The sequence below is a fragment of the Lissotriton vulgaris genome, chromosome 2_1 (genome assembly GCF_964263255.1).
Source record: "Lissotriton vulgaris chromosome 2_1, aLisVul1.2, whole genome shotgun sequence".
Classification (NCBI taxonomy): domain Eukaryota; kingdom Metazoa; phylum Chordata; class Amphibia; order Caudata; family Salamandridae; genus Lissotriton; species Lissotriton vulgaris.
The window spans coordinates 882,748,605-883,325,320 of NC_141687.1; the positions used below are offsets into that span (position 1 = coordinate 882,748,605).

Below are 576,716 nucleotides of genomic sequence, written 5' to 3' on the forward strand. Positions count from 1 at the left end.
AGAAGTAACAGGGGTGCAGAAGGAAGAAAGAGAGGTACAGAAATAAGCAAGAGTGGTGCAAAAAGAAGCAAGAGAAGTACAGAAAGAAGCAACAGAGGTGCAGAAAGAGGGAATAGGAGTGCAGAAAGAGACAAGCGCGGTGCAGAAATCTGCAAAAGAGGTGCAGAAAGAAGCAAGAGCAGTGCAAAAAGAACCAACAGAGGTGCAGAAATAGGCAAGAGAATTGCAGAAAGAAGCAAAATAGGTGCAGAAGGAGGCAAAAGAACTGCAGAAAGAGGAAAGAGAGTTCCAGAAACAGGCCGAGAGGCGCAGAAAAGGGAACAGGGGTATAGAAAGAAGCATGGGAGGTACAGAAAGAGGGAAGAAGGGTGCGGAAATTAGCAAGAGGGGTGCTGAAAGACCTACGAGATGTGCAGAAAGAATCAAGAGAAAGACAAAAAGAAACAAGAGAGGTGCAGAAAGAGACAAGAGAGGTGTGGAAAGAGGGAAGAGAAGTGTAGAAAGAAGCAAAAGAGGTGCAGAAAGAGGCAAGAGGGGTGCAAAAAGATGCAGGGGGTGCAGAAAGAAGCAACAGAGGTATAGAAAGAGGGGATAGGAGTGCAGAAAGAGGCAAGAGGGATGCAGAAACCTACAAGAGAGGTGCAGAAAGAAGCAAGAGTAGTGCAAAAAGAAGCAACAGAGGTGTAAAAATATGTAAGAAGGGGCAGGAAGAGGCAAGAGAAGTGCAGAAAGAAGCAACAGAGGTGGAGAAAGAGGCAAGAGGGGTGCAGAAAGAGGCAAGAGAAGTGCAGAAAGAAGCAAAAGAGTGCATAAAGAGGCAAGAGCTGTGAAAAAAGAGACAAGAGAGGTACAGAAAGTGGCAAGGGGGTGCAGAAAGAGGCAAGAGAAATATAGATAGAAACAAAAGAGGTGCAGAACGAGGCAAGAGGGGAGCAGAAAGAGGCAATAGCAATGCAGAAAGAAGCAAGAGATTTGCAGAAACATGCAAAAGTGATGTAGAAAGAGGCACGATATGTGCAGAAAGAGGCAAGAGAGGTGCAGAAAGAGCCAGGATTGGTACAGAAATATGGAGAAAGGGTGTAGAGAGAGGCAAGAGGGATGCGGAAAGAGGCAAGAGAAATACAGAAAGAATAAAAGGAGGTGTAGAAAGAGGCAAGGAGGTGCAGAAAGAAGAAAGAGAGGTGCAGAAAAAAGCAAGGGAGATGTAAAAACAAGCAAGAGAAGTGCAGAAAGAGGCAATATTGGTGCAGAAAGGGGGAGAAGGGTACAGAAAGAGGGTAGAAGAGTACAGAAAGAGGCAAGAGGGTGTGTAGAAAGAGGGAAGAGAAGTACAGAAAGAAGCAAAAGAGGTGCAGAAAAAAGCAAGAGAGGTGCAAAAACAACCAAGAGAAGTGCAGAAAGAAGCAACAGAGGTGTAGAAAGAGGGGGATAGGAGTGCAGAAAGTGGCAAGAAGGATGCAGAAATTGGCAAGATAGGTGCAGATAGAAGCAAGAGCAGTGCAAAAAAACAACAGAGGTGCAGAAATAGGTAAGAGGGGGCAGAAAGAGGCAAGAGAAGTGCAGAAAGAAGCAACAGAGGTGCAGCAGGAGGCAAGGGAAGTGCAGAGGAAGCAAGAGAGTAGCAGCAACATGCAAAGGAGGTGCAGAAAGAAGGAAGAGCAGTGCAGAAAGAACCAACAGAGGTGCATAAATACGTAGGAGGGGTGCAGAAAGAGGCAATAGAAGTGCAGAAAAAAGCAACAGAGGTGCAGCAGGAGGCAAGAGAAGTGCAGTATTGTGTTTCGATTTAAATTCCATATGAATTTCCCAATTCATGCCCTTATATAGGTGTATTTTATATTTCCCTTATATAAGCATAGAAATCCAGTCCTTATTTAGGCATAGTCCATGCTAACCAAATACGGGCATGGCTACTTACATCCGTTCATCTACGTCACAACAAATTTTTGGAAAATCAGACTCTTAAGCCGTTGGGACTATCCCCCTGCTTGAATATTGATTTCTCCAAGAACTCATTTATTATGCATGAACAGCTATTCCTTAGGGGCTTATTCATGACGTTCATAAGCCCGACTTTTACATCAATACTGGTATTCCTAAACACCTTCAAGGTATAAATATACCTTCACTTGCTATGGCAAGGCACGGTGCGGTTCGACTACCTACTTTCACGCAGCTCGCCACAGCAAGTCCCGAAGGAAGACATCTCCACAACTGACGCACTGACCAGACGATGTCATCCTCCTTGCTGAGAATCCAGCTCCAGTGTTTCTGACTCTCCTTGCGGGGTGTTAGAGAATCGAGTCCTGGGAAAGAAATACCAACCTCTCTCATTCTAAGGTATGGAGCTGATTAGAACCTAGAGGGACTCTTGGCAATTATAGTTGAACTAAACTATAGCAAACTCTTGGCATAACTAAACCAGACTATGACAGCACTTACTTCTCCCCTTGTACTAGACTTAGGTTAGGTACACAGGGGTAAGATTATTTAGAAGCACCAGATGAGTATTTTAGCCTGTCTTATTTATGTATGTATTTGAACGAACATATGTAGGCTGTCCGGAATTCGGTTTAAAACGACTTTACCCGAGAAAACCATACCGAATGAAAATCAGCTGAACTGGTTTAAACAGAGTGTCACTGATTTTCATAGCTGTTGCGCCTTTTAGCCACTTGGTGGAGCCAAAGCATTCCATCGGCCTGCCTGTGGTGGCCTGGCGCAGAGGTGTCAGGGGAAAACACTGCGTCTGCACATGGGGAGTCGAGGTGTGAATGGCCCAAGGGCCAGATCAACACCAGGCCCCCTGCCTGGCTCAAGTGGGAGGGAGAGGAGCTGTTGTGGTCTGCAGTCTGTCTTACTGCGGGTGCAACTGAGTACTTCACAGCCCTTTAAAAAGACCATTACTTACTGAGTAGATAGATTGCTTTCTTTCTAAAGCTAATAAAATGTGCAGAGAATGATGACGTGCCCAGCCGGGTCAAGGTTGAAGGACTTTTCATTTGCAGAAGACACTACTATCCAGCCTGTCAGCCGAAGTACCGTCATACCCGGCCAACCCCTTAAACAAAAGAAATAATGACTTGCAAACAAAAAATGGTGAGCAGAACCACGTCGAAAACTTAGCAAAAGCGATGAGTAAATAGCTGATGTTAAACCCTCCGATGTACATTCAAAAGGACAGTAGGACGCACCACCAATCAGGATTAGCGCACCGCAAAACTAAGCTACTTCTAATTGGGCACCAACTTCGGTCTGTCAGTATGGCCTTTAAAAAAAATGCTCACCACTTGATTACATTAATTCCACCGTGAGGCTTCAGGTGTTTAAGGAGCTTGTTAGTTTCCCGAATTGTGTACATTTATAAAATGTGTTGCTCTTTAAGCTGCCTCAAAACCCCACGAGGTGGAAGACAGGCTTTATTTTTTCTGGCAACATCTCAGTGCAGGACTCTCTGAGGAGGCATGCGGCAATCGGTTATTCCTGCAGTGGCTTGAGCTCCAGATACTGCAATTTAAAGAAGTAAGTGAGAGAGCAGTGCTGCACTGCAGCCACTAACTGTGTGTGTGTGATTAATTAATTCCATGAGACAGCACACGATCGGCAGCTGCCACAGTCAGTGGGTGCCGGTCGTGTACAAAACTCACTGTAACTCAGAAGTTTTGTAGTGTCCTGGCATGGGTGCATATTCCATTGTTGCTAATTTATTTAGCATATATTTACCATGTTTGAAACTGTGCTTTTGTCTGCCTAATTGGGATGAAAGGTGAATGCGTTGATGGAATGGCAATGATGTTGAAAACCTTCACTATGTAAATAAGCTTAATTTTACTCTCCTCTACGACTGAAAATGTGCCACTGTGTATTTACACACAGTAGCGCAGCTAGAGCCAAATTTTGGGGGTCAGGCTTTGAGGGGGCTAAGAATTTTGTCCGGGGGGATGAGGGGGGAACGGTTGATTCTTCCAGAAATAGGAAGAGTGGAGCTGCAGGAGCTCTAAGAAGGGGTAAGAAACAACAATGCCTCATTAAGAAGCAAATGGTCTTTTAAAGACCTGTGAAGTACTGTGTGTGTGCCAGGGAAGCTGTCTCACCCTGGCTGCCACACACAACTGTAAGACTTTCCCTAATCACAAGGTTTCCCTTGCCCAGGGGGAGGCTCAGTGAGAAGACCTATACCTTCCGACCCATCCCTGAGCACGCTTCCTGTGTTCCACGCCCCTGCAGTTCTGCTTCGCAGGCGCAGAACCGATCAGGCTGTACTCAGGTCCCTGGGTTGCCTGTCACAGGCCTAGAATTGCCAGCAGCTGCACTGGAAGCCTCCTGGCCATTTGCCTTCTGCTAAAAAATATAATAACTGGAGAAGCAGAGACTCTGGGTTGAGTCTGAGGGTATGTGTCTGCCGAGGCGTGCCAACTGATGCCTGCACAATGCTCACCTGTCATCCTGCTGCTGCCTCCTGCAGCCCCCACAGGGCTATGAAAGTTTTTTTGTAATTTTAATGCATGCAGCATGCTTTTCTAAAGAATCGGCACTCTGTGATCTGGTGACCTTGGATTCGTCTCTCAGAATCTGGGAAAGAGCTCAGTGCGAGGGCAATTTCCACCGCCTCAAAGGAGAAGAGTCTGAAACTCAGAATGCCTACTGCCTCTTTAAATGTAGAGCAGAAAGCAAACATATAAAGGATTACTTGTCACACCTGAACCATTACTGCTCACCATTCCATGGCAACCTAAATGTGCAGAAGCATTTAGTTATGCGTGTACTAGTTTAGCATGCACAGTGGAACCGGTGGGGCACATAAAGACAGGGACCCTCAGCAAAGATGGAGCACGTCTTGACTCACATTTGGGGGCCCACTGACACTACTTATCACTGTACTCAGAAGGTGCAGGGAGCTCGCCAGCTTCCAGGGAACAGTACAGTAATGCACTGCAGAGCACATCAGTGTTCTATTTCTTAACTGAGATCTTCTCTCTAATTCAACTGAGCTTTCTAGTGCATGTCTGGCTATATTTACTTGCTGCAATAGCCAAGTCAAGTGCCTCACATTTGCATTTCCCCTTCCATTTCTGATTTTGGCCATCTCTCTCTCTCCTTCAATCTCACTGATACCCCTTCTTTTTTATCTCTTTTCCTCTCTCCTCCTTTTGTTTACCTCCTCCCCTCTCTCCCCTCTCCCTACTCCCATGGTCTCCCTCCTTCTCTGTCTCTCCTCCTTCAGTTTTTTTCTCTTATTCCTTCTCATCCCTTTACCTCCTCGATGATACAATGCAATGAAACACTCTCTGAGCAGGAGAGGGGTAGCGACTCTGGAACACAGACTGTAACTTCCAACTTGCTGAGTGACCAATTAACGCTTTCATTTAAAACAAGCATTTGTAATGCAATAGGTCTTGCATTTACGTGAGTTTGAGCTATTGACATTGCAACTAACAATGCCTTGTATTTTTGTTTTAGTTTTTAAAACATAAATAAAAGGCTTTGTCATTTACAACACGAATAGCTTAAACTTGCATAAATGTGAGACCTATTGCATTGCAAATGCTTGTTAAATCTGAGCTGCGGACTCAAAGGACAATGGAAAGTATTTCATGACTGTATTAAGCTTCTGATATGTAGAGCAGTATACAATTTCTGAAGAAAAATGGAAAAAGCAATAAAAGCAAAGTGTTCCATAAACACCGGTTAAACACTATTTCAGTTATTTTTTATGGCGCGAAAATGAGTAACCACTGAAAAGCACTGTTTTTTTGAGGTATTGAAATCACTGGAAAACACTGAAAAAACACCACCAGAATTTCCCAAGAATAGAAACTGAAAACAAGAAAGCCTAAACATAAGTCATAGCTACACAACATGCTATGAAAGTATTATTTTATCTTACTGCTAACGCTGTAGGTATTATACTTCGCATTCTGTCTAACGATTGTAGCAGTTTACATCTCTTGTATGAGAAAGAAGACTGTTCAATAAACCCTTTTTATTGAAATGCCTGCCTCTCTATTTCTGTGCAACTCTGTAGAAACGAAGCCTGCACGATTGTCTGAGTAAAATGGTTATCTATTGTTTCCACGACTCTGACGATATTGCTCCTACTCTACGGTAAACAAAGTTGACATGTTTATGCAGTTGTCGGAGACTAATCCCTTCTTGTTCATTCGAGAAAGTTTCTAGTGATCTCTGAGTAAGCTGGCACACACAAGTAATTAAGTTTAATGTACTCAATAGATACATACTGACCTCAGTCCTATGTCAAATCTATAGTGTATATTATTTCAATGCGCAGAGCCTTTTAGGGATATAGGAACTACACTACAGCAGAAAGAGGCAAGAGAGTAGCAGAAACAGGCAAAGGAGGTGCTGACAGTAGCAAGAGCAGTGCAGAAAGAACCAACAAAGGTGCAGAAAGAGGAAATAGGGGTACAGAAAAAGGCAAGATAAGTGCAGAAAAAGGCAAACGAGGAGCCAAAAGAGGCAAGAGAAGTGCAGAAAGAAGTAAAAGAGGTGCAGAAAGAGGCATGAGCGGTAGAGAAAGAGGCAAGTTAGGTGCAGAAAGATGCAGAGGGTACAGAAAGAGGCAAGAGAAGTACAGAAAGAAGCAAAAGAGATGCAGAACAAGGCAAGAGGGGAGCTGAAAAGGCAAGAGGAATGCAGAAAGTAGCAAGAAAATTGCAGAAACATGCATAGAAAGAGGCAGGAGGTGTACAGAAAGAAGCAAGAGAGGTACAGAAAGAGGCAGGCTTGGTGCAGAAAGAGGGATGAAGGGTGCAGAAAGAGGCAAGTGGGTGCAAAAAGAAACAAGAGAGGCACAGAAAGAACAACAGAAGTGCAGAAGAAAGCAACAGAGGTGCAGGAAGAAGGAATAGGAGTGTAGACAAAGGCAAGGGGGGTGCAGAAATCTGCAAAAGCAAAGCAAAAAGAACCAACAGAGGTACAGAAATAGGTAATAGGTGAGCAGAAAGAGGCAAGAGAATTTCAGACAGAAGCAAAAGAGTACAGAAAAGGGAACAGGGGTGCAGAAAGAGGCAAGGGAGGTACAGAAAGAGGGAAGAAGGGTGCAGAAAGAATCAAGAGAATGACAGAAAGAAACAACAGAGGTGCAGATGGAGGCAAGAGGGGTCCGGAAAGAGGGAAGATAAGTGCATAAAGAAGCGAAAGAGATGCAGAACAAAGCAAGAGCAGTGCAGAAAAAACCAACACAGGTGCAGAAGGAGGCAAGAGAAGTACAGAAAGAGGCAAGAGAGTAGCAGAAACAAACAAAATAGGTGCAGAAAGAAGTGAGAGCAGTGCAGAAAGAACCAACAGAGGTGCAGAAAGAGGAAAGAGGGGTGCATAAAGAGGCAAGATAAGTACAGAAAGAAGCCAAAGAGGTACTGAAAGAGGAAAGAGCTGTAGAGAAAGAGGCAAGAGAGGTGCAGAAAGAGGCAAGAGGGTATATAAAGAGTTAAGAAAATTACAGAAAGAAACAAGAGAGGTACAGAATAAGACAAGAGGCAATAGGAATGCAGAAAGAAGCAAGAGAGGTGCAGATAGCACAAGAGAAATGCAGAAAGAAGCAACAGCGGTACCAAACGAGCGAATATGAGTGTAAAAAAGGCAAGAGGATTGCAGAAATCTGCAAGAGAGGTGCAGAAAGAAGCATGAGCATTGCTAAAAAAAACAACAGAGGTGCAGGAATAGGTAAGAGGGGTGCAGAAAGAGGCAAGAGAATTGCAGAAAGAAGCAACAGAGATGCAGAAGGAGGCAAGAGAACTGCAGAAAGAGGCAGGAGAGTGGCAGAAAGAGGGAGAAAGGTATAGAAAAAGGAACAGGGGTACTGATAGAGGCCTGGGAGGTCCAGAAAGAGGGAAGAAGGGTACAAGAACAAGCAAGAGAAATGTAGAAAGAAGCAACAAGGTGCAGAAAGAGGGAATAGGAGTGCAGAAAGAGGCAAGAGGGATGCAGAAACCTGCAAGAGAGGTACAGAAAGAAGCAAGAAAAGAACAGTAAGAAGCAAAAGAGGTGTAGAACACGGCAAGAGGGGAACTGAAAGAGGCAAGAGGAATGAAGAAAGAAGCAAGAAAAATTCAGAAACAGGCAACAGAGGTGCAGAAAGAGGAAAGAGGTGTGCAGAAAGAGGCAAGAGAGGTGCTGAAAGAGGCAGGATCAGTGCAGAAAGAGGGAAGAAGGGTACAGAAAGAAGCAGGAGGGGCTAAAAAGAAAGCACGAGAGGTGCAGATAGAACAAGAGAAATGCAGAAATAAGCAACAGAGGCACAGAAAGAAGCAATAGGAGTACAAAAAAAGGCAAGAGGGGTACAGAAATCTGCAAGAGAAGTGCATAAAGAAGCAAGAGCAGTGCAAAAAGAACCAACAGAGGTGCAGAAATAGGTAATAGGGGGCAAAAAGAGGCAAGAGAAGTACAGAAAGAAGCAACAGAAGTGCAGCAGGAGGCAAGAGAAGTGCAGGAAGAGTCAGGAGTGTTGCAGAAACAGGCACAAGAGGTGCAGAAAGAAGCAAGAGCAGTGCAGAAAGAACCGACAGAGGTGCAGACAGAGGCAAGAGGGGTGCATAAAGAGGCAAGAAAAGTGCAGAAAGAAGCAAAAGAGTGCATAAAGAGGTAGGGGAAGTGCAGAAAGAAGCAAAAGAGGTGCCGGAGGAGGCAAAAGCAGTGGAGAAAGAGGGAAGAGAGGTACAGAAAGTGTCAAGGGGGTGCAGAAAGAGGCAAGAGAAATACAGATGTAGACAAAAGAGGTGCAGAACGAGGCAAGAGGGGAGCAGAAAGAGGCAATAGGAATGCAGAAAGAAGCAATAGAGTTGCAGAAACAGGTAAAAGAGATGTTTAAAGATTGGTGCAACAGAGGTGCAGCAGGAGGCAAGAGAAGTGCAAGAAGAGTCAAGAGGGTTGCAGAAACAGGCAAAAGAGGTGCAGAAAGAAGCAAGAGCAGTGCAGAAAGAACCAACTGAGGGGACAGACAGAGGCAAGAGAAGTGCAGAAAGAATCAAAAGAGTGCATAAAGAGGCAGGAGAATTGCAGAAAGAAGCAAAAGAGGTGGCGAAAAGCGGTTGAGAAAGAGGCAAGGGGGTACAGAAAGAGGCAAGAGAAATACAGATAGAAACAAAAGAGGTGCAGAACGAGGCAAGAGGGGAGCAGAAAGAGGCAAGAGGAATGCAGAAAGAAGCAATAGAGTTGCAGAAACAGGCAAAAGAGATGCTTTAAGAGAAATGAGAGGTGCAGAATGGCGCAAGATTGGTGCAGAAAGAAGAGGGGAGCATGGTTCAGAAAGAGGGGAGAAGGGTGCAGAAAAAGACAAGAGGGGTGTGGAAAGAGCGAAGAAAAGTACATAAAGAAGCAAAGGAGGTGCAGAAAGAGGCAAGAGGGTTACATGATGAAGCAAGAGAGGTGCAGAAAAAAGCAATAGAGGTGCAAAAACAAGCAAGAGAAGTGCAGAAAGAAGCAACAGAAGTGCAGAAAGAGGGGATAGGAGTGCAGAAAGAGGGGATAGGATTGTAGAAAGAGGCAGAGGGGATGCAGAAACTTGCAAGAGAGGTGCAGAAAGAAGCAAGATCAGTGTAAAAAGAACCAACAGAGGTGTAGAAATAGGTAAAAGGGGTGCAGAAAGAGACAAGAAAGTTGCAGAAACAGGCAAAAGAGGTGCAGAAAGAAGCAAGAGCAGTGCAGAAAGAAGCAACAGAGGTGAAGAAGGATGCAAGAGAGGTGTGGAAAGAGGGATGAGACTTGCAGAGAGAAGTAACAGAGGTGCAGCAGGGGGTACTAGAACTGCAGAAGGAAGCAAGAGAATTGCAGAAAGAGGTTAGAGAGGTGCAGAAAATAGGGAAGTGGGGTGTGGAAAGAGACATGGGAGGTGCAGAAAAAGGGAAGAAAGGTAGAGAAAGAGGCAAGAGGGGTACAGAAAGAAGCAAGAGAGGTCCGGAAAGAAGCAGTAACAGTGCAGGAAGAACCAGCAACAGCAAAAGTATACAAGCAGACAAGAGGGGTACAGAAAGAGGGAAGAGAAGTGCAGAAAGAAGCAACAGGGGAAGAAGAAGGCAAGAGAACTGCAGAAAGAGTCAAGAGAGTTGCAGAAACAGGCAAGAGAGGTGGTTCAGAAAAGGGAACAGGGGTGCAGAAAGAGGCAAGGGAGGTGCAAAAAGAGGGAAGAAGGGGACAGAAAGTAGCAAGAGGGGTGCTGAAAGAAGCAAGAGCGGATGCAGAAAGAATCAAGAGATGTTCATAAAGAAACAACAAAGGTGCAGAAAGAGATAAGAGGGATGCAGAAGAGGTGCAGGAAAAGGGCATAAGAGTTTAGGAAAAGGCAAGAGGGGTGCAGAAATCTGCAAGAGATGCAGAAAGAAGCAGGAGCAAAGCAAAACGAACCAACAGAGATGCAGAAATAGGTAAGGGGGCAGAAAAGGGAATAGGAGTGCAGAAAGAAGTAAGGGAGGTGCAGTAGGAATCAAGAGGAGAGAAAGAAACAACAGATGCAGAAAGAGGCAAGAGGGGTGCGGAAAAAGGGAAGAGAAGTCCATAAAGAAGCAAAAGAGGTACCAAAAGAAGCAAGAGTAGTGCAGAAAGAACCAACACAGGTGCAGAAGGAGGCAAGAGGGTGCAGAAAGAAACAAGAGAAATACAGAAAGAAGCCAAAGAAGTGCAGAAAGAGGCAAGAGGGGTGCAGAATGAAACAAGAGAGGTACAAAAATAAGCATGAGAAGTGCTGAAAAAAGCAACAGAGGTGCAGAAAGAGGAAATAGGAGTACAGACTAAAGTGCTACAGAAATCTGCAAGAGTGGTACAGAATGAAGCAAGAGCAGTGCAAAAAGAACCAACAGAGGTGCAGAAATAGATAAGAGGGGTGCAGAAAGAAACAAGAGAATTGCAGAAAGAAGCAACAGGTGCAGAAGGAGGCAAGAGAACTGCAGAAAGAGGCAAGAGAGTTGCAGAAACAGGCAAGATAGGTACAGGAAAGGGAACAGGGGTGCAGAAAGAAACATAGGAGGTACAGAAAGAGGGAAGAAGAGTGCAGAAAGTAGCAAGAGGGGTCCCGAAAGAACTAAGAGAGGCACAGAAAGAATCAAGAGTAGGACAGAAAGAAACAAGAGAGGTGCAGAAAGAGGCAATTGGGGTGCGAAAAGAGGGAAGATAAGGGCAGAAAGAAGCAAAAGAGGTATAGAAAGAGGCCAGGGGATGCAGAAAGAAGAAATAGAGGTGCAGAAAAAAGAAAGAGAGGTGCAAAAACAAGCAAGAGAAGTGCAAAAAGAAGCTAAAGAGGTGCATAAATAGGGGATAGGAGTGCAGAAAGAGGCAAGAGGGATGCAGAGTGAAGCAAGAGCAGTGCAAAAAGAACCAGCAAAAGTGCAATAGTAGGTAAGAGGGGTGCAGAAAGAGAGAAGAGAAGTGCAGGAAGAAGCAACAAAGGTGCAGCAGGAGGAAAGAGAAGTGCAGAAAGAGGCAAGAGAGCAGCAGAAACAAGCAAAAGAGGTGCAGAAAAAAGCAATAGCAGTGCAGAATGAACCATGAGAGGTGCAGAAATAGGTGGGAGGGGTGCAGAAAGAGGCAAGATAAGTGCAGGAAGAAGCCAAAGAGGTGCCGAAAGAGGCAAGGGAAGTGCACAAAAAGCAAAAGAGGTGCAGAAAGTGATAGATAAGTACAGAAAGAAGCAAAAGAGATACAGAATGAGGCAAGAGGGGAGCCGAAAGAGGCAAGAGGAATGCAGAAAGAAGAAAGAAAGTTGCAGAAAGAGGCAAAAAAGGTACAGAAAGAGGCAAGAGGTGTGCAGAAAGAGGCAAGAGAGGTGTGCAGAAAGAAGCAAGAGGGGTGCAGAAAGAGGCAGGATCAGTGCAGAAAGATGGAAGAAGGGCATAGAAAGAAGCAAGAGAGGTATAGAAAGAAAAAGAGAAGTGGAAAAAGAAGAAACAGAGGTGCAGGAAGAGGGATTAGGAGTGCAGAAAAGGGCAGGAGGGGTACAGAAATATGCAAGAGATGTGTAGAAAGAAGCAAGAGCAGTGCACAAACAGCCAAAAGAGGTGCAGAAATAGGTAAGGGGGCAGAAAGAGCCCAGAGAAGTGCAGAAAGAAGTAACAGAGGTACAGCAGGAGACAAGAGAAGTGCAGAAAGAGGCAAGAGAGTAACAGAAACAGGCAAAAGAGGTGCAGAAAGAAGCAAGAGCAGTGCAGAAAGGACCAACAGAGGTGCAGAAAGAGGAATGTGGGGTGCAGAAATAGGCAAGATAAATGCAGAAAGAAGCCAAAGAGGTGCAGAAAGAGGCAAGAGAGGTGCGGAAAGAGGCAGGTTTGGTGCAGAAAGAGGGAAAAAGGGTGCAGAAAGAACAACAGAAGTGCAGAAAAAAGCCACAGAGGTGCACGAAGAGGGAATAGAAGTGTAGAAAAAGGCAAGAGGGATGGGCAAATCTGCAAGAGCATAGCAAAAAGAACCAACAGAGGTACAGATATAGGTAAAAGGGGAGCAGAAAGAGGCAAGACAAGTGCAGAAAGAAGCAAAAGAGTTCAGAAAAGGGAACAGAGGTACAGAAAGAGGCAAGGGAGGTACAGAAAGAGGGAAGAAGGGTGCAGAAAGAATCAAGAGAAGGACAGAAAGAAACAACAGAGGTGCATAAAGAGGCAAGCGGGTTGCGGAAAGAGGGAACAGAAGTGCATAAAGAAGCAAAAGAGATGCAGAAAGAAGCAAGAGCAATGCAGATAAAACCAACACATGTGCAGAAGGAGGCAAAAGGGCTGCAGAAAAAGGCAAGAGAAGTGCAGAAAGAAACAAGAGAGGTGCAAATACAGGCAAGATAGGTGTGGGAAGAATCAAGAGAGGTGCAGAAAAAAGCAAGAGATGTGCTAAAACAAGCATGAGAAGTGCAGAAGGAAGCAACAGAGACGCAGAAAGAGGGGATAGGAGTGCAGAAAGAGGCAAGACAGATGCAGAACCCTGCAAGAGAGGTGCAGAAAGAAGCAAAAGCAGTGCAAAAAGAACCAACAGAGGTACGGAAAGAGAATAGAAGGGTGCAGAAATAGGCAAGATAAGTGCAGAAAGAAGCCAAAGAGGTGCCGAAAGAGGCAAGAGAAGTGCAGGAAGAAGCAAAAGAGGCAAGAGCAGTAGAGAAAGAGGCAAGAGAGGTGCAGAAAGAGGCAAGGCGGAGCACAAAGAGGCAAGAGAAATTCAGAAAGAAGCAAAAGAGGTGCAGAACAAGGCAAGAGGGGAGCTGAAAAGGCAAGAGGAATGCAGAAAGTAGCTAGAAAATTGCATAAACATGCAAAAGAGGTGTAGAAAGAGGCAAGGGGTATACGGAAAGAGGCACAAGATGTACAGAAAGAGGCAGGCTTGGTGCAGAAAGAGGGAAGAAGGGTACAGAAAGAAGCAGGAGGGGGCTAAAAAAAGCAAGAGCGGTGCAGAAAGAGGTAAGAGAGGTGCAGAAAGAGGCAGGATCGGTGCAGAAAGAGGGAAGAAGGGTGCAGAAAGAGGCAAGAAGGGTGCCAAAAGAAGCAAGAGATGTGAAGAAAGAACAACAGAAGTGCAGAAAGAAGCCACAGAGGATCATGAAGAGGGAATAGGAGTACAAAAAAAGGCAAGAGGGGTGCAGAAATCTGCAAGAGAAGTGCATAAAGAAGCAAAAGCAGTGCAAAAAGAACCGACAGTGGTGCAGAAACAGGTAAGAGGGGGCAAAAAGAGGCAAGAGAAGTATAGAAAGAAGCAAAAGAGGTGCAGCAGGAGGCAAGAGATGTACAAGAAGAGTCAGGAGTGTTGCAGAAACAGGCACAAAAAGCAAGAGCAGTGCAGAAAGAACCAACAGAGGTAAAGGCAGAGGCAAGAGGGGTGCAGAAAGAGACAAGAAAAGTGCAGAAAGAAGCAAAAGAGTGCATAAAGAGGCAGGAGAAGTGTAAAAGAGGTGCAGAAGGAGGCAAAAGCAGTGGAGAAAGAGGCAAGAGAGGTACTGAAAGTGGCAAGGGGGTGCAGAAAGAGGCAAGAGAAATACAGATATAAACAAAAGAGGTGCAGAACAAGGCAAGAGGGGTGCAGAAAGAAGCAATAGCAGTGCAAAAAGAACCAGCAAAAGTGCAATAGTAGGTAAGAGGGGTGCAGAAAGAAAGAAGAGAAGTGCAGGAAGAAGCAACAAAGGTGCAGCAGGAGGCAAGAGAAGTGCAGAAACAAGCAAAAGAGGTGCAGAAAAAAGCAATAGCAGTGCAGAAAGAACCATGAGAGGTGCAGAAATAGGTGGGAGGGGTGCAGAAAGAGGCAAGATAAGTGCAGGAATAAGCCAAAGAGGTGCCGAAAGAGGCAAGGGAAGTGCACAAAAAGCAAAAGAGGTGCAGAAACGGACAAGATAAGTACAGAAAGAAGCAAAAGAGATACAGAATGAGGCAAGAGGGGAGCCGAAAGAGGCAAGAGGAGTGCAGAAATAAGAAAGAAAGTTGCAGAAAGAGGCAAAAAAGGTACAGAAAGAGGCAAGAGGTGTGCAGAAAGAGGCAAGAGAGGTGTGCAGAAAGAGGCAAGAGAGGTGCAGAAAGAGGCAGGATCAGTGCAGAAAGATGGAAGACGGGCATAGAAAGAAGCAAGAGAGGTATAGAAAGAACAAGAGAAGTGGAAAAAGAAGAAACAGAGGTGCAGGAAGAGGGATTAGGAGTGCAGAAAAGGGCAGGAGGGGTACAGAAATATGCAAGAGATGTGTAGAAAGAAGCAAGAGCAGTGCACAAACAGCCAAAAGAGGTGCAGAAATAGGTAAGGGGGCAGAAAGAGCCCAGAGAAGTGCAGAAAGAAGTAACAGAGGTACAGCAGGAGACAAGAGAAGTGCAGACAGAGGCAAGAGAGTTACAGAAACAGGCAAAAGAGGTGCATAAAGAAGCAAGAGCAGTGCAAAAAGGACCAACAGAGGTACAGAAAGAGGAAAGTGGGGTGCAGAACTAGGCAAGATAAATGCAGAAAGAAGCCAAAGAGGTGCAGAAAGAGGCAAGAGAGGTGCGGAAAGAGGCAGGATTGGTGCAGAAAGAGGGAAAATGGTGCAGAAAGAAGTAAGAGAGGTGCAGAAAGAAGCAAAGGAGTACCAAAAGAAGCAATAGTAGTGCAGAAAGAACCAACACAGGTGCAGAAGGAGGCAAGAGGGTGCAGAAAGAAACAAGAAAAGTACAGAAAGACGCCAAAGAAGTGCAGAAAGAGGCAAGAGGGGTGCAGAATGAAGCAAGAGAGGTACAAAAATAAGCATGAGAAGTGCTGAAAAAAGCAACGGAGGTGCAGAAAGAGGAAATAGGGAGTACAGACTAAAGTGCTACAGAAATCTGCAAGAGTGGTACAGAATGAAGCAAGAGCAGTGCAAAAATAACCAACAGAGGTGCAGAAATAGATAAGAGGGGTGCAGAAAGAAGCAAGAAAATTGCAGAAAGAAGCAACAGGTGCAGAAGGAGGCAAGAGAACTGCAGAAAGAGGCAAGAGAGTTGCAGAAACAGGCAAGATGGGTACAGGAAAGGGAACAGGGGTGCAGAAAGAAACATAGGAGGTACAGAAAGAGGGAAGAAGAGTGCAGAAAGTAGTAAAAGGGGTCCCGAAAGAACTAAGAGTGGCACAGAAAGAATCAAGAGTAGGACAGAAAGAAACAAGAGAGGTGCAGAAAGAGGCAATAGGGGTGCGGAAAGAGGGAAGATAAGGGCAGAAAGAAGCAAAAGAGGTATAGAAAAAGGCCAGGGGATGCAGAAAGAAGAAATAGAGGTGCAGAAAAAAGAAAGAGAGGTGCAAAAACAAGCAAGAGAAGTGCAAAAAGAAGCTTCAGAGGTGCATAAATAGGGGATAGGAGTGCAGAAAGAGGCAAGAGGGGTGCAGAAACCTGCAAGAGAGGTGCAGAAAGAAGCAAGAGCAGTGCAAAAAGAACCAGCAAAAGTGCAATAGTAGGTAAAAGGGGTGTAGAAAGAAAGAAGAGAAGTGCAGGAAGAAGCAACAAAGGTGCAGCAGGAGGAAAGAGAAGTGCAGAAAGAGGCAAGAGAGCAGCAGAAACAAGCAAAACAGGTGCAGAAAAAAGCAATAGCAGTGCAGAATGAACCATGAGAGGTGCAGAAATAGGTGGGAGGAGTGCAGAAAGAGGCAAGATAAGTGCAGGAAGAAGCCAAAGAGGTGCCGAAAGAGGCAAGGGAAGTGCACAAAAAGCAAAGGAGGTGCAGAAAGGGACAAGATAAGTACAGAAAGAAGCAAAAGAGATACAGAATGAGGCAAGAGGGGAGCCGAAAGAGGCAAGAGGAATGCAGAAAGATGAAAGACAGTTGCAGAAAGAGGCAAAAAAGGTACAGAAAGAGGTGTGCAGAAAGAGGCAAGAGAGGTGTGCAGAAAGAGGCAAGAGAGGTGCAGAAAGAGGGAGGATCAGTGCAGAAATATGGAAGAAAGGCATAGAAAGAAGCAAGAGAGGTATAGAAAGAACAGGAGAAGTAGAAAAAGAAGAAACAGAGGTGCAGGAAGAGGGATTAGGAGTGCAGAAAAGGGCAGGAGGGGTACAAAAATATGCAAGAGATGTGTAGAAAGAAGCAAGAGCAGTGCACACACAGCCAAAAGAGGTGCAGAAATAGGTAAGGGGGCAGAAAGAGCCCAGAGAAGTGCAGAAAGAAGTAACAGAGGTACAGCAGGAGACAAGAGAAGTGCAGAAAGAGGCAAGAGAGTTACAGACACAGGCAAAAGAGGTGCAGAAAGAAGCAAGAGCAGTGCAGAAAGGACCAACAGAGGTGCAGAAAGAGGAATGTGGGGTGCAGAAATAGGCAAGATAAATGCAGAAAGAAGCCAAAGAGGTGCAGAAAGAGGCAAGAGAGGTGCGGAAAGAGGCAGGATTGGTGCAGAAAGAGGGGAAAAGGGTGCAGAAAGAACAACAGAAGTGCAGAAAAAAGCAACAGAGGTGCACGAAGAGGGAATAGAAGTGTAGAAAAAGGCAAGAAGGATGGACAAATCTGCAAGAGAATAGCAAAAATAACCAACAGAGGTACAGATATAGGTAAACGGGGAGCAGAAAGAGGCTAGAGAAGTGCAGAAAGAAGCAAAAGAGTTCAGAAAAGGGAACAGAGGTACAGAAAGAGGCAAGGGAGGTACAGAAAGAGGGAAGAAGGGTGCAGAAAGAATCAAGAGAAGGACAGAAAGAAACAACAGAGGTGCATAAAGAGGCAAGCGGGTTGCGGAAAGAGGGAACAGAAGTGCATAAAGAAGCAAAAGAGATGCAGAAAGAAGCAAGAGCAATGCAGAAAAAAACAACACATGTGCAGAAGGAGGCAAAAGAACTGCAGAAAAAGGCAAGAGAAGTGCAGAAAGAAACAAGAGAGGTGCAAATACAGGCAAGATAGGTGTGGGAAGAATCAAGAGAGGTGCAGAAAAAAGCAAAAGATGTGCAAAAACAAGCATGAGAAGTGCAGAAGGAAGCAACAGAGACACAGAAAGAGGGGATAGGAGTGCAGAAAGAGGCAAGACAGATGCAGAACCCTGCAAGAGAGGTGCAGAAAGAAGCAAAAGCAGTGCAAAAACAACCAACAGAGGTACGGAAAGAGAATAGAAGGGTGCAGAAATAGGCAAGATAAGTGCAGAAAGAAGCCAAAGAGGTGCCGAAAGAGGCAAGAGAAGTGCAGGAAGAAGTAAAAGAGGCAAGAGCAGTAGAGAAAGAGGCAAGAGAGGTGCAGAAAGAGGCAAGGCGGAGCAGAAAGAGGCAAGAGAAATTCAGAAAGAAGCAAAAGAGGTGCAGAACAAGGCAAGAGGGGAGCTGAAAAGGCAAGAGGAATGCAGAAAGTAGCTAGAAAATTGCATAAACATGCAAAAGAGGTGTAGAAAGAGGTATACGGAAAGAGGCACAAGATGTACAGAAAGAGGCAGGCTTGGTGCAGAAAGAGGGAAGAAGGGTGCCAAAAGAAGCAAGAGATGTGCAGAAAGAACAACAGAAGTGCAGAAAGAAGCCACAGAGGATCATGAAGAGGGAATAGGAGTACAAAAAAAGGCAAGAGGGGTGCAGAAATCTGCAAGAGAAGTGCATAAAGAAGCAAAAGCAGTGCAAAAAGAACCGACAGAGGTGCAGAAACAGGTAAGAGGGGGCAAAAAGAGGCAAGAGAAGTATAGAAAGAAGCAACAGAGGTGCAGCAGGAGGCAAGAGATGTACAAGAAGAGTCAGGAGTGTTGCAGAAACAGGCACAAGAAGCAAGAGCAGTGCAGAAAGAACCAACAGAGGTAAAGGCAGAGGCAAGAGGGGTGCAGAAAGAGACAAGAAAAGTGCAGAAAGAAGCAAAAGAGTGCATAAAGAGGCAGGAGAAGTGTAAAAGAGGTGCAGAAGGAGGCAAAAGCAGTGGAGAAAGAGGCAAGAGAGGTACAGAAAGTGGCAAGGGGGTGCAGAAAGAGGCAAGAGAAATACAGATATAAACAAAAGAGGTGCAGAACGAGGCAAGAGAGGAGCATAAAGAGGCAGTTGGAATGCAGAAAGAAGCAATAGAGTTGCAGAAACAGTTAAAAGAGATGTTTAAAGAGGCAAGATTGGAGCAGAAAGAGGAGAGAAGGATGCAGAAAGAGGGGAGAAGGGTGTAGAAAGAGGCAGGAGGGGTGAAGAAAGAAGGAAGAAAAATACAGAAAGAAGCAAAAGAGGTGCAGAAAGAGGCAAGAGGGTTACAGAAAGAAGCAAGAGAGGTGCAGCAAAATGCAAGAGAGGTGCAAAAACAAGCAAGAGAAGTGCAGAAAGAAGCAACAGAGGTACAGAAAGAGGGACTAGGAGTGCAGAAAGAGGGGATATGAGTGCAGAGAGAGGCAGGGGGTGCGGAAACCTGCAAGAGAGGTACAGAAAGAAGCAAGAGCAGTGCAAAAAAAACCAACAGAGGTGCAGAAATAGGTAAAAGTGGTGAATAAAAAGGCAAAAGAAGTGCACAAAGAAGCAACAGAGGTGCAGCAGGAGGTAAGAGAAGTGCAGATAGAGGCAAGAGAGTAGTAGAAACAGGCAAAACAGGTGCAGAAAAAACCAACAGAGGTGCAGAAAGGGGAAAGAGGGGTGCAAAAAGAGGCAAGATAAGTGCAGAAAGAAGCAAAAGAGGTGCCGAAAGAGGTAAGAGAAGTGCAGAAATAAGTAAAAGAGGTGCATAAAGAGGCAAGCATGGTAGAGAAAGAGGCAAGAGAGGTGCAGAAAGAGGCAGGATTGGTACAGAAAGAGGGAAGAAGGGTGCAGAAAGAGGCAAGAAGGGTGCCAAGAGAAGCAAGAGATGTGCAGAGAGAGAATTCATGGCGCCGCGGTCCAATTCATCGGAAGAGATGCCCTCTGATTCTTGGGCGTCTGATCTTGCTAACTTCTTCACCAATAAGATCAAACTTATACAAGACTCTTTTCCACCGGTGGCGCCCGAGGGGTTGTCCAACCCAGAGGATGACTTGTACCCTCTGACCCCGCCTGGCCCGACGTTGGCTGTGTTTCCACCTATCTCAGCCCCCGCTTCATTAGCGTTGATGGGCAATCTCAAATCTGGGTCGCCTCTAGACCCTTGCCCGGCTAAATTCCTGGCAAAAATCGCGTAAGTGATAAACCCACTGGCAAACCCTCTCCTGACCTCTCGCTGAGCCAGGGAGTGGTTCCGAAGGCCTGGAAGCAGGCAATGGTCATCCCTTTGCTTAAGAAGCCCGGCCTCGACCCTAGAGCCCCAGTCAACTATAGGCCTATCTCTCTGTTGCCGGCTCTCACAAAAATTTTGGAGAAGCATGTTCAGATGGTGCTCTCCAATTTTTTGGAAACACACGAGATTCTGCATGCCACTCAATCCGTCTTCCGCCCAAACCTCAGCACAGAGACTGCGCTCCTAGAGGTTTCAGAAACCATTAAAGGGGTTCTGGACACTGGGGCAAAGCCATGCTGGTGATGTTGGACTTGTCGGCGGCTTTTGACACCGTCCCCCATGACGGCCTTCTCGCAAGACTCTATGAGATTGGCCTACGGGGACGGTGCTCAGCTGGTTTTCCTCCTTTCTAGCCGGCCGCCGGCAAACGGTCTGGGCCTCCCCAGATTCCGCCATGATGCCGCCTCTGGGAGTCGGGGTCCCACAGGGCTCTATACTGAGCCCGACCCTTTTTAACATCTTCATGACCCCTCTGGCGGCGCTGGCGGAGTCGTTCGGGGTCCAGATCGTAGCCGACGACACCCAGCTCCTCTTCTCTTGTAAGAGAGGAGGAGACTTTGATGGGGAGAGTATCCGGGATTGCCTTGGGGCTGTTTTTAAATGGTTCCAACTGAACAGCCTCAAGTGCAATTCCGATAAGTCCGAGGTACTCTTCTTCGGGTGTGCGACGGAGCCAGACTGGCAAGCTTGGTGGCCCATTGACATGTTTCCTCCTTCTTGTTCATCCCACACTGCTAAGAACTTGGGGGTCAAGATGGACAAGGGTCTCACACTGAAATCCCAGATCCTCGGTGTGACGGGCACCTGCATCGGCCTCCTTAAGATGCTGCGGAGGTTTTTACCTCTTTTGTCTGAGGACCATAGGAAGCTGACTGTGCAGGCTCTGATAGGCTCTAGGTTAGATTATTCCAACATTCTGTACCTGGGCCTGCCAGAGTACCTGCTACAGCGGCTCCAAGTCGTGCAGAATGCTGCCGCGAGGGCCATTTTTGGTCTGAACAGACGAGCCAGTGCTGCGGGCTTGCTGCAGACGTTACACTGGCTTCCCATCCACAAACGGATTGCTTTTAAGGCATTAACTTTGGCCTATAAGGCTCTCTATGCGGTGGGCGCTAAGTACCTCCAGAAGAGACTTGCCTTTTATCATCCGGCTCGTTCTCTGAGGTCAGAATCTCTGTTTCTGGCGGTTGTACTGCGAGTGAAGAGAGCTCGTATTGGAGGCCGCTCCTTTGGGCTGCTGGCGTCACAGCTGTGGAACTCATTGCCGCTCACACTCCGTGGAGCCACCAGCCTACTTGCATTTAGGAAAGGCCTCAAAACCTGGCTATTTACCCAGTAGGTTTCCCGCTGTTCCTTTTGTTTTCTTTCACTGTATCGATCCCCCCTGTCTTTTAATGTGTGTGTTATTGTGTGGTAGGTTTTTTAATATGTTGTGTTATTGTATGGTAGGTCTCCTCCTCGAAAGCGCCGGGACACTCTTTTTGAGTAGCCGTGCGCTATACAAAAATAAAAATAACATAACATAACAGAAAGAACAACAGAAGTGCAGAAAGAAGCCACAGAGGATCATGAAGAGGGAATAGGAGTGCAGAAAAGGCAAGAGGGTTGCAGAAATCTGCAAGAGAGGTGCAGAAAGTAGCAAGAGCAAAGCAAAAAGAACCAACAGTGGTGCAGAAATAGGTAAGAGGGGGCAGAAAGAGGCAAGAGAAGTGCAGAAAGAAGCAACAGAGGTGCAGCAGGAGGCAAGAGAAGTGCAAGAAGAGTCAAAAGGGTTGTAGAAACAGGCAAAAGAGGTGCAGAAAGAAGCAAGAGCAGTGCAGAAAGAACCAACTGAGGGGACAGACAGAGGCAAGAGGGGTGCAGAAAGAGTCAAGAGAAGTGCAGAAAGAATCAAAAGAGTGCATAAAGAGGCAGGAGAATTGCAGAAAGAAGCAAAAGAGGTGGCAAAGGAGGCAAAAGCTGTAGAGAAAGAGGCAAGAGCGGTACAGAAAATGGCAAGGGGGAGCCGAAAGAGGCAAGAGAAATACAGATAGAAACAAAAGAGGTGCAGAACGAGGCAAGAGGGGAGCAGAAAGAGGCAAAAGGAATGCAGAAAGAAGCATGAGAGTTGCAGAAACAGGCAAAAGAGATGAAGAAAGAGGCACGATATGTGCAGAAAGAGGCAAGAGAGGTGCAGAAAGAGCCAGGAACGGTGCAGAAAGAGGGGAAAAGGGTACAGAAAGAGGCAAGAGGGGTGCGGAAAGAGGCAAGAGAAATACAGAAAGAAGCAAAAGAGGTGTACAAAGAGGAAAAGGGGTGCAGAAAGAAGAAAGAGGGGTGCAGAAAAAAGCAAGGGAGATGGAAAAAAAAGCAAGAGAAGTGCAGAAAGAGGCAAGATTTGTGCAGCAGGAGGTAAGAGAAGTGCAGATAGAGGCAAGAGAGTAGTAGAAACAGGCAAAACAGGTGCAGAAAAAACCAATAGAGGTGCAGAAAGGGGAAAGAGGGGTGCAAAAAGAGGCAAGATAAGTGCAGAAAGAAGCAAAAGAGGTGCCGAAAGAGGTAAGAGAAGTGCAGAAATAAGTAAAAGAGGTGCATAAAGAGGCAAGCAAGGCAGAGAAAGAGGCAAGAGAGGTGCAGAAAGAGGCAGGATCGGTGCAGAAAGAGGGAAGAAGGGTGCAGAAAGAGGCAAGAAGGGTGCCAAGAGAAGCAAGAGATGTGCAGAAAGAACAACATAAGTGCAGAAAGAAGCCACAGAGGATCATGAAGAGGGAATAGGAGTGCAGAAAAGGCAAGAGGGTTGCAGAAATCTGCAAGAGAGGTGCAGAAAGTAGCAAGAGCAAAGCAAATAGAACCAACAGTGGTGCAGAAATAGGTAAGAGGGGGCAGAAAGAGGCAAGAGAAGTGCAGAAAGAAGCAACAGAGGTGCAGCAGGAGGCAAGAGAAGTGCAAGAAGAGTCAAGAGGGTTGTAGAAACAGGCAAAAGAGGTGCAGAAAGAAGCAAGAGCAGTGCAGAAAGAACCAACTGAGGGGACAGACAGAGGCAAGAGGGGTGCAGAAAGAGGCAAGAGAAGTGCAGAAAGAATCAAAAGAGTGCATAAAGAGGCAGGAGAATTGCAGAAAGAAGCAAAAGAGGTGGCAAAGGAGGCAAAAGCGGTGGAGAAAGAGGCAAGAGCGGTACAGAAAATGGCAAGGGGGAGCCGAAAGAGGCAAGAGAAATACAGATAGAAACAAAAGAGGTGCAGAACGAGGCAAGAGGGGAGCAGAAAGAGGCAACAGGAATGCAGAAAGAAGCAAGAGAGTTGCAGAAACAGGCAAAAGAGATGAAAAAAGAGGCACGATATGTGCAGAAAGAGGCAAGAGAGGTGCAGAAAGAGCCACGAATGGTGCAGAAAGAGGGGAAAAGGGTGCAGAAAGAGGCAAGAGGGGTGCGGAAAGAGGCAAGAGAAATACAGAAAGAAGCAAAAGAGGTGTAAAAAGAGGAAAAGGGGTGCAGAAAGAAGAAAGAGGGGTGCAGAAAAAAGCAAGGGAGATGGAAAAACAAGCAAGAGAAGTGCAGAAAGAGGCAAGATTTGTGCAGAAAGAGGGGAGAAGGGTGCAGAAAGAGGCAAGAGGGTGTGTAGACAGAGAGAAGAGAAGTACAGAAAGAAGCAAAAGAGGTACAGAAAGAGGCAAGAAGATTACAGAAAGAAGCAAAAGAGGTGCAGAAAAAAGAAAGAGAGGTGCAAAAACAAGCAAGAGAAGTGCAGAAAGAAGCAACAGAGGTGCAGAAAGAGGGGATAGGAGTGCAGAAAGAGGGCATATGAGTGCAGAAAGAGGCAGGGGGGATGCAGAAACCTGCAAGAGAAGTGCAAAAAGAAGCAAGAGCTGTGCAAAAAGAACCAACAGATGTGCAGACATAGGTAAAAGGGATGCAGGAAGAGGCAAGAGAAGTGCAGAAAGAACCAACAGAGGTGCAGCAGGAGGCAAGAGAAGTGCAGAAAGAGACAAGAGAGTAGTAGAAACAGGCAAAACAGGTGCTGATAAACCAACCGAGGTGCAGAAAGAGGAAATAGGGGTGAAGAAAGAGGCAAGAAAAGTGCAGAAAGAAGCAAAATAGGTGCCGAAAGATGCAAGAGAAGTGCAGAAATAAGTAGAAGAGGTGCATAAAGAGACAAGCGAGGTAGAGAAAGAGGCAAGAGTGGTGCAGAAAGATGCAAGGGGGTGCAGAAAGACGCAGGAGAAGTTCAGAAAGAAGCAAAAGATGGGCAGAACAAGACATGAGGGGGGCTGAAAAGGCAAGAGGAATGCAGAAAGAAGCAAGAAAAGTGCAGACACAGGCAAAAGAGGTGCAGAAAGAGGCAAGAGGTGTGCAGAAAGAGGCAAGAGAGGTGCAGAAAGAGGCAGGATCGGTGCGGAAAGAGGGAAGGGTGCGAAAAGAGGCAAGAAGGGTGCCAAAAGAAGCAAGAGATGTGCAGAAAGAACAACAGAAGTGCTGAAAGAAGCAACATAGGTGCATGAAGAGGGTGTAGGAGTGCAGAAAAAGGTAAGAGGGTTGCAGAAATCTGCAAGAGAGGTGCAGAAAGTAGCAAGAGCAAAGCAAAAAGAACCAACAGTGGTGCAGAAATAGGTAAGAGGGGGCAGAAAGAGGCAAGAGAAGTGCAGAAAGAAGCAACAGAGGTGCAGCAGGAGGCAAGAGAAGTACAAGAAGAGTCAAGAGGGTTGCAGAAACGGGCAAAAGAGGTGCAGGAAAAGCAAGAGCAGTGCAGAAAGAACCAACTGAGGTACAGACAGAGGCAAGGGGTGCAGAAAGAGGCAAGAGAAGTGCAGAAAGAATCAAAAGAGTGCATAAAGAGGCAGGAGAAGTGCAGAAAGAAGCAAAAGAGGTAAGGAAGGAGGCAAAAGCGGTTGAGAAAGAGGCATGAGAGGTACAGAAAGTGGCAAGGGAGTGCAGAAAGAGGCAAGAGAAATACAGATAGAAACAAAAGAGGTGCAGAACGAGGCAAGAGGGGAGCAGAAAGAGGCAAAAGGAATGCAGAAAGAAGCAATAGAGTTGCAGAAACAGGCAAAAGAGATGTTTAAAGACACAAGAGAGGTGCAGAAAGGGGCAAGATTGGTGCAGAAAGAGGGGAGAAGGGTTCAGAAAGAGGAGAGACGGGTGCAGAAAGACGGGAGAAGGGTGCAAAAAGAGGCAAGAGGGGTGTGGAAAGAGGGAAGAGAAGTACAAAACAAGCATTTGCAATGCAATAGATCTCGCATCAGGAAAGTTTGAGCTATTGGTCTTGTAAATTACAATTTTTTTTATTTATGTGTTGTTTTTGAAAATAGCTAAATTAATAGCTTTGTCATTTACAATGCCAATAGTTATAACTTTCGCAAATGTGACACCTATAGCATTTGTAATGCAACATGTTTTGTATTTACGTGACTTAGATGTATTGATATTACAAATAACAATGGCTTTTAATTTTTTTTAAATAATTAATACTTAAATAAAAGTTATTGTAATTTATAATGGCAATAGCTTAACTTTTGTAAATAACTTTTGTGAAGAGTATGTTCAGTGTATTTTATTGTGACGAAAATCCAAGAACAGAAGTGAAATATTAACATCTTTTTGTGGCAGTTGTAATAAAGCTTGAAACATTGAGAGAACATATTTGAACCAGTGATGCTGTGGTGGTGCTGAGTGATGCTGTGGTGATGCTGACTGATGCTGTGGTTGCGCTGAGTGATGCTGTGGTTGCGCTGAGTGATGCTGTGGTTGCGCTGAGTGATGCTGTGGCTGCACTGAGTTGTGATGTGGCGGTGCTGAGTGATGCTGTGGTGGTGCTGAGTGATGCTGTGGTGGTGCTGAGTGGTGCTGTGGTGGTGCTGAGTGGTGCTGTGGTTGTGTTGAGTGATGCTGTGGTGGTGCTGAGTGATGCTGTGGTGGTGCTGAGTGGTGCTGTGGTGGTGCTGAGTGGTGCTGTGGTGGTGCTGTGGTGGTGCTGAGTGGTGCTGTGATGGCGCTGAGTGGTGCTGTGGTGGTGCTGAGGGATAATGTGGTGGTGCTGAGTGATAATGTGGTGGCGCTGAGTGACAATGTGGTGGTGCTGAGTGTTGTGGTGGTGCTGAGTGGTGCTGCTGAGTGATATTTTGGTGGTGCTGTGGTGGTGCTGGGTGGTGCTGTGGTGGTGCTGAGTGATAATGTGGTGGTGCTGAGTGATAATGTGGTGGTGCTGAGTGTTGATGTGGTGGTGCTGAGTGATGCTTTGGTGGTGCTGAGTGGTCCTGCTCTGGTGTTGAGTGATGCTGTGATGCCTAGCAGAAGATGACTGGGAATAAAAGAGATGCCGCAGGCTGGTAAGAGAGGTGTAAAAATAGCCTGGTTATGGTGGTATAGGTGCGTGAAATATAGTCAATTGAGGGCTGTGAGAGAAACATGAAATAAACTAGACCAGTGCAGCTATAGCGAGTGCTTGCTGCAAACACTGGCAACACAAAAAGATTTAAGCATTTAAAACATCAAAATACCAGGCATGGCAGCCAACGTGGAGACAGTACACCCAGGGTGCTCATTTGGTCCTACTCACTGCTTCTCCATTTTACCAGTTGGTTAAACCACCTCACTCCACTGTATCTTGGCTACCAAGCCTGACAACACTACTCGTGTATTAAAAAACAAATCAGGCTATCACCCAGAAATTTACTGCAGAAAGATAAAATTTGAATACTGTAGGTACCCCTTGCAATCTGATCACAGCTTCCAATGTGAAAACTGCTGTACTGGTCTTTCATCCTCACGATGTTGACAAAATAAGCACAAATGTGACGTCGAGAACGATACTGAACAGTTAAAGTGCAACTACAAACGCGCATATTTTGCCTGCCATTTACCGATCCCAAGATTAAGTTTCATCTAACATGCTCGTGCCACCCGTAAACTACTGGAGGCCATAATACATGGGGAGGGGTGGAAGCTTAGGTAACTGAGCAAGCGACATGGTTATGCCCCATGGAGCAGCAGAACGGGACTTGCAGGCAGAGTTGGAGTGTCAAATTACCAAGCACACACAGTACAGGAGATGGACCTTGATGGACCACAGACATGCTTTACGAGTCAGTGAGGGAAGGCAGCTCCAATAATGCCAGTGTCTCCCAAGCCTCTCAGGAAAAACCTACATACATTATGCTGCCTGCCAAATTGGCGGAAGAAAGGCAAGTGGTTCAATAGGTAGTGTCAAGTGTAAACCCACTCAACAGAACCCTGTGTGGCACACGGAGTGCTAAAGTCCGAGGAGAAGCAAGGTAGCGAAAGGCAAGCGAGGATTGAGCTGCCAGGCAGCAGAAGATGCTGAGCGGGTGGCACAGATGGCTGCTGGAGGGATGACTATTTTTCCGTTAATGCTCGCATATTTTGCCTGCCGTTTAACGATCCCAAGATTAAGTTTAATCTAACATGCTCATGCCACCCGTAAACTATTGGAGGCCATAATACATGGAGGGGTGGGGGGGATTTGGAAGCTTAGGTAATTGAGCAAGCGCCATAGTTATGCCCCATTGAGCAGCAGAGCAGAACTCGCAGGCAGAGTTGGAGTGCCAAAGCCTAGCAGAGGAATGTTGGCTAGGTCATACCCCACAGCAGCCTCCGCACACAGGCTTGTGGTATAAAACCAGCAGATGCAATATTTAGCAAGCAGACAGTGGCACTGAGGAAATGGACAGTCTGCCACTGCGAGCAGAAGGCGGCAGAGGCAGGGAGTGGGAAATCAACACTGTAGGAGGCAGAAGCACGTGGAGAAAGCACACACGAGAGGGAGCAGTAGAAAGACGGAGGAAGAAAGGTGGAGAAAGAGGAAGGATAGGGAGAAAGATGCAGATAAAGTCAGTGAGGAAGGAAACGATGGGGAGAAAGGAATGGACCTAGAGCAAGAAATATGGAGGTAAAAGGCAGAGAGGAGGCTGAGAGCGCGTGGCTAACTGAGAACATCAAAGCGGCCGAAAGGGGAAACAAGTACGGGAAATGCAAGCGGCGGGGGGGCGGGGAGCGGATCCCTTTGAAGTAGCTCATGGCCTCGCGGCCGTGAAAGTGAAAGCAAATAGGGAGGAAGTGGGAGGGAGGCTGATGGCTTTGATATGTGAAGCAGGCAGGCGGCTCGTGAAGCAAATGGAAAGCGCGTGCACGGACACATATGCACTCTGCAAAATCCGCCTGGTTTTAGCTTTCTGGTTTGACCCCAATAGGTCTCTCTGCGAGAACTAAAGAAGCAAAAGAGGTGCAGAAAGAGGCAAGAGGGTTACAGAAAGAAGCAATAGAGGTGCCGCAAAAAGCAAGAGAGGTTCAAAAACAAGCCAGAGAAGTGCAGAAAAAAGCAACAGAGGTACAGAACGAGGGTCTAGGAGTGCAGAGAGAGGCAGGGGGGTGGGGAAATCTGCAAGAGCAGTGCAAAAAGAACCAACAGAGGTGCAGAAATAGGTAAAAGGGGTGAATAAAGAGGCAAAAGAAGTGCACAAAGAAGCAACAGAGGTGCAGCAGGAGGCAAGAGAAGTGCAGAAAGAGACAAGAGAGTAGCAGAAACAGGCAAAACAGGTACAGAAAAAACCAACAGAGGTGCAGAAAGAGGAAAGAGGGGTGCAGAAAGAGGCAAGATAAGTACAGAAAGAAGCAAAAGAGGTGCCAAAAGAGGCAAGAGAAGTGCAGAAAGAAGTAAAAGAGGTACATAAAGAGGTAAGCACAGTAGAGAAAGAGGCAAGAGAGGTGCAGAAAGATGCAAGGGGGTGCAGGAAGACGGAAGAGAAGTTCAGAAAGAAGCAAAAAAGGGGCAGAACAGGACAAGAGGGGAGCTGAAAGAGGCAAGAGGAATGCAGAAAGAAGCAAGAAAATTGCAGAAACAGGCAAAAGAGGTATGGAAAGAGGCAAGAGGTGTGCAGAAAGAGGCAGGAAAGGTGCAGAAAGAGGCAGGATCGGTGCAGAAAGAGGGAAGAAGGGTGCAGAAAGAGGCCAGAGGGGTGCCAAAAGAAGCAAGAGAGTGGCAGAAAGAACTACAGAAGTGTAGAAAGAAGCAACAGAGGTGCATGAAGAGGGAATAGGAGTGCAGGAAAAGGCAAGAAGGTTGCAGACTCTGCAAGACAGGTACAGAAAGTAGCAAGAGCAAATTAAAAAAAAGCCACAAAGAGGTGCAGAAATAGGTAAGAGGGGGCAGAAAGAGGCAAGAGAAGCGCAGAAAGAAGCAAAAGAGTGCAGAAAAGGGAAAAGAGGTACAGAAAGAAGCAAGATCAGTGCAGAAAGAACCAACACAGGTGCAGAAGGAGGCAAGAGGGCTGCAGAAAGAGGCAAGAACATACACCGGACAGCTACACAGCCCACAAGAACGCCACCCGCAGACACCATCCCCTCATCAGAGCAGCCAAAAGGGCCTCCTTCAAAGACCCACTAAACAATGCACACAACAGCAAAAAGCTCTTCAACATCGTGAAGGAACTCTCCAACCCCAGCTCCAACACCAACAACATCCCACCTTCGCAAGACCTGTGTGACTCGCTCACCACTTTCTTCCATTGCAAGATCACAGATATCCACGACAGCTTCAATGCCATACCCGCCCCGACAACCACTGAGACCACCACCCCCACGACCACAATCCGCACCAACCGCCTGATCTCCTGGACCATCATCAACAACGACGACACCATCAAGACCATGAACACCATCCACTCCGGATCTCCGTCAGACCCATGCCCGTACCCCATCTTCAACAAAGCCAGCACCGCCATCGCACCCTACCTCCGGCAAGCCATCAGTATCTCCTTCAAGACAGCAAACCTTCCCAGAGAACTGGAAGCGCGCCGAGGTACACGCCTTACTCAGGAAACCCAAGACAGACCCCAAGGACCTCAAGAACTTCCGGCCCATCTCCCTGCTCCTGTTCCCGGCGAAGGTCATTGAAAAGACCGTCAACAAACAACTGACCCGCTACCTCTAAGAGAACAGCATCCTGGACCCGTCCCAGTCCGGCTTCAACAGCAACCACAGTACCGAGACTGCCCTCATTGCCACCACCAATGACATCAGGACCCTGCTAGACAACAGAGAAACCGCGGCCCTCATCCTCCTGGACCTGTCAGCTGCCTTCGACACAGTCTGCCACCGCTCACTACGAACACACCTCCACGACACCCTGATCCAAGAGAATGCCCTGGACTGGACCACCTCCTTCCTCTCGGCAGAACACAGAGCACCTGCCCCCCCCTTTCGCTGCGAAGCCACCAAGATGATCTACAGCGTACCCCAGGACTCATCCCTCAGCCCAACACTGTTCAACATCTAAATGGCACCACTCGCCCACATCACCCGACTGCACAACCCCAACATTATATCCTACGCCGATGACACCCAGCTTATCCTCTCCCCCAACAAGGACCCCCACACCAACAAAATCAACCTCCACAAAGGAATGACGCCGAAAGGATGAGGAGCAGCTAACTGATGCTTAACTCGTACAAGATGGAGTTCCTCATCCTCAGATCTACCCCTCGGCCTGGAACAACTCCTACTGGCCGACCGCTCTGGGAACAGCTCCAACACCCACTGACCACGCACACAACCTAAGGGTCATCCTCGACTCCACCCTCTCCATGACTAAGCAGGTCTTCCTCCTGCATCAACACCTTCCACATGCACCGTAAGAGCTACAAGTGGATCCCCACCGAAACTAGAAGAACGGTCACCCAGGCCCTCATCAGCAGCAGGTTGGACTACGGAAACGCCCTCTATGCAGGAGCCTCAGCCAAACTCTTGAAACTTCAGATCATTCTCCCACCTCGCCGCCAAGACCTGGAACACCCTCACCATCCACCTTCGCCAGACCCAAGACCTGCTGACCATCAGAAGACTCCTCAAGACCTGGCTTTTTGAGCAATAGCAGCATTCCCCACCCCCCAGCGCCTTGAGACCCTCATGGGTAAGTAGTGCGTTTTACAAATGCTATGATTGATTGATTGATTAATTGATTGATTGATTGAAGTACAGAAAGAAGCAAAAGAGGTGCAGAAAGAAGCAAAAGAGGTGCAGAAAGAAGTAACAGGGGTGCAGAAGGAAGAAAGAGAGGTACATAAATAAGCAAGAGTGGTACAAAAAGAAGCAAAAGAAGTACAGGAAGAAGCAACAGAGGTGCAGAAAGAGGGAATAGGAGTGCAGAAAGAGACAAGAGCGGTGTAGAAATCTGCCAGAGAGGTGCAGAAAATAGCAAGAGCAGTGCAAAAAGAACCAACAGAGGTACAGAAATAGATAAGAGGGGTGCAGAAATAGGCTAGAGAATTGTAGAAAGAAGCAACATAGGTTCAGAAGCAGACGAGAGTTTCAGAAACAGGCCAGAGAGGCGCAGAAAAGGGAACAGGGGTGTAGAAAGAAGCATGGGAGGTACATAAAGAGGGAAGAAGGGTGCAGAAATTAGCAAGAGGGGTGCTGAAAAATCTAAGAGATGTGCAGAAAGAATCAAGAGAAAGAGAAAAAACAAGAGAGTTGCAGAAAGAGGCAAGAGAGGTGTGGAAAGAGGGAAGAGGAGTGCAGAAAGAAGCAAAAGAGGTACAGAAAGAGGCAAGAGGGGTGCAGAAAGATGCAGGGGGTGCAGAAAGAAGCAACAGAGTTATAGAAAGAGGGAATAGGAGTGCAGAAAGAGGCCAGAAGGATGCAGAAACCTACAAGAGAGGTGCAGAAAGAAGCAAGAGTAGTGCAAAAAGAAGCAACAGAGGTGCAACAATATATAAGAAGGGGCAAGAAAAGGCAAGAGAAGTGCAGAAAGAAGCAACAGAGGAGAGGACAGAGGCCAGAGGGGTGCAGAAAGAGGCAAGAGAAGTGCAGAAAGAAGCAAAAGAGTGCATAAAGAGACAAGAGCGGTGGAAAAAGAGACAAGAGAGGTACAGAAAGTGGCAAGGGGGTGCAGAAAGAGGCAAGAGAAATACAGATAGAAACAAAAGAAGTGCAGATATTTTGTACATTGCCTATTTGCTATCAACAAGTCAATAGCATACCAAAGAGCTCTTTGAATTCTCCTTTTAATGCACTTTAATTTTAATGGGCCAACTGTGTCTAATGCCTTAAAAACCAATAGTTAAATTCGTCAGTCAATTATTATTACCTGTACGTGAAGGGACCTGCTTAGTGGCTTTTTCCAGAGAGATTTTGGAAATGTTGGACCCAGAAAGCTTTATTATTACATCTCTTTGGTGGGTAGTGGGCTATGATTATTATAAGTAATGGTTAAACCATACCACTTCTGCAGGTTTTTCGACCACAAGCGCATTCATTCATTATAAAAAAAACGTCAACCAAATGGCCTTCCACATATGTGGGAGAGAGCACTAACTCTTCCAATTTTAACTCTCATGAGTGTGACAGATCTATAGACAGGTCTTATTAGTGGACTGCTCCCTTCCCTGTACTGCTGGTAACTGCTGGCCCCGTAGCTGCTGCTGACCCTCTGGTCAGCAGATTGAGGCCCTCTCCCTCCCAAAGGCTCTCACCTGCGAATCATCCCTGGTGGTCTAGTGGTATAGCGTCACTGCTCTGCTGCTGAGCTTCCCTCTGTCTCTCTTTTTTTGCCTTTTTTATTCTTTTTCTGTCCTATTGCATTTTCTTTTCTCCTTTTGCCGCTCTTGCCCCTCCCGCTGTGATTCTCGCAGCCCACCCCCTCTAGTGACACTTTCCCGCCACCCACGTTTCCTGCCTCCTAGTTGTCCAGCCCCCACACACTACATAATGGCAGTCATGCAGAAAGCATGCCAAAGGCAAGCCCGTCTGCCTCTGTCCACACCTGGACCGCGCCAAGTGCCATGGACCCTAGTTCTCGGATCTTTCACTGTTTGAAACCAGCACCATCCTCAACCTCAACACAGGATGACATGCTGCCTGCCACATTGCGTCACCGAAGGACATCCCAGGGCCCTTTTTCCTGTCGAAACTGCAGCTACACCCTAACCCACTTCCACACTCTAGCCCCTCTTGCCGCACAGCCAACCAACAGCACACCCGACCGGCTCAGCTGCATCCTCCTCAACACGCGCTCACTCCACAAACACACCACAGAAATCTGGGACCTCCTCTACTCAGTCTCTTTTAACATTGCCTTCCTCATGAAAACCTGGACTAACCTGGCCCAGACATCACCACCACCATCCCCAATGGCTACAAAATTACCCGCAAGGACCGCACCTACCGACCAGGAGGAAGCATCACCATCCTCCACAAAAACACCCTCCTCTTGACCATCCACTCAGACGACCCAACAACAACCATGGAACACATCCATTTCTAGATCCAGACCAACCCCAACAGCCCCTTCTGAAGCACCCTCTTCTACAGGCCTCGTGGCCCATGCCCACTCTTCATTGATGCCATTGTTGACTTCATCACACCCAGGCTCTCGCATCCACCAATTACATCCTACTCAGTGACCTCAACTTTCACCTAGACAACCCCAGTGACCAGAACACCACATCCCTTCTGGAGAACCTTGCCAATATTGGACTCAAGCAGCTAGTCACCGATCAGACCCATACAGCGGGACACAAGCTTGACCCCATCTTTTCTGCCAGCGAAAACATCACCTACAACCACACCACCAAACTCTTCTGGACCAACCACCACTGTGTGCTCTTCGACTTCACCACACCCACCGTACACCACTGCCCTCATCGCCACCCTCCCATTGTAGCTGGACCAAGGTCACTGAAGTACATCTCACCACCTTTTCAGCCCTACAACACCTCCGACATCAGCAGATGCTAACACCTCAACACGAAACCTGCACCGATGGATCTCCAACTGCGCTGACACTATGGCAACCCTCAAAAAGGCATCTGGCAAGCAACACTTCAAGAAAGCCATCTGGTTCACTCCCATTGTCCACAAGTCCAGATGCACCTGTAGTTAACTTGAGAAGAGATGGAGGAACATCAAAACCCTGCAACCTACAAATCTACTGTCACCGCACACCACCTCCTCCTCAAAACCACAAAGAAAATGGAACTCCAAGACAGAATCAAAGCCAATGCACACAACAGCAAAGAACTCTCCGCCATTGTCAAGGAGTTTGCCAGGCCCAACAGTGAGACCACAGATGTCCATCCCTCCCAAGATCTCTGCAACAAACTCGGCACCTTCTTTCACTACAAGATCAGGCAGATTTATGACAGTTTCTACACCCAAAACCCTCCGACCAACCCCAATACCACTTCAAACAACCACGCCACACTTCAAAAGATCCTACTCAATTGTATCCCACTCATCGCTGACAACACACTCAAGACCATCCACCCCAGAGCCCCCTTGGACCTTTACCCACACCATATCTTCCATAGAACAGCCACCTTCATTGCCCCCGAGCTTCACCGCACCATAAACTGCTCCATCGAGACCGCCACCTTCCCTGATGACTGGAAACATGCAGAGTTCAACCCCCTGCTGAAGAAACCATCCACTGACCTGACAGACCTCAAGAACTTCAGACCCATCTCCCTGCTCCGCTTCCCAGCCAAGGTCATCGAGAAGGCCATCAACGCCCAACTCTCCAAGTTCATTGAAGAGAACAACTTCTTGGACATCTCCCAATCTGGCTTCCGAACAACCACAACACCGAGACAGCACTCCTCGCTACCACCAATGACATCTGCTCTCTCCTTGACCAGGGCAAAACTGCAGCCCTCATCCTGCTGGACCTCTCAGTTGCCTTCGATACCGTCTCCGACCGCACCCTAATCATGAGACTCCGCGACGCTGGCATCTGCAACAAGCCCTGAACTGGATCCACTCTTTCCTCACCTGCGGAACACAACGAGTCTGAGTACCTCCGTTCCTCCCAGAACCCACAGAGATCAGCTGCATAGTGCACCAAGGTACCTCCTGTAGCCCACCCTATTCAACGTCTACATGGCTCCTCTCGCAGCCATCGTCAGGAACCATGGGCTCAACATCATCTCCTACACCAGCAACACCCAGCTGATCCTCTCATTCACAACTGCCAGTATAAACTTCGGCAGTGGAATGTAGGCTGTTGCCACCTGGATAAAAGACAATGGCCTCAAGCTCAACTCAGACAAAACCGAAGTATTCATCTTTGGACCCACCCTCTCAGCCAGGGTCGGATTGGGATCACAATTCGGCCCGGGCACTGACGAAAAAAGTGGCCCACATTCAAGAGGCGTGGCCCATATTTAAGGGGCGTGGCCCACATTCAAGGGGTGTGCCCTTTCATGAAACACTATTTGCACAGACAAGGAATGAAAGTGGGAGGATACTGTTCTTGCACAGGACACAGGGCCAAGGTGCCAATGGCCTACATGCTGTACAACTAAAAAAAATAGCAAGGCCCCTTTCTGTCACAAAATTATTCCAGCCCTCCAGCACAGGAGCACCTGAAAAGCAGCAAAGCCCCTGCTATTACTAACCTACTTAGCCCTCCCCAGACCTTCAGCTCAGGAGCACACGAACAGAGGTAAGGCCCCTGCAATTAGTAAATTAATCAGCCCTCCAGGCCTCGGGAAAATGTCCTGGCAGGGGAGCACAAAACACAGCTTTCTGGGTCATCCAAGGTAGCCAGGGGGGAGGCTGAGGTGAAGCTGGTGCATGGGAAGTGCCTTCCCAGTGTGTTCTGGCAGTTTGTGTGTTTACCATTTACTGTAGTATTACCCTTGTACCTGTGTATGGTACCCTTTTGTAACTTGCACACGTCACTTTTCTCTGGTATCACACTGTATGCTACCTCTCACTTTTGTTTGCTTTAGATACTTGCACAAGTGCCACCATTGCCTACGTAACCTTTGTTCTTGTGCTGGAGTGTCTGCCATTTATTGCAGTATTATACCTCTACTTGTACTTTGTACGCTTTTGTAACCTGCACACATATCACTTTTTCCTCCTGTAATGTACCGATTGCTACCTCATGTATTTTGGTTGCTCACTATTGTCACTTTTGATTCATGTAACTTAACGTTTGCTTTTGTAATTCGTCCACTTGTGATTTTTCTCCTCATGTATTATTGCTGTTCCTTGTGTGAAGCGCTCGAACACCTTCGGGTAAAGTCCGCGCTATATGAAATCGCATAAATAAATAAATAAAATAAAAAAATTCCAAACATCACCTGGCCCCCACAGCAATACCCGTTCTTCCTCGTCCACTATGCCCTGAATGTAAAGGTCTGTGGGCGAGGTGCTAAGACTAACACCGTTTTTGGGCTGCATGGGCCCCAGGGGGCCGAGGTGAAAATGGCTCAAAGGCCTGAGAAACACCTGGCCCCCAGGGAGGCCGATTCTTGCAAACAATCACCCCTCGCCAGCCCAGCCTCGGCTTGATTGCTTGGCAGGGCAGGGGTGAAGGAGAGGCCACAGCTGACAATCGCTGTCCAGCCGCACAGCGAGGCTGCTTTCATTTCTCTCTCTGTCTCAGTGCCCTCTGTGGGCCGTTTTTTTTTCTCCCCTTTCCTAGTCCACTCTCTGTGGACTGGGACAGGGGAGAAAAAAACGGCCCACAGAGGGACTGAGGCACCGGCCCTTCGGCCCATGCCCGAATGCCCGCCTTGCCAATCCGCCCCTGCTCTCAGCTTGGGATGACTCCTGGGGCCCATCGCATTGGGAACCCCCCCCCCCCACCTCCAAGGACCACACACGGAACGTCTGCATCATACTGGACTTCTCACTCACAATAAACAGCCAGATCAATGCTGTATCCTCATCATGCTTCCACACACTCCGCCTGCTTCGAAATACATTCAGTTGGATCCCCACAGAATTTCGAAATATGGGCACCCACGCAATCATCACAGCAGACTCGACTATGGCAATGCACTCTACGCCAGTATCACCCAGAAACTCTTCAGGGATTACACAACATTCAGAACGCAGCTGCCAGACTGGTCCTCAACATCTCCCACTAATGCCACATCACCAAACACCTTCGAGAACTCCATTGGCTCCAGTTAACAAAAGCTCCGCACACAAGCATACAAAGCCCTCCACAACGCAGGACCAGCATATCTGAACCACCGCCTCTCATTCCACATACCTGCCTGACACCATTGCTTCGCCCAACTGGCCCTCGCCCCAGTCCCACGAATCCGCAAGACCAGAGCCGGAGGAAGATCTTTCTCCTACCTTTCCGCCAAGACCTGGAACACACTGCCTCTGCACCTCAGGCAACCCCCGTCGCTAAACCAATTCAGGAAGGATCTTCAGACCTGGCTCTTCGACTGAACCCCAGCGTCCAGATGAATCAGCAGCCCCCTCGCCCCCCAGCATCTTGAAAACCTCACAGGTGAGCAGCAGCACTCATTAAACCTCTGATTGATTGATTGATTTAGACAAATTATTTTGATCATCCCACCATATGTTAAAGTTCCAAATGTTTGTACTTTAATAACTACAGATGAATGAGGTCAGCTAAAAAAAGAAGTGATACTGTAACAGTGACTCGACAGCAATATAATAGCAGACAAGTCCACGTCATGTTTTGGAGTGGAATTTCAAATGAAAAGTAGGGTTGCAGCTGATTGAAAATGATCACTTAAGTATTCATAATTGATTAACTCGACCCAAGGATCACCACTCCACTCACACCTAAACTGCGATATTTATTGCATAGTGTTAATTAAAACCTTTACAAAGTTGAGTACAAAACAGTATTCGAATTAGCCTTGGTTAAAATGCATTTACACTCTTTAAAAAACAAGTTCTTTTAAAAAACAGTATTTCATTGTCTATGGCCTGAGCCTCTCCTTACATATCGGTGTATCGGACTAGGTCCGCACCATTTTTTTCAGTTTTCTGGATTAATAGGCTCGCCTTCTGTAAGAATTTTGAAGTTCTATAGGCCGTTTGCAACTGGAAGCTGTTCCGTGCTAACATGACGGCAGGCCTGCATGTTCTGATTTGGTAAAAACAGAATATTTGTAATAGGTAAAAACGTCTCAGACTAGTCAGTGATGGGCAAATGCACCCAATGTGAATCAGTGTTTCTTCAGAACGGCCACATAGTCTGCATAGCGCTGTTGGCCGTGTTTGCTTCCATTCTGGGGTCTGATCCTTTGTAATGTAGGTGCCCAAGCGTATGTGTAGTAGCATTTGTTGTGTGGACGAAGTTGTATAGTTGACTAGGTATGGTTGTGGGGCACTTCTCTCATACGTGGCTAGCACCGTCCAGCCATGTTTTTTCTTTGCGAGGGTGGCTTTGTCAACGATCATGAATTTTTGTTTTGCTGTACTGTTGGCTATTTTTTTGAAAGCCATGAAGGGGTGGTTTGTATTCCATGCCTCTCACATGTTAAGTTGTGTCAGTGCGTCTTCCAGAGATGTTTTCCATACGTTTTTTGCATTTGTTTGATTATTTATTTCGCTCCAACAATGGCCCATCAACGTGTCCTCGCTTGCTGCCCTTAGTTTCCAGCACATTTTTAGGATCCCGGCTTGCCTGACTTGGTGCTGGTTTGAAAGCCCGAATTTCAGGCGTACTTGCGCTTGTGATACAAACCTTGGAATATGGAAGATGTATTTGAACAGATTTGTCTGTTGTGAGTTCAAGAAGGTTGCATCTTTGCCTCTGAATAGCTTCGAACCGTACGTGAGGGATGGTAAACATTTTGCCTCAATCACTTTCAAGAGGTGAAGGTTGGATGGGCATTTCAATTTTATTTTCAGTAACTTTAATGCAAACCGTAGTTTATTAGACTGCGCTTTTCTATGCAGTTGGTGAGTTTTTAGTGACCAACTTGAGTCGACCACTACCCCCAGGTATTTGTAAGAGTTGCTTGACTCTATTGTGTTGCCCGCGATGTGCCATTTGGAGGGTTGTCGCCCTTGCCGGGATGAGAAGCAGACAATCTTTGTTTTATTATAATTAATTTGCAAGCCATTCGCAGAGATGTATTCTTGCAATCTTGTGATGGAGCGTTGTAGACCCAAGGGGGTCTGGCTGCAGAGGACTATATCGTCGGCATACTGTAAGCTCCTTCTTTTGTATTGGGCTAACTTTGGCGGGTCACTTTGTGTCTCCGCGATGCACTTGTCAAGGTCGGCAGTGAAGATGTTGAAGAGGGTTGGGGCTAATATGCATCCCTGCTTCAGGCCGATTAGGGTGGGGATTTTTTGTTGTTCTGTCTCCATTCCCTAATTTGATTTTGACCCAGGTGGATGAGTATAGTTCTATTATTGCTCGTAACAAGTTCGGAGGTGTACCCCAATTGACCATCTTTTGCCATAGGATATCCCTTGGGACAGTGTCGAACGCCACCTTTAGGTCTACGAAACAAGTGTACAATTTTGTTGACCTAAACTGGTTTGTCTATCTATTCTAATTGTTTACTGCCCTGAGACAGTTGTATACAGGTTAGGACCTGAAGAACTCTTTAGTCAAGTTACAGTTATACTTAGAAAGTCTACATTTTCAGTGAGTATAAGGACAGCAATGTCCTCTGCATGCGTACTTAATGAGCAGCAATTTAGTAGTATGCAATTCATATGGAATCTGCAGCAGACTTATTGCCAGTCATTTTATAGCCCAACAACGCCCTCAACTCATTAGATGTTTACCTGATCATCACTGTATTTCAGGGATGCTGACAGGTGCAGATGAACTTGCCATTGGTGTGTCGTCGGCTCACCCACAACACAGATGAATAGCTGTGGCCCCTTTATAGTATCATGCCGGCCAGCACTTGAAAGACTAGACCGTCAATGGCATTGTCCTGTAAATGTTAGCTTTTGTGAATGGCAGGCCCAAAACTGGAGGCGGAGAGCAGACTAAACAAGAGGTTGCTGCTTCTTACACCCCTCTCTAGAGCTTAGGATTAGCTAAAGTGCTGTGTGCAATAAGCCGATTTGCAAACTAAGGGCCATTTGTACAAGGACATACTGCCACCAGAGCGTCACTTTTTATGATGTCTCGTGGTTTTAAGTACATTGCCTTCTTTACAAGGTGGCGTTTAGTCACTGTGACAGGGGGGACTGGCCAGAAGCGAGACACCAAACAGTAAATCCGGATGTCATGAAAACAACCCAGTCTCTCCTTTTCTTTCTCAACAACAGGACAACTGGACTGACCCGGGTTTTCTACACTATTCCGAGAACGACGAAAAGGAACATTGTTTCTTTAATTGGGAAGCGTTCACTCCTAATCCACCCCTGAACGATGACTAAGAAGGGGCTGGGTCATCAAAACCAGGAAGCCGGGAGAGAACTGTGTGTGTGTACACCGGAAGAGTTGGAGAAAGCGAGAGATTAGACAGTAGACCGAAGCAGACGTAACATGAAGGAGGAGGAGAGGAGGTTGGAGATACGTCGGAGCCAGGAGGCCAACATCCCCGTGGGTCGCCCAGCCACGTTCAAGGAGGAGCGTGGCTAGCGCAGGTACGTGAACGTTTCACGGGTTGGGTGGGCAAAAGGGGAAGACCTCCACGATAGACACCCCCGTTCCTTCTATCCTGGTATCCCCGCCCGAGCACCTACCTCACTTGTAGAGACAAAGAGCACACCGAGTGTTTCCTCACTTACCCTCCCTCACTTTAGTTTGAGTTCTTGAGCACCATACTCAAACAGAGTCCTTTGTTTTCTTTTCCTACATGCCTCCCCAAGACGGATCCTCAACCTGACAATGCTGCACGGGAGTGCAGAAGAAGAGGACGGATATCACCGAGGGACAGGGAATTGCCAAAGAAGACATCGGAGCCCCCTCTGTCCTATTACAGACCTGTACCTTACCGTAAAAGAGTGTTTAGACCAATAAAACACTTGGTGACCACAAGTAAAGTCCCTGTCCTTCCTCCTGCTTTACCACAGTCACTTAATGTGGCTTAACGCCGTCTTGTAAATAAGGCCCCATTTCACGCTACACTTAGGATTGAAGGGGCGTGCAATGGGGATTGCGGTGGTCGTTCTGCCTCAACACCCATTGATTTTGACCCTGCCCCCTATTTACACGGGTGGCGTAAATATGAGGCTGCAACAAAATTGATGCAAAAAAAACATGGTCCTAACATGGACAAATGTTTAATTTCTCCTAGTTTTTTTGTGCTGTTTCTATGTGTGCTGCATTGTGCAGCACACATAGAAACAGCAAATCACCATGAATGACTGTTTAAGTGCAGGAAGGAGTGCCTTCCTCCACGTAAACAATCACTAAAAAAAATGACGATTTGCAACTTCCATTTGTACTGCACAATGCAGCATTCATATGAGTTATAAGGTAAAGGTAAACAAATTTATTGTGTATGGTTAATCAAAACCTTTACAATATTGCAAGTATTAAAAATGAGTTCAAACAGTTTTTAAAATAAAAAGTGCTGTTACATTCTGTAAAGTCCTTAAACTTTGAAAGAAAAAGGAAAGAAAGAAAAGATAAGAAGCAAATATTGCTTAGTCAGTGTTCTTAGCCGTTAATTGTGGTTCATGCCTTCTGTTTAGTGCCATTAGTCACAATTTGTTCGGTTTTCTGTGTTAGAACGGTCACCTTCTGTAAAAATCTGGTGGCCCTGCAAGCTGCGTGCAACTGGTCACTGTTCAGTGCTAACATGACTGCGGGCCGACATGATCTGATTTGGGATAAACGAAATATATACAATAAGTAATGACGTCTCAGGTTGGCCAAAGATGGACAGATGCACAGTATATGAGTCAATGTTTCATCTGATTGGCCACAGAGTCTACAGAGTGATGTCAGCCATGATTGCTTCCATGCAGGGGTTTGATCTTTTGAAATGTAGGTTCCCATCCGGACTCTTAGAAGCGTTTGTTGAACGGCTGGGGTTATATGGGTGACTAAATAAGGTTGCGGTGCACATTTCTCATACGAACCAAGCACCATCCAGCCATGTTTTTTCTTTGCTAAGGCGGCTTTGTCAGTCGTCCAGGATCTTAATTTTGCTGCACTGTTGACTACTTTTTTAAAAGCCGCAAATGTGTGGTTGCTGTTCCATACATCACGCATATTGAGATTTGTCAGTGCTTCTTCAAGTGCTAATTTCCAAGGTTTTCTTGCATTTGTTTGGTGGTTTATTTCGGACCAGCAAAAAGCCATCAGCGTATCCTCTTGTGCTGCTCTTAGTTTCCAACTCAATTTCAGGAGGGCAGCTTGTCTGACTTGTTGCTGATTTAGTAACCCAAATTCGAGTCATACTTGCGCTTGAGATGCAAACCTCGGGATCTGAAAGATGTATTTAAACAGCTCTGACTGTTGTAAGTTCAGAAAGTTTGCGTCTTTGCCTCTATATAGTTCGGAGCCATACGTAAGGGATGGTAAAAACTTTGCCGCGATCACCTTCAGTAGGTGTGAGTTGGATGGACATTTCAGGTTTGTTTTTATTAAGTTTAAAGCGAACCGAAGTTTATTAGACTGGGCTTTCCTGTGCTGTTGTTGTTCTTTTAATGTCCACCTTGAATCAACGACTACTCCCAGGTACTTGTAGGAAAGGCTTTGCTGTATGGTGTTACCTGCTGTGTGCCATTTGAATGATTTCCGCCCTGACCGAGATCCAAAGCAGACGATCTTCGTTTTGTTGTAGTTAAATAACAGTCCGTGCGCACTGATGTATTCATGCAGCCTTACGATGGAGCGTTGTAGACCCACTGGGGTTTGGCTGCAAAAACAATCAGTCCTGCCGGATGGGTGACGTCACAACGCGTGCTGTTACAACGCGTCCCTTACAACGCAAGTCGTTACCACGACTTGCGTTGGGGGCGCGGATATTGAATAGTATAATTTACTATTCTAACACCAGTCCCCGTGGACACTAAGGAAGGTGTTGGAATAGTAAATTTACTATTTTTAATCTTCTAGCGCCCTCCAGCGCAAGTCGTGGTAACGACCTGCGTTGTTACGGACGCGTCGTAACAGCACCGCGTTGAAACATCCGCGTTGTAACGGATGTTTCCCGTCCTGCCAATGGGTAAATAAGTTGTAGGGATTTAAGAAGTGCTTTCAGGGTCAGGATTTTCTCTGATTTGTTCTTACGATCCGGATGTATGTAGATGTTACAGATGATCAATGACCGTGCCTCTTGTTCACCCTGTGGTCCTGGACTTAAGTCTGGGGGTGGCTCGATTCTAATGCACTGAATCCATGTTTGTCCCGAGTCGATGGTGACGTAGGACCAGGGGATGCTGGTGTTCAAATATATCGATAGGCCTCCGGCGGCCCTGCCTAGAAGGCCTCTTTTAGTGGCGTGTTGTTGGATTTCTTTGAAACCATCTATGGGATCAGATGTAGTCGACCAGGTTTCTTGGAGTAGAATGATGTCAAATTTTTTTAAGAATTCTAGTAGATCTGTGTTGTTTGTTTTGCCACCCAGTCCGTTTATGTTCCATGAACATATTTTCAAGATCGATGTTCATGCTTCCTCCGTCATGTGAGCATGGGGGCTTGGCGTTGTTAATGTTATTTTCCGGGTCTCGCTAACTCCTCCTGACGACCCTTGGTGGGTGATGCGTATGTTGGTCCATCTTCCTCTAATGCTGTCTGAGCGACCTACTGCACCCCGAAGAATTCCACCTTCCGGTTGACGACTTTCATCTGCGATCAGCGATAACGGGGCAGGGTATTTTTCTACCTCTAATGGTCTGATTTCAATTCCCCGTTTTGCAAATTTTTCTCTTTGTAGCCAGAATTCTTTGGCGGTCGTGGGGTCCTTCCATGTGATCTCTGTCATTTCTCTCCCAACAACATTCGGTATTGGCTTGAATTCGATGCTTTCTATGTGGGTTGAATTCACGTATCTCAATGTTTCAATCAAATTGGTTAGTTTTAAGATAGCGCTCCGATTAAGAATGTCGTGCTTCCCCCTTGAGATGTAGAGCGGAGTGATTTCGTGTTTTAATGAGCCTGGAGGGTAAGTTGAATCTGTCTCTGTTTTGTGGTCCAAAAACTTAGTTTGAGTATTTTTTTGGGTGTCTTGTCTTGGTGGCCCTATTTTGAGAAGGTGGGGTATTGGCTCGGTGTTGCTTGCGAGCTGATGAAATTTAGGGCCCTCTAGGCCTTGAAAGGGAACACCTAGTGGAAGCTCGTTTGTCAAGGAGTTTTCTTTTTGCACCTTGTCCATTTTTGAGAAATAGTGCACAATGCTTTTTTGTTCCACTTGTGGCTTCTGTGCCTGTGAGCAAACATCCAAATGCTTGATTGTGTAACCATCAGATAAGTTGTTTGTCTGCTAGGGTGATTGGTTGCTATAACTGTCTGAGCTTGGGATACGTGTGTGGGATCCCGTCGTAAGTCTTCTTTCTCTTCATGATCCTTCATGCTTGGATCTTTGTCCTTTGATGCTGACGATGTTGTTACTAAGGTCAGATCTGTCTTTAGATTTCTAGCCGTTGAGGGATCTTGTTCAAAGTGCCCGATGTGCAACGCTATTGTTTTTTTGGCTTGATATTTTTTTTGTCTGGCTTTCCTCATTCTCTTCCGTTCTCGTTTTGTTAAGTGATTAGATTGTTTTTGTTGCCCGTTAGTTGGTGTGCCGGAAAGTTCTTTCCCGGAGATGACTGGATCGTCCAACCCTGATTGGAGGGCTATAGTGTTTTCAGGAGTTTGTATCTGAACTGTTGATGTTTGCTTAGTTGGGCTGGCTTCCAGTGGGTCCACTTTTGTGTTCTCGCTAGTTGATGTGTCACCATTGACTGAGCTTATCGAGTACTCATGAGGGGTTTCCATGCTGGAGGTTTCAATGATTTTTTGACGCTCCTTTATGTTGATTTGGACTTCCTCCAAGATGTCAGTTAGGATGGTTGGTAGCCCTTTCAATAGGTTCATTGTTTCGAAGCACTGGCATTCGTGATACATTGTGTGCGGGTCTTTCTGTACCCGTTCTACCAGGGAATTTAGCTCTAATATCTTTCTATCTATGCCCGCCACGTGAGATGCAAGGATTTGTAGGAGGTCTATTTGTGATTCCACTTTATCGGAATGTTGAATTAGAGCTGAGGAGATGGTTTCCATGATACTTATGAAAGGTGGCCACAACGGGGCCTGTGCAGGAGAAAAATTGGTAGTATCATAGCGGCTGGTTTGGGGACTTGTCCCAGCCTTGTCCCCTGGTTTGGTCCTAGCTGAGACTCGTTGGTCTCCACCCTGGCGGGTTCCTGTTAAAGGGGTTTGATTTTCCATTTTTTCCAATGTTCATGGCCCTTTGGGGATGTTGTTTTGATGGGTAAAGAAATGGTATAATGAAGGGGAAATAGCCCCGATGGGCCATACGATGGTTGGTTATTTGCCACGTGGAGAGATAATGGGCTACTTTCACTTAAGCGGTCGAGTGTTTCTGTGCCAAAAGGGCATTTAGGTGTAGTTTCATCCTTTGATGGCGCCTCTTCGCTTAAAGATTCTTTCAAGTGATTGTGAGCATTCACTTTCGTTGGTTCCCCTTGTAGCCATTTTGCGGACTCTTTTGAAATAATTTCATCCTTTGAAGAGGCCCCTACGCTTGATGGTCCCTTCGGGTATGTGTGGATGTTGGTATTTATCTGTCCCCCTTGTTGCAGCTTCGTCGTTTCTTTGTCTGTGGGGTCCTTATCCGGTTTGTGCGTGGTGTCGATTCTTGGGGCTAGCGAATTGTCAGCCACATGGTCCTTGTTTGATTTGTCCTTAACAACCATATTTGGTGCTGGTAAATAGTCTGCCACATTTTCGCCCGCGTGGTCGAAAGCCATCGAGCCGAAGTATGAGCCCAAGCTTAAGGATCGGCGCATTTCTAACGCTTTCGGTGTTTTCGCTCGCAGGGGTTCTGTGTCTGTCTCGGCCTGGTCGTTATTTGCTGCTTCCCTTGTGTTTATTTGTACTTGCACCGTTAATTTGTTAGCCATTTTGGTTAGAGTTTTCAGTGGACTTCGAGTAATCTCACATGATGAGTCGGTCCGAGGCAGCTTAGATTTTGATAAAGAGCCTGCTGACTGGAACTTTCTTTTGGTGCTGATGCCGGATTGTGAATGGTGTGCTTGCAGCACTGAGGTCGCCGGTGATGCAGGTGAGATGAGAAAGTCTGTGATCTTGTGGTTTTTGAGTCCTAAGATTGGCTGTTGCATCGTACGGGTGGGGGTCCTGACAATTGTGTCTTGGACGTTAGCTGAGTCTGCGTCCTGGATGTCGTTTTTTCTTTCACTTGTATTGCTACTATGCTGTTGGTTTCTTTTTCTCCGGTTGTTTGTGGGGTCTGTTCTAATTTTCCCAGATCTCATCCTGAGAATGGAGTGCTGATGTTTTAAAAAAGACTTGCACCCTTTCCCTTTGTCCTCCTCAACCCCACCCCAGCCCCACCTGCCAACCGCGTTGCGTTAGCGTTTATTGAACTCAGTTGGGGAAAACGGTTTTTAATTGGAAGTTGTTTTGGACCAGTGGGCTAATAGATTACTGGGTGTGTAGGGTGTGTGCGCTCTTTGTGCGCACTTTCTTAGTCTGGTATTACTTGTTGCTCCCTCTTGTGCGGCGGATGCTGTATGAAACCTGAACGAAAGTAAGGCATACAATCACTGTCACCGTCACTTATGGAGATGAAGGTCTTATAGGAGTTATTTGATGGAAATGGGGCTTCCTCTCAACCCCTGTGGTCCCCCTTAAGTCCCCTATGTAATGGCACTACTGGCCCCTGCTCAGCTGCTCTTGATTTTCCTGGAGCTCTGCAGGATTGGCGGCTCCTGGGTTCTCCCTGCCTGCTGCCTGCTGCTCCAGAAGTCGCCGTGCAGAGTTCAATCTGGTCAAGCCTGTTTTGCCTCGGGCGGCGCTGCTCTGCGAGTGAAGGTCTGGCGGCGCTGGCTCTCTCTAAGCAGGCGCTTGACAGGCGCTGTATGCTGTATGCTCTGCAGCTGTGGCTACACGCTCGTTCTCCCGCTGTTTAAACTGCCTGCCTGCCTCCCCTGCCTCCCCTGCTACTCTACGGCAGGGGGATTAGCGGAGCGAGTGGAGGTCAGGCTGGAACAGACTTGCGCCCTTTTCAAGGGTGTTTCTCAAGCGTGAGAAGCTGGATGCGGGTTGCGGGTTGCAGGTACAGGTTGCAGGTACAGGTCACGGTTTGCTTGGGGGAGGGTGGGGGGAAGCGGGGGCAAGGAAGCGGAGCCGCACCAACCTGCTCAACCCTGTCCTGGGTTCCGCTCCTCCACTCGTCCCCCACTCAACCCCCCCGGATCTTTTCCACGCCGGCACTTGTTTTCGCCGCCGTGACTTGCTCCGACCTCTGCTCTCCGCTCTGCTCTGCTCCTCCCCGGTCACCTGACTTCTGGTCACCTGGTCAACAATCACCGGCTGTCTGCGGAGATAGCAATTATAGGAGTTATAAATCACTACTCTGGATTGTTTATGTGCAGGCAGGGACATCTCCTGCCATAAACAATCATTCTCTCCTTCGCAGGCACCCTTCCACTATGGTGCAAAGGTGCCTGCGTTGGTGCTAGACAGCTTAAGTGAGCGCCAGCCCTAGGGGAAACGCAGAGGGGTGTGCCATATCATTGTAATTGCGGCGCATCCTGTATTTTTTAACTGACGGAGCACAGCGTTAGCAATTTTGTAGCTACCCCCCTCTCCACCAGTTCATTGTACATATGCCCCTAAATGTCAAGTGCAACAAGTTTAAAAGTGTGCCCCGGGTTTTTCTTTTCCCTTTCCAGTTTCAAAATGAATTCAGTGATATGTCCTCTAAGCCCTCCCCATTGATTTGAACCCAGGACTGTTCTATAAAACAGATAAGGAATGCTTAGAAAACTCCCAAGATAGCATCTAAAACAAATGATTGGACTTATTATACCCCTGCATCTATGGCGTTTGTTGGCCCTAAGCATGGGTGAATGTAGCGAATTCGCAATCCGCAAATTTGCGGATTTGCGAATTCACAATCCGCAAAATTCACGAATTCGCGCAAATTTGCGGATTTTTTTATTTTTGCGAGTTTGCGAGTGTTCGCGGGGCACTTTGCGTGTTCGCGGGTGTTCGCGAGGCGCTTTGCGTTTTCGCGGGTTTTTTTTTTTGCTGGTTAATCACTGCCACCCTCTCGTTTTTTATGCCCATCTGCCCTCTGTATCACTCGTTTCTGTGCCCTTCTGCCCTCTGCCCCACTGATTTTTTGTCCCCTTCTGCCCTCTGTCCCACTTTTGTGCCCTTCTGCCCTCAGCCCCACTTAGAATGGCGCCGGCAAGCTGCCAGCGCCTTTCTAAAATTGCTGCAAAAAGCTTCAACAGGAAGCACTAATAGATAAAGTAAAGCAGGTGCTGGAGTTGAAGGTCAAATTAAGTTACACAATCAATAATCACCCCAAGTTTGGGGTGATTAATGAATGTGTAACTGAATTTGAGCAGCACCTGCTTTACTTTATCTATTAGAGCTTCCTGTTGAAGCTGACTTTTGTAACTATTCCGCTGCAGCAGCATGCGGCACAGATCAACTTCTGTGTTGGACAGGCCACATGAAGGGCCCGCTCCCCCTCTGCCCGACCAGGCCCGAGCCCGGTCCCTCAAGTGTTACACACCACCACTCCACGTTTTCCGTCCCCTCCGGGACCCCTGCCTCTGAACATCTCGACCTCTTGGGCCCGATCCCCTACTGGCCCGCGCGCCCGACCTGGGCGCCATCTTGAACCCTGCACCACGAGGCCGCGTGGCCTCTGATCGACCCTAACCCTGGGCCTGGCCAGGCCTCAGACATCCCGGCACCACCATCCACCCAGGAGGTGAGCGGACTACTTGGCAGGTCAATGGGAGAAAGAGGTGTCGATGGCTCTCCCCCGCCAGGTACCGCTCGCCCCCAGCCTCCCCGGGCGCTGGCTCCACCCCCCTGCTGGGTGTCTGGACTCCCTCATCCTGGACCCCCCGACCTCCAAGTGCGAGGGTCCGGACATCAAAGGGCAACAGCCCTATAACTGAGGCAGCTCCAGAGCAGGAAGGCAGTTGTATCCTGGAGTCGAGAGACGCAGAGAAGAACTCATCCTTGACGGACTACTGGCGCTGCCGTAGCCCTACCTTGTGAACTATCGTCCTGCCTGCTGGTGCTGCCGCAACCTCCGTAAACCTTCATCGTCGTCGGGACCTGCTGGCGTGGCCGCGGACCGTTTGTACCACCATCTTCATCGGGACCTGCTGGCTCCGCCGCGGACCGTCGCTACCTTCAACCATCTCGGGACCTGCTGGCTCCGCCGCGGCCCGATCATCTAGAACGCCGAGCTCGAGGATTGAGAGCTATCCATCCACCCAATTGGTAACAAGACTGTCCCGCTACCCCTTTTCCCCACCAGAGACCCGAACCGAGGGGACCCCTGAGTCCAGACCTCCTTGTATCATTTGACCGTACTCGAAGAATTGCTGATAAAGTATCGTTTAACCTTATCCTTGTGTGGTGTCCGTCTGTGGGGGGGAAGTTACTTGTCTGTACGATCGCTGGAGACGGCTCTCCCTGGAGACCTCTCCCCTTATACTCGGCCGACCCTCCCGGTCCGTCTAACATTCTGTCTCCGCTGAGTCCTTGTACCTGGAAGAATTGTGAAGTGGAGAACCTGCTGAATGTTTGCAGTGGGCCTCCAGCTCTATCTAGTGGCGTTTTGTGTACTGCAACCTGACTATGGGTCTGATTTCGAATTTGGCGGACAGATTGTGCTCTGCAGGGCGACGGAGTAAATAATTCCGTCGCCCTGACGGAGTATCTGCCTGCCAAATTCACAAATGTTCGGAAAGATCTGGCAATACAGTTCTCCTTCATTGGTCCTGCTCGACTGAAAACCATCTACAATGGGAAAACCTCCATCTTCGACAACCGCGTGGCCATAAATTCCTTTATTGCAGAGATACATGAGTTTAACATGAACTCTTAGTTTACTTATTATTTGGTCCTCTTAGTTTTATGTAATCCACGACTAACCTCTAAACCACTAGTGATGCATCATTAAGCTTCTTACCCTGCCTTAGCCTCTTAAACTCTTACGCACTTAACAACACACGAAAACATTTTCCTAACCAGCTAACTATCCCCGCCTCCAATGCCATAATCCTATAATATTTTCACACCTTACTTTTATGATCTTGGTAAGTGACTCCCCAACTAGCCACTACTAACTTCTCCATCAAAACCTAGTAAGACGCCCAATGCCAATATGCATTCACATGATTAATTCTGCCATTGAAACATTAAAGCACTAGTATTGGTCCAAACATAGGCACCTAGCGCCGATCCCATAGCACTAACTCTGCATCAAAGCTCTTAGACCACTACACTCTTAACAAATGCTGCTGCCTCAGACCCTCACTCAAATGCTCGCTCCCCATTGGATAGATCATTTTCACTTCATAACTTACGTTATCTCCCCAAGAGATACGCTGTGACATCTATAAACAAGGGTCTCCCATGAACAATATGTGTCTCTGTTCCACCTTGGAAATCCGTAACGGCCACTTACGTCTTGTTCACCATCAGACTCTATGATTCAGTGGCTCTTAAGGTTGCCATAACCACATGTAGAAGTAGTGTGTTACCACCATTTCCAAAGTGTAGGCAGCGTTTGCTATGAACTATTGGTGTTCAATGCATCTATCTGCTACATCCTGATGAATAGTTAACTTAGGTCCACCTTGTACTTTTTCTTCTCTTCATACACCAGGTTCAATATTACCTTTCTAAACCTGGTGGACTTAAATATTATCTTTGGCGAACTAGATGTGGACTAGACCAATATGAACCACCCTTGCCTGATTACAACATAACGCTCAACCAGTGATTGAGGCTTCAAAGTTACTTCAGAGGCTACTTTATCTAAATACTGTTGTAATGTATGCTCACTCTGGTCGATATGTAATATTTCTGGCTACCATGTACAGCGTGCACAACAGATAGATCACCTATCATTCATCCGTTAATGCAGGGATATTTCACGTCCCTCCACCAGTTTTTACGTTTTCAACAAAGTATGTGTTCCCATGTTAAAGGTGTTGCGGGATCCCGGGGATCTCTCTAGCTCTCGTGTGGCCACCCACAATGTCTGGTGTCGATGCCAAAGACCCCGCCTCCTTCCAGTGTTGTCCTGGGTTGTCCTATGCTGGATGGGCCCCATTTGTGTTGCTTGCAGCTCGGGCACCCACCTACTAGCAGTTTCTGTTGGGGCTTTCCACCCCCGTCCCACGGGCCGACCATGGGCTGCATGGCTCCTCACATGGGCTCCCCGCGGCTTTCAATCATTGCAGCGGGCCCAAATCTGCACTTCCAGGGCCCGTAGATGGGCAGCTGATCAGTCGTGTTCTCCACGCGGGGCAGCCTGCATCATCAGGAGGCCACAGCCTTGCTCATCTCTGCAAGTATAATCACAACAGGTGCACTGTGGGCCAACCCCTGGGCATCTGCTCCAGCCAGGGTGCGGCGAGCCCAGGGCAACTCTGCTCCATCTCCAAGGAGGACGGCCCTCCCACGTGGACGGCCCAGCAAACACAACCCCGCACCAGCAACCATCATGCATTTCGCCGCAGTGCGCATGCCGGGCAACACACTCCCCACCCAGCGTGCCAATCAGTCTCTGGGCTGCAGTGCAGGGGTTGCAACAATCACTCAAAGCCCAAACAGCCGGCTCCGAGCATGCCAGTCTCACTTCCAACAGCACTCTAGGCCAGGCCACTGGGGGGCCACTGAGTCCAAACAGGAACTAAGCAGGTGTTCTCGCTGCGGTAGTCTGATTCTGGGATGCCACAGGCGTGGGTCAGACTCATCTGTTCGCCACCCCTCATAATGGCGGTGTCGTTTTTCCTAAAACACTTTTTCTGGGGCAGTCCAGTGTCCGCTGCCAGTGAGCATTAGTTTGCACTGGATACAGGATGTCTCCATCAGGATTGAGCAGGATTTCTTGATCGAGCCGGCTGGGGCTCATGTTCTGTTGGCCATGTTCCCAGGTCACCGTGAAAATTATTTTAATGTGAAGATCAGGATAGGGATAAGATAAAAGACAGAGAGATGTTGTTAAGGCATATTACCAATCCTTAGCATCTAGACAGCTGGTCAACATGTTTCGGCCTAGTGAATCCCTGTGGGTCAGTTGACTGTCACCAGGACCCTGTGAACCAGATCCCTGTTTTTCTTAATGTTCGCTGAGATACTCAGGTAAGTTATGGGGGTGATTGTTGCCCCTAATGGGTCATCGCTGTAGGCATGATTGTTGCCTATAAGAGAAGAGAAACAAAGGTAGATCAGGGGATAGAAATACTATAAACATGTTCTCATTTCACCTGTGACAACTTCTGTATAGATGTGATTGGTATTATTTCAAGTGCAGTTTATCGTAGCAAGTCTATACAATCCATGTTTTCAGAGATTTGTTTAGTATATTGATAAGGAGAACTTGCAGTGGTTTTCTGCCAACAATGAAGATTGTGGTGGGTTTAAAAATTGGGAAATCCTTCTTTCTGGGTTTAAAAGCAGGGGAACATTTTTTTTTTTAAGAGTTATTTTTTTTGTATGAAGCAGATGCGTGGTGAACACTGCATTTTTTTGCTCGCGTTACGTCCATTACAATGTTCTAGTGCAGACACTCCTAGTGGTGTTGTCTCATGAAGCCACAGTGATGGTAATAAGTGGTGGCTGCTAGTGTTTTCCCTGAGAGATGATAAGGCCAGTCGATAGCACTATGACGTTGTAGTTTCTGTCTTGTACCAGAAAAAGATGGTATTTCGCTGACACACCTAATAGTGTAGTGTCATGAAGCCATTGTTAGTAGTGGCTTCTCGTCTCTTCACTAAAAGATGTGAAGGGGCGGTTTGAAGTTGATAGCGGTGTGATGTTATTTATTATCTTGTGCCAAAAAAAGGTTCCATAATGTAAACCTAAAATCTCATCATGGGTACATTATAATATCACTTTTTTTTACCTCAGTAATATGTGACACACCCCAATGAAGTTATATTAGAAGTGTTGGGACCGTAAGTGATGAGCTTTATGTTAAAATACACTTAGTAAACATCAGAGGTGGTTACCTCTGAGCAGGTGTGGAACTGCCCCATAGGAGCCAGTAAGAGGCGGGTGGGTCTTGTCTTAACCTGCTAAAAAAATTACGTGAACTATAAGCATAAATAGCTGAGCAAGTTTACTCTGACATATACTTTACATCTCTAGCTAGCGAAGTTCACCAAATTTAGAACGATGTTTTCACTTACTTAGGTTTAACGCTGTGATCAGTAGAAAGGCGTGGAAGTGGTATGGAAGAAGGCCTTAATGTTTGAAAAACATAATGATAAGGGCAGTGTCCGTACTCTCTCCTTGATAAGCTGGATAACAGACTGTCCAATGTATATGTCTTTTTCGAGTCTTATTACATATGTGAGCTGTGTTAGTGTGTTTGAAATTCTTAAGGTGTGATCAGTAAGTAGTCTTTGGTAAAAGACAATGGGGCATATTAGCAAGAACCTCGTTAAAATGAACGTCTTTTTAGCAGCAGGAAACAGCCACTAAAACTGTGATAATGGGCTTGCTGCGTTAAAGAATTTCAATAGAAGCCTAGGTTAGATGTCAGAAGCCAAACTGCACAGACGGATTAAGAAGTTCCCCGCTGCGGCCAGAAGTGATCGCCACAGCGGCACCGCCCCACACGTTCTTCCCACTGGCTGGTGTTGAAGACCATAAATAAGAAAACAAGGAAAACTTACGCCATTCAATGCCTAGAGTTTGTCGGCTGACATTCTCCGCCCCAAAACTGAAGCACTTTCGGGTGATACCTCAACCTTTAATAAGGCTGCCCAACCACCTTGCAGTCCTGATGAAGACCGCTATAGATGCACATAAATCAGCGCATCCTGTCTAGGGTCGAAACGTCGACGTTCTGTCTATGTATCCGTCCACACAGAGTTTCAACGAACTAAAGAAATAATATATCCCTTTGAAACCATTATAATTTAGAGTGGACACTTATGATATAAATGTTGTGTCTATATGTATGATTATTTATGTTGTTTAATCTTCGTTTGAGCACTCGGTCACCAGTCAAGACAGCTTCTCAAATACATTTTGAAATAATTCGTCAAAAAGGTTAATACTAAAGATTTACCTGTATCTTCCATTGTGGTCAGTGTGTTTTTAGTTTCAGTTGTGTTCTCTGATATATACTTCACCGGATATATTGTTCCATCAGTGTATTTAATATGTCTTTAATGTAAGTGTGATTCCCAACAAAACCATTTTTCTTGTTCAGTTTAGGTTAGATGTCCTGCACATCTAACCTGGGCTTCTACTGGAATTCTATAACGCATATTAGCAAGCCCATTATCACTGTTTTAGTAGCAGTTTCCTGCCGCTAAAACGGCGATCATTTTAACGAGGTTCTTGCTAATATGCCCCAATGTTTTTTGTTTCCATAGGTATCATTGATTTCGTGTGAGAGTCATATACAGTGTGTATATTCTGTTCAAATCTCATTTGATTTGGGAACTCATTTGACCTGAACGTAGTGCATAACTGATCTTTGTTCAAAAGAATACTTCCTATAGGTACCGTTATTTTGCTGTGAGAGTGATGACAGTATATCTGTTTGTCATTGGCTCCGAGGTGATCGTAATAAGGAATAGAGCTATACGGTAGATTGTTGTTACGAGGTTTTTCGTTTTCTTCACAGTGTCAGTTGTCCTAACAGTGATACAGACTATCTCTATCCTGTTTGAGCTCTGATTATGTACTATTGTTTGAACTCATATGAGTAACTGGTATCAGCAGACATGTGTACACAAGTTCTCCTGGCTAAATGCTGACCATTAGATATTTTTATTAAGGCCACTGTCAAAGGTTTTCAGATCATAGACCCACCGCTGCTCATTTTGAAAGAGAAGGTTTTCTGCGTTCTTGTCAGTATGGTCTAGTGTTTCAAGGACTACCCATTCAGGTTCATTGGCTACCTGTTTTTCTGTCAAGAAGTAGTTGCTTATGCACTTTGTTATTTTATTTGCACCTGATGTTGCTGTGATGTTCTCCTATAAAAGGTTTGATCTTCCAGGACATCATTCCTGTGTATCTGAGGTGACCAGGACACATGATCATATAGATAATGTGTGTGTTGTATTGCTGTTTGTGTGCCTACTTAAGGTACACTTTAGATTGGTGTCCAGATCCAGGACTTTGGTCGCTTTAGTTAAGTGGCACACAGAGCATGAGTCACAGGGGTAGGGACCTACGACCAGTTGTAAGCACCATGCAGACAATACTGTCTTGTTGGTTTCTCATGTTTTTAATGGTCTAGTGGCGACTAAATACTCATAAATGTTTTTCCCTCTTCTGGGGCAAATCTGGGGTTTGGCCATTTCTGGCTGATAAACATAGAGGATATGATTGAGGAAGCCAAAGTCAACTTCTGGATCTCAAAAAAAGAGGCAGAGTTCGTATTTACAAAAGAGCCAAGGTAAAAAAGACTGAAAATACATTAACACTAAAAGCATGACACTGAACAAATACAGCGCAGAAGTATCCTTGATACTAGTCACCTTTGAATTTGGAGTGTGACAGCAATGGATTGCTTGCATGCTGAAAGAATTTGCCAAAATATTCAAACGCATCGGGTGCATCCAGGGCAAAGCTGTTAAACTCTGCAAACCAACAAGTAGTGCTTTGACGCTGCCGGAGTCCATTTCATGTTCTTGCTAAAGAAGAGGAATAATTGGAACATTTGGAGGCCCCTGGGATCATGGAAAAGGTTGTTGGTCCCACTCCATGGGTCTTCTCAGTTGTATCTGGCCAGGCAACAGCACAGTGCTGTTCTTATCTGTGTCAGTATGCTGATGCTGAACAAAGCTATCAAAACGTAATGCCACTTGACATCTACCGTTGATGACATAATAACAAAAATAAACAGAGCCAAGCGGTTCTCTAAGATCGACCTGAAGAATGGCTACCACCAGATCACGCTTAACAAGTAGTCGCGATACATCACACCTTTCTTGACACACATGGGGCTCTGACAACATCGTAGGCTGAATTTTGGCATATCAAGCACACCATGATTGCCTGAAACTCTACTCAAAAGGATAAAACAAAGTAGTATGACGCTCCATCAAGAAAAATTGGAATTGCTTAATAACAACATTGAGTTCTTTGGCTACTCTTTCTCTGACAAAGGAGTCTCTCAAGACCAGGGAAAAGTGCGGGACATCCCACCGGCCAGCATGTCTGAAGATCAGAGTTTCTTGGTTAGTGTCACTTCTTGCAGGGGGCGTGGCTTGGACGCCGATCGGGATGGCGGCGTGAGCTCGCAGCTCCGCGCGGAATCCCGCTAATTCTCCTGTCTTTGGCACCCTGGGCGACCCGAGGTCGACGCTTCTGCCCTCTGAAGGGTGAGGGGACAGCCGGGCACAGACGGAAAGTTGCTGGGGGACTGCTGGCCCCGAGGAGACCGAGTTGGGCGACGGCCGAGGTGTTGCCGAGAGTGAGAAGAAAATGGCGCCGATGAGGACGGGCAGCCCCGGACATCAACTTTGAGCCGAGTTGTCGCCGGCTGGCGGGAGGCCCTGCAGCCGATAGATCGGGACATTGGGAACAGAGGCGCCAGTTCCTGAGGTCGGGGAACAGTGACTTGCCCCGCCCGGGCCCTTGTGGTCCCTCGCTGGCCGCCATCTCTATCTCCTTCTTTCCCTCATCAGGCTTCCGAGGGGACCGGCGGAACAGTGCCCGCCACGCTGGCCATTGGTCCTGAGGGCATCGGTGGCGGCGCTTGACTCTGCTCAGTGTCAGGTAGTTCGCGCCGGACTACGAGCGCAGAAGTTGGTCGGCTTGCTGGCCTGTGACGCAGTACCCTGAAATGGCGGCGGCCGGAGGGCTGGTGGCCGAGGAGCGCGCTGAGGGGGACCTGGCGGCATCGTCCCGGATGGGCGAGACTCCCCTGCCGGAGTTGGATCAGGAGCAGCGGCTGCACCGACGTCTAGACGCCATACTAGATGCGATCACCTCGACCAAGGAGGCGCTGCACCAGGACATTGCACAAGTGGCCACGGGACTGGGGCTACTGCGAGCTGACCATGCGAAGCTGGCAGATAGGGTCAAGGACCATGATCAGCTGCTGTTGGACCTGAAGCCGTCGGTGGTGACCGCAGAACACAGGATCACGGATATATTAGCCCGGTTGGACTCGCTGGAACGACGGGCGGAGGATGCAGAAGGCCGCAACAGGCGAAACAACGTGCGGGTCGTAGGCCTGCCGGAACGAATTGAGGGGGAGGATGTGGTGGCCTACATGGAGAACTGGTTTCGCACAGTGGTGGCACCTGAGGGGCTTACTCCTTTCTTTACTCTGGAGCGAGCCCACAGGGTGCCTGCTCGCCCGCGAGGGCTTGGCTGCCCCCCCCGACCGATGGTGGTGCGGCTCCTCCATTATAAGGACCGGGATCTTCTCATCCAGCGGGCTAGGATGTCGGGCCCGTATGAGGTGGAAAACAGCAAGGTCACGATCTTCCCGGACTACACTCAGGCGGTCCAGAAGAACAGGGCATCGTTCCTAGCGGTGAAGAAGGAGCTCCGGGAGGAAGGCATCCAATATTCCTTGCTCTACCCGGCCAAGCTGCGGATCATACTGGACGACACTACGCACTTTATCCAGACCCCAGACGAAGTTTGGCAATGGCTGGAGTCGTATAGAGCGGGAACGGACAGGTCACATAAAAGTAGGCGAGATCAGCCTAAGCAACCCCGGATCAGACAATCGCAGCGCATCAGGTCCCGCAACAGGCGCCAGCAGGAGAAACAGGAGGCTCAAATGGCTGCGGAAAAGAGAGATGCGCTCGCAGCGACGGCGGCCATTACGGGGTCGCAACAGAACAGTGACCGGGTGGAAACGGACTCGGGCGGAGAAGGCAGCAGAACGGGAGAAGACCTTTCAGAGGCAGAAAGTTCGAAGGGGCCGGTGGTGACCCCCCAGACCTCTGATGGAATATTTTGCGGTTGAGACTGTGTTGGGACTTGCTCGAGACCTAATGGTAGGGCTGTATCCTGTTGGAGATGAGTGGGTTGCCGGGGGGGGGCTGAGCGCGCAGTAGGGGATGAGGGCGCGGGGTGCGGGCTCCGCTAGCTGGGATCGGCGATAACTCACCCCCCTTGGGCCCTTAAGGCCTGCTGTGGTGGAGACCACAGGGTAGGAATATGGGTAGTTGGATCGAGGTTTGGATCGGGGCTGACATTGGGTTTGTAGGCTCTGTCCTGGGGAGTGGGGTTTGGGGTGTTTTTTTGTTCAGGGTGTGTTCTGGGGGGGGCAACTGCTTTGGGAGGGTTGTGAACTTTTGTTCTTTGGATCGGACTGCTCGATGTTGGTATGGGGACATTACCTAACCTGAAATGCCTGACGTGGAATGTCCGGGGGCTGCGAACTATGGTTAAACGCCACAAAGTACACGCATACCTGGTGCGAAGAGGGGTACAGATTGCTAGGCTGCAAGAAACCCATCTGACTAAAAAAGAGTGCGCTGCGTTGCAAAAAAGATGGCGGGGCCAGGTGTTCGGCACCACTTACTCAGCATATGCCAGGGGGGTGCTGATTTGGGTGAGAGCGGGGATACCGTTCCAGGTGCTGAATCAAGTGGTGGACCCTGATGGTAGGTTTGTAGCAGTGGAGGGGAGGTTGTATGGAAGGGATGTGGTTCTCTGCTGTGTGTATGCGCCAAATACTGATCAGGCTCGATATTTTGATGGCCTCTCTGGGTCCTTGGCTTCTTTCCTGGCGGGCCCGATAGTGTTAGGGGGGGACTTCAACTCGATTATGGATGTGGCTCTGGATAGGTCCCATCCCCCTCTGGTAGACTCCCCGGTGCGCAAGTTGGCCATGCACAGGAAGGATTGGCAGGACAGATGGGGGTTGCTGGATGTATGGCGGGAGCAGCACAGAGACACCAGGGATTATTCCTTTTACTCTGCTCTCCACGCGCTGCATGTGAGGATAGATTCGGTGCTCTGTAGTGGGTCCCTAGCCCCATTGATCTCTCATACGGAGTACTTGGCCAGAACCATTTCAGATCATAACCCCCTATTGGTACACATCCAGTGGCAGCGGGAGCGCTCGGCGATACCAACATGGCGGCTTCGGCCGGAGACGCTAGAGGACTCAGTATTCCATGACGCTGTCCAGCAGGGTATCGACCGTTACTTTGATGAGAATGAGGGCACGGCCACGAGTCGGTCCACTGAATGGGATGCAATGAAAGTGGTGGTGAGAGGGGTGTGTCTGGGTAGGTTTTCGAATGCTCGTACGACTGTGTTGAATGCACTTATGAAAGCGGAAGAGAATTTGAGAGATCTGGAGCGCCGCAGGCCGGCCAGCCCAGACTTACAGACCCAGTTGTTGGAAGCGAAGGAAGTGGTCGCCACCGAGACGGAACGGTTGAGGTGTTACGACTACAGGCAGTACACCATTAGAGCGCATGCAGAACGGGACAAGGTGGGCACACTCTTGGCCAGACTTGCTAACCCGGAACTTAGGGGTTGCCCGATCCTTAGCATTAGCAACGCACAGGGGGAGATGGTGTATTCCCAGGCGGCGGTGTTGGAGTGCTTTCGGGTGTATTATCAGGAATTGTATCAGAGTCAGTTGGGAGTGGAGGTCCAGGACATAGCGGAGTACCCAGGGGCGAGGCAGCTTCCGGTCCTAGATGAAGAGGACGCGAAGGAGTTGGGGGGCCCGATCACGCTCACTGAAATACGGGTGGCTATTAAACATATGGCTCGTAATAAAACGCCCGGGGTAGACGGGTTACCAATAGAATTTTATCAGCAGTATGTCGACAGTTTGGCCCCCAGGCTCCTGGTGGTGTACACGGAAGCTTTTGAAACAGGAAGCTTGCCTGGGTCCATGCGTGAGGCCTTGATTGTCCCGCTCCTGAAGCCTGGTAGGGATGCAACGGACGTGAGGTCCTATCGCCCGCTGTCCATGTTGACGGTGGATTACAAGATCCTGAGCCGGATATTGGCCACCAGACTGGCCCCACACATGACGGGCCTGGTGCACAGGGATCAGGCTGGGTTCATCCCCACGAGGAGCACGGCGCTGAATATTCGCCGCCTGGTGGGGATAATGGACGCCATCTTGGATGGGGACGGGGCCCAAGCGGTCCTGTCCGGGGACATCGAGAAGGCCTTTGACAGCTTGGAATGGACCTTCCTGGATGGAGTGCTGGAGAGGTTTGGCATGGGTGAGGGGTTCCGCCGGTGGATGAAGGTCTTATATGCCTCGGCAACGGCGCAGGTGCGTTTGGGTGGACTGGTGTCTGCGGCATACCCGGTGGGTAGGGGCACGAGACAGGGGTGCTCCCTTTCCCCCTTACTGTTTGCTCTGGCGATGGAACCCTTGACGGTCCATGCGAGGTCGGGTGACAAGTATGCGGGAATAACCAGCGGCGGGCAGCAACATCATATATCGCTGTATGCGGACAACCTACTTCTGTATCTCGATGATACGGCGCGGGCCCTGGAAGGAGCGATGGACCTGTTGTCGGAGTTTGGCCAGCTGTCGGGACTTAAGGTCAACTGGGCGAAGACCTGTGTGTTCCCGCTGAGAGCGGAGTCGCCCCGCCCTGCTCGTGACTTGGGGGTGCTCTGGGAGCCATCTTGCTTCACTTATCTGGGAGTCCGCATCTACCACGCGGCCGCGGACCTATTGGAGGGCAACATCGGTCGGTGCGTTCGGGCGCTGAGGGGCAGCATGGCCTTCTGGTCGACCCTCCCGCTGACGGCTCTGGGTAGGATAGCTCTTTTAAAAATGGTGGCGCTCCCCCGCTTCCTGTATTACTTCCGGACGTTGCCTATCTGGATTCCTCAGGGGATCTTTAGAGACCTGAGGACGATGATTATTGGGTTCCTATGGGGGCATGGCCGCCGTAGAGTGGCGCTGAGCACGCTGCTTCGCCCCAAGGTCGAAGGGGGCATGGCTGTACCCGACTTTGAGCAATATTATTTAGCGGCTCAATTGCAGGTCCTCACGCAGAATGTGGCCAGGGTGTTTAGGGGGCCGGAGGCGGATCGAGAGCAGGGGATACAACGCCATGTGTTGTCCTACATCGTTATGCAGCAGAGACTTGAGTTGCGGGCCTCACTATGGAGGAACGGACACTCAGGCTGTGCTGGCAGAGGAGCCTTAGGAGGGCGAAGGCGACACAGCCTTATGCGCCGGAGATCCCGATCGGTATGCTGACGGCCTTGCCGCACAGGGGTGACTGGTCCCCATTGCTGGATTGGGAGGAGGCGGGCATGCAGGTGGTAGGAGACCTGTACATCGATGGGGCCCTGGTACCCTTTGAGGTGCTTCGGGAACAGTTCGGGCTGCCTGATGGGGGTTTCTCCTACACGCGGCGGTGGTGGCGGCTATACAGAAGCACTGGAAAGGGGGGCTCATGGAACCGACCACGACTATGGCGTGCCAGTATGTGGTGATGGCAGCGGGCACGTTCAAGGCTGTGACATGCCTCCATAATAGGATGCTGAACGAGGGACTGGAACCGCTCCAGGGGCTCAAGGTTAAATGGGAGGAGAGTGTGGGCAGACCCATTCCAGACACGGCGTGGAGTCACATCTTGCGGCGCACGTGGAAGGGCACGAGAAATGCGCGCTTCCAGCAAGTGCACTTCTATGTGCTCCATAGGGCCTACCTGACCCCCGAAAAAATACGGCGGTATTTCCAGGTACAGGACGCTCGGTGCCCGCGGTGTTCGTCTCTAGGAGCGGACATGGATCATTTGCTCCGGGGGTGCTCGCATTTGGAGGCCTACTGGGCGGAGGTGGGGGACCTCTTAAACGAGGTGACCGACAGGGAGGTGGAATTTGATATGGCGGCGTGCTTGCTGCTCTGGTTCCCGCACACCAAACACACCAAGGTGACGAGCAAATTTATTGATCTGGGTCTGATACTGGCGCAAAGAGAAATAACATGGCATTGGAAGTCCAAGGGCGGGCCGTCACTGCGGAGATGGAAGAACAAATTGCTGCGATGGTCTGAATGCGAGAGTGTGCTCCGGATGAAGCAGGCTGTCAAGCTTGGTAATGAGAAGGCTTTGGATGCAGCGCGTGCGTGGGAGTTGGTGGTGCAGGCTTTGCGTGATTCTTTGGTGGAGGATGAGGATTGAGGAAATAGGACCAGCGGACACTGCGGGGCAAACGAACACAGAGTTGTCATTGACACTGTAGTGGATCCATCCAACACATCAGCACGAAGCACACACCATTAGCAGTTGCCGGGGTGGGGACATAGGGGGGTTGTTCAGTGGAAGTTTGGGGTGGGTCGGCAGCCGGGAAGCTGGTTCTCTGCAAGGGCGACTTCGAGTTAAGGGGGTCAGTTAGGCACCGCGCAGAGCTAGAAATTGGGAAGGAGCGGCCAGGAATGATAGGCTCCATAGCGCTCGGGGTGGGCCCTGGAACGGACAGTCGCATTGATCACGCAAGCGGAATGGCTGACGAAGATATTGTTGAGGGTGGGGGGGTAAAATGCGGATACGTAAAACGATCTTTTGACCATGGTCCCTATGGGACGCTCACCGTGATGTTTTCCTACCAAGTAGAGTATTATGCCGCCCGGCCTCCGGGATGCGGGCTGAATGGCTGTGTATGATATACGCTTTACTGTTGATCGGGGGGGATGTCACGAGTGGACTGGTTGACTACTTGTATTCTGTGGTTTCTAACTCTGCAATAAAAACAAATTTATAAAAAAAAAAAAAAAAAAATAGTGTCACTTCTTGCAGTGGTTTATACAAAAGCTCACAGCTTTGTCAAAACCACTAAGTAAACTCCTCAAGGCAGACTCACCACAGGCTTGGGAATCTGACCAACAACAGGCGCTTGAAAAAAATCAAGGCAGCCTGTCATCAGACACCACCTTGAAGTATTATGACCCCACGAATCCAACTGAACTGGTTGTTGACGCCAGACCCACTGAGCTTGCGGTTGTTCTAATGCAAAATCAATACAAAGATGTCTGGTGTCAGTCTTCTATGCAAGTGGAGCACTAACAGAGACCAAACTAAGGAACTCCAGGATAGACTAGGAAGCCATTGCTGTATTGTAGGGTGCAGACATTTCTATCTGTGACTCTGTTGGAAATGGCCCTTTCTAAAGTGCTTTCTCTCAATTTTTTTTTCTCCTCTATTTTCTGCTGATCTAGGTGCTAGCCTTAGGATTTCGAGCACTTTGGAATTGCAATTCAGTACCAAAGCGCTGTGCTCGCCATATACATACTGGTAATTGGTGTATACATGATTGACTGATTCGAGTTAGCTCTAAGGGCCATATGTATCATTGAAATTCGCATCCGCAAAGGCCAAAATTCGCAGAATTTCGGCCTTTGCGAATGCGAATTCTCAATATGGTATGTATTAAGCAAATGTGGTTCAAAATAAGGAATCGCACAATTTGCGATTCCTTATTTTGCGATTGCATTTAAGGAATCGCACAATTTGCGATTCCTTAAATGCAATGTATCATGCAAAAAAATATTGCTAATTGTCCCTAAGGAATCGCAAATTACCACCAACTTCAAGCTGGTGGTAAGTTGCGAATTCCTTTCAAAAAGCAATTTTTTTTAAAACAAAAGGTGCCATGTGACGCTCATACATGCCCTTAGGGCATGTATGTGCGCCATATGCGCACACATGTCCTTTTCAGGGGTGCAGCAGGGTGTCCTTTGGACACCCCTGCACCCTTGAAAATATTCTCAATTTGCGATTAGCTAATTGCTAATCGCACATTTCCCCTTCATTCCTATGGGCCTCCTGGCCCATAGAAATGAATGGGAAATTATTCCTTAATTGCGATTAGCAATTTGCTAATCGCAATTAAGGAATTTTAAGAAATCGCTAAAAAGAAGCTGATTTCTACATACATACCATTTTGCGATTTCTAAATAGCGATTCCTTAAAAATCGCTATTTAGAAATCGCAAAACGGAACTATGATACATATGGCCCAAAGTCCCTCGTCTAGGGGTAAGACATACCTATGAAATATGCTTCAAATGCTCTTCTGTGGGACTGTGGCACTGGTTGTGCCATCCACGGAGGTAGCTCATCTATTGTATCCAAGGCTTGCCCTGGTGGGGCCTGTGTGCGCAGGTTGCTGTTACTCAGCATGTAATTTAAAAAGGTACGTGCAAAGTTTCTGCATCTCTTTCCCTGGCCTTCCACTATAGCCTAGGGCCATATTGAGAAAGACGGCTGGATGGACTGCTATCCTTTGCATTTGTAAGCAGGTGTTGCTGCCGGATGTCGGTCTGTTCCTCAGCATGTTGGCTGTTGCTTTCTCTGGAAGTTCCCTATGTTCCGCTCGTCCACCCTCTGCCAAGCGCTGGCCAGTGCAGCATTACCTGCAGAAGGCATCAAGCAGAGACCTACCTGGTCTTGGGCTAGGTGGACACATTTCCAGGGGAGCCTGAACCATTAATAGGAGTGGTTGGTGGCTGCTTCCGTGGTTGGAGGTCATGGTTGTTTGACGAGTGCTCTAACTGCTGAATGCTGATAACGCTATGCATAGTCTCTGCAGGGGTCTAGTTCCGATCGTTGGTGATGGCTCATTCTAGACGGTGGGGCTGAGGGTGCACTCTCTTTTCCTGTGGGTTGTTTGCAGTGGCACCCTTTGTTTGGTCTTGTACTTTCCACTCTCCGGTGACTGGCCCTTGTGGTTGGCGGTTGATTTAGCTGCCCTTCATTTTGGGGCTGCCATCTCCCCTTCGCAACACGAGGGCCCCTTTTCAAAATGGAGACACTTTCCCTTTAATAGAAAATGAAGAAGGACTACTTTACATCCCTCCACATTTATATGGCTAACGGGGCTGCTATTTTGTAACGGCTATGGAGTTTACCTTGACCCTATAATTTTTACTCTATTTGACTTCATACACACATTTGGATGCATCTAGAAATTTTGTTTGGCATTAAAATGGGCACTAGTGTTACATTAGCTCTCAGAGGACTCCTCTATTAAAAAATGCCCCAACTTTTTGTCCCCCACCTCTTATGCAGAAAGAGGTCACCACTTGGATATTTTACCTTCATTGGGAGAAGACACATCCCTTCCTAATTATACTCTGGATCTGTTAATACTAAGATCTATATATCTTCTCTGGGGTCCAAACCAGCATCAGAGGAGATTGCTCACCCATCACAATAATATCGGTCTTTAGGCTGATATCCTTTCCCCACGTCCTCTCCTCCTCCCCCACCTTCCACACGAAGCTTCTCAATTGCCTCCCCTCCATAGTCGCTTATCAGAGTTATATTGTCACGCACAGTCACTGATTCTACCTCACAGAGAGTACTTGACGCCAAGCTTGAGCCGGTGGTCCACAATGCTTTTACAATTAAGTACCCCCCTAATCTATCAAAAATGCATCCAAATGTCTCAAAAACTAGACTTCTTGCATCTTATCCAGAAACCCTAATCTCTGACCCATATTTCTGCTCAAAAAAGTAATGACAATAAGTGATCTCATCTTCTACTTGAAAAGAAGAGCTCAGTGGAGGAAAGCACTCCACTCACTACTCCTGATCACTTCCTCCAAGAAATCCCCGCATGGCCTAAGACTCTCGGTAGCCCCTTCACCCACATTCAGAGCTGCTGCTACCATCTCTATATGTAACAACTGAACTATCCTCGCCCAAGCCTCAGACCATAACCTAGGAGTCTTTGATGGAATTTTTTCCATCATCAAGAATCCCATAACAATGACCCTGATGCATCATACAGGTGGTCTAACTCTTCATCCATTCCACAGTCTCCCCGAGCAGTCTCCTTACATAGCCCCACCCACTTAATCACTTCACCCCTTTCCCCCCTTAATAACACCAATATGAGTAGCACACATATTCCCAACTTGCACCAATTCTGGTGGGGTCTGATTCTCCCACTGTGATCTGACATTCTAGCCAGCCCCCTAACCATCCCTCTAAACAGGGGTCTTTGACATACATAACAATGGTACACTCTCAGCCACTCCGTACCTTCCCACATCCTTTGAAAGTCCCTGCTTACTCGCTAATATCTTGCTCACTACACTTCCCTTGTATATGACGACTGATGTAGCGCAAAATCCAATTTTCAATTGTAGGGGTGCTTCATAATGACGAGTAGTCCACATCCACATATATTGCTTTGTTGTATTAATCTGAGACAGCAGAACGTGAACTGTAATAATATGAATTGTGGAGTATTACGGACATTTCAATGTAAACGTGAAGAAATTAACGTTGAAACCAGACGTGATTAGCTGAAAACATAAACGTGTAGAAGTCATGAATACTGCTGACAATTATTGACATATTTGATGTGCTTATTTATGTAGTGTGTTAATTTAGAAGTGCTCAGTAAAGCGTTTTCATTTTATATGTAATTTCATAACATCTGTGAGCCATTTTGTTATGTTGTCTATTTCTGTAGGCCTCAAATGCATTTTCCCTGGAAGCTCTCGCATTAGATTTAATAGTTGAATTTCATGTGCATGTTGGAGTTGTTCTTTATCACATTTCTGTTGCAGGTGGAAGAATCATCCTTGTTACTTAGAATAATGTCTTTATTTTAGACGTTAGGCTTAGGGAGAAGAGGATACATTGAGCGTTTATACTGATAGTGGAGAACTGTTGTACTCTCATGGGAGTGAGCCTTGGAATCAAGGCCATCTAGCCAAGCTTGGGAGCATCGCTGCCTGCTGGAAAGTTACCTATGAGGAGGTGGCCTGACTGAATGGTGTGATCTGCAAAGGATCCTCGGATACTACCTGTGGTATTGATGTATTGTAATTTTGTAACTTAGGAAAATATCCGGGGACTTCTGCTTGCTCTGAGAAAGAGAGCATCTTAAAAGGAGCTCTGTCTTAGTAGCTTTATACTTGACTAATGTGGGAAGGCTTCACACGCTGACACCTTAACTGATCTTGCCTGGAAAATGCTATCTAGGGATGTCACGTTAGTGTTGGTGTAGGGATCGATTCATGCATGATAATCATGAACCTCCGATGAAGGGGAACCTGGACATCTGCTTCATAATCTTTTGTATCCTGATTCTTGAACTAACCATCTTGTGCATATTGCACCGCCTTGATTTCATCTGTAAACTTGTATTTCTATTAGTTCCAATGTATTTCTACACCCTCACCTTGAGGTGTCTGTATGTCCAGTTATTCTTAGCTTTGTAATAAATCGGCTAAACTTTAGTAGTCTGTGGTCTTAAGAGTCATAGTACAATGGAACTGAAATGATTGATCTGCTAATGATTTCTCTCCCCCACACTTTCATGCTGAGAAAAAGTACCACTGACTCCAGGTTCTAGAGCAGATCTAGAACATGGAACTCTGCTGCTTCACAAACATTTGCAAAAACAACAGTTGATGGACAGAATGCAGAACAATGTCATACATTCACACCAGTACAGAGATCTGGGCCTAAATCCATCGTTTTTTTGTTCACCTTGCCATTCCAGTTTGAATCCAGCCATATGCAAATCAGTCTTGACCATGGGAACAGTCCAGCCCGAGCTGCCAAGCAAGGTCCTCCCTGGACGGGAAACAAGCATCCTAGGACCTTTCAGCCCTCATCAGCCAGGATAGCTTGATTCCAGTGGCATGGAGAGCACGGGACTCACGTCTGAGTATACCCTTCACAAACATTGGACATTTTTTATGTACGTCTCCGCCAGGAAAAAGGATTGTAAAATCAAGTTTAACTACAAATAAGTCCTGGAACTGAAATTACATGAACTTTGATTCTTACTGGGGTAGGGCATGCCGCTTTCCGCAAGTCTAACACTAAAACTGGAATGGTTGCATGACACATCCCTGGCAGTAAGTGTACATCTGGCAGCTTCTGTGATTTCATTTGCAAAGAGCAGGCGGCATTTTCTGCCACTACATAATTGGGCCATGGCACATGTATCCCGGGGACACCCATATGTGTCAATGTTTTAAAGTCCTTTGTGTGCGATAATCTATAGGGTGTAACTCAAACTGATAGCCTTTATTCATATGTTTTGCATAAACGGAAATCGGGTTTAAAAGTATGTGTATGGCCAACACTTCACTAGAAGTGTGTATTTTTTTTGTTGTTTTGTTTTTCTTTACTTGAAGCTAAAAAGGTTTTTCTAGGTGTGAGTTAATGCTTTAGTAACAGGAAATGCTTCATTAACTCATTGCACTGATTTATGAGAGGAAACCCACAAGGCCCATATTTTATGCCACAAGAATAGGATGGTAGCTTGGGACAATCACTGTAAAATGGAAAAGATATTCATGCAATGACATGTAAATTTCCTTTGACTGAAGATGTATGGCGTTCTCATTCCCGCCTCCAGAAACAGGCAATGAGATTTATTATGCGTGGTGTATGCGTGTCTTAAGTGACATTCACACTCATTGAAAATTGAATAGATGAATTATTAATCAAGTAGTGCCTTGTGGCATGGTCTTAAGGGTTCGCATGTATGCTGGGACTCAGGGCCGTGCTTGAGGGCGGATATCAGCAGAGATGTGTGTTGTTTGAAGTGCATATGAGACCTTGGTTGTCCTGCAATTGGTTTTTAGGTCTCGCCTGTCGATGCGCATGCGCATCGAGCAAGCGAGAGTATTGGGACTTATCCACTCTTTCCCCAACTTGCAAGGAATCGTGGCGATTCCTTGCAGTGCCCGTGACTTTTAAGCTCAATGCGCATGCGCATTGAGCTTAAAAGCGCGTGCACATCAGTTCCCTCAGCCGCACTCCAGGCCCCTGCTGCTTTCACACCCCCTCCCCGCTCCGCCCCCTCCCCTGCCCGCCGTCTGTTCCCTCAGCCATCTGTACCCTGCTGCTTAACACCCTCTCCCCCGCTCCGCCCCCTCCCCGCCATGTCGCATTTCTCCTCCCCCCTCCCCACAGCAATGCCCTCCTAACAACACACACACCCTCTCCCCCGCTCCGCCCCCTCCCCGCCATGTCGCATTTCTCCTCCCCCCTCCCCACAGCAATGCCCTCCTAACACACAGAAGCCCACCTCCGGCCCGCCTGCCCAGTCACGCAATGCCCTCCTAACAACACACACACACTCTCCCCCGCTCCGCCCCCTTCCCGCCATGTCGCAGGTTTGCCGCACACGTTGTGTCCTCAGCCTCCCTATACATGTAAATATTCTCTCATGTAGGCATTCTATCTTCCTCTAAATTCAAATATTCTGTCAGGTCCGCCTTAACTCTTCCTCTAAATTAAAATATTCTCTCAGGTAGGCGTTGTGTCTTCCTCTAAATTCAAATATAGTCTTGGGTGCCGTCTCTCGTTATGAGCGACAGGGTCGCTGTCCTTTGCCAGGAAGATTAGCGCTGCATTCAATAACGTGAGACAGGTGCGCAGTCCAGCTGCTCCTTGATAATTGCCAATCATCTGACCCTGGCAAAAGCAATGCAAGCTGCAGGAATTCCAATTATTACCTGTCATAACAGATGCAGCCTCCCTCCCAAGACAAGCAGCCCGAGCGACATTTCGAACACAGATATAAAGAACGCAAATAGGATGTTCGTTCTGTGCAAACATTCAGCAACTCAGGATCTGCACTAACCACATTTACATATTCATAATTTTACAGAAGAAAAAAAAAGCCAGCAGCATTTCTACATAGTTTTTTTTTTTGTTTTTTTTTTACTGAGTTTTATATAGCGCAAACTTGACTCTGTATCGGGTAACAGAGCACTTCACATAGCACCAGTTGCATTGCACAGATCAGAACATTTTTAGAAGTACAATGTAGCTTCCCCAACCCCACTCTACTTACTGTTCATACTCTAAATGTTTGAGTTCCCAGAAGCTCAGCGAAAGTCATAGATGATTCTGTTTAAACTTCTGATGGCCATAAACCTAATGAATTATATACCAAATAGTCTCTAATGTATCTTTCTTTTCTAAAAAGGGATAGAGAAGGAATACAAAATGGACATAAACTTGGCCAACTTGCAAATATTTTTAAATTTGTGAAACAATATAGACCTTTGTTTGGGGTCACCAACACATTTTGGAAAGCGCGTAGCACTAAAGTAGAGCACAATATCAAATTTGTGTTTATCGTCCAGATAAAAAACGTAGCCCCATGTCGCATTTCTCCTCCCCCCTCCCCACAGCAATGCCCTCCTAACACACAGTGCTCCCTGATGCAATGTATCTTTTGTTAGTCGCTCGCGCCGCATATGCAACCTATGGGCTTTATTTATAGAAGGTGCAACCTTTTTCGTCATTGCGCTGATAATTACTGAGACTTCTTTTGGCATCATTGCATATTGGGCATAGATGAAAATTATGCCCATCTTACGCTTTTGATCTTTAAAATATCCTAACAATAATTAGGTTTGGACATAATGACTATCGCCACAATATGCCCGCTATGAAAAGAGCGAACTATATGACCCGCGATGGGCACGCCCCCTCCAATTGACGCAGGTGTTCCGGTTTCTCTAGGCTCGCCGCGTTATTTAAACAAACCCAATACCATTGCGGTTTCCTGCCCGGCTCTCTGTTGCTGTTACGTGCACCAGCGCTCCAGCTAACCGCAACAGTCTTATCTCGGTAAGTCTTACGTTGGCAAGCTGACTTTTAGGCTAGTTCATTCTGTCGTTTTTTTTGCTTCTTGCCGTGACGGGTGGCCCTCTCATTATCTTCGCTTCATACGACATGTAGGAATGAAGGGTGTTCTATGATGGGGGCTTTATTATTTATGACTGCTTGCACTATGCGGATTTGCTGTTTTTTCTTCTCGTTACCTTTGCAGCTTGATGAAAGTATATTGAGAATTCTGCTACTTATCTTTATTTATTGACATTAATATGTAGCTCCCCACAAAAATACAATAGAGCACTTTCTAGCAGGATGTACACATAATAAATATGTAACATATAACAGTAGGCACCCTCAACCCCTCACCCTCACTCACCCTCAACCCCTCACCCTCACCCCCTCACCCTCACTCACCCTCACTCACCCTCACTCACCCTCACTCACCCTCAACCCCTCACTCACCCTCACTCATCCTCAACCCCTCACCCTCACCCACCCTTAACCCCTCACCCTAACTCACACTCACCCTCACTCACCCTCACCCTCACTCACCCTCACTCTCACTCACCCTCACTCACCCTCACTCACCCTCAACCCCTCACTCACCCTCACTCACCCTCACCCACCCTCACCCTCACCCACCCTCAACCCCTCACCCTCACACAGTGCAATAGGTCTCGGAGCATTTGAGTTAGAGCTTTTAGAATTGTTTATGGCTTTTTTTATTTGTAATTCTTTAGCATTGGCTACAGGAAACAAAAATGCTAAAGATTTACAAAAAAAACCCATAAACAATTCTAAAAGCACTAACTCTAATGCTGCGAGACCTATTGCATTTCCAATGCTTGTTACTCTTTACTTTTTTACCTCTTCCCTATTGCTTGCTTTCCCCTGTTTTTTCCCGCCGCTGCTGCTCCCGCGGCGCCTCCCCCAGCACGACCAGCCAGAGAAAGTTCCCCTCCCTGCTCCCGCCTCCCAGCTGTCCAGACCACCCGACCCCTACTCAACCCAGGCCGCAAAAACAACTGCAAGCTAGGATAACCAGCCGACACCCACGGACCCTTCAGCTGTCAACGCTGCCAGCACACCTGCAGCACCGCCAGGAACACAGACCCAGCACAACCCGCCCGCAAGAACACATCTGAACCAAAGACCCTGCAATGCTTCCTCCTCGACATCAGATCACTGCACAAACACGCCACCGAAATCTGGGACCTCCTTAACAGCACCACCCCAGACGTAGCATTCTTCACCGAAACCTGGACCAACACCAACTTGGACCAGACATTGCCATCGCCATCCCCCAAGGATACAAGATCTCCCGGAAGGACCGCCCCACCCGCCTGGGAGGAGGAATCGCCATCGTCCACAAATCCACCCTCTGCCTGAGCACATTCCCCGACGAGCCCACAGACCTTTTTTTTTTTTTGAAAATCTTTTTATTAGCAAAGTTTCAGAGCAACAACAGAATATAGACATGCTAATACAATATCAATGTTCAACTCCGTTGCACACGTATGCGGTTGCTCATAGCAAGTATACAGGCTTGATAAATTCGATTTTTCATTTTGTCGACAACTCATTACAACTAACAAACCCCATTCTTCCCGATCCCACCCCCCACCCCAAGAGTTCCCACCCTGCACTCTCCAATTAGGCATATGATCTAAATATCGTTATGTGGGTCACACTTTAGTCATTTACACATAGTTAAGGTCAATACACAGTCTGGTTAAGTAGTGGAATGCAACAGACGGGTGCGATCTACCCGTATAACCTCATAGTGCACCGCAGGTACTGTTCGTGGTAATGCATATGATGGGCGTAACCGCACCCCAAGTGGCTATTCACTAATATCCTCTTCATCACTGTCATTGCCAGCCTCAAACACCCCCAGAGTGTCAAACCATTCCAGTGAGATAGGAGTCTTGCGGAGGCCCCTACTCTCTTCCCTTTGTAGTGCCTCGCCCTCAGCCTTACCCCAACGTACAACTTCCGCCCTCCACATGTCAGGGTTGGGTGGTTTCGGTGACTTCCACCGCATCGTGATGGCACGCTTAGCCAACAGCAGGGCCAGATCCGAGAAGCGCGCCGCCACGGTCCTGGTGCGGGTTGATGGACCTAGCCCTAGGAGCATGTATTCAAGTGTAGGTGATCGGGTCAATGTACCAGCCTTCTCAAGTGAGTCATGGACAGTGGTCCAGAAATACCCCAGCTTGGGGCATTGCCACAACATATGTACCAGAGATGCGTCGTCCGCATCACACCGGGGACAGTTGCTCTTGGATCCAGGGACGAGCCCACAGACCTAATGGAACACCTACACTTCAAGATACATGCCAGCCCTACTGCCACCCTCCGAGGAACTCTCATCTACTGACCCCCCCGGACCTTTCACCAACTCCATCACGGACATCATCTCCCGCAAGCCATCGCATCCACCAACTACACCCTGCTGGGAGACCTCAACTAGACACCAACACTGCATCCCTCCTGGACAACCTTCACAAAATTGGGCTCTGCCAGATCGTGACCAAACACACACGCTTAGCGGAACACACCCTCGACCCCTTCTTCACATCAGGAAACTCCATCACTTTCAGCCATACCACCGAACTCCCGTGGCCAACCATTGATGCATCCACTTCACCTTCAGAACACCCACCATCCACAGACCCCAGCACCTGCTCCCACAAAGAAACTGGACCAAAATCACCGACGACCAGCTCACCTCCTCACTCGGCAACTCAACCCCGACCACTGCGGAAGACGACAATCCCAACACCGCAGCCCGAACTCTGCACAGATGGATCTCAGACAGCGCCAACAACATAGCCCCCTCAAGAAGAACACACACACCAAGAAAGCCAGATGGTTTACCACCGAACTTTGAGAGTCCAGACGCACATACGGCTGCCTCGGAAAGGCCTAGAGGAACTCCAAATCCACAGAAGCCCACAACAACTTCAGAACCGCCACCAACACCCACCACCAACTCATCAGAAATATGAGAAAAACAGCGATCAAAGCCAGAATCTCTACACACAACAGAATAGAACTATTCAGAATCCTCAAGTTTGACCAACAAGTCTACTGACATTCCTCCCTCACAAGACCGCTGCAACAAACTCAGCGCCTTCTTCCACCACAAAATCAAGAACATCTACGACAACTTCGACAAAGCAACCAACACACTGAACCCTCACCAGACACCCTGAAACCAATGATTGGCAGCTGGACAGCCCTCACCACCGAAGACACACTGAAGACAATGAAATCACATCTTCAACAGAGCAGCCGACACCATCGCACCCATGCTGCGCCACGGCATGCCATCAACCGCTCCCTTGCAACCGTGTCTTTCCCCGATGACTTGAAACACGCCGAGGTCAACCCCCTCCTGAATAAGCCCTCGGCGGCCCCCAGGTAAAGAAATCGAGAAAGCCATCCACAGCCAACTCGCCACCTCCATCGAAGAGCACAACATCCTCGACTCCTCCCAATCCGACTTAAAGAAAACCACAGCACAGAAACCGCCATCTTTGCTGCAACAGGCGACATCCGCTTCCTACTGGACAAAGGACAAACAGTAGCCCTCATCCTCCTCGACCTCTCAGCGACCATCGAAACACCCTCCCACCGCACCCTAACACGCAGACTCCATTATGCGGGGTCCGGGACAAGGCCCTCGACTGGATCCACTCTTTCCTTTCCGGCAAAACGAATAGAGTCATACTCCCTCCTTTCCTCTCGGACCCAACACCTACCACCTGCGGAGTCCCCCAGGGGACCTCCCTCAGCCCCACGCGCTTCAACCTCCGTCGCCTGGTCAATTGGTTAGACACAGTCAAGAACAGGTCCGCACGCATGTACTCCTCTATTTAGACACTAAAGAGGCCTCTGACGCAGTACACTGGCCATTAATGCGTCAAGCCCTGTTAAAGTTTGGATTCAGATTTGGAACGGCTATACACCAACCCAAGAGCCAGATTGTGCATTAATGGGGTGATGTCGGCGGAATTCCAGCTGAAGAGAAGCACTAGACAGGGTTGCCACTTTTCCCAGCTATTATTCGTCCTGATACTAGAGCAGCTGGCGTGCTTGATCAGGGCGCACCCAGAATTGAACAGGTTTAGAGATTAAGCAGGGCTCCTCAGGGATGAACGGATTTCATTACATGCAGATGACATACTACTATAGGTCACTGACCCCGACAAGACACTTCCTTTGATTTGCAATTATTCACAAAGACTACAATAGTCAGTTGGGATACAACATCAACTGGGACAAGTCAAGCCTCTACGTGGCGAGTGGCTCGCTAGATACATACAGACTACTGAGGCAACTTGCAGTGGTCAAGGAGGGATTCCACTATAAGGGGCTCTATCTTCACAAACAAAGTAATGTGCCTTAACTGCAATATCAAACTAGTTCTAAAGGAATTCCGTGAAGATGTGGTGAGGTGGAGACGGCTCATTTTGACACTACTCGGTAGGGCCGCCCTGTACAAAAGGATCACACTCCCAAAATTGCTTTACGTGTTGCAAGACACATATTGCAGATGATCAGAGACTATCTTCACCACATTAACAAGGAACTACGCACATTCATGTGGAATGGGGGCCATCTGAGAATAGCATTAGAGACGCAACAGCGCAACAAACATAATAAGAGGGATCACCCTACCCAACATACACACCTACTACCAGGTGGCCCACCTAGTGGCCATCAACGAATAGGGACACATACCCGGTAACCACCACACTTACGCCTTGGAAAGGCTCCAATTGCGACACCACACATCTACAATACATGTATGGGGGCAAGCACCCTACCCAACATACAGACCTATTACTGGGTGGTCCACCTATTGGCCATCAACGAATGGGGACACATACCCGGTAACCACCACACTTACACCTTGGAAAGGCACATTACATATATGGGGGCAAGGGAACCTGTCGACTATTGGATGCCACCCACAGGGCTGCAGAAACCTGGAAGGGGCAGAACGCCAAATGAAATGGAACAAGAGACTGACGAAGGAAACACCACTCTGGGGGGCACGAGATTACCAGAAATAGGTAGGATTTAAGGCTTCAGACCCTGAGATACAGACGGGATTTCGCAAATGGGTGACATATTTAAACAAGCATTGGCATAGCCAATAGGTCTCGCCTTTGGGACCTTATAAGTGTTTAGCCATGCAACACTTGAGGTTGTTGCACCAATGATATTGCACTGGATAACTAAACACCTATAAGGTCCCAAAGGCGAGACCTATTGGCTATGCCAATGCTTGTTTCATTCTTGTTACACTCTAGCTAGTTTAGGGAAGAGCAGGAATGAGTTGGGTCCAAGCTGTGCTGGACAAACCCAATTCTTAGGCTTGGAAGAGGTAAGGTGGAGCCATTCATTCAAACCTCATTCGCCAAGAATTAAAGACAACGCTTTAACCGTTGATGCTAAAAAGGAAAGATATACTCGTCCAGCTGCTGAATTGTACAATGCGAAAAACAAAAAAACTGTGATCCATCCCTACTTCACCACTTGACGTAATTGTGTGATCTTGGGCGCATTTCTCTCTTGTGCTTGATTTAATAGACTGTAATGTTGCTCCATGTATGAGAAGCATATACGGTGCACATGCTAACTGGCTGTAAAAGGGGGGGTGAAACTTTCACTTTTAATAGATGCCTCTCAATGCAGTGATGTAACCTGAGTACCAAGTGAAACTGTTCCTCATACTAAAGAAATGCACATTTTCAATGTTGGAGAGCGTGTAACATATTTTTACATGATACTTGTTGCACAAATTACACGAGAAACATTTTCCTGACTAGCCAAGTGCCTAGCTCTTGGAGACCAGTCAGACCTTTGACTCGGCTCTCCCTGTCAATTTGTTGCGTCGCCCTCCTCTACGGTCACGAGTGCCATGCACTGTATGGGGATCCTACAATGGACGACATCCCATCAGCCTTAGCTGTGAAGCACCGCAGAGCTGGGAGAGGCAAAGATAGCAACTAACACAACAAGCTTTTGCAATGCAATAGGTCTCGCGTTTATGAGAGTTTGAGCTATTGACATTGTAAATGACCATGCCTTCCTTTTATTAATGTGTTGTTTTTAAAACAGATAAATAAAAGGCATTGTAATGTACAATACCAATAGCTTAAACTCTTGAAAATGCAAGACCTATTGCATTGCAAATGCGTGCTATAAAAATAAAAAATAAAGCGTTTGCAGAGAGAGTGTCCCAAAGTTATTTGAGAAAATAGTGCTCCCCATAGGCTTTAATTAAAGCCTACTGAGCAACAACACACGTAACAGGGGGTGTCGCCATGGGAGGTTACAAAATGAGACATGGTGGTACTAAGGAGGGACTACTAAGCCTTTTCACCAATCAACAGCCATAATTTATAGCGGACAATGACACAAACCAATGAAACATGTGGGTGGTGAGTGGGTGAAGCTTCTAGTCCCTACCTCAATACATCATGCCTTACAGAGCAGGTCATGCGCTACCCAGGCTCTACCTAAACAGCGCACATGGAGCAGAAGTGCGTGCCATTGCCAGAAGTCAGGGCAAGTCAGCTGTCTGCAGCTGCCTGGCTACATATACATATGTGACCTCACCAAAAGTTCAGAGGGTCATGCTGCTTCAGGCAGTATGCCTAGAAGCTATTGGGAGTGGGAAGCTGGGGGAACGACCAGGTGTAAAATATTGACAGAAAATTGCATTTTGCCAAGATTTCAGCAAGATAGCTTAGTGAGGTACACTAGTAGCTCTGGTGGCGTGTGGGAGGTTCAGACAGGACTGTGCCCTAAATCCGTTTGGTACCCTGCTTGGGCCCACCCACCACCACAGCTGTTGACTGCTGCCCGTGGTAGGTCGCAATACCAAAAGAAGAAACATTGGCGATGCCAATCGGTCTCGCTTGACAATGCTGAAGGAGTGACTCAATCGGCTTTGGCAATTAGGTATTGTCCTTCAAATTAACAGCAGTAGCCCCCCCCCGCCTCCCCGTCGTTACCCCATACTTAAAATACCCATAATGTAACAAACTGTTTGCTAAAAATCTACACCTCACTGCACAAAATGCATGGCGAGTCTCTAAAGAACTCCCCCAGCAGTACATATGAATAGAGGACAATATGTCAGACATGAGAATCTAGAAGAAAAAAACCAGGAAATGGATTCAGATGAGTTTACTTGATATGAGAACCTGCCACAAACTGACTTTGTGTATAGAGGTATGGTTATATGTTGTATAATTGGCTTTTATGTAGATTAATCTGATAGTGTTGAACATTCCTTTATTCTTTATATGATTTTATTTAATCTAAAGCACCCTACATTTGAATGTGAAACCGCAAGAAACAGGTTGATTTTAGCAGGAGCAATCCAACCCTTCTGCCTTCAATGGTCGATAAAATTACTTCCATGGTGAACAACTGTATGTGTTATAAAAGTGAAAAGGACATTTCAGTTAGGGGTGTAAAAGTGAAAAGGACATTTCAGTTAGGGGTGAAAACGTACTGAACTTGTGATCTGCAATTTTACAGCATATTTATCTCCAGCAATGATTTAATCCTACATCCTTGTCACGGGATTGTAAATTTGTGACAGTACAAATTAAAGCGGTCGATAGGCAAATACCTATGTACGAATGTTACAAATTTATGCAAAGGGAGGACCAGTCATTCAAGGTGTGCCAGCACTGAGAACAGAGCACCCCAAGATTTGCCATGGTGAGTCCACTTCTGAACTGGGGGTGCTCCATGCACTGTCACTGAGACAGAGGCCTGGAGACCTGCACTAGGCAGATTCATGCATGCCACAGACCAAGTGTGTCACCCATGAGAAGGGTGGTGGTTCTCCCCTGGAAGTCCTGTCTCACCAGGCACCTGTTCAGCTTCAGTGTAGACCTTAAGATGAGTAGCCAGCCTCACCTGGACTGGTGGGAAGGAGAGTGGAAGTAGGGTACCTAATAACCGGGGCTGTTGCCCCCCAATCTGAAAAACCTCAGAAGTCAGAGAACCCTGGATGGCCTGGGGCCTGGCTTTTGACACTGACAGCTGCTAGTGGCCTCTGTTGGTTACTGTTCTCATGGGCAGAGTTCTCATTGGATTGGGACAAAAGTCTGATCCAAATGGCATAATGGGCCACATCACTTTGGTGCCCAAACTGTCTGGCTACTGGGATGCATCTGTGAGCAAGTTAAGGTTAGGTTTTGCACATAAGGGTTGCTCATGGGTCAGTCCAGTGAATCAGGAGAGTGTAGACAGAGGGATCCAACCCAGTTACGAGTGGCATATAACCAACAAGTGCTCCAGCATTAACAGGGCCTTCGTCTACATTATATCAACTAAGCAGTGAATCCCTTCAAGGTACTGGTTAGTCCACCCTGGCTTTTGGCTGAAGGGGAAGGGAAAGGGGAGGGGGAGGGGGGGGGTGTTGGACTTGACCCTTTCTTCTTGGTATGGAAACCTCCAATAACTTCTACTTCAAAGTGGGCACGAGATATAAATATTGGACCTCAGACCACAACTTTTCAATGCACTTCTGGACCTGAAGATATTGCTGCGAAAAAGGGCTGATGTGCTGCGGAAAGGATTGCCACTCTGCTGGACTGCTGCTTTGAATGACTGCTGCCCTCTTGCCTAGGTGAGAAGACTGGACCTATTTTCCTAAACCCAGAACACCAGAGTGACTCCAAGGACTAGTTGGCTGGCCTGCTGAATAGAAGCTTCATGCTCAGAACAGGCTTCCAACAACCTTGTATCCAGCACCTGGCTCTGCAAGCCCTGCCCTCCCAAGTGGTGCCTCCCCAGTTTTGGATACTTGGAAGTGGGCCTGAAGGTGCTCTGCCAGCAAATCTGTGAGTTCAGCACAACCGCCGCATCTCTTCCATGGCGCATCAGTCGCAGAACCAGCTCATCGCTTCTGCTGCTCGATGCATCGCCCTTGGAACCGACACAGCCTTTGCTGCACAGACGTCACAAATGCAAGGATTTCACATTAGGGACGTCAGCCAGTCAGAACCTCCACTGTATGACGCCTCTCCATGCAAGTACATTGCCTTGCCTCACGCAGCCCATTAGGACAGTAATTGTGCGACGTATCTCAACACAAGGACATTGCATTGCCTCTGCACATCTTTTCGCAACCATGATTTAAGGAAGTAATGTTCAGCAGGTCTAACTGGGGCCCTGTAGCTAGCCCGCTCTCCAATAACAGTTGGCCTGAACTTGTGACTTTGTCCTGGTCTGGCACAACCAGATAACCACTGTTGTTGCTTTTTAGAGCTATTTTTACTTAAACGTTTAATATTACATATCTCCAGTTCTTCTTATTGGATTTTGTTGTTTCAGTCTTGATTAATTTATTTAAATGTACCCTATTTTTCTAAACTGGTGCATGATCTTTCTTGTGTTGTGTGACGGTTTATTGCTGCTCAAAGTGCTGCGTACATTCTTTACACATTGCCTCTAAGTTGAGCCTGACTGCTCTCTGCCAAGCCTCCATAGGGTTCAGCACAGGTTAATTTGGGGTATGCTTGTGACTTCACTCTGACAAGGATTGTGATTTCTGCTTGATTGGCCATACCTAATGACACCACACAAATTCTCAACGCTCACAGCTCTGCCATGAAAGCATCCCTCCACAAACTCCGGTTGGGAGCATGAACATTTGCCTCAGAGATGTTATCACATACCATGCAGATATTCAAAGGACGTTTGTCAAACTGCTTGTAAATATATAACAAATTTTAACAAGCGGCATTTGATTTTTTTTAAATTCAGCTGTCTCAATCATAATATCATTCAAGATTGCCTAATGCTCACCTCCCATGTAATAGCACACCCTGGAATTTTATTTTAACAATGCAATACTACTTTCTGGCCCAAATAAATCTAGAGATGAGAAGTTCATGTAGTTGTGGTATGATAGGACTCCCACTATAAGTGGTCAATTGTATGCTTAGTAATGTCAAGGACACTTGAGTAACCATGGACACCATGTTTAAAAGATACACTAAATTGTAGGCACTTTCACACACATTTGCTTATAAGGGCGTAACTTTCTAATTCTGGAGAGGGGTTTTAAGGCGACCGAGTGGTTCAAGAGAAAGTGTATGGTCTACAGGATAACTGTGGAGTTTCACAAAATTCCCCTTCTCCGACCCAACTAAATACATTAATTTTTGCACACTGGTAAACAGTTTGGTTTCATAGGATTGTAAATTAAACACCAAAATACAGAACTCATTTAGTACCCCTATAAAAACGATAACTGTTCTACATTTCTACATTATTGTACAGTTTTCTTGATTTTTTCCAGGCTAAGTGATATTTCAAATTGGTCGGTGCAAGTTTTCTGAATTGTGTATTCCTACACCAATATATTTCAAAAATATGTTCTCAGTCGGATATTTTTTTTAAGTATTGTAGTGTGATTTTTCTTTTATTTATCCAGTTGTTCAACTGAAATAAAATTGCAGAAAAAAGACAGTGATACACAAATCATATTAAATATTTTACTTTATTTATATATGTTAGGCTAACATACATCTCTTTTTTTTTAACTTTGTTTTTACAGAAAGAATTCATAGTTCTGTCATGCACAATTCCCATTTGGCTCATACGAGAAGCAAGCACATGGGATCTAGGCACTTTTTTTGTTTTAAAGACAATAATCGACATTTCATTTTGTAGAAAAAAATTGACAGAGATATTAGGGTCAAAAACACAATCTTTACATTACTTAGATTTCGTTTTTAAACGTTTGACATGAAAAGAATGGTTAGAAATAGTTTGTCGTTAACCAATAAAATCCTGGAACTAATTTAAAAGCTATTCTAACTCAAGCCCTAGGATATGAGGGGCAGAGTCACTGATCTGATACAAAATGCCTTTCACCAACCTGCCCGTCTTATCAGTGAAATCTTGCAATTGCAAGTGATTTTGTATTTCTGCTACCAATACAAAACTACATCTTATACACCTAAATCTTTAGTTACAATATTGTTTGTTTAACTAATACTGCGGTGGCTCTATTACACTTTACTAAAAAGTGTTATCTATCGAAAAGTTCCTGTTCCATTGTTTTTTAACATAACGTTTTCAATCAGCTTCATTTTATACCAGAAGTTTTCAACTAAAATACCCAAGATGAGTATATGTGTAACATTCAAGGCTGCACAAAGATTGGCAACTCAGTTCAAAATGAACCACCACTTTTGTGTTTATTCCTGCTTCACATACACACTTTTTTTCAGAAATTAGAGAGAAATTTAAAGAGAAAGTTGAAAAAGGTTCTTCATAATGCAGCTCAATTGACAAATATATTTGCTTACAAATGAAAGATGTCTGGGGAAGTGAGAACATCCTTGCAACAAAATAAAAAACACACCTTTACAAACCATATTCTCATAGTATCCTTGTTGTTAAAATAGGGTTTCCGGATAAAGAGGAAGCTATTTTTTCCAGCTTTTTTTTTTAGATCTAGAAGCAGCATTTGATAATGCCGATGAAGGTCTTTCTAGAATTACCCCTGTGATGGCATTATGTCCTGGAACCTCCGATTAGTGTTGAATATATGTTATACCATGATAATCATGCAGTGGCCCGTCTTGGAATGATGGGTGAATGTATGGGCAGTTTGCAATTAATAAGGGAATCCATCAGGGTTCCCTTTTGGCATTTATGCGTGTTAATGTGTTGAGTAATAATCTTTCTGCTAATTTTCAGTACATTCCTGCAAATGTTCCAGTTCTTAAAAGGGTGGCTCTTGCATGGCTTCTATTTGCAGGCAATGCCACGGTAATAGCTAGAATTGACAACTCCCAACATAGGCTCCAGTCTGGTTCTGCAAGTTATTGTAGAAGTAAATAATTGTCACCGTGGGAAAGAAATGTACATTTTTTGATCCTTGGCAAACATAAAAGTAGCTGGAGCAAGTTTGTTTAAAAGATTTGCCATTGTCAGAGTGCGGACCAAAAAGAGTTGCTTATTTATTGAAGTGTTTTGCAGAGCACAGCATGTCACTTTATAGTTCCCTTACACTACTGAGAGAGAAAAAGAACATAGGGCCCGATGTAGGTGGCCGTTTCAGGCCATTTACCGACCGGTAACGGCCGATTTCGGCCGTTACCTACCTGTAAATGGCCAATCGGTATGTAGGGGCCTAAATCCAAGGCCACATGTAGGTAAATCTACATTTACAGAATCGGTAAAATTACCGATTCGGTAAAATACCGAATCGGTAATTTTACCGATTCTGTAAATTCCATATGTAGGTGGGACTCTTCTGAGTCCCAAAGGCCTTAACGAATCGGTATTTTACCATGAAATCCAACTTCATGTGTGCATGCACACCTATGCCATGTGGCAGGCAGACCTGCCCCTAGGGCTTGTATGCCTGCCACATGGCACCCAATCCTGTTTAGGGGGTGCCAGGGTGTGTCAAAGTGACACCCCCAGCACCCTTGTGAAATTCGGTATTTACTGATTCGGTAAATATCGAATCGGTAAAGCCTATTGATTCCTATGGGCTTTGAAGCCCATAGGAATCAATAGGCTTTACCGATTCGGTATTTACCGAATCGGTAAATACCGACTTTTACCGATTCGGTAAAAGGGAACATCTGGATTCCCTACATACCCACCCCTCACATTTACCCATTCTTAATTACCGAATCGGTAAAATTCGGTAATTTTCGGTAATTAAGAATCGGTAAATGTTACTTACCTACATCTGGCCCATAGTTATGTTATTAAAAGTTGGAGTCCAATCAGCTCAGATGAGCAATAGTGTTTGATATTGTGCAATTGTCAGCAGTCGTCTAGGCAGAGTTCAGTTGTAGGATCTCAAGTTGTGTTTAAGGGCACTACATAGTGTGGACCTGTGTACATCAAATTATCTTCCCAATTTCTGTGAAAGATTGCGGTTTAACCAGGATGGTGGGCATCGAGCAGAGGTCTACGTGAGGTGTACATTTATGCAGGTATTTAGGGCATTTGCTCCAGTAAGGGTTATGAATGGTGCAGAAACTTTAAATGTAATCCCACCATCAACTAGTAGTAGCCAATGTTGTGTTTTAAGGGTGGGTTTATTGTGGGCCCTCTTACTAATTTCAAAGAAAAATGAAGCTCCTGATTGTGATGTTTTTGCAGCCTGTTTTTCAAAGCAGTCAGAGTATTAATACATCAGTCAATTACAGCATTGGCAAGGTTTCTTGTCATCTTCATTCGGTGGTTGGTTGTGGAGTAGTTGGAGAGTTTATAGAAGACGGAAGAGTTGCATGTTTGTATACTTTGTCACTGTGTTCACTTAAGGAGCACTAGTGAGTTTGGCATTCAAAAGGATATCCAGATCTTTACGTTTGCAGTGTAATCAGCCATTTTATGGAAGTGGAATGGAGCGACAACATCCATGAAACATTTGGTTTGTTGTGCATACTACATTAGAATCTTTAATTTTTTTGCTAACCAGGAAGTGTGAATGAATGAATGAAAGCATTTGTAGAGCGCACAGCTACTGAACATGACTGTAGTAAGGAAGTCCATCATTTCAGTTTGGCAGCCGGTCTTAGGGCGGTCAAACAGACATGTGCACTTAACATTCTCCAACCTGAGCTGTGTTGCACAGTCCGGTAGAGAAAAAACAGTCTCCAAGGCCCTGTCTGAATGGCAAACCAGGCCACCTAGACCAATCCCAGCACTTCTCTCATACTGGGTAATAGCATTCCCAGCATGAGAGCAGCGTCAGGATTAGCATCTGGGAGATTGCGCAGTCTGCACCAGTCGAGGATCGGGAGAGGAGGAAGTTGGGAGACGTAGCATCAGGTAAGTGGTCATTTTTGTTTAATGTTTTTGTTTGTATATTTGTATTCCCACCCTACCATGTCACATTGGGAGCAACCGCCACTGGCCATATCTCCGCTTTTATCAAGGGCCCAATAGCTGCCTTTAGCACGGCCGATATGTCTAGAAAAACTGTTTTTTTTATACTTTGATCAAGGATCCTGCAACTGCTTTTATGTTACACATGCTTAAGGTGGCTTGGACGCCGATCGGGATGGCGGCGTGAGCTCGCAGCTCCGCGCCTGGTCCCGCCATTTCTCCCGAAAACCACACCATTGGCGCTCCCTGAAAGGCGGTTTCTCCATAGGAAGTATTGAGGAAACATCGGAGAGCAGCTGGGGGCTTGCAGGAGACCAAACATAGAGCTGAGACCCGATTCCGGAGGCGCCGAGCCGAGAGTGGAGAAAATGGCAGCGTAGGGCTACAGCAGAGTCTGCTCGCGGGGCGGGGCGGATCAGAACTGGAACAGATTGCAAACGTCTGCCAACGGGGTACGAGGAGCTAGGGCCCAATTGAACGGGACCGCAGAGAGAACTGGAGGTGTGAGGGCCCACATCGGCCTGGTGTACGGCAGCGGCGGCACCCCCCTCCTCCCCTCCCCCCAATTTCTGAAATGGCAATCGTGTGAGGGGCGGCCCCGGCCTCCGGTGGCTATCAGCACCATCGTGGGAGCTTACGGCTGAGCAGCACAGATGAGACGTTCGGACGAGGACTGAAAGCAGAAGGCGAGGCTCCCGGGACGGAGGGTGCGAGGCCTGGTGGAGAACCTAAGGCGACCGTATGACGACGCACGAGGCGGCTAAGATGGCCGCTGCTGGCGGAGCCTCCACCATGGAACACGGTCGGAAAGATCGAACCGCGCTGGCCCAGGATAGCGGGGCTCATGCTCTCCCGGAGGTAACAGAGCAGGAACAGAGGCTGAACCAGCGACTGGACAACATCTTGGATGCAATAACAGCGACTAAGGAGGCTTTACATCAGGACATAGCACAGGTTGCCACTGGGCTGGGTCTCTTGAGGGCGGACCATGCTAAGCTCTCGGACAGAGTAAAAGAAAATGAACAATTACTTCAAGAGCTGAAACCGGCGGTAGTGACCGCGGAACACAAGCTGACTGATATCCTCAGCCGCCTGAACACACTAGAGAGACGAGCAGAGGATGCCGAAAGTCGTAATCGGAGGAACAACGTGAGGGTAGTAGGCCTTCCGGAGAAAATTGAAGAGGATGATGCGGTGGCCTATATGGAGAACTGGTTCAAAACGGTAGTGGCACCGGAAGGCCTCTCTCCATTCTTTTCCCTGGAACGGGCACACAGGGTACCAACTCGCCTGCCTATGCAAGGCCGGCCGCCGAGGCCGATGGTGGTGAAACTCCTGCACTATAAGGATCGGGACCTGTTGATACAGAGGGCGCGCTCAGTTGGCCCCTTTCAGGTGGACAATAGCTGGGTTACGGTCTTCCCGGATTACACACAGGATGACCAAAAGAACAGAGCGTCCTTCCTGACTGTGAAAAAAGAGCTGAGGGAGGAAGGGATTCAATACTCCTTGCTTTTCCCGGCCAAATTACGAGTGATCCTGGATGGGAACACCCAATTTTTTCAGACCCCAGATTAAGCTTTTGTCGTGGCTTGAGTTGTATCGCGCCGGAACGGACCGCAACGGCAAAAGTCAACGGGAGAGACATAAACCGCTCCAGATCCGAAAATCACAACGTATCCGCACACGAAACAAACTCAAGAGAGCGGTGCGGGATGGTCAGATGGCCGCGGACAAGAAGGGGGCGTTGGCTGCGACAGCGAGTATCACGAGGTCGCAACAAGAGAAGGCAGTAATGGGGTCGGACTCTGGTGATGATGGAGGAAAATCTGGAGAAGAAATATCGGAGGCTGAGAGTTCGAAGGGTCCAGCGTTCACCCCACAGACATCAGATGGACTCTTTAATGAGTGACTATTGAGAGGGCTGAACAATTCCGTTGCTTCTACTGGGGCAGGCTCTCCTAGTGGTTGACGGGCTGGCAGGTATGGTGCTGTAAATGCAGTGTGGGATCGAGGGCGCGGGACGGGAGCTCTGCCTGCCCTGGGTCGGCGCTAACTCACCCTCTTGCGGCCCTTAAGGTCTTCTGTGGTGGCGACCACAGATTAGTCTGATGTGTGCTGTGTTACAGGTTTGGAACAGGGCTGAAACTGGGTTATTAGGTCCTGTCCTGGGGAGTGGGGTTTGGGGAGTTTTTTCAGTAGTTTTGATGGGGGGAAGCAACTGCAATGATGTGGGCAATGACTGGTTGCCATTGAAACAGTACGGTAATGACTACCATGGGGATGTTACCTAATTTGAAATGCCTAACATGGAATGTCCGGGGACTTCGAACAATGGTCAGACGCCACAAGGTACATGCTTATCTGGTGAGGCGTGGCGTCCAGATTGCAATGTTACAAGAAACTCATCTAACTAAGCAAGAATGCACTGCCCTGCAGAAGAGATGGCGGGGTCAGGTGTTTGGCACCACGTATTCGGCGTTTGCTAGAGGGGTGCTAATATGGATAAGGGCTGGGATACCGTTCCAGGTTACGAACCAGCTGGTGGATCCTGAGGGCAGATATGTGGTGGTGGAGGGGAGGCTATATGGCAGGGATGTAGTTTTATGCAGTGTGTACACCCCCAATGTCGATCAGGCCCATTTTTTTGATGATCTGACGAGCTCACTGGCCTATTTCCTGGCGGGTCCCCATCATACTGGGAGGTGACTTCAATTCAATTACTAATGTGACGCTTGATAGATCGCATCCGCCGTTGGCCGATTCCCCAGTACGTAGGTTGGCCACACATAGGAAGGTGGGGATTGATAGATGTATGGAGGGAGCAGCATCCTATCATTAGGGACTATTCCTTTTTTTTGGCCTTACATGCATTACACGTCAGAATAGACTCTGTCCTGTGTAGTGGCCCCTTGGCTGCCATGGTCACTCACACGGAATACCCGACTAGGACCATCTCAGATCACAATCCCTTGCTGGTATTGGTGCAGTGGCAGCGGGCGAGATCAGCGGTTCCAACATGGCGGCTGCGGCCTGACACATTGGAAGATCTGGTGTTTAGTGATACGGTCCAACAGGGCATTGAACACTACTTTGAGGAGAATGAGGGCTCTGCCGCTGCGAGATCGGTAGAATGGGATGCAATGAAAGTGGTGGTGAGAGGCGTGTGCATGGGAAGGTTCTCGAATGCAAGGACATCAGTTTTGAATGCGCTAGCTAAAGCGGAGGATGCGTTGAGGGAATTGGAGCAGCGTAGGCCCGAGCGACCGGAATTACAGGAGCGGTTACTAGAGGCTAAGGAAGTAGTGGCGATTGAAACGGAACGGCTGCGGTGCTATGATTATAAGCAATACACCATTAAAGCACATGCCGAGAGAGATAAAGTGGGTACGCTCCTTGCTAGGATTGCTAACCCAGACATTAGAGGTTGCCCAATCATGAGCATAAGACTGGAGTCAGGGGAAATGGTCTACTCGCAGGCGGCGGTGCTGGCGCGCTTCCAGTCTTATTATACGAAGTTGTATGAATGTTAACTAGAGGTGGAGGTCTCTGAAATAAGTGAATACTTGGACTCTGTCCCACTGCCAGTGCTGGATGGCGAGGAAGCGAAGGAACTGGGAGGGCCTATAACGCTATCGGAGATTAGAGTGGCCATTAAACAGATGGCCAGGAACAAAACGCCAGGGGTAGATGGCCTGCCCATAGAATTCTATCTGAATATATTGATCTTTTAGCGCCCAGATTATTGGTGGTGTACACTGAAGCTAGAATGTTGGGGTACTTGCCCAAGTCAATGAGGGAGGCGCTAGTGGTGCCACTACTGAAACCCGGCAGAGAGGCGTCTGATGTGACGTCTTATCGGCCACCGTCCATGCTAACTGTGGACTATAAGATATTGAGCCGTATCCTGGCCACCAGACTACTACCACACATGACCAGACTAGTGCATGGGGACCAAGCAGGGTTTACTAGGAACACATCAATGAACATACGCCGACTGATCCGGATATTGGACAGTGCTGGGGACACCGATAGAGAACCTGCAGTCTTATCAGTTGATATTGAGAAAGCTTTCGATAGCCTTGAGTGGGCATACCTGGACGAGGTGTTGGTGAAGTTTGGTATAGGAGAGGGGTTTGAGAGATGGACGAGAGTGCTGTATTCATCGGCCACAGCGAGGGTACGCCTAAGATCGATTATATCCTCAGATTATCCAGTCCGCAGAGGGACGAGGCAGGGGTGCTCGTTGTCCCCTCTGCTGTTCGCGCTGGCAATGGAACCGTTGGCGGCGCAGGCAAGGTCCGGAGCCATGTACCAGGGGATCAGGCAGAGTGAGAAGTTGCATTACATATCTTTGTATGCAGACGATCTGTTATTATACCTGGCGGATGCAGAGCAGGCCGTGAAGGGAGCAGTGGACATGTTATCCAGATTTGGCCGATTGTCGGGCCTTAAGGTGAACTGGACTAAGACTTGTATTTTTCCGCTGCGGGCGGACACGCCGTGTCCCTCTCGCGAGCTGGGTGTGGTCTGGGAGCCATCTTGCTTCACCTATCTGGGTGTCCGCATCTACCATGAGGCCGCGAGTCTGTTGGAGGGTAATATAGGGCGTTGCGTGCGCGCATTGAGAGGTTGCATATCCTTCTGGGCCTCCCTCCCTTTATCGGTGTTAGGCCGAGTGGCGCTACTGAAAATGGTGGCGCTCCCGAGGTTGCTCCCGAGGTTGCTCTATTACTTTCGCACCCTGCCGATCTGGATTCCCCAGCGGGTCTTTAAAGAGCTGAGGATGTTGGTGACTGACTTCATTTAGGGTCACGGGCGACGCAGGGTAGCATTGAACACTTTGGTCAGACCCAAGCTCGAGGGGGGGATGGCAGTCCCCGACTTTGAACTATATTATTTAGCAGCACAGCTTCAAATACTCACACAACACGTTGCCAGGGAGTTCAGAGGGCCAGATCATGAACGAGGGACTGGTATTCAATGCCACGTCCTGGCTTACATAGTTATGCAACAGAAACTAGATATGAGGGACCTTACAATGGAGGAAAAGACAATCAGGCTGTGTTGGCAGAGAAGTTTAAAGAGAGCGAAGAGAGCCCGGCCGTATGCCCCAGAAATACCATTGGGAATGCTGACCGCTCTGCCGCATGGGGGTGACTGGTCCCCGCTGTCGGAATGGGAGGAATTAGACTTACAGATGGTGGGGTACTTATACATAGATGGAATGTTGGTCCCCTTTCAGATGTTGCAGGAACACTTTGGCCTGCCGGATGGGAGCTTTCTTCTGCATGTGGCGGTGGTTGCGGCGATGCAAAAGCACTGGAAGGGAGGGCTAATTGAGCAGGAAACGATCATGGCCTGCCAGTATGTGGTGATGGCCGTGGGTACGTTTAAAGCTGTGACCTGCCTCCATAATAGGATGTTAAATGAGGGACTGCAACCACTGCTGGCGCTAAAGGCGAAATGGGAGGACAGTATAGGTAAGCCCATCCCATACACAGTGTGGGGCCATATTCTGAAACGAACATGGAAGGGGACAAGGAATGCACGTTTCCAAAAGGTACACTTTTTTGTCCTACACAGGGCCTACCTGACCCCGGAAAGGATTAAACGGTACTTTCGGGTACATGACACTATGTACCCGAGGTGCCTGGCGCCTGAGGTTGACCTGGTCCACCTGCTGTGGGGCTGTCCGAAATTGGGGACGTATTGGCCGGAAGTGGGGGAACTCCTGAATGTGGTTACTGACAGGGAAGTGGACTTTGACATGGCGGCGTGCTTATGGCTTTGGTTTCCTCACACAAAGAACACAAAAATAACAATCAAATTCATTGATCTAGGGCTCATGCTGGCCCAAAGAGAAATTACCTGGCACTGGAAGTCCAAGGAGGGTCCGTCGGTAAGGAGATGGATGAATGAGCTGCTGAAATGGTCCAGGTGTGAAAGTGTGCTCCGAATGAGACAAGCTGCTAGGACTGACAATGATAAAAGCTTGGAGATGGCGAGAGAATGGGAGATGATAGTTCAAGCGTTGCATGACTACATGGTGGAAGACGAAGAATAAACAAATTGAACACTTAGGGCTACATGAGGCTTGAAAGAACAAAGGCACCACCCGATTTGTAGCGTGCTCCATTATTATTATAGAATGACTATGCCCACATCAGCAGCGGTTGGGGGGGAGGGGGAAGGTAGGGATCGTTTGGGGAGGGTTGTTAGGCACCGAGGCTATGTTCTGGGAAATTCTGAAGCTGAACCTAAGGCTGGATACACGGCAGGGCGTCCCCGAGAGGGGCCATATAGGTTGCCGTGGGCAACAATAGATATACCCCGGACCGACATCATAGTCGTCCACTAGTGGATAGGAGCAGGACCAGGGGTTACAGATCTGATGTCACTTACATAGGACGCCAGAGCATGCTGGCTGGTGTAATGGGGGGGTGGGTTTTTAGGTGGGTAAAATGCAGATACTAAATGATGTCATTAACCAGACACCCCTCTGGGGTAACCACTGTGACGCTTTTGCTGGGCATACGACTCGATGCGCCGCCCGGCCTCCGGGTTGTGGGCTAATTGGCTGTGTACGAATTTACTATTACTTTGTCTATGCTTTGTGACGCCATAAGTGTACTGGTTGATCTATTTTGTGAACTGGTTTCTAATTCTGCAATAAAAACAAAAAAAAAAAAATGTTACACATGCTTACCAGGCATACACTGAATACACTGCTGTAGGTAGTCAGGCAAGTTTTGTGGATCTAAAAGATAGGAATTATAGTTTGGAGGACCCCTTGGCAAAGCAATGTCCGCTCTATTATCAGATTCTCGTCTGCTCGATCAAGTGGTTGTGTGGCACACTGGCTCCCAGATGAAGGATTTCAATCTGCCAAGCCATAAGGTTGAAGCGTCTTCCTTTTTTGGCACATGCCTTGCATTTGTCAATCACTTAATTTGCTTCCAAGACACTATTCATACTGCAGTGTTTATAGGAAACTTTTGTAATCCTTTTTTTTAACTGTGCACAGTTAAATTTCACTTTCTCTATATTTAAAACATTTCTGATTTAATTTTGCACTAATGTACGCTAGTGTGGCTCAAATACCTTTGAAAGCCTATTTCCCTCTTAAACAGGCAGAGGTTTAGGGGTGAAACCAAAGGAAAATGTGTATAAAATATCCACAACAAAGCCAACTAACTAACAGAAGTTTTTGACTGTGAGAGTGTGAGTCTCTTACCCAAGAGATAAAGAGTAAAGTAAGCCTCAAGACATGCGTTATCACACATCTCAACAGTAGAATGCCTGCCTAATCTACCTTTGTGAGAATGATGCCAGCCACATTTTAAATATCTATGGTATCTTTGCATCATTGGGGCTTTTTACCCCTAAAATGTAGCGGTGCAAAACATTGAACTATAACCAATATTCAAACGGAGACAGTAAACCGAATCATTGAAAATCAATTGATAAACATTGCCTCCGCAACATCAACCAAGACATACCTCCTAGTTGGGGCAGAATGCAATCTTGGGTATTGTCAAGGAAGGATCAGTAAAGGAGTACATGATTTTGTGCCCCATTATTAATTAACTAGCAGCCCGCCCCAGCGTTGCCTGGGGCAGAAGGGGGCTGGGGGCAGCATTTACGGATTGCAGCAGCGTTGCCCGGGGCAGAAGGGGGATGGGGCAACATTTCATGCTTGGGTGCACTCCCGCCCCGGCCCCCGCCCGCCCCAACATTGTACAGGCTGCCTCCTGCCAGCCTCCCCTTTGCCTTACCCCGCCCGCCCAGACATTGCCCAGACCGCCTCCCGCCTCTCCCGCCTTTGCCTTACCGGAGCCGCCGCTCTTCCCCACGCTCCGGACTTCACCGCCACTCCTCGCTGCTTGTCACCGCTCCTCCCCGCCTGTCGTCATCACGCACGTTGCGAACATCGCTAGTTTAATTTTTTTATTTACGTTTTATTTTAATTTTATGCAGCCTATGTCCATCTACACACCCTGAGGATTACAACAATGTATTGGGTGTGTGGATTGGCGCTGTGGTTCCCGAGTTTACCTTGCCAAAAGCTTTCTGTTCTCTCATTATAATAGTAGTATAGATATAGATTATTCATTTAGCACACACAACATCTAAAATGTTTCTTGGTGTTATGAGCCCCGATTAGATTACACACAGTGTTGATATTATTTTCAACACCGCGCAAGAAGATAATCATAACCAAGCTGAGTTATTGTATGCCTCACTCAACATAATTGCATCTCTGCTACACTTTGAAACTAAATATGGATTTCTGAGGCTGCTTGTGTTGTTGATTGGTCTTTAGAATTTTGGAAGCTTAGACTATCAAATAAGCAGGCCTGGCCTAGAAGATGCATCTTACTCGGCCGGAAAAGTATACATGGAATATAAACCAAGAATAGAAGGGAGGGGAGTTAGATGAATAAATCTTGCGCCTTAATGTGACAATGCTCAGATCTTTGCTGGTCCCTCTGTGCCATTAATAGGGAAACAGGAATTTTAATTAATTGATAAAACCCTTCAAACACTAATTTGAAAAAGCATTGCATGTTTCCTAGAAGAACTCTAAAATGTCAATTATTTCAGTTTTTTTTCCCGAAACCAACGAAAATGACACTGGCCTGGTATAGGGAGACAATCTGAGAAGTACTTTGGTGGGAAGCATAGAAAGCATAACGATGCTCAGATCCTTGCATCTAAATCTATCAACAGTATCCAGTTCAAAGAGCGACTACCATGTCTGAAATGTCATGGTGATAAATAAAGTCAGAAAGATTCCACAAGTAGCCATTGTTTCTTCGACGGCCATCAGTAAAGTATCTGGTCAACTTGACAGATGTCTCCACTTTCCAAAGACATATACTTTAAACAAATGAGCGGACTGTCATTAGAAAGCTGGGGGGGGGTTGAGGCAAGATGGCCGCTAACAGGCCGTAGGGAGCAGTCGCATCCTCTCCCTCTCCTCAGGATTTCGAAGTGCTTTTTGTGAAATGCTGCTGCTTCACCCTGGAGTATGCTGTTTCTGTTTAACCTAGCTCAGCGCTTTCTGGACTGGTTGTCTAGAGAAGAGACCAAGTTAAGATACCAGCGCATTATCGCCATATCCACTGGAACAAAGAAGTGCTACTCGCCTCTAAATCACCGCAACTCGTTGCAAGCTATGGCTCTGAGAGGACCAAAACCACAGAAAGAACCAAAAGACAAAAACAAGGACAAAGATAAAGATAAGGTGGTTTTTAGCGATCCCGGAGTATCAGCACCCGTCTCTGTTCCTAATCTCAGGGCAGTGGTACCAACTCGGAGGTATATCGGCAAGAATCTAGATGAGACACAAGATTTGCTGGTGATAAACCAAAAGAAAAGAAAGACAAAGGGACCGCCCCAAAAAAGGCACTAAAACATGACAGAATGAAGAAAACCCGACGAAAGAAAACAACCTGCGCCTAACCTACCCTGTTCGAGTCTTTTCCTGTAACGTCTGCATCAAACACGGAGGTGCCTCGCACCGTGGAGTCTTTGCCTAGAGTTTCCGGAAGGCAAGGAGAGCCGAGCTACCACAGCACGGATGAACAGGGAGACACTCTGACTGTGGATGCAGATACACGAATGACAGCTCCTGACGAGGCCTTGCGGTCGGAGAACCTTCCCGCGGAGCGGATTACAGCACAGATCAAACCAGTGGCAGACCCTTTGGGGCCCATCGGGAGACGGGTGGGGAAGAACTGATCGGAGACAGATGTAAGGTGTGATAAAGGCCGCTTTATTGGGAAACAGGTGCATCCTGAAATTATACCACAACCTTGGCCTTTGCCGTACAAAACTAGACCTAACTAACTATACATATACCTGACCAAACCCCCCACCCCTAAACAGTTCCCCGCCAACATCATAAACATCATTATCAATTACCCAAACGCCTGCCTCAACTGTTTAAACATCTGCCATATGTACACTCCCTCCGCCTCAGCCAGTAAAACTCATTCCTCCTATCGTACCCCCCGTTTAACTAGGAAAAAGCGCCATCCTACATAAACTTTCCCGCACCTGCTCCCAGCGACAACACATCCAGCCAATCCTAACCCAGAAAGCACCTGCTTCCCACAAAACCCCATTCCCAACCCAGACGGCCATGAACCGACATACTCCCCTCTACTCCCCCAACAAACCTGTCCTAAAGGGAGGGCGGGCGGGACAACGATCACTAATGCCCCCCGGCTGCTGGGTCACTGTCCCACGAAATGGTGCACAGTGACCCAAAATGGCCGCTCTTATCGGCCCAAGCCCAAAAAGAGCCCAAATCCCACCAGCTAGCCCAACCAGCCCAAAGTCCCTTCCTGTCCCCGTCTAAATCCTTCCCCCCACCCTTCCTCCCGGGGCCCCAAATTCCCCGGGGGGCGAGCCTCCCTCCGGTCGGCCACCCCCCGCAAAGCCCCATTGGGGCCCATCGGGAGACGGGGAGGGGAAGAACCGACCGGAGACAGTTGTAAGGTGTGATAAAGGCCGCTTTATTGGGAAACAGGTGCATCCTGAAATTATACCACAACCTTGGCCTTTGCCGTACAAAACTAGGCCTAACTAACTATACATATACCGGACCAAACCCCCCACCCCCACCCCTAAACAGTTCCCCGCCAACATCATAAACATCATTATCAATTACCCAAACGCCTGCCTCAACTGTTTAAACATCTGCCATATGTACACTCCCTCCCCCTCAGCCAGTAAAACTCATTCCTCCTATCCTACCCCCCCCCCGTTTAACTAGGAAAAAGCGCCACTCGAAAGCCCCATACGGCTTTCGACACCCCCCCCTTGGACCCCTGCACCTTTGGATACCTGTGCACCCATATTGCCCGGTCTACCGCCTCCTTCAGCTGCACAATATATAACTCCATCCCATATCTTGACAAATGTACTCCATCCTCCATGAAAAAGTAGACCGCCCCATACTTCAGTTCCAGGTGCTCCATTCTACCCACTCCTTCCTTCTCACAAAAGGCCCGCATCTCCCTGTTAATCTTCCTCCGAGTCCTGTCAATAGCTCCTGGTCTCTCCGCCCCCCTCCAACACCTCCTGGATATGAATTCTGACCAGATGACATAACACCCCGCCCACTGCCTCTTGATCGCCAGCAAATCCCTCCTCATTTGTTTCACCAGTGCCAGTCCCTTACACTGCACCAAATCGTTTTCACCCAGGTGGATGACTACCACATTCGGACAGACCCCCCCCCCCGCACAACATTGTTGAAAACCGGTACCAACTCGTGCCAACGCATGCCCCCTTTTCCCCTCCAATGACACCTAAACAACTGCTCATCCAATTCCAGATTGAGGTTCCTGCATTTCTCCCACTCGGCCCTCTCCGCTCTCGTTACAAAAGAATGGCCCACCACGTATATGGTCATTGCTGCCGCCGTAGGCCCCACCACTGCACCTGCAAAGAGACATATGTGAGCAGCGAGCCCTAAACTTCAAGTCTACTCCACCACTACCCCTCGCATCCTGACATATGTCTTATAGCAGTCTGACTTCCAGCGCCCCAGCTTTTTAATCTCTTCCTTCCCCCAACCCTTCCGCGCCGCCTCTGTCGCCGCCCCGATGCGGAAGGAATGCGTTCCGAATTCTTTCGCGTCCTCACCCATAGACCACAGGGCGTGCCGGAGGACCCACAGCAACTGCGCAGCTGTCACCCGTCCCACCCCTCTCCTGCCAAAGACCTCCGCACCATCCTCCACCCCTCCGTCCGCCAGCCTTCTCCCCCACTCCGCCAGACACACCGCCTCCGTTCCCCCAGGACCCAACAACACCCAAGTACCCCTCCCACGCTGATCAGTCTTGGACCGTCGAAGCCGCACCGCCACCTCCCGGCCACGTAACTCCACCTCCCCCCACGTCAAACCCGGACGTCCTTTCAAACCCACCAACTCCGACACCCGAAAGGCTCCAAAAAACATCCATGACATCAATGTGGAAAACAGCACCGTCTCTGCCTGATCCCTGCACACTACCGGTAAACGGCCCACCAGACCCTCCGTAATCAGCCGTCTCCTCCGCGCCCGAGCACCTTTCTCCCTCTCCCAACCTTCCAGAAGCCGCCCCCCAATTCTCCCGCCGAGGGGGCATAACCCCATCAGAGCTTGCCCATGAAAGCCAACCCTGCCAGTTTTCCCGCGATCGTCACTCTCGCCAGTCCTTTGTCCATTAACCCCAGCATGAAACGCACCACATGCTCCTCCCGACGCCACTTAGGCCGATGCCTTACCGCTCCAAAGCGCAGAAACTCCAGCCAGGCCTGCTCATAACTCTTCCACGTGGACGCTGCCAGGGACGACCTCACCAACTGAACGACCAGCGCTCTCCCACCAACCACAGCTCCTCCGGCACCTCTGTCTTGTCCGCCGCTGCCTCCGTGGCTAGCCCATGGAACCTCCGCCACTGTGAACGAGACAAAGCATCAGCAATGTCATTGTCCACTCCCGGCACATGTTGGGCCCGGAACAAAATATCGTGTTCCAAACACCTCAAGACGAACACGCGCATCAACTTCAGTACTTGGGGCTCCCTCGCGGACTGCCGGTTCACGACCTGCACCACCGACATATTGTCCACCTTGAACAACACACGCTTGTGCGCCAACTTCTGCGCCCACACTGTCACAGCCACCACCAATGGGAAAAGCTCCAAGAACGCAATGCTCCTACCCCCCGCCTGCCACTGCTCCGGCCATTGTTCCGCGCACCACCTCCCTGCCCAGTAGAGTCCAAAACCTCCGACTCCCGCCGCGTCCGATGACATCGTCACGTCCCACTCCCAGTCTTCCGGGGGCACCATGGGCACACCATTAAAACGCTCCAAAAAAGACAGCCACATGCTCAGATCCTCTCTCAAGTCCGCCGATAGGCGCACATGATGATGGGGCAGCGTCAACCCGGACAAGGCCAACCCCAGGAGCCGACAAAAGGTCCGCCCTGCCCGCACCACGCGAGGTTTAAATGCTCCAGGAACACCTGCACCTCTCGCACCATTACCTTTCGCTTCCATGGCCGCTGAGTCGAGCTCTATCCCGAGGAACGACAGCACCGTGCTGGGCCCTTGCGTCTTCTCTGGCACCAAAGGAACCCCCAGGTAACCCATCAGGTCCGTAAAACTGTCCAGTCGCTGCTGGCAGTCCGTCGAACCGGGCCGACCCACCAGGAAGAAGTCGTCCAGGTAATGCGTTATCGCCTCAGAGCCTGTGCGCCAGGAAAAAACCCACTGCAAGAAGGAGCTGAATCTCTCAAACAAGGCACACGACACGGAGCACCCCATAGGAAGCTCTCTATCGACAAAATTGAGCCCGTCCAGCTGAATCCCCAGCAACTGATGATCCGCCGGATGAACCGGCAGCAACCGAAACGCCGATTTTACATCGCATTTCGCCATGAGCGCCCCCGACCTGCCGTCGTCACCAACCTCCTCGCGACGTCCACGGACGAGTACGACACTGATGCCAACTCCGCTGAGATAAAGTCGTTCACCGATGCGCCCTCCGGCCATGAGAGATGCTGAATCAGCCGGAATTGACCCGGCTCTTTTTTCGGGACCACTCCAATAGGTGAAATGATCAAGTCCGGCAATGGCGCCTCCTCAAAAGGCCCCACCATCCTCCCTTCCTTCACTTCCTTAAAGAGCTTCTCCCGGACGATACCCTTGTGTGCGTTCACGGACTTCAGGTTCTCTGCCCATCGAGCGATCCGCGGACCCTCGTATCCCAACCGGAAACCCTCCCTGAAACCCCGACGCAGAACGGCCGCATCGTCCGCCCGCGGATAAGCCTCCAAAAAAGGTTCCAGTCGGTCCAGCCTAACCGGTGTACAAGCCTTTTCCCAGGGTACTCGCCCCCCCCTGCCTCCTCCCCTCCCCCTGCTGGGCACGGGAGCCGGATACTGGCCCTGTGCGGGGCCTCCCCCAAGCCCCCAACAGCGCGTCTCCGGGTGGCGCCTCCCGCACGCGGAGCATTCGTGCCGGAAACGGCACACCTGCCGGAGACAGGAACCTCTGTTGAACTCCCAGCAGGCCCGACGCTGTGACTGCTCCCGGCTCCCTCCGCCCCCACCCCCCCCCACAGGTGGGGCGGGCCGAAAAGGGGGGGCGGCACCAGCGGCAACCCACTGGCCGTGTAGATGGTGCGGCCAAATTTTACCCCACTCATCGTCTGCTGGTACAGGTCCGCATCCAGCTCCCCCCACTTTGCCTCCGGATCCGACGCCATGCGCGCCCGAAACTCTTCGTCGTAATGCGACCAAGCATTACCTCCGTAGGTCACTTGCGCCCGCCGCACCACGTCCATGTACTTGAACAGCGCGACCGCCCTGTCAGGGTACTTCTCACAGTACAAACTGGCATATATCAGAAAAGCCACCGACCAGTTCTCAATGGTAACCGGCACCTTAGCTCACCTAGCCAATTCCTGCTCCTCTTCCTTCGACCCCTCTTTGGCCATCAACTCCCTGAGGAGCAACTTCAAAATCTCCACATGCTCCCCCTTCCAAATCTTCTCCCTAGTCGCCAGTGACAAATGCGCCCCCAGTAGCTACGCCACCCCCATGTACGGCAGCTTCCTGACCGGCACCTCACAGCTCTCCTTCGCCCCGGCGCTGGACGCCGCCGACTCGCTGGATTTCGCCACCTCAGCCGTCCCCGTACTCACCGACGCCGCGCCACCCGCCGCCTCCATACACACCCCAGCATCCATCACGGACCTGCCCTTCACCAATCTCACCTCCTCCCCTCCCCCAGCATCCGTCCCCACTGACACTTGGCATCCGCCATCCACTCCACCAGCCGCCTGGCCTCCATGAGGCCCGCCCAAGCCACTCCCCACTCTTGCACCGGTCTTACCTGGCGTCAAGGCTGGCGTCCTCACCGGATCCCGCCGCCTAACCAGGTCCGCTAGGGGGGCCGTCACTCGCGGCACCGTCTGCCGGGGTGTACCTGTAAAACACTGCCAACAACATTACTCGCCTCCCCCTCCCGAAGCTCCCCCTCCTCCTCCGACTCTATCTCTCCACCTCCCGCCACCAGTACCTTTCCAGCCTGCACCCTACTCAAACCTGCCCTGTCCCTGTACTCGGTCATCAGTGTCCCTAGATCCACACCCCCCCTTCTCCTATCCTCCATCTGGTAGTCAGAGTATCCTGCCAAATTTCCGCTTCATCCCCGTCCCCCGGATCGACCCATCCGGAGGGGGGCTTTGGAGACCTATGTCCCTGCCATCCGCTGTCAGCACGCATATGGTCCCTCGTTGGAGCGCGACCGCCCGTACCAGGCAGAGCCGGCCCATCCTCTCGGCGGGTTGGAGCCGCAAGCTGCTCACCCGAGCCCCTCGCCAACTGCTCCTGCCAAGAAAAAAGCGGTGAAGTCCAGCATGCCGAGGCAAAACCACCCCCGTCACCCCCCACATTCCCGGCGCACCTCTCCCCCATGCCGCCGAATGCCCTCCCCGCCGCGCCGGTCGCCCCCCCATCCCCCTTCTCCCCACCCCCAGCCCCGGCAACTCCTTGGCCATCCCACGCGCCTACCCCGGCACACCCGCAAGCCCCGCTACCCCCCGCTCCCATGGCCCCCCTCTCTGAACCGCCCCCTCCCCCTTTCCCTCCCCCAAAACGTCTCCCACGAGACCCCTTGGGACCTCCTCTCCCCTGCCCCGCCTTCCACCCAACCTCGCCAGCCCCCCTCCCCGCTCCACCCCCCCTCCCGCCCCGCGGCGATACCGGCCTACTCGGCTCCACCATGCCCTCCTCTGACGACGACCCCCAGTCCAGCCCGCTCTCGACCTCCCCCCCTGCCCCCTCACTCTCCTCTGACTCCTCAATCAGCAGTGGCGAACCACAGCCCCCCAGCTTCCCTCTCCCCCTCTGCATCCCAGGCCGCCCCCACCCTCCCCCCACCACTCCCCGCCTCCTGGCCTACAGGTGCTCCCGCGGCATCCGCTCCCCCCCCTGTCTCCCCCTTCCTGCTCTCCTTGTACGCGTCCCCCATCACCCCCCATCTCCCCCCCAGCCTGGCACTCCTTCTCTTTTTCTGAAGCACCCCCCCAACCCTCTTGTCCTCCTTCTGCCCCCTCCCCTTCGCTGTACCTCCCCCCGGCCCCCTGCTCTCCTCCCCAACTCCACCCGCCCCCCCCAACCCCCCTGCACCTTCCACGAACTGAAGCGGCGCCTTCCTCCGGCCGCCGCGCCTCCCCCTGGACTCACCACCCTTCCTCGGCGCCCCAGCCGCCTGCCGGCCGCCACCGCGCACCGCACTTCCACGCCCCGCTCGTCCCCGCGGGAACGCGGCGGTTCACACGCTGCTACCGCCGCCGCGGCGCCATCCGCGGCGCGCCGCGGTGGCCTTACCCTGACATCGCCCCTCAACAGATCCGTCCTTCCAGCTTCGCCCAAGAGACGAAGGGCCTCGCGCACCCTGGGATCCGCCATCGCTTCCGCCGCCATAACCAGGTAGCGTCTCTCTCTCTCGCGCCGCATTGCCGCCTCATGTATCTCCGCTCTACCACCCGACCCCGCTCAACCAGTCCAGCAACTCACGCCGCACTCCGCAATATCTTTATGATAACCCGGCGCTACCAGCCCATACACTGCTAAAAGCTCTCAACTAAAAATACCACAACGATCACTAATGCCCCCCGGCTGCTGGGTCACTGTCCCACGAAATGGTGCACAGTGACCCAAAATGGCCGCTCTTATCGGCCCAAGCCCAAAAAGAGCCCAAATCCCACCAGCCAGCCCAACCAGACCAAAGTCTCTTCCTGTCCCCGTCTAAATCCTTCCCCCCACCCTTCCTCCCGGGGCCCCAAATTCCAGGGGGGTGGGAGGGGCGAGCCTCCCTCCGGTCGGCCACCCCCGCAAAGCCCCATTGGCAGAACAGCGGACACTACAGGTACTGGATGCTGGGAATGCGGCGCCGGGGGCATATTTGCAATCGTATATCCCTGCTCAAAACAATACGGGCAGTGAGGCATACACGGCTACAAGCAGTGGAGGGCGCATAGGGCATGATATCCATACAACCAGCACTGTCTTGAGCAATATCCCCGACACGGCAGGCACTCAGGCTAAAGAGGTTGGCAATAATGGGGGAGCCAAGAGCTTGGGGAATATAGTGGTGGAGCAGATAGTACGATCAAAGAAAAACCACTATGGATGTGTTATATAATACCTTGAAACAAATGCAAGGGGAGGCTAGATCTGAAAACCATAGGTCTAAACAAGCAAACAAGAAAATACATGGATCGCTCAGAAAAATTAACAAACTTTATGCTGATTTGGCAGGCAGAGTCACTGAGGTGTTACTATGTTAATTAGATGGAGCACCGGCAATAGCACTAGCACAGCATAAGTTTCATAGTATCTAGTATCTATTGGGAGGGGGGATAGGGTTTCCTGGGGCTCTAGCTGTCACATATAGGTCAGGATTGACCTATTTGCCTGTAAAGGGGGGGGAGGTCCTGAGGGAGGGACATTGGGAGGGGGGGGGGGGTGACTGGGGGGGCACGGGTACAGGGCACGGCACATTTTTGTCTAATTATTTTCATAAAGAAGGCACAATTTGAAAAAAAAGAGCACATTGATTGTGGAAGTAGACTTGGCTGAAGCAATAGATGTTGGAGGAAACCTGAATAAATCTTGGCTGGTTAGCTGGTTAGGGCAGTCGCCGGATGTTTTTTAAATGGGTATTCGAATAGTCACACTAAATGTGTGTGGTTTGAATGATCGCCTCAAAAGATAACGACTAGCTGCTTTATAGAAAACTATGTGTAGACTTTGTGTGTCTGCAGGAGACCCACATTGAAGGAACAAAGGGGTTTTTATAAGAACAGTTAGGATTTCACTTGCTTGCATATTCAAAACAGGGGGCTAAGACTAGAGGAGTGGCTATATTATCAAAACATAAGGATGTTACAATTAGGAAGAAGCTTGAAGATCGCTGGGGCAGATGGGTTGTGGTAGAATGCTTGCTTGATGGTAATTGGGTTACTCTGGGGTCAATCTATGGCTCAACGGAAGATGATCCCGATATCTTTGTTTTTTTACATCTGGAATTGGCCACATGGTCCCCATGTATTGTTCTTGCTGGTGATTTCTATATTAATGGGGCAGGGGGATTGGGCTTGGACTCTAATGGGAGATATCAGGGCCGGAAGAAGAGAGTTTGTCGAGCAATCCTGAGCCTCGCAAGGAATAATGCACTGGCAGATCTATGGGGAAGTTTAAAACCTAAAGATCAAGGCTTTACCTACTATTCAGCTCCCCATAAGCTGTGCGTTAGGTTGGACTACTTTTTGTATCAAACTCTATTCTATCTAAATCAAAAATTGAAAGACTCCCCAGGATCATTTCTGATCATAACCCTCTGATTTTAACTCTAGATGTATCAACAAGATGCACGAGTAAGCGGGTCTGGACTTTGAGAGGGTTGTTGAAAGATGATAAATACATCAGACATATGACACAGCCGATTAAAAAATTTGGGGTGATTAATAGGGGTAGCACTGCACAAGGAATTGCTTGGGATGCTTTTAAGGCGGGTGTTCGGGGGGAGACAGTAAGCTTTAGTACTTTCAATCAGAAGCAAGAGCGGTTAAAGATGGCGGAACTAGCTAGGGTGTTATCGAATGCTGAAGAAGAGTTGACCTACTGCGTACTAACAGGGGCACCCTTAGAGCAGGTACTTATTAAAGTAGCTAGGGCAAAGGCGGAGGCGGATGAGAATATAGCTAAAAAGGCTGGCAAAATCTTTTTGGCAAACAGAGAGCGCTGCTATGAGTTTAGTAAATCTGTGGGCCGCACATTAGCGGTTCGGGCTAGACAGAAGGCAGCTACCGGGGAAGTGAAGATAATTGCGGATTCTGCTGGGCGACTCCTTACAGATACTGAAGGGATACGGGAAGTTTTTAGACAGTTCTACCTCAAGTTATACGACGAGACACAAACAAAAGAACCCTTTGTTATACAGGCATACTTGCAGGACATTCCGATTAACACTCTCCATGAGGAAGATGGGAAGAGATTAGATGAACCCTTAGATGCATAGGAGATCATGGCCACCCTTTTAAGTCTCCCCTCTGGCAAAGCAGCAGGGCCAGACCAGATACCAATCGAATTCTTTAAAACTTTCTGGGACACAATTAGCCAGGATTTAGTTGCTACAATACAGCACGCACAATCAGGGGCATCTATACCAGGCACCTGGGCAGGGGCAGATATAGTGATTATCCTAAAGAAAGGGAAACCACCTGCAGAACCAGGATCATATAGGCCAATTACGCTTATGAATGCAGATACAAAGATTTTTTCTAAAGCACTGTCACTTAGGTTTGCAAGGATAATAGGTACTCTGGTAAGCATTAATCAACATGGCTTTATCCCAGGACGAGGTACGACGCATCACACATCTAAGGTCATTACTCTATTTGATGCCATGGAAGTTACAGGAGACCCGATGGCAGTTATGCTATTAGATGCCGAGAAAGCATTCGATAGGGTCTCCTGGGACTTTCTATGGTCAATCCTAAGATGCACAGGCTTTGGGGAGGGTTTCATTAAAGCAATACAGGTACTGTATTCAGCCGCTACAGTGCGAGTACGAGTAAATGCAGGATATACAACACCGTTCCAGATCAAGCGAGATACGAGGCATGGCTGTCCATGCTCTCCACTCCTATTTGCCATGTACATGAACCCTTTAATACGCATTCCCCCATTAGATACTCATACGGGTCATTGTAAGTTCTTGGCATATGCTGACGACGTGGCTGTCATTACCCCAGATCCCACAGAGGCTATAAAGCAGGTGGAGGCAGAAGCTTTGCGCTTTGGACAGGTTTCAGGTTATGCCTTGAATACCTCTAAGACGCAGATTATTAAGAATGGGAATGTAGACTGCTTTGACCCTCGTGTGGTACAGTCAGGAGTTTATTTAGGGGTAAATATCACTGCGGATTTGGATAGGTTAGTGGAGGCAAACATAGGACCAATAATTACTAAAGCTAAGAAAGATTTGGATAGATTGCATAATATACATCTCTCCATAGTAGGGCATACCAACATTATCAAGATGATTTTCTACCTAAGTTTCTCTATTTATTTAGGGCAATCCCACTCCTGTTCACAACAAAGTGGTTTACTATGTTAAAAACATGATAAATAGGTTTGTCTGGGCGCATGGCAAGACTAGAAGAGCACTGAGGTATATGTCACTTCCTAGGGAGAGAGGAAGGTGGGCTTTACCCGATTTAAAGATTTATTATTGGGCAGCAGCCCTACAGTATACAGCGGGATTACTGGAGGGAGCAGAGACTGAAGTAGAGGATGCGCTTGGAACTGTGGCTATATATGGATTGGTGCTGGGTGCTGAGGAAGAGAATGTCTTTTTGAAATACACTGACCCTAGCTATTTTAAAAGACCTACATTTTAAATGGTGATTGCAGCATATAATATCTGGAAAGCTTTCATGAAAAAATTTGGCCTGGGGAGGTATAATGCGTACACAAGACTGATTGGTAACCCTACACTCGTTCTGGAGATATTTTCAGATGTTGTGTTTGTAGAATGGGGGAAGCAGGGAATAAAGAAGCTGGGAGATATGATGGGGCAGAGGGAATGATGCAATTCTCTGAAATACGGATAACATATGGCCTTGATTTAAGGATTGTTTTTTATTTTTGCAAGTTAGAAGCTTCCTAGTGGGAAAAAAAGGTGGACCGGCTGGGTTTGGAAAGAACCCTGTGTTGGAAGTCATTCAAGGCGGAGCTGACTGCACGAAATACGATTTTATTCAGAATTGATTGAGTATAAGCAAGCTGACTTGGAGAAATATGAAGGCAAATGGGCACACAAGATAGGTATAGCGCAGGAATGCTTTTGTGTCTCACTAGACCTGGGGCAGAGAACTCTATGCTCAGCGGCCCTTCAGGCGCAGTATTATAAAACACTTTACTCATTATAATATACACCAGCAAGGATTGCGCAATGGGGAGGAATAGAATATCCTCGTTGTGACAGCCATGAGGCTGATATAGTGCATATTTTTGCCACATGCCCACATTTACAACCAACTCGGGAGGCTATAGAAGCATTTTTTAAAAGGTCATTGAGAATAGAAATTACATTGACACCATCAATAGCTCTGCCTGGGGTAAACAATGATGGCAGACAGGATCAATTCGGCCATTTTATATTTGTAGCTATGGCAGTTTTGCGGATGTGCATTGCCTTGGCATGGCTTGATCGACTCCCGCCTTCTTTTGATCAATGACTGGCCAGACTCTTGTCGGCTTACAATCTTGAAAAGGCAATTTATGCAAGGAGGGGAAAAAAGGGGAAAGAACTGGGGATTACACATATGGGAACCCATAGAAAGATGGAATGGGGAGTCAATTCTAGCTTCTTTATGTATTAGTTGAGTAAAACTGATTGAATATATAATTGGGGGTATCATTTTAAACCATGTGTGTGCTTCAGCTTATGTTGGTCTCTGTATGCTTATATAAATGTACATGCATTTTTGTTTTAATGTTGATTCTTTTTTTCTGTTTATGACCGGATGTGCTCTGTACAAAAAAAAGGGGGAAAATACCTTAATTAAAAATAAAAAAGAAAGCGGGGGGCCACGTGCAGATGAAATCAACCAATAATAACCCACAACCAACTCAGTAAAGTTGAAAATGGCGGTCATCACCTGTCATACATTCGTTAAGAAAAGGAAAACTGAGTTAGGATGATGAAAAGTGTGCAAAATACAGCTATAGACAAACGTAATACTGTTATACTGAACTATAAATATAAATTGGAGTACCTTTATGCAATCCTTATGTTTACTTTAAGCATGGTTTGGCCTTTGGGGCTCAGTTTAACCTTCTAGTTGGCTAGCAGGAAAATGAGGCTGCTCTTAAGGCTGGACAGCATGGGACATACTCAACCCACCCATGCCGGAGTCCTGCTTTGAGGAAGTAGCACAAAGGTTCCACCTGCCTTGGAAAAATAATGGGACCAGAGGCTATGATAAGCCCTAACATTTGGCAATATGTCATCACGTTCTCTTCAGAGGCGACTGTAAAATCACTAGTACAGCGATAACCAATGGAGAAACGGTTTAATTCAGCAGATCCTCAAAGGTTCTCCTCAAAAATTACAAATACAATGTTAATTCCGATGACATGGTCTCTCTAAATATTCTGATGAAATGTGATTAATTTCCCTTCAGAATACAGAAATCCTACCATTTTGACAGTCTCCACTGAGCACATATAAAGAAAACTTAGGGCAAGGAAATTCTCCACTGATACAAGCCCTTCGATCACATGTGAAAATTGTAGCAACATTTGCAATCTCCAATTAGGAATTACTAAGCAGCAAAAACAATGAACAAGTGCTCCACCTTTTACTAGTGCACTACATTTATAAAAATGTTGGCTATGTGTGGAGAAGTGTGGCTCAAGTGGTTGGAGCGGCAGGCCCTGATGCAGAGGTCTGGCCCGGACCAGGGTTCAATTTCCCACCTCGGCGGGTCTTGGGCTCAATTTCCCCGGACCTGACAATTCTCGCCTCGGTGCCTATTCTAATCATGGAGTCCCACTCTGTAACTCTGGGCAATAGCTTGCTTAATCTCCACAACGGCCCCTCGCAGCGGGATGCCTGGCTTTCACCTTGGGGATGCCTAGTAATGGGTTATCTCGCAGGGGAATACCAGGACGGGTTCCCTAAGCAAGCGCTGGGACGCTTTCGGGCAGCCGTGCGCTCTACAAATCAAATTTCATTTCATTTCATCTGCTAGTACAGATGGTGGGATGTGATGTATATTCTCAGCATTTAATGTCATGGTTCAACAACATGGCTCAGAAGCTAGAGTTTGTGTAAGTAAATGAATAAAAGCGTAGCATTTTTTATGTCGGCAAAACAGACTGGATACCCTTTGCATAGCCCCAACCTGTGTTAAGCAGTGTGTTGCCACTGCCTGGAGACAGGTGACTTTTTATTTTATTTTCATGTCATGAAGTGCCACAGATTCCCTTGTGCCCATCTTAAGTAATAACGTACCAGTAATTACTTGACTAGTGAACGTTTCCTTTTCACTGACGGTGCATAAAAGACTAACTATAAAAACCCACCAAATCAAAAACTAATTACAGCAGTAATAATTTCGACTTCACATGACTATTTTATGAATGAACGTGCAATGCAGCCACACCAGTCATGGAGACATCTCTGAAAAACAATCCTGCAAATGCGTACAAATACAAAAATCTATTTGGAGAAGAGCAGAAAACATGGCAGCTATTATTGACATTCAATTATTTTGTGATGCACTATACTATCAACATACAACATAGAGCTTACTGCTATTGTTAAAATAGACCAACACAAATCAAAAGTGTAAAACTTGATCCATTATCCTTAGAGATAAAATCCAAATGTGGACAAGTTTCGTCAAAGAGTTGAATCCGTTACTGCTAACACAGATTTAAAGAAGATAGCTATCATTCCTTCAAATTCATGTTCAAATAGTTCAGAGGTAGGCTTGCCCCATCAGCACTGTCTGTGTTTCCAAGTAATATACATTTCCTCCACTGTTATGTGTCCTTTTCGTCATCTGTTCTCCAAGTGGATGTCAACTGGTGTAGATGACACAGTGGTCGGATGACTTCTCACGCCGTTTTACCCTGTTGCACTTGGCGTTTTTTCTGCTTTTGGTGGGGTTTGTGTTTTGGGATCCAAATTCACGTTCCGTTCTTAAATTTCTGTTTAGAAAAGAAAAATATATTATTATGCTATGATTTCGGTATTTTTCCAACATTTTAGCATTCACTTCCTCTGCATAGACTGTAGAATACTATTCTTTGAACCCTAGCAAGAATGTACAGCCTAGAACATACATCCTTACAGGGAATTAGACTATTCTGTGGACACACAACTCCTAAAGAACGAATGTGGAAAATAGAATACCACCATGAAGGACTCCTAACCACGCTGCATTTTGGTTAGGTTGTGTGCAGTTATAGAATGCTACTAAGAATGACCCCTAACTGATTTATAGTTTGGTGTGGTGCCCTACTAGTTGAAGCTACAAAGACTGAACAGTTTGGGAAAAGTACAGGTTTAAGTAAAAAATTCAGAGCAGCAAGTATGTGTTAACTAAAAGAGAAAATTGGATTCCGAGTACGTTATGAACATCTGTAACTTCATATTTGACAGGGTGTAGACAAATTATGGTTAGCAATGATCTGTATCAGGGAAATGGCATTGGTGCAATAAATTGGGATGTGCATCACCCACACAGTTGCACGGACTCATTCCTTCAGAGCAGTACACATATACAGCCGAGTAGCAACATTGGTATTCCCTTGAGGTCACCCATGAAAGATTTTTTCAAAAACGGCATTCATCTTTTTACCTGGAGGGAGCCTTTCAAAGTCGCTAATCTTTTAGAGTTGTTGCCAAAGGCCACCTGGGACAAAACACACTTTTATGATCACCCATCAGCTATTTTCATATGGCAGGCAAGCTTGTACTATTTCAAAATATTTTATTTTACCCAGACTATGGTTCAAACAGTAGGCTAGCATGCACGCTAGCCTACTGTCTAATAATAAGAACCCTAAAATTGTTAGCATGCATTGTGCCGGAGTATATAGTACATCTTTAACAATTGGCCAGGATGTATGAGGTGGAAATGAAAGGGAAAGGAGGTGTAGAAATATCTACAAATAATCTAAGGGACAGTAGAAGAGCAAAAAGGCAAGGACTACGAAGGATCTCCCCCAGTTGAAGAAAAAACACGTTTCTACCCCAGAGTAAAAAATACAAGAAACACTGAACATCCATCAGCTGACCAAATGCTCAATGAATTAAGTTTCTATGTTTTTGTAAAGATTAGTAACAGTATATTCAAACCAAGCTATCTATTTTATGCTACTGTAACACATTTAAGTCAATAAATGTTGAAAAATCCAATAGTAATGGTAGAGTTTGACCTTGACAATGATCTTGACAACCAGTCAAAGAAATACCACATCTACATGAAATTTACCAATTTCTGGCATTTGTTAGAGGATTAAGGAAACAGGTCTTGGAAAAGTTTCAAGTTTATAATTCCTGCTAATTTATTAATGAACAAAGGGCATTCTAAAAGGACAGTGTTGCATTTTTACTACAATTATTTTTAGCATAATTGAGTGTGGTGCAAATATTAAGGAAATAAGACTCTGAAGTAGACTTACCTTGGTGTGTGGGCAAAAGTGAACATGTTTTAGTAGTGGCAATGTATTGTTTGTTAAAATCAGGAATGTTCAGGGACACACCATTAACAAACAGAAGAGTATGCATAAGAAAAGAGATTACTTTATCTTGGAGTGAACCGTAAAGTAACAGGTACAGCGGATACTGTGACATTCAGAACATACCTCTGCTACAGAACACTACTCATGCAAACTAGAATTAATGGCGATGGCAGCAACAGCATTTTCTTCGCTTTGCCAGGTATTAACTTGGGTTACCTAATTGACTACTTACTTGGATGTGTTAAAGGAGTCTATCTGAAAGTTATGCCAGAATCACAAATCAACATTTAAATTGAGAGATAAGTGAGGGGAATTTAGAACCGCATCAGTTACAAGTCTATCTTTCAAACACTGCCTATTTGTGGATTTAGAGTCATTGGTCTGCTGGTATATCACCTCTCATCTTTTTCTCATGAACAGAGCATACTAGTGAACTTCTAGGACACTCAGAGGATGTGTCCAAGTTTACGATACCAAATGAATTGTCAGTAGGGGGCCAAACAACATGACCTATTAACTTGATAAGCCTTGGACCGTTCAAAGTATGTGCTTTCCATAACAGCCCTGACTGGCTTTGCTGCTTACTGTTTCTGACCTGTATTTTACCTCTTTGCAGTGCCTCTACTCACAACTATTTCAACTGCATGCAAATTATCAGCAATTGTGAAGTGTTATTAGTAGGGATTTTAGTACCACCACTCAAATCAGTGTTTGCCTGCTATTGTCATGCCTATCAGATTTCCAAGTTTTTAATTTGTTCCCGATTTCTAAGATTTCTTGTTATGTCCACGGCACAAATAGGTCCCATAATTCTTTTACATGTTGACTTCTGAAAACATTAGAGGCTTGAATGACCCTCTACACCTTCACATAAACCGTTGCATGTGTAAGGTGGTGCTTGAACTACCAAGATGCTTGTTGGGGTTTTATATTCCACTTTACGTATGGGCTAACTAAACCTCAATAGAAATCTGGAGCATACCCAGGGACAGGCTTCCTCAACATCTTCCTTTGTTAAAGCTCTTACCTTTAGATATGTCCTGTCCACAGGAAGAGGTCAGGAGTGGTGTTGCACAACCAGTCATTTACAGGCATAGTACAGCACTATTGTATGAAACATCACAAGGAATGAGTGTTGAATATACATGCTGCATCTTATTTAATTGTAGCCTTTGCACCAGCAACCAATGTGCAGAGACACCTTTTCAAGGTGGCTCACAAATATATTAACAATATAAAACGCATAACAGACCGTTTTTTTCAACATCCTGAACCAAGCTAATTGTCCGATTCAGAATCTGGGCAGTCATATCTCCCTAGTGCATTAGACCTACCAAAGAATTAATTCAGTTTTGTTACATACAATGTATAACACTGTATATCTTTCAGTTAAAAATGTAATCAAATTATTTCAACTACTGCAACTGTATAGGTCCATGAATTATTCATTACATTATTTTTATAATTCTGTTCAGAGTATTTGACCATATATTTCCAACAGAGCCAAACGTATCCATTTAGCATTCTCTGGACAACAAACACATCTGTTTGTACCTACTTTTATTTTTTTAAGCAGCTGATACGAGCTGTATATTTTGGTATTATCAGAAAGAACATTTATTCATTCATTTACACATCTGAGTAAGAGTAGTCTTTATAGTTAAGATCTATTAATTGTTCAGAAATACTTGAATCTTTTCTTTATAGGCTCTTTTCTTGGTCTGTTGGACTGTTTTAACAAAATGCCCCCAGGTGTGTATGGGTTGTTGATCTTGAGAAACGAATGCCCCCTACTGAATATTACAGTAACATATCTCAATCAAATTATTCAGAGATGGACACCTTTTGGGTTAGAAGTTTCTGAAGTCATGTCAGCTTCATCACGGACTGTAGAAACTCAAACACCAAAAAAAAGTCTGCAAGTGTATATTTGTAGAGATTGTTGTAGGCCAAATACATTATGAGACCATTGGCATTTATCTGAGATTTTCATAGGAACTAAAGAAGCAAGAAAGTTGATGTTCCTTGTGAGCTTTAGCAAATTTACTTCTCTGCATCTGTCTGGATTCTCAGATCCAAACACTATGGCCTTGGATACCTTTCATTGGAATAACTGGAAATTAGATACCAATGTGTTACTTTATATTTAAAGAATGCTCAAACCTTTTCTTCAGGTGATATTAAAAACATACCAGCTAGGTAGTAATTATATTCTGAAGAAGGGTCATGTGGAATCTCGAAAGCCTCAAAAACAACAAAGGAGTAACCAAGGAAGTATAGCGGAATTGTCAATTCCAGGACTGTAATATGCACAAAAAAGGAAAACTAAGACTCTCCCAAATGGTGCAAGAAACATATATAGCTATTAGAGTATAGATACAGGAAACACGTTATGGTTGGAATATTTAGAGCTTTTTACTATAACCCTCACTCATCAACGTAGTTGATGACATGCTTCATCATAGGGTTTTACCAAGGGGACAAACTGTCTCCCTGGACTGCTGCTACGACTGAGTTACAGTGGAGCAGATTCCAACTATGTGAAAAAGAAAAAGTGTAAGACATGTGATTTAAAAAATGGCAAGCTGTCCTCCGTAACAATTTTAATAAGGAGTCAAATTGTCATTGTTAAAAACAGTGATTCGGACATTTCCTGAGAACTATTCAAGTCAAGTATGTCCTTTAAAAGGTCAACATGTTTCTGCTTCTAAGTTGCTCTATTCAGCGAAGCATTCATCAGGACGAAATTCACTCCCAGGCGGTCTACGCACTCTAAGGCGTACCCTAGACCGCCTGGGAGTGAATCTTTACCTTTTTTCATTTTCTTTTCACTTTTTGGTCCTGATAAATGCTGATATTTTTAAACATTTGAATGCTTTGAAACTGACTGAATTGGTATATCTTTTGGTTAATAACAGAATGCTTAAAGTGAAACCATCTTGAGATCATCATAATGTTTTATGCTGCTACTTGTGATCAAATCTCGGTGAGTATTGGCACATCTATTTTCTATTTGTGCCTAGATTATTAGATGTAACAGATAGAAATGGAATATGGAAATAAACCTCGGCACTCCTATTCAATTATATATTAATTCATAAAGTTATTCAAGCAAATCAATTCAAAGTACCAGCAGCACGACATCAAAGTCGTTCATGCCGTATCAGTTTAATATGAATATATGCCAAAATTACAAGATTGAGAAACATTAGCAATATAATCAGGATGATCAGGTTGGTGTGGCAATCCTCCTTCCAAGCGTTGAACCGGCAGCCGACACGTATTTCGTTTCATAGAAACTTTTTCAAGGCTTCAGTCGATATTTAGCACGAATGACCAAACAGTGGTAGTGTATGTCCGTCCAAGTCTTGTCCTGGGGATTCGTTTGTCCCTAGGTATTTTTTTCTCTTCGTTATGTAGCAGACCACGTCACGTATTCATATGTATAAAGCCGCTTCTTATTTTTTCAAATTTTTGTTGTTGTTATTCTTTATTTTGTGTAGTCACATAGTCATGGGCTATGATATGCCCCATATGTCTACGAACCTCCCTCGCGGTGAAGTCGTTCCCGAAATTGATCTGCAGGGGCACCAAGACTTGTATGCACAAGGGAAATAGATGTGCTACTAATTGTTCCACTACTGCCGTTTGTACATATTGTCAGATATGGAATATGCTTAGGAGATATTTACAGGGATATTTTTCCTCTCAAACATCAAAGTGGAAGGTGTTTTCCCATGTTTTATTACTACTGTACTTTTGGAAAGGCAGGTTCAATCTTCAATAAAAAGGCTTGAAGGAAGACAAGAAAACAGATTTGGTAACCAGGTTCAAAAGCAAACACAAGGGGCGCTCTGCAGGCAGTATTGGGGAAGGTACGCAGCAATAGTAAAGATGGTTGTTTGTTGCTTCGAAATTTCTCAAAGTACAAAGCATGTGCACTTTGTCTAATTCTGCATGCAAAATTATACCTTTCACCCAATCCTAATGTTATCTTGTCTAATGCAAATAGTAAAACAAATGAAGACATTAAAATAAATGGGGAAAATTGTTCGAGAAAAGAAGAAAACAAGGGATAAAAGGGACTGGATACAATAAAATGGAAAGTTTTCCAAATCAAACACAGAGCCCGTAAAATATACATATACTGTGTCCAAACATTACTTCCACACTTCTACGTCATTTCTTTCCTTGAAAATAAGGCATGTTTACTTTGTATATACTGAATAATACCAGAATTTCATCCAATGTATTAGGCAAACTTGTTTTTAGATAAACATAATTTAGGAATAGTGTTAAAAAAAAAAGGTTATTACATTATTACCAAGTATTTTAAATTGCACCAGTCCAGTTTAGGGTGAGGGTAAGTATTACTGTTGCGACTTCGTTTATGTTTATGTAATTTAAAATAAATTAAAGAATTCACAATTGTGGTTTGGATCGGTTTAAAAATAATTGTAGAAAATGAATTATAATTATTTAAATGTTATTCGATTTATGGTTAGGGTAAGACGTTAGAATATCACGATTGAATTATAGGGTTATGGTTAGCATTAAGATTACAAGAAGGTTATATTTAATGCAATGAAGTAGATAATACAATAGGGGTAGAGTTAGTATTAATTTAGTATAATGTATTGTTTAATGTGAATTGGGTTGCAGGTTATGTTTTAAACATTTTTTAATTACATTTAATAGTAAAGTTTTGATGTTGAGAAATTGAAAATAATGTAATTAAATCAGAAATAAGGTTATGGAAAAGTTTAGCATTAAAGCAAGATTTAGCATTAGGGAATTACGAGAAATAGGGGAGAAAGGTAAAAGTAATGATAATTGAGAGAAGTAAATGGTTATTGATGTACAGGTGGGGACATTAAAGTTTAGGGAAGTAACACTAGTAGAAATAAGCACCTATATGCGAGTTAGATGCTGATGTAGGCTGTTATGTATGCCTACAGGCTACCTTTCACAGACTATGCTGCAAGTACAGGAATCAGAGAATGTGCAACAAGTTGCTAAGCAACCTACGCAGTCTCTGTACTACCACAATCTTCAAGTCAGAAGTACTCTGCTGTTGCACAGATGTGACGGTGCTTTCTTTGTCCAGTGTAATTCCTTGCCTGACTTGGATCTCACCAGGAGTACAACGAAAGGAAAATCGCCACAGAACAGGGCCATATCTTATTTTTACTAACCACAGTCACCTTATTTAACAAAGCTCCTATTTCAATGCGCCTAAATGTATTTTGGTGCATTGAGCAGTGGCGTCTGGTATTTAACAGGGGTAGGGGGTTGGGATGCGGAGCCCGATCAGGGGGTGAAGGGGGGAGCGAGAGGGGGGGGGGGGGGTTGGAGGGGGGAAATGAATTAAAAAATGAACACTTACCTGTCTGCTGTTTGCCGCCTCCTCCTCCTCTCCCTCTTTGCCTGCTTCCAGGGCAGGAAGTAGGAACCACTTGGCTCCCAGCATCCTGCTAGGCAATTCTGAGCGCCATGGAGCAGCACTCAGCCAGATAATGGGAGACTGGCAAAGTTCTCCATGCAGGCTGTAATGTAGACAGCTTAGAGAACATGCAAAGTGCGCATGACGGTTTGACCAGATTAAGACGGCCGGCCAAAGCGTCCTGCGCACTTGGAATGGGCAAACTACTCCTCACCTGCCCTGCTCTGTGAGCAGAGCAGTCGCACCCCTACCCAGATAAGCAAGGGGAAAAATAAAATAATAACAATGACTTATTATCATTTTATTTTTTCCTCTTTGACCTGCTCAGTGAGGCGACGCGCCTCCGCCTTACCAAAGGAACCGCCACTGACATTGAGATAGTATCCGACTGCACAAAGTTAACTCCTTCTTCTAAGGTTTAGCTATTTTATAAGTAGCCAAAGTGTGTGGCATCCACAAGTAATTCGAATTCTTTCCGAATTTAGGTCATATTAACAACAGAATAATGTAAGCAATAGTTAACTGGTGGTGAATAGGCATCATATCAGAAGAAACAAAGGTAACCATACCACAGCTAAAGGTGCAGTAATATTCAGCTGCTTCCAACTTGTCTTGGGTTTATCTTGCCAAAATTACCTCATTCTCTAATGGCCCTCTCTAGTTAGGTAGGATTCTCCGCCGCCACCACTGTTAGTATTCACAGTACAGCTGAATAAACTTACACTCCCAGACAGGATTTGACATTACAATCTAAGAACTTTTTCACTAGTCCTACTAGTACCACGACTCAAATAGCGCACAGCAATATGAATCATGCAAACATAAATTACCTATTGTACATTTTCAATGCGACCAGAATGAAATGATTATTACTCCAACAATAGCCGCTACTATCGCTCCCGAGCCTGATTAAACAGAGCAGTTTGAAAAAAGTACATTAAAAATGATACAAAGGTTAAAAATATCACATCCTGGAATAAAAAAAGCACATCGGCAAGATCATTAGGTGAAGAAACAATTAACAATGTGTGGGTCTTTAATAGACTGGACAGACTGGAAAATACATATGCACTGAAAAGCCTACAAGATGTTCATACCTAGTGCGGTTTGATACCGAGATGTTTGCAAAATGGGAAATTCAACTTTCTAAAATGTTTACTAAGTTAACTCATTCAAGTTTGAATATCTGTCTACTGGTGCAGACAAAATGTAAGGCTATTTAAGTTTGAACCAGTTGACTCAATTTACCTCAATACTCTTGGCTCCCTGAACCGGTCACATGCTTAGAAAAGGAAAACAAATCAGTAAAGAGTTGCAAAAATATGACTAGGTCCTCTATGAACTTGTGCTCCCTTAACACCTCAAGAGGTCACTTGGGACATCAGCTCACAAAGCACCTGATGGGGACACTGGCCCCACATGCTCACTTGACAGCTCGAAGGAGGGGTGGGCACATGGTCTTACCTAGCAGCTCAGGGGGTCTTGAGGACTTGCACTCACCTACCAGGTACCAGAGTACTTCAAGCATGTGCAGACTGTACACAGCAATGGAGTGATTTCTCACCATGGATCTCAGAGGCAATTAACAATACTACTGGTCAAACAACAAGAAAGAAATGTCTAGCAGGCGGGGTGCAAGCATTACAGCTCAATATAAAGGTAATTACATTGTAAAACCATTAACCTTCCAGTAACTTGGGAGCTTGGAAGAGAATTTATACTTTAGATCAGAGGGTCTCAAATAAAAGCACAAAGCTGGCAGAGGCTAAAAAAGGTTCATATCACTTAATTAGGAAAGGCATTACATTATAAATACTAAGGGGTATAAATACAATTGACTGAAGCTAAACCAATATCCTCATGAGGGAACAGGTGACTGGATCATTATAAACGAACATGACAAGTGCTAGCGTCAGTGATGGTGAAGGACATGGAAGCACCAATAAATATCAGTAGTGGTTGGGTTGTGCGAGAAAATGCGGTTCTTTTGCAGTACGCCCACCCCACTTTTTGCACAGTATCTGGTGCAACATCGACTGAAAGTATGCAGGTTTCCTGCTAATCAGGTCCCCAGCACCTGTATTCTTTTCCTAAAACTGTACCCAGTTTGGCACCACTTCAGCTGCCCCTGTAAATGGTTGCCCTGATACCAAGGGCATTGGAACTGAAGAGGGTACTCTAGGGCTGCAGCACCAGTTGTGCCACCCTAGGGACCCTCACCTAGGCCTTGCAAACTGCCACAGCAGCATGCATGAAGTGAAAAATGTCAAAATTGACATGGCACACTGCCCTGTGTGTCAATCATGCAAGAAATGATGTCACACTCTCAAAGACTGAACTCAGACCAATTTTTGTTTGTATCATACATATTATTTTGTTATTTTATTTCTACAACTAAGCCAAGCCTGGTGCAGGTAAGTGAAATAATTTTCAAAATAGTACGCAGTGATTTACAGTTGAAAGCAGGTTCAAATTCAGTTGGCTGATTTACAGGCAAGTCAACCGTTCAAAATTAATTTTTAGTTACTTTACCGATTACTGTGCATGTTACTTATTGGATTATTTTTAAGTTACTTTTGCTAATCAGTGTGATATGCCTAGATATCACACAAATCTTTCCTAGACAAAGGTAAGTAGTTCAGTTTTTACAATTAAGCAGTATTTCAATGTTTCATACAAACCAACTCCACACTTCGAAGAATTTTCAAGGAAAAGCAGTCAATCCAATCCTATGGGAGGAAATGAAGTTATCGGTTTACAGATAAGTACTGATTTTTGGGAGTTGGTATTCTGGGGTTAGAACCAGTGTTCCTCTAAGGTCGAGGATGCACTCTCAGAACACACTCAGCGGCACTGGGGCGGCCGGATGCAGAGTGCTGAGGCCCAGTGTTCTCCAATGGAGATAGGGTGCCTCCAGTTGGTGGCTGATCACGAGCAGGCCACAATGTTGTGGGAGTAAATCTCCTGGTGTTCGGCTCAGGGCAAGGGGGAATCCCGTTTAGTACACAAAATACACCCGCAGCGGTGCAGGGTGCTAGTTTGGATTTAGGTGCCTTGCTATAAATGGGGATTCTCTAGTTGCAAAAAACACTGCAGGCTTGGGGATGAAGATCTTTTGGAGGTGACTACTGGTTGGAAAGGTAAGTTGGGATGCAGGGACACTGTCGATTGACCCTCCCGATGCCGTGGGACGTCGGGAACAGGGGTATCTTTAAGCATTGGGTTTTCTTACCAGCTCTGGTCGCGGGTGGGAGTGGGGGGGGGATTAGGAGTCCTCCAGCAAGGGGCTGCAGGCGTCATTTGGAGACTCGACGCAGTTCAGATCACCAGGACTGGATTGCTGGGGAGACCTCCTTGTGGTGTTGAGCCACTGGAACCCAGGCCATGGGCGTTGGGTGCATAGTTGTGCACACCTGCTGATTTGGCCTGATTCTGTGGGAGAGCAAATCTGGTGCTCACGGGAGACAAAGTTCTGGAAGGCAGGGCAGGTCCTTCGTGCGTCTGGCTGCAGGACACGTTCGAGGTGCCGACATGCTGTTATGGCTGGGGCCAAGCCAGTGGGCATCGTCCTCTTCTTAGTTCAGCACGGCTTCAGAGGATGCAAGGTTCAGGGTTGCCACGAAATACTAGATTTAGGGGCGTTACAGGTAAGGAAAGGTCGGGACCAATGAGCCCCTTCCTTGGGGTGGGCAACCCCCTATTATGCCACCCTCCAGTGGGAGGAGGGCATATGCCTCTCTGGTTGGCAGGGTCCCCCAATCTGCAAGACGGCGGGGACAGAATTGTGCTTCCCCACGCCTCCCCCACCTGAGGGGTGGGTTTGGCAAAGGTGGGCACACCTCCCTTCCTCACTTGGTTTCCCTGCCGATTATACCGCCCAAAGTGGGGATCAAATCCAGTGGGGGCCAGTTGCTGGAAGCAGAAAATGGCTGTGTTAGCTCACAAGGGCTGCAAGCTTTAGAAGCTTTCCCTTCGTGAACCCTGCCCATCCTGGGGGAGGAGGCTTGGCACCTCGTACCAAGATGTGCATTGTTTCAGACCCCCGAGAGCAGCAGGCGCTCAACCCAGGGGTCCAGAAACATGTCTGGTGGTGGCGGCAGCTAGCAAGCAGCCACTCAGCCAGGATACTAGTTAGGTCGTTTTTCAGGTGGCATCTCGAAGATGCTCTCTGAGTGTGTTTTTCATTAGGGTGGCATAATAAAGGGTGTAACAACCACAGGTACGGTGCCCATTGGCCCTACTTGCTACTCCCCTAAAACACGTCCTAAATTTAGTATTTCGGGGGCTTCCCCAGACCGGACCCTCAGATCTGCGACGACTAAGAAGAAAGAAAACACCCTGCTCCAGAAGACGGCAAATGCCGGCTTGTCTCCTGCTTCAACGAAACCTGTGAACTGTTTTGCACAGCGACCTCCAAAACCTCTGGGAGGAATGTGGCTTTCAATGAAGACTCCAATCTCCAGAGGGCAGCGGCCATATCCAGAAGAAACTGACTCCAATGACACCGGATCCAGGCGGATCCGTGTCCCCAGCCCACTCTGCACCCAAGCCCATGGCCCAAGTCTGAGTGGCTTACCTTGCAGTAAAGTCCCCCCAGCGATCCTGACCTAGCATCCAGCTTTGGCCGACCTCTCCTCCCTTCCACGACGGCAACTGTAGCGTGAATCCAGAGACTCTGGTAAGAAGAATCCAGATGTCCAAAGACACATCTGCACCCGAAGTCCCTAGGTCTTGGTGAGCTGACTCAACAGTGCCCCTACGACCTTCTACATGTTAACTTACCTCTGCTGTCGCTTGTGTATCTCCTGCAACCGCCGGTAACACGCCTGTAGCCTTTTTACGGTCAACAAATTCCCCATTAAAAGAATTGGGCAACCAATGTGTAATTTGCACCCTGCAGCCGTTGTGCTGCTGGTGGAGTATGTTAGGTGCTGCTTTCTGCCCTGAGCTTAACATAACCCCCAAAGCTTGACCCCTGCAACCAATTACTTACCTGCAAGCAGTGTGGCTCCAGAGCACCCCGTGCCTCCATTGGGTCGAACACCGATTTTGATCTCGGCACCCTGTTGCACTGGTTGTGCAGTCTTGGTACTTACATGACCCCTGGCCTTGCTGACCTTTAGCTCCAAAGACTGAAATTGTGAGTTCGATATTCACCTGGTTAACAGCAATATTGTTTTCCCTATAGGATAACATTAGACAGTGTGAAAAAGTTACGATTTTTGAAAGTGTAAAGTATTTTTAATTAAAAACATACTTACCTAATTACCAAGACCTTGGTCTCAAAATAAAGTACAAAGTGTCATTTTATAAAATTGGTCTGGATCTCTGTGAGAAAGTGCCACCTTTCTTGCATGGTTTGCCCCCACTTTTTGCTGAATTGCTGATGTGCTTTGACTGAGTGTGCCCAGGGCTCCTGCCAATCAGGTGCCCAGGGCTTGTGTTCTTTCCCTAAAACTGTGTTGAAGCTAAAACCCAACTGGCATCTCTGGCCACATGTCAGCCCCTGGTAAATGGTACCCTAGGTACCCAGGGCACTGTGACCAGAGAAGACCCCTAAGGGCTGCAGCACTTATTGTGCCAATCTTAGGGGCCCTGTACCTTGACACACACACACTGCCTTTGCAGGCTGTGTAACTTGGTGCAGAACTAAACAAAGAGTCGACATGGCACACATCCCTGTGTGCCATGCCCACAAACCCACTGCCCTGGCATACCTCAGTCACTCCTCTAGCTGGGTGCCCTTTGCCAGTGGTGTGGGCCCAGGTGCATGAGCACTGTGCCCCTACAGTACCCAGGGCCATTCCTGGACACTGTAAGTGTAGTGATGCCATTAGGAGTATATGGTGCTGGGAGGTTGTCATTACGAACTCCACAGCACCATAATGGCAACACTGAAGACGGACATCACTGATATCAAACTTCTCAGCACATTAAACCCACACTGATGCCAGTGTGCGATTTAATGTAAAATGCACTACAGGTGGCATCTTAGAGATACCCACTGAAACCTAACCTACAATCCATGTCTTGTCCGAGAGGCTGGCTAGGCTGCCTCACAGAAGAGAAGACATGTTGCTGGACCCTGGGTGGAGAGCCCCCGCTCTCCTGGGCCTGCAACAATGCACATCCTGGGCAAGGTGCTAGGTCTCCACTCACAGGATGGGAGGGGTAAGCTTCAAAGGCATGCCGCCTCGTCGTCTCCTGCGGACAGCAATTTTGAAAACCCCGGAGAACCTGCCTGCCTTGAACCTCTTAAAGACTGGGACTCCCATGAGCAGTGGTTCTGCTCAAACAGCAATACTCCTGGTGCCAGCCAGGAACAGCGAATCAAGCCCACTCTGCACCCGCCTTGGCCAGCCATGTCCCCAAGTGGACAAAGACCCTGAGGACGTCCCCCCGGCAATTGTGACCTGAAATCCAGTGCACCAGGACCCTCCACGACGACAACGCCTGCAGTCTCACAACAGGAGACCTCTCCAACCGCGACCAACAGAGGGTAAGATTTCCTGATGTCAAAAGACACCCCTGCACCCGGCACCCCCCGGCCCCCTGTGCCCACATCCTGGGTGTCTACCTATCCTCCAAGATCCCAACTTACCCCTCAAAGCGTTGGTCGCTCCTGAAGAGTCTCCGTCCCCGAGCCTGCAGCCTTTGTTCACCTTCCAAGATCTCCATTGACTAACATTGAGCGCCTAACAGCTCAAAATCACCCTGCACCCAGCAACTGGTCCCCACCAGTTCTGCCCCCCCACGCTTGTGGGAAGACTGGCGGGAAACCCTACATGAGGAAAGGGGGTGTGCCAGCCTGTGCCAACTCCACCCCTCAGGTGGAAGAGGCGAAGTGAAGCACAACTCTGGGCTCCGACCATCTTGAAGATGGGGAGCCCTGCCCAATCAGAGATAGGCACCTGCCCCCCTCCACAGGAAAGGAGCAGGATAGGGGGTGTATTCACTCCAGGACAGGGACCTATTAGTCCCTGCCCTTCCCCTACCTGTAACTCCCCATAAATTTAGTATTTAGGGGCACCCTGAACCTTCCTTCCTCAGATTCGAAAACAAGAAAGAAGATCAAGAAGACGAAGACCTGCTGTGCAGCTGCTAACAAGTGGACGACACCAACTGACTTGGCCCCAGCCCAACAGGCCTGTTGATCCTTGAACCTGCTCCTGCTAAATCTCGTCGTCTCCTGCGGACAGCAATTTTGAAAACCCCGGAGAACCTGCCTGCCTTGAACCTCTTAAAGACTGGGACTCCCATGAGCAGTGGTTCTGCTCAAACAGCAATACTCCTGGTGCCAGCCAGGAACAGCGAATCAAGCCCACTCTGCACCCGCCTTGGCCAGCCATGTCCCCAAGTGGACAAAGACCCTGAGGATGTCCCCCCGGCAATTGCGACCTGGAATCCAGTGCACCAGGACCCTCCACGACGACAACGCCTGCAGTCTCACAACAGGAGACCTCTCCAACCGCGACCAGCAGAGGGTAAGATTTCCTGATGTCAAAAGACACCCCTGCACCCGGCCCCCCCCGGCCCCCTGTGCCCACATCCTGGGTGTCTACCTATCCTCCAAGATCCCAACTTACCCCTCAAAGCGTTGGTCGCTCCTGAAGAGTCTCCGTCCCCGAGCCTGCAGCCTTTGTTCACCTTCCAAGATCTCCATTGACTAACATTGAGCGCCTGACAGCTCAAAATCACCCTGCACCCAGCCGCCAGAGTGGCCCTGGCAGTGCAACCTTTGTCCTAATCTACTTCCTCATTTCCCTGAGCAAGTGACCGGGAGCCCTGCTCCCACAGCCGTGTGGCCTGCTAGCCAGCAGCCACCAACCGCAGGACCCCCTGCCTCTCATTGGATAACATTGGGCCTAACTACCTCGGCACCCGGCTGCCCATGTGCCGCTGAGGGTGTTCCAACTGTACCTACCTGACCCTGGGAGACCCCTGAGTCTATGCCTGTAACCACAACTCTGCCAGTCGAGAACTTACCCCAAGGCCGATAACTCACTTTTCTTCCATAGGTAGCATTGACTGGTTTCACTTGGAAATTCTTTTAAGTGTTGAGTTTTGAAACTTTAAAATATTCACCTAAAATCAGCTGAATAACAAATTCCGATTTACTCACCTGTTATCAGGAGAGAACCCAGTGCTGCATCTTTCAGCCCAGCACTGACCCTGAAAAGTAATTTTAACCGTACTTACCAGTAACTTGTATTTCCTCACATAGGAACCCATTGTCTGGTTTTCACCAGAAAACATTTTAAGTGTCGATTTTCACAAACTACAAATATTCCTTAAAAATCGCCTGTATGACAAACACATTCTTTCAACTGTTTACAGGAGATCAACAGTGCTGAATCCAGGATCCACCACTGAGTAAGAAAAAGTAACAATAACTCTACTTACCTGCCAAGTGAATTTCCTCCCGTAGGATAACATTGGTGATTCTATGTGAAAAAGTTTCTAAGTATCAACTTTTAAAATACAATAATATTCCTTAAAAATCATTACTGTAACCAAAACGCTTTTACTCAACTGTTTACAGGAGATGTCCCAGGACTGAATCTAGGATCCAGTCCTGTGGTTAGAAAAGTAATCCATAAAGTAACTAATTGCATTTAACTAGAAATTCCCATTGAGCTCAATGTTGCATTGTGTTTGAAGTTGTGTTGCCCATTGCAACAACTGTAACTACTGTACTTAAAAAGTCTATTGCCTATTTAGAAAGTATTTAAACTAAAGTAATTCATTCTGAGAAAGTATATTTTGATACCTTGTTGGTTATAAAACAAAACAACTATATATTTTAACACAAAACCATTGGCCTAGAGTTCAGTTCATGAGTGTGTGAGACCATTTGCTGACTGAGTGTGTACAACAAAAGCTTTACACTGTCCTCTGATACTACCTTACTGCTCGACCAAGCTACCACTTTAGAGAGTAAGGTTATATCTAACTTTAGCCTCTGCCAAACCTCTGGGGACTGAAGGCTCTGTTCACACTGTACCTTACTTTGGTTCAGTATATATAGAGCCACTTTCTTACAACTGCTGTCGGAGCTTGCGTACCACTAGTGGAATCAGTGGGAGTGGCGGAAGGGTGTACACAAATTGGCCAGACCAGTTCATCAATATTGCATTGCCCTTGGACTACGGGTGTGGAAACCTGGCGGCAAAGGTTGGGCCTTTTGCATTGTTGTGTGTGGCGAACAGCGGGTGTGGAAATCTGGTGGCAAAGGTTGGGCATTTTGCGTTGTCGTGTGTGGCGAACAGATCTATGTCTGGCTGGCTCCACATGTGGAAAAATGGTAGAAGAACTTGGGGATGTAGTTCCCATTCGTGAGTCTGTTGTGTCTGTCGACTTAACAGATCCGCAATCTGATTGTGAACTCCTGGAAGGTGTTCGGCAATTAGATATATATTTTGTGGGATGGCCCATCTCCAAATGTTCTGTGCGAGCTGGGACAGTTGCACAGAATGTGTACCTCCTTATTTTTGTATGTAGTACATGGCTGTCATGTTGTCCGTCCGGATCAAGACAGCTTTGTTTTGTACATGTACTTGGAATGATTTTAGTGCTTGAAATATTGCTAGTAGTTCCAGGTGATTGATGTGGAGCACTTTTTGTTGAGTGGTCCACTTGCCCTGAGTTGTATGTCCCAGGAGATGGGCTCCCCACCCTGTGAGTGATGCGTCTGTTGGGAGTACTATCTGTGGAACAGGTTCGAGGAATGGCTGCCATTTGGACAAGTTTTTTGTATTCCACCACTGCAGAGAGCGATGTGTGCGGCTGTCCACCAACACCAGATCTGTAAGTTGTCCTTGAGCCTGATTCTACTGATGTGCTAGACAATCCTGTAATGGACGCATTTGAAGTCTTACATAAGGTACAATGAAAATGCAAGATGCAATCATGCCTATGAGCTGCATGAACACTCTGGCTGGGAGAGTGTGTTGGGCTTGAAATTTTGTGACGAGGGCTTGTATGCTGGCTATCCTGACTGGACTGAGATATGCTAGAGCTGTGGAGGTGCTTATTGTGGCCTCCAGATATTGGTGTATATGAGAGGGCTGGAGATGCGACTTGGTGTAGTTGACCGTGAACCCCAAGTTGCGTAATGTCTAAATGGTTTGGCGAGTGTGTTGAACACATTGGTTGAATGACTTGGCTTTTATTAGCCAGTCGTCCAGATATGGGAAGACATGGATCTGTTGTCTTCTGAGATGTGCTGCTACTACCACAAGACATTTTGTGAATACTCTGGGTGCGGTGGTGACTCCGAATGGAAGGACTTTGAACTGATAGTGTTGTCCTTCCACTACAAACCTTAGATACTTCCTGTGAGAGGGATGTATGGGAATGTGGAAGTAGGCGTCCTTGAGATCTAGTAAACTACCAGAGGGAATTTTAGGGTTCAGATATTATGGGCGCACTGCCTCAAGTTTAACGTTCACGTTTAAAAGAACACAAATGGTGATTGGGTGGTGCGTGAAGAGCAGACGGAAAATTGCCCCAAACCGTCTAAAAAAGTCAAAGACCAAACACAATTGAACAGCTGAGCTCTCGCAACCACAAACAGAGTTCCACAATTCAGTAAATTGTTAAGTAGCGAAACACAAGATAACATAGAAGCAGATCCTTTGGTGTGCGTCTTGTCCCAGCAGGGTGGAGTTTTATTTGGGTCCAGACTTGAGGAATAACAATTAGCCGACACGTGTTTCGTCGTGTGCCGTAGAGTCAACACGACTCTTCAGGGCTTAGACTCCAACCCTAAAGTTGGGTCGAGTGCGGTCTGGGCCTTATAGCAGTGTTCCACGTAGATGGACTAGAAAGATGCTATATAACTGGAAGGGGAAAAGAAACACGAAGGGAGAAAAAAGAAAGACAAAATCAGGAAGGCTTAAAAAGGAGGAATATGGTGCTGTCTATCTTTAGAAGGTTAGATTGGAGGTAAACCAAAGTAACCTGGACACTGGAGGAGATATATCCTTACCACAGGGATTACTGCACATCTATTATCTCCGGTTGTAAAGAGATGGAGTGTCCTGTAGACCTGTACATAAAATCACGTATTGTTGGACTAGTAGCGTCTATTTCTTAGAGGTGTCAGAGACTTCCTGGTTAAGAGTCTCTAATAAAGAAATATATAAAATAACATAACCACCCAGGTTAGTAAACCTGAGGCTCTCATCAAGCGTCACCAAGCCACAGTGTGTGAGGATTAAAAATATGATTGTATACCTGAATCAAGCTGTATGAAAAGTGTATACCGGGAGGGGATCCATAAGGTTGAAAACCAAGGAAAACGGGTATGTTTCCTGGTTGGCGGTAAGCTGAAATAAGGAAGGATTGCACCGATTAGGAAATGCTCAACGTCGCCATAGCGTATAATTACTGCAAAGAAAGTATTTCAGGGGGTCTGATTAGTGACTGCAACGCGGGCGGCGGCTTACCTAATGTTCGGTATCCCTCCTCCGTAGGTTCCCGGTGGCCGTCTGTCATGAGCGGACCCTGGGCCGGAGGAGGAAGTGACGTTTAAAAGCAGGAGCTAGAAATAGACGATGCCGGTAAACTCAAGCTGAAGTGGACTGGGAACGGCCGCCATCTTAGAATGGGGAAATAGTCGGCGCCGAGTATTCAAGGTCTCCTATTTAGGAATAACAGAACGCTGGGCGTACTCATCTAGTATTCCGTTATTAGCATGAAAAATGTTTTCATGGAAACGAAGAGTTCCCAAAAGAAGTGGTCATAAGGGAAAGAGTAGGTATTGCTCTATTTCTAGGTGGACACTAGAAATCTCCCTTTACCTCAAAAAGTAATTAGAAAAAGTGACACGTCCCACAGTGAGGGTGCAAGCATGCCATTGTGATAGTGTGACTGCATAAGTTTCACCCAACGGTTTCATTTAAAATCAAAGAGTAAAATTATCACACATTCATAATCCTTGATACTTCATGTAGGGTGTGAGATGTGGCTCACTTTGCGGGGTGAGAAACCAGACAAGTACGAATGTATGAGGATTTTGTAAAAAAGGGGTGATAAACAGAATACATTGATGTGGTTTACATAACATATACAGATTGCACGTTAAAATATATCATCAGAAGTATCGTCTGTAAGTCTTTCAATGGTGGCCTTTCTCATATCTATATTAAGAAATGGACTATTACAAGATGACAAACTAGGTTACAAATTGACAATCTAAAGGCACGTGTCACTTTTTCTAATTACTTTTTGAGGTAAAGGGAGATTTCTAGTGTCCACCTAGAAATAGAGCAATACCTACTCTTTCCCTTATGACCACTTCTTTTGGGAACTCTTCGTTTCCATGAAAACATTTTTCATGCTAATAACGGAATACTAGATGAGTACGCCCAGCGTTCTGTTATTCCTAAATAGGAGACCTTGAATACTCGGCGCCGACTATTTCCCCATTCTAAGATGGCAGCCGTTCCCAGTCCACTTCAGCTTGAGTTTACCGGCATCGTCTATTTCTAGCTCCTGCTTTTAAACGTCACTTCCTCCTCCGGCCCAGGGTCCGCTCATGACAGACGGCCACCGGGAACCTACGGAGGAGGGATACCGAACATTAGGTAAGCCGCCGCCCGCGTTGCAGTCACTAATCAGACCCCCTGAAATACTTTCTTTGCAGTAATTATACGCTATGGCGACGTTGAGCATTTCCTAATCGGTGCAATCCTTCCTTATTTCAGCTTACCGCCAACCAGGAAACATACCCGTTTTCCTTGGTTTTCAACCTTATGGATCCCCTCCCGGTATACACTTTTCATACAGCTTGATTCAGGTATACAATCATATTTTTAATCCTCACACACTGTGGCTTGGTGACGCTTGATGAGAGCCTCAGGTTTACTAACCTGGGTGGTTATGTTATTTTATATATTTCTTTATTAGAGACTCTTAACCAGGAAGTCTCTGACACCTCTAAGAAATAGACGCTACTAGTCCAACAATACGTGATTTTATGTACAGGTCTACAGGACACTCCATCTCTTTACAACCGGAGATAATAGATGTGCAGTAATCCCTGTGGTAAGGATATATCTCCTCCAGTGTCCAGGTTACTTTGGTTTACCTCCAATCTAACCTTCTAAAGATATACAGCACCATATTCCTCCTTTTTAAGCCTTCCTGACTTTGTCTTTCTTTTTTCTCCCTTCGTGTTTCTTTTCCCCTTCCAGTTATATAGCATCTTTCTAGTCCATCTACGTGGAACACTGCTATAAGGCCCAGACCGCACTCGACCCAACTTTAGGGTTGGAGTCTAAGCCCTGAAGAGTCGTGTTGACTCTACGGCACACGACGAAACACGTGTCGGCTAATTGTTATTCCTCAAGTCTGGACCCAAATAAAACTCCACCCTGCTGGGACAAGACGCACACCAAAGGATCTGCTTCTATGTTATCTTGTGTTTCGCTACTTAACAATTTACTGAATTGTGGAACTCTGTTTGTGGTTGCGAGAGCTCAGCTGTCCTTGAGATCTAGTGTGGCAAGGAAATCGCCTTGTTACAACAGCGGGAGCACTAGTTGGAGAGTGATCATATGAAAATGATCGGAGTGTATATATAGGTTGAGGGGTCTGAGGTCAAGTATTTGTTTTAGAGTCCCGTCCTTTTTGAGTATTAGGAAGTACAGCGAGTAAACCTCTGATCCTTGATGTTGTAAGGGAACAGGCTCTATTGTGTGCTTTTGAAGCAGTGAGAGAACCTCTTGTTTCAGGAGCGTGAGATGATCTGTGGACATTGGACAATGCTTTGGAGGTATGTGTATGTGTTTGGGAGGGGAGGGGTAGCTGTAAGTTTCAGGCAGTAACCATACTGGATAATTTGTCTCACCAACTTGTTTGTTGTGATGGAATTCCAGACAGGTAGGAACTGTGATAATCTCCCCCCGACTGGAGTGGAATGGTCTGGGGGAAGTCACTGTTTTATGGTGGGGGAGGTACGAGTGTTATTACCTCAACCTCTTCCTTTATTGCCATTTCCTATGTATCAACCTCTAAAATATCCTCTATTGGGGGATGTTTGTGTAGTGGCTTTAAACGAAGATGAGGTGTCTGCGCCCATGTTTTTGGAGGCCCCTCTATAGAAGGAGCGACGAAAGGAGACATGTGTTTGTGGACACTGTAAAGCTTCCATGGACTTAGCAGTCTCAGTATCTTTTTTCATTTTTTCAAGTGTAGTGTCCACAGCCGGGCCAAAAAGTTGTTCTTGGTTGAACGGCTGGTTAAGGATGGTATTCTTGACTTCCTGCTTAAAGCCTGAGATGTGCAGCCAGGCATGTCGCCTAAGGAGCACACTAGTATTGATGGATCTAGAGGCAGTGTCTGCAGCGTCAAGTGCGCATTTTATTGACGCGTTTGAAATTAGCTTGCCCTCTTGGATACGATCATTAGCTTGGGTTTCATATTGATCAGGCAAATGTTGTAATAGGGTTTCTAGTTGGTCATAGTGAGCCCTATCATATCTGCCCAGTAGTGCCTGAGTGTTGGCTATGCGGCAGTGATTGGCGGCTTGCGCAGCTACTCTTTTGCCAGAAGCGTCTAGCAATTTGGGTTCTTTATCAGGGGGTGGCGCATCCCTGGTGGTTTGGGAGTTGGTGCGCTTTCTAGCGTTGGAAACTACTAGAGAATCAAAAGGCAGCTGTCCCTTAATGTAAGTAGGCTCTCCAGGCGCAGGTCTATATTTTTTATGTATTCTAGGGTTAAGAATCCTGGCATGTACGGCATCTTTAAACACTTTAGGGGCATGCTTAATGACTCCCTTGATCATTGGCAATATTTGCACATCTTTTGAGATTGTATAAATGTATCCAAAATGAAATCCTCCTCTGATTTGTCTGAGTGCATCGTGACACCATCATAGATGGCAGCCTTATTAATTAACTGTCCAAAACCAATATTATCGTCTGGGGGAGATGGTTTTGAGGGGTACGTGTGGGGGCTTGGGACAGCTGGTATATCTATTGGGATGGGGTACTCCCAATCATCTGGGTCACTTGGATCCGTGAACGTGTCATTTGGGTCACCCCCCCACCCCCACCCCATGGTCATCATCATCATCATCTGGAGGTGTATGTGGTGGATAAGTTACAGGTAGATGTGGTGTAATAGGGCTAGGGAGAGGATGTGGGTTAGAAAGAGGTATAGGAGAGGAAGGCGGCATAGGTGATGTGGCAGAGTCCTCCTTCACAGGCACTGGGGGAGCAGGTGCTGTGTCTAACTTCCCCTTCTTACATGGCACAGTTGTGACATGTCCTGTTTCTGGATTAATATAAATCTTTTTCTGCTTAGGATCAACAGGATTCGGATGAAAAAGTTCCTCTTCCTCGGGAACCGCTTTCAGTGCCTTTTTTTTTGGTTCCGAGCGGGGCTGGTGTTGCCTTTTTTGGTCTTTGGCCTTAGGAGGTGTGGTAGAGTTCTTAGGCTTAGCTTTTGGTTCCGAGGTTCTTGGTTTTGGAGCCGAAGCGGAATCTTTAGGCTTGGAAACGTTCGAAGCCGGGTTATCCACGGGCCTCGAGGTTTTCAGGGTCGATTTGTCTTTGGAGGTGGAAGGCGTCAGAACAGATTTCGGAGCAGAGAGTTCCTTTGGTTTCAGTGCCGAAGGGCAGAGAGTTCCTTTGGTTTCAGTGCCGAAGGGATTGGTACATGCGGTTTTCTCGGTCCCGAGCTACCTGAAGGCTTGACTTTTTTCTTCGGAGCCCGGCCTGAAGGCGGGGCTTCTGAAGTGTGTTTTTGGTCGCGACTGGGGCCAGCATGCGAAGTCTTGACCAGTGCCTTTGGTTTTAGTGGTGGGGTTGGGGTAAGGGAAGTAGTACTCACTCGTTGACCATGTGTGATGGGGTTGTCTGAGTCTTCTGCCTCTGACACGATTTGGAGATCTTTGGAATCATCTTCTGGGACAGCTCGAATGGCGCCCTTTCCATGAGCCGTAGGCCCAACTGCCTGCATCAACGACTGGAATCTAGCCGGTGAAAGTTGCGTTGAAGATAAAGATGTTCGTAGTCAATCCGAAGGAGTTTGAAACAGAGATTTCGAACCGGAGCGCAAAAGTTGCATCCGAACCCAATGGCAGAAAAAAACAATCCAAGGATGGAGGCGATGCCCATGCACACTATTGTCCAAAGGAGGAGTCACCTATCTCGTGACTACAAAGACTTCTTCCAAGACAACAACAAGGTGCAAGCATCCGAGCCCAACACCAGATGGCGATCTAATGCATAGTGTGTGATCTGCAGCTCATATGCCTCGAACATAGTGTTATTGGTTTTAAGGTAAGGATTCGGTAGTGCGAGTTGAGGTTCAGATGGTAGACTCAGGGGTCAAGAATGCACTCTTGTTACACCCTCAGCGGCACTATGGCGGCTGGGTGCAGAGTGCTGAGGCCCAATGTTTTCCAATGGGGGATAGGAGGTCTCCAGCTGGTGGCTGCAGGCCACGAGGTGGTGTGAGGCTCAGGGCAAAGGGAATCCGCTTTAGCACACAAAGTACACCCGCAGCTGTGCAGGGGCGGCTGGGTGCAGGGTGCTGTTTGGTGCCCTTTTGTTTTCAATGGGGATTTTCGGTTTTGGTTTTTAGCTGTAGGCTCGGTCTAAGAAGACCTCCGGTAGGAACCAACAGCTGGGCAGGTAAGATGGAGGGCTCGGACGTAGGTGCACTTCAGGTTCATTTCTCCACAGTGCAGGGCGGCTGGATGCAGGGGTGTCTTCTGAGGTCTGATTTCACCTTGTTTCAAAATGGGGATCTGAGGAAGGAAGGTTCAGGGTGCCCCTAAATACTAAATTTAGGGGCGGTGTTACAGGTAGGAAAAGGTCAGGGACGAATGGGTCCCTTTCCTGGGGTGAGTACACCCCCTATCCTGCCACTCTCCAGTGGGAGGGGGGCAGGAGCCTAGTCCTGATTGGGTAGGGCTCCCATCCTCAAGATGGCGGCAGCCCGGAGTTGTGCTTCACCTCGCCTGAGGGGTGGGGTTTGCAGAGGCTGGCACACCCCTTCCCTCACTTAGGTTTTCCCGCCAGAGTGGGGGCCAGAACCGGTGGGGACCAGTTGCTGAGTAGAGCAAGTGGTCTAAAGAGGCTCACAAAGGTGGCATGCCTTTGAAGCTTCCCCTGCCCATCCTGGGGGAGGAGGCTTAGCACCTCGCCCCAGGATGTGCATTGTTGCAGGCCCACAAGAGCGGATGGCTCTCTACCCAGGAGCCCAGCAACATGTCTGCTGGGTGGCAGCCTAGGCAGCCTCTCAGTCAGGACACGGGTTGTGGGTTAGTTTCTTGGGGCAACTCTAAGTTGCCCTCTGTCGTGCATTTTACATTAATTCCCACACTGGCATCAGTATAGGTTAAATGTGCTGAGAAGTTTGATACCAAACTTCTCAGTCTTCAGTGTAGCCATTATGGTGCTGTGGAGTTCGTAATGACAACCTCCCAGCACCATATCCTCCTAATGGCAGCACTGCATTTACAGTGCCCAGGAAAGGAACTGGGTACTGTAGCGGTACAAGCTCATGCACCTGTATCCACACCACTGGCATAGTTCACCCAGCTAGAGGGGTGACTGAGGTATGCCAGGGCAGTGTGTTTGTGGTTATGGCACACAGGCATGTGTGCCATGTCGACTCTCTGTTTTGTTCTGCACCAAGACACTCAGCCTGCAAAGGCAGTGTGTGTGTGTCAGTGTACATGGCCTCTAAGGGTGGCACTATAAGTGGAGATCACTGGCCCTGGGAGCCTGATTAGCATGGACCCAGGGTACATCAAATCAAAGTGCATCAGAAATCCAGCAAAAAAAAAAACGGGGCATACTGCAACAGAAGCCCACTTTCTGGCAGGAGTTACTAGGATCATTTTTAGAGACTGTTGTCGGAGCTTGGGTACCACTAGTGGAATCAGTGGGAGTGGCGGAAAAGCGTACGCAAATCTGCCTGACCAGTTCATCCACATCACATTGCCCTTGGACAGCAGGTGTGGAAACCTGGTGGCTCCGGTCGGGCATTTCGCGTTTTCAGGTGTGGCAAACAGGTCTATGTCTTGTTGGCCCCACATTTGGAAGAAAGGTAGAAGAACTTGTGGATGTAGCTCCCTTTCGTGAATCTGTTGTGTTTGTCGACTTAACAGATACGTAATCTGATTGTGAACTCCTGAAAGGTGTTCTGCAAGCAGGTATACGTGTTGCGGAATGGCCCACCTCTAAATACTCTGCGTGAGTTGCGACAGCTGCAGAGAATGTGTGCCTCCTTGTTTCTCTATGCAATACATGGCTGTCATGTTGTCCGTACGGATCAGGACAGCTTTGTTTTGTACATGAAGTTGGAACGATTTTAGAGCTAGGAATACTGCTAGCAGTTCCAGATGATTGATATGGAGCACTCTTTGTTGAGCGGTCCATTTTCCTTGAGTTGTGTGATTGAGGAGATGTGCTCCCCATCCAGTGATGTGTCTGTTAGTACTATCTGTGGAACAGGCTCGAGGCGCGGCTGCCCTATGGATACGTTTTTTGTGTTCCACCACTACAGAGAGCGATGGGTGCGGTTGTTCACCAACAGCAGATCTGAAAGTTGTGCCTGAGCTTGGTTCCAATGATGTGCCAGACATTCCTTTAAGGGACGCATCTGAAGTATTGCATAAAGTACAATAACTATGCAAGATGCCATCATGCCTATGAGTTGCATGAACGCCCTGGCTGGAAGAGAGTGTTGTATTTTAAATACGTTGATGAGAGCTTGTACACTGGCTATCCTGGCTGGACTGGGATATGCTAGGGCTGTGGAAGTGTTTATTATGGCTCCTAGGTATTGATATACATGAGAGGGTTGGAGGTGCGACTTGGTATAGTTGATTGTGAACCCCAGGTTGTGCAGTGTTTGGATGGTCTGTTGAGTGTGTTGAACACACTGGTTGAGTGACTTAACTTTTATGAGCCAGTCTTTTAGACATGGGAAGTCATGGATTTGTTGTCTCCTTAGGTGTGCTGCTACCATTGTTAGGCAATTGGTAAATACTCTGGGAACGGTGGGCACTCCGAATGGAAGGAATCTGAACTGATAGTGTTGTCCGTCCACTATGAACCTTAGATACTTCCTGTGAGCAGGATGTATGGGAATGTGGAAGTAGGCGTCCTTGAGATCTAGTGTGGCAAGGAAGTCCCCTTGTTGGAGCAGAGAAAGCGCTTGTTGGAGAATGATCATGTGAAAATGATCTGAGTGTATATACAGATTGAGGGGTCTGAGGTCCAGTATTGGCCTTAGGGACCCGTCCTTTTTGGGGATTAGGAAATACAGGGAGTAACACCCTGTTTCCTGATGTTGTAAGGGGACTGGCTCTATTGCATGCTTTTGAAGCAGTGAAAGAACTTCTTGTTTTAAAAGTGCAAGATGTTCTGAGGACATTGGACGATGTTTGGGTGTTATGTTTGGGGGGGTAGCTATAAGTTCCAGGGAGTAACCATATTGGATAATTTGTCTTACCCACTTGTCTGTTGTGATGGATTCTAAGACAGGTAGGAACTGTGATAATCTTCCCCCGACCGGAGTGGAATGGTCTGGGGGGACTGGTGGGAAGTCACTGTTTAGCAGCAGGGGAGGTGCGAGTGCTGTTGTTACCTCGGCCTCTTGCTCTGTTGTTATTTGCTCTGTATCCTCCTCTAAAATATCCTCTTTTGGGGGATTTTTGGGTAGTGTTTTTAAAAGAAGATGAGGTATCTGTTCCCGTGCTTTTGGAGGCTCCTCTGTAAAAGGAGCGACGAAAGGAGCCACGTGTTTGTGGAGACTGTAACACTCCCATGGACTTAGCAGTCTCTGTGTATTTGTTCATTTTCTCAAGAGTAGTGTCCACAGCCGGTTCAAAAAGAAGTTGTTGATTGAACAGCTGATTTAAAATAGTTGTCTGGACCTCTTGCTTAAAGCCTGAAATGCGTAGCCATGCATGTCTTCTATGCAGTACAATGGTATTGATGGATCTAGAGGCAGTGTATGCTGCGTCAAGGGCACATTTAATTGAGACGTTTTTTATTAGTTTGCCCTCTTATATGAGATGCTTTGCTTGCGTTTTATATTGATCAGGCAAATATTGTGATAGGGTTTCCAGCTGATCGTGGTGGGCCCTATTATTCTAGCCATTAGTGCTTGCGTGTTGGTTATGCGCCAGTGATTGGCCGCCTGCGCAGCTACCCTTTTGCCAGATTTGTCTATTAATTTGGATTCTTTATCAGGGGGTGGTGCATCCCCGGAAGTTTTCCAATTGGCGCACTTCCTAGCGTTAGAAACAACTAGAAAATCCAAAGACAGTTGTCCTTTGATGTATGCAGGGTCTTCAGGGGCAGGTCTATATTTTTTATCGATCCTTGGATTAAGAATCCTGGCTCGTACGGGATCTTTGAATATATCAGGGGCATGTTTAATGACCCCTTTAATCATTGTTAATATTTGTACAGATTTTTGGGACTGTTCAAATGTATCTAAAAGGAAATCCTCCTCTGTTGTTTCCGAGTGCATTGTCACGCCATGAAACAGCAGCAGGTCTGGAGTAGACGACTGGAATTGGGTCGATGAAAGGCACGAATATCTTAATGTCTGAAGTCAATCCGAAGAGTTTGTAGAAAGTTTTGCGTGTCGTAAAAACTTAATTCTAAAGTTTCGAACCGGAGCACAGAACTTGCCTGCGAACCCAATGGCGGAAAAAAACAATCTAAGGATGGAGTCGATGCCCATGCATACTATCGTCCAAGGGAGGAGTCACCTATCTCATGACTACAAAGACTTCTTCCAAGACAACAACAAGGTGCAAGCATCAGAGCCCAACACCAGTTGCCGATCTAATGCATATTGTGTGATCTGCAGCTCATATGCCTCGAACAAGTACATTTAGGTGTTTCAAGCCCAATGTGAGTAAGTGCCTCTTTTGACACGGGTAGCCTCCACTTTTTGCCTGGACATGATTTCGACCATAGTGCACAGGGTCCCTGCCTACCAGGTCCCCTCTGCGAAGTGCTTCTTCCCTTTTAACATATCCACAATTAGTTTTTCTGGCTCCTGTAAGTCCCTAGGAAGTGGTACCCTAGGTAGATCGGGAGTTAAGGGGTTGCCCTGGTACCTCCCTCACTAGGACCATGCCACTGCTCTTGCATGCCCCTGTGAGGTGAAAAATGACAAAGTCAACATGGCACCCTGACTGGGTGCCATGCCAGCCAGCACTGCCTGAAGGTATAGATAAGTCTTCCCTCTAGCAGGGCTTAAAGCCCAAGGCAGGGTGCACCATACCACAGGTGAGTAGATATACCCCTACAATGCTTCTGCAAATTCTTAAATATTGTAAATGTCAGGGAAGACATAAGCAGTACATGGGCTGGAAACTCGACAATTCAAGTTCCCCAGCAACATTATGGCTTCACTGAAACCAGGAGTGTTTGGTACAAAACAACTCCTTGTAATAAATACACACTGATGCCAGTGTGGATGTATTAAATCATGTACTAGGAGGGCATCTCTGAGGTGCCCCCTGAAAACCTACCGACCCTGGTGTGGGCACTGACTGGCTTTAGGCAGCCTGCCACACACAGACCAGTTTCTGGACCCCTGGGTAGTAAGCCTCGGCTTTCTGGGGCCAGAAACATGCACATCCTGGGCAGGAGTGTCACACCTCCACCCGAGTATGGGCCAGTGCACGAAGAGGAAGTTTCAGAGGCCTGCCACCTTTGTAATGCGACCCCCATTCTCGGCTGCTGGCAGCAGATGGCAGCCACCGGGTTACACCCCCACTTTGGGTGGGGAAACTTAGCAAGACTAGAAAGTGTGCACACCTTTCCCAACTCCACTGCTCAGGTGGAGGAGGCAAAGTTAAGCACACTTTTCAGTACCCCTCGATCTTAAAGATGAGGGGACTACCCCAATCAGGGCTAGGTCTATGGCCCCTCCCACGGAAGGGTGGCATAAGCATGGGCGGAAAATCCGTTTCGCTCGCGGATTTTGCGGATTTTCGGTAAATTCGCAATCCGCGAGATTCGCGAATCTCCCGCAAAATCCGCAAATCCGCGAGCAGCGGATTTTATGGCTTGCTCGCACTGTTCGCGTGAGTTCGCGGCTTCCCAGTACAACTTCGCGCCCCGCGAATAAGCGCTAAATTGCAGAAATACGATCTTAGCAAAACTCAAACTACTTACCAGGTTCAAAAGTTCAGGCTCATCATTAGTAGCCATTTCCTGTAGTGCTTCCTGAGGGGCCCCTCCAGAGTTCAGTTGCCTACTTGCAACTATTATGTGACCCAGCTCTGAACCTCAGAATAGTTACACATATGCCACAAAGGTCCTGAATTACAGCTAAGGGAGACAAGCAGGAGCCAGGCTGGAAGTTCAAATCCATTAATCAGCCCCTAATTCATTATTGTCAGTTGGGGCAGGGCAGGTGTTGTAACTAATTTTGCAACAATGAAAGCACTTAGCAAGTGCAAAAGATCACTAATCAGGAAGCACTAAGGAAGCAGGTGCCAGCTAAAAAAATATTCTGTGACACATTAATCAGCCCCAAATTAATTCAGGTCACTTGAGGCAGGGAAGGTGTGCTTTGCTTTGCCACAATAATGTACACTGACTGGACAACCAGAGGGTGCTGTGATGAAACAGAGGGTGGCATGGGTGGGCCAGAGGGTGGCATGAGTAGTCAGAGAGTGGCAGTGGTGACAGAGAGTGGCAGTGATGAAGAAGAGTGTCCCAAACAGGCTGGACACGTAGAAACAACAAGTTCGCAAAACTTGCGACCTGACAGGTAAGTTCGCGTTTTGCGAAATTGTACAAAACCCTCGTGAACTGGCAGAAACACGCGCGAACACAAAAAAAAATCCGCAAATTCGTGAGAATTCGCGGATTTTGCGAATTGCGAGTTCGCAAATCCGCAAAATTCGCGAACGCGAGATTCGCTAAATTCGCCCATGCTTAGGGTGGCATAATAGTGGGTGTAGTCACCCCAGGTAAGGTGCCCATTTGCCCCACCTAATACTCCCCTAAAACGCCCCCTAAATTTAGTTTTTAGGTGGATCCCCAGACCTAGAAGTTAGCTACCTGCAACCTAAGAAGGACGAAGAAGACACCAAGCGAAGCCTGAAGATGACTGACTTGTCCTCAGTCCTACTGCCTGTCTCCGGCTTCCAAGACCCCGCAAGAAGACTATGTCTGTCCTGCAGCCAGCGACTATCTGAAATCCAAGGAAGACTGCCTGAACTTTGAAAACTATCAGAACTCCTGAGGACAGCAGGTCTGTCCCCACGAATCTAACACAAAAGACTACGGTGCACTGCGGATTCTCGAGTTCTACCCACTCTGCACCAGACACCTACAGCCCGTGTCCAGGTGGCCCACCGACCCATAAAAGGTACCCAATGAATCCTGATCTCAAGTCTATTGTTGGCAGACCCCTTCCTGGACCCTAAAAGGATGCCTGTAGCCCGAATCTAGAGCCTCTCCCTGACTGCAACCGGCTACAGTAAGAAGACTCCGACGTCTAAAGGTACTCATGCACCTGAAGCCCCTGCGCATTGGTAAGCTGAATTGACAGTGCTCCTACCACCCATTACATCTCTACTTACCTCTGCTGTCATTGGTCTCCCTTCTACAACCTCCAGTGCAACACATGCAGCCTGTTTGTAGAAAGCAGAATCACCAGTGAAAAGCATTGGGTGCCCGTCGCTAAATTTGCACCCTTCACCCGTCCGCCCCAGCGCCGCTGGTGGTGTAGGCTTGGTGCTACTTTGTAGAATCACACCACCAAGAATTGGCGTGACACCCTGGGTTTCCTCCAAACCTATTTGCAAACACAAGGAGATGATGGACGGAGCGCTGAAACTTTTCAGACACTCGCCCCCAGTGTTTGCCAAACCTATTTGGTCATAAGCAAAAATACTCCCTAATGTCTTCGTAGCTACCTACTAAAATTCAAACTCTCAGAGCAAGGGCAATTCCAAGAATTGGACGAGGTAGGCTCACTCACATAATGCAACATGCTTTATCATTTGCCACCTCATCCCACCCTTGTAAGATGGTACCACAAGGCCAGACTAACTCAGGGGGGCTGGCCTGAAGGAGTTCTTAGAATTTTTTTTTTTTCAATAAAATACTTGGATCAAGTTTCAAGGGTAAAAAAGCCGTAGGATAAGCCACAATGTATGCTTTATTCAGGTGGTATACTAGGCTTTCTGAAAAAACCCAAAAGGTATTATCAGGAGGCATATATGGGTATAATTACCTACATATGTCTCTGAATTGGTAACACTCATGCCAACATCCCTGCCTTGTTCCTCTTTTAATATCTATATTCTCTGTCAGATTCCCATTAATTAGGACCTTGGCTTTCGGGGTTCTATAAAGTTCTTTGACCACTCCCTGGAACTTGTCTCCTAAATTATATTTGTTTATTGCCTCATTCAGGAATTCCCAGTTCACCCTGTCAAAGGCTTTTGCCGTGTCCAGGGTGATTATCATCAGGTTTTTTTTTTCAGTTACTGCTATATCTATAGACCCAATAAGTTCATGTGTTAGGTCGTGCAGTTGCCTACCCTTTACAAACCCTCTCTGATCTTCCTTTATCAGGTTTCCTGCTATTTTACCTAGCCTTTTTGACAACATTTGTGTGAAGATTTTATAATCACAATTAAGTAGGCTAATGGGGCGGTAGGACTCACATTTTGCTGGGTTTTTCCCGGATCATTCCAAGAGTCTGGGAGTTTCCCTTTCTCCAGGTAGATTGTGTTTAACAGGTTTGTGAGCTGGGGAGCCAGAACCTCACTAAGTTTGATGTATAATTCATTTGGGAGTGCGTCTGGACCTGCCGCTTTGCCTCTTTAGGCCTTTAAACACTTCTTCTACCTCCTCCTTGGTAATTAGAGAGTTTAACTCTTCTTTTTCCTCACTTGCTAATTTAGGAAGTTCCTGATCTTCTAGATACTCGTTCAGTTGTTCGCATGATGGGTTAGTATCCTCTGTATATAAATCTGTGAAGAAATCTACAAATTCTTTCATTATTACCGATTCTTCTGAGCTCGGTTCTGTAGCACCTTGCGGCTGAATATTAAGTATCTTATTTCTACTGGCGTCCGTCTGTTTTCCAAGCCAGCAACTTGCTACACCCCTCTCCGTACTCATAATGAGATAGTTTACTTACTTCCCATCTCTCTCTCACCTTGCTCTCTAATACTCCTGTTAATTTTTCCTCTTGGTTCCTCCTGTCTACTTCTAACGTCCTTTTTTTTTCAGTGTCTTCCTCAACTTCTATCTGTAAATCCAAAATATTAATTGCATTTTCTAGCCTCCCTATCTCTTGTTTTGGTGTTTTTGTTTTATGTGAGGCCAGACTAAGTATTTTCCCCCTAATTACTGCTTTGTATGCATCCCAAGTAACTTGCAAAGATGATCCCTCTTTGTTATTCTCATAGTATTCAACTGATTCGATTTTAAGTTCAACAATATTTTTTGGGTCATTAAAAATGGTAAGGTTCACTGTCCACCTTAACACTGATTTATCTTTTCCTAATTGTGTTTTTAATAGAACCGCGGAGTGGTCTGACAAAAGGGCAGGCAAGTGCTCAACGTTTTGTATTTTATCCACCGGGGCTTTATCTACCAGGAAAAAATCGATTCTAGATTGCAGACCCAGTCTTTTATTTTTAAAAGTAAAAGCGTGTTTTTTTATCTCTTTTCTTTCCAAATGTCCATTAATCCTAAATCTTTTTTGCAGATCCCCAAACCAATCCCTCATTTTGGGAAGAATTGTTTGCTTCATTGGGGGAAAACGATCCGCCTTCGGATCTGGAATCAAATTGAAATCCCCCCCTAATATTACAGGGGATGTAGTTGATATTAACGGAGTATACAAGTTTTGTAGGGGGGCGGGATCATCCATATTAGGCCCATAATAGCCCGCAATGGTGTAAGGGATATTGTGTATTCTTACCTTGGTAACTGCCCACCTGCCTTTTTTGTCTAGTTCTGTTTTCTCGATTCTGGCTTTTAGTGATTTTTTTAAAAGTATTGCTATTCCCTTTACAACGCATTCTTGATTCGTGCATACGTAGCAATCCACCCAATTTAACTTTTTTATTTCTTCCCATTCCTTTTTTAACAAATGTGTTTCTTCCAAGATTATAATCTCGCTGTCTACCACCCTCAGATATTCCAGGATCCGATGTCTTCTGCTTGGTATTCTGAGTCCATTTACATTCCAAAATAGTACGTTAACATTTTTTCCCATTATTCCCTCTTTCTCTTATCCGCTGTTTTTTCCTAACATCCTTTAACAGTATTCGTCGGTCCCTGATATCTCCTTTTTCGCACTTTGAGGATTTATTTTTCCTTTTTTTTCCCTAGTTTGCTCCCCACCCTTGTGCACAATTTTTTGGTTTTATCTTTCTTGTGATTTAAAATGACCCTCCCTGGGGAATCCTCCCCTTTATCTTCTTTGGGCTGCATTGTTGGACCCTTTTGAGCTCAGTGACTGCCCTTTTAGTGAATGACGTTTTTTTTTTTTATATTTGCCTCTTTATTATCCATTTTTCTTGTTACTCACTTATCTCCTTTTTAATTTTACATTCAGACGTTTGACTCTGACTGACCTCTCATTTGGCCTTCATTTGTTCGAGAAAGTGGGTAACTTCTGCAGGCTCACTTATGTTATGCATTTTGTTTCTCCACATAATTCTGAGCGCTGCGGGGAACTTCATTTGTACAGTGGCTCCTAGGCTTCTTAATTCTTGCATATACTGGCCTAATTCCCACTGTCTGTCCTGAGTAGCTTTAGATATGTCCGACCGGATTTTGAAAGGCCAACCCTCCTTATCCTGCGGGCCGTTTTTTAGTGCTTCACTCAAAATTCCTTCTTTAATGGTGTATGTTTTAAAGTTTATTAGGATTTTCCTTGGATTCTTCCTGTCTTTATTCCTGCCAAAGGGGTCTCAATGTACCCTTTGGATATCCTCTTCCAACCCTATGGATTGGGTCCAAGGAAAGTGTTCTTCAAGCAAATGAACTATAAATCTCTTGACATCCGTCCCTTCTTATCCTTCGGGTACATTTAGTATTCTTAGGTTGTTTCTTCTTGCTTGATTCTCTAAAGATACCAGTTTTTCATTGGTACTCTTATCACTTTCTTTCAGGACCCTTATCTCTTTTTGATTTCTTTCTACTTTTTTAGTGAGGTCACCAACTGCAGACTCTACTTCAGCGACTCGATCACCCAGAGCAATCAATTTTGTGTCTAATGCTTCACACACCTCCCGGATTTTGCTTTGATTTATCTCTGAAACTGCAAATGTTGCCCTCATTTCATCCAGCATTTTCTCTAGGAATTGGTCTGTCTAATTTTGAATTGGAGCATTGTTTTGGGGCTGGCTGCCCGGGATCATGTTGTCATTGAGTTGTGTCCCGATTTGTTTAAGGGATGGTATGGATTGTGGGGCAGCCGGCCCAACAGGAGCTGGATTTAATGGTTTCTGTGGTAGTGCAACCCTTAGGTTATTTTGGGAAGTTTCCATGGTGTGTTCTGCCCTTATTTTTGTAACAAGTGGGGTATTGATTGATTCCATAAGTGCAGATCCAAAATTCAATACTGATTTTACTGAGGGTATTGCGGCAACTGAGGGAGCGGCAGATTTTGCTACTTGTTTCCCCCGATTAGTAAGCCCCTAACCCTGTGTCTGCTCCTGAACTTTAAAATAAGTTCTGAGGGAGGGGGTTATTTTGAGGGGAAGGTCTGATGTACCTCCGACGCCCCCTATTTCTTTCAGGGGTTTCCTCTTGGTAGTGTGGTTATTAGTGTCTAATTTACTTTGTTTCTTAGATTTCCTCTTGGTACTGCAGGGGTCTATGGACTGTTTGGTGGCCACTGGAAGAGTATACTTAAAGAGTTGTCTATTCCTCAGACAATAACTTGATCTCCCCTTCTCTTGCACTTCGTCTGACCTGACTTCCTCTGTAATTACTTCCTCAAGTCGAATAGTCACTGGTGCTGTCCCACACTCTTCCCTTAGCTCTACACAGTTCACCTCTACGCTAAGTGCATGTTCTGTACTTCCCACCCCCCCTCTTTTAGAACTTTATCCCCCTCATCCTCACCTCTTTCACCCTCGATACTGCTTGATTTTTTCATCCGTTGTTGAGCCTTGAGACCTGCCCCCGCTGTTCCTTCGACTACCGGGACCACCGGGACCCTTTCTGCTCTTTGAGGGGATATCAATTCTACATCCGGGGCCGGGATGAGTTTCAAGAACTGATCTGGTCCCCTTGTTGTTGCCTCTTCTCTTCCAGACCCTCTGCGCACCGGGAGCACTACGGGTACAGATAGCTTTTTATCCCCTCCAGTCATTTTCTCTATGCAGCCTACTACCGTGACTTGGTTACTGTCTTGATGCTTCCTGGCTATGCTCTCGGGGACTAATGCGCTTCTCTCTCTATATAGCTGCACTCCCAGTTTTTTGCCGCTCACCTTCTTCTTCGGAACTCCCGGCGCTGCTTTCTGCAAACTTCGGGACCTCTACCTTCGCCGCTCCTCACCAGCGAGAGGGGTCTGACGCTTCCCTCAATGCCCCAGAACAGGAAAGGGATTCTGCTCGCAGCTCTCAGGAACGCCCTGCGAGCTTCCTGTGCGGCGTCCCACAGCCCGATGTACGGAGATGAAGGGGACCCTCCGTTTTCCTTGGGAGAACAAGTCAGTCCACGGCTCCTGGTAGGTGTATTCCCCATCGCAATTCTTTGTACCTGAGCTCATTCTGTGTGGTGCTATACGCTATAGATATTATACTTGCAGTTTCTTTTTCTTCTTACTAAAAGTCTCTTTTTGACGCTAGGAATTAACAACGTTTTCCGAGCGTTCCACTGTCCACTGTCCAACACGAAGTTTCCCGCATGAAGCAATTATACTCACAGGATTAGACCTATTTGCACAAAAAGAGGCTTTTTAGGCTTTCCTACGCCATCGCTTAGTCCTCACATGGGCAGATTAACGGAGCTCCCGACCTGGCTTCCTAGCCGGCCGCCATCTTCCCAAGACCATCTCTCCTTCAGGAAGCAGCTCAAGACCTGGCTGTTCGAGCAGTAACTTTCCCCTCCCCCAGTGCCTTGAGACCCTCCTGGGTGAGTAGTGCGCTATGCCGTGATTGATTGATTGAATTTATATATTGAGCCTTTGGCAAACAGTCTTAGAACTCACCCCGACATAACTCTTTAAACATCATGGATGGGTGAAAAAGATAGCCCTCTATGCAAATGACCTAATGATTTTTACTGACAACTACGTAGGGTCCATCAACGCAATAGAAGATACCTTGGCAAAATTTGGGAGGGTATCGGCTACCAAATCAACCAAACTAAGACGGCGATTATGAGTTGGAACACCCAGGTAAACAATAGCTACACCAGGGAACCAGGGAAAAATTTGATATCTTGGAATAGATCTGATTAAGGACTTGAGTAAAATAACAAAGACAAACCTGGATAGGATTATAGCGGAAGTGAGAAAACTGTTAAAAGCCTGGGGAGGCCTCTGACTTTTCTCGGTAAATCCAATATAATTAAAATGTCTATCTTACCCAAATTTACGTTTATCTTTAGTGCAATCCCATTAGAATTTAAAAGGGAAACCCTGAAGAAAATACAAGGGGAACTCGCAATTTTTATTTGGTCATCAAAAAGTAAACGAATAGCCTAGGGGAAATTAAGGAGAGGAAAAGCACAAAGAAGAATTGCAAGCCCAGATTTACTGGAATACTATAGGGCCTTCCAATTTAAGCATATGAGGATCCTGCTGAAAAACTATGATCAGTACCCGGAATACCTACAAGCAATGGCTGGAAAGACTGGACATTTCTTGTACAAGTTCGGCCATCCAAAGTACTTTAAAAAGGTGAAACTAAAGATTTTTAGATCAGCAGCAAAACTATGGTATCAGATAAGAAGCACCCTAAATATACCATATTATAGTGAGTTTGCTCCAATATGGGACTCACCAGGAACACCGGAATGCCTTAAAGATAAATTGTCAATCCCTTTGAAAACAGCAGGTTTCCAGATATGGGGACAATTAATGGTTGAGAATATTATAGTGGACTGGGAAACTCTGTCGACAAAGACAAATGCGTCCCTTGCAAAATTTAAATACTACCAGCTCTCTAGTTGGGCAAAAACTTTGAAGGAGAAAAAGGGTGGATATAAGACCATAGAAACAACAATGACAAAGAACCCTCCGAAGAAGAAGGAAATAGCGTGCTGGTATTGGGCCCTAATTTTAGCTGGAGATGAAGACTTCCTGATTCCAGAGGCGACCTGGGAGAAAGAACTGCCTTCGCTGGATATCCAGAATCTGTGGCAAGTATCTACGAGCAAATGCTGGTCAATTATGAAATCTGCTGCCTTAAGGAGAAATCATCTCTTTACCACCCACAGAGCCTACTGGACACCGAAGCAGCTATCTAAATTCGGTGGGTCGAATACAAAGAGCTGTCCCAAATGTGGTTTACTGAGAGCAGACGATGTACATATGTTTTGGCAGTGCCCCCAGCTCAACGTATTCTGGCAGGAAGTGAGTAAAATCTTAGACACAGTACTAAGAAAAACAACAAAAGTAAGTATGGACCTTGTTATTTTTGGGGTTAATAGGCAGGAAGGGTCAATAATCTTAACAAAAAATGAAGAGAATCTTTTGTTCATGTTGATTTTGCTGGCACGGAGGTAACTCTGTATTAAGTGGATAAGACTGGTTCCACCCACACACTTGGAATGGGTTTCCTCTGTAAACAGAGTAAATAAGATGGACAGAAAAGGGAAACCCAGCAGGAAGTACAACTTCTGGGAAATATGGGAGGGTTCTCAGTTTGCAAATTAAATGCGGTTTCCTGCTTATATAACAGGCAATGGGCTATATATATACAATGATTATGCGATGGCAATAAATAGACAAGCAAAGTGCTTGTGTGAGTGACCAGGGTGGTCAGCTCCCCCAGAATGGGAAGATTTTTTGAAGGTATTATGAAATAAGGGGACCCCACTCTGAATACGCACACAGGGAGACTCCCCGAAATAGTATTCCAACTTTCGGATTAAAGAAAGGGGTAGTGAAGGAACAGAAAACAGAGAAGCGGGTCCCTGAAAACTCTGTATACATTCTATTGCAGAATGAGGATAAAGTAAAAAAAAAAAAAAAAAGAAAAACACTCATGCCAACATGTTTGTCTATAGTCAGCCTAACCGTCGTAGGCATTCGTCATTGCCAAATCTATGTGTCCCTACACCACAGGAAAGTACGTGCAGAGTCCCATAGAAGGTATGTAGAGAGGACCTACGTCTCCAAAGAAGCATTTATCACCTTTAGGTTAAAGAAACTAAAAAGGGAGATAGCAAGTACAGAAACATTACAATGATGGTAGCAGTTCGAAAATCTTTGTGGAGCTCCTAAGGATATCTTTTCCATTATGAACGCAAAGCTGGGGACTGTACACTGACAGGCCCCTGTATATTAAAAACCTTAGCTTGAAGGTCAAACGAGAAACTGTGATATTTAAAAAACATTCAAAGACAGTTCATGCATGAGTGACACCCCCCCCCCCCCCCACATGGGCAAAGGGAAGTAAACCCAAAGCTTGGAAATTGCAACTGATCTACTAACCAGCAACCAATGTGGCTTCAAGCACCCCTAGTCTCCACTGAAATGCATTTGGCCGAACTCAGAGTTTGACCTTTGCACTTGTGGTGGTGCAGTTTCGGTACTCACCTGACCCTTGCTGACTGGAATTTTAAGTGTTTTACTTACCTCCTAAACTGCATAACTGATTTCCTGCTTAAAATAAAATACAAAGCTTAATTATATAAATTTGGTGTGGATCTCCTTTTTAGGTCACGTCTAAGCTATCGCGTTAGCGATGCTTTGGCGAGATATAAAGTAAGGGGCATTAAAAAATGCTCCCAAAGTGCGGATCGTGTACAGTGCATGTGCGCCGGGGGCGCGCACCATTTGTCCGCCTGCCGATCACTCTTGAGGCCACTTTGATGTTCTCCGTGAACCATGTGGCCACTGAGAACATCAAAGCGGCTGAGAAAGTGATTAAACACCATTTGCCATCGAAGCCCTCACTTTACTGCTTAGCTTGTTCTATAGAGCCACGTAAGTTTGCCTATAGCGCCGTACTGTGACAAAACCAAATAAATCATCAAAAATAGTGTGCAAGCCAACTCTCACCTTTACAACGGGAAAAACTTTAGATCTTAACAAAATAGAAATAAAACATGAAAAATTGAGATATGCTAATTTCCGACTCTTTAGGCCAATACCGATTCACTACTAGGTGTCACATGAGGAACAAACTGCACATGCATACTGGTGGAAAACAATCGGAAAGCCACGGGCATTTGAAGCAGCCTAAGATGCTTTTCTCATCAGGAGAAAAAGAAAACAGAACCGGTATGCTGGTACACATTACTTTGCAGCTACTGTGAAACGGTCTGTATTAATTCCTTGAGTCAGCTCTGTGACCACGGCCTCCTATTGAGAGTCCACGTTTGGGTAGTTTTGGCTTATCAACTATAGTCACACATCAGTGACACAGAAAGGCATAAAACATGGCCTCAATGAGACGGTAGTAAAATATGCCGGCATTCTAGTTTATAGTGCGTTTGCCAATTTTCTACTTGCTTCCTTCTGACACTTTTAAGAGGCAATCCATTGAAGAGAAAATAAAAACAGCTCTCTCTACCCAGTTCTTCTCCTAAAATCACCAACAGGCGTTTATAAAATGTTCCTCCGTTTGATAACGTCCGCTTGGATTTGGAGACCTGGTGTGACATCATTCCCTGTTAGGTGAATAACACAGGGGCACTACACCAATGCCCTGTAGCCATGCAGGTCCCAGCCTACCATGTGCATGCTTGCTCGTTCTATGATAAACGTACCACGGACGGAATACATAGAAGTGGGTATTACAGTCACTCCATGCCCACGGTAGGAAAAGGTATTCTTCTGATTCCCACTGTGCCAAACATTTGCACATTTGCACAAAGGGCGGTGTTGTGCCAAGAAGAAGCACAGGTCACATCTCCCTTTGAAATACAGTGGACAGACTAGACAAGACTGGTCTCAGCTCAGTTACCAGCACACCAAAGTTCACATCACTGAGAGCACCATCGCAACTGACGTTAAATGGAGCCTCGGCTTGGTTTCCTTCATAAAATGAGCCTACCTCGAGATTCAATTGGCCATCATTTGTGTCTGCATATCCGCCTACCAACAAATGTCAGTGCACACTTTTCCACCAGGCACACACACCACCAGCCTTCAGTGCAAGCTTCCAGACACAAACATACCAACAGCCGTCAGTGCACGCTTTGCCACCAGGCGCACACACCACCAGCGCACGCTTCCAACAGGCACACAAACAGCACCGGCCGTCAGTGCACGCTTTTACCAGGCATACACACCACCGGCCGTCAGTGCACACTCACCAGGCACACACCACCAGCCGTCAGTGCACACTTTCACCAAGCATACACACCACCGGCCGTCAGTGCACACTCACCAGGCACACATACCACCAGCCATCAGTGCACAATTTCTACAGGCACACACACACACACACACCACCAGAAGTCAAAGCACGCTTTCACCAGCCAAACACACCACCAGCCATCAGTGCACGCTTCCACCACACACACACCACCAGACGTCAGTGCACGCTTTCATCAGTCACACACACCACCAGCCGTCAGTGCACAATTTTTACAGGCACACACACCACCAGCCATCAGTGCAGGCATCAATTGTTAACGCATTCACAATTAACTATTGTAGCAATCGCAGTATGGCACACTTCACTTTTAAACATGTCAGAGCATGCTTTTCCACCAGGTACACACACCACCAGCCTTCAGTGCACACTTCCAGACGTACACACCACCAGCTGTCAGTGCACGCTTTGCCACAAGGCACACACACCACCAGCCGTCAGTGCGCACTTTCAACAGGCACACAAACAGCACCAGCCGTCAGTGTACGCTTTTATCAGGCATACACACCACCGGCCGTCAGTGCACACTCACCAGCCGTCAGTGCACGCTTTCACCAGGCACACACACCACCAGCCGTCAGTGCACGCTTTCACCAAGCATACACACCACCGGCCGTCAGTGCACACTCACCAGGCACACATACCACCAGCCATCAATGCACAATTTCTACAGACACACACACACCACCAGAAGTCAATGCACGCTTTCACCAGCCAAACACATCACCAGCCATCAGTGCACGCTTCCACCACACACACACCACCAGACGTCAGTGCACGCTTTCACCAAGCACACACACCACCAGCCGTCAGTGCACAATTTCTACAGGCACACACACCACCAGCCATCAGTGCAGGCATCAATTGTTAACGCATTCACAATTAACTATTGTAGCAATCGCAGTATGGCACACTTTACTTTTAAACATGTCAGAGCATGCTTTTCCACCAGGTACACACACCACCAGCCTTCAGTGCACACTTCCAGACGCACACACCACCAGCCGCCAGTCCACGCTTTGCCACAAGGCACACACACCACCAGCCGTCAGTGCGCGCTTTCAACAGGCACACACACACACCACCAGCCGTCAGTGCACGCTTTGCCACAAGGCACACACACCACCAGCCGTCAGTGCGCGCTTTCAACAGGCACACACACAACACCAGTCGTCAGTGCACGCTTCCACCAGGCACACACACCACCAGCCGTCAGTGCACGCTTTCACCAAGCATACACACCACCAGCCTTCAGTGCACGCTTCCAGACACAGACACTACCAGCTGTCAGTGCACTCTTTGCCACCATGCACAAATACCATCAGCCGTTAGTGGACCCTATCACCAGGCATACACACCACCGGCCGTCAGTGCACACTTTCACCAGGCACAGACACCATCAGTCGTCAGTGCACGCTTTCACCGGGCACAAACACCACCAGCCATCAGTGCATGCTTTCACCAGGCACACACACACACCACCAGCTGTCAGTGCACGCTTTCCCCAGACACACACCACCAGCCATTAGTGTACGCTTTCACCAGGCACAGACACCATCAGTCGTCAGTGCAAGCTTCCACCAGGCACACACACCACCAGCCTGCAGTGCACACTTCCACCAGGCACACACACCACCAGCCATCAGTGCACAATTCCTACAGGTGCACACACCACCAGCTATCAGTGCACACATCAATTGTTAAATCACCCACAATTAACTATTGTAGCAATCGCAGTATGGCGCACTTGACTTTTAAACATATTCATCTAAAGCGCAGCATGCCACCAATGCTACAAAAATAAATACTAATTTTTTTGGTCTACAATTTATAGACTTTTGTTGCAATTGGTGTTGCAATATTTCGCAATGCCAATAGCTCAAACTTAATTAATGCGAGACCTATTGCATTGAAAATGCTTGTTGAGTCATGTGTCCATTATTAGTCAAAGATGTGCAATAAATGTCTTACACTCCTCTGTGTTAGGCCTAAAGCTGCTCGCCCACACTACCACTAATCGAGCACTTTGGGTTTGACATTGAGCCCTGTACACTTTTGGGGAAACCCTGGACTCTGTGCATGGTGTAACCACCTACTGGCATACTATATACTGAGCGAGTTTTCTACATTGGTGGTGCAGCAATGGGATATAAGACTTTGACATTTGTTGTACCACTTGATTAATAACGTATCGATTCTTACCTGTTGGTGTAGTTTTGCAGCTTGAAGACTTTCTGGATTCACTATGCTGTGTATTATTCCGACATCTAGTGGTTGGGTCCGGAATTGTATTTTTTTTCTCTTTTTTTTTTTCGTGACATTGACGCGCTTCCTCCAGAAGCTCCCACCTTTAGTCGCTATCTTCAGATTCTTTTTTCTTGTCTTGTGTTACTCTTGTTTTCCCTCTTATCTTTCAAAGTCTTTCTCCAGTTTTAATCCCTTTCCTCCTGTCTCATGTTTCTGGCGGAGGAGAGTGAATCCAGAAAGTCTTCAAGCTGCAAGACTACACAGACAGGTAAGAAGCTATACGTTTTGCAGCGTGAATCTTTCTGGATTCCTTATGCTGTGCATAGACTTTGTAGCGGTTTGTCCTTATTGTGGTGGCTGGAGGAAAGATTAGCTCTGGTTACTGAATATGTGTTGTAAGACCTTCTGTCCCACTTGCGCTTCTTTGTTCATTTGGATATCTACACAGTAGTGCTTAGTGAACGTGTGCACTGAAGACCATTTTGCAGCTTGGCAAATGTCTTGAATTGGTGTGTTAGCTAGAAACGCAATTGTTGCTCCTTTCTTCGTTGTTGAGTGAGCATGGGCGGCTACTTCTAACAGTTGTTCTGCTGGTGTGTGGCATAGTTGTATGGTTTGTGCAATCCACAGTGCAATTGTATTTTTGGTAACTGGTCATCCCAAAAAACTGCTGGCAAAGGAAACCGATAACTGCTTTGTCTTTCTGCACTCCTTTGTCCTGTCTATATAGTGCATTACAACCCTCCTGGCGTCCAGTGTGTGTAGCACCCTTTCTGTGCTTGTGGTTGGTTTTTGGAAAAAGCAAGGTATTTGGATTATTTGGTTGATGTGGAACCGAGACACCACATTTGGCATTAGGTGTGGGTCTGTTCTCATTGTGTATTTGCAAGTAGGGCTTTTGAAGTGTTAGCGCTTGCAACTCACTTACTCTTCGTAGCAATGTGATAGCCACTAAGAGGGTTGTCTTTAACATGAGCATGTGCAGTGTAGCCTTGTGAATAGGCTCAAATGGTGCCTTCATCAATTGAGATAGCACTACGTTGAGGTTCCATGCTGGTGCTGGCATTCAGTGTGGAGGTGCGATTCTCTTTGCTCCTTCTATAAATCTTTTTACTACTTGGGAGGTGAAGAAACTTCCCTGTATCTCCTCTTGTGTAAGCCACTATCGCCGCTAAGTGCATCCTTAGGGATGTGTAGCTTAGTTTACCTTGTAGATGCGTTAAGTATTTTAGTACTGTTGATTCCTTTGCAGTTTTTCCCGAATCTTTTCCACTTTGCTACTTAGCACTTCCTTGTGGTAGGTCTTCTTGCCTCCCTGAGCACTGCCATTGTGATTGCCGGTAGTTTGAGGTGTGCAAACTCTAGGTCTTCTGGAGCCATGCTGCTAGGCTGAGGCTCTCTGGCTCTGGGTGTAGGACCCTTTCGTTCTGCATTGTTAACAGGTCCCTTCTTCTTGGGAATTTGTGTGCTGGTGATTGCGCCATTTCCACTATTGTGAGAACCAGGACTGTTTGGCCCACTGAGGTGCTATTAGTATCAGCCACATGCTGCTGATCCTGCATTTGCTGAGTACCATGTGTATCAGTGGTATCGGGAGAAAAGCGTATGCAAGTGTCTTTGACCAACTTATCCATAGCCCATTCCCTTGTGACTGATGGGCTGGTTGCCTGAATGCAAAGTGTTGGTATTTTGGTTTGTTGCAAATAGGTCTATTTGTGGTGTATCCCACTTCCGGAATACTTTCTCTATTTCCTGTTGGTTGATCTCCCATTCGTGGGATGCGGACGTCTGCCTGCTGAGTCTGTCTGCTTCCACATTGTCCTTCCCCGGGAGATGTATTGCTAGTAGGTCTATTTTTAGTGGAATGGCCCATGTCCATATTTCCTGTGCTAGCCCCGATAGTACTACTGATTGTGTTCCTCCTTGTTTGTTGATGTAAAATATGGTGGTTGTGTTGTCCGCTTGGATCAACACCCTGTTTCCATACAGCTCCTTCGGAAAGGCTTTTAAGGCTAGGAACAGAGTTTTTCGTTCTAGGTAGTTGATGTGCTTGACCGCATCCTACTGCGACCATAACCCTCTCACTGAGTTTGTTCATGTGCGCGCCCCACCCCAGCTGGGAGGCGTCTGTTGTGATGGTCACTGTTGGAGTTGGTTGTGTAAATGGTTTCCCCCGTGATATGTTTTCCTTGTTTCACCACGCTATTTCCTGATGCACTGCGTGTGTGACAACAACTAGATCTTTCCAACTCCCTGTTGCCTGTGACCATTGCTGCTTTATCCATTTCTGGAATGGTCTCATGTGGGGTTGAATATTTGGGACCAGGTATATGCATGACGCCATCATTCCCATTAGTTTGCTCACCGTCCTCATTGTCAGAACTTGCCCCTTGCGGTACAGACGTGTTTCCTTCAGTGTTGCCAAAATCCTCTTTGTGCTGCCGAACACCTTGCTTTGTATGGTGTTGATCTCTGCCCCTAAGAATATCTTCACCTGTTCTGGTTCTATTGACTACTTTCCTCAATGGATTGAAAACCCCAGTTGGCTTAGTGTTTGTATCACCTGCTGGATGTGCTGTTTACACTGGCTGTAGGAGCTTGCTTTCACAAGCCAGTTGTCGAGGTAGGGGTATACATACATGTATTCCCTGCCTCCTTTGGTGCGCTGCTACTGCTGATAGGCATTTTGTAAATACCCTTGGCGCTGATTTGAGCCCGAATGCGAGTACTGTGAACTGGTAGTGAGTCTTGCTGGTCCCAAACCTTAGTAAGCGTTTGTGTCGTTTGTTGATAGGGATATGTAGGTACACGTCCTTTAAATCTATAGTTGCAGTGTAATACCCTTCCTTTACCTAGGGTATTACCTCTTGCAAAGATGTCTTTTTGAATCTCTGTGTTTAAGAACCTTAGGTCCAAGATAGGCCTCAGTGTTTCGTCCACCTTTGGTACGAGAAAGTAGTTGGAATAAACACCCTTGTTTCTTTCCTTGTATGGTACTATCTCTATTGCCTCCTTGTTGAGCAGTTCCTCTGGCTCTAGTATCAAGAGTGAAAGTTATTTTGCCGAGTGTGACTTGTACCTGGCTTTTTGTGTGGAGGTTATTTTATTAGGTCTATACAGTATCCGTATTGTATGATGTTTAGTATCCATTTGTCTGTTGTGACCTTCCATTCTTGGAGGAAGTTCCTTATTCTGCCTCCTACTGGTACTATATTTTCTGGAAACTGCTTGTCTTGTGAAAACTGTTCTTAAACCTTTTTCCTCTTTGGATGCCCAAATTGAGGTGTAATCTGGGTGGGCGTCTGTCTTTTGGTAAAGTCACTTGGAGGTGGGTTGCAGCCCTCCTCTCCTTGACTGTCGCACAAGTTACTACTTGTGTAACAATATATCTGTAAGAGACATTAGTTAGTGATAGATTCCTTACCTTAGAATAATCCCTAGGCGTCAGACTGGATCCGGAAAGTTATGCATAGCAGTACGCCTGCGCGTCAGTAGGTAACATTATGCAGCTCTGCGTCCGTCACTGGCATCATATGCGCCGAGATGACGTCATGGAGACTACTTAGGTACCACCCATGCGCGATGACGGCAGTTCTGTACCCAACTTTCTGCGCCGAAACGCAGAGCCATGCAAGAAACTGACCATTGGTGCATAAAACTAGGGCCCTAAAAGGGGATGACCGTATCCCTAGTAATCAGTTCGCAGAACGGGGAGGATGGGCGGGGCGGTAAGGAAACTATCACTAACTAATGTCTCTTACAGATATATCATTACACAAGTAGTAACTTGTGCATCTGAAAGAGACACGTTAGTGATAGATTCCATTCCTTAGAATAGATACCCCAGCAATACCAACCCCGGTGGTGGGTTTGCGAACGAGATTACACCAAAAAGTCCTGGAGCACAGAACTGCCAAAGAAGCTGTCTCTCCGGACCGGACTGTCAAGGTAGTAGTGTTTGGTAAACGTGTGCAGCAAGGCCCACGTAGCTGCTTGACAAATGTCCTCCTTGTCCCAAGGCGGTAGTGGCTGCAGTAGCCCTAGTGGCATGGGCACGCAGTCCCACAGGAGGCTCCTTCTTGGCCAAGGAGTAACATGCTTTGATGCACAGAACAACCTACCGGGAAATGGTCCGTTTGTGCACAGCCCGACCTTTTTTAGCACCCACGTAGCCAAAAAAATGCTTATCATCCAACCGGAACTGCTGTGTACGCTGCAGATAGAATGAAAGTGCACGTTTTAGGTCCAGACGGTGAAACCTCTCCTCTTCCCTCGAAGGAGGCGGAAAAAAGGTGGGCAAAGTGATGGTCTGCCCGATGTGGAAGGGCGTGCCAATCTTTGGCAGGAAAGAAGGACGGGTCCTCAAAAGCACCTTGTCCGGATGAACAGAAAGGAAAGGAGGTTTGGAAGAAAGTGCCTGGAGCTCACTCACTCTTCTGGCAGAGGTGATAGCAACCAGGAAAGCCGTCTTTAGGGTGAGAAGACGTAAGGGACTGTTATGAAGGGGCTCAACGAGAGCACACATCATAAAGGTCAAGACAAGATTCAAGTCCCACTGAGGCATTATGAAGGGCACAGGAGGGAGCGTATGCCTTTCAGGAAACGGTTAACAACTGGGGACTTAAAAAGAGAAGGCTGATCTGGAAGCCGCAGAAAGGCGCAGATGGCAGAAAGATAACCTTTGATAGTGCCCAAAGCAGAGCCCTGCTGGGCCAAAGAGAGAAGGAACAGAAGGACCTCAGAAAGAGGGGCAGAAAGGGGATCCAAAGTCTTTGCTGTGCACCATGCCACAAACTTGTTCCACATGCAGGCGTACACCGTCTTGTTGGAGGGACGCCTGGCTGCCAGAATTACATCACAGACTTCAGGAGGAAGATCAAAAGGTGTCAACTGTCGCCTCTCAATCTCCACGCATGGAGGTCGAGACTGGACAGGTTTGGGTGGAGGACTGTCCCCTGCTGCTGCGACAGACGATCCTGCTGAAGAGGCAGACGGATCGGGGGATTGATGCTCATACTGAGTAGCTCGGGATACCATAGTCTTTGAGCCCAGTCAGGAGCCACAAGAATGACTTGGGCCTGGTCGGGCCTTATCTTCAGCACTCTGGGCAGAAGTGATATAGGCAGAAAGGCGTACAACAGACCGCAGCTCCACTCGCGACGAAAAGCGCCTCCGAGCGAGTGCAGTCTTGGAAATTCCAACGTGCAGAGCTGATGACATTGTGCGTTCTCTTCGGTGGTGAATAGATCTACCCAAGGCTCTCCCCAATGCAGAAAGAGACCTTGCACCACGTCCGAGTTCAGACGCCACTTGTGATCCATCCTGCACCGGCGGCTGAGTTTGTCCGCCCTGGTGTTCAGGGAACCTGTCAGGTGTTGAACCACCAAGGTAATGCCTTGATGTTCCAGCCATGTACAGAAGCGCAGAGCCTCCTGACATAATGTCCAGGACCCCACGCCGCCCTGTTTGTTGCAATACCACATGGCAGTGGTGTTGTCCGTGAACACCTGCACCACACTTCCCCGGGCAGAAGGAAGGAATGCCTTCAGTGCAAGCCAGATCGCTTGCAGCTCCAGAAGGTTGATGTGGAGCCGGGACTCCGCGGGAGACAAGAGGCCCCTGATCTCCGCCTCTCCCAAGTGGCCACCCCATCCCAGGAGGGACGCATCTGTCACCACTGTGTGCTCCGGTTGGGGAAGGGAGAGGGATCTGCCACTGACCCAATCGCGGTTCGTGAGCCACCACTGCAACTGTCGTGCAGCACCCTCCGAGAGCTGTACGTGATCAGACAGGTTGCTGTGATGCTGTGCCCACTGGAACTTCAGGTCCCACTGCAGAGCCCGCATATGCCATCTGGCATGTGTCACCAGCAGGATGCAGGAGGCCATCAGGCCCCAGAAGCCGGAGGGTCATCCTGACTGAAACCCGGGATAGAGGCTGAAAGAGTGGAATCATAGCCTGAATATCCTGGGCTCGCTGTTCGGGAGGATAAACCCAAAACTGCGTCGAGTCCAGAACCCCTCGGATGAACCGCTTCTGAGAGGGACTCAGGTGCAACTTCGACACGTTGATGGAGAACCCCAGCAAATGCAGGAGGTCAGCCGTAATCTGGAGGTGGTTGACGACTGCCAGGGGCGAGCCCGCCTTCAACAGCCAGTCGTTAAGGTAGGGGGAAAACTGACACCCCTGACCTGTGCAGATGAGCCGCCATCACCTTCGTGAACACCCGAGGAGCACTGGTAAGGCCAAAGGGGAGCACAGCAAACTGAAAATGCTCCCAGCCTACCGTGACTCGTAGGTAACAACGGTGGGCTGGCAGGACGGGGTTGTGAAAATAAGCGTCCTGCAAGTCCAACGCTACCATCCAGTCTCCAGGGTCCAGGGCATACAGGACCTGAGCCAGAGTCAGCATCTTGAACTTCTCTTCCGAAGGAAGCGATTGATGCCCCGGAGGTCCAAGATGGGGCAAAAGCCCCCCTTGTCCTTCTTGGGGAGCTGGAAGTAATTGGAATAACAACCACTCCCTACTTCCTGACCGGGAATGCACTCGATGCCCCCCTTGGCCAGGAGGGCCGTGACTTCCTGGCGGAGAGGAGCCGAATGATCCCCTGACATGCGAAGGTACCGAGGTGGCATGTCTGGAGAGGAGGACAGAAAGGGGAGAGAATAACCTTGGAAGATTATCTGTAGCACCCACTTGTCCGATGTAATTTCGCGCCAGTGGTGGAGATTATGACGAACCCTGCCAACCACTGGCGTGGGGTGCTCCCCGAAGCTCGGATTAGGAAGATTTGGAGGCAGAAGCAGCTGGGGTGGAGGTGGGCTGACCCGCGCACTGGTTCCTAGACCCACCCCTGCGGAATCCGCGGCAGCGCTGGGGCTGGTTCTGTCCAGGCTTGGTAGAGGAGCGAGCTTGAGAGCTCCTGCCCTGGCCACGAAAGGAACGAAATCCAGGAGTGGCAGGGGTCTTTGTAGAAAGATCCAAGGACTTGGCCGTGGCCCGAGAGACTTTAAAGTGCTCCAGAGCATTGTCTGCCTTATCGCCAAAGAGGCGGCAGCCATCACATGGCATGTCCATGAGCGAGCCCTGGACATTGGGCGAGAACCCAGTCGAACGCAACCAGGCGTGGCGCCGCAACGCCACAGTTGTGGAAATTGCCCTGCCCAAGGAATCAGCTGTGTCCAGACCACACCTGATGGCAAACTTCGCCGCATCCTTGCCCTCCACAATCGCTTGGGAAAGGACAGCCTGGACCTCCTCCGAACACTAAGGTAAAACCTCGCCCACCGAATCCCACACTGTGTGGGAGTAACTGCCCAGTAAGCAGGCGGTGTTAACTGACCGCAACCCCAAGCTGGCCGAGTAGAATGACCTCTTGCCACATTGGTCTAGTCTCTTAAGAGTCCTTATCCAGCGGGGCCGTGGGAAAGGCACTCTGCGACATCGAGTGCCTGAACGACCAGGCTCTCAGGCGTGGGATGAGTGGCCAAGAAGGCAGGATCACCAGGCGCCGGGCGGCGACGCCTAGCGACGTTCTTATTCACCGGGCGCCACCAAGTGCTCAAGAGGACTTCAGTGAGAGCCTCATTGAAAGGAAGCAGCTGCTCCGACAACGTAGACGTCGTCTGGAGCACCTCCATAAGGAGAATGGTCTTAAGGGCCACAGTAGGGAGGTCGAGATGGAGAGCCTCCGCAGCACGACTCAGCACCACGGTGTAGGAAGCGCCCTTCTCCATGGTAGGTGAGGGAAGAGGCAAACCCCAGGTCAGAAGACACATTAAGTTTCGCCCCCATCTTGAAGTTCGTCTACCCAATCCTGCTCGGAGTCACACTGCCGGGCAAGGGGGTCCTTGGAGCTCCGGAGTAGAAGGACCGGCAGCAGCGGTAGAGCCGGAGGGAGGGCAAGCGGCCTCGGGAACGGCGCCGGCCGGGGCCGTATCCCAATGCGGATCCCAGGTCGGAAATAAATGGTCCGAGAACCGGGGCAGGGGTGGGATGAAAGGCACCCAGTGCGGCGCCTATGGCGGAGCCAGGGGCTGGGCCCGGGCCAGAGGCCAACGTCAACGTCGCTGGACCCTGTGGCGCCGTAGGCGGTGCCGCCAGGCCATGAGGATCTACACACAGAACAGCGGGCCTGCAGGCCTGCAGGCGGGCCGGCGGGAGCCCCAGGCCTAAATAGGCCTGGGGCAAAAGGAAACTCTTACATCTGTTCGGGAGTCGCCAACGGGCATGGGTCTGGCAGGGAGGCTCGGGACTCCCAGGCTCCGGAGGAGTCCCTTTACTCCTTGTCCGCCTCCGAGGAGCGATGTCGGAGAGCGTAAACGCTTCTTCGACTTCTTTTTATGGCGTTGCTTACCGGAATCTGAAGGCGAGGACTTAGATCCAGAGGAGCGACAGCTACGGTCCCGCGAGCGATCCCTAGATCCGGAGAGGCAGTGAGAGGAGTGCTGGATCTCCAGCAACTTCCGGCGCCGCTCCGGCAAGGCCTTCGGGGTCATGGCTCGACAGTCCCGGGAGTCATGGTCGGTCTCCAGGCAGTAGAGGCACACATCGTAGGGGTCCGTCACCGACATGTTACGGTAGCACGGCCAACAAGACTTAAAGCCAGGCATCCCTACTTGCACCTGACACAAGAGAGGGAGACAAAGTCTCAACAGTTAGTCAAAAATTACTGAGGTACGTGCTCAATCCAGATCTGCGCGAAAAAAGAAAGAACTGACGTCAGCGCCCATGGGTGGCGCCTAAGTAGTCTCCGTGACGACATCTCGGAGCATACGACTCCAGCGATGGACGCGGAGCCGCACAACGCCATCTACTGACGCGCAGGGGTACTGCTATGCAAAACTTTCCGGATCCAGTCTGACGCCTGGGGATTATTCTACGGTAAGGAATCTATCACTAACGTGTCTCTTTCAGATCTCGTCTGTTCGAGCGGCTTCAAAAGGACTGGCCCCATGGCTGGTACTGCCAGTTTTGCTGCTGCTGTATCTGGCCATTTCCCTGATAACCTTGTTGGAAGGTTTGGTGTGAGGTACTTGGTTGGTTGCCTCCCCTACCATTTGGCCATCTTGAGGGCGTACCCCTTATCATTCCTCTGAACTGCAGTTCTCCCATGGACCTTGCAGTTTCGTTTTCCTTCTTGAGTTGAGTTAACATTTTGTCGACTGCCGTCCCAAAAAGTTGTTCTCCGTTGAAGGGCGTGTTCAGGATGTTATTCTGTACTTCAGGCTTGAATCCTGAAATCCTCAGCCATGCGTGCCTTCTCTCTGTCACCCCGATCATCATCTGCCTGCTGGACATCTCCGCTGCGTCCAAGGCCGACTTTAAACATGTGTTCGCCATGTTTTTCCCATCCTCTACCAGGTAGGATGCCCTTTGCTGGTACTGTCCCGGTAGGTGCTTCAGAAGTTGCCCTACTTCCTCCCAGTGCTGGTATGCATGTCTGTTTATTAGGAAGTTGGAGTTGGCGATGCGCCATTGGATTGCCGCACTCCGTTCTATCTTCCTCCCGGTGAGGTCCATTCTCCTACTCTCCTCGTCAGGAGGTGGTCCTGCATTTGTGGGAATATTGGCCCTTTTCCTAGCTGTTGCAGTAATGATTGAATCGGCTGGCACTGATCCTTGAATGTATGCAGGGTCCTTTGAGGAGTGCTTGTACTTCTTCTCCGATCTTGGGGTTACAGATTTACATATTGCTGGTTCCTTGAAAGCCTCTCTGCCCTGGTCCAGCACACTAGGGAGCATGGGCAGGAATTGACTTCTTGTTTGTGTGGGTAAGAGAGTCTCCAGGAGAAAGCAAGCCTTGGGTTTCTCCTCCTCCAATTTTACCCCATATGTTTGTGCAGCATTCTGGACCACCAAATGATAGATTCCTATATCGTCTGGTGGTGAAGGCCTCGAAGGGTATGTGTCTACCCCTTCTTCTGGCATGTCGGCGTCGAGATCATGCCACTGTAAGTCTTGTGCCTTTGAGGACGTCGAGTACTGGTAAGTTAGCTGTTCCTCCTCGCCTTCTCCCTCGAAGTGACCAGAAGGCGCAGTAAGGAAACTATAATTCATCTGTAGGCCACCCTTGCGGACACTGTTAAGACAAAGGAAAGCAAAGTTTTTTTAGAACGTTATCGCACATGAGGATGATGTATCCTTATCATAAGTCATGGCTGCCATTCAGGAGAGTAAAGGAGGAAAGGCCCCCTGCGCTGATGGTGTTCCCATTGATCTGAGTGTGAACTGACTTTATGGGAACCATTACTGACAAATGTCTAATTCTATGAGATATTACTCAATTCCAAAAACATGGGCCTTTTCAATCATAGTGCCCAATTTTAAAAAGCATTGGCATAGCCAATAGGTCTCGCCTTTGGGACTTTATAAGTATTTAGTCATGAAACAGTTGATGTTGTTGCACCAAGGATATTGTGCGGCATAACTAAATACTTATAAGGTCCCAAAAGTGAGACCTATTTGCTTTGCCAATGCTTGTCTCACAAGAAATTGCACAATTCTGCACGAATCTGTGTTGGTATTCGGCTGACCTCTCCTCACAAGATGTTCATGGGCCAGAGAAGACTATTCGATCCACAATGTGATACAATGGTACATCAATCTAAACTATTAGTGATCCACTTTCTTCTATTTAAGTTTATTTTTCTGAATTCCAGATACTTCTGTGAGCAGACTTTAAATGCCTTGCCTGCTGTAGGCTTGATGGAACTGCGAGTGTATCAATGGACTGGTTATGTACGGTGTTGAGGGGTACTATTTATTGATAACGTACTGTTGGAACTAAATTACTGATCTTATGGGGGCAGGTTGTGAGCGCTAAAGCCGCCAATTTTGTTTTATTGGTAATAAATCTAATAAAAAAATACAAAAAAAATTAAAGACACTTCTGGATTGGTACAACAGTGTTATCTGACTCAAAAGAGCACTGAGATAAGATCCCAACACTTAAAATAATGACTGAAGTAAAATTGCGTGTACCAAATATTAATACATGTCTTGTTTCATTGTACCATTCTACCAGCTTGTTGTCCTGATGAGGATGGCCTCTTAATTGACTGTGGTCAAAACTTTGACCCCATTAATCTCTTGGCTGGAGATTCAACGTGTAACCTACGAACCTGAACAAACAATGTGGTTGATGGTTCAAATAGAAATGTACTAGTAGCCAACATTATCAGTTTCATTGTTCCACTGTTCAGCTGTGCACTCATACAGATATCACAGGTCACATGCACTGCACCATCACATGGAGCACCTACTTGTTTCTTCTGTTTATTGAAGAAAATAAATATACATATGCTTTGTTCTAAATTAACTACATTTGTAAGCTTGTTCTATTCAGGAGTTCCTTGGACGGTCCGGAGTCCCGTAAGCAATGCAGCGTTTCTTCTTAAATTCCAGGGAAGCATTGTATACCGGTATCAATTCCATACCAGGGTTGCCCATTGCTTTCCTCGTTTGCACTATACAACACATTGAAACCGGAGTCTGCCATTTGTGACTAGTGGTCATTCAAAACTGGACATTACCAGAGGTTACTGATGGCTGTTGTTCAGCTCCTTCTACTGGTCTTTGCAAGAGTAAGGAACGAGCAAGAAAGGTGACATTTTGAGCAGAGAATATCCGTATAAATAAATGATCACCTCAGATTCTTTATTGGGAGCTAAGTTTCCTATTCTAGGCCACATGTATAAACAGAATATGTCGGAGGTGACTGCCCATTAAAAGATGAGCTGCTGGGAAAGAGGGTGAGCGAGGCTCCGAAAATGTAACACTCCAGAGGGACAGCACTTCACAATCAGAAAAATCCTGTAGACCATGTTCTGAAAAAAATTTGAACATTCACATGAAGAACTCAACAGGTTCAATCTTGCCAACACACTATTCAGTATCTGCAAGTGAGCTGAAAGGGAGCGATCCTGTGTACAAGCTATGCGTGCTCTGCAGTATGCCCACTCAGCATTACCTTGCACTGCTGACAAATGTCAAGTGGCCGCCGTTTCCAAGAACCAGAGCCATGAGCAGACACTTTTTTCTGATGATAAAACATGAAATGCAGCAGACAAGCAGCACTTGAACTAGTTACAACTACTGGAAAAGTATGTGCGTCAAGAGGGGAATGAAGGCCTGCACCCTTATTCTAGCTTATGCAGACTTTCGAACTTGGCATATGTGGCTAGCTAAGCCAGGAAGGCGACCCACGTTCAAGCAGTCAAAAAGTCTTACGTCTGTTCGTCAATTGACAGCGAACTTCAAGAATTACACGCAGAGTGTGACGGGACTACAGTACTTAACAGATTTCAAATACAGAGTGGCCCGAGAAAGGGCCCTATGCTATCTGCTTGGATGATGTCTATTGTTGACATTTGGAAAGGTGCTGCGGCATGACTACAAGGGGAGGGGGGGGGGCATATCTAGGCCCTTGGTTTGAACTTTAACAGAACCGAAAATGAACAATCCTAATTCAAGGAAGGCCATTGGCAGGCTTTCGCTGCACTAGCAATCTGAATATTTTACTAATTTGATTTTGAGAATTCATTCATAGCCTGCAGTCTGATTTGGCTTTTGGTTCTATATCAACACGTATGTGTTTTTGATTCTTTTACTATTTCATTAAGTTTGTCTACAATTAGTGCAATTTCACTTGTTCTAACCTAACAAAGCTCGTTCACAGGGAGCGCATCTATCTGCACACAGAGTGGTTATTTACAGTGCCAGGAACTATTCTAGCAATGTAAGCTTTTTGATCCCAAAACATATTTTTGCTTTGAGACAGTGTTATTTAGACGTGGGTTAGGCAGCTTCTTTAATAGTGAACTTACACAGTGGAGAAGTGTGGCTCACTGGTTAGAGGCTGCATACCCTGAAGCAGGGTATGGTGCCCACTCTAATCATGGGTTCACACTCTGCAACTCTGGGCATTAAGCTTGCTTAATCTCCACAACGCCCCCCCCCCCCCCCCCCGCGGCGGGATGCCTGGCCTTCACCTTGGGGATGCCTAGTATGGGTTATCTCACAGGGAAAGGCCAGGACGGGTTCCCAATGCAAGCGCCGAGATGCCCAAGGGTAAGTCGAGCGCTATATAAGACTTCACAAAAAAAAAACAAAAAAAAAACACATTCATATTTTAAAAGCAATGCTGTGAAGAAATTGGCAACAAGAACAAACGGGACAGTATAGCTGTTCTGGCTTACTTATTTGGTCTCAAAGAAGCTATATTTTATGGGGTTTAGGCACCTGCTGCACAGATCTGTGTGTCCAGCAATATTCTGGGGATAATAATAAAGGTAAAATAACTGGTGGGTAAATCGCTTGCAGGAGAGATGTTTTGTTTACACAGTTTTGATCCATTTATTAGTAAAGCACATCGTGTAACATGAAGATTACAGATTTGTATTTTATGTAAATAGGTAACTGGGCTGCTGCTTTTTCAAAAGCTTCAATCATACTAAAGCACAGTGAGCTACGAACGGGCACCAAGGAGCTGCGTGCCAAGCACAAGGAGTTAGTTTAGAACCTTATTTTATTCCCCTCAATCAGTTATTCTAAAGTTGGTACAAACTGTTTCCTTTGGCTAGTATATAGTCTCAATAGTACAGACAACTCGAAACAGTGCGTTAAGTTGTAGATCTAGACTCGTTTTCTCTGGACCCCATACTGTTAATACATAAATGCCTACCAGTAACGATTATGCGACTCAAACTGCTTTAAAAACTTCTTTGAGTTATGGTCTTTGTATACTATGTATTTGTGATTGCAAGAAATCCGACACCATAATTTGGGATTAGTAGCACAAAAAAGAATTAAAATTAAGTGCTATGTCAATCAATATTTGGCTTTGTAAGCAAAATAAATGAGAATGTGAAGGAGCAAGGAAAAATAAATCAGGGAAAATGTTAAATAAAAACGCAAAGACGGGGGCTAGAAAGGGGGGGCTGTAAGAAAGGATGGGGCAATGAGCAAAATACATTGGGAAGGACTGAATAGGAGGATATAAGAGCTTAGGACAAGTACGAGTGGTGCGTGCGTGAGAGAGAGGGGAGCAGGTGAGCCCGCGAGTGGTGCGCACACGTGCACTTGGGGCAGTCTGCTCTTTTAGGAAGCACATACTCATGCTTGCGGCGCGCCCCTGCTCGCTCCCGCAAGGTGGATACCGCCACAAGGACGAGTATGTGCTTCAAAGCAGAGCGGCGGCTAAAGGTCCGTAGGCGAGACCTAAAACGGGAAGTTGCTCAGAGACAAAAAACTATTGCCCTATATCCCTGAATGATATCCCTGCAAAAAGTTTTGGAAGAGTCTTATACAATAGGATACTAATAAGGGTAAACGAAAACAACGTATTAAATGAGTGTCAGCTGGGTTTTCGGAACTGAATAGGTACGGTGGAACAATGTTTAAACTTACACCTTATTATAGGTAAATACACTATGGTAAAGCAATCTAACTTGTATTTCGCTTTATGGACCTGTCGACAGCCTTCAACTGTGTAAACAGAGCTAAGTTATGGCAATTTTTTATTTGAAATGAGAATAGACCCCACTCTGGTGCGCACTTTTAATATCACTACGATGAGACTAAAGCATGCATTAGGTTTGGGACTGGTGGGGAGTTATCGGATGGTTTTAATGTTGAACATGGTGTGCGTCAAAGGTGCGTGCTTGCCCCTTTGTTATTTACTTTATTTATAAATAACCACAATCTGGACCTTATAAACAGCACCACTGATGTCCCTATGATAAACGGTGCATCCATTCTGGTACTTTTATACGTAGACGACGCCATATTAATTACTCGACAACAGGTTTCATTGTCAGTTTTTTGTTTTTAAGCTTAATGTGGTTAGTATGAATTAAAGGGAAAACATTTCAAATCCTAACTGCAGGTAATTTAACCATTTACAATATCCCTTCCTCAAAAAAAGAAAAAGACAAAAGGCCTGAAAGCCTGAAGGACCTTAACTTTGAGGCGGTTTGATCTTGAGAACAAAAACATCTCAGTAAAGAGCACCATCATAAAGCCCGATGGAAATGCACACCCCACCCAACATGGAGAACAATCGGAGGATGAAGCATAACATCATTGGGGTTAAGGTAAGTGAATCCTAAAGAGAATACTCCTCAGATCTGGTAACTTAACAGAAGATTCTCAACAGTGCCATTTGCAGAAGAACACTCTTTGCGTATTTGGTTCTCAACCCAGCGAACTTGTTTTTGTCCCTGCATCATTCAACTGTCGAGGGGATCAACATCAAACATAAGAGTTTGCCTTGGAGTGCAAGGCACTTGTTCCGAAGACTCACTGAACAGAGGCATTGGGAGCATATCATTTTTTTAAATTGCTTTCTCGAGTCTCTTCTGCCCTCTTGCGACCACCAAATCCCTTTTATTGGGGGAATACCCCCAACTCCAACTGTGTGTTTTATGAATGTGTCCTTTAGCATGCATTTTGGTTATTTCCAGCATCTACAGTTTTTGGATAAAGATTACACACATTATTAGTATCGGTTTTTGACAGTATCAATAACAATTTAGGACAAATTTAACAAAAGTATTTTTCATAACTGTGTAATGGGTTTAGGTGCTGAAGAGGCTACATGAGCCCTGAAACAAATGTAAAAAAAAAATCAGAGTCGAAATTATTCTTTATGGCTGCTGTCAACTCTCAATGACTATTGATGTTAATATTCTGCTCTTCAATCTAGTAACCTGTATTATTCTAGTGTCTTTAAATCTCTGGAATTTGACAATTGACTAGTTATGCTTTCCAATTTAGAATCCATTTGTAGATTTTTTTTTATCCAAAGCTGTTCACAGCATATTGGGGCATTATGAGCTTAGGCTCAATATCACAGTAAGGTATACTTGACTATGTCCAAGACCAAAGAAAATACGTATTTACCAGAAAAGGTTTCTGGACTGAACCATTAGATGACGCACAAAGTACAGTATGTAAATATAAATAGGTTTATGCAGCAAAAAATAAATATCTAAACTATTCACAAAAACACAACTCAAAAGTTCAATTTCAAAGATAACTACCATGAGGTGAACGCCAGCATGGTAATGTCTCTACAGATATATGCACATTTCCTTGATCAGATATGTCTAGTACTTGCCTGGTTGAAGTTGCTTCCTGAACAGAAGGCTCCCTTATTAACATAGAAGGCTCAGGTTCTGGCAGTTCTGGTTCTCTCTTTACTGGCATAGGACTAGGACTGCGACTCTTTGATCTGTGCCGATGAGATCGTGAATGGCTGTGTATTTCCTCTCGCCTTCCAGGTGATCTTCTCCGTGGGGAAGATGACCTAGATTTATTTCTGAGTTAAACAGAAGTTCATTAACATTTAATCTCCAAGAAAAGCTTACAAACAAAAACGCCCATGCAGTAATGATGCACTCTACCATCGGTATCAATGTTGGTAAAAATTTGGAAAAGGCACCAAAAAGATTACCGTTTTTAACAAGCCTCTGAAATTCATATGGTCTTGTTAAAAACTAATTTAACATTTTTCCTCCACAAATTACAAGCAAAGAAGCCGAGTGATTGTTCTGTACACGTAGCAGAGACAGCCAAATGACATCAGGCTTTCATTTTGCATCAAGGGCCTGAGCCATTGACAGGATCTTCGAAAATGCAAATGCTACTTACCAGTATGCATCTGTTCTTGGCATGTAGGGCTGCTGACATTCATATCTGTGCATAGATCGCCGCCTAGTGTTGGGTCCGGATGATTGCACATTGTTGTCCTGGAAGAGTCTTCGAAGTATCACGAGATAGGTGGCTCCTCCCCTGGACTACAGTGCGCATGGGCATCACCTCCATCCCCAGATTGTTTTTAGCCATTGGCAGAGATGGAGTGAAGCATGTGAGTGATGACCATGCTAAGAGCATATAAATATATGAATACTGCAGCTGCTACAGGCGCCGGGGAGGAGGGTGGGCGATATGAATGTCAGCAGCCCTACATGCCAAGAACAGATGCATACTGGTAAGTAGCATTTGCAGTTCGAGGCATGTGGGCTGCTGAATTCATATCTGTGCATAGAATACATAGCAGTCCCTCCATTAGCGGCGGCCGCCCGTGCCAGCTGCAGCAGTCTGAAAAAGTGTTTTGAGAACAGCCTGACCAACAGCTGCCTGCTGTTTGGAGTGCACGTCTACACAGTAATGTTTAGTGAAAGTATGTGTGGTAGACCATGTGGCTGCTCTACAAATATCTTCTAAGGGAATGTTACCTAGGAAAGCCATAGAGGCCCCCAACTTCCTGGTGGAGTGGGCTCTTGGTGGAATAGTGAGAGTGCGTTTAGCTTTAGCGTAACAGATCTGAATGCATTTCACGATCCACCTAGCGATCCCAGCTTTGGAGATAGCGTTTCCCTTGTGGTGTGTGGCAAAAGCAACGAAAAGCTGCTTGGTTTTGCGAAAATCTTTTGTCCTATCCACGTAGTACCTCAAGGCTCTTTTAACGTCAAGGGTGTGGAGCATCCGCTCCGCCAGCGTCTCTGGGTTTTGGAAAAACACCGGCAACTCAATTGTCTGGTTTATATGGAATTGAGATACAACCTTGGGTAAGAATTTAGGGTTAGTGCGGAGCACCACCCTGTTAGCATGTACTTGGAAGAAAGGTTCTTGGATGGTGAGCGCCTGCAACTCGCTAACCCTCCGTAGCGATGTAATTGATACTAAGAAAGCAACCTTCCAAGTCAGAAACTGAAGCTCACAAGAGTGCAGTGGCTCGAAGGGAGGACCCATCAGTCTTGTAAGAACCACATTGAGGTTCCATTCTGGAGCTGGTGGGGTCCTTGGCGGAATGACTCTCTTGAGTCCTTCCAGAAAAGCCTTGATAGCAGGGACCTTAAAAAGTGACAGGTGTTGCCTATTCTGGAGGTATGCTGCCATAGCAGACAGGTGAATGCGGATGGAAGAGTACGCCAAATTGCATTGATACAGGTGGAACAGGTAACAAATGATGTTTTGAATGGAAGCATCTAGCGGGTCAATATCGTGGTTAACACAGTAAATGACAAACCTCTTCCATTTAGCCGCATAACAAGCTCTAGTAGTGGGCTTTCTTGCCTCCCGAATGATGTTCATGCAATCTGGAGGAGGATTGAGGTAGCCAAACTCTAGGACTTCAGGAGCCAGATCGCCAGGTTGAGCTGTTGCGGATCTGGGTGCTGAATGTCGCCATGGCTCTGCATCAGAAGGCTGGGAGTGAGATGAAGCCTTTGATGCGGTACCACGGAGAGTTCCAGAAACGTGGTGTACCACGGCTGGCGAGCCCACGTTGGAGCAACCAGGATGAGAGTCATCGAGTGCTGCCTGAGCTTGCATGCCACCAGCGGTATCAGAGGTGCTGGGGGAAAAGCGTACGCAAATCTGCCTGACCAGTTCATCCACATCGCATTGCCCTGTGATTGCGGGTGTGGGAACCTGGCGGCGAAGCTTTGGCATTTTGCGTTCTCCTTTGTGGCGAACAGGTCTATCTCTGGATGATCCCCACCTTTGGAAGTACGGTTGGAGTACTGATGGATGTATCTCCCACTCGTGCATTTGATGGCTGTGCCTGCTGAGCAGGTCCGCCATCTGGTTGTCCTTGCCCGGGAGATGCTCTGCCATGAGGAAGATGTTCCTCTGAATGGCCCACTTCCACATGCTCTGAGCCAGATGAGACAGCTGCGGAGAGTGTGTGCCCCCCTGCTTCTGAATGTAGTACATGGCTGTCATGTTGTCCGTCCGGATCAACACGACTTTGTTGCACAGATGTACTTTGAACGCCTTCAAGGCCATGAAGATTGCCATCAGTTCCAACACATTGATGTGCATCTTCCTTTGCTGTAGTGTCCATAGTCCCTGCACCGTGTAGTGGAGTACATGCGCTCCCCATCCCTGGAGAGAAGCGTCCGTCGTCAGGATAATCTGTGGCACGGGCTCTTGGAATGGTCGGCCCTTGCAAAGGTTTTGTGGATTCCACCAATGCAGAGAGTTGTATGCCCGACCGCTCACCAACACTAGGTCTATCAGTTGCCCAAGAGCCTGAGTCCACTGACGTGCTAGGCACTCCTGAAGCGGACGCATATGTATTCTCGCGTGCGGGACGATGGAGATGCAGGAGGCCATCATGCCTATCAACTGCATGAACACCTTCGCTGGAAGCGAGTGCTGAGGTCTGAATCGTTGGATCAGCGTTTGGATACTGGCGATTCTCACTGAATTTGGCTGCGCAGTGGCTGCCAGAGTGTTTATTGTCGCGCCCAGATACTGTCGTACATGGGCGGGCTGGAGATGGGATTTCGGGTAGTTCAGAGAGAATCCCAGATCGTGCAGGAGATGAATGGTGCGGGACACGTGGTCGGCGCACTGCTGCTGTTTTTGCCTGAATGAGCCAGTCGTCCAGGTAAGGGTAGACGTGGACGTTCTGGCGTCGTAGATGCGCCGCCACAGTCGCAAGGCACTTCGTAAAGACCCTTGGCGCTGTGGTGACCCCGAACGGCAGAACCCTGAACTGGTAGTGCTGGTCTTGAATTGTGAATCTGAGATACTTCCTGTGGGAAGGATGCAAGGGGATATGAAAGTATGCATCTTTTAGATCCAACGTAGCCAGGAAGTCCCCCTGTTGAAGCAGAGGGAGTACCTGCTGCAACGTGAGCATATGGAAATGCTCCGAGAGAATGTACCAGTTGAGGGGCCTGAGGTCCAGGATGGGCCGTAGGGATCCGTCCTTGGGGATTAGAAAGTACAGAGAGTAAACCCCTGTTCCCCTTTCTTGTAGTGGGACGAGCTCGATTGCTCCTTTTTGCAGCATGACCTGAACTTCCTGCTGCAACAAGTGCAAGTGCTCGCCGGACATAGGACGGCTTCTTGGAGGTATGTTTGGTGGAGTGGAAGTAAGTTCCAGACAGTAACCGTACTGGACAAGAGATATGACCCACCTGTCCGTGGTGATGGATCTCCACACGGGCAGGAACTGCTGGAGTCTCCCCCCGACCGGTGTTGTGTGGTCGGGGGCAGTGACAAGACGTCACTGCTTGTTGGCGGCGGTGGACCTGGAGCTGTTGTTTCCACGTCCCCTGCCCTTGACATTGTTGCCTTGTAGCCACCTCTACCCTTGTTGGTGTATGAGGATTGGGTATTGCTCTTGTAGTACTGGGTGGATTGCGATGCCTGACCCCTTGAGGTGCCTCTGGTATTGGAGCGGCGAAAGGAACCACCCCGAAACTGCTGAGACTGGAGGGCCCCCATAGACTTAGCAGTGTCTGTATCTTTTTTCATTTTTTCAAGCGTCGCATCAACCTTGGGTCCAAACAAATGGTCAGGATTAACCGTCTGGTTCAGGATGGTTCTTTGTATATCAGGTTTAAACCCTGAGATCCTAAGCCATGCATGTCTTCTGAGCAACACACTGGTGTTGATTGCCCTGGAGGCTGTATCAGCCACATCTAGCGCACATTTTATGGAAGCGTTTGTAATGAGCTTTCCCTCTTGAATTAACATTTCCCCTGCCTCCTTGTATTGGTCAGGCAAGTGCTGGAGCAGTGCTTCTAGGGTGTCGTAATGAGCCCTATCGTAGCGTGCAAGTAGGGCCTGCGTGTTTGAGATGCGCCAAATGTTAGCTGCTTGTGCAGCAATCCGTTTCCCTGAGGCCTCAAATATTTTTGACTCTTTGTCTGGGGGAGGAGCGTCACCAGTTGTCTGTGAGTTCGCCCTCTTGCGAGCGTTGGATACCACCAAAGAGTCCAGTGGAAGTGTCCCTTGATATATGTTGGATCCGAGGGCGCTGCCTTATATTTCTTATCAATGCGTGGATTGATGACACGTGCCCGAGTGGGCTCCTTGAAGACCTCCTGCGCGTGCTTGAGCACTCCTTTGAGCATTGGCAGAGTTTTGATTGACTTTTCAGCCACTGAGAAAGTGTCAAATAAAAAGTCCACATCCACAGGATCGGAGTGCAGCTCGACATCATGGTTAGCTGCAGCTCTCTCGATCAAAGCGTTGAAGGCTGCAGAATCCTCCGTCGGCGAAGTTTTCGCCGCAAAGAGCTGCGGTTCTTGACCCGACTGCGGGTCCTCGGGGTCGCCTCCGGCAGTCTAAGGTTCATGTTCTTCCTCCGGATCCGAGTACGCTGGATAGTTGTACTCGACCTCCTCCTCGTCACCATCACCCGCGGTAGAAGGAGTTGGTGAACGCGGCAGGTCTCTTGGAGACGCCGGCTCCATAGGTGCTGAAGTACCCGCAGAGTCCTTCTTGTTTTTGAGAGGAATGCAAAAATGTTCCAACACCGGCTCCGTGGTGATTTTCCTTTTGAGGAGGGACAGTTTCCCGGTATTGGCGTCGATGATGACCTCACGACGCTCTTCCTCCGCAAGTGGCTGGAGCCGAGGCTTAGACACCACTGGAGACGCTTTGGGCGTCAACACCTCCTTCGAGGGCACGCCTGCCCCATGCTTCGAAGCGAAAGCCTTCGGCGTCGACTTCGGCGGCAGGGTGAATCGGATAAGCGTTTGCGCCTTTGACGGCTTCAGTGCGGGCTTCGACACCCCCTTCTTCCGGTTCATGAAGCACAGCGACTTTCCGAATCCGTTGCAGGGACTCCTCGACCTTCTTTGATAGGGCTGGAGAAGGATGGACCGGCTCGGGCGATTTCCCCGTCTTGGGAGTGGTGTCGGCGAGAGGCCCCGTCTTCGGAGCCGACGCAGCACCGTCCTTGGCCCCGACTGTAGGAGCCGACGAAGCCAGAGCCTTGGGATCGCCTTGACGCTTCTTCGAAGGCTTCTTCGGGTCATCGACCGCGACCATCTTCGGCGCCGATGCAGCCGCGTCGGTCGACTTCGCCTTCGGCAGCGACCCTGAGGCCCTCGGGTCGGCCATCTTGGCGTGACTCTCCATGTCGGCCATTTTGGATTTCTTAGACTTTGACGCCTCCAGAGCCTTCTGTACTGCTTTCACTTTCGGTTTTGAAACCGGAGTTGCAGATCCCGAAGGCTTCACTTTTGTTTTTGGAAACGTGAGTGGCACCTCCAAAATGTCCGTGGCCGGGCCCGGAGGCGGGGCTGCTGGACCAAGAACGAGGTCTTGGGTAAGGCCCGAAGGCGATCCCTCGACCTGGGCCGCAGGAAGGGGGTCGACCCCTGAGTCAGTCCGGGGATGCTCTTCCTCCGAGCTATCCCCCACGGTGGCAATGGCCCCATCGTCGTCCCCTACCTCGTCGCCGGCTTCGTCAAACTCCTCGTCTCCTGCGTCGTAGGCATCCCCCTCGGACGCAGGGCTAGAGTCCGAAACCTGTTGGACATTGTCGTCTCCAACGTCTTCTTCGAAGATGTCGTCCGGCGGGGGCGCAGACATCTGGGCCTGGAGTCTCGCAGCGCGACGAATCTTGAGGGTCTTTTTACACCGGAACCTGGAGCAGGCCATACACCTGGCCTCGTCATGGTCCGGCGACAGACAAGTGTTGCACACTGGGTGCACGTCGAGGTGCGAGTATTTCGAGTTGCACACCGGGCACCGTTTAAACGGAGTCCGTTCCATGTCTGGAGCATCGTGTAGGCCCGTCCGCGCCGACAGCACGCGGAAGGGCAGCAAGAGTTCGGAGCTGAAGAAACAGTAAGACCCGAACGAAAACGATACCGGCGCCAAGCCTAAAGACCTTTTGGTCTCGAGTTAAGAGAGTTAACAACTATCGGTTCCGACAGAGGGAACCGACACACATCCGAACCCAATGGCGGAAAAAAACAATCTGGGGATGGAGGTGATGCCCATGCGCGCTGTAGTCCAGGGGAGGAGCCACCTATCTCGTGATACTTCGAAGACTCTTCCAGGACAACAATGTGCAATCATCCGGACCCAACACTAGGCGGCGATCTATGCACAGATATGAATTCAGCAGCCCACATGCCTCGAACACTTTAGAACTGCAGAGAACACTTAAGAGTAAAATATTTGGTAGAGCAGGAAAGTTCTGATAAGGCTCTATTATTGCTAAAAAGTATTTTTCGAGGCAAGGACCCCTACATTTCTGTCCAAATGAAAAATTATACTCCTATAGACCTATGTATAATATTTTGGAAATCAATCAGGTCATGTAATAAAAGTTTCAAGTCACCTTGAGGTGTTAGTGACACCAGGCCCAAATACCTGACAGCATAAACAAAACCTTTTCCATAGTTTGTTAAATTCAGTTACTAGCTCAAGAAATACCTACTTCTCTAGAATACCGGTAGACAAGATTAAGTGAAGGGGAGAAAAAGAAGAGTGAACAGGAGGCAGGAGGGTGTGTGAAGTAATCGAAGGAACCATCATCGCTATCATAATCATAGGCAAGATAAGCCAATGAGGGTTCTTTGGACCAAGTTAAAAACAGCAAATACAATGGCCTATCAGGATGTTTTTACATATTTAAAAACAAAATCTAATCGAAGTTAAGTTCTTCTGTTCTAGAATTCTAAACATCAACTATCTGAAAGTGCTACTTTAGACTACTTTTGAACATGCCACTTAGGCTCTAAACTGCCACGTCCATAAAATATTTTCTATTGACACAGCTTTGAGAGTGGTGTTGCATAGCCATAGGAAAAAAAGCATCTCTCAACATGCACAATGTTAGGCAGTATGGAGCAATGGAGCACCCAAAGAGTGAGCACTGCCTATAATATTCAGATTCCAAACAAATGGGAGACACAAGACCCACATTGCTTAAAACTCCTGACCCGAGGCATTAGCTGGAGTGCAGGAAGCAGACAAAATCAAAACCTCTTACAAAAAAACAGGCGTTTTTAAGAAACATGAGCACCATGCATGTATGTCTAGCCCTCTTTAATGGGGGAGAAAGGAGGGGTACAGTTACACCTCAGTGTAACAGGATACTGCTGCAATACTTCTCACTCCACAGCATTCTGTGTCTAGACCATTATCATTCTATAGATCAGATAGCTATAAAGGAGGAGGATACAATGTTGTGGAGGGTGATTTATCTCATCACCGCTGGAAAGAAGACAGTTGGTGACAGGTGAATACTTAAAGTAGGCACAAAAGCCAGCTAACATGTAACCTTGTCAGATAAAAGGTTCTAAAAATTCCATCATGGAAAATATCTTCCATTTCCCCCAAATAGACCACTTCTCTTCGATTTAAAGTTTATGTCATGGTGTCTAGCATGATTTCACACCTATCTCTAAACATTGATAATTTGTTTTGCCTCTTGGACTGCACTTATCTGCTGCTGGTTTGAGATTTATAAATCTACATACAAAAATATGCATTTAGTGCACGTTAGATGTTAGAGGGAAGTCTTAAATTAAAAAAACTAGAGGATCACATTAGATTTGTCCTGGTGTATACGACATTCTACATGTTGCCACTCTCCTGCAATCCAGCAGGCACCCTGGGACTGTCAAGGGAATACAAATACACAAACTGTCAAGCCAGAAGCACAGAACCTTTAATAAAGCGATCACACTTTTAATACACTTAAAACCGGATTGTGAGAGGGCTGTAGCTGTATCTCCAGGGCTCAAGGTCATTCTAAGTTTCCCAGTGTCTTCGAGTCCAGAATTATCACCTCTACTAACCAGATAATTCTGGCCCTTGAGATAACTGAAAAGGAGAACTGAGGTCTGTTGCTGCTTCTGGTCCCCCGCTTGTCCTTTAAAGCTGAATGATAGAGCAGCACATGTTCCCCTCATCTAATGTGTCACCGCCCCATAGGTCAGGCCTCAAAATCCCTTGCACACATTTTCAACCTGCTGCAGGTAGGTAGTATATGTATGTGGAGTTGGGCGTGTTTTGCACGCCCCTCTGGGGAAAAAAAGTTTTTAAAAAAAACATGGAACTTTGGTCACCGTTCTCCTCAGGTCCACGTTATTCCCCGTGAAGTTTTACTGCTTGACCACTTTTATTGACTGGATATAGTGGCAGATTAAAAAAATGTTTCAATAGCCTGCAAATTAACTAGTTTATGACACAAGATCACAAGGAGGGTTTGCGGAAAAAGGTTAAAACGTAAGAAAAAAAGGTACCTTCTCGGACTTCTGGATCTTCTGTCCCAACCCCTCATTTCTCGATCTTCTATGTACTTTTTATATTTCTCTTCATAGTGCGTCTTTAAAAACGCCAGCTTTTCTTGCTCAATCTGCAAAAGTAGCAGCACATACATAAATCTAGGGATTAACAAATCAAAAGTAATTACACTGGCCTGGTTATTAAGATTGAAAGATATACAATGGAAGGGAAAGTTAAGTTACGAAAGCAACACCACTGTGATGGGGAAACCAATTTAGGGATCGTCAGCTTCTCCAATTTTAGAAATTGGGACCAAATACGCATTTTTACCATTGGAGATGTATAGGATGTGGTGGAGTGAAGTTTTTCAAGCAACTTCAATGTAAATGGGATAACTAGCAGTTCATTATAAATGTAGAAGTAAAGTGTATTTTTGTGTAATACATAAAGCCCAACACTGACATACTCCTTGTTCTCCACCGGAGTATAAAGAGCCATGCAGCATCGAAGACGTAGACTAGCGACCTCAAGAACCCTGGGAGGACTTCCTGCCTTCAAGAAAGGCTCCAAATCTCCAGCGGACATAAGAAACTCTACCCTTAGGAGCCCCAAACACGCGCGGATCCACCTCTGCAACAGACTCCCACTTCCTGAGTTCAAGAGGCCCACCGGTTCTGCGAAGGTTCCCCAGCGCTTCTGAGCCGAAGTTCACAAAGGGCTGACCCCTGCCGGAATCCTCCTCAACGCCTGTAATCTCAAATTGAAAACTCCCCCTCACTGCCACCTGCCCAGTTAAGAGTTTTCCGACGCCTAAGGACACCCCTGCATCCGAAGCAACTGGGCTTTGGGGACCACAACCTTCAGTGACTGTACGTCCCCTACAATCTTTAATTACATGGGCATCTGTGGGTTTTCTTTGCCCAGCCTCTAGGCCTGAGCCTGCAGCCTGCAGCCTGCAGCCTTTCTTCAAGACTGATCTCCCCCATTGGTTAACATTGCGTGCCCTATGCTGTGTTGGCGCTCTGCCACCGGCCGCCCCTCAGCCGCTGAGGGTGTGCTGCCTTGTGCCCCCACGCCCTGTACTTACCTTAACTCAAGGAGATCGACCCAGACACTGCTTTACTCAACTGTGAGCAGCGCGACAGAGTAATCTCAGAAAATACTAAAGAAAAAACGTGTCCGTCAGCCGGGTCCCGCGTTTTCACCGCACTAGTTGCACACCACCTGCTCGTGCTCTCCTGCCAGGAACAGGGAGCAGGCAGCCTCCCTCCCCTCCCCTAAGCCAATCACAATGCTGCAATGGCAGCGTTGTGATTGTTGGGGATGCATCCCAGCCAGAGGCTTACGGGGAGGCCATTTTCTCCATGTAGGGCAGCCCCAGAGGGCTGACCAAACCAGTCTTGCACGCTCAGGAGTGGAGGAGCCACCCCTACCCCAAAGGTATGGCAGAGATTAAAGTAGATAACACCCTACTCTCAATTTAGTGGTAGCTAGGCTGAGCAGTTAGGTTTATTAGTGGGTAGTGTGAATGCATTTGGTGTACATACTCATGCAAGACAGGAACACGCACTCAATGATGGCCTCCAGGCCATGGTTTGTAGAAAAATATTACTTTAGTTACATTTGTTGTACTCTGTTACAGGTAAGTAGACTTTTGTGCAATACTTTCAATTTACTGGCAAAATGTTTGTATAGCATTAAACCATACTTTACATGTGCATGAAATGCTTTTAAGTACAGAAAAAGATACTTTGTATTCAGGATCACACTTAGTACAATATAGTGAGAGACCAATTCAGTCTACTGAAGAAAAACAGGTGAATAACTTACAGGTAAGTAAACGGTTTTGAGATTCAGTTTCCAAGGGTTTGGATCACCACTGGGCACGGGTTAGACGAAAGTGGGTACTACAGCCGCCAGCAGCACTGGGGCAGTCGGGCGCAGAGGTCACTGGGCCTAAATGAATCCTATGGAGGCTGGGGGCACCTCGAAGATTCACTGGTTTCTGGTAAGTACCTGCGGTTCAGGGACAGAGGCCCTGGGGTTTAAGGATAGCATTGGAGGGGCCAACATAGAGCACTGAGACTGCACCACCCGCAGCACAGGGAGGGCCGGGTGCAGAGTGCAAGGGAGGCCCCGGAGGGGGCCCTGTTGAAACCAATCAACGGAGGATCAAGATCCTCCATGGGAGTCAAGAGTCTTTGTTTGTTTATTTATTTATTTAACCCCTTGGCTGCTGGGGTAATTAACCTGCTGTGCTGGGGGGCGGGGGGGGCGCGCACAGCGCTCCGGTGCTCATGACGAGGTCAGCTCGTCATGAGCTACAGTGCGTTTGCCTAAAGTCTGGTTGGATAGGTGATGGCCCCTAATTTTCTATAATCCGGATGAAAGGGGGTGCAAACTAAGCATGGGATCGGCATGATGAGCAGCGCCAGGGTCTGTATGTCTTTAAGGGGTCTGTTCAGGATAGAGCTTGTCCAATTACTGAGCCTTTCAAGGGTCTTCTTGTTATCTGCTCAGTTGATTGCCTGTTATATTGCTCACGGATTCGTCAGGGAGCATCTCCGCCTGTTAGCACAAGTTCTTGGAGGGTGCTGGCTACAGGCCACGCCAGTCTCATGGAGCAGGGTCGCTGGAGGAGACAGGCTGATAGGGCTGGGGCCAAGTCAGTCGTAGATTTTCATAGGTCATCAAATCTGAGGAAAAAGGTTCAGGGGAGCCCTTAATTACTGAATTTAAGGGTGTTACTGAGTTTGGGGGGCAGAAGCCAATGACTACTCTCCACTAGGGTGACTACACCCTTTGGGTGCCACCTCAGTTTGGGGAAATATGCCCATCACTGTTCCTAATGGGGCCTAATACTCCAATTCAAGATGGAGAATTTCTAAGAGAGGGGTTCACCTCCGCTCCTAGTGACCCTAGGGGCTCTCACTCCATGATGTCAGAAGCCTGTCTGGTGGAGGCTGGCTGGCAGGGCACAATCAGCCAATACACTCAAAGTTGATCGTTTTTTCAGGGGGCATCTCTAAGATGACCTCTGAGGGCATCTTATAATAAATCCACATAAGGCATCAGTGTGGGTTTATTATGCTGAGAAGTTTGGTACCAAACTTCAGTCCCCAGTAAAGCAATCATGGACCTGTGAAGTTCATGTTGACTAACTCCCAGCCCATGCTCTCAAAACTGCTTCAGTGCACTTACAATGTCTGTGAATGGCAAAGACACTGTAGGGGCAAAGTGCTCCTGCAGCTATGCCCTCACCTGTGGAATAGTGCACCCTGCCTTACGGCTGTGAGTCCTGCTAGAGAGGTGACTAGTCCATGCCATGGAGAGTAGTGGTGGGCATGGCACACAGGGATGTGTGAAATGTCGTCTTTTCAGTTTGGTCTGTACAAAAACGCGCAGCCTGCAATGGCAGTCTGTGGGTGTTAAGGTGAGGTGTCTCTGAATGTGGCATAATACATGCTGCAACCCTCCAAGGCCCTCTCTAGTCACATAAACGTGACCTGTGGTACCAAGGGACAATCGGCTTACATGTGGTCCAGCGGTGTGCTAATTGTAGAACCAGTATGCATCTGTTCTTGGCATGTAGATCTGCAGAGTTGCACACTGTGCATAGATCGCCACCTAGTGTTGGGCCCCGATGTTTGCAGTTTGTTGTTGTCCTGAAAAGTTCTTTGGAAGTCAGGAGATAGGTGACTCCTCCTTAGGACCACATTGCGCATGGGCATCGGCTCCATCCCCAGATTGTTTTTCACCATTAGGGAAATGATGGAGCTTTGCAAGAAAGGAAGGATGTCCATGTAATTTGTATCTAATTAAAATAATACTGGAACAGGCAAGGGTAGCCGGGGAGGCGGGTGGGCGTGTGCAACTCTGCAGATCTACATGCCAAGAACAGATGCATACTGGTAAGTAGCATTTTCCGTTCGAGGCATATGAGCTGCAGATTGCACACTGTGCATAGATTGTATAGCAGTACCCACTCTTAGCAGCGACCACCCCTATCTGTTTCAGTAGTTAGGAATAATGTTTTGAGAACAGCCTGGCCAACATTAGCTTGTTGTTTTGTTTGCACATCTACACAATAGTGTTTTGTGAATGTGTGCGGTGTAGCCCATGTAGCTGCTCTGCAGATGTCATCTAGGGGAATGTTCCCTAAAAATGCCATTGAAGCCCCTATCTTTCTGGTAGAGTGGGCTTTAGGAGGAACAGATAGCGTACGTTTAGCTTTGTGGTAGCAAATCTGTATGCATTTGACAATCCATCTAGCTATCCCAGATTTTGAAATGGGATTGCCCTTGTGTGGTGGTGAGAAAGACAAAAAACATTGTTTTGTCTTACGAAAGGGTTGTGTTCTTTTTATGTAGTATAGCAATGCTCTTTTGACATCTAAAGTGTGAAGAGCTCTTTCTGCTACTGACTGTGGTTGCGAGAAGGAAACGGGCTGTTCCACAGATTGATTGAGATGGAATGGAGAAATGACTTTAGGCAGGAATTTTGGATTGGTACGCAGAACAACCTTATTTTGATGCATTCACAAAAAGGGTTCTTGAATGGTTAGTGCTTGTAGTTCACTAATTCTGCGCAGGGAAGTAATAGCTACTAGGAACGCAACCTTCCAGGTTAAAAATTGTAATTCACATTTGTGTAGGGGTTCGAAGGGAGGCCCCATTAGCCGTGTGAGAACGACGTTTAAATTCCATACAGGTGAAGGTCGTACTCTGGGAGGAATTATTTTTTTTAAGGCCTTCAATAAAGGCTTTAATGGCAGGCACTCTGAACAGGGATAGATGTCTGTTTTGCAGATATGCTGCTATTGCAGCAAGATGTAGCCTAATAGAGGTATAGGCTAAGTTACATCTTTGAAGATGTAGTAAGTAACCTATTATGTGTTGAATAGTCACATCTAAGGGATTAATTTCGTTGTTGTGACAATATATCACAAATTGTTTCCACTTGGCTGAGTAACAAGCCCTAGTGGTAGGACGTCTAGCTTCTTTAATAACGTTCATGCAGTCTGGAGGAAGGTTTAGATACCCAAATTCTAGGACTTCAGGAGCCAGATCGCCAAGTTGAGCTGAGCTGGGTCTGGTTGTCTGATTTCTTCATGGTTCTGTGTTAAGAGTTGTGGAGACAGGCGTAATTTTTGGTGTGGTACTACAGACAGTTGTAGGAGTGTGGTGTACCACGGTTGTCTTGCCCATGTTGGAGCAACTAGGATAAGGGTCAGAGAATGCTGCTGTAGTTTGCGTACTACCAGTGGCATGAGTGGTAGAGGTGGAAAAGCATACGCAAATTTGTTTGACCAATTCATCCATATCGCATTGCCTTTGGACAGTGGGTGTGGATATCTGGCGGCGAAGCTTGGGCATTTTGCGTTTTTGTGGGTGGCAAACATGTCTATTTGAGGTTGTCCCCACATCTGAAAGAATGGCTGAAAAACTTGCATATGAAGTTCCCACTCATGAGTCTGTTGAGTTTGGTGACTTAACAGATCTGCTATAGTATTTTGTACTCCTGGGACATGTTGGGCTAGAAGGAATATGTCTGAGGTATAGCCCACCTCCATAGGTCCTGTGCTAGTTGAGATAGTTGCAGGGAGTGCGTGCCTCCTTGTTTTTGTATGTAATACATTGCTGTCATGTTGTCTGTGCGGATTAACACAGCTTTGTTTGCCACTGGCTACTGAAAAGCTTTTAGTGCTAGGAATACTGCTAGTAACTCCAGATGATTGATGTGGAGTAATTTTTGTTGCGGTGTCCACCTGCCTTGCATGGTGTGTTGCAGCAGGTGAGCTCCCCAGTCAGAGAGCGATGCGTCCGCAGTTAAGATTATCTGGGGAACTGGCTCTAGGAACGGTCGTCCCTTGGAAAGGTTTTTGGTGTTCCACCACTGCAGAGAGCGATGAGTCCGACCGTCTACCAACACTAGGTCTGTTAAGTGACCTTGAGCCTGGTTCCATTGACGTGATAAGCACTATTGTAGCTGGAGCATTTGAAGTCTTGCATGGGGTACTATAAAGATGCAAGAGGCCATCATTCCTATGAGTTGCATGAACACTCGTGCTGGAAGGGAGTGTTGTAGCTGAAACTTTGTTAGGAGATTTTGCATGCTGGCTATCCTTGCTGGGGTGGGATAAGCTAGTGCTGTTGAGGTGTTTATTGTGGCACCTAGGTATTGTTGTACTTTGGATGGCTGTAGATGAGACTTGGTGTGGTTTATTGTGAATCCAAAGTTGTGGAGCAGCTGGATGGTGGCATGAGTGTATTTTACGCATTGATTGTGTGAGCTGGCTTTTATGAGCCAGTCGTCGATGTACGGGAAGGCATGGATGTGCTGTCTTCATAGATGCGATGCCACCACTGCCAAGCACTTGGTGAACACCCTTGGTGCTGTTGTGACTCCGAATGGGGGTACTTTGAATTGGTATTACAAACCTGAGATACTTCCTGTGAGCTTTGTGAATGGGAATCTGGAAGTATGCGTCCTTGAGGTCTAGAGTAGCCAGGAAGTCGTCTTGTGACAAGAGAGGAAGGACTTGCTGGAGTGTGACCATGTGAAAATGGTCTGACTGTATGTATATGTTTAGCAGTTTGAGGTCTAAAATAGGCCTTAGAGAGCCGTCCTTCTTTGGGATTAGAAAATATAGAGAGTAAACCCCGTTGTTTTGCTGCTGCAGAGGAACTAGTTCTATTGCACTTTTTTCTAGCAGAGATACTACTTCTTGCTTTAACAGTGACAGATGTTCTTGTGACATTGGACGCTGTTTGGGTGGTATGTTTGGGGGTGTAGATGTTAATTCTAGACAGTAACCTGAGTGAATAATTTGTTGCACCCACCTGTCTGATTTGATGTTGATCCACGCAGGCAGGAATTGTTTGAGTCTTCCCCCCACAGGAGTGGAATGTTGGGGGGGAACGGGAGGAAAGTCGTTAGGTAGGGGTGGAGGCAGAGCGGGAGGTGTTGCTCTTGCCTCTGCCTTTGTTGTTGTTACCCCTGTAACCCCCTCTCTGGCAGCCCTTGGTGAATGTAGTTTGGCCAGGGGTTTTATAGGACGAGGAGGGACTTTCTGAGGAGTAGCCTCTTGTGTTGCCTCTGTACGATGAGTGACGAAAAGAACGCCTTGGAGCTTGCTGCTGCAAGGCTCCCATAGATTTTGCAGTGTCGGTGTCTTTCTTCATTCTTTTCAAAGACACGTCAACATTTGGGCCAAATAAGTGTGTTTCATCAAATGGCTGATTAAGTATGGAATTTTACACCTCAGGTTTAAAACCTGAAATACGTAGCCAGGCATGTCTACGTAGTAAGGTGCTGGTATCGATTGCCCTTGAGGCAGTATCTGCAGCGTCTAGGGCACAACGGATGGAAGTATTAGTGATATTTGTACCTTCCTGTATAAGTTCATTAGCCCTGTTTTTGTATTTGTCTGGTAGGTGCTGCATTAGGGAATCTAGTTCGTCATAATGCGCCCTGTCGTATCTTGCCAGTAAGGTTTGGGTGTTGGCAGTGCGCCAGATGTTAGCTGCTTGTGCCGCAGTTCTTTTGCCAGAGGCGTCAAGTAGTTTAGATTCTTTGTCTGGTGGTGAAGCTTCACCTGTTGTTTGGGAATTAGCACGTTTACGTGCATTGGATACCACTAAAGAATCTAATTGTGCCGGGCCTTTAATATAAACTGGGTCTGCAGGGGCAGCTTTATATTTTTTCTCAATGCGGGGATTCAGGGCCCTAGCTCTAACGGGGTCTTTAAAAACCTCTGTTGTGTGCATGATGACACCCTTAAGCATTGGTAAGATGGCCGTAGACCTTTGTGTGTTGTCAAAAGTGTCTAATAGGAAGTCTTCCTCCACTGCATCAGTGTGTAAGTCCACCCCATGATATTGTGCAGCCCTCTGGACTAGCAGGTTAAAACCTATGGTGTCCTCTGGTGGGGAAGGTCTGGACGGGTAGACATCATCCTGTGGGACATAAGGCACATCAGGGGTGTTGTAATCATCCCATGGATTAGGTGACTGAGGGGAACTATTAGCCTGTGGTGGGTAACGTGAACCCGCACCTTCATAATCAGAATCTGTATGTACATCATCCTCAGGATTAGGAGATGGTGTAGGTGAATGCTGTGGTGGAGGAGGTGTATGAGTAGGAACAGTATGGGGAGGTGGAGGAGAAGGGACCCTTAATGGAGAGGTTACAATGTCTCTCCTCTTTGCAGGGGGAGGAAGTGCTGGCGCCTCAAGTGGTCTCTGCTTGGAGCTGAGAGTCAATTGTCCAGTTTTGAGATCCTTTACAAGAGTTTTTTGTTGTGGATCCGGTGTAAAAAGGTCTTGTGAGCAAGGTAGATCCTATGCCATCGAAGTTTTTGGCTCCGTAGGTTTTTTAGGCACCGAGTCGGCAGTTGGCTTAGGAGTGTGCACTTTCAAAGTGTCTTTTACGGGAACCTGTTTTTTCGATTCCGAGAGTTTTTTCGGCTCCGATGCATGGGAATCTGGAGCTTTGGTTGATTTTTAACTCGGCTCAGAGTGCGGTTTCGATGAACCGCAGCCAGTCTTTGGCGCCGTGTGCTTGGATGTCGAAGCAACGGTCGACGTGGAAGAGGAAGATGGCTTTTCGCAATTAAGGAATAATGGATTAGATGTATGAAGCTCAAATGAGTTCGCAAACGCCGAAATTCTGAGAATTTCGGCGTTTGCGAACTCATTTGAGCAAAATGGTATGTATGAAGCAAATTTCAGTGCAAAATAAGGAATCGCAAATTTGCGATTCCTTATTTTGCGATTGCATGTAAGGAATCGCAAAATTTGCCCCTAAGGAATCGCAAATTTCCACCAACTTTAAGTTGGTGGTAATTTGCGAATTTCTTGAAAAATGCCCATTTTTGCATTTTTCAAAGTAATGTATTGTATTGTATTGTATTGTATGGCATATTTATATAGCGCGAAAACTGTCACCCAAAGGGTATTCTGGCGCTTTGACTTTGACCAGCCATACGCGATGTTATACTGCCTCAATCTTTACGCTGTCCTAGGGAAGAGGTATGTTTTTAATCCTTTTTTAAAGGAGGAAAGATCCTCCTTACTTCTCAAGGGCAAGGGTAAAGCATTCCACAGTTTAGCTGCGACGAATCTGAAGGAGCGTCCGCCCATCCGAGTCCTCACAATTTTAGGGATTACCACCAAGCAGGCTGATGAAGAGCGAAGAGATCAGGTAGGAGTATACAAGGAAAACATCGCCTGCAGCGAAGACGGCCCCTGACCATGAAGGGCCCTAAAAACTAGACATAATGCTTTAAAATCAATACGCTGGGCGATTGGCAGCCAGTGAAGGTCCATAAGCGCCAAGGAAGAGGAATCAAGACGCCGTCTAGAAAGAGCCAGCTTAGCAGCCATATTCTGCACTCGCTGCAATTTACCCACTAGGATAGCTTGCGCACCCAGAAGTAGCGCGTTGCAGTAATCAAGCCTGCTTAAGAGGATACTACGCACTACCTCTGGGCGGGCATGAACCGGGAGCAAAGAGAGAATCTTCCGCAATGTTCGGAGCAACATCATACACGTGGCCACAGTTTTGTTGACAAACGCGTCTAGCTGTAAGTTAGACTCGAACATCACACCCAGATTCTGCCGCTAGCCCAGTACCCTGGGAGGAAGAAGGCCAAAAATCCAGTGGCAAAGGCCGGGGGATACGATCCATTGAGCAGTGCAGTACCTCCGTTTTTGAGCTGTTAAATTGCAAGGAATTTTGACTCAGCCAGTCCACGGTAGCTGTCATGCAGCGATGAAAAGTCTTCTGCGACACAGCATCCCTACCCTCAAACGAGAAGATAAGTTGCGTGTCATCGGCATAATTGATGACTGCAATGCCGAAGGACTTAATCAGCCTGACCAGTGGACGGAGGTATACATTAATTAGAATAGGGCTAATGGCCGACCCTTGGGGTACGCCCTGCCCCACTTTCTTTATGTCAGAACGGTAGGGCGGCAAGGCCAGCACCTGGTGTCTGTTACTCAGATAAGAGACCAACCAGGCCAGGCCAGTCACCCCAATCTCCTCTAGTCTCCTGACCAGAATGGCATGGCTGACCGTATCGAACGCTGCCGACATGTCGAGCAGCACTAGAAAGGCTGCTCGGCCAAGGTCGACACGCGAACGGAGGTCATCCGAAGCGGTTACCAATGCAGACTCAGTGCTGTCGGCGGGCCTTGAGGTGCCGGGTTTTTAGAGACCCGGTGGTGCCAGGGGATCACACCCGAAGACCTCTAGGTTCTCCCTGTTCTGGACTTACAGAAACACAGAGTTTTCTAGTTGAAGTCAGGGATCGAGTTTTATTGGCTGCAACCAAGTAACATGTGTCCTAGAAGTACGGCAGCACGGGCCGTAAGTTCTCAGGAGACTGATCGTTTTTTACAGAACCAGACTTCTCCTTATATACACAAATAACAGCTGCAGGCAAGAATTCTTAAGTTTACGATATGGCAATACAAATATTTCCACAATAATACAAAGAGCGAAGTCATGCTGGTCAGCACATATTTCAGATGTCCAGTTAGTGATGGATTACTCTGCCAGATCCAGAACTCCCACCAGATATCGATGAAATGCCAATAAGGTTGAGCACCCTCCCATCATAAACGGGTCATAAACAAGAATCATGGACAGGTGTGTGTGTGTATGGGAAAACAGGGTCTGTATGCAGTGAAGGGTTTATGACATGTTGTGCCTTGATGATATCTGGCTCGGCCACTGGGTGAGGAGTTGCCCAAACAGGCTTGGCTGGAGGCAGTGGAGTCAGCTCGGCCAGGTCATGGGGAAGTCAGCTGCGGTGGACGTGTCCTTTCAGATCAAAACTCGGCCTTAATCAATTGATTATATGAGGGCAAGTCATAAGATGGATGCCGTTCACAAAATGGCGTCTGAGGGTTCGAGACGGAAACCACGATTTAAGGGTGTCAGCATCACTCGATCGTGACGCAAATGCATAGGGATGATGTCCTAATCATTACCGGTCCGTCGATACCAAATTCGTCATGTTACGACGACATTTGTGACACGAGTGTGCGGACCCCGAGGCTGGTGAAACGAAAGGGTCCAGAATTGCAGTACCACAGACCCTCCTTTTGCCCTCATATAAGGCAATAACTCTAATCTGAATCCAGATCTGTATTGACGAATTCGTGTTGATGCTGTTGGAGCATCATTTTGTTGCTCAGTTCGTCCCTCGATACAGGCTTCCTTACACATGAAGTGGCGCAGAGGCCACATATTGCAGGAGCGCACTGCACAAACAGGCAGAACATAAACAGAACGGCTAAGATCATACCAATGAAGATCAGAGTTTTCCATCCCCAGGCAGAGATCAGTTCCCAGAACCACCCTAGCAGAGACCAATCCCCTTTCTCCATGTGAAGGGAATCAGAGATTTTGTGTAGTTTGGAGATGGCCTGGTACACTGTCGGAGCATTATAGGGGATGAAAATGCAGCAGCTAGATTGGATCACTCTACATACACCACCACGGTCTGCAAGGATGACATCTAGGGCAACCCTGTTCTGATGGGTCATAAGTCGATCCGACTGAAGCTCTGCTGTCAGGTTGCTAAGGGCACCGGCCGTTTCAGTCACGGCGGACTCAACTATCCTGGTTAATTGTCGAATGTTCCTGCTGTTCACCATAGGCCCCCAAAATGGCAGAAAACCCTTTGCGAAGTCTCCAAATTCTTGACCCGCAGTGTCGTCTTGACTCACGACACCCCTAACTGTCCTTGTCCGATGGTAATCTGCCCCGGCCGTGTAGGTGGGTGGCAGCAGAAACGAGATGAAGCATGTGCCCGAGAAGTCGGCAGGCAACCAAGTGTATGCCTTGACGTGGCAGATGAAGTATGTACCCTTAGCCGCCAAGAATGGAGGGGAAGTTCGGGAGGCAAACACGTATGTTTCCGTGCATATGCTCTTCCCCAACTGTGCTTCGGGATCCCTGCCAATACCTTGCAGACATAAGTGACCACGGTGGGGTACTACCCAGACTGAGGATGATTTCTTTGATTTCTGGCTCTCACTTAATGAAATCCCATACTTGGTGATGTTCCACCTACTGTATGGGGTAAACTCATCTTTGGGAGTGGCTCTGATCGTGTCAATATCTCTACTCATGTTCTTGAGTCCTGCTATTAGTGCCTTGTTGTTTGAGTTCTCCCCCCGAACGTATGGTTCAAGGGAAAACAGGAACATGGTCTGGAAAGCCCACAAAGAACCGTAATAACTGAAGGGCAGGACGAAGTAAGGGATACCCTTATCGGTTGTGTGCGGCATGAGTCCACATATCCAACAGTTCGTGTTGTTCATAACAGATTGGTGCTGGTGTAGGAGTAGGACAAATGAATTATTTACAAATTCGAGTCTTCTGGCAGACTCGTGTTCAGGTAGGGGATGGAAGGAGTGTGTGGAAATGGTAGGAGAAGGTGTGAGCGGAGTGTGGTATATGAATGGAACTCGAAAGATAGATAGAGCATAGCCAGTTAAAAACATTATTATACTACACAACATTGAGATGCTCAACACTAGAAAACGTCTCTTTGCCATTATAGTGCATATTTTCTTTTCAAAATTCATACGTCTAGCAGGTCTCTCTACCCTCGGAAACTCCATCCTCTGGTTGCTGCCCGCGGTGGGAGGTTGCTTCTGCCAAGATGTGCGCTCTGTCCAGTCCGGGGCGATTCCCTCAGACTGAGCAGAACCGTTGACCTAGGCGTCCCCGGCTGCACTCCTCAGACTTCAACTGCGGCCTTAGCAGCAGAACCGGATGGCGGTTCGAAAATCAAAAATGAGCTAGTTCCCTGGGCGAGAGAGCTGTGGAATCAAAAATAGTTCATGGGAAAAGGGAAGATCGCACTAGTTCGAGTATGTCAGTTCTTGGGTCTTGACCTTAGATTATATCGTTCTTTTCCAGGCACGGTGTGATCTTCAAACAGTGTTTCAGGTTTTGTAGTGTCCAACTGCAGCGACGGTGGCACAGATCCTTGCAGAATGCAATCGCTCTCTTTGTTGGTACCAGTTCCTTTTAGTCGTGCATCGCTGAAGGGGACAAAACGTGGTACAGACTCAGTCTCGGAGTCAGCGACTCCTTGCTGGACCCATCGGTCGTATGGAAGGGGCAACGGGACCCTTTTGCAATGGGCGCCGTGCACCCAATGTTTCTTGCCGTGGACACGTACTGCAGAGCGGGTCGACAGCAAAACCTGGAAAGGTCCGTTCCAGCGAGGCTCCTCGTTCTTCACTCGTCTGAAGTTGCGAATCAGGATCCAAGAGCCAGGTTCGATAGCAAGGCCTGGATCGTCAGATGCCGGTGGAGAGGAGCTGTGGACCTGTTGATGTAAAGCATGCAGTTTAGTCGTCAAGTCGTGCAGGTAATTAAACAGTGCAGGGTACTCTATCTCACTGAGCTTTCTAGGCCTCGGTACTCCCCATATATTTGCGGGGCGCCCGAACACGATCTCGTGTGGGCTAAGTCCCAGTCGAGAATGGACAATCATCCTGGTAGACAGGAGTGCTAAAGGCAGGGCGTCTGGCCACTTGAGACCTGTGCTAGCTTGGATCTTGGCCAGTTTCAATTTAAGCGTGCCATTATAGCACTCTACTAATCCTGACGATTGGGGGTGGTTTGCAGCGTGGAACTTCTGGCGGATGCCTAGACACTCACACACTCTCTTCATCACTCGTCCCACGAATTCACTTCCGTTATCACTCCAGACAATCCTAGGCATGCCAAATCTAGGGAAGAATTCTCTAACGAGGGCTTTGGCAGTTGACAAGGCAGTGTTGTCCTTAAGGGGGTACGCTTCTACCCATCTAGAGAAGGCGCAAACAACAACAAGTACATATTTCAGGTTGTTGCACCTCTCCATGTGGATGAAATCGAGCTGCAAGACCTCGAACGGATACGTTGGAGGTGCAAAGTGACCAGCTGGGGTTGGGGTTCCTCTACCGGGATTGTGCTTTAAACATACCATGCAGTTTCTGACCAAATTCTCTGCACATTTCGGGATACCACTATTCTGCCATACTGGGGCCAACAGCTTACATATTCCTTTCACACTGACGTGTGCCATTCCATGGGCCATTGTCACCACTGCGAGAACATAAGCGTCCGGTAACAACCATTGCTGGTGTTCTGACAGTTCGACCCAACAACCATTCGCGTCTAATCTACCCTTGCTTTCTCTCCATTCATTCACCTCTTTCTCAGTCGCGTCAGCTTGTATAGATTTCACGCTTTCGATGGTGTCCTCACACATACCCACATCAGGGGTCCATCTAGCAGGACCTACAACATACATCCGACTCATTGTGTTCCTTGCAGTCTCTTTCGCGACCTCGTCGGCAAATGCATTCCCTCGACCAACATCATCTCGGATCTTTCTATGCGCGCTACACTTCACGATCGCAACCTGTAGGAGCAAGGTCAGTGACTCGAGAAGGTCGTGTACTAGCTGTCCGTGTTGAATCTTTGCACCATGCGACGTCAGGAACCCACGTTCACGCCACAATCTTCCAAAACTGTGGGCTACGCCAAAGGCGTACTGACTATCAGTGTACACATTCACTCGTCTTCCTTTCGCCAACACGCACGCTCTTGTGAGTGCGACTAACTCTGCTGCTTGTGCGGAATTGTGGGGGACGCGAGCTGTCTCTACAATCGTGTGTAATGTTGTCACGGCATATGCTGCAGTCGTATCACCATTCGGCAACTTGAAACATGAACCATCAACCCATAAATTATCATTACATTCAGGGAGAGGAGTGTCCTGCAAAACTACTCTCCCTTTTGTCTCTTCTTCTGTCCTAAAACAGCAATCAAGTTTGTCGACCTCATCTGTCTCTGCTGGAATGGGTAATAATGTAGCAGGGTTGAGTGTATCACACCTCTTTATGTGAATGTGACTCGCTAACAGGGTCAATTCATAGCTGGACAGTCGAGCACTAGTTAGATGCTGTGTCTTTGTCCTGTTTAGTAAAATATCTACTGCATGTGGGACCATAACGGTCAGAGTATTATTCATGACTAACCCAGCGGACTGTCGAATACAGACAGCTGCTGCGGCAGTGGCCCTCAAGCAACTCGGTAATGCTTTAGCTACGGGATCTAGAGTTGCGGAGAAATATGCACATGGGCGTTGTTTGTCCCCAAAGTGCTGCGTCAAGACTGATAATGCGCAACCTTCCTTCTCGTGGACGTATAATGTAAACGGCTTGCTGTAGTCGGGGTTGCCCAATACAGGAGCCGAACATAATGCCTCACGCAACTCATGGAAACTCGCCTGACAATCTTCAGACCAAGGCAAAGGATTGGGTGTGTCCTTACGCATTAATGCCAGCAAAGGTTTGGCCAACAGTGAGAAGTTCGGTATCCATTGTCTACAATACGATGTAATGCCCAAGAAGGCACGCACTTCTCTTTGTGTCCTTGGGGCACTCAGTTCTGAATTTGCCTGCATTCTTTCTGGGGTCAGTCTCCTTCCCTCCTTCGATAAGATGTGACCTAAGTAGGTTACTTCTTGTCGGCAAAATTGTAGTTTGGAAAGCGAGACTTTGTGCTTCATGTCGCATAAATGACGCAACAACGACAACGTGGCTTGCTTGCAGATTTCTTCAGTATCTGCAGCGATCAGTAGATCGTCTACATACTGGATTAGAGTCGCGCCACCAGGTAGAACAATTGTGTCTAGTTGTGTTTTCAGGGCTTGACTGAATATTGATGGGCTCTCACAGTAGCCTTGAGGAGCGCGTTTAAAGCGGAAGCTTCGTCCTCCTAAATTGAAGCCGAAGATATCTCTGCTCTCCTCGGCAATCGGGATGCTGAAGAAAGCATTCTTCAGGTCAATCACCGAAAACCAATTGGCTGAGGCTGGAACCATTGTCAATAAGGCAGTAATGTCGGGAACGACTGGAAACTGCGGTACAACGATCTTATTCACGTCCCTTAGATCGATCACAAATCGGTACACAGGGGGCTGTGAAGGATCGGTACGCTTTAAGACAGGCAAAACCGGACTGTTACAAATGTTGCCTGTAGTTTCTTCGATGACATCTTTCGCAATCAGATCATAGACGATCGCTAACAAAGCCTTTTCACATTCGTTTGATATTCGATATTGGGGAATACGTGGCAACCTAACATTAGCTTTTAATGTTATGACATACGGTGCTATCTCTAAATGACCCACATCGTTAGAACCATTCGCCCAAAGTACATCTGGAAGAGATGACAACTCAGTCGGAATTCTTTCTCTTGACAAATACATCGGGGAAATCACTTTCTTACCAAGCGTAAGTTGTACTCCCGAAGGAGAACAGTACAAGGTCGCATATAGTCTCTTCAGTAAATCCAAGCCTAACAAATTTTCGCCACAACCTGTGGTAAGAATGAGGGGTGCTTCTAATTCGCATGGGCCAACAGAAAGGGGCATGGGGCTGGAGTTCGGGTTCCTAACGGGGGCGCCAGAAAAACCTACTGAAACATTCATTTCGCCAGACAAAGGTGCGCCAGGAAGTTTTGAGTGCATAATCGAACTTTTTGTAGCACCAGTATCCAGCAGAAATGACTCTGACACTCCGGATGTAATCACCCCAACGTAAGGTCCATTCTGGTCTACTGGAACTGAAACAACTCCCTCTCTTTGTCCATGGCTGTCCTAGCAACTATTACCCTCATTCTCGTTTTCTGCGTAATAGTCATCAGCATAGTACTGAGCTGTCCAGGAAGACGCATTATTCTGTTGGTCAAAGCTATTCATGGAATTTTGAGGAGGAAAAGAAGTGGTGTTCTGGGAGAAATTTCCACGGCCCCTACCTCTAGGAACCTGTTGAACACCTCTACCTCTTGCACCGGAAACACCGCTTAAGCGTCGCGCAAGAGCTTGACAATTACTTTTGAAATGACCCTCTTCTTTGCAATAGGCACATTGATTCCGGCCATACGGAGAACGCTGATGGGAAAACTCGTTCCCTTGCGCGTTTCTTGAATACTGCTGTGGCTGTTGATAATTGGGCTGACTAGCCGTGCGAGGCGGATAGGCTTGCTGGAGAAGAACTTTAGTTTTTAACTCTTTAGTCTTCTTCTCTGTCTTATCTAGCTCGTCTTTGCGCCTATTTTCATAGTACTGGGCTGTGGCTAAAATCTGTGCTGACGTGGAGACAGCCCAAGCACTCTCTGAATCTTTCAATTTATTGCACAGTTCGGGAAGCAGATTATGTACAAATTTGTCTACAAACAATCTTTGACCACCCTCGGTAGCCATGTCCTGACCACTATGATCAGTGAAAGTCTCCTCAAATCTCGTGAAAAAGTCGGACACATTCTCATCTTTCTTCTGTTTGCATGCGGATAGCTTGTCCCAATTTACAAGCAATTCAGGCATTAACGTTTTCATGTACGCAATAATCCTACCAGGAAGTTCTGCTATTAAAGGCTTGGGTTTAGAATCACCAACTTGTCTAGCGTCAGTAGCGGTAATATTAGCCAATGAATCACCTAGTTCTTGATCATGATCTGCATGATGAATTTTACTCCATAAAGGATGCGGAACAACATTCCCAAACAACATGTCTATGTCTGCTAAATTCATTATACATGAGCTGGCAGTTTGTGATAACTCCTTGTAATACCCTGCGGGATTTTTACGCGGATCGGGTAATGTCTGTTTGAGTGCTAGAACTTCAGATCTTTTCCAGGGGACATGTACCCATACTCGCTGGAAATGCATTGGAACAGGTGGTTGTGCATTCGCATCACCTTCCCTCCATACTGGAGGAACCTCTCTCATGGGTTACTGTTGCGCCTTTTTCCTATCTGACACATCATCTTCATACAATGATCTCGAAACGTTTCCCTTACTCCTGTAAGATAACAATACATCTATGGCTTTTTCGATATTGGAACCTACAATCATACCCTTATAAAACCTAGAACGCATACGAAATAACTCATTCATCTTGCGTTTGGGATCGTTTGTCTCCAAATCGTCACAAAGATATACACACATCTCCTCAAAGACGTATCTTTGAGTGGGCGCATCCCATTGACTGAAAACTTCCATAACAGACTGAACATCATATTTAGCAGTGTCAGTAACCCATTTGCGTGCTAACTCATTTAGTACTTCTCTTTCCCCGTAATCAGGCAGTTGACTACGCAACTGTCTACGTTCTGTTTTAGGGGTCGTTTTGGGCGACCCGAAGAAAGGTGATAATAGACCAGTGACAGTACTTGTCACTCTCTGTCTGACAGAAGGAGAAGCTTGCGGCGAGGCAGATGCGCCAGAAAAGACAGGCTGATGTAAAGAGGAAATCGAGGCAACGGCAGAGGAAGTTGAAGCAGTAGCAGACGTAGTATCATAGTGAATAGTCGGAGCGGTAGGCAAAGTCGTAGAAGCAGATGGAGTGTGGAGCAAAGGTGTGGAGCAAGTGTGGAGCAAAGCCCTTGAGAAGGCTGCGCCGGAGAAGTAGGAACCAGCTGAAGAGAAGCTGGTGCTTGTGCAAGAGCTGCTTTTCGTGCGCCAGGGCGCGGTATAACAATACGTCTCGGGGGTCCCACAACACTCTATGTATATGGCGGTGGTGAATTCAATAAATGGGACATTAACGGATCTTTCTCTGATGTTCCCTTTGAGCCTTGTCCCTCATGTGGTAACATCGGGTAGCATTTATCTATTGCTAGTTTCTTGCTTCTGAGCATTTGTTCACTTTCCTGCTCTTCCTCATTATCCCTGTATGCGATGGCAGCTTGTACCATCGACATACCTCTTTTGTTTTTCTTCGCTAGTTTCATTTCTTTCTGTTTGGCTTCTTTGCGCCATAAGCGAAAAGAGTCAAACATCGCCGGCCGGGCTTTCTTCTTGAACAATTTGACCTCGAGGTTGTCTAATATTTCTTAGTCAAAACTACCATGTTGGGGCCATTTTAAAACACCATCCTTGCGGGTGTATTTTATCCATATCTCATTATACGTGATAGGACCTACTCCGTGCTTTATATATAACTCATATGTTGGAGTTCCAATCGGAGAAACCGGACACGAATCCTCTAATCGGGAGTCCTTACTACAACCAAGACAAAACAAGTTTCCAAGTCTGCTAAGACCAGGCATCTTTGCTCACTAGTCTAGCTTCAAACTTCAAGGGATTATCTAATTATGATATTTTCGTGAATACACGAATCCCTCGGTTTTGGTGCTTGCAAGTACCAATATACAAACCGTATCTCTGGGATACCAAACTAAGAACCAAACTAAGAACCAAACTAAGAACTGGGAGACGCTCCACTTATACTTAACTGAATATTGAAGATCGGTGATGTCACTAGAAGACTCGTCTATCGTTTCGCTCTACCAAGGATCTCGCTCTACCAAGGATCACTGGGTCCAAAACAGGGCGATAGTCAGGGCAGCAGTCCTTCGTAGCCGTCGGGACGCGGGGAACCTCGCAGCAAAGACCTTCGGAACCACGTCGACATGCAGGGGTCGCTGAAGTGGCTGGCCGTCCTCCGGAATTTTCAGACGAAGCTCCTCACGAACATCTGGCTTGGACCGTCACCGCTTGATATCGCCTCGAGTTGGGCGCCAACTGAGGTGCCGGGTTTTTAGAGACCCGGTGGTGCCAGGGGATCACACCCGAAGACCTCTAGGTTCTCCCTGTTCTGGACTTACAGAAACACAGTCTTCTAGTTGAAGTCAGGGATCGAGTTTTATTGGCTGCAACCAAGTAACATGTGTCCTAGAAGTACGGCAGCACGGGCCGTAAGTTCTCAGGAGACTGTTCGTTTTTACAGAACCAGACTTCTCCTTATATACACAAATAACAGCTGCAGGCAAGAATTCTTAAGTTTACGATATGGCAATACAAATATTTCCACAATAATACAAAGAGCGAAGTCATGCTGGTCAGCACATATTTCAGATGTCCAGTTAGTGATGGATTACTCCGCCAGATCCAGAACTCCCATCAGATATTGGATTGGGATTGGATTTGGATTGGGAGTCGGCCGAGCAGTGCAGTGCTCCGCCCCTCCCGCCCTTTTCCTTTAAAACTGTAGCGCTTCCTGCATGAAACTGATTTGATAGTCTCGTGTGGGATGTAAGCGTCCTGAGGCGGAAGCCGGGACATTTTAATTTGTAAATCTACTGCGATCTATGCACTTTTTTAAAATTGGCTTTTATTGTCAACGCTACTCTGCAAAGCACACTGGTGTTTGCGTGTGCCTGTAAATGGGGTAATTTGCCGCTTTGGGGACTCGAACCCTTGTCTGGAGGCGGTCCGCTCCGGAGGGTACCGCCATTTTGGATTGGGAGTCGGCCGAGCAGTGCAGTGCTCCGCCCCTCCCGCCCTTTTCCTTTATATGGCCCCCCTCACGAGGAAGCGCAGCGGACGAGCGCAGCGGGCGCGCCGGCGGCGCGCCGAAGGCGAGCCCGTCTGCGCCGGACCCGCGCCCAGGGCCAGTCCCCCTGTCTCACCCACTCCCTATCACTTACCCAGGCTTGTCTACAACAGAGACACGCTCCTAGCCTTAAACCTCGCACATCCCAATAAGGATTGCAAAATTTGGGAACCCGGAACCAAATTCCTTCCTACATCTTCCCACTGCCCCAAGTGCTCGTCACGGTTGTTCAAACCCCTTTGGTTACCTATTGTTCAACTAAGAGACCAAAACACCTGCTCAACAACTACCTACCCCCTGGCCAAATGCCTCCTCCTCAATACGAGATCTCTAGTGAAGCACAGCTCAGAAGTGGCTGAGTACAATCAGGAGGAAGGCATAAAAATTGCATTCGTCACGGAAGCCTGGACTGATGCAGCATCAGGTCCTGATATAGTTAAAGCCACCCCTCAGAACTTTATCTGTTATACCCAAAATAGGGACAAGAGGAGAGGGGGTGGACTAGCCATCATACATCACAAAGACATCAGAGGTTCCTTTCAACCCGGCCCTTCTGACTTAGACGAATCTCTATTGTTCAACTTTACCCTCTCTAATCATCAGTCCTTTACAGGTTGCCTGGTTTACAGGCCCCCGGGCGAGAAAACTAGATTTCTAGCTGCCTTGAGCAAACTACTAGAAACAGCAGCTTGCTCCCAAAGATTCACTATTCTGGGTGATTTTAATTTCCATCTGGAATGTAAGACATCTCCTGATACCCAAGAACTAATTGACCTATTGGCTGGGATCGACATGCTGCAACTTGTAACCGATCCGACTCATAGAGCAGGACACACCCTAGATGGGATTTTCTCCAATCAGTCCAATTTGAAAGTCTCTTCGGTTCTACCAGTTTTCTGGTCCGACCACTCAGCAATCCACTTCTCTATTCCTCTCACCACCCATGAAAAATCAGATAACAAGAGAAACACCCCGAAAATAGTGAGAAAATGGAAAAACATCACTGGGGACGCCCTAGAGAACACACTTAACATCACCTTGCCTCCTCTTCCGAACAACGTGGAGGAGGCAGCCAAGTCTTACACTACCTGGCTGGACCAGGCTTGCCTACGCTTAGCCCCCCCCCCAAAACAATCCACTCCAGCCAGGCCAAGCCCGCTGCCCCGTGGTTCACTGATCAAATAAGGGAACACAAAATAAGGTGCAAAAAACTTGAAAAAATCTGGCGTACGCACTATAGGGAATCAGACAAAAAAGCGCTCAACGCGGAACAAAGACGCTACAAGGAAATCATCCTACAAGCGAAAAAAAACTTTCTCACGAGACAGATAGAAGACGCTACCAATACCCCCAAAGAACTCTTCCTCACGGTTGCCTCCTTAGCAAACCCCAAACCCATTGAAATACCAGCAAGCCTTTCACTTTGCGAAAGTTTGGCAACCTTCTTTCGCGAAAAGGTAGAGAAAATCTTTCTCCCCCTAGACAGAACAGCGACGACTTCCTCATCGAGGGAGGCCCCCGACCTCGCTAAACCTGAAACCACGCTTCAACATTTCCCCCACATCACGGAAAAAGAAGTGAGAAGTCGCTTATTAAAAATTAAATCAGGCTCCCCTCATGACCCCTGCCCTACATCAATATCCAAACTCGCACCAGATGCAATTGCCAGGGGTCTCACCCCCCTCTTCAATCAGATGTTGGAGACAGGGGATTATCCCTCAAGGTGGAAACAAGCCTCCATCTTACCCCTGCTCAAAAAACCCAATCTTGAAATCACGGAGATGAACAATTATCGCCCGATCGCCAGACTCCCCCTTCCTGCCAAAATAATAGAAGGCTACCTGAACACACAACTTAGCGCCTTCCTAAAATCAGCGGAAGTACTGGACTCCTCTCAACACGGCTTTCGAGAGGGACACAGCACGGAATCCGCCCTGATTAAATCCATGGAAGACATCAGGCAGGTGATGGATGCAGGGGGCAGAGCAGCCCTGATCCTATTGGATCTCTCTGCGGCCTTCGATACGGTCCACCATAAGCTATTGGTGGACCGGTTGAGGGCCTGTGGAATTCAGGGAAAGGCTTTAAAGATCTTACAAGCCTTCCTAGCTGATAGATCCCAGAAGGTGGCGTTGGGCAGTTACGAATCTCGCTCCTTTGTACTTCCCTGTGGAGTCCCTCAGGGGTCTTCGTTAAGCCCAACTCTTTTTAATGTGTACGTGTCCACCCTCGCCCCGGTAATCCGTTCATTCGGCTTTCAACTCACGGCTTACGCCGACGACACACAGATTGTGGTGTCCCTCCTTCCCGGCGAAACAGAAAATACGGCCAATAGATTCAAAAACTGCATGCTTGAAGTTGGCCGCTGGATGGCACAAAGTTGCCTTAGGCTGAACTCCTCGAAGACCGAGGTTCTGCTCTTTGGTAACAGGGACAACTTCTGGCCCCCAAGATGGTGGCCAGACGAAATGGGACCTCTCCCAGAACCAGTGGACAAAGTGAAAAATCTTGGTATACTGGTGGACACCACCCTGAACTTCAAATCCCAGGTGAGCGCTCTCTCCTCCTCCCTTCATTTTATACTCAAGACCATCAGAAAAATTCTACCTTATCTGGAAAAGAAACACAGGAAAACTATAGTCACTGGTCTAGTGCTCTCACGCCTAGATTATTGCAACAGCCTGATGTTAAACGCCCAGCAGAGCGTACTTAATAAACTCCAACTTCTGCAAAACGCAGCCGCTCGCCTAATCACTGATACTCCCAAATTTGCCTCGGTATCTCAGGAACTGGTTAAGTTACATTGGCTACCCATTCGTAAAAGAATCACTTTCAAGGCAGTATGCATGGTCTTCAAGGCCCTCCACGACTCGGGTCCTAGGCACTTGAAGTCTCTATTCTGCTGGCATAAACCAACAAGAACACTGAGATCAGGACAACTGGCCCTGGTTGCGGTCCCCAGAATTAAAAAAAGTCCGCTGGGGAGGCAGGAGCTTCTCTCTTGGGGCGGCCGAGGCGTGGAACAAACTTCCTCTTGCGCTCAGACAAACCCAGAATCTGATGGCCTTTTGAAGAGGTCTAAAAACATGGCTCTTCACCCAGTAAGCTCGCTCCCTCACACCAGTCTATCCTCCAGCGCCAGGACACCTCCGGGTATTAGAGCGCTCTATAAATTTGCTAAATAAATAAAAGATATCGATGAAATGCCAATAAGGTTGAGCACCCTCCCATCATAAACGGGTCATAAACAAGAATCATGGGCAGGTGTGTGTGTGTATGGGAAAACAGGGTCTGTATGCAGTGAAGGGTTTATGACATGTTGTGCCTTGATGATATCTGGCTCGGCCACTGGGTGAGGAGTTGCCCAAACAGGCTTGGCTGGAGGCAGTGGAGTCAGCTCGGCCAGGTCATGGGGAAGTCAGCTATGGTGGACGTGTCCTTTCAGATCAAAACTCGGCCTTAATCAATTGATTATATGAGGGCAAGTCATAAGATGGATGCCGTTCACAAAATGGCGTCTGAGGGTTCGAGACGGAAACCACGATTTAAGGGTGTCAGCATCACTCGATCGTGACGCAAATGCATAGGGATGATGTCCTAATCATTACCGGTCCGTTGATACCAAATTCGTCATGTTACGACGACATTTGTGACACGAGTGTGCGGACCCCGAGGCTGGTGAAACGAAAGGGTCCAGAATTGCAGTACCACAGCCTAAAGCCAAACTGAGCCTCGTCCAAGCAGATGTTAGTCTCTATAAAGCTGGATAGATGTTTAGTCGCCAGTTTCTCCAAGATCTTAATTGGGAAAGGAAGCAAGGAAATAGGTCTGTAGTTCGCGGAGCAGGTAGGATCCAATGTATCCTTCTTCATAAGCGGCGATACCACGGCCAGCTTCCAGCAGTCCGGAACCCGAGCAGTACTGAAGGACTGACAGCAAATGGCATGAAGGGGGGAAAAGCTCCTCATGGAGCAGTTTCCAATATTTATGTGGTAGCGGGTCAAAGGGAGAACCTTAAGAGACCCCGTCAGCTACTGAGAAAAAATCCTCAAAGGACGGGAGGGGGAAGCTTTTCAGCCGGGCTTGCCAACCATCCATCTCCAGGGTCCTGAGGGTAATCACCGGTGCAGAGTTAGACGTAGCTTGGGAATCAGGGGTAGCCGGAGTACCAAGGTTGCTCAAGATGGAAGCAATCTTGTCCTCAAAAGCCTTTGCCAAAGAATCGCAAAGCGATTGGGAAGCCGGAATGTCATTGGAAGCACAGGCAGGACGAGAAAGATCCCTGACGATCTTGAACAAGGCCTGAGATTTATTTGCTGCTAGCAATAGCGTCTCCTCAAGGAAACTGGCGTTGGCGCACTTAATCTGCGTTTTGTAAACCGACAATGCCTGTTTAAAGAGAGCCTTATCCGACTCAAGATACTGTTTCCTCCAGGCACGCTCCGCCCGTTTACACTGGAGCTTCAACTGGAGGAGCTTCTTGGAAAACCAAGGCATGGCATTTTTGGCCCTGTCCCTGATTTTCCGCAAGGGAGCCAATTCGTCCAGTGAGTTAGATATTTGCTGGCTGAGGATCTCATAACTCTCCTCCACACTACCTCCCAAGGAAAAACCTTCTGCAAGCAAAATTGGCAGGCTCGACTGTTTCAGGAGCCTTGACCATTGCCTACCAACCTTCGAAGTGGCTCCTGTACTGCCACTCTTCAGTGAATCAGCAGGGAGTAGAAGAGAAAAGTGGACGAGGGCATGGTCCTTCCAGCATTGGGGAATGATGTTCCGTACCGTCAACCGACTAGCATCTGCAAGGATCAAGTCCAAGGCATGACCCTTTGAATGAGTCTGAGAAAGTACCAGCTGCTGCAGATGGATATTGCGACAGGCCTGGACCAGCTCTTTATAAGCTTGGTCCGTAGGTCTGTCCGGCCACAGGTTGAAATCTCCCAGAACCATAATCCTAGTGTGGGAGTTGGAGAGATCATAAATCAGGTCTACAGCTCAGGTACGGCAGACAAGGCATTGGCCGGGGGTCTATAGCACAACAACCCGGAGTGCAGGACACCTCCTTGTCCTTTTTAGGAGAAGCCCATTAGTTCACATCCCAGGATTTCCTTCGTCTCCAGCTGGGAGATGTCTAATGCTTCTCTATAAATGAAGCCTACGCCACCTCCTCTAGTCCCTACACGAGGGTTGTGTCTAATTTTGTAACCCGGGAGACAGGTGAGACACAGTTCCACCGCACTATCCGCTCTGGTCCAAGTCTCTGTCATAAAGAGCACATCTAGCTCATGAGACTCAATGAGTAGTGCAATTTCGTTGTGATGCTTGCAGAGAGATCTAACGTTGAGCAAGCCACAGGACAAGGTCTCCCGACGGTTAACAGTGGTGTGAGTCTGGCAGCTCAGTATCGGACGGGGGTCCAAACCTATGAGCTTGTCTCTCGAATAGGTGATATGAGTAGGTAACCAAGAGGCAGCATTCCCGGTGCCCGGCGCGACCTGTGCGCAAACGGGCTTACCTCTGGCGCACCTCCATGGCGCCTACGTCGCGCCTGCTGCGCGCCCACGCTGCGCGCTTGGAAGGTATCCATCTTAAATACCGTAGATCGCGGAAGTTCTGTGAGGGCAAACCGCTGGCCCCTCAGCCAAGATGGTGCCTAGGAGTTGTCACCTCCTGGAACCCACACCCAATATGGCGGCCAAAACGGCGCGAAGCGGACCCAGCCTGCCCTAGATATCCCTCTGTCCCGCAAAGTGCGGGTGCCCAACGATTATAATGCAGGTAAGCTCTACCTAGGATTCCCGATGTATCTACAGATCAGAAAGCGCTTGCATCCTATACTCGCGTAGCGCGATTAAATCAAGTGCAAATATGTATTTTTTAAAAGGTTAAAATCAGAGCTCAAATCATACGAGTAATAGCAAGGCAACGCGAGCACGCAGCAAGCCAGCAAGTCTACCTGACACAAGAGGATTCCGACTTATGTAGACTCCACCTCCGAACGCGGAAGTCCTGTGAGGGCAAGCCCCTGGCCCCTCAGCCAAGATGGCGCCTAGGAGTTGTCACCTCCTGGAACCCACACCCAATATGGCAGCCAAAACGGCGCGAAGCGCACCCAGCCCGCCCTAGATATCCCTCTGTCCCACAAAGTGCGGGTGCCCAACGATTATAATGCAGGTAAGCTCTACCTAGGATTCCAGATGTATCTGTGATGAACGTACATGCCACATGCATGTGGCATGTACATGCCATGTGATGCACGTACATGCCACATGCACCACATGTGCACCCATGCTTATTTCAGGGGTGCAACAGGGTGTCTTTTGGACACCTTTGCATCCTTGAAATTATTCTCAATTTGCGATTCGCAAATTGCGAATCGCAAATTGAGAATAGTTTCACATTCATTCCTATGGGCCTCCTGGCCCATAGAAATGAATGGGAAACTGGGCTAGATGTATCAAGATACTTTTGCGAATCTCAAATAGCGATTTTTAAGGAATCGCTATTTGAGAACTGCAAAAGTGTATGTTTGTAGAAATTCGCAATTTTTTATTGCGATTAGCGAATTGCTAATCGCAATTAAGGAATAATTTCCCATGGTATTCTCCGGTTTGCAAAAAACACTGCAGGCTTGGGGACAAAGGTATTCTGGGAGCGAGCACCACTTGGAGAAGTAAGTTGAGATGCTGAGGGTTGGCTAGACACCGTCGGTTGGGCCAGCCAAGGCCGTAGGGCGTCTGGTGCAGGGGTGTCTTTTAGGATCGGATCTTCTTACCAGCTCATGGTCGGGTTGGGGGGACCCTCCGGATTGAGGCTGCAGACGTCGGCTGGAGGCTTGAGGCAGATCAGGGATCACTGGATCTCGGGTAAGGATCGCCGGGGTGAATTCCTCGTGGTGTTGGGCCACTAACTCGGGCCGTGGACAATGGGTGCAGACTCGCAGATTTTGCCAGAGCTGGAGTTTGTGGGTGAACAAATACTATGTTCAAGGGAGACAAAGTCTTTTCTTTGGAAGGCAGGGCAGGTCCTCGGGGTTCTTGAGGTTGCTGGCTGCAGGACACACCTGAGTTTCGCTTTTGCAGGTTCGAGGTGGAGGACAGGCCGGTAGGGCTGTGGCCAAGTCAGTGGGTGTCCTCCTCCTCTTAGCTTCGGCACACCTGTTCGGTCCTTCTTCATCTTTTCTTTTTGGTTGTTTCTTGTCCAAGGAGGCAAGGTTTAGGGGTGCACCTAAATACTACATTTAGGGGTATTACAGGTAGGTAAAAAGGTTGGGACCAATGGGTACCTTCCTCGGGGTGGGTACCCACCCCCTATTATACCACCCTCCAGTGGGAGGGGGGCATATGCCTCACTCTGGTTGGCTGGGTCCCCCCATCTGCAAGGTGAGTGGGACTGGGAGTTGTGCTTCACCTTGCCTCCCCCAACTGAGGGGTGGGGTTGGCAAAGGTGGGCACACCTACCTTCCTTTCTTACTTTTTTTACCACTAGTTCTCCCACCCAAAGTTGGCTTCAGAACCGGTGGGGACCAGTTGCTGGAAGCAGCAAAAGGCCTGGGGAAGGTCACAAAGGCGGCAAACCTTTGAAGCTTCCCCTTAGTGGACCCTGCCCATCCTGGGGGAGGAAACTTGGCACCTCGTCCCAGGATGTGCATTGTTTCATGCCCCTGAGACAGCAGGCTCTCAACCCAGGGGTCCAGAAACATGTCTGGTGGTGGCAGCTGGGGAGCTGACACCCAGGCTGGACACTAGTGTTAGGTAATTTGTTAGGGGACATCTCTTAGATGTCCTCTGCATGCTTTTTTAATTAAATCCCACACTGGCATCAGTGTGAACTTAATGTGCTGAGACGTTCCATACCAAAGGTTTCAGTAAAGCCATTATGGTACTGTGGAGTTTGTAATGACACACTCCCAGCACCATATACTCTTAATGGCATTACTGCACTTACAATGTCTAAGAATTAGCTTAGACACTGTAGGGGCACATGCCCTATGCACATGTACCCTCACAACTGGTATAGTGCACCCAGCTAGAGGGGTGGCTGATCTATGTCAGGGCAGTGGGTTGTAGGCATGGCACACAGGGATGTGTTCCATGTTGACTCTTCACTTTGTTCTGCACCAAAAACACGCAGCCTGCAAAGGCAGTGTATAAAAGTAAATGTACAGGGCCTTTACTGGTGGCACAATAAGTGCTGTAGCCCTTAGAGGCCTTCTCTGGCCACAGTGCCCTGTGTACCTGTGTTATCATTTACCAGGGGTTGACTTGTGGCCAGAGAGTTCAAATTGGGTTTTGTCTTCAATGCAATTTTAGGGAAAGAACATAGTCCCTGGGTACCTGATTGGCAGGAGCCTAAGGCACACTCAGTCAAAGTACATCACCATTTAATCAAAATGTGAGGGCAACCATGCAGAAAGAGGGCACTTTCTCACACCTGACTAGCTAATTTTCCCACCTGTCCAGGTGGCAAAGAGGGGTCAGCTTCCTCTCAAGTGAGGGGGAGTCAGATTCACATTTCAAAGGCGGCAACTTCTTTGAAGCTTGTCAGCCGGACAGGCTTTGTTCCTGACCTCCTAAGAGCAAAAGGCTCTCACCTTTGGAGCTCAGAAACCTGTCTGGGGTGGCAGGCTGGCAGAAACTTGTCACACACCAAAGGCGAATAGGTTTTCAGGGGGCACCTCTAAGGTGCCCTCTGGGTGCATGTCTTAATAAATACAACAATGGAATCAGTGTGGGCTTATTAATACAAGATATTTGATACCAAACACCATATGTTTAAGTGAAGCATTATGTAGCTGGGGTACTCGTTTTGACCAGTGCCAGGCATACAGCATACAATGGCTTCCCCTGCTCACTTACAACATTTAGCACTAGTACTAGATATCACAGGGGCATATCTGCTCATGCAGATATGTCCTCACAAAAAAATATAATGCACCCTGTCTTAGGGCTCAAATGCTGGCTGTAGGGGTGACTTACATATATTAGATGCAGTACCTTTAGCATGACACACAGGGGTGTGTCATGTTGTGTTTCCACTCATGGTCCGCACCATGTCACGAAGCCTGAACTGGCAGTCTGTGTGGAATTTGTATGCAAGTCCCTTAGTATGACATAAGTTATGCTGCAGCCCTTAGGGACCCTCTTTAGTACCCCTGCCCTAGGTACCTGGAGTACCATTTACAAGGGACTTACAAGGGTACTAAAGTCCTTAGCCAACAATAGCACAATTAGACTATACCTTGTTTTAGGGAAGGAGCACTGGCATGAGGTCTGGTTAGCAGGCCTCAGGGCACTGCCAGAGTCGGAAATCAGTATCTAGTATCTAAAAAAGTGTGTGTGGGGGGGGTAACTACAACACATGCCCAGTTCCCTACACAAGCCACCCCAACCCCCTGTCCACAGGCCAGGAGGCTCGGCCACCACCTGGGAGAGTATTCCTAGTCTGTCAGGTAAGGAAGAGAGTAAGGGGACAGGCTGCATTGTTGCAGGACCTACTCTGCCTCTCATCCTTCTTTCCAGGTCACTGCCTCTGGGCAGCTGACCTATCCAAACAGTAACAGGACCCATTTTAAACTGCACTTGATCTGTTTGACTCCCTCTCCATTCCTTGGGGTTAGAAGTAGCTACCTCGGCTGGCTTAGCCAGGACAAAACCAGCCTACCCAAAGAGGTCACCCACAATTGGAAATAACCCCACCATGACCCCCAGAGTCAGGTGGCCTAACTTGCTATTTGAAATGGGGTTGTGCCAAGCCAAGGACAGTGCAGGCATAAATGCTAGCACCAAGCAGAGGCTACTGACAACTGTCAGTATCCAGAACCGCACATTAGCTTTCCACTGACAGGTGGGTGGGCCAATACAGAGGCTTCTTTGGGTTCAGGGGGTCCTACTGCTGTTGTAGAGTGGGAGATTACCACACGCTGTTCCAAACACCCTCCTTCCTCTCTCTCTTCCGTTAGCTGAGGAGCCACCATCTCATGCTTAACAGTTTTATTTTTTTTTTTTTTTTTTGAAGTTCAACAAGATCTTTATTGTCGTGTTTTAGGCATAGTTGACACAGCTTTTGGCCTACAACCCTGGGGCCGGCCGCGAGGTGTAGAATCTCAGCATCAGAAAACAACACAGCCTTACAGCTGGCAACCCGGGGGTCCAGCGGCGTACCTTTAGTAACGTAGCAGCAATATATCGCATTCATGCGGAACCAGCTGACTGCTGCTGAACATGCAACTTCATTTTTTGGGGGGTGTTGAGCCCCCCTTTTTTTTTTTAAACAGAACATGTATAACCATCAACCTGAGAACCCCTGGGCAATTCTACACTCCGACATCCTCTGTGTGTAGCATGGTATCAATGCGTGTAGTACAGGCCTAGGACATTGAGCTGTGTCAAGAAAAAAACACATCAGACCCGTTTCTTTAGGGGGTTAATCACATAAAGTCAAGCAGCATTATACCTCCTCATCATCCCCCTCAGCGGTCAATAGATAGTCAGTCAAATAACACCAATAGTTCTTAGAGCGTGAGCATCTGGGCAGTTCCTCTTCATAGGTTTGTAGCATGTCCCTACAATAAGTCAGATCCGTTAGCCATGTTTTAGAATCTGGGACCTTCTTCCCTTCCCAGCACTTGGATACTTGTCTCTTAGCAATTAACAAAGCCACAGCGCAAAACTTCCGTTTCCCCGCTTTAACACCGGGCAACAGTCCCAACAAACAGTTTTTCATTGTACATTCCACTTCGATCCCCACCATATCACTCAGAGTGGTCGTGACCGTGCCCCAAAATGCATTTATCCTCTGACAATGCCAAGCTAAATGGACAAAGTCCGCCCCATCGTATCCACATCGCCTACACCTGGCGTCGTCCCGTAGCCCAAATCTATGCAACCGGTGTGGTGTGTGGTATGTTTGATGTAAGTACTTCAGGTGTGTGATGCGCAGGTTGCCATTTGAAGTAAGCAATTTAAGGAGCGTACACGCGACAGACCATTCACGCTCAGTTAGTGCTTCCGGTAGCGAGTCGTTCCACCTTTGCCGGGCCTTGTCAGTATTATGTGGGAGCTCACTTTGTGCCACCTTGTACAGTCTAGAAACCATATGGGAAGTGTTCGAAGTGGTAATTATAAATTGCAACGATTGTAAAGTGGGGGGCTCTTCTGGGTAGTTTGGATACAATTCCTGAATCGCCTTCTGCAGTCTAAAGTGTGTGAACCGGAAAAGGAGGGTCGGGTTGCTGACATATGTCAGATCGTCGGCTGTGCGGAAAGCTCCCTCGTGATATAGATCCCCAAAAGTGTCTATGCCTATATTTTTCAGTATGTCCATTCCCACTTTTTCGTTAGCCACAGATATGCACGGGTGAAAATGCAGTGGGAGTGCCGGGGCGTAGAGCGGCAGCTTATGTGCCATCCTCCCTAGTGTTCTCCATGCACGGGCCGTGGTGTCAACCGTGTTAATATCTTTTGAGTGTAATGGCGGACGTTTGTGTGATACTATCGCGTTCAAAGGAACCGGTGCCGCATCGCCCTCCTCTACCGCCGTATGGGTGAGATACGGGGTGGGATGGTACCAGTGCGCCGCGTATTGGGCCTGCGCACAGAGATAGAGCCGAAAGTCTGGTACACAAAACCCCCCCTTGTCATAGGGTAGCGTTAACGTGTGCAGGTCAATGCGTGCCTGCTTACCCGCCCACACGAGCTTGAGTACTAGGGATGTTATGTGCTTGAAGACTGCTTTGGGTGGTGTGATTGGTATATTATTGAATAGATACAAAAACTTCGGAAGCACATTCATCTTAACTATTGCAATTCTGTCGGCCAAGGATAGCGGCAGCTGTATCCATCTAGCCACTTTACTCTCCAACTCTGTAATCGCTCTTCCATAGTTCGTCCTGATCACTTCTTCGGGGTCCCGGCTGTACCATATGCCCAGATAGCACGTGGGGTCTGTCTGCCAGTCCAGCGGAAAGTCAGGGGAATGCGGTGTGGTGGAGTCAGTAAGTGGGATGATTAGTGATTTTTCCCAGTTAATCTGTAGCCCAGAATGGCGTCCAAATTTTACATACTCACGTAGTAATGGGCTAAGATTTTGTTCCGGGTCCCTCACATAGAGCAGCATGTCATCAGCATATAGCGAAATATGCAGGGGCCTCCCGGGGAAATGCAGAGCAGAGTGGTTATGTGTCTGCCTAATTGTGCACGCGAGTGGTTCTAGGGCCAATGCAAATATTAAAGGCGACAGAGGACAACCCTGTCTGGTCCCTCTAGCAATATGGAAAGGCGCTGATATGTATCCATTTACACGCACTCTAGCCACTGGTCTTGTGTATAGTAGAGTCACCCAAGATATATACCGAGCTGGAAATCCCATTCTCTGTAATATCGTGTTTATGTAGGACCATTCGATGGAGTCGAAAGCTTTGGCTGCGTCAAGCATGACGGCCACCGCTTTCGTCTGGGGGTTAAGATAGTGTGATAGTGCAAACAATGTTCTCGTATTGTGGGAAGTGGCACGTGTTGGTATAAACCCTGCCTGATCTGGGAGTATCAGATTCGTCATTAGGGGCTGTAAGCGATCAGCTAACAGTTTCGCTAAAATTTTAGAGTCGACATTTAAAAGGGATAGGGGACGGTATGACTCGCAACGGTCCGGTTGCTTGCCAGGTTTTAGGAGTGTGATAATCACCGCCTCGCGTAGAGATGGTGGTAGCACCCCCTGGTCAAAGGCCGCGCCATACATTTCAACCATGTGAGGGGCAAGGATGTCAACGAAAGCCTTGTAAAATTCACATGTATAGCCGTCGGGCCCCGGAGCTTTCCCGTTCGGCAATGCATGTATAATGGCGGTAACCTCCTCCACCGTGATCGGTTGGGCCAAGTATTCACGTTGGTTGTCGGACAACCACGCTATTGCTATATCATGTAGGTAGTCTCGTGTTTCTTGTGGTGGAGCAGGCTGGCGGGAAGTGTATAGGTCTGCATAATTACGTACAAAGCTATCAAGTATTTCCCCGGGTTGTGTATGTGGAATGCCATCCTCGTCTCGTACCTGGGTGATGAACTGTGAGTCCCTCCCCATACATATTTTCCTCGCTAGTATCCTGCCCGGCCTACCGCCCTCCCCAAACCGCCTGGCTAATGGCCGCTTGTTCGCATACTTCAGTTCATCCTCTGCGTATCTCTGATGTTCAATGAGGAGAAGCTTAATTTTCCCCAGTTGTTCCACATTACCAGTAAGTGCGTATTCCCTCTCCAGAGCTGAAACCTCCCGCTCAAGCCTGGTTATCTGTGTCCGTATGTCTTTAAGTATCCCAGCTGTTGTACTAATACAAGTGCCCCTAATCGTCGCCTTAAAGGCCTCCCATAGTATGCATGGGTCGTCAACTGAGCCCTCATTTAACTGGAAGAATTCCTTTATAGCCTTAGTTATAGTAGTCACATACAAGGGGTCCAATAGTGCTTGTGCATGGAAACGCCAGCTGAATGGAGGGGGAGTGTAGTGTGGTATTTGTAGTGTAAGTTCTACTGGGTTATGGTCGGACAGCGTGCGCGGGAGCGTTTTTATCTGTGTAGCCCACAACACTGCGCTATCTGTCCCCAACCAATAGTCTATCCTGGACCAGCTACCGTGTGACATGTTCACATGTGTCGCACCTGGTGCTGACGGATGTTGGACCCTCCAAATATCTTTGAGCGCAAGTTCGACCAATATGTCTCCCAGCTTATCTCTGGCTTTCCTGTGTGGTTCTATGGAAGCAGTGGAACGATCAACAGAGTCCTGTAGTGCTACATTAAAATCCCCTCCCCAGATTATCGTTGTGTCAATAAAATCCAACAGTTGGTCCCACAATTCCTGAAAAAATTCTGGAGCATCTATATTAGGCCCATACACATTTACCATCGTTACAATTCGCCCTCTCAACATACCTGACACAATCACATATCTTCCATTCCTGTCGACAATTGTACGTGTGATTTTATAATTAGTGCCTTTTTTGACCAGCGTCATAACACCTCTGGAATAGGAGGAGTATGCCGCCGAGTAGTTCGACTCTGCCCAACGCGTGCCAATAGGTCTATGCACCTTGGGGTCTACATGGGTCTCCTGAAGCAATGCTATGTCTATGTGGTGCCTATCAAGACATGCAAAAACCTGTCTGACCTTTTTGGGATTGGTGAGGCCCCTCACATTCCACGTTATTAATTTCAAGCTATTTCTATCCATGTTTACCTCGAGGCGCTCTGCCTGCGCCACATGAGATCCGCCCCCCCATACAGTGCAGTTCAATATCACGCAACATCATGAAGTAGATTATAGGCCATTGAATAATATCCGCACGTCGGCGTACGGCAGTGCATCTCGATCGCCCAGGTAGTTCAAAAAACATCAAACCCCAACAAACCCCGTACCCACCCACTCCAGCAACCCAATTCTGCCGAAGCCATTGTACCCTCAGAACCAAGATAGACAACATAACTTGCCGGGGACTGCCCTAGTGGAGGTCCGCCGAGGACGCATTGCTCCATCCTATTGAAAGGATGTGGGCGAATCCGTGCTTTGTGAATAGATCGCCAGGGCCTTAAGACAACACCAGTCCCATTGTACATTTCCTGAGCAATAGGCACTTGGAACAGTTATACAGCAGAAATCATGTTGTACACACACCACCCCTCCCGCTCCCTGATATTATATAGTACGGCATATCAATATAGAGCACAGTTTAGCAGTTCGTCATGGTCCACTGCTGAGCGTACCGCACTAAAATGTCTTAGGAGTGTCTAAGTCACGCCCTTACACTGCACGGCGTCTCCAGCAGACATTGTCTCACCATACAATTATGGTCTGCATACATAGGAGTCACATGCTGGGAGTCGTTGTTCGCATGGAGTCCGGTTCTCCCTCTCCACAACCCCAGGTTTATCAGGTGGGCACAGTCAATGCAGCGTGTATCAGCTAGTCTTACCTTTCAATCTGACTCGTAGTTTCTGTCTCTACGATTGGACCGTTTACCTTTTGCAACCGTGGTCTTGACGAAGGCCATAGCAGCTTTGGGCGTCGAGAAGAAAATTGGCTTATCCTCCCAAGTGACTCGCAGGCGAGCGGGGTACAACATGGCATATGGGATCTGCAACTCTCGAAGTTTGGATTTAACCTCGTTGAACTCTTTGCGTGCCTGTTGTACCATGACCGTGAAGTCGGGGAAGAATGCAAGCTTATTCCCCTGATGATGGATTTCGCCTTTTTCCCTCGCCAGCCTGAGCACGGTGTCCCTGTCGCGGTAATTCAGGACTCTTGCCACAATCGGTCTAGGCGCGGCCCCAGGCTTCGGCTTTGGCGCCAAGGAGCGATGTGCTCTCTCAATGATGAAGAGTGGTGAGAGGTGTTCGGGGCCAAACAGGTCCTTGCACAGTTGCTCCACATAGGTCTCCATACGGCCAGTGTTGGTTGATTCTGGCAGACCCGATATGCGTATATTGTTACGTCTCGACCTGGCTTCCAACTCCTCAGCCTTGGCTTTGATAACATCAAGAACTTTCTCCATTCCTGTACATTTGGCCACCGTGGTGCGTGATTCGTCCTCCACCGCTGAAATCCTGTTCTCCGCCGTATCCAAGCGTTCGCCCTGTTTGTCGAGTTTGGCCGCCATGCTGTCCACTCGTCCCGTTAAGTGATCAAGTTTACTGTTTATGTCCTGTAGGTTGGCCTGTATGGATTTTAGTATGCTTTCCATGACATTGCCATCGCGTGAGTCAGCCTCCGGGTCTTCCTCCGCAGCACCGGTCTGGGTCTTTGGCGTCTTCCGCGCCTCAAACGTTAGTTTGGGTTGTTGTTTGTCCGGCTTGCCCATTTTGTGCTATAGGGGGGGTGTCGGACTGGTATTTCCCCGGTTCCTGCGTCACCAGAAGTTTGCGTGCAGCGCCTAGGACCGGGAGGAGGGAGCTCGGCCCCGATCTCTTGTGAATAGTGCCAAGTGTGTAGATGAAATACGTGCCTGTTTAACAACGATGTCACAGCATTGCCCCCAGGTGTCACTGATTGTTACATGGGAACCAGGAGCGAGGCGTATGATCCCCCTGCCACCACGTGTAGTGTTGGGAATGCGTGTCGCCTATAACATAGGTATGGAACGGGCATTCGGTTGTAGCTTGAGACACCCCTCCGCACTGTAGATAAGGTAGGGTTGATGGTGGCTGTCCATGAGAGGGCCCAGTGCCAGGCGTTCGATATCAGGAGGTCCCCCGGGGGCCGATACCCAAATGTGACAGAAATCAGGGACACCTACAGCTTCATGGCACGCAGGTTCGCAAGGCGGCAGGCACCGTGGTCCCCAGCGCGCAGAGCAGCCTCCCAGCGTCCAGGTACGTTTATGGCACGTTGCGATTACATTCGTGCACTGGCGCCGCCATTTTATGTTTCAGCATTAAGTAGTGCCCCCAAAGACATCAGAGGGGAACTGCCGTTGGCACTGCTAGCATTGTGCCATAATAGCCGTCAGAGGGATTCACAGCTGCTGCCCGGTTTCAGGAAATGTGCGCAGGGTGGTCTGTGTGCACTGCTCAGTCGCTCTCGGGGGCCCCCATGTCCGGTAACGCACGCTGCAGCCGTCTCGCACCTCTAGCGCCGCCCTCTCATGTCCGTGCGGTGCCTCAGCTCTTGCCGGACATTTAGTGCAGGCGGCCCCCTCACGGAAGGAGCGCCTCCGTCCCCGACTCACCCCGCATTTTAGATTGCTGCTCCGGGAGGTGCTGGCTCGCTCAGTCCTCAAGCCGCGCCGGCCGAGCGCCACCCGCCATGCTGGATCGCGGAGCTCGCCGGGTCCCGCGGATCGTGTGGCGAATCCAACGCGGTCCGGGTCCTCTCTACACGCTCTTGGTACGCCCGACCTGCTCCCACGCCGTCCGGTGTGCTCATTTCCCCACGGCGATCAGATTCAGCGCATTATACCGGCGATTTTAGAATTCGCCCGGCGGAGCTGCACAGCTAGGCAGCCATACCGCTGTGCGCCCCCTAGCGCCTCCATCTCATGCTTAACAGTTACCTGACTAGCCAGGTCTTCTTGTGGGGAAGGTAGAGCTTCACCAGTGCCAACTATGGAGTCCTCTCCAGCAGGTGCAGGTTCTCCTTGGCTCACTTGACCTTTGGCTAAAATGTGCCCTCCTTTTCTATACCTTTTCATTCTTCTCTTCCTTTAGGGCCCACTTGTACTAACAGCAGGTTCCGGAGATCCAGAACAATTGGGAGAGGACTGGTACTGGACCAGTACCTCTTTTGGTCTTAGACCAACCCACAGGTTGTCATTTCCAAGATGAAAATCAAGAGGAAGATCTGAACTAACCACTACCCCCCTCTGCCAACTAAGGGACCCAGCAATCTTTAGGGGTGCTATACACACAAGCCTAACAGTACATTTCCCTAGGAAACCCTTTGCTACTCTAGTCTCCCCCGGTAAATGATGGTCTGTGGACACCAGCCTCTCATGCACAATGGTATGACTTTCACAAGTATCCCTCGGCGAAGTGATTGGGATGGAAGTGTCCACTTCCTTCTGGAACCACCAACTTACCTTCTGGCCCAGCTTCCCAGGTAAAAGCTGAAAAGATGGTGGCTGCAGAAGATGGTCGACAGAAAGCCCGCCCAAGACGCTACCGGCTGAATTATCCTGCAAAGCAGGAGCCCACCAGGCCCTGAAAATTAGCAGGTAGGGTTGCAGAGTTGTTCCTGGAGGGGATGGTGGGCGGAGACTGGTGGTAGTCCGGGAGGCCTTGATTGGACACTGCTGCTGGCTGGGAGAGCTGCAGGGGAACATGGCCCACTGCCACCATTTGGTTCCCCCTCCTGGCGTTCGGGGGACACCGCATTGCTGGTGGTGGCAGCATCTGGACAACCCAGACGATTGCAGCAGAGCAGGTGCAGGGCTGTGGCCTGCACCAGTGGAAGGCCCTCCAGGTTTGTGTGCGTACGCTGTGGTGGAGCAGGGAAGCATGCCGTCCTTAGGCTGGCAACCCTCTGTGCCTGGCTAAGCAGAGTGGGAGCCACTCCGCCATCACCCTGCCGTTGTCTCCTGTCTGGCTCTATCGCCCCCGGCGACGGGTGTTGAGCATGGTGACATGTGTCTGTATCTGCCCAGAGGTTGAGAAGATAGGACCAGAACGTTGGTGCCCTGAGGAGAGGGGGAGGAAGAAGGGTGGAGCTACCCTCTAGCATCCCTGCGGTTGAAAAGGGCCACGCTGCCGGGACGGTGCTGCGGAGAGCTGGCATCACCTTGAGCGGCAGCCCCAAAGAGCTATGCCGGGTCTGGAAGATTCCACAGCAAACTGCAGAAGTGGGTGAAATCAGGGCAGCTCGTCCCTTGGAGCTGTGTTGCTTAGGGGAGGGGGGCGAAAAAAGGGTCTGGGTCAGAGTTGCTGATTCCTGGGTCTGCTGGTCCTCGATGTGAGGAGGGAGCTGCTGGGGATGGACTCCGGGGAAGTCATAACTGCCATTGCCTGTGGGCCTGAATCTCCATTTTCGATGTGCGGCCCAAGAGTGGTGTTGGTGTAATTTTACTCCCCTTAAAGCATTGGGGATTGCCCTGGGACTGCTATTTCTTAATGATATCCTGGGTGTGAGCGCACTGAGGCCTGCCATCGAAAACAATCATGGGGAGGAACAAACAGACGGGCCCCCTAGACAGCACCATGCAGCACTACACAATCCCAGCCCCTGCTTCACAACGCAGCACACCTCTGACATGGGAAATCAAGGTACCGACCAGATGGTGGGGTAACCCCCAAGGGCAGGCTTGCTGGAGACCATCCAGAGGCTGCTGGCCCCGGAAAATGAAATTCAGACTGTGTCCTTCAAGGTCAATCTCTTGCACACTGACCTCAGCAAGGTCTCTGATAAAGACTGGCTGGCAGAGGGCTCCATTGAACAGCTCCAGGCGGATGTGGCCACTTTGAGGAACAGCAGACAGGACAACGCTATTTGAGAAACTAGTGCCCAGAGGCTATAATTAAAGCCTACCGAGCAACAACACACATAACACAGGGTGTCGCCATGGGAGGTTACAAAATGAAACAAGGCGGTACTAAGGAGGAACTACTAAGCCTTTTGACCAATTAACAGCCACAGTGGACAATTACATAAGCAAATGAAAACTGTGAGCAGAGAGTGGGCAGAGCTTCAAGTCCCTACCCCCAATACAGCATGCCTTGCACAGAAGCGCATGCGCTGCCCAGGCTCGACCTAAAAAGTAAGACCATCTGTAACAGGGGCAGTCTCCTGGGAGGGTCAGAAACACTAAAAGCCTGAACTAATTAACGAAACTGGCCAAACAAAAGCAGGCATTTATAAAGTACTGGAACCAACATAAAGGTTGGGAGGTGCTTCAAAGCCACTGTCTGGATACAGCTGACTTGCAGAACAGAGCATGCGCTGCAACCATGCTGCATAATTTAGTCCTTTTCTGCCACATAAATCCAGTGCTCTTGGCTATAAGCAGGAAATTATGAGATTCAGTATATGCAGTGTTTTATGGATTTTCATAATTTGCCACATTATGCATCATCCCCAGAATAAGTTGTAGATCTTAAAAACTAAGGGCTAGATGTAGCTAAATAATTTTTACCGATTCTAAAATACAGAATTTTACTGATTCTGTATTTTAGAATCGGTAAATCTGATGTAGGTAAGATTCGGTAATTACCAAATCGGTATTTACCGATTCGGTAATTGCCATTCATTCCTATGGGCCTGGAGGCCCATAGGAATGAATGTCAATTACCAAATCGGTAATTACCGATTCGGTAAATACCGAATAATTAAAGGGTGGCAGGGTGTCACTTTGGGCAGGGTGTCACTTAGGGCATGTTTGTGTGCCACATGGCACACAAGCCATAATCAGGGGTGCAACAGGGTGTCAAAGTGACACCCTGCCACCCTTAGGGCATGTATGTGTGTCACATGGCACAGGTGTACATGCACAGATTTGCATATACACAGGTATTCGTTATTTACCACCAACTAATAGTTGGTGGTAAATAACGAATCCTTAAAGCTCTGTGGCACTGTTTACAGTGCCACCTACATCTCAAGATACATTGTACCGAATCGGTAATTTTACCGATTCGGTAAAATTACAGAATCTGTATTTTAAGATGCCCTACATCTCAGTATCCAAATATCGGTCCGTAACGGCTGAAAATCGGTATTTTCGGCCATTAGCGACCGGTATTTGGATACCTACAACTGGCCCAATGTTTCTAGCTCAAACGGATCAAACTTTACAAAATTCACAGTAACTTGTGTTGCCGCCCAGTCAAAGGCTCTATGCAAAGGTTCACTGGTCATCTTTCAATTCCAAATTACTTTACTTGGATTCTAAACTGATACTAATGAGGTGAAACCTTTTCCCAGACAGTGTTCACATGATGACAACATTCCGCTGTAAAAATACCACAGCATGTGCCGCTTAATGCCACGTTTGCCTTTTCTCGCTGCATAATGTACAAACCCTGTCACATAACTTGGTCCTTTCCTGCCGCATAATTCCAGCTGCCCTACTACAGCACAAGAAAATGTAAGGCCTCTGAAACCAGCATACCCTAAAACACAGAAAGAAAGGAGGACGTGAAGCCTTCACATATAAGATGCAGAAGTTGATATACACAGAAACACTGCCTCCGAAGCCTGCGTACACCTAACGCAACAAACTTTTACGCCTGAACACAACTAAAATTGAGAAAAAGGTCCACGAGTGAAAAGCTCAGCTTCCTATCTTGGTCCCATTTCGGATGTTTCAATGGATTTGCATTTCGTTTTTTGGGATAAAATACATTTTTTAAAAACTGCAACGCAACATTGGTAGTCTCGGGGAGCTTTAAAGTCTCGTGACGAATGCTTTCTTTAGTTCTTGATCTTTAATAGAACATTGCGAATAAATTACCCAAGGTTCATTATTAATTGCAAAGTTACTCGAACGAAAGAAGGATTTTTCTGTCCAGTCGCCTTCCTAGAAATCCAATCTATGATATTCGAATCGGACTGAATGGTATCTTCCGTTCATGAGAAAATGTCCCTCAATCTATGTATATTGTTCCGTCTATATATATATTTTACATTTTGTAAAACTTTTTAAATTTGAATTTAGCAATGCGCAACTCAGAGGAGATCCGGTCCTTATAACCGCGTATCATATTACAACAAAAAAACTTCCTTAGAAGCTATGGGATAACTACTCACCAGCCATTAAATACTGAACGTCATACTTCTTTTGACAGCCGTTTTTAGGTTTCGCCTGGCGTCCGCTGCGCAGCAGCGTTCGCGTAGGCGAAAACTTTTGAGAAGCAGTCTGGGGCTTGGTCCCGCCTCTCTGTTCCATTGGCTAGCTCCATAAATGGAGGCTAGCCATTGGAACAGAGATGCGTCACTCATTCCCCGAGCAGATTCGTGGGTGTTCCGGTGATTTTTTCGCTCTCCGCCCCTTTGTGAACGTCATTGCGGCGGTGGGCGGTGTTTTTTTTTTGGGAAGATTTTTTTTTTGTCATTTGTCCGAAGATGGCGGCCGGGAAGTAGCTTACTTGAGAAGCTCCGCCGTGCCGTCTTGAACCAGCGTGTGCCAGTTCCCGCCCCCCTCCCGCTGTCCGTGTGCCCGTTCCCGTCCCTCTCCCGCTGTCCGTGTACCCATTCCCGCCCCCTCCCGCTGTTCGTGTGCCTGTTCCCACCCCCTCCCGCTGTCCGTGTGCCCGTTTCCGCCCCCCTCCCGCTGTCTGTGTGCACGTTCCAGCCCCCTCCCTCTGTTCTTGTGCCCGTTCCCGCCCCCCTCCCGCTGTCCGTGTGCACGTTCCCGCCCCCCTCCCGCTGTCACGGCACCTCGGCTTGTTATTTTTATTGTGAGTGTGAAAAGCAGTCTTAAGTGCTCAACCGCATAGTCTCCTGCTGCTGAAGGTTCAGATCTGGCAAACCTGCTGTATGCTGGCGCTCTGTCTGCTCCCTGAGCTAAGGTGTGTGTATTCTGCTGCATCTGCACCCATCCCCCAGTCTGTGACAGTCACTGTCTGGAGGTGGTTTCTGCAGAGAAGGTTGGCCAGCCGGCCTTTGATATGCAGGAATGTGCATTTGCACATCTTTGGCTGACCTTGGGCAGTGCCGTGACTACCTTTCTTTTTCCCATTAAGAACACTAGGCAGAGTCTTTGAGATCATTTTAAGAAGAATCCTAAGAAACAGTTAATTGTAAACCGTAGTGAAATTTTAGAGATGAAATTGTAAATGTTTTTGAAAAAAGTACACAGAGCAATAAATAGACTGCCCAAGAAAATTCACCCTAAGGTCAGTTGTCGCTCAGATATACATGTGTAAATACATGTTGAAAGTTAAAATGAAGCACGCTTCAATTTAATTGTATTACTTTCATTTTAGGAGGTATTTGTGGCCTTTATTTTTCAATATAAAATTAAATATTTTGCTCAAGTTTTAGCTTTGCTACGTAACGGTTTGATGTGAGGATTGGACTTTGCTAAATTGAACGGATAAAATCAAAATGTTCACAACAGATATGTAATATGCTTCCTATGAATGCTTGGCAGTTGAGTGAATTATCTGGTGTCACAAGTAAAAGTGATTAACTTTTTTATTTCTGTGTAATAGGAGAAAATCATGATTGCGTGTGTTGCAGTTTGTTTTCTGTAAAGGCTTTTAACTAATTCAAGGAAAACGTTTCTATCATGTTCAATTGTACCTCTTAAATATTTTGATCATTGTTTTTTTAAACCTTTATTACTTTAAACATGGTTTTGTACTAGTGTGCCTACAACAGCCATAGTTTCATTGCCACACGCAAAATCCAAAAGTGTTCGTTTTTCTTTAGGCTTATTTGTTAAATGCCGGGCGATCGCCTCTATCACTGCAACTGTACGTTTTTCAGTGCTTTATCAAGGGGTTTGTGCATCTTTTTACGCTGGCACTTCTTTTAAACAGGAACGTAAATACCTTTTTGTCTTGGTTTCTCTGTCTCTTTCCAGCTCCCTGAGTCTCACTTGTTTCTTTTGGGAAGTGCTGAAAGAACATGGATAGGTAGGGGAAGAAAGGAGGACCAATAGATTAAGGGGAATGACGTTCTGAGGGAAAGTGTGAGGAAGGGCTATTTGGCAGAGGATAGGAGAGAAGGCTGACATTAGAAGGGTGGAGAGGTGGGAAGAGATAAGGAGGGATCGATGAGGAAGAGGAAGTTCTGGGTAGGAATAGGGTTATATAATTGTGGGATGGGCAGACACACTCTCTCTGTTCCCCCTCCATCCACACAGCACTTCCTCTCACCTCATCCATCTTCTGCCTGCCTCCTTTGAGTATAGATGTAGACCCTGTCATTTGTTTCCTTCTACAAAGGTACAATGTTATCCATTGCTAGTCTTATTGAGAATTATTCTAATAAGTGTTGATGAGAGCACATGCTGTTGAGGTACCAACTCTTAGGCTTTGGTGTCTTGTGTGATGATGTCAGGGCAAGTGTCTAATGTGTCCATTCGTTGTGGGGCAAGGTTTACAGGAAACAATGTGGGTGTCGTGCTGAGGTGGCAATGCTTAGCAAACTGTGAATATTGTGTTGTGTTGTGTGAGTGATAATATTTACCTTCAAAAAAGAATCACAGACCCTAGACTTTACAAGTGAGGTAATGTTACCGCCCAAGGAAATTACACATACTAGATTACAAGATTGTTCCTTTATAGCAAATTTGGCCAACAATACTAATGTAATAACCATAGTGTAAGATCTTAAAGAATACCCAGAAGCAATTGGATCTACCTCAAGCATAGTTGCTACAAAATGCTTGGTTTCACTGTACTTTTGGCATTCCTCTCTAGTATAAAACTGACCTAGTTTTAAGATGCTTACTTTTTGCATGTAAAATGTATTGACCCACTATAGATCCAGATATGTAGTTTGCAGTGCCTCTTGACAAAAAGGATGTCGCTTTTTTTTTACCAGCTGGGCAAACTATATCTCATTGACATTCTCTCTTTCTTCTCGTTCTCCCTTCTCTAGCACTTTCCCCTCTTAATTCTCTTTCTCTCTACACCTGATCGGGTCTCTGTTCTGAGTCTCTTTTCTTCTTGTTTGTGCCTCCTTTTCTCACTATTGCTTTCCTTCTCTTTCAAGTCTGCTTTGCGAAAACTGTTTCCATATTACTGTTTTCCTTCATTTTGTCCCTCCCCGTTTACTTCTGTTTTTATCACTGCTTCTCACTTGCACTACCCCTTCTTTTCCTCTTTCATTTTCTCTTCACTTTCTGTCCCGCTTCCTCTAAGCTGCCATTTTCATCATTTTTCTCAACATTCTTACATGTAGCTCAGTATTTTTTCTTTTCTGCGCCCTTTCCTTCCCTGGCTTTTTCTCTCTCCTTTTTCCCTCTCTTACACTTTATGTATGGTCTCGATATTCAATTGTTCCTATAGCCCGCTTTCTTTCACATGCAATTTAGTTTTTTGCCTTTCTGTTCTTACCCTTGTTCACTCCTCTCTCCAACATATTCTGTTCTCACCTTGTGTGCTCTTTTCTGTATGCCATCCTTTACTTATTTCTTTCTCTCCTTATTTCTTCACATCCCATCATTTTCATAATTCTTTTTCTGTCTTTCGCTCCCTCTTTCTATCATTTCTATGTATATTTATCACTTTGTTCTGTCACCCTCTTCTGTCTCTCTTCCTATTTTTCTTTCTCCTCTGTAAATACGCGACCTATTGCATTGCAAATCCAATAGGTCTCGCATTCGCGAGAGATTAAGCTATTGTCATTGTAAATGACAATGCCATTTATTTATCTGTTTTCAAAACCAACACATAAATAAAAATTTTGTCATTTACAATGACAATAGCTCTAACTTTTGCAAAGGCAAGACCGTTGCATTGTAAATGCTTGTTTAATTCTTTCAATTAATACTGAAGATACGTCCGCTTCTGGTTATCGAAGTGCATGAATAGACTTATGACATAAGTGGTGTCATTTTGGGAGCGGATATTATGCATTCGTGGGTATTTCTTTTTTTTTTAGATCTAAAAGCTTAAAAACTCAGAAATTAAGCAATTGCTTTATAGGTATAAATATGTTTAATGAGATGCACTTCACGAGTCCGAAAAGCATTTTTTTGCATTTTTTATATTATGCCAACTTGCCCAAATTAGAGCTCTTTACACGAGCACATTATATAAAATCAGATTTGTGTTTTTAAGGCACAGGGATATTAATTGAGTTTCCCACAATCACAGGAGGTGGAGCCCATGCCGGGACTTAAAGCTTGTTCCCTATGTTCCAAAATAGACACCTGTGGTTTACAGCCAACAACGAGATGCGTTCTGTACTATTTTTTTGTGTACAGTTGTATGTAGTGCGAGCTTGACCCGAAGGTATGAGAGCACTTTTCATAAGTACCAGTTGCATTACAGACAGACACACATTTTTTGGCAGGTGGAGATTAGTTTAATTGATTTGCCTAGAATCACAGGACAGTGAGCTGACACCGGGACTCGAAGCTGGTTCCCTAAGTTCCAAAACTGACTACTTTGCAGAGTAAATAAGCATGAGTCTACAGCGAGGGCCTAATTAGCGAAGACAAATCGTTGAGAGCCAGAGAAGCAACTCCCTTCCCCCAATCTATAAAGTGAGGCCATTCTTAACAAGCATTTACAATGCAATGGTTTCAACATTATTAAAGGTAGAGCTATTGGCATTGCTCCTGACATTTTTTTAATTTGTTATTTTAAAACATAAAAAATGGTATTGTTATTTACAATGGCAATAGGTGACCATTAGAGAGTAGTAGAGAGTATTCGCAGACACAGAGCCGCACACACACACACACACAGACAGAGCCGCGCGCACACACACACACAGAGCCGCGCACACACACACACACAGAGCCACGCACACACACAGAGCCGTGCGCACACACGCACACAGAGCCGCGCGCACCCACGCACACAGACAGAGCCACGCACACAGACAGAGCCACGCACACAGACGGAGCCACGCACACACACAGACAGAACCACGCACACACAGGCACAGAAAAACCGGGATGACAAGCAGGGAACAGAGGCACAGAAAAATCAGGGGAACCGAGGCACAGAAAAACCGGGGAACAGAGGCAGAGAAAAACCGGGGTGACAAGCAGCACAGCTTGTGCTTAGTAACCCAGTACAGAGTGCAGACACCCTGCTCTTTCAGATGTAAACACTTGCAACACCACAATCCTCATCCAGCAACGAAAGTCTGGTTGGAGAAAGAATACCACACCAGTATATCAGATTAAATGCCTGCATATCAGCTGTGTCGTGTCCAACATTGCTATTATAGACTGGGACTGCAGAGAGATGACCACATTAAATGTCAGATCCAGCTACAATCCCTGTATATTAAGCCATTAGAACTCTGCAGAACGCTGACCACACTATCCTTTCCAATCCTGGAACAGGCAGGAGCTATGCGCAGAAAAATGTACAACACAGCAATCCCTTTAATATAGCAGATCAGGGACCCTTTAATAATTGGAGATTAGTGGCGCCTGCAAAAAGTGACCACAATGAAGATTCTTATATGTACAGAATCACGAACCGTGTGCAGGGACAGACCAGTTGTGTCTGCAGAAGGGTAGGAAGATGAGCACAATGGATATGTACATTTGCAATGCCAAAAACCCCATTGAGTAAGCGCGAAGTACACACACCACGTCCGAGTTGTAAGCTAAAGACAGAGTGGAACGGGTGTACACTAAACACACACACACAAATGAGAAACCCCGTCCGCCCATAAACAGATGACAGAGCGGTACTGTTGTAATCTCCCCTCTGGTTCTGGCCTTCCCTCCTTTCCCCTCTGTGGCCATACGGCCAGTGGTTTGTTCCTAGAACCTTCAGAGGAAGGCTGCATTAGAATGTTGACTGAATGTTTGTTCCCCTTTGGCACTGGAGGCACTGAACTGCTTTATACTGGTGACAATAAACAAAGGTGTTACCTAGAAGCTGTTTGTGATTTATTACCACAATTTGGCGACAGAGGACGGGATGCTGTGTCAGGGACAGCGTGGTGCCTTCCCCTGAAGTTATTAATTCTTGCCAGAGGGCGGGAGTTTTGAAGAAGTTACTCTTCATCTTAAACGTGAGCGAGGAGCTCCGGTATTTCAAGGACTTTAATTGCCACAAATTTAAAGGAGCTCCTTCCTATGCGGTCTTGGGTTTGGATTGGTGGTTACTTTATTCATCTGTGGTGCGGCCACCTACCTTTGCGGAAGTTCATAGGAGCCTGGCCGTAGGAGCGGAGACCTGCTCGAGAGTATTTACCATAGGAGCAGTGTGGTGTGGTGTGGCCGGAATTCGAGTGTCAGGTCGGACACTGGGGCTGCGTGAGGAGCGACATTGTTTAAGGGGGACCTGTATTAGCGTTCGTCCAGAGGCTGAAGGCGCAACCACCCCAGGAGTGGAAGCTGTGAAGAGCCAGATGAGGTGATCCGGTTATGTAAGGGGCAGCTGCGGAAACTCGGGTGTCAGGTCGGGCACAGGGGTGGCGAGTGTAGAGCTGCAGATGGTGTGTTAGCAGTGGTGTGGAGCCCGTGGCAACTCGTGTGTCAGGTTGGGCACAGTGGCGGCGTGTGGAGAGCTGCGGATGGGGTGTTTGTTCATCGGTGTAGACATTGGAGCGAGGAGACACGTTCGGAACCTCGTAAACGGCAGCGCAGCAATAGTCCGTTAAAGTGGACGCTTTGAGGCAAAGATTCCTGCTCCGGTCAATATTTACAACAAAAAAAAATGATTCGGAAGAAAGTCAAGTGGTTTTTACCTCATTCGGCGTTTCCCGGGCGGCGGACATACAAGCCTGGCTGACACCTCTCGCAGTCTCCTCCTCAGAGGAAGATCCCGCCCGAGCAGTGAGCTGATTGACATACACAGCAAAAAAATAAAACATAGAAAGGCTTGTAACTGATATCAGTCTGGTTATCCCAGGCAGCACTTTCCTCGAAATGGCTAGAAAGACGCAGACAAACACAAAACACAAAGACTGCGGCGCCCACCAACTTGAGAAATACCACATATACGTCTTCGATTTTAAAACTGCTGAACATGTAAATGAAATGTTTTGCTTTACCGCAGCCGTGTGCTCGGAAATAGAAATGTACCTTTACAATTGTAAGCTTCAGAAAGCGGCAGCAACTTCATTCGATGCAGGGTCGTAATTAGCAACACCCGTGGGTAGCACTTAACAAGCCCATTTACTTCGCCACCCCCGCAGCCCCTTCCTTCCATGGGCCAGCCTGGAAGCCGTAGATTTATCTGTGGCAGCGACGCAGAGCACCAAAAAAAAAAATGGCGGCCGCAAGCTTCCGAAATATTCGGATTCGGGGGCGTGTATTTGTTGTGTTGAGTGACAGATGACGTCACTGTCGAAAGAACAGCAAAACGTATGCCCCCGAATCCGAAAGAATCCGAAAGAGACGGGGCTTGTTTGGAGTGATTCCCATCTCCTCCAATGGCTGGCCTCCGTTTAGGAAGCTAGCCAATGGAAGAGAATGGAGAAGAGAATGGAGGAGAGAGGCGGGTTCAAGACCCCTTACTCAAAGTCATAAAAACGCTGACTTCCGGCTGGCAAGCCAGCCATCGGTCCGAGACCTAAAAGGGACTTTACTGTCAACAATGAGATGCGGTCAATACTGTGTATAATGGACAAACTGTGCAAATATATTTCAAGAAAAACACGACGATAGTAAGATAAACGCTTTTAAATTCTAATTTATATTTAGAAACTAGTTAGCGTTGGGGATGATACGGATAAATGTACTTATGTAGGGATGTTTTTAAAAATATGATATAGTGCATGAGATTTGTGCTTGTCTCCACTGTTGAGAAATAGCCAGCGTTTTATAAAAACACAAAAATGTAACCTCGATGTAAACAGTTTTGATTCCTTCATTTGATTACTTTTCAAAAATCACAACTATGTTTTACACGTAACGATAAAGGAGTTTAGGAACAAAACAAATGTGTAACTTAATTTCCGAGTGAATATATTACTAGTTAAGACAAATACCACTGGTAACCACGCAGGTAAGGGCGCTTAAAATATCTCCAGGAATTCACACTAAATTTGTGAATCAATGGTGCAGCTAGGTGAGAAAAGGGTGGTTACCAGACTACCCTCAAAATCACACATGTGTGTGGGGAATAAGATTAGAGAATGGGGGATCTCACCTGCGCTCCTAATTATCTGGTAATCGAATTCACCTAGTACAGGTTAGTCAAAGTAATCGTATTAGCAAATAACACAGTTATGCTATATAGCACAGTTATAATATCAATGTTGTAACCAAACGTTACTGGTCACATAAGAACAGTGTTCATACCTCAAAGTTGGACGTCACGTAAGAAAGTAATTAGAATTCCTCAGATATCTCAGGCTCAAAGCTTCATCATAAGAGGCCCACTACTCCCGCATCTGTAGTGAATCAATTTAACGCAAAGTCTCGTCTATATAAATTCCGGCGTATATTACTAGTATTTTTTCTACTAAGGGGTGAGGATGTGGCCTAACGGCCAAAGCTGCCGACTTTGGAGCTGGGGAACCAGTTTCGGGAATCGGGATCAGCTTCAACATCCTGTGATTCCGGGAAAATGGCAAATCACTTAATGTCTCCATGCCTACCAAAACAAGCATTTGCAATACAATAGATCTGGTATTTATGAGTTTAAGCTATTCTCATTTACAACGCCATTAGCTCAAACTCTTGTAAATGCACGACCTCGGCCGCCATTGTCCCGGGCTGCTTGAAAGTGAAAGCGGGCATGGCTGGGAAAGCACGCTGTGCCCGCAGTAGGAGGAACTCATTAAAGAAAAGGGTGCTTTCAAACTAAATGAGACATGCCGTGTTGCATCCGAAGTAAAGGGGCCAGTCATCCTGGGTGTTTATAAATGCAGACAAGGCGGTACCAAGGAGGGACTAACAACCTTAACAACAACTCGCAAGACAGCGTTTACGAAGGACAATGACACAAGCCAATGAAAAATGTGTGTGGAGTGGGCGGGGCTTCTCTTACATACTCCACTACAAAATGTCTTGCTGCGCATGCGCGCTGACTCCGGCTCGACCTAAAAAGCAACTACAAAGTAACGAGAAAGTAATCTAAAGTAATTACAAGTGTTCAAAAAAGCTTACAACCCATTTTCTTGACTGCAAAGTCACTTGAATGCTCCTACAAAACCATTACACACCATCATGAAAAGTATTAATCTAATGAAAGTATCACTTACCTGCTACTGAGTAAATCTTGGTTCTAGTAATAAAAATAAAGTAACAACTTTTTATAAAACCAATTGATCTGGAATGAGTCTGAGTGTGTGACATATCTTCCCGGAGTGTGTACAACAAAGACTTAACACTAACCACTGATAAGCCTGGCAGTTCAACCACACTACCACAAAAAAACAAGCATTTGCAATGCAATAGGTCTCGCATTTATGCAAGTTTAAGCTATTGACATTGTAAATAACAATGCCTTTTATTTACGTTTTAAAAACAAAAACAAAAATAAAAGGCATTGTTATTTGCAATGTCAATACCTCAAACTTGCGTAAATGCGAGACCTATTGCATTACAAATGCTTGTTGGTTCTGAGATCAACCCTGTTGAAAGGTCAATATTCCTTTGCTAATGTCCAGAAAGAATATTTCCTAGAGTTAGTCGTTCCTCTTTTCTACAGGTAAAACAGGTAAATTTTATTATTTTGTTGCGCATTATACAATCACGTTTATCAATGCATTTTATAGCTCACACTGCATAATTGAATCAGCTCTAGGCGCCGATGGCTGGTGTTATTATTACTCAGCTTAATGGTACTCACTGTCCCCCATTGAAAGGATAAGTAGGTGAGAGGAATCAACAGTATGCGCTTTATGTTTCACAGAGACCTATGCATTAATCCATGAGTCTGCGTCACTTGCTTCACACAAAGAGCACTGGTAGAGTATCCCCTTAGGCCGGATCGGAACAATAACTCGCAATTAGGGGATCCATCAATGGATATGTGAGGAGGAGATGCCCAATATTCCACGACAAACCGCTAAAGAAAAGATCACAGCAGCCTAGAGACAGAAAACGACTGCGTGTTTATACAACTCATGTGCTGGGTTGCAGCAGTATCTAAACGCGCAGATCCTCACTGAAAGGAGGAGTGGGGGGGACATGACTGAATGCTGACATTTCTGAAAGCATGTTTCAACTGTATGGAACTCCTAGAAGCAGTGACAATGGGCCTGGAGGGCTGAATCCACTGGAAACCCCTAAGTTTTCTGTAACTCGACTTAGACAGACCTTCAGGGTAAAATACCCACTGATTGAAGATGAAACGGCAGAAAACGCCCAGCACAAACCACTGAAGCTACAGTACACGCACACTCATGTGTTTGCATTGGCCGTGCGACATCGCGGAAGGGGCCTGTACAAGAAACAGGAAGGAACTTCTGGGAGAACGTCCGGAACCCTGCAGCCTGAATGCTGAAGTTCCGGCCCCATCAGAGGGGCTCCCATGAGTGAAGGAAGCCCCGCGTGTGTGCCAGGTGATACAGCGGAGATACCAGGGGAGTCGCGACAAAAGAGCCAGGTGAGTGGGGGGGTGGCTGTGTGCGTGCGTGCGTGTGTGTGTGTGTGTGCGTGTGTGTGTGTGTGTGTGTGCGCGTATGTGTGCGTGTGTGTGTGCCTGCGTGTGTGTGTGTGTGCGTATTTGGGTGTGTGTGCATGCGTGAGTGTGGGTGTGTGTGTGCACGTGCGCGATTGAGAGAGGCGAGAGGCTGACTTGCGGTTAATGTTGAACAGGAGATGTGCATGGCGCCGGGCTGGGCGTGCGCGCCCACGAGGTGAATTCGCCGAGGGAAAGCGCGTACCCTTCCCCTGTCCAACATTCCAGGCAAGTGCACAACATAAGGTCTTTCGCTGGACTACAGCGCTTCGCGCTGCTAACACCAGCGAGACCTAAAAAAGTGTAACGTATTTTCTACTTTAGCCTCTGCTATATATCTGTGGATCCACTGGACCCTATGCACACTATACCTTACTTTGTTTTAGAATATTCACAGCCAGCTTCCTACAGACATACAAGATATCACAGTGGTATCAGGAGATCATATTGGGTCACTCCACAATAACTTTTTTGGGGGGCAAGTCTGATTTTCGGTCAAAAGATGTATTTAAGGCAGGTTGGAGTCTAGTCCTGATGTTAGGAAACAGAATTTCAAAGCATTTTCTTGGGCTTGTGACATATCTTCCCGGAGTGTGTACAACAAAGACTTAACACTAACCACTGATAAGCCTGGCAGTTCAACCACACTACCACAAAAAAACAAGCATTTGCAATGCAATAGGTCTCGCATTTATGCAAGTTTAAGCTATTGACATTGTAAATAACAATGCCTTTTATTTACGTTTTAAAAACAAAAACAAAAATAAAAGGCATTGTTATTTGCAATGTCAATACCTCAAACTTGCGTAAATGCGAGACCTATTGCATTACAAATGCTTGTTGGTTCTGAGATCAACCCTGTTGAAAGGTCAATATTCCTTTGCTAATGTCCAGAAAGAATATTTCCTAGAGTTAGTCGTTCCTCTTTTCTACAGGTAAAACAGGTAAATTTTATTATTTTGTTGCGCATTATACAATCACGTTTATCAATGCATTTTATAGCTCACACTGCATAATTGAATCAGCTCTAGGCGCCGATGGCTGGTGTTATTATTACTCAGCTTAATGGTACTCACTGTCCCCCATTGAAAGGATGAGTAGGTGAGAGGAATCAACAGTATGCGCTTTATGTTTCACAGAGACCTATGCATTAATCCATGAGTGTGCATCACTGACTTCACACAAAGAGCACTGGTAGAGTATCCCCTTAGGCCGGATCGGAACAATAACTCGCAATTAGGGGATCCATCAATGGATATGTGAGGAGGAGATGCCCAATATTCCACGACAAACCGCTAAAGAAAAGATCACAGCAGCCTAGAGACAGAAAACGACTGCGTGTTTATACAACTCATGTGCTGGGTTGCAGCAGTATCTAAACGCGCAGATCCTCACTGAAAGGAGGAGTGGGGGGGACATGACTGAATGCTGACATTTCTGAAAGCATGTTTCAACTGTATGGAACTCCTAGAAGCAGTGACAATGGGCCTGGAGGGCTGAATCCACTGGAAACCCCTACGTTTTCTGTAACTCGACTTAGACAGACCTTCAGGGTAAAACACCCACTGATTGAAGATGAAACGGCAGAAAACGCCCAGCACAAACCACTGAAGCTACAGTACACGCACACTCATGTGTTTGCATTGGCCGTGCGACATCGCGGAAGGGGCCTGCACAAGAAACAGGAAGGAACTGCTGGGAGAACGTCCGGAACCCTGCAGCCTGAATGCTGAAGTTCCGGCCCCATCAGAGGGGCTCCCATGAGTGAAGGAAGCCCCGCGTGTGTGCCAGGTGATACAGCGGAGATACCAGGGGAGTCGCGACAAAAGAGCCAGGTGAGTGGGGGGGTGGCTGTGTGCGTGCGTGCGTGTGTGTGTGTGCGTGTGTGTGTGTGTGTGTGTGTGTGTGTGTGTGTGCGCGTATGTGTGCGTGTGTGTGTGTGCCTGCGTGTGTGTGTGCGTGTTTGGGTGTGTGTGCATGCGTGAGTGTGGGTGTGTGTGTGTGCACGCGCGCGATTGAGAGAGGCGAGAGGCTGACTTGCGGTTAATGTTGAACAGGAGATGTGCATGGCGCCGGGCTGGGCGTGCGCGCCCACGAGGTGAATTCGCCGAGGGAAAGCGCGTACCCTTCACCTGTCCAACATTCCAGGCAAGTGCACAACATAAGGTCTTTCGCTGGACTACAGCGCTTCGCGCTGCTAACACCAGCGAGACCTAAAAAAGTGTAACGTATTTTCTACTTTAGCCTCTGCTATATATCTGTGGATCCACTGGACCCTATGCACACTATACCTTACTTTGTTTTAGAAAATTCACAGCCAGCTTCCTACAGACATACAAGATATCACAGTGGTATCAGGAGATCATATTGGGTCACTCCACAATAACTTTTTTGGGGGGCAAGTCTGATTTTCGGTCAAAAGATGTATTTAAGGCAGGTTGGAGTCTTGTCCTGATGTTAGGAAACAGAATTTCAAAGCATTTTCTTGGGCTTGTGACATATCTTCCCGGAGTGTGTACAACAAAGACTTAACACTAACCACTGATAAGCCTGGCAGTTCAACCACACTACCACAAAAAAACAAGCATTTGCAATGCAATAGGTCTCGCATTTATGCAAGTTTAAGCTATTGACATTGTAAATAACAATGCCTTTTATTTACGTTTTAAAAACAAAAACAAAAATAAAAGGCATTGTTATTTGCAATGTCAATACCTCAAACTTGCGTAAATGCGAGACCTATTGCATTACAAATGCTTGTTGGTTCTGAGATCAACCCTGTTGAAAGGTCAATATTCCTTTGCTAATGTCCAGAAAGAATATTTCCTAGAGTTAGTCGTTCCTCTTTTCTACAGGTAAAACAGGTAAATTTTATTATTTTGTTGCGCATTATACAATCACGTTTATCAATGCATTTTATAGCTCACACTGCATAATTGAATCAGCTCTAGGCGCCGATGGCTGGTGTTATTATTACTCAGCTTAATGGTACTCACTGTCCCCCATTGAAAGGATGAGTAGGTGAGAGGAATCAACAGTATGCGCTTTATGTTTCACAGAGACCTATGCATTAATCCATGAGTGTGCATCACTGGCTTCACACAAAGAGCACTGGTAGAGTATCCCCTTAGGCCGGATCGGAACAATAACTCGCAATTAGGGGATCCATCAATGGATATGTGAGGAGGAGATGCCCAATATTCCACGACAAACCGCTAAAGAAAAGATCACAGCATCCTAGAGACAGAAAACGACTGCGTGTTTATACAACTCATGTGCTGGGTTGCAGCAGTATCTAAACGCGCAGATCCTCACTGAAAGGAGGAGTGGGGGGGACATGACTGAATGCTGACATTTCTGAAAGCATGTTTCAACTGTATGGAACTCCTAGAAGCAGTGACAATGGGCCTGGAGGGCTGAATCCACTGGAAACCCCTAAGTTTTCTGTAACTCGACTTAGACAGACCTTCAGGGTAAAACACCCACTGATTGAAGATGAAACGGCAGAAAACGCCCAGCACAAACCACTGAAGCTACAGTACACGCACACTCATGTGTTTGCATTGGCCGTGCGACATCGCGGAAGGGGCCTGCACAAGAAACAGGAAGGAACTGCTGGGAGAACGTCCGGAACCCTGCAGCCTGAATGCTGAAGTTCCGGCCCCATCAGAGGGGCTCCCATGAGTGAAGGAAGCCCCGCGTGTGTGCCAGGTGATACAGCGGAGATACCAGGGGAGTCGCGACAAAAGAGCCAGGTGAGTGGGGGGGTGGCTGTGTGCGTGCGTGCGTGTGTGTGTGTGTGCGTGTGTGTGCGTGTGTGTGTGTGTGTGTGCGCGTATGTGTGCGTGTGTGTGTGTGCCTGCGTGTGTGTGTGCGTGTTTGGGTGTGTGTGCATGCGTGAGTGTGGGTGTGTGTGTGTGCACGCGCGCGATTGAGAGAGGCGAGAGGCTGACTTGCGGTTAATGTTGAACAGGAGATGTGCATGGCGCCGGGCTGGGCGTGCGCGCCCACGAGGTGAATTTGCCGAGCGAAAGCGCGTACCCTTCCCCTGTCCAACATTCCAGGCAAGTGCACAACATAAGGTCTTTCGCTGGACTACAGCGCTTCGCGCTGCTAACACCAGCGAGACCTAAAAAAGTGTAACGTATTTTCTACTTTAGCCTCTGCTATATATCTGTGGATCCACTGGACCCTATGCACACTATACCTTACTTTGTTTTAGAATATTCACAGCCAGCTTCCTACAGACATACAAGATATCACAGTGGTATCAGGAGATCATATTGGGTCACTCCACAATAACTTTTTTGGGGGGCAAGTCTGATTTTCGGTCAAAAGATGTATTTAAGGCAGGTTGGAGTCTTTACCTGATGTTAGGAAACAGAATTTCAAAGCATTTTCTCTGGGTTTGATTTTCAGACTATGCCTGCATACAGAATAGTCATAATATGATGCTGGCAGAACAACCAACTTTGAAGCGTGCCTTTGCCGGACAACCCTTCCATCACACTGCAAGCAATATTTGAAGTAACCTCCTGTAACTAGATTGCCTTCTCGCCCCCAAAAACCAAATGATCCAAAGCTTCATGGCACATCCTTTTGTCAGTCACCCCTTGTGATGTAATTTGTGGAAGAAGAAAATGTCGTGTGCAGTAAACATTGGGTGTTTCCTAAAACTTGGCAGACCGATATCCCGACCGTCGAAATTTAAATCCCATTATGTTCTATGGGATTTACATTGCGGTGGATGGGATATCCATCACCGTTGTGACAGAGTAACCAGTACGCCGAGATCTAAATCTAAATTAGTATTTTTTTCATTAAAATATATATATATATATATATATATTACGGCCAGCCAAGGCCGTGGATGGAGCCCTGCTGCAAAGACAGACCCGAGGTAACGCAGGCAGCATTACTTCACGAAGGGACAGGAATTGCCCAATGAAAGCAGCAACGAGACTTTTGTTTTGCGCAGAATGTTGACAGCCCCCCCACTTGGGCATTATGAACTTTATTTCGGCAATACTTGCACAACAACTCACTGTAGGAAGAGCGAGTACACTACCAATACCAGAATGCCGTGCGAACGGCCACGCCCACAAGTGTTGGTATTGGAACATATTTAAAAGTGCACCGCAACAGGTTTGTGCACGTTTGCTGTTCCAGGCCTCTGATGAAGTATGAAAATATGAAACGCGTCAGGTGGAACAACACGGACAAGCTGCGCACTTTGTGTAAACCAACTGCAAGCCTTCATTAAAATTACGAGCAGAATTCATTCCTGTTTGGGCCCCTTCCTTTTGTTGTGGCAAAGGAGTTTTGGATTTATTACGGCCAGCCAAGGCCGTGGATGGAGCCCTGCTGGAAAGACAGACCCGAGGTAACGCAGGCAGCATTACTTCACGAAGGGACAGGAATTGCCTAATGAAAGCAGCAACGAGACTTGTTTTGCTTAGAATGTTGACAGCCCCCCACTTGGGCATTATGAACTTTATTTCGGCAATACTTGCACAACAACTCACTGTAGGAAGAGCGAGTACACTACCAATACCAGAATGCCGTGCGAACGGCCAAGCCCACAAGTGTTGGTATTGGAACGTATTTAAAAGTGCACCGCAACAGGTTTGTGCACGTTTGCTGTTCCAGGCCTCTGATGAAGTATGAAAATATGAAACACGTCAGGCGGAACAACACGGACAAGCTGCGCACTTTGTGTAAAACAACTGCAAGCCTTCATTAAAATTACGAGCAGAATTCATTCCTGTTTGGGCCCCTTCCTTTTGTTGTGGCAAAGGAGTTTTGGATTTATTACGGCCAGCCAAGGCCGTGGATGGAGCCCTGCTGCAAAGACAGACCCGAGGTAACGCAGGCAGCATTACTTCACGAAGGGACAGGAATCGCCTAATGAAAGCAGCAACAAGACTTTTGTTTTGCGCAGAATGTTGACAGCCCCCCCACTTGGGCATTATGAACTTTATTTCGGCAATACTTGCACAACAACTCACTGTAGGAAGAGAGAGTACACTACCAATACCAGAATGCCGTGCGAACGGCCACGCCCACAAGTGTTGGTATTGGAACGTATTTAAAAGTGCACCGCAACAGGTTTGTGCACGTTTGCTGTTCCAGGCCTCTGATGAAGTATGAAAATATGAAACGCGTCAGGCGGAACAACACGGACAAGCTGCGCACTTTGTGTAAACCAACTGCAAGCCTTCATTAAAATTACGAGCAGAATTAATTCCTGTTTGGACCCCTTCCTTTTGTTGTAGCAAAGGAGTTTTGGATATATATATATATATATATATATATACTGGAGTGGAATTGAGCAACCACAAGTACCATAAAGCCACGCTACTGGCAACGCCCACTGGGGCGGGAACTATTCAATGAAAATGGTTGCTAACGCCGGTCTTCTCATCGTGTTATTGCCCATGAAGAAGAGTCAGGAAGACTTGAAACGCGTCGGCATAAGATGTTTGTTTTTTACTGAAACTGCCTGCAGCCTTCGTGAATAAATGCACATGATTAAACCTACCTGTGAGAGGCTCTTCCAAGCTTTGGCGAACTTTTGTGTTTGGATATTAGCGGCCGGTCCAGGTCGCGGAAGATGCCCAGCTGTAACTGCAGCGACGACTACACCACCCGGTGTCATCACCACAGGAGGCAGTGCTCATGAAGGATTGAATCTGCGGAAGCTACAAGTAATAACTGCATCACCCCACTGTGGTTTTTATTTAATACCACGCTGCTGAAAGACGGACTCACTGGAGTGGAATTGAGCAACCACAAGTACCATAAAGCCACGCTACTGGCAACTCCCACTGGGGCGGGAACTATTCAATGAAAATGGTTGCTAACGCCGGTCTTCTCATCGTGTTATTGCCCATGAAGAAGAGTCAGGAAGACTTGAAACGCGTCGGCATAAGATGTTTGTTTTTTACTGAAACTGCCTGCAGCCTTCGTGAATAAATGCACATGATTAAACCTACCTGTGAGAGGCTCTTCCAAGCTTTGGGCAACTTTTGTGATTGGATATTAGCGGCCGGTCCAGGTCGCGGAAGATGCCCAGCTGTAACTGCAGCGACGACTACACCACCCGGTGTCATCACCACAGGAGGCAGTGCTCATGAAGGATTGAATCTGCGGAAGCTACAAGTAATAACTACATCACCCCACTGTGGTTATTATTTAATACCACGCTGCTGAAAGACGGACTCACTGGAGTGGAATTGAGCAACCACAAGTACCATAAAGCCACGCTACTGGCAACGCCCACTGGGGCGGGAACTATTCAATGAAAATTGTTGCTAACGCCTGTCTTCTCATCGTGTTATTGCCCATGAAGAAGAGTCAGGAAGACTTGAAACGCGTCGGCATAAGATGTTTGTTTTTTACTGAAACTGCCTGCAGCCTTCGTGAATAAATGCACATGATTAAACCTACCTGTGAGAGGCTCTTCCAAGCTTTGGCAAACTTTTGTGATTATATATATATATATATATATATATATATATATATATATATATATATATATATATATATTAACACAATATTACAACTGAATACATTTTATACAGTACAATACACCATCTTTGGTCAGGTTATCTTACTACACATCATTCTAGGCAATTCATCACATGACCGTCCAGGTCCACAACAGGTGTAGTTAGCAAAGAGCAAGTGCCACAGGAGGCATCAAGAATACTTTCTTACTCCACATTTAAAGCCACCCTCAAACAAAGAGAATGCGGGAACTCACAAGTGCAGGGAGGGGTGAGAGGATGTGTCATGTACTCATTTCATTCCTTTCCCAGGTGAAAACATGCGAAAAATGTACAGAGAATGGTAGCATCAGTAATAATTGTGAAATTCAAAAAGCCTGGAAGACACCCTTTATGTGATGCAAAGATGTCTTTAAAAAGTATAAGAACTAACCTGTCTCTGTTTCATTTCCTCTTTCTTCAGTTCCAGAAAAGCAGTGGGTATGCCAGCAATATTTTCTTGAGCACTCAAAAGAAGCGGCCAAAGCTCTTCCATGAATTCTCTGGCATTTTTATCATTTAAAAAGTCAATGAGGTTTATTTGCATCATTTTTGAATCTGGATTCTGAAAGAAATATAACAGGAAGACACAAAGGTCACTTAGAACCCATAAATGCTCAATGATAACATAGTTAATAATGGCTACCAATGATGTTTTGTAGGCTGTTCTACGCTAACTAAGATGCACTAAAGTTCAATCAAAGGTAGTTATGCCATCTCACTGTATATCAAGGGGCCAGTTAGTCCTTTGTGGATATGTCCAGGACAGTGACACTTGATTAGAAGACCAAGGGCCCGATGTAGGTGGCAAATTCCGGTCGGAAACGGACGAAATCGGCCGTTTCCGACCGGTATTTGGCACTTTGAGATGTAGGGGGCCAGTATTTACCTATTTGGTATATTTACCGAATCGGTAAATTTACAGAATCTGTAAAATACCGAATCGGTATTTTTACCGATTCGGTATCTTCCAGATGTAGGTGGGACTCTTCTGAGTCCCACAGTCCTTCCAGATTCGGTATTTTAACACCCAATCCAATTGGGTGTTAAAATACCGAATCCAGGTGTGCATGCACATGTGTGCATGCACACCTATGCCATGTGACAGACAGACATGCCCTTATGGCATGTCTGTGTGCCACATGGCACACAAGCCAGTATTGGGGGTGCTAGAGGGTGTGAAAGTGACACCCCCTGCACCCTTGCTGGAATCGGTATTTACCGATTCGGTAAATACCGAATCGGTAATGCCCATTGATTCCTATGGGCTTCAATGCCCATAGGAATCAATGGGCATTACCGATTCGGTATTTACCGAATCGGTAAATACCGATTCCTTCTGATTTGGTAATTTTTAAAATAAAATTACCTACATCTGCCCTTCTCTTTTTTACCACTTCTTAAATACCGATTCGGTATGAATCGGTATTTATGAAGTGGTAAAAAAGATTTACCTACATCGGGCCCCAAGAGTCTAAGTTTTGATTAGATTTGTAGGCCCAAGTCTATCATAAACCCATAGTAATGCCTGCAAACAAACACACTTTGATGATTTGAAAACTTTATCAGCTAGTAAACAATTATTTAATATCAAAAGTACCTCAGGAGAGCACAACCATAGGCTTTGCATGCATGCTCAATACTACACCAAATAATAGAATTCAAATACTGCAAGAATTACCACTTGGTAAAATAATTACCACACAGCTATGGAGTTAAGATTGCCATTATGAACTGTCCACAAAGGATTAAAAGCTTGAAAGTCTCAGAATAATTGGCTTTATACATTAGAAGTTCTCTGACAAAAAAAAAATGTCCATAGAAAGGCACAGCACAAAGTACAGATTTCAGATGCCGTCCGCTTCTTCTTGAAACCTTGGGGGAGGGGTTTTGATATCGCCAAGTCCCCTGTAGAGAAAGATGTTCCCTCGGCTTGCTTCCGACTCCCTACTGCAACTCAACCACCTCGAATTTAACATTATATCATTTATCTAAATTGCAAAAGACGAACAATTAATCATGAGTTCACAACTTCAATACGTTTTTTTTAAATGCTCTAAGCTTTTGATTCTTGCTTAGTGTATGGAGAACTCCCTGCATCATGATTCAAATCTGCATTCACCAGAATACATCGAAGATGTGTGTATATATATATATATATATATATATATATATATATATATATAACGAAACCGTTATTCATTAACATCATCCTTTGCAGAAGAATAACGCGAGTAAGCCCAAGTTTTGTGCAGATTCTTCAGTGGTTTATTGTGCAAGTATAACGCCAGCCATCCGCCATAACGCGTTTCACCTCCCAAACGAGGCTTGATCACAAGACGTGCAATGAAACAAAAGAGGGTCTTAAATAATCCCAAATGGGGGCGTGGCATATCAAATTTGTTTAAAGTGACCAGTGCATATGTCTTTTCTCTTTTTCACAAACTTTTAGTCAATTTGAAACAAAATTGAGGGCATAGTGCCCAATGACTTCGATCCCACATATTTTGACATATAAAATCAAAAACATGGAATTTGAATTCATCCTCATTCCATGTACGCAATTAATTACATTTGAATATAGATAACTAAAATATCAAAGTTATCAAAAATATATCTATATACAATCTGTTATCAAAAATACCTAAATATATATATATATAAATATCAAAAATATGTTGATCTATATATATAAGAAAATTATATCATATGAATATATACACATTAAAATTGATCATATATACATATCCTGTGGGAGATAAATATCAGCTCGTTCAAATTGCTAAGTGTGTACCTAATAATCTAGTGATTATATAAAGTAAATTTTGGATAGGCACAAGCGAGCAACCTATCCAAGCCACAGATAAGCCTCCATCGCATATTTTATCATCTTTAATACAAAGGCCCTCAAAAGCAGCTGTGAAATATATCTAAAGTGTGATGAAATAAAGTGCCCGTGCCAAAAAAGATTTTTTTTTCAATAATAACGAAATTATTTTAAAAAAACATTTCACGGAAAAGATAGAAGTTGGGGATACCGGAGCCTCAAGGATTCATATGAATATTTGATGGCTGTGCTAAAATGAATTTAAAGCATCAGCCCGGGTATACTTGGCATCCCTAAACAGAACAAGATCGAGGGCAACTGCCTACATCCAACAGGGGGAAAAGACCAAATGAAGTAAAAAGTGTGTATTGGCTAATCCAATTTCAATAAAGCTGGCAAGTAGACATATTATACTGAGTAAATTTCATAATTCCTTTAGACATGTGTGGACGTCTTCCCGGTCATTGAGTCCAGCCGGACTCTTGCTGTTCATTTCCAAGATGTATCTAGTCTCCAAGAGGCGTAACTTGCTCTCTCTATCTCCTCCCCGTTTCAACAGTAGTACTGTGTCAACTAAATAATATTGAAGACTACTAGGGTCACTATTGTGCAATGCTTCAAAGTGACGTGCCACCGGGTAGGATTGATCCTTGCCAGTTATCGCTCTAATATGTTGGAGTATGCGTTTATGTGCGGAGGGCCGCGTGCTGCCTATATAATTTAGGCCACACGGGCACTGTAAAACATAAATTAAAACTCCATCTTGCAAGTCAAGCGTTTAGTGATGGGTATAGGTTTCTCCCATGGACTTATATAATGAGTTTTGTTTACCCCATAGCGGCAAGCTTTACAAAAAGCACATTTTCTGAAGCCTTTGTTTAAGGCCTCCCATGTGCCGGACAGGGTTGTCTCTAAGTTGTTACTGACCAGGGCGTCCACCATGGTCGGAGACTTACGGAAGGTGATTTCTGGTCTTATGGAGACATCACCCCCAATAACTGGATCCCCCTTTACCAGGTTCCAATTTCTGAGGAAAATCTTTTTGATCTCTGAGTGCTGTTGACAATAGGGGACTATGACTCTAGAATTTATATGCGTGCTGCCAGGGTTGATTGCCGGTTCTTTTGTTTTAGGAACTAGGGCCTCCTCTCTTGTTTTAGCTCTAGTCCCTCTGATTGCTTTATCAAGAACATTTTCTTTATAACCCCTTTCTAGGAAGCGTTGCTTACTCTCCTGTTGTGCAGCTTCACAATCACTATCTGCGCTACAAATTCTTCTCAGTCTAAGCATCTCCCCATAGGGGATGCTATTGATGAGGTTGCGCGGGTGTTGACTTGTGGCGTGAAGTACTGTGTTTCCCGCAGTTATTTTTCTATGCAGTCTAGTCTCTAGTTTCTGGTTCTTGATGAATACCTCTACGCCAAAAAATTAACAGATATTGTCTATGTGAGAAGTAAATTGCAAATTTACAGAATTCATGTTTAACAATTTAACAAACTCCTCAGCACTGGATTTTGAGCCCTTCCAAACTAAAAAGAGATCATCAATATATCTCAAGTACAGCATAACATTAGTTCTCATGATGTCACTGTGTGACCCCATGAGGACCCGCTCCTCCCACAGCCCCATGTGCAAGCACACGAAGCTGGGGGAGAAGCAAGCCCCCATGGCCACACCTCTCTATTGCTGATATATCTGTCCATTAAAAATGAAGTAATTCTGTTCCAAACAAAGTTTTAACATGCCCACGATCATCAGATCATCATCATGGAACAGTTCTCTGGACGTTTGGATAAATAGTGCTCAGTAGCTTTATAATATATATATATATATATATATATATATATATATATATATATAGGTTCCAAAAAATAGATATAGATATATATATATATATATATATATATATATATATATATATATCTATATCTATATCTATCTATCTATATCTATCTATCTATATCTATCTATCTATATCTATATCTATCTATCTATATCTATCTATCTATATCTATATCTATCTATCTATATATATATATATATCTATATATATATATATATATATATATATATATATATATATATATATATATATATATATATATATATATCCAACTGGCGGTCGCCAGTAGGTAGTTATAGTTAGGATTATTTTCAAAACAAAATCTCAACATTCTATTGTGAATAACTTTGGCGCCGGTTGAGGAATCTGCCTGAAAATTTCCTCAAATTTGCCTCGCGGTGCCCCGGTCCTTCCCTGAAAGTCTGGGGGGGATTTGTCAAGCAGGGGCCGAGATAAAAGGGGGGTCCCAAAACGTGTTTTTCCCATGTTAATTTCCCTACGGCGGTCAACCTCACTTTTAGCCCGAACGGCTGAATGGATTTCCACAAAACTTGGCAAAACTTTGCTATGTCTCAAGATATGTGCTCCAGTGGATTGTGAGTAATTTAGGTTCCAAAAAATATATATATCTATAAGCGCTCCCCGGTACGCGCACCGGTACGCTAACCAGCGCGCTACGCGAGTTCGCGCGCGGAAAGCTGATTGGCTCTCGGGTGTCTGTCAACATTCCAAACATTCCGGAGCGACCGCCATCTTGTGTCTCGGTAGGATCGAGACACAAGAGGTGGCAAAAACAAAGGGGGAAATTACCATAAGGGGGCAGAGTAGACCCCCCCTGAGCCCCTAGGTTTGATGTGGGGGCTATAAAAGGGCACCGCAGGTCATAAAACATATTTTTTTTTTGATTTGCGCGGGGGGGAGCGTCAGGTACGTGCACCGCGGAGCGTACCGGGGAGCGTTCCATGGGGAAAAAAGAATGACACTCAGACACTGTCAAAAAATCTATCAACAAGAATTGGAGAACCATCACAAGCAACATAAGCAATTGGGAAAAACCTCTGTTCTCCTTCAAGAAGGGTAGGAGCCTAAAAGATGCCCTGGTACATACAAGACCATTACCAAGTTCAATTCCAGCTACTCCTACTAGGTCTATCACAGAAGCCTGGCACTTGCCCCCAATTACGGGTCATTTTCCTTGCACAGATTGCAGTGTTTACCATCTTACCACTCACACTAAACAACTTAACTTGGAACCTGGAAAAGTGTGGACGCAAAAATCACACACAAACTGTAATTCGACAAATGTCATTTACTTGATCACCTGCCCCTGCGCAAAACTCTACGTGGGGATGACCACCCGGAAAGTAAAAACACGCATTGGGGAGCACCGTAGCAACATCCGATGCAAAAAAATCACCACCAAACTCAGTGAAATTTACTTGCAAGCCAACCATACCCCCAATGATATGACCTGGACAGTGATCGAACAGGTCAACTGCGTGAAAAACAAAGACAACATCCTGTTTGAAAAGGAACAGCGCTGGGTCTATAGACTCAGCACCCATATCCATGGGCTTAACGATCAAATTCCATGGACCAGCGTCCTAAAACATTAATTTCCCACAGTTTATGGTTATCATTCGGTCCCCCTGAACACACCTGGAGTTAGGACCTCCCCCATTCTTTGCTGCATAAATAATAACAAAACAGAGTGGCATTGATTGTTCATCAAATGCTTATCTAGGTAGTATTTGCCTGTAAATCCTACCTCTGGTCACTACTATCCAGCTCTTCCTCATATTTTGGATCATTAAAGATAAATTTAGATACATTAAAAACGCCAGCACCGTGCAGTGTAGATCGCTGGGTACACCACCCAGGGCAGATTTATTCATCTCCGCAGTAAATTGATAATAACTGAGGGCTGGCCCCATCCACCCAATCCAGGACAGCTTGTGTTTCAAGCCTTGGCTTCATTCCGAGATACAATCTCGGATCTCCCACCTCTCGCGGGATCACGCGACTTGCTTTCCAAGCCTCGCTTTAAACCCCCGTCCCTGATTGGCCCACGCGACTTGCATTCCAAGCGTCGCTTTAATCCCCGGTCCCTGATTGGCCCACGCCCAGCGACCGCTCTCTTAACGCCGGGCTTGCCCTTCGCTCAGGATCCACGAGATCCAGCGAGGGAGCAGCTAGGTGCCGAGCGGGTGCTGAGCGTTGCGGGCGTAAGATTCTTATTATGGGACATCTCTACATCAGATAAGTCGTGTGAATGGGATCATGCTAGTTCCTAAAACCTCCTCTGTTTGTATTTGTTTTTTCCCCTTCCCGAATAGGGTGTGCCATTGTCGCTCCCACCCCCCTCCTGAGTTCTATGGGGCGTGGCTCAATCTTTTTACAAGTGAGGATAATTTCCTATATTACGATTGTAGCGTTGTGTGCCTGATCAATTTACACGCCACGGCCAGCAGTGTTACGGCGAGTTGCACCGGAACCCTGCTTCAACGTTTTTTCACCTCGGGGATCATTCCCCGCCGCCCCACTGTAGGTAGCTTTGTATATACCGGTAACCACGCCTGGCCTACCGCACGGATAGACTTAAACACTATAAAGTCTCCTTTTACTCTGCTGCTGTTGTACCTTTCACACACAACAGACCGCGCTGATTTATATTTTTCAGTGCTAGTTGAGGCCCTTCCACCACGGATTATGGCACTACCTCAACTACGCATCCCATGCATACCGGCCACGGCCTTTGATAGGTATGCAAGCACGTGTCACGCCACAAAGTCACTCTTTATGGCCACTGCATATGATTACAAACCATTGATTTTATGTTTTTGTGTCTGTGTATTTGTTTGTCTGTTTGTCACTTTTCTTTTACAGACTTCTAGGTTCCTCGCAATAGAGGTAAAACCCCAAACTTATTAGTTTGTTTTTTCTTTCTTTTTTTGCACCATTTTACACATAGTGCTATTTTTAACTTTCACGACCAGTGGCAGGGCGGGCCTTAGCGCGCCCCTCCTGTCATTGGGACACTCGCAAACTGGTCCTGATGAAAGCCCTGTAAAGTAACACATATCACGGGCAGAAACATGTTGACCTTCTTCTTAGGGTAACACCAGTATATTGTATTTGGCTAGTTTCCCTACACATAATAAGTTTTTAACATGTCAGGTTGACCAACCAATAAATGTTTTTTTGGTACAACCTTTGACATTTTTAACCCTACTATAATTTTTCACTCTTCATCCTCACACAAACAACCTGCTCCGCAGTCTCCTGGCGTCGCAGCACACCGGGGAGGTACTCGATCTCTCCCGGTGGACCCGATGATGAAGCATGTCACCACTAGGGTGAGTGAGGGTTTCCTGAAAAAGCATTGCACTTTTCCATGAAATTGGTCCTACTATCTGACCACTTACAACTGGCCGCAGACTTCACGTGCGACAACCACTTTTGTATCCCATCCTCTACGGACACTCTTTCTTTGATTACTTGTCTTTTACAAGCATACAGACTGCATCTACCACAATGCAATGCCTGAATACGCCCACTGGGGCGGGTCCTCAAGCAAAATAATAAAATGGTTTCCTGATACTGCCACTGCCTCCGTGTCTCAGTCTGCACCAGTGATCAAGGGCTCACCGCCCGAAACGCGTTTGGTGAATCGAGCGGAATGAGCCAATGCAGCAGCTTTGTCACCGCCGGGGATGCGAGTGCGGTAACTCCTCACTGAGTGACCTTTCCTCTGGGGGCAACCTTTCTTCTTTGATGTTATGCGGCCGGCCCGGTCGCGGAGAGGTCCCGCTGCTAATCATAGCGGATCCTGGTGTTCAAACACAGCACCTTGTGGAAGTGAGGAGGCCTCATCTTCGGGGGATATTGGTGCCAAAGGAACTGCTTTAGGCCCATTTTCATACTTGCAATGGGGGCAGCGACGCCCACTTGGGTGTACTTTGGACAAACCTGGGGTCTTTTACAAGCATACAGACTGCATCTACCACAATGCAATGCCTGAATACGCCCACTGGGGCGGGTCCTCAAGCAAAATAATAAAATGGTTTCCTGATACTGCCTCCGTGTCTCAGTCTGCACCAGTGATCAAGGGCTCACCGCCCGAAACGCGTTTGGTGAATCACGGGGAATGAGCCAATGCAGCAGCTTTGTCACCGCCGGGGATGCGAGTGCGGTAACTCCTCACTGAGTGACCTTTCCTCTGGGGGCAACCTTTCTTCTTTGATGTTATGCGGCCGGCCCGGTCGCGGAGAGGTCCCGCCGCTAATCATAGCGGATCCTGGTGTTCAAACACAGCACCTTGTGGAAGTGAGGAGGCCTCATCTTCGGGGGATATTGGTGCCAAAGGAACTGCTTTAAGCCCATTTTCATACTTGCAACGGGGGCAGCGACGCCCACTTATGTGTACTTTGGACAAACCTGGGGTCTTTTACAAGCATACAGACTGCATCTACCACAATGCAATGCCTGAATACGCCCACTGGGGCGGGTCCTCAAGCAAAATAATAAAATGGTTTCCTGATACTGCCACTGCCTCCGTGTCTCAGTCTGCACCAGTGATGAAGGGCTCACCGCCCGAAACGCGTTTGGTGAATCGAGGGGAATGAGCCAATGCAGCAGCTTTGTCACCGCCGGGGATGCGAGTGCGGTAACTCCTCACTGAGTGACCTTTTCTCTGGGGGCAACCTTTCTTCTTTGATATATATATATATATATACACATACATACATATACACTAGCATCCCGTCCCGACGTTGTCCGGGTATGAAATGCTGCCGGCCAGTAGTATATTGTTTTGTAGGATTTCGTTTTGATAGCATTTCTTATCTGTGACAGGCCTGTGAAACGCTCCAATTCACAGTGCACTGCTGATGCACTTAAGAGTGCGCGTTCAGTAGAGTGTGAACTCGAAAAACCCTACTTTATTTTTCCTTGCAATATTATATCGCGCGAATTCGACAACATGGCATGAGCACAATTTACATTACAGAGGAACACATTCATTTGTGGTATGCACGGGGAGACAAAGCGATTTGCCTGGAATCACAGGATGTTGAGCTGATGCCGAGATTCAAACGTAGCTCCCCAGCTCTAAAGTTTGCAATTCTAGAACTTGTGGCAGGAGGTGTGTCTAAAAGTGTATGTCGGTGCTGGCCATCAAAGAGAGAGATCTGTGCATTTTTCAAATGGGTGGTGAAAAAATATGAGTATGTTGCTGGAGATGTGGGCCGCCGTGCCACCAATGTACTTACCGGGGGAGGGTAAACATCCATTGTTCCGCAACTTTCTTTCCGCATACCATGACTCCGCATCCTTTCATTACGAAAGTACCATGAATCCGCAATGCCATTATAACGCATGGCATTACATTTGATATGCTTTTACCACGCATGCATTTACAACGGAATTCGTTGTAAATGCATGAATGGTAAAAGCATGTTTTTTTAATGTTTGGATAAGGTGAGTATGGGTATAGGGGTATATGTTTTGGGGTACTGAGGTATATGTTCTGGGGTGCTTGGGTATTTTAAGAGTTCAGATATAGTTTTGGGTTATGGGGTACAGGGGTAGTTTTAGGGTTTAGGGATAGGTATGGGTTTTGCGGTACAGGGGTATTTTTAGGGTTCAGGGCTAGGTTTGGGTTTTGGGGTATAGGGGTATTTTTAGGGTTCAGGGGTAGGTTTGGGTTTTGGGGTACAGGGGTATTTTAAGGGTTCAGGGCTAGGTTTGGGTTTTGGGGTACAGGGGTATTTTTAGGGTTCAGGGCTAGGTTTGGGTTTTGGGGTACAGGGGTATTTTAGGGTTCAGGGCTAGGTTTGGGTTTTGGGGTACAGGGTTATTTTTAGGGTTCAGGGCTAGGTTTGGGTTTTGAGTACAGGAGTATTGTTAGGGTTCAGGGGTAGGTTTGGGTTTTGGGGTACAGGGGTACAGGGGTATTTTAAGGGTTCAGGGCTAGGTTTGGGTTTTGGGGTACAGGGGTATTTTAGGGTTCAGGGGTAGGTTTGGGTTTTGGGGTACAGTGGTATTTTTAGGGTTCAGGGCTAGGTTTGGGTTTTGGAGTACAGGGGTATTTTTAGGGTTCAGGGGTAGGTTTGGGTTTTGAGCTACAGGGGTATTTATAGGGTTCAGGGCTAGGTTTGGGTTTTGGGATACAGGGGAATTTTTAGGGTTTAGGGATAGGTTTGGGTTTTGGGGTACAGGGTATATTTATAGGGTTAAGATGGGTTAGTGTTTAAGGGTGTTGGGGTATTTTAAGGAGTAAGGGTGGGTTATGATTATGGGGTGCAGGAGTATTTAAAGGGAGCAGGGTGGGATTAGCACACGATATGAGACATGGCATGAAGGGCGGAATGTACCACACGCCCCCAGCACACGCCCCCAGCAGACACGCCCACAAGGGACTACTTTGCTGGCACGGTTCTTTTACCTTTTAGATGTATATGGTGGGCGTCTGCATAGCCTATGTCCTTCTGCTACAACTGCCCTTTCCAACGCTGTATTGGGTGTTGTGATTGGTGCTGTGGTTCCTGAGATTACCCGCCTCAAAGGTTTGGGCTCTCTCTGTATTATATTAGTGTATATATATATATATATCAACAGAATCCTCACGATCGCGATCAAGGAAGACAAGCCACACCATCAGGTACTCCAAGGGTTGTTTATTTGGGCATAAACAATCGACGCGTTTCGAGCTCACGGGCTCTTGGTCACATGACCAGCGTTTTTTTTACTCGTGTATATATGCAGTTGCATTATCATGGAAAGGGAAGAAAGATCTACGTGTTTACAAACATCACACGTAGACCCCTTTAAAAGCAGTGCGTTTTAATCACAGCACAAGATAGAAACTCATGGAGTATCTAAATTAAATGCATTATCCCAGTTGTTTGGTTTAAAGAAAATATTATTAATGACTAGCCACATAACATTTCAAGTTTCAATGTTACGTTTAAATGTACATTAAGGGTGTAGTACCCACAGTAATCTTGTTTCAAAAAATGAACAGGTTGTAAAGTTATTGTAAATTTAAACAGAATGGAGTGACAACCAGATTTCGAGAGAGGATCTGAGTATATCTGTAAAGCCTAGGATCACTCGGGTATAGTACCCTATGTATCAAACTGGTAATTCCACTCTCATTATACCCATTATAATATAGGTGAGAAAAACGGGGGTGGGGAGCTATGTTTTATGTCTAATCAAAAACATGTCAAATAGTGAAAAAGTATTTGTGATATATTCCGGCCCTCCCCTAAATGATGGAAGAATAAATAATAAGAGAACGAACTCGTGCTCATAGTTGTATTGTATTTATCCAAGTGAAGCAGTGGTGCTCATAGCAATAACTTCTATCAGTGGTTTGTTGCTTCAATTCAAGACGAGGTCTTATACTCTGGGGAGAGGGAAAAGTCAAAACAAAACATATTAGTACATTATAATCAACTGTACTCTTGCATATTAAGAAACAACATAGCAATGTCCACGAAATCATAAACTTCACAGTTACAACCTGTTTTAAATATGGGATAATAAAACCTCTATACTGGAAAAAACCAAACAAATACTTAAAAACAAACAATATTGGTTAAAAGACATATTTAGAGAGATATGTCATGAAATCAGAGTACCTAGAGAGGGTGGTTAGGAAGCCTCCCGACCAGTAGTTTATAAATGTACATACATTTCTTCATCAATATTCATCCCAAAAGGAAAGATACACCCTGCCTGTAAGATGAATTTGGACTCTGCTCTGCGTAAAGCGGTCAGACGGTCCCCTCCTCTAATATGTTTGGGGATAGAATCCAGTGCGAAAAATTTCGCCTTGGTCCAGTCTCCATCATGATACTGATGGAAGTGTTTGGCGGTACTGTATGCAAAATCTTTGTTAGTGATTGCACGCCAGTGCTCCAGAATTCGTTTTTTCACAGGGAAAGTGGTTGAGCCTATGTACCATTTGCCGCAAGGGCAGGTCACAACATAAATGACATGGTCAGTGGTACACTGTATGTTTTTGGTTATTCTCCATTTCCTTTTTGTTCTTTTAAGCTCGACCTCCCTGACGTTAGCACTGTGGCTGCAGGCCTTACACTTCCCACACTTAAAGAACCCACCTCTCGCCGATAGCCAGGTTTTCTTTTTTTCTAGATGGCTCTGTACTATTAGATCTTTAATGGATTTTCCTCTTCTATAGGTGATGGAGGGATGTGGATCTAGTCTTTCCTTGAGTACCTTATCTTGTAAGAGGATGTCCCATCTTTTCTTTATGATCTGGCTGAAGGCTGAAGACTGGGTATTATAAGTGGTTATCAGTCTTATGGGAGTCTTTGAGTTGGGGGGGCTGGCTCTGGAGTCTTTAAATAATGCTTCGTTTCTCTGGATGAGGGCTACTCTGTCTTCGCCTTTTTTCAGCATGTTGGCGTGGTAACCCCTCACTTTGAACCTGTTGTGCATTATTTTCTTGTGCTCTTGATATTTCTCTTCAGTGCTGCAATTCCTCCTGGCGCGTAAAAACTCGCCAAAGGGGATTGCCCACCTGAAACTGGGAGGGTGGCAGCTATTCGAGTGGAGCACTGAGTTGCCTGCTGTTGTTTTCCTAAAGATTTCGGTCTCGATCGTATTGTTCCTGATAACTAGTCTGATATCAAGAAAATCGATCGTCCGTTGACTGTGCTGCATGGTAAATCTTAGGTTCAGATTGTTCATGTTAAGTGCTCCTACGAAGCTCATCAAGTCTCTCTCACTCCCCTCCCACACAAAAAAGACATCATCTATGTAGCGGAGCCAGACATTCACGCATTTGGTCCAATGTTCCAGTTCGTCATTCCTGAGCACCTGCTCCTCCCACCAGCCCACCAAAAGATTGGCGTAGCTGGGGGCAAAGCAGGTGCCCATAGAAGTCCCCTGGATTTGTTTATATAGAGACCCATTGAACAGGAAGACATTTTCATCTAGGCATAACTCAATCATTTGGAGCAACATTATGGAGTGAGCTTCCAAATGTCGGCTCCTTGTCTTAAGAAAGTATTCACAGGCCTTTAGACCATCTCTGTGTCGAATAGAGGTGTATAAGCTTTCAACATCTAGACATACTAGCCAGAAATGTGCCTCCCAATTAATGTTTTCAACTTTCTGCAAGAAGTCTTTGGTGTCTTCTAGATGTGAGGTTAGGTCTTTGACATAGCTTTTTAAGAAATGATCGACATAGTGTGAGATGTTCTCTAAGAGGCTATTTATAGATGATACAATCGGCCTTCCTGGGGGTTGGGTCTGACTCTTGTGTACCTTCGGGAGTAGGTAGAACGTGGGGGTGGTGGGATTCTCATTAATGAGAAATTTGGTCTCATCCCAGCTAAGTAGTTTCATTTTTTCCCACCCTCGAATACTTTGATGAACTCTATTCAATAGTTTCCCTAGATAGGAGTGATCTACCTTGGTGTAACAGGTGGTGTCGGACAGTTGTCTCATTGCCTCACTGATATACAGTTTTTTGTCCCACAAAACTACATTTCCTCCCTTGTCAGAAGGTTTTATGACGATTGAATCGTCCTCTTTAAGTTGATTAAGTGCCAACCTCATCCCCGCTGTTAAGTTTTGTCTTTCCTGTGGTCTATTCAATAGTTTCAACATGTCATTGTTTACAAGATCATGGAATACATCTATGTTGTCTCTAGGTAGCTGGGGTCTGTATCTAGATTTGGGTTTGAAGTGCGTGGTCACAGTGCAAGAGTTAGGTTCAATGTCACTAGATGTATCACTAAGTATGAGGATATCATTTACAGCCTCTTGTGTGATAGGGGCCTGAGATTGAGTTAGATCAACCACACCTTCTTCATGCAAGGAGACCAAAGCATCATGCAAATTTATGATATTTACAGTTGAATCAGTGGCAACATTGGGCAATTCAGCATTAATCTTTTTGTGACTATGTATCTTGTGCAATTTTAGCTTTCTCACAAACATGTACATATCAATACGGGTTTGAGTATAATCAAAATTCAGATCAGGACAGAATGTTAAACCAAGTTTAAGAACTTTTTCTTCATCTTCAGTTAATGGTCTATTAGACAGGTTCATTACCGTAAGTTCTGGAGTCTGTTCATCCATTATTTGCTCTTCTGTGTCTGGCCTCTGTTTCCCACACCAGTAGTTCCTGAGGTTGTTGCGTCGCTGCCGTCGCCTCTTGCTTTTATTTTTCCTCCTCGGCCTTGATAACGGGTTCTTCCCCGTATCGATTGTTCGTTGGCCTCTGTTACCAGGAGCAGTTCGTCGGAAAAAACCGTTACCCCTAGGTTTTCTGCTGTGTTTGTATCGGTCATGCTTGCTTCAGAGCTCAGGCTGGTCCCAGATTGCCACCGATCTTTATCAGCCATACCTAATGCCTTGTCCCTTAATAGGGTCGAACGTGCTTTGTCAAACTTCTTTGCAAATGTTAAAATTCTTCCAAGTTTGTAATCCCTCTCGTCACGTTCGAATTTGCGTTGCTTCCTTGCAATCAGATCTTTCTCGAATTTGTTAATTTTCTCATCCACATTTTTTAGAATTTTTGACACTTCCGTTTGTTCTTTCTCAGTAGCTAGCTCGTCTAAGAGTGTTTGTATTTCTTTCACTAAATCCTCATGTTCCTCCCAGGCATTCTTAACCAAGATCTGCATCATCGTTTTGGAGCAGGCATTGGTATTCTCTCGCCATGCTTTCAGTACTTCTGGTTTTGGTTTATTCAGGGTGGGAACAATGAAGATACGCAAGCCACGGGGGACACGATCCACTTCTATGTAGTTTTGTAGGGATGTGGCTTCCCACCATCGGCTTAGTTCTTTTTTTCTTAGACGTTCCAGAGAAAATCCTTTTTGTTTCAATGTGACCACGCCAGGAGGCGCTGTTTCTGCTGACCCGGCTGTTGTATCCCCATCGGGTCCCTTTTGTTTTTTAAAAACATTTTCTGCAGAGGCTTCCCGCCCCTTAAGGTACTCCATTGCCCACAATGCAATTCGGTCTTCAGACCGTTCCGTTCCGGTACCTGAATGCGCGTTTGACAATCGTTGTCTCGCGTACCCTGGCTGCCGTTTCCGCTTTACACCTGCACTCTGCCTCGTACCGATTCTCCTGCGGTCAGTGCGATCCGCTCCGTGATTGGCACCACGGCGCTGCGGCTCCACGTTTCCGCGGCGGCTCTCCGGCGTTTAGAGTGCAAGTCCACTCGTTGTGCTGTCTCCCAGCGGATTTCAGGTCTCAGTGCAGCCGGCGGGCGAGGATATTGACTTCTCGTCAAGAACAAAGGTTTTGCGCTATATATATATATATATATATATATATACACACACACTTCAAGTTGTTAAAGCACAAGTTACTACTTGTGTAACGATATATCTGTAAGAGACATTAGTTAGTGATAGATTCCTTGCCTTTGAATATCCCCAGGCGTCAAGACTGGATCCGGAAAGTTTTTCTGCATAGCAGTACCTCTGCGTGCCAGTAGGTGGTGTCCTGCGGCTCCGCGTCCATCACTGGCGTCGTAGGCGCTGTGATTTCGTCACAGAGAGTACTTAGGTGCCACCCATGCGCGTTGAAGTCAGTTCAGTACACAACTATTCCATGCCGAAACGCAGAGCCATGCAAGATACTGACAATTAGTCCATAAAACTAGGGCTCTAAAAGGGGCTGACCTTACCCTAGTAATTAGTCCGCAGAACGGGGAGGATGGGTGGGGCGGTAAGGAATCAATCGCTAACTAATGTCTCTTACAGATATATTGTTACACAAGTAGTAACTTGTGCATCTGAAAGAGACATGTTAGTGATAGATTCCTTACCTTAGAATAGATACCCCAGCAATGCCAACCCAGGTGGTGGGTCTGCGAACAAGATTACACCAGAAAGTCACGGAGCACAGAACGGCCAAAAAAGTCGTCTCTCCGGACCAGACTGTCAAGGCAGGAGTGCTTGGTAAACGTGTGCAGTAAGGTCCACGTGGCTGCCTGACAATTGTCCTGCAAGGGAATGCCGGGTCCCATGGTAGTAGTGGCTGCAGTTGCCCTGGTCGAATGGGCACGAAGTCCCACCGGAGGCTACTTCTTGGCCAAGGAGTAACATGCTTTAATGCACAGAACGACCCACTGGGAGATGGTCCGTTTGCGCACAGCCTAACCTATTTTGGCGCCCACGCAACCAACAAAAAGCTGATCATCCACCCAGAACTGCTGTGTAGACTGCAGATAAAATGCGAGCGCCCGTTTTGGGGCCAGACCGTAGAGCCTCTCCTTTTCCCTTGAAGGATGCAGAGGCGGAAAGAAGGTGGGCAAAGTAATTGTCTGCCCGATGTGGAAGGGCGTAACAACTTTTGGCAGAAAAGAAGGACGGGTCCTTAAAACCACCTTGTCCATATGAATAGAAAGCAAAAGAGGTTTTGAAGAAAGAGCCTGGAGCTCACTCACTCTTTTGGCAGAGGTGATAGCTACCAGGAACGCCGTTTTCAAGGTGAGAAGACGTAAATGACTGTTAGGAAGGGGCTTGAAGAGAGCACACATCAGAAAAGTCAAGACAAGGTTGAGGCATTATGAAGGGCACAGGTGGAAATGTGTGCGTAATGCCTTTAAGGAAACGGTTGACTACCGGGGACTTAAAAAGAGAAGGCTGATCTGGAAGCCGCCGAAAGGCAGAGATGGCCGACAGATAACCCTTGATAGTGCCCAGAGCAGAGCCCTGCTGGGCCAAAGAGAGAAGGAACAGAAGAACCTCAGAAAGAGGGCAAAAAGGGGATCTACAGTCTTTGCTGTGCACCATACCGCCAATCTGTTCCACCTGAAGGCGTATACCGTTTTGGTGGAGGGACGCCTGGATGCCAGAATAATATCACAGACTTTGGGAGGAAGATCGAAGGTTGTCAACTGTTGCCGCTCAATCTCCAAGCATGGAGGTGGAGGCTGGACAGGTTCGGGTGGAGGACCGTCCCCTGCTGCTGCGGCAGAAGATCCTCCCGAAGAGTCAGACGGATCGGGGGATCAATGCTCATATTGAGTAGCTGGGGATACCATACTCTTCGAGCCCAGTCCGGACCCGCAAGAATGACTTGGGCCCGGTCTCGCCTGATCTTCTTCAGCACTCTGCGCAGAAGTGGTGTAGGCGGAAAGGCATACAACAGACCGCAGATCCACTCGTGACGAAAAGCGTCTCCGAGTGAGTGCCACTTTGGAAATTCCAACGCGCAGAACTGATGACATTGCACATTCTCTTCGGTGGCGAATAGATCTAACAAAAGCTCTTCCCACTGCTGAAAGAGACCTTGCGCCACGTCAGAGTTCAGACGCGATTCGTGATCCATCAAGCACCGGCGGCTGAGTTTGTCCGCCCTGGCTTTCGGAGAACCTGCCAGGTGTTGAACCACCAAGGTAATGCCTTGATGTTCCAGACATGTACAGAGGCGCAGAGCCTCCTGACAAAGGGTCCAGGACCCCAACCCGCCCTGTTTGTTGCAATACCACATGGCGGTGGTGTTGTCTGTGAACACCTGCACTACACTTACCCGGACAGAGGGAAGGAATGCCTTCAGTGCAAGCCGGATCGCTTGCAGCTCTAGAAGATTGATATGGAGCAGGGACTCCACCGGAGACCAGAGAACTCTGATCTCTGCCTCTCCCATGTGGCCTCCCCATCCCAGGAGGGATGCATCCGTCACCACTGTGTGCTCCGGTTGGGGAAGGGAGAGGGATCTGCCACTGACCCAATCGCGATTCGTGAGCCACCACTGCATCTGTCGTGGAACGCCCTCTGATGCTGTGCCCACTGGAACTTCAGGTCCCACTGCAGAGGCCGCATATGTCACCTTGCATGTGTCACCAGCAGGATGCAGGAGGCCATCAGCCCCAGAAGCCAGAGGGCCATCCTGACAAACCCGGGATAGAGGCTGAAAGAGCGGAATCATAGTCTGAATATCCCGGACTCGCTGCTCGGGAGGATAAACCCGAAACAGCGTTGAATTCAGAAATGCTCCGATGAAAGGGAGTTTCTGAGAGGGACTCAGTGCGACTTCAGCACATTGATGGAGAACCCCAGCAAATGCAGGAGGTTGGCTGTAGTCTGGAGGTGGGTGACGACTGCCTGGGGCGAGTCCGCCTTGAACAGCCAGTCGTCGAGGTAGGGAAAGACTGACACCCCCAACCAGCGCAGATGACCTGCGACCACTGCCATCACCTTCGTGAACACCCGAGGGGCACTGGTAAGTGTTTCGATTTATATAGCGCGCTTTAACCCAGGGGCCTCAAGGCGCTTGCTTAGGGAACCCGTCCTGGTATTCCCCTGTGAGATCCCCAGCCGGGTATCCACAAGGTGAAAGCCAGGCATCCCGCCGCGAGGGGCCGTAGTGGAGATTAAGCAAGCTATTGCCCAGATTTGCAGAGTGTGACCCCGTGAGTCAAGTAGGCACCAGAGCGAGAATTGTCGACTCTGTGGAATTTTGAGCCCGAGACCCGCTGAGGCGGGGAATCGAACCCTGGTCCACGGCCGATCTCAGCTTCTGGGTCTGCCGCCTCTAACCACTGAGCCACACTTCTCGAAGGGGAGCACAGCAAACTGAAAATGCTCTTGGCCTACCGTGAACCACAGGTAACACCGGTGGGTCGGCAGGACGGGAATGTGAAAATAAGCATCCTGCAAGTCCAACGCTACCATGCAGTCTCCAGGGTTGGGGGCAGCCAAGACCTAAGCCAGAGTTAGCATCTTGAACTTCTCTTTCGAAGGAAGCAATTGACGTCCCGGAGGTCCAAGATCAGGAGCAGGCCCCCCTTGTCCTTCTTGGGGACCAGGAAGTAGTGGCAATAACAACCACTCTCTACTTCCTGACCGGGAACGCACTCAATGGCCCTCTTGGCCAGGAGGGCATGACTTCCTGACAGAGAAGAGACAAATGATTCCCCAACAGCTGCTGGTACTGAGGTGGCATGGCTGGAAGGGAGGACAAAAAGGGGAGCGAGTAACCTCTGCAGATTATCTGCAGCACCCACTTGTCCGAGGCAATTTTGCACCAGTGGTGGAGGTGGTGTCGGACCCTGCCACCCACTGGCGTTGGGTGCACCTTGAAGCTCAGATTAGGAAGGAAGCAGCCGGGGTGGAGGTGGACTGACCAGCTCGCTGGTTACCAGACCCGCCGCTGTGGAACCACGTCCGCTGCCGCGCTGAGGCTGGTTTTGCACAGGCTTAATGGAAGAGCGTGCTTGGGTGCTCTTACCCTGGCCACGAAAGGACGAAACCCAGACGTGGCAGGGCTCTTTGTGGAAAGACCCAAAGACTTGGCCTTGGCCCGCGAGTCTTTAAAGCTTTCCAGGGCATTGTCTGTCTTGTCGCCAAAGAGGCGGGAGCTATCAAAGGGCATGTCCATGAGCGAGCTCTGTACATCGGACAAGAAACCGGTAGACCCCAACCAGGCATGGCGCCGCAACGCCACCGTCGTGGAAATCACCCTGCCCATGGAATCAGCCGTGTCCAGACCACACCCGATGGCAATTTCGCCGCATCCTTGCCTTCCACAATCGCTTGGGAAAGGAAAGCCTGGACCTCCTCAGAGCCCTGAGGCAGGACCTCTGCCACTGAATCCCATACTGCGTGGGAGTAACGGCCCAATAAGCAGGCCAAATTAACCGACCGCAAACCCAAGCTGGCTGAAGAGGACAACCCCTTGCCATATTGGTCCAGCTTCTATAGTGTCCTTATCCGGTGGAGCCGTGGGAAAGGCACTCTGCGACATCGAGGCCTGATCGACCAGGCTCTCAGGCGTGGGGTGAGTGGTCAGGAAGGCGTGATCCCCAGGCACCGAGCGATGACGCCTAGCAACGTTCTTATCCAACGGTGCCCCCGAGGCTGGCCGCAACCAAGTACCCAAGAGGACTTCGGTAAGGGCCACACTGAAAGGGAGCAGCTGCTCCGACGACGTAGACGCCGTCTGGAGCACCTCCGTAAGGAGGTTGGTCTTGAGGGTCACTGTAGGGAGGTCGAGATGGAGAGCCTCCGCAGCCTGACGCAGCACCATAGTGTAGGAAGCGCCCTCCTCACTAGTAGGCCGAGGGGAGGCAAACCCAGGGTCAGAAGACACATCAAGTTCACCCGCATCTTAAAGGTCATTCACTAAGTCCTGCTCGGAGTCCCACTGTCGCGCAAAGGGGTCCTCGAAGCCATCCCAGTCCTCATCCGGCTCCGGAGTAGAAGGAGCCGGTCGCGGCGGCAGAGCCGAAGCCGGAGAGGGGACGAGCGGCTCCGTCTGGGGCCAAACTGGAGCCGCATCCCAATGTGGATCCCAGGTCGTAACGAAATGGTCCGGGAACCGGGGCAGGGGCGGAAGAAACGGCACCCAGTGCGGCGCCTGTGGTGGAGCTAGTGGCAGCGCTGGGGCCAAGGGCAGCGCCGGGGCCGGAGCCAGCGGTGCTGCACCTTGTTGCACCAGAGCCGAGGGCGCTGGATCCAGTGGATCCGGGGCTGATGCCAGAAGCGTTGCCAGCAGGCAAACAGGATCAGGACACGGGACCGCGGGGCCCACAGGCATGCCGGCGGGAGCTCGAGGCCTAAACAGACGGTCCATGGCAGCAAGAAACTCTTGCATTTGCTCGGGAGTCACCGACGAACCCGAGTATAGCGGGTAGGCTGCGGGACTCCCGGGCCCCTGTCCGCCTCTGAGGAGCGACGGGGGGACGTCGGGGAGCGAACACGCTTCTTCGACTTCTTCTGGCGTCGCTTACAGAAATCTGAAGGTGAAGACCTAAAGTTTGAGGAGCGACGGCCCGGTCCCGCAAACAGCCCCTAGACCAGGAGCGGTGGTGAGAGCAATGCCAGACCTCCAGCAACTTCTGGCGCTGCTCCCGCAAGGCCTTTGGGGCCATGGCACGGCAATCCCGACGTCCCAGGAGTCATGGTCGGTCTCCAGGCAGTAGAGGCAGACATCATGGGGGCCCGCCACCGACATAGGTACATGCTCAATCCGGATCTGCGCTTTCGACGCAGAAAAAGAAACAACTGACAACAGAGCGCAAGGTGGCGCCTAAGTACTCTCTGTGATGTAATCTCGGCGCCTACAATGCCAGTGACGGGCGCAGAGCCGCAGGACGTCACCTACTGGCGCACAGAGGTACTGCAAAGCAGAAAAACTTTCCGGATCCTGTCTGACGCCTGGGGATATTCTAAGGTAAGGAATCTATCACTAACGTGTCTCTTTCAGATGCACAAGTTACTACTAACAATATATCTACTGACTACTGGCTTGGGGCTTGCCTTCAATCTCTTCCCTCTCCCCTTTTGTTACTGAGGGTTCTGGCCCCTCTGCTATCCTCTGGGTTGGGGTCATCTGGCTGTGCTTTCGCCCTTTGTTCCTTGGGCGGTCGTCACACTCTGTGATGGAGTTGTCTTGGAGGTTTGTCGTTCCTTGTTTGTCTTGGACTGGTTCCCCTTTGTTGTTCTTGGTTGGGGTTGTAGTCCTGCTACATGTTGTCATGGCATTTTACATGTGTTCCTTGTCTCGGGGGGGTAGGGAGGGTGGATGTCTACATACTGGTAGGGTTGCAGCACAGGGATGTGCTATGTTCTTTCTTCTTTTCCCTGCTTTTGAGTACTGCAGTGTTGACACTGTTCCTTAAGGTGTTGCTCGTCACCATTCCTTTTTTTAATTTTTATGCTCTTTCGCACACTGTTCCCATACTTCCACAGTTGTGTCTGATGGGTCTGCGTTGTGGCGCGGAAAAGGTCCCCGAAGAAAACTTACATAGGCGCGCCGGGGTGGCACTTATGAGACCTGGATGACGTCACGTATGCGGACAGTGCCTTGGCGGAGTCGCGTGATGCCGTCCCCCCGGTGCGCAGGGATGCTGTGGCAAAAAAATTCCTCATCCAGTCTCACGCCTGGGGATAATTCTACTTTAAGGAATCTGCAGCTAGAATCATCTCTACCACCTACATCGTTACCGAAGGTAATTAACTCGTTCATCTGTAAGCGACATTAGTTAGTGATAGATTCCTTACCTTAAAATATCCCCAGGCATCAGACTGGATCTGGAAAGTTTTGCTTAGCAGTACCAATGCGTGTCAGTCGGTGGTGTCCTTCGGCTCCGCGTCAGTCACTGGCGTCGTAGAGCCGAGATGACGTCGCGTAGAGTACTTAGGCGCCACCCACGGCACTGACGTCAGTTCTGTACACGACTTTCCGCGCCAGGAATGCAGAGCCATGCAAGATACTGACTATTGGTGCATAAAACTAGGGTCTCTTAAACAATTAGGAGCCCAAGGGGAAGTAAAGGGATATGAGCAGGTCGCCTCCCACTCTATACCTTATCAACAACACAAGACCTGTCCCTATATTATGTAGAAACAACTGTTTCCCATATATCTAAACAGACCCCTTTCTTAAGGTGTCAATAAGCCGTGAGTAAATCTTACCCTACTGCTTAATTATGCCCTTGTAGTCATGAGCTTAACTTTAAAAATGATATCTAAAACTGTATGTGGTACTGAAGACAACTACACACCCTCACCAAACCTTCTAAAGAAACAACTTTCAAAAAAAGGGGGAGGGGGAGTTGGCAGTGCCTCACGGGAGCAACACCAGCGGAGGAATAAACAGTCTGGTACTCGTCTGTTTCCTCACGTTATCATCATCAGCAACTGCCAACTATAACAAAGAAAGGGATAACAAACAGTGCAGACAACATAAACCAAAAATGTGCTCTGTGTAAGTGACCCAATGCGGTGCGACCACTCTGATCTCAAAGTGTGACACCACCACCGTTTAAAAAGGGGAGAGCTCCACTAGCTAAATTACTTTTATTCAGTGCTGTGTGCCCGCTCTATTAAAACCAAACCAACATGTTTCATTGCCGTGATAGATTTGCTGGCAATTTTGTCAGGGTTTTGGGTCTCCGCATTCTCTGCACGTCAATTCTTCATTTATTGTACCAGGTAGCAGCTATATGCTTATGTACCAGTGCCCCCGTAGAAGAATCAGTCCAGACCGGTGCCTCCAGAGCCAGCTCTGCACAAATACCGTACTGACCGAGGGCAGTTGTCCGGTACCTGCAACAAGGCTATAGGCACCGTTTTGGATCCAGATGGTGGCGCCTCTCTTCCTCTCTGCCCGATGTGGAAGGGCACGACAACCTTTGGCAAGAAAGAAGGACGGGTCCTCAGAAACACCTTCTCCAGGTGAATAGAAAGGAAAGGAGGTTTAGAAGAAAAGAGCCTGGAGCTCACTCACTCTTCTGGCAGAGGTGATAGCTACCAGGAAAGCCGTCTTAAGAGTGAGAAGACGCAAAGGACAGTTATGAAGGGGCTCGAAGGGAGTGCACATCATAAACGTCAAGACATGGTTTAAGTCCCACTGAGGCATGATAAACGGCACCAGAGGGAACGTGTGCGTAATGTCTATTAGATAACGGTTCACAACCAGGGATTTAAAAAGAGAAGGCTGATCAGGGTGCCGTAGAAAGGCGAAAATGGGTGAAAGATAACCTTTGATAGTGACCAGAGCAGAGCCCTGCTGGGCTAAAGAAAGAAGGAACAAAAGAACCTCGGAAAGAGGGGCAGAAAGGTGATCCACAGCCTTCGCTGTGCACCATGCCACAAAATTGTTCCACCTGCAGGCGTATACCGTTTTTGTAGAGGGACGCCTGCCTGCCAGAATGACAACACAGTCTTCGGGAGGAAGATCGAAAGGTGTCAACTGTCTCAGCTTAATCTCCCCACATGGAGGGGGAGGCTGGACAGGTTCGGGTGGAGAACACCCCCATATGCTGCGACAGAAGAAACTCCAGAAGAGGCAGTCGGATCAGGGGATCGATCACCATGCTGATACTCGGGATACCAGTATCTTCGTGCGCAATCTGGAGCCACAAGCATGACTTGGGCCCGGTCGCACCTGATCTTCTTCAGCACTCTGGGCAGAAGTGGTAAAGGCGGACAGGCGTACAACTGACCACAGCTCCACTCGTGATGAAAAGCGTCGCCGAGCGAGTGTCGCCTTGGAAATTCCAACGCGCAGAATTGATGACATTGTGCGTTCTCTTTGGTAGCGAATAGGTCTAATCAAGGCTCTCCCCACTGCTGAAAGAGGCCTTGCACCACGTCCGAGTTCTGACGCCATTCGTGATCCATCAAGCACTGGCGGCTGAGTTCGCCGCCCTGGTTTTCAGAGAACCTGCCAGGTGTTGTACCACCAAGGTAATGCCTTGATGTTCCAGCCATGTCCAGAGGTGCTGAGCCTCCTGATATAGGCTCCAGGACCCCACCCCGCCCTGTTTGTTGCAATACCACATGTTGGTGGTATTGTCCGTGAACACCTGCAACCACTCTTCCCCGGACAGAGGGAGGAATGCTTTCAGTGCAAGTCGGATTGCCCAAAGCTCCAAAAGGTTGATATGGATCCGGGACTATGCCGGAGACGAGAGGGCTCTGATCTCCGCCTCTCCCAAGTGGCCACCCTATCCCAGGAGGGACGCATCCGTCACCACTGTGTGCTCCGGTTGGGGAAGGAAGAGGGATCTGTCATTGACCCAATCGCGATTTGTGAGCCACCATTGCAATTGTTGAGCAGCGCCCACCGAGTTCTGGACATTAGCGGACAGGTTGCCCTGATGCTGGGCCCACTGGAACTTCAAGTCCCACTGCAGAGCCCGCATATGCCATCTGGCATGTGTCACCAGCAGCATACAGGAGGTCATCAGGCCCAGGAGCTGTAGGGTCATCCTGACTGAAACCCAGGATAGAGGTCGAAAGATCGGAATCGTAACCTGAATATCCCGGACTTGCTGCTCGGGAGGATAATCTCGAATCAGCGTCGAATCCAGAACCGCTCCGAAGAAGGGGAGCTTCTGAGAGGGACTCAGGTGCGACTTTGGCACATTGATGAGAACCCCAGCAATTACAGGAGGTTGGCCGTAGTCTGAAGGTGGTTGACGACTGCCTGGGAAAGCCCGCCTTAAACAACCAGTCGTTGAGGTAGGGGAAGACTGACACCCCTGACCTGGGCAGATGAGCTGCGGCCACCACCATCACTTTCGTGAACACCTGAGGAGCGCTGGTAAGGCCGAAGGGGAGCACTGTAAACTGAAAATGCTCCTGGCCCACCGTGAACTGCAGGTAACGCTGGTGGGCCGGCAGGACGGGGATGTGAAAATAGGCATCCTGCAAGTCCAACGCTACCATCCAGTCTCCAGGGTCGAGGGCAGCCAGGACCTGAGCCAGAGTCAGCATTTTGAATTTCTCCTTCGCGAGGAAGCGATTGACGTCCCGGAGGTCCAAGATGGGGTGCGGGCCCCCCATGTCCTTCTTGGGGACCAGAAAGTAGTGGGAATAACAACGACTCCCTACTTCCTGCACAGGAACGCACTCAATGGCCCCCTTGGCCAAGAGGGCTGTGATCTCCTGTTGGAGAAGAAGCAAATTATCACCCAACATGCAGGGGCACCTAGGCAGCATGGCTGGAGGGGAGGACTGAAAGGGAAGTGAATAACTCTTGCAGATTATCTGCAGCACCCACCTGTCCGATGTAATTTCGCGCCAGTGGTGGAGGACCCTGCCACCCACCGGCTTGGGTTGCTCCCTGAAGCTCGGATTAGGAAGGCTTGGAGGTGGAAACAGCGGGGGTAGAGATGGACTGACCCGCGCGCTGGTTCCCAGACCCGCCCCTGGGGAAGCCACAGCCGCGCGGAGGCTGGTTCTGCACAGGCTTGCTCGAGGAACGTGCCTGGGTGCCTATGCCCTGGCCATGAAAGGAACGAAACCCAGGAGTGGCAAGGTTCTTCGTAGAAAGACCCAAGGACTTGGCCGTGGCCTGTGAGTCCTTAAAGCGCTCCAGAGCACGGTCTGCCTTGTCGCCAAAGAGGCGGGAGTCATCAAAGGGCATGTCCATGAGCGAGCCCGGGACATCGGTCCAGAACCCAGTTGAACGCAACCAGGCGTGGAGCCGCAACGCCACAGTCGTGGAAATTGCCCTACCCAATGAATCAGTGGTGTCCAAACCACACCTGATGGCAACCTTAGTCACATCCTTACTTTCAGCAATCGCTTGGGAAAGGACAGCCTGGACCTCCTCAGAACACTGAGGCAAGGCCTGAGCAACGGAATCCGACACTGCGTGGGAGTAACGGCTCAACAAGCAAGCGGTGTTAATCGACCGCAGCCCTAATCTGGCCGAGGAGAACAACCTCTTACCAAATTGTTCCAGCCTTTTAGAGTCCTTACTCGGCAGGGCTGTGGAAAAGGCACTCTGCAACGTCAAGGCCTGAATAACCAGGCTCTCAGGCACAGGGTGAGTGGTCAGGAAGGCGGGATCACCAGGTGCCGGGCAGTGACGCCTGGTGACGTTTTTATCCACCTGCGCCCCCGTGGCCGGCCGCAACCAAGTGCCCAAGAGGACTTCGGTAATCGCCCTTATTGAAAGGAAGCAGCGGATCCGACGATGTAGATGCCATCTGGAGCAACTCTGTAGGGAGGTTGGTTTTGAGGGCCACAGTTGGGAGGACGAGATTGAGAGCCTCCGCAGCCCGACGGAGCACCATGGTGTAGGAAGCACCTTCCTCCATAGTAGGCGGAGGAGAGGCAAACCCTGGGTCAGAAGAAACATCAAGTTCGCCTGCGTCTTCCAGATCGTCCACCCAATCTGTTCTGAATTACATTGCCGGCCAAGAGGGTCACCGTCGTCGTCCGCTTCTGGCGTAGAGGGAGACGGTCGCGGCAGCGGAGCCGGAGAAGGAACGAACTCGTTGGGAGCGGCGCCAAGAAAAGAGCCGGCCGGGCTGGAGCCGCTTCCCAATGAAGATCCCAGGCCGGAACAAAATGGTCCTGAAACCTGGGCAGGGGTGGGATAAATGGCACCCAGTGCGGTGCCAGGGGTGGAGCCTAGGGCGGCATTGGAGCCGGCAGCGCTGCACCTCATGGCGCCGGAGGCGCAGGATCCTGTGCGCCGGAGGCGGAGCCGCCGGGCCAGCGGGATCTGGACACGGGACCGCGGGGAGCCGAATCTGCTCCGGCGGGAGCCCAGGGCCTAAAAAGGCAGTCCATGGCAGCAAGAAACTCTTGCCCCTGTTCGGGAGTCGCCGACGGACCCGGGTATGGCGGGTAGGCCGCGAGACTCCCAGGCTCTGGAGGAGCCGCAGGGGCGGAGCCCCTGTCCCCCTCGTCCAGCTCCGAGGAGCAACAGGGGGAAGTCGAAGAGCCAACACGCTTCTTTGACTTCTTTTTATGGCGTTGCTTACCGGAATCCGAAGGCGAAGACTTGGAGCCCGAGGAGCGACGGCTCGGGTCCCGTGAGTGGTCCTGGGAACGGCCCCTAGACCTGGAGTGGCCATGACTAATGCTGGACCACCAGCAATTTCCTACGCCACTCCAGCAATTTCTTACTCCGCTCCCGCAAGGTCTTGGGGTCCATGGCTCGTTAGTAGCAGTCGGTCTCCAGGCAGTAGAGGCAGACATCGTGGGGGTCCGCCACCGACATATTAAGGCGACCGGCCCCACAAGACTTAAAGCTGGGCATCCCTACGTGCATCAGGAGAAAAAGGGGGTGGGGGAGACAAAAGTCTCAAAATAGTAGTCAAAAAGTGACTTACTTACTGGCGCGGAAAAAGAAAGAACTGACGTCAGTGTGCATGGGTGGCGCCTAAGTACTCTCTGTGACGTCATCTCGGCCCTACGATGCCAGTGACGGACGTGGAGCAGCAGGATGCCACCTACTGACGCGCATGGGTACTGCTAAGCAAAACCTTCCGGATCCAGTCTGAAGCCTGGGGATTTTCTAAGGTAGGGAATCTATCACTAACGTATCTCTTTCAGATACACACCCCCAGTCCATACTTGCAGCAATCTATCCAAAGCCTTATTTCATTTGAAATCGAATAACCTCACAACTAGCAAAAAATCCTTTTCTTTGTAAAATTCAAATGCTGTTGTACTCCTAAAACTATTTCGATGTAAAGCAGCTCCTTTGGTACACTATGTAAAATTGTTTAAAAATAATGATCCTTAGAATTTTTCTACACCATCTTTCACAAATGAATGTACATACTGATCTTTAGTGATTTATTTTCAACAAGAATCTCTTTAACGCCCAAACCCACCATTTAAAATTCTTTGAGTACGAACCATTTTTATGTTTTCTAAAAAAACTTATTTAAGTTGCTATCATGTTTCCATCAACCCATATACTTCACACAAAAACATTTTTATTTGGTGCTGTTAGGTTGCATTAAAGTTTTGTTTGGCCACTTTACACAACTCACCTCCAAACCACACACTGCATCATCAAGAGCTGGGTCAGAGCGACATTGGACACGCACTCTGCCGTGACCTAATAGGGTGATGGTGCTATACTTCAGACGCATGGAATACCTTCCATTTTGGTTCAGGCTTTTTAAATCATAAATCACATCATCATTAGAAAATTGTGGCCAAATTAGCTAACATGTATCAGCAAGTTTAAAACAACAATTCCTATTTCTCACCTGTGCATTTTGAGAAACTAAGCACCCTCACTAAACTTTCTTAAATTATTTTCTTTGCATTGTAAATTGTATTCGATTAAGCATTGTAATAGAATGACTTATCTTTCATATATGAAAGTTAACACTGAATACATTACAAGCCAGGTGCACATTTACCATCTGCTTCAAATGTATTACCTTTACTTCTAGCTGGTTGAAGATAAATTCAATTAACACCTCGTCTTCGAATCCCAGAATTTCAGTAATTCGCTTAGTTATCCATGGCTTGATGACTTCCAGATTAACCTTGACCATGTCTACCTGTTTGTATAAAAGCAAAAAATATTTTCTCTAATTATCTTTCAACTGAATTGAAGGTGAGGCTGCACATACTTCCAGGTATATCCAATAGAAGCATCTGCAACACATTTGATGTAATTTACTGAAGATCACCGATTTAAGAACAAATGATTGCCCAACTAGTCCTGTACTTTTGAAAAACTAAATCAAAGAGTAAATAATATAAAAACAATTTACATGTTTCATATTTCAATATTTTCATGTGGTAATGCTCCAAATTATACTTTTACAAATGATTTTGTAAACATCTGGCGGGTTCTTCATAAGGAACTTTGGGTAATGTTAGGGGCAAAATGTTCATTTTAAGCACAATTGGGAAATAATACTGGTCAGAATTTGATGGACAACAATTTTACATGACAGTGAGACTTTTGTTTTAGATCTTTAGTGGAAAATTGTGTTTATAATCACTGCTAGCCTTCACTATGCCTAGTTAACATGGCATTGCTAAGTGCAATTATGCCCAACTAGCACACCGCTGTCCGTGACACATTATGCCAAAAGTCTCCATTAGACAGTTAGAGCCGAATATGCTACTTACCAGTATGCATCTGTTCTTGGCATGTAGGGCTACTGACATTCATATCTGTGCATAGATCGCCGCTAGTGTTGGGTCCGGATGATCGCACATTGTTGTCCTGGAAGAGTCTTCGAAATATCACGAGATAGGTGGCTCCTCCCCTGGACTACAGTGCGCTTGGGCATCGACTCCATCCTCAGATTGTTTTTAGCCATTGTGGCAAAGATGGAGTGAAACTATGTGAATGATGACCATGCTAGAAGTATGTGTGAATGCTGCAGCCGCTACAGGCGCCGGGGAGGAGGGCAGGCGATATGAATGTCAGCAGCCCTACATGCCAAGAACAGATGCATACTGTTAAGTAGCATATTCGGTTCGAGGCATGTGGGCTGCTGAATTCATATCTGTGCATAGAATACATAGCAGTCCCTCCATTAACGGCGGTCGCCTGTGCCTGCTGCAGCAGTTTGGAAAAGTGTTTTTAGAACAGCCTGCCCTACAGCTGCCTGCTGTTTGGAGTGCACTTCAACACAGTAGTGTTTTGTAAATGAGTGTGTGGTAGACCATGTGGCTGCTCTACATATGTCTTCCAAAGGAATATTTCCAAGGAAAGCCATGGAGGCCCCCAACTTCCGGGTGGAGTGGGCCCGCGTTGAAATGGTGAGAGTGCGCTTGGCTTTCTGATAGCAGATCTGAATACATTTAACGATCCACTTGGCTATACCAGCCTTGGAAATGGGGTTGCCTTTGTGTTGTGGCGAAAAGGCAACAAATAGTTGTTTAGTCTTCCGAAAATCTTTGGTCCTATCAATGTAGTACATTAAGGCCCTCTTGACGTCAAGTGTGTGGAGCATCCTCTCCGCAACTGACTCTGGATTTTGGAAGAACACAGGTAGTTCTATAGTCTGGTTGATATGGAACTGAGAAACCACCTTAGGAAGGAACTTAGGGTTAGTGCTAAGCACCACCCTGTTGGAATGAATTTGAATAAATGGCTCTTGGATAGTTAGTGCCTGGAGATCACTAACTCGTTGTAGCGACGTAATCACTATAAGGAAAGCCACTTTCCATGTCAAGAACTGAATCTCGCATGAATGCAGTGGTTCGAAAGGGGGACCCATCAGCCTGGTGAGGACCACATTTAGGTTCCACTCGGGAGCTGGTGGTGTCCGCAGAGGAATGACTCGTTTGAGTCCTTCCAGAAAGGCTTTAATGGCAGGCACTCTGAAAAGTGAGAGGTGCTGTCTGTTTTGGAGATAAGCAGCCATTGCGGATAGATGTATACAAATGGAAGCATAGGCCAGATTACATTTGTACAGATGTAAGAGATAACAAATGATGTTCTGAATAGATGCATCCAGCGGATCAATGTTGTGGTCTGCACAATAAATGACAAACCGCTTCCATTTCGCCGCATAGCATGCTCTGGTGGTGGGCTTTCTTGCCTCCCTGATTATGTCCATGCAGTCAGGAGGTAAGTTGAGGTATAATCATGGGGATGGGGGAGGCAGAGTGAGAATCCTTTCAGTCTCCGTAGTTAACTTTCATAATCAGAAGGGGGAAAGGATCACTTGTCCTGCTTAAACCTTGGGTTCACAAGTCGAGGAACTGGTATCTCCCAAACAAATATGACCCTCATATACGTGTATGTTGGTAATTTCTCTTCAGCGGTATATACTGTGTCCCCGCTTTTCTACACGTGCGTGCGTAATCATTGAGTCATTTTTTTGTCTTGTGCACCCTCCACCAGGAGGTTTTGCCTTAGGTTTAAGGCAGTAGTGATCGTGGAAAGTGGGGGGTCTAGTGGAGGTGTTGTTATTAAAAAATCCGGACAGCCAGACAAAGACAGTTTAATAAGTCTGGATTCGGACTACGATTAAAATTTCTGGTGCACTTTGCGAATTGATAAGGGATTCGAGTGCGCTATGTAAGATTTTTTTAAAAAGAGGTCAACATGTTTCAGCCTTTGGTAGTCAGAGGATCTATAGGCTTTCGTCAGGACCAATAGGGGTGAGTGAATAGTGAAAAACTGTGAGAAGAATAAAAGGTTATTGACCTGAATGTTCGTGACTTAAGGTTTCATTGTACCTGCAAAATAGAAAACATACACACAAACAGCGACATACAGGGAGATGGGGTATGGAGAAACACATAATTATGTACAATAGTACCTTTATCTTTGTAAGGAACTAGAAAATGACAATACTTTCCGTCATACTCATTTCAGGCGTCAACTCTATTTTGCAGGTACAATGAAACCTTAAGTCACGAAGATTCAGGTCAATAACCTTTTATTCTTCTCACAGTTTTTCACTATTCACTCACCCCTATTGGTCCTGACGAAAGCCTATAGATCCTCTGACTACCAAAGGCTGAAACATGTTGACCTCTTTTTAAAAAAATCTTACATAGCGCACTCTAATCCCTTATCAATTTGCAAAGTGCACCAGAAATTTTAATCGTAGTCCGAGTGTTGAGGTCTGAATTTCTGTATCAGCGATTGAATGCTGCTGACCCTTACTGAATTCGGCTGTGCTGTGGCTGCCAGATTTTTTATTGTCGCCCCCAGATACTGCCGTATGTGGGCGGGTTGCAGGTGGGACTTTGGGTAATTCAGTGAGAATCCCAGATCGTGAAGAAGGTGAATGGTGTGGGACATGTGGGCGGCACACTGCTGGGCTGACTTTGCCTGAATGAGCCAGTCGTCCAGATAAGGGTAGACGTGAATGTTTTGTCTCCTGAGGTGTGCCGCCACCGTCGCCAGGCACTTTGTAAACACCCTGGGTGCCGTGGTGATGTTGGTTTTGGATGGTGAACCGGAGGCATTTTTTGTGTGACGGGTGCAGCGGAATATGAAAATACGCATCTTTTAGATCTAAAGTTGCGAGAAAATCCTCCTGACTGAGCAACGGTAGGACTTGCTGAAGTGTCAGCATGTGAAAGTGCTCCGATAGAATGTACTGATTGAGGGGTCTGAGGTCCAGTATGGGTCTGAGGGACCCGTCCTTTCTTGGTATGAAAGAAGTACAGTGAGTAAACTCCTGTGCCTCTTTCTTTCACAGGCACAAGCTCGATTGCCCCTTTTTGCAGCATGACGAGGCCCTTCTGCTGCAATAAGTGCAAATGCTCGGCGGACATATGACGGTGTCTTGGGGGTATGTTGGGTGGAGTGGATATTAACTCCAGACAATAACCGTACTGGATAAGCTGTGTGACCCACCTGTCTGTGGTGATGGACTTCCAGACTGGCAGGAACTGTTGAAGTCTCCCCCCGACAGGTGTTGCGTGGTCGGGGGGCAGTGACAAGGCGTCACTGTTTGTTAGTGGCCGAGGATCTGGAGCTGTTGTTTCCACGACCTCTGCCTTTGGCGCGGTTTCCACGATATCCACCTCGACTTTGCTTGGTGTATGTGGTCTGCGTGCCGCCTTTATAGTACTGTGTGGTTTGGGAGAGCTGGCCTCTGGAAGCACCTCTATTGCTTGAGCGACAAAAAGAACCACCCCGGAACTGCTGGGACTGTAGAGCCCCCATGGACGTAGCAGTTTCAGTGTCTTTTTTGATTTTCTCCAAGGTGGTGTCCACCTCTGGGCCAAATAGATGATCAGAGTTTACTGTCCGATTGAGAATGGTGGTCTGTATTTCTGGCTTGAACCCGGAGATTCTGAGCCAGGCATGTCGTCTCAGCATGACACTAGTGATAACAGCCCTGGCCGCGGTGTCTGCTGCGTCCAGTGCACATTTGATAGAAGCATTTGATATGAGCTTCCCTTCTTGGATGAGCATCTCAGGTGCCTCTTTGTATTCATCTGGAAGTGCTGTAACAGGGTCCCAATTGTGTCGTAATGTGCCCTGTCATACCTGGCTAGAAGTGCCTGAGTGTTTAAAATGCGCCAGATATTGGCCGCTTGAGCTGCCACTCTTTTCCCTGATGCCTCAAACACCTTAGATTCCTTATCTGGGGAGGAGCATCACCCGTTGTTTGTGAATTAGCCCTCTTCCGGGCATTAGAAACAACAAGAGAGTCCAACCGCAACTGTCCCTTGATGTAAGTAGGGTCTCCAGGCGCCGGTTTGTATTTCTTTTCAATTCTGGGGTTTATCACCCTGGCTCTTGTAGGCTCCTTAAAGATTTCCCCAGCATGTTTCAAGACACCCTTCAACATAGGCAGAGTCTTGACAGTCCTCTCTGAGCAAAAAGGCCTCATGGTTTAACGATGATCTTAAGAAGTCCAAGAAACTCTGCCGCTCCCTCGAAAAGGCCTGGAAAAAAGACCCAACCACTAGCACCAAGGACGCCTTCAAAAACGCCACCCGCACTCACCACCAGCTAATCCGAAAAGCCAAGAAAACAGCATTCAAGGATCGACTTGACAACAACGCCCACAACAGCAAGGAACTTTTCAACATCGTCAAGGAATTTTCCAATCCCTCTGCCAACTCCAACAACATCACCCCCCCTCAAGCCCTCTGCGACTCCCTAGCCTCATTCTTCCACAACAAGATTGCAGACATCCACAACAGCTTCGACAACCAACCCACCCTACCTTTTGCTGAACATTCTCCCCCCGTGAACACCCTTAACGACTGGAACCCAATCTCCACTGAGGACACAATCCGCCTGATGAATTCCATCCACTCAGGATCCCCCACAGACCCATGTCCTCACCACATCTTCAACAAAGCAGACTCCGTCATAGCACCGCACCTCCGAGACGTCATCAACAGCTCCCTCAACTCCGCCACCTTCCCGGAAGACTGGAAACACGCTGAACTCACCGCCCTTCTGAAGAAACCCACAGCGGACCCCACCGAACTCAAAAATTACCGCCCCATCTCGCTCCTTCCATTCCCGGCCAAAGTCATCGAGAAAGCTGTCAACAACCAACTCGCCGCCTTCCTCGAAGCCAACAAATCCCTCGACTCCTCACAATCAGGCTTCCGAGCAAAACACAGCACTGAGACCGCCCTCATCGCAGCAACAGACGACATTCGAACTCTACTGGACAATGGAGACACAGTCGCCCTCATCCTCCTCGACCTCTCTGCAGCATTTGACACAGTCTGCCACAGCACCCTTTTACAACGCCTCAATAACATCGGAATCCAAGGAAAAGCACTTGAATGGATCACCTCGTTCCTCACCGGAAGAACTCAGAAAGTCCGCCTCCCACCATTCAAGTCCGAGGCCACTGAAGTCATCTGTGGCGTACCACAAGGATCCTCACTCAGCCCCACCCTCTTCAACGTATACATGAGCCCCCTCGCGACCATCGCCCGCCAACACAACCTCAACATCATCTCTTACGCGGATGACACTCAACTAATCCTTTCTCTCACCAATGACCCCAGCACCGCCAAAACTAACCTACACGAAGGAATGAAAGAAGTTGCCGAATGGATGAAACAAAGCCATCTGAAACTGAACTCAGACAAAACAGAAGTCCTCATCTTAGGTACATCCCCCTCTGCATGGGACGACTCCTGGTGGCCGGAAGCCCTCGGAAAGGCACCCATCCCGACAGACAACGCACGGAACTTAGGCATCATACTGGACTCTTCACTCTCAATGAATAGACAAGTCAGCGCCGTATCCTCTTCCTGCTTCAACATTCTTCGCATGCTCAGAAAAACATTTCGCTGGATCCCCACCGAAACAAGGAAAACAGTCACCCATGCTCTGGTCACGAGCCGACTGGACTACGGAAACACCCTCTACGCAGGCATTACCGCTAAACTCCAGAAGAAACTCCAACGAATCCAAAACGCCTCAGCCAGGATCATATTAGACATCCCACGCAACGAACACATCTCCGGTCACCTTAAAGACCTCCACTGGCTACCCGTCAATAAGAGGATCACTTTCCGACTGCTAACCCACGCACACAAATCACTCTACGACATCGGACCAGAATGCCTCAACTCACGACTGTCCTTCTACACCCCCTCCCGCCAACTACGTTCTTCCAGCCAAGCCCTCGCCACTGTACCTCGCATCAACAAGACCACCATGGGCGGCAGATCCTTCTCATACCTGGCTGCTAAAACATGGAACTCACTCCCCGCTTACCTTCGCCTTACCCAGAACCACCTAGCATTCAGAAAGCAACTTAAAACGTGGATATTTGACAAGTAATCTTCCTCCCCTCTCTAAGCGCCTTGGGACCCTCTGGGTATGTAGTGCGCTATATAAATTCTCTGACTTGACTTGACTTGACATGGAGCTGGACGTCATGATTCTTAGCTGCCCTTTCAATGAGGGCATTAAACGCTGCTGAATCCTCAGTAGGCGACGTTTTCACAGCATACCCTTGAGTGTCTGGGGTAGAGTGAGGATAACCTGGGTCAGCAGCAGCAGCCCAGGGTTCATTGGTATCATCTGGATCAGTGTATACAGGATAGCTGTATTCATCATCACCACCTTCCCAAGTGTCCACATCTGAATAAGTGGGTGAGACATCATGGCCACGTGGAGATACCGGTTCTACAAGAACAGGCGTCTAAGTAGAATCCTTTTTCTTCTTCAGTGGAATTTTATAGGACTCCATTGGCTGTTCCGGGGCGATTTTCCCCTTATAAAGAGAAAGTCTGCCTGTTTCGGCATCGATAAACTGTTCCTGTTGCTCTTCCAACGAGGATTGTCGATGCTTTATGGCCTCTGACGTCGACCGGGCCTTCAGCGTCGAAAAGCACGCAGCTCTCCTGGAAATCCGGCTCAGAACTGAGCTGGAAAGAATCGGGCACCGAACGCAAGACTATACCGACGAAAAACTAAAGGCCTTTTGGCCTTTGGAAAACTTTTATATCGATTCCGACTAGAGTGAACCAATATACATCCGAACCCAATGGCGGAAAAAAACAATCTGAGGATGGAGTCGATGCCCATGCGCACTGTAGTCCAGGGGAGGAGCCACCTATCTTGTGATACTTCGAAGCCTCTTCCAGGACAACAATGTGCGATCATCCGGACCCAACACTAGGCGGCGATCTATCCACAGATATGAATTCAGCAGCCCACATGCCTCGAACACATGCTAACGCATTTACATAATCTTCGGAACATGCGGTTGAGTTTTGATAAGCAATATTGTAATGATGTATCAGGAAACCACAACCATTTTGTCTCATGTGCAGGAATGGGAGGCCTCAATTAAAAAAAGAAATAGAGAAGAAACAGCATCCAGCCTATGGGCACAAACACATGGATGTAAAGCAGACTATGCCAAAGAGTGCACACCTACTTAGACTTTATGTTGTACCAGCGGGTGAAATCATGACCAGCAGCATGTATGGCACTATGAGTTTGTCCTGAAAGGAAAGGAGCTCTGAAGTTCACACAGGCACTTCACGTTTGAGTCTTTAGCGTCTACGCAACCACCAGGGACGACACTATGGGAGCACATTGCAAGCACGGATTCATGTGCCTAATAGGCTGAAATAAGTCCTTTCTGCACATGCCCAAACACTGAAGATCCATCCAGTGAAAACATGGCTCATCGCACAGCCAAGAACTAAAATTCATAATGTCCATCAACACCTCATGTCAATTTACATACTAAACAAAAAAGACAGGTATCCAAAAAACATAGGAGCCCCATTACACTGCCAGAGCAAATTCTGCCAATACATACAATTCCCTTCACCACCTAAAAAGAAATTCCAGAACATAATGACACTCTTTAAAACGTTTTGTGTGGCTGACACCTCACCAATGCGTACAAATGAAAACATCGTTGAAAACTTGACTAAAAAAATCTAAGCCATCGGTCTTAGGCTGCTCTGCATACACACTTCTTAAATTAGATAGATACACATGCTTCGGCCGGTAACGAAACTTATATGGCGGGGCATTTCACCACACAAATGACAGCTGCACAGGATTCAAAAGTAATGTTATAAACTCGCTTACTAACCCACACTGAAACGCATTGGTTCCTTTCAAAGCACACATCCAGTTCAATGGCTCAAACAGGGAACATGCACAAAGAGATAATAATATGCCTAGTAGACCACTATGCTGTCGGATCAACTTGCCTGGTATTCGACTCCCAGTGACACTGTACCAACAGCAGTTAAAAAAGCTTATTATATCAGTGCACTGCTCTTATTAAAAAAAAAAATCATTCAGAATCTCCTTAAGTGCACAATTGTGGTATTTTAAGGTTCTGGCTAATGCAGAGGCATATGTTCCCAAATGAACATTAAATACACTACAGCATGAAAATAGGTAAGCACCTGTCCACACCAAATGTAAGAAATCTGCAAAAGACTTAAATGCGCCTTTCAACAAATGTATATAGTAATAAATGTATTTCAAGCAACTTCTACCTAGCATTTGAATAATAAACAAGCATTGGCATAGCCAATAGTTCTCGACTTTGGGACCTCACAAGTGTTGCACCAAGGATATTGTGCTGGATAACTAAACACTTATAAGGTCCCATAGGCGAGACCTATTGGCTATGCCAATGCTGGTTTTGTTAGGGGGGGGGCATACATAACAGGAGGCTGAAGCCTGGGACATAGGCCTAGATGTAGGTAATTTTATTTTACCACTTCTTAAATACCGAATTTTACCGATTCGGTATTTAAGAAGTGGTAAAATAGAGGGGGGGGGAGGGGATGTAGGTATTACAGAATCGGTAAATACCGAATCGTTAAGATTCGGTATTTACCGATTCGGTAAATACCGATTCGGTAATGCCCATTGATTCCTATGGGCATTGAAGCCCATAGGAATCAATGAGCATTACCTCGGTAAATACCGATTCCAGCAAGGGTGCAGGGGGTGTCACTTTGACGCCCTCTAGCACCCCAAATATGTGCCATGTGGCACAAAGACATGCCCTAAGGGCATGTCTGTCTGTCACATGATATAGGTGTGCATGCACACATGTGCATGCACACCTGGATTCGGTATTTTACCACCCAATTGGATTGGGTGGTAAAATACCGAATCTGAAAGGCCTTTGGGACTCAGACGAGTCCCACCTACATCTAGAAGTTACCGAATCGGTAAAAATACTGATTCGGTATTTTACCGATTCAGTAAAATTACCGATTCGGTAACTTTACCGAATCGGTAAAATTGGCCCCCTACATCACAAAAACCCATTTACCGGTCGGTAACGGCAGAAATCGGCCGTTACCGGCCGGTAAATGGCCACATACATCTGGCCCATAGTACCTGTGTAACAGTTAGTGTGATAGTTAGTGAGTTAGTTAGTTAATGAGAGAGTTAGTTAGTGAGAGAGTTAGTGAGAGAGAAAGTTAGTTAGTGAGAGGAGAGAGAGAGAGTTAGAGAGTTAGTTGGTGATAGAGGGAGAGTTATTTAGTGGGAGAGAGAGATAGAGAGTTAGTTATTGAGAGAGTCTATGAGAGAGAGAGTTAGTTTGGAGAGAGAGAGTGCGTGAGAGAGACGTAGTATGAATTAGTGTTTTTAAAGAGAGTTAGATAGTGAGCGAGGTAGTGAGAGGGAGTGAGATAGTTAGTTAGTGAAAGAGTAAGTTAGGTAGTGAGAGAGTGAGTTAGTTAGAGAGCAAATAACCAGGCAGAAGGAGAGGAGGGAGCAGTGAATCAGTGGCGCAGGACGGGGGAGGGGGGAGAAAAGGGGAGCAAGTCAGGAGAAGAGGGATCTGAAGACATAGCAACATCGGGGAAGATAAGGAGAGATCTTAGGGGCAGTTTACCAGGGGAGAGGAGAGTGAAGGGCAGAAGTGGGGCAGGAGTGGAGATGGCATAGTAGCAGTGGGGTAGAAGAGACGAGGAAGAAGATGGAGGAGAAAGGGGTAGGGGAGGAGGAGGAGGGGGAAAGGAGAAGAGGGGAGGAAAAGAGGAGATGAGTGGAGAGGATCAGTATTTAGGAGGCACTATGACAGTGGAGCAGGGCAGCAGGACCAGGGTGTAGGGGCAAACCGTTCGGGGGTGGTAAAGCAGGGAAGGAGAGCTGAGGTGGTGGAAAGGGTGGCTAATGGAGAGGAGGCAATGAAGTGGGGGGGTCAATGGAACACAAACAACTATTTAAATGAGTGCAAGCAAGAGGGAATGACAGCTGGAAAGCCTCTCAAATAAGCGCCAGGGGTAGTTATGAGTGGGGTGAGGGCCAGGAAGAACAGAAAACTCTTCAATTTGGTGCAAGAGAGCAGTGAGCAGAGGGACACGAGCAAGGGAACACTAGGTAGGGAGCAAAATAAGTGAGCCAAGATCACTCTGCAAATAAATCAGGGCTGAGCTGAGACCACTCCTCAAATAACTTAAAGAGAGAAAAAAAACCTCTGTCCAAATAAATGAAAGTCGAGATTGGGACCAACCCATAAATGGGACAGCGAGGCGGGGACTCAAAATGAGGAGAAGATAACACAGGAGCCTCTCCACGAGTAAACGAGAGGACGGCGGGGAACGCTCCTTTAGATGATGGGAGGAGGATGCAGATGGGTAAAGAGGGGAAGGTGCAAACGAAGTGATTAGGAAAGAGGCAACGAAAGACAAACGGGGAAAGTGGTGTGTGGTGTCTGATAGGAGGGTCTGTGAGGCTGGGTGGTGGAAAAAGGCTTTATATGAAACAGCTTAAGAGGGTGTTTGGTGAACAGGTGGGGCGGCGGGGGGTTGGGGGGCAGGTGGTAGTGAAGTGCAGGGATACATTGTGTGAGGTTTCCTGCAGTGGCTGGGTCACGTGGTGGGATTATTAGGAGGTGGCCGATGGGAGGGCAGGTGGGCATTGGTGAAGTGATGATGCATTGTATGAAGTGCGGCTCTAGTGAGGGGGCAGCGTGTTGTATACTTATCTTTCCTTTATTTCCATGCTCCACCATGGTTCTTACCTGTGTCATCCATTCCAGAATGTAGATGGCTCTGTCCTCCTCCTAGTGTTCTAGGTGGTGACAGTTTGTGCCTGGCCAGCTTGTGTTGAGGTTGCTTCATGCTTTTCTCCTGCAATAAACCTCCTGTGGTGCACCTGTGGTCTCCAGCTATTTACTACAATTTTTGGCGACGTTTATTTGCTGGCCAGTACTGGTGAAGACCTCATCTTGATGTTGATTCCTTCAAGATTCTGTACCAGAAAGAGCGGAGCATCCTCGACAAGAAACGAACCTGCTGCGTGCTGGTTTCATCAATTTCTCCTTGGTTTCCTTCAATTTGGAAAGAAGACCTCCATCTGGGGAAATTGTGAGTAATTTTACCAATTTGATTGCATCGACGAGTGCAGCTCGAGCGCAACCAGCGCTGACGTCATGCCTGTTTGATCTGCGTGGAAGCGCGAGCTTCATGGTTGCCTAGGAGACGTCTCTCATCGGCGTTGAAGCGCGAGCTTCATTGTTGCCAAGGAGACGCGTCACTGCTGCCTGATCTACGTGGAAGAGCGAGCTGCGTGGTTGCCTAGGGGACGTCCTTCATCGGCGAAGAAGCGCGAGCTCGATGGTTGCCTAGGAGACGCCTTGATGACAACAGTGTCTACCGTCACCTGGGAGACGCCGCTTTGCTTCATTTCTTCTACGCGCACTTCCTGTGCGTTCCAAGCCTCGTTTTGCTGTAATCATAGCCTCGTTTTCAGCGGCGGCCATTTTTCAACCTCCAGTGTTTGCCCTTCAAGCCTCGATTTCGATCGGCGGCCATTTTGAGTCATCCTAACGCGGATTCAGCGCGGATTTTGCTCGTTTTTACTACAAACTCCTTCATATTTCTGTCGCAGCGTCCAGCCTTCGTTTTGCACATTTTCTGTGGGAAAGGTATGTTTTATTGTCATTTTGAACTCAACTTGTTGTGCTAAAAGTTTTTTTTCATTTTTGACTCTATCAACTTGATAATTATGGCACAACAATTTATGGTTACTTTACCTCCTCAATTCTTACCCGAGCCTGGTGTTCCTGACATACCTTGGGAAGACTGGTACATAATGTTTGACAATTACCTGGAAGCGCTGGATGGGCAGGAATTTTCACCCAAGAGGAAAAAGGCTATCCTTTTAAGTACTCTGGGCAAGGAAGGGCAGAGGGTCTTTAGATTTTTACCAATCACACTTGGAGCTAGTGGGCACGACATTGATGAATTTAAAGAGGCGGTTGATCGTCTGGAGATCAGATTCGCAAAGGAGGAGAATCTGATTATGAACCGCTATAAATTCTATACACAACGCCAAAAAGATTCAGAAACTATAGATGACTTCGTGGCCAGACTTAGGGAACTGTCCATAAAGTGCAAGTTCGGTTCTATGAACGATGAGCTCATAAGAGACCAATTGGTAGTCCAGTGCTCTAGTAAAAAAATCCAAGAGAGGCTATGGGCTGCCAAGAACCCGACCTTGAAAGACGCTATTGATCTGGCCAAAGTCATTGAGGAATCTAGTAAATGCATGAAGGTCCTGGATTCACACAAACCTTCTTCTCATCAGGAAGTCTCTGTGGTTTCTGACAAAGGTGGCGTTGTGGAGTGTGAGCACTGCTCTGGGGACAATGTTGCTGTAGTAAAAAACAGACCCAGACCCTCTGCTAAGAAAACCTCAGTGAGCAAAGTCTGCAACAGGTGTGGCAGTAGCAGTCACTCTTCCGACGCAAGGTTTTGCTTTGCCTCAAACAAGGAGTGTTTGAAGTGTGGGAAAGTTGGGCACTTTTCCAAAATGTGCAAGGGCAAAGCCAAGCAGAGAGTGAATATTGTCGATGACTATGTGGATGGTTCTGGGGTTGAGCCCGATAGACTCCTGGTCATTGATGATGTGGATGTCATCTGTGATGATCCTAGACAAACCAGACCCAAAGCCATTTTTATGATTGACTCCCATGAAGTGTTGTTAATGGTTGACACTGGTTCTCGTCATACCATTATACCTAAGTCGACCTTTGATGCCTTTTGGGAGGGGGTGAGTTTACATCCCAGTGATATTTCCCCTAAGGGTTTCAATGGGCAGAAAATTGAAATCCTTGGTTTCTTTGAATCCGAGATTACCTTTGAGAAGAGGTCTATCTTTGGGAAAGTTTATGTTTCTATTGATGGTCCTCCCATTTTAGGGTGGGTACATCAGTATGACCTGTATATCGTTATCAATCCCAGGGCAAAGAACCAAATAATGGTGGTGGATGATGACTCTGTTGAGTTTATTCTCTCTGAATTTGGGTCTGTATTCAGGGAGGAGTTGGGTGAGCTGCGGGGGTATGCCCATCTTATAAAACTGAAGAAAGATAGTTTGCCTGTGCAGCATCGTGTAAGGAGGATTCCTATCTCCATCCGCAATGAAGTGAGACTCCTAATTGAGGAGATGCTTCAATCCGGGGTTATTGAGCCCACAGAAGCATCAGCATGGGTTTCGCCCGTCGTGATTTCTAAAAAATCAGACGGAAAATTGAGATTCTGTGTGGACCTCAGGTCCTTAAACAAGTGTGTCGTTGCTGACACCTTTCCTTTACCAAATATTACGGAGATGGTTTCCACTCTTCAGGGGGCGAGGTACTTCTCTAAACTCGACCTGAAGAGTGCCTACCATCAGGTTAAGCTCCATGAATCCTCGAAGCATCTTACGGCCTTCATCACCCCGGAGGGGATCTTCCAATTTACTCGTCTTCCCTTCGGGTTGATTTCGGCGGCGAGTGTCTTCCAAAGGCTGTTCAGCGAAATTTTCAAGGGGCTCAAAAACGTTGTGTTTTTTCAAGATGATATCTTGGTCTTTGGCGAATCTGTGGCAGATCATAACCTTGTTCTCAGAAATGTCCTACACAGAATTTGGGACACTGGCCTTACATTACGTAAGGAGAAGTGTTCTTTTCTTGTGGAGAATATTGAGTACTTGGGACATGAAATCTCTGTCAATGGAGTCAGACCAAAGAAGAATCTTCTTGATGCAATACGCCTAGCTCCTTGCCCGTCTGACAAGGACCAGTTGCGGTCATTCATGGGCTTAATCGAATACTACTCCAAGTTTGTAGAGAAATTCTCAGAGAAGACTTTGCCTTTGAGAGCTTTGTTGAAAAAGGGTTGCAAATTTTCCTGGGGTCCTGAATTGGAAGCGTGTTTTAATGGCATCAAGGAAGCCATCTGCAATGCCAAGGTGCTGGCACCATTTGATACTGCGAAATCCTCAACTCTCCTGGTTGATGCCAGTGCTCATGGCCTTGGTGCAGTCCTACTTCAGTCCCACAAGGACGGCGACAGGCCTGTTGCTTTTGCCTCACGTACTCTTTCCAAGTGTGAACAGAATTATTCTGTTATCGAGAAAGAGGCCTTGGCTGCTGCGTGGGGTGCTCATCACTTTCGACCTTATCTATGGGGCATTCGATTCAATCTTAAGACTGACCACAAACCCCTTTTACGCATTCTTTCTCCCGGGGGTGGGGCTTTTGGTTCCCCAAGATTGGCAAGGTTGGCCTCCAAACTCCAAGAATACCACTTTGATATTTCCCACATCTCTGGGTGGAGAAATTTCCAGGCTGACTGCCTGTCTAGGTTGGCTATTCCACCTGGTACTGATGTTGGTTTCAGTCTAGACGGTCTTGATGAGAATGTTGCCTGGATTGATGATGTTCTTCTGCTAACTGAGGGTTCCTTTTCTCGCTCTGAGTGGGTCGAAGCTATGTCCAGGGACAACGTTTTACAGGAAGTCATCCAGTTGATAAGGTTGGGTTCCCGCAGGGAGAGCTGTCTCCATGTTTCTGTTCGCCCCTTCCTTAAGGTCATTGATGATCTGTCTGTTTGCAATGATAATGTTGTCATGCGTGGCGACAAATTTGTGCCTCCTGTTGACTTGAGACCCAAACTCATTTCTTTGGCCCACGAGGGCCATCTTGGCCAAACCCTGACGCAACAGCGTCTCAAGTTGAATTTTTGGTGGCCCGGTATGGACTCCATGGTTTCTTCTTGGGTTGAGGACTGCCATACTTGCAAAGTGGGGGAGAAGAGACTTAAGGTTTTTGCGGGGTCTGAGATGGGTGTTCTGCAGTTCCCTGAAATTCCGTGGCACACCATTTGTCTGGATTTCATAGGTCCTATGGCTGAGCTACCCCTTTCCCAGAGGTTTGCTGTTGTAATCGTGGATTGCCACTCGAAATGGCTGTCCGTGGAGTTTCTTAAGGATATCACCACAGCCTCTACTATTAAACACCTTAGCTCCTTGTTCTTTAGGGAAGGCTTTCCCAGCGTTCTTATAACTGACAATGGTACGCAGTTAGTTTCGCATGAGATGCAAGCCTTTTTGTCTGAGTGTGGCATTTCTCACCATAGGACTTCCCTTTACAACCCCCAGGGGAATGGCCTTTGTGAACGCCTTAACAGGTTAGTGAAAGGTACCGTTCAGATGGCCCTCTCCAGTGGTTCGCCTGTCTCTTCCCTTGTTAATGAAATGGTCTATGCGTATTGCACCACTCTTCACGGCTCCCATCTCAAATCCCCGTTTGAGATGATGAGGGGTAGGGTTCCCAGCACCAAACTCATTCCATTTTGGCTCAAGGACTTGGTCTCTCAGTCTCTCTTGGGTGGTGTGTCCAGAGTGGTTCCTAAGTCTTCTTGTAAGAGTACCGTGACTTTACCCGTTAAGAGTGCCTCCAGTAAGAGTTCTGTGAATATGTCCTCTAAGGGCCTTTCATGCAAACCTGTTGTTGGTGGTAAGCCTGTTGTTGGTGGTAAGCTTTCTGCCAAAATTGTTCCCTGTAAACTTGCGAAAGGCGACTTGGTCAAGGTGAAGTCTGGTCGTGTTTCAGGAGGTTTGTCAAAATTCCGTGGTCCTTTTCTTGTGAAAACGGTCTACCCTCACTATGTTGTCCTCTCAAATGGGGAGAAATGGAATCTAAGGAGGGTTGCCCTCTACCAGAAGGCTGGTGTCAAAGCTGGTGTTTGTTCTGGTCCTACTTCTTCCGTGCCTGCCCAGGATCTCTCCGCCTCAGGGTTCATGTTTATTCCCTCTCAGGTTCCTGATCCGGCTCTTGCTGTGCCTGTTCCCGTTAATTCCTTGGTGAGGGGCAATGGTGGAGGGGATGCACCTGATCCTGTTGTTGTTGCTCCCAACCCCATTGTTGATTCCAGTTCCTCTTTACCTGTTCCCAGACCTCAGAGGTCTCATAGACTCCCTTCTTATCTGAATGATTTTTGTTGTGATTAAGTCTTAGAGGGGTGACGTGTGTCCCTTTCTATGCCTAATTTTATTTACTTCAACTGCTGTTTGCAATGCCCGTTTTGTGCTTCACAACTTCTGTTTCCAACTTATCTCTGATGTTTGCATTGCCTGTTTTATGCTCCTCAACTGTTGCTTGCAACTTTTCTATTGTTTTGCTAATGCTTTTAGGTCTCGAGCTAAGTTTTCTTTCCATGACATTTTCTTCTTTGGTGTTAAGTTTCCTTTTATCTTGTGTTTTATTCTACGAGAGGAGATGTGTTGTATACTTATCTTTCCTTTATTTCCATGCTCCACCATGGTTCTTACCTGTGTCATCCATTCCAGAATGTAGATGGCTCTGTCCTCCTCCTAGTGTTCTAGGTGGTGACAGTTTGTGCCTGGCCAGCTTGTGTTGAGGTTGCTTCATGCTTTTCTCCTGCAATAAACCTCCTGTGGTGCACCTGTGGTCTCCAGCTATTTACTACACAGCGCTTGTCTCCTGGAGGTGAGAAGAGGGTGGGGCCTGCAGCTTCTCTGTCAGCGTGGCCTCCAGCAACTAGAACGGTCTGGTACCTTGTCCTACTTCACACCAAGGTGTGCACCACTGTCTATCGTAGTGTCTCCTGAAGGGGCAGGGCTTGCACACTGCATTAGTGTGTCCTGGATCCGTGCAGGGCCTGCACACTGAATCTCCTGGCTGCACACTGCCTCTCCTGGATCAGAGCAGGCCTGCACACTGCCTCCATCTCTCCTTGAGGTGTGTAGTGCGGTGTAAATGCCTCCTAGGTTGTGTCTGCCTGGCTGTAGTGCTCCGGAGAACCAAGAAAGCAACAAACCAAGCGGAAATGAGGCCCGACGCCGTGGCGCTGTTTACAACTTTGATCGAAGCGCTATTCTGCCCTTGTGCCCTGGAGACCTCTCAAGCTTGAGGGAGGGTTTTACTTTAGTGAGTTCAGTCATGGCCGCAAGCTCCACAGACAGTAAGCATTTAAATGTGCCTGCGCGGGAAGGGACACAAATTCCAAGCAGGGGGCTAGTACGATGAATAACTGAGCACAAAGAGGCGTTTGGTTGGCCAGGGGGAGAGATTTGTATGTATAAAGGGTAATAAACAGGTTTGCCAGGGGGCGAGAGGGCAGGGGTGAAGGCAAGCGCGGCCGGAAGTCCATGGACAGCCTTTACCTTGCGGGCGTGAGAAGCTTCACGAGAGACGTATACAGTGGTGTAAGTACAATAAAATGACTATGATCAGCTTTATTATATAAAAAGGCAGGGGCGTGCCCACGTAAGATGGATGACAGGATGCACTCCTAAGAGGCTCCCGGCTGACCCCAAATAATCCTGCAGGATTCTGCTAAGAAAGAGCCCATCTGGCCCACTTCTTAGCAGGAATAGGTCCAACCCAAATTTGGATAGGTGTATCCCAAATTCTTCAAAGCACCCTGTGCATTTTGCATGTAGCAACCCATGCCTGCCAAAACCAAAGCCTCTTTGCCCCGTGAATTTGCGCATCGCGCTGTTCACCTGCCTGCGCGAGGTCTCCATGGCATCCTCTGACCGTACGCCTTGCCAAAACAGCCTAGGCGTAATTTCGGACCACCATATTTCACATGACCCCCAGCATGTTACTCAATTCGCCCAAAGTGCCCCTCAACACGTGAAGCAGGTCCCTGCGCCCTAGGGGAACCAAATATTCACCTCCTAGGTGTATTACCAATAAGTTGGGTGGCGAGTCACCCCCACCCAGTCTTTGAAGAATTTTTCGCTTCAAGCTATTCCAATGCATGTCGGGTGTCCCCATCCAAATTATCCTTTTTGCCGTGAACCCGTGTTTCCATTTTCTGCTATCAGCCCACTGAAATACCCCCAGGATTCCCGAATGTCCCGGAACCCAGACCGTTTTACCTGGTAGCTAAAGATGCTGAAGTTTGACACACTGTTTATTATATACACGAAATCCAATTCTTTAACCGCTGGAATAAGGACGAGATAATAAGTGCACCTACCAGGATCTGAACCTGTAACCAGAGGTCGAACCCAAGCCTCTTCCAGTTCTGTCACTCACATGCCTGGGAACATGTAACGCAGGGCAGACTTCAGGCATCTCAACCCACAATTGGACATGCCAGAGCTAAAAACACACATCAAAAGGCCTGACAACCGGCTAACCACTAACAATGCAGTTGGATGTTCGCCGACCACTCCCAACGGAAAATTCGCTTGACTGACGCCATTGGTAACATGCCATTAATTAATCAATTTAACCTTAACAATAACTGAAAAATGTGCTCTAGTGGTTGTCTGTATTATTGCTCCCTCCCATCCAGATCAGCCCTAACCAGGCAACCTGCTCCCTCCTGGGACTGGCACACTCACGCCCCCAGCTGCGAGAAAGTGCCTGTTCGTGTGTAGCCCATAACCTTACATGTAACACTGACGGTATACCAAGGTATGTCGAATCCCCAGCTAGTTCTACGCTGAGTGTACATTGCCTCCTCCCCGGTATGTATCGCCTATTCCGTTTCTGGTCGCAAAATGGATGACATTGCCAGCCCTCATCCCGGGCGAAAAGAAAGAAGCTATCCTGCTACCCCTGTGAGCCGCTGCTGTTGCTAATGATGGTACAAATCATACTGGTAAACTAGATGCTGTACTATAGCATTAGAGGGCCATTGCAGCCCTTTATTAAAGTCTATGGCTAACCTACTCACAGTATGGCCGAAGCAAGAGGGCTGTCAATATAAATCCCATTGAGACGATCGTTAGAAAGACCCACCAGGGGGTGAACCTGTGAAATGAGGTAGGGACCACCACCACAGCACCCGCCGGTGGATCAGTCCAGGTTTACTTTGCCATGCGCTGAGCACAGTCACAGTACGCCGGCATCTAGCCTGTGCCATGTCCTGTGCAGTCCCCCTCATGCTTCCACTGAGCACCTCTGCCTGATGTGTGTGACCTAGGTACATGGTCTCCTTACAAGATGAAAAGATGAACCATGCTAACCTGCCCCCAAACTCAGCGGAACACCCACATGTGCGAGCTAGCCACATACATGGTGTGTTTAATAGAACTAATAACAGGTATAACAAGTCCATCAGGCATCCTGTTTACTTTAGGCCTGTTGGATTGAGGGGACCCAGTGCATTATGGAAGAAAGCTCCCTTGGATGCCAATCCTTATAGCTCCATATTTACAGCTTTTATGCACGACGCTTAAATCGTTGCCATAATGTGTTCGAGGCTAATTAGTTTGCGTTCTGCTCATGTCAACATCCCTTCTAACCAACATAATTGAGTAACCACTCATGTTTGTTTCTTGTACAAGTCATCCCCGTTACCATGTCACTGTTATATCAAATGAAGCTTTTAACAAACTTTCTATACAAAGCATCTCCTAGTGCGCAACTTGGGACACTAATACCCCGTCCCTACGTACGTTCAGGCCTGGAAATACTGCACAAGCTTCACTTCAGTTTTTATTATGATTTAGAATTCTGAGGAATTCCACATAAGATACAAAATAAAACATCATTTCATACATTCAAATATACAAAACATTAAATTACAACTTCAATTTTATACTAAAATACATCCAAATAAAAGTAAGCAATCTCTTTTCTTCATTAGTCTAGGCAGCTATAATGGTTGACATAATTCAAGTGGGGTGTGCTTGCGGCTAAAAACAGTCTTCTTTCAATTAAAACACACTATTGGGTATCACACTATGGACTATCACATTAAACTACTTAAGAAGGCACACAGAAGAAATGATATACGGTTGTCATCCAATATACAAATATCAATCAACTCAAACAGTTAAAAAGCTTCTTTTAGGGAATTGATCATGGTATAGTACTAGCAGCACATATTTTTTATTAAAGGTTCAGGTTCCATAAAACGTACGGCTGAGGATTTTTCACAATAGAGCTCCCCACAATGCAGTCCATCCTTCCATTCAAGTGGCATAATTTCAGATCTCTTTCTCGTGAAATCACATATATCGTTTTTTTAATTATATGCTTTAATACTGTTTTATCTAAAACTGCTGCCCCTTCAAAATCTAAACCAAAAATACTTAAAGCCTTTAAATAATTTCTAAAAATTGCACTTTTTCCCAATATGTTTACAAACATTTCCCTGTGCAATGCTAACCTTAGTAAGTTGTCATGACCATTTATCAGAGCATTACACCACCTTAAGCAGGCAGCCATTGATAACACATATGTTGAGAGAAGGCCAAATTCGAGCCTAAGTGCCGCGATTGGCGCAGCATGACTCAGATTGCATATTTGGCGCCAGATCTTTCCTTCCACTTTCTCAAACTTTGCCCATTCACACTCATCTATTGTTTCGCTAGCATAATTCAGAGTCGCAGGGATCTTTATTCTATAAACTGCAATAATAAGCTAAAAATTTCTTTTACCGCATTGCAAGTACAAGCGATTAATTGCAGAGGCTTGTGAGATAGCTTTACTTTTGCAGTGGTCCATATGTCTATTAGCAGAGCACCTGTTTGTAAAAGAAATTCCGAAGTAAGGATAACATTTTACTGCTTCCATTTTTTTCATTTCCCAGAAACCATTTAAAAAATGTTCTAACCTTACAACCATTGTAACTAAAAATCATCACTTTGCTCTTTAAAAAATTTATTTTTAAAAAATATTCCTCAGTGTACCTGACCAATTCCGTCAATCGTCTCTAACCCAATTGGGGTTAAGTCCATTATTATTGCATCATCTGCATACAACAAACAACTTATTTTTAGATTACCCACTTGAGGTGGGTCCCCTTTACTCTCCCCTATCCGACTCGGCAGGTCATTTATGTAGATTGAGAAGAGTAAAGGGGCCAGAAGGCACCCCTGCTTCAACCCGTTGTGAGTAGATATTTTCTTTGAGAGGCCTAGAGTTCCCCCTAGCAAAACTTTTGTCCATGTCGAAGAGTGGAGAGCAATTATTAATCTTAAAAGGTTCCTGGGATCCCCATAGTAACCAATGGAGAAATCTATGAATGCTGTATACAACGGGATCCCCGACCCACAGGATATTTTTCGATTAGAGTTTGCAGAACAAAAATATTATCTAGGGTGCCACTATTCTTCCGGAACCCCGATTGTTCCAGAGGGATGAAATTATTTCCGAATACCCACTCTTGCAAGTGGCCAAGGATACTTTTTGCAAACAGTTTCCCCGTTGCATCTAAAAGGGAAATTTGCCTAAAACTGTCCGGAGAGTTTTTTGGGCCCTTCTTATATAACGGGACTATTATACTTCCCTTCCAGGAGTAAGGGATGTCCCCACTGTTATAACAATGGACAAACAAGGGATGTAAAAATGTTGCCCAATCACCACAATCCTGTTTTATTATGGCTACAGGGACATCATCCCGCCCCATTGCCCAAGCTATCCCCACCTTAGTACCTGTGGAGATGACGGATTAGCAGCCGGCCCATGGGAATAGGCCATGAGGTGTGGCATTTGCATGATACCAGTTACTTGGCTGTGAGGAGCTGCCTACCACTGTTGTAGGCACCTATAGTGCGAGGTTCGGCCGCCTTCCCCATTATAATTAATTGGCACAAAACAAGGACCCTAATGTGTTCATGTGCCAAACTGCTGGGTTGGCTGTGGGCAAAATGCCAACATTCAATTAGTGTCATTTGGCATCTACAATTGCAGAGATTATGGTCCCAAACCAGCCGAAACTGTAGTGATGGATGTAAAAGTGTTTGCAGAGATTATGCCAGACCACTCTGACTCCGCGTTCTCCAACTTCCGCCTGTGCCTCAACAACATCAGTGGCTGGATGTCTGAAAACCATCTAAGACTCAATGCAGACAAGACAGAGGTGCTGTTTTTTAACCAGAAAACCTCCATCCCCTCCTCCTGGTGGTGGCCCGCGGCACTTGATCCCGCTCCCTCTCCCGTCCACTCGGCCCGCAACCTGGGTTTCCAGTTTGACGACTCCCTCTCATGCAAGACCCAGATTAATAAAGTGACCTCTGCCTGCTTCCTGAAGTTGCGCATGATTAGAAAGATACTCCCCTATCTCCCTCTGGATTCCCGCCGTACAGTTACCCATGCCCTCATCACGTCCCACCTGGACTATGCTAATAGCCTCTATGCTGGTGCCCCCCAATACTTGATTGACCGGCTGCAGATTGTTCAGAATGCGGCGGCCAGACTGATTGGCAATATTCCCTACCGTCAATCAGTAACCGCATATCGTAAGGAACTGCACTGGCTACCTGTGGCCAGCCGTATCCAGTTCAAGATCCTCACCCTGACTTACCGAGCCATCAACGATCGCGGACCAAACTACCTGAAAAAACGTGTCTCAATTTCCCGTTCCATCAGATCTTTGAGATCCAATGACCTCCGCCTTCTGATCTCTCCCCGTTTCAGACTATCCAGAATGGGTGGCAGAGGGTTCAGTGTCATTGCGGCAAAACTATGGAACGCTCTGCAGGTCGATCTTAGATTCTGTCCCTCCGAATCCATCTTCCGGGCCAGACTCAAAACTTGGCTCTTTTCTGGACCCTGATTTACTCCGCTGATTTCCCTTCTTGCTCCTCTCCTCTCCTTTGGAGGTTCAGGTTCTAGCGCCGGGACACCCCTTCGGGGGTAGCTGTGCGCTCTACAAACTACATAAAATAAATATGCCCCAACAAAGTAAGACTGTCACTGGCCCTCAAAGGAAATTCCCAAAACATCTGCAGACCTGCCTGCCACCTCTTCAGGCTCACATGCAGCGCCAGCTGAGACATCTCCCTCCTGGCATCTGAACCATCTCTGGCAACGCAGGCCCCTGATATTAATTGAGGCCCCGGTTACTGAGATTACTTATACTTTTTTGTTACTCTCATTCGGGATTTTCTTTGGTACGCACCTGTGTACTGACATCCAACGCGCGCTAAGCTCTGGATTTTGGACAACCCCACAAGTTGACCAACAATCTATCCCATATTGACCAGTTGGGCTTTTACCTTAAAGTCCTACTCTTAACAACATGAGGCCTATGTGTGGTCAATTGCGGCCTCTGACACTGCCTTAAGCTACATACTAGAAAAAGGATACTACCCCCCCCGAGGACGGAGCTTGCCGGCAACCGTGATGGCTGCCTGAGCCTTTAGCTCCGCCTCGCTGATGCAACTATCCTACAAGATCCTGCACCGGTAGACTCTAGAGACGTGTTCCGAGCCTCTCCGGTGCCCACAAAACTACAGAGAAGCCAGCAGTGATCTTGATCCCGAGTCTCGGAGCTGCTCTGAAGGAGAAGTTCCACTGCAGAGGATCGGCGGCGGGAAGGCCCTGCAGCCGCGTCCTGTAGTTAGAAACGTGCCTGCGCGGCGTAACAGGACGTGCGGACAGAGGGTACGCCGACACTGGGAGAGGCCTCGCCATGCGGCTGAGGGCCCTGGAGTGTCTTGCGCTTTCTGACGACAGCACTTTGCAGGGAATTGCGGCGCAGTGGACCGTGCCCCCCCCCTTACCTCCCCCTGCCTCCACAATTGGCAGCGCTGGCAATAGCGCAGTGGCAGTGAAGACACAAGACAGTAGCGGTTTGTCCGGGCTAGTCAGCCACTTGTGGAGCCCGCTCTTTATAGTCCAGTGGATCTAGCGCGGAGGCGCCTGTGGTATGCCGACAGGGGAGAAGTAGCACAGAGCCCACTGCTACAGCCCCCTAACACGATGATCCCCCGGCGACGGAGAGGGGGCCCCAGGAGTCGTAAACTATACAGTGGTGCAGTGGCCTGGCGGAGGAAGTTGGGGAGGGGTGAGCGCTCACCTCACCCGCGCTTGGTGCCCACGGATAGAGACCAACTGCGGCGTTTGACTTCTGTTGGAGCTGGGACATAGCCGCGAGGTGAGGAGTACGGGGGCGATTGCAGGGCCCATGCAGAAATTCAGCGCTACGCGATTGGGGACTCACGACTGTTACTTTGGCCCCCCCCCATGGCTTGTGGCATTTGCATGAACTGCTTTGAAATGCCTGGGTTGGCCTGAAAGTCCCCTCCTGTGGTTGTGGGCGCTGCGGAAGAGGGCAGGCGACGCTGGCTCGGCCTGCAGGTGCCCTAAGTGGAACATTGTCCGTGACGTAGATCCAAAAGTAGATCTCACCAAGCCGGATAAATCTGCTACGTGTGGTTTGGGATTAGTGAGACGCAGCACACAGCGGACTGCTTCCTTTCCTCAAGTCTACCCGATAGTGCGACGACCACGGTGCTGGATACACGCTACCAGGATGGGCAGGGGTGACAAGACGCAGAGCAAATTGCCCTTTGCGCAGAGACGCTCACAGTCGCAGGGAGCCCCGACAGAAGAAAGCGCACACACTCAGACAGTGGATGACTAAGTGGCTGGCACGGATATAAAGAACATGCTGTTGTCCATGGAAAAAGGTCTCCAGACCAGTATGTCCTCCCTGAGCACAAAGATTGATGCACTCACTTACAGGATGGACCGCATGGCGGAGGGCCTCGACAAACACGCTGAACGGCTTGATATGTCGGAAAGGAGAATAACAGAGGTGGAGGAGGCCCAGACGGAGCTAGACACTGACCACAAGAAGCTGGAAAAGATCATGCAAGTCCTCCAAAGACAAAACTGAGGATTTGGAGGCCCGCTCACGACGCTGTAACCTCCGCATCACGGGCCTGCCAGAAACTACTCAGACAGGCAATATGGAGACTTTTGTGGAAAAGCTCCTCACCTCCCTCTTGGGTGAAGGGGTGTTCTCGTCAATGTTCGTGGTGGAGCGAGCCCACCGCTTTCTGGGCCCTCGTCCGCGCCACGGAGCACCACCACACCCTATCATCGCTAAGCTGCTTAATTACCGCGACAGGGACACATCGCTCCGGATGGCAAGGGACAAAAAAACGCTGCAATACGAAGGCTCGGAGATCTCGCCCTACCCAGACTTCACTGCTAGGGTCCAGGAGGCGCGCTAGCATTTTGCTCCCTTTAAGAGACAACTTAGAGACCTCGGCCTGGACTACGCAATGTTATACCCGGCAAAGCTGCGGGTTAACCAGCAGGGCCATTCACACCTCTTCACGGACCCAAGAGCCCTACCACAAGTGCTGAAAGGTTGGTCGAGGGAGTGCGCCAGAGGCGGGAACGGATCATCGGATGGAGATGAGAGGAGCAGTCAACTCGACGAATAAGAGTGACCCTGCGGGACGCAAAGCGTGGTAGGGTCTGCCCATAGTGATTGTGATGTTATTTACTTAGTTTATTGATACCAAGAGTTGTGGAAGGAGCAGTGGTTCTAGCTGCTCAAAGCACGCAGCCCATGGATTGTTGCAGAGACAATATGACTGCGGGGTCTTGGGAGAGGGGTGGGGGCCCAATGTATGGTGAGATATTGTTGGCTCGATATGCATTTACTCATCTTCGAGCTGATGCAAGAGGTGGGAATATTGGCTGAGGGCGGAGATGTTCGGAGTAAGACTGAATAAGTGTAAATACTAGTAAGGTTTTGGTGTTCCACTGATGCACACTGCATGACGTGGCGGTAGCGGGGCGCAGCTTGACAAGTGCTATGTGCCTCTATAACAGATATAGGAAGCTCGGCGACCTTGGCCCCCGCACGCAACACACCCCTTTTGGTCCTGCGAAGGCCAGGAAGTTCTCAGCGGGTTTTGGGGTAAGGGCGGTGGGTGGTGAGCACTGCAAGGCCAAGTAGGGGGCGGTTTTCTGTGGGTGGGGGTGGATGGGCGTTTTGAGAGGGGAGTTTTGGTTGGGGGGGAACTGTTTTTGGCTTTGAACATGCAATTGATCTCAGGTACACACAGGTCACATGTGCACAGAAAATTCAGAGTTAATTGTGATGGCGCATACGACTAATCCAGGCGGCTCCACACCGACACCCTTGATTAGAGCACTCACATGGAACGTCCGTGGCCTAAACGACCACAGGAAAGTAAGGAAGGTGCTTAGGTACCTGCAGCGGCAACACATTGACCTAGCGCTCCTGCAGGAGACCCATCTTGCGTTAACGAGCAGAATGGTTCACACCAAGGGTCTTGAGGGCAATATTAATGCGGCGGGATTCACATCGCATGCCAGAGGTGTGCTCACCTGGGTGAACCCCAAATCGAAATTCGCTCTCCAGCTCCTAAGGGCTGACGCGACGGGGAGATTCGTTATTTCCAAGTGCACGGGGCAGGGTATGGCATTTGTGATAATTAACGTATATGGCCCGAATTATGACTTCCCAGAATTTTACCAATCCCTGGCTGCGATAGCTAGAGAATATAACTCGGAGCGACTGCTATGGGGTGGCGACTTCAACTTAGTGCTTGACCCCGCCCTGGACAGATCTGCGGGTCCCCCTCGTAGGCCGACGGCTACAGCGCTAACCTTACAAAGTGTAATCACCAGTTTGAACCTTGACGATGTGTGGAGGTCGCGACACTCTGGACAGGGTGGGTACACACACTACTCGGCTTACTACGATATCCATACCAGAATAGACTACTGGCTGGCACCCTCCTCCGAGCTGGGGCGAGTGAGAGACTGTAAGGTTCTCCCGCGAACACTGTCAGACCACTCACCTGTGTTGTTACTACTAGCTGCTCACAGGAGGAATATTCTGCAGTTCTCATGGCAGTTCCCTCCGTATTCTTTATTAGACCATCTGTTCTGAGGGCAACTAGCTGGGGCTATAGACACCTTTTTCGAGACTAACGAGGGCTCCGTTGACAGCTTCCAAGTGGTGTGGGAGGCTTTCAAAGTCTACATAAGGGGTATAGCGATGTCAAAACACTCAGGGGTACTTAGGGCCATCAGGCAGAGACTGACAGAAGTGGAGCGCCAATTGGGGCTCTTGTAGGAGCGACAGAGGAGACACTCAAACACTGCGATAGAGGCAGAGATTAAGTCACTGCTGACTGAATACCATGAGGAAGCCGACAGAGAAGTGAAACACTTGGGGAAATACGCTATTGCTCGGACATATGGTGAGGGTGAGAGACCAGGCGCTGTCCTGGCTCGAATTCTGCGCGGGAAGACAACAAGTGACGGAAATAAAATCTAGGGATGGTGCGGTACTTACGGACGAGACTGACATAGCCCAGACTTTTAAAGAATACTATGCTGAGCTGTATTCGTCCAAAAGTGGTGATATGGATGACGACATACTCAACTACCTGGAACACATCAACTTCCCTTGTCTTACCAACAGGCACAGGGAATTCTTGATGCTCCCAATAGAAAAAGATTAAATAGTTGAAGCCCTTGCGGGGATGCCTTCCCCCTCTCCCCAGTAACTCATAACTTGGACATGGAATACCCACTGCAGTGGACCACGGACTAAGTTCGATATTTAGGTGTCTGACTTCATACAGACTCGGAGATCCTGTTCAGGGAGAATTATGGTGTTGCTTATAGCAAATTAGAGGATGACGTGGAGTCCTGGTGCAGGCTCCCTCTCACGCTACTCGGACGAATATCAATTTTTGAAAATGGTTGTGCTGCCTAGACTATTGTTCCTATTCGTTACCCTCCCGATAGTGTTGCCAAAAACTTTTTTTTCAGAGACTGACACAACTCATGATCAAATTGGCATGGGCCGGTAAGCAGCCCTGAGCTAAGTGGTCGCTCCTCACGCTCCCTTATAGTATGGGCAGCCTAGGTGCCCAAGACTTGGAGCTTTATGATAGAGTTGCGCAAGCATCACATCTTCACATCTGGCTGCATGGTGATAGTCGCATCCCACACGTCCTCATGGAAAAATTATTTGCGAGTCCGCATCCGCTCCTGGCAACAATCTTTACTCCGGTGGATTGCAGGACTGGAATCCTTGATTCCATCGCAGCGACTAACCACGCGTGGCAAAGCCTTCTACAACTGCAGGGAGGTGCATTACACTACTCGCAACAATGCCGGTTGAATGGGCCCAGTGGTTATCCCCTATTAAAGAGTGGGGTGTGGTACAAGCACTGCACACAAGCTCAACAGTAAATTTGCAGGTGACCTATTCCAGGATGGTACAGCGAAAACCTTGGAACAGGTTCTTGAAAGCGTGGGGGACCCCCCACTGCTGCCTAGATTCCAAATCCACAGGGTGCACGAAGCTCTCGTGGAGCTATTAGGCGACGACTTGGCAGAACCACCGGAAGTCCCGGAGCTCACATATGTTATAAAGACTGACACTACCCGGAAGTTATTGTCCACCCTATATAAGTTAGCACTGGCACACAGAGAGCACCAGTCCTCGAAGGCCCGCCTGGCCTGGCAGAGGGATTTGCAGATGGTAATTGATGATGATATGTGCCGATACTGCTGCGTTAATACTAGAAGGATATCTCTGAACGGCAGGCACAGATTAGTGCATTTTAAGTTCCTTAACAGAGTGTACTATACCCCAGAAAGGTTACACAGGTATGGCCTCCGTAACACTGCAGAATGTGAGAGGTGTCACGCTCCCGGCGCAGGCTTCCTACATCTAGCATGGCATTGCCCAGGTGTGCAGGCTTTTTGGGAGTATATCAGCCACATTGTTGAGACTGACCTAGTCCTGAATCCTGCGCTGGCCCTTCTGGGACACTCCAAACAGCTGCCCTATGCGGTTCATCGACTGGTGCTCATGGGGGATGCTTATGGCGAGGTGAGTGGTCGCTTATTGTTGGATGAGAGGTCCCGCGCCTACACCTAAACGCTGGGCACATGATATGCTGTACTACTGCACGCAGCCTGAGAATTACAGTGAGTTACTGCCATCCACCAGTCGCCCTAAGAATTTTTGGGGACTATACCACACTTTTCTCAGCGGTAGGAACGAGGCGGTCGCCCCAGGGGAAGGCTAGAGACAGGGGTCGTCTCCTAGATCAGCGCACCAGGGGGGCTGTACAGCGGTTCTAATGTAGGGATTCGAGTCCCGTACCAAGAGGAGGGGGGGTGCCGAAGTCAAGGAGTTGATTGCCCTTTAAAAGTACGCTTCAGATGTTATATGTAGATGCGCCGCCTGCCCTACACGGGTTGTTGGCTGAATGGCTGTGTGTAGGCTAATGATTGTGTTCTTTCTTTGTTGACCTGAAATGATCCATCACACGTACCTGTTTGGTGGGAGGGGAATGTAATTGATTGTCATGTTCTTGATGGCCAAACTCAATAAAAAGTTTTTTTTTAAAGATACTACCTGTTGGAACTGGCCCTTCTTGCAGGGTCATCCTCAAACTTTTTGCTTCTTCCTCCCTTATTTTTCCTGACCCGTGGCTGTTGGCAATAGGACTCTGCGCACTTTACCACTGCTGATCAGTGCTAAAGTGCATATGCTCTCTGTGTAAACTTTTATTGTGATTGGATCTACATGATTGGCATATTTGTATCACCATGAAGTCCCTAGTAAAGTGCACTGAGTGTGCAGGGCTGGTGATGACAAATGCTACTAGTGGGCCTGCAGCACTGATTGTGCCACCCACATGAGTATCCCTAAAATGGTGTCTCGGGCCTGCCACCGCAGTGCCTGTGTGCAGTCTGTGAACTGCCATGTCCTCCTGGTCAGTGTGCCCACTGACCAGGCCTAACCCTTCCCTTTTTGTGCACATTGGCCACCCCTATGAAAGGCCCAAGGTATCCCCTGGGCAGGGTGCAGTGTATGTGAAAGGTAGAGCATGTACTAGTGCAGGTGACATGCTCAGGTAGTGAAAGGCAGCCATTTTCGTTTTTCACTATTGTAAGGCTATCTTGCTCCATAGATTAACATGGGGGATGCTGGCTACAGTGGCTACCAGCATTTCCTCTCATAGGAACAAGATAGGACATAAGAGTCTAGTATCCCTGAACTCAGAATTTAATAACACATCTTTTAGTAAAGGTGGTTTTTAAATCCTGTGTTTGAGAACAGCACTTTTAGAAAGTTGCTGTTCTCTTGTCTGACCCTTCTGTGTGCCTTGGCCTGTTTGTGTATGGACTGTCTGGTTTGAGAGTGACAGGGGCTGGGGATTCCCCAGGAGGCTGGCTGAGTCAGCCCTAGGCTGAATGACTGCATTTGCAACCTGAGTGGTGGGAGGAGATAGCACCTGGGCCTGAATAGGGCTATGCCTGCCTGCCACAATGCTGGCTCCACCTCCTGCTGGGCGGCTGATGACCCTGCCCCTCACTCTGAAAGGAAAGGAGAAGCCAGGCAAACAAAGTGCTCAATCAACACCCAGAACTGGTTCAGACCTTGCTCAGGGCCCACTTGCACAAAGAGAACAAAGACTTTTAGGGGTATAAGTACAGGACCTCTGACAACAGAAAATTAGATCATCCTGGAATCAAGAAGGAACCTCTGCCAAGGAGAAAGCTGAATCTGAAGAAGGAAGACTGTCCTGCTGTTGCTCTGCTGGACTGACCTGTTGCTTTGCTTCCAAGGAGAGGGGAAGGACTTTGCTGTTGTGCTGTGTCCCCTGTCTTGAAGGAATCTCCATGGGCCTGAGAAGAGCTGGCTCCCTGTTCTGAAGTCCCAGGAACAAAAGGACTTCACCCCCAACTTCCCTGAACTCTGCTGAGAGGGTTCTGTCCTTCCTAGAGTGCTTGATCCAGTTGTGGGGCCTCTGGAAGTTGTACCTGTGCTGGGAAGCTTGAAACTAAGCGTGAGAGACTTTTGCAATTGAAAGGTGCCGCATCGCTCGCTGCAGAGCGCATCCCCGACAGTGCGAGAAGTTTCCCGCCGCTACGAATGTCGAGATCATCGCTGTGTCAGTTGCCGCTGCCAGAGCCGTCGCATCCTTCGTTTGCGGGACGCACCAGACCGGTGTGGGAAAGTCGAACATCGCTGCGAGTGTCGTTGCAGAGCCGGTCCTCGCTGGGTGAGATCGCCGCACTGCTTGCTTGCGGACCGCATCACATCGCTGCGAGTGTCGTCGCAGAAACCATTGCGTCGAGGAGCTGCGAGAGAGAAGATCACCCCTGGTCCGCGCATCGTCGCCCCGGTCGTTTTGGTCTTGTGTAGTTTAGATTAAATACCTTTATTTTTCTAAACTCCTGTGGAGTCAGTTTGTGGTGTTTTCACTGTGTTACTGTGAGTGTTGGTACAAATACTTTACACATTGCCTTCTGATTAGCCTTGACTGCTTGTGCCAAGCTACTTAGAGGGTGAGCAGGGGTTATCCCAGAGGGTGTCCTCCTTACCCTGACTAGAATAAAGGGTCCCTATTTGGACAGTGGTATCTACCTCTGCCAACTAGAGACCCCCAGTTCTAACACTACCCCCCAATGACCATTGCAATTTGGTATGTGTGTTTTTGAATCACTTATTAACTCGTCCCCTTACTATTCTTCCCAGGCCTTCAAAACTGACCTCAAAGTTCTCCTTCAAAGACACTTCCAAATGTAATTCATGCCCTATCTATTATCTGAAGGAAGACCTTTTAGTATAGAAAATTCTATAATCCTTGACTATGGAAGTGTCATCCCAGTGTGCCCTTGTGGTTTGAGAGTCTGCCATCTACTGCAGTATTACCCTTTTACCTGTTTTTGGCACTCTTGTGTAGCATGCACGCATCATTTTTTTTCTTGTAACACACTGTTTGCTACCTCTTACATTGTGTTTGCTTTCGATACTTGCACAAGTGCCACCATTGCCTACGTAACGTTTGCTCTTGTGTTTGAGTGTCTGCCCTGTATCACAGTACTTTACCTCTACTTTACCTCTACTTGTACTTTATATGCTGTTGCGGTTAGCGCGCTAGTGTGGACCTTGAACAGTAAATGAAGTAATCTGCATACTCGCAAAAGTTGCATTTTCCTTTATGAATTGGCATGAGAGAACAAACAAACCTTTTTTCCTGCACCCACAGCATCGGAGGCAGTGTAAAGAACTTCGTAGGATGACAGAACGGTCAAGAAGGCAGCGAAACCAGAAACATGCTGGAGCATGGGCCACAAGCACCACGCCGGAGAACAAGCAGCACTCCTGCTGTGATAAAGAATAATCGCTGCCACGACCTGCCGACACACTGCATCCTGCAATGGAAATTGCAGCAGGGATGCACTAATCACTTGCCGAACGCCCAGGCTTCGGGCCCTTGTTACCGCGGTCACTCGGGACCCAGGAGAGCCCGCACCGCCCCCCCCCCATCCGTGAGGGCACCGCCTTATAAACTGCTTACCTGCTGCAAGGGTACTGCCCCGGGAGAACGGCCAAAGTGACCCCCTTGGACTGCCCTGAACTGTGGGTGTGCTGACTCCGTGTGACACCTCCCCAACCACAGTGCCCCCAAGAGTGAAATGTAACAGCCATGACCTACCTTCTCTCTCGCCCGCTACGCTATGCAACAAAAGACCCAGGGTCCCAACATCCGAATTACCCACACAAACCAGAACAAGCTCCCAACACTTGGAGCTGCAACAATAAAGAGATCTACTAAGTTGAATCACATGCAAAGGAGCAGCGCAGTGCATCTGCTCTAAGGCACACTCTACGCCTCCTTGTAAAACAATTAATGAAAGAAGCAGTCCTGTAAAAACAAGGTTGCCTGAAACAAAGGCTCTCCCAATATTGCCTATTGGTGTGCTCTATCTGACCTTAACATAAATAGTTGTGAAATGACTGCCTAGAAACCACATCATTTGTGGTCCTCAACCCTGGAAAACAACGCGCAAAGTAATCAATGTAAAGAAATGTTTCTACGAAGGAACAGTAGAGCAGCGACATCCATCGGCGTAAATTCCCACGGCGGAATGCTACATGGACCGAAATAACATCCGAACCGGCCAACACTTTGTCCTGACCTTGTCCAATCAAACCCTTCCATCGTCAAATACACTGCATTGTATGTAGCCCGCAAACCTGATAACATGCAATATGCAATTTGCAGTCCTAATCTATCGCAAAACGGTGCTCTCAAGACGGGCTCGTGCATATAACCCTAACAAAGTTAACATATTATAAAATATTGACCATAATTACCCCGATCGGGGGGAGGCAGTATTTGGCTGGTGCCTCTGTGAACGGCCTGCTCTCCAGGGTCAGATTGGCAAGGCGGGCATTCGGGAAACGGCCGAAGGGCCGTTGTCTCAGTGCCCTCTGTGGGCCGGTTTTTTTCTCCCCTTTTTCAGTTCACAGAGAGTGCTCTCTGCTATCTGCTCTCTGTGAACTTGGGAAGGGGAGAAAAAAAAACGGCCCACAGAGCGCACGGAAACAGAGACAGAAATGAAAGCGCTTCACTGTGTGCCATGCAGTGATTATTAGCTGTGGCCTCACTTCACCCCCTGCCCCTGAAAAGCAATCACGCCAAGGGTGGGCTGGGGAGCGGTGATTGTCTGCGAAAATCGGCCTCCCTGGGGGCCAGGTGTTGCTCAGGCCTTGAGCCATTTCCACCTCGGCCCCCCTGGGGCCCACGCAGCCGAGAAACGGTGTTAATCTTAACACCTCGCCCACAGCCCCTCAGATTCAGGGCACAGTGGGCGAGGAAGAATGGGTCTGGCTGTGGGGGCTAGGTGATGTTTTGAACTCCCACCATCTTCACCTCAGCCTTCCTCTGTCTACCATTGTGCTCCCCTGCCAAGACATTGCCCTGGGGCCTGGAGGGCTGGGGAGGGTTGATTAATTTACTAATTGCAGGGGCCATACTGCTGTTCATGTGCTCTTGAGCTAAGTAGGTTAGTAATAGCAGGGGCTTCCCTTCTTTTCAGGTGTTCCTGCACTGAAGTTCTTGAATAATTTTGTGACAGAAAGGGGCCTTGCTGTTTTTTTAGTTGCTCAGCATGTAGGCCATTGTCACCTTGGGCCTGTGTCCTGCGCAAGAACAGTATCCTCCCACTTTCATTCCTTATCTTTGCATAGGCATAGGTGGCCTAACGCCAGAGTTGCAGAGATGGGGATTCAAGTTTGAATCCCAGGGTCTGCTCAACAGCCTGTGATTCTGGGCAGATCACTTCCTCGCCCAGGCCCTTAAATAAAAAATCAGATCATGTGTACTGTAATTGGTACTCATGAATAGAACTCAAATAGCCTTTGTCTTGGGCTGAATTTACACTACATAAAACTGTCAAATGGTAAGAAAATTATAAAAAATAACCATTTGTTCATGCTTTATGATTCTGCAAAGGGACCATGATAATTAAAGAGGACACTTTATAAAAACATGTCCATATTTTTAACACAGCTTTTCCGATACAAAATTTCCATTTCATTCCCCTTAGTGCTTCACTGTCTGGTTGTCTTATGCTGTGGAGGCTGCGCTCTGACCCCTAAGTCATTCGGCACCTCTTGCTGAGTGCACCATTCTACTTCTATGTTCTTTTTGTTATTCTGGGAGAGTCTAAGCTTGCCCTAAGATAACATTTCATAGTATTCATAATTTCCAGTGACTCCCTCCTCAATGGGGGATCTTGTTGGCTGATGTTTATGGCCTTCCTTTCCCTCCCCAGCTCCTGCCTCACCTTCATATGGACACACCCCTTACTCACTGCCTGCATGAGTGTGAAAACAGCAGGCCTATAGGTTTCTGTCTCACTGCTCTGGGATCCAAGATAAGACGGATGCTCAAGGAAAGGACCAGACACAGTTAGTTGACCTTTACTTTCAACGGCCAACGCATGACCAGCTTTCTGCATTCTTTCACTATCACCCAATCCAATCTTCCAAAAGTCAACAATTCAATGGGCAGTTGGCATTCATGAGGAAAGATGGGAGTACGCGACACTGGTTAAGCTTTTCAAAAATCCAAAAAGCTTTCTTTTGCACAGTTTGCTTGGCATTTAGCAAATGTGAAGAAAGTGGGCCTTTTATTCGAGGGGTGAAAAACTTTAGGCACGTGTACATGCGCATTACAGAGCATGAGGCATCCCAATTCCACAAAAGATGCACTGATTCGTATATGATGACAATTTCTAGAGTTGACATAACCACTCTCCTCTTCTCTCGGCAGACAACTCGTGCAGTACAAGTCAGAAAGAGGAGAGAAATATTGGAGCGTGTGGTTGAAGTTATTAAACTGATTGGTAAAAGGGGGCTTAGCTATCGGGGGAAATCAGAGTCTGTGTCTGAGTTGGATAATGATTTAATGGATCATGGGAACTTTCTGGAGCTCATCCTTCTGCTGTCAAAATATGACCAACCTCTTAAACAACACATTGAGTCTCTCACTGCAAAACAGAAAGGTGGTCGTGGTGCATCTGTGACATTCATGTCAAAGACCACAATTGGTTATGTAATAGAAACAATTTCCAAACTGATAAAAAGACACATTGCTAAAGAAATAAACGATGCAGGTATGTACTCAATCCAGATAGACTCAACTCAAGATATAAGTATTACTGACCAGTGTTCCATTATCATCCGATATGTCACAGACACTGTACATGAACGCCTAATAGCAGTCAGAAATTGCACTTTGTCAACTGGAAAAGGATTGTTCGAGTTGGTACAAACTGCAATTCAACAAAATGGTCTTGACATAGCTAAGTGCATTGGAAATTCGACTGATGGTGCTTCCAACATGCAAGGCCAGTACAATGGACTCAGTACTTGGCTAAGCAAAGAATCTCCAAATCACATACACGTCTGGTGTTATGCACATGTGTTAAACCTTGTCCTTATTGAGGTGACCCAAGCATCTACAGCGTCCACCTCTCTCTTTGGACTGCTACACTCTTGTGCAGTCTTTCTCCGGGAGTCATATAAGCGGATGGATGTGTGGCGTGAGCTGGCAAAGGATAGCCGGACAGTCCAGATCATTGGAGAAACAAGATGGTGGGCAAAAGATGCTGCTCTCAAGAAAGTTTTTGGCTCTTTCAATAACCCTGCCAATGCTATGTTTATTGATTTGGTCAAAGTCCTTCATAAGATTTCATCTAACAATCTTAGATTTATTCCAAATGTACGGTGCCAAGCCTTACAATTTGCTGAGGGACTATGTAAATTTCAAACAGTCCTAACAGCCCAATTGTATCTTCGCATTTTTGCTTCAACCACACCACTGTCTAAGTATCTCCAAACAAGTGGAATGGATATCCTGCAAGCACAGAGAATGGTGTCAGACACTGTAAAACTCCTTGCCACAGATTCCCGCAATTTTGATGCTGTGTACTCTGCTGCCACAACATTTTCAGAGTGGGCCAACAAAGGTTTAGCAGAAAGGAACTGTGACCAAGAAGTACAAACAACACTTCCAGAAGGGAGATTGTCCTTTAAAAAGATGCCTGGGATGAGCACAAAGGATGAGCCTATAACCCTAGCTAAAGATCGATTTCGTATTGGGGTGCATAATACAGTAATGGACCAAGTTATTCAAAGTCTGACCACTCGTTTCAAGACACACTTCACTTTGGCAGCAGATATAGCATGCCTAGACCCAAAGAACTTCAATCAGACTCTCCCAGGTAATGCTCTTGTGAGACTTTGCTCCTTGTTGCAAAACATAGATAGCTCAATAAATGTGCAGACTTTGCAGGAAGAACTTCAGGATTTTGCTGCTAAATGGTCAAATTTAAAAAGGACACTACCTGAAGAGTACGACAGAGAAGACCAGATTAATGAAGACAAACCACTTCAAGTAGAAGAATTTGACAAAAAACCTGAGGCTGGGCCAACAAAGTGCAATACTTGCCGTGACTGTGCTGTCTGTTGTTACTCTATCTTGAAAAAATACCTTCTTTTCAGCAGTGCCTATCGGCATTTGTATTTGGCATACAAATATGTCTTGACCTTATCCTGTACACAAGTAGCCTGTGAGAGAAGTTTTTCCAAACTGAAGTGCATCAAAACCCGCCTAAGAAACCAAATTGGTCAGGAAAACCTTGAAGCCTTTATGCTCATGTCAGTTGAATGGAATGTGCTGTCTCAGTTGAAAACTGATGACATTATTGACTTCGTTGCAAAAAAAAGTGCATTGCTGCAGGATCTTTTGATTGAGTAATCCTCAGTCTCCCCATGGCCCAGACTTTAAGGCAGCAACAGATATGAATAAAACTGTGTTTTTTGTATATAGACATCACCTGCTGACTGTGAAATAAATGTATGACTAGATTGTACAGATACATTTTTTCAGCATTCTTTACACCCCAGACTGCCTTTTCCTCGTTTGTGAATTCTTACTTTTGTTATTACATGTTCTATTCCCAGAGATTCCAGTCTTACCCTTTCTCCTTGACTTTGTACTAGATTTCTGGTTTATGTGATGATTAGAGTCTAGGACATAGCTGGTTAGGAAAGAGTATCCAACGACATTGTGCAGGGCGTTAAGACTGCAAGTAAGTATTCAGTTATCTGAACTGCAGTGCTCCTAGTCTTTACCAATGTTACTTGCTCTGTAAGCTTTAAAAGGCTTAATTTACTAAATATTTGTCTACAAATTAGACCTCAAAGAGTAACCAAATGGTGTTTCATGAAAGGGCATGCCCCTCGAATGTGGGCCACGCCCCTTAAATGTAGGCCACGCCCCCTTAATGTGGGCCACTTTTTCGTCAGTGCCCGGGCCAAATTGTGATCCCAATCCGACCCTGCTGCTCTCCCAAGCATTTCCACAGCGGGCAAATCTATGACCGCTTGTATGCAGCCGCTAGTGTTTGCACTGCACATTGGCTCTGCCCGTCACGCTCTGGTCTTATTCTGCTGCAAGACGTGTTAGCAATCAGCCCTCCCCCCCACCCCTTTGGGCCCCCACGGAGCCTACGATAATTCACGTTCTGCCCTGGGAACGGGCGGGGGTCAGCGCTCCGCCAGTTGCGGATTGTGGGGCAATGCACGGGGCGGAGGGTGTGCGATCAAATTAGAAGCGCCAAATAAAAGCACATAACAGAACATTGCATGCTTCACCATTAATAGCAGTGACACATTGTGTAATCGGCATAATTCATCGAAGAATCGGTATCCTATACCGAAAACGCCACAGATGTTTTTGATTTGTACATTCTAAAACAACACTTGGTATAAAACTGCGCTGTTCCTCGATCGCTGCGACACTGACCCAAGTGTTGCAGCACAACCAACCTACAACAAACGTGTAGGGTCAGCCCTAGAAATTGCCGCCACCCCACGGCCGAGGGAACTGCTCTGCCGAAAAAGATGGGGTGGATTATTGCGATCTCACCATTCCGGCTAGTCTCTGTGAGTTAGGGGCTCGAACCCTAGTTGCAATTATCCCAAATGTGTGTCAGGTCGCGCTGCCCTATTCAGTCTCCTAAGACAAAGGAGCGACAGGGCCTTGCCTCGCTAACTGCTCTCCTCCGTCCACCAAGCCTAACAGTATGCCCACGCGGGCTCTACCCCATGACTGATCCCCGCGGACCTAAAATTGCTCGGTTTCCTCGTAATCCAATGTTAATACCCAAGCAAGTGGAAGTATTTCTTTTAGTTCTCTCCTAGCAGAATGCAGTCTGTATGAGAAGCTCAGAGGAAAACCCCTGTTTTGAAAGCCACAGTGTATGATCTTGCTCCCAGGCAGTGACGAGTCTGTGTGCTGTGTTAGCAAGGAGAATTAACTAACTAAATAAAAAGCGCAGTGGTCCAAAGCATTTCTTAAGAAACCACTGCTGACGCTGCCGAATACCAGAGCTGATAAAACCTGAGGCTATTGCTAATGCTAACTGAAATGACCTCATGCCTTTTCTCCCACCCCCTACACTTTGGGGAAAAGAGATCATTTAAAGTGAGTCCGGGCCAGCAGCCACAACAACCACATGCAGAAATTAAGCATGCATTCCGCGAGGTAGTTTATAGCAGTGAACCGGCGACACCCGCCTGTGACCGCATCTTGCCAAGGCACCCGCGGGGTTATGCTCGGCTTAAATACCTCAGCCCACCCGTGCTCACACTGGACACTAGACAACCTGCCCCAAATTCGGGGGGCCGCAATCCGCATTCACAAAACCCACCTCTCCCGCAAGGGAGAAGCGGTCCGACGCACCCGCTGCCCCATGCCAGGGCGCTTGAATCTGAGGACCCGCAGTGGGACACCGCCCCAGGCAGCCAAGGACTGAGCGCCCACTCTCTCCATGCCGCGACACAGTTCACCTGAGAAAAGAGGCTGCCCATCCCCCAAGGGGACATCGCCAGGAGGTGGGAGCAACGGGGCCCATCAGCCACCTCCAACACCTACCCCGCATGTTACCTGATGACCCTTGCTGCTAACATCCAAAACCATACTACCCGGGACACATGCACAAACCAGACACCCGTGGTACAGGCGTACCTCGTGAGCAAACGACGAGTCTGGGCAGACTGGCATATCACACCCGGACTGTGTTAGATGACCGCCCCCCGACAAAAACCACCAGAAGGGACAGGCCACGCTTGCCTGCTTACAGCAACAGCACAACCTCAGAGCTCAAACTCCACATCCCCGCACGTGAACGAGGCCCGTCCACCTAAAATTGCGCACCCCAAGGGGCATAAGGGGCACGACGCACCACACACAGAAGAAGCCGACCAGCACGACGCCAGACTAGAGAGGTGCCCTCGTGGAACCTCGGCACTTTAAAGGGACCTAAAACAGTGATCGGGCAGCTCGGCACGGCGGGAGGAGGGGGACCGTCCTCGACGCAACCAGGACAAAAGAGGGCGCTGGGTAGGCAACAAAGGTATAAACACCTCTTGCCTCACCACTCCCCTCCTCCCCCGCCGGAAGTGACGTCATACGGGGACCCGACAGGTCCCTGACACTAGACCGCTGCTGGGGGGGGGGGGGGCTGTGCCATCATGTGGCACTAAGGGTGGCCTCCCTCTTAGGGGCCCCCTTCGGAGGCCCGGGGCAGCCTGGCATTAGCGCACATACACCAGTGATTCTGATGCACACCAAATAAATCTCCAGGTCGGGCTGCAAGTGCCGTCCTGAAGGTGGTGGTAGGCGGTGCCTCATGGAGGACTAGGCCTGGAGGGAGCTGCAGGCTAGGTAAGCCGTGGCCGCTGGGGTCTGTGGTCCCTGCCCAATTGGGCTTCCACTTCCTGGCATTCGAGGGACTCCGCACTGCTGGCAGCATCCTGACCACCCAGACGATAGTAGCGGAGCAGGTGCGTGGCCTGCACCGGTGGAACGCACCCTGTTGTGGATGGAGCAGGGCAACTGAGGCTGAGGCTGGTACCGGTCTGTGGCTGGCCTAGCGGAGTGGAAGCCACTCTGCCATCGGCCTGCTTTCATCTCCTGTCCGGCCCCATAGCTCCTGGCGGCTGGTATTGAGGGAGGCGACTCGTGTCTGGATCAGCCCCACTGCCAAGGCCACGATGTGAGCACTAGGACACTGGAGCCTGAGGAGAGCAGGTGTGGAACTACCCTCCAGCAGCCTAACAGGGGCTGTGCTGCCAAGTGGCCTTTGTGGAGAGCTGGCTGCATCTGGAGCACCAGTAAAACAGCTGGGCCTAGTCCTGAGGACTCCTGAGCAGACAGTGGCCTAAGGGAGTGGGTAAAATCGCTGCACCTCAGAGGAAAGAGCTGCTAGGGCTGGCCTCCGGGGAGATCATGCCTGCCAGAACTTGAGGACCTGGATCTCCATCTTTAGTGTGCAACCTATGTTGCGTCATTTTATACCCCTTGGAAAGGTGGGGATTGCGGCTACTTAATGGTATCCTGGGTGTGATAGAGCATTATGGCCCTACCATCTAAAGTACTATGGGGAGGAATAAGCAGGCGGTGCGCCCCCACCCACCAAGTTAACACCATGCAGCAATACCTGACCCTGGCCCCGGCCTCACAGTGCAGCACACAGCATACCTCGAGTTGCTGGAGGCTATACAAGGGTCACGGCTGGTACTGGAAATAAATTGAGAATATGGCCAAAGGCAATCTCTTGTGCACTCACCTCCGCAAGGTCCGGCTGGCTCAGTTAAAGAGGTCCAGGCGTAGCTGGCCACTTTTGATGAAGCAAGTTGCAGAGGTAACATCTCGGCCAGTGGCTCCGGAGGCTAGGTTAGATAATGCGGAAGGGCGCTCCGGCAGCAATAATGTCCATCTACTGGGAATCCTGGATGGGGCACACTGAGCAGTTTGTTCAGGCTTGGATCCGAGGCACCCTGTGGCTTAGTGGACTGTCCCCTATATTCCCCATCAAAAGGGTACACCGTGCACTAGTGGCACCGCAGTGGCTTGGGGAACCGCTGCAAGCTATCATTGCCCACATTTTGAATTTAAAAGACAAGGACAGCATCCTCAGGGCAGCTAGAGACACTGTCAAATATGAGAGTCAGAGGATCTCCTTTTAATCAGTCAATACAAATAAGGTCCAGGGCACTCAGAAGACATTTCCTGGAGGTTAAGGCCTCGGGTGACTGGACCGCTGCTACATGTTGTGGTACCCAGCTAGGTTGAGGGTGTTGTTGGAGAGCAAATCCCACTTCTTTGATACCTTCGTGGATATGTGGCGCTGGCTGGAGGTCTGGGATAATGGGCCTAGGGAATACAACAGCTCCTGGAGATCTGGGACTTGTAAGTTGTCTACTCTGCAGGGTTCCAACAGGCGGGCTCCTGTTAAAGTGCACTTGTTAAAAAAATTATTATCACCCATGTCCGCTCATGTCTGCCCCCGATCTTAATTACACAAAGGACAGTTATTCTAACAAAAGAATGGCTGCTTTCTTGTAATAGGTCCAAGGTATATGATGACTATTGTGGAAAGGAGCTGGGCTGCTCTGTTGAAGATGAGCGTTTTTTCAGGGTAGATAAAATTGAAGGTCATCTGGGTGCTACACTCAACTAACGAAGAGTTTGTGAATATTTCTGGTGGCCCCAGATGGACAGAGACATTGACGCCTTGGTCCAAGAATTCACCATTTGTGCTGGTAGTGACAAGACCATACGCATTTCTAACCAATCCCTTACTCCCATTCCACTTCCTGACAATCCTTGGGAATCTATGTATTGGGACCCTTCCACAACGTACCCAATTAGATGCGATTTGCCATAGTATTAGTTGAATACTACTCATAATGGCCAGAAGTTACATTTGTAGCCAAAGTTGACTCCAAAGAAATTCTTGAATTCATGAAAGAGATTTTCAATGGGGGGGGATTTCCTAAGACTGTCATTTCTGACAACAGAGTAGAGTTTATATCTACTGATGTTGAAGAATTCTTCAAAGAATCTTCTATCATCCACCTCAAAAACTCTCTCTATCATCCCCAAACCAACGGGTTTGTAGAGAGACTAAACAGAGTCATTGGAGACTGTATACGGTGGGTCATTGATCACAACAAAGGGATACCCATGGCTGTAAGAACCATCCTGTGGTTCTACAGAACCACGCCCCACTCATCCACGAGAGTGTCTCTCTCCGAACTCCTTAAAGGCAGAAAGACCAGCACTGATTTAAGACCTGCTTGGATGTCTGTCTGGTTCAAACGTGGCACCCCTGCCCACGAGCTTGATGCTTTAGTCAGAAATAAATTAGCGATGTACAATCCAAAAAAAAGACATATTTTGACTCTAGGAAACATTTCTCCAACAGCAAGGTTGCAATAGGTGACATAATGAGACTAAAGAAACAAGGCTTTGTCAAGAAAGGTGACTCCAAGTTCAGCTAACCGGTTACCATTGATCAAATCTGTGGGAGTGCTGTACGGGTCAACAAGTGTAACTGGTGGAACATGAACAAGATTGTTAAGGTCAATGATATGTTGGGTGAGAGACGGGTCCCTGTGTTATGAGACGGTCTCAATACATTCTTCTGTTCCTACTGACAGTGCTGTGGATGTTGTAAATAATCCTCTTGTTTCCCCCAGGAGGAGTTCCAGAGATGTCAAATTACCTGTCAGGTTCAAGTAGTTTCCTTCCCGTTCTCTCTCTCTTTCTTCTGTCCCTTTTTTCCCTTTCCTTCTTCAAGGGGAAGAGATATATGTAGTGTGCTGTCCACGTGCGCCCCTCGCTCGTGGACACTGCTGATAACTGTCTTGCGCTGCCCGTTGGCGCGCGAGCTTATCGAATGCTGACAGTTTGAATATGAGGTGTGACAGTTGATGCAAAGCCTGCGACGCGCTCGCCCGCCTTCAGTGCGATGTCTGTGGGATCTTTACTTTGGTCTAAATAAAAGTACCTTCAACTTCGAATGCTTCCTGTCTTCAGTGCACAGTGCTATGAAGCGACCAGCGTTAGCGGTGTCATCGCTTTTTTCTATTATGGACAGAGGGCGGATCAGAAGCTAACATGGAGGGAGGGTGAGCCGTTAGGGCAACACAAATAACAGAGGGTGGGAAGGAGGAGCAGAGAATAAGTACATGAACATAGGAGGGTGGGAGGGAAGGGCTGGGGCATTCGTACCAGTATGGAATACATGCAGCCCACATGTAGTAATCCCCATACCCGAAGGATGGGTGCTAGTAAAGCTAAGTATGTCCCTACTGTGTACCAAATTCCATAAACACAGCAATATAGTAGGGAAACAACATTCTGCAGTTCAAGCGTTTACAGTAAATTATCTTGGAGGCTCGTGGAAAATTAATGCTACTTAAGCGTGCTTGCAGGAGGTTACAGCTAAAAAAATATTTAACTACATGTGAGTGAGAGCAAAGCTTTTACTTTCTTTTTTGTTGTTTAATATGCAGAGTAGGATGGTGGAACCAGGGTGGCTTGCCTTACAGAAAGCAGAGCGCGCAGAGGTAAAGAGGTGAGGGTGGGGTTGGGGCAAACATTAAGTTCATCATGCTATGCGCTGTTTTATTGAAGATAAACCTGCAGGTGGCTCTTCAAGCTTGGGTTTTAGAAGTGTAAAATCTTTTTAGAAATCTTTTGAAGAAAGCATTCTTATTATGAATGCAGGTCGTAAAGCTGTAATTTGTAACATTGTACGACGGTATAAGATTGTTTTGGAGCACTGGAATTGATGTCTTTAGAGGGGAAGAGACCAGGAGATTCCTATATTAGTTACAGTGTACCTTCTATCTGAATTCTGGAACTCGAGTTGCGTAACCTTTTATCATGTGGTATTTGCGGTTTCATGTAGCGTAAGGTTTTGTAGTTTGTGTTATTCGGTCTGTCTTTATTTCGGAATTATACAACATTTCATATGAATAGGATACATCATAAATACCATATAAATACCATACATCATAAAATACAAATAAAAATCATAATAAAATACATACATATCATCACAAGGCGAACAAAGTCTAAGTGTTCAAAACCAAAGAGAGGCAACATATATCTGAATCAAGAGCACTAGAACAAACATCTTATTTTAAGTGCCTCTGACCAAAAACTAGCAACAGATTAACACGCACAATAATCTTCCAATAATCTGAAAAACATTAAAGATGGCTGGACTTGTGTAAAAAGATCAACAAAAGTGGAAGAATAAAACGTATTTGTGGGTTAATCCAATGTACTTGGTCCAATCTAAACCTTGTCAGCAAAATTCAATGGTTAGGTACACTAACCCTAATGAGATCGGTAGGGTTCCATCAATGGTACTGACTTTATTTAACAAGTAAGTATGAACTGAGGGTTTTATTAATTCAGCAATGTATCTATGAAGCTGGCAGGCTGCAATTAACGTTTTCCACATCTAGGCCAGATCAGCAGTTTGTTTAAATTTGTTAAGACACAAAAAAGTGCTAAATATTTCGAAGAGACAGCACATGTGCTGTCTAAACTAGACCTAAAAAGTGAAACTTCTTTTGAGGCACGTACGTTCCTGTCAAGACAATTCTGAAAGAGTATCTTTTTGCCATCTGTCAAAATCATATGAATAGTGAACCCGTAAAACTGTTCTTTGCTAAAACTTGCATTTCACTAATCCCCACAAACATGTCAACAGTGATACATTTTACCTCCTCAATAAGAGCTGAATATGTAGTAATCCATTATGGACCATTATAAAGTAGTGACTTGGTAACTTCAAACACGTCACATATGAATCTTGTCAAACATTCTCAACAACAAAATTAATCTTTTATGTCATGAAATACCTTTGTTTCCAGGCATTCTGCAAATTTTAACTGTTTCAAAAGCTTCTTCTGTTTGTTGCTTAAATGATTGCCTTGCCCGGCACTTGTACCCTGTAGAAAATATGTAAAAATATATATATAACTACTTTTAGAAAGCTAGGACTACGCAACGAATATAGGCAAACTGAATAAGCATCTGTCCAAAAAACACAACAGTTCATTGCTGTTAGGAAAGCATGATAAATGTAAAAACCTTGTTCAAGGTTTTCCACTGTAGCAGCTGGAGCAAACATTTTATTAGAGCTTTGTATTCAATACACAAAACCCAAGAGCAGCAGCATTTCACAAGTCAAAAAGCTATCATCATATTCAGGGCTTGAAAAATCATAAAAATGTTACTAGACCTGCAGGTCTGTTAACTTGAAAAACTATACTCAACCGAGCTGTAATGTAATTGACCTGTGAACTGGTCTCAAATTGTGTGATCGTAGGCAAAAACAAATTCTAGTGGAGCCGCCTTTTTCTTTATTATCACATAAGAAGGCACCTTCAAATATGTAAGTTCACCATTTGTGCTGTACAAAAAAACCTCTATTTACTAGACTAAAAGTTTGCTCCTTATATAACAAGAATCAAGCCCATATATAGGTCACACGAGATCCCTGGCTTGCCTCTTTGTTCATTGAGCATTGCCATCTGGGTAGGCTGTAGTGTATTGCAATTCTGTTTGTTAGGCTTGTTTACTGACGTCATCTTAAGAATGTATTAGCACTGTTTGGAGAATTTATTCCTTTGATTGTTAGGAGCCTTCGGCAGTCAGGAGTTCGATGGGCTTTGTCAGTTGCTTATCGGACTTCGGACTGGTGAGGCGCTCCTCCTGTGGTTGTAACCTTTCATTTCATTTTTGGAAAGGGTATTTTTGCTGGTAGGGGCGCCTCAGGTTTTGGTAACAGATAATGGTACACACTTTGTGTCAGACAAAATGTGTAAGTTTTTGGAAGTGCATGATATTAAACAGTTGAAAGTGGCGCTTTATTCACCGTCTTCAAATGGCTCGGTGGAACGTGGAAACAAGATTTTGAAGGAAGGTATCCAGACTACAATAGCCTCTGGTTTGGATGTCGGGAAATTTTTGGAAAAAAAGGTTTGGAATTATAATATCTCACCTCACTGTACAACCCAGGTGTCTCCATTTGAATTGTTAAGGGGGAGGAAAGTTCATTCTCCTTTGTTTCCTTCTTGGCTTTATAATAAGAGTCCTGGTCTTGCTAAGGAGACTCAGGAAGAACTTGATTCGACTGTTAAGCGGAAACAGGAAGTGATGAAGGCAAATTTTGATAAAGTTAAGAATGTGAAGGAGGTGCAGTTTGTTGTCGGAGACTGGGTTATGATCAAAAAACCTTTCAAGGTTTCTAAAGGTAATTCAATTTTTACGAGTCCCGTTCAGGTTTCTAAAGTTTGTAAGAATGCTGTATTTTTGTGGGAGAAAGATTGGTGGAATGTTAGACAGGTGGTAAGATTGTCTGAGGGTCAAGCTGCCCTTATCAGAGAGAAGAAAAGTTTGCTGTTGCAGGAAGGGTGTGATTGGATGCATTGGTTGCAACAGGATGTTAGAGTTAATTCTTCTCCTTGCTCTTCTCTTCCATCGTGCAGTTCTGAAACGGTTTCCATTCCTTCTTGTAGTCGGAGTGGTCGTATCAGGAAAGTTCCCTCCAGATACAATGAATTTATATCTTATTAAGTTTTTTTGTTGTTTTGTTTTGTGCAAAAGGGGGATGGTAATGTAGTGTATTGCAGTTCTGTTTGTTAGGCTTGTTTACTGACGTCATCTTAAGAATGTATTAGCACTGTTTGGAGAATGTATTCCTTTGATTGTTAGGAGCCTTTGGCAGTCAGGAGTTCGATGGGATTTGTCAGTTGCTTATCGGACTTCGGACTGGTGAGGCGCTCCTCCTGTGGTTGTAACCTTTGGATTAAACTTGTCAGTTTAACCTTACTTCGTCTCACCTGGATTTCTTAAGACCATTCGGTCTTCTACACAGGCGCAGTTATAATTCCCAGTTCATGGTTAAAAAGTCACTTTTCATAAATATATTACTAAAGCATGATGTGGTAGTGCACTGTCATTTACAGAAGGCATATCTTCCATTGAAATAGCCACAAACCTGTCCCACTAGCATGTAGTTTTATGGATAATAGTGTATAAACATTGTTTGGAATTGGGGTTTCAGCAAAAATATTAAAATTTGAATATCACCAAGTGTTTAAATTTGTTTTGATCCTAACTAAATATTTTTTCACCACAGAATTACAAAAATGTTTCGACATAACTAGTGAAATATATTTGAAATGTTTACGTAGCTATTTCAGTGTTGCGTTACAAAAAAGTCTGACATTTTACAGCCTTTAATTTCACATGCTTTCCACAGTTCATTTGTCACACAGTTCACTTCACAAAATACTCTAACTTCAATCACAGAAAGAAAAATACATATAAGGCAACAAACTGACTTTTAACTTCTCTCAGCCGGCAAATGTGACAAGATAACACGATTTAAAGGCATCTTTATTGCTCTTTCACTTTTTTTTATTTTTTATTACCAACGTTGGGTCATTTGACAGCAGATGTAATACATTCACAACATAAAAAAGATAGATATTCAATATCTGCTTTTACAATAATACTTGAAGAAAACAGGTAGGTGGGAAGGACAGGTTCCCAGTAAAAAACTGAAATATTAAGAATAGAAAAAAAGTAAAAAATTATTCCTCTAAATACTCTTTAAGTATTCCCCAAGTCAATATACCTAATCGTTTTTTCCTAACACCCTTTAGAGCGTACAAGTTCCATTCTAATTCATATATATTAAACAATTTCCTTTAAAAAACTTTATGTTGGAGACTTTTAGAATGGCACAATTGGGGAGGGCCCCACAATCATGGGATGATGCCTCAATTGTAATATTTCCTAAAAAAGGGAAACCACCGGAACAACCTGCCTCATATCGACCCATATCTTTACTAAATTGCGACAGCAAGATTTATTCAAAGATGCTTGCAAATCGTATGTCTAAGGTTATAACACCACTAGTATCACTGAGTCAGCATGGGTTTATCCCAAATAGAGGGACTATATCACATATTAATAAAGTGATCACCTTGATAGACATAGGAGAAATTGAGAAAAGAGACTTGGCGTTGATATTACTCGACGCTGAGAAAGCGTTTGATCGTGTAGAGTGGGCATATTTGTGGGCTGTAATGAATAGAATGGGATTTGGCAAACACTTCTTGAGAGCTATTAAAATATTGTACCGCTCACCTAATGCGAGAGTTGCAGCTATGGGCAGAAAATCGGAAAGATAATTATTACAAGAGGTACACGTCAGGGGTGCCCCTGTTCTCCACTTCTCTTTGCGTTATTTATCAACCAATTTTTATTAAAACTATTAGAGTCACCGTATATTAAACCATTCATAGTCTCATCTATACCCCACTCAGTATTCGCATATGCGGATGATATCGCTATCATCACCACGGACCCAAGACAAGCTATGATAGAGATTGAACGCTTGGCTATAGATTTCGGAAATAGCTCTGGCTATAAATTAAATGCTGCGAAAACACAGGTGCTTTGTTCAGATACTGTTCAATTTAACGATCACAAGGTTACTCACAAAGTGACATATTTAGGAATTATAATTAAATCCCATACACAAGAGATAGTAGATACTAATTGGGGTAAAATAATGCTACAAATTATGCAACCCTTAGATAGGTGGGGGAGACTTCAGCTGTCTATAATAGGGAGAGGCAATATCATCAAGATGAACGTATAAGCTAAAATCTTATATTTATATCGCAGTATTCCCTTAGAGATACCCTTAAACCACATTTATAAATTGCAAATTTTATGTACAAAATGTTTTGGGGCACCCGGTAAAACTAGACGAGCAATGAAATGGCTGACCCTGCCTATAGAGAGAGGAGGGCGTGGGATCCCAGATTTTGTGTTTCATTACTATGTTTGTTTTTTTACAAAGAATGAGAATAATGTTGACGGGAGAACAAATTGAGGATCCGGCAGGATCCCCGTCGATATTCTATCTATTATTAGGGGAACATGTGAAGGGATGTTTGTTAAAAGAGCTGGAGGGGAATTACTATAAACACACGTGGTTTAAGGTGGTTGAATCTGCATATAAAGTCTGGAGAAGGGTTGCAAGGATAATGAAGTTAGAGAGAATTGTGTATTATACTCCCTTTTCTGCGGAAAAAATACTTCCATCAATATTCTAGGATAATGTAGCAAAGGAATGGAGCAAGAAAGGTGTGAGTAGAATTGGAGATCTATATGATACTGATGGAATATTCAAATCTTTTTCTAACATGAGTAGTAAATTCCATTTACCTCAGTCATCTTTTTTAAATATCTCCAAATTATAGACTTTTGTTCAAAAAAATTAAACAGACCTAGCCCTAATAAAATAATAGAGGCAGTTCAATCAAAAAAAGGATAGGCATGATATATCGATTGCTGATGGATTATAAATCAGATGATTTGAACAAATATAATGTATATTGGCAGAATCAATTGGAGGAAACTGATCTAAAGATTGTGGATTATATTTTGATGGCTAAGGATATATGTTTGTCGGCCAATCTGAAAGCTCAGGTATATAAGACAATATTTAGATTATACTATACTCCTAAACGTATGGCAACATGGGGGCCTATGTACGATGGAAAATGTTTTCGGTGCGGAGGGGAAGATGCAGATATTGTCCATGTTTTTTATAACTGTTCGAAATTATCGTCTTTCATATCCAATATAGAAAAGTTTTATCCTTAGTCATTCACCATCCGTTTAAAATATCCCCTGCACTTATGTTAGCAGGGGGAGGGCAAAGTGTTAATGAAAATGAGAATATATCTAAGAATTGCTCTTTCACTTTGTGAGCAATTTAGGAAGATGTTAGACAAACTTAAATAGCCAATGATGTCTTGGCATCATTACTGGCCATAGTGGGTGGTGCTGGACCTGTGGAAACCACCATAAAATGTTAAAGGCGACTGGTAGGTCACTAAGATACACTACCTTCTATCGAAACAATTAAGAGCAATCAGAGGTAAACTGGTTAGGCACTTTATTTTTTGGGGAAGTCGATACTTTTGGTTACGACCATTGGGTACCTAAACCTCACCTAAGCCATATTACATACTGAAACCTCGGAACCATTATTTTAGTCATTGAAACGTGTGCTGTACACATTGTAAGTGCTTTTGTCTTTCAGAAAAAATTATTTTATTTTGAAATAAGATGTACAATGACGTTCCTTGTGCAGCAGAGCCGATTTTCCATAAAATAACTTGGGCCCAATGTTCATGTTTGGGGTACGTTCTCTGCCCTAGTAGCTGCTAGGCACTTTTATTTTTTAACAGTTCCTTAATTATTAGAGTAGCATGTTTCTCTTTTGATTAAGGCTATTTTCTTTTTAAAGAAGAGAGCTCGCTGGACTTTGGCATTAGTGTTACTATTATCTTATGTGTATGTGGAGTGTCTAACTTCACACCACCTCTATAAGCAAAACTTGGACTGATAAACGTGGTTACCAATACAGAGCCAAGTACTAAAAGGGTATTATCAACAGACAAGGGCTCCTGTGGACACTTAATGAAGTAATCTCAATGTATATGAGCACAATGGCAATATATTGGGTTATAGTGATACTGGAGAGAGTAGCACTGCAGTTGATTCATGGTCCATAAGAGACACCAAAGTGAGAATATTCTCACCCTCCATAAAAGTATGGCCTCGTCATGATTGACGACAGAAGGAAGTAGCCTGCTTCCATGTTGGCGCTCAGAATCGGAACTCGAACCGTCTTAACAGCGCTTTGATCGTGCCATCTTCCACACACGTGAATCCTTACATTGTGCGCAATCACGTAATAGCCTGCTCACCACCCACTTCACACTTGGGCTCCCGGCTGGGACCCATGTGAGTATCCCGTTCTTATCCTTTGCACAGTGCCACATCCTCCACATGAGCCGGTCCATTACCCTTCAGGTGTCCCTTCGATCATAGGTCCTGAAGAGGCCCTAAACTGCACACAGGGTCGAAACGCCACTGACAAGTTGCATAAACTAACCATTGTTCACCAGCACTGATCACTGTATCTAGCGCTGTATACTGTACATAATTGTTTCGACCGTTACCGACCAGTATTTGGTGTTTGATATGTAGGGGCCTTAAATTTGACAGAATCAGTAAATTTACCGGTTCGGTAAAATACCGAATCGGTAAATCTACATGTGGGTGGCACTGAAAACAGTGCCACAGGCCCTTAAGAATTTGTTATTTACCACAAAATAATATTTTGTGGTAAATAACGAATTCCAGTGTACATGCACATCTGTGCATGTACACCTGTGCCATGTGACATGTATGTGTGCCACATGGCACACAAGCCAGAATCAGGGGTGCAACATGGTGTCAAAGTGACACCCTGTCCCCCTTGACAATTCGGTAATTTTACCGAATCGGTATTTACCGATTCGGTAATTGACATTGATTCCTATGGGCCTCAAGGCCCATAGGAATCAATGGCAATTACCGATTCGGTAATTACCGAATCATATCGATTCGGTAAAAATTACTGAATTATTTCCTACATCTCATTTACCGAATCTAGAATACCGAATCGGTAATGAGATTTACCTACATCGGGCCCTAATTTTCTAGGTTCCGTTTTTCAATGGGACTCCCTTAACTCAGAACTATATGTTCAAATGTATTACTTTGTAACAGTATTTCATTTCAAGGATTATATAAATATTTTTGTTTCAAAAACATCAGAAGTGTATTTGCTTCCTTCTCTCTCCAATATCACTATAACCCAATATATTGCCATTGTGCTCACATACAGTGATCAAGGGACCCACGTCTGGGCATACCCTGCCAAGTTAGGGCGAACAAAGCGATACCAAAGGGGATGATGGATGGAGCGTTTGAGCAAATCCAACACTCCCCTCCAGTCAACTGATATGGGATTAATCCATCACCATTCTTTAGCTCACTCCACCACCCCAGTTCAGACATGGCCATTTGCAAATCAGTCTGACCCTGTGCCTCATGGGAACAGTCCAGCCCGAACTGCCAAGCCATGTCTTCTCTGGACCGGAAACAAGCATCCTGTGACCGGTTTTGGGTTCATAACCCTCATCAGCCAGGCTATCTTGAATCCAGTGGCAAAATGAGCAAGGACCCACGTCTGGACATACCGCGCTAACAAAGCGATACCAAAGGGGATGATGGACGGAGCGAGCAAATTTGTCACCCCGAGTGGGACGGTTATGCTCAGACATGAGTCCCGTGCTCTCCATGCCACTGGAGTCAAGCTATCCTGGCTGAAGAGGGCTAAAAGCCCAAAACCGATTCTAGGATGCTTTTTTCCAGTTCAGGGAGGACCTGGCCTGGCAGTTCGGGCTGGACTGTTCCCATTGGGCACAGGGTCAAGACTGATTTGCATATGGCTGGGTCCAAACTGGAATGGAATGGTGAGCAAATAAATGATGGATTTAGGCCCAGATCTCTGTACTGGGGTGAATGTATGACATTGTTCTACATTCTGTCCATCAATTGTTCTTTTTGCATGTGTCACCCCGAGTGGGACGGGTATGCTCAGACGTGAGTCCCGTGCTCTCCATGCCACTGGAGTCAAGCTATCCTGGCTGAAGAGGGCTAAAAGCCCGAAACTGATCCTAGGATGCTTGTTTCCAGACCAGGGAGGACCTGGCTTGGCAGTTCGGGCTGGACTGTTCCCATTGGGCACAGGGTCAAGACTGAGTTGCTTATGGCTGGGTCCAAACTGGAATGGCATGGTGAGCAAAAAAATGATGGATTTAGGCCCAGATCTCTGTACTGGGGTGAATGTATGACATTGTTCTGCATTCTGTCCATCCATCAATTGTTCTTTTTGCTGTAGTCCAGGTCAGGCACTAGCGGTCTCTGCTTTTCTGTGCTTGACAATGTTGGAGGCTAATAGCTGCAGAGAACTGTAACTCTGCTCTCTTACCCTCTGAATCCCACCAATTTGTGGTATATTAAAAGTGTCAATCTAAGCCTCTATAATTCATGGTCAGGTAACCAGAGACTGCCTTTTCTGAGTCACAACTCAACTCCTCCAAGAATATCACAACAGCACCCAAGGACTATGCACTTGGGTGCCCACCTCGTCTCTGGAGGCCAGCTTTGCTCTGCTGCAGCAGTGGGCTTGCGAGTCTGGGGTGAGAGTCCGGGGGTCTTTCAGGCCCAGCCCCCCATGTAGCGATTGTGGACGCCGGTGGTGAGCCCTCTGTGTGGTGGAGTTGTGGGGTCCCTCAATAGTGTTATCCACAACTTGCTTTGTTTGATGTTTTTTGGAGCACTGTTTGGAGGGGGGGACAGCACGAGGGTCATGTCGGGCCCAGGCTGTCTCCCTCCTTCAAAGGCGGGCTGCAGTCTACTAGGTCGTTCCATGGGCACGCTAGCATAACATATTGGGCCTTATGGATGCAGGGGTGGCTCGGAGACCGGGTTGGGTCCTGGCTGTCCACCCATGATTTCCCGTTTTGGGCCACCCAGGGCACGAGGTCGATCAAATCTAGGCCTTCAAAGCACATCCCGCTGGCGCCTATGTACTGTGGGCGCTCTGTACACTACCTCACCACTGTGTAGCGAGAGTGCTCCTGGGGGTGTCGCGGGCCTGAGCAGACATCACTCCAGACTGCTACGAGGGTGTCAGACACACTACTGGAACTTACCCGAGTCTGGACATTTACCCATTCCTGGCTGTTTTAGATAAGACATCCTTCCTGCAACCCACATTGTCTCTTCATTACAACTCTGGTGTTGCCTGTCCATGGGGTTGGTGGAAGATGGTGAAACTCCAACTCTCCTGGCACGAGGGGACACCCCGGGGGTCGGATCGGGCCTAGAGTGTTCCTCTCTTCTCTTTAACCTGCCACCGCTTCCTGCCGCAGTGGTGAAGTGGGGGGGGAGTGCTCTTTCTCCCTTCACTCAAATATTGGCCGCTACGGACTGTATTATTGGTCCCTCCCGCGCCTGGACCTTACCCTTTTTTACTTCGAGCATCTCTGTGTTCCCCAGCTTCGCCACCGGATGAGCCAGCGGTCCTGCCGCTGTAGGGGTGCTCTCATTCCCCTTTTGTACTCCCCTGTTTCAGTGTCAGATTCTTACTTTATGACCTGTTACGGCCACCAGGGGAACACGCCAGGCATTTTATTTTATGCCCACTGCCCAGCAGTTAGTCATGGGCCTCCTCCGCTCCACCACTCCGCATGCGGCAACACACCATGAGTCCAGATATGAGGGGGAGGGGCCCTGGAACCTCAGCATTTATTCTCTTTCATCTAAACTCAACTTGGTCCTTCTGGCCGTGGAGAAAATTGGAACAGCATTGGACCAGAAACGCATCTCACTTCAGACAAATATTTATTAAGTGGTGTCAGACTTTACGCTCCTGAAAGCTGATCACCAGAAGCTTGCTGATCAGGTACGCAAGACTGAACTTACGCTCACTGACTTGCAACCAAAGTCTTGCAATCACACCACCACCTTACAAGATTTACTGGACCGAGTGTGCACTCTTGAGGACAAGCTTGACGATGCGGAGGGCCGCTCGTGCTGCAATAACTTGCAAGTGGTTGGTCTCCTAGAGGGCTCAGAGGGACTAGACCAGGTTGTCTATACCCAAAGCTGGCTGAGGTAGTTACTTCCACCAGGAGTTCTATCTCCCAAGTTTGTGGTGGAGCATGCACACAGGGTCCCTGCCCGTAAACCCCCCTCCTGGAGCCAACCGCACCCATTCCTGTTCTGGCTATTGAATTTCAAGGACAGAGACAATATTGAGAGAGGTCAGAAAACTGCCAGGACTCACTGTCCAGAACACATCAGTCATGTTTTTTCCGGACTACACCGCCCAAGTGCAAAAGCAGCGTGGCTCCTTCGGAAATGTGAAGCGCCAACTCCGCGACCTTAACATGCAACACTCCTTGTGGTTTCCAGCTCGCCTGCGGGTCGTTAAGGGTAGAACCACCCGCTTCTTCGATAGACCCTCAGATCTTGGGACTGGTTGGAGGTGATGAGTTTGGCCACTATGCCGAGATCTGATGACCTTCCGGCGCCCAAACATATCGGACGTGGCCGCGTAAGGGTAGAGGGGGTGGTTCACGCCGTCGTACCTCATCGATCAACGCCTCGGACCCAGAGCAGATCCTGTCCGAACGCCAAGTGGCGCTCCATGCAGCGGCAATGATCCGCAGTACGAGGTCTCTCTCTGCATCAGCAACGTCACCACTTAAGTCACTCAGCAAGGATGATTCTCTACCGTCGTGGTCTGGGGACCCGGGCTCACCCGGTCCCCTTGTCATCACTCACCAAACCTCAGACACTATAATCTAAATGCTGTAAATGTAGTGCGTATCATTGGACAGGCCGACTTGTGTCTCATCATGCATTGTTTTTTCCAGTTCAAACTCACCCTCCTTTCCGCACACTTGGGTACTAGAATGTTCAGGGGTTTGGTCTACACTCGGGACTGAACCTGGCTTGGCTTTGTCCTGAGGCCCGGTAGCATGGTGAACGGGGCCGCAATGTATTTCTAACACACAATATTTCTCCCATTTTCTCATACCCAATTACAGGGGGCTAGGCAACATGTAATAGTTCCACACGCATCCACCCTCCTCGATCACTAGCTCTTTTACGCATTAGGTTGCCATAGTTCGGCATCAATGTTGGGGTCAACTCTTGTTTCGTGTTAACTCTCATGAGGTTACACAATACAGATGCAAGTCCTTTTGTTTTCCCCATATATTTTTTGTTGCCCCTGCTGGGGTACCGCCCATCCGCCTGCTCTTCTCTCGCATGTCTGCGTCCCGGACTGAGCTCAGACGTTACTGTCATCCCTTATGGCTCATTTTAATGTTATTCCTATAACGTGAGGAGAATACATTCCCCTTCACGCAGATACTCCATTTACTCCAATCTGCAGCGCAGATCCGCTGGCATTGCCTTGCTCCAGGAAACCCATCTAACTCAGAGGCAGATCGGCTACGCCACCGCTGGCGGGGTCAGGTGTACAGTACTAACTTTTCCACCATGGCAAGGGGCACTTTGATATAGGTTAAGGCGAGGGTCCCCTTTGAGGTGGAGGAGTTTGATGTAGACGCTGAGGGCAGATATGTGTTCCTTAAGGGTAAACTTGATGGCCAGCCCCTCCATATTGGTTCGGTTTACACTCCCACTGTTGATCAGAACTCCTTCCTTTGTAGACTTTCTCGGGTGCTAGCCCGCTGGAGCGATATACCTTGGCTCATAGGGAGAGAATTTTATTCCATCCTTGATGTCTCACTGGATCGCTTTCCCACCCCTTACACGTACCTACACGTCATCCAATGCACACGCTCTGCACACTTGGCTTAACCATTGGTCCTTAACAGATGTATGGCGCTCTCGCAACCCAGACACATATATATACTACTACTATTCACCTTTTCATAAACTTCATGTGCGGCTGGATCGTATAGCTTCTCCTTCCCTACTCCCCTTGATTCAGGACACCGAATACCTAGGTTGCACACATTCTGCCATAATATTCAACTTTTGAGGCTTAACTGGGATCTGGGATGCTGACCTTTTGGACAGACTGAGATCCCACAATAACCTGGCTCACTCAGCACGCACACTCAACATCTGACTGGGCAGGTAAACTGCTTGCCTACCTGTTGCGCCAGGAAAACCCTCACCGACCAATCCATGCCATACATGATCACTTGTGTTGCATGCACTACACAAGGCTTGACATCCATATGGCCATGCCTAGACACTATTCTAAACTTTACAAGTCCACTAGCCAACAGGACCAACTGCAGATCAGTACCTTTCCGAGTTTGATAGAGCTGCCCTCGTTATCCCTTGATAAATACATGGCGCTAGGTTCCCCCTATCACTATTGAGGAGTACATGAAGCTTTAACTACACCAACGTCTGGGATGGCACCAGGCCCAGATGGGCTCCCAATGGAGTTCTTTAAGACATTTGCCGACACACTTATCCCACACCTGCACGCCCTTTACACCTCTGCACCAGAGAACTCCCTCCTGCCAACTTCATTACGGATGGCCAGCTCGGTTTCCTTATTGAAGCTGAGTAAAGACCCACAGCCCTGGGCTCCAACAGACCTCTAGCTATTCTAATCACGGATTATAAAAATCTGGCAAAAATACTTACTAATTGACTCACGCCCCTCATTCCTGCCCTGGTCCATGCAGACCAGAACTGGTTTGTCCCTGCTGGTAGCGTTTCTCTCAACCTTCGTCTTTTTACGGTTGTGGTGTAAGCGCCACTTCATTGGCCACAATCGGGGTGCCTGGTTTTGGACCTCGAGAAGGCCTTTGATTCCCTTGAATAGGATTATCTTTTTGCAGTGTGATCTAAATTTGGTTTTGGAGCCACTTTCATTGGTATGGTCAAGCTGCTTTATAAATACCCAACTATTTGTGTAAAAACAGGTCCTTACATATGTGATCCCATTGCTGTGGGTGGCAGGACTAGGCAAGGCTGTCCCCTATTCCCCCTTCTCTTCTCCATGGCTATGGAGCCACTGTCTGAATGTGTCCACACCCGAGTCAACGTGGGCATACCCCCATTCTGCATCTCTTTAGAAGAGGTAAAAGACATACGGTTACATCCCACTTTTTGGATCTGGGCATGGCAACTGCTAAGCGGCTGATCACCAGAAGGTGGAAGTCTCCTGCGGCCCGCCCATGCTATCTCCAATATATACACCTTGGACCAATTGTCTGTTAGCATTGTACACAGTGCAAAATTGATGATGTTTAGGCTCATGTACTACAATGTTTTTGATTAGAATGTAAAAATCGATGCTGTTGGCCAGGTGTTCAATACAACGAAAAATTTTTGTTTAGTATTGATTGTAAAACAATGCAAACTATTTCTTAATCACTACTTCGTTACTTACCTCCCCTTTCACTTGCTTTCATTTTCTGGATCACATCTTTCCTTTGCACGCTCCTGTTCTGGGGCAACCTTTGTGTTTTTATTGATATAAAAAGTATTGCAAAAATGTGAATACAAAAATTAAATAGGAATATATTTTCTCTAACCGTGGTGTAAGGTTTCTTTCAAAGACAATATAGTCTTTACAATTAGCAGACAGATCATTGTTGCTTTTTTTACTCAAATATCGATTCATCCTTGATTTGTTCAAAAATCTGTAATTTATAGGTTTAGGACCACTGTTTGTTTATAATTATAGGAAGACTAATGGCAGAGATTATAAAGCCAGGGGAGACAACTGATTTTCTGGATAGAATGAGGGAACAAGAGATAGGACAGCTGTGGAAAATTCAATAAAAATTGTTTTAAAAAACTGATAGACAGCTGTGGACAAACACGGCCCACAAATCGCGGTCTTTTATATTATTCTTAAAAAAAGGTCTGTCCACCAAGATACAAAGCAATTGGACAGCGTGGTTGGGTTAGACACCAAGCCGTGGCAGGAGATACAAGCCCATATATTGCATTACCACGGAAAGAAACAAGAAAAGGATAGAGAGAAACCGCTAAATTGTTTCAACTCAAATTGAAAATGACCTACCTTGAGGGGGGGTGCGTTGGCCACGAACGTGCAAATGGAACCAGTCTTAACCCCTTCCATGCTGATGACGAACCCCAGCCGTCATGCACTACGGTGCTCGTGTGCTGATGACGGCAGGGGCTCGTCACGGCCCGCCCCTGTTCGTGTTGTTTACAGCACACCAGGGGAATCGCGGCCTCATGGAAGGGGTTAAAGGTGGCTCCTTTACAAAATGCTATAGTGGCAGAGGCCAGGGAGGCTGTCAGCACCAGACCTTAGGGAATGTTAGTATTCCCACAGGCTGGGCCACCTGGCAGACCAGTGCCAGTTTAAAGCATACCACGACAAGTGATTGTTGGTCCAGGGTCAGACACCACAAAATCCCAATTCCCAGAATCAAGCTCAGGGAAACTTGAATACACCCTACTTCAGCTGCAGCGAGGTCAGTCATCGGCCACACAATTGCAACAGGGATCAGGTAAAACACCTTATTTATCCACATCCCAAAAATTAACTGCACCAAAAGATGGATCAATGAGACAACGCTGAGTATACAAACTTTTACTTGTATCTGGGATTCAGAGCGGCTATATGTGTTCTGCACATACGGTATCCTCTACAAAGTTCACCATTAAAGGTGTCTGCGGGAGCCAAGGCCCCACTCTGCTGCTGATCCCCCAGGGTGGAGTTGGCTGGCTACGCCTAAGGGAAAGGGCAGTCCGACAAGAGTGTGGGGCAGCAGCCAGACCATGTACTTAAAAGGCAGGCACCAAGTTTCCCTCACCTAAAGTCAAATTGGACAGATTCCAGTTACCAAGTCAAAAGGTCTTCATTCTTCGGCACTCGGCCCGGGACACATGTTATCATCATGGCGTGTAGTTCCAACAGCGCCTCCAAAAACTAGAAGCCTCTGACAAGATGAAGATTCAGTTCTAAAACGAAGCTGTCCTCAAGTGCAGGATGCAGGATTCCCGTACACCTGGGATGGTGAAGACCCCATAACCTCCAAGAGTCCATAAGTTTTGAAGCGCCCTCATGGCATCTGATCCGTAGAGAGATTTGTCAGAGTTGCGAGGCAGTCCCTAGGCAAAGTTCAGCGAGGATTCATGATCTTAGCAATGGGCCCCCACATTCTTATGATCTGGTGATGTTTTCTGTTATTTTCTCAGGTTTTTCAAATATCTAAATTTTGTTTACCATGCCAAATCTATAGCATGTCTGCTAGTTGGAAGTCCCTAGCCACAAGCCAGGAACCGCAGATTCAAACACCACTAAGAAGACGTGGTCCGAGGGAGAGGGGAGGCTGCAAATTCCATCAAAGCTTCTGGCAAGAGTAGAACGCAGACTGTGTTCACCCCTGTATCAAGCCTAGCAATTGTCCAACGCACCTGGTCTCGCATTCACCTTCAGGAAAAAGCATAAGCCTCGGACACCACAAGATGGCGATCAGGGGTACATGTGAGCCACAGAACAATTTTCTGACCCTTTCTCCTCAAAAGAAAAACAGCAGATCGGGAGAGATTTAGGGAAGCAGCCAAAACCCAATAAAAATAGCCCAAATGTTGCCGAAAACTTGAAGCCTCTAAAGAAAGGGTGGAAGTGGGATATCTGGTGCCACAAGGGAGGGGGCCGTGGCATGCCACACGCCAAGAGACAAGTGATTGTGAGGCAAGTTGCAGCCACCAGACAACACTCAACGACAGGCCCCCTCCTCACACAGTCCCGCACACAGGTGTGCAGGAAGGGCACCATAGGGGAGTATACTGCTTGGCCCAAAGACTTCTCAGAGAAGAGATTCTTGGAGTTAGCAAATCCCCCAACTCAATGCATGAACAAATCCTAAGTTTGTGGTCCAAGGGTGGCCCTTAGCATATCCGGGGCAGTCTTCTTTAATAACAAGTGGACCCCCGGCATGGATTCTGTGTAGGGTCATCCAGCTCGATCATACGAAGGGAAACTGGTCTCATATGGGAGGGTTAAACGAAAACAGACACCCCATTTGTTTTGTTTAAAACCGTTTTGAGTAACATTTTCTAGTTTTTAAGATTAATTGGGCCATAGTTCTCCTTACTGACCTATACAAGTAAAGGTTAACTAACAGCGTATGTTATCGCATAGAGCGGCATGACATAATAAACAATACAGTTTAAGAAAGGAATTCAGGACTGCATATTTGTGGCAACTAATGTTCTACTCAATGTCAACATATGGGTAAGTGCACAAAGAGGAGTCCATGAGTGGAGTATTACGTTGACATGTGTAGAAACAAGGAGGTAGAGAAGTTGTAAAAGTGACTATTCCCAGTAGATGTACTGCAGTACCAAAACATTAAGATTTTTGTGTTCAGGAAAAAATGAACTGTAACAATATAACCTATAATAAAATAGATCCCAGCGTCTGTTGAATCTGTAGACGTTGTGGAGCCTCATGTATAAATATCAGATTATACCCAATAGCAGAGATATTTGTTATAGAGAAAGGAGTGTGGCAGGAGATGTGTGGATGTAGGCAGTAGTGTATTGACACAAGAAAGTTGAGGGTTGAGAGTCTCAGTTCTGCACAAAAGTAGTGACATTGGTGTTCTCAGGCTTGGCATCCATTGCCTCAGTCGCCACCTCTGTATCAGCAGAAAGTAAGTTAAGTAGGATAGTATCCCAGTATGTGGCAATGGGATATTTACACAGTCAGAGCATGTCCTCTCTGCGTAAAGCTACACTTTTGGCCTGAGACTAATTGCACATTGAGCGCAGCCAGGCCACAAATGTCGCGGCTGTAGGGAATTTTCAACATCTGTTTATAAGGTGTTTGGCTCCATTAAACCTAAATCTAGAAAACGGGAGGCCGCCATATGTTTTTTGCTTCTGTGAAATAGCCCAAGTAGACGTGTCTCCCAGTGATGCAAGTCTGAGCGCTCAGTACAAGTAGTGAACGCAGCAGTGATAGCGTTCCAGTAAGCATATAGGGATGGGCATGTGCAGCAAGCCAGCATTTATATTCCTTTATCGTGGGAATGCAGCATCTGTTCTACCGTAATATCTGTCAGTCTTAGCAGGGGGGAAGTAAGCCCTATGCACTATGCAGTAATGTTTGAGTTTGAATCTAGCACTGCGAGGGACATATTGTGGGCCCTCCAGGAGTGAAGCCCATTCCTTGTCAGTGCACAGGCGGGACATGTCTGCTTCCCAGTAACATCTCAGGTTATGGAGTTTTGGGGTAGTGTGGTAACGCATAGACTCGGCAAGCCAGCGTGCGATATGTGTGCCTCCTCCCATTACATGTAAATACTGCACCGTGAAGTGTGTCGGATGCTCCAGGGTTATATCTCCCAATGGTGTTTAAGTGTAGCAGGTAGAGATTGAGGGATTAAAAATTGTCCTGGGGGCATCTGTTATCTATCAATGTATCATTTGTTGCTAATGTGCCATCCATGTATAGGTCGCCATGTCGTTAGCTCGGATGGTGTATTGGACCTCTGGTCCTAGGAGTGCCCAGTAATATTCAGCCTGACGCATGAAGTAGAACGTCTTTGGTAATGCGTAAACACCTACGTTAACACTTGTGGGCTACATCCAATAACAACAGTTCCGGCTGCAGTAGTTTCGTGCAAGAATGAAATAAGTACGTTACTTTGCCTAAGGACCAGCCAGTACAGGCTGTGGCTGAGTTAGATAAGCAACTATTGCATAATCCATTACATTTGGGCAGCCAAATAATAGTGTTCAAATTGTGGCTCTGTTAGACCTCCAGCGGTGGCGGGGGTGTAAAGTTTAGCTAGGGTCACTCTGCATCAAGATGCGTTCCAGGAAAAGTCTGAAGTCTGTTATTCAAATGTTCAAAAGAACACGGCTAGAATATAAAGGGGAAGGTTAGTCAAAAAAAGGAGACAAGGTAATACCAACATTTTGAGTAAATACACTTCTCATGGCTGCTAATGGCAGTGTGAGCAAAAACGGCATCTGTGCATTCAGCGTCGTCACTGCTCTTGTATTGTTACCATCGATCAAATCTGCTGCAGTATGGTATATCTGTATGCCTAGATACCTCAAAGGTGTGTTGCTGCCAGTCCAGTCGCGTGCCTCCCATCTCTATGACAGGGTTGCCTACGTTTGGGAGGGAGGAGAATATACACGATTTTGCCCAATTGACGCGGTGGGTTAGAATGGAATCCATTGTTGTGGAAAGATCGCAGACATCTCGCAGGGATAATAAAATGTCATCGGGGTATAAGGATACAACATGTAGGCCATCGCCAACCATAACTCCACATAGGGCCCCTTGATGACTTAGCATTAACGCCAATGGTTGGATGGCTAGTGAAAACAGTAATGGGGTCAGCGTGCAGCCTTGGCATGTGGCTCTGTGAATAGGGCTACCTGCCAATAAAAGGGGTCCTGTTTTGACTCTAATTGATGGATTAATGTATAACAACTTTACCAGCCCAAGGAAACAATCGCCAATTCCATATCAGCCCAATGCAGCAAATAAATAGTCCCATTCAAAGTAGTCAAAGGCCTGCTTGGGGTCTAGTAACAGAAAATATACTCCTAGGCGAAGGAGAGTTTAGCTAGTGTCAGCTTAACCATAAAAACAAAATTAAGACAATTTATACAATTTTCCAGTATGACGACCATGGATTACATATGTATCAAATTTTATTTTCAATAAAACAAGCTTTGATAAATTAAAAACAATTGAAACAAATTTGACGCATTTAATTTCTAAACGATGTATTGCTACATCAACATTTATCTCATTTTACAAGATATCTTAATACATTAATACATGTAGGTTACAATAAAAAGAACAATAATTTGTGGCATAAAATAAATCTGAAGATAATCCATGGTCATCACACTGGAAATTGTTATCATGTTGTTGTTCGGTTAAGCCGACACTAGCTAAACTGTCCTTTGCCAGAAGTATATTTTCTGTTACATTTGCCCTGTCCTAAGAATTGGTAAATCCATTTTACAGGGGGTCCTTGATATTTACACTCTTCTTGAGATCTAGTACCAGACAGTCAGATCGTGGCCAGTTGGTAGGGGCGTATTTCATGATCCTGAAGAAACGGCAGAGATTCAAGGTAGTGTTACGTGTGGAAACAAATCCATTTTGGTCCAGGTGCACCAAGGTCTGGACTTGGGGTGCCAGGCGATCCGCAATAATTTTCGCGAAAGTGTTGTAATCGTTAAGTAGCGCTAGCGGGCGATATGTGATAGCAAGTTCAGGATTTTTATTGTGCATAGGCAAAGATATGATAGTTGCTGCTCTCTGGGAGTCAAGAGTTTCCAAAGCATGTGCTTTGCCATTTAATTCAAGCAGTTGCAGGGTGAGTTGACGCGATGTATGCCGTGTAAAATTCAGCAGGCAAATCGTCTGGTTCCCGGGTTTTTCCATTTGCCAGTGCCCTAGATTTCAGCCAATGTTATAGGTTAATCCAATTCCAGTCGCACTATAGCCAGAAAGGTAGGAACAGTGATATTAGCGAAGAATGATCTGTATTTGTCAGAGTTGGAGTGGGTGACTGACTCAAGACTCTGGTGTAGTTTTGGGTCAGTTCTTCGTGTATGTTGGTTTGAGTGTATAGAGATGTGTCTGTGCTGGATTGCAATGCTATAATGGACCTGCGGAGTTGATCTTGGCAGATAAGCCATGCTAACAACCGTCCTGTTTTCTCTGCAGTGGCATGCATATGCGCGGAGTGTACAGCATAGTTTAGATAGCGCAGACACTCCAGTAAGGCTGCATGGTTGTGCTGTGCATCAGTAAGGGTAATCACGTTTGTTGGGTTGTCTACAGCACAGGTTTCCAGCTTTAAACGTTTGCGTTCTAGACTAGTGATGTCTTGATCAAATGTGAGCCTTATAGTACACTGCACGCCCAAACAATGTCCCCTCAGCGTCACATTAAATTCATCCCATTCAACCAAGCTAATGGAAGCCGTATCTGCACTGTGTTGAAGAAAAGTCATCAACGATCTTATCCACGTAGTCTCGAAAGGGAGGGTCTTCAAACCTAAAAGTGGGGAGGGGGTGGGGGTGGGGGGGGGGGGGATGGAGCAGGGGATTATGGTTTCCCATTGCAAATATAGTAGCTGGTGATCAGGATCAGAATGTGCGCCTTAAATATTATATTTTTGTTGAGGGGAGTAGTGACACAGGGGCTCCAGTCCTGTCAATACAGGCATGTAACGTGTGGCGCAGAGTAAAAGAGACAGACTTTTACTACCGGGTTGTGGAGCCGCCACGTGTAGCATTGCTGGAGCCAATCAGTTAACATGCAGGCATTAGTGGTGGCTGATGTGTGAGGTAGTGGATCGATCCAGAGTAGCGTCCAAAACAATATTGAAGTCTCCGCCAAGTAACCATGGTAGGTCATTACACCAAGAGAGAGTGTGTGAAAGTTCATGATACAAGGCTACCTGGTCCGTATTTGGTGCATAGATGGAACCCAACAATACAGGCCGGCCATCTAGTCATCCCTGCACTAACACATAGTGGCCCTCAGGGTCTATAATTGTGTTGTCTGTTGTAAAAGGGGTACAGGTCTGATCCAAAGTAACTAGAGAAATTGGTGGCATGGATCTGTCCCCTCCATCGACGCTGCAGTCTATTAGTTTCTATTTGCGTGAGGGTTATTTCCTGCAATAGTGCCATGTGTATCAAATGTCTTTTCAATTATGCATAAACCGAGTAGCGATATGCTGGTGTGTGCATGCCTCTGACATCCCACATCATTATGCGAAGTGTGACATGAGTAACGTGTGAAGTCGGTCATTCCTCTGCTGCCAGTGTATCACAAGTACGGGTGACGAGTATCTGGCAAGAAACAAGCGCTGTATAATATGTGAAGTAGAAGCTCATGGGAGCGAAGTCATAGCAAACAAACTGTCAGACGAAGTCTTCCTCGGAATCTGATGTGATGATATAAGGGCCCACCTCTCGATACCTCCAGTTCTGATTGTAATAATTACACAGAATATTGAAGTGATCAAGCGGGGGGAAAAGGGAGTTGGGAAGGGAACAGCTGGGAGGGAGATCTGAAAAGGAAAAGTTAAGAATACACAAATACTTTGCTACTTATTATTCAGTAGTTTTTACTTAAGACAAAGTAACCAAACAGGTTCTTGTAAACTTCAAAAGGATTGTTCACGAATTACTAGTTTAGTTTTTGCAATTAAATCTCTTTACTTCTTGTTCACAAATTACTAGTTAGCTTTTGCAAATTAAATCTCTTTACTTCTCTTATAATTTTCTCTCAGAAAAGACACTGTTCGTGCTATAAACCTGTAGATAATTCTCCACAAATTACCATCAAAAACTCTTAGCACTTCTTGCAAATCAAACTTGTGTGCGTGTAATGTCTTTGAAACACTCTCATGAATTTCCTATAGAATGCCAACTAAAATCAAATTGCGCTGGTAAAACATTGACAAGGATTAATTCTCCATTATATGCTCAAACAATAAACCTCTACACAAATCAAATGCAGGATTACATTTCTATTCTACTGCACAGAATATTCTGGATTCCCTTCAATAAACGAAATCAGAAAACAGTATTTAAATCTTCAATTTTTTTGTATAAAGGATTCTTAAATTCAAAATCCTTATTTTCATTGAATTATCCTCATACCTTTAGAGTACAACCTACTCTATGACTTTAAAAGATCAACTGTACTTCTGGAACCAAGAAGAGAGAAACCCACGAAGAAATTCGGTCCAAAACTGCCTTTAAATCTGCTGCCGGTGAAACTGCCACCTCAGGATACTCCCCGGGAAAGGTCTGCACCAACGCTGAAATCACGACCTGCAGGAAGAGATGAAAACAGCCTCCACACGAAGAGAGCCTGCCTAGGACCAACCTTCCTCTCCAAATCCAAGAGAATAGTGAGCGCAGACACCTGGGTGTGGTCGCGTACATCGACGTAACCACACCCGCGTATTTTCCCCCGTTTGCGGCTGCACCGGTAAACCCGACGCATCTCTCGGATGCGACAGCATGCCAAATTGCACGCATCTCGCGGACGCGGTTGTCAAAGTACACGCATCTCGCGGACGCGGTCACCCTGCCAAACCTCACGCATCTCGCGGACTATAGTAAAACTAAAGGGGACTTAGTGCATAATCACATTCAGGGCTTTAAACTTGTCTGGACCCTTGAACAGAGCAGCCACCTACGTCCAAATGAAAGAGACCAGTGCACCTTCCCACATAGGTGCTTTGGACATGGCCGGAGACTGCGCCAGCTGCAGCTGCTGAGTGGGGCGGGCCCTAGACCGCAAGCCACCCTGGGCCTGACAGTACTCCCCCCTCCCTGGAGCGGTCTAGGGCCCGGCTTCGAAGGATGAAGGAGGTGGAAACGTCGCACTAAGCGAGAGGCATGAATGTTCTCTGCCGGCTCCCATGAATCATTCTCAGATCCATATCCTTTCCAGGAGACAAGATACCACAGTTTGCTTCCCCTCAGCTTAGAGTCTACTATGTCTTGTACCTCGTATTCCCAATTACCGTGAACCAAGACTGGAGCTGGTCTAGTTGCCACATTCTGCCTAGCCGGTTTTTCAAAAGGGAAGTATGGAATACTGGATGGATTCTCAAAGTTTTTGAAAGTAACAATTTGTACGTTACTGGATTAACTTGACGAAGTACTGAATATGGTCTGATAAACTTAGGATGAAACATACTTCTATGCTTGAAAGTTAAGTTGTTGGTGGACAACCATACTTTATCTCCAGTAACATACCTTGGTCCAGGCCTATGATGTTTATCATATTGCTGTTTGTATTTTTCTTTACTTTGCAGTAAACGTTTGTGAGTTTGTTGATGAACAGTTGTATGGTATCTTGCACAGCTGGTGTATCACTCACATGTCTGGGCAAAACTAGAGGAATTGTATTTGGTAGATATCCATAAAGAGCCTCAAACGGAGATGATCCAGTTGAAGAATGCGGTGATGTGTTATAAGCCATTTCCGCAATCCAAAGCAAATCATACCAAGACCTTTTGGAATCTTCTACGTAACATCTCAAATATTGCTTTAATGTCTGGTTCAATCGTTCTGTTTGACCATCTGTTTGAGGATGGTAACTAGTAGACATATTGGATGTGATTTGTGACTTTGACACCATTGTTGCCAGAATTTAGATGAAAACTGAGAACCACGATCAGATAGCACTGAAGGCAAGCCATGCAATCGCACTATGTTTGTTAGAATTATTTGTGCTAATTGTCCTGCTGTTGGCAATCGTTTACAAGCAATAAAATGGGCATACTTTGTTAAACTATCCACAACTACCAAAATAACCGAATGAAGATTCACTTGTGGCAAATTCGTGATGAAATCTAAAGAAACATGCTCCCACGGTTTAATTGGTGTTGGTAAGACTTGTAATAATCCTTTTGGTTTGCTATGATCAGTTTTGAATCTAGCACATATTTCACAGTTTTGAACCATCGAAGAAACATCTTTTTGGAGAGTTGGCCACCAGAACAAGTTTTGTATCTTTTCTACTGTCTTTTTTGGACCTGGATGTCCTGCCATAGGATGGGAATGTAACCAGCCAAAGACTGTTTCTTGTAGTTATTTGGTAGGAAGATAGACTTGTTTTCCATGAAACGGTATCCCTTCTTTGATTGTTTGATTTTCTTTCTTGTTGTTCCAATTTTTCCATTGCGATGGGGGAAAATTTTCATGGATACTGTCCAGAAACTGGTCCGCATCCAACAAACAGATCACTTTGTCTGGTTCTATTATTGCTTGTGGAGTTCCTTCGAATTTATGCAATGTAGAGTCTTTTCTGGACAGAGCATCTGCTTTTTTGTTGTCTTGTCCAGGTCGATAGGTTACTATGTAATCATATTCTGCAAAGAACATCATCCATCTAATTTGGCGTGGGGTTAACATTCTAGCTGAACTCATGAATTGTAAGTTTCTATGATCTGTATACACTGTCACTGTGAATTTTGTTCCCATAATATAATGTCTCCATTCCTTGAAAGCTTCAAGTATAGCTAGCAACTCTTTCTCAGCAATGATGTAATTTTGTTCTGCTGCATTCAATTTTCGAGACATATAAGCAACAGGATGCATTTGGCCAGTCTTGTGATGTCTCTGAGATAAAATGGCTGCTATTGCTACATCGGAAGCATCTGCTTCAATTATGAAAGGTTCGTTCACATCAGGATGCATTAGAATCGGAGCTACTGTAAAAGCCTTTTTCAAACTTTGGAACGCTTCATTTGCTTCTGTAGTCCATTCAAACTTTACCTTTTTACGTAACAGATGAGTTATGGGAGCTACCACTGCTGAAAAGTGATCGATAAATCGTCGATAGAAATTTGCAAAGCCCAAAAAACATTACACATCTCGAACAGATTTTGGAATGGGCCATTCAGCTACTGCTTTTATTTTTCTATCAGTCATTTTCATGCCAGTTGGTGTGAGCAGTACTCCTAGAAATTCAACTCCAAAAACATGGAAATCGCATTTGGATAATTTGCAATACAGGTTGTGAGATTGTAATGTCTTTAAAACTTGTTTGACATGACCTTCGTGTTTTTCTTCTGAATCGGAATAAATTAAAATATCATCTATGTAGACGATAACAAATAAATCTAGAAATTCCCTTAAAACATCATTGAGAAAAAACTGAAAGGATGCTGGTGCATTACAGGGACCAAATGGCATTACCAAATATTCAAACAGTCCATATTTAGTTTTGAACGCAGTTTTCCATTCGTCTCCTTGCCTAATTCGCACCAGATGATATGCTCCTCTTAGATCAAGTTTTGTGTATATAACTGCTGTTTTTACTTGGTCTAAAAGAACTGGGATTAGTGGTAATGGATATTCGTTCTTAATCGTGATTTTATTCAAAGCCCTATAGTCGATGCACGTTCTTAATTCACCATTTGCTTTTGGGATGAAAAACAAAGGAGAGGCGGCTGGTGACTTAGAGGGGCGGATGAACCCATTTTCTAGGTATTGATCCAAGTATTCTCTCAAATGTTAATTTTCTTTTTCAGAGAGAGCATATATCCTGCAGTTCGGTACACAAGAACCTGGCATGAGATCAATCTGGCAATCATAGCTGCGATGAGGAGCAAGGACTGCTGCTTTCTCTTCGCTGAATACCTCCTGAAACATTTTGTAACAAATAGGTAGAATTGTTTCTTTTTCCTCCGCTGTTGCAATTTGACTAACTGTTGTTGTGAAAGTTTCCATACAAGATGATCAACAAAAATCAGACAGAAATACAAGTTCTCTTTTTTGCCAGTCAATTATTGGATTATGTAGACAGAGCCATGGCATTCCTAAAATAAATCCATACTGAGGTGCTTGGATTACATCGAATTGAACCTCCTCTCTATGATGTTGTTTTTTAGAGTCTTCACAACACATTATTACCTTCGAGGTTTGCATGGTAACTGGACCTCCAGACAAAACTTTTCCATCTACGGCTTGGACTATTTCAGGAGTGTCTTTTTTCTCACAGATTATACTTAATCGCTGCGCGGTTTCTAAATCGGCAAAATTTCCTGTGGCCCCAGAGTCAATTAAAACTTCCATTTGCCTGATTTTTTTAATTAGTTGTATCTGTTCTGCCAATCGGAAATGAGCGTTGTAATTACTTACACAAGAGTTTACTGAAGGGTAAGCAATGGTTCCCAAGAGATCCCCTTCTACATATCTTGGGCATGTTAGTTTTCCGACTTAAGGTCTTTTGTTTCTAGAACTGACACTTTACCAGTAATTGGAGACTTACTCTTAGGTTTCAACATACAGTCTTTCACAAAGTGTCCTTTGCGACCACAGTAAAGACACTGTCCATTCTTGCGTCTACTATCTTTTTCATCTTTTGACAACGGCTGTTTGAGGGTCCCAATTTCCATTGGCTCAGAGCTAGATTCAGAATGTGTGAACTGTGTTCGATGTTTGCTTTCATTTTTCCAATTAGGTTTATCTCCTCTTTTTTTATCAGATCTTCGTTCAGATAGTCTGTGATCCAATCTTAAGGTTAGATTTATGAAATCCGAACAAGCAGTTGGTTGTGGATCAATTTGGGCTAACACAACTTTTAAATCGTCTTTCAACCCTTGATAGAAAAGAGCTGCTCTCTTTTCTTCCGGCCAAGAGGTTTCTGCAACTAGTCTGTTAAAATGTGACAAGTAAGCAATAAGGTCTCGATTTCCTTGTCTTAACTGTAACAATTCCCGGTCTGCAGATAAAGTTACAGTTCGTCTATCGAATACTTTCTCAAATTCTTCTACAAAGCGCCGCCAGTTATACAATAAAGCGCTATCTTGACGTACTAACGGGACTGCCCAATTTGCAGCATCTCCAAACAGATAAGAAATCAAGAATGCTATCCTAGACTGAGGGGTGGGAAAAGTGGTGGGCCTACAAGAGAAGTGCAATTCTATTTGTGTTAAAAAAAATCTGCACTTTGGAAGGGTCTCCAGAAAAACGCTCTGGAGCAGCCAAAGGTATTTGTGGTGGAACAGTTACTGAGATATTTGTGGATGCTCTAGTGTCTTGAGCCTCCTCTGGAAGGGGAGTGTTCATAAGCTGTATATTATCTATTTTATCAGACAACAATGCAGTTGCAGCCATAGTTTCATTTAAATCTGCCTGCATTTTAACTATTGCCGCCAATAAATCGTCCATGGTGGCCATTATGTCAACACAATCAGATCGGGAGGAAAAATAATTTGTGGGCTCACTATTCTGTCAGACGAAGTCTTCCTCGGAATCTAATGTGATGATATAAGGGCCCACCTCTCGATACCTCCAATTCTGATTGTAATAATTACACATAATATTGAAGTGATCAAGCGGGGGGAAAAGGGAGTTGGGAAGGGAACAGCTGGGAGGGAGATCTGAAAAGGAAAAGTTAAGAATACACAAATACTTTGCTACTTATTATTCAGTAGTTTTTACTTAAGACAAAGTAACCAAACAGGTTCTTGTAAACCTCAAAAGGATTGTTCACGAATTACTGATTTAGTTTTTGCAATTAAATCTCTTTACTTCTTGTTCTCAAATTACTAGTTAGCTTTTGCAAATTAAATCTCTTTACTTCTCTTATAATTTTCTCTCAGAAAAGATACTGTTCGTGCTATAAACCTGTAGATAATTCTCCACAAATTACCATCAATAACTCTTAGCACTTCTTGCAAATCAAACTTGTGTGCGTGTAATGTCTTTGAAACACTCTCATGAATTTCCTATAGAATGCCAACTAAAATCAAATTGCGCTGGTAAAACATTGACAAGGATTAATTCTCCATTATATGCTCAAACAATAAACCTCTACACAAATCAAATGCAGGATTAAATTTCTATTCTACTGCACAGAATATTCTGGATTCCCTTCAAAAAACGAAATCAGAAAACAGAATTTAAATCTTCAATTTTTTTGTATAAAGAATTCTTAAATTCAAAATCCTTATTTTCATTGAATTATCCTCATACCTTTAGAGTACGACCTACTCTATGACTTTAAAAGATCAACTATACTTCTGGAACCAAGAAGAGGGAAACCCACGAAGAAATTCGGTCCAAAACTGCCTTTAAATCTGCTGCCGGTGAAACTGCCACCTCAGGATACTCTGCAGGAAGAGATGAAAACAGCCTCCACACGAAGGGAGTCTGCTAGGAACAACCTTCCTCTCCAAACCCAAGAGAATAGTGAGCACAGACACCTGGGTGTGGTCGCGTACATCGACGTAACCACACCCGCGTATTTTCCCCGTTTGCGGCTGCACCGGTAAACCCTACGCATCTCGCGGATTCGACAGCATGCCAAATTGCACGTGTCTCGCGGACGCGGTCACCCTGCCAAACCTCACGCATCTCGCGGACTGTAGTAAAACTAAAGGGGACTTAGTGCATAATCACATTCAGGGCTTTAAACTTGTCTGGACCCTTGAACAGAGCAGCCACCTACGTCCAAATGAAAGAGACCAGTGCACCTTCCCACATAGGTGCTTAGGACAAGGCCGGAGACTGCGCCAGCTGCAGCTGCTCAGTGGGGCGGGCCCTAGACCGCAAGCCACCCTGGGCCTGACACAAACACAATTTAACAATCATAAATGTGTAAATACCAAAAGAGTAGAAACACGCCATGTGTCCACCAAACAATTAACAACTTCAAATGAAAAAAAACAATTAGACAATAACGAATCAGGGGTAGAACAGGTGCCAGCGGACATTCTCTCTGCTACAGTGAAATAATATGTCCGGGACCCACACAGCGCATAGGTTTACAAGATTTGTCCCAATGCCCAAGCACGGTCCCAATTAACAATCATTTAGTGCATACATGCAAGGTACAACAAACCTGACTGATCCAGACAAGGACGACAGTCAAAATGTCCAAGCAGGAACAGCAGTAGGACTGCAGAATGCTTGATACCTACTATTAATGCTGATCAAAATGTCATCAGCTGTCTGCAAAGTAATGTCCGGAAGGGGCAGCTGAATCAGTCCTGGAAGGGCATGTAGTCGAAGAGCCACCATCACTGAGTGATCGTATTGAGTCATCATCCATCCTGAAGTTCTTATGTTCACCCATTGCCGCTGCTGTCTGTAGTGCATGTCTGCGTTCCCGTAGCGTTTGTTCCAAGTCAGGAACAGCCATTAGGGTAGGATGCATCATATTGGGACATTAGTATCAGCGCCACATCCCTGCTCCGTCTCGATTGATGGTGCCAGTGTGTGTAGATTTGGAATTCGTGACGCGTGCTGTGGAGTCCAGCCAGTCGCAGACCTCTCCGGATGTGACGTAGAAATTAGGCTTCTTTTCCATCACAACTCACAGATGTGCCGGAAACAGCAGGGAGTACTTAATATCAAGTTCCCGCAGACGGCGTTTGTCTACAAGGAAAGAGCGGTGTTGTTTTTGAACTTCAACAGTATAATCCAGAGAGAACATAATCGTAGAATATCCAACTTGATTTCATGTAATTGCAGAGTCTTGGTAAATAGCATCCCTGTCTCTGTCATGCAGCATGCGGAATAAGAACGGTCTGGGGTTACCACCCAGTGAATGGTGGCGGGCAGGTACCAGGTGCGCTCACTTCATTGTAAAGTATTGTGAAAATGTGTCTTGAGGCGGCTACTGTCGCATTCATTGTTCTACAAATGCAACCGCATCGGAGCCTTCCGCTTTCTTCGGCAGACCCCCCACTTGCATTTTATAACGTTGCTATCACTCTTCGTAGTCTACTACTTTTCACACCCTTTACTTGACTGTATGTGGGAGCCTGCCGTAGCACCTGTATTCCGGTAGATGGGTCTCAGTCAGCTCAAATATAACCGCTTCCCTGGGCTCAACAGTCAGTGTCCCTGCAGCTATTAATAAAGAAACTATTCGGGCACGACGTGTGTCCTAGTTGGTTTGCAGCAGTCGCAACAATGCAAGTTGGGGACTACCGGTGTCCATGCCTCGGTCAGCTCTACTCTGGGGCCAGACAATCGAACCTCACATCCGTCCCTCGCCTCACTGCTCTCGTGGTATGGACGGCACGGCGCACTCCTCCGCCCTTTGTCCTCAGCTCAACTAGGTGGCGACATCAACCACAGCCAGTTCGCCTGGTTCCTAACTTCATTGCAGGTGTAGAGGCAGAGCATACGGCCACGTCGTCTGCATCGTAGCAGCAGGCCCAGGCCATTCACCAGGGTTGATCCCTTCCGCAAGCTGTCTCCCGGACAAAAAGGTCTAGTTAGTGCGCAGAGTCAGTGGCAGGAGGTCGCGGGAATCTCTTGGTTTTGGCTGGTCCCCGGCAGCAGAAGTGTTGAATGAGAGTGTGCTCCTCAGAACTCTATCAGATAGTGCCAGTCATTATAGCTTTACTAGATACGCCCCTCCATGAAAACAGACACCCCATGTCAGAAAATCTGAGATGGCGAGGTAAGTGTATACACTTGACTAGAAGGGAAAGGGCAACCCCTAATTGTACGGAAACTTACACAGCATTCCTTATGTTTTGAAGGTAAAGGAAAGCTTCCAATGGGCAAAAATTAAAACTTGGGCCCGATCCTGCACATTCCGGATATGCAATGGGGAACCTCCACACTGATGGATATTTACTAGTAGTGCAGCATTTTTGCCTACACTCAGCTCATCCCTGGATTGCACAGACTTTGGTCTCTCGTAACCATACGCACCCCTACTCCGTCATTCCCAGAGAAGAACTATCGGACTTGTACCAGCACCTGCGAACAAAAAATACATCCTTGTTGCATCAAGCTCTCGGAAAAAGCTGTGCGTTATTTTGGCTAGGCTGAGTACATGGACATTCCAGAAGAATTTAGACTGTTCTCGGGCTCGCAAGTATTGGTGAGAGAGTCCATACCCTTCATTACCATGCAGACGAAAGCCAATGCTTGCGGACTTCAGATTACCAGAAGGGAAATGCTTTAATGATTAATAGCACGGAGCGTGGCCATAATTCGAAGAAGAACTGAGAGCAATCCGCCTAATTGTGATGCAGCATCGGTATGCGTTAGATTTATTGACCGCGATGGAGGGTGTGTGCCAAGATCGGTGCTTCCTGCTGCATGTTTATCCCAGGGAATGACCCAGATATTGGGACATTGACTCTTCCCATCCAAGCACTGCACAGTTTACAAAGAGACATGCGTGAGGTGAGAGGTGCCCCTGAGCAGGAGTGGTTCTCGAATTGATTCTCCAGCTCCCCCAGTCGCTTTCAGGATTGTGCACGCCATTGGTACCCGTTTTCATTGTGTTCTCGTTTGTGTGTAGCTCTGTGCAATTGGGGTTTTCCTACAGTAAAAACAGTCCTCAAATTGGGTAAAATGCAAGTAAATAGTTAAGTCAAAATTGTCAGAACCAAAGAACAACAATAAAATAGTTGTCATGAAGTATAGTGTAGTTGAGAATTCTACTGGGGAGAGGGAGGAGGGGTGAATGTTTAAATGGAGAAAGTCAGTGTCAATAAGGATACATTCAAGTATACAAACAAAATTGTAGCTTTATTAATAAATTGGGCCATTGCGAACTCTACATCAATCCAGACTCAGAAATATGTGGTTAGGCAGGCTCGAGACCCAGGTTACTAATTGACAGATCATAGGTGGGGTAACACGTAGCCGGCATATAAACACATGAATAGGAAATCCCAGATTCGTCCCACAGATAGGCGCAGCAACACCGTTATGGTCTGGGGGGTTGGCCACAATAAAGCACACATGAATGGAGGGGTGCATAGGTTCCCAAAACACCATAAAATCAGATGCCACATGAAGTTAGAAACACTTAGCCCATCAAGACCGCACACACAGTGATCACACTTTCCTCTTACCGGACATCGTGATAGGTTATCCACTGGCCACATTGTGTCCATGCAAGGTCAAGGCCCACCTGGATTACTCATCCAGTACCCTAATTTATGGTTCCAAAGACAGACATACACATTCCTTAGCAAAACAAGCATTGGCATTGCCAATAGGTCTTGTCTTTGGGACCTTATAAGTGTTTAAGCATGCAGCACATTATCCTGTGTGCTGTGCCACCAGGGATTGAAGGGCCACACAACTGCTGCAGACTGTGTACACTTTATGAGTAGCAACCAACAGCAAATGGTCTGAATTACTAATGAATTTTGAGGCAGGTGGTACTTGTAGCATCAGACACTCAGTGTCAGGAATTGGCAATGATATCATCCTGAGACCTCCACTGTGAGGAAATGGCAAACATAACATCTACAATCAATAAGTAGGGCAGGTAATATATCCCATACACTCATTGTCAGCAGATAGAACATTAAACACTCCAAAGCATTCACAGTCAAAGAGTACCACTTGTAATAACCCCAGATACTCGTTGTCAGTAAGTTGAAAGCATAGCACCGAACATCTTCCACTGCTAGAAACGGGTACTTGTAACATCACATGACATTTGCTGCCCAACTGTCCGAAAATGGCAGTTTAATGTTGAGATACTAAAAGCCAGAGAAGGGCGTTTGTAGCATTACAAGAAACAGCGCCACTCAGTGGAAATGATAACACCAGAAGAAATCAATTTTTAGAAAGTACCAGGTCACAACACCCGAACACAGAGTAACATCTAAAACCTGAGACATCCAATGTTAGAAAATGGACACTGTAAACATCATCAAATACCAGATTTTGGAAAATGGCATGCACAGCAGCGCAAGGCACCGAGTTCTTAACATACATTAAATTACAGAAAGTCTCATTCATGACATCACAACAAGCATTTACAAATGCAATAGGACTCGTATTTACGCAAGCCCTATTGCTGACGTTCAAGAAGGCACCAATGGGAGTGGGTGGGGGGGTGGTGGTGTGTGTCAGATAACTTACGGACTGTGGAAGGGAACGGGGGGAGGCAGGGGAACAAAAGACTTTTAAGAGTAAAGGGGCCGATAGCCATGGAAGGAGACAATTGATAACAAGGCCATCAGGAGGCGGGATTAAGTTGCCGAAAACCAAACAGATTGCAGCATTTAGGAATTCAGCCAATCAAGATGATAGGCAGAAAGTGGGCGGAGCTTCCCCTGCTATACTGTATACAGCATCTCTCGACGAGACAGTGCATGCGCTGCCTAGCCGAGACCTAAAAAGACAAGTATTGTCAAAAGGTCTGGCCTTGACAAGCTGGTGCAATTTTTTTTTGTAAATTTCAAGTAGATACCTAAAAGTGTCTGCTATATGCTTGTAATAAAAATTTGAAATTTGAAAAACAGTTACTGATGCAGTTGTTTTAGTAGAGATTTGTTTTAAATAAGAAGCCTTTTCGTTGTGTTGTGCATTTTATTATTATTATTTGTGAAGGAGACAAGAATAAAGACTTAACCAGGCACTCAAATCAAAGAAAGCTATAATGTTACAATGTCACCAAAACACTGTATAAAACTGACTTTTAAAGAGAGATGAAAAATAAATCAACGAAATGGCAGACACCAAAAGTGCAGGCAAAGTAAATAGCTGGTATTTAAAGCTATTAGGTAAATAAGTGCATTTTTAACCAACTTTGTCACTGAAAAGAAAGGACCTTCTTTGTGTGTATATGAACAATATTCACAGAGTTTGTGCAGTCACTCAAAGGGATGATAGTCAATGGGTAAACTAAGCTGACCAATTCCCCATTCTGTGGAGGATGGAAGCAAATTGTGATTGAAGATTTGAAGGACAATGCATGAAACCAGCTGACCAAAAGCCCTTCTGTGCATGTAAGAATATTAGGGAGTAAAAATAGTCAGGCGTCTCCAAGGCTATACCTAAAAATATTTCACCCAGGAAGTAAATTCAAATTCAAATTCAAGGCAGATGCCAGTTTAAACAAAGCAAGAGTAAGACATTGGATATTCGCGTGCCAGCCACCAATTGTGCTGCAGAGGAAACAGCAACTTTTATCATTGGAAGAGAAGCTGAAAGACATCCATTTTAGAGTGTTCTCATCGCCACGTCTAGAGATTTTCAGAGCTTTTACGGAAGGAAGTGAGTTTGACACTTTAAAGGCAAGTGGTGATAATGAAGAAATCCATTATTGGCCCGAGGTGAAGATGCTGCTGTGACTGGATTTAATGTGAGGGAGTGAGGCGGTATATGGTCCATTGTAACATGCTTAATTTGAGCTGGAGGTTTGCAGTGCTCAGCACCAAAACTTAATTAGTTTACGGTGCTCGGCATCAGCACTTAATTGTAAACGCCGCACTTACGAGAGTCTGACAAATGATCGCACTGCTTATCTAATTTAGAGATGAGCAGAACGACGGTTGTTTATGAATACTATATACATTAAAAATTGCCAATGCCTGCCTTTCCAGCCATTACTTCAGCTTTGGGGACATGGAATAATCTGAGCTGTCGCACTTGCAGGTGATCGAGTTGGTTAGTAGCTGCTGTGGCAGCGATGACAGGGGAGATGGGTGGTGGAAGTTGTAGGGGCCTAGTGGGCAGAATCTAGGCACCTTTTTATTTTACACATTAAGTACTGCCTGGACACAGTACAACAGGCAATGTATATTAGCCTGTGATGACAGCCTTAGACAGAACTTGGTGTCGTTCATATGAATATATACTACAATCCTCAGTCTTAGCCACTCCTCTATTTATCACGGTGTGAGTGCCACCCTGAGAAGTTCCTGCCTCCTAACCACTTATAATTACATCTCTGGGTAGCAAGGGAGCATTTGTTAGATGAAGTCAACACACACTTTGATGCGTGGCCTTCAGGTAGAAAGCCTCCGTACAAAAGATGCCTTAGTAGGTAAAGCAAGGGTGCCTCATGCACACAAACCTGCCCTAGGAGGAGGTAAGTAATTGTTCATAGTTCAGGAGTGTTCCACGGTGGAAGCTACGTGCCCACTTCCATCTCTGCATCCTTAAAGCTGAAGCTACCCACATGCAACAATCAAACTCTTGATGATGCAAACAGGAGCAAACACGTATGGTCCTTTCTGGCATCTGGCGACGTAGGGCCCTGAAGGCAATGTGTTGTATATTATTCATTCCTTTGTTTCCTTGTTTTCCTCTCCTGTAGCATGATCTCATATGTTCCAGAATGTAGGTGGCTCTGGACTCTTCCTAGGGTTCTAGGTTGAGACAGTTTGTCCCTGGCCAGCTCCTTTTGAAGATGTCCTGCTCTATCTCTGCTGAATAAACCTTCTGTTATGCACTGGGAAGCTCCTGCATATTTACTACAATTTTGGCGACGTTTTGCAGCTGGTCAGTAGTACTTCTCTTGGCTTCCGGCGATTAAAAGACGCTTTCTCCGTTTTTCTACATCGTTATTGGTGCCAGATTTACAATCAAGGATCTTCGAAAGGCAAAGAATCCATTGTGTGCAGTTTTTGCTCCTGTCCTGTGCCAGCGTGTCTCAATAATAGAAGTTCTCTCGAAATTGTGAGTAATCTTGGTTTCAAAGCGCGAGCGCATCGGCAACCGCTATCGTTGCTAAGCGCTGCTGCGAGTACGTCATTGGCTTTCTGCTTATCGTGATGTCATCGCGCTAGTGCCAACCCTCCTGTGCATGCCTTTTAAACCTCCCGTGCATGCGTTCCAAGCCTCGTTTTAGTTTTTCTTTTGTAGCGGCCATTTTAGCTCAATGTTTACAAGTTCAAGTCTATTCCAAGCCTCGTTTTCGATGGAATTATCGTGGCGGCCATTTTGACTGTGTTTTTCACCGCAAAAATCGGAAATTTCCTGTAAGCCAGTTTTAATCACAACAACTCGCTGCAACTTCGTAAGGAGAACAAATTTTCCATGCAGTGATCTTTTGCTCTCAGGTATGTTCTCCTGGTAGCTTCAGTTACTTTGTGGACACTTATTCCTTATTTTTGTTTATTTCTGGCAATTTTGTTAACATTGACTTGACTTTATTGAACATGGCAGAGCAAATTCTTGTTACTTCACCACCACAATTTCTACCGGAACCTGGTATCCCAGAGATACCTTGGGAGGATTGGTATATTATGTTTGACAACTACCTCGAGGCACTTGATGGCAAGAATTCTCCGCAAAGAGGAAAAAGGCTATTCTTTTGAGCACTTTTGGCAAAGAAGGGCAGAGAGTTTTTAGATATTTACCAATAGCTTTGAGAGCTAATGGCCAGGATATGGATGATGAATTTAAGGAAGCTGTAGCAAGGCTCGAAGTCAGGTTCTCAAAGGAGGAGAATCTAGTCATGAACCGTTACAAGTTTTACACTCAGCGTCAAAAGGGGTCAGAGTCAATAGATGACTTTGTGGCTCGACTCCGAGAGTTGTCTATTAAATGTAAGTTTGGTGCCATTAATGACGAACTTATAAGGGATCAGTTAATTTTCCAATGCTCTAATAAAAAAATTCAGGAGAGACTATGGGCGGCAAAGAATCCTTCATTAAAGGATGCCATTGACTTGGCAAAAGTCATTGAAGAATCTAGCAAGTGTATGAAGGTTCTTGATTCTCATAAACTGAGTCCTCAACAAGAAGTCTCTGTAGTTTCTGATAAGAAAAGTGCTGGAGAATGAGTATTGTGGAGGTGATAGTATTGCTGTGGCAAAGAATAAACCAAGATTTCCACCCAAAAAAAATTCACTACCAACAAGTTGTGCAATAGATGCGGAAGCAGTAGTCACTCTTCTGATGCAAGGTTTTGCTTCGCTGCAAACAAGGAGTGTCTCAAGTGTGGCAGAATTGGACACTTCTCAAAGATGTGTAAAGCCAAGCCTAAGCAAAGAGTTGCTACTGTGGATGACTACGAATGCGAGATCACAACTGAAGCTGAAAGACTCTTGGTAGTTGATGAAGTTGATGTGGTTGGCGAGGATCCAAGACAGAGCAGACCAAAGGCAGTTTTCAAGATTGTCTCTCATCAAGATTGGTGGTCATTGATGGTGGACACGGGGTCGCGCCATACCATCATTCCTAAATCCATTTTTGACACTTTCTGGGAAGGGTTGAGCTTGAAAGAGAGTGATATTTCTCCTAAGGGTTTCAACGGTCAAAAGATCGAAATTCTTGGTATCTTTGAGTCTAAAATTTGTTTTGAGAAGAGATCCACATTTGGTAAGGTGTATGTCTCTATTGATGGTCCTCCCATCCTTGGTTGGGTACATCAATACGATCTATACATTGTCATCAACCCCAGAGCTAAAAACCAAATCATGGTTGTGGAAGACGATTCTCTTGAAAGTATTCTTAATGAGTTTAGCTCTGTGTTCAAAGATGAACTTGGTGAGCTCAGAGGTTACTCCCACCTCATTAAACTCAAGAAGAATAGCTTGCCTGTACAGCACCGTGTGAGAAGGGTTCCTATTTCTATTCGTGAGGATGTGAAAGTGTTAATTGAGGAAATGCTTCAATCTGGAATGATAGAACCCACGGAGGCTTCAGCGTGGGTTTCTCCGGTGGTCAATTCCAAGACAGCTGATGGAAAATTGAGGTTCTGTGTTGACCTCTGGGAATTGAATAAGTGTGTCGTTGCTGACACATTTCCCTTGCCTAATATCTCCGAGATGGTGTCTACTCTTCAGGGGGCGAAATACTTTTCCAAGCTAGACCTGAAGAGTGCTTACCATCAGGTCAAGCTTCACAAGTCCTCAAAGCACCTCACCGCCTTTATCACTTCGGAGGGAATTCTCCAGTTCACTCGCCTTCCCTTTGGCTTGATATCGGCGGCGAGTGTGTTCCAAAGGTTGGTTACTGAAATTTTCAAGGGGTTAAAGAATGTAGTGTTCTTTCAGGACGATATTTTGATTTTTGGTGATTCGGTGGCCGATCATAATCATGTTCTTAAAAATGTTTTGCACAGGGTTTGGGACACCGAACTTACCTTGCGTAGAGAGAAGTGCTCTTTCCTTGTTCAAGACATTGAATATCTAGGTCATGAAATATCGGCTAGCGGAGTTAAACCAAAGAGAGATCTTCTTGAGGCTATACGTTCTGCCCCTTGTCCTGCTGATAAGGACCAACTACGTTCTTTCATGGGATTGATTGAATATTATTCTAAATTTGTAGAGAAATTTTCAGAGAAAACTTTACCTTTGAGATCTTTGTTAAAAAAAGATTGCAAGTTTGTTTGGGGTCCTGAACTCAAACTCTGTTTTAATGACATCAAGTATGCTATCTGCAGTGCTAAGGTTCTTGCGCCTTTTGATACCAATAAGGTTTCTACCTTGTTGGTTGATGCAAGTGCAAATGGTCTTGGCGCTCGTCTTGTGCAAACACATAGGGATGGTGAGAGACCCTTTGCCTTTGCTTCCCGCACTCTTTCTCAATGTGAATGGAATTACTCAGTCATTGAGAAAGAGGCTTTAGCCGCTGCTTGGGGTGTTCACACCTTTCGCACTTACTTGTGGGGTACGCGGTTTAATCTAAAGACTGACCATAAACCTCTTATCAGAATTCTTTCTCCTGGTGGTGCAACCTGTAGTTCTCCAAGGTTGGCGAGGTTGGCCTCCAAGCTCCAATAGTATCATTTCGACATATCTCATATCCAGGGTTGGAAGAACTTCCAAGCAGATTGCTTGTCTAGACTTGCTGTGCCGGCTAATATTCAGTCTAATGCTGACTTCCGTCTTGAGGGTGTAGAGGAAAATATTGCTTGGATTAATGATGTTCTTTTTCTTGGTGAGAGTTCTTTTTCTCGTGTTGATTGGTTGGAAGCTATGTCTAAGGACAGCGTTTTGCAAGAAGTTATCCAATTAATTAAATTGGGTTCGCGGAGGGAGAGTTGTGTACATGTCTCTGTTCGTCCTTTTTTAAAGATTATTGATGATTTATCTGTTTGTGAGGACAATGTAATAATGCGTGGAGACAAATTTGTCCCTCCTGCTGATTTGAGGTCCAAGCTTATTGCTTTAGCGCATGAGGGTCATCTTGGCCAAACCTTAACCCAACAGAGGCTTAAGTTAAATTTTTGGTGGCCTGTAATGGACTCCTCTGTTTCTTCCTGGGTTGAAGATTGTCCCACGCGTAAGGTGGGAGAGAAAAGGTTGAACATTTCTGTTGGTTCTCAGATGGGTGAGTTGCAATTTCCTGAGGTCCCGTGGCATACCATTTGTCTGGATTTTATAGGTCCTATGAATGAATTACCTGTTTCTCAGAGGTTTGCTGTTGTTGTTGTGAATTGTTTTTCTAAATGGTTGTCAGTCGAATTTTTGAAGGACATCAGCACCGATACTACTATCAAGCATTTGAGATCTTTATTTTTCTTAGAAGGTTTTCCTAATGTCATCATTACTGACAATGGAACACAGTTGGTTTCGCATAATATGCACACCTTTTTGTCTGATTGTGGTATTTCTCACCACAGGACTTCCCTCTATAATCCTCAGGGGAATGGTTTATGTGAGCGCTTAAATAGATTGGTCAAAGGTACCATTCAGATGGCTGTCTCTAAAGGTTCTTCGGTTTCTGGTCTTGTACGTGAAATGGTTTATGCCTATTGTACCACTCTTCATGGTGCTCAGCTCAGGTCTCCCTTTTGAACTCATGAGGGGTAGGGTTCCTAGCACTAAGTTGACTCCCTCTTGGCTTAAGGATATGGTACTACAGTCTGATTTGTCAAGGGCTATTCAGGAGTCCGTGTCTCCTCTTTCTCCTTCAATTACGTCTTCTTGTGGGAAGTTGCAGAAGTGTGTTTCCAATAGGGTTTCTAAGGGTGACCTTGTTAAAGTGAAGTCTGGTAGAGTTTCTGGTGGTTTGTCTAAATTTCGAGGCCCCTTTTCTGTAAGAATGGTTTACCCCCATTATGTTGTTCTCTCCAACGCGGAGAAGTGGATCTTAAGGAGAGTGGCTCTTTATCAGAAAGCTTGCTCTGGGTCTGATTCTTTGGTTTCTCATTCTGTTCCTGTCCAGGTTCAGCGTGATTGTAGGGATGATTGTTCTGGTTACATGTTCATTTCCTCTCATGGTTCTTCCTCTTCTAATTCTGTACAAAGGCTAGGTAGAAGGGATGGTGGGGGTGATATTCCTGATTCTCAGTCCGGTTGTGGAGTTCCTTACCAGCCTGTTCTTTCTTCTTCTCCTGACTCTTCTAAGTCTTCTTCAACATGTCAAAGCTCTCGTAGACCTCCCCTGTATCTAAATGATTATTGTTGTGATTGATCAGATGTTTAATGAACCGAGGTGTGTTCCCTCCTTCGAATTAACATTTTGTTTCCTGCAATTATAGCTGTTTTCTGTTTGCTTCGATTTCTCCTGCAATTATAGCTGATTTCTGTTTGCTTTGTTTTCTCCTTTGTTTCTTTCCATTAGAGTTTTTAGTTTTGTTTTTGTTTTCAACGAGAAAAGATGTGTTGTATATTATTCCTACCTTTGTTTCCTTGTTTTCCCCTCCTGTAGCATGATCTCATATGTTCCAGAATGTAGGTGGCTCTGGACTCTTCCTAGGGTTCTAGGTTGAGACAGTTTGTGCCTGGCCAGCTCCTTTTGAAGATGTCCTGCTGTATCTCTCCTGAATAAACCTTCTGTTATGCAGTGGGAAGCTCCTGCATATTTACTACACAATGACACCGCCTTAAAGGAGGGCTGAACTCATCGACCCACTGAGTAGTAAAACCCAGTCAGGATATCCTATCAGTGACCATTTTAACTTCCGCAGTACAGCGTGAGACCTCCTCACTGCATTATCCACCGAGAGTCACTGGGAACACATTGGGGATTTGAAAATAATTCAAATGAAACAGGATGTACGTCAGCAATCCCAAATAGAAGATGAACTGTGAAGGATAGCTTCTTAAATGGGTTGTGGAATGCATTAGACCTGTGAGTGCATCTTTTTCAAACACATCACCCATCGGATTTTCTTAAATATATCGAAATAGAGTGGCACATGTGTGGTGTGGGTGCGTGTTGGAGCATGGTTGTGTAATTTGTGTGGTCTATTGTTTGACAATGTGGTGTGTGTACATGTTTTAAGAGTGCTTGTGTTTGCAGTTTAGCGTTTGTATATGTGATGTCTTATGTACGGAGGCTGTAAGCACATCTTTGTCCATGGTGTGTGGTCATGCTGTGTGTCGTCTTGTGGGATTGTGAGAGCATGTGTTAGCACGTATACATGTCATGTGCAGGTGTCAATAAATGCGTGTCTATTTGTGTTTTTGTGCCTACGCAGGGAAAGCTCGTGTGTGCACTATTTGAATATGTGGCTGGTGTGCTCAGTGATGTGCGTTCACGTACTTGTAAATGTGTTGATGTTTATCTGCACCGGGGCACATGCATGTGTTCATGTGAGCGTTTATGTGTCAGTGTATGTATATATCTGCCTGTGTTTGTTTGCGGGTGCTTGTTTAAAAGCCACAGAGATGAGGAACGTTTTCTGCAGTCAGCATGTCCTGGGTGCGCAGATGCTTCCCTTCCGCATGCCTCGGTGGCAGAATAGTAATGAAGCTATCTGGCTGGTCACAGTGCAAGCCGAACTTCATGAGGGTGACAGCTGCAGATGTCCGCAGCAGAAAAACACAACAGACAAGCAATGGCCGCGTGCTGTGAAACTGACATAGCTGCGCCGCGAAAGTCAGATGGCAGCTGTGCACGTCGCTCGCGCTTGTACGCGTGATAGCAAGCTGGTTGTCGACAAAAGTAGCACTTTTAAAAGCCAGCTACTAAATGTCTCGCCAGATAAGCGCATGCATTGGCTCTAGCGAGCCTAAAAAGGATTGCCAGTAACAATTTATAACATTTAATGAACTGTATAAAAATCTGTGTCAAACCCATTGTAAATTGAGCCAGTCCTCAGACCCTATGCCTGTGCTACGAGCCGCATTGTTTAACTAAACTAGCTGTTCCTAATGCTTCATCTCTTCAAGGTATTTCATGTTCAAGCAACATTTACATATATGCCGAAGTTCTGAAGAACAGACTACAGAGACAAAAGTGCCGTCGTTTGGAGAGGAAGGGGAGATCTTCCGACGACACCAGCAATAGGATGGTTTGCAAACAAGCTTGACTGGATTACAAACAAGCTTGACTGGATTACATAAAACTAGTACTCAAGGACAAAGCCTCCTTTTCACTACAGTCAAAATAAACGCTAAAAACTCAAAGAAACTTTTCTCTACAGTAAAAAAGCTAGCCAAATGCCCTAAGGTAACCGTCTCACCATTAAACCAAACTTTCAGTAATTCCCTGGCCTCGTTTTTTCAAGACAAGGTAAATGCGGTTTACAGCGGGTTCCTTAAAGTGGTACTGCAGGGACGTCACTGTCATTAGGGACTCCTGGCGCTGCCTCTGTGGTAAGGGAAACCTCCCTCATATCCGCCGACAGTAGTGACCATTATGAACTTTTTTTTTTTTTGCAGTGTTTTATATAGCGCAAACTTGACCTGAATCTGGTATCAGAGCGCTTTACGTTACGTTACATGAGGACACACATTCATTTTTGTTAGGCACGGGGAAGATTAAGTGATTTGCCCAGAATCACAGGAGGTTTAGTGTCATTACCGAGACTCGAACCCAGTTCCCCAGGTCCGAGGTCGAGCGCCCTAGCCGTTAAGCCAACTTCTTTGCTTTCCTTTTTTTAACAACGGAGGGGGTCATTAATCTTTTGCTGTCTACCAAATCTGGGTCCCCCCTAGATCCCCGTCCTCCCGAAAATGTTCATCTTTTGCCAGAGGTTTTTGCTTCTCACCTGACCCCTATTTTTAATCAAATGTTTCTTTACAGGCTTTTTCCGGTGAACTGGAAATTGGCATCTGCTCTCCCCCTTTTAAAAAAAAAGTGAATCTGGATGGAGCAGTTCCTAATAATTACCAACCATATTCCAGACACCTCTTGCCTGCAAAAATGGTGGAGAAAGCCATGAATATTGTTACTTCTTATTACCTAGAAAGGCATGCCTGTCTAGATACTTCCCAGTTTGGCTTTAGGAAGCAACACAGTACTGAATTGGTGCTGATTTCAACATCTGAAATGATTAGGCAGACCGTTGTTGCAGGAGGCAATGTAGCACTTGTGCTGCTTGACCTCTCTGCAGCAACTGTTATGGTAAACCATCAAAAACTTGTGCAAGACCTGGAGGGGGTTGGTATCAAATGGAAAGAGCTCGCTTTACTAAAATCGTTTCTGTATGTCAATGCTTGTTTAGATGGGGAGGGGCATGGAGGGGCCTAGAGAAACAAAATGCAGACTGTTGTCAGACCTCTCTGTCCCCCGTCTTATCCTCCTGCAGCAGACACCTTCCAACAAGCCTGTTTCTCTCCTGGCTGGGTGGTGGACGCCCAGGGGTCAAGAGTTCAGCTTGTCCATTTTGTTTGTCCCCTTCCCCGTGAAAGGGCCGAGGGCAGGCAGGGGGCCGGGGAGTGCAGCAGGAGTTGTATAAGAGGGCAGGCCCCTACCCTAGCCTTTCTAGGCCTCCGCCTGCCAGCCTTTGTGAGGTTGGAGGCAGGGCAGGGCCTGGATGTTGGGCGACTTCAAAGAACAGACAAATTAGACACAGCTTGAACTTTAGAGGGAAAACAGACCCAGGCGAGGTGGAGCAGCAGGGCACCCACTCCTAATGAAGTGGCAAGTTCAGACTTCGCTCACTGCTGCCTGCCTTGTTGGCACTGCCTTTACTGTGGCTTCAGCCATGCTACCGCAGTAAGCGGCAGTGGTCCACCCTTGCTGTACGTACGTGCAGCCTAATGCTAATATTAATTTTTGGGCGGGTGAGCCCGGCCACAAGAATTCTTCTGGCTGTGAACGCGACAGAAGCTCCCAGCTTGGGAGTTCCCCCATCAAAGGTGCAGCTCATACACCCTTCCCGGCGTGCCCGACTCGCACTGTGCCCGGGGCAGGTGTCGAAAGAGTCTGGAAATGCTCGTCTTTCATATACAATTAAAATGTATATTTTATTATCAAATTCAGTGCAGACTTATTTAGCAATCCAGATTACTTCATGTTTGCTATCGCAACAGTCTGCTCCGGAAGGGGGAGGTTAGTTAGCGTTCAGGTAACTCCTCAACATTCAGCATTTATCTCCAACTACAAGGATTGAGCGAAAGCCAGAAAAAAACGTGCAACGGGAAAATTATGTCCTGTGTTTCAGAATCCGTTGAAAAGGACTTGACGGCTTCGCGTAATAGGGAACACCACCAGGTTTTCAGTCCTGAGGTTTCGCTTTACAAATCAATATTTGAAAGTGTTAAACTAGTTAGTAAATATGACAGCGACAAGACTACAACTCCCACAATGCAGTACATACTGGGGAAAAACCGCTCAGGATTACAAAATAGTTTCCCGCTGACATGTCGTCGCCTGGTAATCCCACATCTCGTACAGACTAGTCCGCTCTCATACTTGGTTTCTTGGGCGAGAGACAGCCTAGCTAGGTAAGCGTGCTCGGTATTTTCAGCCCAAGAAAATGACTAACTCGGAGAGGCACATACGGAGTGCTGTGGTTCAGTCACTGTTAGTACGCCGTAACAGGCCCCCAGTTTGGAGTGAGTTATGTACATGGGCATGGGCATGCCTAGGTTTTGACTAGAAATTCAACACTGTGATTCTTCAGTTAATCTCGGCTAGAGAGGTCTGTGGTGTAGGGTACCATGCCGTGGGCCACATGCTCAAGACTGTACAAAGAATAGCACTCAACTGTTTGAAAAACACAAAAATAAAACAAATCAATTGAGGCATGCAAGCATTGCAGCCATAAGGAAGCTGCTGCTGCCTTAGCTCTTAGTTTACTTCATTGGGTGTTCTATTTCGTAATATGGGAAATAATAAATAGAAAAATCAATGGATCCAACTTCCAGTGTAATATACTGAACGACTGCTTGTCTGAGTGTGTTCTCAATTTAAGGAAAACAGGAAGTGATTGCGTGAGGGGGAGGGAATTGAAGTGAAAGTGGCCAGATGGCGCCCAGATCAGCAGGCGGAGCTGGACGCGCTCTGTGGTGGGGAAGGAGCATTCGAAAGGAAAGCCTTTGGAATGCAGAAAGCCATATGGCGGCTGCGCAAGCGCACGTGGCCACAAGCTGATGGCCAAGCAAAGCTGCTGGTGGTAGCACTATGAAATGCCACTAACTAAATGCCTCGCAGATCAGCGCATGCGCTGGCTCAGCGAGACCTAAAAACTTGGGCCATGTTTGACTCAACGCTCTCCTTCGAGGGCCATATCAATCAGATGACATATACCTCCTTTTACACCTCAAAAATACTGAGAAAGATTTTTCCATTCATCCCAGTTGAGCTGAGGAAACTTGGTTTCGGCTCTTGTATTATCTAGAGCCGATTATTGTAATGGTCTCTTTATGAACCTTCGTAAAAAATGCCTCAATAAGTTGTAGATTGTGCAAAATGCTGCAGCGTGCTTATTGTTGAATATCCCGAAACATAAATTGGCCTCCCCAGCGCTCAAATTGCTTCATTGGTTGCCAGTGGAAAGGCGGATTGAGTTTAAGGCTTTCTGCATTGCGTTCAAAGCCACCCCTGATTAAGGGCCAGCATTCTTCAAACAGAATCTGTTGCCTTATGTTCCTGCCCGCCGTCTTCGCACAGCACGCTCTCACAACCTGGTATATCCCAGGTTTGAAAAGTGCGCCTGGGGTGGCAGGAGCTTTTTGTTAGGCACGACCAAACTTTAGAATTCTCTTCCGGTGCGGCTTAAGGAAAAAACTCACCTGTTGCCTTTCAGGAAGGCATTAAAGACGTGGCTTTTCAATCTTTGAGGCTGCTTTGTACTGGTCCGGTATGTCTTGCGCTGAGCTAGCAAAACACACAAGATGATGGACGGAATCTTGCACAATGGCAAAACATTCACCCCCAGTCACAGATCTGGGTTTAATCCATTGTTATTTTGCTCACCAAGCCACCCCAGTTCAGACATGGCCATATGCAAATCAGTCTTGACCCTGTGCCTCATGGGAACAGTCCAGCCCGAACTGCCAAGCCATGTCTTTCCTGGACCAGAATCAAGCAATCTAGGACCGGTTTCTGGCTATCAGCCGTCTTCAGCCAGGATAGCTCGACTCCAGTGGCCTAGTGAGCAAGGGACCCACGTCTGGGCATACCCTTCCCACATAGGGTGAACAGCAAAACACACAAGATGATGGACGGAAGTATACTCATTGTCTGAACATGCACCCCCGAGATGGGACTTTAATTATCCAGTCCCGGTGCTCGGTTCTCATCAGGATTGTGACATTGATATAATGGCTGGAAAACACTTTGATTTCAAAGTTGAGGTCAGAGGACATGCTGCTGCGGACTTGTCATCAGCTCGGATGAGCTTTGGGACATTGGCTAACAGAAGCGGACATGAACAATAGCGTTTGACAGCAGTGGCATTTTTAAATTAGGAGTTATGTATTTTTATTAAGGCAACACCGGATTACGAGTTTGGCTGCATTGTTTTAAATAACCACATTAATCCCACTGTGATAAATGATTTTGGTGATTCACATGTATAATTATCCATGCAGACTACATTTTCGGTATTTTAAGCAAACTAAATACATGCATTGTGCGTGTAATATTTATGAAGTTATGCCTTACCCGCATTTATGCAGATTTTTTATCTGTGGATAGTATATACATGCTGTATTTCATCTGTGAGTTGATCACATACATTATAGTATGTTGTTAAGTGTTTATTCATCAGTCCGGTGGGGAGTGTTACTTAATACAGGTGCAATACAGTGCCAAACTAGATTGACAAAGGCCTCTTGAAGGCAGAAACGCCTCTCTCCTTGTGCTTGAGGGCGACCTGAATAAATAAAAAGATGCCGAATCCGGAATCACCTCGAGTCTGTGCCTTCTTTCATAGAGCTTCTGTGGGAGGTGGTGGTTTGTTTCATTATATAATATAATATAATATATATATATATATATATATATATATATATATATATATATATCTATCTATCTATACTACTATTATAAAGAGAGAACTTGCACCTTTAGGCAAGGTAAACTCGGGAACTACAGCGCCAATTTACACACCCAAGACATCTTAGAAAACCTCAGGGCAAGCAGAAGGACATAGGCTACATAAAAATAAAAATAAAACGTTTTTTAAAATATTAATAAATTTAAGAAAGTAGTCCCTTGCAACTAGCGCCGGCCGCGACGTCTGCGTGAGGGGAGGAGCGGCGTTTACCAAAATCAGGAAGAGCGGAGGACAACAGCGCCGGTAGGAGCTGCAAGAACCGGAGGAGCAGTGGCAGTGAGAGGTACGTTGCTGGGGCGGGAGGCAGGAGGGAGTCGGCGGGTGCACCGTGTGGGCTGCTACCAGATTTAAAACTAATGCTTATGGAATCCGGGCGGGAGGCGGGGCGGGCGGGCGTGGGGGCTGCTACTTAATTTGAGGCGGGAGGCGGGCGGGGGGGCTGCTACCTTAACTTAATTCGAGTCCGGGCGGGAGGCGGGAGACGGGGGGGGGGGGGGGGCGGGAGCGGGAGGGAGTCGGCAGGTGCAACCCTCAATAACATGCTGCCCCAGCCACCTTCTGCCCCGGGGTAAAAATGCAGCCCCCAGCCCCCTTCTGCCCCAGGCAACGCTGGGGCGGGCTGCTAGTATATATATATATATATATAATATATATCAGAACAGAGATCCAGTGAGAGAAAGGAAATCAAGCGAGCCCACAAGACAGATGCAGCAGGTGAGAATTTCTGGCAGCAAAGACGACGTGTTTCGACCAGGTCCGCGGTCTTGGAGATATATATATATATACAGACACACACACACACACACACACACACACACAAACACACACATATATATATAGTAATTGCATTTTTTTTATAGGACTTATATATTACGCCAACTGGACCCAAAGATATTGGGTATCAGATCGCTTTACATAGCACCAGTTTTGTTACATGAGGACACTTTCATTTTATTAGGCATGGGCAGATCAAGAGATTTGCCCACAATCACAGGATGTTGAGCGTCGTTGCCGAGACTAAAAGCCGGTTTCCCAGCTTCGACGTCAACCGCTCTAGCCCTAAAGCTACATCCTCTCCCCAATTTATATACTGCTTACTACCCCTGACGAGGTGTCTAAAAGCTTTTCAGCGAGTAGCATGCTACTCCGGGACCCAAAAACGACCCAAAAATGACTAGTGGCAAGTTAGTATAGGTAAATATGAAATTTATGTGAATGCTGGACATGCGAGTCTTATTTGGGTTGAGCAGGATAGTGAAGGGATAGATAAAGGAAGGGTCTAGAAAGTGTTATTTGGAGATCATAGCAGCAGGAGCAGGATTAGGTTGAGTGGGGGAAGTGGAAAAGTCAGAGGGAAGGGTTTATAAAGGCTTGTTGGGAAATCAGAATATTAAAAGAGGTTTGAGATGATTCAACGGAGGGAAGAGTCTGGAAAGGGTTATTTTGGGGATCATAGTAACTGGAGAAAGAGGATATATTGAGAGAGGTACAGGGGGAGAAATATGGTAATGCCTTGGAGTGTAGTAGATTGAGGTTTGGGATGAGTCAGAGTTGAGGTAGAGGAGCTATTATATATATATGCACGTTTTACCAGCTGAACTAAAATAAAGAATTTGTAACCTGATCCAGTGGTCCGTCTCCTGGTTATCGCTTCGCTGATCCGAGGAAGGATTGGAAGTGGCGTGGTGGAGATATATATATATGAACAGGAACTCGCCAGACGCTGGAACAGCGCCACCAATTATTGCTCAACTGGAAAAATGACGATGAATGGAACCCAGTTTGGTGCCAGAACAAAAGTGCTTTTATTTGTGCATATTTTTGCTCAGCATGCCGCCATGACGCGTTTCGACTGTCTCCACAGTCTCGATCACATGATGTGATTGCAATGCCACAGGTGGGGTATAAATAGTAAACATAAAAAGGGGGATTGTTATTTCCCGCCCCCAACATGTCATAGGTTTTTTAAGTCATGGAAACAAAAGAAAAACTAGGAGCAAATCTGCAACCTAATGTCTAAATGATGGAATTCATAGTGAGTTATGTTTCAACATAATTTACAATTCATGTAAAGAAATAAATATGTGCAATATGTCGCAATGGTCATAAATACATATATAAATAAATGAATACATATATAAATATGTACACACTACAAAAGGACATATTGGTATAGTCACATTTAAAACTGCTTGTTTCCTGTTAAAAAAAACCTTAACAAATAAATCCCAAGCGCCTGTGTAAACATTTTTTATCCAAATATATACCTGATACTATGGCTAGGAGCAGCTGTAACAGCTTAGTGCAAAATACATAAAAGTGCAAAGTGCTAATCAAAATTCGAAACTTTACTTTTTTCAAATATCTAAAAATATGTAGTGGGAGGAGCCCCACCCTTATACAATTAATTCCATAACAGATGTTTTTAAGATGGCTAATACTTATGTATGCTAATTCATATAATATCACAGTGTAAGAGGTAACAACCACTAAGTTGGTAAGAGTATCCTGTGTTGTAATGAATTCCACTTTTTCAGATTGTTTATACGTGCCCCCCGCTCTTTTGCACAAGCACGTTGCACTTTACTTTGATTAATAGGCACAAATAACATCGGGGCTCCGATGTTAACGAACAGGTGTGTTCTGCCCTTGTATGTCAATACACGATGAAAGACATATAAAAACATCTATTAAAAAATACAAAAAATTGTAAAAATAATACAAAACAAAAAGAAAACATTAACAGTAACCTTACAAGTTTCAAAAGCTGCTTTTCTATGAAAACAATAATTTGCTGTTTTAAATAATGTTTTGTTCTATGCACTTTTATATGTATTTTTTCAGGACCTTGGTTTTATATGAAATAGCACATTCAAAAACTACTTTACACTACAGCCAAAATGTAAATCATTCGATCAATGTATTTTTACACTTAGATAATTGTTTGTAGTCTTTTTAAACTACAAAACTCTTCTATGTCTATATGCAATGTAGGCTGTAACATGTGATTGCTCAATGTGATTATTTAAACCAATACCCTGTTGACGGACTGTGTCATGTGATCAAGCGCTTGGGGAAGCACAAAACGCGTCATGGCGATTTGAAGCACCAACAAAAATAAAGACTTAACTTTGCACCTACTTTGTGCCCGTATCTGTTTCTGGAGCCTTGAAACTCTGCATTAGATTCGGATATCCTTGGAATGTTTAAGCCGCTCGACGTCTCTTTTCGGCTTCTATGGACCCCCTCTCGTTTTGGACCACAGCTGTTGGAGAGACACGTCTTCCCGCGGGAAAACTTTGAATAGCTCCTGGAAGAGCAAGCCTGTGGAACCCCCTTGAACCGCTCATGAAAAAACAGAGCCCGAATACGGACCGGGATGCGACTGCTTCGGAGGAATCAGCGCTTCCTGTTGACTGTTGAAGGTACGTGTCACACAGCGGAATCTGTAAGGGGTGAGAGGTGTGCACATCCAAAGACTTTCCGTGAACTGATTACTACGGATCGGAAACTCCGAGGCAATTTAATTTAAAAATAACAGTTGTTGTGGCAGAATGTCGTCAGACACAGTTAGAGAACGTGAAACAGCAGCGTTACTGATGTTCACAAAGACAAGAGCAGAACCTTAGAAAACAAATAATGCCATGGAAAAAACTAAAGAAAAGAACTGTACTTTAAAAGATAAATTCAAAATACTGGAAAAAAGAGCCGTGCTGAACAAAGCAAATCGTGGGCTACGCATTTTGTTGGCGCCTCGTTACGAGATGCCTAACCCCTCAATGTTGCGTGAATGGGCCGAATGTAATTTAAACCACTCTAAACACTTTATGCAAATCCTAATAAAATACGCTGACACTGATAGAGCAGTCCTCCTGGAAGAAATTAACTAAATCAATGAGGAAATGGAAGCATTGAATGAGGAGGATGAAGCCAAAAAATTGCGTCAGGAAATGTGCACAAGGCTTAAAAAAGAGGGAGACAAAATAAAGGACCGTAAAACATATACATTTTTCCGCGATAAAATGGACTACGAAATGGGCCGAATATTTTCTTTCTCTAAGAAATATGATGCAATCAGAAGAAATAAACGAACAAACAAGTAGTGGAGAAGTCTAGAGCAACAAGAACAGATACCTCTTCATCAGGCAGTTCACTATCGGTAGCTAGTTCCAATCCCGAAAGTGACTCAGAAAGAGAAGGTCACACTTGCGAAGTTGGTCCAAAAAGTACACTGGAAGAAGAACTTGCCCTTTTTTAAGAGGACAGAAGGCAAACCCTACGCCCTCGGACACAACGCAAATATTACAATACAGCAAAAACTGGAAACGGCGACAACGAAGGTAAGCAAACAAACGCCGCAACAAAGCGCAAGAAGAGAGGAGGTTGGGGCAAAGGCAAACAATAATTGCCGCAGATTTGGATAAAACTATCGTTAACTTATCCAATATACAACTGAACCAAACAGAAAAAGAAATATTGAGCCTCGGCTTGACATACTGTCCCAAGAGAGACTAACTATGTAAATACAAGACTGGATATTTTCAAAAGTACACGAAAATGAAAACTTAAAAAATACTATGTCTAGAACAAACATATGAAAGATCGAACACCAATACAGACGAACACAAGTACAACAAACTCTGAGCTCTCACAAACTACGGAGATGCTGATAGAAGAGATAAACGAACTATGAGAGATGGAATCTATAAATGACAGTGAGGCCTCACAAAGTCAAAATATATCAATTGCTGCAGCAACTCAATTTACAGCATCACAGACTAAACAACCACTACCTGGGTTCCGTGCAAAATCTACTTTTAACCCAGTCATGTTGAAAGATGCCATCGATCTCTTTCACGATCAAGTATCAAAACAATTGAAAGATTTAAACATCAAAGTACGCAGGAGTAAATACAAATACAACAAGGAAACAGCCAATTACAATACCCTTATAACAAAATTACAAAGTAACAACAAAGTAATTATTAGAGCATCTGATAAAGGGAGAAATATTGTTATTATGCACAGGGATCTGTACATTAAAGAAGCGCATGCCCAATTGAGTGACACTTGTTGCTATACTAAATGTACCGGAACTGAACTTAAGACTATGGACCCGATGTAGGAGCCCTAATACCGGTCGGAAACGGCCGAATTTGGCCGTTTCCGACCGGTATTACGGTTTCCTTATGTAGGGGGGCTACATAAGTACAGATTCTGTAATTTTACCGATTCTGTACATTTACTGATTCGGTAAAATACTGAATTGGTAAATGTACAGAATTGGTAAATAGAGATGTAGGTAGCACTCTGAAGAATGCCACAGGCCTTCAGGAGTCGGTATTTTACCACCCAATCCAATTGGGTGGTAAAATACCGATTCCAGGTGTGCATGCACACCTGTGCCATGTGACACACAGACATGCCCTTAGGGCATGTATGTGTGCCACATGGCACACAAGCCTGTAATTGGGGTGCTAGAGGGTGCCAAAGTGACACCCCCTGCACCCTTGCAAGAATAGGTAATTACTGAATCGGTAAATACCGATTCGGTATTCCACTTTGATTCCTATGGGCTTCAAGGCCCATAGGAATCAATGGGGGATACCGATTCGGTATTTACAGAATCGGTAAATACCGAATCTTACAGATTCGGTATTTACCGAATCAGAATTACCTAAATTTCCCCCCCTCTAATTTACCACTTCTTAAATACCGAATCGGTATGATTCGGTATTTTAGAAGTGGTAAATTAGATTTACCTACATCGGGCCCAAGGTATGCCAATTGCTACAAAAAACTATCAAAATGGAAATCTGAGGGACTAATTACAGGACAAGAACATAAATTCTTAAAAAATGAATACCCGATAATACCTACAATATACTTCTTACCGAAGTTACACAAAGATGCAAAGAACCCACCAGGTCGACCGATCATATCTGCTAAAAATGGATGTCTGGAACATATGTCCCAGTATGTGGATTTCTTTTTACAGGGTCAGGTCAAAAAAATAGCCTCCTTTGTAAGTGACACCAGCGATTTCCTCTACAAAATTAAAGACATCAAATGGGAGGACCAATGCTTACTGATTGCTCTGGATGTGAGCGCATTATATACTAGCATTGTACAATCGGATGGTTTAAATGCACTTGACTTTTACCTTAAAAAATCTATGAGCAACATGCCGAAACACAGACAAATGTTGTTGGAGATGGTGGACTTTTGTCTAAATAACAATATATTCATATTCAACAATGTATTGTACAGACAATTGCAGGGTGTTGCTATGGGGGCCAGCTTCTCCCCCAGCTACGCGTGCTTACACATGGGTTGGTGGGAGGAGCTGGTCCTCATGACTGAACACTGTGAAGCTATGGAGTGTCATGTAAGAATTTGGTTACGCTATATAGATGACTTGTTTGTAGTTTGGGATGGTAATTTAGAGTCAGCAGAAAGTTTTGTGCAAGATATCAATAGAAACAACCTCGATTTACACTTTACTGCCACCATCAGCAAATCATCAATCACTTTTCTGGACACAGAGGTATTCATCGAACAAAATAAAATTGAGACTGGCTCGCATTTACTCCTTCCACTCGATCCCACACAACCTCCGGGTCCGCCTAGACCGCTTCCTCTGTTCTGCACCAATTCTCCCTAAGATCACGTCTACGGACTACCTGGGCCGGATCCTCTCGGATCACGACGCTCACATTATGCGACTAACCTGGCGCCCCCCCCACCCACCGGTCCCCACCAGGCGCCTTCCTCGGGATTGCCTGACCGACCCATTATTCAGAGACACGCATGAAACTTGCATACGGGACTACTTCGCACATAACGCGAACACGGCGTTGTCGGTACTAGTGGAGTGGGACGCGTTTAAGGTGGTGGCTAGGGGAGAATGCATCAAACAGGTGGTGGGGGTTCGCCGCACCCTGGAGCGGACGCTCCTGACCTCGGAGCAGACTTTAGCCACGCTCACTAAACGACTTGACGACTCGGAAGAGCACGCTGTGCTCACGGCCGAGGCTAAGACGGAATACCAAGTCGCCTGCGCCGATCTCCGGAAGTATAATTTTAGGGCTTACGCCTCTAGGATGCATAAGGACAGGGACAAAACGGGGGCGCTGTTGGCTTGGATGGCGAAGCAGGACACCGAAATTAAGCCAATCACAGATATTATCAACCCGGACGGTGTGTTGGTGCGCTCACAAGCCGAGATTCTCCTGGCGTTCCAGCATCATTATACACAAGTGTACGGGACCCCGGCCCAGTACTCCCCATCTTCTGTAGACAAGTTTCTAGACCCTCTGACTCTATCCACAATATCGGACACCGACAAACGCTCCCTCGACGCCAAGATTGCCCCATCTGACATCACCCAGGCGATACGGGCCATGTCTCGTAATAAAGCGCCGGGGTTGGACGGCTTCCCACTGGAATACTACTCGACGTTTTCCCCCCTGGTGGTCCCTCGTCTGTCGCGGGTGTTTGGGGCGTCTCTTCATCTAGGCAGGCTGCCCCAGTCACTACGAGAGTCTGTGATCGTCACCTTTCCCAAGCCCCACAGAGACCCACTCCATTTGGGGTCGTATCGCCCCATCACGCTCCTGTCGGCCGACTGTAAGATCCTGGGGAAAATCCTGGCGGACCGGTATGCGAAGATCATTCGCCCATTGGTCCACCCCGACCAATGCGGCTTCGTGCCGGGAAGAAACACCTCCCAGAATCTCCGTCGAGTCTTCCATGTCCAGGATCAGGTGCGGGACCGCTTTCCTCGCGCCGCCTGTCTCATTATGGACCTGGAAAAGGCATTTGACACCCTCACCTGGCCCTATCTCTTTTCTGTCCTGCGGCGCCTTAATATCGGTCCGACACTCATGGCGTACACACGCCTCCTGTATACCGATCTCACCACTCGAGTTCGGATCGGGAAACATATATCACCAGCATTCGGAGTTCGGCGGGGCACAAGACAGGGGTGCCCCCTGTCGCCGCTCTTATTTGCGTTAGCGGTCGAACCGCTGGCGGTTCGGCTACGCCTGGAGGGTGTGAACTGGGGCATTCCCCTCGCGGACGACATGCATTGCGTGTCCATGTACGCGGACGATCTCCTCATATACGTCCGGGACATCGAAACGGACCTGGCCCCCATAGGAGCGACACTGGTGGACTTCGCAGACGCCTCGGGCCTACAGGTGAACTGGGACAAGTCCACAGTTTACCCCCTACACCCGAGCCTACCCCCCCGGGAGGTCGAGCTCGGTCCACATACACTCTCATGGTCCGCGGAGGCTCCCCGATACCTCGGTGTCCGCTTGTACCATTCTCCGGCGGCCATGCTTGAGGGTAATCACCGCGCAGTGCTTGCTAGTCTGCGCCCGACTGTCGCCTTCTGGAATAGACTCCCCCTGGCCCCGATAGGACGGATAGCCCTAGCTAAAATGGTGATGCTTCCCCGACTCCTTTACCACTTCACAAACCTACCGGTTATACCACCCAGGTCCTTCTTCCGCGCTGTCGATTCCCTCCTAGGAACCCTCATCTGGGGCGAGGGGCGTCACCGGGTTGCCCTGAAAACCCTCCAACTTCCCACGACGCAGGGTGGACTCGGAGCTCCATCCTTCGAGGCGTATTTCCTCGCGGCACAACTCCAATGGCTGTCTTACTGGACGGCAGACCGCTACCCTCAGGAGACTGTCACTTCGGCCGGCAGAATCGCAACCCCAGAACTCACCCGTCTCCTCCTCCCGGGCACCAAGCCTCGGCGCACATACCCCCTTCAAGTGGCGATGGCGCGCCGATGCATGATGCGAATCCACCGGCTGTCCCCTAATAGACCTCCGTACTCAGACAGGACTCTTACTTCACCGCTCCACTGCTCACCGAGTGGTCACTCTGTGGCATCACGGATTTGGAATCACTCTTCGAGGAAGGCCAACTAAAATCGCTGGACCGCCTGACCGCTGAATACGGACTCCCCTCAGGCCAATTCCTCAGATATAGACAGCTGCTTGATGGATACCGGCCCCATTTTAATCTCTGCACTGGCGAGCCAGACACGCATCCAGTAATACACACAATCCTACAAATGGGGGTGGGACGCCACTTAATCACCTGGTTATATAAGTCCATCCGGGAACTCTCACATACTCCCCTTACGACTTTGAGAGCCACATGGGAGGAGGACATAGGTCGCGCACTACACGATTCTGAATGGACTAAAGCACTTGAGGCCCCAAAACGCGTCTCTAGGAACGCCCGCTTCAAGAACATCCAATACTACATCCTACACAGGGCATACCTCACCCCAGCGCGACTGCAGAAGTTCTATCCCTCCACAACATTCCTTTGCCCCAGATGCTGCTCCCCTACGGCGGACTTTCGGCACATGTTCTGGAGTTGCCCCAACCTTCACCCCTTTTGGCGGGCGGTACATGACACTCTGACGGACCTCACGGGTCTCACTACACTAGCCACCTGGGAGTCCAGTGCACTAGGCATCTTTCATGTTCCCAAGGGAGACCCAGTGCGCAGACGTTTCGTATCATTAGCACTCCTGTTGGCAAACAGATGTATAACCATGCGCTGGCGCTCCCCGGAGGGTCCCCCTGTAGCGGCATGGAAGGGTGCGGTCGGTAAATGGGCGGCGGCGGAAGAGGATGCCCTTAGAGAGGAAGAAGCCAGGGGTGCGCGTAAAATTCCCTTGTCCATGGACTGGGCCATGCTCCTCCACAGCTTCCGACAGTCCACACATGCAGAAGACCAGCCTACTCCTCCCCCCCCCCCCACCCAAGAGAATCAATAGCCTCTACATGGTACCAATCGTCCCGGGACCATCTCCCGGCACCCTCTACATCCTGATCAAACTCTCGTATGACATGCCACCCACCTCGATGCCCGCATCCCCGGGGGTACTCACCCCCTGCCCACCCCTCTTATCCCCCTCCCTCCCCCTCTCATGGAGCGCAGACCAACTAGCTCCGAGGCCCCCCCCTGACACCCGTCGCCAGTATCCCCTTGCCTATACCCTGCTAGCGCCCATATGCTTCCCACCCACGGTTTTTGTCCCCCTCGTTATCAGGTGCCACCACTGTATGGACAGTGCAGACCTTGATCCAACGCTCTCAAGGTGGGATCCTACATACCTGCTGTTATCCACCGCCCCATTGGCGATATAGATTCACTGTTTCCCGGCCTGCGGACATGTTTGTACGATCTACATTGATCATCCAAGAAAATGTATGTTTGCACCAGTTATATAGATACTAAAAAACGTTGCACGCTTGGCTGTTCGTGGCTGAATGTTGAGGCCATGTCAGCAGAACAATTACACTGTACCCGTATACTTTGATGCAACAATAAAATAAATTTCAGTAAAAAAAAAAAAAAACAATTGAGACTAGACTCCACCGCAAGCCAACTACCCTACACACCAAAAGCTCACATGTTAAACATCTGATTAATAGCATCCAATATGGGGAGATGTTGAGACTAAAGCGTATTCACAGCAAGGAGAATGACCTGATACTAGCTCAAAAAGCTAGTAAAACTAGATGCATGGAGAGAGGCTACTCAGAAAGAATAGTTGATATTGCCATCTCTAAATCAATCCAAAAAAAAGGTTAGATATCTTGAAGAGAGGTACTATTATAACAATGACAGCGGTGGACAACCTAGAGACTTCACTTGAGTTTACAATCATTGTCCAATATAGTTCCCAACACAAACAAATTCAATCTACCATTAATAAAAATTGGCCTTTGGTTTTAAGCGATCCGATAATTGGGAAAGATCTTCCTAAAAGACCATCTATAACTTATAGTAGGGGTCAATCTATGAAAGATGAACTCGTCAAAACCAGTCCAGAAGTCTTGGAATCCAATAATTGGCTCCAGACACATGGTGGCTTCTTTAATTGCAAAGTATGCAAAGCCTGCCTACAAGCAGTAAATAAAACCAGCTATTTGTCACAATTCGACTTGAAAGAACACAAAATCACCAAGCTACTCACATGTAAAACTGAGTATGCAGTTTACATCTTGTCCTGTCCGTGCAACTTGCTCAAGTGGGGAGCACTAAGCTCTGTGTACATAAAAGAATTCTACAACATATTAGAGCAATCTGCAACCAAGATAATACTTATCCAGTGGCAAGACACTTCAAGGCTAAACACAACTCTAAAAGTGGTGAACTAAAATACTTTGTAATAGACTGTGTCCTTGCGAGCAGGCGAGGCGGCAATAGAGAGGAGAAATTACGCCGCCTCGAAACCCGCTATATATTGGAACTTAACACTAAACAACCGTCGGGTTTGAATATTACGGAAGATCTTTTCACATGCCTTTAAAAACTTAAAAGAACTGTATTTTAGGGATTTGTAGACATATTGAAATTTAATAACTTTTTATGTATTTTAAATATTTATTAATATTTATTTATTTATATTCTACTTTTATAACAGAATCTCTTACGTGTATATTTTCCTGTTAAACTTTTATAGTTGTGATGAATTTGTAATTTTAGCTGTCATTTAACCATTTTATGGTTTTTATAAATTATATGGCATATTCTTTAATTATTGATATCACAACTGTATCATACACAAGGATTATTTATACATATGAGAGAAATATCTGTTATGTTCATCCCTGGTTTTAGTTGTACAGAGTTGATAGTCACGCTAAATTCGATATCCTTTTACCGGTGACTCCTCGGGTATTTATACCGACATATGACTGCCCCCGCTCTTTTGCACAAGCACGTTGCACTTTACTTTGATTAATAGGCACAAATAACATCGGGGCTCCGATGTTAACGAACAGGTGTGTTCTACCCTTGTATGTCAATACACGATGAAAGACATATAACAACATCTATTAAAAAATATTAAAAATTGAAAAAAAAATGCAAAACAAAAAGAAAACATTAACAGTAACCTTACAAGTTTCAAAAGCTGCTTTTCTATGAAAACAATAATTTGTTGTTTTAAATAATGTTTTGTTCTATGCACTTTTATATGTATTTTTTCAGGACCTTGGTTTTATATGAAATAGCACATTCAAAAACTACTTTACACTACAGCCAAAATGTAAATCATTCGATCAATGTATTTTTACACTTAGATAATTGTTTGTAGTCTTTTTAAACTACAAAACTCTTCTATGTCTGTATGCAATGTAGGCTGTAACATGTGATTGCTCAATGTGATTATTTAAACCAATACCCTGTTGATGGACTGTGTCATGTGATCAAGCGCTCGGGGAAGCGCGAAACGCGATATGAACAGGAACTCGCCAGACGCTGGAACAGCGCCACCAATTATTGCTCAACTGGAAAAATGACGATGAATGGAACCCAGTTTGGTGCCAGAACAACATTTTATTTGTGCATATTTTTGCTCAGCATGCCGCCATGACGCGTTTCGACTGTCTCCACAGTCTTGATCACATGATGTGATTGAAATGCCACAGGTGGGGTATAAATAGTAAACATAAAAGGCGGATTGTTATTTCCCGCCCCCAACATGTCATAGGTTTTTTAAGTCATGGAAACAAAAGAAAGACTAGGAGCAAATCTGCAACCTAATGTCTAAATGATGGAACTCATAGTGAGTTATGTTTCAACATAATTTATAATTCATGTATAGAAATAAATATGTGCAATATGTAGCAATGGTCATAAATACATATATAAATAAATATATAAATATGTACACACCACAAAAGGACATATTGGTATAATCACATTTAAAACTGCTTGTTTCCTGTTAAAAAAACCTTAATAAATAAATCCCAAGTGGGGACCTAATAAAAGTGCCTGTGCAAACATTTTTTATCCAAATATATACCGGATACTATGGCTAGGAACTGAAGAAACGGGTTTTAGAACCCAGCGGAGCCAGGGAAAACTCCCGATGTCTTTGAGTTCCCCTGTCTTGGCAAACAGAGACACGGGACACTTCTCGGTGACGTCAAAGACCAAATTTATTGGCTGCAACCAGGAACAGAGGTCTACGAAGCACAACATGGGTGGTTCGCTAGAGACTGCACAAATTCATAGAGCGGAGCATCGTCTTTTATGCTAAAAATCACATTCCTGGCTAGCATCGATTACATACAAACTAACCAATCGGAGGATGACATTTCAAACATATCGCATGACGACAATTCTACTTTCCGTTGTCCAGCCCACCAGAAATGACCAAGCAAAATCCAACATTCCTGCTCGATCAGGCCGGACGGACCCATAATAAAAGACCTCAACCCATATCAGTAATTAAGCCATAAAGGAAGGAACAGAAGCAGATGAGAAGCAAGATAGAAGGGTGTGTGCATGTATCATAAACTTAGCAATGTCCTGCTCTTTGATCTCTATCTGACCAGCTGCCTAACAAGGAACTGGCTCAACGAGGTCAGCCTCGGGCAAGGGAGTCAGTTTGTTCAAGTCACACAAAAGTCAGCTAAAGTGTACGTGTCCCAAGGACTTGTTCGGCCATAGTCATCGGCCTATGTGAGGGCAACCACACAAAATGGCTGCCGTACACAAAATGGAACTCGAGGGTTCGAACGAAATCCCTGAATGCATAGTATTCTCATTGATCGATTATGACGAAAACACTCGTACATACCGCACTCGTCATTTGCGGTCCGCTGATACCAAAATCGTCTATATCCGATGACTTTTATTGAACGGGTTCAGAACCACGGAACCTCAGACCCTCCTTTTGCCTTTACATAGGCAAATAACCCAAACCCATGTCAGTCTGAATCCAGGTCTATTTTCATCAGATCATCAAGATGTTGCTGTAGCATCATCCTAGTACTTAGCAACTCTCTCTGGACAGGTCTCCTCGCACACGAAGCAGCACAAAGGCCACACATAGCAGGAGCACACTGTACGCAAAGACAGAACAGGAAAAGGATAGCTAAGATCATCCCAATGACCATCAGAATCTTCCATCCCCACGTGGATAACAATCCCCAAAACCATCCCATCAACGACCAATCGCCTTCGTCTATATGTACAGACTTGGAGATCTTATGTAGCCTGGAAATGGCCTGGAAAACTGTCGGAGCTCATTCATTTACAGATTTTGCTCTTGAAGCTTATTCTTTCAACAGATCTCTCCATCTTGAAAAACTCCATCCTCTCTAATTGCTGCTCGCGGCGGTAGGGTGTTCCGTGCTAAGGAATGCGTCTGTCAGTCCAGGGAAACTCCCTCAGACCGACCAGAACCGTCGACCTAACATCTCCGGCTTGCACTCCAAAGACTTCACACCGAGACCCTACAGCTGAACACGGATGGTGGTTCGAAAAACAAAAATCAAAATAGTTCCTCGGAGAAGAGCTAATCCTTAAAAATCATTAAAAGAAAGAATTTTATTTCTTTATTAGTCCAGCGACTCTCGGTCGCAAATTATAACGTTCTTTGCCAGGCAATGTCTGTTCACAGAATAATAACTCCGGTTCAACAGTGTTCAAACGATTCAACGGAGGCACAGCTTCTTGAAGAAGATCATCGCTTTCTTGCTCAGTGTTCGTTCCAATCAAACGGGCATCGCTAAATGGCAGAAAACGAGGCACTGTTTCAGTCTCAGAGTCAGGAAGTCCTTTCTGGTCGACCGGTCGTACGGCAGAGGCAAAGGGGCCCTCTTAAAATGTACGCCATGGATCCAGTTCTTTTTACCATGCACTCGTACTGCGGAACGTGTGGCCAGAAGAACTAAGTAGGGGCCGTTCCAGCGGGGCTGCTCGTTCTTGGTCCGCTGGAAATTCTTCACCAACACCCAGGTGCCAGGTTCGATGGCGTGTCCTGGATCTTCAGAAGCTTGTAGCAGTGTATCATGAACCTGTTGATGCAAAGCACGCAATTTAGCCGTCAATTCGTACAGGTAGTCAAGCAATACAGGATGCTCTATCTCACTAAACTTCGTCGGCGGCGGCACTCCCCAAATATTTGCCGGGCGACCAAACACGACCTCATACGAACTAAGTCCCATTCGAGAATGCACAGTCATTCTAGTGGACAAAAGGGCTAATGGCAAGGCATCTAGCCATTGTAAACCAGAGCTCGCTTGAATCTTAGCTAATTTTAGCTGAAGGGTGCCATTATAGCATTCAACCAAGCCAGCTGATTGGGGATGATTTGCAGCGTGGAACTTCTGCCGAATGCCTAATCCATCACATACTCTCTTCATCACTTGACCCACAAATTCACTCCCATTGTCACTCCACATCATTCTCGGCAAACCAAACCTAGGGAAAAATTCCTTAATAAGCGATTACGCTGTGGACAAGGCAGTGTTATCTTTCAAAGGGTAGGCTTCTACCCATCTCGAAAAAGAGCAAACAACCACTAATACATATTTCAGGTTGTTGCACCTCTCCATGTGGATGAAATCTAGCTGCAAAGCCTCGAACGGATACGTTGGAGGAGCAAAATAACCAGCTGGAGTTGGAGTTCCCTTACCAGGATTGTACATCAAACACACCATACAGTTCTTATCCAGATTCTCTGCACACTAGGAATACCAGCATTCTGTCATACTGGAGCTAACAACTTACAAATCCCTTTCACACTGATATAAGCCAATCCATGAGCCATCGTAACCACTGGAAGTATATACGCATCGGGTAACAACCATCGCTGATGCTCTGACAATTCAATCCAACAACCATTTGAATCCAATTTACCCTTGCTTTCTCTCCATTCATTCAACTATTTCTCCGTAGCTTCAGCTTGGATGGATTTCACACTCTCAATCGTTACTTCACACATACTTCTACCCGGAACCCATCTCGCCGGACCCGCAACATACATTCAACTCATCACATCTCTCGCAGTTTCTTTCGCGGCTTCATCCGCAAACGCATTACCACGACCAACATCATCAGTAACTTTCTTATGCGCACTGCATTTCACAATCGCAAGTTGCAACACCAAAGTAAGAGATTCAAGGAGTTCATTCACCAACTGACCATGCTGAATCTTAGTTCCATGCGAAGTCAGGAACCCACGCTCTTTCCACAAACGTCCAAAACTATGAGCCACACCAAACGCATACTGGCTATCGGTATACACAGTCACTCGCTTTCCTTTCGACAACACACACGCTCTTGTCAATGCAATCAACTCTGCTGCTTGCGCTGAATTATGTGGGATACGTGCAGCTTCATCAATCGTATGCAAGGTCGTAACAGCATATGCCGCAGTCGTATCACCATTTGGAAGCTTAAAGCACGAACCATCAACCCATAAGGTACCATCACACTCTGGAAGAGGAGTATCCCTAAGATCTATCCTCCCTTTCGTTTCTTCCTCTGTCCTAAGGAAGCAATAATGCTGTTCAGTAACATCTGTCTCAACTGAAATCGGCAACAACGTAGCTCGATTCAACGTGTCGCATTTCTTTATATGCACATGACTCGCTAACAGTGTCAATTCGTAACCCGACAACCGAGCACTAGTTAAGTGCTGTGCCTTAGTACGATTCAACAAGGTATCCACTGCATGTGGAACCATCACAATCGGTGTATTGTCCATCACTAAACCAGCAGACTGTCGAATTGAAACAGCCGCTGCTGCTGTAGCTCCCAGACAACTCGGCAACGCTCTAGCTACCGGATACAAAGTCAACGAAAAATAAGCACATGGACGCTGCGTATCACCAAACTGTTGAGTCAAAACTGACAATGCACATGCCTCTCTCTCGTGGACATAAAATGTAAAAGGCTTGCTGTAGTCGGGGGTACCCAACACAGGAGCCGAACACAACGCATCGGGCAATTCTGAGAAGCTCTTCTGACATTCGTCAGTCCAAGGAATAGTATTTGGAGTATCCTTAACCGTAAGAGCTATCAAAGGCTTCGCAAGTAATGAAAAATTAGGGATCCACGGTCTACAATACGACGTAATACCCAAGAAAGCACGTACTTCTCTCTGTGTAGTAGGCACACTCATTTTCGCAATCGCTTGAATTCTTTCTGGGGTCAGTTTCCTTCCCTCCTTCGATAAGAGGTGACCTAAGTAGGTAACTTCTTGTCGACAATATTGCAACTTCGAAAGAGAAACCTTGTGATGGAAATCAGACAAATGGCGTAACGACAAAGTAGGCTCTCTACAAATCTCTTCATTGTCAGCATCAACTAACAGATCGTCAACGTACTGAATAAGAGCAGCACCATCAGGTAAAACAAGCAAATCAAGTTGTGTTTTCAAAGCCGGACTATAGATCGATGGACTCTCACAGTAGCCTTGAGGAGCGCGCTTAAACCGGAAACTTCGTCCTCCTAAAGAGAAGCCAAAGATATCCCTACTCTCCACGACAATCGGGATGCTGAAGAAAGCATTCTTCAAGTCAATCACCGAAAACAACGTGGCTGTAACTGGAATCAAAGTCAGTAAAGCGGTGATATCAGGTACAACAGGAAATTGCGGAACTACAATCTTATTCACCTCGTGAAGATCGATCACAAACCTATATACAGGAGGCTGTGAAGAATCAGTTCTTTTCAGAACAGGCAAAACCAGACTATTGCACACATTACCTCTCGTGTCCTCAATCACACCTTTCTCAATTAGATCATAGATGATCGCCAGAAGTGCTCTTTCACCATCGCTGGAAATTCGATATTGTGGAATACGAGGCAATCTAGCATTCGCTTTCAACGTCACAACATATGGTGGAATCTCTAAAAGACCTACATCGTTAGGACCATTAGCCCAAAGAGAATCAGGAAGAGAAGACAATTCAGGTGGAAGTCGATCTTTAGACAAATACATCGGAGAGATCACTCTCTTACCCAATGTAAGGTGTACTCCTGAAGGAGAACAATATAGCGTTGCATACAATCTTTTCAACAAGTCTAATCCCAACAAGTTCTCACCACAACCTGTCGTTAGAATAAGGGTGCTTCGAATTCACAAGGTTCATAAGAAACAGACAATGGACTAGAAATCGGATTCGTAACCGGGGCGCCAGAAAAACCTACTGAAACATTCGTTAAGCCAGACAAAGGTGCGCAAGGGAGTTTAAGTGCATAATAGAACTCTTCGCAGCACCAGTATCGAACAGAAAAGGCTCTGACACACCTGGTGCAATCACTTCAACATAAGGTCCACTCTGATCTACTGGAACTGAAACAACTCCCTCTCTTTGTCTATGGCTGTCCTAGCAATCATTACCATCCACATTCTCACCTTCAACATAGTAATCGTCCGCATAGTACTGTGCCGTCCTACCAGACGCACCATTCTGCTGATCAAAGCTATTCATAGAATTCTGTGGAGGCAAAGAATGCGCATTCTGAGGAAACACACCACGTCCTCTACCTCTAGGAGCTTTCTGAACACCTCGAGCTCTCACACCAGAAGCACCATTCGTGCGCTGTAACAGAACCGGACAACTACTCTTGAAATGACCCTCTTCTTTGCAATACGCACACTGATTAGGGCCTACGGGAAAACGCTGTTGAGAAGACTTGAACCTTTGCGAGTTTCTCTGATATTGCTGAAGTTGCTGATAATCGCGCTGATTATTACGAGGCGGATAAGCTTGCTGTAGAAGAACTTTAGTCTTCAATTCCTTAGTCTTCCTATACGCTTTCTCTATCTCATCCTTATTTCTATTTTCGTAGTACTGAGCAGTAGCCAAAATCTGCGCTGACGTGGAAACAGCCCAAGCACTCTCAGAATCCTTCAACTTAGTGCACAATTCGGGAAGCAAATTATGCACAAACTTGTCAACGAACAACCGTTGACCACCTTCCGTACTCATATCCTGACCACTGTGGTCGACAAACGTCTCTTCGAATCTAGTGAAAAAGTCGGACACAGTTTCGTCTTTCTTCTGCTTACACGGAGACAATTTGTCCCAATTGACACGCGTAGCAGGCATCAAAGTCTTCATTTAGTCAATAATCCTACCAGGGAGATCAGTAATCACGTCCTCAGGTTTAGCACCACCTACTTGTCTAGCATCTGCAGCTCTAAGATTATTCCATGTATCACCTAATTCCTGTGCATGATCCGTATGACGAATCAATCCCCATAAAGGCTGTGGAACTACATTCCCAAACAACATGTCAATATCGGCCAAATTCATAATACATGAATCCTCAGTCTGTGATAATTCCTTATAGTACCCTGCAGGATTTTTACGTGGATCAGGCAAAGTCTGCTTAAGGGCTAAAACTTCAGCAAGCTTCCATGGAACATGTACCCAAACTCGCTGAAAATGTGGCTGAACAGGTGGAACAGCTTGTGCATCACCAGGTCTCTAAACTGGGGGAACCTCTCGCATCGGATATTGTCGCGCCTTTCTCCTAACTGAAGAATCAGGCTCAAACAGTCGCTGAGAAGGAGATTCACTCCTAAACGACAACAACGTCGCAACTGCTTTCTCAACCTCAAGACCCACTAAAGTTCCTTACGCAAACTCAGACCGTATACGGAACTACTCAGGCGGAGCTTGTCCTAAATCACCATCTTCCCATTCTTCACGAAGGAAAGAACACATCATATCAAAAACATATCTCTGTTTCGGTGCTTCCCATTGACAGAAAACATCCATAACACACTCGAGATTATAGTGCGAAGGGTACGTAACCCAGTTACGCGCTAAGTGATCCAACACTGTCCGTTCATCAGGACCAGGCATTTATCTACGCAATTGCTTATGCTCTGCAACAGGAGACATACCCAATGACCCAAAAAGAGGAGAAAAGAGACCAGCAACAGTATCGGTCATTCTCTGTCGAACAGAAGAAGTTGACAAAAGAACAGGAGGAAAAACGAGATGAGCAGAAACATGCATAGGAGCAGTAACAGAAGGAGTAGACAATACAGGCGTAGGAGTAGCAGACGAAGGAGGTAGCAAAGTCGGAGGCCCTTGAGAAGGCTGCGCCAAAGGAACAGGAGCCAACGGAAGAGGAGCTGGCTGTTGAGGAATCACAGGTGGCAAAGCAACCGGAGGTTGCGAAACTACAGCTTGTGGAGGTGCTGTAGCACATAAGGGGGTGGCGAACTCAATAGATGCGACATTAAAGGATCTTTTTCAAGATCTTTCTTTTCTTCCTGCTGTTGAGGCGGCAAAGCTGGATAGCATTTATCTACCGCCAATTTACGTTGCCTAAGCAACTGTTCGCTTTCTTGTTCTTCTTCGTTATCCCTAAACTGAATAGCAGCTTGCACCATTGACATACCTCGTTCTCGTTTATTTCTCTTCGCTAACTTAATTTCTTTCTGTTTGGCTTCCTTTCGCCATAAGCAGAAAGAGTCAAACATCGCCGGCCGGACTTTCTTCTTAAACAGTTTAACTTTGAGATTGTCTAAAATCTCTGTTTCAACGCTACCATAACGGGGCCACTGTAGGACACCGTCTTTCCTGGTATATTTAATCCATACTTCATTATACGCGATAGGGCCCACTCCATGTTTCATATAGAGCTCATAGGTCGGGGTTCCAATCGGAGGAACCGGACACGAATCCTCCAATCGGGAATCCCTATTACAACCACAACAAAATATCTTTCCAAGTCTGCTAAGACCAGGCATCTTCGCTCACTAGTCTAGCTTCAAACTTCAAGGGAATATCAAAAACGAAAGTCTCGCGAATACACGAGTCCCTCGGCTTTGGGGCCTGCAGGTACCAAATCAAAGAATCCAGATGGGATACCAAAACAAAACTAAGGACTGGGAGACGCTCCACTCATACTTAACTGAAATGTCGATGGCGTCGCCAGAAGACCCGTCTATTGTCTCGCTCTACAAATCGTCTGATGGCTCCAAGACAGAGCGACAGTCAGGGCAGCAGTCCTTCGTAGCCGTGGGAAAGCAGGGAACCTCGCAGCAAAGACGTTCGGACCACAACGACATACAGGGGTCGATGAAGTGGCAGGCCTTCCTCCAGAATTTTCACACAAAGCCCCTCACGTTCTTCAGGCTTGGACCGGTACCGCTGAAGTCTCCCCACGGGGGCGCCAACTGAAGAACCAGGTTTTAGAACCCAGCGGCGTCAGGGAAAACGCCTGATGTCTTCGAGTTCCCCTGTCTTGGCAAACAGAGACACGGGACACTTCTCGGTGACGTCAAAGACCAAATTTATTGGCTGCAACCAGGAACAGAGGTCTACGAAGCACAACACGGGTGGTTCACTAGAGACTGCACAAATTCATAGAGCGGAGCATCGTCTTTTATGCTAAAAATCACATTCCTGGCTAGCATCGATTACATACAAACTAACCAATCGGAGGAAGACATTTCAAACATATCGCATGACGACAATCCCACTTTCCGTTGTCCAGCCCACCAGAAATGACCAAGCAAAATCCAACATTCCTGCTCGATCAGGCCGGACGGACCCACAATAAAAGACCTCAACCCATATCAGTAATTAAGCCATAAAGGAAGGAACAGAAGCAGATGAGAAGCAAGATAGAAGGGTGTGTGCGTGTACCATAAACTCCGCAATGTCCTGCTCTTTGATCTCTATCTGACCAGCTGCCTAACAAGGAACTGGCTCAACAAGGTCAGCCTCGGGCAAGGGAGTCAATTTGTTCAGGTCACACAAAAGTCAGCTAAAGTGTACGTGTCCCAAGGACTTGTTCGGCCATGGTCATCGGCCTATGTGAGGGCAACCACACAAAATGGCTGCCGTACACAAAATGGAACCCGAGGGTTCGAACTAAATCCCTGAATACATAGTATTCTCATTGATCGATTGATCGATTATGACGAAAACACTTGTACGTACTGCACTCGTCATTTGCGGTCCGCTGATACCAAAATCGTCTATATCCAACGACTTTTATTGAACGGGTTCAGAATCACGGAACCTCAGAGCAGCTGTAACAGCGTAGTGCAAAATACATAAAAGTACAAAGTGCTAATCAAAATTTGAAATTTTACTTTTTTAAATATCTAAAAAATATGTAGTGGGAGGAGCCCCTCCCTTATACAATTAATTCCATAACAGATGTTTTTAAGATGGCTAATACTTATGTATGCTAATTCATATAATATCACAGTGTAAGAGGTAACAACCACTAAGTTGGTAAGAGAGTATCCTGTGTTGTAATGAATTTCACTTTTTCAGATTGTTTATACGTGGGACTTATAAACAAGTGTAGAGGTCCTCGCTAGCGTTAAGACCCCCAAGGGTTCGACTATCTAATTCTAATATGTAGCGAGTCTCTAAGACCCTTAAAAGTGCATCTCCGTTACCGCCACGTGTCAGGGGCATAACACAGTCAATGACATAATATAATAGATGTTTTGGGTCACTTTCATGGGTACTCTCAAAGTGGTGTGCCACCGGATATGACTGATCTTTGGTGCTATTGGCTCTTATGTGCTGCAGTATCCGCTTGTGAGCCGGCAGTCGGGTACTCCCCACATACCGGAGCTCACAAGGGCACTGCAGCACATAGACCGCAAATTCAGTTCTGCAGGTGAGTTGTGTGTTCATCTGTACAGGTACATCTATAAAAGATGTAAAATATTGCTTTTTATTGCAGCCGCATTTACAAGCTTTGCAGCTTGAACATTTTTTTAAACCTTTTCTTAGAGCCATAATGGTCACCGGTATTGGCTGCTCCAGATAGTTCTTAACTAATCTGTCCGCCATGGAAGTGGATTTTCTAAAAGAGAACTCCGGTTTCTTTCCCACAAGACTACTGATGATAGGATCCCTCGTCACCAGGTTCCAATTGCGGGAAAAGATTTTACGAATCTCTTTATGTTGTCGATTGCAGGCGACAATGATTCTTGATGAGTCAGGTGTAGAGGTAGTAATGGTTGTGTTGGGGGTTATCTTAGGTGTTAATGCCTGCGCTCTAGTTATAGTTCTCGAGCGGTCCATTGCTTTTTGGACAACCATCTCTGAATATCCCCTGGCAAGGAAGCGTTCTTTACTTGCTTCCTGAGCTTTAGAACACTCAGTTTCCGTACTACAAATTTTTTTGATGCGCAGCATCTCCCCAAAAGGGATACTGCGTATCAAATGATGGGGGTGCTGGCTGGCCGCATGCAGGACAGTATTACCTGCTGTGGGCTTTCTATGTAGCCTTGTCGCTAATGCCCCAGACTCTACATATACTTCCAAATCAAGAAAGCAAATAGATGATGTACTAAAAGTAGATGTGAATTCAAGATTCAGGTCATTGTTATTAAGTTGTTCCACAAAGGTGCGTGCTTCCTGTATTGTTCCCTGCCAAATAAGAAAAAGATCATCAATGTACCTCAAATACAGTGGGACATGATTTTCCAATGTGGTTTGATGTTGCCCCATGAGGACCTGTTCCTCCCACCAGCCCATGTGCAAGCACGCTAGGCTGGGTGAAAAACAGGCCCCCATGGCTACCCCTCTAGTCTGCTGATACACTTGATTGTTGAACAGGAAATAATTCTGTTCCAAACAGATCTTAATCATGGTGATTAACATTGTGTTATGGGCAGAGAAATTAGTTGCACGCTGGTTCAAATAGTGGCTAACTGCTCTAATGCCATCATTGTGCCATATTGACGTATACAATGAAGCTACATCTAACGTGACCAATATACAATCTGAATTCCAAGATGCATTGCTCAATTTACGTACAAAATCAGATGAATCCTGCACATAAGATCTCAAATTTTTAACACTGTCCTGCAGAAAATAATCAAAATAAGTTGAAATGTTCTGAGTTGAACTATTAATCGCAGAGATTATGGGACGCCCAGGTGGATTGTTCAACGTTTGTGGACCTTTGGAAGTAAATAAAATGAAGGTATAACTGGAAATTCCTTCTTTAGAAACCCAAATTCTTCTTTTGAGATCAAATTACCACTCCTCAATGCAACCAATTTCGAGTTTTGGTCCTGCCATGCCAATCTGATTGCCGCCAGATTACTCCTTTTGTAGCAAGATTGGTCCTTAAATTGAGATTCCGTCTCATCAATATACATTTGTCACGGCCACAAGACTACGTTCCCGCCCTTATCCTCTTGGCGGACAATAATGTTTTTATTTGATTCCAGTTTTGTAATCAAATTATTGTAGCTCGGATTCATTTTGTTGACCACTATGTGTCTTTTGTAATGTATAGTTTTTTTTAAGTCTTTGGTGATGAGATCCAGGTACACATCTATATTATCATGTGTCATGGTAGGTAAAAAGACCGATTTGGGTTTGAAGGGGGTCCCACAGGACGCTTGGTCAATCCTTGATGTTACCAATGGGATCAAACTCGATGGACATGTCTCCTTCTGTAGAGCCCAAATATTATATTATATATATATATATATATATATATATATATATATATATATATATATATATATATATATATATATATTACCTACTGGCGGTAGCCAGTAGGTAGTTATAGTTAGGATTATTTTCAATACAAAATCTCAACATTCTATTGTGAATAACTTTGGCGCCGGTTGAGGAATCTGCCTGAAAAGTTCCTCACATTTGCCTCGCGGCGCTCCGGTCCTTCCCTGAAAGTTTTGGGGGGATTCGTCAAGCGGGGGCTGAGATAAAAGGAGGGTCCCAAAACGTGTTTTCCCCATGTTCATTTCCAAAGGGCGGTCGACCTCACTTTTAGCCCGAACGGCTGAATGGGTTTCCACCAAACTTGGCAAGATTGTAGGGACTGGTAGCCCGATGTGCCTTTGCTATGTCTCAAGATATGTGCTCCAGTGGATTTTGAGTCATTTAGGTTCAAAAAAATATATATATCTATAAGCACGCTCCGGTACGCGCACCGGGGCGCGTACCAGCGCGCTACACGAGTTCGCGCCCGGAAAGCGGATTGGCTCTCGGGTGTCTATAAAAATACCTAACAGTCCGGAGCAAAACGGGGCAAAACATTTTTTTTTTCATTTTTCGCGGGGGGGAGTGCCCGGTACGCGCTCCGGGGAGCGTACCGGGGAGCGTACCATGGGGAAAAAGAATGGCAGCTTTAAAAAAAAGTAGCGGTTTTAAAAAAATGTTCTTTTTGGGTTTTTTTTAATTTAAGTACCTACATGTAGGTACCAATGCAGAGACTTAAATGTAATGTACACCGTCTCCTCTGTAGATATCTTGCATGTTGTTACAGAAGTTATTGTGGTATATGGAATCCATACCATAGTCTGTCAGGAAAGCAGAAACAGATCCTTTAATCACTCCCTGGGAAGTCCTAGGGGATTATGGGTAGTCTATCCTGCTCCCTTATGATGAAAAAGAGATGTAAAATACACATTGGAGATAATATAGTGGGAGAAAGGTAGTAACTATGAGTAAACTTACTATGTAACACAAAAAAGTTGCACAGTATACTATAAGTCTCACTTTATAATATAATCATTTTGGTACTACTCCATGAATTACATATAAAAATGAATAATGTCTCAAACTATTTAAAATTATTAAATATTAATTTATTCTTCTGATTCTTTTTCAAAATTTGATAAAACTTCTAACATAATATTGTCCGGAATTTCCTCATAATTATTAGTACATGATTCAATTTGTTCTAAACATTCTATTAACTGTTGGTCAAAAGAGTCATCCATGAAATCAAATTCATCTTTTTGTTCTCGTGGATTTTCCACCTTTACTTCGAAAGAAATAACAGTTGATTGTTTTTCTCCTTCCATTTTCTTTCTGAAAATTGCATAAAAAATAACTATATCAGTAGAGTTAGGGTACTGTTGGGTTTAAGTTCAGACAGGTACTTCTGAGTTTATAACAGTGAAGTAATTTTTGGGCAGTGTATGGTTTCAGGAAGGAAGTAGAACTATTAAAAAGTGCATGTGATGAAGCCTACGTAAATTCATAATTATACCAGAGAAGCCTAACTCAATCCATAATTATAACAGAGAAGTCTATCTCAATCTCTAACTCTTACAGAGGGACAGTATATAACTATCAGAAAACGTTTTCCCAAATTAACTTAAAGTGCACAACATAGTTCCCCTTCCAAATTAACAACTTACCTTTTTCAAAGTAGTTGAACTTTTCTGTCAAAATTCTTTCAAAATGTACCTCAGGTAGTATTAGTCAAAATTTCTGTGTTTCCCTCTCATTTTTCATATATATTCATGTACTTAACCAATCAAATGTCAGCACATAAAAGTACAAAATGTAAGTAACATTTTAATTGGTTGTAAATTCCAACAGTTTCATATGTGTTTTTGTCATGTAATTTACCTCAGGATATTTAGACAGGGCTACAGCCTAAATGGCTCAATGGAATACCACCAAATTTGGGTAAATGGTAGGGACTGCTATGTAGTAGGGCCTATTCTATATTTGGTGAAAGTGTCTCCTGTGTTTTTTTTTTTTTTTTTTAAATTCTTTATTGTCAGGAGTTCAAAAAAGATATTCATACTGTCATTCGGTAGTTGCATTTACATATCATCAGTACGTGCCCCCACGAGGGCAAAGATTTAACACATTTTACATCAGCAACTATCAGTTTCGGCAACAGCTTAGTAGTAGAACAGTGAGCAAAATAAGCATATGCACATTGCGGCCCAGTTTTGCCCCCAGTCCACGACAACTACCCCAATAATGCAGTTTTGATACAGTTGTCCGGCATCAAACCAAAAAAAGAAGAAAAAGAAAAGAAAACCAACATTAAACCCAACAATGGTCATCGTTGTGCAATTGGGTGTGTTCATCCACATACATTGTCATACAGACTCAGTCATTTAGTACGTCACCTATGTTAGCGGTGTGCACCCGCCGTTTCCCGGACCCCCTCATCAGCATGCTGGCACTGCCATTGCCACTAGTCCTCATCCTCTTCTGATTCCGAGTCCTCACCCTCTGGCAAAGCCTCACATGGTTCGCCCCTATATTTGTTCCACGGCGTCCATACCTGATTCCACTTGCGGGGGCAAGCTCTTAACACATACACTGCTCTTTCCTTCACCATGAGGAGGTCCATGTTTCTTATCCACCCTGCCACCGTCGGCAATTCCGGGGCGCCCCACCTCTGTGCAATGTCCCGTTTGGCCACTGTCACTGCTAGTGTGACCCACAGCTGTCCATAGCTGTTTAGGTCTGTTGGGTCCCAGACGTTTAGCAGGCATTTGCGAGGTTCCGGCAGGACAGACACATTGATGGCCTGTGAGATTGTACGCATAATCTGCCTCCAGAATTCCCTGATCTGTGGACATTCCCATAACGTGTGGATGAGCGTTCCCTCCTCCCCGCACCCCCTGAGGCAGTATGGGTGTGGTGCCCTCTGTATTTTGTGTAGTAGAGTGCGGGTGTAGTAGGTGTGATGTAACACCTTGAGCTGTACCAGGCGGAATCTAGCCGATATTCCTACTTCCCGCGGCGAGGCCAGTGCCTCGTTCCATTCCGTTTCGTCCATGTCACCTAATTCTCCCACCCATTTCTCTTTAAGTTTTTGTGCGGGATCTGGCAGGTTATTAATCAGCTTTTTGTACGTGAGTGAGGTCGCTTTCTGCTCCATGAATTCGGTGAGTAGTCTGTCCTCTAGTGGCGATGATTCTGGGGGTGTGGTGTCTGGTGGGATTGCTCGCAGTAGAGCATGCCTGATTTGTACATACCGGTATGTTTCAGTGGGGCTCAGGCCGTATTGTTGTTGGAGCTGTGTGAAAGGAATAACCGTGCCTTTGTCCCAGAGGTCCCCCACCACCGAGATCCCTATATCATCCCACCTCGTAAACCCTTTACAGGCCCGCAGGTTACCCAGTGTTTTAGTGTCCCATAACGGGGTGAGCCTGGTGTCTCCTGTGGTTTTTATGAAAATTAAGTTCCCACATTTTTTTAGGGATCGCTTACCGGGGCGCGCTCCGGTACACGCACCGGGAGCGCTATGGGAGTCCGCCATCTTGTGTTTCGGTACAATTGAGACACAAGATGGAGGACAAACAACGTTAGGAATGGGTAGAAGGGGGCACGGTAGACAGCCCCTGACCCCCTAGGTTTTCAGAGGGGGGGTTAGGAGGCTTATGTAGGGCAAAAAAATAATTAAAAAAAAATAATTTCACGGGGGGAGCGCCCGGTACACGCACCGGGGAGCGTACCGGGAAGCGTACTTTGGTGAAAAATAGTGAAAAAAGGTAGAGTAAAATAATCATTTTGAGTGATCAGAGGTAGGGTAGCCCTGAAAAGAGCTTTTGGGTTCTGTGTCTGATTTAGGTACCTACAAGTAGGTTCCAATGCACAGTCTTAAATTCAGGAGGAATATTCTATTCCCCTCATCTGAGAAGTGCACACCATCTCCTCTGTAGATATCTTGCATGTTGTAACGCAATTTATTGTTGTATATTGAACCCATTCCATAGTCTCTAATGTAAGCAGAAACAGATTTATTCAAATGTTTCCGTGCTTTCTCAAATTGTGGACAAAATTGATTGGACCAGTTCCATTTCTGTCTTTGACATATATTGGAATATACCAAGGCAGTTTGTGGAAAAAGTGTCATCAATTGACCAAAGGTGTCCTTTAAAAGCATTTCCAGATCTACCCCAGTTAAAGTGCCCAAGTCATTTCCACCACAGTGCACTATTAAGAGGTCAGGGTTTGGCAGATGCAAAAAGGTTTTCACCAATGGTATCAATTGGTGACATCAATTGGCACCGGAATACAGCCCTTACTGGTGCGCTCACCGGTACGCGCACCGGAGCGCTCCAAGGCGAAAAAATAAAAAAATATGAATATACATACAAAAATAGTATTCCATAAATATACAATATAGGATTCATTATTTTAAAAAATATTACATTTCATAGCTTTAGAAATTTGCTATTAAAAAACCTTTGAAATTCACTGAAAAAACCATAGGTTTCACACCAGTTATAGTTAGGAATTAGCATTTAAAAAACCTATGAAATTCACTGAAAAAACCATAGGTTTCACACCAGTTATATAAAAAGGTTTGCCGCAGCACTCTGTGAAGTAAAAGACGTTTTGTACAATGACAATATACAAGCACATCCCAGAAAACCAATTGGCAGAAGTGAACAAAGTTCCACAAGATGATTAAATCTTGGAGTCTTTAATGAAGATTACAGCCAGCCGACACGTGTTTCATCGCCTTCGCGATTCCTCAGGGCTGAAACAAACAAATAAGTAGCATATAGCATATTCTTTTGAACAGATAAATTACCATACCAGACCATGCTGTCTGGGTATTGTAGACATAAATTAAATGCTTCCTCCAGCAGTGAACATACAGTGATTTGTTCAGGCTCGTTTTTTCTAGTGCTACCACAACACATCCGTGTCGAATAAGGTGTCTATAGTCGATATTATATAAAGACGTGAGTGTACGTGATAGTGGTCGTGAGGGGTTTGTGTGGGGGGAGATAATTGCTCACTGTATGTGTTCAATGATCCCAATGACACATCGTGACACAAAACCTGTTGCGAGAGTGTCCTGACCGTGTGCGGCTCTTACATCCTTCATGCCAAACTTGTGATATAGTGCAAAATTGTGTCATTGAGAAGACATACCTAGACGGCCGTGTCAACATCCGAAGGTCTGTAACATTGTTGAGAGAAAATAAAATGGAAAGATCTCATCACTAACTAAGTTTGAGTGATGTTTGGGCAAGATATCACCATAGTGAGACTAGCTCAGGAAAGTGAAGAGAATAGACACTCTAATCACTAAACAAAAACCAATGTTACAGACCTTCGGATGTTGACACGGCCGTCTAGGTATGTCTTCTCAATGACACAATTTTGCACTATATCACAAGTTTGGCATGAAGGATGTAAGAGCCGCACACGGTCAGGACACTCTCGCAACAGGTTTTGTGTCACGATGTGTCATTGGGATCATTGAACACATACAGTGAGCAATTATCTCCCCCCACACAAACCCCTCACGACCACTATCACGTACACTCACGTCTTTATATAATATCGACTATAGACACCTTATTCGACACGGATGTGTTGTGGTAGCACTAGAAAAAACGAGCCTGAACAAATCACTGTATGTTCACTGCTGGAGGACCATTTAATTTATGTCTACAATACCCAGACAGCATGGTCTGGTCTGGTAATTTATCTGTTCAAAAGAATATGCTATATGCTACTTATTTGTTTGTTTCAGCCCTGAGGAATCGCGAAGGCGATGAAACACGTGTCGGCTGGCTGTAATCTTCATTAAAGACTCCAAGATTTAATCATCTTGTGGAACTTTGTTCACTTCTGCCAATTGGTTTTCTGGGATGTGCTTGTATATTGTCATTGTACAAAACGTCTTTTACTTCACAGAGTGCTGCGGCAAACCTTTTTATCTGACAGGAGTAGTGTCTTTACTCATAGGAGTGGTTTGGGTTTGTCCACTCGCCGTACAGCACCTAAGAAATTCTTGTTTTCTGTAACTATATGCGTATGAACTGGCAGTGCACCCTTTTACTGATTCAAAAACCTTCGTCCTTCTAATCTAATTGCAGTTTAGGGTAGCCGCCACGCATTTCCTTTACTTAAAGTAGATCTCTAGTATACCATTGCTAGATACACTAGGCAACGCCAAGATGGATCGCACCAAAATGGCAGAAGAGTTGTTTGAGAACTTAGCAAAAGGCATGTCCACTCAAACTGCTTCCACCAGTACCAATCCCCCTCGCATTGAGGGCCTCAGAGATAAATTCATTAAATTAGAACGCTTAAAGAAGCTTGAAAATTCAAAATGGTGGGATGGGGCAACTCTTAAACAGTATCTGAGGTTAAAGCGTGTCCCTAGAGGTCTGAGAGGCCAAATTTTTCCCACCTATGATGACCTAGACGCCGACCTCATGATTAAATGGGAAGAATCTCTCTCTAACAACTCTGTCACGTTAATGGAAATACTCATTGTAAGCGCAGAACGCAGAGTTACTAAATTACAAGCGGAAATAGCCACCATTGAACAAGAGATCAAGGATCTTAATAGACCTGAATCTACTGTAAAAAATTATACCATCCTGGATGAAATCCTATTAAAACATCAATCTGATATTAAGAATAGGAAAGCCAGGCAACTAAGAAGAGATGAGTTGGACTACACCTGTGGTCGAATTTTTACTTTTGATAAGAAGTATGATTCCCTGATTCCTAATAGTTCTAAGAATGCTAACAAAAGAACACAAGGTTCAGAACCTGCCTCCCTATCATCGAGTAACACCTCTCTTAACTCTGTAGGCACTGTAGGGGGAGAATCAGACAACCAAGACAGACAAGGAATGCCACCTTTTTTTCAAGAGGTTTTACGGATCAGGAAGGGCAACAGATTCCCTACAGCAAGAAACCAGTCAGATCCAAAACCAGGAGGGGCAGGGGACGAAAGCTCAGAGGACTACAGAAGGAAGCTGAGATCAGGGGCCAACAGGAATTAGCTGGTGCCGATACTAGAGAAGTACAGGTGATTAATCTCTCCAAACTACATCTTACTCCAGACATGGTTTCCCTCCTCAGCAAAGGTCTAAGTTTCAACCCATATGTAATTGGTGATATATGTAAAATGAAAATTGATTTGTTTAAATTTGTGAGGAACCTAAAACTGAAAAACCATTTCTTTGGTTTGGAGCAAAGGGATAGAGGGACTAATGTCAATACACCTGTAACAGACACCACTGAATCCTTATCAATAAATGATGTGCATGCAACTCATCTTCTCTTATCATTGACCGATATGGAAGATTCTCCTCTTGATATGGACACACTTCTAGAAGAGTTAAATATAGAATCAGATTATAGCATTGTCAGTGGGCTCAAGTCCAAGTCTAAGTGGATTCCCACATTACCTGGTGGCAATGCCATAGATAATTTCTATAAATGTGTATCAGAAGATCTTGACAACCTGAACCGTCTACGCAAGAGCAGAATGTTCAAATACAAGGACAATCTTACCAGTGGGGAAAGAGTAGCACTAAACACACTCATGAATGATAATACCATCACTATACGAGAGGCGGACAAGGGAGGGAATGTAGTGGTAATGGATCGCATAGATTATCAACTAGAAATTAGTCAACAATTACAAGATGCACTATGCTATGAACGCCTCACTTACAACCCCATTGGTCCCTTAACAATAGAAATTAACTCCCATTTGTTAAACTGGAAACAATCGGGGTTACTGAACGAGGAAGAATATCTATACTTGAAAGTATTCAGACCTACCCATCCATGGTTATACACCTTGCCTAAGATTCATAAGAACCTACCTTTTCCACCAGGGAGACCAATCGTCTCTGGCATAGGTGGCCCTACCAAAAGAATAGCGGAATATGCAGACCTTTTTCTTGGCCCGATAGTCAAAAATTTACCTTCCTATATTCAGGACTCCAAACATATACTGAGTACTCTAGCAGATATGGAATGGCAAGAAGAGTTTCTTCTTGTGACGATGGATGTGGTATCCTTATATACCAGCATTGACATAGATTTAGGTATTCAGGCTATCAATAAATTTCTTGGCAATAGACCGGCCACTCTATGGAAACATACGGAAATGCTGTCCACAATGATAGAACTAGTTCTAAAAAACAACTATTTCATGTGTGAAAAACACTGGTACAGACAAAAGCAAGGTGTAGCCATGGGCTCAAAAATATCACCCTCGTTTGCGAACCTGTTTATGGGCGCATTAGAGGCAGATCTGATTTGGGACGATAGGGGCAGTCAATATATCGACTCCATAATATTTTGGGGTCGATATATTGATGATTGCATCCTTATTTGGTCAGGCTCAGAGGAACAACTACAGAATTTCTTTCAATATTTAAATGCCAATACATGGAAAATCAGCTTCACCATGAAGTGGAGCAAAACGAATATAGAATTCTTAGACATCGAATTCTATGTGTCTTCCAATTGCTTGCATAGTAGACTGTTCAGGAAGTCAACAGCATGCAATGCAATCTTGCATGCCTCTAGCTCTCACCCCCTACACCAGATTAACGCCATACCATTTGGTGAATTTGTTCGGGCAAGAAGAAACTGTAGTGAGGATGATGAGTTCGGGAGATGTCTTACCAACATGAAAGAAAGATTTCAGGCCAGGGGCTACGTAAAAAACTCTATTGTGAAAGCTGAGAAGAGGATCAGGAAAGTGAAGAGAATAGACACTCTAATCACTAAACAAAAACCAAATACTGATGGTAAAGAATATATAAGAATGGTCACGGACTTCAATTCACTCCATTCTGACTTACGAAAAAGTCTAACTAAACACTGGAGTATATTGAAATCCGAGAAAGCACTGAATAACTATATTACAGAACAACCACAAATCTCCTTCAGAAGAGGGAACACATTACGGAACAAGTTGAGTCCCACTGTACCCCGGGATACTAGGAGTGCAGACTGGTTGACACAACGTGGTCTGGGTTTCCACAAATGCGGATTCTGCAGTATGTGCAAATGGGCAAAACACGGAACAACCAGTTTTTTGGGCCCTGATGGAGTATGCTATAATATCAAAAGCAATATCAATTGCACAAGTAAATTTGTCATTTATGTTATTGAATGTGAATGTGGCAAACGATATGTGGGGAGCACAATCAGATCTTTAAAAGAAAGAATGTTGGAACATGTGAGAGCTATTGTTAACTGTGACCCCAAATATCCTGTGGCCCTACACGTAGCCTCTTGCCAACAAAGCCAGAAGAGTAAAAATGTCCAATTTTTCGGCATAGAAACTATACCTCTGGCAGTAAGAGGTGGGAATCGCGAATTAAGACTAAGACGCACAGAAGCGACCTGGATTATGCGTTTGAAATCTGTAAAGTTGGGATTGAATTATGACCATGAGATGCAATACTTTTTGGGTGACTGAATATAGAGATTATTATGTTGCATTTATTTATGATGGTCAAAAGAATCACCAATATTGCAGAACTGTATATGTGGAATCTTATGTAGGAATGTTTTGATTTAGATCTTTCCTAAATGCTGGGATGTGTCTCCCGTACCGACAATACTGATGTAAACACCTAAACATGGACTATGATAATGTACTTATTGTATTGTGATAGGCAGTCACAGTATGATTGGGCCTTTCTCACATAGAGGATAAAAGCGATTTTGTATATATTTTAAATCACGGTGCATAATGCACCAGGGTACACAATATTAGAAATGGAATGTCACTTTGCACTGGGGAGCATGGATTAAGCATGAAAAGAAGTGGAATCCCATAAGATAAGACATACACTCAATTCTGTATGCATTAACTAGAGTATTGCGAACGTCATTTTGGCGAATTACTGATCACTTACTGACAGTAATATATTCACGTCGAATTTAGACAATTTTTATCTCCATCTCACATTATTCGTCTCTACTAAATAAACGCAATTTCAACAGAATACCCCATATATCAGGTAGAGATATAACAATATATTATCGTGCAAAGATGGCCGACCCTTTTCCTCTCAATTGCACTGGTAGTGTAGGGAACGCCTCACGATTATGACGCGCTTATATGTGGGCGGGAACGCGGTCACATGTCCATACACGGAACCGGGCCCGGAAGAGCTGCACTCGCTGTTCGCTTCGTGAAAACGCCGCACACGGGTAAGCGGGTGTAATACGTGCACCAATACAAATGTGTACGCCTAACCTGAGTATTCGCTAACTACGAGCAAGTCTTCTAAATCCCGCTTTTACTTACTTCCAATAGCTTGATACGAAATATACTTGGAACCGCACCAGGTTTTCTTACTAAAGAACTGATACTGGTAAGATAGCGATCACCCTCTGACAGACATGATTACGCAAGGGTAACTTAACATAGTAGCTACTGATGTAAGCTTTACTCTCTTTTTAGCAGCACGCTCTCTGACCACAGAAAGTTCGATATTTTGGTGACAGACACCGAGTGATTTCCGAGCCCGACCTATACGCATATGCCTTTAAATATATGTAAGTCGAAGTGAATTACCGTGTATAGATTAACTTACAATACTCGACGTATGGAACAAAATTGCAGCTAATAATGAGTAAATTTTGGCAATATTATTGGATAGGGAATTCCACCGCATGCTTATACACTAATAGAACTCTAGTAAGGGATTTCTGTGACATTTCTTGCATAGGCATTTCTGCCTAGAGCCACCAATGAACGATGGCGATACTGCATATCTGTAGTGACATATTTTACCTTGATTGTGTCACAGATATAAGGACTCTCACCGCATCTGGACGCACTCACACCAGTGCTACTAGGGGAAGTCCCGGCTGGGTTGGAATTATCACCAGCATAGCGGTGAGTCAACGTGCATACAATTTTGAGCTAGTCTCACTATGGTGATATCTTGCCCAAACATCACTCAAACTTAGTTAGTGATGAGATCTTTCCATTTTATTTTCTCTCAACAATGTTACAGACCTTCGGATGTTGACACAGCCGTCTAGGTATGTCTTCTCAATGACACAATTTTGCACTATATCACAAGTTTGGCATGAAGGATGTAAGAGCCGCACACGGTCAGGACACTCTCGCAACAGGTTTTGTGTCACGATGTGTCATTGGGATCATTGAACACATACAGTGAGCAATTATCTCCCCCCACACAAACCCCTCACGACCACTATCACGTACACTCACGTCTTTATATAATATCGACTATAGACACCTTATTCGACACGGATGTGTTGTGGTAGCACTAGAAAAAACGAGCCTGAACAAATCACTGTATGTTCACTGCTGGAGGAAGCATTTAATTTATGTCTACAATACCCAGACAGCATGGTCTGGTATGGTAATTTATCTGTTCAAAAGAATATGCTATATGCTATTTATTTGTTTGTTTCAGCCCTGAGGAATCGCGAAGGCGATGAAACACGTGTCGGCTGGCTGTAATCTTCATTAAAGACTCCAAGATTTAATCATCTTGTGGAACTTTGTTCACTTCTGCCAATTGGTTTTCTGGGATGTGCTTGTATATTGTCATTGTACAAAACGTCTTTTACTTCACAGAGTGCTGCGGCAAACCTTTTTATCTGACAGGAGTAGTGTCTTTACTCATAGTGTGAAAAATAAATACAAACTTGGTGAACATTATCGGCGCCATCTTGCCCCTTTCCAGGCCCATTCGTGCGCGTAAGCGGCAGCCATTTTGAGCACCATGGCCTCCCTGCCCCTCACTAATAGCCAGCGCGTCTCTCTCTCTCTTAACCTCGCAAGCATTCCCCCGCACGCTGACAACCCCCCCGCTCTCTCATGCCTTGGGTCATAAACCCCTCTCCAGCGCAGCTTCACCACGGAATCCCATCCTGTTCCCAGCGCGACACCTCCCTTCATTCCTTTCATGGCCTCAAACCCTTTTTATGCAAACCCCCTTTTCCTGTGTCCCCGTTTGTCTTCCTCGTTCCCAGGCTGCCACCTGACCCTGCGGATACTGTTTATTACCCCGTACAGTAGGAAGCTTCCCCTCCCCATCAAAAGACCCCCGAACCGATCAAAGCCCCCACCCCATGAGATCCGATCAACCCCATGCATTCCGTGAATCGGCGGAATGCCCTGCTGTGCGACCACCATCACCTGTTGTGACCGGGGTGGGGAATCCAACTGTAAATGTATGTGGGAACGTGTCTGGAGGGGAGATTCCGAGGATGTTCTTTCAAGTATTAAAATATTACGAGAATGTGTTATGTGCAATAAAGGTCGTAAACTCTAGTATAAGAGGCCCGGCCTCAGAGATGTGGTTAGAGCACCTCGTGACGATACTTGCTGTCTGAATTGATGTGTTCTCCTCCGGAGAGAATAAAATCCTCGTTTCCCGCCTTCCAGTCTCCAGCGCCTGCTTCTTCATTGATTAATATTGGTGGGTCATAGAGGCGATACCGCCGGGCAACATAAAAGGGTCTTTGGTTACCGGTTGTCTTTGGAACCCTTTTTAACAATTGGCGTCCCAAACGTGGGGCCCATCAGCGACTCGTGGATCCAGTGGGAGAGGTCCTGACGACAGAGTGAACGACTGCAACGATCGGAAGGTACCCTGTCCGATAGACCCTCGTCTGACAGCCGATCATCCGAACTTCACTAGTTCCGAACAGACCTCTCTCGAGTGATCTGCGGTCCTGACTGGGAACCATCAGGAGTGCCACGAGAAGTACGAAGAGAAGAGGACGATCGGGCGCTGGATTCGGAAGACGAGAAACTGTCCATGCGGTCCGGGTAAGGTCGTGTAAACACGACGAATTGCGAAAGTGATAGATAATTGAAAGAAATTGATAATTGTTGTGAAAATACTAGTATTACTCTTTGTTAATTTATTGGAGATTCACTGTCTACAAACGGAGAAACAACAGGCTCTCCCTTTATAAACAGCGAAGGATAGGTACGCACCCGTCGGACCTATTTTTCTCCCCCACTGAACAAATTGCCCCTTCGCCCCATTGATTAACTGTTATAGATTGTTTTCTGGAGATTCTCTGTCTGAAAACAGGGAAGATTAGGTCCCCTCTTTACAGATAGTGAAAGGGTAGGTGACGCGAACCTTTGCGAGCCTACTTATTCTCCCCATTGACCATATTGATTTTTTATTTTTGACCTAACGTTGATCGATTGCTCAGAATTGGTTCATGAGGTATTCACTACGTGCAAACAACGTAGAATAGAAATATTCTGTCTAGTCTTTGCGCGCAGTGATAAGATAGGTAGTGCTGATTATTATCCCATTGTGATCCGTCATGCCTGTCTTCTCCCCACTGGTCAGTAGCCTGTTTAACCCGGACCGCTTATTAGAGATGAACCATCCGGCTCCGCTGGAAGGCACCCCTAATAAGGACATGTTCATGAAGCATGGATTAATTGCTATAGCCTATAGTGAGCTGTGGCATAAATATACGAAAAGGGATCGAGAAAGACAGTGGCCACTGAGAGGATCCTTTGATCTCGACAAAATAGAAACAGTAGAAATAGCCCTTCGTAGGAATGAAACAACACCTATTATGCTCGATAGTCTCGGTATGTGGCGCAAAGAAGCCACGCAACGAAGGGAAAGCGACGAATTTAGAAAAGGTGAAGGGACACGACGGACAAACCTCCAAACGTCTAGTAGGCAAAGGGAAGGGCCAGCGATGGCACAGCCCCGAGGAGTAGACATGAAAAGCGAATGGTGTAAGGGGATGTGCCGACAAGCCAACCCCGGAACACAACGACCTGAAGGTAATCCCCCGACATTACGCACAGGACGGACAGATTTAAAACAAAACCAATGTGCTTTCTGTAAATATCTTGGACACTGGAAAGCCCAATGCCCGACTCTGCAAAGCATAGGTAAGAATGAAGGGGTGACAGAAAGGACGGACCGACAGAAAGGAAAAAGACGTGAGATAAAAACCAATCAGACTAGTACAGACAGAACAGACAGGACCACCCCGTTCGATTATGCTCGGTGGCACAGATTTCGTCAGACAAATTTTAACGACATGTTGGAGTTCTGGGACTGATTGCTCTCTGTTGCTCCCCCACTCTGAAAAACAAACACAACTGCAGGTCAGTGTAAACAACCCCCCCCCCCGTTAGAGAAAAGATTCAAGAAAGCCAAGCGTCTATTATATAACTTAGGATTTAATTACGGTAAAACACACAACCAACAGTAAATAGAATAACTAGTAGAACTCTCTAAAAAGCAAACTTGACTAATAGGAAAAATACAAAACATGTTATGCTCACTCCGGAAGTCCTCGAAATGTAACAGTTCGATGGTCCCGCCCATCCGAAACACATAGCACGTGTGGGGCGGGGCCTGCCAGCAACCATGAGCCCAAAAAGAGATTGCTGGCGAGAAGGTACTGGAGACCCCACACAGCGGGCAATGAAATGGTCTTCCCATATTGCCCTTCCAGGGATGGCGTCCCCCGGGCCGCGAGTAGGGAGGGGGGCGGATGAAAATGACCCCCTCCCTCATATCTCCTGGTCCGGCCATCACGAATTCCTCCATCGAACGGATGCAGGGTGGGCAGGGAGGAAGAGGCGACGCGGACGAGCCTCTTCCACCTCCACAGGTAGGAGGCTTCCCTGCCCTGGCCCGACGCCGATGTCCTCCAGCCGGGCGACGGCCATATACCTACGCTGCACAGGAAATATAATGTCCGGCTGGTATATTTCCGTAACACAGGACATATAATGCCCGACTGGTATACTTTCTCAGTACAGGATATACAAGACCCGGCTGGTATACTTGCGTGGTACAGGACACACAATGTCCGATGGGCATATTTCCGGAGTACCGGATGTACAGTGGTCCCCCAAGAGTCGGAATCAGGGGTGTAGGGTGGTCATCATGTGCGCCCCTGATTCCAAGAGACGGCGTAGGATGCACCGGGAGAGGAAGACGGCACGGTGAGCCTCCCTCACCTCCCCAGATGAAGGCTCCACTGCTGCACCCTGGCGCCCCGAACCAAAATGTCCTGCTCCAACCGCATGATGCTCTGTTTTTCGCCATCACAAGAAGTTTTCCTCCACTCCTGATGGGTACGGCAAAGGTTGCTGCAGGGCCTCAAAATGGCGTCTGGGCCCTCGAAAGGCGGGTCTAGGCTGCTGGAGTAACTTTGTCCGAAATTGCAACTCGGGCGCTTGCCCGCCTGGGCGCAAGCCCCCACCATCGACAAAACATCCCCTCGACTTTGAAGATTCTACCAAAGTCCCAAGAGCCCTCGGCCCCTTCAGGCTTCCGGTGAGGAACAGCTGCATTGATCTCAAATGAAATAACCACGGCACAGCAACAAGATGGCGGTGCTCTCGTGTCTGCATCAGCTTCCGTCTGAACCACCCAGGAACATTATGGGCTAACGAACTCGAGCAAGTTCCGGCTGAACATCAACATGACCCGGTAAGAGAGACTTTACCCCCTCCCTCTCTTGATTGACGGTCCACACCACCAGCCCCTTTGTTAGCACAGTTTTCTTTTGGACTACCGAAAGGGACTCTGGTCCAACCGCCAATTGTCGGGGATATTTTGCCCCTGATGCTACTTCCGGACTAAACCGGCCTCGCCCAAAATGGCGCTGGTATCAATGGAACTTACGGGTGCCACATGGTGTTCCTTAGCTAATGAAACTTGATGTACTAAGATATATATGTATATATATATGAACCATTGCGCACTCAATGTTAAAGGGAGGAGGGTGCACTTGGCAAACATTTAAGAAGAGGTTCTGTAAAAATGTTGATTTCAATGAACAATTTATTTTTGATATTTGTTGTAACTGATACATAACGTCGCTCATGATGCACGCCCGCGGTTTGCATTTAGGAAATGTGATTACGATGAGCTTGACTGTGTTTCCATCTATGAACTGAAATGCCCCTGATTCCTTCGTCACGCAATGAAATGTTTTTTGTTACTTACAAATAATTAATTAGACCTTTTTACATGTTCTTGTACTACAAAATAACCCCCTACTGTATGTGCTTCCATCGACGACATGTCAGGCCAAAATATGAATTGCGCTCTCACCTTTTACGTACTGAATAACTCTACAAATAAAAGTCTTAGAAGCTATGGATAGGCTCCGCGTACTTTTGTAAATACGGGTATCGGTGGGAGGGTTTTTCTGTGCGCAACTGTTCTGCTCTCTTTTTAAGGTTATCCGAGAAATGGTTGTTCGGCCCTGGGTTGATGGTCAAAACGAAGGTATGATACGCTGCTTATGAAGAAGGACCTCGACTTCAGAGAATGGGTAAAGTAAAATGGTGTGATTGATAAATTGCTATAAGGATATGGTGGTCGAAGGTACTAAGGTACAGGGTTGAACGAAGAACTGGTATGCCTTAAGAACATCACAGCTTTGGGAATGATTTTGGGACCCCGATGACCGGATACATCTACGAAACCGGGTACCTCGCGCTAGGCACCTCTGATTCCTCTTTTTAGCGTTTTTCACTACACACGATCCTTAACGCCATCCTCGAACCTCCCCATGAACCACCTACCACATTGCCTGCCCCCATGACTTTAAGAAACCAGAACCCTAAGGGATTATATCCCGAAGAGACAAGTACGATTATGTGGTAAGTAAAGGATTTTCGTGCCCTTACATTTGATATGTTCGAATGTTGTCCCCCTACCCCCCCCCTTTTTCTCCCCCTTTTTCCCTCTGCAGGTTACATTAGAATCCCGATTAGAGTATCATAAGGGATCTGGAACCACGTCACGCCCGATGCATGAAGACGGACTAGCGCTACAAAATGGCACAACAAGGACGCTCTCACGACCTTTTTACCAAATCTAACGCTTTTCTGTCCCAAAACTGCATGCTTCCCACCTCCTAACATAGACCCGAAACGTCTAACGTTGGGTAACGCACTGAATAGCCCAAACAATACACGGTCATTCTCTATGTCACACGTGTACTGTTCGGCCTATTGTCTCTCTCTCTCTCTCTCTCTCTCTCTCTCTTTCTCTCACTCACTCTTCCACCCCTCCACACTTTCCCTCTTCCTAGCAACTGGCACCTAATTGGCGAACCTGGTGCACCTCCTGATTGGCCCCAAATACCACAAGTATTTGTGCAAATCTGTCCTAAATAAAATTGTATTGGTACCACGTTACTACCTCTCCTTTTCTACTAAAATATGGATGAAATTTAAATTGGCCGATAGGAAAGGGACAGGTGAGACGACTAAGGTTCCCTAAATTTGACCCACTCTCAGGGAACTCTTTGTCAGTGGCTCCTATGATAAAAATGTGTCTGTGGTGATGCGACCATCCCCATTGAAAATTGTCTCCGTACCCCAAGCTGTAAGAAATGATCGAGACACCCCCATCTACCCAAAATGCCCCCAGTTTGGTATCCATCAGATCCCTCCTTCCCCGAGGATAAGTTTAATAATTATTGCAAACCACCCCTCCCGAGTTTTTTGTAGTAACCAGGTTGCGAGGATTTATATAGAAAGTTAGAAGGATGTGTGCAAAGTTGAAAATTAGATTGAAAAACGAAAGAACTTGTTGCAGTAGGCATGGTTGAAAATAAGATGTTTTTATGTAATGCAGACTCGTTTAGCCTATGTTCATCCCTCAGAAGGATGCTTATCAGACTATGGTGAATAGCACGTTGCACTTTTTGTAAAATACAAGGCCCTGAAGACTAGCCTAGCCTTGCAAGACTCGTACTAGAGAAATGGGTCTCTGCCAGAAGAACTGACATCTACTATAATAGACATATGACAAATGAACGTAATAATCATCAAAGCGTCAAAGAATTAGCCAACAAAAGGAAGTTGCAAGGAATCCAGCAAACCCATCATCAATTGTTTATACGTAAGCCGCAAAAATCTCAAATGTAGCGAGTGCTTACGCTAGTCGCTTGGTGTTGGGAAAGAAAATAGATTCATGTAATTACCTTTTTCTGCAAAATCTCTAAAGACTGTCTTTTCAACACTCATTTAAGGATATCACTGTCGGAGGAGAAAGAGACCGGATGTGGGAGCACGCGGCCTGACTGCGGATTGTGGAACGTCAGCAACGGAGGCCAAGGCGAGACCACGGCAGTAAGGAGTCGCAGGACGGGGCACTGTTTCAAACAAAGCTAAGGAAAGGGCTGACCTGAAGCCCCTGCTCTATGATCAACGTGTGCCAAAAAGTCCCCGCTCTCTGAACATGGTTACGGACTCGCCTGTCGCAAACTCTCCGCCTCCCCCTGATCTGTCCCCGACTTGGCCTTGCTCCATCCCCTCCTCCTCCGACCTACCATAAGGACTGTTCACACCCGCACCTTTCCATCCGAACTCCCAAATTCCTCCAAAACCTACTGAGCTACCCAGAGAAGAGTACTCCCTGCGTCAGAAAGGGGGGGGAGCTCCGACTAAGTAGACCACGAACTATGTTAAATCCCAGAACGGTGACCTAGAACTCCACCAAGGATCACCCCCGAAGAAAAGATAAACAAAGTCTGTGGTTCTGCCCGCTACCAAGCACCCTGAAGATGATGGAAGCAACAGGAAGTGCCCACCACAGAGACTCAAGGAACGAACAGATCTCACAGTTCTGGAACAAATTGCATTTTCCATTGCAAATCTATGCTCTGCATTACGGAAGAAAATGCATCTGCTCCAAAACAGTAACGCATTGCTCCTATGAGGCCTGGCGAAACAAGCCCCTGCCCGCAGACCTCCAACGACTCAATCCACATGAACATTCCTGTTGACAGACCGAATTGTAATCCAGGTGCTTAACAGTGCCAACAGAAGACGACAAAAGACAACGAGAACTCTGATATTTTTTCTATCTCTCCTTTCTCTCCCAATCACCATTGGACTGACTATGCACCCACCGTATACAAAAAGGACTTATTTATATGATAATTTACCAGTTCTTATTCTATGATCTGTACCCAACGTCCTCGCTACGTGATTCTAGTCTGATATTGCATTACGATGACTTTTTCCTGCAACCAACTTAACAATGAACCCGCCTACTGACTGATGTGATTTTTCAATATGATGTTTATAATGTGATGTTTACGTACAGTTCTTTCACCCAAGCCCCCTCTCCCTTACTTATGATCACTGCATATAGGGGTAGATAGGAAATAGGCCAGCAAGATGTCTTGGAAATGTTAAAGGGAGGACTGTGAAAAATAAATACAAACTTGGTGAACATTATCGGCGCCATCTTGCCCCTTTCCAGGCCCATTCGTGCGCGTAAGCGGCAGCCATTTTGAGCACCATGGCCTCCCTGCCCCTCACTAATAGCCAGCGCGTCTCTCTCTCTCTTAACCTCGCAAGCATTCCCCCGCACGCTGACAACCCCCCCGCTCTATCATGCCTTGGGTCATAAACCCCTCTCCAGCGCAGCTTCACCACGGAATCCCATCCTGTTCCCAGCGCGACACCTCCCTTCATTCCTTTCATGGCCTCAAACCCTTTTTATGCAAACCCCCTTTTCCTGTGTCCCCGTTTGTCTTCCTCGTTCCCAGGCTGCCACCTGACCCTGCGGATACTGTTTATTACCCCGTACAGTAGGAAGCTTCCCCTCCCCATCAAAAGACCCCCGAACCGATCAAAGCCCCCACCCCATGAGATCCGATCAACCCCATGCATTCCGTGAATCGGCGGAATGCCCTGCTGTGCGACCACCATCACCTGTTGTGACCGGGGTGGGGAATCCAACTGTAAATGTATGTGGGAACGGGTCTGGAGGGGAGATTCCGAGGATGTTCTTTCAAGTATTAAAATATTACGAGAATGTGTTATGTGCAATAAAGGTCGTAAACTCTAGTATAAGAGGCCCGGCCTCAGAGATGTGGTTAGAGCACCTCGTGACGATACTTGCTGTCTGAATTGATGTGTTCTCCTCCGGAGAGAATAAAATCCTCGTTTCCCGCCTTCCAGTCTCCAGCGCCTGCTTCTTCATTGATTAATATTGGTGGGTCATAGAGGCGATACCGCCGGGCAACATAAAAGGGTCTTTGGTTACCGGTTGTCTTTGGAACCCTTTTTAACAATAGGAGTGGTTTGGGTTTGTCCACTCGCCGTACAGCACCTAAGAAATTCTTGTTTTCTGTAACTATATGCGTATGAACTGGCAGTGCACCCTTTTACTGATTCAAAAACCTTCGTCCTTCTATTCACACCAGTTATAGTTAGCTGGAAATTTTACCGACATAAAACCATTGAAATTCCACGTTATAGTTAGTTGGACTCACTATAAGTTGCGCGCCTGCAATGCACTGCTGATGACGTCACATATTACATCACTCATGACATGGTCAGTGACATCACTCATGACATCACTGATGACACCATCCTTGTGACAGAGTGACAGACCTCCTTTCAGTGTAATGTAACCCTTGAAACACATATTCAAAAATAGAAACTAACATTTTCAAAAAAATGGAGATACACATACCAGTTACAACAACCAATTCAGTAATTCCACCATCTATATACACATCCACTCATTCACCAACAGTTCTACATAGTCACTCATACAAATACTCACTCATCATATGTAGTGATACACATATACATCCTGTTACACGCCGACAGTCATCCAAAAGTTACTCAAACACATGCAAATAAACTATAGAACATCCATTTATTTGCTTATACAACTATACACACACTACCACCTTACTTCCAAGGAAACTTACACATACTTACTCTCTTAAACAAACACTTATAGAAACACATACTTTTTTAAACAGGAACTCTTACAATCTCTCACTCTCACATATACTCACTTATATACATCAATACTCACATATACTAGATTAAAACATATGTAGTTACTGATAAACACACTAGTCAGACAGTCAGTCTCTCACTACCACACACATATACACACTCATCCACCCACAGTCCTGCACATATGCTGTCTTCAAAACACATACAAACAGTGAGTCAGTCATTGATGCATCTATGTGCTAAGTAATACCCCCACCAAACCATACAGACACTCATACTGATACTAAAAAAACATCTAATAACCCATATACACACACATGTAGCTACTCGCCAACCCATGCAGCCACTTATACACAAAGTGAAACACTGATACATATATTTAAATATTTAAACCTTACTCGCTAATATATGTATTCACTAAGATACACTTAATAAGCCAGTTAACCAATCATTTGTTTTTTTTAAAAAACATCCATTTACACACTTATTTAAACATTTATTCTTCCATCGACCTTTACATATACATATATAAAACATATTTATTTTTCAGAAAGGCACACATTCACTGGATGGTGTCATCAGTGATGTCATGAGTGATGTCACTGACCATGTCATGAGTGATGTAATATGTGACGTCATCAGCAGTGCATTACACGCGCAAGTTATAGTGAGTCCGACTAACTATAACGTGGAATTTCAATGGTTTTAAATCAGTAAAATTTCCAGCTAACTATAACTGATGTGAAACCTCTGTTTTTTTAGTGAATTTAATAGGTTTTTTAAATGCTAATTCCTAACTATAACTGGTGTGAAACCTATGTTTTTTTCAGTGAATATATATATATATATATATATATATATATATATTATTTTTTCACTGAAAAATAGCAAAGGTTACGGGGACATTCTGGTTAGGCCGAGATTTCACTTGTACAAAACCAGTGCCCTGCTTATGACCTCATGTTACATCACTCATGACAGGTGAGTGACATCACTGATGACACTGGGACCCCAAGGGTAGGCCTATTTTGAAAAAGGTAGGGGGTGCGGGGGGGATGGCCCAGCATTTACTTTGGATAAAGGCCCAGCAAGGTGGTGGCCCTCGGGGTGCCGGGGAGGCCAAATGGGGCATCCCGCCCTTATTTAATAAATAGTCCTGGGGAGGTGGCGATCCCCGGGGCTGGGGAGGAGGCCATACGGGTCCACTCCATCACTTTACTGTTCTTTGTACTAGGGAGGTGGCAGTCCCTGAGGTGCGGGTTGTCACATGGGCCACCCGCCCCCATAATTAAACACATCCCCCCACTCCCCCCGGGATTTGACCCACCCGGGGGCGTCTTGCCATTATTTCCCTAATTTTGACGCAGGTTTATCTGCAAATTTGCAGCAAAATTACATTAAAAAAAATTATTTTAACCCCTGCAGGTCACCCTCCCCCACCATGTCTGAGGAGTGGGGAAGATCTCGGTCATGACCCGCCTCCTCGACACAGGCCCCCTGCAAACCCAGCATCACAGCACTGCAGACTTATGTCTGTACAGACTACTTCCTTCGATCTATACTGCTGATAGCAGGGCTCACAATTCTGGCAGAATTCAGTAGGCAAAATACATTGCTCCATGTGCCTCCCGCTCGGACCACGCATCATCGCAGGGTGCGCACACGCTGAGCGCCAGAGGTACCACTAACTCAGTGCACCATAAGTCATCGCCACGTGGACTTAAGGTAGATTTCAGTAGGTAAAAGACATTGCTACCAGTGCGGCCAGATCTGTATACTGATACTTTCCCCTCTGTATTTTATCATGTGTATCTCCCTACTAGGGACACTAACAAAGACATAGCTCGAAAATTCTCTACGAGTATCTACGGTCTGAGAAACAACGCCTCTCTAGAGCACGACCGTATTAACACTGTACATCGGTCCTTCACACTTCAGAGGTAAATTACACGTTTACGTTTTTCTGACATTTGAAAGTTATCCCTCTGCATCAATGCTAAAACCAATATAAATGAATGGGTCATTGATACCTTAAATAATGAATTTAACCAATCATACCCAGGCATAAATAAGCATCAGGGGTAATAGCCTATCTATGTTTGGCGGTAAGAATAACGAGCTCCAGCTACTATAGGGGCTAGCCACACAGGGAACAAAAACATCATCATGGAACAAACCCTGTCCCCTGGGATTTTACAACAGCTGGCCTGAGATACATATGTAAATACCTGGCCTTACATTATGCTAGTAGGTTATCCCTAGAAACCAATATAGGATGCTCATGAACCAATACAAAAGACAGATCCTTTATTATAACTTGTGTCAGATCTGAAAGGCATAATGTGTTATAACTGTGTAGTCTCTTATGATGTTATGAAAACCTGCACCTAGAGAGTGATTGTGAATATTAGTCAATCAATGTGAACAATAGAGTCTTTGTAAAAATGTAAACAGGCTTATGTTAATAACGAGTTCATTGCCATGTTACTGATTCCACTGTGTATCCATCTTTTAGGAACCTATGTACACTATGACAGAAATTTACTCTTTGTCTTGATAAAGGTGGATAGAAGTTCAACAAACCACCGAAACGCGTCGACGCCCTAGTACAGTGTGATTCGCGGCTCAAACACCGTTGTTGACATAATAATATCCCAATGTGCATAACACCGGTGTTTTAAAAGAATAACAGAACACACACCCTGTATTGCACAAATTGTATGTCTTACTGTTGTTTCTGTCTGTTTTCAGCAATATTGCTGGTCAATATTGAATGTGGATTGTTTTTTTACTGTTTTTTACAACCTCTTTTAATCTGTCCCAAGCAGCCAACTATGTTCTCTGCTTTTTTAATTTTACTGTATACAATAAATTCTGCCAGTTTTTTACTCCTAATTTAGTTGTTATAGTTATTGTTTTTTTCTTATTCATGGTGTTTATGTAAATGACCTTGTTCAAGGGAATTGCTCTTTCATATTGCAGTCGTATATACCCTGCCTTTAGGCTGTCTTTTTGTATTTTGAAAAAAAAATATCAAATAGCAGTACAGTTTTTAGAGTCGGCCAAATGTCCATCGCTCCCACATCTGTAGCAAACTTGTTGAGTATTTATTTTTTCATACTTTTACCCTTAAATTTACAATCAAATTTTGACAACCTTAGTTTTTTTTTTAAAGATAAGGTGTGTTGGGAGCATCGAAGCATTCAGACATGAGCGTGACATTCCTCTCACAGCTCGTGGCTGCCTCACGTGGCTTTGGGAACGTTATGTTTCAAATGTGAGAAGAATGGGAGGTAGAAGTTAACAGGGTTCGCTCATTCTTGCTTCATACTTGCTGCTTACAAGACATGTTCTGAGGATCAATCCACATCAAAAGAATTACTGTCTCTGTCTTTTCATTCCTGCATACTGGACTTTCCTACAATTACTAATTCTCTACTATCTTTCAGATGTGGACCTTGAGGATGCACGATGTCCCTGCACGTGGTTGGAGACACACTGGTGACAGAAAGAGGAGTTGCGAAGATTTTCTCCAGTATCACTCTCGCTCTTTCTCTCTCTCTTCCTCTCTACTTTGATGGACCCATGATGCACAATCTTATCTTGCTTTTTATCCAATAGGCTGTATTTTATGAATTGGCTTTCCCCTTCGCCCAACACCACCAGAGCTCAACGCCTGTTGAACCTGCGATAATGCGTGGCCATCCTGACAACACCTGAGAAGGTTGCTTCAACATGTGGTGGACTCCTTTACGCACACGCCGGTTGTGGAAGGTGAGCAGAGAGGCTTCGTTCTGCAGGAGCGAGCTGTCACCTCTGGGCGGTGGGAGTGGATAGTGTGCAGCAGCTTGGGTGCACAGGAGGGAGAAAACACCTCTGGGCAGTGGAAGTGGATGGGGTTCAGCAATCTCGGTGCGCAGGAACGGGCAGTCACCTCCGAGAAGTGGGAGTGGAAGGGGTGCAGCAGTCTTGGTGCGCAGGAACGGGCAGTCACCTCCGAGCAGTGGGAGTAGATGGGGTGCAGCAGTCTGGGTGCGCAGGAACGGGCAGTCACCTCCGGGCAATGGGAGTGGAAGGGGTGCAGCAGTCTTGGTGGTCGCAGGAACAGGCAGTTACCTCCGAGCAGTGGGAGTAGATGGGGTGCAGCAGTGTGGGTGCGCAAGAACGGGCAGTCAGCTCCGGGCACTGGGAGTGGACGGGGTCCAGCAGTCTGGGTGCGCAGGAACGGGTAGTCATCTCTGGGCAGTGGGAGTGGATGGGTCGCAGCAGTCTTGTTGCGCAGGAACGGGCAGTCACCTCTGGGCCGTGAGAGTGGATGGGGTGCAACAGGCTGGGTGCGCAGGAACGGGAAGTCACCTCTGGTCAGTGGGAGTGGATGGGTACAGCAGCATGAGCGCAAAAGAGCACACAGACACCTCCTTGCAGTGGGAGTGTATGGGGTTCAGCAGCCTGGGTGCGCAGAGGCGAAACAGAGAATTACGCGTGAGCAGTTGTATGTACTCTGCAATTACTAATTCTATACAGTTTTTCAGATCACTAAACTTGAGGGTGCACTAAGATCCGGCACGCGGTTGGGCACACGCAGGTGGCAGAAAGGTGAGCTGCAAAGATTTTCTCTAGTGTTAACACTCCCTCTCCATCTCTTCCTTTCGTTCTCTCTCACACTTTCTCTCCCTCTGTCTCTTACTCTCTCTCAGATTCTTTCTCTCACTTCCTCTCTTTCACACTGTTTCACTCTCTTTTCCTCTCAAATACTGTTTCTCTCCCTCTCTCTTCCTCTCACACCGTTTCACTCTTTCTCTCTTCCTCTCTCCCACCGTTTTTCTCTTTTTATCTTCCTTGTATCTCACTCGTCCTCTCTTTCCTTCTTTTTCTCTCTCCTTTGCTGGATGCATGACAAACCATCTTATCTTTCTTTTGTCTTGCAGGCTGTGATTCACAAATTGTAGAGGGATGACACGCCATGGCTGCACATAGTTTTATTTGTTGTTGTTTTATTATTTTATATGTAAATTCATACATGACAAAGATTCTTATTTGTCCAACCTCACAAGCATTTTTTTTATTAAAATTGCAACACCAACCGATTTGTTACGCTCCACATTTAAAAATGTTCCGGTCACATTTGTTTGTGGGGGTGAGCAGGGATGACAAGGAGCTGCTGCTGGGGGATCTCGGAGTAGTGTTGGGTGTCCGACCTGCATCATCGTTCCCTCCATTGCATCTATTCTCAGAGACTTGCGAGCTGGCGGGCTGGTCGTAAAAGTGTGGGCCCGAGAAGTCACATCGGAAGAGCTTTGAGCCCACCAGTGTTTCGCAGAGGGAGACTTGCGGGCCCAAGAAGGTTGTTGGGGTTATGCTGGTGATGTGGGAAGAGGGTGCGTTACCTGATGTGGGGAGAGGCACGTGAAAGGGGTATCTCTCACAGACAGAGCTCCGGTATGTTTTCAGAGTTGCCTCGGACAGATGCGAGCTGACGGAAGGACTGAATCACAAAATGGCTTTTCAATGCTCATACAGTGTGACTTATCAACAGTTCGCACCCAGGCTCGCAGAAGGACAGCTGTGGCCCCTGGACTCAACTCGCACAGGGAGAACTACAAGCCGTCGGCTCCCAAAGGAACAGCGGTGAAATAGCTTGCAAAGGTAGAGACCTGCGAGCCAACGCACTGGCTTCTAAAGGCATAGCTGCGAAGTGGTCATGTTGGGTAGAGGGAGCGTGAAGGGGGAATCTCGCTGGGAGAGACCAGCAATATATTTCCAGTCTTGGCTTCACATATACAACTGCAGGTCCGAGAAGTCGCACCGGAACAACTACGAGCCCACCAGAGGTACGCAGAGGGAGACTTGCGGGCCCAACAAGGTTGTTGAGGGTATGCTGGTGATGTGGGAAGAGGGTGTGTTACCTGCTGATGTGGGGAGTGGCAGCGTGAAATGGGTATCTCAAACAGACAGAGCTCCAGTATGTTTTCAGAGTTTCCTCGGACAGATGCGAGCTGATGGACTGAATCACAAAAAGGCTTTTCAATGCTCATATAGTGTGACTTATCAACAGTTTACACCCAGGCTCGAAGAGGGACAGCTGCGGCCTCACAGCAGCGTACTAGCTTGCAAAGGTAGAGAGCTGGGAGCCGACGGACGGGCTTCTAAAGGAATTACCGAGACTTGGTGATGTGGGGAGAGGCAGTGTGAAAGGGGTCTCTCACACTGACACAGATGCCAGTGTTGTCTCGCACAGGTAAAACTGCATATCCGATGGCTTCTACACGGAGAGATGCGAGCTGATGGAGTAAATCACAAAATGGCTGCCAACACTTCCTGGTTTCAACAGTTCAAAGCCAATGAGCCACAAGTTCCTGCTCGTAACCCCTCAGCCAATCACATATCTGAATTCTTAAATATTGATATTGCAAAATTTGGCATTTCTCAAAAACTACTGACCAGATTTACAGCATTTAAACAAAAGCGTGATTTCTGGACCATCACCTTTCTCCCTGCCAAATTTGGTATAATTCCGTTCATTAGTTTCACCTGTAGTCTTCTGTAAAGTTTCGAATCGAAATTGCATGGAGAAAACACGTTTTGGGACCCCCTTTTTTCTCTGTCCCTCCTACACCATTCACCCCCTAACTATCAATATAGGAACTAATAAAAAAAAAGAGAAACTTTTTGGATAATTTCGTAAAGATTTGTCAAACGATGTCAAAGTTATAAGCACATAGAGGGCTCCAGCAGGGGGACCGCGAAACCCCCTCCCTACATGAGTGAAGCCCTGGGGCTGCACGGACCCCAGCGGGCCCCCACAACCCCTGCGAGCCCCTGCTATTATTTTTTAAGAAATGCCCCTGGAACCTAGCCCCCACAAGGGCCTCATTAAAATAAAATGTGCAACCCCAGCGCAAATTGCACCAATTTTTTCCTCTGGAAATTAACATAGAGAAAACGCGTTTTGGGACTCCCCTTATTTCTGAGCCCCCGCTGACTAATCACCCCCACACTTTAAGGATAGGAGCGGACCTGGACAGACTTTATTTTTTTGAGAATGTCAAGTGCATTCTTCAAACAACGCCAAAGTTATTAGCAAATCAAAAAATGCTTTTCCTATGGAAACTAGGTGTTAAGTATAACTACCTACTGGTGACCGCCAGTAGGTAACACACACACACACACATACATATACATATATATATATATATATATATATATATATATATATATATACATATATATATATATACATATATATATATATACACACATATATATACACACATATATATATATACACACACACACACACAAACATACATTCGTACACATACTTTTTTTAACTTTGAAAGACAGGGCCAGCGTCTTGTAATGGCAGCTTTATAATTTTTCTTCATGTTAAAGGCAGCCAATTAGTGAGTGAGCTCCTGTGTGACTCAGTAAAGCTTTCTGCTTGAGTGGAAGCAAAGAAGCTGAATGGTGAAAAACGTTTCGTTCTTTAGTAGGTCATACAGATCCATAAGACCATCCTCAGGTCACAGCGTTGCAAAGTTCTTGAATGAAAAATATTAATAAACTGTCAATCAAGCTATGTTTACAAGAGGGTATTACACTACTATGTAAACTATGAAATAGAGTTAGTAGTGACAGTGTCGCTAGGCAGTCAATTTTGATTTAAATTAATTCTATAAATACAACTTTTTTTTAATACATCCCTATTGTGATATATTCCTCTGTTAATTGTTATGGCTTGACAAAAAACTGAATAATTATTTGAATAAACCCTTAAGGTACACTTGTATAGATGCTACTCAATGCAAACCAATACATCAAGAAAAGAAATCAGCCACTAAATACAGCGAATCGGGGGGCGTGGCCAAGATGGCGGCGAGGTAGGACGTGTTGGATCCGAACTCCAGCCCACCGCCCGCCCTATAACGTGTTTTTCGCGGGTTCTACCTGAGCAAGGGACCTTTGGACCAGAGCATCTCTCCCCGGAACACGAGCTGCACCAGAACAGCGCACTGTGGGGTCAGACAACCGCTACGAGTTTCCGTTTTTTGGCTGCATCCCTGCCGGGGCCTGCTGACCTCGCTCTCCAAGGGTAGGTGGGCCACGCGGAGCGAGGCACCCACTGTGTAGCTCCCCCGAGGCACGTTTCAACAGACTTCAGCCCCCCACCATTTACCACCTCATAGGGTCTCATGTGCAACAAATGGAGGTGGGGCTCTACTACCGCGATTCACTCTGACAGGATCCACCTGACCCCCGGCCTCACGTTCCCAGCACCGCCCAGGACCTCACACTGCCACAGGCTGATGTAGTGGACTGCTTCCCACCTGCACTCTCCAAGCTGCAGTGCTCTTGACCCGGCGGGGCAACGGGACTCTTGCCACAGCGGAGGACTTCTTACACACACCTGTGTTTGCGGACACCCCCCGGGGCATCCGAAGTGGAGGCAGGCAGCCAGGGCGCTCGGAGGTTCCCTGGTGCTTGCCACTTGGAGGTGGTTCCCGCACCTAGAAGGATGGATGTTAGACCTAGCAGTCCCCAGGGCACACGGTTGACTTCAGAGGCGTGACTTCCTGATTTTGTGCCCTTCCACATAGGTGGTGGACACAAGCTGACTCACACAGCGTAACAGTGTTGGGGCCCCCTCGGCTATTGCAGTGCTGCTGTGCAAGAGGTGGGCCGGGCCCTCAGACCCCCTCTGAACTCGGGGGCTCCGCTCCAGGCTCCTGGGGCTCTCAACGTGCACCTGGACAGCTTCCTTCCCGCAGGCGACGCAGCAGGGTGAGAGCTAGCGTGGCTGCCAATAGAGGCGACCACCAAGAGAGGTAGCAGCGGCTCACAGAAGCGGCCCAGTTAGGCCTGGGTGAGGTTTGTGGGCCTGCTACTGCCTCAGCTCGCTCTCGTCTCAACGCAGCAGAAACTTGGGCCCATCACGCAGGCAAGCTGCACCCAGAGAGCCTCCGATCGACGGGTGGTCGACCCGCAAAAGAGACACGTGGTAGTCTCCAACTTTGGCAGGTACGGTGGTGTGGGAGCCCAGTAAGGGGGACATAATCGCTACTAAACACGGAGTGCACCTCCTTTGGGCGACAGCACCAGCCCCGGCACGACCACCCACTCATCCCGGACCCCCTGCTTTCCAACTTGTGGGCGTCTGAACCACGACCTACACCGGGCACTGAGCTGCGCACTACGCAATCGCAACACCCACTGGCCTAGCTTCCGGTCCAGCACCTGAAGGCGCTCCTCACCCTGTCCACTTCCAAGTGGGACCTTACGGCGCTCATCCACATAGACGCACCTTATCGCCGACAATGCCTGACCAGCAGCTGGGAGATCGGCTCAAGAGGGCTCTTAGACGTGATCCACAACAGAGGCCACCCTTCAAACACCCACTGGCTTCTGGCTGAACCAGTGGTGCTCACTGGCTGGGCTCTGGGCTTGGAGTTTGCATCTACTGCCTGCCACCCAAAGGTCCAGTCACACCCGAGCAAACTCCCCATCTTACCTCGGGGACCTCAGAAGGCTGAGAGGACATGAGATTATGTCCTCCACGAGAACGAAGAAAGATAAGTCAATGAAGGACATTTTCGCTCGCCAGCAGAATAACTCCACAATGGCACAATCCGCCCTGCGACATCCAGAAACCCGCACGAGGAGCCTGTAAACCGGGCATTCTTGGAGTCCCTCTTCTTGATCTTAAGGGAGGACCTGCAGACGGTGAAAAAGGACCGAACGTCTAAAATAAAAGATGTCCGCAGAGACATGGATAACGTCGGGGAAAGGGTAGCTACAATGGAGGACAGAGGGAACAACAGAGACACTGAGCTGTACCTTTTCCAACAGGAGGTGATGCAGCTCCAGGACCAACAACTTGACATGCAGACCCACATGGAGGACTTGGAGAACCACTCCCGTAGGCATAACAACCGCATCTGGGGAGTGAAAGTCACAAAGGATACAGACTACCTTTTCACCTTCTCCAGGGAGCTCTTCAATCACATCCTTGGTAACTCACCCGATGCGGACATTAAGCTTGATTGCACTCACAGGGTTGGTCTCCCTCGGGCGAGCAATGCCCCACCTGCAGACATCCTTGTCCGTGTCCACAACTTCAGGACCAAGAAGGCGAATATTAACAAAGCAAGATCTATGCTCCCCATCTCGTTCAAGGACCAGTCACCATTGCTTTTTCAAGACATAGCTCTCCTTATTCTTCAGCGGCAATGACAGTTCCGAACTGTCACTGACCATCTTTGCCATCAGGGTTTCTCCTATTCTTGGGGCCATCCATTCTGGCTCATTTTCGGACATAACGGCAAACTGACCCAGCTGCGGTCCCTCACAGAGGTCTGCTGGTTGTTCGGAATCCTCATATCTCCAGAGGATGACTAGTATCCCAGCCCAACTTCCAGACCGGAGGTTTCCCCATTGGGTTGGCAGTGGCAGGACCGCAGGCGCAGAATCCAGCGTCCCGGCCAGTCTGAGTTCACCACAGGCCATCAAGGCTGTCCTCGGCTCCAAGTCAGAGGCTTTAGCAAAAACACACCAAGTCACTTGAGTGGGTCTGCGGACCTTGCTCTCTCTCTCTGCTTCTGGGGTGGTCGGTGGTCGTCGCAGGAGATCCGTCGCTTGACCACCATATAGACCCCATATTAACTTTGTCCTGGTCATCCTAGGATGACGGACTATTCTGTTCAACATAATTCTGTGCACGCAGCAATGCTTTTTATTGTTTGTTGAGGGTGGGGTTGTTTTTGGATTTGGGGTCCCTTGTACACTTTTCGTTTTAATCTTTCTGATGCCCGATGGGGCTTCCCCTATGTTACCAATGCTCAACAATCAGGTCCCCACTGGCGGTTTCGGCCCCCTTCTACCGCTATTCTCCGACCTACAACTTCTTAGATGCATCTCACTAATCTTAAAATCCTCACCCTGAACGTGCGGGGACTTAACCCTGTCAAATGCAGACTGGTCCTTTCATATCTAGAAAACTCTAAAGCGGATATTTGCCTCCTACAGGAGACGCACCTTTTATCGAAGGATTGCTACCACTTAAAGTCCTGCGTGTTCCTGACCCAACTGTTTTCATCTGGCCCCACTAAATCTGCCGGTGTGGCCAGTCTGGTTTCCCGCACGTTTCAGGGCAAAGTCCTTCAGAAAGAGTCCGAGATCAGGGGGCGGCTACTTACCTACCAGTTTACTCTAGGAGGCCTGACATTTGTTATTGGGTCAATTTATGCCCTAAACGAGGGACATGAGAAGTTCCTCCATGAGGCACTCTCAGAAGCCACTGCGACACCCGAGCGCAGGATCCTAGTGGGGGGTGGGGGGGGCGGGGGGGAGAGAGACCTGAACTTAGTCTTAGATATTGTCAGACAGATCGTGCCAGTGCACGGGCCAGACAGACGCGCTTTTTCCGTCAGGTTTAGCTCGGTTAAAAGACTTAGGACTGGTAGATCTCTGGCGCTGCTTCCACCCTCAAAGTCGTTAGTACTCATTTTACTCAGGCACGCACAAAACATATGCTAGACTCTGTTATCTCCTGGGTTCATCACCTCTTCACGCGTTTGCTGCTGACGTTGAGATTCTGGTTGCCTCCCTATCAGACCATGCCCCAGTAATCGCTACATTCTCACTCCTTCCGCTGCAGTTCCCTACCCACCAGTGGCGCCTTCGCTACACTCTCCTCCACCATGCAGATGTCATCGCGCAGATACAGCGTGCCAGAGGACTACCTCTAACATAACGCTAACCAGGACACTTCCCTCTCGACAAAGTGGGTAGCCCTTAAGGCAGGCATCCGTGGGAAATTTGTGGCCATCTCCACAGCTAAAAATGTGGAGCGTAGGCGTAAGAGACGATCTCACTCAAAAAACAAAGGAGCTGGAGCAGATGCACCAGAGGACAGGGGCACCTAGGGTACGGCATCAATTCCAGGTTACGCAGCAGCAACTTGATAGATCAGGATAGGGCTGATTATGCGGCCCTTCACCTCCGTCACTCCTATTATACCGGAAGGGATAGGTGTGGTCGCCTGCTGGCCCACAAGCTGCAGGAGTCCAGGCAGAGGCAGGGGGTCCAGGAAATACGAAATGGGGATGGCGGACAGGTAACAGAAGATGACGAGATCGCCGAAGCCTTCTGTGATTTTTTCGCCCAACTGTATACAGGCCAATCGTTGGATGACGCTTCTAGTGTTGCTTATCTCGCCGAGGCCCATTTACCCACCCTGACTAAGGAACAGGCGGATCATTTAGAAAGAGAAATAAGGATTGAAGAGGTTGTTGCAGCCATCTCGCGCCTTAAACCCGCTAAGTCCCCTGGACCCGACGGCTACTAAGCAGCTTTCTATAAAACGTTTTGCTCGCTGGTGGCAACACTCTTGATCCGTCTCTTCAATTCTTTCGCCCAGAGGATATGCTCGAAGCAGCTATCGTGGTCATCCTGAAACCCGTGAAGGACAGGACGGACTATGGAGCGTATCATCCCATATCTCTCCTCAACATTGACCTTAAGCTCTACACGGGCATCCTCGCCTCCCGTCTGGCTCCCTATATGCCGGAACTAATAGACCCCGACCAAGCAGGTTTTATCCCGCAACGCCAAACCAGCGATAACACTAAGCGGGTCCTCCATCTCATCGAGAAGGCCTCCCAGGCGCAAGGGTAGTACGTGCTACTCACCATCTATGCCAAGAAGGCTTTCGACAAAGTCCATTGCCCATACTTGGAACAGTTGCTCGCATGTGTGCGGATAGGGGACAAACTTCGAACTCATATCTTCAACTGTAACCAATTTCCCTTTGCCACTGTCCTGGTAAACGGTCACATGTCGTCCTGCTTCCCTATAGGAAGGGGCACCAGGCAGGGGTGTCCCCTATCGCCCCTACCTTTTGCGCTCTAGATGGAGCAGCTGGTTCTCCGATATCAGGGATCACATTTTGGAGCGATGTATAAACTTTTAGCTTATACGTTGACGTCTTGAACTCCCTCTCGAAACCTGTTCCCGCTATACAGGCCTTTTTCCTTGAACTGGACTGCTTTTCACAAGCCTCAGGGTTTAAAGTCAATATGGAAAAGCGCGTAGCGCATGACCTTTCCCGGTCGCATCTTACTTTGGTGTGTTTCCAGGCTCAACACCCTATCCACTAGTCAGAGGACGCAGTCCTCTATTTGGGGATCCAGTTGGCCCCCACCATTCTGGCAACAGCCGCCATAAATTTCACTAAATTGCGGACGCAATCCCGCAAAGAGTTGGGCGAATGTAAACACTATCCGCTCTCCTGGCTCGGTAGAGTGGCGGCCACCAAATGACCATCCTACCTCAGACATTATATTTAGTCCAGATTCTCCCCATCCGACTTCCCCCTGGATGGATCCCACAGACCCAATCAGAGCTCTCACAATTTATCTGGCAAGGCCGCAAACCCCTGCTGAAGCATGCTATAGCGACCCTTCCTCATGAGGGTGGGCTCAGAGTCCCCGATCTTTAGCTCTACTGCCAAGCGACACAACTATGTCACTTGGTCGGAAGGAACCGTCGGGAATCGGAGAAACAAGACCAGGCTGTAGCCGCTATGCCCTCAAGAAAGTTCCCTTCCTTCGTAAATTGCACATAAATCACAGAGACCACCTAATATCTATGCGTCTCATATCACCCAAGGAGCCCTGGGACCATACTAATATTAAACATAAACTGACAGGGCTCGACAAATCTAAAAATTCTCACTTGACCTGCAGGTCGAGTGAGTAGACTTTTCTACTCGACCTAACAGCAATGCACTCGACCCACAATTGATCGCATAATGGACTTTTTTCAAAACATTTGCAGCGCCAACAACCCAGGAAAACGTTGGCCACCCAAATTAACAGCAAATTTCACCCATTTACCTCCTCTCCACATTGCGCTTTATCCGGGAAAAGGCAAGCAAACCTTTTTTAAACAGTGAGTTTATATGGGCACAGCAGACAGTCCGACCTGTAAACAAGTTTGCACATAATGCATTGCGGCATATAATGCCAATTTGCACATAACGCTTTACAGATTCATTACAACATGGACATTCATTTTCAACTCACAATGCACAATAAAATATATTGAATCTTATTAAGACCAAAGGAAAAAATTCAGTGGCGCGTACTAAGCTAATAAATTACTGTATTAAGTAGTTGCATCGCACAAAACACAAATCACTTCTTGGTTCATCACACAAATCACTGGTACCCATGACTGTTATCAACCTTGGAGGGAGAAATGCAAAGACTACCCTGCATCAGCAGCAGGAAGAATGTGTGCACAAGTGCGCGAATACATACGCACACACACAAAAACACACACCGCTAGGGCTTGGCACACCAAGCAATATTACCAACTGAAAATGCAGGTACACAAAGGTCCCACACCAAAAGCAAATGCAACTCTCAACACAATGCCAAACAGACATTCTCGAACTGGCCGGTCACAAAAGAACACTAGCAATGTGATAAAAGAAGCAAAATAGTTGAAGGAGACAGTCACCACAACATCACTTAGATTAAATCTTGCTGTGCTGGGCAGACTAGAATAAGCAAATATGGGTCTCCCTACACCTCACCCCTAGAGCTACCACAGACAGAATAACACCTCATTCAACTGTCCTATTTTTTCTTCCCGGAGATCTGTACCCCCAGTGGTGGAGTTCTATAGATCTTAGCAGAAAAAGCGCCAGGATAAGAGGAAAGAAAACTATAAGCGCGTTAGAGCTATAATTGACATTGCAAATAACAATGGTGCCTTTTATTTTTGTTTTTAAAATATAAAAGGCAGTGTAGTTTACAATGCCAATAGCTTAAACTTGCTTAAATGCGAGACCTAATACATGCAATTGCTTGTTTTTACAGCACCTAGTCTTTATTACTACCCAAAGAAGCAGTTTTTAGCAATCCTAGCAACCAACCAAAGATCGAGAAATATACATTAAGGTTTTACACTAGTTCGGCCTTGCGGTTCCCCGCCCATGAACCTTCTTGATGGGGACTCGTAGGCTAAATTAAAATTGCAGGTTACACAAGGCTCTCTCTACAGCAAAAGCAGTAGCCCACTGAGCTGTTTGCATAAAACACAAACCGATGCACTGTATATTACACTTTGAGTTTAGCAGACAGCAAGATGTTATTTTAAGATGAACTGGTGACTAAGCTACAACACGTGGCCTGGATCTTCACAGGAAGTGCCACTGTGTACTTGGTTACTGGACTATTACTACTTGATTAGTGCCTTATACCCAAGAGTATCCAAGCACTGGGCAGCAATCTCTCTCTCTTCTCTTAAACCCTCTGCTCTGGACAGGAATACAGCAAGGACAGGGCCAGCGAAAATAACCAGACTTAACCCTCAGTGAGCCACATCCTTGGCAAAGACATTCTCATTTGCATCCATTCGCCCCCGATGACATCAAACCTGGCTGCTAGTGAGTCCAGTTATGGGTCTTTATGGCAGCACAGAGACGGTGCCCGTTCCCACCCCGTCCACATTGAACGGCTTAGCAAGCTATTCTGGAAAGTCATTACTCATGCTATTCTCCCATCATTACATTTTAGAGAAACAAGCATTATTAAAGAAGTAAGAAATGAACATTAATACAGCCCTGTGTAATTAAAGCAAATGTCTTCCAGTTTCTATTGGTACCTCTGTGTTCCCTTTCCCTTTCACCAGCAGCAGAGTAGGTTGGGCAGTGTTTTAAGCAGAGCACAGGCACTTGTGGACTCTCCAGCCAAATTAAGCACTTATGAATTCTGTTCAGTCAACCAGAATTTGACAAGGTCCTGACATTAAAGCAATCCTAGGTCACACTACAGACTATGAGTCCGCCCCAGTCCGGTGCAACTCCCGGTTTATGTTCAGAGTTTTTGCATTGGCTGCGAACCGGAAGTGCTGAAACGAGGAGACAAACGCCATTCTTAAAATATTTAAACAAAAAAACGGCCTTTGGACTTTGAACTAAATTTACGGGCTGTCCTAAAGTAGCAGCAGGCACACTTCATTGGGCAAGAGGAAAAGAAGTGGCGGACAGGTTGTCAGTCACCTTAATTGTGCAGGAAGAAAAGATTTGAGTCACCAGTATGTGTCTGTCTTCATCTTTTAATAACCAAATAACCAAATCAAGCAATGAAGATGACGGGAAACACATATCGTAAATTACACCCATTGAGCAATGACAAACTCGGATCTAAGATGAAACTGCTGCACAAAACTAGAAATGGAAGGGCACTAACAAAGCAACCGGAAGTGCTGAAACGAGGAGACAAACGCCATTCTTAAAATATTTAAACAAAAAAACGGCCTTTGGACTTTGAACTAAATTTACGGGCTGTCCTAAAGTAGCAGCAGGCACACTTCATTGGGCAAGAGGAAAAGAAGTGGCGGACAGGTTGTCAGTCACCTTAATTGTGCAGGAAGAAAAGATTTGAGTCACCAGTATGTGTCTGTCTTCATCTTTTAATAACCAAATAACAAATAACCAAATCAAGCAATGAAGATGACGGGAAACACATATCGTAAATTACACCCATTGAGCAATGACAAACTCGGATCTAAGATGAAACTGCTGCACAGAACTAGAAATGGAAGGGCACTAAAAAGCATCCAGTAACTCACAGCTATCCTCATGAATACATTTGCGATTTGAATCATTAGTGAATCAACTCAGCCCACCCTGCAGCGGCACCATGATGATAAGTTTTCCCAGCTCTGCAGTTTAAAGAAACCATGTGTTACATGGCTAAGCCTGAAACGCTGTCGAAGATGAAAAAGGAAAACGTAGACTCGGGGTCTGACCTGTGAGGGTGAGACATGACGGAGCCTCGTGTAATGAAAAGAAATTTAACGTCAAAACTGACTCACCTCTGCCAAATCGCCCTGCACTTTGTCCCTGAGTCCCGACTCCACCGAGGAGAGCGCGTGTGGTGGCGTGCTACGTCACTGCTGCACTTTGAGCAGGCCAGGGCCGTCATTGGTAGCGCTTCCGCGCGCTACAAGATTGACGGCCCTGGCCCCCAAACAATAGGCAGTGTGTGCATGATGCCCCCTAAAGCCTTTCACTGCGCACCACACCACCTGCACTCCACCTATCGTGCGTGCGTGCATGAACATGCTGCCCCCTAAAGCCTTTCATCGCGCACCGTACCGCAATGCTGCCACCTAGAGCCTTCCACATGCTACTGAACCTACCAGATAGCACTCGCCAGGCCGGTCAAGTAGGCCTTGAAACTGACTCAACCCGCACAAAATTCACTCGCATTTGCGAGCGGGCGAGTACATTTGTCGAGCCCTGACTGACCACCTTTCCCTCCGCGCTCACCCCTTTATTTGATAATCCTGATCTCCAGCCAGGCATGGGCGAGACCACATTTGCATGCTGGCGCCCCATGGAATGTCGCTCCCTGGGTCATCTCTTCGACGTTGATGGGATCATTATTTTCCCATAGGTTAAAACGGTTTCTGGGATCCCTGAATTTAAGCGACTACAATACATTCAGTTCCGCCACTGGGCACAACACCCGCAAGTCAGGCCAAACGCCCAGCGCTTCCTCTCCGCGTATGAAAAATGGCTGATCGCGCGAACATTGGACAAAAAAATTAATTAAATTAATCTCTGACTTTTACAAGCTGTTACTGGCCAAGCATACGTATATATATATATATATATATATATATATATATATTCACTAAAAAAAAACATAGGTTTCACATCAGTTATAGTTAGCTGGAAATTTTACTGATATAAAACCATTGAAATTCCACGTTATAGTTAGTTGGACTCACTATAACTTGCGCGTGTAATGCACTGCTGATGACGTCACATATTACATCACTCATGACATGGTCAGTGACATCACTCATGACATCACTGATGACACCATCCAGTGAATGTGTGCCTTTCTGAAAAATAAATATGTTTTATATATGTATATGTAAAGGTCGATGGAAGAATAAATGTTTAAATAAGTGTGTAAATGGATGTTTTTAAAAAAAAAAAATGATTGGTTAACTGGCTTATTAAGTGTATCTTAGTGAATACATATATTAACGAGTAATGTTTAAATATTTAAATATATGTATCAGTGTTTCACTTTGTGTATAAATGGCTGCATGGGTTGTGAGTAGCTACATGTGTGTGTATATGGGTTATTAGATGTTTTTTTAGTATCAGTATGAGTGTCTGTATGGTTTGGTGGGAGTGTTACTTAGCACATAGATGCATCAATGACTGACTCACTGTTTGTATGTGTTTTGAAGACGGCATATGTGCAGGACTGTATGGGTGGATGAGTGTGTATATGCGTGTGTTAGTGAGTGAATGACTGTCTCATTAGTGTCTTTATCAGTAACTACATATGTTTTAATCTAGTATATGTGAGTATTGATGTATATGAGTGAGTATATGTGAGAGTGAGAGATTGAAAGAGTTCTTGTTTAAATAAGTATGTGTTTGTATAAGTGATTGTTTAAGAGAGTAAGTATGTGTAAGTTTCCTTAGAAGTAAGGTGGTAGTGTGTGTATAGCTGTATATGCAAATAAATGGATGTTCAATAGTTTATTTGCATGTGTGAGTATGTGTGTGAGTAACTTTTTGATGACTGTCGGTGTGTAACAGGATGTATAGGTGTATCACTACATATGATGAGTGAGTATATGTATGAATGACTATATAGAACTGTTGGTGAATGAGTGAATGTGTATATAGATGGTGGAATTATTGAATTGGTTGTTGTAACTAGTATGGGTATCTCCATTTTTAAAAAATGTTTAATTTATATTTTTCAATATGTGTTTCATGGGTTACATTACAGTGAAAGGAGGTCTGTCACAAGGATGATGTCATAAGTGATGTCATGAGTGATGTCACTGACCATGTCATGAGTGATGTAATATGTGACGTCATCAGCAGTGCATTACACGCGCAAGTTATAGTGAGTCCAACTAACTATAACGTGGAATTTCAATGGTTTTATATCAGTAAAATTTCCAGCTAACTATAACTGATGTGAAACCTATGGTTTTTTTAGTGAATTTAATAGGTTTTTTAAATGCTAATTCCTAACTATAACTGGTGTGAAACCTATGGTTTTTTTCAGTGAATTTCATAGGTTTTTTAAATGCTAATTCCTAACTATAACTGGTCTGAAACCTATGTTTTTTTCAGTGAATTTCATAGGTTTTTTTAAAGCTAATTCCTAACTATAAGTCTCACTTTATAAGTAAGACTGTTAGCGCTCTAGTTGTTTAGAACACTCTGGTACATTCTGTCATTGGGCTACAGTTGGGCTATATTTGGGCTATATATTTTTTTTTGTCTCTGGTGGCCATCTTTGGGCTACATTGGGCTACATTTTGGCTCTAACATATATATAGCCCAATGTAGCACAATACATATTTTTTCAAAGTTAATTTTCGTAAAAACCACTTAAGAATAGGGGCCCCGGGGAGCGCCCCGAAAAGCGTACTTCTATAAAGCGCCCCGGGGCGCGCTCCGGGGAGCGTCCCGTAAGCGCCAATATCGCGAACGAAAACATGATCGTGACGTATCGCGTAGCCGCGTCCGCGTGATACGCACGGCGTAAGCGCACCCGGAAGTACTCGAGCGAATACGATCGCGCAACGTAAACATCCGACGCGCTTACGCGACGCGACCCGGGGCGCGCCCGGGGGCGCGTAGCGTAAGCGCGTCGGGTCATGTGACCTGAAAATAACACTTCTCATTGGTTCAGGACAGTTTTTTTTTTCCAAATGATGAAAGACCCCACCTTTTTTCCTTACTCTGACTTTGTCCTTTGACTTAGGAAGACCTGTTTGTACCTCTCTGTACCTTTTTGATCTTTATAATGGCTTCAGTAGCAGCAGCAGCTGGTGCATCTGCCCCACCACCACCACCACAACCACCAAGAGGACCAGCTCAAGATTACATTGGTGGTCAACAAGAGGAGGAGGAGGAAGAGGAAGAGGAGGATGGTGGAAGATGGCTGCCTGAACAAAATACCCCATACAAGCCCAAGTCACACATTGTATGGGAGTTTTTTCACTCCCAGAGGGCAAGAAAACGTGAATGCGGCCAAGGTAACTTGCCTAATCTGTTAGGAAGAACTCTCAAGGGGCAACCCAAACAAAAAATATTCCTTTGGTAACAATACCATGATTCGACATATGACCCGTAAGCACCCTAACAACTATTCTCGTGCAGAGCTCAGGGAACTGGCCAGTAACCTCCCCCAGTCTTCAAGGACCACCTCCCAAAGAAACGAACCCACTTCATCGGGACCAGAAACATCAGAGATGATGCCTTGTATTCAGCCACGATTTGCTGATTTTAAAATCACTTGTACTGCATGTGGCAAGCTCATCGCCTATGGTGAAAAGAGCGTAAAGCTCATCGTCCTTGCAGGTGACAATCACAAGTGCCCCAAAAAGAAGTAATTTTTTGGGTTTTTTGTTTTTTTGCTCTAGTTGAGCCAGTTTCAATTCCCTTTTATTTGTTTCTCCCCCTAAAAAAATACAAAAAATATATAAAACTGTTTTGAAAAGCCAAAAAAAGTACAAAATGTTCAAAAAACACAAAAAAAATAAAACAACAAAAAGAAGAAAAAAAAAGTTATTTTTAGAACTACCTCCAATTTCTAAAAAAAGGCTTCATTTTTTAAAAACTCTGTCATTCTTTTTTCCTCATAGTACGCTCCCTGGTCCACTCCCCGGTGCGAGTACCGGGCGCTCCCCCCGCGCAAAACGAAAAAAAATATATATATTTTAAATGCCCCGCGGGGCCCTTTTATAGCCCCCACATCAAACCTAGGGGGTCAGAGGGGGTCTATCCCTGACGCCTTATGGTCATTTCCCCCTTTGTTTTAGCCACCTCTTGTGTCTCGATTTTACCGAGACACAAGATGGCGGCCGCTCCGGACTGTTTCGAATGTTTACAGACACCCGAGAGCCAATCAGCTTTGCGTGCGCACCTCGCGTGGCGCGCCCGGAGCGCTCCCCGGGGCGCTCCCATAGATATATATATTTTTTTAACCTAAATTACTCAAAGACCAGTGGAGCACACATCATGAGACATAGCAAAGGCACATCGGGCTACCAGTCCCTACAATTTTGCCAAGTTTGGTGGAAATCCATTCAGCCGTTCGGGCTAAAAGTGAAATCGACCGCCCTATGGAAATTAACATGGGGAAAACGCGTTTTGGGGCCCCCCTTTTATCTCGGCCCCCCCCAAACTTTCAGGGAAGGACCAGAACGCCGCGAGGCCATTTTGTGGAAATTTTCAGTCAGATTCGTCAACCGGCGCCAAAGTTATTCCAAATAGAATTTTGAGATTTAACATTGAAAAAAATCCTAAATATAACTACCTACTGGCGACCGCCAGTAGGTAATATATATACATATATATATATATATATATATATATATATATATATATATATATATATATATATATATATATATATATCACCAGTTGCGCGCGATGGGAGCAAGATCTAGGTAGGTCACTTAGTCACAAAGAGTGGGAGAGTGTATCACAGGGCCGGCCACTCTGCTTATCACACGGGGCTGACCATAATGATGACGAAGGTGGGCTCTTATTGGTACTATACCCAGAGCGTATCCACAAAGCGGACCCACAACAGAAAGCTGACTGCTGGCAGGGATGCGGGAAACTGGGTACCCTGGTACACCTCCTCTGGGACTGTGAGCACCTACAACCCGATTGGACTCAGATCCTCGACTAGGTGGACAAGCATTTGGAAACACAAATACCAAGGTTCCCCGCCTACATCTTATTAGGTCTCCCAACCCCCTGACGTAACCTCTGAAATCACGAAGAGGCCGCTTACTTGCGATTGCCCTAGGCTCAACGGTCCAAAATATACGAACCCATTGGCAAACCTCTCCGATTCCCACATTCACTGGCTGGTTACAACCCCAGTGGCATGTCTTGGGGATGGAAAAGATGGCCCTTAAGCTAGCCTGGGAGAGCTCTTGCAACCCTTCTTGTCCCTTCTAGCCTCAGGATTTCAAGAATAAACCTGCCCAAGATATCTGCGCCTCTTGCGCCTCTCAGCAGACGTCAGCGACATAATATACACACCCACATACTGTGCTCTGGACTGCTTCTATAGCTCAAACTGCCCTGGTGGACGAGGGATGGGGAGGGGGATGGGAGGGAGGGGTAGAATAAGTTTCATTTTTGTGTCCTTGTATTTTGTTGTTTTCTCCCGACTCCCTCTCATTTGTGTTCTAGCTACTCAGGCCTGCACTGCCCTTGTTATGATGTAGATCTTGGGGCGACGGAGAAATTAATTGTTGATAAAAATTCAATAAAAGATTGAAACCATAAATACAGCAAATCTTAACTCTGAAAAGCCATTGTTTAACCACACTGAAAATGAGTTTAACTCCAGTTCCGAGCCCCTCTAAATTAAAAATATATCATCCAGATACCTGTACCATAGAAGAATGCGTTTGTAAGAAATGTCCTTACTATAGATGAGTTTGTCCTCAAGGTGTGCCATGAAAATATTTCCTAATAGCGTGCCCCTTAATTGGGTGACGTCCCCTAGTCACAGCATCATCCCTTAGTGGGTTGCAAAGTTTTTTCAATAAGAAATTCAAAAACTAAAGTTCACAAATGTTGGTGTCATCTCTTTTGTTCAAAATATCTCATTATTTACAATGCCTCCTCTTGTGGAATGTTTGTATATAATTTCACATAAAAACTGATGGGGTATTTGCAATCAAATTAATTAAGTCCATGGAAACTCTCACATAAGATTTAACTGATTTTACGAAAGGTTTGAGAGACAAGTCTATATGTTGCTAAATTGGTTCTAGAAGAGATCTAGTGTCTGAAACAATGGGTCTTCTGGTGGTGTATGGGTGTTATTAAATATTAGTGGCAACATTTAACAAGCTGAAATCCTAGCACTTTATTTTATTAAGGAACTCAAATTCTCTTTGTGATATCCAGCCGGACAATAGACCCTCAGTAGTAACCTCTGTGATCCTATCTCAAATTTCCATACTACGGTCGCCTGGGAGATTCCTGTAGTGTTCGGTGCAACTGATTTCTTCAAGAACATCAATTTTGTAATTAGATGCATTTATGATAACTAAGGTACAATAGGCATCCACATGTATAAGAAGTGTAAAATTGAGGGGCATGGCTAGAAACTAACATGGCAGACGCCCGATAGAAGAGCTCCACACCGCAAAACACCAGTTATCCAACATTTACCCAGTAAGTCACTAACAAGTGGAAAACAAGCAAGAGTCTCTGAGCGGAGAGGTGCTGCCACCGCTTTGGAGCCGCTGGGGCATTGTTGGTCCCCCGCAGGAGGATTGCAGACCAAGTGGGCTGTTTGGGCCACGAGGGAGCCGCCGTCCAAATGAAGCTGCTTGTATCCGGAGAGCTCCCAAGAGGCCTGCAACGGATGTGCTGCAGGGTGGGACACTCCTGAAGGGCCCCCACCTCGATAACCGCCCCCCTACATCTACAACCTACAACTACATCGCTGAATCTAGGGACCCCTGGAGAGGGAACCGCACTTGGAGCAGTGGCACGGTTCGCTGGAGTCGGCAGGAGACTTGGCCCTAGAGACAGAGGGGGATGTAGACCAAACCCCCCAGACCGCAGGAGTGACGCCTGGAAGCTCCATGTTGAGTCCTAGGAGTGAGTCGGCACTGGCTTGAGGTGGACAACACCAGAGGACTGGGCTAGACATTGAGAGCAAGCCGGAGGGGGGCCACTGAGAGGAGAACCGGAGTGCGAGAGTGGCCTGCTTCATGCTCCCTGTAGGATGTTGGCTGTGCTGGAAAGTGGAACCTCCCCCTCCCCCCCGCTGTATGAGGTCCTGGACAGTGAGTGAGATCTGCGAGAGTCCAACAGAGTCCCATGAGACTACTCTGAAGGAGGGAGCAGGCAGTCGCACACAGAGGCACAGACGCCTGGAGACTCCAGTACAGTTGGGCCGATCCCAGCCCAAACTTCTGAACAACACAGGAGTAAGAGATGCTTACAGGTGAAGACCATTATTTAGCATCCTTAACCAGGACACTACTCAGACTTGCTACCTGGGCCTGCTCGTGCTGCATTGCACATGGGGGGCCATTAGAAAGTTTAAGCAGGGCCCCTCTATTCATATATTTTGCCTGCGATGGTCCTCACCTAAGACTGGGTACCCCAGATCCAAACGCTCCTTCAACAGAAGATCCCCACAACGGTTTGGTGCTCCTGGTGTATGGCGGACACCCTCCGACCCTCACCACACTGAAATCACCATAGGGGCCCTACTGGATCCTCTCTCTTTACCAGTTGACCCAATACTTCTGTCATGTGTAAGGTTTTGGCGCAGCCCCGGGTTTACATGGTTTTATAAATCTAGGGGAAGTGTCAAAATCTATTGCATGGGAACAACCCCGCAATGCCCATGGAACGCCTATTTGATACGTAGTAAGGCAACGCAGCGACTTGCACTGTTTTGTCTAACTCAATATCTATGAGGCCATACAAAGCCACGTTGGGTGACATTGTGTTGCCACATAGATATGAATGAGGTGCATGCGCTGCCGGAGCTTCAAAAAAAGTGACGTTCCAGGAGCACAAGTGTCTCATAAATATATTTTGTTCGTTTTTTTACAACTTTCTCAATAAGGTAGCTACATATAAAATAATGGGTAGCTTAAATGAAAGATACATTTTAAAAAGATGTTACTCAGCGATGGGAGGGTTTTTGAGGCGGCTATACGGTTCATAGATTTTGGCCAACAGGAGGGGACTTATCTCAGACTTGATGTGCACGCACTATATGTATGTCCTCACTGGAAATGCTTGTACTCCTTTTGACGCAAATGCCAATAAAACAATGTTAAACCTAAAAAAGACGTTACTAAGCGGGACATGCACTGTAGTTCATTATGAAACCTCAATTAGTTCATGCACTGCAGAGGTCAGTGTCTGTAACCAGAAAGCCACAGATTTACATTTGGTTGGTGCAGTGAATAGTGACAAATGCCATTTTTTGTGCTACGAGGTCATTGCCTGTGACAGAAAGCACTGTCAACGTGTAAGTCAATATTTTATAATATATTAGGATAAAATGGAGCTTCCAAAATGTAGATTTTGGTAATACCAGTACATAAGTAACGCAACTGCGTTTTTGCATAACTGTCCCCTCAACCCTCTTCAGGGGTACTAAGCGTTGTGTAAATAGTTACAATTAAAAGAATGCACTTCACAGCCCAGGTATTAACTCTTCTACTACCACTGAAAAATGAACAAGTCTTTGCAATCTCAATGCTTGGAGTGATAACGCTCCCAAGCACCCTTTACATTTGCAGATTAACTCATAGCTGCATTTGTATTTCATTCAGCCAAGCAGGCACCCTGGTGTGAAGGACTGTTTTACCGGTCTGCCCGGCCTCTTTTTTTCACAATACAGGAGACTCAATTAACTTCAGCAGAAGCATTTTACCGATCAGAATGAAGCATCCCATATGGACAGTTGTCTTTTTCCAAAAGGAAAAGAACACTTTGAAATTCCAGGCAGAAGTGATGCCTGGAAATGTGCGGCCCCGCTTCCATGACTCCAGGGCCCCAATGATTGAAGACCTCTGCCCTAGAGGAAGATGTGGCTTTAGCAGAAATTCTAACTGTCATCGGCCATTTGTAGACTGGGGAGACTCCGGTCCCAAATGGTATAACAGCTGAACTCTTTAAAAACACGCAGGAATCCTGGGTCCACATCTGCTTAAGATGTTCTGCAAGGCGAAAGACATGGGAGCCTTGGACCTTCAAATGCCCACCAATATGGTGATCAGCAGACCAGGTAGGCCTACAACTCAGTGCAGCTTGTATTGTCCGATATCCCTCCTCAACACAGAGACGAAAATACTAGCCACTATCCTAGCAAACAGATTGATATCAGTGATCTAATATACCTGGGCCAATCTGGCTTTATGCCGAAATGATAAACCAGATTCAATCTTTGTCGTTCATACAACTGGCTGGAAATGAACCGAAATATCAAGAAACAAGATTTGGTCCCGCCTTTGAATAATGAGAAAGCATTTGATGGAGTCCATTAGTCCATTTTGAGGCAGGTCCTAATGAAGTTTGTGTTCGGTCCCAACTTTATTGCATGGACTGCAGACCCAGACCCATATACAGATTATATACAGACCCAGGGGCTAGAATCAGAGTGAACGGTGAGTTATCTGCTGAAATTCCCATGGGAAGGGGCACAAGACAAGCATGCCTTCCATCACCCATGCTCTTTGCCGAAATGTTAGAAACCCTGGCCATCATAGTCTGGACACACCAGTGGGATTCAGAATAGGGGAAAAGGACTTGAGTGACAAACAAATATAGTTGTATGCAGATGATGTCCTTCTGTATGTATCTAGACATTCTATGTCACTGCCTACTATATTCCAGATATTCAAAAGATACGAGGCACATGCAGGATACTGAATTAATTGGAATAAGTCCAATCTATAACCTATGGGTGGTTCCTTTGTTCAGCAGCACTGCCTGGAATAACTGCAGGTTGATAGAAGGGGATTTAAGTACTTGGCCATTTATGTGATCTCTAACATTGAAGCTAGACTAGACCGTAGTCTAGACCACATGGGGATGTGGAAAGATGGAGAAGGTTGATGATAATGGGGCGGGCAGTCATGTACAAGATGGAGACACTCCCAAAACTACTATACATCCTTCAAAACATCTATCATAAGATTTCAGAAGAACTATTTAACAGAATTCATAGTGAAACCACAACTTTGTTGTGGAATTGGAAACATCATAGAGTGGCGCTGGGAACACTGCAAAGAAACAAATCAAAAAGGGGGTATTTCCCTTCCTAATGTTCGGCCTACTATTGGACCTCAAATATAATTGTGATTAATGACTGGGGATACTTGCCTGGGAACCACCCAACGTTTGCACTGGAGAGAGTTCAATTCCTGACCCAACCATACCTACACTACATATATGGGGGTAGGGGGTCACGCAAGTTGCTGACTGCAACCCAGAGGGCAATAGCTGCCTGAACTGGAGGTGGTAAGGTTAATAAAATGGGACAAGAGATTGACCCGAGAGACAACACTATGGGTTGGTACACACCTGAAAGAAATTGGAAAGTTGAAGGCCTTTCAACAATGGGACATGATGGAATCTCCAAACTAGGAGATCTCACATAAGGAGGACCATTCATCCCATTTAGCTCCCTGCAATGGGGACTACCAATACCACCCAGAACTTTAGATACCTGCAACATGCCTGTCAGGCAGAAAAAAGATAGAGGTTGACGAACTTCAAGAGTATGCACTACTAGAAGGGAGACACCTTCAGAATGAACTAGTTGATACCGCAGTCTCCTGCACCTACAAGACTATCCTCAACAATTTCCCAGACACCCTGTAGAAATTAAACACAGGGTGGGAAAACTAAGTAAGTGAATTGGACATCACAGACTGGGAGGTGGTCCCGATGCACCCAAGAGGAGTGGCAATGAGGTCCTGTCTAAGATTTATTAAATTTAAGGTTCTCCATAGAGCATACTATTCCAGGACCCATTTACATAGAACTGGTAGGGCTGCAAACTCTAATTGTCTGAGATGTGGAGCTAAATATGGGTAATTCCTACACACGATATGTCCTGTCCATAGATTAGCTTATACTGGAATGTAATAGTGCAGTAACTAAACAATATACTAGGTGTTAATCTAGAGAGAATGTAGCCTTACGGCTAAAGCGATCAACGATGCTCAACATCCTGCGATTCTGGACAAATCACTTAATCTCCCCGTGCCTAACAAAACTGAATGTGTCCTTGTGTAACACAACTGGTGAACATATAAAGCACATTGATACTGGATATCTTTGGGTCTAGTTTGCGCTATATAAAACTCTAAAAAAACAAAATCTCACAATATATCCTAAATTCATACTATTGGGGATATCCACAGAGGTGGACGTGCCCAGGAGTAGACTTCTTTTTACTAATCGAAGCTTAGTGGTGGCAGAGGAATGGACCTTTATATGGCTGCAGAGAGAGCCACATATAAGGCAAGAGGGTGCCCCATGAAATTCCTGCAAAGTATGGGGTCCCTGGCTTATATATTACAAACTATAATGAGCGAAAATGGAGAGGGGCCCTCTCATTATCAAATCACTCGACGGTCATAATGATAGAATATAGATTATTGACTATGTGGGTCACACAGTGGAAATTACGTTGATATGGTATTGTCACATTGTAACAATGCAAGAATAGTATGTACCACCCCAAGTAGCATTGTTGTTGGAGCCATTGATTTGCAGCAAAAATCTGAATATATAAAAACAATTGCAAAATGGTACATGATCAATTAACACAAAAGCCTTTACTGTTATGATGTGTGCTGTAAGGAAATAAAGTAAGCTGACTCAACCTGCATAAGTAATGCATTCCAATATAGAAATGTATACACAGGTTTGCAAGATGTAACAAAATCTGGATATTTATAATGCTACGAATTTACTGGAAATCAAGTACAAATCTACTTGTTAAAACCTTTATATCCCTTTTCTCCCAGGGGAAATAGACTTTCCATGTTTAAGCTCCCTTCCAAACACATAAAATGTTTTATTCCTGTCCTTGTATGAAGTTCTGACCTTTTCAGTGGTGGGAAGCGGCTGTAGAACAGTTGAATTCCCATGAATATTTAAGTTTGTGGGGTTGCAGAAACTCATAAGTTAATTTGACCCCAGAACAACAACTTTGTGTCTACTTCAGCCCCGTGACTAGATTTGAAAACACAAAATCTTTTTTCCATGCGATTAAATCCTTTGAAATGAAAAACAAACATTTGCTTATTTAAGCACGCTATAGATGCATAGAAAGTCCTTAGCATTTGGATTTCAATAAGACTTTTCAAAGTTTATCTAATTGTACGATGCAAGTCCAGGAACTTGCATAGCATTTAATATGTGCTTACAAATACAGCAAAGGAACTGCAGCACAGGAAGATGAAGTTTAGATACGCCCTATAATTACCAAATGAGGTCAAGTGGAGATTGAAAGACTGGGGGCAATCACCTTGATCCTTAGTTCACAACAAGGGAATATTAGTACAAGTGTAGAAAGAGTAGCAAAGGCCCAAGGGTTTTAAGGCTTTGGACAACACTTGAATAAGTATAATTGATCCGTGGGTGGAGACACACTCGAAGCTCTGGACCTCTTGGGCTTCAAATTAAGGAAACAGTTTTGAGAAGATTGTAAGTGTGATCTCCACATATAATTTATTCAATTTTCCAGGATTAATATCCGTTTTATCCAGCTCATGGTATGGAGGACAGAAACATTTCTGTTTGTAGCAAAATTTCTTTATTTTGCTGCTCTGAATAAACATACGAGCTAATGGGTACACACTCGGTGTACAGTACACAAGCTGTCCGAACTTGATATCATGCTTGGTCGGCTGTTTTACCATTTATAAATGGCGCCCATCGTAACGTTCTGATCGGGACACCACTGTGATGATATTTCCCCAATTTAAACACCCTCGCTCTGGTAAAACGCTCCCGTTTTAAATTCTAATTCAGTATGCAGAACCCTGACAAGCCCATCCTGTCAATATAATTAATAATATAAAAATATCCCAAACGAAGTTCCACCAAAAAGACCAACCCGTTTTTTTATTGCATTCATTTCCGGGTCGCCGCCTTTAACTGCCGGATACCGCGTTTGAGTAATGCGGGAGGATTCGACCCAAGAACCACCATGCCGGGAGGACTCTAGGATCGACGGCATTAGCCAAGACTAGTAAGTCGGGTGTGAATATCGGGGGTGCGTGTGCATATCGTCTTAAACTGCACGGTGCAGCTCGTGGTCTAAATACGGATGATTTTCATCTTCGTCCCTTGTGGACAGTAACGCTCGTAACTAATCTTTTTTCAACATCGCGCCACTCCGACTTCATGTGTATATTTGGGGTAATCCTGGTTGCACGCTGTCTTGTTTGCTCGTGTGACACCAACTTACAAAACTGCCTATTGAGACCTTGCTGGTATATAATATGATTACGACCGCCGGCATTTTGGCCGGTCTAGTTATACATTATCTCCCAAACGGGCGGATTAAGCAGGGCGACCTTGCCTCCTTATACTACATCAATATAGACCGATATGAGGCTTAATAATTTTCTCAACCCTATCAACCCCTACCGCTACCAAAACAACTCACAGTACCAAACACCATCTATTAATAAAGGCCCGTTTTGAGAAATTATTATTATAAACCACGTGTTACCATGAAACAAAATGTGTAATAAATGAAAAAATGAGTGTGATAAAATGTGCAAAAAATATGTGCTGCAGATTAGCGAAGACATTTCTTATACCATGCGCATTATTAATCAAATACTGCTGACAATAGGCAAATACATGCCTTTGCAATATAGATGTTATAATCTAAATGTAATGTATTAGGACTTTTATCCTTTTGAAGCATTCGCTGACACAAGATCATTTGAATGATTAGCTCTCGCGACAAACGCACGCCAACTAACTACTAGGCGCTATTGTCTATGGATCAGATAAACATCATGTATAGACACCACAAATATGGGTATTCATGTTGAAAACTGTTTCTTTAAAGATACACTGTCCCTATATATTGCAAGGTTGCCTGACATAATGTTTTACTTAACACGCTATATATAAGACTGGATGCCAATATAATTGCACTTATGAATTGTTCTGTTTAACTTAACAGGAAATGTTTTAATATTGAAGAAGTAATTTTAAAATTTCGGACACTGTACACATCTGGAAATGAGAATTGCCAACGTGATTTAATCCATTTAGGTATTATGATTGTACTTTTCGACTATACTGTATTTCTCTACTCAGCTAATTCTTCCGGTGTGATACCTTGGTATTCCTTTAATTGACTAACCAAATATAGTGACATTTCCTCTGACGCTAACCGAATCCAGCCATCATTTTTAACAACACTGAAACACATCCATAAGGCTTTTCCCTCTGGACTTTTGTTCCGCACGACTTTTGGAAATCTTCTAATCACTGCACTTGACTTAGGCACTAAGAATTTTCCTAAACACGAACACAATCTCTTTAGGTGATATGGTATCACAGAACTAATCCAATCACTCCCGCACACTAGGTGTTTTCTTTGGTTTCTTTTGGGGTCAAACTGCTCGTAGATCACACAATTTTAAAAACATTCTCTCTCATTCCTTTTCAACAGCCTTGAGAAAGCCCCGGCGCAATTCGCCAAGAGGGGGCGAAACACGTGTCGGCTGTCCTTGTTGTATGAATTAAAATAAAGAAATTTTGCTACAAACAGAAATGTTTCTGTCCTCCATACCATGAGCTGGATAAAACGGATATTAATCCTGGAAAATTGAATAAATTATATGTGGAGATCACACTTACAATCTTCTCAAAAATATTAGTACAAGTACAATCTGAGTTTGTTTCCTGCAATGTTTTGAGAAATAGAAGGAAATCTTCAAAGGAAATTTGCCAGAGTAATTCATAAGGTAGTTCCTCAAAGACTAAAGACTAAAAGAGAGCAGTGTTATATCCTGAACTGTCATTACCAGAACTCTGGAATCATGAAAGTGCTAACTTATTCAGAGCTCTACTGTATCAGAAAGGTAACCTAATCCAAGCATATGCATGTTCAAAGCCTGTGAAGATTGAAATATTTGAAATAAAAAGAGCCCTGGTAAATTCAAAGAGAATCAGAATGATGTATAATTCTACATTCCTGACATGCCAAGTAAGTTAATTACAGCTATTTTCAATTATATCAACTAGAATAGTTCTAACATGCTCATTAGTATTGATGAATGATAGTTCTTAGCGCAATATGCCTTCAAAAACAAATTTTTCCCAGATCCAGTATTATAATTAAAACTGAGCAGTTCGTACATGTTCTCTGTCCACTATTACCTCTTGTTCGGCGAAAAGGTGAGATTTAGATAATGGTTATACTGAGATCAGATTACAAGACACGTACATCCCTGAAGCATTTAGCCCAGTCAGCAAGTTGATTTTTAGATACAATTCTACATTCCTGACATGCCAAGTAAGTTAATTACAGCTATTTTCAATTATATCAACTAGAATAGTTCTAACATGCTCATTAGTATTGATGAATGATAGTTCCTAATGCAATATGCCTTCAATAACACATTTTTCCCAGAACCAGTATTGTAACTAAAACTGAGCTGTTCGTACATGTTCTCTGTCCACTATTACCTATTATTCGGCGAAAAGGTGAGATTTATATAATGGTTATACTGAGATCAGATTACAGTAAAGTGCTGCTTATTCCTCTTAGAGGGGAGTATTAGTGAGGCTTCAACCATTTCAAAACTGAGTTGTTTGGGTCATCTTTGTATTTCAGAGACGGGCACACGTCTCTCCTTTTACAATCCATCCTAAATATCTTCTGATAGATAAAATAATTTGGTTCAATGCACTCGGTATTGCCCACGTCAGCTTTGTCCTACCAAAATCTTAAAGCTAAATTTCAAATCTAATACAGCACCAGGCAGCTTTGTTCCACAGGTAATGTGATTATCCCTCGCTATGTGAAAAAAAAAGGAGTTGGGTGAATAGTTTAGGCAGATGAGCTGCCAATAAATGGAATATCCTACCCATCCATCTATGACAGAAACTCTAATCAATTAAGCTTTAGGAAAGCACTGAATATAAAAGGCCTCCAACCCGGTCTCCTGTATTACCTCCTCGAAACAGTGCGAAGACCTTGCCACCTTTTTCACTGAGAAAGTGAGGAAAATCTATACGTCCTTCCCCCAAGATGAGCCTGTGCCCATCAACACTTCCAACTCTGTGACGTACACGTCGAAACTGTCAAAAATACCTGGCATACCCCTCGACGACCTTGCTAAACTTTGCAGGCAGGTTAAGTCTGGTTCCCCCATTGACCCCATGAGACCAGCTAAATTCTTGGATGCACTGGACTTTTTCCTTCCCTCGCTTTCTAACCTACTCAATCTCTCTTTTTCCACAGCTGTGGTCCCCACCTGCTGGAAATCAACTTGGGTTTCCCCCATTATTAAAAAACCCACACTAGATCCCACTAAACCAGAAAATTACAGACCCATCTCGCTGCTCCCCTGGACGTCCAAATTGGCTGAAGCCCACGTTAACAAAGTGCTATCCCACCACATGCTGCTAAATCACGTCCTGGACCCCTCTCAAAATGGCTTCAGGCCAGGACACAGCACTGAGTCAGCCCTGCTGACCACCACGGAACACCTTCGAGGCATCCTGGACGCTGGTCAAAGTGCCGCGCTAATCCTGCTGGATCTCAGCGCGGCCTTTGACACGGTCTCACACAACATCTTGCTGAATCGACTTGAGGCCATAGGGATTAACGAACTCGCCCTTCACTGGTTCCGGTCCTTTCTTAAGGACAGATCCTTTCAAGTTTCAGCCCCTCCCTACATCTCCCAACCCCATCCCATCGACCAAGGAGTTCCTCAGGGATCGGCGCTTAGCCCATCTCTTTTTAATCTGTACGTCCAGCCTCTTGCTGCAGTGGCTAGAGAGTGGGACCTTACTCTTGTGTCGTACGCCGACGACACACAGCTGGTCATCTCACTCTCTGAAGGCCCTTCTACCTCGGCCACCAAATTCAGGAATGGGCTAGCGGCAGTTGCACAGTGGATGACACGCAACTGCCTGCAGCTGAACGCCGGGAAAACGGAGGTGCTTTTCCTTGGCAAGAATCCCAGCTACTGGAGCGATCACTGGTGGCCCTCCTCGCTTGGCCCTACCCCTGTGCCAAAAGAGGTCGTGAAGAACCTAGGTGTCTGGCTTGACTCTTCTCTCAACTATCAGTCCCACACAAAGAAATTGGCAGCAACGTGTGTGGGTCTAATGAGGAGTCTTAACCCGATACTCGGGTTCTTCGACACCAGTACCCGCCAACTCATTATCCAAGCCATGATACTTGCCCGGCTGGACTATGCCAATGTGCTATTCCTGGGGGCAAATAAAGCAGAATTAGCGCGGCTGCAACGCATTCAGAACTCGGCCGCCAGAGCGGTGGTTGGCCTCCCACGCAGGTGCTCTGCCAGAGCTACCATCCGTAACCTGCATTGGCTGCCGATTGAATCTCGAATTCACTTCAAAACTCTTACCACCGCATTTAAAATTCTGAATTCTGACTGCCCTGAACTCCTACGCCCGCTCCTTGTACCCTACACCCCTCAGCGTAACTTACGCTCACTGGGACAACACCTTGTGTCGATCCCACGATTCAGGCTCTGTAGAATGGGTGGACGTTCCTTCAAAGTCTTGGGGGCTAGACTCTGGAACTCATTACCCCTACATATCCGCACTTTAACCAACTTGACTGCCTTTCGGAAATCACTAAAAACTCATCTCTTTTCCCTCATCTAGTTCTCTGTGGCCATCCCCCTCTCCCCTCAGGTACTGGTTAGGTCAGCGCCGGGACGCTCCGTTGCTGGGGCAGCTGTTTGCGCTTTAACAATCATATAACATAACATAACATACGACTTTGCTCGTAATGGCATCTCCTTAACAACTGCTCAACTCATTGAGCATCAGCTACACGGTCCTCCTTGCTCACAATTGAATGAAATGAAATTTGATTTGTAGAGCGCATGGCTGCCCGAAAGCGTCCCAGCGCTTGCTTAGGGAACCCGTCCTGGTATTCCCCTGCGAGATAACCCATTACTGGGCATCCCCAAGGTGAAAGCTAGGCATCCCGCTGCTAGGGGCCGTTGTGGAGATTAAGCAAGCTATTGCCCAGAGTTACAGAGTGGTACTCCATGATTGGAATAGGCACCGAGGCGAGAATTGTCAGGTCTGGGGAAATTTGAGCCCAAGACCCGTCGAGGCGGGGAATTGAACCCTGGTCCGGGCCAGACCTCTGCATCAGGGTCTGCCGCTCCAACCACTTGAATTCGGAGCCTAGACATTCTTACAGTAACAGCATGCTCTACAAAACTCACCCCAACATCATCCATAATGACAGGTAGCAACTAAAATAGCAAAATAAACACTTTAATAAAATCAGCTCCTCGTGTTGTCACGTTGGAGTCTGTATGGGTAATCCCATTAGCTAAAATTCTGCCACCCATTCCTTAACGCTTGTAGGAAGGCAATACTGACTCGTGTTAAATCGAATGTAAGAATCCTAAATAAATCCGAGCCTAGTGTTGGCCCAGACAAAAAGTCCATCTGAATGGTAACAATTCTATCTTAGTTTGGGAGGACTCCACCAAACTAATGAAATATAAACAGTAAACACAGCATTGAGTGGCAACGTGGTTCAACATTATGCTATGGATGGTAGCAAATACATAAAACCGAAATGTGTAAGTGGATGGTAGCATGCAAATTCCTTCTTGATGGGAGACCAGTTTCAAATAATGCTACCAAATTATCAGCAGGATTAATCTATGGAAAAGCATGGGTATACTGCTGACCAAGCGTCTGCTAAAGGAACAATTTTAGTTGTGGTACATAAATGATCCTGGAAATTTCCCAGTCCAGGAAGAATGTGTCTTTATAGCTGAAAAACCAATAAATGCATGGATGCAGTTTATGCCACAGATAAGGGAAATAAGGCTTCTGCTGTGGTTCTTCCTAAGTATGACATTTATAGTTATTTTTTTTATTAATTGGTTTTTTAAGTTTCATAAATCGAAAAAAGGAACATTCCCCAGCAACCAGCAATCCCCCCTCCCCCATCCGCACACACCGATTAAAAGTACAAGTTACACATCTTCAGTACCCGCTTCCAGGTATACACAGCCATTTAGCCAAAAACCCAGGATCGGGCAGGCTGCGAACAGTGCTTTCAAACCCCAAAAAAAACACCCAGGGAAACCACCCCTCCGGGCTATCAGCATATATACACATGAGTTGCCGGCCGTCACCCCTGTTCGTCCTCGTTCGTGAATACGTTCTACCCCCACCAAGCTCATCCTCCTTCTCACCCTCCCTACTGCTCATGTAAGTCTGAAACAATCCCCAGAAATTTTTGGGTCGGCTCCTAGGAGGGAGCAATTCATTTTAAACCTCTGACTGTGTGCAACATAACAGCATATCCTGCTTCCAAAAGTGGGAGTCGGCCCCCTCAACCAGCGAATAGCTACTTCCAGTTTCGCCATTAACAGGCCCATGCCAATCAGTTTGCGCAAAAACTTAGGTAACTGTTTAGTGTAGCCTAGGAGCGCAAGCGCAGGGGTCCGGGCCATCCGGGCCATCTCCACCTCTGTAATACTACCAAGCTCCGCAAAAACAGCACTCCAAAAGAACTGTACCCTCGGGCACAGCCAGGCGAGGTGTAGAAAATCCTCCACCGGCACGTGGCATCGTTTGCATTCAGCCGACACGCGGAGGCCATATCGGTGTAAGCGCTCTGGGGTATAGTATACCCTGTTTAGAAATTTAAAGCGAATCAGCCTATATTTACAATTGATGGAAATTTGCCTGGTGTTTTCGCAGCAATACCGCCACATATCGTCATCAATTGGCATGTCCAAGTCTCTCTGCCAGGCCAGGCGTCTCTCTATCGGATAGGGCTATCTTGTATAAGCTAGTTACTAGTTTCCGCGGAGCTTCGGATTTTAAGACTAAAAGTTAGTTCAGGGACCTCCGGGGGTTCCGCAAGATCCTCACCCAGTTGCTCTAAAAGGGCTCTTCGCACCCTATGGAATTGAAAGCGTTGCAGCAGAGTTTCAGTACCCTCAGTACCCCGCACTTGCTCCCAGGTCTTAGCCCTCTCCTCCTGAAATAGGGTCTCCTGCTTTGGTAATATTGAGCTTGTGTAGTGCCTCCATCACTCCTCTATCTCTACAGTGGGTCAGCCAGTGAGCCCATTCCACCGGCATACACGGTGTGTATAACAGTGCCTCTCCCTGGTGTTGCAACAGGCTATACCAGGCGTGGTTGGTAGATGCTATGGAGTCTAAAATGCCCGTTCTGCGGTCCACCGGCTGGAATATCGTTACAGGTAAAGGCAGCGGGTCTGAAAACAATTTCTCCATTCTCAGGTGTGGGATCGGGGCTACAATGCACCCAAGCATGCAGATGCGCCCCCTGTTACTCTGTAATATAGTTCTAAATCTGGAGCTCCCAGGCCTCCCATACTATATGGCAGTGTGAGTGTCCTCCATTTCACCCATGGTTGTTTGCCCGCCCAATCAAGTCTTACCATCAACCGATTCAATATCTGAAAGAACGCACGGGGCAACACTATGGGAAGGTTAGTTAAAAGAAATAACATCCTCGGTAGCACCACCATCTTCATAACTGAGATGGGACCCAACAGTGACAGGGGCAGCTTACACAACGCTTCCACGTCGTCCTCCAATTTACTAACAGCCACACCATTATTCTCCCTAAACACCAGGTCAGAGTCCGTGTGCAATTGTATAGCCAGATACCTAATGCACTCAGTCGTCCACTGCAGCGGATACTCCACTTTGAACTCCTGCATGACTGCGGTCAGTGGAAAGACCAGGGACTTTGTCCAATTAACTCGGAGACCAGATAGCGCACCGAAATGCACCACTTCTCGTAGGACAGCCCCAAACTTACGCTCAGGCTCGCGAACATACAATAGCGTGTTGTCCGCATACATAGAGACAATAATCTTATATGTGGGGAACCCTATACCTTCCTGCCTATGATATTCTCGCAAAGCGCAGGCCAAAGGATCCGCCACTAAGGTGTACAGTAGGGGAGACACCGGACACCCCTTACGGGTCCCTCTGCCTATAGGGAAGGGGTCAGTAACCAGGTCGCCAAGTCTGATCCTCGCCGTTGGTCTGTCATACAGAGTTCCAATCATCTGCAAAAAAGGCACCCGAGCCCCATCCTAGTTAAAACCTGTCTCATGAAGGGCCATTCTACAGATTGAAAGGCCTTCTCCATTTCGAGAAATACCGCCACCACCATTACGTCCTGCCTAACATGTTGCATCGCACCGAAAATCGTCCTTATGTTGTATGTAAGGTTCCTCTCCGGGATAAACCCCGCCTGCTCCGGAGCTACCGCCATCGGGGCGAGGAGGGCCAATCTGGTTGCCAGCACCTTGGCATATAACTTCGTGTCCACGTTCAGTAGAGAGAGTGGCCTGTACGAGCTGCTCTCGTCCAATGCCTTGCCTGGCTTAGGGATTGCCACCAGTATGGCCTCCCTCATCGATTGTGGCATACAGCCAGATTCGCACAGGTCATCAAACAATGTCTGCAAGTGGGGGATCAGCACGTCCTGGAAGGCTTTATAGAACCCCACCGTGAGCCCATCTGCCCATCGGACAGGCGTTGCCTAATGGATCGAAGGACCCCTGAGTGCTTGGACACCCCGGATGTAAACCTTAAATGCCTCCCATACAGTTTGAAAGCTATCCAGCGAGCTGAGATTCGTCTAAAAATAAAGTGTCTATGGCCTCCGCTATCCCCCCCCTGAAAAGAGGATCAAGTAGGGAATAGGGCGGAAAGCACCAGGTGAAAGGACATATAACCTTCCTAGGGTTGGCTAAGACTAATAGAAGGGGCGAGAGGTCAGAGAGCGTACGCTGGAGTACCCTGCAGCACCTCAGTGATGAGGACATAAGCCAGTAATCTATTCGGGTATAAATATTATGGTAGGCCGAGTAATGAGTGAATTCACCCTGCTCTGGGTGACCCGCCCGCCAAACATCTTCCAAGTCGAAGCTGGTTATGGTGCAGTCTAACTATCGAGCTGCGGCAGAAGGCCTGCAAGTTGGGCCAGCCAATCTGTCTAGCCTCGGGTCCAGTACCAAGTTAAAATCCCCTCCCCATATGAGTGGCATGTGGCGGTAAGCGCCAGCTACTGTCTCCAGGGATTCATAAAATTCTGGACAGTCGAAGTTTGGCCCTTACACATTGATTAGCACCAGGTCCAACCCATGCCCTTTACACCAGGTTATCACAAAGCGGCCCGCCGTGTCAGCTTTGAGTAGTTTTAATGTATATTGTGATTTGAGGTTAACCCATGTCAGTACCCCCCGAGCATGCGATGTAAAGCCTGCCGAGTTCCCAGTAAGACCCCTGCAGCCTAACATTGAGCTATTTGGAGGAAGATGGGTCTCCTGTAGGAGAGCAACGTTGATCTGCTGTCGCTGCAGATAACTCATGACTTTCCGAAGCTTCTGGTGATCGTTAAGACCCCGGACGTTCCATGAGAGTGCCCGGAATGAGTCAAACGTCCGTGGGGCTACTGTGTCACCCGCCACTGCCATTCCCCCTGCAGCGAGTTATAGCGTCCGCTCCTGCATCGCACAACCGGTCAGAAGTGCCTCCTCTGTCATGGCCACCTCCTGTGCAGTCTCTGGGCAGTATTTGTGTTCCCCCTCTGTGTGTGTGTATACTAAACAGTGTGTGCAAGTCTACAGATCCCCCCCACAACCTCTCAACAAAATATCCTCACTTCCAAACATTCCTCCCCCCACCCACAGCTGACCACCCCCCACCTGGTCAAGCAGATGATAGAGCCCCCCCCCCGCCTCCCCCCCTCAGTCACCAAAGCAAATCGCCCCAAACGGTGGCGAGAAAGGTGCACAGCACTGGTGGGCAGAGGTTGCTTCGCAATCAGACGACACCAAACTATTCCATAAGGCCAGTCACCACTCCGACCCGCCTCCCCAGTGCCAATAGGTATGCCCCAGTGTGAGTCCGTGGGCCCCCCACCACCCTCTCAGACCTTCTGCACAGTGTCGCTACTCACATACTGAGCTATACCATCCAGGACCAAGTCGCCTGGGCCCATCTCAGCAGGCCATGCGCTCCGCCCGGGGACCATTCGTGCCTCTCAGATGCGCCCCGTGATAGGGGCAGTGCGATTCCCCATCTCACCTCCACTACACAATGCCGCGCTAGCTGAGCATCTCCCGCCGCAGCAAGCACCCTGCAAATGCCGAATAAATGAGAGTAGCTAACACCCAGTGTCTAACAAATCACAAAATCATCGGCTCCCCCCGCAGCACCAACCAGCTTATCTCAGTCCTGATCATCCAGCCGCCCATCCAACACCTCCTCCGCTGGAGCAGTTGCTGAGTCTTTACGGTCCGCTCGCGACCACTCCTTCAGTGAGCGCTGCAGTGCCTTCGGGTCAGTGAACAAATGGGTTTTCCCCTGCCGATTCACTCTCAGTCTAGCTGGGTACAGCATGGCATAGTCCAGGCCCAGCTCCTGCAACTGCCGCTTGTAGGGGACAAAGTGTTTCCTGGCCTCTTGGACCTTGGCGGTAAAGTCCGGGTACAGCGAGATCTCCGATCCCTCATATTGCAACGACTTCTTTTCACGCGCCAGGCGTAGTGCCACATCTCTGTCTCTGTAGTTTAACAGTTTTGCGATTATTGGGCGTGGGGGAGCTTCCGGACGCGGCCGGGGTCCCAGCGAGCAATGCGCCAGTTCCACCACAAACATCGGTGAGAAAACGCCTTCCCCCGATATAGTGACTAATAGTTTCTCCACAAACAGTTCCATGTTCCCTGTGGAGGTCGTCTCCGGCAGGCCTGTTATACGGAGGTTACATCTCCGCGAACGAGCTTCAAGGTCCTCCGCTTTGTCCTGCAGGGTTTGCATCAGTTTTCCAAGTTGTTTCCCCCCCCGCCCCCCAAGTCCAGTTCCGTGTGGGCTTCCTCCACTTCAGTGATCCTCCTTTCGGACATGTCGAGCCTCTCGGCATGCTTATCTAGGCGCTCCGCCATCCTGTCCATCCTGTACGCGAGCGCGTCAATTTTCGTGCCTAGCAAGGCCATGCTGGACTGCAAGCCCTTCTCCATTGCCATTAATAGGCTCTTAATATCCATACTAGGGTCCTCTGATGGAGTCGTGGGTACTTGCTCCTTTGTCGCTCCCGCCTGGTCCTGGGATTTCCAGCGCCCCTGCTCAAAGTTCAATTTAGTCTGCAATCTGTCGTGTCTCCCCATGCTGCCCTGTGGATACCGCCACAAGGGTCCGGCCACAGCACAACCTGTACATCCTGTCCATCCTGTACGTGAGCGCGTCAATTTTCGTGCCTAGCGAGGCCATGCTGGACTGCAAGCCCTTCTCCATTGCTATTAATAGGCTCTTAATGTCCATACTAGGGTCCTCTGATGGAGTCGTGGGTACTTGCTCCTTTGTCGCTCCCTCCTGGTCCTGGGATTTCGAGCGCCCCTGCTCAAAGTTCAATTTAGTCTGCAATCTGTCGTGTCTCCCCATGCTGCCCTGTGGATACCGCCACAAGGGTCCGGCCACAGCACAATGCAGGAACTCAGTGCAGTTAGCGGGCCACACCAGACACCCAGAGCACCCCTCTAGATCTAGGGACAAAGGTCGCGTATGGGTGACAAACCACACCACTATGATAGTCCCCACTCCAGCTGCAGCAGCGTAGTCCCCTATACACCTTAAGGCTGCACAACGGGGGGACTTTGCACTCACTCCAACCTCTCCCGCCTCAGTTCAGTCACAGGGGCAGGCCAACAGCTCCCTCGCCGACCAGGCCCTAGGGATCAGCACCTCCAGACGCAAGGCCTAAGGCGTACGCAATCTCGGGGGCCGGGAGATCAGTCGGACAGCGAGACACTCACGGGTATGGCAGCGTTCAGGACCAACCGCCCGATGTCTTCAAGTTCCAGGCGCCCTTTCCTGTGATCCTACCAGCGGAGGGGCGCCTCAGCCCCTTACTAAGCTGTCCCACCGGGCTCCAGAAGGGAAGGACGCCAGCCCAGTCCACAAAACGTCTATGACCCCCCCCCCAGGGACAGGCGTACTTCCACCAGGGCCTCCAGGTATGCGTGCCCCGCGGCACCGCCAGCAATGGTATCTCCGCCACAGGGGTCCCAGCAGGGCCTTCAGGGTGGCAAGTGCAGGCCTCTGCTGACGCCGCCTCACCTCTCAGGGGCGGTCGCGCCGCCGTCATTCTCGGAACTGGGCCCAGCTCCAATCCAGCCGCTCTGCAGGCGCCTAGGGTGAGAGGGGCAGCCCGCGCCACCCGGCTCCACCGATGCTTGTTGCGCCCGCAGGGCTGCCTCCAGGAACCAGTCCGGGCGCCACCGGGGCAGGGCCACACTGCACGAACGGTGACGCAACACGGACAAGCCCCAAACTCCAGGCCGCTGCTTCACAGCCTACACTCGCCGCACCTCCAGCCCGCCAGATCTCCGGATTTAAGCGCCGCGGGGGATCCGCGAAAGCTGCGTTGGCATCCGGCAGCCAATCCGATAACAAGGGTGATGGTCTCGCCCCTCAGGGAATGCAATGAGGGCAGGATAATGTAGGATAAATGGCACTTCTCAGCGGAGCTCACGGCTCAGGCTGCCATTTCGTTCGCCGGCAAGCTCCGCCCCCTCCCCCCCCCAGTATGACATTTATAGTTCCTAAAAGAAAGATTTTGTAAAATATAGACAGACGTTCTCTGTTCTGCGGATACCAGACTATTAGTATGGGAAATAGCCTCCGATAGCAATGCCAAAATGTAAAACAACAAAATCTTAAAAGTAGTGTGATATGCTAGAAAAAATGATACAAATGAAGTGAGTGACGTTCAATCCTGTTTTTACAACAGTGTACAGGCGATTGTAATCGGATTAAACCATGCAAAGCAGTAGAACAAGATGGCAAAACTGGGATTGTTTTCCAAAATGTAACTGACTGGAGGTCTGCAATGCGGTGTGTATGGTTCATGCATTCTTGTTGGTCCAAATCTACAAAAAGGGTGAAGTTGGCAAACGTTCAAACAACGGATTTGCTTATGGAGGTGTTCTGGCCACTTACCAAGATATTTGCTCGTCTTCCTGCTTACATACTTTCAAAGCTGAGCAGAAGAACATATCATCCTACCATTCCCTCAAACAGATTTTGCAAAGAATCAATCAACAACTACCAATTGCTGCATATTAACTAATGCTAACTCCAAGTCACCACATAAATCTATTCCATTGCTGCAATATAGACCTTAAGGTTACTTGTGAGACCATTAATCAAAACCCATTGTTGGCAAAAGCTACAAACGATGGGTGTCCTTTAACATATCCTGCAATGTTAAACTGTTACATTATAGCAAAAACTGCAAACAGTATAGCCATAACACAGGCAACTGCCTGCAAACGGGTTGGAAAAGATCACACTGCAAAAGTTTACACATGAAAGAGTGCCAAAGCAGAGCTGATGTTGCATCTTTGCCATTTTATCTGCTGATCTCCAATTAAGGGTACAACCCCACCTAGCACCTCTTTTAAGATTAAATTCATTCCTTTGGCCCTCCAGCTGTTTGTCGAGGACAGACCAGTTTAAAGATGGGAGAAGATAAAATATATGCCAATTATCACGTCATTCGAGAACTTGAAACAAGCAAGGGCACTCCAAGGAATTTAACACATTGAGTGTTAAGTAATAGAACAGCAGCAGAACCAGAAAAGGTCCATCTGGTATTGGGTCAATAGTAACTTGATAAAATTCAGTACAGTTAATCTCTCAGCGTAACCCAATTGTGATCAAGAAGGACCAGCAGCCACATAAACAGAAGAAAGCCACTGGTAATAATTCTGCCCAGGAGATAACTGTTCATATTAATAATGGGACAACATTGATCCAATGAGTCTCTTTGTTGGATTTCATCATTAAAACGATAAGGGGATTTTCTTTTTGAGAGAAGCACATTATCTCTTAATTACATCATATACAAACAACAAGCCAATGATATTTTTAGGTCTCGCCTATGTAGTGTGCATACACTGCATAGGAGACCTTTAGCGCCGTTGTGCAGCTCTTTTTCCAAGCACATACTCGTGCTTGGAAAAAGAGCAGACTGCTTTCTCCAGCGCGCGCACCACTCGCAGGCGCACCACTCGCAGGTGCACCCTCAGCCTCGCTCTCCCGCGCGAAGTTTTTACACTCAAATTTTGTCCACTCGAATGGCGACGTTGGCGAACACCTGGCTCAAAATTTTTGACAGGCCGCCAAGGCAGTCTAACTTTGTTGCCTTTCTTTTTTGCTCTCACACTGCTCCCTTTTCTGTCCGCATTTGTCTTTTCTTCTTCCTTTCATCTCTTCCAGCTTGATTTTCGCTTTTTGTTTCACTCTCAGTCCCTTCTTTTTGTCTCTGACCCTTTTGTCCTTGCCTTTTTCTGGTTTCTCCCTCTGACCCATTTATCAATATTCTAACTGCTTATTTCCGTCTTTCCTTTCGTAACCCTTCCCTCTCGATCTACTTCTTTTTATTTTCTATTGTGCTCTGCCCCGCATTCACATTTCTCTCTTCTCCTCTTTCTCTCACCCTCCCTCTCTTCCCTTCTTTGCACCTCCTTCACTCATTACCTTACTTTTTATACTTTCTTGCGCGCCTATTCTTACACTCTTCTTTTCTAGCCCTCTCTTCCTCTCTCTCGTCGGAATGCACTTGCCCCCCAAACTGCTCTCGTTGTCTTTTCCCTTACTTCCATAATGTCTTATTTTCATGGATAATGGAGTTTCAATGGCAGCCGCAGCAATACGGTTTCTCTTCATACTTCATACCAGTGAGGGTCTTATTGTTTTGTTTCTTCAGCAATATCCAGAGGTCCTAGAGTACTATTCTTGTACTGAAAGCAAGATTTGTGGCCATATGCATAATAGCTTTAATGTTGACACCGATTGGTTAATGGTCGGCGTTTGGGATAGGCATTAGGGAGCGCAATATAGGTATCAATTTGACACAGACCATTTGTAATACTAGCCTAAGTGATAGTGTTGCCTTTCTATAGTGCAGCTAAGCACCTGCTCTGCTCTTCTGGGTGTCTTTTAAGGACTCTTTGTACAGTGTGCTTTTAGTACACAAAGATTGTTTTGACGTTTCCTTACACCCTCCTACCACAACATGCTTGTAAAAGTGGGGCTTGCAACACTGGTGTGGATTACGGGTCTCTTCACATTTTTATAAAGCCCTGCATGCCACAAGCATTTCCTCACAGCATTGTTTCTTCTTGAACAAGGTCCTCGTAACGGTCCCTGCACTTATGGGTCCTTCTCCTTTTATTGCTACGGTGACTGAATAAGCTGCACCCATCCCACTGTGATTTACAACCATGAAAGGCCCCACTCGGTCATGGCCTACGCTACACCAAAATCGAGAGACAATTGCCAACTGATAACGAGCCTGCTGGCAGTGACCCAGGCTTTTGGTGCATACAAATAACCTGCAGAAAGTACAGGTTAAAAACCGATGCATGCGGTTTAGCCTGTGTGTGCACATTTTGTTCAGCCAGCTTCTGGTTGCAGCAGTTGATGTAGGTTGTTGTTTAATTGTGTCATTATTATTTCCCAGCGCCTTCAAGTAACCCAGATGCTCCTTTCTTTCAGACACAAATGCCTTTTTGCATTGTTCATATTGCAGCACAAGTCTGAAATCGTTTCATTTTCCAGCTCCGAAAATAACTTTATCCTCCCCGAGGACGCTGCTCTGCGAGAGCTGCAGTATCTACTCTATCGCCACATACTACCAGATGAAGTCCAGATGTTCATACAATATTTGGAAGTAGGCTTTCCTCTAGGTGGTTACATTATGCAAGCACAGTGGTTAATGCTCAGAGTTTAGCTCTTGCTTGCCTCTCTTTTGTGTTCCGTGGTTTATTTTAGCTTCTCGTCCTATTTTTGTTTCAAAGGCTAACATTTAGAGTATAATTCAGTTAAATGCAGCTTATATTTGTTTACCCTATCAGTTTTCCGTTTCTTTGGCTCCAACTAGTTGCTCTACAACATACATTAAACACATTGGCAAAGCCAATAGCTCCAGCCAAACACTTATAAGGTCAAAGGCGATACCTATCGGCTATGCCAATGCTTGTTATAATCAATGCTTACATCACAAGCCTTTTGCACAACACAAAAGAATATTCACTCATTTTAGTATTCAATTTAGATATAGATACACTCCTCTGTCTCTGGTCTTTACCTAAACAGTCCATGGGTGGGACGACTTCAGAGTAATAACGATATCTCTTGGGTTCCATGCAACCTCATAGCATCAGAGAGGGTTGGTGTGCGTGCATTTGGGGTGTTGTTCTGAAATTAACGATGTGGCCATTCACCTCACCATTAAGTCTGTTAAGAGGGATGAGACATTTGAAAAGCTGGTGGATTTGTTACAGGGAAGAACAAGCATTGGCAAAGCCAATAGGTTTAGCCAAGTTGTATTCCAGAATGGCTGCGTGTTTAGGGTTGACTAGAAGTCAGTGGGGTAAAGGAGAGTATCATAAAGTGGAGAGTCATGAATTGTGTAGAGTTGAGTGACGTAAAGTGGAGTGATGTACAGTGTTGTGGAGTGTTGTGGAGGGAGTAGAAAGTCAGAGTGGAAGGGCGTAGAGTGGCATAGCACTAAGCCTCGGAAGTTCGTGGAGTTCCGCAGCTGACACAAAAACTCTGCGGAGTTCTGCAAGCGGCGGAGTGCTCTTGGTCACGCCTGTTCGTGTTGATTTTCACCGCCAGGTGTTTTGTCTTACACTGGAAAATCAACATGAACTGCAACATGCGCAGCTCAAGACGGCGCTGCTTCTTTTCTGTTGCTCGAAAAGATGTTCTACTCGAGCGGCAACTTTCTCAACAAGAACGGAAGGTTTCTCAACGTGAGCCGTCGCGACCACCCACATTAAGAAAATCCCGTCGCCCGCGATGGGAAATCTCGCCAAGAGGTGGATTTTTCCCACTCCCGCTTTCCAACCTGACGTTACAGAGAGCAAGCGTGGAAAAAAAACTCACCGGGAGGTGGATTTTCTTCGCTCGCCTACTCAACGTTCAGGAGCACGAGTAAGGAAAAAAACTCTGGTCCATTTTTGGGAAATCCGGGTGCTCCGCAGAGCATAGAAAACTCAGCCAAATCCGCTAACAGAGCGGAGTTCACCGCTCTGGCTTATTGTGGAGTGGTGCAGAACAGAGTGGATTGGCATAGAGCACAGCTTTCCAAACTTTTTATGTTGGGGACACACTTTTTGGAGATGCATCATTTTGGGACACAGTAAGGCAGTGTAGCGTAGCGAGCCCGTATGACCTAAAAGGGGCTGGGGGGGGTTCTCACTCACTCCGTCTGTCCCACTCTCTTTCTCTCCCTCTCTCTCTGTAACTGTCTCCCTTCCTCTGCCTCCCTCCCTCTCTCTCCCTCCCTCTCTCTCCCTATGTCTTTCTCTATCTGTCTGTATCTCTCTGTCTGTCTCTGTCTGTCTGTCTCCCTCTATCTGTCTGTCTCCCTCTGTCTCTGTCTGTCTCCCTCTGCCTGTCTCTGTCTGTCTATCTCCCTCTGTCTGTCTACTACCCTCCCTCTGTCTGTCTCCCTTCCTCTGTCTGTCTGTCACCCTCTGTCTCCCTCTATCTCCCACCCTCTGTCTCCCACCCTCTGTCTCCCACCCTCTGTCTCCCACCCTCTGTCTCCCACTCTCTGTCTACCACTCTCTGTCTACCACTCTCTGTCACCCTATGTTTCCGTCCCTTTGTCTCCCTCACTCTGTCTCCGTTCCTCTGTTTCCCTCCCTCTGTCTGTCTCCCCCTCTATCTCTCTCTCCCTCTGTCTGTCTCCCTCTGTCTCCCTCTGGGTCTCCCTCTCTCTCTGTCTCCCTCTGTCTGTCTCCCTCTGTCTGTCTCCCTCCATGAGGCTCCCTTTCCTTCCCTCTGCCTCCCCTTGACTGTCTCCCTTTGCCTCCCTTCCTCTGTCTCCCTCTCTCTGTCTCCCTCTCTCTCTCTGTCTTCCTCTCTCTCCCTCCCTCTGTCACCCTCTGTCTCCCTCTCTCTCACTCCCTCCCTCTACCTCTCTGCCTCTCTGTCTGTCTCAGTCTCTGCCTCTATTTGTATCTGTCTGTCCCCGTCTCTGTCTGTCTCTGTCTGTCTGCATCTCTGTCTGTCTGTGTCTACCTCCCTCTCTCTGTCTCCCTCCGTCTCTCGCTGTCTCCCTCCCTCTCTATCTCTCTCCCTTTCTCTACCTCTCACTCCCTTCCTCTTTCTCCCTCTCTCTCACTCACCCCGTCTGTCTCCCTCTCTCTCTCCCTCTGTCTCCCTCCCTCCATCTGTCTCTTGTCTGTCTCCCTCTCTCTGTCTGTCTAGTCTGTCTCCCTACCCCGGTCTCCCTCTCTCTGTCTCCCTCTCTCTCTATATCCCTCCCTCTGTCTGTCTCCCTCTGTCTGTCTCCCTCCCTCTGTCTCCCTCCCTCTGTCTGTCTCCCTCTATATCCTTCTCTCCGTATCCTTCCCTCTGTCTCCATCCCACTGTATCCGTCCCTCTGTCTCCGTCCCTCTAGCTCACTGTCTCCCTCCCTCTGCCTGTCACCCTCTGCCTGTCACGCTCCGTCACCTGACCCCAGCTTCCCAGGCACACGCAGCTGCACCCGAGTACTTCGTAGGTCTTTAAAGGACCATTTACTTGTTAATGGGGCTTTGTTGTGAATCTCCCGCCCTCCTAGAGCAGAGTGTCTTGAAGTCTGTGCTGCTGTGACTGACTCCGAGACAGTCTTTCAAAGGAATGCCTCCTAATTAGCAGTTATGTGCTAAGTGCCTCATCCAGCGACACACCCACCACGTGCAGGTGACACAGTAGTGTGTCGGGACACACAGTTTGGAAAGCTCTGGCATAGAGGGTGGTGCGTAAAGTGGAGTAGTGTTGTAAAGTAGAGTGGAATGGATTGCTGCAGAGTGGTGTGGCACAGAGTGGAGTAGTGTAGAAGAGTTGAATGGCATAAAGTGGAGTACAGCACAGAATGGAGTAAAGTTTAATGGAGCAGAGCATCAGAGAGGAGTATGGTGGAGTGATGTAGAGTGACTTTGAGTGAAGTTGCGTAAAGTACAGTGGTACCGAGTAGACTGAGCTAGTATGCAGTGGTGTAGTGTGCATTGGTTTTTAGTAGAGTGGAGCAGAGTAGTTTGCAGTGAAGTAGAGTGGCGGAGTTGAGACGGTTTCCTGACAAAGGCAACAGCCGAAACGTGCGTAGTCTCCATCTACCCTCGACCCTCCTTTCTGTCCATCAACCATATGGACCATGTTTTAAATATACGACAAGTGATTTACTAGATACAAAACTGTACTGTATGCCCTTTTTAACAATATAATTATGTTCCAAATTGTCATAAATTGCTTGATGCTTTGAAGATTCCAGTGTAATAGGGAAAAAACATTGGATATTCTATATTTTTTTTAAACGATAAAAAACTATGTAAATAAAAATATTTTTGATAATATCTATGCACAATGTACTGTGATTGATTATATGTTGTCCTGTTAGATCATTTTTTCTGTATATTGTATACTTGCATTTAGCTTGCTCTCACCCGCCCCCCAGGACATTTGTCACTCGTGTCAGTGTTCCCAATATTTGTTCTTATCTGTAGCAGGCTGTTCCTTGGACACAGAAACAGAATTCAATCCTCCTTAGATTGCAAAGGGTGCATGCAAGATTTGGGGTAGACACCATAATAGAATATGTCTTTCCAAGGAATTCCTGAAGAGTTTTCCTGAGTCCTTGTGTGTGCTGTCTTTGAGCGGCTGGGTCATATTTGTTTAGTACATGCACAACCCTGCACAGTAGGAGTTCCAGTACCCGAAAGGCTTAAGCCTCTCTCTTCAGCCACATACCAGTCCTTCTGATGGCACTTCTGATGACGACTGTGCACCCAACTGTGCAAGTCGGTTAAATGCAACACTACTAACAAGTGTCCTGAAAGGTTGAAGGGTAAAATCCTAATCCAATGGACCCAGTGTATTGTGCCTTGTCCAAGGAGAGGGGTTGGGAGACATGCAAAGCTTAATAAGCGGCTAGTTTGGTATAAGGACTAATACTTCACTATGCCTCTTCACATTTGATCGTCCTCAGCGGATGCCTCTAATCTCTATCTTCCAGAAAGCAAGTATTCAAGAGGCCATATTGGTCCTGTAGGTTTAGGACACTAGTTAGTCTGGATTGCATGTTTTTCCCAATCGAGGTGGATATAGACAAAGACGGGAGTGAGATGCACCTCGGGCAAAGACATTTCTCCTACCAGCCTCTCAACTATCAGCCTTCTTAGATGCTCACCACTTTCAGACTAGAATGAAGACGAGGGACTACTACAGAACGGTGACTGACACTTCTCAGAGAGGTAGGTTCTTGTACAATCCTGACCATCAGGTTGGTCCAACATCCAGTTGGGTGTCATGCTTCCAACAGCCCTGTCCACGAAGACATACCACACTCCCAACAGGCAAAACGTCTAAAATAAATGTTCAATAGAGGACTTCAGTATCCTGCAATAATTAAATACCTGGGTTGCATGAAAAAGAGGAACAGCAACGATGTCATCATTTTGCAGCAAGCGTGTACCCCTATAACTCATCCACTAAAAGGTTATCTCTGCCAGATAAAGGTAAACCTGGTGTGCTTTTACTTGTTTATTCAACCACCGAACATTCCAAGCAGGAAAGTGCAACATAGTGGGCTCATTCCAGAGGTGCAACATCGATAACGCAAAGGCTGATAGCCAACATCTAAAATCAACAAGTGAGTCTCAAGCACCTCCCCATAATTCCCCACTAATAATCTCACATTACATACACATTAAACACCTTAACTAGCACACACTTTATGCCACTAAATAAACAGCCTGTGGAAAAAGCTACCCTCCATGGTGTTTTGCTAACAGGAAATAATTTTTACTGCCGTCTTCAGATTTAATTACAAGGATTTACCGACGTAATGTCTGTAAATTGATAATTTGCAGTCTACAACACCGATATAACCTATGCAAATAATCAGAATGCTGCCTTTTGGTAGCATAAACTGGGATTTTAGCCTTAAGGAGCGACGTGTGAAATGCTTACAAGTGGTGAATCTCTGAACTGGTCTCGGAGACACAGTGCACACACCTCCTCTGATGCAAAGAACATGCTGCACCCAATCTTAAACTATGCAGTGCAGATTTTGCATAGTCACCATGTTAACATGTAGTATACACTACAGAGTGAATGGCTAATTGCAATACTATGCAACACGATGATGGACGGAGTGCTGAATCTTTTCAAACACTCGCCCCACTTAATCAATCACCTCATTTGTAAAGCACACTTCTTACCTGTGATGGTCTCAAGGCGCTGGGGGGGGGGGGGGGGGGGGGGGGGGGAAGGCGGCTACTGCTCGAAAAGCCAGGTCTTGAGGAGTCTTCTGAAGGTCAGCAGGTCTTGGGTCTGCCATAGGTGGATAGGGAGGGTGTTCCAGGTCTTGGCGGCGAGGTGGGAGAACGATCTGCCGCTGGAGGTCACTCTTTGGAAGCAGGGGACAGTGGCAAAGGCAAGGTCGGCGGAGCGGAGCTGGCGGGTGGGGGTGTAGAAGCTGAGTCTTCTATTGAAGTACGTTGGTGTTGTGGAGTGTCTTGTGTGCATGGGTGAGGAGCTTGAACGTCATCCTCTTGTTGAGGGGGAGCCAGTGCAGGTCTCAGGTGGGGTGTGATGTGGCTGCAACAAGGGATGTTGAGGATCAGGCATGCAGAGGCGTTCTGGATGCGTTAGAGCAGTCTCAGGAGTTTGGCCGAGGCTCCTGCGTAGAGGGCGTTTCCGTAGTCCAACCTGCTGCTGATGAGGGCCTGGGTGACCGTTCTCGTTTCAGTGGGGATCCCCTTGTAGATCCTCCGGAGCGTGTTGAAGCAGGAGGAGGAGGCAGCGTTGACCTGTTTAGTCATGGAGAGAATGGAGTTGAGGATGACCTCTAGGTTGCGTGCTTAGTCGGTGGGCGTTGGAGCGGTTCCCAGTGCCTCCAGGAGTCGTCCCAGGCTGAAGGGGAGGATCAGAGTATGAAGACCTCCGTCTGGCCAGAGTTCAGCTTCAGTCGGCTGTTCCTCATCCATTCTGTGACGGCCTTCATTCCTTCGTGAAGTTTGGTTTTGGCAGTGTGGGGGTCCTTGGCGAGCGAAGAAGATCGGCTGGATGTCAACGGTGTATGAGATGATGTTGAGGTCGTACCGGTGGGCGAGCGGTGCCATGTAGATGTTGAACAGCGTAGAGATAAGGGATGAGCCCCGAGGTACGCCGCAGATGATCTCGGTGGTTTCGGAGCAGAAGGGGGGGGGGGGGGGATTGGGACGCTCTGTGTTCTGCCGGAGAGGAAGGAGGTGGTCCAGTCCAGGGCCTTCTCTTGGACCCCGGCGTCATGGAGGTGTGTTCGAAGTGTGGGGTGGCAGACCATGTTGAAGGCGGCTGACAGGTCCAGGAGGATAAGGGCTACTGTTTCTCTGTTGTCCAGCAGGGCCTTGATGTCATCTGTGGCTGCGATGAGGGCAGTCTCGTGCTGTGGTTGCTGCGGAACCGGACTGGGAAGGGGCCAGGAAATTATTCTCCTCAAGGTAGTGGGTCAGTTGTTTGTTGCCGGTCTTCTCGATGACCTTCGCCGGGAACAGGAGAAGGGAGATGGGCCGGAAGTTCTTGAGGTCCTTGGGCTTCTTCAGTAAGGCGTTGATCTCGGCGTGCTTCCAGCTCTACGGGAAGGTTGCTGTCTCGAAGGAGATGTTGATGACTTTCCGGAGATGGGGTGCGATGGCTGTGCTGGCTTTGTAGGAGATGTGGTGTGGGTATGGGTCTGCTAGAGATCTGGAGTGGATGGTGTTCATGATCTTGATGGTGTCGTCGTCATCGTTGATGTTGGTCCAGGAGAGCAGGCGGTTGGTGGTTTTTGGGGGGCAGAGAGCTCAGTGGTTGTTGGGGCGGTCGTGGTGTTGAAGCTGTTGTGGATGTCTGCGACGTTGCGGTGTCTTGCGAAGGTGGGACGTCGTTCGTAGGAGCTGGGGTTGGAGAGTTCCTTCACGATGTGGAAGAGCTCTTTGCTGGTATGCGCGATGTTTGCTAGGCTGACTTTGAAGGAGGCCCTTTTGGCAGATCTGATGAGGTAATGGTGTTTGCGGGTGGCGTTCTTGTGGGCTTCGTGGTTGTTCGGTATTCTTTCACAGAGCCAGATCTTCTCCAGCTTTCGGCAGGTTTGCTTGAAGACCCGGAGGTCATCAGTGAGCCAGCTGGCTTTCTTACTGGTGTGACGGTTGAAGGGTTTCTTGATCGGGACGAGGGTGTTGGTGCAGTCGTTGATCCACTGTCTGAGGTTGCGCGTGGCAGGGTGGGGGTCAGTGGGGTAGGCGGGTGGTAGTTAGCTGGTCTTCGGTGACTGTGCTCCAGCAGCAGTGAGGTATCTGTTGGGTGGGTGGTGGGTTTCTTGAAGGTGAAGTGGAGTTCGGTGGTGTGGTTGAAGGAGACGTGGGGGCTTGCGGAAAAGATGGGGGTCGAGCGTGTGACCAGGGGAGTGGGTGGGTGTTGTAACGAGTTGTCGGAGTCCGAGGTTGGCTAGGTTGTTGATGAGGGTGGTGGAGTTGGTGTTAATCCATTGTTCTTTTGTGGGCCATGCTACCACAGTTTAGACCCAGCCATATCCAAATAAGTCTTGACCCTTCTCCCCATGGGAACAGTTCAGTCTGAACTGTCAGGCCAGGTTCATCCTAAGTCGGCAGGGTATGCCCGGACGTAGGTCCCTTGCTCACTTTGCCACTGGATTCAAGCTAGCCTGGCTGATGAGGGGTGTTACTTTGAAACGGGTCCCAGGTTGCTTGTTTCCAGTCCAGGGAAGACCTGGCTTGGCAGTTTGGTCTGGATTGTTCCCATGAGGAACAGGGTCAAGACTGATTTGCAGATGGCTGGGTCTGAACTTGGGTGGCGAAGTGAGCAAAAGAACGATGATGGATTAACCCATCAATCTAACAGTGTTTGGGGGTGAGTGTTTGAAAAGTTTCAAAGCTCCATCCATCATCTTACAGTGATTGCAATACTAAATCTGTCATTCTCTGTGGGATCCCGTTTGGAAGACATTATGGCGGCGGCCGACTGGTCTTCAGATTCTATATTTAAGATTTTAGATCACAAGCCAATTGTAGATGTCGCTTCTGTTGTTGTGGTCAGCTTTGAACATGCATAATTTCAACCTCTGGACTGGACATAGAAAAAAAATATTTTACAGCAATTGTGTCAAGAATTTTCAATTCTATTAAGAACATGTGGGGGAGGATTGTCCCACTCATACCCTTCTTAATGTATTTTATTCAAGCATATTTGAGGAAATTGATATGTTCACTTGCAGTGTTTAATAATAAGCTCCTGTCCTCCCTAGTTATGATAGAGAAATACTTGCGAGATATAAAGTTTGGTATATTTTATTCACAGGTTTGGATGACAAGCAGAGTTGAATGCCAGGGTAACAGGCGTAGTTTTGGTTGAGATGTTCCAGCTCATACAGGAAGATTCGGTTTTCACTTCACCAAGATCATCCTGATAGCATACTCCAGGATACATGGAAGCGTTCACTTGAATGACAGTTGCAAATGTTGTGGTTCCATTTAGCTAGGATTCTGGGAAAGAAAAAAGAAGGACTATGGGTACAGCAGGTCATATAGGGCTTGCAATGCACAGATAGGCGGAAGGGGTGCTGATGTCATAGTGCAGATGTTATGTTATATAGTTTTCTATAGCGCTCGGCTGTCCAGCAAAGGGGGGTCCCGGCGCTTGCACCAATGAGGAAGGAGGGTTGCTGCGGATGTTGGTTGCAACTTATATAACAGAGCATTTTTTGCAGAAGAGGTGGGTTTTCATAGCTTTCCTAAAGGACAGAAGGTCATTCAGACCGCGGATCTGGGGAGGTAAGACATTCCAGAGTGGCTGCCAAGTACCAGAAGGATCGACCGCCCATCCGTGCCAACTTGAGACTGCGAGGTTCTGTCCTTCCGAGCGCAGAGTGCGACGAGGAGTATATAGTGTTAATAGTGGACTTAGCATGGGTGGAGAAGCGGTTTTCAGGATTTTAAATGCAAGACATAGGGTTTTGAAGTGTATCCTCTTCTCCACCGGAAGCCAGTGGAGTTTGATTAGCGTACTTGCCACTGATTGATGCCGAGGGAGACCAGTCAAAGCTCTTACTGCTGCGTTCTGAACTCGTTGCAGTCTTGCTTTCTCAGCAATGTTTACCCCTAGGAGAAGCGAGCTTGCCTAGTCCAGTCGAGAGAGGATAGCTGCCTGCACTACAAGTTGGCGCGTCTGAGGGTCAAAGAACTTAAGGATCGGCTTACGGTTCCGTAAGATCCCGAAGCACGTGGCTGCAACCTTTTTGGTTTGAAGTTAAGGGTGGAATCCACCCAGACTCCAAGGTTTTTCACAAGACTTTTAGGTATGGGCAGTTTGCCAAGTGATTCGGCCACCATTTGTCGCCCCAGGCCGCTGCCTCTTTACCCACCACCAATACCTCCGTCTTACCAGCGTTCAGCTGAAGGAAGTTAGATGTCATCCAGTTGGTTATGTCGGTGAGACTTTGTTTAAAGTTCTGTGCACTCAGCCCACCTGCATCCCTTAATGTGATCACTAGCTGGGTGTCGTCAGCATAGGATACCAACGACAGCCCCCCTCTCCTGGCTACCTCAGCCAGTGGTCGGACATAAAGGGTTAAACAGGGTAGGGCTGAGCGCTGAACCCTGGGGAACTCCTTGTCTGGTGGAGCGCTCTTTAGAGAGATATGGGGGGATGGACACCCTAAATTATCCCCCCGAGAGGAATGCTTTAAGCCAATTAAGGGCTTTGACCGATATTCCTGCCTTCTCTAGCCCGAACAGCAGCACCTCGTGTGATACCGTATCGAAGGCAGCACTGAGATCTAACAGAATCAGTGCTGCCGTCTCGCCAGAATCTAGTATGGCCCGGAGATGCTCCGTCACACTCAGGAGAGCTGTTTCTGTGCTGTGGCCAGCACGAAAGCCATGTTAAGACCTGTCAAGGATAGAATTGGTCACAAGAAATTTAGTCAAGATGGTATTGACATGGGACTCTGCCACTTTAGCTGGCCAGGGAAGCAATGATATAGGTCTAAAATTTTCAGGCAGAGTGGGGTCTAACATAGGTTTTTTTATGACGGGAGAGACCCATGCCTGTTTCCACCTGGAGGGTATCTTAGCAGTGGAGAAGGACGAGTTAATGATATCCCAGAGAGGGCCCAGTGCTGTCCAATCTGCTGCTCTGAATTGTGCTGGTTTTAGGGGATCTGCAGGCGACCCGGAGGTGATTTTATTGCAGAGTTTGAGTAAGTCCTCTTGACTAAGCGCTGGTATGTTTGTGAGCTTAGGAGTGACCATGGCATCTAATACTTTGATGTGCGGTAATGTTGGGAAAGAGTTATAAATCTTCTGAATTTTATCCATGAAGAAGGATGCTAAATTCTCGCACAGCGTAGGCGAAGGGTTAGACTTTTTGACCGATTTCTTGGTGCTGAATTCTTTTAATATTTTAAAAGATGGTTTTGGAGGCATTTTGACTGCTGCTAATCTCCTTCGCATAGTATGCGGCTCGAGTTCTGCATATTTTACGATGGTTGTTTTTTTGTGCCTGGACATAAATGCCTTTAAGTACAGGGTCATAATCTTTCCTCCATTTACGCTTGGCGGTTTTACTCTTTCCTAAGGGAGGAGAGCTCTTCATTGTACCAAGGGCTGGATCCCCTTGAGCGTGCCCTAATCCATTTAGCCGGTATGAGGGCATCCAGAGCCTGATTGATCCAGCTACAAAAGCCCTCATATCCCAAGTTCGAGTCAGCACTGGCTTTGTGGGGGTCGGCTGTGAGGAGAGCATGCAGGTCTTCGAGGCGAAGCTTTCTCCAAGGTCTCTTGAGCACTCGCTGTGTATCATTGATATTGGATGTTTCCCCCATGGGAATTGCCATGGTCACCAATCAGTGATCAGTCCAGGACATGGGGACGGGTGTTTCTACTGTCATGTCCGTCAAATTGGAAAAATGGGGTCCAAAAGGTGCCCACCACTATGTGTGGGGCCCCTGACTAGCTGGCTGAGCTGGAATGCGGCCAGATCAGCCAGTAGAGTATCTATCTTCTTGTCAGTGATAAGGTCAAAGTGGATATTTAAATCTCCTACTATTGTAAAATTTGCTTTTCCTGCCACCAGGGAACACACTGTGAAAAGGAGTGATTTTATGAAAGTATTATCTTGTCCTAGGGGCCTGTAAATCAGAATGCCCGCAAGAGTAAACTGTGGGTTTATGTTGACATTAAATCGGGCACATTCACTGCCTGCAATGTCCAGTTTAGAAAATAGGCACGAGTATTGGGATTTGGCAATCATTGCTATTCCTCCTCCCCTAGCTTGTCTATTTAGCGTGTATGTATAATGTCCTATGGGGGTGGCTAGGTTAATGACCGAGTGCATGTTGTCTTGCAACCAGGTCTCCGTGAGGAATAGTATATCTAAAGCATGGTTGACTATTAGTTTGTGAACTTCCAGATGGTGTTTTTGTAAAGATCTTATATTGAGCTGTGCAATCTTAATTTGTTGAGGGACTTCTGCTGTAAGGGACGGAAGTGTCGAGGGCTTGGGAAGGTAAAAGCCACAGGGGCATTTAAAGCTACCCTTCCTGCGTGTTATAGAGATTTTGTTGCATGTATCGTCAGTAACATTGAGATTCAATAGATTATCCCTGGAGTAGGTTACCATATCACTCCTGCTAGTGCCGGGGTTCCTGGCGAGAGGCGACGAACAGGCGTGGACGGGCGCAGACGGGCTTGTCTTAGGCGAGTCTTCGGCGTGCTGAGAGTGTGCTTGCTGCGCTCCTGTCCCACCATCCTCTTTGAACCTCTAGGGCCCGTCTGATTGGTGCAGGATGCACAGCGGAAGTCGTAATCACTTCCGGTGTGCTCCTGTACTCGTCTTCCCTCCACTACAAGCTGAGCAAGTCAGTGGTGGACCGGGGAAGCGAAGTAATGAACTTTTAAAATCGGCGAACATACAATTTAAAATAAAGTAGCTCCAGCTCGAAAACAAATGCTTGGGAACAAAGAAAAATGCAAATTAAAGCGCTGCGCGCCTCTCCTTACTATCGGTCAGCTAGGGAGTGCGATTATCGCTGTTGCTTTTATGATGCCGGGCCCCTGATTGGTGCAGGATGCACAGCGGAAGTCGTAATCACTTCCGATGTGCTCCTGTACTCGTCTTCCCTCCACAACAAGCTGAGCAAGTCAGTGGTGAACCGTGGTAGCGAGGAACTTAATCATGGGATTAAGTTCTGTTATGTTTAGTGCAACGCGATTGACTGCTGTGTTTTTTGCAATAAACTAAGAAGCATAATCCTCTGCCCTGTGTCCCTAACAGAACTGAAAATTCTTGACGTGATAACTATTAAACATTTTTATTCACACCCCTCCAAGAGAAGATCTAACACTCCACTTTCACGCCAGGAATCTCTTCTTAGCATCATCACAGCACAGCAGCATCTCAACACATCTAGTAGTTTTTTTGGGGGTGTATATAACTGAAATATATATATATATACACACATACACATACACACACACACACACACACACACACAAAGTCTTTCAGTCAGATCTCTTCCATTGGTCTGTTGAGTCATTCACAACCAACCACCTCCCCCCACCCCGCCCAAAAAAAAAAAGAAAACCCTTACGTGCAAAACTGATTTTGCCGTATCTATTTTGGAGTGTACACGCCCACTACAGTATGTGGGCAGTACAAAGTTACCTGTACACAGGCGTATACTCCAACATTTACGTGCTATATCAACTCAGGATAATACTTATCCGGTTGCACAGCATTTTAAGACCCACCACAACAGTGACAATAAAGATCTTAAATACTTTGTGGTAGATTCTGTTTTGGCCAGCAGAAGGGGTGGGAACCGAGAGGCAAAATTGAGAAAACTCGAGACAAGGTATATACTGCAACTAAACAGTAAACATCCAGGAGGTCTTCATGTGACGGAAGACATATACACCTGTTTACATTAAATTAAATCACAGTATCTCTGAAATCAATAGTTATATATTATAGCCTCGCTTTTGAGTGTATATGATGTTTCAAGGTAGATGCTGGTATTCTCAGTAGATCTAATGATAACTCCTCTTGTTGTTTTATTCAACAGCTCCTTTTGTGGACATCCTAAAATGTTTTCATCTTTGGGGTTCAACCTCTAGCATGTGATGAGGACTTATCCGTATTATATGATCTTTCAATCGCCTACAATCAGCTATACAATATGGGTAAAACATGTAAGGCAATCGTTTTTGCATCAGCAGAGCACGATTGAAATCTGTAAAATTATCTACATAAAACTACCTACATAGAACTATTGTATTAACGCAGGAATATTGTGAGGTCTTCTGTATGATGTTTAGTTGACGTAGCCTGCATTGATCATTTGTCCTCCTCAAGTGAGGAGTATTAATTAAAATGTATTTAACTGGGCTCAGTTAAATAGGTTAGTGTAACGATATGGTCTGCAATTTCATCAGCAGTACTGAATACAAATAGGATAAATAGAATGAAAAAAAATCTCTGAGAAAAAGACTATATAAAAAATAAAAATAAGAATTGTTTTTGAGCACAAGTCACTTTTGGTATTAGATGTGGACAGAATAATTTGTATTATGTCGAATTTTTCCATTTTTTGTAAGGTTATTAGTGGTAATAAAGGAATATCACCAGTGGATGATAATATTAAACAACACGGAAATATATTAGGGTTGGACGCAGGGCATACATTATAAACTAAATGAGATGTACTGTATTTACATAGTCATAGGGACTAATTAATCTGGTCCTATTATCAATATATGAATATGTTGCAAATGAGGTATTTTAATATATGTATTTTAGCTTGATATTTTATAATTAGATGCACTCAACAAAAATATCCTTTTGACATTATAGTATGGAATGTATATACGTGTGCATCTTTACAGTCATGTATAGTATGTATATATTTTATAGGTATTATGTTTAAAGATATATCAACACAATAACATATTATAATTAAGTGTTATTCTGCTATGCCACTGTATTTTACAGTTATTGTCCCCCCTTTACAATATGTTTTTCATTTCCATTTGTGTTCTTTGATTTATCCCATCAAAATTGAGCACTTGCACTTTAAATAAGTCACTTTCACTCACTTTCGCTGTCATGTGAGCAAGGCACAGGGGTGCCGAAACGTCATGAAACCGACAGGCGAATAAAGATTTGAACGCTGCAAAATTTGGTCCGTGCTTGGTGTATCTGTGCCTGCTGTGAGTGCTACGCGCGGAGTATACTTTATATATTTATATATATATATATATATATATATATATATATATATATATATATATATATATATATATATATATATATATATATATATATATACACAAAGTCTTTCAGTCAGATCTCTTCCATTGGTCTGTTGAGTCATTCACACCCAACCACCTCCGCCCCCCCCCCCCCCGCCACGCCCAAAAAAAAAATACAGCATGGGCAATAGGTAGGTCAGCCTACTTCAGAAATAAGATATCCTCATTCAGAGTAATGGCATTCTGCTCTTTCACTAAGATCACATACGCGAACACAAATCAGCCCCCTTCAGTACTGGTGCCTACAATGGAATGAGTGCTTTTTTGCGTTCACATAATTTTGTTTTTTGCCAATAGCTTTTTATACTGTTGATGCAGCACCCAGACAAAGTTTTACAAAACCCATTCCAAAATGAGCATTAACTAAGCTAAAAGGCATGCAGTGGTAACAGACCCATTGGTTTTGCCAATGCTTGTTTTTTTGTTCTATGTGTAGGTTACCATTTCTTTCATTTGGTACTTTTTTGTTGCTTTATGAACAGAAATGGAAAAAGTAAAATGAAGCAAAATAAAACACAACAGTGGATTGGACTCTAACCACAGTTTATGTACTTCTCTAGGGATGACCGTTACATTACATTAATGTGCCAACGAAAACAAAACAAAGGATGAAGGAGGGTGGCTTCCTCCTATATCACACGGACCACATTTTATTAATTAATCTGCACTAACAATAAGACTCTCAGCCAGGTGAATAAAAACAACAAGCGAGAATAAAATCATATCTACGGTGGGAAAGCAACAGTATAATTCTTAGCATACAAAATTTGACTGGGAAATAAACTGGAATGAATTAAGATGGACTTTATGACAAGGGGTCTGGTTGGCAATTCTACGTCTATTTTTATTTTTTCTTTTAAGAACGACACTTATACCTTACAATTATAAAGGTAAAACAACATTAAAACTAATCCGGTGAAATGTAAATATAATAAAACAAGGTGAGACTGATTGACCCAGGGCAACTTTAGCAGAGATGGTCAGAAACAAGAGAAGCACAAACAGCAGAGAAAGAAGTGTCGGTACAATCCAAGTGACAGGAGCGGTGTTCCAGTTCCTTGGAGATTTGAGATTCTTCCAATTAACATGTCAGTAGTTGATAAAGCCCGGGTTAGATAAAGGTTGGCATCGTTTCTATAAAAATTAGGACTACAGATAATATATCCAAGGGAGAGAAAAGAAAACTAACTAAACCGGGAAGTTAAAATCTGGCCAGCTAGTCTGGGCTCCAAAGTTCTGAACTGCCAGCGATGTGTGCAAGATCTGGGACCAGGATCACCTTCACAACCAACCTTCGCTCAGCCTCAGTAAACTGCCACTGGCTTAGGTCTTTCACTGATGGCCACACCTCCCACTGAGGTCTGCACAGTGGACACACCACGGGCCCAGCAACAGACTGGGCAGTGCACGCAGCATGATCCTCCCTGCACGCCCACTCCACGCTCCAAATCTAGTTCTTTCACTCCCACTGTAGGACGGGAAGGGGACAAATAAGCTGAGGAGTGCGTGGCTGCGGGTGCCACATCAGTCCGGCACATACTGTGGTCCCAGCGCGCGCAACCTCTTAAACCCAATAGATTTTCTTACGCGGAAGAAGCCTGCCTTCATCTTGCCTCTCTCGGGGAGCTCTCGAGGTCCCACAATGCAGCGTAAACAAGAGGAGGAAGTCCCAGCTCAACAGCACGCGGGGCAGAGGAGACGCATGGACGTAGAAATGGGACTGTAGGGTCCCAGCCTCCCAGGAAAAGGAAAGAAGGACGATACCAGATTCCAGTAGAAGCGGCAATGTCCGCTCGAAACGAGAATCTGAGTGGGTAAAGTGAGCAGCGGCTCAAAATATACATATATACTGCCTTATATGTTCCTATAAATGTGTGAAAATTGTGTAATTCGAGCCGAACCTTAAATAATTCATCCAACTACATTTAATCATAATGTATACACTTTGAGCATGTCGTTTATCAAACATAATTTATACCCCCCATGAAGTCGACTAGGATTTAGCCAAGAGACATTTTCACCAAAACACGGGCCAGCAGTGGGCCACCCTCAAAATTCGTACTGAATTTAACAAAGGGAGCATTACTCCACACTATCTATATGTAATGTATTCCTGTGCAGTTATGTACGAATAATAAATAATACTTGTCCATACATGCCAACAGCCCCGATTCAGGGGGGAAAGTACCGATTTTGGAAGCAATAATGGCTTTATTTTACCTGTTTGAAATAGCCTCCAATTTGATATATTTATTAGGGCTGTCACCTCTCCAAGAGATATCTACCACCCATTTTTTTTAGCAGTTTTGTATAGCGCAACCTTGGCCCAAAGGTTTCGGAGCGCCTTACATGAGCACCAGTTGTGTTAGAGAGGGACACATTACATTTTCAGGCACTGAGAGGTTAGGTGATTTGGCCAGATTTACAGGATGCTTGAGTCTCCCGCAAAGACACCAACTAGGTTCCCCTGCTTCAATGTTGGGCACTCTTGCCATTTAGGCTGCAAAGCCCTGGATGTGATACTAAATGGGACTACAAACAAATTTGCTTCTGTTAATTTGTAACATGACTATTTTGTATTTGTTTACTTTAATTATTAGTCATGGTTCATTAGCTCAACTGTAGAACACATTTAAAAGCACCAGTGCTGGCCCTTTTACAAAACAACAATCCAAAAATACTCTAACCCAGCCTCTCCGTTCCTTCCAACATATTTCACACAATGAATTTATGGACCTGGTCAAAGCAAGCAGGCCTGCCGGCAGCCCTTCAGACCCATGTCGACCGCAAACTGAGAGAGCGCAATTTGAATGAAACGTATGTATACGCCATATGTACAAGCCCATGGCGTAAAGTTAGCTAATGTAACTTGAGAGATGAGAATATGTATCCGCATTTATTCACGATTGTATTATTAGGGATAGAGAGCACATGTAGAGTGTGGGCTAATGTAGAAATGTGTGGAAATGCTTAGAAATGTTAAATGTGTTAATCAGGTTCCATGTTATGTAGCTGCTAAATGAAGAAGGATGTAAAATGTGAAATGAAGAAACGTGCAGACCACATGGCACTGTGTAAGAACGAAATGTACCATTGCATCTTTCACGTAGCATGGATTCAATATTATCCAATGATTTTGCTTACATATATGTTAAAGGCTGTATTTTATATGAGTGTTTTTATAACAAGAGTGGTGTGTTAGTATATTATTTTAAGTTAAGAAATAAGGGTTCACAGAGTGCAGACTACTGCACATAATTTAGTAGGCCAGGAGAGATAAAGGGTAGTCTTTGATCTGCACGTGTGAGCTAAAAGTCAAGCCTCGTTAAAATAAATTGCCAATGCTGGTCGAAGTTTTACGGCCTAGTCCGATAAGGGGAGCCTGGAATTTGGGGCCCTGTTTCGAAGTGTCTGTTTGCAGGTGCGAGGGGGGTACCAATCAAAAGCTTGATGAATAGAGCTCTGTTTGAGGAGATAGGCTCGGGTCCGGAGGAGTCTACTGGAATGTCATGGGGGTATCAGCACGCTGGAGACGGAGCCTGGGAAGCAAGGTCAACTTAACAGACGATCCAAAGAAACAAAACTATGGAAAAAACCAGAAACGAGACCACGTGAATTGTGTACGAGGTGGGCGTCTCAAGGGGGCGTTCCACCCATACTGTGATTTTGTATTAGGGACAGCACCCTGGGGAGGGGGTAGAGCAGATGGCCTGAGGACCCTTAGAGAGCGGATGGGTAGGCAGAAAGGGTACTGCTACACGACATAGGTTTCCATCTGAGACTAAGAGAGATTGAGCTTCTTCGGAAGTCCAACGGCTGACACCTTTTTAGGTAAACAACTTGTTAAGTAGGGATGTCATCTAGCATAGTGTAGGTTCAGTTTAACCTGATTTATTTACTTTCTGTAAATGACGCTTAAGATTCATCTTGTGTCAATGATATTCAACTTACTGATTTTTGAATTGGTTTTAGTAGTTTTCTTCTGTCAATTGAGATCTCTTAGAGAGTTCATGTTCATCCTATTACCTGTGTATCTTTTGAACCTTATTTTGAGGTGTTTGTACTTGCAACTGATTTTGACTTTATAATAAACCTTTAAAACTTTTCCGTAGTAAGTGGTTCTTTAGAGTTGCGTCAGTCTTTGGGGTTGATTTAACCTATGTGGGTTTGCCTTTTACTCAATGACAGTCAATAATCGATCCAAAAGGGACTCAAGTGAGATAAGAATTATGGTGATCAGATAATCGATCAAAATCTCACGTCCGCAGTTGGTAGCAGAGAAAGATGGTTGGCTTCTTGAGGAAGACGACCTAGGTTAGGTTAAGATTACCCCAAAGCCCCTAGTGATCGACGACCAGAAGAAGAGCTACCTGCCGAAGAAGGTGCTGACGGTGTGAGAGAAAAAGCAGCAGAGTCGGTGGAGAGTGAGTATAAGGGTCATGCGTTGCCAGATTGCGGTTTTTTGTGTTGTACCTGTGTTGTAATGTCAAGCGGAGTTGAATGCCTGTAGAGTGACTGTGAGACGGTTGTGAGCGCGCGCAACCGGTGAAAATCTTAAGTCCAGGGAAGGGCTTAAGTGGTTCGGGTGTATCGGACATCCAGAGTAATTGTCTACCATTGTGAAGGGGGTCATGAGGTACCATTGATCGCCCGTAGGACCGTGATAGGGGGAACGTAAGAGTGAGTGTATGAGTAAACGGACGCTGGTCGGACGCTTACTGTGTGTAAGAAACCTATCAGTCAAGGCGATCGTCTGAACGTATACGGAAGACGTTTCGTCAGTTGAGGTGACAATTACAGTTAGACTGTGGACGTACAGTCAAGAAAAGTGATCGCTTGGTCGGAAGTAGTCATTTTTCGGTGTATGAATGAGACGCATGCAAGACCGGGAGACGAGCTGAGAAAGGAGGGGAACTGCTGCAAAGGGGACGAGTGACGTCAGAGCGAGCCGCGCTGGGATAGGCTGGTTGGTGTAGAACCGCGCTGGGATAGGCTGGTCAGCGAGAACCGCGCTAGGATAGGCTGGTCAGCGAGAGCCGCGCAGGGATTGGTGATTCTCCATCGGGAAGTAAACAAGGAAGTGCATTAAGGAAAATCGTAGATTTTTGAAAATGAAGTGTTTTAAATGCCTGAGGGCGATCTTTAAGAGAGACAGAGGGAACTCATACGCTGGGGAAGAAGCCCCGCCGGAGGGTACACCAGCCCATTATATGGCTGTGAATGTTGGGTTACATACTATACTGTGGATCTCTGAGTGGAGCAAGATAACTGAGGGAAATGAGGAACTGACGTTCCCGAGATACGGAACGTTTAGGTTAGAAGCATTGAACCAGCTGAAAGCAGTAATGCTCGCAACGAGACCTCTACCCAGGCCAACACAGTTTGAAGCCCTCAATGCATGGTTCAGGGCGGCGTACGACCGGAGCCTGAACAGGCGCCAAGAAAGAGTGAAACGATCGGTAAGAGCAGTGCAGGATGCCAAATGGGATGAAGAAGCTAAAAAATGGAGAGTGCAGAGAATTGAAGCAGATAAACTGTACCCAGTGATAGAAGTCACAGGAGAAAAGAAGCCCCCAGAGGAGGATGATGAGAGCGAGACAGATGACAGTCTGATAAATAGGTTATTATTAGACAGACCACCTCCGTACAATAGAGAGGCCGAACGTCCCGAGCTCCAGCAGGGGGACGGGGCCGGAAAAGGGGAATATAGACCGCTCCCCATATCAGATTGGGAACCCAAAAAAGGCGAGGAAATACCTCAACCTAGTCCAGTACAAGGAGTGGTCGGAAGGTTTGTGGTACAAAAAGTGCCGGAAACAGAGTGTGCAAGGTCGTACCAACTGCCGGATGCTCTACAAGTGCCTGTTACTATAGGTCCTGTAGTGTCGATCTACAACCCAGAGAGAGCACGAGAGGTGGAACAGGTACGATTGGACAGGGAAAGAGCAGAGATGGAAAGCAGGAACAATACGATAAATTCACAAATGCAATTGCTAGGACCGAGAGGTCGGAGTACCCCATTGGATTCAGTAATGGATCCATTAATAGAGCAAGGGGATCAGAGAGGGATGATGGATTTGAGGGGACCACGACCGAAATCCTTTAAGGAGTTAAGGGAGTACTTGAAAGAATGGGATGCTGCCGTAGAGACTCAGAATAAAAGAATAGAAACGGAAGCTGAATGGAGAGGCCGAGATAACAGAATCCTCTCTCACTGCGGAGCCGGCGAAAGCAGTCCAGAGTGGGACGGAAAGAGTCAAGAAAGCAAAGAAGATACCCGCCATACCACTGGTGGCAATAGACAAATGCATGAAGACAGGAGTACAGGATGTGGGGGGGTGCCTCGCCCCATTTTCAGTGAGGGAGATAGAAGGACACAGGAGTACAGGGACAGTTACAGGTGCACTCACCACACACCGGGCGAAAATGTACAACATTGGAGTCGCGGGAATATGGAGAGTCGCGAGGGATCTCACCATGCACCCAGTGATCACGGACGGGATTGCGGGAACATGGAGAGTTGTGAGGGACCTTATCATTTATTGAGTGACACCAGACAGCAAGGGAATTGCGAAGGTATAGAAAATAGCGGGGGATCCTGTAATGTGTCTAGAGAGGCAGAACCGAAGAGACAGAATGGGGTGGTGGGGAATAGAGCATTATTCCACCATACACCTAGGGAAGATGGAAGAGCATGGGATTTAGAAAGATGGGAACAAGGGAGGACTCCTCATAGTTCACCTGAGCCTAGGCGTAGGGCTCGGAGCTGGGACGGGAGGAATGTAAATGGACCATCTAGGAGTGAGGTACTAAGAGCTGAGGTAAAGGCAAAAAGACTTAATGTGACCAGTTTAAAATCAGACTTAGATGAAATAATAGACGGTACATTGCCAATGGAAAGGATCGACTTGTATGAACAAGATGAGGTACTGTTTATGGCAAAGGATGTTACTCGGAAGGCGAGGTCAGTACATGAAAGACTATCTGAATTGGCAAACAGGTACATGATAGACTTATCAAGAACTAAAGCATTACAGGGTAACCATAGGCTGCATTGCACGGATCAGGATTTAGACGAAAGGAGGACGATTGGGTTGAAAATACACATAAAAGAACTGATCTTGGGTATAAGAACATGGAGGGATTTGGATAAATGGGAAGAAAGATGGTCCAAGAGAGGGACCGTCAGAAGGAGCACAATTGGGATGTCCCCAGAGGGAGGGCCACCGCGAATGGAAGCTTACCCTTTGCGAGAAATTGCGAATGGAAGCTATGTGCATGTGCCCTGGAGTAGGGGGGACCTAGCGGCATTCACCAATTCTTTTCCTAAGCTGAGGGAGAACCCCGTGGAATGGTATAAGCAAGTAGAGAGATTCGTAAAGATATCCAAAGTACTATGGGTAGACTTGAACACCCTGCTTGACATTGTAGTGCCAGGAGATTTGTGGACAGCATGCAAGGTTAGCATTGAATGGCCAACATCCGAACCAGATAGGGACGCACAGACAAACGGACCATCAGAAAAAGTCATGGAGAAGTACGAGAGGGTAATGACATGGCTGAAGGAGAAGGTGCCGTTGCAGGACATTGACTGGGTTAAGATAGACCGGACCACCCAAGAACCTAAAGAGACAGTTCATGAGTATTATGAGAGATTGCTGAAAGCATTCAAACAGTACAGTGGGTTGGATGTAATGGACCCTAAAGACATAGGACAGTTTGTGTCAAAGTTCGTGCTGGGTTTGAGACCTGATATTAGTTTGATGATCCAGCAACACTTAATTTGTTGGCAGAACAAGTCCTTAGATGACATTTTGAGGTATGCCCGGTATTGCAGTGACGAGATAGACCTCAAAGCAAAGAAACTTAAAGAGAAACTGATGATGGTGCAGATGCAGTCGGCTGGAAAGGGTGGACAGCGACAACAGGGAACAGGGACATTAGGAAGGAAGCAAAATAATCAGAATAAAGACGATGAGGAAAAACAGAGACCTAGAGTAGATATTGCGACATTGAAAAAGACGACCAGGTGTCACCAATGCAACGAGGTGGGGCATTGGAAACGCGAGTGCCCCTATAATATTGAGACTGGAGAACTGGAACAAGAGGAGGACGAGGTCCAGAGCAGTTTGGCGAAGGGGTCAACATTACAAAAGGGAAAGTTTATCAAAGGGTGGACCCCGACTCCTCGAGCCCAATTCCCTCAACCACCCAGAATTGCGACCGGGGGAAAGACCTATAAGCAGATGCCCCTTTTTGTAGGAGGAGAAGAGTGCTATTTCGTTGATCCCCTTATGGGACAGCGAGTGAATAGAGAGGAAGATTGTACCCTCGGGGCAGCCTTAGAGGTAGATCAGAGGGGACCATACGTGGAGGCTGAAGTAGCAGGGTGTCCTACGACCTTTTTGGTGGACACAGGGGCCACTCGATCCACTCTGAGATCAGCAGTAGTCCCAGGTCTGCCAATGTCGGGAGAAACAATACAAGTGGTAGGAGTCGCAAATAGGAGAATGACTAATCCTCTGACGGAACCAGTATCAGTGAAAATAGGAAAATACAGTGATGAACATCAGTTTGTAGTCTGCGACTCCAGTCCTGTGTGCTTGTTGGGAAGGGATTTGCTGTGTAAACTGAATTGTACGATATACTGCACGCCTCAGGGAGTGGAGGTACAGACTCCCGATGATGACGCTGATTTCAAAGTTGCAAATTCAAGGGTGTGCGTGGAGCTATATCCTACCTTGACGGTGGAGGAGCTTCCATGGGACTTGAGAGGTGCAGTGTCAGCTGAAGTGTGGGATTTCACTGGGGAAGAAATAGGACTGATCAAAGGGGTAGAGCCAGTAAAGATCATGGTAAAACCAAATGCTGAGTATCCAAGAACACCCCAATACAAGTTGACCCCGGAGACGATTGCAGTAATAAAGCCTGTGATCGAATCCATGATTAAGCAGGGAATACTGAAGGAAATCGTGGGAAGCCCATGTAACTCCCCGATTATGGGTTTGCAGAAGCCTAGTGGGAAATACAGAATAGTGCAGGACCTTCGAAAAATTAACAATATCGTTGTTTCGTGTTGTCCAGTGGTACCGAATCCATCAGTGATACTGTTTCAGATACCATTCCAAGCTGAGTGGTTTACAGTGATAGACCTGTGCCAGGCCTTCTTTTCAATCCCCTTAGATGAGGAAAGCCAATATCTTTTCGCTTTTAAGCTGGAAAATCGCGTTTTAACATGGTGTCGTATCCCACAGGGGTATACAGAGAGCCCATCGATTTTTAACCAGCTGTTGAAGAAAAATCTTGAAAGTCTAGTACTGCCACAGAACTCGGTTCTGGTTCAGTACATAGACGACCTACTTGTGGCGTCAGAAACTGAGGAAGCTTGCAAAATAGACACCATCACCCTACTGAATCATCTGGCTGCAAACGGACACAAGGTGTCTCCGAGCAAATTGCAGTACTGCTTGACAGAAGTGCAGCACTTGGGTCACAGGATTGAAAAGGGAAAACGGAAGGTGTCACCAGACAGAATAGAGGCGATCATGAAAATGAATTCGCCCACAACGCAAAGAGAAGTCAGGATGTTCCTAGGAATGGTTGGTTATTGCCGGCAGTGGATAGCTAACTTTTCACTGAAGGCAAAACCTTTACAAAAACTGACGCACAAGGGGGTGAGTGATCCAGTACCATGGGACAAGGATTGTTTGATGGCGATCTTGCAGCTGAGGGAGGACTTGTGTCGTGCCCCGGCTCTAGGGATGCCAGACTATGAGAAACCATTCTTACTTTATTGTTGTGAAAGGGAAGGTTGTGAGTTGTCAGTTTTGGCCCAAATCCACGGAAATGCCCGTAGACCAGTTGCATACTTTTCGGCTACCTTAGATCCAGTAGCCGCAGCGTTGCCCGGATGTCTCAAATCCGTTGCTGCAACGGGTGTCAGCATTGAGAGGTGTGAAAATATAGTTATGGGACACCAGTTAGTGGTGTATGTACCGCATTCTGTTGAACTGTTGATGACCAGGACCAAGACACAGCATCTGACAAATAGCAGGCTCACGCGCTATGAGCAAGTCATTTTGGCTGCCGAGAACGTGACCCTCAAGAGATGCTCTGTTTTGAATCCTGCCACTTTGATGCCGCTTCCAAACGATATTGATGATGATGTATGTACAGATCATGACTGCCTTGATGTGACTGAACTATGCACCAAACCAAGACCAGATATCGTAGATGAGCCATTGACCGACCCCGATGAAATATTCTTTGTTGATGGCTCCTGCGTAAGAGACGATATTGGTCAGCTGAGAGCAGCTTATGCCGTTTGCACGATTACCGGAGTGGCGGAAGCCGCTTGCCTGGAAGGAGTACACTCCGCACAGGTAGCTGAAATCATTGCATTGACACGCGCCTGTTTAGCAGGTAACAAAATTCGAGTCACCATTTACACCGATAGCCAGTATGGTTTCGGGGTAGTTCATGACTATGGGCAGTTATGGTCTCAAAGGGGTTACATGACCTCTTCAGGTTCTCCTATTCGAAATGGAGAATTTGTTCGATTATTGTTAGAAGCACTGCAAGGTCCGGCAGCTATTGCCGTTGTGAAATGCACAGCTCACACTAGAAATACCGATTTTGTGTCACAGGGCAATAGATATGCTGACGAAGTTGCACGCTATTGTGCAGAACAAGGATATTCCTTTACAGAGGTAGAAGTGAATGGTATTCAGGAAAGGACCGAGTTAACCATGTTGTTAGAAACTGTAGACACTTGGGATGAGTTGAAATGTATACAAGAGAAGGCGCCTGATTTCGAGAAAAAGGCATGGGAAACAGCAGGTTGTACAAAGAGTGAGATGGACTTTTGGATCTCTGCAGATGGGAGGGCAGTGTTACCAAACGAACTAGTCAGTCCAATGGCAAGGAGAATACATGGACCAGCACACATAGGTAGAGATGCCATGGTGAGGGTATTCAGGCAAACATGGTACAACCCAAAGTTTAGAGTAGCGGCAGAAGCAGTATGTCAACATTGTGTGATCTGTCAACAACTGAATGTAGGGAAGAGAACACCAGTCACATTGAGCCACATAGGGAGGTCTGGGGGGCCATTCAATAGAATGCAATTAGATTTTATTGAAATGCCAAAGTGCAATCGCCTCAGATACGTCCTAGTGATTGTCTGCATTTTTTCCAGATGGGTTGAGGCTTACCCCACACGCAGGTGTGACACACTTACAGTAGCAAAGTTATTGCTTAGAGAACTGATACCGCGCTTCGGGGTGCCGGCCTCTTTGGAATCAGATAGAGGAACACATTTCAACAGCGAAATCGTGAAGATGCTGTGTTCAGCCCTAAGTATAGACCAGAAGCTGCACTGTAGCTATCGACCAGAAGCTTCAGGGATCGTGGAACAAATCAACAGTACTATTAAGTCCCGACTTGCCAAAGTTTGTTCGTCGACATCCTTGAGCTGGCCTGATGCACTGCCACTGGTCCTTATGAGCATACGTAGCACACCAGACAGAAGGACAGGACTCTCCCCACATGAGGTGTTAATGGGGAGGGCTATGAGACTGCCATCAGTTCCAACTACAGCACTGTTGAACATCACAGATGATTTAATCCTGGACTATTGTAAGGGACTCTCTGACGCCATTCATTCTGTGTCCCTCCAGGTGCAGGCTGCTGAAGTTCCATTGTCTCAAGACTTGTGCCACGACCTGTGCCCTGGAGACTGGGTCGTGGTGAAAAAACACGTCAGGAAGAATTGTTTAGACGTGCGCTGGCGTGGACCTTTTCAAGTCATATTGGTAACAAACACTGCGGTGAAGTGTGGAGGCTTGCCCAACTGGATCCACGCCTCACACACCCGAAGAGTTCCAGCACCTCCGGAAGAAACAGCTCCTTCCTCGGATGAAATTCCTGCTGAGAATGAAGAATCCGCAGAAAGGACAAGTCAAGCTGTAGAGGTGTCAGAGGAGACTGAGAGCGTGTCTGACCAGGCCGAGGACGGTCAATACACCAGCGAAACTGAAGTTGCCACAGAAGGAGAAAGTAGATGGGAGTACGAATCAGACACTGATCAAGCTGCAAGTGGTCAAGAGTCAAGTGCAAGAACAAGGAGCAGGAGGACAAGGAGTGGAGAAGCTAGCTGGCCGGTAAGAAGGAGAAGGCCAAGCCTGAGAGCAAATTCAGAGAGAACTCTCGTTCCAATTTCTGAAGACTCAGACCTAGACGAAGGTGCAGCGGACTCAGACTCTGAGGGTCCAAGAAGATCAAGGAGGGTACGTGTGCACTGCAGAAGATACGCCACTCCTGAGTGGACCTACTTGGCGGCAGATGTCTTGGGGACAGAGATCCGGGAGGGTGAGGGAAGTGCAGGTGACCAACCTCGATCCAATTGTAACGGTGGAAGTACGGCTGTTGACACCTGGAATCGAAACTGAAGGGTTGCTAACGTTCACACTCCCCGTCCCCCTGTATCCAAGCCGGATCAAAGACTTGGTACTAAACAGATTAGAATTTCCAACCTTGGGTCATCCAGTACCAGCACACGAGGAAACCATCCTTCGTTTAGAGTTGTTGGAATATGCCATTAGAGCTGCTGGTACCAGAATAAATTGTAGATACCTAAAGACTTTGTAAATAAACCAGAGAGAAAGAAGATAACCTAGCGCCTAGTGGACGGAGAAGGGCTAGGGTTGTCTGTTGTTGAGTTCAAAGAGACTGAATTATAAAAGAGACTTTGTTATCTTCCAAGTGTGGTTCGCAGACTGAGAAAGCAAAATGAAAACGGAGTGAAGAAATCAAAAGAGACTTTTCAGAAAGAAACGACACTGTTTGATAACATGGAGGCCAGTGGTTCGAATCGCAAGGCAAAATGCATAGTAGGCACACTTATAGCAGTAGTAATTTCCCTTATAGTCATAGTAGTCACTGTATCATACATATTGGGACATGAAAGTGTAACAGAGCTAACAGAGGTAAAACCTGTAACGACTTTGAAACCTGCTCTTGCTGGAAAGAAGGAGGAGAACAATGTAATTCAGGAAAAAGCGTTACTGGCAGCTGAGGCCCGTAGGTTACATGTAGATGAGTCCCAGGGAAATTTCAGAACCAACGCTTATGCCAAACTATTATATGAGTACATTGACGCCATGGAGGCCAAGGATTGCTATGTCTGCATGCAATTGCCAGCTTCTGTAGATGAAGGCATTCGATATCATCATCTTCCATTGACATATGGGATTACATGTAGTTTATTGCTTAGTATATTTTATGGACGAGATGGGTTTGAGTACTATTTTTCCAATTTTGATTCAGTGTTACCAGAAGTCCCGAACTATAAACAGATGAATAAGTGGGACTATTACAAGAAGGAAGATAGATTAGCGAAATTCTTCCTTCCTTGGGATACATTAGATACTTCATATGCACTCCGAAATAATCTGACTTGCAAAGTGTCAGAGATTGAGAAAAAGTTTATTGGACAAGTTGATGACCGTTACAGAAGGCAAAAGATTCTGAAAATGTCAGGACAGTGGAAAAAAGATTGGACCGAGGAGGAAAAGGCACACAAAAAGAAGGGTAGTAATGGTCCAATAGCTTTAGATCGAACACAGAAAGGAAAGTTATGCCTAACCAGAAGCAAAACTTACTATGAGAGTGTGTTTGTAGGTGAAGTTAGTTGTGAACATGCTTTTCGATTAGAATATTATACAAAAGATTTCTTAAAAGGGATGCAAGTGATTCCTAATGTATATTTTGTATGTGGAAGAAATGCCTACGTGAAACTGCCTGACAATTGGTACGGTTCATGTTATTTGGCAATTGTCTTCCCCAAAATATATCATGCAAAGGATATAGAGATAATAGAGGGAAAGGCTTCAGCAAGGGGGAAAAGAGATGTAGGTGATGCTGAAGTAGTTGGAGACGTATTTGGCGCCATGTTTCCTCTTTTAGGACCGATACTTAATGATGTCAAGATTAGGAGACTGGCTACAGTTGTAGACAGATTATCTGCCAGTACTGCAAGATCATTAATGCTGGTAGAAGGGGAGATGCAATCGATAAGGGCAATGGTCCTTCAGAACCGTCTTGCTTTAGACGTTCTGCTAGCAAAAGAGGGCGGAGTCTGTAAGGCTTTGAAGGTCCAGGAATGTTGCACTTACATTCCAGACAATTCAAAACCTCTTGAGAAGACTATACAGAATATTACTAAGATACACCAAGAAATTGAGGACCTAACAAGGAGGTCATGGAATGGGTAAAGTTGGAGGTTGGTTTGCCAATCTCGGGAAGAGTTTTGTCTGGTATATTCTGAAGCCTATCTTCATAATTGTAATTTGCTTAATCATATTGTGGGGTTTAGTAAGACTGTACAAATGGTATAGGTCAAACAGATTGCAAAGGTCTATGAGAGAACAGGAGCGGAGACTAGCTGCTATGCAAGATCATCAGTATAGGAGTCTGAGAGCTCTAGAAACGATAAAAAGAGGGAGCCTTGCAACAAGTTCTGTGTGATACATTCAAATTGATGTACTAGTGATGACCCCTGGAGGTCATCAAAGGGGGGAACTGAGAGAGCGCAATTTGAATGAAACGTATGTATACGCCATATGTACAAGCCCATGGCGTAAAGTTAGCTAATGTAACTTGAGAGATGAGAATATGTATCCGCATTTATTCACGATTGTATTATTAGGGATAGAGAGCACATGTAGAGTGTGGGCTAATGTAGAAATGTGTGGAAATGCTTAGAAATGTTAAATGTGTTAATCAGGTTCCATGTTATGTAGCTGCTAAATGAAGAAGGATGTAAAATGTGAAATGAAGAAACGTGCAGACCACATGGCACTGTGTAAGAACGAAATGTACCATTGCATCTTTCACGTAGCATGGATTCAATATTATCCAATGATTTTGCTTACATATATGTTAAAGGTTGTATTTTATATGAGTGTTTTTATAACAAGAGTGGTGTGTTAGTATATTATTTTAAGTTAAGAAATAAGGGTTCACAGAGTGCAGACTACTGCACATAATTTAGTAGGCCAGGAGAGATAAAGGGTAGTCTTTGATCTGCACGTGTGAGCTAAAAGTCAAGCCTCGTTAAAATAAATTGCCAATGCTGGTCGAAGTTTTACGGCCTAGTCCGATAAGGGGAGCCTGGAATTTGGGGCCCTGTTTCGAAGTGTCTGTTTGCAGGTGCGAGGGGGGTACCAATCAAAAGCTTGATGAATAGAGCTCTGTTTGAGGAGATAGGCTCGGGTCCGGAGGAGTCTACTGGAATGTCATGGGGGTATCGGCACGCTGGAGACGGAGCCTGGGAAGCAAGGTCAACTTAACAGACGATCCAAAGAAACGAAACTATGGAAAAAACCAGAAACGAGACCACGTGAATTGTGTACGAGGTGGGCGTCTCAAGGGGGCGTTCCACCCATACTGTGATTTTGTATTAGGGACAGCACCCTGGGGAGGAGGTAGAGCAGATGGCCTGAGGACCCTTAGAGAGCGGATGGGTAGGCAGAAAGGGTACTGCTACACGACATAGGTTTCCATCTGAGACTAAGAGAGATTGAGCTTCTTCGGAAGTCCAACGGCTGACACCTTTTTAGGTAAAGAACTTGTTAAGTAGGGATGTAATCTAGCATAGTGTAGGGTCAGTTTAACCTGATTTATTTACTTTCTGTAAATGACGCTTAAGATTCATCTTGTGTCAATGATATTCAGCTTACTGATTTTTGAATTGGTTTTAGTAGTTTTCTTCTGTCGATTGAGATCTCTTAGAGAGTTCATGTTCATCCTATTACCTGTGTATCTTTTGAACCTTATATTGAGGTGTTTGTACTTGCAACTTTTTTTGGCTTTATAATAAACCTTTAAAACTTTTCCGTAGTAAGTGGTTCTTTAGAGTTGCGTCAGTCTTTGGGGTTGATTTAACCTATGTGGGTTTGCCTTTTACTCATTGACAGTCAATAATCGATCCAAAAGGGACTCAAGTGAGATAAGAATTAGGGTGATCAGATAATCGATCAAAATCTCACGTCCAAATTTGCTTCTGTTAATTTGTAACATGACTATTTTGTGTTTGTTTACTTTAATTATTAGTCATGGTTCATTAGCTCAACTGTAGAACACATTTAACCCCTTCGATGCTGATGACGGAGCGGTTCCGTCATCAGCATCGGTTGGGCTGTGCTGATGACGGAACCGCTCCGTCATCAGTACAGCCCTGGGGGGGAGCGCTGGCGCTCCCCCCCTTGTGCAGGGATCACATTTGTTTTTGCAGGGGTGGCAGCGGAAGACCTTCCGCTGCCACCCCCTGGCCCCCCCACGCTTCCTGGTGACGTCAGCGCGCACAGCGCGCGCCGACGTCATCAGGAAGCGCTGGACGCGCTGGAAGCCATTTGTTTCCAGCGCGTCCAGGAGCAAGGTGAGTGTTTGGTGCTCCGGTGGGGCGGGGGGGCCGGTTTTCGGTGCCTTGAGGCATCGGGGGGGAGGAAACTGTGTTTCCTCTCCCCTGATGTCCCAATGCAGGGCATTCCTGGTGCACGATCGCGCACAGCGTCGCGATCGTGCACCAGGAATGCCCCACTAGACACCAGGGAGTGATTTTGGGCATATGTTTTTGAGCAGGAAGCGACCCCTTGGGCAAGGGTCGCTTCCTTTGGCTGCCATAATATTATTCAGACTTTTCTGCCCCCCCTGGGGCAGATCGGCCGTTTTTTTGGCCGATCTACACCCAGGGTGGGCAGAAAAGCCCACTAGAGCCAGGGATTACTTTTTTTTTGAAATCGGAAGCGACCCCTTGGGCAAGGGTCGCTTCCTTTTGGGGGAAAATAATTTTTCAGACTTTTCTGCCCCCCCCTGGGGCAGATCGGCCGTTTTTTGGGCCGCATCTGGACCCAGGGGGGGCAGAAAAGCCCACTAGACACCAGGGATTGATTTTTATTTATAAAGGAAGCGACCCCTTGGGCAAGGGTCGCTTCTTTAGGGGCATAGAATATTTTTCAGACTTTTCTGCCCCCCCTGGGGCAGATCGGCCGTTTTTTCGGCCGATCTGCACCCAGGGGGAGCAGAAAAGCCCACTAGTCACCAGGGATTTGTTTTTATATGAAAAGGAAGCGACCCCTTGGGGAAGGGTCGCTTCCTAGTGGCCATAATATTTTTTTTAGACTTTTCTGCCCCCCCTGGGGGCAGATTGGCCGTTTTTTGGGCCGCATCTGGACCCAGGGGGGGCAGAAAAGCCCACTAGACACCAGGGAATAATGTATATTTATAAAGGAAGCGACCCCTTGGGCAAGGGTCGCTTCCTTAGGGGGATAAATAATTTTTCAGACTTTTCTGCCCCCCCTGGGGCAGATTGGCCATTTTTTGGCCGATCTGCACCCAGGGGGGGGGCAGAAAAGCCCACTAGTCACCAGGGATTTGTTTGTATTTTGAAAAGGAAGCGACCCCTTGGGGAAGGGTCGCTTCCAGGGGGCATTATAAATATTGTAGACTGTTCTGTCCCCCCCCTCAACTTTTTTTACCGTTTATGGATCCAGGGGGGGTAGAAAAGCCCACTAGACTTCAGGGTTTTTTTTTTATAGGGAGCGACCACTTGGCCAAGGGTTGCTTCCTTGTGCCCATTTCAAAAGTATGTTCTGCCGTGTCTTTATTTGGGCTCTCTGCCCTCCGTAGAGTTGCTTCCAGGGGGCCCACGTTTATAATGATTTATAATCTCCCCCCCTTGGGGACAGACCCCCCATTTGTGACATAGCCTGTTGTAATGTGTGTTGTTTTTGTTTCTTCTAATGTGTATTGTTTTTTTTTCTCTTTAGAGTGTTGCAGTGTGCGGTTCCGTTACTGGTGGTTCTGTTGTTCTGCTGTTTCTGTAGTTGTATGTGTTTGGTAAGAGACCTCTTTTTTGTTCAATTGTACTGTGATTGTATTTTTTTGCAAAGTGTGTAGTAAAATATGAGTATGTTTGGTTTCTGTTTGTTGTGATTGTAAAACATGTTTTGCATTTGTTTTTGATGTGTCCTTCTGTAGATGTAAGTTTTTTTTCTTCTTCTTTCTAGTGGGATATCGTTGCCTCTTTGCTGTGTCTTTGCAGAGTAGGTGCTGGTGAGTGTAGTTGTGTCTTGTAAGTGAATTGTATATATTTTCAAAATTAGTTTTTTTTGAAAAAGGCTTACATTTTTTATCTTACTTTGCGCAGTGTTGGGGTTGTTGAGTTGTTTGTGCAGACTCCTTTATTTGTAAGGATAATGGCTAGCCGCCGGATTACTGCTCAGCAAGTTGTTGGATTGCTTTTTGATTCTTCCTCTGACCATGGTCCAGAGTCTGACTCTGATTCTGAACCAGAGGTGGGAGGTGAAGATTCAGGTAGTGAGTTTTCTCTACGCATGGCTTCATCTGATGATGAAGACACTCTGAGTGCTGATGAAGCTACTTTTGGTGTGGATGATGTGCCTGTGGTTGCGGAGGACGTTGCTGCGCCTGTGGTTGCAGAGGACATTGTTGTGTCTGTGGTTGCGGAGGACATTCCTGTGCCAATAGTGCGGCAAGAGACATCTGGGCTGCAGCCTGGGGTTGCTAGTATTCCAGTTGGTGCAGTGAGACGAGAGGCAGCTGGGCGGCAGCCTGCGGCTGCAAGACTTGATGTTGAAAGTTCTGACCTCTGGGTTGCACCAGGCATGGTGCAGCCGGCATTGCCTGAATTTACTGGTGTTCCAGGGTGTAGGGTGAACACAGAAAACTTTTTGCCTATTGATTTTTTCAAGTTGTTTATGGATGATGTGTTTGTGGCAGAGATTGTAGAGCAGACTAATTTGTATGCTGAAAATTTTTTGAGGGTGAACAGTGCCAGCCTTAAGCCCCACGCTAGAGCTACCCGGTGGACTCCCACAAATTTGGAGGAGATGAAAAAGTTTTTGGGTTTAACTTTTTTGATGGGCTTGCTTAGGAAACCATCAATGGCTTCATATTGGTCTACTAGTCCCTTGATGGCTACAGCTATATTTCCGGCAGTCATGAGTCGTGATCGGTATTTGCTTCTGCTTCGGATGATGCATTTTGTTGACAATAGTCTTGCTTTGCCACGAGATCACCCTGATTGTGACCGTCTTTTCAAGATTCGGCCTGTCATTGATCATTTCGTTGATCGATTTTCTGAGATCTTTTATCCTGGGAAAGAAATTGCAGTGGACGAGTCTTTGCTGTTGTTCAAAGGCCGCTTGGTATTTCGGCAATACATTCCTAGTAAGAGGGCACGCTATGGAATCAAGCTGTATATGCTGTGTGACAGTGAGACTGGATATGTCTCTAATTTCAGGGTGTACACTGGTAAGGAATCCAGGATTAACCCCCCTGGTTGTCCGTCGACTTTTGGAGTGACTGAGAAAATTGTGTGGGAACTTGGTCGTGGATTTTTTAACAAAGGCCATCATTTGTATGTCGATAACTTCTACACTGGTGTGCGGTTGTTCAGGGAATTGGGCAAAGTGGACACTGTTGCTTGTGGCACAATCCGCTCAAACCGTAAAGGTTTCCCAAAAGAACTTGTGTGTCAGAAGCTTGCTCGGGGACAGTGTAGTGCATTGCGTTGTGAGGAGCTTCTAGCTGTGAAGTTTTCAGACAGGAGAGATGTCTACATGTTGACTACAATACATGATGAAAGCACTGAACCGGTGACTGTTTGGGGTCAGGTTGCAGAAGTGCGCAAACCTGTGTGCATAATGCACTACAATAAGTACATGGGTGGTGTTGACAGAGTAGATCAGAGGTTGGAACCGTATGCTGCTCTTCGTAAGGCTTACATTTGGTACAAGAAGTTGGCTATCCATCTTTTCCACTTGGCAACCTTTAATGCTTTTGTTGTATTCCAGAAATCTTGTCCCCAGTCAAAGATTACTTTTGAAAAGTTTCAGGAGTCTGTAATAGGCAGCCTTGTTTTAGTTGAACAGGCAAGTGTTCCTAGAGTTGGAGTGGTGGAGGATATTGCCAGATTGAAAGATCGCCATTTTCCTGGTCAAATTCCTCCTACAACCTCAAAAGACTTTCCCAGTCGGAGATGTAGAGTCTGTTGGCGAAGAGGTTTGCGGAAGGAGGTTCGTATGTACTGCCCTGACTGCCCTTCAAACCCCGGGCTGTGTGTACCTGCTTGTTATAGATTGTACCACACGCAAAAGAATTTTTGGGAGTATCAATGAGTGGTAAAGTGAACTGGTTGGTCTTATTGTTCAGTTTCAAAGTTTGCATTTGTGTAGTCTTTTTAGTGTAGTTGTTGAGTTAGTAGATTTGTATCAATTTGCAATTTGTTTTTGTTTTTCTTTTATTTTCAAAAAAAACTAAAGTATGATGTTGGTTTGCGTGTAGTGTCCATTGTCTGACGGTGTGCATGGTTTGGCGCTTGGCTGCCGGTGTCTGTGGACTGGTGCTTGTCTGGCGGTGTGCGTGGTCTGGTGTTTTGTTGGCCGTGTGCGTGCTCTTGCGCTTGCCTGGTGTTGTGTTTGGATTTGTCCTTGGCTGGTGGTGTGCGTGGAGTGGCGCTTGGCTGGTGGTGTGCGTGGAGTGGCGCTTGGCTGGTGGTGTGCGTGGAGTGATACTTGGCTGTCTGTGCACGAAGTGGTGCTTGGCTGGCGGTGTGTGTGGAGTTGCGCTTGGCTGGTGGTGTGTGTGGAGTGGTGCTTGGCTGGTGGTGTGTGTGGAGTGGCGCTTGGCTGGTGGTGTGCATGGAGTGCTACTTGGCTGGCGGTGTGCATGGTCCGGTGCTTGGATGGTGGTGCGCGTGGAGTGGCGCTTGGCTGGCGGTGTGTGTGGAGTGGTACTTGGCTGTCTGTGCACGGAGGGGTGCTTGGCTGGCGTTGTGTGTGGAGTGCCGCTTGGCTTGCAGTGTGCGTGGTGTGTTGCTTGGCTGGTGGTGTGTGTGGAGTGGTACTTGGCTGTCGGTGTGCGCTGAGTGGTGTTTGGCTAGTGGTGTGCATGGTCTGGTGCTTGGGTGGTGGTGTCGGTGGACTGGCGCTCGGCTGGCGGTGTGTGAGTAGTTACTTTGGTCACTACACACACTGCTAGGTGAGTGACACTCCACGCAGTCCATCATTTTGTGTTGTTGAAATGTCAGAAATGTGGGCGTGTGAAAGTGATGGGCCCTTGAATGGCGCTGTCTGCTGGTGTGAGTGTTGAAATGTGATGGGTCCGCGGCTGGCGGTGTGAATGTTTTGTATGTGTCACACGTACGAAAGGTGTATGAATGGCCTGTAAAGAGGTTGGTGCCTTGACGTGGCTTTACAGCTCACGAGCTGTGAGTCAGTGGTTCAGTTTATCATACTTTCAATTATACGCAGTGTATTTCATTTTTTTGAAATTACTTGCAAATACAATTGTATGTACAGAATCATCACTCACCCTCGTGCCAAATCCAACCAGAATGTGTGTGTGCTTGCGGATTTGATGGCTGTGCAGTAATGTTTGTCTTTTATCTCTTTCTGAAGTAGGGTGTACCTTGTCCCTTATTGTGATTGTTGTAATGTGTTGCTGTTCTTTCCGGATGGTGTCAATGGTCTGGTTTGTATCAGGTATGAAAGGCGCGTGAATGGCCTGTAAAACGGTTGGTGCCTTGTCGTGGCTTTACAGCTCACGAGTCGCGAGTCACTGGTTCGGTTTTTATGCATTTATTTATTGACAGAGCATTTCATTTTTTGAAATATCTTGTTAATTAAATTTTATGTACTGAACCATCACTCGCCCTCGTGCCAAATCCAACCTGTATGTGTGTGTCTTTGAGGAATAGTTAGCCGTGCCTTGAATGTTTGACTTTTGAGTAACTCTGTTACGGTGTACATTATAGCCATAAATAACTTACTAAAATTAGTTATTATTGTTAAACCATGGAAGTATATGGTCATGTCTTTCTGGTGAATTCTATTGTTGATTTTTATCCAGAATCTCCTGCAAACTTGAAATTGTCTGTCACAATTTCCTTGAATCACACGCTCTCACATTGAAAACTTAATTCTCCACCGTACAATTTGAACCGTTTCCTGTTGCAGCCACTATGCCTACCCACGCAAGTGAGGTACCATTTTTATCGGGAGACCTGGGGGAACGCTGGGTGGGAGGAAATTTGTGTGAGCCCAGTGATGCCACGCTTTCCCATGCAAAAAAGTTTGACAAAAAAGGATTTTTTTAAGCTAAAATTGAGGTTTGCAAGGGATTCTGGGTAAAGGAACGTTGGAGGATCCACGCAAGCCATACCTCCTTGGAAGCCCCCGGGTGTCTACTTTTCAGAAATGTGTGGGTTTGGTAGGTTTCCCTAAATGGCCGTCTCGCACGGGGCCAAAAACCCAGGTAACCCCTCTTGCAAAAGCTGGTGGGATTGACATTCAATACCACCAGCTTTTGAAAGAGGGGTTACCTGGGTTTTTGGCCCCTTGCGAGACGGCCATGTAGGAAAACCTACCAAACCCACACATTTATGAAAAGTAGACACCCGGGGGCTTCCAAGGAGGTATGGTTTGCGTGGATCCTCCAACGTTCCTTTACCCAGAATCCCTTGCAAACCTCAATTTTTGCAGAAAAAGTCAGTTTTTTCACACTTTTTTTGTGTGGGAAAGCGTGGCGTCACTGGGCTCACACAAATTTCCTCCCACCCAACGTTCCCCCAGGTCTCCCGATAAAAATGGTACCTCACTTGCGTGGGTAGGCATAGTGGCTGCGAAAGGAAATGGTTCAAATTGTACGGTGGTGAATTTACAATACCAAATTGCAAAACAACCTTGATTTTGGGGGGGGGGCACCTGAGTTTTTGGCCCGGGGCTCGGTGGTATTCTTTGGAAAGTACAAAACCCAAACAGTTCTGAAAAGTAGACCCCCGGGGGAGTCCAGGGAGGTATGGCATGCGTGGGTCCCCAAACGTTTTCCTACCAAGAACACCTTGCAAACCTTAAAATTAGGTAAAATAATCACTTTTTCAAACTTTTTTGCGTGGAATCACCGTGCCGGCAAAAATGTCCTACCACCCAGCGCTCCCCTTGTTCTCCCGAGTAAAAGGATACCTCACTTGTATGGGTGCCCCAAAGCAGAACAGGCCAAAAACGAATGTTGAAAAAAGTAGTATTTCAGTGTAACAAATTAAGCCCCCCTGCCTTAGTCACAGGCCTTTGGCCCACCCACACAAGTGAGGTATCATTTTACTCGGGAGAACAAGGGGAACGCAGGGTGGTAGGACATTTGTGCCGACACGGCGATCCCACGCAAAAATGTATGGAAAACTGTTTTTTTAACCTAAATTTGTGGTTTGCAGGGATTTCTGGGTAGGAAAACATTGGGGGACCCACGCATTCCATACCTCCCTGGACTCCCCCGGGTGTCTAGTTTTCAGAACTGTTTGGGTTTGGTAGTTTCCAAAGATGCCCGCCGAGCCCCGGTCCAAAAACTCAGTCCCCCCCCCCCAAAAAAGAAGGTAATCTTGCTATTGGTTATTGTAATGTCTCCACCGTACAATTTGAACCGTTTCCTGTTGCAGCCACTATGCCTACCCACGCAAGTGAGGTACCATTTTTATCGGGAGACCTGGGGGAACGCTGGGTGGGAGGAAATTTGTGTGAGCCCAGTGATGCCACGCTTTCCCACACAAAAAAAGTGTGTCAAAACTGATATTTCCATCAAAAATTGAGGTTTGCAAGGGATTCTGGGTAAAGGAACGTTGGAGGATCCACGCAAGCCATACCTCCTTGGAAGCCCCCGGGTGTCTACTTTTCAGAAATGTGTGGGTTTGGTAGATTTTCCTACATGGCCGTCTCGCAAGGGGCCAAAAACCCAGGTAACCCCTCTTTCAAAAGCTGGTGGGATTGACATTCAATACCACCAGCTTTTGCAAGAGGGGTTACCTGGGTTTTTGGCCCCGTGCGAGACGGCCATTTAGGGAAACCTACCAAACCCACACATTTCTGAAAAGTAGACACCCGGGGGCTTCCAAGGAGGTATGGCTTGCGTGGATCCTCCAACGTTCCTTTACCCAGAATCCCTTGCAAACCTCAATTTTTGATGGAAAAATCAGTTTTGACACACTTTTTTTGTGTGGGAAAGCGTGGCATCACTGGGCTCACACAAATTTCCTCCCACCCAGCGTTCCCCCAGGTCTCCCGATAAAAATGGTACCTCACTTGCGTGGGTAGGCATAGTGGCTGCAACAGGAAACGGTTCAAATTGTACGGTGGAGACATTACAATAACCAATAGCAAGATTACCTTCTTTTTTGGGGGGGGGGGGACTGAGTTTTTGGACCGGGGCTCGGCGGGCATCTTTGGAAACTACCAAACCCAAACAGTTCTGAAAACTAGACACCCGGGGGAGTCCAGGGAGGTATGGAATGCGTGGGTCCCCCAATGTTTTCCTACCCAGAAATCCCTGCAAACCACAAATTTAGGTTAAAAAAACAGTTTTCCATACATTTTTGCGTGGGATCGCCGTGTCGGCACAAATGTCCTACCACCCTGCGTTCCCCTTGTTCACCCGAGTAAAATGATACCTCACTTGTGTGGGTGGGCCAAAGGCCTGTGACTAAGGCAGGGGGGCTTAATTTGTTACACTGAAATACTACTTTTTTCAACATTCGTTTTTGGCCTGTTCTGCTTTGGGGCACCCATACAAGTGAGGTATCCTTTTACTCGGGAGAACAAGGGGAGCGCTGGGTGGTAGGACATTTTTGCCGGCACGGTGATTCCACGCAAAAAAGTTTGAAAAAGTGATTATTTTACCTAATTTTAAGGTTTGCAAGGTGTTCTTGGTAGGAAAACGTTTGGGGACCCACGCATGCCATACCTCCCTGGACTCCCCCGGGGGTCTACTTTTCAGAACTGTTTGGGTTTTGTACTTTCCAAAGAATACCACCGAGCCCCGGGCCAAAAACTCAGGTGCCCCCCCCCCAAAATCAAGGTTGTTTTGCAATTTGGTATTGTAAATTCACCACCGTACAATTTGAACCATTTCCTTTCGCAGCCACTATGCCTACCCACGCAAGTGAGGTACCATTTTTATCGGGAGACCTGGGGGAACGTTGGGTGGGAGGAAATTTGTGTGAGCCCAGTGACGCCACGCTTTCCCACACAAAAAAAGTGTGAAAAAACTGACTTTTTCTGCAAAAATTGAGGTTTGCAAGGGATTCTGGGTAAAGGAACGTTGGAGGATCCACGCAAACCATACCTCCTTGGAAGCCCCCGGGTGTCTACTTTTCATAAATGTGTGGGTTTGGTAGGTTTTCCTACATGGCCGTCTCGCAAGGGGCCAAAAACCCAGGTAACCCCTCTTTCAAAAGCTGGTGGTATTGAATGTCAATCCCACCAGCTTTTGCAAGAGGGGTTACCTGGGTTTTTGGCCCCGTGCGAGACGGCCATTTAGGGAAACCTACCAAACCCACACATTTCTGAAAAGTAGACAACGGGGGCTTCCAAGGAGGTATGGCTTGCGTGGATCCTCCAACGTTCCTTTACCCAGAATCCCTTGCAAACCTCAATTTTAGCTTAAAAAAATCCTTTTTTGTCAAACTTTTTTGCATGGGAAAGCGTGGCATCACTGGGCTCACACAAATTTCCTCCCACCCAGCGTTCCCCCAGGTCTCCCGATAAAAATGGTACCTCACTTGCGTGGGTAGGCATAGTGGCTGCAACAGGAAACGGTCCAAATCGTACGGTGGAGACATTACAATAACCAATAGCAAGATTACCTTCTTTTTTGGGGGGGGGGGGACTGAGTTTTTGGACCGGGGCTCGGCGGGCATCTTTGGAAACTACCGAACCCAAACAGTTCTGAAAACTAGACACCCGGGGGAGTCCAGGGAGGTATGGCATGCGTGGGTCCCCCAATGTTTTCCTACCCAGAAATCCCTGCAAACCACAAGTTTAGGTTAAAAAAATAGTTTTCCATACATTTTTGCGTGGGATCGCCGTGTCGGCACAAATGTCCTACCACCCTGCGTTCCCCTTGTTCTCCCGAGTAAAATGATACCTCACTTGTGTGGGTGGGCCAAAGGCCTGTGACTAAGGCAGGGGGGCTTAATTTGTTACACTGAAATACTACTTTTTTCAACATTCGTTTTTGGCCTGTTCTGCTTTGGGGCACCCACACAAGTGAGGTATCCTTTTACTCGGGAGAACAAGGGGAGCGCTGGGTGGTAGGACATTTTTGCCGGCACGGTGATTCCACGCAAAAAAGTTTGAAAAAGTGATTATTTTACCTAATTTTAAGGTTTGCAAGGTGTTCTGGGTAGGAAAACGTTTGGGGACCCATGCATGCCATACCTCCCTGGACTCCCACGGGGGTCTACTTTTCAGAACTGTTTGGGTTTTGTACTTTCCAAAGAATACCACCGAGCCCCGGGCCAAAAACTCAGGTGCCCCCCCCCCAAAATCAAGGTTGTTTTGCAATTTGGGATTGTAAATTCACCACCGTACAATTTGAACCATTTCCTTTCGCAGCCACTATGCCTACCCACGCAAGTGAGGTACCATTTTTCTCGGGAGACCTGGGGGAACGCTGGGTGGGTGGAAATTTGTTGATGCACGCAGATTCCGGAACTTTCCACCACAGAAATGTGAGGAAAATGCGTTTTTTTTTCCAATTTCTTAGCTTTGCAAGGGATTCTGGGTAAGAGAACCTGGGGGTAGGCAGTCGAGTGACCCCATCCTGAATTCCCCTGGGTGTCTACTTTTCAAAAATGTATAGGTTTGCTAGGTTTCCCTAGGTGCCGGCAGAGCTAGGGTTCAAAAACAAAAGGTAGTCTCTTTGCCCAAAACGTGCACAATTTCACTGAAAAATTGAGTTGTGACCACGTTGCGTTTTGCACTGTTTCCTGTCGCAGCCACTATGCCTACCCAGGCAAGTGAGGTACCATTTTTCTCGGGAGACCTGGGGGAACGCTGGGTGGGTGGAAATTTGTTGATGCACGCAGATTCCGGAACTTTCCACCACAGAAATGTGAGGAAAATGCGTTTTTTTTCCCAATTTCTTAGCTTTGCAAGGGATTCTGGGTAAGAGAACCTGGGGGTAGGCAGTCGAGTGACCCCATCCTGAATTCCCCTGGGTGTCTACTTTTCAAAAATGTATAGGTTTGCTAGGTTTCCCTAGGTGCCGGCAGAGCTAGGGTTCAAAAACAAAAGGTAGTCTCTTTGCCCAAAACGTGCACAATTTCACTGAAAAATTGAGTTGTGACCACGTTGCGTTTTGCACTGTTTCCTGTCGCAGCCACTATGCCTACCCAGGCAAGTGAGGTACCATTTTTCTCGGGAGACCTGGGGGAACGCTGGGTGGGTGGAAATTTGTTGATCCACGCAGATTCCGGAACTTTCCACCACAGAAATGTGAGGAAAATGCGTTTTTTTTCCAATTTCTTAGCTTTGCAAGGGATTCTGGGTAAGAGAACCTGGGGGTAGGCAGTCGAGTGACCCCATCCTGAATTCCCCTGGGTGTCTACTTTTCAAAAATATATAGGTTTGCTAGGTTTCCCTAGGTGCCGGCAGAGCTAGGGTTCAAAAACAAAAGGTAGTCTCTTTGCCCAAAACGTGCACAATTTCACTGAAAAATTGAGTTGTGACCACGTTGCGTTTTGCACTGTTTCCTGTCGCAGCCACTATGCCTACCCAGGCAAGTGAGGTACCATTTTTCTCGGGAGACCTGGGGGAACGCTGGGTGGGTGGAAAGTTGTTGATCCACGCAGATTCCGGAACTTTCCACCACAGAAATGTGAGGAAAATGCGTTTTTTTTTCCAATTTTTTAGCTTTGCAAGGGATTCTGGGTAAGAGAACCTGGGGGTAGGCAGTCGAGTGACCCCATCCTGAATTCCCCTGGGTGTCTACTTTTCAAAAATGTATAGGTTTGCTAGGTTTCCCTAGGTGCCGGCAGAGCTAGGGTTCAAAAACAAAAGGTAGTCTCTTTGCCCAAAACGTGCACAATTTCACTGAAAAATTGAGTTGTGACCACGTTGCGTTTTGCACTGTTTCCTGTCGCAGCCACTATGCCTACCCAGGCAAGTGAGGTACCATTTTTCTCGGGAGACCTGGGGGAACGCTGGGTGGGTGGAAATTTGTTGATGCACGCAGATTCCGGAACTTTCCACCACAGAAATGTGAGGAAAATGCGTTTTTTTTTCCAATTTCTTAGCTTTGCAAGGGATTCTGGGTAAGAGAACCTGGGGGTAGGCAGTCGAGTGACCCCATCCTGAATTCCCCTGGGTGTCTACTTTTCAAAAATGTATAGGTTTGCTAGGTTTCCCTAGGTGCCGGCAGAGCTAGGGTTCAAAAACAAAAGGTAGTCTCTTTGCCCAAAACGTGCACAATTTCACTGAAAAATTGAGTTGTGACCACGTTGCGTTTTGCACTGTTTCCTGTCGCAGCCACTATGCCTACCCAGGCAAGTGAGGTACCATTTTTCTCGGGAGACCTGGGGGAACGCTGGGTGGGTGGAAATTTGTTGATCCACGCAGATTCCGGAACTTTCCACCACAGAAATGTGAGGAAAATGCGTTTTTTTCCCAATTTTTTAGCTTTGCAAGGGATTCTGGGTAAGAGAACCTGGGGGTAGGCAGTCGAGTGACCCCATCCTGAATTCCCCTGGGTGTCTACTTTTCAAAAATGTATAGGTTTGCTAGGTTTCCCTAGGTGCTGGCAGAGCTAGGGTTCAAAAACAAAAGGTAGTCTCTTTGCCCAAAACGTGCACAATTTCACTGAAAAATTGAGTTGTGACCACGTTGCGTTTTGCACTGTTTCCTGTCGCAGCCACTATGCCTACCCAGGCAAGTGAGGTACCATTTTTCTCGGGAGACCTGGGGGAACGCTGGGTGGGTGGAAATTTGTTGATGCACGCAGATTCCGGAACTTTCCACCACAGAAATGTGAGGAAAATGCGTTTTTTTTTCCAATTTCTTAGCTTTGCAAGGGATTCTGGGTAAGAGAACCTGGGGGTAGGCAGTCGAGTGACCCCATCCTGAATTCCCCTGGGTGTCTACTTTTCAAAAATGTATAGGTTTGCTAGGTTTCCCTAGGTGCCGGCAGAGCTAGGGTTCAAAAACAAAAGGTAGTCTCTTTGCCCAAAACGTGCACAATTTCACTGAAAAATTGAGTTGTGACCACGTTGCGTTTTGCACTGTTTCCTGTCGCAGCCACTATGCCTACCCAGGCAAGTGAGGTACCATTTTTCTCGGGAGACCTGGGGGAACGCTGGGTGGGTGGAAATTTGTTGATCCACGCAGATTCCGGAACTTTCCACCACAGAAATGTGAGGAAAATGCGTTTTTTTTTCCAATTTCTTAGCTTTGCAAGGGATTCTGGGTAAGAGAACCTGGGGGTAGGCAGTCGAGTGACCCCATCCTGAATTCCCCTGGGTGTCTACTTTTCAAAAATGTATAGGTTTGCTAGGTTTCCCTAGGTGCCGGCAGAGCTAGGGTTCAAAAACAAAAGGTAGTCTCTTTGCCCAAAACGTGCACAATTTCACTGAAAAATTGAGTTGTGACCACGTTGCGTTTTGCACTGTTTCCTGTCGCAGCCACTATGCCTACCCAGGCAAGTGAGGTACCATTTTTCTCGGGAGACCTGGGGGAACGCTGGGTGGGTGGAAATTTGTTGATGCACGCAGATTCCGGAACTTTCCACCACAGAAATGTGAGGAACATGCGTTTTTTTTCCAATTTCTTAGCTTTGCAAGGGATTCTGGGTAAGAGAACCTGGGGGTAGGCAGTCGAGTGACCCCATCCTGAATTCCCCTGGGTGTCTACTTTTCAAAAATGTATAGGTTTGCTAGGTTTCCCTAGGTGCCGGCAGAGCTAGGGTTCAAAAACAAAAGGTAGTCTCTTTGCCCAAAACGTGCACAATTTCACTGAAAAATTGAGTTGTGACCACGTTGCGTTTTGCACTGTTTCCTGTCGCAGCCACTATGCCTACCCAGGCAAGTGAGGTACCATTTTTCTCGGGAGACCTGGGGGAACGCTGGGTGGGTGGAAATTTGTTGATCCACGCAGATTCCGGAACTTTCCACCACAGAAATGTGAGGAAAATGCGTTTTTTTTTCCAATTTCTTAGCTTTGCAAGGGATTCTGGGTAAGAGAACCTGGGGGTAGGCAGTCGAGTGACCCCATCCTGAATTCCCCTGGGTGTCTACTTTTCAAAAATGTATAGGTTTGCTAGGTTTCCCTAGGTGCCGGCAGAGCTAGGGTTCAAAAACAAAAGGTAGTCTCTTTGCCCAAAACGTGCACAATTTCACTGAAAAATTGAGTTGTGACCACGTTGCGTTTTGCACTGTTTCCTGTCGCAGCCACTATGCCTACCCAGGCAAGTGAGGTACCATTTTTCTCGGGAGACCTGGGGGAACGCTGGGTGGGTGGAAATTTGTTGATCCACGCAGATTCCGGAACTTTCCACCACAGAAATGTGAGGAACATGCGTTTTTTTTTCCAATTTCTTAGCTTTGCAAGGGATTCTGGGTAAGAGAACCTGGGGGTAGGCAGTCGAGTGACCCCATCCTGAATTCCCCTTGGTGTCTACTTTTCAAAAATGTATAGGTTTGCTAGGTTTCCCTAAGTGCTGGCAGAGCTAGGGCTCAAAAACAAAAGGTAGTCTCTTTGTCCAAAGAGCGCAAGATTTCACTGGGAAATTGAGGTGCGACCACGTTGCGTTTTGCGCTGTTTCGTGTCGCAGCCACTATGCCTACCCACGCAAGTGAGGTACCATTGTTTTCGGGAGACCTGGGGGAACACTGGGCGGGTGGAAATTTGTTGATCCAAGCAGATTCCAGAACTTTCCTCCACAGAAATGTGAGGAAAATGTGTTTTTTTTGTCAAATTCGTAGGTTTGCAAGGGATTCTGGGTAACAAGACCTGGTGGTAGGCAGTCAAGTCACCCCATCCTGAATTCCCCTGGGTGTCTACTTTTCAAAAATGTATAGGTTTGCTAGGTTTCCCTAGGTGCCGGCAGAGCCAGGGTGCAAAAACTACAGGTAGGCACTTTGCTAAAAAAGGGTCAATTTGTAACTGCAAAATTTAGGTGTCACCACTTTGCATTTTGCGCCGTTTCCTGTCGCAGGCACAAGGGCGACCCACACAAGTGAGGTACCGTTTTTATCGGGAGACTTGGGGTAATTCAGATTTGTAAATCAACTGTTATTACCAATTGAGCTTTTGCGCATTTCTCCCTTTCAATGAAAGACATTGTGTAAAAAAAAAATAATTTTGAAAAATGACCAATAATTCTCATGCTAGTATGAGTATTCCCAATTTTGAAAATTAGCAATAATATACTGTTTCTGAACTCTATATTTTGTACCCAATTCAGAAATACATAGGTGTCTTTCATACAGATTTTTCCATGTATACATTTTTCAAGACAAAGTGCTCTATACCCAGTAAATGAAAAAATACCATTGCAAGTTGCTGCTCAGTTTTTGGATCTGGGTTCGTCTGGTTCTTGGTGAAACTACAAGTCCTATATATCCCCACAACCAGGAAGGTCTAACGGATGTAACGGTATATTGCCTTCTAAGAGCTGTCAAAACTAGAAAAAGTTATAGGTGAAAACGTTGAGACAAAAGGCTGTTTTTTTCAACAAATTTTCAATTATTCCAATATTTAACTGTTAGTTTCTATAAAGAAGCCTTCATGGATTTAGACAAATGACCCCTTTCTGAATTCAGAATTTTGTCTACTTTTTGAAAATGTACAGCTTTCTAGGATCCATTATTGCTTTCAAACTCATTTCTACCATTAACTGGAAGGAGGTGGAAAGCTCTAAAAATAGCAAAAATAGGCTATGTCCCAGAAAAATGCCAAAACTGTGTGAAAAATGTCGGTTCTCTGACAAAAGACTGTCATTTCCTAAAAGCTGAGAAAATGGAGATTTCAGCCCCACAAACCCTTTTTTGATAACATTTTCAGGGAAAAACCCAGAGGCTTTCATTTGCAGGCCGTTTTTCCCATTTTTCTGAAAAAAACAAAAAAATCACTATATTTTGGTTAATTTCTGGGACCCCTCCAAGGTAATCCACAAACCCTGGGCACCTTTAGAATCCACATGATGTTGGAAGAAAAGGACGCAAATTTGGCGTGGATACCTTATGTGGTCAAAAAGTTACAAGGGCCTAAGCGCGCACTACCCCAAATCGCCAAAAAAGGGCTTAGCACAGGAGGGGAAAAGGCCTAGCAGCGAAGGGGTTAAAAGCACCAGTGCTGGCCCTTTTACAAAACAACAATCCAAAAATACTCTAACCCAGCCTCTCCGTTCCTTCCAACATATTTCACACAATGAATTTATGGACCTGGTCAAAGCAAGCAGGCCTGCCGGCAGCCCTTCAGACCCATGTCGACCGCAAACCTTCAAGACAATTCTTCTAACAACCTCTGCTGCCACTCCAGTAAGAAGAATCATCAACGATTCCTTAACTACCAGCATATTTCCAGAATAACTCAAAAAGTCGTACATACGCCCATTACTGAAGAAAACAAACTTGGACCCACTGAACCCTGACAACTACAGACCGATTACAAATGGACCTTTCCTGAGAAAACTGACAGAAAGAGCGACGTGCGCCTAGATATCACAATTCATTGAAGACAATGCCATACTTTCAGACTTCCAAACGGGATTTCGTCCAGGAAGAGGCACAGAATCTGCCTTCCTTGACATCTGGTATGACCTGAAGAACACAGTTGACTGCAAAGGGGTTGCTGCGCAACTTCTCTTGAACCTCCCAGCTGCCTTTGACACTGTTGACCATGACACTCCGATAAAAAGACTCTAAGGCATAGAGTGGACTGCTCTAGACTATCGCATCCTACCTTCGTAACAGAACAAATGTCATCCATGCCCCACCTTTCTTATCCAAACTGTACTCCAAAAAAGCAGCGATCCCTCAAGGCTCTATCATCTTACCCAGGCTTTTAACGAACTACATGAAGTAATTACCGGCACTGTTCAATCAATTTCACCTGACGTGCTATAACTATGCAGATGACATGCAAATGAGTATGGAAGGAGGGAGCCTTGCTAGCAGTTTATGTCAGGAAGATTCCATTGATCTTGCAGAGGATAGTCCCTCCACTGTTCGAAATCTAGATATTGAAACCTCAGTCAGCACAAGGAATCAAGTTCAAGTTCAAGTTCAGAGATTTGTATAGCGCACTACTCACCCAGAGGATCTCAAGGCGCTTGAGGGAGGGGGGGTGCTTTACTTATCAAATATCCAGGTTTTTAGTTGCTTTCTGAAGGAGAGGTGGTTCTGTGTAAGGCGGAGGTGGGTGGGGAGAGAATTCCAGGTTTTGGCCGCTAAGTAGGAGAAGGATCTTCCCCCCCATGGTGGATTTATGGATACGCGGAATTGCGGCGAGGGCTTGATTGTACGATCGCAGATGGCGAGAGGGGGTGTAGAAGGACAGTCGCGTGTTGAGGCATTCGGGTCCTAGGTCGTAGAGGGCTTTGTGTGCGTGGGTGAGGAGACGGAACGTTATTCTCTTGTTGACGGGGAGCCAATGGAGGTCTTTCAGGTGGTCAGAAATGTGAGCTTGCCGCGGGATGTCCAATATGAGTCTGGCTGAGGCGTTTTGGATTCGTTGGAGTTTTTTCTGTAGTTTGGCTGTGGTTCCGGCATAGAGGGTGTTTCCGTAATCCAGTCGGCTGGTGACCAGTGCGTGGGTGACCGTCTTTCTTGTTTCGGTGGGGATCCAACGGAAGATTTTTTTGAGCATGCGAAGTATGTTGAAGCATGATGATGAGACTGCGTTGGCTTGTCTGGTCATCGAGAGGGAGGAGTCCAGGATGAAGCCCAGGTTACGTGCGTGATCCGTAGGTATGGGTGCGGTTCCCAGGGCCGGTGGCCCCCATGAGTCGTCCCAGGCAGAGGGGGATGACCCTAAGATGAGGACTTCCGTTTTGTCCGAGTTTAGTTTTAAACAGCTGTTTTTCATCCATTTGGCTACTTCTTTCATTCCTGCGTGTAAGTTGGTTTTGGCGGTGTTTGGGTCTTTTGTGAGGGAGAGGATCAACTGGGTGTCGTCTGTGTAGGAGATGATTTTGAGGTTGTGTTGGCGCGCGATGGATGCGAGGGGGCTTATGTATACGTTGAAGAGGGTGGGACTGAGTGATGAACCTTGTGGTACGCCGCAGATGACTTCAGTGGCCTCTGATCTAAAAGGGGGGAGGCGGACTCTTTGGGTTCATCCAGCGAGGAACGAGATGATCCAGTCCAATGCTTTCCCTAGTATTCCGATGTTGCTGAGGCGTTGTATGAGGGTGCTATGACAGACTGTGTCGAAGGCTGCGGAGAGGTCAAGTAAGATGAGGGCGGCTGTTTCTCCGTTGTCCAGTAGAGTTCGAATGTCGTCTGTAGCTGCGATGAGGGCGGTTTCGGTGCTGTGTTTGACTCGGAAGCCGGACTGTGAGGGGTCGAGGGATTTGTTGGATTCAAGGAAGGCGGCGAGCTGACTATTGACGGCTTTCTCAATGACTTTGGCAGGGAATGGGAGGATTGAGATGGGGCGGTAGTTCTTGAGTTCAGTGGGGTCTGCTGTGGGTTTCTTCAGAAGGGCTATGAGTTTGGCATGTTTCCAGCTTTCCAGGAAGGTAGCGGAGTTGAAGGAACAGTTGATGACATCGCGGAGATGGGGTGCGATGATGGAGTCTGCTTTGTTGAAAATGTGGTGGGGACATGGGTCGGTTGGTGATCCTGAGTGGATGGAGTTCATCAGGCGGATGGTGTCTTCGGTGGTGATTGGGTTCCAGGCGCAAAGGTTGTTAGAGTGCGGTTTTGGTTCGGGGGTGGGTGGAGTGGACTGGTCTTCGGACTGGTTTTCAAAGCTGTTATGTATTTCGGCGATTTTGTTGTGGAAGAATGAGGATAGAGAGTCGCAGAGGTCTTGGGAGGGAGTGATGTCGTTGGTGCCGGCGGTGGGGTTGGTAAATTCTTTGACGATGTTGAATAGTTCCTTGCTGTTTTGGGCGTTGTTGTCAAGTCGATCCTTGAATGCAGATTTCTTGGTGAATCGGATCAATTGGTGGTGTTTGCGGATGGCGTTCTTGAAGGTGGCCAGGTTGTCAGTGGTTGGGTTTTTTCTACAGGCTTTCTCGAGAGTACGACATAACTTCTTGGATTTCTTATGGTCATCGTTGAACCAAGGGGCTTTTTTGCTACCTTGCTTGATTTGATGTTTTTTCAAGGGTGCTAATTCGTCAGCGCTGTGGGTGATCCATTGTGTGAGTTTGGTGGCAGCTTGGTTTGGGTCCGATGATATGGCAGGAGGGTTTTGGTGAAGCGATGTGAAGAGCTGGTCGGTGGTGATTTTGTTCCAATTTCTTCGAGGAATAGGTGGTGGGTCGTGGTCTTTTTGTAGCTGAAGTGAACGCAGCTGTGGTCCGTCCAATGGAGAGCTGTGGTGTGATCGAAGGAGATGTGTTTGCTGGAGGTGAAGATGGGGTCGAGTGTGTGTCCGGCAAAGTGGGTGGGGGTGTCGACGAGTTGTTTGAGTCCGAGATTGGCCAGGTTGTCCAGAAGGGTGGTGGTGTTGCTGTCATTTTTCTTTTCCAGGTGGAAGTTGAGGTCTCCCAGTAGAATGTAGCTCCCGGAGGTGAGGGCATGTGGGCTGATGAAGTCAGTGATGTCTTTGCTGAATTGTGTGCGGGTTCCTGGTGGTCTTTAGATGAGGGTGCCTCTAAGTGTGGTCCTGTGGTCGGTGTGGATCTGGAAGTGAAGGTGTTCGGCGGTAGCGAGGTTCTCGTCGGAACTGGTTGTGATGCGGATGGTGTTATGTTATGTTATGTTATGTTAATAACTTTTATAAGGCGCGCAGCTGCCCCAGCCAAGGGGCGTCCCGGCGCCTGATCAGGTACAACAACATAACAAATCGAAGCTGGGAAGAAGAAAGGAAATCATACAGCCGATGGGAACAGGAAAGTTTTTATGTTCTTATGAACGATGGCAATGCCTCCTTCTGTTTGGTTGGTGCGGTCTTTTCGGATGATCTTGTAGGCGTCCGGGATGGCTATGGCGATGTCGGGAGCTGATGAGGCGTTCATCCAAGTTTCTGTAAGGAAGGCGACGTCCGGCGATGCAGTGTCGAGTAGGTCCCAGAGTTCAATGGCGTGTCTGTGGACCGAGGGGGTGTTCAGCAGGATGCACTTCAGGTAGTTAGAGTCGGAGCTGTGTTTGGAGTTTGTGGATTTGGTGTGGGTCCTGATGCAGTCGAACTTGCAGGAGTGGCAGGCGAAAGGTCCATGGGTGAGTCCTGGGGCAGCTTGGTAGCATTGTGCTGTGCGGCCGGGGTTAAGGGCTGAGAGGGTTGCGGCGTCGTACGTTATGGGGGTGGAGTGGGATTTGCGGGGGCCAGGGGGTCTGGCGCTGGGCGCGATCCAGGCGCGGACGGGCATAGACAGGCTTACCTTTGGCGCACCTTCGGCGTGCATGGGGCGCGACCGCTACGCGTGAAAGCTGCGCGCAGAAGCATCTGTCATATGTGGATACTGGAGGGGGCGGGGGCGAGGGTGAGGGAGGAGCAGCTGGGAGGCGGGAGCGTTGCGGAGAGCCGGGCTGGGAGGCACAACAACAACAACAAAATGGCAGCAATCCAAAAAGCGAAGCAGGAGGAGTTTGGGGCACAGCCTACGCAAACGCGAACTAATGGCCAAGCAGTACTGGCACAATCAGGCACCAACAACGTAATCAGGCAAGCGAGCAACACACAATGCGCAATAAATTAAATAACAGTCTAAATAAGCATCTATTACTCCAGCGCCACGAAAACTCTACAGTCAGGCACAAATAGATAGGCGGTCTGGCAGTAAAGCGCTACTATGGTAGTTTAGGCAGGCACAAATACTTCAGCAATGTAGCGCTACGATACCACAGGTAGGGTCAGGGAGCAGCGTGGGGAGCGGCCGCCTCTAAGAATTCAGGACGGTCAGGAATGAAGTAGAGACTGATGAGACTACTGGTAGAGGGAAATCTGAAATCTCATTAGCTTTGATTTATGAATCTATAATTGCGTTGCGGATGAGACTAGAGAAGAGAGCCAGAGAGTTCAGAGTATGTGCAGTAAACCCCAGAACTCAGTCCGAAGGCTTGTAAAATCACAAACAGACACTGCTAACCGGTTTAATGAGGCTGAGAATCGCATCTCTAGCTTGGAAGATGCAGTAGAACAACAGAAAGGAGTCACTGAGGGGTTACAAGGATTAAAGGAGGACACTCTCTGGAAACTCTCTGACTTTGAAAACAGAGCTCGACGTAATAATTTGCGAGTCCTACAAGTTCCTGAAGACAAGCAAGGCCAAAATCCCCGCAAATTTGTAGTCAACCTGTTCAAAGAGGCCTTTCCGGAACTCACAAAATGGGCCTTGGACAGAGAGATCGAGCGAGCACATCGCTTTCCATTTAATTTGAAACCAATTGGTCAAGGTGAAAGAAACTCAGGCAGACCAAGGGCCTTACTAATTTCATTTAACAGTTTTCTTGCCCGAGAAGAGGTATTCAGGCTCGCAAGGCCTTACAAGAAGCTCCCCGGCCCAGGATTTGAATTTTTTGTAACTCCTGACTTTTGTAAATATACTGTTGATAACCGATGGCAATTGCGACAATTAATAACTCCATTTCGGGCTAAGGGGGCTCAAGTGTTCCTCCTGAATCCTGCAAAATTGAAGATCATTTACAAGGAGCGTACACATTTTTTTACTAATGTGGGGCAGGCAAAGGAATACTTGAGTAAGATAACTAGTCCAACTGGATAAATATCAAGTGATGGGTAGGAAAAGGCAAGATAGGGTGGGCTCGATAGGTTTGGTAAATTGGTACATTAACCGAGAACTTAAAGGATAATACTATTCTCTCTGCTCCCTTGTTTTTGTATTTTGTGCTTTTTATAATGTCTAATCGTCAATTCATAGTTAATATACTATGTTATTGATATTCCCAGTATTAGGGAAAGATTCCTTCTTTTTTTCTCTTGAGGTGTATAAGGATACGTATACCAGCGGCATGGCGGGGGGGGGGGCCCGGGAATTGTCAGTTACAACTATAGGACCATAAGTCCGAAAGCCTCGTTAATGGGTAGGGTGGGGGGAGAGCAAGGGGGTATTTGGGTAGAGGGAAGGGTAGGTGGAGGGACTTGGTGGAGGGGTTAAAAGGGGGTAAAAATTCCACACTCACATTTCAAGATGGCGAATTTGATAGAGTAATAATAAAGGATATGATTAGTAAAAAAATGCAGGAACAAAATATTATAGGGTCTTGTTAAGATTTAATGGATGTACATCAGTGGGATTTTTAATTATTTGTTATGTCTATAATTAAAGATTTACGAATATGCTCGTTAAATGTATCTGGTCTAAATAATTTCAACAAACGAAGGAGAGTAGCGGCTGAACTACGTCATGTTGCTCCAGATGTGGTCTGTTTACAAGAGACTCACCTCCCTTGGAGTAAGCACCAAGTGCTAAGAGAATTGGGGTTTAATATTCTAGTTTCTTCCCAACAATCAGGTATGACGCGGGGGTAGCTATTCTAGGAAAAAAGGATCTGGTAACGATACGACGCACAGCAGCAGATATACAGGGTAGGTGGGCGATGGTCGAATGTGGGAGACATTATGGGAACTTTACAATATGTAATATTTATGGATCTAATCTAGATGATCCCGGGGTTTTGGAACAAGTGCATCAAAATTTGGCGACCTGGGTCACCCCCGTGATTATTTGTGGAGACATGAATATTAACTTAGTAAAAGAAGAGTTTGATGGGGGTGTAAAGGTTTATAAAGGACGGAAGCCGCAGGTCTGCAGGGCCCTTATTAATTTATTAAAAGATTATGGTTTGGCGGATGTATGGAGTACCCTGTTTTCGACGGATCCAGGTTACACTTTTTATTCCTACCCGCATCAAAAAAAAGTAAGGTTAGACTATTTCTTTGTAGAAGTGCCCCATCTAGCTAAAGTAAAAATGCAGATCTACCCTAACATTTCATCTGGCCACTCACCCATTGTGTTATCAATTTCTGGATGGGGTGATTCTTTTAGAATCAGAAAATTTACTTTTGATCGTAAATTATGTTATAATGTTGAGTTTGTAAAATATATGAAAGAATGGATAAGAGAATTCTTAAAAAATAATCTAAACTCGGCCCCAATCATGATTGTTTGGGATACATTCAAGGCTTGTTTTAGGGGGAAGGTCTTAAGTTTTGGTTTAGCCCAACAAAGAAAACAAAAAATGAAGATTGAAAGGTTATATTGGGAACTACAAGAGGCAGAAGAGAACTTAACAATGGGGATAGCTATTAAGGGGGATGTGAAAACATTAGAACTAGAGGTCGTAAAGAAAAGGGCACAAATATTGGGTATATGGGATAGTGAGAATGCAAGAAAATATTTAGCCCAACGCAAGATTTGTCATGAATATGGTGAAGCCATAGGACGACCCTTAGCTCTAAGATTACGTATGAAGGATTCCAGTCGCCATATACCTTTTCTGAAAGACAAAACAGGTAATTAAAGAACTGGATCCCAAGACATACTGACCATCTTTCATGACTTTTATTCAACACTATACAAGAGAGAACAAACTAATTTACAAGAATTGGATATTAAAACTTTAGACATAGTCGCTAAATTAGACTCACTTGCGGTGGCGTTATTAGAGGCACCCTTATCAGAGGAAGAGGTAGTTAGGGCAATTAAAACAGTACCAATGGGTAAAGCAGCAGGCCCTGACCAATTACTGGGAGAAATATACAAACTTTTTTTTAAGGAACTTAAGGAGATACTATTTGAAACATTTAGGGCTGCACAAAATGGAGAAATACCAACAACATGGAAGGAGGCCATTATAGTTGTATTTAGTAAGAAAGTAAAAGCGGCTGACATACCGGGTTCATATCGCCCAATATCATTATTAAATTGCGATGGAAAGATCTATTCAAAAATATTAGCAAATCGAATGACAAAAGTAATAACAGCATTAGTGTCCGAGACCTAACACGGCTTTATTCCAGGGAGAGGAACAGTGGCACATATCAATAACGCCCTCCTTTCCTGATGATCTGGGAACACCGCCCACAGTATTGAAGGAAGTAAGAAACCTCGGAATGACCATGAACTCCAAGCTATCAATGAATGCCCAAGTGAACAAACTAGCAAGATCAAGATTTGTTACTATAAAACTCTACGACAAACCTTCCCCCATTTTAAATTTCCACACAAGGTCCAAGCTACCATCTCCCTTGTTCTGTCCAAACTCGATTACGCCAATAGCCTCTACCACGGATCACCTTTAACAACCAGACTACAACGGATTCAGAACTCTTCTGCCAGACTACTCTTACTTATGAAACCGCAAGACCACATCTCCCCTGCCTTGAAAGCCCTGTATTGGTTACTGGTTGCCAGAAGATCCACGTTCAAACTGCTTTGTATAACCCACAAAGCGATACCTGGAACGGGACTGCCCTTCATCTCGAATAAAACTACCAAATACATTCAACAAAGGAACCTCCGCTCTATAGTGGCACTTCGCCTCAAAATACCAAAATACAAGAATAAACCATGGGTGGCACATCCTTCTCTGTTCAAGCAGCCAAACTATGGAACTCTTTACCCCCTAACGTAAGATCCAAGGATAACCACCTTATCTTCAGAAAACTACTCAAGAATTGGCTCTTCCCCACATAACCACCATACACAAACAGAGAATATACAGCATATTCCTCTGTATATAAGTATTTATTTGTACTATAGATATGTAACTATATGTGTATTGCTCTGCATAAACGTGTAGAATAATTATGTTTTTAAAACAAATAAATAAAATTAATTTTAAGCACAACAACACTTGAAAGCTGAAGTTTATTTAATGCATCTTTAATCTACATATTCTTCCTTCCTTTATGCACCGATACACCTTCCATGTACTTATGGATCTATATATTTATTACTTTTCTTCTAATTCAGCATATCCTATGCACTACCATATTTCTCACCATATACCTATCTCAATATAGCCTCTACCTCAACTCTCTGACTCATATCAAACCTCCTTCTACTACACTTTCCAATGCACTACCCTATTTCTTACACTATACCTGTATCAGTATATACTCCACCTACACTCTCTAGTTCATCCCAAACCCCATACCACCTCTATGATCCCCAAATTAACCTGTTCTAGACGCTTCCCTACTCTACCCCTCCTTGCATCATTTCATACCTCTCACTATTCTGATTCCCCAAAACAAGCCTTTCTAAACCCTTCCCTCTGACTCTTCCCCCTCCACATCCCCTTTTCTCATCCCAAGCCTCCTCCTACTGCTATGACCTACAAAACAAAACAATTGTCTAAATCCTTCCCTCTTCTATCCATCCACTATCATTTTCAATCCAAATCCAGACTAGCATGTCCACCTCTCAAATTAATTTCATATTTCACTATACTAATTCACCATTAATCCTTTATGGGTTCCGGAGTAGCATGCTACTTGCCAAAAAAGAACTTCAACACCTCATCAGGGGTAGCAATCGTTATACAAATGCAAACCATTCTCCCTCTTCTATCCTTTTCAATCCAAATAACTGACTAACATATCCACCACTCAAATTACTTTCATATTTCACTATACAAATTCACCACTAATCATTTATGGGTTCCGCATATTACACTATACTAATTCACCACTAATCCTTTATGGGTTCTGGAGTAGCCTGCAACTCGCCGAAAAAGCGCTTCACCACCTCATCAGGGGTAACAAGCGCTATATAAATGCAAACCGTTTTCCCTCTTCTATCCTTCCGCTTTGCTCTGAATCCAAATAACTGACTAACATATCCACTACTCAAATTACTTTCATATTTCACTATACTAATTCACCACTAATCCTTTATGGGTTCCGGAGTAGCGTGCTACTTGCCGAAAAAGCACTTTGAAGCCTTGTAAAGGTTAGTAAGTGCTATATAAATGCTATTACAATACAATACAATATAATATTTTCTGTTTGAAGTATGTACATATAAAGACTACAAATGCTGGCTTTATGTGATCCCGCGTTGTTTTGCCACACTTGTTTACCACTGATCCTCTGATGGACCTTTTTGTTCGACTGAGTGGTGATAGGAGTAAGCATTAAGATCAATCAAAATCAATTAACAGTGCAACCCATTTGGCTACACAGTAAAAACCAGGAATCGGTAACTATTGGCAAATTTAAAATCAAGTCCAGATACACAACTCTTAGGATCATGCTGTAGTAATCAGAGTAAGCATTGAGGTATAAACCTCTCAAAAGTCCATAGGTAGTGGTATTCAGGTGAAATGTCTTCAAAGAAATCTGCAAGCGGGATCTGCATAGTGTCTATAGAAGGGAGTTCAGCAAAGAAGTATGCTCGAGGGCATCTGGGAAAAGTTCTGAAAGATCTGCAAAGAGGGGTGTAGAAGGCTTCAAGAAGGAATCTGAATCTCAGATGGGGTGAGCATTAAGTTATAACACACAAAGTCCACTAGGCAACACCCCCTTTGTAGGTGTCATCAGGGGTTTATTGTTCTCATCCATTTGTAAGGTTGCAGACTGCAACAACAGTTAATTATCCCACATTGGACATGGGAACAACATCTCTTTATCACACACATTGGCTGCAACATTTGCTCAATGGTCCTTTCAGTTAACATTCTGGTTCCCCATGTTCCTTCATCAAGGTCTCGTTCTCAGGCTCTTTTTCCTATATCTAGACCAGTAATGTTTCTATTCTACACCTAATAATGCATGTGAATACCTGCACGAAATGTCACATTAGCAGAAAATAGAAAACAGAATTCATGCAGCATGGTGAAATACATTCCTAAATTGTCAGGACAAGTTAAAGCATTAATTCAGCGGTGCACATTTAATATGGGTGTGCTCATTTAAACATAAATTAATATATCTCTATTACATTGCATTAGATACGTACAACATTGGGCTTATAGTAAATCTTCAACGTAATCATATGTAAGTATGGCTAAGAACTACATTTAAATCAAATATAGGACATATTAATGCGCATATTGGTTACATTCTTTTATCATTTTAGGTTAAATCACATTCTACATATATGAGGATGGTTTCTATTAATTGTTCAAATCATTAAGGACCAGATGCATCAAGCTATTTTGCGATCGCAAACAGTGCGAATTGCAAAAAATGAGCAGTTGCAATCACAAAATAGCACCAAGCAATGCATCAACCCAAATCGCAGAATATCCCAGGTATTCGCTAAATTTAGCGATTACCAAAATAGCGGTTACCAAATACAGTGAATCCTTATTTGCGATTAGCATTTGTGAAGTTGCAATGCAATGCATGAAGTGTCGCAAATTGCAAAAAAATAGCAAATCGCTATTTTGCTTTCGCAAAATACCACCAAATCAAACTAGGTAGTAACCAGGTGAAAACACTCAGAACAGGTGGGGAGCATCAGGAAATTATTTAAACAGGCCCAGAAGGCCTCAGAATGCATCACAATGGCAGCGCTCGATGTCATGGCGAGGAGGATGAGGCTCAGAGCAGCACCACAGAGGAGAAGGGGGCTACAGGAGCGCATTTTTAGAGTGTGCATTACTCTGTTGGGGCAGACAGATGGGGAAATCTATGAGAAGTATAGATTCAATGCAGCAATGATATATAATCTAATTGCTGATTTAGAGCCACTACTTCAGCCTCAATCTGAAATGTGTAACGTAACTGATTCTATGTAAAGTGCTTTGATAACATGTAACGGAACTGGTGCTATGTAAAGCGCTTTGATAACCTAATCGGTTCAAGTTCCTGAAATGTGTAACGTAACTGATTCTATGTAAACTGCTGTGATAACATGTAACGGAACTGGTGCTATGTAAAGCGCTCTGATAACCTAATCGGTTCAAGTTCGCGCTATAGAAAACTCTAAATAAATAAATAATCTCACAGGACACATGCCATCCACACCCATGAGCAGGTCCTGTGTTCCCTGCACCTCCTAGCATCTGGTAGCTTCCAGGGGGTAATAGCTACAGCTAGTGGAGTGTCACAAAGTTCACTTACGCATTTCTTCAACACGTTCCTGGACGCTATGTTGCTGCGGATGCACCAACACATCAGATTCCCAACCACCCCACACAAATTGTTTGAAGCAAAAATTGACTTTTATCAGATAGCCAACATCCCCCATGTAATAGGTTGCATAGATGGGACACATGTAGCCTTATGTCCTCCCTCAGTGAATGAGTATATATTCAGGAATAAAACGTAATTTCATTCCATAAACATACAGGTGACATGCAATGCGAAGTACATAATCATAGACATTGTGGCAAGATACCCAGGTAGCATGCATGATTCCTACATCTTTAGGCACAGCGGCATACATACACGTCTACTTGGGGGTGAATTTGGAGAAGCATTCCTGCTCGGTAAACACATTACACTGTCTCATGCATATCTACATTTTATGGTGAAAGATCACAGTGACTAATACACAGGTGACAGCACATATGCACATATGCTGTGCGTCCTTTTATCTGACACCATATCTGCATCCTAGCACCCCTAGTGAACACCGGTTCCATGCAGCACTCAGGACAACAAGAAATGTGGTAGAGAGGACCTTTGGGCTGCTGAAAAGTCCCTTTCGCTGCATCCATAAAACTGTCTGTGCTTTGCAATACAAGCCAGGCATCTGTTGTAAGATCATTGCCACATCTGCTGTGTTGCACAACATAGCAACTGCCAGAGGCGTACCAATTGAAACATCAGATTGTGACCCTGATGAGGAAGAGGAGAACATGAACCCACAACATGCAGGAAATGCAGCGAGTGCAGCTGAAGGGAGAACGCGATGTGCGGAAATCACACAGAATTATTTTTAACGTGAGTACTAATCCAACACAACACTGTTACTTTGCCAAATAGATTTATTTAAAACAACTTAAACTGTTGTGTTAATGCACACTTGCATAGCCTGAATACAATTTTTCAAACACAGTGTGGTATGTCATGGAACTTAACTTAAGTCCAGACAAAAGTAGTTACTGGCTACTTCACCAGTGACAATTGCTGTGGACATGGTCACACTATTTCCTGCGTCCTTTCACTCCCATTGCCCTTTCTAGGGGGTCAGACGCATCCCTTTGTGAGCTCTATGATCCTCTCTGGGGTGCTTTCTTAGCCATGCTGCTGTCTGCAAGAGTTTCAAAAGTACAAACTCTCCCTAATTGCTGTTCTTCTGTGTTCTTCCTCCTCCTCCTCACTTTCAGCACATAGGTAAATGCATGGGTGTGGCCACTTCCTAGTTCTGACATCATCATGGTGACTAGTATTCTGGGAATCGGTATGTGTGACTCAAAATTTGCGAGTTCGCAATTTTTGGCACGTTGCAATTTCATTCTCGTAATTTGGGATTGGATTTTTACTGAATCGGTAATTTGTAATGATTTTTTGCATGCATCACGTTTTTTGACTTGCAATTTGCGATTCGGTAAAAAACGCAACTTGCGTGTCAGCAAAGTGAAGTTTGATGCATATGCCCTTAAACGTTATTCCTATATTATAGCTAACCTAAGGCTCCCTGTTTTCCGTTTTTACTGATTTTTACAGATAAATACAGACAGAAAAACATGTATTTTTCTGTCTGTATTTATTTTTAAATGCGGATAAAAACAGAAATTGGGTTGTTTTTGAGTGATTCTAAATGCGGTCAATTATTAGTGCCAGGCCAAAAGCTGTGCAGATTGACAGGCAAGGGGAATAAAAAAAGAAAGGAATCTTAGTAAAGAGCCTTAAACAGGGGCATGTCCAAGCAACATGGCCGACAGGGCGTGAGCCTCTCGAGCTCCCTGTCCATCAGCCCGTAAATCATTCCCATCCTGGCAGAAGTAGCTTCAACTCATAGAACTCAGAGGGATTACCTTGTATCGATACCCTGCATCGTTTGCATCGAGTGGCAAAGAATTGCTGCGGCAATCTGAAATTAGAGGTGCGTGAAGACTGCCAGTGGCCCTGTGGGTGGAGGCGGCCTGAGGCAGGGGTTGATTTCAGGTCCCTCTGCGCCAGACCGGGCGAGTGCTGGTGACTGAAGGCAGTTTTCCCTGGCTCTTCCCGCCAACTGCGGACCTTGGGCCTGCGAGGAATAGACGGCCCTGCGGATGCCAGTGGGGGCTGTGAGCATCATGACAGTGCCGATTGTAGGAGAGTAGGGTCTGCTATCCTATGGTCACCCCAAATTTTTGCTTTTTGCTTCACTGGTTTCTGACTTAATGTGGCTGTGGGCCTGCTAATCAGACCCACAGCCTGCTGTTCTCTCTCTAAATTACTGCCAATGCACTTTAGGTGCATTACGAATTGGAACTGGTTCACCTTATGAGCCCCTGTAGTAGTGTACCCTAGGTACCCAGGGCATGGGTGTATCCAAGGCCTACCAGGGGCTGCAGCATGTATTGTGCCACCCCTGGCCTGGCCTCCATATTTGACACAACTGGCTGATCACTCAGCTGGGGTAAGTTGGTGTAATCACCTCTTACTTAGGTACAGTATGTCTGTGCCTAACCCTAAACTGGACACATATGTTCCTATCAGCCACTCCTATGGAAGGCCTCATCAATCCTGGAGGCAGAGTGCTTGGAAATATGTGAGATGGTGCTCTAGCATGAGCTGAGCCTGTCTGCAGCTGTCGGGAACCACTCCCTAAGCTGTTCCGGGATATTGCCATACCATATACTCTTAAGTGCATTATAATCCTCGCGGTTAAATGCTATCTTTGGTTTGGCTTTATCAAAACATGTCGAGTAAGGTGTCATACGAATTGGACTACTATCCCCTCGCCAGTTCTGGCGACGGGGATAGCATTCCACCCTTCTAGAGGGACACGACATGTGTGTAGCCTTAACCCCGGTTAAAGTTAAACAGAGCCTCAGCATCACAAAATGGATGCTGCCACCACAGACACGAGTCTGGCCTCCTGCTGCTGACCGAAACTCGGCAGATGGTGGCCTGGACAAAGGGTTTCCTGCCTTGGGAGGTGCGAGCACCACCCCAGACAGGGTTTTGGGTATTGGGTAGGACAGGGCTGAATAGAATCAGACATGCCCGGGGCACACAAGGTGTCCCCGTGCATAGGCCAGTCCAAACCGGTCCTGGGACTTTCCAGACCCAGGCTTGGCGCGGAACTGGACAAAGGAAACGGGGTGTAACCGCCCCCCTTCCTGGTTCCTCCCAGAGGAGGGACCTAGTAGGTGATCCACCCCTCAGATTGGGAATAAGAGTGGGAGCAGTGCCATTGCACAGCAGATCATCCTGAATCAACTTTACACGAAGAAGAAGACTGGACTTCGACATTCTGCTGCACAGAAGACTGAAGAGAATCTCCCTTGTGGCCTAGGAGTGGCCACCCTGTGAACACAGGTACCAACCAGCAACTCGACGTCTGCTTTGCTGCCGCCTCCCGCCGGAGCCCGAGCCCAGAGCCCGACAAGAACCAGACTCCCAGACCTCTCAGAGCCCGATCCACAGTCCCTGCAAAGAAGGGACCCGTGGAGGCACCGAGTGACGTGGGACCGGACCTCTTGGAAGACACCCGAAAAGCTGACTGCGCAGCTTCTGAGGCATCCTCGACGTTGTGCTTTGGGGACTGAGAACCCCCACCACCGAGCAGCCCTTGCACCGAAGATCAGCCCCCCAGCATCTCCACGATCTGCGTGGGGCCCTTTTGCATTGTGCGACTCGACACGCCATCCCGGCCACTAGCCACGTGGTCAGCGGCCATATTGGCGACGAAACCGACGATTTACACAGCAGGTCTGGTTGCTCCAGACCTACCCAAGCTCCTGTAAAAAGGAGCACCCGCTCTCACCTTGCTGGTCCGAGTGTTAAGCATCTTTCAACTTCTGCGTGGCTTGCATTTGCCAAGGCCTGTTTGCTCCGATCAAGTTGCCGACACCGCCAACAGCGAGAAGCCTGCGTGGGACAGCTCGTGACCAACTCCTGGACGTCCTCGACCCCCGGTGTCCACGTGGCTGCAGAGAGAAGCTACCCAACAACGCCTGTTTGCACCCGACATCGCCTGGTTCCAATCTGGTTCCACGGTAGTCACTGGCTAGTGACTTTGAACACTGTCCCCTCTGCTTTCAGGTCTTCACATCTTCAGATCCACCCTTGGATCCACCGGAACTCTTCACATCGAGCCGCCTGCAGCACCTTCAGCTCCAAGCACCATCGACCAGCGTGACGAAACCCGACACTACTTCGACCCTGTGCACCCGCTTCCTGTGGGTGAGGTAACTCAGCTCTGCCGGTGCTCCTGCACTGGCACACATCTCAAGGGCCTGTGTCTTAAGTTTCAGCTCCGTAGGTCACTCGGAAGGTTCCTAACCTTCTAACTTTGTACTTTTTACGCACCATAGACTTTGCATTGGAAAGTGCGTGCACTTTGAACACTGCACCCGAGTCCCGTGGGCCTTTCCCGACTTAATCATTGCCAGTCTCGAATAGCTCCAGTGATTCCCAAGGCCCTAGGCCTGTTCCCTTTCCTATTGGTATCTCTTATACCACTTTCTTAGTATATGGTTTAGGTGGCCCCTAGGGCTCATCCATATTGTGCAACTTTTGTGTATTTTAAACTGTCTTGTGATTTGACGCTTGTGCTTCTGTGCTCATAAAGAGTCCAGGGGATTTTATAGTTAATAAATCAATATATATTTTCAATATATATCTGTGTGGTGTCCCTTTCATTTGGTATTCAAGGGGGTTGTGTATGGTAATACAGCTGGCTTCACATGCCTTTCAGAGTTTAGCCTAAGACTGCTTTGTCCACGTTACCACTAGGATAACTGGTCTACAAGGTTGAATTACAACCATCATCATAAGGGTTGCTTGGCATGGTACAAAGTGATCACTAAGAATTAGTGAGCATTATATACCAGGCCAACTTCTCACACCGATGTCCTAGGCCAGGCCCGCAGCGGCCACGGAGGGCTCTGCCCACGGTCTCCCATGCAGTAGGGGGCCTGACCTGAGGAGCTGTGCAGGAGGGTGTGAGGTGCTTCGGGGGTGAATCCTCCCCTCTGCTCGGCACGCCCGCCTGTGGGACTTGCCCACGAGAAGACTGCCCGAGTCCCTTCGGAGAGGATGAGATCTCACCCATTGGACGCAGCGGTGGAGCAGCTGCGACATGGAGCCTTGTGAGCGAGTGCTCGTGGCCCAAATTGGACAGACAAGCCAACGGGTGGCGCTCCTTTACGGCGCCTTTAGCTGGATTGCTGCTGTTGGTCTAAGGAGCTCCTGATGTTGTAGCGGTCCCAACAGGAGGTGAGGCGCAAGACACAGGGATGTGACTGGAGCCCCAGCTCGGGGCTCCAGTGGCAGGGGCACCTGCGGCGGGGTCCATAGGCCGGTACTGGTGAGTGGGGGGCCCCCTGGGGCCTGAAAAACGGAGAGGGTCTAATCCACTGCACATGGGAAGACGCATGATATCAGCGGCAGACCTCCTTATTACACCCAGAATAGAATGACTGAGCAGGCCCACTAGCCCACATGGACACTGAAATACACTGCGATAGGCATAGTGTATGATGCCTGCGGCCTGAACTGGTGAGTGGACATGACTTGGAGTGGCACTGAGTTATGGTCCTCACCCATGGCGTTGAGAACTGGAACGTGGATAAGCGTGTGGGCCGTGGATCGCTATACTATTACCCATTTTCTGATGGGTCAAGTACAGCTGAATGAACGCAGGGTGAAGCACTGATCTGCAGGCTGGTAGGGGCAGCGAGTTCTTCCTGGAGAGAGGAGCAGGTCAAATAGCGATGGAGGATGGGTATTTTTGTGTGAAGGAAATCTTCTCAACTTAGTGTCGGGGACAACATGGGAAAGGAAAAAGCCCAGAAATTGACTGGCCCCAACACCATCACTCTTAGGCATCCTCCCCAACGGTTAACTAAACAAACAGGTGGCACGGCAGGGAATCGGGTGGGGAAAGCCCATTACCCACAAGAGCAGAGCTAATGGCAGCTATTCAGGGCTCCAGGAAGGCGCTGGAGGACCGTATTGACACTGTCTCTATTGAAGTTACCCATACTGCGTGGGGACCTCTGGAAAGTGGCTGAAAAAACCACTAGCACCGAAGCGGACATAGTGGACTGAAAGGAGGATGTGGCAACGTTCAAACAACAACTGGCGCAAATGTCGAGGGCCCTGGAGACTCATGCGGAGGATGCAGAAGGTAGGGCACAGCGCAGTTATATACGTGTACTGGGCATACCAGAAAAAGCAGAACAGGGAGCCACTGAGCAAATTCTGGACATTGGATCCATACCCATTTATGACCAAGGAGCTGTCGGACATGTTCATGGTGGAGAGAGCCCATAGCGCCCTGGTCCCGCCCCCATTTATAGCCAAAATCCTCGACTACCTTGACAGGGATTGTATCCTGCGGGCAGCCCGGGAGAACCAGAATTTACAGTTCGAAAGCAATAAGGTTGCTGTGTACCCAGACTATACTAAGCAAGTTCAGGAACTACGAAAATCCTACCTAGGGGTGAAGCTCAAATTACGAGAACTGAATCTGCAATATATGCTTCTCTATCCAGCCATACTGAGAGTGATAACAGGGGGCAGGGCACACTTCTTTGACTCCTCAGAGGACTTTTGGGAATGACTGGAAATATGAGGAAAGGGGCACCGACCCGCAAAGCCGACTGGACGTAGGAGAAGATGGGGAACAGGGCCAAGCAGAGCGCCCAGGCAGAAAGATCGTGTGGAAATGCAGGACGTGCCTGAACCACGACAGCGGAGGATCAGGGTGGGTGAGTACTGATTACTACAAATGGATGCACCTGAAGACGACGACATGAGCAACAATTCTATGGGAGCCCCTTCTCCTGTGCTGGAAGCGGAAACTCAGAACTTGGTTCAGACAATAGACACTGTGCCCGAGACACTGATGGAAGAGACTCCTGAGGGCGAGGATGGTCTAGGGAGAAGTAAAGAACCCGGTGGTGAGTGATGCAACACCAAACACAGTCTAGATGTACGTTAACAATGCATAGCATCACAGTTGATGCACTGAGAGTACAGCCAAGAGCTTGTGGGGGAAACAGGGAGGAGGTTGGGGTACATACAGGAGTGTGTGAGCATAGTAATGCAACTGTAATAAGTAAAGGGTAGACAGACTGGGGTTAGGACCTCTCTTGTGGCCCCTTTTGGGCTGTTTGGGATGCATTGCATGTCCTGGCACGAGCAGAGGGGGGTGGGGGGGGGGAGGCAATAATGCCTTTGATGTTAGTCGAGTATTCTCTGTGGGAGGATAAGTTCAGGTCCATGTTCATGGTCCAATGTAAGTTGTGTTACGAGAATGGGCTGGTTGAAATACGACAGAGGGGATACCAAGCACACAGACAGACAGAAAACACAAATTCTTGAATATGGGGCTGGAGGTGAAGTTCCGTCGTTGGAATGTTAGAGGGTTGGGTACTTGCACCAAACGTAGGATCCTTTTTTTTATTTAATGACACTATGTAACATTCGCATGCTTACAGGAGACCCATAGGATAGTGGGGCAACAAGGTTAGAGAAAAAGTGGAGGGACCAGCTGTTCCACTCCTTGTACTCTACCTACGCTAGGGTAGCACTGAATTGGGTGGCTCCGGGTACCCCATTTATGCTTCAAAATACGGAGGCTGATGTTGAGGGCCGCTATGTGTACTTACGGAGGAAGCAGAATGGTAAAGACATAGCCATACTGAATGCATACACCCCAAATAGTGTTGAGCCTGCCTTTTTCATGACACTTCAGGATATGATTATGTCAGATCCAGACACTCCATTCCTGTGGTTGGGGGACTTCACTTGTGTCCTGACCCAGACCTGCACCGATATCTGCATACAGTACAATAGCAGATAGCAGACACATGGGATAGACTGGACAAATATACACTTACTAGGTACCGTCAAAGACTGCATGCAAAGGGAGACCAGTCTGCCCGGCTGTTAGCGTGGATACTGCGCAGGGAGCAAACACTGTCATTGATCACATGTTTGCGTGACCAGTCAGGGAAGTTAGTATACTCCAGAGATGGTATTTTGGAACAATTCCAGCAACATCTGCAGAAAGTGTACACAGCCGTTTGGACAGTTAGAGCCGAAACGTATATCCCATTTTTGGAGGGTCTTCAATTGAGGAAGACCTCTGAGGAAGTACGATTAAAACGGGAAGCACAGATAACTGCAGACGAGATATTAGAGGCAATAGCAGATATACCTAAGGCTAAAGCGCCGGGGGGGAGACGGGCTGCCGATTGAATATTATCAGGCATATTCTGCAAAGCTGGCACAGAAATTGCTACAGACATTCGCTGAAGCCTTTGAAAATGGGATACGGCCTCCAACAATGTGGGAGGGCAAAATATGTATGCTCCCCAAGCCTGATGGAGATACTCACGATCCCGTGGCATACCATCCACATGCAATGATAAACACCGACGTACAAATTCTATGCAAGGTGCAGGCCAAAAGGCTGAGCTCTCATATGTGGTATTTGGTTCACGAGGACCAATGCAGATTCATTCTGGGCAGTAGCACCTCCATGAATATTCGGTGCCTGGCACCTGTAATGCACAAGACACAGGCATCTACGGAGGAGATGGCGCTGGTCTCCATCGATCTCGAAAAAGCATTCGACATGGTGAAATGAAATGAAATGAAAAGATAATTTATAAAGCGCGATGGCTACCCTGGGGCGTCCCAGCGCTGCAGAGGTTGGGCTAGGCGGAGTACGCTAGACTTAAATGAATTTTTAATATCATTTATTGAACATATGATTTATTAAAAAGCCAGGTTTTAAGGAGCTTTCGGAAGGTAAGTAGTTTAGGTTCTGATCTGATTGAGAGGGGGAGAGTGTTCCAGATTTTGGCTAGGTTGTGGGAGAGCGACCGGCCTCCACACCTGGCTCTTTTGATGCAGGGCACTGTGGTGAGATAGGATGTCCCGGATCTGAGGAGACGATTGGGATGATAGGCATTTACCAGGGGGCGGTTGATAGCAGGGCCTGTTCCCCAGTAAGAGCGATGGGCAATACAAATGGCCTTGAATTCAATCCTCGATTTCACAGGAAGCCAGTGGAGATCTTTCAGTCGAGCTTTGACTGAGACTCGTCGCGGGATATAGAGGAGGGTCCTGGCGGCACAGTTTTGGACAATTTGAAGTCTATTGAGCGTGGACTGTGGGGCCCCAAGGTATAGGGCGTTTCCGCAGTCAAGGCGAGATAGAATCAGCCCTTGGACCATGATCCGTCTTGAGTGGAACGGGAGAAGGGGGAGGATTTTGCGAAGTAGCCTCAGGAGCCCGAAGCATGTGGCAGCAAGCTTAGTTGCCTGGTAGTTAAAATTGAGTGTTCTATCCAGCCAAATGCTGAGACTTTTGATTTGTTCTTTGGGTTCGGGGGGAGCAGCCTAGGCAAAGGGGCCAGATGGAGTGGATGGATTTGGTGATGGTATTTCCCAAGAGCATAATCTCTGTTTTCTCCCCGTTTAGTTTTAGGCAGGAGGCCGACATCCAGGCAGCGACTGCTTCCAAACATTTGTATAGGCTGTGGTGGGAATTGAGAGGGGAGTCCAGCGCCACCACCAGCTGTGTGTCGTCTGCATAGGTGATAATTTTCACTCCAAAGGAGCGGACGACATCACCCAAAGGGCTAAGGTAAACATTAAAAAGGGTGGGGCTCAGGGAGGAGCCCTGGGGCACCCCACAGTTCAGGGGTTTGCTGGAGGAGGTGAAATCTTTCTCAAATACCTGAAAAGATCGATCTGTAAGGAAGGATCTCAGCCAGGTGAGTGCCGTTCCCGAGATTCCTATCCTACTGAGACGGAGGAGAAGAATGTTGTGGTTTACAGTGTCGAAGGCGGCACTGAGGTCAGGTTGAACAATGGCCGATGACCCGCCGCTGTCTAAGATCCTTCTTGCCTCCTCCGTCACTGCGACCAAGGCTGTTTCGGTTCCGTGAAGGGGCCGAAAGCCCGTCTGTGAGGAATTAAGTATGTCGTTTGATTCCAGGAAGTGTGTCAGGACTGAGTTGACATACTTCTCAAGTAGTTTGCTGAGCCAGGGTAGCAGAGAGATAGGTCTATAGTCTATAGTTGGAGGGATTGTTTTGATCGAGGCTAGGTTTCTTCAATAAAGCCTTGACCATTGCTCTCTTCCATAAAGGCGGGACAATGCCAGCGTGGCGAGAGAAGTTAAGTAGGTCCCGAATGGTGGGTGAGTGTCAAGACTCCAGGCACGATAGCTAGCGTTAGGGCAGTTCAAGCGAAAACTCAGCGACCTATAAAGAAAGCCTCTAAATATCCGCATTGGAGGAGACAGCACAGAGTGACTACCCTATTCATGCAGCACTGCTTTCAGAACCTTGGAGAGCGTGTACTTCAACGTGGCGGCAGAGGAAGCCCACAAACTATGCAGAGTGACAGTTCTAGTGTTCTTGGGCTCGCGAGCAGCTGTGGTAATGAAGCGCACGTTCGGTCAGGGAACTGCGCACTTCAACTGACTTCTTCACCGGAGACACAGCGCGGCTCTCGAGTGAAGACCTTTTCCTGAAAATTCCTGTCAGCGCTTCTTGATTCTTGGCTGAGCAACATTCGCATGCGCAACGTGGGATACTGGCAAGTGACTTTTGTGAGAGATTTTGTTGAATTAAGCAACATTTCGTGCCTCTTCGTTTGAGTTCGAGTTTTTGGCTCGAAAGATTTAGAGTAAGGTTAGTTAGCTCATTAGAGAACAGCGTAGCAATTAGGGTTAGAATTTAGCTTACCAATAGTGAGGGTTAGGTTCATTCATAGATTACAGCACACAAGACTTCCAGAAGAAATTATAACGAGGGACTTAAATAAAACCCAGGAGCTGTGACGAACATACAACAGCTACCTACAAGAGAGAAGCATAGTCCAGGTTACCTTGGGGTAAGAGACTTCGTATAATTAAACTGTCAATACATATAATATGTTTTAGAGAGCTTGTGTATGCATTAAGTTGTTCTTTTCAGGGGTTGGCGTATCCACCAGTTAGAAGTCTATACCGGAGAAGCACAACCCACCAACCTGCGACTGTTTTCTCTCTTTCTCTTCCACTTCCCCTTTCCCTGCTGTTTTAGGGGTTACCACTAGTTTCCTACTGGTGACTCCTGAGGTGGTGGGGCATTGGGACCAACGTCGACTCCAGTGGATTCCAGAGCCTTCTGACAGTGAGATCTGACTGGTGATCGGGGGGAGAGCTCGCGGAGGGGCCGGGTCAGTAGGAGATCCTGATTTGACCTGTTGCATGATACTTTCTAAAAGGCTGAGGTCTAAGGGCGGGATGTATGTGAGGGAGACAGGTAGTGCTGCCAGAGAACCTGGATCTACAGGGCCGCTGGGCAGAGGGATATTTTGAGAGAAAGAGGAATTAATGATTTCTATTTTGCGGTAAAAGAAGTCCGCTAGCTCATCACAGTGGACCTGGATTTTGCTATCTGATAGATCTCCTTGGACTTAGAGGCTGCCTTGTCAATTTTTTCCTCAAAATATTTTGCCTGCTCTAATTTAATGCTGGATTTGTAACTTTCGATAGCTGATTTGTAAGCTGTTTTGTCCGCTGGTAAATAATCGAGACGCCATTTTCTCTCAATTCTTTTACAGCTGCGTTTGGCCTCACGGAGGTCAGTAGTGTACCACGGTTCCCCCGCTTGGGGTGGGTACGTTTAAATGGAAGTACCAGATCTAGAGAATTGGTAATCCAGCTGTTGTAGTTCTCGTTGCCCTCTATAGGGTTGGAAGTTTTGGTGGGTACAGTTAAATCAAGGATCTCCCGCCATTCCGGCTGGGGAATTTTGGACCAGTTACGTGACTTTTGGACAGTCATGGGTTTAGGTAAGGGGTGGTTGGGGAGTGTCCATGTGAAAGGGATAAGGAAGTGATCAGTACAGGGAAGGGGGGAAGGGTTTCCAACTTGTAGATTCGGGCAGTTGCTGAATATGGGGTCCAAAAGATGGCCCTTTAGGTGGGTGGACTGATATCCTCATGGTGGACTGTGGATTTCTGCTTGAGGACCACATTACTGCGGTGGGTTAGAATATTGTATACAGAACCAAGTGTTAGAGTCCGACTGGTTCAGACTAGATCCTCACAGTGGTTACTGGGGTGTGGCAGGCGACTGGGATGCCAACTGTCCCTGTTGCTTTTTGTGCTGGCCATAAAACCCATGGCAGTGTGGACCAGATGAGACCTTGCCCAGTGGGTAATGCATGTAGGGTATGGCACTCACCTGTTCTCGTTTTATGTGGATGGCACACTATCCTATGTCCCATCTCCGCTTGTGGCGATCCCAAAACTTCTGCAGTTATTAGACCATTATGCAATATATTCGGGTATGGATCTCAATAGGCAAAAGTCTTTGGTGTTTCCGCTTGCAGGACTGCAGGCGTGTGGCACGGAGGCATTGCACAGATTAGGGTTGAGATGAGAGACTGATCTCTTCCGGTATCTGGGAATACAGATGGTGCATGGGGCTGCACAAGTGCTCCGTTTAAACATGACTACGGTACTGGAATCCCTGAAACATTCAGTAGCCTTCTGCAACACGCTGCCGCTGTCCTTAATGGGCAGATTAGCTTTGGCAAAAATGGTGGTGCTGCCCCAATGTCTGTACGCCCTTCAAAACTCGCTATGCAATATTCCTATAACAGTATTTAGACAACTAAAATCAATTTTTATATCCCATTATTGGTCGGGAAAATGAAGTAGAGTAGCACTACAGTTCCTCTCTCAGCGGTATGAAGAGGGGGGCTGGAGGCATCCAGTTTAGACCTATAATCCTATGCAGCGCACCTTCAACACACGGTGCAATGGTTTGATGAGGGGGACAACTGGGAGAAGTGCCTACTTAGCGATCAAGTTCAGCCAGAGAACCTACCCATTATTCTGATGGAAGGGGCTGGAGCAAGTGCAGAGTTACCATATGTCGTTAAACAAATGGCATTAATATGGCAGAAGTTTGTGGAACAAGTACTCCGGCATGCACTGTTCCACCGTGAGTTGAACATCTGGTAATTGGCCCCAGTGAGAATAATGCTAGAAAATATGTCCTTTCAGGCTTGGAGGGTAGGTGGATGTATGGTCTTGGCGGATTTATACAATAACTACACATTCATTACATATGAACAAGCGAGGGAAGGGTGCAACTTTGGTCGGGGGCAGTATCTACAGTATGCAGGGTTGGTGGAGTTGGTCAGGGTTATATGACCCACGTATCCAAACATGCCCCAGACGACAGAGACCTTGGATGAAATGCTGACATGCGGCAGTGGACGCAGGCTGGTATCACTGTTTTATAAAGCCATGAGGGCAAACTCGGGATTCCTTGCTCATAAGGCATGGGATGCATGGAACAAGGATCCTCAGGCTCTGTTACCAGAAAAAAGTTGGGTCAGGGCTTGTCCATTAACGCCTATAATATCCTGCAATGCGCGTCTAAAGTTGATACATTATAACTTTTTTCAACGGGTGTACTTAACCCATGTGAGGATTCATTGCATAGATCCGACCCTTCTCCACGATTGTCCTAGATGTAATAGGACCCAGGCAGGATTTGCACATTTGGCGTGGGAGTGTCCCGAGGTCCGACAGTATTGGGAGGGGGTGGTAGCGAGGATGCACGGAGGGGCGGGGTTACCAGTGGAGGTCAAGCCAGAGCACTGCCTCTTGGGGCTGATCTCGAAACCAAAGAAACAGAAAATGGATTTTAAATTGCTTCAATTAACCTTGGTACTGGCCAAACGAAGAGCGGCTATTTGCTGAATGAGCGCTCGAGTCCCGACTTTAGAGAGCTGGATAAGGGACGTAGGTGCATGGTCTTTTGCGGAAGAATTGCATATGAAAGCCTGTAGAAAGGACGAATATTTAGCCGAAGACATAGTGCTCTGGAGAGAATTATGCAGGGAACTTCTAAACCCAACAGGAAATGAGAATGGGCAGAATGATCCCTCTGATACCAATAGCGAAATGGCAAATTGAATCTTGTGTAGTGTGGTGTATGTCAAAGTTACTACTTATAAACTTCGTACTATATAATCATGTAATGTGGATGTGTCTTGGAGGTCTACAGACCTTAGAAGTCGACTGTGTTTGAACATATGGAGAAGACTGTATCCAACCGCCCTGTATTTATATTGTAAAATTTTAAATAAAGTAGTCAAAAAAATCCTTAAACAACAGTAGATTTGCACAACCTTGATACTAAAATGTGCATGTTTTCTTATAAGTGCATTTTTTTTCATCTGAGTGTGTATATATCATTGAAACCTGTCAGGCGTTCAGACACAAGTGTACATTAACTGGTTAAGTAAATGCAGAAATATACACTGTTAGACGGACCGGGAGGGTCGGCCGAGGACAAGGGGAGAGGTCTCCGGGGAGAGCCGTCTCCAGCGATCGTACAGACAAGTAACTTCCCCCCCCCCCCCACAGATGTACGCCACACAAGGATAAGGTTCAACGTTACTTTATAAGCAATTCTTCAAGTACGGTGAAATGGTACAAGGAGGTCTGGACTCAGGGGTCCCCTCTATGCTAGTCTCTTGGTTGGGAAAAGGGTAGCGGGACAGTCTTGTTACCAATCTGGTAGATGAAATAGCTCACAATCCTCGAGCTCGGCGTTCTAGATGATCGGGCCGCGGCGGAGCCAGCAGGTCCCGGGATGGTTGAAGGTAGCGACGGTCCGCGGCGGAGCCAGCAGGTCCCGATGAAGGTGGTGGTTACAAACGGTCCGCGGCCACGCCAGCAGGTCCCGACGACGATGAAGGTTTCAGAAGGTTGCGGCAGCGCCAGCAGGCAGGTCGATAGTTCGCAAGGCAGGGCTACGGCAGCGCCAGTAGTCCGTCAAGGATGAGTTCTTCACTGCGTCTCTCGACTCCAGGATACAACTGCCTTCCTGCTCTGGAGCTGCCCCAGTTATAGGTCTGGCGCCCTTTGATGTCCGGACCCTCGCACTTGGAGGTCGGGAGGTCCAGGATGAGGGAGTCCAGACACCCAGCAGGGGGGTGGAGCCAGCGCCTCTGGAAGCTGGGGTGATCGGCACCTGGCGGGGGAGAGCCATCGACATCTCTTTCTCCCATTGACCTGCCAAGTAGTCCGCTCATCTCCTGGGTGGATGGTGGTGCCGGGATGTCGGGGCCTGGCCAGGCCCAGGGTTAGGGTCGATCGGAGGCCACGCGGCCTCGTGGTGCTGTGTCCAAGATGGCGCCCAGGCCGGGCGAGAGAGGGCCGGTAGGGAATCGGGCCCATGATGGGGAGATGTCCAGGGGCAGGGGTCCCATATGAGACGGGAAACGGGTGGTTGTTGCGTGTAACACCTGAAGAGCCAGGTTCGGGCCTGGTCGTGCGGGGAGGGAGCAAGCCTTTCATGTGGCCTGTCCAACATGCGTCCCCCCCAGCTGAAGGCGGGGAGAGTCACCCATCCTCTTGGGGACTCTCTTCGTCGAGGCGGAAAAAGCGGGACACGCCATCTGCGTTGGCGTGGTCTTGCCCGGGTCGATGTTCCACAGTGAAGTCCATCCCCTGCAGGGAGATGGACCAACGCAAGAGTTTCGGGTTTTCCCCCCGCATCTGCATTAGCCACTGCAGGGGCCGATGATCGGTCTGTACCCGGAAGTGGGTGCCGAAGAGATAAGGCCGGAGCTTTTTGAGGGCCCACACCACGGCGAAGGCCTCCCTTTGGATGGTGCTCCAGCGTTGTTCTCAGGCCAGGAGCCGTCTGCTGATGAAAGCCACCGGCTGGTCAAGTCCTTCGGGGTTCAGCTGGGAAAGGACTGCCCCAATGCCATGGTCGGAGGCGTCCGTTTGGACGATAAATTCTTGACTGGAGCACAGGGGCGGAGCACATGGCGGCCTTCAGCTTCTCGAAGGCCGCTTGACAGTCGGGGGTCCAGTTGACCTCCTTTGGTTGGTTTTTGGATGTGAGTTGCGTGAGGGGCCCCACAATGCTGCCATAGTCCCTCACGAACCGCCGGTAGTAGCCTGTGAGTCCCAAGAAGGCGCGGACCTCGGTCTGGGTGATGGGGGGCTGCCAAGCCTGGATGGCAGCGATCTTGAGTTGCAGAGGGGCCACCAGACCGCTTCCCACCTGGTGCCCGAGATAGGTCACGGACCCCTGGCCAATTTGGCATTTGCTGGCCTTGATCGTGAGGTCAGCTCGTTGGAGGGCCTGTAGCACCTCTCGGAGGTGGTGGAGGTGGTCGGACCAGTGGCGGCTGTACACAGCGATATTGTCCAGGTAGGCGGTGCTGAATTCTTCGAGTCCCGCCAGGACCTGGTTTACTAGCCGCTGAAATGTTGCTGGGGCATTCTTCATGCCGAATGGCATGACCTTGAAGTGGTAGTGGCCATCAGGGGTGGAGAAGGCAGATCGTTCTTGGGCCCGGGGTGTGAGACCGATCTGCCAGTAGCCCGCTGTCAGGTCGAAGATGCTGAGGTAGCGGGCAGCTCCCAGGCGGTCGATTAGTTCATCTGCTCGGGGAATGGGGTGTGCGTCTGTTCTGGTGACCGCATTCAAGCCCCGGTAGTCGACGCAGAACCGGAGCTCAGGCGTGGTGCCGGGGGCGGCTGCTTTGGGGACCAGTACCACTGGGCTGGCCCAGGGGCTGTCTGATGGCTCGATGACCCCGAGCGTGAGCATCTTGGCCACCTCTTCTTGGATGCAGGCCCGTACCCGATCTGGTACGCGGTAGGCCCGATGGCGGACAGGGGGACTCTCTCCAGTGTCCACGTCGTGTAAGCACCAGGGGGTGACCCCTGGGGTGAGGGAGAACAGGGTGGCGAACTGCAGCAGGAGGTCTCGGCAGCCTTGGCGCTGTTCCGGGGTGAGGGCCTCCGAGAGTCGGACCCCGTCTACGGAGCCGTCCTTCTCCCGAGTCCGTAGGAGGTCAGGAAGTGGTTCGGAGTCCTCCTCGGCTCCGCTGTCTGTTGCCATCAGGAGGCTGAGCTCTGAGCGCACAAAGTGGGGTTTCAGTCTATTGGCGTGGAGGACCCGGAGAGGGTTCCGTGAAGATTCCATATCGATGAGATAGGTGACAGGGCTCTTGCGCTCGACCACTTTGAAGGGCCCCGTCCATTTTTCTTGCAGGGCGCATGGTTCGGTGGGAGACATTACCCACACTTGTTGGCCGGGTTCAAATTCGATGGAGGAGGCATTTTGATCGTACCACCGTTTCATGTCTTCCTGACTGGCCTCCAAGTTTGCTTTTGCTATCTCTCGGAACCGTCTGGTCTGGTTGCGGAGGGTTAGGAGGTACTTGAAAACATCTGGAGGGTTCTTTAGAGGGGGCATTTCCCAGCCTTCTTTGACTAGGCTGAGCGGCCCGCGCACAGGGTGTCCATACAAGAGTTCGAACGGGCTGAAGCCGAGGGACTTCTGGGGGACTTCTCGGTAGGCAAAGAGGAGGCACGGCAGTAGTACATCCCACTGGCGACGGAGGGGCTCTTCCAACCCCCCAATCATCCCTTTGAGCGTGCGGTTGAACCGCTCAACCAGTCCGTTCCCTTGAGGGTGATAGGGGGTCGTGAATCTGTAGGTGACCCCACACTGTTGCCAGAGGGACTTCATGTATTTTGAAATAAAGTTTGTGCCCCGGTCGCTGACGACTTCTCGGGGGAAGCCCACCCGGGAGAAGATCCCCATCAAGGCCCGGCCGACTACCGGGGCTGTCACAGTTCGTAGGGGAACAGCCTCGGGGTAGCGAGTGGGGTGGTCCACCAGTACCAAGATGAACCGATGCCCTTGTGCTGTACGGGGGTCCAGGGGCCCCACAATGTCTATCCCCACCCTCTCGAACGGGGTGGTGACCACCGGGAAAGGTTGCAGAGGTGCTTTAAGTTTGCGGCCGCTCTTCCCGCTGGCCTGGCACGTGGGGCAGGACCGGCAGTGCTGGAGTACGTCGTTCCTCATCTTGGGCCAGAAAAAGTGGGTCACTAGGCGACTGTAGGTTTTGATCCAGGTGGCCAGCCAGGGGGACATCGTGGGCCAGGTTTAGCAAGAAGTCTCTAAAGCGTAGGGGCACCACTAGCACTCGACTGGCCCCTAACTCTGCGATTCTCTGTTCGCTGTACAACAGGTCATTGTCCCAATAGACCCAATGGGTTCCGGAGGTATCCCCTGCACTCTGGGCGAGGGCTTGTTGGCGGAGTCCCTCGAGGGAGGGACAGGTCTTCTGCTCGTGGCGAAACTGTTCCTGGGTGGGCCCCCCCTCCTGACGCCACTGAGCCAGGCCGGGAAGGTCCTGAGGCTGAACGAGCCCCTCGGGAGTTTGCTCTGGGGGGACGGCACGGTCGGTGTCTTCTACTGGCGCGACCGGGGGAGGAGGTGCCGGCCATTCATGTTCTTCGGGTCGGGGGGTGGCACGGGCAGCCATGGACCGGGTGGTTACGCACGCCCAGTCCGGGATGCCCAACATCCCCAGGTGCTCTCTCCTTTCTACGGCGGCCCACGGGGAACTCTCCAGATCATTTCCCAGGAGACAGTCTACGGGGGCATCATCTCGGACCGTCACTTTCAAATGCCGGAGACTCCTCCCCACTCGAAGGGGACGCAGGCCATCCGACATAGACTCTCCGAATTGTCGGCTGAACGGACAGGGCAGAGAACGTTCGGCAGGATCTGTTCTGGGGTCACCAGATGACAGCGGACGGCCGTTACACTGGCCCCGGTGTCACGTAGGGCTTCGGCCCGGCGTCCATTAATGTTCACCCACTGACTGTACTTCCGGGTGTTGGCGGGTAGGGGGACCCGCGGGACCATGTCTTTTCCCCCTAGGCACGCTAGAACCATGGCGGCGGGTTCCCATTCTTGGTGTTCTTGCTCACATTCCTCGTGTTCCTCGGAGATTTGTTCTTCCCCCAGGGCGGCGGCAGCCATCTGGCGGGGTCTCGGAGTCTGGCTCTGTGGACAATTCGGGTTGTTTGCGTAGTGGCCGACTCGCTGGCATCGGTGACATGTGACATTGGCTCTGTATCCCGGCCGCGCCGGGGTGTTGCCCCGGGTGGCCGGGGGTGGGGTGCTGGTAGCGGGAGCGGCCGGGGCATTGTCTCTTCCTCGTCCCTGGCCCCCTCCTCCTCCTCGGGGACGGTGCTGACCGTGGTTGTTCCGGATCTGTTCATGTGACCCATTTCGGCCCACTCGGGTAATTTCCCACCGGTCAGCCTCGGCGGCGAGCTGCCGCGGATCAGTCAATTTACTGTCGAGGAGGTGCTGCCTGAGCTCGACGAAGCAGTTGTTTGATAGATGCTCCCATACCATGAGATTGAATAGTTGCTCGTAGGTCGTTACGTTGCTTCCCTTGATCCAACCCTCGAAGGCTCGGCTGAAATAGTTCACGTATTCCACCCAAGTTGTACCCGGGATCCGGGTGCAGTCTCGGAACCTCTGGCGGTACATTTCGGGTGTGAGCCCATAGCGGGTGAGGAGGGTAGCTTTCATGTGGTCATAGGAGGTCATCAGATGGTCGGGAAGCTGCAGCAGGGCATCGCGGCCCTCATTGACGAACCTCCCCCATAGACCGGCTCCCCAGTCGCTGCGATCGATCCGGTGGGAGGTCATAGCGATCTCATAGGCCTTGAACCACTGCTGTATGTCGTCATCTCGGAAATATTCTCGAACGACATCCTTGGGGATGTGTACCTTCTTTTCTGTTGCCCCCGGGGTGCGAGGTTGCTCGGGCACCCCTAATTCTTTGTTCTGCTTGCGTAAGTCTATCTCAGCTAGTTTGCGCTCGTGTTCATACGCCAGTCTCTTCTCTTTGAGCTCTCTTTGTCTCTGTTTCTCTTCCCGTTCTTCTCGGAGCCGCAGGTGTTCCAGGTTCAGTTTTTGTTCGGCTAATTTGAGTTCGCCATCCATTTTGAGCCGGGCCATTTCTAGCTCGTGTAGTCGGTTTCTTTCTCGTTCTTGGATCTCATCTTGCGAGAGACCCGTTCTTTGCTCCTCGGGAGCCGTGGTGTTTTTCTCTGCTGCTGCGACATTTTGGTCCGGGGGTCTGACGGCCCCGGTTTCTGCCCATGACTCAATGGCGTGCTTGAAATCGTCTTTAGTACTCAGACCGGTGGTAGCGATACCTAGTTCAATGCAGAATTGTTTCAACTCACGATGGCTATATTCTTCCAATTTCTCCATCTGGAATTTCTCGGTGGATCCGCTTTCTTTGGTTGACATTGTGGTTTTGTCGTGGGGTGAGCTACTCTCTGTACGATTACGCGTCGATTCGGATCGCGCCGCTGGCCACCAATGTTAGACGGACCGGGAGGGTCGGCCGAGGACAAGGGGAGAAGTCTCCGGGGAGAGCCGTCTCCAGCGATCGTACAGACAAGTAACTTCCCCCCCACAGATGTACGCCACACAAGGATAAGGTTCAACGTTACTTTATAAGCAATTCTTCAAGTACGGTGAAATGGTACAAGGAGGTCTGGACTCAGGGGTCCCCTCTATGCTAGTCTCTTGGTTGGGAAAATGGTAGCGGGACAGTCTTGTTACCAATCTGGTAGATGAAATAGCTCACAATCCTCGAGCTCGGCGTTCTAGATGATCGGGCCGCGGCGGAGCCAGCAGGTCCCGGGATGGTTGAAGGTAGCGACGGTCCGCGGCAGAGCCAGCAGGTCCCGATGAAGGTGGTGGTTACAAACGGTCCGCGGCCACGCCAGCAGGTCCCGACGACGATGAAGGTTTCAGAAGGTTGCGGCAGCGCCAGCAGGCAGGTCGATAGTTCGCAAGGCAGGGCTACGGCAGCGCCAGTAGTCCGTCAAGGATGAGTTCTTCACTGCGTCTCTCGACTCCAGGATACAACTGCCTTCCTGCTCTGGAGCTGCCCCAGTTATAGGTCTGGCGCCCTTTGATGTCCGGACCCTCGCACTTGGAGGTCGGGAGGTCCAGGATGAGGGAGTCCAGACACCCAGCAGGGGGGTGGAGCCAGCGCCTCGGGAAGCTGGGGTGATCGGCACCTGGCGGGGGAGAGCCATCGACACCTCTTTCTCCCATTGACCTGCCAAGTAGTCCGCTCATCTCCTGGGTGGATGGTGGTGCCGGGATGTCGGGGCCTGGCCAGGCCCAGGGTTAGGGTCGATCGGAGGCCACGCGGCCTCGTGGTGCTGTGTCCAAGATGGCGCCCAGGCCGGGGCGAGAGAGGGCCGGTAGGGAATCGGGCCCATGATGGGGAGATGTCCAGGGGCAGGGGTCCCATATGAGACGGGAAACGGGTGGTTGTTGCGTGTAACACCTGAAGAGCCAGGTTCGGGCCTGGTCGTGCGGGGAGGGAGCAAGCCTTTCATGTGGCCTGTCCAACATACACAATTCAGCTACATTTTGCTTGACACTGAGGAAAACGGATTCATCTGTGGACAGTAGTCCTACGTCCCTCCATCTGGGGAGCAAAGATAGCTATGTCTCGATGCTGTGTCTGTAACTCTGAATGGTAGTCCTTTAATAATCCCCACTGAGATCTAGTTGTCTAAAAGCCTCCTGATTATCCTTGGTTACATACCAGAGGACCACATTCCCTCCCTTATCATAGGGGTTGATGATTATATTGTGATCTTCTTGTAATTTTTTAAGAGCTTCCTCTGACTGTTATTTATGTTGGATACAAAATTATTCCTAGTCATGTGCCAGATTTTGATCAGATCCCTGATCACTACCTCATGAAAGGTGTCAATCATGTTGTGTGGGGTGTTCGGATTGCAGGTTGATTTGGGTTTGAAAGGGGTGGTGATGGTGCAGTCTAGTTCTAAATTCAGAGACTCCAACATTGCTCTCTCAATGCCCTATTCAGTAGCACACCCTCCCAATTGTATTAATGTAGTCAGACCTTTTATGTCCCCAAGATTCAAGTCATTTGCACTATTGTCAGCAACCTGGACAGTTGTAGAGACGGATTTGCTCCTCACAGACTCCTTTTTGGGAAATTGAAGAAAAACGTTCTTCAGTTTTAGCCTACGAATAAATAAAAATATATCAATCCTTGTTCTGCAAAAGTTAAAGTTGGCCATAGGAAAACATTATAAACCCAATTCCAGAACAGATTCCTCGTCATGAGTCAAGATGTGAGAGGAGAGGTTAATAACAGTCAGGGCCTTCTCACCCATTACTTCTTCTTGGTTTGCCTCGATATACATACATACATACATACATACATATATATATATATATATATATATATATATATATATATATATATATATATATATATATATATATATATATATATATATATATATATATATATATATATATATATATATATATATATATATATATATATATATATATATATATATATATATATATATATATATATATATATATATATTCACAGAAAAAACCATAGGTTATAGTCCATATATAGTTAGGAATTTGCATTTACAAAACCTTGAAAATTCAATGAAAAAACCATTGGTTATAGAACATATATAGTTAGGAATTTGCATTTACAAAACCTTATTTTACTCGCATAAAACCATTGAAATTCCATATATAGTTAGATGCGCTAACTATATATCGCGCACCCGCAATCCACTGCTGATGATGTCACATATTACATCATTCATGACATGGTCAGTGACATCACTGATGACATCACTGATGACATCTCAAATGACATCACTGATGACATCACTGATGACAACATCCAGTGACTGTATGTTTCTGTAAAGTTAAAATATGTCTTACATATGGAAGAATGAGTGGATGTATAAGTGTCTGGATGAAGGATTTAGTAGGTGCATGACTGACTGTATGAGTGAGTGATTAAATGTGTCTCACTAAGTGCATGGGTTAGTGACTGGGTTTTAATTTGTGCATCATTATATCTGTTGTTCTACAAACTGCTGCATATGTTGATCAGTAGCTATATGAGTAACTGTATGGGTTATTCATTGGTTGTCCAAGTATTTGTATGGGAAACTGAGTGTGTGTGTATGGGTGGCTGGGAGGTGTGTGACTCTGTACATAGATGTGTGAGTAGTTGATTCACTATATGTATGGGTTCAAAAGTGCATGTGGAAACAGCTGTATGGGCGGTTGACTGTGCATGAGAGTATTAGTGAGTGAATGGATATCTCAGTGCTACATGTCAAAGTAAGTACATATGTAAAACACAGTACATGTGAGAGTTGACATATATAAATAACTGTACATAAGAGCCAGTGAATGTGTGAGTGGCTGTATGGATCATTGTGAATATGTATCAGGGATTGTATAAGAGACTAAATATGTGTTATTATATGTTTGAATAAGTAAGGTGTGTATAACTGTATAGTTGAGAAAATGGAGGTGTGATTGATTTTTTGCATAACTGACTAGGTGTGTGAGTAACTCCATGGATGAGTGACAGTCTGTGACTGTCTGTTTACACTGATTGTATCTAAGGTTATATTAGAGTCTGAAGAGGTTCATGGTATTATCACATGAATGATATCATCAGTGATATGATCAGTCATGTCAAACGAGATGAGTGATGTCATCAGTGATGTCACTGACCATGTCATGAATGATGTAATATGTGACATCATCAGCAGTGGATTGCGGGTGCGCGATATATAGTTAGCGCATCTAACTATATATGGAATTTCAATGGTTTTATGCGAGTAAAATAAGGTTTTGTAAATGCAAATTCCTAACTATATATGTTCTATAACCAATGGTTTTTTTCATTGAATTTTCAAGGTTTTGTAAATGCAAATTCCTAACTATATATGGACTATAACCTATGTTTTTTTCTGTGAATTTCATTGGTTTTTTAAAAGCTAACATCTGTAGCTGTAAAATGTATTCTTCTTTAAAACCCAAAATATATTTTAGATGTTTATTGATAATTTTTATTGAAATATTTTTTTTCTTCGCTTCCGGTAAGCGAACCGGGAAGCTTTCCGTTAGCTCATCTTGATGCCGCGATCTAGTACGCGAACCGATAAACGTTACGTTAGCGGAACTGTGACGTATCATTGTCGCGTATTGCGTCTTATGACGCGCCGCTTTAGCGCTCCCGAAAGTGCTCGGGACCGCGAACCGGAAACGATGCGGGACGCGGCGCGCACCGCGTAACGTAAGCGGAACAAGTCATGTGACTTGTTTATCAAAGTTTTCATTGGTTCATTTCACTTTTGGTTTCCAAATGATGTATGACTAGGTCATGTGACCTAAAAATAACACTTTTCATTGGTTCAGAACTTTTGCTTTTCCCAAATCATGTAAACCCCTTCTTCTTTCCTCACTCTGACTTTCATCTTGGTGAGAGAAAGACCATTTTCCATTTTGATTGCAATGGCTTCTATCTTTGCTTCAGCTGGTGGACCCCCACCACCACCTCAACCTCCTCATGACAAGAGAGGACCACCATCACAATTCATCTCCAACAGAGAGGAGGAAGAGGACGACTTAGAAGAAGAGGACACTGATGAACCTGAATTTATTCAGGAGTTGCCCCGTGTTTCCCGAAGGAAAACAAGTTTTATTTGGCAGTTTTTCTCAATTCCTCGAGGGGAGAAGAAGGTTAATGCCAAATATGCCACCTGCCTAATTTGCAAAAAAAGATTATCTCGAGGCACAGAGAAAAAGTATAGTATGGGCAACTATACTATGCATCGCCATATGGTCAGGTGGCATCCATTAAATTACAGCCGGGCAGAGTTAAGGGACCTGCAAGATAATCCCCCGACAACTCCTGTGGCCAAATCAACTTCAAATATATCTTTGACTGCAAGAGAGGCACAGGAAACTGTGCCAAACATACAGCCAAACTTCAAGCACATGAAGTTTACGTGCATACATTGTGGTGCTATGCTCTCATGTGGCAACATGAGCGTAAACTTAATCAACTTGGTGTTTGATAACCATAACTGCCCTAACCCACCCAAGCAGTAATTTTTTCTTTGCTCCTGTTGAGCCCTTTTCAATGCCTGTTTTTTTGTTGTTTCCCCTCCATGAAAAACACAAAAAAAACATAAAACTGTTCTAAAAATACAAAAAAAACAAAAAATGTTCAGAAAAAAAAAAAAATACAAAAACATTAAAAAAAAGTTCTTTTCAGAACTACCTCCACTTTCAAATAAAATTGCTAGAATGTTTAGCACTCTGGCAAGCTCTATTTCTTTTGGTTCGCTTCAAGTTCGCTGCCCGGTTCGCAAACTTGAAGCGAACCAAAAAAATATTTTTTTTAAAAAAAGAAGAGTTAGTATAAGGGAAGTAAACAGAGAGTAATGTAAAAAGAAAGACAGCTATAGGGAGTAAATCAGAGATAGTGTTTAATAGATCTATTTATTAATTCAGGATGACGATAAGGTGTGATGTCTCCTGAGGTTTGTTTAAGGTGAGACCTACTCAGGGTTACAGATCAATTTTACACTTGTAAAATACTTGCGTATTTACAAGACACTTGCCCCATGAGGAATGCTTTCCATTTAAAAAGGAAAAATAACATCAAAGACACTCAAATGCCTTATAAATATGACCCAAAACAACCTATGAAGCTCTAGCAGTACATATGCAGAAATGTAATTGATTTCAAAAATTATTTTTATAAACAACATATCTGTTTCAGCTTACATAAGAGACCATGGAACGGGCTTCATATACCACAATAACTTGTATAACTGCATTCCAGAATGCTACACCGAATATGCAATTACAATTTCTCGAAGTAACAAAATCTATTTCTATATCACTACAGACAAAGCCACAGTTTAAAAACACAGCTTTCTTCATCATTTTCTCCTTAATTCATACTATTCTCTATCTAAAATAAATAAATCTTTTCTCACCTTAGCAAATACTTTTTGAGTTTTGAAAACAGTCTCAGAAATACACCAAATTGTCTTCAGCAGAAGAAAAAGGATGCACTCCAGAGTCTGCAGCTATTGAAAGCACAGAAATACAGATATTCATTTCACATATCTCTCATATTAGCCAATCATAACTCTTCCCTCACTTTTTTCAAATCAAAACCCTTCCCCCCTCTGCCCTCTCTGCCTTTTTTCCATAGCAACGACCTCCTGGAAGACCTCTCATGTTTGCAAATTCACACAACAATGTTTCAATTGAACTCTGAACTCTCAGTGCACCTGCGTATCCAGTGCAATCTTTCATTAAAAGTTTCTTCCTTGACCATTCAAATTACATCTTTCAAAGAACACATCCATGCACCCTAACTTTCTGTTTTCAGAAATGGAAATACACCAATCACTGCTAATGAATCATTAGCACTAGAAATCCACAGTTTTTTTTCTTTACAAACTCCTACTGTTTCAACTGCCCTTTCATTACCACACTTCATCTGACTGCAGCACAACCTTCTCCCACCATGTTTAACGTCTGGATTGTTGGACATAGTTACATCCACTGGGCTCAAAGGTATGCTGAGAGCAGAAATTTACACAACCTCAATTTACAAGATGTGGAAATTAAGTGGTTGGGCCAAAGAGGATTAAAATGTCACCAATTGATACCATTGGTGAAAACCTTTATGCATTTGCCAAAACCTGACCTGTTAATAGTGCACTGTGGAGGTAATGATTTGGGCACTTTGACAGGGGTAGGTCTGGAAATGCTTTTAAAGGACACCTTTGAACAATTAATGGCACTTTTTCCTCAAACTGCCTTGGTATATTCCAATATATGCCAAAGACAGAAATGGAGGTGGTCCAACCAATTTTGTCCACAAATTGAGAAAGCGAGGAAGCATGTAAACAAATCTGTTTCAGCTTTCATGAGAGACCATGGAATGGGCTCCCTGTACAACAATAACTTGCGTTACTACATGCAAGATATCTACAGAGGAGATGGAGTTCACTTCTCAGATGAGGGCAACAGAATTTTCATTCTGAATTTAAGAATGTGCATTGGTACCTACTTATAAGTACCTAAATGTACCATAAACCCAAAAGCTCTTCTCAGAGCTACCCTTCATCTAATCACTCACAATTATTATTTTTTTCTAACTTTTTTCACTAATTTTCCACAAAATACGCTCCCCGAGGCGCTACCCGGTTCGCTAACCGAAAGCTAACCTCGCGGAATTTTTAAAAAAAATGTTTTTTTTTCCGCACATATAAGCCTCCTCAGCCACCCTCAGAAAACCTAGGGGGTCAAGATAAGTCTACCGTGCCCCCTTCTACCCATTCTGAACATTATTTGCCCTCCATCTTGTATCTTAAAGCGACCGAAACACAAAATGGTGGACTCCCGTGACGCTTAAGGTTCGCTAACCGGGCCGCTTTCCAGAAAGCGGTCCTAAAAAAAGGTGGGAAAGTAATTTACCGAAAAACGACTAGAGACACTCTCACCAAATATAGATTAGCTCATACTACATAACAATCCCTTTCATTCTCACAAATTTGATTGAAATTTCATTTAGCCATTTAGCCTGTAGACCTATCTAAATACCCTGAGGTAAATTACTTCACAAAACACATCTAAAATATTGGAATTGACAACCAATGAAAACTTTACTTTCATTTACAATTTTTATTACCTGACATTTGATTGGTTATGTACCTGAATATATATAAAGGAAGAGAAGGGAACACAGCCATTTTCACTGCTACTTCCTGAACTACATTTCAAGAGCCTTTTCACCTCCCTGTAAAGTAAATTGATAATTTGTAAGTGGCACTTTAAATTAATTTGTAAAAACGTTTATTGATAATTATTTACTGTCCCCCTGCTATAGTTATAGATACAGATAAGCTCCTCTGTTACATTTATTGATTGACTTACACTTCTCTGCTATAATTATGAATTTACTTACTTTAACTTCACTGTTAAAAAAACAGAACTACATGTCTGAACTTAAACCCAACAGTGCCCTAACTCTTCTAATATAATTATTTTTTTATGCAATTTACAGCAAAAAAATGGAAGGGGAGCACGAAAAAACCAATGTTTCCTTCGATATTACAACAGAAGACATTTTAACTGAAGAAAATGTGGATGAAGATTTTATGGATGAATCTTTTGATGAACAATTTATTGAAAGCTTACAAGACACAGAAACATCCATGTTTGACGAGATACCAGATGATATAATGCTGGAAGTTTTAATGAACTATGAAAATAATAAATAATTTTTTTTAAAATCAAAATAAATAAATAAATAAAAAAAAACAAACAAAAACAACAAATAATTAACATACAGTATTAGAAAAGTCTATCATTCTTTTATCCTTATAGTACGCTGCCCAGAACGCTTTCCGGTTCGCGAACTTGGCGCTTACCACGCAAAAAAAAAAATATATATATTTTTTTTTTTGGACCCTCTTAGGCCCTTTTAAAACCTCCACATAAAACCTAGGGGGTCAACGAGGATCTACTATGCCCCCTTATGGTAATTTCCCCCTTTGTTTTGGCCTCCTCTTGTCTCTCGATCCTACCGAGAGACAAGATGGCGGCCGCTCCGGACTGTTTAGAATGTTGACAGACACCGGAGGGCCAATCAGCTTCGCATCGCAAAGTTCCGATACGCGAAAAGTTCGCTAACCGGATCGCTGCCCGGAGCGCTGTTACAGATATATATCTTGATTTAAACGTTAATTTCTCAAAATCCACTGAAGCACATATATTGAGACCTAGCAAAGGCACATCGGGCTAACAGTCCCTACAATTTTGCCAAGTTTCGTGAAAATCCATTCAGCCGTTCGGGCTAAAAGTGAGTCCAACCGCCCTATGGAAATTAACATGGGAAAAACGCGTTTTGGGACCCCCCTTTTTTCTCGGCCCCCCCTTGTTGAAACCCCCCAAATTTCCAGGAGCTGCTCAGAAACAAAATGTGCCATTTTCCTGAAAATTTCAGCCAATTCCGTCCACAAACGCCAAAGTTATTAGGCATAGAATTTTCAGAAATCCCATAGGGAAAAATTCCTAACTATATATACCTACTGGCGACCGCCAGTAGGTAATATATATATATATATATATATATATATATATATATATATATATATATATATATATATATATATATATATATATATATATATATATATATATATATATATTTTCATTCCGTTAAGCTTTATTTCAGTTAAAAAACCATACAAGCATTTTCAAAGCGTGACACATGCTGCAATCCAGCATCGATAGCAGACATTGTATACATATCAAGCCAGTTAAAATCTCCATCATGGCTTATGGTCATTTTGTGCTTCCCATATGTGCCGGCTGTACAATCCAATACACATTAAACTCAAAACATAAATCAGATCAATAAAATCTTATAAAACACTTAAAAACTTCTTTCAATTAAAAATATATAATTCATATTACTTTCATTTCACTCTGGAGTCTGGTATGGTACGCTTTCCATAATTTTGCCTTAATAAGAGAAAAATAGCCGGTACATAACAACATACTATTACAATGTACTAACTCTATGGGGCTCAGCTAAATTTTATGTATTAGGAGCAGCAAAAAATTTAAGAAAGAAGAAAAACATCACTGGTACATGTTATCTATGCTTGAATGAAGAGCTCTATGCAATGTTGAGAGAACCAAGGTTTCAATTTTTGAGAAGAGTCTTTGACCTCAGTATCCACATTCATCCCAAGAACGTAGCAACTTGGACAACTATAGTTAAATTAGGATCGGTTCTCAGAATTCTAAGTGCATTAGCACAACTTCTGGTCCCGAAGGATAAGGCCATCTGGGGCAAAGAAAGAAGATATGAGCAACTGTTTCTAATTGAATGTTGCAACCAGGGCACAATACGTCCACGCCAACAGCCCAAGTAGTTGTAAACGCTCTCAGTAGCAATGTTCCAACCCTAAATTGGAAATTCAGGTTCTTATTTAATGAGACCATGATGGCATCCCAATATGGTTCCAGGAAACTGTACTATTTAAAATCCATAAACCTATCTGTCAGGGATTTGCTCTGGACCACATGCGCCTCACATCGAAAGGTCAATGACCAATAGTTTGACTGAATTACATCTGGGGATGGCATGGGTTTACTAGAAGGATTGTCCCATAGCCCCCTCAGATCTATGTCAATTAACAGTGCTTTAATCTGTCGTAGCCATAAGATTTTGTGAAACAGATCAACAACTAAAACATCTTTCAAAGCCATTACATAATGTTCTGATTCAGGTGTCGACCACAGCCTTCTCCAGTATAAAACTGGGCGCATTCTAATTTTGGAAGCAATTTCTTTTCTGCCGAGCTCTAATTTACAGGTTTCAGTGGGGTACTAACAGGGAGGTGAGTTAGGTTTCTTATGAACTTGTTCTCAATAGTGGTTAGTGCTGCAATGTCAGAAAATTCCCATAGTTCTGAACCATATAAGGCTGTGCCCAGTGCCTTCGCTTAATAAACTTGTAAGGCCGGGCCTATTGGTTTTGTATAAGAGCAACTGTGTTCCTTTAAGATGCCCCCACTAATCTGCCTAAGCTTCATAGACACCGCATCCCCTTGAGGTTTTCAACCCATGTGAGACAACAGGGTGATGCCTAGATAGTTGAAGACGTTTTTGACGCTAGTGGCATGTCTCCCATCATTACTCTTTCTCTATTGCTTCTGGGTTGATTAAATAACATACATTTTGTGTTTAGGGTATTAATCTGAAGGCCTTCAGTTTTACAGAATTCCTCAAAAAGAGACCGCAATCGTTGTAGGCCCCCTGGTGTCATAGTGATTAGCAGAGTATCATCAGCAAATCATAATATTGTTGTTTTGATACCTGCCAACACAGGGGCTTCGGTCTCACTCTGGGCAAAAAACAATTCAAGTGTCGTTAAAAAATAGGTAAAATAGCGTTGGGGCTAAAACACAACCCTGCTGAACACACCTATTCATAAGGAAGCGTTCAGTAAGGTCACCCGCCGTTCTCCAATGCGCCTGCGCAAAGTTTGCTTCATGGAGGCGTATCATGAGATTCAGCAGAATCAATGGCATCTCCATAGACAAAAGGCTATCCCATAACGTTTTCTGTGGAACCAAGTCAACAACTGACTTTAGATCCACAAAAGCCACATACATAGAGCAGTTTCCAACTGCCACTGCCTTCTAGTACAGAAGAAGAAAGTGAAAAACCTTGTCCAGAGTGCTAGTTTTGTTACGAAGTCTAGCTTGGAAAGGGAAAAGAATGATGTTATTAGTAATCCAGATCTGGATTTTGGCCTAGAGTAATTGAGCAAAGATTTTTTTGTATACCATCGATTAAACTGATTGGCTGGTAATTCAATGGAGAAGCAGGATCTCCCTTTTACAGATGGGGATTACTTCCACACCTCTTCAAGATTTAGGAACAGAAGCCCCACTGGTAATAGCGTTTGCCAACTTTACAATGTATTATGAGCAGTTATGTCCATCCTCCAGAAATACGTCCGTCGGGATGCCATCAGGACCTGGTGCTTTGCCTCCAGCTACTGCGTCTAATGACTTATAGATGTCAATTAAGTCAAAAAGAAGTTCCTTATGGAGGGCTGGGTAATTGATTATCGCATCGGTATAATCGACTCCTTCTTCCTCTATACAGAAGCCTTTAGCATATAAATTTGTAAAATATTCAACCAAGGCTGCAGGGGCTATATAGTTTTCTGGAGGGATGCTACACCGTTGTTTGACGCCTGTAACTATGAACCAAAATCTACAAGAGTCCTTGGCATGACAAGCAATCTTAAGATCCTGCCTTCTCCTCTCCTCCCAGTCTTTTTTTGCATGAGCCTGGGTAAATTTATACTGTATTCTTGTCTCACTGATGCGCTGGATATCCTTGCCTTTTACTGATTTGATCAGTAAGGAGCGCATCCGTCTACATTCTGAATTGAACAACAAATTTCGTACATGATTAGATCAATTGGAGGCAGGTTTTGAGGTGAGAAAGTATAGGAGTAGTCTCTTAAAATGCATGTTATGTTGGACTAAAGTTGTATTTGGGTCCTGCAGAAACAGAGGTTCTTCGGCCCACTCAGTCAGGCAAGAAGATATATCATCTCAGGATGCTAGATAGTATTTCTGCAGAACTAGCTATCTGAGCCCACTTAAGGTGTTGTTTGTCATTAGAGATTTGGATGCTTCTTGTGGGAGCTATATCATACCTATTAGTTTCTACTCTGTTAAAATAGGATTCTATAGAAAGGCATAGGGGATTATGATGACTCTCCAACCATCTTTTGACACCCATATCCCCAAGTAAAGGCCACAATCGGACGCCCAGCAAGATATAGTCTATACGACTTGAGCGTAGTGTATTGTCAAAAGTATTAGCCCCTTTCTTGTCAGATTCCGTCCTGCCATTGGCTGCTCTTGGTCCAAAGTTGTAGAGCAGCCTCTGTCCATTTTTAGGTCTTGCCTATGCCAGCCCGTAGGGATGGTGGGCGAGATTATAGGAAGGCTTTCGAAAAGTCTACCCAAACTGCGGATTAGGTACAGTGCATGTGAGCCAGGCGCGTGCACATTGCCAGCCACATCGCACATCGCACACCCACACCATTTGTCTGAGCCTCAGCATCAGACTTCAAAGGAAGCCGCTCCCCCGCCCCCACCACCCAATGCCGAGAGCTTGTTTTTTTACTAAATAAACACCGGACTGACATCACAAATGCAGGACAGACCCATAGAATCTGCATGCACAAATTAAAAAAGTACTTTTATAAATCAGAACTAGGTAATAATCGCTGACTAGCCCCACATTTAAAAGTTTCCATTGCCCATTTTTATCGGTAAAAGTAACGCATCTTGGAAAATAATCCGCAGTTAAATTATTTCTCCTAGAGAAAAGTGCCAGCCTTGGCTGGTCTGGGCAGTACTGCCAGTTTACTTTCCTTTTGCTGCCATAGAACCATAGTTCATCCGTTCACAGATAAAATCAGAAGGCAGCAGCCCCACCTGCTGATAGATGTTTAATATTTTTCTGTGTTTTGATGTGGCATGAAATGGAAATAAATCAGTCCCTCATCCAAATCACGAGAAAATTAGGAGGTACAGAGAGCCCCATGTGCGAGTGGCTTAGCCAGTGCAAGCTTTCTTTGCACATTGGGGCTTGTTTTTTGTTGCAAAGTTGAAAACCAACTCAATCGATCTTTGAAGTTGATGCACCCTACATTTAAGTAAGTGATCCCAGGTCATGCTAGTAGCAAAGGGAATGCCCAGCAGGGCCGGTCCAAGGCATGTGCAAACTGTGCACCTGCACAGGGCCGCCAAACCCCAGGGGCCGCCACGAGGATCGGATCGGTAGGATCACTGGCGGCCACCTGGCAGGATTTGGCGGCCTCCGGGCAATGCGTGAGCGTTGTTGTTTTCACTGCTGCAGCCGCGTAGCTAGCTCATTGACAGGCATTATTTCCAGGCATGAAATAGGATTTTTTTGTTTTGCTTCAAGAGCACAAATATCAATCGTGCAAAGTGGATTCGGTCTAGTTATTGATTCTCCCCTCCCCGACACCCACACTGTGATATTTAATGTGATGGTTTCCTGACCAGCAACAATTAAACCACGCTTCTCTTTCTGTTGCACTTTGACTATGCTTACAAGATGATGTCTCGCCACGGAAGCCGTGCTCCTGCCCTGCACTTTTGTTTTTGAGCAAATCGCTCTTTTTCTAATCTTGTTGTTCAATTGGGACAAGTGATGTGAACCAGGAAGAGAATCCCAGTACGCACAGGGTTGTACTCCACTCCAGTACTATAACACTGTTTCCTTCGTGATATGGAGTCACCTGAGACCTAACTTTTGACCTCAGTCACCTCACACCCTATTCCCATATCAGGATACTGCTTTTTTTCACCGATAGGTGGTACACGAAACTACTTTAGCATCCATTTTCAGTTGCATTGTTGGCATGCATGGTAAAGATTTATCGTTCCCTACCTCTATCTTTTCAGGGTGCACATCTACGGAAACTTTATCACGCATTAGAGGTTTTATAGTGGAAACCCTTTGGGCGGAGTCTATTTTATTTTTTAATTTGGAGTTTTATGAAGACTTGCATGTCACCATCTTCACTGCAGTTGAGTGAGGGGTTGGATATTGAGCCTATGGGAGGAGTTGGAATCCAATCTGCAGAGGGGGTGCCCGTCCCATACGCTTCAGCTTCAGCCGCTTCCCCTGCTAATGAGTATGAGGAGGGGGGGGTCCGCACCAGGCGGCACAATTTCGGGGGCGTTGCGTGGCACTGTGGCCTTTTGCGGCCTTTTTTTTTATGTGGGCCTTGGGACACTGTGTATTGTCCACAAATAAATTAGAAAGGCTGTGCGTGACGGTGGCCCAATTTGAAAGTGCGCGCAGCTGTTCTTCAAAAATTGCGGTTGCAACGTCCCGGTCCCGACTCCCGCGTTTTAAATCGCTGCCAGCATTTTAATTTGCTACTGTTCGCCCGTCCGTCCCAGCCTCCAGGCCCGTCAATCAGACTTGTAGCGCCCGAGCGCTACCAATGACGGCCCTGGGGCGACATTAAATTATGTATTATTTTTTCTGGCCCTGCTCCCGCGTCGCGATGAGTAGGACGTAGCAGTTAGCGTCAGGAGCTTCACCGCTACGTGCTCTCGCGCTCATTTTGGCCTGGGGCAGTCGGCGCTGTTCTGCTCTCTAGTCAACAACCCCTGGCTGCCTTGTATAGAGACAGACTTTGGAGTGCATCATTCACGAGTGAGGTAAGAGAGCTTTCAGTGGGTAGCATAGATACCAACAGGGCTTTAAGTGGGATATAAAAAATGGGGGGAGGGGGTTCTCTCAAAGGCGGGTGGCCGATTTAATTAAGGGCGTAGTTTTAAGACACACTAAAAACTTTTAAATGAAGAATTGCTCATGGACAATGGCTTGTCTGTTAAAATCTCAATGATCGCATGAATTGATTTATAAGCAAAAAAAGTGAGTTGATATGGTCAGCAATGGTTCCACAATTGTTTCCCTGGTACAAAGATCTCTCTGTAATGTGGACTCAGACAAACATTTTGGGGACAATTTCATATTTGAAAAGTGCCAACATTGTACAAAATGAATTGGACACTGGTATCTGTACCTTAAGTTTATGTAACCTGCCCCAGTCACATATAGGTAGTGAAATGGCATAAGCGAGGCATGAAGCAATATGTAAAATCAAGTTAATTGATTGGGGAGTATTATCACTCTTTTTGTGGTTGGGGGGAGTTGTGCTGGATTCCTGGGGGGCTATTAGTGCACTGGGCGCAGCTGCCATTTAAAGTGTGTGTACACACTAAGCATAACATGGCGCATCTTAATTTTAAATTTAATTAAGGGCGTGGTTTTAAAACACACTAAAAAGCTGTGTTTACCATGGTGTGTCAACTGACTTGTATTTTGCTGTTTCTGTCATTGCATTCAGATATGTGATACATCATGCTCTAGGAGCACAGGGGGACTTATTTACAAGCCCCTTGCGCGACCAGTGTGTCACTTTTAATATGGGAAAAAGTGGCGCACCGGCGGCGCAAGGGGCTTGTAAATAAAATAAGCCCCAGGGTTTTTACTGGTATTCTTGGTCCATGCGGTAAGTCGTGAGGGGGTGACACCTTGAGTTACCCGCACCGGGTGACACCAACCCTAGTGTGTCACAGTTTAGGTGTGGTTGCCTTGGACTCCATGTCCCAGAATGCCTGCGTGTGTGTCCGTTCTCTGTGTCTATCATACCGATTCCCCTCCTTTCTTTCCTATAAGTGACTCGCTTCCTGTGCACTCGGGGCTTGTCACTAGGACTATTAGCCGTCTTCGAGTGTCTGTTATCTAGTGCCTGTGTTACAGGCTTGGAACTTATGCGTTGATAGCTGATTGGAGATTAGTGTGGTGTATCGGACCTTGGATTCTGTTCTCTCCGCGCTGGGAGAAGTCGCGCTGGGAGGCAGAGGAGACGCCTTCGCTGTGTGCGGTGTTTATGAACTTTGACCTATGGAGCCGCGCTGGGAGGCAGAGGCGAAGCATCGATTCTACCTTTGACCTGCTGTGCTGTGTTGGAGCAGGAAGAAACGCGCCGTGTAAGTCGCTCTGAGAGCAGAACGAACAGCTTTCAGAATTTCTTTTCTTTATTTTTGTATGAACGCTCACCGTGACTTTCCCTTGGATTAACGGTTCCTGGATAGCGTTGTTTATTTTCCTTTCGACTCTTCCTCTGTATATGAGGGTGGATCTCCAGACTGTGTATCAGTTCAGGATTAGAACCTTGTTGAACATTAAGGAGGCAAGTGCTTCGCTTCCACGACAACCACTGGACCTATAAAGATATTTCTCTTCAGTTGAAGCAACAGTAGTTTACGAGTTGAAAGCCCTGTGCTTTTTATGGGCTTCTTGTGAGACTCACACCCTACAAGACTGTGAAGTGCTTCTGGTTCATATTTTTTTTCCTTTGACATTTTTTTTACTTTATTTTTTCTACACCTGTGTGGATTGGATGTTTGTGGCAGCTTCTATCAGTAAGTGTTGTTTTAAGCTGCACCTATAGTACATGCCTACACCAGGGAAAGGGGGGGAAAGACTTATGGTGTTTCTTGTGTATTTCTGCAAGTACACAAATCTTAGACCTGATGTGAGAGTTTCCACGGTCCTGCTGTACGGTAGATGATTTCTGGCTGCCAGTCCTTTATATTTTATTTCTCCACTTTTCCCCTTCCCGGGGAGGGGTTGTCTTGGCGGAGTGTTAACTGTATCACTCGCTTGGATTGCCTTTTCTTGGGAGAAGGGAAACTAGCATCTGTTTCGCTCCCGCCGTATCTGGAACAACAGGTGGGTCAATCTGGTTTGAAACGTGACAGAGTGACAAGCCCAAGTTTTCAATACGGCCTGAGCGATGGATACTAACACGGTCATGACTACTCTGTTAGAGTCCCTTACAGCACTGAGACTGGAAGTGGACACTTTCCGAGGAGAGAATTAGGAAATGCGAAACGAGGTTAGTCAGCTACGAAGTGAAATTACAGGTTTAACTCGAACTATCCCCTCCAGTTCTAAGGGCGCCCCATATATCAGGGCCGCAACTTTACAGCCTCCCTCCTCAACCGCTACCCTATTAGCGCAGGGTTCACAAGGCCCCTCCACCATACAGGTTATTCAACCAGTACAATTACCTTTAGCTCCCCCTGAGAGGTTTTTAGGGGATCCGAAGAAGTTTGGTACATTTTTAGGGCAGTGTAAATTACACTTCATGTGTAAACCCGCTGTCTTTCCTGATGACTATTCCAAGACCGCCTTTATGTTATCCTACTTAGGCGGCAATGCAGCCACCTGGTCATTCCCTCTTATCGATAGAAATGATCCAGTCCTGGCCAAGTATGATGAATTTTGTGAAGAGATGCGCAAATTGTTTGATAGAAAGGCCCATATGCTCTCCTTAGACAGAGAACTTATCACACTTAAACAAGGGTCACAGGATTTGTTAACCTATATAACAAACTTTAATCGTCTTGTTGTTGAGACTGACTGGCCTACTGCCAAAAGAGTCTCCCTGTTCTATCAGGGATTGAGAGGAGAATTAAAGGATGTACTGGCTCAGGTGGTGAATATGCCGTCCACATGTGAAGAGCTCATCGACCTGACGGTTCAGTTGGATCATAGACTGCAGGAACGGAAAGGTGATAAACATCGTTACGAACTGAGATTTCCTTTGTCAAAACCCAAAACAGTGACAGAAGGTGCATCACCTCCCGACACATCTGAACCAATGCAAATAGGAGGGGTAAGAGGCCCCTTGAGTCCAGAGGAAAGAACCCGGAGACGCAATCAGAAATTGTGTATGTACTGTGGGAAGGCGGGGCATTTCATCAAAGACTGCAAAGCCAAAACAAGAAACACACGGAATGTGCCTGCAGTGGATTACCCTCCTCCTTCGTCGGGAAACGAGAATGCTCAAGCAAGTTAGAGACCCCTTGTTTGAGCCCAGACCAAGAAAAAGAGGTCTATCATGCAGTAGCCAACACCATGCAACCATCAGTGCCGCACATGAATCTGTGTGTCACCATTAAATGGCCAGGAAAAATACCTGTAATGGTACACGCAATGATCGATTCAGGGGCTACGGGCAATTTTATTGATCAACAGTATGCATTAAGTATTGGTGTACCACGCATCCAGAAAGAAACACCTGAAGCCGTTAAGGCTGTGGATGGATCTGATTTGACATCAGGGCCAGTATGTTACCATACAAGACAATTGATTATGCAAATAGGTCAGAACCATTATGAGTATATTTCTTTTGATATCATCGATGCTCCCCAGTTTAAATTGATATTGGGAATGCCCTGGCTGACCAAACATGATCCTGTTGTTAGATGGGCAGATCGGACCATTTCTCTCAGTTCGCCTTACTGTACAGAGCATTGTACCCTACTGCACATGTGCGAAGAAAGTAACATGGAAACCCCTGCTAAGGCCCTAGCTAGTGGAGGAAGAAGCTTGGAAGTGAACGCCATCACCACTCTTCCGGAAGCCTACCAGAAGTTCCGGGATGTCTTCAGCGAAAAAGAAGCCAGCAAATTACCCCCACATAGAGACTATGATTGTGTTATAGAGTTGGAACCCGGAGCCAGTATTCCTTGTAGCAGAATTTACGCCCTCACTGAAGCTGAAAACACCTATCTTCAACAGTATTTGCAGAAGATGCTTCAGTCTGGTTATATTCGTCCTTCTACATCCCCTGCTTCCTCGCCTCTGTTTTTTATCCCGAAGAGGGAGGGGGGATTGCGAACCTGCATCGACTATAGGGCCATAAATAGAGTCACCCGAAAGAACAGATATCCTCTCCCTCTTATACCTGTCCTTCTGGACCAGTTAAAAGACGCTAAAATATTCACCAAATTGGACTTGCGGGGAGCGTATCACCTCGTAAGAGTTCGCAGAGGGGATGAGTGGAAAACTGCGTTCCGCACCAAGTATGGGCTCTACGAGTATCAAGTTATGCCCTTCGGCTTGTGTAACGCCCCTGCGGCATTTCAATACTTTATGGATGAGGTGCTGAGGGGTTTACTGGATGTGTCGTGCATCGTTTACATTGACGATATTTTGATATACTCAGCCACAAGTGAAGATCATATCCAGCATGTAACTGAAGTATTGGAACGATTGCAGCAGCATGAGTTGTATGCTAAGTTGGAGAAGTGTTTGTTCCATGCCACTGAAGTGGAATTTTTGGGTTATGTCATCGGTCCTATGGGACTACAAATGGACCAAAAGAAGATACAAGCCATACTTCAATGGAAGCCTCCTTCTTCGGTGAAGTCCCTGCAGAGTTTTATGGGTTTCGCGAATTTTTACAGGCGTTTTATTAAGAACTTTTCAGGAATAATACAGCCTTTAACCCAGCTGCTGAAGAAAGGAGTAGCCTTCAAGTGGACCGAGGCAGCTGACCAGGCCTTTCAAGACCTAAAAAACCGCTTTGTAACAGCCCCCATCCTTCGACATCCGGATGCCAGTCAGCCCTTTGTGATGGAAACTGATGCCTCTTACTACGCTCTAGGTGGAATACTGTCGCAGAGACACCCTGAAACCGGCCAATTACATCCTGTGGCATATTTCTCCAGGAAAATGTCACCAAGCGAAATCAATTACAGTATTATGGACAAGGAATTGCTGGCCATTAAGAGGGCGTGTGAAGAATGGCGCCACCACCTGTTGGGAGCCAGACACACTGTAGAAATGTACACAGATCATCGGAACCTCCTTTTCCTAAAAAGTGCAAAGGCATTAACACCAAGACAATTACGTTGGTCTTTGTTCTTTTCTGATTTCGACTTTGTTATAAAATACCGTCCAGGCCCCCAAAATGGGAAAGCTGATGCCCTTTCAAGACCCGCATCTGTTACGCAGGAAAACACGGCTGAGACAGAAGAACCACCCATCATTTTGAATAAAGCGACCTTTCTGCCTTCTATTTCTGCAATCACTTGTCCTTCAGAGTTTCTAAAGGAAGTGGAAGAGAGGACGGTGGTCATGGATGTGCAGTCTTGGATAGCTAAAGAACCTTTGCAAAGAACATTAAATAATGGGTTACTTTTCAAAAACAAGAAACTATACCTTCCTGTGAAAGAGTTGCGGAATCAGGCCCTCCAATGGACACATGACTCTTCTTTAAGCGGACATATGGGAGTCCAGAAAACGTTGCAGACTACTTTGCGTCATTTCTGGTGGGAAAACCTTCAGAAGGACATCGAGGAGTACATTGCTAGGTGTCTGTGGGGTGTGGGGGTGTGCGGGCCGGAATAACAGGCGTGGAGGCCGAATATAGTGTGCTATGGTTAGCAAGGATTTTATTGGTTACAGAGGAAATCAAATCCTTGGGCACGGTGTCCGGGTACGCTGATTGCTGGTCCTGGTCCGGGTCCTCGAGAGGGTGTCCGAAGAGGGAAACACAGGTAGGTCTTCCTCCGCCGGGCTGGGGATCTCCTTCCTGCTGACGGGCGTCGGGGCGTCCCTCGGAGGTAAGTGAGAAAGACACAGGGCAATTAGTTCCAAAGCACACGGAACTTCGATAACTGACACCGGCACCGGGAGTGTAGGGAGGGAAATAGACGGTGAGGGAAGACGATAGGGTTGGGTAAGACGGGAAAGGAAAGGGAGGTTTCGGAATAGAGTGGTTGTCGTGAAGGGAGGGGGGGGTGGTAAGTATTATACAGTGTAGGGGTGACTATATTACACAGTGCGGGTGCTCGTGATATCTGTACACGATTTACACTATTTACACTAATTACACAAGGTGGGGGAAACACGGAGAATGATAACAGATTACTCACGTGCCCCGCCGTAACTCTCATCCGAGTTACGGCCGCTTTCCAGCCACCTCCTGAGGATGCCACCAATCCTCGCACCACAATTCTTCCTCTTCTCCGCTCTCTCCTCGCGTCCGCTCTCCTTCAACCTCCTCCGCTGGTCCTTCGCGTCTCGCCAACTCCTGCCACGAGTCCACCGCTGGGAACCAATCCACCTCTGTGTTGCCGGTCTTTATACGATCCCCTCGGGTCGCTGAGGAAAGGCTTCCAGGGTCAGGTAGGGTCACTTCCGGTCCTTTAGTGGCCGTTGCACTTCCGGGGTCAATCCAGGTCGTTTCCGGTCCGCTGGGCGTCGGCGATGTTGTCGGTACCTGCAGGGAGACAGAGAGAGGTGTAGCCGGTTTGGGCGGCAGGTTAGTGTTGTCGCCCCTATGGGCGTTCGTATGGGGTCGCTGCGACCTGGAGGTAAGCTCTGCCCCTTCACATCCCCTTTCCCTAGGATTGTTTCTTGTAGGGGTCAGGTTTGGTGGGTACCGGGAGAGATAGTCTACGTTACCCTGTTCCAGCCCTTTCCGGTGTAAGGTTCGGAAGCGAAAGGGTTGGAGAGAGAGGAACCACCGGAGTACTCTATCATTATTGCCCCGGTTACGCGCCATCCATTCAAGAGGGGCATGATCTGTGTATAGAATGAATTCCCTCCCCTCTAGGTAATACCGGAGGCTTTCGATTGCCCATTTAATGGCGAGTGCTTCTTTTTCTACCACTGAATAATTGGTTTCACGGGGAAACAACTTCCTGCTCAGATATAGAACGGGTTTTTCCGCCCCCGTTTCGTCCTTTTGCGACAGTACTGCCCCCAAACCCTGGTCAGACGCGTCGGTCTGCAATATAAAGGGCTTGGAATAGTCAGGACTCATCAGCACGGGTTCTGAGGTCAGGGAATGTTTGAGACGGTGAAAGGCCTGTAACAACAAGGGGGTTGGGTGTTTGAGGATCTCCTCCGCTTTCGTTGTTTTCTTTAGGAGATCCGTCAAGGGGGCTGCCGTATGGGAGAAGTTAGGTATAAATCTCCTGTAGTACCCCAGCATACCTAGGAACGCTCGGAGATCTTTACGAGTTTGGGGAAAGGGAATGTCTTGGATGGTCCTGACCTTGCTGTCTTGTGGCCGAATATGTCCCTCCCCCAGCAGGTATCCTAGATACTTCACGCTTTGGGCAGCTAACGTGGTCTTGGAGGGATTTATGGTGAAGCCAGAGGCACCTAGGGAGGTTACGATTGCTCGTATATGAGACAGATGTTGCTCCCAGGTGTCACTGTAGATGACTATGTCGTCTAGGTACGCACCCGAGTAGTGGGAATGGGGCTGTAGAACCTGATTCATGGCCCTTTGAAATGTTGCTGGGGCTCCATGAAGGCCAAAGGGCATAACTTTAAACTGGAACAGTCCCTCTGGGGTGGAGAATGCTGTTTTGTGTTTATCCTCGGCTCTCAAGGGAATCTGCCAGTATCCCTTGCAGAGGTCGAGGGTGCTTATATACTGGGCCCTGCCGATGCGTTCGACCATCTCGTCTACCCGAGGTAGGGGATAGGAATCGAAGGTTGAAATTTTGTTTACCTCCCTAAAATCAATACAAAACCTGGTAGAACCATCGGGCTTGGGTACTAGGACTATGGGCGAATTCCAGTCGCTATGGGAAGGTTCAATGATGCCCATCTTTAACATTTGATTGGTTTCCTCTTTTATGACTGCTCTTCGAGCTTCTGGGACACGATACGGACGCTGCCGTACTATTTTCCCCGGTTCTGTATGGATGGCATGCTCCACTACTGTAGTGTGTCCTGGAAGGGAGGAAAACACGGTTTGCACTAAGGACAGGGTCTGGCAGAGGTCCCGTTTCTTGCTCTCTGATAGCTCTGTATCAAAGCAGCATTCAAAGGGGAGGGGGCTAACACCAGTCAAGACGGGTCGAGGACCCTCCCACTTCTTTAGGAGGTTGACATGGTATATCTGAGTGGACCCCCTGGTGACGTCAATTTGAACTTCATATGTCACGGGAGTCACTTGTCTGGTGACGGTGAAGGGCCCCTGCCATTGTCCTAGCAACTTATGGTCTGAGGAGGGAAGGAGCAACAGGACCAAGTCCCCTGGGACAAAGGACCGGAGTTTGGTTCCCTTGTTGTACTGTTGTTTTTGAGACGTTTGAGCGGCCAGTAGGTTCTGTCTTACTATCTCTCGGATCTCCCCTAAATGGGTCTTCAGGTTGCTGACGTATTCGGGGAGAGGACGGGTCCGATCAGGTTCGGCTTCCCAGGCCTCACGAGCCATGTCCAAAAGAGTTCGGGGGGCGCGACCATAGAGCAGTTCGTAGGGCGAATAACCCGTGCTACTTTGTGCCTTGCACCGGATGGCAAAAAGGGCCAAAGGTAACATCTCCTCCCATCTTTTGCTCTCGAGACCCAAAAGTTTTTTCAAGGTGGTCTTGAGCGTGGCGTTGTAGCGTTCCACCAAGCCGTCCGTCTGGGGGTGGTATGCTGATGTTCTTATCTGTTTGATCCCCAGTTTGGAACAGACTTGGCGCATGAGGGAGGAGACAAAGGGGGTGCCTTGATCGGTTAAAATCTCACGGGGAAACCCCACCCTGGAAAATATGGCAATCAGCGCTTTGGCTATGTTCTGGGTGGTTGGTTGACGGAGAGGCACTGCTTCAGGGAATCGGGTGGCGTAGTCCACTACTACTAAGGCATACCTACAGCCGCTCTTGGAGGGTAACATGGGGCCTATAATGTCCATCCCCACCCTGGTGAAGGGGATATCTATCAGAGGAAGGGGATGTAGGGGAGCTCTCGGTGGTCGGTACCGGCTGGTTTTCTGGCACACCGGGCACTCCCGACAATAGCGCTTAATCTGCGCGTACACCCCGGGCCAGTAGAACTTCTCCAGGATCGCTTCTCCAGTCTTTTCATCACTGAAATGCCCACCTAACAGATGACTGTGCGCCAGAAACAAAACTTTCTCACGGAACAACCCCGGGATAACCAGTTGAGTATTGGCCTGGGCTCCTCCTTTGCGATACAAGAGTCCATTCCGTATGAAGAAGTAGGGACCTACGTGTAAGGGGTCTTCATCGGGGAGTGCCCGACCCCAAGCATCCTGCAACACTGGATCTTCTTGTTGGGCCGCTCTGAATTCACGATCGGTTTCCCACGGATGAGGGTCCACCTGGGCTGGGCAGGCCAGAGCGAATCCCCTCTTTTCTTTTTTTCTTTGGGCCTTGGTCTTCCAGGGTTTGGGTATCTCGACAGCAGCAGGGGAATCACGGGAAAAGGGAGCCTCTGCCCACCATTTCTTCAAAGAGTCTGTGGTGTCTTGGAGGAGATGCGGAAGACCACTATAGTCGCTCCCTAGAATTGCCTGTTCGGGTAGGTTGGGAACCAAACCGACTGTCAACAAGCTTCCTGGGTCGGTAGGATGTTGTACACGTACTTGTGTGGTCGGGTAGCATTTGGTGTCTCCGTGGACACATTTGATGGCCACTGACCCGGTCACGGGTCCCACGGCGTGAGGTAGTTCTTGGGGACGCAGAACACTGTGGCGACACCCGGTGTCCGATAGAGCCATCATCCTTTGTCCGTCGATCTGTACGGGACACCTGAAGGGTGGAGGGGTTGTTTCGGCAGTGAGACACACATAATTTCTCGTCAAGCCAATTTCCATGGGTTCCTCTTTCTGAGGGCATATGCGTGCAATGTGTCCATATCCACCACAATGGTAACATTGTGGTCCTGGTGGCGGTGGTCGGGGCATGACGGGATAAGGCATCAGTGGGGCTAATTCTGGTTTTCTTTGCCCCGGAGGTGGTCTTGTTGGCCTGGGATGACTGCCCCGACCTAGGTGGGTTGGGTGTTCTTCCCTCGCCCGCTGACCTTCCTGTGCTCGATTATAGGCACTGGCTATTTCGACAGCACTGTCAAGAGTCAAACGGGCATGTTGGCGGACCCACTTCTGCGTAGCGGGATGTAGGGAAGCCAGATATTGTTCGAGGTATATCTTGGCCATTATTTCAGCCTTACTTGAGGTTGCTGGTTTGAGCCATCGGTCGGCCAAGTCTTGTATCCTGAACGATAATGCCCGGGGATTTTCCTGGGGTCCCTCCTTGGCCTGGCGGAGTCTAACCCTGTAGGTTTCGTCATCTATCCCCAGACGTTCCAAGATGCATTTTTTTATATCCGCATAGGGAGTCTGTCCCTGGATGTTGGCCTGCTGATAAGCTGCTTGCAGTTCCCCTGTTAGTAGGGGACCTAGGTAGTGGCCCCACCGTTCTGCAGGCCAGGCAGCGGCCTGAGCCAGCCGTTCGAAGTTTGTAAAGAAAAAGTCTGGATCTTCGCCAGCCACATACTTCTGCAGGACTACCGAGGGTAACGATGCCATTGGTCTCTGCTGCCCCATGACGGTGGTCAATTTTTCCAGAGCCTGGTCCTGGGCTGTGCCCTGCCCCTTCAGGACGTCGTGCAATTGGCCCCGGTCATCTTCTGCGGTCTTCAGAAACCTCTCCATCAATTTGCCGAGGAGTTCCTGGCCCTCGGCCAGCTGTTTGACGGCGGCCTCCATGCTTCCGGGCGATCCCACTTCTGACACCACTTGTGGGGTGTGGGGGTGTGCGGGCCGGAATAACAGGCGTGGAGGCCGAATATAGTGTGCTATGGTTAGCAAGGATTTTATTGGTTACAGAGGAAATCAAATCCTTGGGCACGGTGTCCGGGTACGCTGATTGCTGGTCCTGGTCCGGGTCCTCGAGAGGGTGTCCAAAGAGGGAAACACAGGTAGGTCTTCCTCCGCCGGGCTGGGGATCTCCTTCCTGCTGACGGGCGTCGGGGCGTCCCTCGGAGGTAAGTGAGAAAGACACAGGGCAATTAGTTCCAAAGCACACGGAACTTCGATAACTGACACCGGCACCGGGAGTGTAGGGAGGGAAATAGACGGTGAGGGAAGACGATAGGGTTGGGTAAGACGGGAAAGGAAAGGGAGGTTTCGGAATAGAGTGGTTGTCGTGAAGGGAGGGGGGGGGGGTGGTAAGTATTATACAGTGTAGGGGTGACTATATTACACAGTGCGGGTGCTCGTGATATCTGTACACGATTTACACTATTTACACTAATTACACAAGGTGGGGGAAACACGGAGAATGATAACAGATTACTCACGTGCCCCGCCGTAACTCTCATCCGAGTTACGGCCGCTTTCCAGCCACCTCCTGAGGATGCCACCAATCCTCGCACCACAATTCTTCCTCTTCTCCGCTCTCTCCTCGCGTCCGCTCTCCTTCAACCTCCTCCGCTGGTCCTTCGCGTCTCGCCAACTCCTGCCACGAGTCCACCGCTGGGAACCAATCCACCTCTGTGTTGCCGGTCTTTATACGATCCCCTCGGGTCGCTGAGGAAAGGCTTCCGGGGTCAGGTAGGGTCACTTCCGGTCCTTTAGTGGCCGTTGCACTTCCGGGGTCAATCCAGGTCGTTTCCGGTCCGCTGGGCGTCGGCGATGTTGTCGGTACCTGCAGGGAGACAGAGAGAGGTGTAGCCGGTTTGGGCGGCAGGTTAGTGTTGTCGCCCCTATGGGCGTTCGTATGGGGTCGCTGCGACCTGGAGGTAAGCTCTGCCCCTTCACAGTGTCCTATTTGCATTCAAGGGAAGGTCACCCACCTGCGAAGTAGTGGATTGTTACGTCCCATACCTATTCCTCCGGCCCCATGGCACACTGCGTCCATGGATTTTATTGTGGAGATGCCTCTCAGTCTCGGCAACAATACCATATTGGTGGTAATAGACCATCTAACAAAAATGGGCCATTTCATTGCTCTAACTAAACTACCCACATCAGGAGAATTAGCTACAGTCTTTTTACAGAACGTAGTCAGGTTACACGGTGTTCCTTCTGTTCTCATCACGGACAGAGGAACACAATTCACCTCCAGATTCTGGAAAGCATTGTGTGCCATTATGAAAATTGATGCGAGATTGTCCACAAGCTATCACCCGTAGACAGATGGGAAAACTGAAAGGTTGAACCAGACCCTTGAACAGTATTTACAGTGTTTTACTCTTCAGCAGGATGAGGAGTGGAGAACACTGTTGTGGATGGCGGAGTTCGCTTATAACAATGCTACCCATTCCTCGCTGGGTTGTTCACCGTTCTACTGTGTTCAGGGTTATCATCCCAATTTTCTGCCCTTTGAAAATCCTAGTCCCTCCGCTCACCCTACTGTTCAGGAACACCACGCTCATCTTGTAACTGTGGGGCAGAACGCCAGGGAGTGTTTGGAGGCAGCCAGAAATCGTGACAAATTGCAGGCAGACAGGAAAAGAACCCCTGAACCAGCTTACTCCCCTGGAGACAAAGTGTGGTTGAGCACTAGATACTTGAAGTTCAGGGGGAACACTCGTCTGCAGCCGAAGTATGTAGGTCCATATCTTATTCTTGAGGCTATTAATCCTGTGGCCATGAAATTGCAACTTCCTTCCTCTTGGCACATCCACCCTGTGTTCCATGTCTCCCTGCTGAAGCCGTATGTGCCAGGCACTAGACCTTCATTGAGACCTCAGCCTATAGATATAGACGGGGAAGCAGAGTATGAAGTGCGGGCAGTGTTGGATTCTAGGAGGGTGAGGGGTGTTCTGCAATATTTGATTGATTGGAAAGGGTATGGTCCCGAAGAGCGCTCATGGGAACCTAGTGCCAATTTGCACTGTCCTGGGCTCCTGAGGCGTTTTTACGCTCGGCATCCCGCCAAACCTGGTGGCCCGCCGAGACGTCGGTCCTTGAGAGGGGGTTCTGTCACAGTTTAGGTGTGGTTGCCTTGGACTCCATGTCCCAGAATGCCTGCGTGTGTGTCCGTTCTCTGTGTCTATCATACCGATTACCCTCCTTTCTTTCCTATAAGTGACTCGCTTCCTGTGCACTCGGGGCTTGTCACTAGGACTATTAGCCGTCTTCGAGTTTTCGAGTGTCTGTTATCTAGTGCCTGTGTTACAGGCTTGGAACTTATGCGTTGATAGCTGATTGGAGATTAGTGTGGTGTATCGGACCTTGGATTCTGTTCTCTCCGCGCTGGGAGAAGTCGCGCTGGGAGGCAGAGGAGACGCCTTCGCTGTGTGCGGTGTTTATGAACTTTGACCTATGGAGCCGCGCTGGGAGGCAGAGGCGAAGCATCGATTCTACCTTTGACCTGCTGTGCTGTGTTGGAGCAGGAAGAAACGCGCCGTGTAAGTCGCTCTGAGAGCAGAACGAACAGCTTTCAGAATTTCTTTTCTTTATTTTTGTATGAACGCTCACCGTGACTTTCCCTTGGATTAACGGTTCCTGGATAGCGTTGTTTATTTTCCTTTCGACTCTTCCTCTGTATATGAGGGTGGATCTCCAGACTGTGTATCAGTTCAGGATTAGAACCTTGTTGAACATTAAGGAGGCAAGTGCTTCGCTTCCACGACAACCACTGGACCTATAAAGATATTTCTCTTCAGTTGAAGCAACAGTAGTTTATGAGTTGAAAGCCCTGTGCTTTTTATGGACTTCTTGTGAGACTCACACCCTACAAGACTGTGAAGTGCTTCTGGTTCATGTTTTTTTTCCTTTGACATTTTTTTTACTTTATTTTTTCTACACCTGTGTGGATTGGATGTTTGTGGCAGCTTCTATCAGTAAGTGTTGTTTTAAGCGGCACCCATAGTACATGCCTATACCAGGGAAAGGGGGGAAAGACTTATGGTGCTTCTTGTGTATTTCTGCAGGTACACAAATCTTAGACCTGATGTGAGAGTTTCCACGGTCCTGCTGTACGGTAGATGATTTCTGGCTGCCAGTCCTTTATATTTTATTTCTCCACTTTTCCCCTTCCCGGGGAGGGGTTGTCTTGGCGGAGTGTTAACTGTATCACTCGCTTGGATTGCCTTTTCTTGGGAGAAGGGAAACTAGCATCTGTTTCGCTCCCGCCGTATCTGGAACAACAGGTGGGTCAATCTGGTTTGAAACGTGACAGCGAAGCCACTGTGTATAGGCAGAGAAATCATAACCATATTTAGACTTGGCTCCGCCCCGTCCGGACCCCCTCTTCCGGGGCCCCCACCTACGCTTCCTGCACAGGGCCACCATGAGCCTAGAGACGGCCCTATGCCCAGATATGTAAAATGTTGCACTTTGACTATCTCAGCTCCTCTGTTTTAGTCTCAAGTTTCATGACGAGTGATTTGGTTTGGATGGTGTTTAAACTCAAATCATTAATAAAGTTGCTGAAAGTATCTAGCAATATTTGGAGCCCATTTTAAGTTCTAGATATTAGAACAGACTTGCCTGCATATTACAAGTCAAGATCCGGGCAATTTCCTCATCTGTGGCATGTTTTTCCGTTCTGAACATAGATGGGTTTCCAGGCCATTTATATGCTTTAAGAAAAGCAAGAGGGGCCAACATTCTCCCTCGGCTGACTCACAAGGTATATCTGATTTTGAGTGAGAGTTTGCTGTTAGGTCCTTTTGGGCCACTGTGTTCCAGTGCATTCAGCACAACCGGTCTATAAGAGCTGTGTATAAACCCATACAACAAACATAGATCACTGTTGAGCCAAGCTAGCCTGAATCCTTTCCATGATGCAGAAGGAGTTGCAGCATATTATTTTAAAATACCATTTTATTCACACATCTATCATCTATCATCAGAACAATATTACCCTTTAACGATTTTTTCAATTAAACATGTCATTTTAATGTGGTTTAACACAGTTTGCAAGCTGGGTAAAACAAGAGCACAGATAACATAAGTTAACATTTGTTATGCTCTGAATTTCTCTAGCCTAGAGAACTCTAGCAGTGCAACCTATATAGAAGGTATATGTCGAAACAGTGTAACTGTAAATTGTGTGTGAGGGCTCAGTTGGCTATGTGACTTGAAAAAATATCCACCTTGAAAAAGGTACATGGTCCCAGTTTTTCACTGAGAATCTCAGACACAATGGAAGCATAGCAGCAACATGTCTTTGGTTTCCATATCCAAAAGGCACTGATGAGGAATATTTACAGTGGAGCCATATTGGCTGATGAATAAATTATATTGTACATCAGGTAGTGGGGTACACTACCAGAAACACTGCAATTTTATTGGATCCTGGCTGATCGATTTCTACTTAGAAGCTTAATGCATAGTAACTGAGACAACCCTCATTAAAATGTTCGCCCAGCTCCCAAAGTACCTGCACTGGAAGACACACACACACACACAACCCCACACACACAACCCCACCCCACACACACAACCCCACACACACACATCCCCACACACAGCCCCACACACACACACAACCCCCCACACACACACAACCCCCCCACACACACACACAACCTCACACACACACAACCCCACACACACACAAACCCACCCACACACAACCCCACACACACACAACCCCACACTCACACAACCCCTCACACCACACACACAACCCTCCACAAAGACACACAACCCTAGACACACACACAACCCCCCACACACACAACCCCCAAACACACAACCCCACACACACAACTCCCCCACACACAACCCCCAAACACACAACCCCACACACAAAACCCCCCACACACAACCCCCCACACACAACCCCACACACTCCCCCCCACACACACAACCTCCCACACACACAACCCCCCACACACACTCCCCCCACACACACAACCCCCACACACACAACCCCCCACACTCACTCCCCCCCCACACACACTTCCCCCACACACCACCCACACACACACAACCCCACACACACAACCCCCCTCACACACAACCGCCCCACACACAACTCCCCCACACACACAACCCCACACACACACAACCCCACACACACACAACCCCACAAACACTCCCCCCACATACACTACCCCCCACACACACTCCCCCCACTCACTCTCCCCCCCATACACACAACCACACACACACAACCCCCACACATACAACCACACACACATAACCCTACATCCCCACACACACTCCCCCCACACACACTCCCCCCACACACAGCCCCACACACACAACCCCCCACACACACAACCCCACACACACTCCCCCACATACACTCCCCCAAAACACACTCCCCCCACGCACAACCCCCCCCCAGACACACAACCCACACACACACAACACCACACACAACCCCACACAAACAACCCCACACACAACCCCACAAACACACAACCCCCCCACACATACACCTCCCACACACACCCCCACCCCACACACACAACCCCCCCACACACAACCCCCCCCCACACACAACCATTCCTCACACACACCCACAGGAATATTTACAGTGGAGCCATATTGGCTGATGAATAAATTATATTGTACATCAGGTAGTGGGGTACACTACCAGAAACACTGCAATTTTATTGGATCCTGGCTGATCGATTTCTACTTAGAAGCTTAATGCATAGTAACTGAGACAACCCTCATTAAAATGTTCGCCCAGCTCCCAAAGTACCTGCACTGGAAGACACACACACACACAACCCCACACACACAACCCCACCCCAAACACACAACCCCACACACACACATCCCCACACACAGCCCACACACACACACAACCCCCCCCACACACACACAACCCCCCACACACACACACAACCTCACACACACACAACCCCACACACACACAAACCCACCCACACACAACCCCACACACACACAACCCCACACTCACACAACCCCCCACACACACAACCCTCCACAAAGACACACAACCCTAGACACACACACAACCCCCAAACACACAACCCCACACACACAACTCCCCCACACACAACCCCCAAACACTCAACCCCACACACAAAACCCCCCACACACAAACCCACACACACAACCCCCCACACACAACCCCACACACTCCCCCCCACACACAACCTCCCACACACACAACCCCCCACACACACTCCCCCCACACACACAACCCCCCCCCACACAACCTCCCACACTCACTCCCCCCCACACACCACCCACACAACCCCACACACACAACCCCCCTCACACACAACCGCCCCACACACAACTCCCCCACACACAACCCCCCACACACACAACCCCACACACACACAACCCCACAAACACTCCCCCCACATACACTACCCCCCACACACACTCCCCCCACTCACTCTCCCCCCATACACACAACCACACACACACAACCCCCACACATACAACCACACACACATAACCCTACACCCCCACACACACTCCCCCCACACACACTCCCCCCACACACAGCCCCACACACACAACCCCCCACACACACAACCCCACACACACTCCCCCACATACACTCCCCCAAAACACACTCCCCCCACACACAACCCCCCCACACACACAACCTACACACACACAACACCACACACACACAACCCCACACAAACAACCCCACACACAACCCCACAAACACACAACCCCCCCACACATACACCTCCCACACACACCCCCACCCCACACACACAACCCCCCCACACACACAACCATTCCTCACACACACCCACACACACAACCCCCCCACACACAACCCCCACACACAGGTAGTGGGGTACACTACCAGAAACACTGCAATTTTATTGGATCCTGGCTGATCGATTTCTACTTAGAAGCTTAATGCATAGTAACTGAGACAACCCTCATTAAAATGTTCGCCCAGTACCTGCACTGGAAGACACACACACACACACACACACAACCCCACACACACAACCCCACCCCAAACACACAACCCCACACACACATCCCCACACACACACACAACCCCCCCCCCCACACACACACACAACCCCCCACACACACACACACAAACCCACACACACACAAACCCACACACACACAACCCCCCACACACAACCCCACACACACACACAACGCCCCACACACAGACACCCCCACCCCCCACTCACACAACCCCCAAACACACAACTCCACACACACAACCCCCCCACACACACAAACCCACACACACAACCCCACACACTCCTCCCACACACACTCCCCCCACACACACTCCCCCCACACACACTCCTCCCACACACACAACCCCCCACACACATAACCCCACACACACCACCCACACACACAACCCCACACACACACAACCCCCACACACAACCGTACACACACACAACCTCCCACACACAACCCCACACACACAACCCCCCACACACACAACCCCCCCACACACACAACCCCCCCACACACAACCCCCCTCACACACACACAACCCCACACACACAGGACCCCCCTCACACACAACCCCTCCCACACACACAACCTCCCCACACACACACAACCCCACACACACAACCCCACAAACACTCCCCCCACACACACTACCCCACACACACTCCCCCCCACACACACTCCCCCCACACACTCCCCCACACACACTCCTCCCACACACACATCCCTACACACACACAACCCCACACACACAACCACACACACACACAACCCCCACACACACAACCCCACACACATAACCCCACCCCCCCACACACACACTCCCCCCACACACACACAGCCCTACACACACACAACCCCCCACACACACAACCCCCCACACACACACTCCCCCACACACACTCCCCCTACACACACAACCCCACACCCACAACCTCACAAACACACAACCCCCCACACACACAACCACACACACATAACCCTACACCCCCACACACACTCCCCCCACACACACTCCCCCCACACACAGCCCCACACACACAACCCCCCACACACACAACCCCACACACACTCCCCCACATACACTCCCCCAAAACACACTCCCCCCACACACAACCCCCCACACACACAACCCACACACACACAACACCACACACACACAACCCCACACAAACAACCCCACACACAACCCCACAAACACACAACCCCCCCACACATACACCTCCCACACACACCCCCACCCCACACACACAACCCCCCCACACACAACCCCCCCCCCCACACACAACCATTCCTCACACACACCCACACACACAACCCCCCCACACACAACCCCCACACACAGGTAGTGGGGTACACTACCAGAAACACTGCAATTTTATTGGATCCTGGCTGATCGATTTCTACTTAGAAGCTTAATGCATAGTAACTGAGACAACCCTCATTAAAATGTTCGCCCAGTACCTGCACTGGAAGACACACACACACACAACCCCACACACACAACCCCACCCCAAACACACAACCCCACACACACATCCCCACACACACACACAACCCCCCCCCCCACACACACACAACCCCCCCCCCACACACACACAAACCCACACACACACAAACCCCACACACACACAACCCCCCACACACACAACCCCACACACACACACAACGCCCCACACACAGACACCCCCACCCCCCACTCACACAACCCCCAAACACACAACTCCACACACACAACCCCCCCCCACACACAAACCCACACACACAACCCCACACACTCCTCCCACACACACTCCCCCCACACACACTCCCCCCACACACACTCCTCCCACACACACAACCCCCCACACACATAACCCCACACACACCACCCACACACACAACCCCACACACACACAACCCCCACACACAACCGTACACACACACAACCTCCCACACACAACCCCACACACACAACCCCCCACACACACAACCCCCCCACACACACAACCCCCCCACACACAACCCCCTCACACACACACAACCCCACACACACAGGACCCCCCTCACACACAACCCCTCCCACACACACAACCTCCCCACACACACACAACCCCACACACACAACCCCACAAACACTCCCCCCACACACACTACCCCACACACACTCCCCCCACACACACTCCCCCCACACACTCCCCACACACACTCCTCCCACACACACATCCCTACACACACACAACCCCACACACACAACCACACACACACACAACCACACACACACACAACCCCCACACACACAACCCCACACACATAACCCCACCCCCCACACACACACTCCCCCCACACACACACAGCCCTACACACACACAACCCCCCCCACACACACAACCCCCCACACACACACTCCCCCACACACACTCCCCCTACACACACAACCCCACACCCACAACCTCACAAACACACAACCCCCCACACACACACCCACGCACACACACCACACACACACCCACCCACACACAACCCCACACACACAACCATTCCTCACACACACACACACACAACCCCCACACACACAACCCCCCACACACACAACCCCACACACACAACCCTTTACACACAATCCCACACACACACATACCCCACACACACAACACCCCCACACAGACACACCCCAAACACACACAACTACCCCCACACACACAACCCCACACACGCATACACGTGTTACCATCCTTGTGGGGACTGTGTGTGAATACCTGCCTTGTGGGGACTAACCTTTCCCAATGTTTTTAAAACACACTAATTACAGAAAAATGTTAAGAAAAAATTAATGATACAGGATCCTGCTTCAAATTTGCAAACATATTTTTGTTTAATCGTGCGCACAGCTCCATCCTTGTGAGGACTTGAACACGTGCTACCATCTTAGTGGGGACATAAACATCTATTTTGACAAAAATTTTACCAGCTAATCAAGTTCCGGGTTCCACTTGACCATATTCCTTGGTTCCATATGTTAATTTCTTCATGTGTTAGTTCTCTTATTTACTAAGATGATTTTAAGCGCTAATAAATAGGTGAAATACAGCTTTAAGTGTCTTTCTTTAAGCATGAAATGTCATTTTCTGGCACATTAACATAATCTGTCAGTAATGTACACACCTAGTATATACGCAGAAATTCATATATGGATCGATTATAATGTTTGTGTATATTGTTGATAAAATAAACATTTAGCCATGTGCCTTCAACTGTATTCAATCACATATAGTGCTATTAGCTAAAGACAGACTCAAACATCTTGGCTCAGCTTTTTTAATAATCTTATTAGCGTGCATGTGCATAGCACTTAAGTTGCCATTAGTATTGTAGATTGTGAATCCAAGGAGTGTTAGAATAAGCGATGTTGGTGGGTGAGACTATTGAAAACAATTGGGATAAAAGACTTAAGAGGATGAGGAAGATTTTCAGGGTGGATGATCCCACAGAAGTCTTAACATAGTCACTTTTGACTCTCTTGAAATAAATGTGTATGAGTGTTTGAGGCCCTGATTGCACTCAGGGCCATTTGCATACATGCCAGCATTCTGGAACACGTGGAAGGGAGATTCGGAGGAAAAAAACCGAGGGAACTTACTTTCCACCCCACTTGTCACACTACATTACCTATAAATCTCCTAATCTCCATGCACTAGCTATATCCTTGCATATTACATAACCGCATTAATCATAGCATTCATAACAACACTTATGACATCTGAAATGACATATGCAAAAAGAACAATTGATGGACAGAATGTAGAACAATGTCATACATTCACCCCAGTACAGAGATCTGGGCCTAAATCCATTGCTTTTTTGCTCCCCATACCATTCCAGTTTGAACTCAGCCATATGCAAATCAGTCTTGACCCAGCCCAAACTGCCTGGCCAGGTCCTCCCTGGACTGGAAACAAGCATCCTAGGACCGGTTTTGGGGTTTCACCCCTCATCAGCCAGGCTAGCTTGAATCCAGTGGCATGGAGAGCACGGGATCCACGTCTGGGCATACCCGTCCCACTCGGGGTGACAAATGCAAAAAGAACAATTGATGGACAGAATGCAGAACAATGTCATACATTCACCCCGTACAGAGACCTGGGTCTAAATCCATTGTTTTTTTGCTCCCCATGCAATTCCAGTTTCATCCCAGCCATATGCAAATCAGTCTTTACCCTGCTCCTTCTGGGAACAGTCCAGCGTGAACTGCCAGGCCAGGACCTCCCTGGACTGGAAACAAGCATGCATCCTAGGACCAGTTTTGGGGTGTCACCCCTCATCAGCCTGGCTAGCTTGACTCCAGTGGCATGGAGAGCCCAGGACCCACTTCTGGGCATCCCCATCCCACTCGGAGGTGTCCAAATCCTTGTGTTTGCTTTATTCTCCCTAAGTTGGCAGGGTATGCTCAGACCTGGGCCCCTTGCTCACTTTGCCACTGGATTCAAGCTAGCCTGGCTGATGAAGGGTGTTACCCGAAACCGGTCAACAGATGCTTGTTTCCGGTCCTAGGAAGACCTGGCTTGGCAGTTCGGGCTGGACTGTTTCCATGAGGGACAGGGTAAAGACTGATTTGCATATGGCCGGGTCTGAACTGTGGTGGTGAAGTGAGCTAAAGAACGATGATGGATTCAACCCAGATCTGTGACTGGGGGTGAGTGTCTGAAATGTTTTAGCACTCCCTCCATCATCTCCTTGTGTTTGTTTTGATCTGAAATTACATGACATGTGAGAACACGGTGCATGGTAGAGTGGCAAGTTATAATCAAGGTAGTGTAGCGAGAGAGGGGACCAGGCAGTGTACGGAGGTCTACAACTTACAATAATTTGAAGGTGGTGCAAAATTCATAAATTTAAGTTATAACTATAATTTTAGAATTTCTAATGTCTTTGTAGTTTGAGTTTGGTTTGTATAGGAGGAAGAAATAAAGTTTTCCTAATTAGCACTGATCCTTAACCTGTTTTTTAAATTTTAATAATTCTTTTTTTCTAATCATGCAGTTTACTGTCGTCTAGTGGAGAGTCATTAAATCAAGTGTGGTACATTAGAGTAGACGAGAGTGTCGTAATGTGTACTGTCGTATAGTATGGTGTCATAGATTGGAGTTGAGTGGATTGTGGTACAGTGGAATAGCATAAGAGAAGTGTTTTATAGTGGAGTTGTGTACAGGGGAAAGGCATACACTGGAACATCATAGCTGTACAGTATAATAGCACAGAGTACAGTGCAGTAGAGTGGCATAGAGTGGAGTGGCATACAGTGGGTTAGAGTATAGTGGAGTGACATAGAGTGGAGTGACGTACAATGGAGTGGCGTAAAACTTAATAGAGTAGACTGAAGTGGCTTAAAGCGGTGTGTATTCATTGAAACAGATGTAGCATGAAAGTATGTGAATGGATTTAGATGTGATGTTGTAGGAATATAAATTGTAATTTTTGGCAATATAGTTGAAAAGTGTATGTAGTGTAAAAGTTATACGTTTTTAAAAACGTAGTTATATCTTGTACGGCTTATACCATGGCAAGTTTGCAGTATACTGTGGTACATGCAGATGAAAAGTCAGTATGTTAATGGCTGATGGCTGTGTTTGCCAAAGGTAAAAAGGCTGTCATGTAGTTTTTGGCACAGTTTTGCTGCATTCTGTGGTCGTGCTTTGCTGTGTCCCGGGTTAGGGTAGTACATGTCGGTAAGTATTAGGTTTTCTTGTTATTCACTACCTAGTTCCACAATATTTAAGTGGTAAATAATGTTAATAGATAGAGAATTGCATTTATAATTGTATATATATTTTATAGCAGTCTAGGGAGAACTGGAGTTTTGTGTAGGTCGCGTGGTAATTTGTAGGTATTGCAGTGTAGAGAGATATGTACATGCATTCAGTCTCTTGTATATTAATATAGTATTGTAAACTTTTTATTTAAGTGCAAACTTACCAGTTGTGGTAAGTGACCAGCAACAATATTAAACGGTGTCGTTGGTATTTCTCTATTGGGTGACCTGGAAAGGTATCACCGGGATGAATCTGAAGGAAGAGACAAATGCACGAGGATGAATACTAAGGGGCAGGTTTACAAGCCCCTTGCGCCGCTTTTACGCCGCCGTTGCGTCACTTTTGTGATGCAGCGGCGGCGCAAAAGATGTGCCATGGTGCGGGGTATTTACAACTTGACGCATCTCCCAGATGCGTCGCTTTGTAAAGCTCTGTGCCAAAAGATGCGTACCATCGCAGGGGCAGGTGTTCCGGCGCAGGAACGCCTCCTAAAAGTGGCTGAGTGAAATCTACAAGATTTCACTCAGTCACTTTGAGGACCCTGCTGCGTCAAAACCCTGCGCCTGCTTGAAGCAGGCGTAAGGATTGACGCAGCATTGTGCTCATAGGGCCCCCCAGAGCATTGCTGGAGGTGCGGCGCGCTTGCGACGCAACTACAGCGATGCGCCGCTTTTACGGCACAGATGCGTGACTCATCTGTGCCGCTTTTGCCCCATTGTGCGCCGCATTATAAATGCGGCGCATCCAGGGTGGCGGAGCTGCGGCGCACAATAACTGGCTGATATGCAGGGATGCGCCAGTTATTGTAAATCTGCCCCTTCATGCCGAAGTGCATGTCTGTTGGGTAGTAAAAGGAAGTAATTACCCGGTTGGGTGGGTATCGAGTACTTAGTTGCTCTCAGCGTGCCTGATTGATTAAGCTTGAGGATTAATTGCTTTGGCCGCAATGAAAAGTCTCTGCGCAAGTGGAAACATAAGCATGTAACAAGTGTTGTTCAAGGCAACATTTGAATAGCAAGCGGCAACATTGTATTAGAAGGGATTGAGGCTCACCGAACACGCCAAACGTTTGCAAAACCCTCAAGAATCGAGGGAAGGATTTTGGAGAACAGAGTTTGAATCACTATTTTCAAAAATACAAAAAGCATTGATTTTATTGCATTCTATCTCGTTTAAATAATAAATAAGGGTGCCCATCAGGGCCATCACTCACCTGCGTAAAAGAATGTTACCACCACTCAATCGATAATACTGTAAAGGAAAAATACAGTCAAACTGCTGAGTTTCTCAAAGTCTGCGAGTGATCGTCTAAGATCAGCGTACTTAAGTTAATAGTAAATAGAGTGGGTGCCAGCCGGAGCAAAGCCTGGGCCAGGACAGCGGGGAGGCGGGCCTTAATGCCTCCATATACACCAGATTAATTAAACTCAAAGATTGAATGCTTTGGCTGCAAGGAAGCATAAGCAAGTCACAAGTATCATTCAAGGAGACATATAAATAGCAAGCAGAAACATTGAAGGATGCCCGAGGTCCCTGCAAGGGACCCCCATGGGAGGGCAAACCCCAACCTCTCAAACTTGTCTACTTTTATCCAAAAAGTGCGTGCAGATTGTGTCAAGTGCCATGACAAATTGGCACTGGTATAATAAACGTCTCTGTAGTGGGGCATCATCTCGCCCCTAACAATCGCACAGCTAATTGTGCCTGCTAGGCAATTAGTTGTTTATTAGTTCACCGTAATCACTATTAATCCATGTAAAAACTCTTATTCTCCAATTTTATTCGAGCCCACACGCTGAGTGTACATGCCATTTCCTTTTGAATGAACATGAGTGAAGCATAAATTCATTGCAGGCAGCGTTTATTACATACAAAATTACCTAATGCATTACGGGCTCAACACCCTTCTTCGGGGGTCACTGTAAATAAATCATAAATAACCACAATCACAAATTCTGCTCATCACTACAGTTTAACATTTCCTAATGCTACCCCATTTATAAAAATACTGTGTGATACCAAAAACATTGTTGCCACCTATAAAGCTTTGCACAATGAATGTATTACAAAATACCAAACGGCCCAACTCATAATTGGGGAACCTACCATCAACTTACATGAGCTCTTTCTGAATGCTCAGGTAACCATTAAACCTGTGAAAAGCTATAGGATGTTGGAAGCCCATCCTTGCCGGAGCTCCTGGGTGATTGTTCTATTGACCTCCGCTTGGAAGCAGATGTGCACACCTCAGGGGCTCATCATTATGAGAGCTTCGGGATAGGTTCGGAATAGATAAGTGCTTTAGAAGCAAGCCCTGAATATAGCAGTCAATACTCCCAGTCCACGGCGTAAGGTCCATACCATAGGCCTAGGGTGTCCACTGCCGCTGGCCAGTTTAAGGAATTAAAACGGTTTGCATTGATCTTGGAGTTCTCCATTGGGTAGGCGGTTGAGCCGCGCTTCAAAGAATACCTGCAACCCAGGGGAACTAGTGTATGTCTTTGATATCTAATTTTATGAGGGCTCCTATCACAGATGGATGAGGAAGGACTTGAGCACCTTGAGCGGCGAATTAGGACAGTGCATCATACACTGGCCAGAAATACCCCCCAGACCTATTTGGCATGGGGCAGTATCACAAGGGGCATTGGAAGCCACTCGCAGGCGAGTCAACGCAGCAATGCGGAAATTCAGCGAACAAAGAGGGGTAGGTTTCATTAGGCATGGCTTGCTGCACGCCAAACCCATTGGGTGTTGGGAATCTGATGGGGTGCATCTGTCCAAAGTGGGCATGGCGATCTTCCTATTAGACCTAGGGGAGGCGCTAGAAACAGCCGGGTGTAGATAAAGGAGGACTAAGGCTAGGTAGTGGGGGCCCTGGGCGCAGCGGGTGCCACGCCCAAGGCTGTGGATAAAGTGCAAGGCGCCCCCCCCCCCCCATGCAGGACAGGCGCAGGAACAGGACCTGAAGCCCCAGTGCAAATGCACAGCGCTGAGTCATATATAAGCCGAGGGGCCCTTCTCGGGGACTTGGTTCAACGGCACCCCGTTAGTCCTTAGGGCGGTTGTAAGCCTGAACAACCGGGGGTTTGCTAATAACGCCCCGCCTGGATGGGCAAGGTGTGAGTTGACTCTCCCTTGTCTGGAGGGTGGGGCAGGTGGACGATAGGTCCACCGGTGGGAGGCTGGTGCCTCCCAGGATCGACACCTGGCCAGGGCCATTGTGTCCGCGTCATTGGCTCAACTTCAGGCGCCCTGCAACAAGGGGTTGCGGGGCTTAGGGGGGTCGCCTGTCAGTTAACCCGCTCTGTTATTTGTATCACAAATAAACCTGCAACTTCTTATTCCCAACTTACTTGTCTGTGTATCATTTGGGTGGTGAAGGTTGTGGGGGGCGAGGTGTACCGATGGAACTACTATGTATTAACAGCGAATGCGCCTCACCAAACATGCTAAATGATCACTCACCCATTTTGAAAGGATTTTTTTACCGTCAGTCAATCGGTAATACTGTAAAAGAATACGGAGAAACTGTTAAACTGCTGAGCATTTGCAAAGGCTGCTGCATGATCGTCTGGCATTGGCATACTTAGTGGAAAATAGAGTGTGCACTGGCCGGAGCAGATCTTATTCAGCGAACACGGCAGCAAATCAAAGTGTCTATTCATAGTAAGGCTTGCACGTAGTGTGCACACGCTACGCGCGGCGGCGGGAGCGTCGTCTCTGATAGGGAATTGTCAGGTATGGCTATTATTGTGAATAATGCCTATTCAGATGACACTGTCCAAACAGGAAGTGGAATTATTCGAATCAAATAGAAAAGGAAGTTCTTTCAAGAAAAGGGGTACAATTAAAATAAAATATACAGATGCCTAAAGTTCACGACTTTGGAAAGAAAGTCCTCCAATTTTTCTATTTCATCAAATTACTGATTATGTGTGTAATACATATGTGGTTCGCAGTGGCGGCTGGTGACATTTGAGAGTGGTGTGGCGTAAAACCATTGTTGTACAGCACTGTAGCCTGCGATCGCAGCAAGCGAGCCTGAACCACCTACGGGGTTTGGGAGGGTTCTTGTCACAAGAACATTTTGAAAAAAGAGTGGGCAAATGGTGCATTTTCAAGCACATTTGAGAAACCGGTTAGGTTAATGAAGCAATTGTGAATCTGTTCTACCAAAGATAGTGACTGGCAAAACTATCGCTTGTACTGCTGACATCCTAATTACAGCGCCCCCACCCCTTTGGGAGACCCCTCAGTTTTTTCATCCCAAAGCCCTGGACGCAGGTTCCCAGTTCATGAAAGTTTCAGGAGCATAGTTTCTATTACTGCAGTGGTGCCGGGGCCCAAAGCTGTGAGGGGCCACCGCACTTCAAATATAGAACTTATGCACTACCGAACAGCTGACCGTTGTTCCATTTCCAATGCTTGGATTCGTGCTTATGTCACTGGTGCAACACCACGGAGCAGGGGCATGCTAGCGAAATCTATGCTTTCTGTGGAGTTCCACACAAATGCTTAGCCCGTGTAACCCTACTCCCATTGATTTTCCTTCTTAAAGGAAATTTGCTCTTATGCATTAGCACATCTATAAAAAGAGGAATCTGCACATGTTGTGGCAACTAGTGTTTAAAAATGTCCTTCATAATAATTTTTCAAGTGAAGAAAACCATAACCTCACAACTTCTCAAAAATGCAGGTACTCCGGGCACTTACCTAGCAAGGGCCGAATGACGATGTTTCCATGGTTGCAAGCGAAGTTGGGTGCCAAATTCAATGTAAATTGTTTTAAAAAATAAAAGAAAAAAATATTGAATGAACTAATTGCATGGTTTGCCTGTGAGGCCGGTTGCTGACAGCAGCCCAATTTCATGGCTTAGCACACCACTAACATCAATTTATTTCAGGTGCACATTTATCAGTGCAAATTAGTGTGGTAAATTAATTGTACATCTTTTTTATTATCCTCGTGGGGTGTCCAACGCATTTGTAGTGCTCACTCTCAAACGTCATACTTCAGGACATCCGCGAAAATCATTTCCCCATCCATTGGTCACACTAACATCCGGGGATAAATACGCTCAGTTTGCATATTTTTCACAGTCATAAGTATATTTTTTAGATGGAAATACTTGCACAGCAGATGAACAACATGTCCGCCACATGCTTCGGGAATTGGGTGACTATAAACCAATTTCTCATCTGAGTGCCCACCTTTTAATACAATCAGTCGCTTGGACTTTCACTAAAAATGACCACATGCCTAACAATATATTTTTTAAGCTGATGGGTGAAAAACAGACCTTTGTTACTAACTCTAAATCAATATGGGTCTCCTTTAAAAGCATTTGAAACATATATTAAGAGTGCATGCTTTAGATGTTTTTAGAGCAGACCCTGCTCTGCAAATGTAGGCACTCGCAGAACCAACTATACCACTGTGAGAGGCAATATAAAACAATGCAATTCAAATGCATAACCAAGATATAATATATTTAGGGGTCATTATTCCTTTCTGCATGTCAGGCATTTTGTTTTAGTGTGCGTCTGTGTGTGCGTATGGCTATCCCTTTTCATTTATGTCAGAGTCTGTGTGTGTATATGTCTGAATATCTTGTTTGTGTGTGGGCATCTTTTAAATTGTTTCTCTATAGGGCTTCTTTGTGTAGATTTGTGTGCCTGCATGCCTCTCATTGGGAAAGTTTGTGTGTGAGACTGTCTGCATGTCTGAGTTTTCGTCCTTGTGTGTGCATCTGTATGTGTCTATATCTGCATATGTATGTCCGCCTGTTGTCGCATTTATAAAGACTTGACCGTATTATGAAAAACTGGCAGCCATAACCTTACAAACTTTTTTCGTCTTGCATGGCTTTGATCACGGCTCACATATGTTTATGTGACTGTGCATGTTTTATGCATTATGCCGGTTTATCTGCATGTGCCGGGTACCAGTGGCTGGGAACAGCATAGGGCCGTGGTGAAAAGAGGATTCACAAACAGCTGCCAGGCACACCACACCACGCTGTACATCTGTTGTGACAGACCATTTACACATCATCTGAGACTGTGCAGTTGGTCCTGAACATTAATGCGGTAAAATGCGAGTCTTAGAAGGCAGGCTTTTTTCTAGGAGGAATGTTAATGCAGGCAAATTCTATGGCAGGACGGAGGCTCCGATTATGCTTTCTCAATTTCTTTACTGAAATTACAGCAGCCAATCAGTACGCAGTAAAGAAATAACAAACCACATTACCCATAAACCCCGGGCAACCATAGAGTATGAGAGTGTATATAAAGTATCATAGAGGTGAACACTTCCTCTTTCTTTGCTGCTGTGCAGCCAGTTAAGTGCCTTATTTCATTGCATTGATATTTCTGCATTGTATTTCTAGATAATTACACTGCTTACTTGTCTTTGACTTGTGCTTTGTTTTCGCGCTGTTTGCGCTCTCTTTCTCGTCGCTCTGCGTGTTGCTTCCAGGTCGCTGACCTCGTTTCTCGTGTTTGTGCCAGGCGCTGCCTTCGTTTGCCTTTTCATTTATTGGAGCGTGTGCTCACCTCCTGGGTTACTCAACACGCATTTCGCGTTGTTTTTTGTTTGTGTGGAGCGGGAGCGGGAGCGGGAGTTGGAGCTGGCCGGGTCGCGCTGCCTCGCGCGTCTCGTCCTATTCGGCAGAGGCTTCGCGCATGCGCGTGTGCTTTGTTTACACGCCCAGTGAAGGCGTGTGTTTTCCTCAGCCGACAACTGCCTCAGACGGAGGAAACATCTGGTGTGTTTCGACGCCTGCCCTTTGGTGCTGCCGATTGAGCTCCCTGATGCCCTCTTGCTACTTACTTTAAGGGTTGTATAAATTAACATAGGCCCTGCCTAGAGTGATAGAAATTTTGCTGGTATTCAGTGCGAGTCCTCCCTCAACGAACTGTCGTATTTTGGTCAGGTTTTCCTGCATTTCAAGACTTGCACTAGGGGTATTGCTCCCCCAAATTGGCTTTGCCTTCTATAAGTTCTGAAAAACTTATCACTTACCTTCCTGTGGGCTGTATTTGGTGGTCTTGTCACCATGGCGAATTACTATGATGAGGAAGGTGAGGATTACTATGAGGAGGATGAGCCTTCTGCGTCCTTTGATGACTACATGGGCCAGGCATTGTTTCAGGCGATTGCCATTGAAGAAACATCTTTCTGACTATGCAGCCCAACAGGGTTGGGTGCCTCCTAACTCTAGTCGTAGCAAGAAATCGCCAAAGAACCCTAACAAATCCAAATTTGCTAAACTGGCCAAGACCCTCTCTGCTCCTTCATCGAGGAAGCGTGCTGCACCTGCCCGTTCGGACCCTCCGTCCGACACAGATGATGGGTCTTCTTATTCTTCAACGTCCTCTGAGTCTGCTAAGCCTCCCCCTTCCAAGAAATCTCGGAAGGAACGCTATGTTGATGCACCCTCTTCTCCTAAGGTATTGACATTTAATCCTGCGGACATCATTCATCCCAATTCCTCTGCTTGGTTGCCATCCCCTGAGGTGGCTGACTATGTCCAGTCCCATATCCGTTCTCCTTTTGAAAAAGATGTGCGAGTTTGTTTACGCTCAGAATGCCCTCGCCCTGACCTTTCGGACAAGCTTGCTTCCACGCCTGATGTAGACCCTACCATGGTCACATATATGCGTAAGTACTCTAAAGATCCTACTAAGGGTTTGGATAGGTCGTGGCGTTCATGCCAAGACAAACTTCTGGATTTGTTGGGCACTCTCACAAAAATCCTGGACTTGGGTTACAGGGCAAAGGAGTCTGGCGATCCTACTGACCCAGATGAGTTGATTGGTTGGTCCCAACGAGCTGTCTGTTTCCTTGGTAATGCAAATTGTGCCTTGTCGAGGGAGCGTCGTCATCCCATCTTGATGAAGCTTGATCCTCGTCTCACTGATTTAGCGACTTCGGAATCTAGCCCCCAAGCTCAAGGGTTGCTTTTCGGAGCTCCTTTCCTCAAAGAGCTTACTAAGTTTGTTTCGACCTTTAGTGGGCTTGATAAAGCTCAAGCGAATCTGAGACGGGCTTTCCGCCCGGTTTTCGGCAGGGCCGGACGAAGGGGACGTTCGTCCGGCCGTGGGTCAGACCAGCCCGCTCAACGGGGGAACAAGTCCCACAGAGGAGGACAGGGCAATTCCTCCAACAAATCTTCATTCTACCCTTCAAGGAAAGGCAGAGGGCAGTATGGCAAAGGCGGTTACAACGGTAACCAGGGAGGACGTCCGGATTCTTCTGCTTCAGGTGAGCCTGGTTCTCGCTTCCAATGTAATTTTGGGGGGAAGGATTCCGTTTTTTCTGCACAATTGGCGTTTGATCTCAAACGATGCCTGGGTGCTGGAGACGGTGCAAGGGTACAAGATAGAATTTTACTCTCGCCCTCACCAGCATCTCCGGCCGCGCCCTCTTGTTTTTTCTCCGACCAGATCAGGAGGTTATCTCCACAGAAATCTCTTCCCTGTTAACCAAAGGAGCCATAGTTCAGACGGTACTCAGTCAAAATATCGAATCTTTAATTTCGACTTACACTTATATCGAGTTGCTAATATCGAAGGGACAGAATATCGATGTCCAGAATATCGATGGACAGAATATTGACCCTAAGGTAAGTAATATCGAAATTACTTATATCGATAGCATATATATCGATGTAAGTAATATCAACATTACTTATATCGATAGCATATATATCGATGTAAGTAATTTCGATTTACTAATATGTGTTAGAAATTTTAGTTAAGTATTTAAATTAATTGTTATAATATGTGTTCAATATTTTTTATATAAAAAATATATATAAAAGTAAATTATATGTTTTACTACCAGAGCGGGTTGTGGGTTTTTAGGGGAATAGGGTGGGAAGTAATTTATTTGTAATTAATTAATTATTTTTTAATGATTAATTTATTTTGTAATTCAATATTAATTGGCAATGAATAATTTTAATTGATTAATTGATTAATTAATTGATAATTTATGTATATTTATAAGTAAATTATATGTTTTACTACTGGAGCGGGTTGTGGGTTTATAAGGAATAGGGTGGGAAGTAATTTAATTGTAATTATTTAAATAATCTTTAAGCATATTTTAATTTGTAATTAATTATTAATTGGTAATTAATTTTATTAATTGATAAATTAATTATTTAATTGGTAAATAATTTTTTTAATTGATAAATTAATTCTTTAACTGGTAATTAATATTTTTAATTGATGAAGTAATTATTTAATTTCTAATTAGTGTAATTTTTAATTAAATGTTATGTGTTACTACTGGAGCGGGTTGTCGGTTTATAGGGGAATAGGGTGGTAACTGATTTAATTACAAATAATTTATTATATTTTAATGTATATTTTATTTTTTAATAAAAATATTATTTGCAATTAATTATTTCAATTGATTAAGTAATTATTTAATTGATAATTAATTTTCAATTAAATGTTATGTGATAGTACTGGAGCGTGTTGTGTGTTTATAGGGGAATAGGGTGGGGTGGGAATAGTAATATTTACCCTTACGCTATTCAACACTTTCCCTACTGTTGCACCCTCTGGAGTGGGAATAGTAATTTTTACCCCTACGCTATCCAACACTTTCCCTACTGTTGCACCCTCTGGAGTGAGAATAGTAATTTTTACCCATCGTTATCCAACGCTTTCCCTACTGTTGCACCCTTTGGAGTGGGAATAGTAATTTTTACCCTTACGCTATCCAACACTTTCCCTACTGTTGCACCCTCTAGAGTGAGAATAGTAATTTCTACCCCTACGCTATCCAACACTTTCCCTACTGTTGCACCCTTTGGAGTGAGAATAGTAATTTTTACCCACCCGCTATCCAACGCTTTCCCTACTGCTGCACCCTCTGGAGTGGGAATAGTAATTTTTACTCACCCGCTATCCTACACTTTCCCTACTGTTGCACCCTCTGGAGTGGGAATAGTAATTTTTACCCCTACGCTATCCAACACTTTCCCTACTGTTGCACCCTCTGGAGTGAGAATAGTAATTTTTACCCACCCGCTATCCAACGCTTTCCCTACTGTTGCACCCTCTGGAGTGGGAATAGTAATTTCTACCCTTACGCTATCCAACACTTTCCCTACTGTTGCACCCTCTGGAGTGGGAATAGTAATTATTGTTAAGTAAGTATATATTATATATGATTTGTTAATTTGTATTTTTTTTTAATTAAATATGTATTATTTTTTTTAACATTATTAAATATATTTAAATATGTTTAAGTAATTTATAAGTATTATTTACAGTATTTTTCATGTTTTTTTAAACCCCAAAAAAACCTATATATTTAACAACGATATTTTTAACATCGATATTATTTTTTCGATATTTTGGTACTTACCATGTTGTACATAGGGCGTCGATATTCTTGCAATCGATATAATTGCGCCGATATATGTGTAGGTCGAAATTCTGTCTGTCGAAATTCTGTCATAGATCCAGTTCAGACGTCTCCTCATCCCCAGGGTTTCGTAAGCAACGTTTTTCTCGTGGAGAAAAAAGGGGGAGGGTCTCGTTTAGTTCTCAACTTAAAAGACTTCAACGGTGGCGTTGTCTATCGTCATTTCAAGATGGAGGGCATCCATCTTCTCAGAGACCTTCTTCAAGAGGGAGATTGGATGGTTCGACTGGATTTGAAAGATGCTTATCTCTCAGTTCCAGTTTTCGCTCCTCATCATCGCTACCTTCAGTTCCAGTGGTTGGGCAGTTGGTCCGAGTACAAAGTCCTTCCTTTCGGCCTTTCTTCCGCTCCGTGGTGCTTCACAAAGCTCCTTCGTCCTGTGATGGAATCTTTGAGATCTCGCGGAGTTCGGTTGATTGTCTACCTAGACGATATTCTCCTCTTGGCTCAGTGTCCTGTTCTTCTTCAATCTCATTTGCAATGGTCCGTGGATCTTCTACAGTCTTTGGGTTTTCTAGTGAATCCCCTAAAGTCAAATTTTTCTCCATATCAAACTATGGATTTTCTGGGCTTTCAAATAGATTCAGTTTTGGGGACGCCTTGCTGTAATACTTGGAGTGTGCCGGGCTGAGTGTGCAGAGATCCATATCGCCTACTTACTTCCAACTTCTCGCGGAACCCGCTTCGCGGGTCCCGCATCGCTGGGATCGGCTGTTTGTTGCCCCAGGACTTGCCTGTTTGCTGAGAGGTGGGTCGTAGGAGCTGCAGGGCTGCAAGCAGAGTGCGGGGGCTGGGACTACCTCTCCCAGAAGCGCCCGCCGCCCAGATCAACAGCACCTGGGCTGCTCTCCCTGCGGGCCCCTCCCCATCAGCTTGAAATACCCGAGCCTTCGCTCTACCTGTGGGACGCCTTGCTGTAATACTTGGAGTGTGCCGGGCTGAGTGTGCAGAGATCCATATCGCCTACTTACTTCCAACTTCTCGCGGAACCCTCTTCGCGGGCCCCGCATCGCTGGGATCGGCTGTTTGTTGCCCCAGGACTTACCTGTTTGCTGAGAGGTGGGTCGTAGGAGCTGCAGGGCTGCGAGCAGAGTGCGGGGGCTGGGACTACCTCTCCCAGAAGCGCCCGCCGCCCAGATCAACAGCACCTGGGCTGTTCTCCCTGAGGGCCCCTCCCCTTTACCACAGACCTACAAAGTGATTAGATCAGCGACGCAGCGCGGGAGTGGGCAGGAGCGACCGGGAGAAGCCCGGGACAAGGGCGGGACCGTCTGTGGCCGTCAGGGGCCGTAGGAGGCCGGGCTGGGCCACCCTTTTTGGCCTGTGGACCCCGACTTTGCGAAAATTACTATTAGGTGGTAAAGTGGCGTAGTCGCCCATACAGTCTTTGTTGTAGCAGGGTCTCTGCTGTGTTTCCAATCTCTGTATTTTGGTTGTTTAGTCTGTTTACTTTTCAGCATGCCTCTACGTTCGGGTAGAGATCGTTCTGTAGCTCTTCAGACTTCGAAGGAGGTGGTATCAGGCCCATTAGATGCTTTTATAACTAAAGCTACGGGTATTTTAGAAAAAGAAATAGCTTTTGTTGAGAAAAGGTTGTTCCTAGATTTAATAAATGGGAAACGTTCCTCCTTGGGGCACATTGTTACAGTGCCAAGCCCCCCACTTAGTTTACCACCTCCTCCTAATTTGGTTCTTGTACCAGTTGAGATACATAATGACACTGAAGGCTCCGCTCTATTGCATTGTGATTCTGATATTAACATTGTAGATGCAGATTCATCTGTGAGTGGAGTAGAAGATAGAGTACTATCTGCCACTCCTTCACTACTAGACTCCTCCTCTGAAGAGGAGACTCTTGAGATGAATCGCCCTGGTAAGAGGAAGCGTAACAAGGGCCGGCAGAAAGGTGGAGTCTCAAAGGCATTAAAAACCGTTAGTCCATCGTTACGTGTGTCTGAAACTCTCCTTTCAAGGGAGGACCCATTACTCACCATACCATCGGGCGGCTCTGTTACTTAAGTTTTTAATCCCACAGGGGTCCCCCATACTAGCATAGTAAATATGAATGGAAACAATGTTGACCTACTAGCACAAATGGAAATTTTATTTAAGACACTTTTGCTCCTGGTATTAGAGAGAACTAGACTCATGAATCTAAAAATTGACAGCCTAGAGACCCTTATCACAGATAATTCCTTTTTACTAAAAAAACTGGTCAGTCACCAGGCTAAGCAATTGGTCTCTTCCAGTGGTTCTGGTCATTCTAACCCTAAATCTTCAGGCCATACTGATACTGCTACTAAGGCTATCCCACCTGGGGAACCGCCAAATGCTAGCAATACTAGACCGGTCCCTAAGGCTAGGATTTCGAAGCCACCTAGTGTTCTAAATAAACCTTCTACCCCGGTTACCCAAACTGCTATACCCAAGAAGGCAAGTTTTAAATCTAATGGATTATCACAGTTATCTACCTCCAAGCCTATGAGCTCTGCACAAGCCTCTACTTTGGGGGTAGACAGTTCAAAACCTACTTCCCATTAAAATGCGAGTGTCGCAGCTGGGTGTACACAACCTCCCAAGGTTGGAACCCGTTCACCTTAAATTCAGAAAAGCACTCAAAACCTTTCTCTTCCCTACCACTTCCTAAATCCGTCCCTTCTTGAGTTCACTATGTTCAGGTCAA

The 576,716-nt window shown here is 46.6% G+C and overlaps 1 protein-coding gene across 3 annotated transcripts; it reads right to left on the reverse strand.

Moving 5' to 3' along the window:
- Positions 1-106,026: 106,026 nt before the first annotated feature.
- Positions 106,027-463,046, reverse strand: LOC147731353 (serine/arginine repetitive matrix protein 1-like). Of its 3 annotated transcripts, XM_086956400.1 has the most exons (7): positions 462,944-463,046; positions 310,022-310,111; positions 264,448-264,570; positions 235,517-235,687; positions 175,473-175,585; positions 166,577-166,777; positions 106,027-107,688 (listed from the first exon to the last, which is right to left on the reverse strand). In XM_086956400.1, the coding sequence occupies exons 1-7, from the start codon at positions 462,962-462,964 to the stop codon at positions 107,559-107,561; spliced, it is 849 nt and encodes a 282-aa protein (XP_086812526.1). In that variant the 5' UTR covers positions 462,965-463,046; the 3' UTR covers positions 106,027-107,558. The 3 variants fall into 3 exon arrangements, 2 of the variants coding, with proteins under 2 accessions (XP_086812526.1, XP_086812524.1); XM_086956398.1 differs by lacking the exons at positions 106,027-107,688; positions 166,577-166,777; positions 175,473-175,585; positions 462,944-463,046 and adding an exon at positions 159,372-160,537; XR_015308433.1 differs by lacking the exons at positions 166,577-166,777; positions 175,473-175,585; positions 235,517-235,687; ... (1 more) ...; positions 310,022-310,111; positions 462,944-463,046 and adding an exon at positions 150,411-157,997 and having other exon boundaries at positions 107,600-107,688.
- Between the last annotated feature and the right edge of the window lie 113,670 nt (positions 463,047-576,716).

What these genes read in the sequence shown, in the direction of transcription:
- LOC147731353 (XM_086956398.1), bottom strand. Translation starts at nt 160,515, where the DNA reads ATGAATTATAGTTTCCTTACTGCGCCTTCTGGTCACTTCGAGGGAGAA.